General features: G+C 44.9%; 9 protein-coding genes, 2 long non-coding RNA genes, 2 other non-coding genes and 5 pseudogenes across 73 annotated transcripts, besides 41 other annotated features; 7 read left to right on the top strand and 11 right to left on the bottom strand.

Moving 5' to 3' along the window:
• Positions 12,933-14,132: an enhancer, noted in NCBI's record as "MED14-independent group 3 enhancer chr3:45314637-45315836 (GRCh37/hg19 assembly coordinates)". NCBI's record gives its function as "activates an origin of replication core promoter dependent on BRD2, BRD4, P300/CBP and CDK7 cofactors, and independent of MED14, by STARR-seq in HCT116 cells {active_cell/tissue: HCT116}" and the evidence as "EXISTENCE:reporter gene assay evidence [ECO:0000049][PMID:35650434]".
• Positions 31,657-31,868, top strand: LOC124906378 (small nucleolar RNA U3). The gene has a single exon (XR_007096342.1). It is a non-coding gene; the product is annotated as a small nucleolar RNA U3 (small nucleolar RNA).
• Positions 46,438-46,938: an enhancer, noted in NCBI's record as "H3K4me1 hESC enhancer chr3:45281831-45282331 (GRCh37/hg19 assembly coordinates)". NCBI's record gives its function as "activates a minimal SCP1, AML or CMV promoter by ChIP-STARR-seq in primed H9 embryonic stem cells {active_cell/tissue: H9 hESC(primed)}" and the evidence as "EXISTENCE:reporter gene assay evidence [ECO:0000049][PMID:30033119]".
• Positions 60,744-61,083: a silencer, noted in NCBI's record as "silent region_14281". NCBI's record gives its function as "represses an Ori minimal core promoter by ATAC-STARR-seq in GM12878 lymphoblastoid cells {active_cell/tissue: GM12878}" and the evidence as "EXISTENCE:reporter gene assay evidence [ECO:0000049][PMID:35858748]".
• On the top strand, positions 60,990-62,811 carry TMEM158 (transmembrane protein 158). Its single transcript, NM_015444.3, has one exon. The coding sequence runs from the start codon at positions 61,250-61,252 to the stop codon at positions 62,150-62,152; it is 903 nt and encodes a 300-aa protein (NP_056259.2). The 5' UTR covers positions 60,990-61,249; the 3' UTR covers positions 62,153-62,811.
• Positions 61,094-61,163: a silencer, noted in NCBI's record as "silent region_14280". NCBI's record gives its function as "represses an Ori minimal core promoter by ATAC-STARR-seq in GM12878 lymphoblastoid cells {active_cell/tissue: GM12878}" and the evidence as "EXISTENCE:reporter gene assay evidence [ECO:0000049][PMID:35858748]".
• Positions 62,812-70,502: 7,691 nt separating the features above from the next.
• On the bottom strand, positions 70,503-85,448 carry LOC101928636 (uncharacterized). Of its 5 annotated transcripts, XR_001740675.2 has the most exons (4): positions 85,253-85,448; positions 83,023-83,105; positions 74,751-74,919; positions 70,503-73,354 (listed from the first exon to the last, which is right to left on the bottom strand). It is a non-coding gene; the product is annotated as an uncharacterized LOC101928636 (long non-coding RNA). The 5 variants fall into 5 exon arrangements; XR_001740676.2 differs by lacking the exons at positions 83,023-83,105; positions 85,253-85,448 and having other exon boundaries at positions 70,503-71,275; positions 73,296-73,354; positions 74,751-76,032; XR_001740677.3 differs by lacking the exons at positions 83,023-83,105; positions 85,253-85,448 and adding an exon at positions 75,119-76,032.
• Positions 71,192-71,692: an enhancer, noted in NCBI's record as "H3K4me1 hESC enhancer chr3:45257077-45257577 (GRCh37/hg19 assembly coordinates)". NCBI's record gives its function as "activates a minimal SCP1, AML or CMV promoter by ChIP-STARR-seq in naive H9 embryonic stem cells {active_cell/tissue: H9 hESC(naive)}" and the evidence as "EXISTENCE:reporter gene assay evidence [ECO:0000049][PMID:30033119]".
• Positions 71,693-72,193: an enhancer, noted in NCBI's record as "H3K4me1 hESC enhancer chr3:45256576-45257076 (GRCh37/hg19 assembly coordinates)". NCBI's record gives its function as "activates a minimal SCP1, AML or CMV promoter by ChIP-STARR-seq in primed H9 embryonic stem cells {active_cell/tissue: H9 hESC(primed)}" and the evidence as "EXISTENCE:reporter gene assay evidence [ECO:0000049][PMID:30033119]".
• Positions 86,107-86,874: an enhancer, noted in NCBI's record as "H3K27ac hESC enhancer chr3:45241895-45242662 (GRCh37/hg19 assembly coordinates)". NCBI's record gives its function as "activates a minimal SCP1, AML or CMV promoter by ChIP-STARR-seq in naive H9 embryonic stem cells {active_cell/tissue: H9 hESC(naive)}" and the evidence as "EXISTENCE:reporter gene assay evidence [ECO:0000049][PMID:30033119]".
• Positions 86,107-87,830: a biological region, named in NCBI's record as "CDK7 strongly-dependent group 2 enhancer GRCh37_chr3:45240939-45242138".
• Positions 86,631-87,830: an enhancer, noted in NCBI's record as "CDK7 strongly-dependent group 2 enhancer chr3:45240939-45242138 (GRCh37/hg19 assembly coordinates)". NCBI's record gives its function as "activates an origin of replication core promoter dependent on BRD2, BRD4, P300/CBP, MED14 and CDK7 cofactors, with strong dependence on CDK7, by STARR-seq in HCT116 cells {active_cell/tissue: HCT116}" and the evidence as "EXISTENCE:reporter gene assay evidence [ECO:0000049][PMID:35650434]".
• Positions 86,875-87,640: an enhancer, noted in NCBI's record as "H3K27ac-H3K4me1 hESC enhancer chr3:45241129-45241894 (GRCh37/hg19 assembly coordinates)". NCBI's record gives its function as "activates a minimal SCP1, AML or CMV promoter by ChIP-STARR-seq in naive H9 embryonic stem cells {active_cell/tissue: H9 hESC(naive)}" and the evidence as "EXISTENCE:reporter gene assay evidence [ECO:0000049][PMID:30033119]".
• Positions 119,137-120,100: an enhancer, noted in NCBI's record as "NANOG-H3K27ac-H3K4me1 hESC enhancer chr3:45208669-45209632 (GRCh37/hg19 assembly coordinates)". NCBI's record gives its function as "activates a minimal SCP1, AML or CMV promoter by ChIP-STARR-seq in naive H9 embryonic stem cells {active_cell/tissue: H9 hESC(naive)}" and the evidence as "EXISTENCE:reporter gene assay evidence [ECO:0000049][PMID:30033119]".
• Positions 119,457-119,576: a silencer, noted in NCBI's record as "silent region_14279". NCBI's record gives its function as "represses an Ori minimal core promoter by ATAC-STARR-seq in GM12878 lymphoblastoid cells {active_cell/tissue: GM12878}" and the evidence as "EXISTENCE:reporter gene assay evidence [ECO:0000049][PMID:35858748]".
• Positions 120,101-121,064: an enhancer, noted in NCBI's record as "H3K27ac-H3K4me1 hESC enhancer chr3:45207705-45208668 (GRCh37/hg19 assembly coordinates)". NCBI's record gives its function as "activates a minimal SCP1, AML or CMV promoter by ChIP-STARR-seq in naive H9 embryonic stem cells {active_cell/tissue: H9 hESC(naive)}" and the evidence as "EXISTENCE:reporter gene assay evidence [ECO:0000049][PMID:30033119]".
• On the top strand, positions 127,063-127,572 carry RPS24P8 (ribosomal protein S24 pseudogene 8; annotated as a pseudogene).
• CDCP1 (CUB domain containing protein 1) lies at positions 140,795-205,000 on the top strand. Of its 6 annotated transcripts, XM_047448759.1 has the most exons (10): positions 140,899-141,071; positions 161,813-161,868; positions 168,656-168,865; positions 174,832-175,194; positions 176,436-176,804; positions 191,709-191,930; positions 193,620-194,000; positions 195,739-196,104; positions 198,136-198,223; positions 201,210-205,000. In XM_047448759.1, exons 3-10 carry the CDS (start codon positions 168,772-168,774, stop codon positions 201,637-201,639), a joined length of 2,313 nt encoding a protein of 770 aa, XP_047304715.1. In that variant the 5' UTR covers positions 140,899-141,071; positions 161,813-161,868; positions 168,656-168,771; the 3' UTR covers positions 201,640-205,000. The 6 variants fall into 6 exon arrangements, with proteins under 6 accessions (XP_024309486.1, XP_047304715.1, XP_011532326.1 ...); XM_024453718.2 differs by lacking the exons at positions 140,899-141,071; positions 161,813-161,868 and adding an exon at positions 140,795-140,887; XM_011534024.2 differs by lacking the exon at positions 161,813-161,868 and having other exon boundaries at positions 168,659-168,865.
• Positions 147,966-148,260: an enhancer, noted in NCBI's record as "tiled region #12576; K562 Activating DNase matched - State 5:Enh". NCBI's record gives its function as "activates a minimal TATA promoter and a strong SV40 promoter by Sharpr-MPRA in K562 cells {active_cell/tissue: K562}" and the evidence as "EXISTENCE:reporter gene assay evidence [ECO:0000049][PMID:27701403]".
• Positions 158,737-158,981: a silencer, noted in NCBI's record as "fragment chr3:45169788-45170032 (GRCh37/hg19 assembly coordinates)". NCBI's record gives its function as "represses an EF-1alpha promoter that drives an FKBP-Casp9 reporter gene in an ReSE screen in phorbol 12-myristate 13-acetate-treated (for megakaryocytic differentiation) K562 erythroleukemia cells {active_cell/tissue: K562(+PMA)}" and the evidence as "EXISTENCE:reporter gene assay evidence [ECO:0000049][PMID:32094911]".
• Positions 162,299-162,798: an enhancer, noted in NCBI's record as "H3K27ac hESC enhancer chr3:45165971-45166470 (GRCh37/hg19 assembly coordinates)". NCBI's record gives its function as "activates a minimal SCP1, AML or CMV promoter by ChIP-STARR-seq in naive H9 embryonic stem cells {active_cell/tissue: H9 hESC(naive)}" and the evidence as "EXISTENCE:reporter gene assay evidence [ECO:0000049][PMID:30033119]".
• Positions 162,799-163,300: an enhancer, noted in NCBI's record as "H3K27ac hESC enhancer chr3:45165469-45165970 (GRCh37/hg19 assembly coordinates)". NCBI's record gives its function as "activates a minimal SCP1, AML or CMV promoter by ChIP-STARR-seq in naive H9 embryonic stem cells {active_cell/tissue: H9 hESC(naive)}" and the evidence as "EXISTENCE:reporter gene assay evidence [ECO:0000049][PMID:30033119]".
• On the bottom strand, positions 204,702-219,120 carry LOC124906233 (uncharacterized). 2 transcript variants are annotated; one of them, XR_007095897.1, is made up of 4 exons: positions 218,934-219,120; positions 217,168-217,254; positions 205,403-205,624; positions 204,702-205,020 (listed from the first exon to the last, which is right to left on the bottom strand). It is a non-coding gene; the product is annotated as an uncharacterized LOC124906233 (long non-coding RNA). The 2 variants fall into 2 exon arrangements; XR_007095898.1 differs by lacking the exon at positions 217,168-217,254.
• Positions 246,416-246,535: a silencer, noted in NCBI's record as "silent region_14278". NCBI's record gives its function as "represses an Ori minimal core promoter by ATAC-STARR-seq in GM12878 lymphoblastoid cells {active_cell/tissue: GM12878}" and the evidence as "EXISTENCE:reporter gene assay evidence [ECO:0000049][PMID:35858748]".
• Positions 249,243-249,292: a silencer, noted in NCBI's record as "silent region_14277". NCBI's record gives its function as "represses an Ori minimal core promoter by ATAC-STARR-seq in GM12878 lymphoblastoid cells {active_cell/tissue: GM12878}" and the evidence as "EXISTENCE:reporter gene assay evidence [ECO:0000049][PMID:35858748]".
• On the bottom strand, positions 251,206-260,974 carry CLEC3B (C-type lectin domain family 3 member B). Of its 3 annotated transcripts, none has more exons than NM_003278.3 (3): positions 260,806-260,974; positions 256,352-256,450; positions 251,206-251,753 (listed from the first exon to the last, which is right to left on the bottom strand). In NM_003278.3, exons 1-3 carry the CDS (start codon positions 260,912-260,914, stop codon positions 251,353-251,355), a joined length of 609 nt encoding a protein of 202 aa, NP_003269.2. In that variant the 5' UTR covers positions 260,915-260,974; the 3' UTR covers positions 251,206-251,352. The 3 variants fall into 3 exon arrangements, with proteins under 3 accessions (NP_003269.2, NP_001295323.1, XP_016862605.1); NM_001308394.2 differs by lacking the exon at positions 260,806-260,974 and adding an exon at positions 257,040-257,134; XM_017007116.2 differs by lacking the exon at positions 256,352-256,450.
• Positions 251,533-252,180: an enhancer, noted in NCBI's record as "H3K4me1 hESC enhancer chr3:45076589-45077236 (GRCh37/hg19 assembly coordinates)". NCBI's record gives its function as "activates a minimal SCP1, AML or CMV promoter by ChIP-STARR-seq in naive H9 embryonic stem cells {active_cell/tissue: H9 hESC(naive)}" and the evidence as "EXISTENCE:reporter gene assay evidence [ECO:0000049][PMID:30033119]".
• Positions 252,002-252,061: an enhancer, noted in NCBI's record as "active region_19775". NCBI's record gives its function as "activates an Ori minimal core promoter by ATAC-STARR-seq in GM12878 lymphoblastoid cells {active_cell/tissue: GM12878}" and the evidence as "EXISTENCE:reporter gene assay evidence [ECO:0000049][PMID:35858748]".
• Positions 252,181-252,830: an enhancer, noted in NCBI's record as "H3K4me1 hESC enhancer chr3:45075939-45076588 (GRCh37/hg19 assembly coordinates)". NCBI's record gives its function as "activates a minimal SCP1, AML or CMV promoter by ChIP-STARR-seq in naive H9 embryonic stem cells {active_cell/tissue: H9 hESC(naive)}" and the evidence as "EXISTENCE:reporter gene assay evidence [ECO:0000049][PMID:30033119]".
• Positions 252,232-252,301: an enhancer, noted in NCBI's record as "active region_19774". NCBI's record gives its function as "activates an Ori minimal core promoter by ATAC-STARR-seq in GM12878 lymphoblastoid cells {active_cell/tissue: GM12878}" and the evidence as "EXISTENCE:reporter gene assay evidence [ECO:0000049][PMID:35858748]".
• Positions 252,688-252,759, top strand: RNU5B-3P (RNA, U5B small nuclear 3, pseudogene; annotated as a pseudogene).
• Positions 259,593-260,092: an enhancer, noted in NCBI's record as "H3K4me1 hESC enhancer chr3:45068677-45069176 (GRCh37/hg19 assembly coordinates)". NCBI's record gives its function as "activates a minimal SCP1, AML or CMV promoter by ChIP-STARR-seq in primed H9 embryonic stem cells {active_cell/tissue: H9 hESC(primed)}" and the evidence as "EXISTENCE:reporter gene assay evidence [ECO:0000049][PMID:30033119]".
• Positions 260,093-260,594: an enhancer, noted in NCBI's record as "H3K4me1 hESC enhancer chr3:45068175-45068676 (GRCh37/hg19 assembly coordinates)". NCBI's record gives its function as "activates a minimal SCP1, AML or CMV promoter by ChIP-STARR-seq in primed H9 embryonic stem cells {active_cell/tissue: H9 hESC(primed)}" and the evidence as "EXISTENCE:reporter gene assay evidence [ECO:0000049][PMID:30033119]".
• Positions 260,975-274,608: 13,634 nt separating the features above from the next.
• EXOSC7 (exosome component 7) lies at positions 274,609-311,033 on the bottom strand. 5 transcript variants are annotated; one of them, XM_047447748.1, is made up of 10 exons: positions 310,943-311,033; positions 298,036-298,137; positions 297,633-297,727; positions 290,025-290,190; positions 285,669-285,739; positions 281,863-281,986; positions 279,702-279,857; positions 275,884-276,042; positions 274,987-275,094; positions 274,609-274,773 (listed from the first exon to the last, which is right to left on the bottom strand). In XM_047447748.1, the coding sequence occupies exons 1-8, from the start codon at positions 310,997-310,999 to the stop codon at positions 275,938-275,940; spliced, it is 876 nt and encodes a 291-aa protein (XP_047303704.1). In that variant the 5' UTR covers positions 311,000-311,033; the 3' UTR covers positions 274,609-274,773; positions 274,987-275,094; positions 275,884-275,937. The 5 variants fall into 5 exon arrangements, 4 of the variants coding, with proteins under 4 accessions (XP_047303704.1, XP_047303705.1, NP_055819.2 ...); XM_047447749.1 differs by lacking the exons at positions 297,633-297,727; positions 298,036-298,137; NM_015004.4 differs by lacking the exons at positions 274,609-274,773; positions 274,987-275,094 and having other exon boundaries at positions 275,806-276,042.
• Positions 275,064-275,183: an enhancer, noted in NCBI's record as "active region_19773". NCBI's record gives its function as "activates an Ori minimal core promoter by ATAC-STARR-seq in GM12878 lymphoblastoid cells {active_cell/tissue: GM12878}" and the evidence as "EXISTENCE:reporter gene assay evidence [ECO:0000049][PMID:35858748]".
• Positions 311,067-311,136: a silencer, noted in NCBI's record as "silent region_14276". NCBI's record gives its function as "represses an Ori minimal core promoter by ATAC-STARR-seq in GM12878 lymphoblastoid cells {active_cell/tissue: GM12878}" and the evidence as "EXISTENCE:reporter gene assay evidence [ECO:0000049][PMID:35858748]".
• ZDHHC3 (zDHHC palmitoyltransferase 3) lies at positions 311,103-372,016 on the top strand. Of its 28 annotated transcripts, none has more exons than XM_047448261.1 (11): positions 311,103-311,344; positions 312,578-312,639; positions 327,817-328,150; positions 328,592-328,689; positions 341,985-342,109; positions 353,293-353,389; positions 354,078-354,159; positions 354,287-354,370; positions 357,841-357,971; positions 368,316-368,484; positions 369,134-372,016. In XM_047448261.1, exons 3-11 carry the CDS (start codon positions 327,841-327,843, stop codon positions 369,274-369,276), a joined length of 1,239 nt encoding a protein of 412 aa, XP_047304217.1. In that variant the 5' UTR covers positions 311,103-311,344; positions 312,578-312,639; positions 327,817-327,840; the 3' UTR covers positions 369,277-372,016. The 28 variants fall into 28 exon arrangements, 25 of the variants coding, with proteins under 25 accessions (XP_047304217.1, XP_047304218.1, XP_047304216.1 ...); XM_047448262.1 differs by having other exon boundaries at positions 312,578-312,677; XM_047448260.1 differs by lacking the exon at positions 312,578-312,639.
• Positions 311,257-311,356: a silencer, noted in NCBI's record as "silent region_14275". NCBI's record gives its function as "represses an Ori minimal core promoter by ATAC-STARR-seq in GM12878 lymphoblastoid cells {active_cell/tissue: GM12878}" and the evidence as "EXISTENCE:reporter gene assay evidence [ECO:0000049][PMID:35858748]".
• Positions 311,579-312,123: an enhancer, noted in NCBI's record as "H3K27ac hESC enhancer chr3:45016646-45017190 (GRCh37/hg19 assembly coordinates)". NCBI's record gives its function as "activates a minimal SCP1, AML or CMV promoter by ChIP-STARR-seq in primed H9 embryonic stem cells {active_cell/tissue: H9 hESC(primed)}" and the evidence as "EXISTENCE:reporter gene assay evidence [ECO:0000049][PMID:30033119]".
• Positions 327,099-328,298: an enhancer, noted in NCBI's record as "BRD4-independent group 4 enhancer chr3:45000471-45001670 (GRCh37/hg19 assembly coordinates)". NCBI's record gives its function as "activates an origin of replication core promoter dependent on BRD2, P300/CBP, MED14 and CDK7 cofactors, and independent of BRD4, by STARR-seq in HCT116 cells {active_cell/tissue: HCT116}" and the evidence as "EXISTENCE:reporter gene assay evidence [ECO:0000049][PMID:35650434]".
• Positions 346,743-347,242: an enhancer, noted in NCBI's record as "H3K4me1 hESC enhancer chr3:44981527-44982026 (GRCh37/hg19 assembly coordinates)". NCBI's record gives its function as "activates a minimal SCP1, AML or CMV promoter by ChIP-STARR-seq in naive H9 embryonic stem cells {active_cell/tissue: H9 hESC(naive)}" and the evidence as "EXISTENCE:reporter gene assay evidence [ECO:0000049][PMID:30033119]".
• Positions 347,243-347,744: an enhancer, noted in NCBI's record as "H3K4me1 hESC enhancer chr3:44981025-44981526 (GRCh37/hg19 assembly coordinates)". NCBI's record gives its function as "activates a minimal SCP1, AML or CMV promoter by ChIP-STARR-seq in naive H9 embryonic stem cells {active_cell/tissue: H9 hESC(naive)}" and the evidence as "EXISTENCE:reporter gene assay evidence [ECO:0000049][PMID:30033119]".
• Positions 348,752-349,692, bottom strand: RPL12P44 (ribosomal protein L12 pseudogene 44; annotated as a pseudogene).
• Positions 352,687-353,514: an enhancer, noted in NCBI's record as "H3K4me1 hESC enhancer chr3:44975255-44976082 (GRCh37/hg19 assembly coordinates)". NCBI's record gives its function as "activates a minimal SCP1, AML or CMV promoter by ChIP-STARR-seq in naive H9 embryonic stem cells {active_cell/tissue: H9 hESC(naive)}" and the evidence as "EXISTENCE:reporter gene assay evidence [ECO:0000049][PMID:30033119]".
• A 270-nt stretch (positions 372,017-372,286) lies between the features above and the next one.
• On the bottom strand, positions 372,287-412,669 carry TGM4 (transglutaminase 4). Of its 2 annotated transcripts, XM_011534042.3 has the most exons (15): positions 412,580-412,669; positions 405,062-405,196; positions 401,779-401,952; positions 399,482-399,588; positions 396,545-396,674; positions 393,582-393,700; positions 390,461-390,568; positions 385,579-385,753; positions 385,346-385,484; positions 383,290-383,393; positions 380,077-380,328; positions 376,909-377,187; positions 376,150-376,319; positions 375,871-376,007; positions 372,287-373,693 (listed from the first exon to the last, which is right to left on the bottom strand). In XM_011534042.3, the coding sequence occupies exons 1-15, from the start codon at positions 412,596-412,598 to the stop codon at positions 373,552-373,554; spliced, it is 2,190 nt and encodes a 729-aa protein (XP_011532344.1). In that variant the 5' UTR covers positions 412,599-412,669; the 3' UTR covers positions 372,287-373,551. The 2 variants fall into 2 exon arrangements, with proteins under 2 accessions (XP_011532344.1, NP_003232.2); NM_003241.4 differs by lacking the exon at positions 405,062-405,196.
• Positions 388,188-388,729: an enhancer, noted in NCBI's record as "H3K4me1 hESC enhancer chr3:44940040-44940581 (GRCh37/hg19 assembly coordinates)". NCBI's record gives its function as "activates a minimal SCP1, AML or CMV promoter by ChIP-STARR-seq in primed H9 embryonic stem cells {active_cell/tissue: H9 hESC(primed)}" and the evidence as "EXISTENCE:reporter gene assay evidence [ECO:0000049][PMID:30033119]".
• Positions 401,386-401,680: an enhancer, noted in NCBI's record as "tiled region #3821; HepG2 Activating DNase matched - State 20:ReprD". NCBI's record gives its function as "activates a minimal TATA promoter and a strong SV40 promoter by Sharpr-MPRA in HepG2 cells {active_cell/tissue: HepG2}" and the evidence as "EXISTENCE:reporter gene assay evidence [ECO:0000049][PMID:27701403]".
• Positions 402,706-403,383: an enhancer, noted in NCBI's record as "H3K27ac-H3K4me1 hESC enhancer chr3:44925386-44926063 (GRCh37/hg19 assembly coordinates)". NCBI's record gives its function as "activates a minimal SCP1, AML or CMV promoter by ChIP-STARR-seq in primed H9 embryonic stem cells {active_cell/tissue: H9 hESC(primed)}" and the evidence as "EXISTENCE:reporter gene assay evidence [ECO:0000049][PMID:30033119]".
• Positions 413,214-413,955, bottom strand: PPIAP18 (peptidylprolyl isomerase A pseudogene 18; annotated as a pseudogene).
• Positions 418,590-525,483, bottom strand: KIF15 (kinesin family member 15). 16 transcript variants are annotated; one of them, XR_007095708.1, is made up of 37 exons: positions 525,393-525,483; positions 512,840-512,882; positions 511,840-512,023; positions 509,086-509,162; positions 506,355-506,392; positions 502,335-502,432; positions 500,703-500,882; positions 492,851-493,060; positions 489,601-489,726; positions 489,321-489,443; positions 486,840-486,963; positions 485,751-485,827; positions 485,303-485,512; positions 484,286-484,463; positions 482,109-482,250; positions 481,291-481,432; positions 479,392-479,460; positions 476,234-476,431; positions 474,988-475,095; positions 474,097-474,202; positions 472,201-472,366; positions 461,088-461,238; positions 460,817-460,902; positions 459,749-459,818; positions 458,977-459,063; positions 457,202-457,306; positions 456,259-456,381; positions 448,856-449,002; positions 446,821-446,922; positions 446,039-446,203; positions 444,043-444,152; positions 439,220-439,292; positions 438,719-438,756; positions 435,325-435,490; positions 434,938-435,069; positions 434,483-434,604; positions 418,590-418,786 (listed from the first exon to the last, which is right to left on the bottom strand). XR_007095708.1 is itself a non-coding variant. In XM_017006884.3 (36 exons), exons 1-36 carry the CDS (start codon positions 525,409-525,411, stop codon positions 434,542-434,544), a joined length of 4,236 nt encoding a protein of 1,411 aa, XP_016862373.1. In that variant the 5' UTR covers positions 525,412-525,483; the 3' UTR covers positions 434,021-434,541. The 16 variants fall into 16 exon arrangements, 11 of the variants coding, with proteins under 11 accessions (XP_016862373.1, NP_064627.1, XP_016862374.1 ...); XM_017006884.3 differs by lacking the exon at positions 418,590-418,786 and having other exon boundaries at positions 434,021-434,604; NM_020242.3 differs by lacking the exons at positions 418,590-418,786; positions 479,392-479,460 and having other exon boundaries at positions 434,021-434,604.
• TMEM42 (transmembrane protein 42) lies at positions 421,613-425,365 on the bottom strand. Its single transcript, NM_144638.3, has 3 exons — positions 425,161-425,365; positions 422,934-423,080; positions 421,613-422,237 (listed from the first exon to the last, which is right to left on the bottom strand). Exons 1-3 carry the CDS (start codon positions 425,350-425,352, stop codon positions 422,097-422,099), a joined length of 480 nt encoding a protein of 159 aa, NP_653239.1. The 5' UTR covers positions 425,353-425,365; the 3' UTR covers positions 421,613-422,096.
• Positions 424,856-424,905: a silencer, noted in NCBI's record as "silent region_14274". NCBI's record gives its function as "represses an Ori minimal core promoter by ATAC-STARR-seq in GM12878 lymphoblastoid cells {active_cell/tissue: GM12878}" and the evidence as "EXISTENCE:reporter gene assay evidence [ECO:0000049][PMID:35858748]".
• Positions 425,236-425,285: a silencer, noted in NCBI's record as "silent region_14273". NCBI's record gives its function as "represses an Ori minimal core promoter by ATAC-STARR-seq in GM12878 lymphoblastoid cells {active_cell/tissue: GM12878}" and the evidence as "EXISTENCE:reporter gene assay evidence [ECO:0000049][PMID:35858748]".
• On the bottom strand, positions 425,296-425,389 carry MIR564 (microRNA 564). Its single transcript, NR_030290.1, has one exon. It is a non-coding gene; the product is annotated as a microRNA 564 (primary transcript).
• Positions 425,316-425,905: an enhancer, noted in NCBI's record as "active region_19772". NCBI's record gives its function as "activates an Ori minimal core promoter by ATAC-STARR-seq in GM12878 lymphoblastoid cells {active_cell/tissue: GM12878}" and the evidence as "EXISTENCE:reporter gene assay evidence [ECO:0000049][PMID:35858748]".
• Positions 441,773-442,710, bottom strand: HNRNPA1P77 (heterogeneous nuclear ribonucleoprotein A1 pseudogene 77; annotated as a pseudogene).
• Positions 525,433-525,712: an enhancer, noted in NCBI's record as "active region_19771". NCBI's record gives its function as "activates an Ori minimal core promoter by ATAC-STARR-seq in GM12878 lymphoblastoid cells {active_cell/tissue: GM12878}" and the evidence as "EXISTENCE:reporter gene assay evidence [ECO:0000049][PMID:35858748]".
• KIAA1143 lies at positions 525,658-538,533 on the top strand. Of its 2 annotated transcripts, none has more exons than NM_020696.4 (3): positions 525,658-525,782; positions 532,909-533,053; positions 533,725-538,533. In NM_020696.4, exons 1-3 carry the CDS (start codon positions 525,675-525,677, stop codon positions 533,934-533,936), a joined length of 465 nt encoding a protein of 154 aa, NP_065747.1. In that variant the 5' UTR covers positions 525,658-525,674; the 3' UTR covers positions 533,937-538,533. The 2 variants fall into 2 exon arrangements, with proteins under 2 accessions (NP_065747.1, NP_001307263.1); NM_001320334.2 differs by having other exon boundaries at positions 533,670-538,533.
• Positions 526,503-527,145: an enhancer, noted in NCBI's record as "H3K4me1 hESC enhancer chr3:44801624-44802266 (GRCh37/hg19 assembly coordinates)". NCBI's record gives its function as "activates a minimal SCP1, AML or CMV promoter by ChIP-STARR-seq in naive and primed H9 embryonic stem cells {active_cell/tissue: H9 hESC(naive and primed)}" and the evidence as "EXISTENCE:reporter gene assay evidence [ECO:0000049][PMID:30033119]".
• Positions 538,534-543,454: the final 4,921 nt, after the last annotated feature.

Genomic DNA, 543,454 nt, shown 5'->3' with positions numbered 1-543,454 from the left:
CAGGGTCACCTGGGATGAAGTGCTCATTGAAGGCAAAGCTTAGGGAGATTTAATGGTGCTGCCACTGAATACATAAGTGTGAGAAATTCCAGACCTGTGAGGATAAATTGTTCCCAGCGGCATTGGACAGCTTAATGAGAGACACCTTGCCCCCACCAATCCGCTTTTGTCAGAACAGTATCCCCTCCTTCCCTGTTTGAAGAGGCTCTGCCTGCCTTGCTTGAGGCTCTCAAATGTCACACTTACAGAAGTTGCTTAGCTTGGAAAAGTCAAATCTCTACAGGTTCGCCTCACCCCTGCCACCATCACTGTCTTTCAACCTATAAGCAAAATCAGACCTCAGCAGTTACAGGAGCCAAATACAAAGTCTATCCTGGGAAGAAAGGGCATCTATATTAAAAGAATTGCAAGAACTTGCAATTTTGTGCCAGAAAGAAGCATAGAAGAATGTATGTTTAATGTGTTTAAAATGGATTCTAAAGATTCTAGACCAAGGAGAAGGGAACATAATTTAGTTAGGGCTGAATTTATCAGTAGAAGAAATGCTCTGGCCAGAGAGATTCTGTGTTTAATATGCTATCTTGAGCTGATGGTTGCAGTTCTAATTACTCTTTCTAATTGATTAGTTGACTTAATCCTGAATCCAGTGGAAACCAACATAAAATGAAGTTTCAGAAATTCCATGATGTAATGTAAAACAGTGGGTCTCAAACCTAGCTACACATTAGAATCACCTAAGCTTTTCAAAATACTGATGCCAAGGTCTAGCCCCAGAACAATTAAATCAGAATATCCATGGACAGGGCCTGAGCATTGGTATCTTTTCAAAACTACCCAGGTGATTAAAATGTGTATCCAATGGGTAATGCAGAGGAATGAGATAAATGTAGAACTAGATTAATTCTATGAGATCCACTTACCCTGCCCTAACTATGTCTCTGGAAAGGGCTCTGAAGACAGTCTCTTTGCCAAAATATTGAGAATTACATTGATAGGGAAAGAAACAATCTTTGAGAGGTGCTATTGTAGCTCTCACATGCAGGTGGGGTGTGCTAGTGGGAGAGACTGCATTAAAATGGGTTCCTTGACATGGGAGCAGGGCAGGAGGAAGGGGTGAAAGGATACAGAGATGGCTGTGCCAAGAGGTGGTACCCAGCTTCCAGAAGATGCTTCAGGGTCACAGCAATCAGCAGGGAAGCTGGGGCGGCACTCAGAATACCCTAACCCAGAGCTTTTTGGAGTAGCTAATTGAGCACGGGGTTCTTAGGACTAAAGTAGATTGGCATCTACCTATGGTCCTACTTGATCCTTATAACCATAAAACTCTAGTTTGGTGAGTTAGAGCTTGAGCACCAGAACAGTTCCCAGATCTGAGTTATTTAAAAGACCCAAGGCCCCTTGATAATATGATAATATCAGAAGTATGTACATTAAATCTTACACATAGCCTGAGAGAAACTGCCTTCTTCCAATGGCAGTGGAAGCTCAGTGAGAGAGCTGCCAAGCCCCATAATCCTTTGATCATGCAGTCAGCCTCTACTAAGGCTGACTCTTCTTCCCTTGCTGGAGGCCCTGTAATGATATCACCCAGAGAGGTTACTTTTATGGGAAAATCCAAATCTCTTCAAGCTCCCCTCAAGCCCCACCATCACTAAATTCCCAAAATGACTTGTAGCCACAGATCAGGGTAACTGTGTTTTAGGGAAAGGAAGATAATCAGATCATTTGAGAAGAATTGAACATCTTTTCTGAGAGACACAGCAGTCCACTGTGGTCTTTTGGGACAGAAAGAATTAGTCCACCTTAGTCAGCCCGCTGACATCTTAAACACTTATATCCTAGCACATAGTGCCTCACTTCTCAGTTCCTGAGTATATAGCTGGACTAGATATATTCAACAAGAAGCAGAACCTTGACTCTGACTGTATAGTAGAACACTGACTCTATGACCTCAGACTAAAGGCAATTATAGTAGAAAGAGCCATGAGGGAGCCCCTGGAGCTTCTCTTCCATTCCAAAACTGTAAACCAAAAACATGCATCCATGAGGAAATTGGTTAATATTAATTAAAAATTAATATTTAAGATATTCAAAGATGTGGAAGATATAGGAGTATTGAGCTCAATCATATTCCCCCATTTAATCAATTTTAACCAGTGAAGATAAAAGATGGGTCTTGGATAATAAAAACAAATTATCATAAACTTAATTAAGGGAGGACCACAACTGTAATTTAATTAGTTTAAATATAGATCTTTATTTCAGCAAATAAACATAGTCTCTGGAACTGTGGCTATTCATCTGTAAAAAAAATTCTTTATTCTACTAAGCAGAGAAAAACTGGAAGCAGTTTGTTTTCACTTGACAGGAATAGTAGCATACCTTCACCATTTTAACTTTGGGCTATGTCAGCTCTCACTCTGATCCAAAATTTGTTCTACAAGAATCTAGTTAATTTCAACATCCCACAAGACATCATATGTTACATTGATGATATCATGCTTACAGAATCCAAACAGCAGGCAGTAGCAGGCATCCTAGAGTCCTTGGCAAGACACATGGATGCCAGAAGGTGAGAAATAAATCCCATGAAGATACTAACTCTTGACACCTTGGTGAAGTTTCTGGGTATACAGTAATCTGGGAAATAACGTAATGATTCCTTTAAAATGAAAGACAAGGTAGTTGTACCCAATAGCAAGAAAAGGACACAATAAGCCATGTGCGGTGGCTCACACCTGCAATTCCAGCATTTTGGGAGGTTGAGGTGGGCAGATCACTTAAGCCCAGGAGTTTAAGACCAGCCTAGGCAACATAGTGAAACCCCATCTCTAAAAAAAAAAATACAAAAAATTAGTCAGGCATGGTGGCACATGCCTATAGTTCCAGCTACCCAGGATGCTGAGATGGGAGGATCACCTGAGCCCAGGAGATCGAGGCTACACTGAGCTGTGAATTGAGCTACTACTACATTTCAGCCTGGGTGACAGAGCAAGACCCAGTTTCAAAAAACAAACAAACAAACAAACAAAAAACCGGGGGTGAGGATGCACAATGCTCATTTGGCTGTTCTGTTTTTAGGAGGAAACACATGCTACAATTGAATGTGTTGTTCCAACTTATTCACCAAGTCACTCAAAAGACTACCAGCTTTGCATAGGGCCCAGGATAAGAGACAGCTCTCCAGCTAGACCAGGTTGTGGTGCAAGACGCTCTTCCTCTTGGAGATAATAACCCAGAAGATTCATTGGTGTTCACACTGTGTATGGCAGACTGAGATGCTATGTGAGGCATATAGTAAGCACCCATAGGATAATTACAGTGCACACTCAAGAATTTACAAGAAGAACCAAGTCATCTTCATAAACAGCTATTTTCTTTTTGAGAAAAAAAACTCTTGTTTTGCTTCTGAGCTTTAGTAGAGGCTGACTGCATAATCAAAGGATACCAAGTGGCCATGAGATCTAAACTTCCTATGAATAACTGGATATTATCTGATATGCCAAGCCATAAAATCAGGCAAAGTGGAAGTAGTACATATGGGATGGGTGTGGGCAGCTCTGAAACCACTGATGAGTTGCATGAGTAGAATGTTCACATTCTCCAGTGCAACTTCTCTAGTTGAGCGGCCACCTGTCCTTCAACCCACACCCTTGACCTCATAGGAAGTTCCTGTGACCACTGACTGAAGAGATAGATGGTCAAGTGTAGCTTATAGATGGCTTTCCACTTTCTGTAATTTTATATAAACTCATTCGGATGTGACTTTAAAAGGCAGTAAGAAGGGGAAAACTGCCAGAGGGAAGAACTTTGAGTTATCTACTTTTTCTGGAAGGAAAGATGGCCAGAGGAATGGATCTATTATGATTCATGGGCTATGGCTAATGGTTTGGCTAATTGGTCAGAAATTTGGATCCAACAATATTGGAGGATTGGCATCAGAAAATCTGAGGAAGAGGTATGTGAATAGGTCTCTTAGAATGGGTACAAAGTGTGTGATAATATGGTATCCCATGTGACTATTCAGAAAGAGGACTCTTCTGTGGAGTATCCCTTAAAAAATGAGATGGACAATCTGACAATGGATGTTAATTATCTCTGTCATTCCATTGGGCTCTTGAACAAAATGGCAATAGTAGCACATACAGAGATTATACATGGGCTCAGTAACAGGGACTCCCGTCACCATGCTGATCTGCCATAACTGTTTCCCCAGTTTGCCAGCAGCAAAGATCATTGTTGAGCACCTCTATGGCACCTACATCAGGAGAATAGCAATTACCTGGTGGCAGACTGTTTACATATTTTCAGAGTATATGTGATAATTTAATACATTCATATAATTTTTGAAGATCAAATCAGTGTAATTGGGATATCCATCACCTTAAATATTTGTCTTTTATTTATTTGAGTGTTTAAAAAATTGAATTATTCTTTTCTAGCTATTTTGAAATATACAAATTATTGTAAGCTATAGTCACCCTACTGATCTATCAAATACTAGGTCTTATTTCTTCTACCAAACTGTATATTTGTGCCCATTAATCAACCTCTCTTCATTCCCCCCTCCCCCATATTCTTCCTGGCCTCTGGTAGCCATGGATCTACTCTGTCTTCATGGGATCCACCTTTTTAGCTCCCACATGTGTGGGAACATGCAATATTTGTCTTTATGTGCTTGGCTTACTTCACTTAACATAATGATCTCCAGTTCTATCCGTGTTGCTGCAAATGACAGGATTTCATTCATTTTTATGGCTCAACATATTCCATTGTGTATATATTCCACATTTTCTTTATCCATTCATCCATTGATGAGCACTTAGGTTGATTCTATATTTTGGCTATTGTGAATAGGACTGCAATAAGCATGGGAGTGCAGATTTCTCTTTGATATACTGATTTACATTCTTTTGGATTCACACCCTGTAGTAGAGTTGCTGGATAATATGATAGTTCTATTTTTAGTTTTTAAAGGAACTTCCATACAATTTTCCATAGTGGCTGTATTAATTTATAATACATCCCAATCAACAGCACACAAGGGTTCCCTTTTCTCTACATTCTTGCCAGTATTTCTTATTCCCTGTGTTTTGATAAAGACCGTTTTAACTAAGGTGAAATGATATCTCATTGTGGTTTTTATTTGCATTTCCCCGATGATTAGTGATGTTAAGCATTTTTTTCAAATACCTGTTGGCCATTTGTATGTTTTATTTTGAGAAATGTCTGTTCAGATCTTTTGCCCATTTTTAAATAAAAAAAAAATTTTGGCCAGGCGCGGTGGCTCATGCCTGTAATCCCAGCACTTTGGGAGGCCAAGGTGGGTGGATCACGAGGTCAAGAGATCGAGACCATCCTGGCCAACATGGTGAAACCCTGTTTCTACTAAAAATACAAAAAATTAGCCAGGCATTGTGGCACATGCTTGTAGTCCCAGCTACTTAGGAGGCTGAGGCAGGAGAATCGCTTGAACCCAGGAGGTGGAGGTTGCAGTGAGCCGAGATCGCATCACTGCACTCTAGCCTGGGCAAAAAGAGCGAAACTCCGTCTCAAAAAAAAAAAAATTTTTTTTTGGCTACTGAGTTGCTTGAGCTCCTATATTCTGGTTATTAATATCTTGTCAGATGAATACTTGCAAATATTTTCTTCTATTTTAAGGATTGTCTCTTGACTTTGTTGATTGTTTCATTTGCTGTGAAGAAGCTTTTCAGCTCAATGTAATCCCATTTGTCTATTTTTGTTTTGGTTGCCTATGCTTTTGAGGTTTTACACAAAACGTCTTTGCTAATACCAGTGTCCTGGAATGTTTCCCCCAATGTTTTGCTTTAGTAGTTTTATAGTTTCAAGTCTTAGATTTAAGTCTTTAATCCATTTGGAAATGATTTTTGTATATGGTGAGGGATAAGGGCCTAGTTTTATTCTTCTACATATGGATATCCAGTTTTTTCCAGCACCAATTCTTGAAGAGACTGCCCTTCCCTTGTTGGATGTTCTTGGTGCCTGTATCAAAAATGAGTTGGCTGTAAATATGTGGACTTATATCTGGGCTTTTTATTCTGTTTCATTGGTGTATGTGTCTGTTTTTATAGCAGTACCATGCTGATTTGTTTACTGTAGCTTTGTAATATAATTTGAAGTCAGATAGTGTGATGCCTTCAGCTCTGCTCTTTTTGCTCAGGATTACTTTGACTATTCAAGATCTTTGGTCATTCCATATAAATTTTAGGATTTTTTTTCATTTCTGTGAAGAATGTCATTGGTATTTTGATAGGTATTTCATTAAATCTATAAATTGCTTTGGGTAGTATTGTCATTTTAACAACATTAATTATTCCAATCCATGAACATGGAATGTCTTTCCATTTTCGGTGTCCTTTTCTGTATTTTTCATCAGCATTTTACAGTTTTCCTTGTATAGAACTTTTATTTCTTTGGTTAAATTTATTCCTAGGCATTTTATATTATTTGCATTTATATATTATTATAAATGGAATTGCTTTCTTGATTTCTTTTTCATATTGTTTCTTGTTGGTGTATGTAAATACTACTGATTTTTGTATGTTGATTTTGTATCCTGCAAATTTACTGAATTTATTTATCAGTTCTAACAGTTTTTTTGGTGGAATATTTAGGTTTTTCTGAATATAAGATCATGTCATCCGTGAACAAGGCTAATCTGACTTCTTCCTTAGCAATTTATATGCCCTTTATTTCTTCCTCTTGCCTAATTGCTCTTGCCAGGACTTCCAGTATTATGTTGAATAAAAGTGATGAGAATGATCATCCTTGTCTTATTTCAGATCTTAGAGAAAAGGCTTTCAGTTTTTCCCTGTTGAGCATGACATTATGACTCATGGGTTTGTCATAAATGGCCTTTTTTGAGGTATGTTCCCTTTGATGAGAACTTTTATCATAAAGAGATATTGAATATTATCAAATGTTTTTTCAGCATCTATTGAAATAATCATATCATTTTTGTTCTTGATTCTGCTAATGTGATGTATCAATTTATTGACTTGCATGTGTTGAACTATCCCTGAATCTCTGAGATGAATCCCACTTGATCATGGTGAATGATATTTTTAATGCGTCATTCAACTCTATTTTGTTGAGGATTTTGGCAACTATGTTCATCAGGAATATTGCCCTGTAGTTTTCTTTTTTTGTCATGTCCTTGCCTGGTTTCGATGTCAGGGTAATGCTGTCCTCATAGGAAAAGTTTGGGAGTATCTCTCATCTTCAATTTTTTTTGAAGAGATTGAGTAGAATTGGTATTACTTCTTGAAATGTTTGGTAGAATTCAACAGTGAAGCCATCAGGTAGGTCCTGAGCTTTTCTATGATGGGAGACTTTTTCTCATGGCTTTGATCTTGTTTCTCATTGTTGGTTTGTTGAGGTTTTCTGTTTCTTCATGGTTCAATCTTGGTTGGTTGTATGTGTCCAGGAATTTATCCATTTCTTCTAGGTTTTTCCATTTGTTGGTATATAGTTGTTCGTAATAGTCTGTAATGAGTCTTCGTATATCTGTGGTCTCATTTTTTATGTTTCCTTTTTCACTTCTGATTTTCTTTATTTGGGTCTTATCTTTTTTTCTTAGTTATTCTAGCTAAAGTTTCGTCAATTTTGTTTTTTTTTTTTTCAAAAACCCAACTTTTCATTTTGTTGATCTCCCATATTTTTTAGTCTCAATTTCATTTATTTTTGCTCTGATCTTAACTATTTATTTCCTTCTGCTAATTCTGGGTTTAGTTTGTTCTTGCTTTTCTAGTTCCTTGAGGTGTATCATTAGATTGCTTATTTGAAGTCTTTCTACCTTTTTGATATAGGCACTTAAACTTACCTATTAGTACTGCTTTTGTTGTATCCTATAGATTTTGGTATGTTATACTTCCATTTTCATTTGTGTCAATATTTGTTTTCATTTCCTTCTTAATTTCTTAATTGACCCATTTGTCACTCAGGAGCATGCTGTTTAACTTCCATTTTTGTGTAGTTGCTAATGTTACTCTTATTATTGATTTCTAGTTTTATTCCATTGTGGTCAGAAAAGATACTTCACATAATTTCTGCTTTTCCTAATTTGTTCAGGCTTGTTTTGTGGCCTAAGATGGAGGCTATTCTGGAGAATGTACCATGTGTTGATGAAAAGAATTTGTATTCTGTAGCAGTTAGATGGAATGTTCTGTAAATGTCAATTAGGCCTATTAGGTCTAGTGTACAGGTTGACACTGGTGGCTTTTTGTTGTTTTTCTGTCTCAATGATCTGTTCATTATCGAGAGTGGGGTTTTAAAGTCCTCTACTCATATTGCATTGCAGTCTCTCTCCTTTTAGATCTCCCTTTAGATTAGTGTTTGCTTTATATTTTTGGGAGTGAGAGATCAGTCAGTGAGAGAATATAACAAGTGTTGGGTGCATAGATATTTACACTTGTTATATTCTCTCACTGACTGATCCTTTTATCATCATATAGTGACCTTATTTGTCTCTTTTTACAGTCTTTGGTTTGTAGTCTAACTTTATCTAATTATAGCTACTCCTGCTCTTTTTTTGTTTCCAGTTGCATGGAATATATTTTTCCACTCCTTCACTTTCAGTCCATGAATACCTTTATAGATGAAGTGAGTGTTTTGTAGGCAGCATATAGTTGGATCTTGTTTATTTATCCATTTGGCTAGTGTATGCCTTTTAATTGGAGAATTGAGGCCACTTACATTCAGTGTTATTACTGACAAGTAAGGACTTACTACTGCCATTTTGTTGCTTGTTTTCTGGTTGTTTTGTAACTCTCCTCCTTTCTTACTGTCTTCCTTTGTGGTTAAGTGATTTGCTCTGGTAGTATGTTTCATTGCTTTTTTTTCTTTTTTTCTCTCCTCCTCCCTAATTCATTGCTTTTTATTTTTAGTAAATCCTTTACAGGTTTTTGCATTGTGGCTTACAAAAAAATCTTATAACAAGTTATTTTAGAGGGATAATGACTTATTTTAGGTCATAAAGAAAAGAATATAAATTAACAAAGAAAAATGGGGAAAAACTACACTTTAACTCCATCCCACTTTTTTACTCTATGTTGTCTCAATTTACATACTTTTATACTATCCGTCTCTTAGGTTGCCATAGGTATTATTGTCTTAGATAGATTTGTCTTTTGGGCTTCATAGTAGAGTTATGAGCAAATTGTATACCATAATTACAGCATTGGAGTATTCTGGGTTTTTCCATGGACTTAATTTTGTTATTGGGCTTTATGCCTTCAAATGTTTTCTTTTGGTACATTAGTATGTTTTCCTTTCAGATTGAAGAACTTCCTTTAGCATTGCTTGTAAGACAGGTCTGGTGGTGGTGAATTCTCTCAGCTTCTGTTTGTCTAAGAAAGATGTTATCTCTCCTACATATTTGAAGGATAGCTTTGCTGGATACAGTATTCTTGGAGAGCAGAGTTTGTTTTTTTCTTTCCAGGACTTTGAAAATGTCATTCCACTCCCTGCTGGCCTGTATGGTTTCTGTTGAGAAGTCTGTTGCCAGGTGAATTGGAGTTCCTTTATATGTTATTTGCCTCTTTCTATTGCTACTCTTAGGATCTTCCCTTTGTCCTTGACCTTTGAGAGTTTAAATATTATATGTTTGGGTTAGTTTTATTTGGGTCAAATCTATTTAATGTTCTCTGACCTTCCTGTACCTGGATATTTTTATCTTTTTCAAGTTTTGGAAACTTTTTCTTTGAATAAGCTTTATACCCCTTTCTTTTGCTCAGTGTCCTCTTGAACACCAATAATTTTTACATTTGGTCTTTTGAGTCATTTTCTGTATCTGTCAATCTTCATCCTTTTTCATTCTTTTTTCATTTTTGCTCTCTGACTAGGTATTTTCCAATAGCCTGTCTTCAAGCTCACTGATTCTTTCCTCTGCTTGATCCATTCTGCTATCAAGAGCTCTAATGAATTTCTCAGTTTTGCAAATGTATTTCTCAGTTCCAAGATTTCTATTTGATGCTTTCGTTATTTCAATATTTTTGTTAAATTTCTATGATAAATTTCTGAATTGCTTTTCTCTGTTATCTTAGAGATTACTGAGTTTCCTTAAAATGTCTATTTTGAATTCTTGGTCAGATAATTTGCATATTGCCATCTTGTTAGCATCAGTCACTGGTTCCTTGCTTTGTCTGTTGAGGAGGTCACAGTTTGCTGTGTGCTGTTGTTTCTTGTGGATGTATATCTATTCTTTGGGTTGAAGGATTAGTTATTTATTGTAGTCTTATCTGTCTGACTTGCTTTGGATTTTATCAGATATGTTTGCTTAAAGAGTCTTTGTAATTTACCTGTGGATTTTCTTTTTTACTGCTAGGTTGCTGCCTCCTTTTTGATACTAGATGGCACGTTAAGCCTAGATTTGCCTAGGTTCTAGTAAACAATCAGAGTGATGCCTGTCCCAAATGGGGATAACTCCGTAGTGTGGGAAGGCTGCTTAGGGTTTTGTGCCTAGAGGACCTGTGGAATGAACCTTCTACAGCATGGTGCTGCTGAACAGTCAGTCTGATTTGGCATCCTCTTTGGCCACATTACAAAGGGTTTCCAGGGCTGGAGATGGTAGTCCTGTCCCCCTACTTCATCTCCAGCTATTTCAGGGATATTTCTCCCTTCAGGCAGTGGTGATGCTTCTCATGGGTTGAGGCAGGGACAGGTCTACTCCCAGGGAACCCAAGATAGTGGAGAAACTGGGATCCACCTTGATGTCACTTTTTCCAGCGTAGAAACCATGAGTGAAGGGGCAATGTTTTATGTGCTTGGTACTGAGCAGATTAGGGTAAGAAGCATCACAGATATGGAAGACTAAATCTCTTACGGTCTACTGGGAGTTTTTTCACTTCTCTCTGGCCCCAGAAACTGTCTTATCCTTATATTTGAGTTCTGGGATATTATTGGTGATAAGCTTGGTGCTATATATTTGTTTTTTTGGTTTTATATGGAGGAGTAAAGCCAGCTTGCTTCTACACCACCATTTTGGAACGAAAAGTTGAAAGGTTTTCTCCCCTTCCATCTTGAAGGGAGCAAGGATTCGTCCTCAGGTAATAATAATCCACTCTGGATGTGAATTTGCCTTCTATGGCTGTCACATTTCTTCCAGTAACATCTCCAGTAGACTTACTGAATGCTTTACTTCACCATAATAATACCCCATGCCACATTGCATCTCAGCAAGAACTTATTTTAGAATAAAAGAAGTGAGGAAATGAGATGAAAAAATATGGCATTCACAGGTCTTACAGAAGGTTAGAATATTTAATGAAGACTCAGTAACAGCATTCACTGAGAGAAAACGTCTTGTGAGGTTGGGCTGCTATCCTATACAATGAGCCCATGCTTTGAATTAGAAACTAGTGTATGGCTCTGGGTCTCCCACAGGCCAAATACACCAGTCTGGGGAACCAGTAGGTAGAAGTGAGATGGTATCTCTCACTAGTACACATTAGCACTTGCAAATGCTTCATTTCCTATTTGTATTGGTTATTCCATACATGTTCTCCCACATCCATTCTTCCACTTTTCTATTCTGCTATATCTCTGAAGACTGTCTCACTTGGGCTGCCACGCTGACTCGCTTCTCTTTGGATCAGCCAATGACATTACCAGCAGGTAAGCAGAGAGCAGAGGAGAGAGAGAGCTCAGGGTATTTCCTCTCCATTTCCTCCCTGCTTCAGCATTGCATCTTTGTCAAGGGCCACCTTTTTCCATAGCTCTAGCTGCCGCTGGGCAATTTCACCCCAGCTCTGCTCTCACTAGACTCAGGTCACACTATTTCCTCTCCTACTCCTAGACATGGTAATGGCTTCCTGCTGTTTATTAGCCTCTGGGTGCCTCGACATCCATTGTTAGTGTCTTTAACCCTGCCTGCATCTCTTAGAGGTCCCTCAGTAAAGTCTCTTCATTTAAATAAAATGAATTGAATTCTATTTCCAGCTAGGATACATTATTTCTGCAACTCTGTGTTTTGCTGGCTTCAAGTGCCAGTACCCAAGAGAGGAGACAAAAGAATAGTTTTATTGTATTGAAAACTGAGGCTGCCATCTGTCCACTTCAATACTTTCATGCCAAACAGGCTAGAGGTAGGCTGCAGTGACAGGTGCTATTTTATAATAGGGCCTGGGAGCGATTCCACCTACACCACAGGGAGATAACACCTGGTAGTGTTAGGTCTAGTGTTTAAAAAACATACACTAATGGAAGACTTTACTAATCCCATTCAAGGAGGACCACCAAGAACTTAGATTTTTCAAAAATCAGGTTGGGGTAGCTCACTGGGTAAAGAACTCTGTTCAGCTGAGGTGCCCCTAAAGAGAAGGGGGATATGGAATAGATTTTAGAACAAGGATGTCATAAGTCACACATCAACTAAGGCTATGTGAATGTGTTGGGCAGAAACAAAGGCTGAAGTAGCTATTCATATTTTCTACCATGTATGTATTTTAGTTCTTTTTGTTCCTTTACCTATTCCCCTACTGTTTTTATGATTTATTCCCCAGGTAATAGACTACCAGAATGGGATTACAATGGACTCAGAGGAGAAATATGTATCACCCGGACGTAATCTGGCTTTAGAGCCTGATGCAGTACCTGATGATAGTTTGAACTGACTACCTGACCTCTAGACTCCCTGTTATATAGAATATGATTCTTCCTTATTCTTTAAGCTACCTGAACTCAGAGAGTTACTGATGGCCAAACACATCTTAACTGATACACGTATGCTCCACTAAGTAAATGAAGTTAAGTCAATTACACTTGGGACAGTGCTTGGCACATGGGATCCTTCTCACTGTGAATTCTGGGATATGGTTGCAACTGTCTATTCCGCAGTGGGAGAAGTCAGTGGGGGCTTCAGTGCTCAGGGAGGTTTCATGGAGGAGGAGGTCAGGTGTGATGTTCAGCCTGGTTATGCTGAACATCATGCTCAGCATGATGGGAAGAGTCATGCTGTTGGGCAGACCTCTGATTAGAGCCATGGCAATTGTACAACAAAGGCAGACTGACCTGAACGAAGGACAAGGCAGCAATCTTGAGCATGTGCCTCTATGAGAGGGGCTGTGGGTAGTGCAAGCTCAATGTGGAAGGAGAAAGAAGGAATTAGTCAAGTTTATGCCTTTGCTTCTTCATTAGTCATGAGGAATGCTCCCTGCATAGAAGAATCAGAAGTAAAGCAAGAATGAGTTGCTACCATATGTGGTTTCCCTCTGCCCTTGGGATACATAGAAAATAATGTTTTGCTATGAACTAATGACTTGACCATTTTGGCCTTCAAGAGATAGTGGCAGCAGTAGATACAGTTGCTGTCTCATCAGTATCTCTTTACCAGGCCACCACACCCATCCCCCATCTGCAGTGCATGCTGACTGCTAATGACACAGCTGTTTCTTTCTCCAGAGACTTCCTTCTCCAGAGCCACCTCATCCTGAAAAGCCTGAGAGGTTACGTCCTCCCCTAAGGGGAGCCCACAGCCAGTGATGACTGACATGGGGACCTAAAGGCCAAAGGGCTTCCCTGCAGTTGGGACAACTGCATGTGAGCTCCCCACGGGATCAGGCTGAGTTAGACTTCAGCTGAAGCTATATGTTTGCCCAGCTTCTTCTCTGCCCCATTCTAACTCCTCAGTCCCTTACAGGTTTTATCTGGGAGCAGTCCCCCAGTCAATCCTTTTCTCAAGCTCCATTTCTGAGGAAACTAACCCAAGGCACTGCCTCTGGGGCTGTCGAAGGAGGTGATTTCTGCAGAAGAGAGTAATGGAGCTGGCTTTCTGCTTCTTGACCCCTTGCTAATCCCAACACTTTACTGTTTCTGTCGGGCCAGCTCTGTGGGCATTTGAGAAGACTCCGGGGACTACATCAGTTTGATAACCAGGCCTCAGGCCAAGAGGAAATTCAGCATACATCTGCCCACTGCCAGGCTCAACCCACACTACTGCAAGCCTTTGGAGGAGCAGGTGAGCTCATTAAATCCATCTGTGCTGCCTTCCAGCACAGCAGGTATTTTTAACTACATGGCAACTACTGTATCCCTGGGCACCTTGAGTGAGGGCCCGTGACTCACCTGCAAGATTGGCAAGATGTGCCAAAGGGCATCCTTGTTATATTTAGCTAGGACTGTTTTCAGAAGATTTAGGGTTGGGATAAAAAAAAAGTTTCTTGGTTCCAGCTTGTGCTGAGCAACGCACTGAGCCTGAAGCCCAGGGCTGGAGTGGCCTGGCTGAGGCTATTCCTGTTCTCCACTGGCTCCACCGAGGACACCAGGGCAAGTGAAAGGGGGAGGCTGAGTAGCTCAGCAGTACTTCCTAAGGGGTCATGGAGAGTCCCCAAAGGGCAGAGAATGCCCCCAGCATGATCACTGGATGTTGGGGGCTCTAGGAGCACAGACGAGCCTGGTGACCATCATTCAGGTTCTAGTTTTTACTTTTACCAACGTTTCCTTGAGCCAGTTACTCTCCCTGTTTCCACCTGTTTTTCCTTTTCTGTAAAATAAAAATAATACCCAGCTCACAAGGTCTCTGGGGAGTGCCATGTAAGGAATGTGTGAAAAGGCTTTGTAAACTGTGAAGTGCTTGTCAGGCAGCCATTATTAGGGGGAGACTAAAAGAGAGTCCTCAGAGTCTCCAGTATTTGCCCTCCCACCTAGGTGGGGCTGGATGACCTAAGCCAGGCAGACACCTGCGGTGCCCTGGGAGAGGAACCACCTCATAGGAAGCAGCTTTTCATTCATGACTTCAGTCACCATATCACTTTGTTCTCACAACTTTTCTGTGGAAAGGTTTTTCTTTAGGGGTGTTTAATTGAGGCCGCCTGTTTTTGTGTGGGCAGCTACATATCCAGACACGACGGGTTAAAGGTGGCCTATGTTTTGATCAGAAAAAAGATGAATTCTGGGCCTGCTCTGCTGTCAAATATCCTCCTCTGTGACCACTAAGGACTCACAGATACACTGTGTTCCAGCAAAGCCCAGATGCCAGTCGGTGTCTGCAGTGCAGGAGGCTGGCTGGGGAGCTGCAGTTTGGTTCACACTGCTCTTCCCAAAGACAGCTATTTAAGGAGAAATTTTTGCCTCTCTGCATATAGTCAGTAAAAGGAAATGTATTTGCATTTCTCGTAAGTCCTGTGAACCAGGAAGATAGGCTCAAGCAATTTTTTCTTTTGGTGAGTTCCCAAAGAAAAGACCTTGTTTTCATTAGCAAGCAAATGTTCAGCCTCTTCTGGGTGTCCAGCCTTATGCTTGGATGTAAGCAGTGTTTAAATAGATGGCAGCACCCTGGTTCTTGATTTACAAACCACTAGAGGAATCAGTACTGGATTTGGAGCTAAAAGACCCTGGCCAAGTTACTCAACCTGTCTGGGACTTGCTTTCCTCATCTTTAAAATGGGAACTGAAAAGATTGTTATGAGGATGAAATACGCTAAGGGGCACTAAGTTAACATAGAGTTTTAAAGCACTCACTTTGATAACTGACAAACTGGACTACATGTTTCTTTATATCTAGGGCCCCAAGATGGCATATGGGATGGGGCTGGTGTTCAGGAAAGTTTGTTTCATGAGTAAATGAATGAATAAATAAATGAATAAAATATAGACAACGAAACCGAGATTCAGATTGGAGAGGTGACTGTCCAAGATTGTTCAGTACTTGTTAAAAAGAGAGGACTCAAACCACATCTTTTAACTTCTATTCATTTTAGAGAATTTTACCAAGATCTTTATTGTCACAAGATTAAGATTAAGCATTACTACTAAAGAATAAACTACAAGCATCCACAAAGCAGGGTATCTTATCTTCTTCGGTACTGTGTGCTAGTTTATTCAATAAATATTGAGAGGCATACTAGTTACTATGGGAGTTGTGACTACTTAAAAGGAGGAAGCATTCTTCCTTTGCAAATTGGTTTGTGGTAGCAAATGATTACCCCCCTCCCAAAAAGCATAAAAGATAGAATTCTAGTAACAGAGTGAGGAATGAATGAAACCAAAAACCTAGAATGCAGTGAGCTGCTTTTGAGAAATAAAACACAAATCTTAATTTCTTGGCAGCCAAAGAAAAGAAGGAAACAGATTACATTAGTGCCCACTTGACTAATATAAGGAGGGACTGCAGGATATCAGTAGGCAAATTCTCTTATCCCTGAGAGGAATCTGTACTGTGTGCTGGTTTATTTGGAGAAGAATTTGTCCAAAAGTATCTGTATAAGGACATTGAATAACTGGGTAGACAGTGTCTTCTACGATAGTGCCAAGACGTTTCTTCCGTGATCCTTTAGCATTTCAATTCTCAAGAAAAGCCAAAGGGGCTTTGGGTTCAAGTTGAAGGCCAAGACATGGTCCCCTCCTCAGCTCCTTTACCTCAACGTTTTTTTTCTTTACTTTATTTATTTATTTATTTATTGAGATAGATTCTCGCTCTGTCACCCAGGCTGGAGTGCAGTGGTGCGCTCTCAGCTCACTGCAACCTCCACCCCCAGGGTTCTAGCAATTCTCCTGCCTCAGCCTCCTGAGTAGCTAGGATTACAGACACCCGCCACCACGCCTGGCTAATTTTTTTGTATTTGTAGTAGAGATGGGGTTTTGCCATATTGGCCAGGCTGGTCTCAAACTCTTGACCTCAGGAGATCCACCTGCCTCGGCCTCACAAAGTGTTGGGATTACGGGTGTGAGCCACCGCGCCAGGCTCCCTCAACATTTCATGGAAAAGTCAGAAGACATGTGTGTGCCTGTGGAATTGTTGGTTTGTGTTTAAGGAATAAAACTATAAAGGTGCTGGAAAACAAGAATGGTAGCCTGTATCGGGCAGAATGTTCCAGAGAATTCTGGAAGATAGAACACACATGAGTTGCAGTTGAGTTGGCAAAGTGAAATAGGCCTGCAGAAGCTTTCTCCCTCAACTCCTATGGAAATGTCAAAAATAGTAAAAAAAATAATAATAATAAATGAGAAAAATATACCAGTAAGAGTCAGACAAGAGCATAATCTAGTGGCATAAGAACTTAAGTGATGACAGAGGAAAAAATAACTCAGAAGATGATGGAGTGCAGTGTACATACCTCCTACATGTGGCTCTGGTGAGTCAGCAGAATCATGACAATTCTACTCATAGCCCACCCCACCTTTCTGGAGAGAAGCGACATTTTCTTTTCCTCTTTCTATTTGGGGTGGGGAGTGGGAGAGAGAGTAAGAGTGGTGGCAGCAGCCACTGAGAAGATAAGGTAAAACTGGGGAGATAATTTCGCAGGTCAAAAGCAAGGGCTTCAGGACTCCACAGTGAATTAGAAGAGTAATCATCCCTGCTCCAGGCTCTCAGGTTACAGAGAAGTAGATAGAACAAAAAGTACTTGTAGGGAAATTGCTCATGGAATATAGACTGCGGTTATAGCTGTCCACATTCAACATGACCAAGTTAACAGGAACAGCATGGTAACAATGAAAACACTTTACAATAAACAAAAGGAAAGACAAGAACAAAACATGCAAAGGATAGTTGAAGATCATATTCTAAAAGAAAACACAACTCAAAAAACAGAAAAGATTCCTCATGAGTGCTATTTCTAACGAGACCATGAATTTAATAAGAGAAGAACTGAGGCTGGGTGCAGTGGTTCACGCCTATAATCCCAGCACTTTGGGAGGCCGAGGCGGGCGGATCATGAGGTCAGGAGTTCGAGACCAGCCTGACCAGCATGGTGAAACCCCATCTCTACTAAAAATACAAAAATTACATGAGCATGGTGGCATGCACCTGTAATCCCAGCTACTTAGCAGGCTGAGGCAGGAGAATCGCTTGAACCGGGAAGGCAAATGTTACAGTGAGCCAGGATTGCACCACTGCACTCCAGCCTGGGTGACAGAGTGAGACTCCGTCTCAAAAATGAATAAATAAATAAAAATTGCCTAATGATTTTTTTTAAAAAAAGAAGAACTGAAAGGTGACTTGATAAGTTGATAGACTGAAATTCAAATAGATCTTTCAGAACTAAGAAAACAAATTGAGGACCAAAACAATACCATTAAGGAATTAATAAAAATATTACAAACAGTAAGAAACAGGAAATAGAAGGCTCAAAATCAAATTGCCATCATAAAGGAAAAACTTGTAACAATCATGGTATGCAAAAAATAAATACAAAGATATTAATGCAATTAGAGAGAAGATAATAAATATGTACAAAGATAAGCCAGTGCAAAGAAAATTGGAATGCCCGTAGAAGTCAACAATTTGAACATCCTAAAATCTTCCTTCTACATGAAAAATATTCTAATGTGCTAAACACACAGGTGCATATCCAGTTGGCTCTCCGTATTCCTGGGTTCCACATCCTTGGATTCAACCAACGGCAGAGTGAAAATATTTGGGAAAAAATACCCCAATACAACAAGAATAATACAAATTCAAGAAGACAATACAGTGTAACAACTATTTATATAGCATTCACATTGTATTAGGTATTATAAATAATCTAGAGATGACTTAAAGTATATGAGACTCCTCTATAAAGTAGGTATATATTTTTAAAAGTATATGGGAGGATGTGTGTAGGTTATATGCAAATACTACCCCATTTTATAGAAGGGACTTGAGCATCCTCGGATTTTGGTATCTGCGATGAGTCCTGGTCAATCCCCCATGGATACCAAGGAACAACTGTGTGCATTGGTTATACACATACCTATATGCATGTGTATATGTACATATATAACCAATCCCCTGAGGATATGGAGGAGATATATGGATAGATAGATATAGATATAGGTATAGGTATATGCAAAATCTTCATAGCAATGAAATGGTCTGCAACAAAGCAAAGTAAGAGAATCACCTGTGATTCAGAAAAGCAGGAGGAACCTGAGCCTTTGAAGGTAAACAAAGACCAAGCCAAAAAGCACTTCACAGCTTGAGATCATCTTTAGGGAAAAGTAGCCTAGGATTTTTTTCATAGGGAAGCAGATAGTAAGGGGAAGAGGTAGGAATGAACAGTAAACCAAGCCTTAGACCTGAGCAGTAATAGATCCAGAGCCACAAAATTTTGCACAAATCCAAGCCTCGGAGGGGGTTACACTTTCAGGAAAGGGTGAAGTTAAGGGTATCCTACCTAGCAGAGGCTGACTTCAAGAAACAGTGACTCAGAATCAGTTCTGGCAGAGGAGGAAAAATGAAAACTTCTCCTGAGATTTGAAGGCAAGTGGCCAACCCTCCTCTAGGTGTGATGTCTGAATGTACACTGAAATATACCAAAATATCCCAAGATAAGAATTTAGAAGAACCTAGGTCCACAGTGCCCAAAGCTCCTGACGGAGGCAATCATGTACGCACAACACAGCCCTCATAAAATTCCTACTGGAAAAGTCCCATCATAAATGAGCTCATAATGTAAAATCAGAAAAGGCCCAAGTAAGCAAGCCATCATGAGTAAGAGTCAAAAGAAAAAAAATTAGAATTATTAAATATAAACTATGATTTTAATACGATTAAGTAAATAACAGAGATAATTTGAAAGTAAGTAAGAAGCAGGAGCTTATAAAAATAAGCAGACATATTAAAAAGAACCAAACAAAGCTTCTGGAAATAAAGAATGTAATAGAAATTAAAATATCTGTAGAAGAGTTGAAAAGCAAAATAGACACAACTGCAGAGAGAACCTGTAATTTCAAACGTAGATCCAAAGAAAATACACAGAATGCAGCTCAGAGACAAAAAGATATGGAAAAGTCTGGTTAAGAAAATTAAATGATGGAGTGAAAAGGTCCAATATAGATCTAATCAGGGCTCCAAAAATAGATAATAGAGAGTGCGATAAGAGGTAATTTTCAAAGATATAAGAGCTGAGGGTTTTGCAGAATTGAGTAAAGACATAAATCCCCATATTTAGAAAGTTTTTGAAACTCCCAGACAGGATAAGTCATAAGGTGGACATACTCAGACACATCGTAGTGAAACTACAGAATGTCAAAGACAAAGGGATGATCTTAAAAGAAACCTGAAGAAAAAAAAGACAGATTACTCACAAAGGAGCCAAGATAGATCAAATTTGACTTCTCAACATCAAACATAGAAGCCAGAAGAGAGTGGAATAATGTCTTCAAAGTGGTGATAGAAATAATTGTCAACTAGATTTATAAGCCTAGCAAAACCATGTTTCTAGAATGAGTAAAATAGAGACATCTTCAGTAACGTAAACAGTAAGAGAGTTTGCCACTGACAAATCCTCACTAAAGAAACATCTAAGTGATGTACTCCAGGAAGAAGTAAAATATCCTAGAATGAAAATCTAGGATCCAAGAAGAATAAGCTGACAGGTGAAAGTGATTTTTCCCACTCCACCAGACCCTCCCTGAATCATTACTTCCTTCCTTCTGCTTTGGAGCAGATTGCCCTTCACTTCCTTGCCCACCTGGAAAATACCTACTCTTCTCCTAGGAATCACTTTTTCTGTGAATCCCTCTCTGGATCCTCACCTAGAACTGATGCCTCTTCCCCTTGAACCTCCACTGAACTTTTGGGATTTTTTGTTTGTTTGTTTTTTGAAACAGGGCCCCACTCTGTCGCCCAGGCTGGAGTGCAATGGCGCGACCTCGGCTCACTGCAGCCTCCACCTCCTGGGCTCAGGTGACCCTCCCACCTCAGCCTCCCGAGTAGCTGGGACTATGGGCACACACCACCATGCCCGATTATAATTTTTGTATTTTTTGTGGAGACAGGGTTTTGCTGTGTTGCCCAAGCTGAGTCTTGAACTCCTGAGTTTGAGCAGTCTGCCCACCTCACCCTCCCAATCCACTGAACTTTCTATGAAGTTTTAGAATACTTTCCTTCACTTATTTATCTATCTTTTTCCCTTCCTACACTGTGATCTTCTTGAGGGAAAACTTTAAGATGAATCTCTATATCCTCGGCTTAGATTATCACTATTAACAATGACTATTTCTTGGTAACGGGAATTTTACATCAACAAGCTCATTATTCTCTAGAGAAAGAAAAAAATCAAATAGGATTCTAAGGCTGATGAAGGATGGAAAAAAAAAACAAAACAGATGACTGCAGCGGGGAACCAAAAGAGGAGTGGAAAATTGGGAACTCTTAGACGTGGTGATACCCGGGGAATGAAACTGGGCACAGGAGAGGAGTGGTGGCAGATGAGTTTTCATTTTAGGCCTTTCTAGTGGTTCAACTTTGTCTCGATCAAGTGTATATGTTTCTTTAATAACCACAACAATAAAAATTTAGCAAATTGTGTAAAACCAATTTAGAGGACATCCTCATGAAGCGGGACCTGTTAAGTAAATTGTAATTTACCCACGCTGTGTATACTGTGCAGCATTGAGAAAGGGAAGGTAGCCTGTACAGAAATGGAAAGAGATCCATGATGTTATGTAAGTGAAGACATTTTAAAAACTAAGTTGATGACCAGTATGGATGTTATGATGCCAATTGTGGTTTTTTAAATCTCTATGAATATGTATATCATCCGACTCAGATCATTTTTTCTTACAAGTGGCAGAGACTCAGCTTTTAAACAAGAAAAGGACATGAATTGGTTCCTACAATTATAAAGTCTGGGGGAAGATCTGGAGCTTTAACTGTAACTCGATCTAGGGGCTCAAAGAGCTCTAGGCTCAGGAAGACAGCACGTTGCCTCCAGAGTACCCCAACAGTTCTGGGATGGAGAGGGTGGCCCAGCTTGCATATGGGCTGGGGGAGGGGGATGCTCTTGGGACCAGGCCTGGGCCATATCCCAACCCTTGTCCCAGGAGGTGGGGTCGGTCTCCCTCAGTTGAGTCTCACAGACTAAGCAAAAATGTGAGCTGGATGGGTGGTGGTCCCCAAAGAAATTGGGTTATTGTTTCCAGGGGAAGGTAGAATCGATTTTGGATGGATTAACTCAACTGATGTCTACCATATACACATACGTCACTTTATCTTATATGACTGGGAAAAGCTCTGGAAGGAGACACTTAAGCTTGGATTAGTGGAGAGGAGCAAGTCCCCTTTTTGAGAGGCTTACACAAACCCAGGGAATTACACATTACTGTACCCCTGACACTGTTCCTTTCCAGGGTCAGTTGTCACAAAACTATCTTGTTCAAAAATTTGGGGCTGTAAGTGGCAAAAACCCACTCAGATGGGCTTAGGCAGAAGGTAGGGGAAAGTTGCTAAAAGAATCCAAGGGTCCCACAAAATGCTCAGACTGTAGAAGAGAATCAGACACCATTCTCCCCAGCTGCTGGCGGGAAAGACAGAGGCCGTGAATGACTGCCACTCTTTCCTCTTTTAATTTTTTTAAGTTGACTTTATTGAGGTATAATTTACATACAATCAAATGCACTTTTTCTTTCCTTTTTTTTTTTTTTTTGAGATGGAGTGTTGCTGTGTCACCCAGGCTGGAGTGCAATGGCATGATCTCGGCTCACTGCAATCTCCACCTCCAGGGTTCAAGCAATTCTCCTGCCTCAGCCTCTTGAGTAGCTGGGATTACAGGCATGTGCCACCACGCCTGGCTAATTTTTGTATTTTTAGTAGAGACAGGATTTCACCATTCTGGTCAGGCTGGTCTCGAACTCCTGACCTCAAGCAATCCACCTGCCTCGGCCTCCCAAAGTGCTGGGATTACAGGTGTGAGCTACTGTGCCCGGCCCAAATGCACATATTTTAAGTGTATAGAAGGGTGAGTTTTGACAAATGCTTACACCCATGTAATCACTACACCCCCTCAGAGTTCCCTCAGGCCCCTTGCTGTCCAACTCCCCTCACACCCTGCCCCAGGAAGCCATTGTTCTGATTTCTACCACCTTAGATTTGTTTTGTCTTTTCTAGATCGTTGTAAAAATGAAACCATACAGCATGTCCTCTTTTGCGTCTCTCAGATGCTCTTTTTGGATATCACAGGGTCCCTGGGCTCTGCATCTCTCTGCAGGTCTTTGCTGTTCTCTCTTTGCTCACTTCCTATCTGTATATGCCCATGCATGGGGCCAAAGGGGGACACCCCTAAATCCCTTTGTCCTTGTCATGTGACCAAGAGTGACCTACCTCATTTCTCAATGACAATCTAAATTTCTGAAAGGTAAGATTTAAGGGTCCAGCTCAGGCCATGTCAGGCTGTGTGCCCACCAGCTCTGGCCAGAGGAGCAGGGTCAGAGCAGACACAGGAGACCACAGGGCCCATCCTGTCGGTGCAGAGGTGGCTTCAGGTCTTGGAGAATGAGGAACGGTGAGCAGATACCCCTGAAAGAGTCCACCACACTGAAAATTGCTTCACTGTAAGTGTCTGGTGGACAGATGTCCTCTACTGCTAACTAGAAAGGTGGTTTAGAAGCTATAATCAGAAACCATGTTGATGGAAAAGTTGAGGCTTTGCTGAAAATAAAAAGCCTGATGTGTCTTCTTGGGCAGCTCCAGGGCCCTTTCATTTGGGCAGGAGAACAAGAAAACCACTAGTTACTAGTAAGTACTTGGCATAGGCTGACTCATTACTCCTCATGTGAGTTATATGAAGTGGGCACTAGTACCCCATTTCATATATGGTAAAAGAGGGGCTCAGAGCAAGCCACTTCGCTATTCACAGTGCTGTCTTTTCCAGGGAGCAGGCCACAGGAGTGCCCATGAGCAATCCTCAGACTGTCCTTAAAAAAAAAAAGGGAAAAGAAAAAAAGCAGGCCTGAATCAGCTTCAATAATTAAATGATACTTGTTAGCATCACAGAGTTCTGCCCCTAAGACAGGGCAGAGGGGCCCCTGGAAGATGCTGAGAGTAGGACATTCCCATCACCCACCTCGACCGTGGAAGCCTCTGATTGTTGGGTTGACCTTGAGCCATGCAGTGGCCCACCAGAATCACTGGAGTGAATGAGCCACTTCTAGAATGTATTTCAACGGCAAACTAGCTGACCTCTGGAATACAGTCCTTTCAAACCCTCCAGATGCTGCGGAGGGCCTGCTGGAGGCGGCCAGGTAGGGTCTGGCCTCACTGGCGTGGATGCTCTGGCTGGCAGCAATAGGCCAGCACAGCAGCCTTTCACCTGAGGCCCCCTCTGGGGCTCCCTCCTGCCCTACCCTTGTATGTTAAGCTGTGCCTAGGACAACTTAGTAGAAGGGAATACACAAAACAGTTTAGTGGTAGTACTAAGGGAATGGGATTTTGAGTTACTTAAAAACTTTTCTGTGATAGGATTATTATTTTTATAGCTAATTTGAATTTCCCCAGCCCTTACTAAACTAGAGAAACAGGTTGAGGGTCAAACTAGAAGTAATAAGTTGCACTGGTTTGGACGCCTAACAGATCGATGGATTTATAAGTGGTTGCTTAGACAGCTATATTGTAATGTATTTGAAGCCCCATTGAAGCTCAGAGGCACAGAACACTGAAATCAATTAATAATTTCTGCCAGGGCAGTAACAGTATATGAATTTTGTATTTGTCATTCCAGACTTAGAGACTCCAGTTTGCCTGGCCTATTATTATTATTATTATTTTTTTTTTTTTTTTCAGACAAAGTCTCACTCTGTCGCCCAGGCTGGAGTGCAGTGGCGCGATCTCGCCTCACTGCAAGCTCCGCCTCCCAGGTTCATGCCATTCTCCTGCCTCAGCCTCCCGAGTAGCTGGGACTACAGGCACCTGCCACCATGTCTGGCTAATTTTTTGTATTTTCAGTAGAGACAGGGTTTCACTGTATTATCCAGGATGGTCTCGATCTCCTAACCTAGTGCCACCTCAGCCTCCCAATATGCCGATTATTTTTTAAAATTGAGGTATAATTAGCACACAGCAAAGTGCAATGATAGGCATTCAGCTTGATGGATTTTGACAAACGTCTACACCCCTGGAACTACCACCTGAAACAAGATAAAGAACATTTTCACCAGCCGGAAAAGTTCCCTTATATCCCTCTTAGTTAGTGGGCCCCAGCCACATTCTGATTCCTATCACCCTAAGTTTTGACTGTTCTTGGATTGCGTAGAAATGAATATGGACTCTTGTATCTGGCTTCTTTCATTCAGTATGATGCCTGTGAGATTCATTCATCTGATTGCTTATATTGTTAGTTCTGTCTTGTAAGTTGCTGAATGCATTTCACTCTATGGAAAATGTATTTATCCTTTCTCCTGTTGATAGACATTTGGGTTGTTTTCAGTTTGGGGCTATTATGAATAAAGTTGCCTTTGAACACTGAGATACACATCATTTTGTGGGCATGTGTTTTCATTTCTCTTGAGTGAACATCTAAGAATGAAATTACGGGATTGTAAGGCAGACATATATATGTTTAGTTTTGTAAGAAACCTTCAGGAAATAGTTTCCCAAAGTGAATTTACTGGTTTGCATTTCCACCAGCAGTTGCCCCACATGTTCACCATGTGGGTGTCACTGCAATTGCAGCCATACTGGTGGCATGAATGGTATTTCACGACAGCTTTAATTTTCATTTCCCTGGTGACTAAAAACGTTGAGGCCTGTTTCATATGTTTAGTGGCTACTTGTATAGCTTCTTTTGTTAAGTGTTCCTATGTGTTATTGATTATTAAGATAGTTTTATCCTTAAAAGGAAGTGTATGGGAAGCTCCTCCGTGGAGTGGGATCTGGCTTCCATATCAAGTTTATTTCATTGTCGTTTTGTTGCTGCTGAACTCAGACTCCCATGTCTGACTGCCTGGATCTCTCGCCTCTGGTAACTGGGTGCCTTCACTTCCTGTGCCTCTGGCCCTGTGAGCTCCCTGCTGCTGGAGCTCTCCCTCACTTTGCCTTGAGAGGCCACTGTCTTGAATTTTGCTTCCATCCTGCCACAAGCTCCTGATGGCCCTGCCCTTCAGAGCTGCTGTGCCTGCCACTTGGTGACCACCTCACAGTCCCAGCTCTGGCTTGTCCAGCCCTGCCTCACCTCCTGGCTCCCCTGCCAGAGCCAGGCTTTAGGAAGTGGCCACTCTGGGAAGTCTGTGGGTTCAAAGGCATTGATTCGGCCCCCTTTAATAGCAGCTGCTAAAGTAACATGGTGATCAGTAGTCTGGTTGTTGGGCTTGGGCTTTTTCCCTAAGTACGTAGCTGGTACTTTTTCCCTAATGAAAAATAAAAATATAAACTATTTGTCACGATTTTCAGCAGAGGAAGAAAAATGTCTGCAACCTGAGCAGATAAAAGTGCCATCTTCTCTTCTCACAAAGCCTATCGTTGCCAAGTTCACCGCCTCTTTCCCCAGCACTCTCCCCATGCATTATTTCTTAATTAAGATCACTATTTTAGTTGTGGAGGATCCGTAATGATGGGAATAGAGCTTGCATCTCTGGTTTGTCTCACTGAGATGCGTTAATGGCACATTCTCCTGCTATGTGCTTCACAGGGAAATGAATAAAATCAATTAATAACCAGGGCTTTTCCTGCCATGCATCCAGCAGCCTGGCATGTCCAGGCTGGAAAGACAGTGGACACAACTATCAGAGTACCAAGGACCAAAGCCATGAGGGGTGGGGGCGGGGGACAGTGCCGTAAATTTGCTTGGCGACCTGTTTCCAGGATGCACAAAGGTGTTGGATGGTGGTGTGACCTGGGCTTAGGTTCAGCTGTGTCATAAACTGACCATGATCAGGCCAACTCTTACTCTCCTCCACCCTGTTTTCACCTCTGTAAAATGGGGATAATGATGCTTGCCTTGTCCATTCATGCATTCAACAAATAAACATATTGAGCCCTGTGCCAGGTGGGGATAGCACTCAAACAGCACAGACACCATCTCTGGTTTCGTGGAGTGGGCACTCTGGGTGGGGAGTCAGACATTAGAATCAGGAAGATAGTACCACGTGAGGAGTGTTACGATGGGGAATATGAGGAGCTATGGGAGCCTAGAGGAAGGGCACTGTGTCAGTCCATTGTGCGTCACTGTAAGGGAATACCTGAGGCTGGGTAGTTTATAAAGAAAAGAGGCTTCATTGGCTCATGTTTCTGCAGGCTGTACAGGAAGCATGGCACTGGCATCTACTCGGCTTCTGATGAGGCCTCAGGGAGCTTCTGCTCATGGCAGAAGGTGAAGCGGGAGCAGCACATCATCACATGGTAAGAGAGGGAGCAAGACAGAGTGGGAGGTGCCAGGATCCTTTTTCAACAACCAGATCTCATACGAACTTATTGCTGTGGGAAGGGCACCGAGCCATTTGTGAGGGATCCATCCTCCGACTCAAACACCTGGATGGCCTTTTGGTGCTGCCAGGCCCTACCTCCAACACTGGGGATTGCATTTCAACAGGAGATTTGGAAGGGACAAATATCAGACCATATCAGGCACAAAGCCAGGCATGGAGGGCCGGGGAGGACTTCCAGGGAAGGTGGCATCTGAGAATTAGTTAGGCAAAGAGATGTGAGAAGAGCATTCTGGACTGGAGAAAGCATGCATGGAGGGAGGGCTTCAGTAAGAGAAAATGCAGAGTGTGTTAGGGAAAAGCTAAAGGACTTACAGAAGACTGGGTGTGGGAGACATAGTGGGTAGAGAGAAAGGAGGACTGGAGAAAGCTAAGCAGACACCAGGTTTGGGGGCTGTTCTGAATACCTGGGGAGATAATGCATGTGAGAAATCCTTATAAACCGTGGAATGCTGTGCAAACATAAGGAGTTATGACAGCCAGCCTCCCAGAAGGGGCTCCAGGGGGCCTTACCACCTCCCAGTATTCAACCTTATGTAGTCCCCTTCAATTCTGAACCAGGGTTAGTCCCATGGAATTGCTAGAATTTGCGGTGGGAGCAGAAGAGTATGATTTTTGAGGCTAGGTCATAGAACCTACCTTGGTCTCACAGACCCCTCACTCTGGGGAAAGCTGAACTCCATGTGATGGGGTCACCCAAGCAATCCTGCAGAGAGGCATATGTGAAAAGGAACTGAGACTCCCACCAATACCCAGTACCAGTTGGCTCCTATGATCACAGCCTTCAGATGTCCTCAGCCCCAGCTGACTGCTTGACTGCAACCTCATGAGAGACATTGAGCCATAACCATCTGACCAAGCTGTTCTCCCAATTCCTGATTCACAAAAGCCATTAGAGATTGTCTTGGGGGAAAGGTACTTACCCCCAGAGCTGTGTGCTGTGACAGGCCAGGCCACCCAGACATTCAACTTGCTTATCCTTGACTCAAAAGCAAGAAGAGACTGACTAGTTTCTCAGACCCACATTGAAATTCCTCACTGAGAGAAAAGATGAATTCTGCAGCTCCTGGTGCAATCAACTGTGACTGTTGGAGATGTACCTCACTCCCAACACAAACATGGCTGCCACCCCTGTGGACATGAAGAGAAGGGAGTTCTCAGAAAAGCAGAGTTCCTAGGCTGTGCTAATAGCCCTGAAGGGTCTATTACAGAAGCCAAGAACATGGAAAAACTTGGAACTTCTCTCCAATTTTCCAGAGCCATGGAGCAACACATAAAAACCTCCTCTCTTATTTAAAGCTCCTCTGACTTACAGTTAAGAAGACAATTTGCCCAGAACATTCTAGCTGTTAAGACAGGATGTCTCACTCATTTTTGCTTTTTGACTCCTAATTTAATGTCCCCAGTGAGCTAGCTCTGGAATGAAAAACTTCCGCAATCCTGTTTTTAGGGCTTTCTGGGTTCCTGAGGATGTTTTAACATTAATAACATCAGCTTGTAGAAATGAACTTTGGTTCTAAGTCTAATAGGGCTGCCCCTCACTGAGTGCAGCAACCAAGGTCACCGCTGGAGGAGAACCCAATCCCCACAGCCCTTCTTGCTCAAGATTCCTGATGCAACGCATCCCCTGCTTCTGCAGAGTTTCTTACACTTCCTCTCTGAAAAACTGCCCACCCCTTCCCTCCTTTTCATTATCATCCCAAAGCATTTACCAAGTGCCTGCTGTGTGTATACTCTGGGTAAGAGAAAAAAAAAAAAAACACCTCACATTCTGCTTGCAGGAACTAAAAGGAAAAAACAAAACAAAACAAAACTCAGAGTTCTAAGGTCAATAACAAAAAGAGCCATGGACAGTGTACAGAAGTAGAAGAGATAGGGCACCAAAAGGCCGTGGAGTACCAAAGCTGGGATGGAAGCTTTCTAAGCCTTCTCATGATCTCAGAGGCAACATAGGATTCTATGTAAGTATCATCCCTAATAGCTGGTCCCTCATTCATACCCTCCCAAGGCACGTGTTAAGGCACATGGGTCCCTCCACTGCTGTGACAATTCATGGTCAATCTGCAGGGTATAAGGAGAACTTTGCCCCTCCAATCTAGCTCTGTCAGCACCTCACAAGGTGACTAGGGAGAGACAGTTGCTTCATTAGTATTTCCAAGAGCAGACATTGTAGGGCACAACCATGGAGGTATGCAGCAGACTATATTTTCCAAAAGTGGCTGCAGCAATATTTTCAGGACCATATGCTCTTCCAGAACCTTGCCACTCCCCCATCAAGTGTAGAGTCTCTTTCTTTCCTCTCACCTTAAACTTGGGATGGGCTTTCAGTTGGCCTTGATGAAGAGAAGGGGCTGAAAGTGACACTTTCTGACCGCTGAGGCTGGGTTAGAAAAGGCCTCCACCTGGCCTTCTCTCATGGGATGCTTGGCCCCAGCCAAGATATTATGAAGAAGCTCAGGCCATATGAGAGGCCATGTGTAGGTGTTCTGGCCAATAGCTCCAGCTAAGGTCTCAGCCAATAGCATTAACCACCACACTCATGAGTTAACAGGCTTTCAGATGTCAGCTTTCACGGTCAGGTCACTCCCAGCCTTTGAGTCTTCCAGCTGAGCCTCTAAGACAGTGTGGAGCTGAGGTTGCTTGTGCTCACTGTGTCCTGTTCAAATTCCCGACCTAATGAATCCATGAGCCTAATAAGGAATGATTGTTGTGTTCCATTATGTTTTGGGGTAATTTGTTACACAGCAATAGGAACAAGGTACATAAGTTATTTTATTGAAGTTCAGGTGGATTTAAATAGAGCAATGGAATGGCAATGTTTACAAAACTGTGCCATCCTTCCTCCCCTGTGTCCCTGGCATCTGGCATTCATAGTGGTATCCCAAAGGGATATCATTCTTTTTTTTTTTTTTTTTAATGGAGTCTCACTCTGTCACCCAGGCTGGAGTGCAGTAGCACAATCTTGGCTCATTGCAACCTCCGCCTCCCTGGTTCAAGCAATTCTCCTGCCTCAGCCTCCTGAGTAGCTAGGATTAGAGGCGCGCGTCACCATGCCCAGCTAATTTTTGTAATTTTAGTAGAGACGGGTTTCATCATGTTGGTCAGGCTTGTCTCGAACTCCTGACCCTGTGATCTGCCTGCCACGGCCTCCCAAAGTGCTGGGATTACAGGCGTGAGCCACCGGGCCCGGCCTCACCGAAGGGATATCATTCTTAAAGAAGCATAGTGCAGACAAGAATTTTAATCTTAATTCATGTTTCTTTCAAAAATTTAAGGGAGTCCAACTTAGGCCATAACAACTCATTAAAGTTTCTTGTTCTCTATTCTCAAGCACCCTAAAGCTCCTAAATCTGTTTCACCCTTCTGCTCCAACACCACTCTCTCATCCATGCTGTCTTTCCCCACCATCTTGGTTCCTTGAACTTTTTTCTGCTAATGCATTTCTACATAACACACTCCTTTGAAGGTGCACAGTCCTAGTATGCTCAGCAGCTTTGGGCACCCCTGTTATGCCATGATGGCCTTACAATAGATAATCCGCCCATATATATTTTTTCTTTTGGTCTTTAAAGCTAGAGAAGGAAAAAAAAGTGACCTAAGAAAAAAAACGAAATCTAAATAGCCTTGTATCTATAAAAGGATTGAATTTACGAATTTTTAAAAAGCTACCACAAAGAAAACTCCAGGCTCACTGGTGAATTCTACCAAAAATTTAAAGAGAGCCAGCGTGGTGATTCATGCCTGTAATCCCAGCACTTTGGAAGGCTGAGGCAGGAGGATCACTTGAGGCCAGGATTGTGAGACCAGCCTGGGCTAAACATAACAAGACCTTGTCTTTACAAAAAAGGTTTTTTTTGTTTTTTTTTTTTAATTAGCGGTGTGTAGTGGTATGTATCTGCAGTTCTAGATACTTGAAAGGTTGAGGCTAGAGGACTGCTTAAGCCCAGGAGGCTGAGGCTGCAGTGAGCCACGAACATGCCACTGCACTCCAATCTGGGTGACAGAGCAAGACCCTGTCTCAAGAAAAAAAAAAAAAAGTAGGGAAGCAATAATGTGAATCTTACATAAACTCTTTCAAAAAATAGAGGAGAAGGGATTTCATTGTATGAGGCTAGTATATCCCCAACATCAAAACCTGACAGAGACATTAAAAAAAATGCAGACTGATAGCCATCATGAACCTAGACAGAAAATCCTTTTTAAAAAATTGGTATATCAGCTGGGTGCAGTGGCTCACGCCTGTAATCCCAGCACTTCGGGAGGCCAAGGTGGGTGGATCACCTGAGGTCAGAAGTTCAAGACCAGCCTGGCCAACATGGTGAAACCCCCTCTCTACTAGAAATACAAAAAATTAGCCAGGTGTGGTGGCAGGTGCCTGTAATCCCAGCTACTCCAGAGGCTGAGGCAGGAGAATCACTTGAACCCAGGAGGTAGAGGTTGCAGTGAGCCAAGATAGCGCCACTTCTCTCCAGCCTGGGCAACAAGAACAAAACTCCGCCCCCCTGCCCACCACCACAAAATTGTATACTTTCAGGGATCATTCCATAGGTTGTTACTAGAGAAGTTTTTTTAGATGTGTAGAACACTGGAAACCACGAGGAGGAGGCGCAGCATTCTCTCTTGACCATGAAGCCGGCTCTTGGTGTTGTTTCATTGCAACTGTCATTTGCCATTGATGATCGTTCTCTTCCTCTGGGAGAGTAAGAGGGAGAGGACACAGTTTGAGTGGTTCCCATTTTATTTAAAAAAAAAAGAAAAGATTTTTTTAAAAAATTGGTAAATCAAATATAACAATGTGTAAAAGGATAACATATCATGGCCAAGTGCAAGATTTATTTCACGTGAAAAAGTTAACCAATGTACTTATTAGTTATCTATTGCCATATAAAGGAATCATCTTCAAAATTTGGCATCCTAAAGCAATAAACATTTATTGTCTCACTGTTTCTGTGGGCAAGAAATCCAAGTGATATTTAACTGGGTTATCCGGCACAGGGTCTGTCATGAGGCTGCCAAGTGTAAGCTGAGGTGGTGGTCTCGTCTGAAGACTACACTGTGGGAGGGTCGGCTTCCAAGATCACTGCATCTTGCTGTTGGCAAGATCCAGTTCCTTGTGGCTGTTGGACTGAAGCCCTCAGTTCTTTTCTGGTTTCTGGCCAAAGGCCTCCCTCAATTCCACGCCACGTGGACCTCTCCACAGTGCAGCTCACGACATGGTGGCTGACTCTTCTCAGAGCAAATGAGTAAAGGAAATCACACAAAATGGAAGCCACAGTCTTTTTATAACTTAAATCTCAAGAGTGACATGCCACCATCCCAGCCACATTGTATTTGTTATAAATGGGTCAGTAAATTCAGGTCATTCTCAAGGAGAGGGAATTACACAGAGGCATGAATACCAGGAGGAGGGGATTACAGGAGACCATCTTGGGGGTGGCCAGCTACGTAGTAATGCATCCCATTCACAGAGGAAAGGAGGAAACACGATCAGATCATGAATGAAGAAAAAGTATTTGACAAATTCAACACTCATTCATAGTAAAAACTTCTGGTAAATTATGACTAGAAGGCAACTTTCTTAACCTTATAAAGAGCACCTATGAAACACTTAAAGCTAACATTATATGTAATGATGAAAGAATGAATGCTTTCCCCTAAGAGCAGGAAAAAGGCAGGGATGTCTGCTCTTACCACTTTTATTCACCATTTCCCTAGAGGTCATAGCAAGTTCAACAAAGTAAGAAAAATAAATAAAACCTAAAAATATTGGACAGAAAGTAGTAAAACCATCTCTATTTGTAGACAATATAATTGTGTATACAGAAAATCTTGAGGATTTTTTAAAAATGACTAAAACTAGTAGCTGAATTTAGCAGTCACAGAATACAAAATCATATACAAAAATCACTTTTATTCAACTATACTGTTATAGACAATTAGAAAAATTTTTAAATATATACTGTTTATAAAAGCATCAAAAACATTAAATATTTAGGAATAAATTTAATGAAAGATATGCAAGGACTCCCACTGAAAAACTATAAAAAATGCAGAACAAGGCCAGGCACAGTGGCTCACGCCTGTAATTTCTACACTTTGGGAGGCCGAGGCAGGCAGATCACCTGAGGTCGGGAGTTTGAGACCAGCCTGACCAAAATGGAGAAACCACGTCTCTACTAAAAATACAAAATTAGCTGGGCGTTGTGGTGCATGCCTGTAATCCCAGCTACTTGGAGGCTGAGTCAGGAGAATCTCTTGAACCCGGTCGGTGGAGGTTGCAGTGAGCCGAGATCACGCCATTGCACTCCAGACCAGGCAACAAGAGTGAAACTCTGACTCAAAAAAAAAAAAAAATTTCTGAACAAATTAAAGATTAATGAACTAAAGAAGAAAAGTAATCACATGATCATTTCAATAAAGGCAAAAAGTCATTTAACCAATGTCAACAATTTTTTATGATTAAAAATCTAGTTTAGAAAACTGGAATAAAAAGGAATCCCTTTAAATATAGCTGCCAAAAACATACAGTAAATGTTCATTTGTTTATGTCTGGATGAGAAACCATCCCACAATGTAGTGGCTTAACACCACAACAATTTACATTCTTTATGATTCTGTGGGTCATGAATTTGGAGTGTTACAAGCTGGGCAGTTTTTGTGTTTCACATGGCGTTGGCTGGGGGTCACTCACTCACCCGCACTTAGACAGTGGCTGGCTGAGGGGGTGCTTCAGAGGCTTTGCTCCTAAGTCTGGCCCCTCGAGCTCCTGCACATGGCCTCTCCCTTCTCCACTGGCCTCTCAGCATCCAATAGTGTAGCTCAAGCTTGTTTACAGCATGGTGCAACCTCCCCAAGGCTGGGCCTGGAACCCGTGTAGCATCCCTTCCACCACATTCTAGGGGTCAAAGCAAGTCACCGGCCAGTGCAGAGTCAAGTAGAGGGGAAAATAAGCCCCAGCTCTTGATGAGAGGAATGGCAGGCATGTATGGGAGGGCGGGAATTGACGGCCATCTTTGAAAGCTCTCTACCACAATTAATGGGTGAAGAGATGAATGAGTAAATAAGTAATCACCTTCCTTCCAATTCCCATGCTGGCTGAAGAAATGAGGAAATGAAACCACACATTTCTGCTTCCTTTTAGCCTGTCTTTCCTTTAAGCAGAGCATAACTGGTAACAAACTTTTTGTGTATTTCCTGATCTTATAAGCTCCGGTATGGTATTAGCGTAATATAAAGTGGCTGACAATCTTTAGCATCTTCCTTTAGTGTGCTTTTGGGTCCTCCTGCCTCCTCCTAGCATCTTCTCCCATTCAATTTCTTATTATCCTCTTTTCTCAAATCAAGCTTAAGACTAGAACCTCTCATTTGTGGGTAAAAGAAGCTATTTCCACTCTGCCTGACTTATAGACCCCAAAGAAATGAACCTCTAATAATAAAAGGTCACAGGAGTGAGGGAATTGTTTTTGAGAACTGGGACCTTCCCACAGAGCCCTAAAGTTTAACCCCACTGACACCTCAAGTCCTCCGTTTGGCAGGCAAGCCGTGGCCAAACCCAATTATTATCTGGATTGCTGGTCCTTGGGCCTCCATGGGTATTTTGACTTTGACTTGACTACCCTGGTCATCCTTTCACAGCTCTGCAGCTAAAATAGAATAGAGATTTTATGCTATCCAATAAGCCAAAAGCCCCTTTCTGACTGTAAGTCACGATCACACAGTGTAAACAGTCTAAGAAGACGGGTGTCCAGGAGAGTAGAAAGGTCCTTTCTTTTATACTGAAAGAACACAGCCCACTCCAGGAAGCCAGGGGCACAAAACCATTGCAGAAACGTAATACGGGGGTTTCCATCTCTGTGTAGGCCTTTCCTTGTTTAAAATGCAGTGTATAAGAAGGAAAAACCTGAAATTCGGAGCTCGGACAATGCTTCCCTTTGTCTTTATTCTGGGGATTCTGGAGACAGAATTAGCTGGATCCTTAGTACTGCATAAAAGGAGAGAGCACCAAGCGCCTCCAGATTGCCACAGCACGTTGGCAGGTGCTAAAGAGTGGCAACATATTCCACTCTTTACAGATTTTATTGAAGAGAGCTTGTGTGTGTACCTTCAGGCCCAGGGCTTTACCAATGCCCTCATTCCTTCCTCTTTTAGAAGAGAGAAATAATACAGCATTTGAGAGCTGGAGGAGATGTTTGAGATAATAGTCCCTCTTTGACAAATGAATAAATAGAGGCCCAGAGAATTAGAGTGACTCCCTTGACTGGAAACAGGGAAACAACTATAAGGCAGGTCTCCAGTCTTGTAGCGGTAGATTTTGTGCGCCATCTAAAGAGAGGTGGTCGCTTGCTAACACAGTACTGTGTCCTTGGTTACGGGGAATTTGATTAAAAATGAGCTCAAACATCAAGGTTGTAGAAGTATGCTTTCCAACGCAGTAGTAGCCACTGGTCAAAATGTGGCTTCTGAGAACTCAAAATATGGCTAGTGTGACCGAGGAAATGACTATTTAATTTTAATCTTAATTAGCTTAAATGTAAATGTAAAAAACTACTACTTGGCCAGGCATGGTGGCTCATGCCTGTAATCCCAGCACTTTGGGAGGCTGAGGAGGGCGAATCACGAGGTCAAGAGATCGAGACCATCCTGGCCAACATGGTGAAACCCTGTCTGTACTAAAAAATACAAAAATTAGCTGGGTGTGGTGGTGCACACCTATAGTCCCAGCTACTCAGGAGGCTGAGGCAGGAGAATTGCTTGAACCCGGGAGGTGGATTTCAAAGATTTAGTATGAAAAAATGTAAAATATCTCATTAACAACTTGAATATTGATCACATGTGCAAAAATCTTATGGATATATTCAGTTAAATATATTAATTTCACCTGCTTCCTTTTGCTTTTTAAACGTGGCTGCCAAAAAATTAAAATTCCACATATGGCTTGCACTATATTTCTATGGGACAGTCTAGAGTCAGACTGTCCACACTTAAATCCTGGCTCCACTATTTTACCAGTTCTGTGACCTTAGGTACATTATTGGGTAGCTTTGAAGAGAGATTATGTTCTCTGAAAAATAAAAGAGAGAAAAGAGGATTTTTTCCTCCTTTCTTTTCTTGCCCTGGACCTCATGGTGTGATGACATGATGCTTGGGGCAATGGCAGCCTCCTTTAGGTGATGAGTAGAAATGTGGCCAATATACAAAGCATGGCAAGGAATACACAAGGAAGGAAAGGGCCAGGGTCCTTGATACAGGATGGGGCAGGTGAACTAGCCCTGGAAGTACTAACTTCTGGACTTCTCATTAAGAGAAGAGACAAATTCCCTAATTATTTAAACCACTGTTGTCTAGATGAAAGCGTCCTTATACGACAGCTGAGAAATATCACCATGAAATACTACATCCTAGGATGAGATAAATGCATGAAGACACTACAGTGATGTACAAAGCAAAGATGGGCCAATTCTGCATGGGTTAGAACAATTGAAAATTGGAATATATGATGCTTAGGCTGAAAAAAGGTATGAGACAGGCATTTCAGCAGACATGGCAGAGGCAGTGAGATCACAGAGATTTGAAATCTGGGAGACAGCCAGGACCTCAGCTTCTGTCCAAATGTGGGACTCGTGCTTGGTTTCAGTGGGGACGTGAAAGCTCTGTCTGTGCTATAGGCCAGGGATTATTATTGGCTTTGTTTTATTAACTGGCCAGAGCAAGAATGAGATGCAAACTTTCAGTTCAATGATGGTATATCCTATGATTAATTTCAGGAAAGTAAAACTGTCACTCTGGGACAGAGGAACGCAGAGAGCTGAACAAGGTGTGGAGAAGTAAAGGTTTCAGTCTATTCTCTACTGCTTACTGTCTGGGTGACGTAAGCAATTCACTTAACCCCTGAATCCCAGAATACTCTAAAGCATGTAGGATGCTTTGGGCCACAAGTAACAGAAAACTCCAAGCAATCCAGAAAATTATGCCTTCACATACCCGGAGGTCCAGAGGTTGGGTGGCATTCAGTATACTCCGTAGCTTAAATGGTCATCGAGGATCCAGGTTCTTTCCATTGCTCCACTCTGTTTTTCTCAACTGGTTTTATTACCAGGTTACTAGCAAAGTCATAGAAGTAGTTCCAGGAGTCACTTTCAGACACAGAAATTTCCAGGCCGACTCTTTCTTAGGCGCAAAGACAACTTTCTTGGAGACATCCAACAAACTTCCTCTCACTTCTCACTGGCCTAATTTGAGTCACAAATCCATGTCTAAATGTCCATGTCTAATCATTGGGAAGGGTTGGAGTTATCAAATCAGGATCTACCCTTCGAGCTGGAGATAAGGTTACCTTCTGAGTCACATGAGGCAGAAATAGATATGGAAGCAAAACTGAGGTTTTGTTCAAAAGGAAAAAAGAAAAAACATGAATGTGTGTTCTACAATATGGCTATTAAATAGGAACAGTACTACTCTGGACGCCACATACAGGGCACCTCTGACTATCAAATGAAAGGATTGGTTATTCTTTTAAAATCCTGCAAAATGTAAACACTATGAGATGAACAAACACAGTCTCAAAGGAAATGGTTTTGGGACATCATCCAGCTAATATTGGACATCAGCCTATTGGTCATGTCATCAGCTGATGCCTGCCATTTGGTTGGGTTTAAATTTTCCTTCCACATTACAGCCTGGAGTGTCACTGGGTAACCTTGACTTCCCTATTAAACTATCTTTATCCTTGATCTACCTTACCTGGAGTTCATCAAAATTCAAGAAAATGGAGTGCTTGGAGCCGTGGTTATTTAAATTTTCAGCTGTTGGGAAATTTTTCTTCTTCTTTTCTCAGTTTTACAAAATCCCGAGTTCTGGCTCAAATCTATTACATTTCATGATATTGACAAAAGAGAACTATAATTTTTCTTGGGAACAATTCCTCTGCCTCTGATTTTCAAGCCTTGAGCAGGCCAGCATGGAGTCATCCAACATTTCCTCTTCCCTTACCCTGTGTTTTCAAGCAGACCTAGACCTAGTTTGCAAGATGCTCTCACCATTACAACCTGTTAGTCTTAGGAACTTGTTTTTATAATCATGGCCCCTGGAATCGTTTTCAGAAAAGAGAGGCCCTTCTGGCTCAAAACATATTGGGTGATGTCACTTGCTACTTCTCTGGCCAAGCTCAAATGGGCACATTTTAATTGAGGATTATAAAAGTCACAAATACTTCTTCTGTGACAACCTCTAACGATGGTGATAATGATGATGATCATGAGATTTTGTCGAGCACTTACAATGTGCCCACTGCTGTGCTAAATGGCTTACATTCTTCTTCTCATTTATACTCCTGGAAAACCTATGGATTTGGTATTATTATTGTCCCCAGTTTTATAGATTAAAAAATTGAGGCCTTAATTGTTTGGGGAATATTAAACAACTTTCCCAAGGCCACACACTTTCCTTCCATTTGATCCTTCTTCTCTTCCTCATCCCCACCCCCATCATCACCCTAACAATTTCAGGTCCAGTGGGGCCTGGGCTGTCATCAGAGAGATTAGAGAAGTGATGTTTGCCCTGGATCTGGGCATGACTCAACATCTCGGTAGCAAGTGCATCATTTGGTTTCTCCTTCTTAACAGCACCAACGAGGCCTCTCTAATGCCAGAAACTTCTCTACCTGGTTACATAATCCTGCAGGTGAACTCTAAGGCCAGGAAGGCCAAAATGATTTAAGTCAAACCATCAGAACCTCGAAGGGTGGGAATCCCCCAGCCCCTCCAATCAGTATTCTTTAAGGCTCCCCAGGAGATGCCCATGTGCAGCCAAGGCTGTGAACCAGTGATCTAAAACAAAAGAATATGCAAGATGGTCCTGTTTAATGGAAACTCAGTGCTAGGGTTGGTGATTCCTCCCAGCTGCTCTGCCTTCAATGTGGGTAAATTTCCAGTAGCCCAAATGACTCCCTAGTCCCGAAAGATGTTTTAAGAGAACTTCATATGCACAAAGGCTGGGTCCAGGGACAGTTAATCCAATTACAAAAGACTTTACCAAAACATTCCGTTAAATAATGAGTATCCCAGACAGTAAACTTCTGATCTGCATTACAAGGGCTGTTTCCAATTACCCTTTCAAAATGTGTCTGTGTATTCGTCCATTTTCTGTTGCTGTAAAGGAATACCTGAGGCTGGGTAATTTATAAAGAAAAGGCATTTATTTCGTTCATGGTTCTGCAGGCTGTGCAAGAAGAAAGGTAACAGCATCTGCTTCTGGGGAGGCCTCAGATACTTTTAGTCATGGCAGAAGGGAAATGGAGCTGGTGTGTCACAGGGTGAGAGAGAGCAAGAGAAAGGTGGGAGGTCCCAGACTCTTTTTAACAATCAGATCTCACATGAAGTAATAGAATGAGAACTCACTCATTTCCTCAGGGAGGGGACCAAGCTATCCATGAGGGGTCCACCCTCACGACCCAAACACCTCCCACTAGGCCTCAACTCCAACACTGGGCATCACATTTCAGCATGAGATTTGGAGGAGATAAACATCCAACCTCTATCAGTCTGTATGATTCCTTTTATAGAATGCACAAAAGCAGGCAAAGCTGACCTCTGTTGTTAAAAGTCAGGAGTGGGTTGCCCTGGTAGGGGAGCAGCTGGAAGGAGGCAGGAGGAGACTTACTGGGGGGCTGGTCATATTCTGTTTTCTTTATCTGGGTGCTGGTTGCATGGGTGTGTAAAGTTCTGAGAATGTTAGCTTTAATGAAAAGCTTAAAATTTGTGTCAGTAGGCCAGGCGTGGTGGCTCACACCTGTAATCCCAACACTTTGGGAGGCTGAGGTGGGTGGATCACCTGAGGTCAGGAGTTGGAGATCAGCCTGGCCAACATAGTGAAACCCCATCTCTACTAAAAATACAAAAATTAGCTGGGCTTGGTGGTGCACGCCTGTAATTCCAGCTACTTGGGAGGCTGAGGTGGGAGAATTGCTTGAACCCGGGAGGTGGAGGTTGCCAGGCTGCACTCCAGCCTTGCAACAAGAGTGAAATTCTGTCTCAAAAAGTTATAAAATAAAATAAAATAAAATAAAATAAAATAAAATAAAATTGTGTCAGTCATGTAAATCAAAGTTCTCTGTAATGTGTTCTTCTCAAACATGGGGGATGCTTCCATCTCTCCCTCAGCTGGACATATGATAAGGCCTTTCCCTGCCAGCCATGGGAGGATATCTGGGGAAGGCCTCAGACTCCTTGTCAAGTATCCCTTAGGTCCAGGCCCACCATGGGCTCTGAAATGTCTTTTGATGCGCCCATCTTTTCACTGATGTCAGTTCCTCCTGCAACATCCTGGACAGGCATTTCTCCAAAGAAGATGTAGCATTTCAAACTCCTATGAACACTTCCTAGGGTGGAAAGACCTAGTGCCTGCATAATACATTTTATCCAGCTGAGAAGCAGGCAGGAATTCGAACACGAACACACACACACACACACACACACACACACACACACACACACTCCTTCATCTGTGCCTTCACCCTTGGCCCACACAAACAGAACCTCTACGCAACCTGTCTTTGGTTGCTGCATTCTTCAGAGCCTCAGAATACAGACAGCGATAAAAATAATTTCTTTAAACATGGTAATGTATTGCCACAACCAGCTTCTCAGCATTGTTTGCCAAATTACCCTTTCAGAAACCACTAGCAACAGAACTGGCAGAACCCAGCCCTCTCTCTATGGAGTTGGGCCAGGGAGGAGGCCACGGCAATCTGCACAACCCAGAGGCCTGGATCCAGGTCTGGATTTTTCTACCTTCTTGCCAAAGGACATTAAGTGACCCCCAAGAAACCTAAAAATTTTACCTGACCTTGCCCCACACATTTTCCAAGACAGTCTTTCAAAATGTGTCTGGGCAAGACACAGTCTGGGCAATTGCTGGGATGGTGCCTCGAGATAGAAGGCCCAGGGCAATGGATTTCAACCTAGGGATGAGATTGGGACTCAGATGGACCCAGATTCAAATCCCAGTTTCTTGGCCCTGGCTGGGTGACTCTCTGCACCTCTGCTTCCTCGCCTGCAACCTAAGAAGGAAAATGGCTCCGGGGTTGCTTGGAACAAAGCCATTATCACATGGATGAGGCTGGTGTGGTGTTAGCCCTTGACGATGACGCTCTTTTAATTAACTAGCAGCTGTGAGATGCATAGGCAGCGTGGGAAATCTAAAGGCCCTGGGTTCCAAGGCTCACCACCTCTTTCTATCTGTGTGACTGGGGGCAAGTTACTTAACCTCTCTGAACTTGATGCCCTTGTCTGCAAAGCACAGATGCACCTACTTTGCAGATCAATGTTGAGGGTCCGGGATTCCATGTGGCCAGCAGACACTCTGGTGCCCTGCCCAGATGCCCTCAGGTGGCTTTTGCTATTTCTGCATACCCCTCCCCGCCTTCAGTGGGCTTTTGCTTCCAATAACCACACTTGCCAGTCTTTTTGGGAGATGAACATGGGAGGACCATTCTCAAGCCACATACTCTGAGACCTTGAAGTGCCTGCTAATTTCCTCCCCATCCTTACCCAGGGCAGCCCCAGGCTCATAACAGACAGGAGTGGGAGTAGGACAGCCGAGTCCCCTGGCTTAGAGTGGGGACAAATTCCGAGGTGTAACTTCCATCCAGTGCTCCCTGTGGAATCAGGATGAAGCCACCCTCTACAGGGCTGCTGAGGTCTCACTCTGCTTGGCTTCCTCCCCTTCCTGGTCCTGCTTTCCCCACTCCCTTCTAGGTTTCTCCTGGGAGCACTTCCATCATAAAATACTTACATTCAAATAAAATACTTGCTTTTGGAGAATGTGACCCAAGGCAGTGTGAGGCGTCATATATCTTGGATATGGCTTCTTGGATACCCTCCAGCTCCTCACACCAAATGTGTCCAAAATAAAATTGCTCTCTCACTTGCTTTCTTCCCATGGTCCAATGTCCACCTCCCAAGCTCCAAACCTGCTAATCATACAGGATTCCTCTTCACCATCACCCTCCACAACTGACTGATCAGAGAGTCCTACTACTCTGAGATCCTAAATAACTTCCCGATGATTTCCACCTCCTTGTCTCTCCCACTATTGCTTGGTCTAAGCCCTCCTGCCTGGCTTCTTTGCCCCACCTGGACCTGCTCCAGCCCATGGACCATGTTGCAGTCTGAGAGCTTCCAGAAGCATCTCCTTATCTCATTATTCTCCTGCTTACATGCTCACTTTTCAGGATGAAGCTCCACCTTCCCAGCTCCATGCTGATCCCCTAATGATCCAGCCCCTGTATCTCACCAACCCCCTCTCCCCTCATTTCCCCTACCTGGTGCATGCACTCCTCCCAGCACCATGCTGATCCACTTAATATGCCAGGCAGCCTACAACGCCTTTCCCCTTATTTATTTTTTAAATTTATTTTTATTTTTTATTTTTTCCTTTCCCCTTGTTTAATTTAACATCTCCTACTTATCCTTCAAAACACAGCTCAGGCATCGCCACCTCCAGGAAGCTTTCTGGATGCCCCAGTGTGATTTAGACAGATGGTCTGTGCATGCCCCACAGCATCCTGTACTTGTCATCGTGTTTGTGTCCCGACTCATCTGAGAGTTCCGGTGGGGTGCACAGCTTTTCATTTATCTCACTATCCCTATTACCATTCTGGACACACAGCAGCCACGGAGTAAGTGCTAATTGAACACATGACATATGTAAAACTTCCTGGCCTGCAGTTGGGGTTTAAGAATTCGCCATTCTCCCCTCTTGCCCCTGTGGCCCCCACACCTTAAATGCACTTTACCAATTATCTCTATTAGCCTGCTTCTAAGAGACACATCTGAGCAGACTCAATCCAGGGCAGAGTCACATGTGTTATTTGCATATGATTTGCCTGACATATGCATATAATTGGCTTATGCCTGCAGAATCTTATCTCTGGCTATTTGATTTTAATGCTGAAGCCATAACATTGAGAAACACAGAGGGGTGAAATATCCCCCTGCAATTGATTTCCCCGCTGTCTCTCAACCTGGAGGTCTTGGCACTGGCAGTGTTGCCCTGGCGGGTGGAGTCTCAGAGGTCTCTGAGGGGTGAGGAGATGCTGGATGAGGAGGGGAATTGGGCCAGGAGTGGGATGTATGCTGCTTTTTTTTTTTTTTTTTTTGATGGAGTCTCGCTCTATCACCAGGCTGGAGTGCAGTGGCATGATCTCGGCTCACTGCAACCTCTGCATCCCAGGTTCAAGCGATTCCCCTGCCTCAGCCTCCAAGTGGCTGGGGACTACAGGGCGCACCACCATGCCTGGCTAATTTTCTTTCTTTTTTTTTTTTTGTATTTTAGTAGAGATGGGGTTTCACCATGTTGGCCAGGATGGTCTCGATCTCCTAACCTCGTGATCTGCCCACCTCAGCCTCCCAAAGTGCTGGGATTACAGGCGTGAGCCACTGCGCCCAGCCATGCTTCACTTTTAAAGCACAAGGAGTAGCATGAGTGTGTAAAGGATCCGGCCCAGGATGAGGTCAAAGACATCCTTGTGAGGTCTCCAGGCTCTGAATTGGGTCTGGAAGTTTGCTCCACCCAAAGCCTTGGGCTGGTGGAACTTTAGGGGTAAGAAAAGACTGGGGCTGAGTCGGTTGGCAGGCTAGTCTGTGGGAAAATACAGCGGCATACGGCGGAGACTGGGGGCCCAGCAGCAGCAGGAGCCATGGCCAGAGGCAGTCAAGAGAGATGTGAGTGCCCAGAATACCCAGAGATACATGAGAGATATTTGTGTGTCTATCAGCCAAGGGACAGATTTTTGAGGTGATTTTAATAAAATCTAAAAGGACAAGTTGAGACCAGCACATTGAAAGACTTAGGTGGGGCCCCCAGGTTGATCCATGAGAGAGTCCCAAGAATAGATTCCCATCTAGCTGGTGACACCTTCCTACCTAGCACTGCCTCCTGCCCATCACCCTTGCCCCCTCTAGGGCCGCCCAGCACCTACCTTTCCCACCATGGATGTAGGGAAAGGCATCCTCCGGCTGCATGGCCCACCCTCCAGGGGTCAGGCAGACAATCTAGGGTGGGGTGTGCAGTTTGGACCAGCCCACCTGGGCCCACACAGCATGCTTGGTCTCATGCACAAATGGACACAGCGACATTTTAGCAAGTCATACCCAGATAGCAGGACATCCTAGGTGGAGTTTGCTACTTCCAAATATGAAACACCACTAACTGCTGGCTGCTTCACACCTTGTTTCCAGCCTACACAGTGCCAGACAGATGATCGCACGACATGAAAGATGGTCACCACGAGTCCAAACACTCCTGTACTTGGCTTACGTTTCCTGTCTGGCATCTAGGAAAGGCACCTTGCAAATTAGCCCTCTTGGAGGTAACATAGCTGAAGGCCCAGAAGTGACATTTTAAAGCAGTTGTGCTCTGAAGTAGCTTTGAATATGGGAAAAAAAAAAAAAACCTCACTAAAAGTATTTTCAGCTTCCTATAGTTCCCAAACACCCTCGTTCTAAAATGGCACAAAAATCACCCTGAAAATTTTTTGTTTTTTGAGACGGAGTTTCGCTTTTGTTGCCCAAGCTGGAGTGCAATGGTGTGATCTCAGCTCACTGCAACATCCACCTCCCGGGTTCAAGCGATTCTCCTGCCTCAGCCTCCCAAGTAGCTGGGATTCCAGGTGCATGCCACCACACCCGGATAATTTTTTGTATTTTTAGTAGAAACGGGGTTTCACCATGTTAGTCAGGCTGGTCTCGAATTCCTGACCTCAGATGATCCGCCCACCTCGGCCTCCCAAAGTGCTGGGATTACAGGCGTGAGCCACTGTGCCCGGCCTGCTAGTTATTTTTAAATGTGGATGCCAGGTCTCTGTCCCCAGAGATTCTGATTCCATATGTCTTGAGTGAGTCTTGACATCTGTGTTACTAAGAAGCTTCCCAGGTGATTCTGACATGCAGCTACAAATGAAACCCACTGACTTAGCCACTGGCAGAAAGATAAAGATCTGCACTTGAGTCTGTTGCTACCCAGAGATCCCTTGCAAGTGGACAAGGATCTCTGAAAACAAGGTTTCCAGGTAGGGAAGGCTTGTATATCCATTCAAACAACACTCAGGTTTGTCATGATGCAACTACTAATGTTAAAGTTTCACTAAAGTGGTTTCTTCTACGGGTTGCAATTTAACAGTCTGCCTATTGGAAACAACCCTTTGTTATCTTCCTTCGTGTAGAATTTTTGGTAGAAGGAAAGTTTACCTGCCCACCCAACCCCAGCCATTCAGGCATTTGATTTGCAGTTATATCACCTCATTAACTTTAATTGGTAAAATTAATTATGAAGACTGTGGTGCAGAATGATTTGTTTATGTTTATTCTTGCCAAAATAAGTACCAGGCATTTGAAGACCTAGAATTGCGGTCAAATTCCTCATTAAAGTGTGAGAGGAGCAATAAAGTCCATACATTTTGTGTTTCATCTAAAACTGTCAGACCTCCTCACCACTGCATGGGTTGTTACAATGCTCGGATTAGAAGGTTACCTATCCCGCTGATGCTCAACCCAGCTTCATGAACACCTACTCTTTGAATCCCCAACATCACTTTAAACTGGCTACTCTTTGCTCAGATAGACTCTTACACCTGTCTCAGCAATTCTGGGAGAGAGGCTTTGAAGTGCCTTTTCAAATCTCCTGTTAATGATCTGGTAAGTATTGTGGTGACTTTTCAATGAGGTGTGAAGTGCTCAGGTAGTTATCAGCCAAGAGAATCCCAAGGTACTGGGGAACGGGGACACAGCCAAGGAAAAAGGGAAAAAACCCTCAGCGTGGGCCTGCCTCTCAAGTCACAAGGGCAGCACCATCTGACCAGAGAGGGGGCCCTGCCCAAGGCTGGCATGGCCACCAAGAGCTCCTGTTGGCAGATGAGACCTCTCTGATGTCCTGGGACCAGTCCGACTATAGAATCTGGGGAAACTGCAGAAATGACCCCCAAATTCCCACCAATACTATAGCAGGCAATGGCAAGTCCCACAGCTGGCTCCAAGGAGGAGCCACACTCTTGTACACAGACTGCAATATTGTCCCCAGTCCAGTCCCAATTGAGTCCCTCCCTTCATGATCCACAGCCATTTTAAATGGTCTGGTCTGGTCTGCCATCCATAGAGTGGCCTAAGCGAGAGCCATTGATGCTTTTTCTCCCAGCACTCCTGTTTTCAGATGTACCACACAGCCAGCTGGGGTCAACCCAGGTCAGCTGTGCTGGGCACCCCCAACATCTGGAGTGAAGCATGCCCCTATCTCCACACCTGTGCTCCCCCAACACCTGTGTCCACCTGTCAAAATAAAAGCACCACAGGGATCAGGCACAGGGTGGAGAGTCTCTAGCAGTCTGAGCCTCATGACAAAGGAGGCTGCAAAACACACCAAGGTGTTATAACTGTCCCAAGTTCTCGCAACATTTGAGCAGGTCCATCCAGCCCTGCTCCCCCAAAAGAAAATCCTAATAGAGAAGTGAAATGCCAGCCCTGAGGGTCCATTTGGCTGTGGAGTCTTATGGAACAGAGGTCATCATCTGGTGCGAGCCCCTTGTTTTATCAATGACACATCTGGGAAGGTAATGTGACATGCTCCAGATCAAAGCTTCGCTAACTAATGTCCCTCATGGGACTAGAAGCATATCCCCTGGGACTTTTCTACCACCCACGGCTTTTCCACCGTGAGTTCAAGGTGCCTGCATATTTGCACATGCTGGCTTGACCAGTGTCCTCAACAGACAGCAAGGCCTTGGGGGCAGGGACAGCTAGGCCAGCTGTGCCCTTGGCCATCTCCAACATGCCCTAGCACAGAGGTAACTGAATATAGCTGCCATTGTGCTGACTGGTCTACCTCTCTCACCTGGCTCCTGGGGCCCCAGACTCCAGCCCCATGCAGGCCTAAATCTGCTCCCAACACTGGTATCTTCTCTGGGTTGGTGACCATGGGTATGGCTCTAGTTAAGTGCTAGAAATTCACTTTCCAAGCTATGGGTCCTGATCTGCATCTCTTTGGTTAAACAAACCCAGCAGATGGCTGGTCTGTGATCCTTTTTTCTGTTGGTCTGGAGAGACTGAGAAGCAGACACTCCAGGCACGAGCATTTTTAGGTCAGTTTTTTACCCTCTAACAATGATAATACTATGTGACAAGATGGAAAAAACACTCTTCACCAAAATTCCTCTTAGGGAGAGTCTTGTTTGTGTGGAGAAGAAATACTCCAAGCCAGTGGTTCTCAAAGTGTGATCCCCAGACTGGCAGAATCAACATCACTTGGGAATCACCTGGAACCTTGTTCGAGATGCAAATTCTCAGGTCCCACCCAGATGTGCTGAATCAGAAACGCTGGGGCAGCGCCCAGCACCTGTGCTTTCTGGAACCCTCCAAGGATTCTGGTGCAGTTAGGTCTGAGAAGCCCTCCTGGCCATTTGCAATGGAGGTAGGAACCTCAGAGGACGGGCTCCAGTGGCAAAAATCAGGGCTCAACTGCCTCATAAGGAGAAAGAATCTAGCTACTTGAATGGCTCTGGTGGGGGCGGTGGGTGGGGAGGGAGTGTCCCAGGATGAATTGGGAGGGAGGAGCTAGGAGAGATTTAGATTGCTCTTTGTGACTGACAGGAAAGGCTTTTGAGTTTCCTTAAAGCAAATCAAGACAGGAGGAGAGTGAAGACAGGCTAGGTGCTGCATGAGAAAGACACAAGAGACTGAGACCCCACAACGGGACTATTGCAGGGGATGTGGACAACAAAAGAGTATAGCAAAGAATTGACAGTGGAATTGCACGCCCCAGTGCAATGTGACCTCTCCCTCAACTACAGAAAGTGTCAGTAAAGATTATACGAACAATCACTTGCACTCAGTGGTTCAATGCTCCTCGTGAACACCACGAGAGGGCTAAATTCTGCATAGTGCTTTCAATGCCACGCTAAGCAGGAAACTCTGTAAATACCATTGTAATGGCTGCATACTATTTCATAATGTGAACATGGCTACATTGACTTAACTATCCCCTTATTTATAGACATTAAGTTTCTTCCAGTTTTTTGCTATCATAAACAATGTATAATACACATCTTGGAGCTAAAAATTTTCTTTATTCATGATTATGACCTTGAAACAGACTCACAGAAGTTGAAGGATTTGGTTCAAATGCTCAGCCCTACAGAGCAGCGGTCCCCAACTTTTTTGGCACCAGGAACTGGTTTCATGGAAGACAATTTTTCCACACATGGGGTAGGGGATGGTTTCAGGATGATTCAAGTGCATTACACTTATTGTGCAGTTTATTTCTATTATTATTACATTGTAATATGTAATAATTTTGTAACTCACCATAATATAGAATCCGTGGGAGCCCTGAGCTTGTTTTCCTACAACTAGACAGTCCCATCTGGGGGTGATGGGAGACAGTGACAGATCATCAGGCATTAGCTTCTCATAAGGAGCACACAACCTAGATCCCTCGCATGTGCGGTTCACAATAGGGTTCGTGCTCCTGTGAGAATCTAATGCCGCGCTGATAGGAGGCAGAGCTCAGGTGGTAATGCGAGCAGTAGGGTGTAGCTATAAATACATATGAAGCTTTGCTCCCTGGGCTTTCCTGCCACTCACCTCCTGCTGTGCAGCCAGGTCCATGGCCTGGAGGTTGGGGACCCCTGCTATAGGAACAAAAATTTCTCCTGAGATTGAGCAGGGGGAAGAAGAGTTACCCATAGCACTTATGAATATAATTAAGAGGAGAAAAAAGTACTCTTCTTGCTTTTAGAGGGTTCTAAGACTAGAGCCAGGCAACCTCTGGGGGTGTGAAGAGAGGAAGTGAAGGGGCTTCCCAGTTAAACTTAAAACCCTGTTAGGACTGAAGTTGTCTTGAGTGACAACAAGAGGGTTGACAGATATTTCCTGCATGTATTTGGTTGCAGTGTAGGAGACCCAGTTTAAGCTAGCTTAAGTTTTTAAGCCCACAATCTGATCACAGTAGGGATAGCAGGCTTCAAGTCCAGCTGGATCTAGGGTCTCAGATGACAATGTCAGGCCTTTCTGCATCTGCCACCTCCTGCCATTAGCCTTATTCCTTCTTACTGCAAACAGGCTGTATTAGTCTGTTCTTGAGCTACTATAAAGAACTATCTGAGACCAGGCGCGGTGGCTCACGTCTGTAATCCCAGCACTTTGGGAGGCCGAGGCAGGCGGATCACGAGATCAGGAGATCGAGACCATCCTGGCTAACACGGTGAAACCCTATCTCTACTAAACATACAAAAAATTAGCCGGGCATGGTGGCACGTGCCTATAGTCCCAGCTACTCAGGAGGCTGAGGCAGGAGAATTGCTTGAACCCGGGAGGCAGAGGTTGCAGTGAGCCGAGATCGTGCCACTGCACTCCAGCCTGGGCCACAGAGCGAGACTCCATCCCAAAAAAAAAAAAAAAAAAAGAACTATCTGAGCCTGGGTAATGTTTAAAGAAAAGAGGTTTCATTGGCTTATGGTTCTGTGGGCTGTACGGGCTTCTACTTCTGGGGAGGTCTCAGAAAACTTACATTCCTGGTGGAAGGTGAGGGGAAGCAGGTACGTCTTCACATGGCCATGGGAGTGGGGAGTGCTACACGCTTTTAAACAGACCTTGGGAGAACTCTGTCACAAGAAAAGCAAGGGGGAAGTCCACCCCCATGATTCAATCACCTCCCACCAGGACCCCCTTCCAACATTGGGAATTACAATTCAACATGAGATTTGGGTGGGGACACAGAGCAGAACCCTATTATAGGCTTTCTGTGTGCCGGGAGAAGGGAAAGGGGCATGGAGTGGAGGGAGACGTGGGCAGAGCTGCATACTGCTCCAGTCTCACTTCCTCCAGCCAGTGATTCCAGAGGAAAGAGCAGCCTTCCTTTCTGGCTTTATGTCAAGGAAGATCTCTGATTGGCTGGCTTGGGTCACATGCTTGTTCCCTGGACAAATCACTGTGGCTATGTGGTTGGGGCATCATGATTGGCTAGGCCTGGGTCACATGTCCATCACTGAACCAGCAAGCAAGGTACTGTAATTGGTATCCTCACTGGAACCACACAGAGTTAATAAGCAGCAGGTACCCAAAAGAGAGGGATGCCCTTTCCAGAAGAAAGTGGAGAAGGGATGTAGGGCAGATAAACCACAGATATTCACTACAGTCTGCGTTTCTCATAACCCTGGCCAATAACTGCTGAGTACTGAGTACATCACATTTTCTCCCTGAGCCCTCTTATGGCCCTGGCATACTTTTAGTTTTTTACAGGTTTATTGAGGAATAATTGGTATACAAATAACTGCATACATTTAATATGTACAATTTGATGAGTTTGGCCATATGAATACTTTTTTTTTTGAGACGGAGTTTCACTCTTGTTGCCCAGGCTGGAGTGCAATGGTGCAATCTTGGCTCACTGCAACCTCTGCCTCCTGGGTTCAAGTGATTCTCCTGCCTCAGCCTCCCGAGTAGCTGGGGTTACAGGCATGCACCACCATGTCTGGCTAATTTTGTATTTTTAGTAGACACAGGGTTTCTCCATGTTGGTCAGGCTGGTCTCAAACTCCTGACCTCAGATGATCCGCCTACCTTGGCCTCCCAAAGTGCTGGGATTACAGGCGTGAGCCATTATGCCAGGCCTATGAATACATTTGTGAAACCACCACAGTCAAGTTAATAAACACATCTGCACCTCCAAAAGTTTGTGTCCCTTTTGGGGGTGTGTGTGTGGTAAAAACACTTAACATAAGATCATAAGATTTATCCTCTTAACAAAGTTTTAAGCACACCATACCATATTGTTAACCATAGGCACTATGTTGTATGGCAGACCTCTAGAACTTATTCATCTCGTGTATTTGTCCGTTCCCGCACTGCTATGAAGAAATACCTGAGACTGGGTAATTTATAAAGAAAAGAGGTTTAATTGGCTCACAGTTCTGCAGGCTATACAGGAAGCATGGCAGCATCTGCTTCTGGGGAGGCCTCAGGGAGTTTTTACTCATGGTGGAAGGCAAAGCAGGAGCAGGCATCTTATATGGCAGGAACAGGACCAAGAGAGAGACGGGGAAGGTGCCACACACTTTTAAACAACCAGATCTCACAAGAATTCACTATCACCACAATAGCACCAAGGGGGATGGTGTTAAACCATGAGAAGCCGTCCCCATGATCCAATCACCTCCAACCACCAGGCCCCACCTCCAACTTTGGGGATTACAATTTGACATGAGATTTGAGCGGGGACACAGATCCAAACCATATCATCTCATATAACTGAAACTTTATACCCATTGAACAACAACTCCCCATTTCCCCTTTCCCCTATCCCCTGCCAACCACTATTCTATTTTCTGCTTCTAAAAGTTTGAGTATTTTAGATCCATCATATTAGTGGAATCATGCAGTATTTGTCCTGTGACTGCCTCATTTCACTTACTGTAATGCTTTCCAGGTCCATCCATGTTGTTGCAAATAGTAAGATTTTCTTCTTTTTTAAGGCTGTATAATATTTCATTGTATGCACATACCACATTTGCTTTGTCCATTCATCTGTCTTTGGAACATTTCGGTTGCTTCCACCTCTTGGCTATCGTGAATAATGCTGCAATGAACCTGAGAGTGCAGATATCTCTTAAAACTCCTGATTTCAATTCTTTGGATGTATATCCAGGAGTAAGATTGCTGGATCATATGTTAATTCTATTTTTAATTTTTTGAGAAACTTCCATACTGTGCAGCTGCACCATTTTACATTCCCACTAACAGTGCAGTATTTCAATTTCTCAGGGTCCTTCTTAACATAGCACTCCAACAACCACTCCTAGACAATCCAAGTTAGGCTACAAAATAAAAGTGATTTGCCATTTTGGAGCTTAAAACAAGACGCCAGATTATCAATGAGCAAGGAACTAAAATAGACAAGATTTAAGAAAAGTTTAGGCCACAGGGGCATAGAAGAAAAGTTTAGGCCACATGGGTCCTCCCTGGGAGATGTCCCTTCTTGGGACAGAGGTCACTGAGGATATGGGTTTTGGTGGGCAGAGAGATGGCTGGGCCTTTGGTGGATTGTGGGACATTGTGAGCCTCTTTGGTTTGCCTCTAGAAGGGTAAATAATGTGTTTTCTTGCCATACTGTCACTCACAATTGAGTGACAAGTGGGCAGCTCAGATCTCTAGGCTTCATTGGTCTAGATTTCCACAGGAGTTTGGTTACAGAAGAGGTCTGATTCCTTTCTCCTGCGCACTCCATCTCTTGCTCAGCAGCCAGCCAAAAGGCATGAGCCATGCCAGGTGAGGTGGGTAGAGCAGGCCAGGACCACAGGCCCAGCTGCAGGGCAGCACTGGACTCTTCTGGAGAAGCTCATGGCACACATCTCCAAAGTCCAGAGGGCAGAACAAACCCAGATACAATCAAGATGGAGGCTGCCCTCGAGGTGCCACCTGGGCAGCAGGGAAAGGGCACAGGAGGCCCTGAGTGACCATGGCATAAAGCTTCAAGCAGGCAGTCCCATGGGGATTCTGCTACTGTGTGAAGGACTGCAGGAGTCTGCTCAGCAGCCCAGGTAACAGGAAGCATGACCCAGGACTGGATCCAAGTGATGGCAGGAACAAGCAGAAGGAAGAGAGAAAGAGACATTAGCCCCACCCTCCCCAACCAGGATGTGGTGTGGAGACAGGTTCAGTCACACCAGAGGGGGAGTATGAGCAAGTGGCAGGCTCTAAGTCCAGGTGGCCAGAGGCAAAGTCATCAGCTTAAAGTTTCCACAGTCTCCAGGCATATAGTTCATGTCTTTATTTACTCATTTATTTAATAGTTTTTGAACACTTACTACATATCAGGTACGGTCCCATGTAATTTTAAAATGTTAGTTCTTTTAGTCCTCACTACAACCCCGTGAAGCAAGTGCTCCATTATTATTCTCATTTTACAGTTGAGAAAACTAAGGCTCAGAGTGGTAAGCATTATGCCCAAGACTGTACAGTTCATAGATGATTCAAACCCCAAGACAACCTGGTATCCTTCCAGACCTGGTCTTCACTGGTCCAGGGCCTAGTTAGAGAAGGTCAAGAAGGCTCCACCTACAAATTACCCAGAATCTTCTGGAGTCTGTAGCTGGAATGCTCTTTCAGTTAGTCTCCTCTGCTCAGCCTAGTGATGACCCAACAGCCCCACTTAGAACATGGGCTCCAAGTTTTTGCCTATTTCCACGGATTTATTCAAACTTAAGGCCAGGGCTGGTGCAGCCTGGGCTTCCATCTCACACCTGAGTCTCCTGGAATCTCACCCAGGTCCTCAGCAGAGCTGGAAGGAGCAAGCCTTAATTGCATCAGAACGGAAGCTTGCTGAATACACCGGCACTCTTGGTGCATGCAATCAATCCTCCACCCTGTAAATCTAGTTAGAAGTGTGATTCCAGCAATTATAAAGGCCATCATTTTCCTCTTCTTTCCTAAGTAAATTAGAAAGGCTCATTGCTCTCACTTTGCAACTGGACCTCATTTTTAAAGTGCAGCTATGAAAGCACTGCAAAGGAGTATACTTAGAGAGGCGCTGTGCCTGATGCTCAGTTGGCCAAGGGGCTTGGCTTCTAGCCCTGGTTTTGTTATCAACCAGATTGTGATCTTTGGTACAGCCAGGACCCCTCTCTGTGCCTTGGTTTCCACATGTATAAAATCAGGAGTTTGGATTAGGTGGCCTCTAGGATCTCTTCTAACTGTCATGGCCACTGGATTTGCTTGATTGCCAAGGATGGCCCCATGTAGATAGAAATTTAGCTTCTTTTAAGCTGGGAGCTTGCCCTCCCTATTTTCCACATACAGTGATGAATCCATGCAGGTGGAAATATACCAGTTTCCACATTAGGGTAAGGACAGAGAAGAAGCCACATGCCAGTGTTCCAAAAAGCAGTACTTTCTGGAACTAAAAGTGCTAGCTAGCTGGACTCACTGAATACTTACCCTGTGCAGGCACTGAACTGGCTGTTTTATAACAATAAACTCATTTAACCCTCACAATAGAGCAGCTATTAGGCCCATTTCATAGACATGAAAACTGAGACACAACAAGACAAAATGGTGTATCCAAGCCAGGTTTGCTAGGCTCCGTGGTCATAGTCACAACTCTCTCAAATCCCCAAATCTGAGGACTTTAGTAGAAAAAGAGAGAACAGACTGACCAAGAGGCAATCTCAACGTGAAGAGACTGTCAGGCAGAACATCTGCCTGAATGAGCACATCCAAGCAAACTTCAGCTGTCCCACAAGCATGTAGGAGCCCATAGATCCAGCAAGAAGGACTGAGGTTAGAAGGCATGAAAGGCCATGATAAATGTGTTCCAATGTTCCTGACTCTCTCAAAATGGGCTTTTGCTTCCCCCATCTCTTCTGCATCTCTGTAAATGGAATGCCAATTATTTCCTTTGAAGGGAATGTTAGTGCTGTTTTGAAGCAGCATGAAGTAAATTTTTATGACACTTTTAGTGGCTGATGGGGAACATCCAGCTGCCTTGACTTTGATGGTGCAGCTTTGTCTCTCAGGTTTGCAACATTGAAATCCTCAGAATTTACAATTATGAATGCTAAATGTCATCTTAATTTGTTATAAGGTGGATACACAAACCACAAAATATCACTTGCTTTAAGGGCTGTCTCTCCCAAAAAAATTACTTTAAGTGGCACACAAATTTATAGAAATGCATGTTACCATATTACAAAACATTTTGTTTTCAAGGAATAGATTCTGTTAGGTTCATGTGATGGACATTAACCCCAGAAATAAGTGTTTCACAGCAGTCGTTTCACAGAAACCACTTTTCTGTCCCTATCAATGTGTGTTAGTTTCCCTGGACTTTTTCCCCTCTCTCTTCCGTACCTCTCCAAGTAATTTGTTTAAAAATCCACCAATGTCATACGTGAAGGCTCCTAAGTAAATTGGGAGCTGCAGGCTGGGTGTCTGTCAAGCTGTATCCCAGGTTCCCGACCAGCACTAACTGAGCACCTACTCTGTACCAGGTGCCATGCTGAGCATTAAAGACACCAGTGGAGGAGACACACTTGATAGCAGGAAAACCACAAGCCAGAGCTTCATCAGTAAGGATGCATCAGACTGGGAAAACATCCTTAAGTATTTCAGTATTGGCAGAATTTATGAATTGAGACTGGATGCAGGGTATATTCCTGGAAGGCTGAAGAGCCAATGAGTCGGTCCTTGTCCAATGCCCAGCCTTCCTGCACCTGTTTTCTCATCAGTAAAATGGGAAGATAACCTCCAACTCGCAAGGTTGTTAGTGATGATGGAGGCCATTCAGCAGGGCTGCAGTGAAAAACAAGGTTGTCAGACAAGGCTTGAATCTCGGCTCCACCGTTGTATGACTGTAAAAGTCACTTTATCCTTCTGAGCCTCAGTTTACTTCATCTGTAAAATGGCACAGAAATCTCTTCCTCATGGAACAATGGTAAGGATGCATTTCAAGCTCTTAGCACAGCGCCTGGCACAAGTAACTGCCAGTTAAGGGACAGCTATCATCTGGTAAAGGTGCCAACGTCAGGCTAAGCCCAGGAGAGGTGCTCTCTCAGCAGGCATTTCTCTCGTTTTCATTGACAAGAAAACTGAAGGGCACCACATGTACCACATGGGCACCACTTTCCTCCCAGTGCTCTTTTAGACACTCTCCATCTCTCCAGAAGAGCAGAAGCTTCTTACTTCCTCAAAATGTCTTTGCTGAAATCTTACCAGATGAACAGCATGACTACAGAAAAGAAATACAGGCAGCAGTCCCTGCCTACCATGCACACAAGGTATCCACATGCAAACATTTAATGTGCAAGACAGAATTAAGTCTAAGTAACAATGTAGGCTGGCAACAGTCGGCTTGTCCCAAGGCGGCCCATGATTACCAAATGAACTGTGCAGGCTGTAACTGCAGCCAGAATTCTGCAGAGGCAACCCTCCCTTCTGACCATGGTGGTCAGGAAGGATAAATGTCCACACCCTGGAGATTGGGTAGAGACATGGGGGGGGCAGGGGGGCGGGGAATCGAAATGCTTCATGCAAGCAGAGGGCAAGAGACTGTCAGGGTCTAAATCAGCTGAACACTGGGGGCTTCCAGACTTCCATTCCAGCGGCCCCTGGCAGATGCCCAGATCTTCAGCTGCTCCTGCAAACCAGTCCTCGAGCCTCCCATATGAGAAATGGGATGTATCAGGAGGACACCCATGAAAAGCATTATTTTCTTCACTTCCCAGTCCTCCCCAAAACACACACTCAACACAAGTACGACAACCTCCTATGACTTTGATATAGCTGAACCACTGGCTTCTAGCTGCTGCTTTTTTCCGTCCTGTTGTTATGATTCTTTTGTGGTTCTTGCTTATTTCTCAGTCTACAACATATGGTAATCATATCTTAATTCCACCCACATAATAAAAGAGAACCAATGAATTGCTGTACCTGCCACACTCTGAGGTCACTGGATGAAAGGAATTCAAATAACTCAGAGAGATCTTTTTTTAAAGTTATTACTTCAATAGGCAGTATAAGGAAAAATTAGCTAATACTGGGGAGGAACATAGGAAATGAACAGAATGAAATTACCATGCATCATTCCTAATAATTTTCTTTGATGTCCTCAATTATTGTGTTCTAACAATACAGTCCATGGAGAAAAATGTGCTGTCCTCGTTTTATGGACAATCAGAAATTTATCAAAGCCTTCCATTCATTTTATAAATATTACAGGATTTGGGGAAATGGAAGGGATCTCATCTGCCTTTCTTCCTTAAACCTGATATAAGGACTGTCTAGGTGGTTCTGTCCATCTCCACTCCCTAAGATGCCACTCATGTCTTGCTGGGTTGACTCAGTCTATTGAATTCACTCACTCATTCCTCAACTATTTATTGAATCCCTACTGTGTGCCATGTACTGTTCCATTGAACAAAACAGGTAGTTTTGCTTTGAGGGAGCAGACATGCAAATAAAGGAAGATACATTAAACAAAGAAAAACACAACCGTGTGTCAGCTGATGAGAAGTACTGAAAGAAGTGGGACAATGCATAAGAGGCTGGAGAGTGATGGGGAGGCCGGGTGCGGTGGCTCACGCCTGTAATCCCAGCACTTTGGGAGGCCGAGGCAGGTGGATTACTTGCGGTCAGGAGTTTGAGGGCAGTCTGGCCAACACGGAGAAACCCCATCTCTACTAAAACTACAAAAATTACCCTGGTGCCATGGGGGGCAACTGTAATCCCAGCTGCTGGGGAGGCTGAGGCAGGAGAATCACTTGAACCCAGGAGGCAGAGGTTGCAGTGAGCCAAGATTGTGCCATTGCACTCCAGCCTGGGTGACAGACTGAGACTCTGTCTCAAAAAAAGAGGAGTGATGGGGATGGTGGGAATGGGCATTGTTTATAGAGATTGGTCAGAACAGGCATCTCTGAGGAGCCGACATCTGAGCAGAGATCTACAGGAAGAGAGGGAGCAAGCAAGACAGGTATCAGAACACTGTCTCAGGCAGAGGAAAAAGCATGGGCAAAGGCCTTGAGTCGAGTTTTCTTGGTGTGTTCATGAAACAGCAGGGAAGTCAGGATGTCTGGAACAGAGCAGGTGAAGAGAAGAAGGGAAAGTAGGAGAAGATGGATCAGAGAGGTGGCCAGAACCACAGCTTATGAACAGGTGTCAGCCGATAGCTCAGGCAGAGTTCTTTACCAGTAGGCAGACTCACTCAGTCAGCCAACACGAGCATGGACCACCCTTTGCCCTGGCTGGCCCTCCAGGTCCCTGCCGAGCTGGAGGGAGGACCACAAAGAGATCATGGTTGAGAAAGGTGGTGAGACTTCAAATTTTCCTCTTTTTTTTTTTTTGGTAGAAGTAACATTTGCACATTTTAGATAATATGAAAAAAATGCAGAAAAGAATAATGATGCAGAGGCAGAAAAGTAAAGACATCAGGTAGCTGGGATTAGAATTGTTTCCTCCCTGCTTTCCAACCTTTGTATAAGGCTGTTATATTTATAAAAAATACATCTTTAAAAAGGAACTCAACTGAAAGTTTATTTTATCAAAATAAAATAGAATTGTACCACATACTTGTTTAACTTATGCACAGACCTTGATGCCTACTGCCATGAGATGAGATGCCTCTAGTTCTTTATTTAAAAAAAAAATGAACTTTTCAGATGAGGGAGACTGTACTGATATCCTGGCTTTGCCACTAACTGCTGTGGGACCTCAGGTAGGTGATTCACCTTCTCTGAGCCTCAGTTTTCTCATGGTAAAATAGGCATCACATCCATGGGATTGTTGTGAAGATTAGAGATGATGTGTGTGTATGTGTCAAACACCTGGCACGTGGAAAGTACTAAACAAGCGGAAGCTAGTCAGAGGTAGGCAAATTTGTTCAATCAAGAAGTATTGGCCGGCCACGGTGGCTCATACCTGTAATCCCAGCACTTTGGGAGGCCAAGGCAGGCGGATCACTTGAAGTCAGGAGTTTGAGACCAGCCTGGCCAACATGGTGAAACCCCGTCTCTACTAAAAATACAAAAATTAGCCAGACGTGGTGGCGCATGCTTGTAGTCCCAGCTACTCAGGACGCTGAGGCAGGAGAATGGCTTGATCCTGAGAGGCGGAGGTTGTAGTGAGCCGAGATCGAACCACTGCAGTCCAGCTTGGGTGACACAGCAAGACTCTATCTCAAAAAAACAAACAAACAAAAATGTATTTACTGAGCCTCTACCCTGAGCTAGGTGCTTTTCCCGTTGCTGGGAACAGTAGTAAACAAGATAGAAAATAACTTCCTCGCTATCTTCTGTTCTCAAATTCCAAAAAGATAGCAAATCAATCTAGAAAGTAGGATCTGTGTTACTATTTGAAGGGTAATTACATTCTGAATGAGGGCGAGGTGACGGAGTCCTCAGGACGGCACCTGCTGGAAAAGTGGGCAGAATGCAGGTTGCTAGGATGCAGAGCTTCAGTGGCGCAACTTTGCAGGGAACTGCTTGGCTCCCCAAATAGATCTCTTGTCTTTTCCCTTTGCTGCTGCCTTCCCCCCTGCACAGACAAAGCCAGGAGTGTCTCAGGAAAGCTCAGGAAGCCTCTGCCTCTGACTGAAACCCCAGAGAATGTCATCTGCAGTCACAGGCAACAGCCTGGCTCAAAACGCACCCCTTGAAGATTAGGCCTCCCTCAGCCCTCAGGATCACTTGATATTCCTGTTCTTCAGGGTTCACCAGACACATGGCTTAAATTAAAACTGTTCTGCCACATCACTGAGCAGCTTCTGTTCCTGATATGCAAAGGTTGAAAGGAGAAGTCATTTTTATTAAAAGCAGGAAAATTCACATTGTTCTCCCTGGTAGCACCACTTCCAAGCACAAAAGTGATGGAGGCTGAAACGAAAAGGGAGTCCCATCCCCTTGGGGAAATGAACCATTTCTGTAGAAACCAAGGACCACTCTAGGCAGCCAACTTGGGCAGCACTGTTAGTAACCACATCACAGCAACCACCATGTGGGAACATCTGGGGACAGATAGACACTGGGTTGGGAGTATTATCACAGCAGCCCTGTGAGGAGGTACCACCCACCCCCCAACTCAGATGGGGAAACCAAGGCTAAGTCAGAATAATGGCTTGCTTAGATGGCAAGAGGTGGAATAAGTTGGGGAGCTTTATTTTGAGGCGTTTTTGCAACTTTCTCAGTCCCATTTTACTCATTGTTAGAAAACAATGGACAAAAGCTTCCAGAAAAGTAATCAGCCAGGATGCCTAGCAATGTAGCTGGACTCTTGGCAGACCTCTCAGGATTAGCTGGTTTAGAAGGAAGGCGGTTTTGTTGAGGCCTTTCTCTGCTCCCTCCACCCCTCCCCTCTCCGAATCAGGAATACTTGGTGCTCATGGAGTACAAGGGCTTCCAACTAAAATAAAATAGATAATAATTCAACATAAATGTCCCCTAAAGAACGATGGGAATGATGAAGGGTCGTTGAAGTTTGTTTCCAAGTGTGAGGGGCCGAACTACTAAGAAAGTGCTTTTCAATATAAATGTGATAAATCTGATCTCTTGACACGTTATTCTTGGTAGCCCTCCTCCCGTATAATATCCCAAAGGGGATGAACTGCCCCTTTGACGTGGGTTCTAACCTACAACTGTTTCATGAACACGCGCTCACTCGACCTGTCAGGACCTGTGTCCTCGGGACCCCCAGGCGGCACAGCTTCAGGGCTCACATTCCCCCCAGCCAGTCACTCTCCACTCGAAACTCCACAGAGTTCTTGGAATTTTCCTCGCTTGCTGCGAGGAGAATCCCAAGTGAGTCTGCTGTGTTGGAGCCATTAAAAAGCAGCCAAACTCTACAGATTTGAGGTAAGAGACACCGTAAAAAGGCAGAAAGAGCTAGTGGCGCGGACTTGTTTCTGGCTCATGAGTTGGCCTAGCGAGGCCCTTTCCCCTCTCTCGACCTCAGTTTCCCCTTCTGTAAAACAAAGGAGGTTCGGTAGCACTAAGGCGAGACAGCGAAGCTCCCCTCAGGCCTGACAAAAGGATGGTCTCCGGGCCCTGGAGCCTCCCTCTGAGAACGCGATTCACCCGGAGCGCGGGGGCGCCCGGGCGCGTCCGCAGGCTTCCCCGCCCGCCCGCACGCACCCCGGGCGATCCGCTCTCCGCCGCGCCCCCGCACCCAGCCCCGCCCCGGCGATTCCTCTCCCAGCCCCGGCGCGTGGAACCCCGCCCTCCCCTGAGTCCCCGAGCCTGGCGAGCGGAGGGCGGGGCGGGGCGGGGCACGCGGGAGGCGGAGCCGAGCCGGGGAATCCTGCTCTGGGATAGCACCCGGCCCCGCAGAGCAGCGCGGCAGCCCAAGGGCCCCGGCGCCGGGGGCGGCGGGGAACCCCAAACGCAACCGGGTCTGGAGGGATCCCCGCGCCGAGCCAGCCGCCGTCACCGCCTCCGCGCCGCCCCTGCGGGCTTGGCAGGCGCCCGGCGCGCCCGCACTGCGCCCGGCCGCCGGCTCCCGCGGTCCCACCGTGAGCTCGCCGGCCCGTCGCCCGCTCGCCATGCAACCGCCGCCGGCCTCGCGCGCGTAGGCGCCCGCCGCAGGCCATGCTGCCCCTGCTCGCCGCGCTCCTGGCCGCCGCCTGCCCGCTGCCGCCCGTCCGCGGCGGGGCCGCGGACGCGCCCGGCCTCCTCGGGGTGCCCTCCAATGCTTCAGTCAACGCGTCCTCCGCGGACGAGCCCATCGCCCCGCGGCTGCTGGCCTCGGCGGCCCCCGGGCCCCCCGAGCGCCCGGGCCCGGAGGAGGCGGCGGCGGCGGCGGCGCCGTGCAACATCAGCGTGCAGCGGCAGATGCTGAGCTCGCTGCTCGTGCGCTGGGGCCGCCCGCGGGGCTTCCAGTGCGACCTACTGCTCTTCTCCACCAACGCGCACGGCCGCGCTTTCTTCGCCGCCGCCTTCCACCGCGTCGGGCCGCCGCTGCTCATCGAGCACCTGGGGCTGGCGGCGGGCGGCGCGCAGCAGGACCTGCGCCTCTGCGTGGGCTGCGGCTGGGTGCGCGGTCGCCGCACCGGCCGCCTCCGGCCCGCCGCCGCCCCCAGCGCCGCCGCCGCCACCGCCGGGGCGCCCACCGCGCTGCCAGCCTACCCCGCGGCCGAGCCGCCCGGGCCGCTGTGGCTGCAGGGCGAGCCGCTGCATTTCTGCTGCCTAGACTTCAGCCTGGAGGAGCTGCAGGGCGAGCCGGGCTGGCGGCTGAACCGTAAGCCCATTGAGTCCACGCTGGTGGCCTGCTTCATGACCCTGGTCATCGTGGTGTGGAGCGTGGCCGCCCTCATCTGGCCGGTGCCCATCATCGCCGGCTTCCTGCCCAACGGCATGGAACAGCGCCGGACCACCGCCAGCACCACCGCAGCCACCCCCGCCGCAGTGCCCGCAGGGACCACCGCAGCCGCCGCCGCCGCCGCCGCTGCCGCCGCCGCCGCGGCCGTCACTTCGGGGGTGGCGACCAAGTGACCCGCTCCGCTCCTCCCTGTGTCCGTCCTGTGTCCGCGCGCGCGGGTGCCTTTCCCGCCGGAGACTCGGCCGGTGTGCTTCGTGCTGTAGTTATCGTTAGTTCCTCTTCCCGAGATGGGGCCGCCGAGAGACCCCAGCGCCTTTGAAAAGCAAGGTTTGTGCTGCGCTTCCAGTTCCGAAAAGCAGATGTTTAAGCCCTTGGACTGAGGGTGGGATCGCAGCTCCGAAGACGGAGAGGAGGGAAATGGGGCCCTTTCCCCTCTATTGCATCCCCCTGCCCGACTCCTTCCCCGCACCCACGTGCCCTAGATTCATGGCAGAAAATGACCAAATCCTGTGTATTTGTTTTATATATTTAATAACTGTTTTAAATGAAAGTTTTAGTAAAAAAAATACAAAACAAAAAGATTAAATTGCTATTGCTGTAGTAAGAGAAGCTCTTTGTATCTGAACATAGTTGTATTTGAAATTTGTGGTTTTTTAATTTATTTAAAATTGGGGGGAGGGCATGGGAAGGATTTAACACCGATATATTGTTACCGCTGAAAATGAACTTTATGAACCTTTTCCAAGTTGATCTATCCAGTGACGTGGCCTGGTGGGCGTTTCTTCTTGTACTTATGTGGTTTTTTGGCTTTTAATACAGACATTTTCCTCCAGAGATGTGTATGTAGCTTTTTCTTTATTTGATTTGGGAAAGGGAATCCCAGAATTGCAAGACGTTACCCTAAAACCTGAGCAAGGGAATCTCGGAAAAGTTAGAGAAGGGCTACTTCTGTCTCCTTTACCTGGCTGTGAGAGATAGATGGAAACAGTATTATTTGCCCTGATGGCGATTGTCTTGCATCTCACCACACTGACCCTCAGTTCCCATCCACCCCCCACCTGTCACGGTGGCAAACACAGTTTTATATGATTTAACTTTTTGCTCATTGTTCTAAGCTCTGCAAAACACCCAGGCAAGCATCAAAATGGTAAAATCAATAGTTCCTCTGAGCTGGATGGCTTTCACGAAAATGACTCACTTTAAAAGGCATGTAGATTTCTTTTCATATGCATGAACTTTAGCAGATAAGCACATTCCAAAAGCTGGTATTAAAACCTGAGATATTATTTTGGCATTTAGATTTTTTAAAAAGATAAACTCTTGGGGGATAAATAGTTAATGATCACAAGATTTTCCTCACTCTTGGTTTCCATGTTACAGTGTCTGCTGTGTAGTAGTTTCAAATTCTTCCAGGTTTTCAGAAGAATAAGTAAAAAGTCCTTAAAGAGACTTAATATTAAAAATTATTTTAAAAGCGTTTTTAAGAGACTTTGAAAGCTGCTTTCCCTTGCTCCATCTCGTCCTCATTTTGCAAGCATATCTGAGATTGGTCTAGAGCTATAGTTCTCAAAGCCTGGTCCCTGGACCAGCAACATCAGCATCACCTGGGAACTTGGAGATGCAAAACTTGGGCTCCACCCAGGACCTATAGAATCCGAAACTCTGGGATAAAGCCTAGCAATCTGTGTTCTCACATGCCCTCCAAGGCATTCCTATGCATTACCAGTTTGAGAACTGCTCTGCTGTGTTCTAGTGGAATGGAACCCTCAAATGTAGGTTGTCTCCTTTTATCTTGAGATGTCTATTATATCAAATAAATGGGATGCTTATTTTCCCAGCAATCTGGCTGAAGGAGAGGCTGGGTCATTGCCCTGCAGCTTCAGCTGCCCCTTTGACTCTTTGAGGTCCTGAGATATCTGTAGCAGGTACCAGCCCCTGAGAGGGGAGAGGGTGGAGTATTGATCTTTGTAGGTTGTAAGCATCACCATTTTTTAACCCTGTGGTAACTGGCAGGAGAAAAGTCAATAATTTTGCTAACCTTGATCAATTTAATGTAATCATAGCATTTATAACTCTGGAGACACATTATGTATTCTTTGTACACACATGTAATCACTCTCCCTGCTTTTTTCCAAGATGTATACCATGGCTCAGAGAGATTGAGCATCTTGTCTACAATCACACAGCTACACGAGGCAGAGCTGAGACTAAATCCAGGATTTCTGCCTCCCTGAATGGTATTGTTCGTCACTAGAAACTTCTTTTCCCAGGAAAATTAGGAGCTCACTGCTCAAGGTCCACCGTTTTGTTGACCTACCCTAGCCAATGTCAGATTTTGTGTAGCTACAAACCCCAAAGAACCTGATAGCATTAATTTTAAATGAGACACTCAGGCACTTAATGGAACTTTCTATATATGGGCCCTAACATCTACCTTTTAGGGGTGATTGAAATATCAACATCTATTGACTTTCAGAATTGCCAGTGGAACCTGCATGTGTGCATGTGTGTTCTGGGCTATGTGTGTGTGTGTGTGTGTATCACTGATGGACTAGTTAGTCCCAGAAAGTGAGGACAGAGCCTGTAGGTCCTTTTGATCTTGTTCAGCTGTAGTCGCCCACTGGGTAAAGGAAGTCAGGCCTTGACAAGTTCATCTGTGGGGTCTGTATTTTCTAGTCAGTTTGATTTGCATCATCTCAGTAGTGAAACGCTTCCAAGTACGTAATTTACTAAGGATAAGTCAGGAGTTCTATGACAGGAAAAGACGTGTGCCATTTTAGCCTGTGTACATGTGCACATGGCACCCCCAGATTCCAGCCCATTTATAAAGCTTCGTGGGGCCAGCTTGAGTTGCAAATGATATAGCGGAGTCCCCAGGATAAATCATCATTGTCAGTTATTTTTGCTTCTCCTGAGAGAAAGTTTACTCCTGGGGAGAATGGATACCCCTTGTTTAATATCCAGCTGCTGCCGAAGGCTGCCTTACTGAGTTTTCTGCTTTCATCCAGAGAGCTGCCTCCAGCCCCAGATCTGAACACTTTAGTCTTCTTTGGGTCTTGCCTCAGCGGAAGAGACCACCCTGTCTAAAGCCGCACCTCCTACCTGGGGCACCACATCCAATGACTGATCAACACAGGGGCAGAAAGACCCAGCCCTCTGGCCACAACTGGGGCAGCTCTGAAGGGTCCTCCACTACCCTCCAGCGCCCGCCCCTCTTCCATTCAAGACTGACTTCCCTCAGGGCTGGCTGAGGTGTCCATGGAGATTTCATGGAGTTGAACTACTCCCTCTGTCCACGTCTGCCTCCTCCCATTCCTTCCCTTCCACAGGCCTTAATCCACACTCCCTAATAAGCCTCTTGCACAGTGATCTCTATCTCACAGACTGCTTCTTGAGGAACCCCACCTGTGACAGGCAATTTACCCAACAACGTGCAGAATTGTTCTAGCCATGTGGTCATTAGGCACATATGAGGAGCACATCACAAAAATGCTTCTCATTTGCATTTTTTTTTTTTTGGAGACAGAGTCTCACTCTGTCACCCAGGCTGGAGTGCAGTGGTGCGATCTTGACTCACTGCAAGGTCCACCTCCCGGGTTCACGCCATTCTCCAGCTCCAGCCTCCCAAGTAGCTGGGACTACAGGCGCCTGCCACCACGCCCAGCTAATTTTTTGTATTTTTAGTAGAGACGGGGTTTCACCGTGTAAGCCAGGATGGTCTCGATCTCCTGACCTCATGATCTGCCCGCCTCGGCCTCCCAAAGTGCTGGGATTATAGGCGTGAGCCACCGCGCCCGGCCTCATTTGCATTTCTTTTACACAGATCACACATTTCTACTTTTTCTCTTCCGTCTGGATAGTTCTCTAATAACCAGAATCAAAGGAGGATGCCTTGTTTCTTTCCCCCTCACATCACCTTATCAGTCAGGATACACCAGGTTATGCTCCAGTAATAAGCAATCTCAGCTTCTGGTGGCTTGTGCAAGAAAGGTTTATTCCAGGCCGGGCGCGGTGGCTCACCCCTGTAATCCCAGCACTTTGGGAGGCCAAGGTGGGTGGATCACTTGAGGTCAGGAGTTTGAGACCAGCCTGGCCAACACAGTGAAACTCCATTTCTACTAAAAATACAAAAATTAGCCGGGCATGCACTATAGGCACGCACCTATAGTCCCATCTACTTGGAAGGCTGAGACAGGAGAATCGCTTGAACCCCTGTGAGGTTGCAGTGAGCCGAGATCATACCACTGCATTCCAGCCTGGGCAACAGAGCAAGACTCTGTCTAAAAAAAAAAAAAGGTTTTTTCCTTGCTCATGCTGTCCAAAGGTGGCAGGAGTTCTGCCCTTTGGAATCCTTCAGGGACCCAGATTATGGGGACTCTGGCTCAACAAGGTGGCCGCCATCATCTAGGTAGGAGGAAGCAAATCCTGGAGGGTCTCACACTGGCAATTCAGTATGCTCCAGGCAGGAAGTCACGTCCTTTCTGCTCATTGATGAGAATTGTCATGTGGCCCCACCCATCACAAGGGAGCCAAGGAGTTCACATTTCCCGGTGGCCAAAGGGAGAGGAAAACTGGCATCAGTGAGCAACATTAATGATAACCACGACTTTCAGCACTGCCATACCTGTGTGATCTGTGGCCACCCAGAAGAATTACAGGACTTGGTTTGGTGAGTAGACAAAGGATCATTCTAGAAGTGCTGGCTCTAGACTCTCCTCCTCTGACACCCATGCCACCTGGCCATGCTGGAAGCTACCTGCTGCTCCTGGGGCATTTGACAGACAATGGCGGTATCAGCTTGGTAGCTTTCCAAAAATAGAGGAGGGGATATCCCTAAAGAACTTAATCTGGAAGATTTGCACTCTGGATCCCCACGGTCTAGGAATCTTGAGGGATAGGAGAATAGTTAGAAACAAAATGGGGAGCAAGGAGAGTGTGTCAGAACAAGCATCTCGGCTCTCCTGGCCTAGCCCCTCCTCCAGATTCATTAACATCAGGGGCATGAAGAGGTGGGTCTTCACTCTCCTATTCTCTCCTTTTTCTGGGGGCCAATATCCTCCATTTCCCAGCTAGATTAAGAGGTTTTGAGCTAAAAGGATTGGGAGAGTTAAGAGCAATGTAAATGGCATTCATTTCACAGCTAAGCCTTTTCCTCTGGCCGGAGAAGCCACTAGGAAAAGGAGGGGATAACAGAGGCTAACTGCCCAAATTCACCCAGCTCACTGGGGCTGGCGGCCCTTGTGTGCACCTTGTCATGGGTGCTCAGTGGGGCCTATTCCTGACTACCCTCTGGTCTCTTGCTGGTAGACCTTCTGTTCAGCCCCCGCCCCTTCAACTCCCCACCCCAGGGCAGACTGGCTCTATAGACAGTGCCTTCGCCCTTCCCGGCTCTGCTGCGCCTCTTCTGGGACATCTCTCCCAGTGCAATACAGGGCTCATTCTGGGCTGGGAGTGCCGAACCCCTTCACCATGTGTGGGACTGCTGGGGAACAAACCTTAAACTGGAACACGGCTGCTTACTGCGTCCACTGTGGGCAGGCACTTACCAGACATCACCTTCCCTTCTTGGGTCTTCCTTGCTGGGTCTTTGGTTTTAGGGCAAAACTGCTTTGTGCAGCCTCCACACATGAGGAGACGCCTAAGGTCCGCTGGATTCTCCTCACCAAGGCTCCATTCTGCGGGGATTCTTGTTCTTGGTATTTTCTCTGGTTCTTACCCCAAGTACAAGTTTCCTACTTGCCTCCAGCTCTCAGACATTTTCAAGACGCTCACCCGTCTGGTCTTACCATCTCCCATTAGCTCTAAGTAACTTAATTTTTTTTTTTTTTTTTTTGAGACAGCATCTCACTCTATTGCCCAGGCTGGAGTGCAGTGGCACCATCTTAGCTCACTGCAAACTCTGCCTCCCAGATTCAAGCCATTCTCCTGCCTCAGCCTCCCAAATAGCTGGAACTACAGGCACCTGCCACCACACTCGACTAATTTTATATTTTTAGTAGAGACAGTTTTCCCTATGTTGGGCAGGCTGGTCTCAAACTCTGACCTCAAGGGATCCGCCCACCTTGGCCTCCCAAAGTGCTGGGATTACAGGCATGAGTCACCGTGTCTGGTGAGTAACTTAAATTTACAAATTTTTTGTCCATTCCCCACACAGCAACACTGTCCTCGGTCAGCTCCTGCTGTTTTCTTTACAGCCAAGGTCTCTGCAGACAGCAGGCCCCCATGCTTTCGCCGCAATCTTCTGTTTCTGGTCTTTCTAAGAGGCTGCCTTCTTTTCTGCCCCTCACTTCCAGCTATCAAGATCACATAACCCTCAGCCCAATCGATCCAGCCAGTGCACCATCCCCTCCAAGCCTAGGCATCCTCCAAGCCTGTGCTGACACTGGATGCTTTCTGCCACACCCCGGGATGGGACAAGGCCCAAGGTTATTTTGAGGAGGGTGGGGATTTCCTGTGGTCGTCTGAGGACAGGTGGCATGGCTGTTCACTCAGGACAATTAAAGGCCTTTCTCCTCGTCTCACCCTTAGTATTTTCCTGGCGTTCTTATTGCCTGAGCATTCCCAGGACTGTCTCTCAAAGCACTAGAGTGCTGCCAAAGATGCATTCTTTTGTGTGCTTTCACAGGATCAGTGATAAAAATCAAAATGATTGGCATCTTGATAACATGCCAAGGCCTCATTTTGACTATGGAGACAACATGCCTCCCAGCAAGCTTTTTTGGCACTCTAGAAAATAACCTACCTTCCAGGTGCCCCACCAGGACCCCTTTTGTTCTGTGATTAGAGTCCTTGCTGGGCTACTGGCAGTCCTATCAGACTTCCTGAGGGTCAGTGGGCATGGGACAGAAGGCTGCTGGCCCTATCTCTCCAACCCCCCAAATACCCCAACCCCAATCTAGAGGTCAAGTGGCTGCAGGTTGGAGAAACTTGTTTAGAACCTGACAGAGCCCCCAGAGTCCCCTTGCGATGGCACTCCAGGCCCCTCTGAGCCACCACTGTTACCAATGCACTTTTCTATCCCGGGGGTAACATTTGTGATTTCCAGCCTACCTATAGGGCTGCCTTCTATGGTAGCCACTCTGGACTTAAATCATGATCCACACTGTGTAAGGATCTAGAACTGTGGTCTTGCTATTGTAGTACCTTGGAATCTTATTTCAGAATATTTATGATCCTCAGGAATTCCCTGGCTCAAGTTAATTCCATGTATTATTTGTTCTTGCAAGATAGATGCTGATTTTCTTACCATAGAATTTAACATTACGCCCTATCTTCCCTCCTGTGTTTCTAGATAACTCTGCAGCTGCTGAGGGAGGACTACACTAGAAAATAGTGATAATAATAAATATGATTATTATACAGTAATCATAATAAATATGATTACTAATAACGGTTCCCTTGGACTGGAGAGGGAAGAAGCAGAAGAAATAGAAGGAAAGGCAATAACTAAGAGGAGAGAAGGAAAAGAGAATTGAAACATCAGCTCTAAGAACAGAAAGATGATCCCCTTTCTCATCAGCCCCGCACTCGCACAAAATGAGAGACCCAAATGCTCCCACCGCAAGGCACAGGGGAGAATGGAGTGGGTGCCCTGGAGCTGGAGGCTGAGGCACGGGGAGAATGGAGAGCAGAACATGCACATGGAGGACCCTCCATGGGAAGACTCCAGGCAGGAGGGGCACATGGGCAGGAGCCTGCCTGGTGGCTGGGAGCAGGTTCTGCTGGCTTCTATCCTGCAGAGCTATCCCAAGGGGACTAGCTCCATCCTCTCTCCTTGGATCACTGAGTTCCAGTGTCTCACTCAGCCTGAAAGGCACATACCACCATGCCAGTGCAAGGCCATCACCATGTCCCTGAGAGGGGACCTGTGTTGGTTAACACTGTGCAGGTCCATCAGAGACTGAGAATGGATATTTTACCATACAGCATTGCCTGAAGTCATAGAATACCTTGCTAAGTAAAAAAGAAAGAAAAGACCACACATCTTCCTACTACCCAAAACTAAGCCCTGCAAACATTTTGGTGCATGTAGTTGCAGTTTTGTTTTACACGTGTGTGTGACCATAAGTAATTATTCAAATTAAAAAATGGAAATGGCCAGGCGTGGTGGCTCATGCCCGTAATCCCAGCACTTTGGGAGGCCAAAGCGGGTGGATCACCTGAGGTTAGGAGTTCGAGACCACCCTGGCCAACATGGTGAAACCCCATCTCTACTAAAAATGCAAAAATTAGCCCGGTGTGGTGGCAGGCACCTGTAATCCCAGCTACTCGGGAGGCTGAGGCAGGAGAATTGCTTGAACCCGGGAGGCAGAGGTTGCAGTGAGCTGAGATCACGCCATTGCACTCCAGCCTGGGAGACAAAAGCCAAACTCCATCTCAAAAAAAAAAGGAACTGTGTTGTGCATAACTGCTTTTAAAACTTGTATTTCTTTACTAGACCAGTGTTATATCATAGAAAAATTAGAAAATACCACTCATAAAACAAATGAATCAATATCTCCAATAACCCCCAGCACCCAAAAGTGAGCATGACTGATATTTATTGATGGGTATTCAAATGGATATATTATACATATTTTAACCCCAAACTGGGTACCTGCTTCTTAGCACCCTGCATTCCTGCACTCAGCAGCTCTTAGGCAGTTCCCTCCCTCTGCAGAAGGTCATAGAGGGCTTCTCACGGCAGGTGTGTGAAGGCTGTATTCTTGATGCGTGGGTCAGACATCAGCTGCACAGGATATTGAAATCTATCAAGGCCAAAGACCTAATGGAGATGGGGGAGGGAGGATTGGATCTGCTATATTTCCCTTCCCAAGTTTATCATCTCCAGACACATATCAAAACCAGACCGAACTTTCCGCCCCTCCTGGCAGAAACATCTCTGCTTTTGTGTCTGAGATTTCAGATGAGGCTGATAAGGAACAGAACACAACTTTAGAGGATGAACAACTCAATTCGTCTCAAGTCATAACTGCAAACGGCTTCGTATTTCCTGGGTTTATTTGATGTCTTTGGTCCGAAAATGAATTCTGAGATCCAATTAGCAGGAAGGATATTGCTCCCGTGTAATGCTGCTCCAAGAGCTGTCACAACATATGGCTGAGTTAAAGCTGCAGCCAGAACCCCTCTGAAGTCAGAACATCCAGAGGCTTGCCAGAGAGGAAAAGATCTCACCAGAGGTCGGGGAATCACCAAGGACAGGAACCACCCATGGGTCAAAATGTATTCGGCAGCTCTCACAGTCAGTGGAAAGTGTTAAGGTCTTCCAGAATGGATCGTGACTTAGACTGGGTTCCCTAGAAGCAGAGCCTGAGATGGAGAGTCTCATCCAAGCGATGAATTGGGGCATGCTTTCAGGAGAAGGGGAGTGAGGGAAGCAGAATGGGGCAGGGGAAGTAGCAAAGCAAGCACGTGGTCTCAGCTGATGTGGGCTTCAGCCTGACCCCAGGGGAACCTCTGGAGCAGGCCGTGCACCACAGTTGCTGCACCTTGAGACAAAGGGCTGGTCTTTTGTATTTCCACTTTAACCAATCACGGGTCAAATTCTAGGTAGAGGAGTCAGCACAGCCTCCCTGGCAGCTTCCGTTTAGCTGGGCCCAGCTCTCTAGAAGGGGAGGCAGCTGGGAGAAGTCTGCAGCCTACACTCAGAGCAGCTGTAAGAGGAATGTGGATGGGGTGCCTGCAGCATTCACTGCAGACCTCACAGTGTTCTTCAGTGCCATTCCCATCAATGGTGGAGTGGGGGGTGCCCAGAGGACATGAAGCTTAAATGTGCCCATCAAAGTTTCAACTCCCTCTCCGGCCAACAATGCTGACCACCAGGCCTTGCCAGTCTCGAGGAGATCTGGCTGGGTGGTCTTGTCTCTGGTGTCCTGCACTGGGGCCCACTGAGGTACAGCTGGCTTTGTCATGCCGGCCCTCCCTAATGAGGTCAGAAGTCCCTGCCATCTGTCATTGCGTGCAAAGTCCTGGTTCCCCAGTATGTGCATTATAAGGGAAGCCCCTCAGTATTAGGGAATTTGCTGAGGCCACCAGCAGGCTGGTAATAGCATGGGACAGGACCCCAGGACACCTGCTTGCAGTACCTGCCCTGCCATGCATGAGCTGTTTGGCTGCAGCTTGAGCTTCCGTCTCCTCCTCTACAGAACAAGGGGATTGGGGCAGGTAAGGCCCCAGTCCCTCGCAGGCCTGCAGTTTTGTGTTCAGGCTTTCCCTCCCCATCTTCCAGGCCAAGTCAGACCACATCCACCACAAAGACACTTCCCTCGAGGATTTTTCCAGCAGGTAGACTGAAACAGAGGCCAAGTCCTCTCATTTTTCTGAGTGACTTGAAGGGGAAACATGTACAAGTAAGAAAAGAGGATGCTTAAGATATCAGAATGTATTTTGCCCTGGATTGTCTAAATTGGCTGTTTGCGTGGCTCTAATAATCTATAAAATCATTATGATTTTTGCATTTTTCTATTCAAATGACCAGGGCCATGGAGTAAAGATTTTTTTTCAAGTCAATGAGGTAAACAAGAAAGAAGAAATGTTTCACATTTTAAAAATGATTTCTTTGTCAGTTAGCAATGAATATCATGCTCTAAAGTAAGGAAGAGAAGAAATTAGCATGGGTTGTAGATGCCAGGAACTTGACCTTCCAAATCCTCACAGCAATCTAATGAGGGCTGTGCCTCCAAAGTGCACAGTGGGGCAGCTAGGTTGTCCTCCCTGGGTGTGGGGAGAATCCTGGAATTTTACCATCTTGGTGTCTCAGAGATGTGCCCACACAGGCCTTCAAGAACTCTCTGTTGAATTGCATTATGAGCAAAAATTGTGTGTTCCTGTGGTTTCCTTGCAGGCCTCTTCCAGCCCAGGCTCAGAAAACATTGGGCAGATTTCCTGTGTGGCCTGACTAAACGGGGTTTTAAGCGCCACCAACACCTCTGTGGGAAATGCCATTCCTGTCGCCAAGAGACACCCCCTCCAGATAGGCATCTGCAAGGAAAAAGCAGCTGTTCTGGCGGCTTTGTGAACCTTCACCTCGGTTTAGAGCACCTGAGGGCAGATCGAGATGTGCGTCCCCACCTGGCTGCTAGAGAGCCGGCCCAGAGAAACAGGAGATTCAGGTAGCCATCAGCAATGCCAGAGAAGCCCTCGCTCCACTGCCTTTCACCCAGGATGTCACAGACCCACCTCCTGGCCCACACACGTGCATGCCACCAGCATCAACATGCAGGCAGACACAGCCACTCCCAGATGCACCTCCCCTGGTGCCAAGAAGAGTTTTCAGATACAAGGAGGGAAAGGAACAGGGGTTTGGGCATTGCAGACCTGAGTTTGTTTGCATCTTAGCTCTGCCATTTTACCTTGCTGGGCATTCTCTTCCTCATCTGTAAAACAGAGAAAATAATACCTACCCAGCAGCCAGAGAGTTGGGAAGAGTAATTATGAAGAACCCCTAGGGTGTTCCTTGGCACATAGAAAGTGCTTCATGAGTGAGGTTTACTAATACTGATTATTGAAAATCTTCAGGGCTGTTGTTCTTGATCTTTTGCAAGCATCCCCTCTCCCACCACCTAGAGTCTGGTTCACTCTGGGGCCCTGGGGATGTTGAAGGAAAGGTTTCTCGGGGCCTTCTGCCTCCCCTCTGACCACCCCACTGAAATGGAGAGTCCCAGCACCGCGTAGGGCTGGGGCCACAGGCTCTGCCGCTGCACTGGGGCAAGGACCCTCCATGGTTTCTGATCCTTCAGTGTGGGGAGGGGACTCTCCAGGTTTGCATCCCCTCAAAGAGTCTCTCTCCTGTGCTGAAGCAGCAAACAGATGTGGGGTCCTCCAGGAAGGCCTCGCCACTCCAGGAATGGCCCAGCCCCACTCATACAGCTCCCCAAGTCCCTTTTCAATGCAGATCCATGACTGGCCCGATTCTAGGCTCAAATAAGCCCGTGTTCTTTACAATTCACATCCACTTCATTCCGGAACCCCCATGTCACACTTAATTTGCCAGATGAGATGGCCGAAACCCTGCAGATTCAGCTCAGCCTACCAATTCCCTTCAGAGGGAAGTCAAAGGCCCAACATCGTTAGACATTTTAGCTCATGGAATGATTCCAGCAGAATGGAGTGAGAAGTGGGACCAGCCAGGTGGGGTGGAGGTGGTGCCCAGTGAGGCCAGACTAGTCTATTTCAAATACTAGCCCTGGCACTGGCCAGCTGCTTTCTAGGCCTCAGTTTCCTTTTCTGTAAAATGGGAATAATAACAGTACCTCTCCCATAGGTACTGTTGTCATGATTTTAAAGGAAAACATACCTAAGAGTTTACTTCCTCTCCACACTCCTTTAGAAACACATGTCCCAACTGGAGACCTGGCTCACCCAGGACTATCTTATAGCCTAGTTGGTTCTGTTTGGGATGATAAAAAAGTTTTGAAACCAGAGAGTGGTGGTGGTTTCACAATATTGTGGATGTAATTAATGCCACCAAATCATATCCTTTAAAAGGGTTAAATATTAATTTAATAGCCAGGCGTGGTGGGATTACATGCCTGTAATCCCAATTACTTGGGAGGCTGAGACAGGAGAATTGCTTGAAACCGGAAGGTGGAGGTTGCGGTGAGTCAAGATCGCACCATTGCACTCCAGCCTGGGCAACAAGAGCGAAACTCCATCTCAAAATAAATAAATAAATAGATAAACAAACAAACATAAAAGAATTGCATATTATGTATGTCATACCACAATTTTAGAAAACATTTTTAAAATAATAAGAATAAGGGAAAGGCTTACCTGACTCCAACTGAGAACTGAACATGGGTCATAAAAGATGGGTTTTGTCCCCTTCCCAGTGGAATGATCCAGAAACAGCCTGCGCCCCCTGATGCACGGGCTCCTTGTGGTGGCCCCGCCTACGCCACCCCACTCCTGGGTTTTTCTCCTGCTTGAGTTGCGGAATGGCCTAGTGCAGTACAAAGGAGACAGTTGAGGCTTCTCTCTCTTTCGTCACCAGCACAGACAGATGTGGCAATGGTGTTCAGGAAAGAGAGCTGAGAGCAGACTCGATGCCCCGCCATGAGGCAGGTGATGGAACCCCAGGTTTCTGCTCCCAGTGTACCCAAAGCAGCCCCCCTGGTCCAGCAAACTCCCAAATTCCATACAGGCATGACTGCAGGGAACAAGTGAGAGAGCGTCCCTGCCGCCTTCTATTTCTGCCAATTCCCTCTTCTTTTCTCTCAGGTCTGAGTCGTGCAGGAAAAGAGTGATGAAACCATTCCCTCACTCTCTCCTGCCACTGAGAATTATTCGTTTTGTTCCAAAGAGTCTCGTGGGCTGGAGGCAGCCACAGGGCTTGGATGGAGTTCATTATCGGGCACAGACCCAGGGCAGAACATAAAAGATTCAGCCTTGACATTTTACAGATGGAAACAAATTTCTGCGCTGTCATGGTGGGGCTCAGAGAGAGCACATTTTAACACAGACACAGGATGAAAACTCTTTACAGTCCTGGACTGGTGGGAGCAGCAGCACAGCTCGCAGGAGACCAACATTGGCACGATCGGCCTCATGACCCTCAACAAGGCTCTCATGCTCCATGAGCCTCAGTTCCCCTATATATACAAGAGGGGACACTAAACACCTGCTGTAGGGCTGTTGGTGCCTAGCGCTCCCATGGCACACAGCCTATCTGGACCTACCTCTAGGTTATCAGCTGTGTCACACTTTGCCGGGGACCACGGATGTGTACTATTATAAATAGCTATTGTTTATTGAAATGTTACTATGTTCTGAGAATTTTTAATCATGCATATAGAAGACTTTGGTGGTGCCCCAGCCATCCCCCCTCCCCACTAACCATTTCCATACATGTTGTCCCAACTTCCGAATGCCATCATTTCCGAATCTATCTGAGGATCCTCTCTGGTTGCTGGTGCCCACCGTGCCCACGTGTCAAATAATGAGAGAGCTGAGGCATTAAGGCACCCCAGGAGTGGTCCTCCCACAGTGAATGATGGGAATCTGTGGATAAATACCCCAGCTCCCTTGCCCCTCAGGCAAGGTCCTACTGAGAGGGATGGTGTGCAGGTGCCCTCAGTGGCAAAACACTTGCTGGATAAGTCACTCTTGCCATCTTCTTCCCCACTCCTGGCTCACATCGCCCTCCCCAAGTGGTTTTTCCTGGAGTCACTTCTCAAATAAACTACTTATGTCTGAATCTCTCAGGATCTATTTCTGAGGAATCCAAAGCATAATCTTATTTTTAACAAAGAACCCAAAGAGCTAGGTACTTTGATCTTCCTTTTACTGATAAGAAACAGGCTTAGAGACGTTTAATGTCTAAGGTTGCACAAGCCCTAAGCGCAGAACTTAAATTCTGACATCTGGCCACAGGGCCCCAGCCAAGCCAGCAAATGTCATGTCCAAGGCGGTGGCTTGCCAGGGAAGCCTGAGGCTGCAGAGGGTAAATCCCCTCCCCATCCACTTTACCCTCCACCTAAACACACACACGCGTGCACACACACACACCCCCCCCAACAGAGAGAGAGAGAGAGAGCCCATCCCACAGAGTGCCCGCCACCAGGTGGTGCCCTTGCTGGGAGGTGCAGGCTGGCCCTGCAGAGAATCTACCCGCAGGCCAGTGGTGTCGTCAGGTCTGGCTGAGCTACTTCGAAGAACCGAGCAGTCGGCCTTCAGAAGTGTCTTTCTGAGGAAGGCTGGAGCCCAGTAGGCAGAACTTGGATTGGGAAGTTTTTAAAAGCTCCCAGGACTTCTGAGCTGTTGGAGCAGCACACACACACGCACTTCCCCAGCTGTTAGCAGTGGGAGGACAAGCGTACTTTCTAAACCTGCCTGCAAAGTTGAGGTTCTAGAAACCCTCTCTATGGTCACTCAGGGTAGCAAATTCCATCTTCCTGGTCCAGCTCCCGTACTGTGGGACATAAGGACCCCCACCCACCCACACCCCCACAACCTCTGCCTCCTCCCCACCTTGCCTTGGTGTGAGGATTGGGCTTGGGACTTGGGACGGAAGGATCAGGGGCAACAGGACAGCTCCTTCGGTGGAGCTGCCCCAAGGTTCTGGCCCTGGGCTGACCTGTGTTATTTGCAAGTGCAGCAAGAAGGGACAGAAGCCTGCTCTCCTTTCTCTGGGGTGGTTCCAGCCCCTGCAGGAGACCACTGGGACCTAGCATCAGTCTCCCCAAAAAACACAGAATGACCGTCCGTGATTTAAAGGAGTACCACTCCTGTTTTTCTGCTGTTAAAGTTCTGACTCCAGGTCAGGCACAGTGGCTCATGCCTGTAATCCCAGCACTTTGGGCAGCCTGGGGGACAGAGTGAGACTCTGCCTCAAAAAAAAAAAAAAAAGGTTCTGACTCCAGACTGATATGTCAAGATACATGATTCTGTTTTTTGTTTGTTTACTTAAGCTGTAAAACCCAACTTTAAATTCCTAAATATATCCACAGAGCCTCTTATTTTCTTCATATTTATCTTAACATTTAAAAATGTATCACTGGCTGTCTTAGGTCGGGTTCCCAGAAGCAGACATTGAGATGAGTTTTGTGTGCAAGTGATTTATGAAGGATGTGCTCTCAGAAAAGCCAAGCTAGGGCGTCATCTCAGGCTGAGTCCCAGGGAGAATAGCTTTAGCCTGCCCCACAGGGAACCCCAAGTATAAATAGCCCTCAGAATCCCCCTGCCTCCCACCCCGTGCACCTGGACAAGGCTTACATTCCTACATTCTACCAGTCATTGGTGAAGGGCTGCCCCAGAGGAGTGTAAATTCTCAGGCAATGCCCCCTCCAGCAGCCCAAGACTGGATCTACAAAGAAGAGTTACAGGTGCCAGCTGCTGGGAGTGGTGATGAGGCCACACACTCACGCATCAGTAAAAGCAGATCCAAAGGCTGGGTACGGTGGTTCACGCCTGTAATCCCAGCACTTTGGGAGGCCGAGGTGGGAGGATCGCCTGAGGTCAGGAGTTCAAGACCAGCCTGGCCAACATGGTGAAACCCTATCTGTACTAAAAATACAAAAACAATTAGCCAGGCATGGTGGCGCACGCCTGTAGTCCGAGCTGCTCAGGAGGCTGAGGCAGGAGGATCACTTGAGCCTGGGAAGTCGGGGCTGCAGTGAGCCAAGATTGCACAACTGCACTCCAGCCTGAGAAAAAGGTATGAGACTCCATCTCAAAAAAAAAAAAAAATTAAAGAATCTTGTGAACAAGTAAGATGCACATACAATCACAGTGATACACATACACATGCACATATACATAGAAAAAAGATGGGAAAAAAATAAACCAAGATGTTTACAGTGGTTATCTATGGCTGGTGAAATTACAGAATTATTTTTATTTTCTTCTTTATAGTATTTCCCCCCAAGTTTTCTACAATGAAATCATATATATTACCATCATAATTGAAAAAAAATAAGTATGTAGTTATGGAAGTCATGAGTATCCTGTGGTCAGGGTAGAATTTGCTCAGATATGCAAAACACAACCATCAATAAGATCCCAACCAGCTCTTGAAACCCCATTTCCGCTGCATGCAAGAAAATTTTTGATCTTACTGTTATGGTATCTCAGCCTCCTCTGGTTTAAAATAATCTCTTTTTGAGTAATTACATAGTGTCTGGGTCTCTCCACCAATGCAAGGATTTTCCTTTCTCCGCTTTATTCCAAGATGGCAGCTGGATGCAGGGGAAGCTAACTTAGCTTCAGGTCTTGGCCTTGTGGCACAATCACATGCTGCCTGCAAGGTTAGAGGCTTTACCTTGCTGCCTCAGCCTCATCTGGCTCTCACTGTGACTCCTGATCCCCAAGGGCTGCATGGGAAAGCTATTTGATTGCTGGTTTGAGGAGTCCTTTCTGCAGCTCTTCGTTATAGAGTCACTTTGCCTTCTTTATGGTGATGTTCTGGTGAAATCACCAGCTAGTACCTCAGATACTTTTTGGCCCCCAACCCCTGTTGGCACACAGGAACTCCTGGGCTCCCTCCACAACTCATGCAAGTTCAAATGTTATTTTACTTTTTTTTTTTTTTTTTTTTCTTGACAGCCTCTCCCTCTGTCGCCCAGGCTGGAGTGCAGTGGTTCGATCTCGGCTCACTGCAACTTCTGCCTCCTGGGTTCAAGGGATCCTCCTGCCTCATCTTCCCAAGTAGCTGGGACTACAGGTGTGCTTTTTGTATTTTTAGTAGAGACGGGGCTTCACCATGTTGGCCAGGCCGGTCTCGAACTCCTGACCTCAAGTGATCCACCCGACTTGGCCTCCCAAAGTGCTGGGATTACAGACTTGAGCCACCGCGCCCAGGCAAGCCCATACGTTCTATGTCAGGTGAGTTGTCTCAGGCCCAGGCCACTGAAGTGCCTCCCTCAGCCATTTCTGCTCTGTGACTTGGGCACCATGTTGGATGCAGCGTTAGCCTGATCCAAAGGCTCCCTTGAGAGATTTGAAGACTCCTCAGGCTATACCCAGGGAAGTGGGAGCACCAGCCCTTATGTTCGTGGAGTCTTTAAAACTATCTGAGTGTTTCTATCGTCTCTTACACCTGGAGCTTTGATCCTGATGGGTGGGGCGGGAAAAACCAGCACACTCACAACCTGCCCCTGGCCTGCCTTTTCTTGTCCCATTTCTTAACTCCTTCTCCAAGTCTCAAAGTAGCTGTCCTTCTTCCTGTAGGGTAGAAACTTCCCTTTTGTCATATCTGCATTTTTCTTTCTTCCATGATTCACTCAATGATCACTCAATTTCTCTGAGCTTCGATTTTTTTGATATGTAAAAACCCCAGCCTTGGGGGTTTTAAGAAAACCCTTTCTCTCTCTGCAAAGTCTGGCATTTGAGACTATTGTCTTGCTATCAGATTTTAAGTCTACTTTGAAACTTAAAGCAGAAAAATGAAGCCTTTCATTAATGCTGTCACCACCTTCCTCTTCCTTAGAGAGATTTACCCCTGCTTCCTGGTCCAGGCTTAATGGCACAAAGGCTATAAGAATGAGTGATGAGGCCAGGCGCAGTGGCTCACACCTGTAATCCCAGCACTTTGGGAGGCCAAGGCAGTCGATCACCTGAAATCAGGAATTCGAGACCAGCCTGACCAACATGGTGAAACCGCATCTCTACTAAATACAAAAAATTAGCCGGGCATGCTGGCACATGCCTGTAATCCCAGCTACTCAGGTGGCTGAGGCAGGAGAATCACTTGAATTCGGGAGGTGGAGGTTGCAGTGAGAAGAGATCACGCTGCTGCACTCCAGCCTGGGCAACAGAGCAAGACTCTGTCTCAAAAAAAAAAAAAAAAAAAAAAAAAGGCCTGGCCTCGTGAAGGCAATTTGGAATGTAATTTGGCAAGAGATATCCTACCAAGCCCCTCCAGGTGGGGCAAAAACCCTTTGCAGCGATGGGTGCCCCTGGGAAATAGGACTTTACCCTATCCATTTTCAGGATGAACTCTTAGGAATGTGCTAGGGTTATTCTGTACCACACCTTGCACCTGGTAAGTGGACAGGTATGTAGCCAGTCTCCAAAATACTTGGGGTTGCAGGGCTAGAAGTAGGAGCAATAAACCCCTTCACCCCTCCTATTGGCAGATGGCACCTTGTGCCTGGCAGAGCCCTTGCTCTGTGAGGTTGGCATCACTTGTGGAGCTCTGTCCTCATGGGCATTTGGGGATCTGAGGACCTTTACCTGTGTCTGTAAGTAAGCTGGTGTTGAGGCTACAACAGCTCCATCCTGGAAGTTAATCCACCATGTTAGCTTCTGATTAACCGCTGTTCTGGGAAGTCCTCTAAGATTTCCAGTTTATTGTTCCTTGTTTAGAGCAGGTACTTACCATAAATCCTGCCCTTAGATCAAGCAACCTTGATGTTATCTACTTCAATTGACCTACATGTCCCTTCTAACCCACCCCTCCCTTGTGGTATATAAGCCCAGGGTCTTGGGGGGTGATGGTGCAGGGATCCCCCATCTGGTCTTGCTGCCACTGGAGAAGTAGACATGGCTTCTGTTCCTAAGACCCTATTAAATGTTTCTTTCTAAGAAACCAGATTTGGCTGGGCACAGGGGCTCATGCCTATAATTCCAGCACTTTGGGAGGCTGAGGCAGGTGGATCATTTGAGGTCAGCAGTTCGAGACCAGCCTGACCAACATGGTGAAACCCTGTCTCCACTAAAAATACAAAAAGTAGCCAGGCATGGTGGTGGTGCATGCCTGCATGCCTGTAGTTCCAGCTACTAGGGAGGCTGAGACAGGAGAGAATCTCTTGAACCTGGGAGGCGGAGGTTGCAGTGAGCGAGAGTGCCACTGCACTCCAGCCTGGGTGACACAGCAAGACTCTGTTTAAATATATATATATATATATATATATATATATATATATATATATATATATATATATGGCCGGGCGCGGTAGCTCACGCCTGTAATCCCAGCACTTTGGGAGGCCGAGGCGGGCAGATCATGAGGTCAGGAGATTGAGACCATCCTGGCTAACACGGAGAAACCCCGTCTCTACTAAAAATACAAAAAATTAGCCAGGTGTGGTGGTGGGCGCCTATAGTCCCAGCTACTCGGGGGGCTGTGGCAGGAGAATGGCGTGAACCCAGGAGGCGGAGCTTGCAGTGAGCCAAGATCTCGCCACTGCACTCCAGCCTGAGCGACAGAGCCAGACTCCGTCTCAAAATAAATAAATAAATAAATATAAAAAATAAAATATATATGTGTTTATACATATATGTGTATGTGTATATATGTGTGTGTGTGTATATACGTGTGTGTGTGTGTATATATATATATATATATGAAACCAGATTTGTCAGCCTCTTTCTTTGGCTTCTCAGCTTCCTCAAACTTTGTGGCAGGTTTGCATAGACCTGCCCACTGTGAAACAGCTGGACTGCCTCCTGCTTTCTGTAACCATTTCCACACATTTCCACAGCCTTCATCATTAAAGTGACTCTGCTGATCTACTTCCCCTGCTGATATCTGCTACATCTTTCCACTGGCATGTCATGTCACATCCTGCAGTGATATCCACATTACAATCACTTCTTGCTTGCAACAAGCTCTCTCAGCTGCTCCTGGAAAGGTTGTGTTTCTATAAACATTCAAATAGGTCATCAAGCTCTGGAACTGTAACCATGAGGAAAATATTGAAAACTATCTCTGCAATCAGATAGCTTATACCACTTACCTGACAAATGACTGAATATTTGTTAGCTCTGTAAGGGTTCCCAGAAATACTATATCATCCTCATAAAATATAAGCCAGCACCTGAGGTGATATGTCCTGGCTCTGATGTGTATTTCCTGCTACCATATTACTGTGCCGTATCTAGTTCACCTATTCATTGAGTTAACACCTGCGCATGGACCATCAGTTAAGTGCTCAGTCCTAATCTTTGTGGAATAGGTGCCCAAGTTGAGATCGAGCCTTCTTTTTGACAACCTTGATGATCAGAAGGGGAGTGGGTGAAGAGGTGGGTACTGTTCTTCTAAAACTTAAACACAAGCTGGGCACAGTGGCTCATGCCTGTAATCCCGCACTTTGGAAGGCCAAGGCAGGAGGATCACTTGAACCCAGGAGTTGAAGACCAGCCTGGGTAACATGATGAGACCCCATCTCTACAAGAAATAAAAAATTATCTGGGCACGGTAGTGCATACCTGTAGTCCCAGCTACTTGGGAGGCTGAGGTGGGAGGATTGCTTAAGCCTGGGAGGTGAAGGTTGCAGTGAGCTATGATTGCACCACTGCACTCCAGCCGGGGCAACAGAGAATGACCCTGTCTCAAATAAATAAATAAATACATACATACATAAATGTAAACACATTTTTCTGCCTTCTTAGAGCCAGGAGTTTGAATGTGCCTTTGAAGGAAGTCGGTTTCTTTTGGGAAAAACCTCTAATGGGACTATTAGTCAGGACTCTGTTGATTGTTGAGGGCATAAACCCATTTCAAACCAGCATGGGCCAAAAGGGGAATTTCCTGGATTAAGTAACCAAATCCCAGGAAGCGGGGGACTGCAGCTGGGCTCAGAGAGAGACAAGAGCCAAGACTTACCCGGGACTTTCTCACTCTCCCTCTGTTTCTTGTCTCTGCTGCTCTCAGCTCCTTGGCTTCTTCTATAAGTCTCAGGAAGATGCCTTCAGGAGAAGAAAGGGCCCCATTAGGGAGTGTGCGATCCAAATCAGCTGAAGGGCAAAGTTATGTAAAGGTTTTTTTGTAAATTTTTTATTTAAGGATTAGAAAAGTGCACAAATCAAAAACTCCCAATTTGATGAATTTTCATAGTAGATTAAAGACACTTGTCTAGCCAGCACCCAGATCAAGAATCAGAACTTACCAGCACCCACAGCCCCGCTAATTTCCCTTGCAGTCACTACCCCAGGTCAGTTGTGGACTTTTCTATAGGTATGATGTATGTCAATGAAAGTGTCAAGCAGCATAGAGTAGTTTTGCGTTTTGCCTGTTTTTGAACTTTATGCAATGAATCCAGGCAGTTTGTACTCTTTTCTGGCTGGCTCCTGTGGCTCACTACTATGTTTGTGAGATGCATCCACGCTGTTGCGTGCCATCATGGTTCATGCATTCCCATCACCACGTGGCATCTCATGGTGTAGAGGTGCCACTCTACTGATGACAGACATGTAGGCAGTTTCCAGGTTTTGGTAATTACAAGTAGGGTTACTATGCACATTCTTGTATATTATTATTATTATTATTGAGACAGGGTCTCACTCTATCACCAAGGCTGGAGTGCAGAGGCACCATCATGGCTCACCACTGCCTTGACCTCCCAGGCTCGCATGATCCTCATACCTCAGCTTCCCAAGTAGCTGGGACTACAGGCACATGCCACCATGCCTGGCTAAATTTTGTGTTTTTTATAGAGATGGGTTTTCACTATGTTGCCTAGGCTGGTCTCAAACTCCTAGGCTCAAGCAATCCTCCAACCTCCGCCGCCTGAGTAGCTGGGACTACAGATATGTGCCACCACACCTGGTTAACCTAAAAAAATTTTTGTAGAGATGGGGTCTCCCTGTGTTGCCCAGGCTGGTCTTGAATTTCTGGCCTCAAATGATCCTCCTGCCTCAGCCTCCCAAAGTATTGAGACTACAGGCGGGAGCCACAGTGCCCACCCTTCTTGCACATTATCTTTGGTAAGCACACACATTCATTTGTGTTTACTACATACCCAGGAGTGTGTGTCTATGTCATAGAGTCTCTATGTGTTCTGATTGAGTAGATAGGGAGTTACTGTTGTTCCATGTCCTCTCCAACACTTAGGATGGCCAGCCTTTTAATTTTAGCATTCCAGTAGGTGTGTAGTGGTAATCCATTGTGGTTTTAGATTGAACTGCGTTTCATATCCCTATTAGCCACTTAAATACAGTCATGCACCACATAATGATGTTTTGGTCAATGACAGACTGCACATACAACAATTATATTATATTATATGTTTACAATACCATATTTTTACTATACCTTTTCTATGTTTAGGTGTGTTTTGACACACAAATATTTACTGTGTTACAGCTGTCTACAGTATTCAGTACAGTAACATGCTGAGCATGTTTGTAGCTTCAGAGCAATAAGACTACACCATATAGCCTAGGTGTATAGTAAGCTATACCATCTAGGTTTGTATAAGTACACTGTATGATATTTATACAATGACAGAATCATCCAACCCATTTCTCAGATCATACCCCTGTCATTAAGTGGTGCGTGACTGCATTCTCTGTTGTGAACTGCCAGTTCAGGTCATTTGCCCATTTCCGTACTGAGCTGTTGACATTGCCTATTGGCATGGAGGGGTTCTTTATGTCCTGTGAATCCTCTGTGAGATGTACTTATCAACAAATGCCCTCTCAAGTCTGTGACATCGTTTTCATAGTCTTACCTTCTGATGGTTGGAAGTTCTTAAATTTAGTGTAGCCCAATTTATCAAAATTTCCCCTGATGTTTAATGCCTTTTGAGTTATATTTAAGAAATAGTTGCCTATTGCAGAGACTGAATTTTAAAGATGATTTTAGGTAGAAAGAAATGAAGTTTTAAAGCAAGAATCACTTAGAGAAAAAATTGTAAGCAAAATGTTTATGTACATCCAAGTTGTAATGTGAACATTTCAGCCCTAAAACATATATTTTAGACTTACTTGGACCCTGAAAATAAAGTTTACTGCCTCGGTTGTTTTTCTTTTTTAATTCATCATGGAATATCAGGGTTGCAAAGTCTGAAAAGTCTTTCCTTTCGTTGGTCTGACTCAGGTCAACAAATACTCACTGAGCACCTCTCTGTGCCATGCTCTCCTGGGAATTAGGAATGAGAAATGATGGTGTTGCTCAGGGCCTGGTAGGGAGGATAGTGCGCCCAAGTCATCTTGATCCCAAGCCATCTTGATGATGCTGCAATGGAAGCATGTCCCTGGCATCTGCAGCCTCAAAGGATAAGAGTGCATCTGCTTGAGAGAGAAGGCCTGCAGAAGAAGAGAGATACTTAGGAATTGGGTCTTAAGCAGCTGTATGAGAGCTCTCAGGTGGATACAGATGGAGGGTATGGGTTTTGTTTGTTTGTTTGTTTGTTTATTTGAGACGGAGTTTCGCTCTTTTCACCCAGGCTAGAGTGCAATGGCGTTATCTTGGCTCACTGCAACCTCTGCCTCCAAGATTCAAGTGATTCTCCTGCCTCAGCCTCCTGAGCGGCTGGGATTACAGGCACCTGCCACCACGCCCAGCTAATTTTTGTATTATTAGTAGAGACGAGGTTTCACCATGTTGGCCAGGCTAGTCTTGAACTCCAGACCTCAGGTGATCCACCCGCCTTGGCCTTCCAAAGTGCTGGGATTACAGGCGTGAGCCACTGCGCCTGGCCTGAGGGGTTTTATTCCAGGGAGAAGGAATAGGTGATCTGTGGTTTGTGCTTATAAGGGATTGGGCTTGAATGGGGACATTTGCAGCCTGCCTTCAAGGCTTCTACGTGCCTCATGGACTCAAACTCCAAAATAAAACTTCCAAACATCCCCTTTCTAGACCTGTGGTGGCAACAGGTGACCCATTGGGAAATCTAGGATCCTGGACCCAAGGACCAGAGCCAGGATGTGAGGTGGGCTGTATTGCCCTACTTGGTAGCATCTCATTGCCTACATCTGATCTTTGAAGGAGTTGGTGGCTTTCAACTTGCCAGAAAAAGGACCTCTTACAGAAAAATTGGTTTGGAAGGCCTATACATGAAGAGGAAGCTGTGGAAAAGGGGTGTTCCTTTGCTGAACCTCCTAGAGTAATAATTACTGTGTAGTATGACCAACACTTTATTATGACCAACCTTTATTATAACCATGTTTTATTTTAAATGCCTGGCTTCTAGTGACAATGTACACCTGGAAAAATAAACAAGTTTGAGGCTGGTTACAAAAGGAAAAAAAGATGCTCACTAATGGTGCTGAATAATTAAGAGAGAACAGAAAAAGAACACACTTGATTAAGCATCAATGGGGTCTGAGGCTATTCTAAACATTTTACTCACTGTATCCCATTTTATTATTGTGACACAAAGGTAGGGTGTAATAATCCCCATTTTACAGTTTCCATGAGCAAACAGAGCTCCAGAAAGGTTAAGTCACCAGGCTGGACAGTAACAGAGCCAGAATTCTCACCTGGGTCTGAGTCTGACCTCCTCTAGCTAGAATTATTGCAAACAAACCAATGTGCCTGACAAATATGGGGCACAGTTATATCACTGCCACATAATTAAAAAGGATAATTGCCCCAGGGAGAAGAGCGGCACATGGTGACGAAGTCCCCTGAAGGGTGGCAAATATCTTGTGAGTTCAGGGGAACTAGATGATGACACCAGCAGGTCCCAGCTGGCAAGTGCCTCCTTGCTTCCCTATGAGTTTGCTCTTCCCAACAGTCACACAGGAGTGTCCCTGTCTTTCTACTGTCCTGCCTCCAAGTGTTCTCATCTTAGCCTGTCCTTTTAGATCATTCTCCAGACTTCTAAATAGGTTCTCTTTTCTGTTGATTAAAATAATAATAATAATAAGGCTTTGATTCTAAGCCTGTTACATACAATGATTCTTAACTGGATGGTGATTGGTGATGACTCACTTACCAGCGATGTGGGAGTGTCCTTACATTCCTGCGGGCTTGGAAAGTATTCCCTGAGAGCCTTTCCTTGTGTTGAAGTCCATTCATCTTCCTTGCGTTCCCCAACCTTACACAACATCTGTCCTCCTGTCTGCTTACCTGCAGTGTAATCAAGGATCTCACAGGCATGTTTGATGCTCAGAGAACTCAGGGATGTTTCAATCAGCGACTGTCCCAGAGCTGCCCTGCATCTTAGTCATCGTGTTCCGATGGGTTTCTGCACTTCCTTCATTCATAAGAACTGTTAGTTCAGTGCCTTTTTAGGAAAGGATCACCCAGCAGGAGAGCTGGAGAGTTTTTGGTCTGCATAATAAGTGGGAATCACAAGGAGATGACAAATACAGTTGAGGGGTTGGGCTGTGGGAAGAGTGGAGATTAAAACAGGTAGAAAAGGTGGCTGAATGCTGGGCAGGAAAAAACCCAGTCACAGAGGAAGGCTATCTTGAAAGGAGCTAGCCTTGGAGGAAGGCTTGCGAGGATGATTTCACTCTGCATGGAAAAGATGGTTGCAGTTGTATTTTTTAAAGATGGATGCAATATCTCCCACCTCTCCCCAACCCCATGCTTTTCTATTACCTTATCATTTCTCCATCAAGAGGTGGAGTTCAATTCCCCTCCCCTTGATGTGGGGTGGGCTTTTGTGACTGGTTTGTTTGTTTGTGTGTTTGTTTTTTAAGACAGGGTCTCACTCTGTCACTCAGGCTGGAGTGCAGTGGCACAATCACGGCTTCACTGCAGCCTTGACCTCCCCAAATTCAAGCAATCCTCCCACCTCAGCCTCCTGTATAGCTAGGACTACAGGCACACACCGCCACGCACAGCTAATTTTTGTATATTTTGTAGAGACAGAGTTTTGCCATGTTGCCCAGGCCGGTCTTGAACTCCTGAGCTCAAGCAATCTGCCCACCTCAGTCTCCCAAAGTGCTGGGACTACAGGCGTCAGCCACCACACCCATCCTCTTTGTGATTGTTTCAATTAACAGCATGCCATTGAAGTGATGCTGTGTGACTTCAGAGGCTCAGCTGTAAAAGGGACCCATATTCCACCTTATTCCCTGTGATCCTCACTCCTGAAGTTTTGAGCCCTGTGTAAGCATTTTAACTGTCCTGAGGCCATCAGTCTGTGAGGAGGCCTAAACCAGTCCACATGGAGAGGCCACAGAGGCCCTGAAGCCATATAAAGAAGCAGAGGTGCCCAGCCGGCCACCTGCTGCTTCAACCCTGGCTCTCCAAGCTCCAGCCACTGTCCAAGAGTAACCACACAAATGACTGGAACCAGAACCACCCCAACAAGCCTTTCCCAAACTCCTTATCTACAGAAATCCTGAGAGATTACGAAACTGTAAGGCACTAAATTGTGAGGTGATTTGTTCTGCGGCACTAGCTAGCTAAACAGAAGTTCTGGCCAAGTCTATATTAGGCAAGATAACAAAGTGGAGTCATTGTAAATCATTTGAAGAAAGAAACATTTTGCTTGTCTTTTCTGGATTTTCTATGCCAAAGCATTTTGGATTAAATCAATAGCACTTTCACCAGCCTATGGCCTCAAAATGATGCCCTCCTTCCTTATAACCACATGGTAAAGACCCAAGCCCCATCATCTTGACCACTGGCTATCAGCAACCCTGTGGTTCAACCTGCTACTTCTAGGAGTCACATGGGGTGTCCTCTCAGGCCTGCTGATCCACTGCAGTTTCTGTCCCACCTGTGCATCACTTCCTGCCCCAGCCACCCCTCCTCCTGGCCAGGACATTGCCCACAAGGTCATTTGGTGGAGCTTTCTCACTACCATGCCATCTGGTTCTGGCGCTGAGGCAAGGTGACCAGTCCTGCCCACAACCAGTGCCCCATGGTGCTCCCAGGACCCTAAAGCAGATGTGCTTGGGCCCAGGGTCTCCAAAAATCTCATCTGAGCAGCTTCATTCTCTAACCCTTTTCCTTTCTCTATTATGGTTCAAAGAAGAGATGCCATAGCATCCCTCTGGTGGTCCTTCTGTCTCCTCCAGCCCATCCTCCAATTAAAACTGATCCCTCTTCCCCTCACTGTAGATCAAAAGATCCCATGCAGGCCGGGAGCGGTGGCTCACGCCTGTAATCCCAGCACTTTGGGAAGTCGGGGAGGGAGGATCACTTGAGGTCAGGAGTTAAAGACCAGTCTGGCCAACATGCTGAAACCCTGTCTCTACTAAAAATACAAAAATTAGCTGAGTGTGGTGGCACATGCCTGTAGTGCCAGCTACTCAGGAGGCTGAGGCAGGAGAATTACTTGAACCCAGGAGGCAGAGGTTGCAGTGAGCTGAGATCAGGCCACTGCACTCCAGCCTGGGCAAAAAGACTGAAACTGCATCTCAAAAAATATTTTTAAAAAGATCCCATGCATACAAAGAGAAGCTGGGTTGGGATGGGGGGGATTTTTATACATCAGGGCCCTTGTGCAACCCACCAAAAATACTTCCTAACTGGAATCATCTCAACCAACAGCCTCATCTCCACAGAGTACATTTGACTTCTGAGGAGTCAAAAATTTTTTAAAGGACTATTTAAATTGTATTTCAGAGAAATGGGGGTGAGAGAATTAAGATATAAAACCTGCTGGCAATAAAACTCTTCCACTTATGGGAATCTTTCCTGGTGGATTTTGTGGGAGCATTATTGCATGTTTCATTACAGACTTGAGCAGACACTGGTGCCATTATGGAAACACATCACAACACGGGGTTCTCTGCAAACCAGTTTGCTTTAAAAATGCATTTAAATTATGCTCTGCAGGCTTTATGCCATAGACCTGAAATCAGCTAAGAGCTGGTTATCCCAGAGTCCTGGTCTACATGATTAGTGGGATCCATTAATAGATGGGTATATCTATCAGGTCACTGGGAATCTGAAAGGACAGCTACTGTGGTATGGAACATTTTTGTAGCCATGCAGAACAGAATCTGAGCTGAAATCTGCAGCTGTGTACCTACTTGGAGTTTCTAGACAGGACACTAAAGATGAGGAAATTATTTGTTGAGACCTCATGAAAATTAAAGACATGGGAAAGAAATGAAAAGAAAAGCTATGGCTTTAAAGAGTCTGCAAAAAGGAAAGAGACGTTCAGTGTTAGTGAAAGTCAGTGCAGAAGAAGATGGAATGGAAATTTTGAAGCAGAAGCCACTATTATCACAGACTGCAAATGACATCTCACCAGAGAATCGCCCAAGGTGAGAAGCACCATATTCAAAAGAGCTTCTACTTAACATGGCCACCGTGAAAATACTTTCCCCAACTCCTACCCACCCTGAGGCTTTTCAGAAAATCACCAAAATGTCCTTGACTAACAGCAGTACCTCACTCTTGCCATAGAGATGTCTGACCCACCATCTCTTTCCTCTCCTGCCAGGCAATGGGTGCCCTCCTTCAGCCCATTCCTCCTTTCTTCTGTCTCCACTACTCATGGATCAATTAGCTCCCAGACATATGGCTGCTACCCAACCGCTTGTCCAACAAGATCCCAGCTTTGTTCTGTACCTACCTTCCTCCATGGCAGTTACATGATTTGTAGGGGATGAGCCCAACTTCATCTCCCAAAGAGTGGGTGCTAATTAGTGTAAGCCAATGTTGGTGGCACCATTACCCTCACCTGTGATTGGGTTAGGCAGGAACATATCATACAATTTTGGCCAATGAAATATGAGTGAATGTTTATGGGGAGTTTTGGGAACCATTTTTGTTTTGGTTTGGCTTTTTAATAGAGATGGGGTCTCATCATGTTGCTCAGACTGGCCTCAAACTCCTAGTCTCAAACAATCCATCTTGGCCTCCCAAAGTGCTGGGATTATAGGCATGAGCCACTGGGCCAAGCCTGGGAATCATTTTTTACTGGTAAAAGAGACATACCTCCCCCTTTTATCACTAGACATGGTTGGGTCTGCTGATGATGCTAGAACTGTGGTGGCCATCCTGGGACTAAGGAGAGCCAACCTAATGATAAAAGAGCAAAAACAAGGAAAGAACCCAGGTATTTGGTCCTGTCGTTGAGCTGCCAAACTATCAATGTTGGAGACACCCCGGCTTGGGTATTTATATTGGTTGGTCCACTGTCAGTTGGTATTTCTGTTGCTTGTATCTGAAAATATCCTAACTGATATAACCATTTAGCTTACTCCTTCCTCCATTCTTCCAGCTCTTGCCCAGTTGGAGAAAGCAGCTTAGGGATTCTCTGTCTCTATATTTTTCCTTTCTCTTTTTATTCCTTTTGTGAACCCAAAGGTAACTATCATAATTGCTGATAGGTTTAAGAGACAGCTCAACCTTGCAACTGTATCATAGAAAGAGAAACCCTGAAGTTTTAAAGTTAAATGACACAACATGTTCCAAAGGAATTGTTCTACTTCTCAGGGGTCACAGATCCCTTTGAAAATCTGATAAGAAGGCCGGGTGTGATGGCTCACACCTGTGATCCCAGCACTTTGGGAGGCCAAAACGGGTGGATCTCTTGAGATCAGGAGTTCGAGACCAACCTGGCCAACATGGTGAAACACAGTCTCTACCAAAAATACAAAAATTAGCCAGGCATACTGGTGGGCGCCTGTAGTCCCAGCTACTCAGGAGGCTGAGGCAGGAGAATCATTCAAACCCGGGAGGTAGAGGTTGCAGTGAGCTGAGATCGCACCACTGCACTTTAGCCTGGGTGACAGCGTGAGACTCAGAAGGAAAGAAAGAAAAAAAAGAAGGAAGGAAGGAAGGAAAAGAAAGAGAAGGAAAGGGAGGAAGGGAGGAAGGGAAGAAGGGAAGAAAGGAAGGAAGGAAGGGAAAATCTGGTAAGAGCCAAGAGGTAGCTCATTAGAAAAGTGCACATGCACACCCGAATGTGCCCATATGCTAAAGTTTCCAGAGGGACTTTGGAATCACTAGTGGGAATCTCCACAGCCTAAGGTGTGTTCATGGTGCTGTGTTTTTTATTCAAGAAATGGGATGGAGAAAATTTTCTTCACCAAAAATCAGGAGAAGGCTTTAGAAGAGAGCAGTGGGGCAGGGTGGGTGGGGCATGCTGTTCTCATGGAAGAAGTCATAAAGAGGCTGGACTGTGTTCCACAAATGTTTATGGAATGAAAAGGGGAAGAGAGGAACTCTGGAAAATAACCAAGTGGAAAAACGAAGAAGGGCTGCGGGCACCCGGATGGTAGATGCCCATGGCAGGTGGTGAGCTTTCTGCATAGCTCCTCCAAGTGTCACGGAATTCACCAAACTCACGAAATGTTGAGAAAGGTTAGGTTTCCTATGGAAAACAGTGGTGGGGGCTAAAATTTACATTTGGGTTTGCTGTGAGGCAACACACACAGACATACAGGGTGAAGGCAGAGAAAAACCCAAACAAAAAAGTCTTTTGAGACAGGATCTCACTCTGTTGCCCGGGCTGGAGTGCAGTGGCATGATCATGGCTCACTGCAGCCTTGACCTCCCAGGCTCAAGTAATCCTCCCACCCCGGCCTCCTGAGTAGCTGCAACTACAGGTGCACACCACTACACTTGACTAATTTAATTTTTTTTAATCTTAAAATTTTTTAGTAGAGATGAGGTCTCACTATATTGCCCCAGGCTGGTCTCAAACTCCTGGGCTCAAGCGATCCTGCTGCCTTGGCCTCCCAAAGTAGTAGGACTACAGGCGTGAGCCACCACACCCAGCCCAAAAAAGTTTTTAAAAAGAATTAGGAATTAGAACATGCAGAAACTGTGAGGCAAACTCTGAGTTTACTTAACCCACTACACACTGTGTTTAAGTCAAATTTCCTAAATCTCCATGGGGCAGGAAGACCCCCAAATGACATTCAGATCACACATACACAGCCCTGAGTTAAGCAGCATGCCCAGAATGACACAGTTCCTAAGTGACGAGCTGGGATCCCAAGCCTATTCTGACTCAGATCCATCAAAGGAAAGAAAAATGTTTTAAAGGTTATTTTTCTTAATCACTGGTACTGCCATAATATTGACTTCTATTTTTATTATTATTATTTTGTGTTTCTTTGAGATGGAGTATCACTCTTGTCGCCCAGGCTGGAGTGCAATGGTGCAATCTCGGCTCATCGCAACCTCCACCTCCCAGGTTCAAGCGATTCTCCTGCCTCAGCCTCCTGAGTAGCTGGGACTGTAGACAAGCACCACCACACCCAGCTAATGTTTGTATTTTTAGTAGAGACGGGGTTTCACCACATTGGCCAGGCTGGTCTCAAACTCCTGACCTCAGATGATCCACCTGCCTCATCCTCCCAAAGTGCTGGGATTACAGGTGTGAGCCATTGCAGCCAGCCCCTATTTTTATTATTAAATATAATTTTGCAATAATTCAGCTACATTCATTATTCTTTCACCCATATTAATCAAGAGTCTATTATATGTATAAGGTATTCAAGGTTGGGTTTTGGTTTTCCGATTCTGACATTCCTCTCTTCTACCCCTGGGATTTCTCATCAAAGGGACTGTACTCATAAGGAATGAGAACTAAATGGGAAATAAGGTAGTGCTGCATAAACACAGAGGAAGACCCTGTAACTAGCATGACCATATGCCCTGGTGTCATTGGAACATGCCCAGTTTGTGCCTATTTTCTCAGTGTCCATGTTAATAACTGGACCCCTCTTCACTCTCAAGATGCCTGGTTGGATCATGAGTTATATGGTGTCCCTACTGAGAATCCCAGTGCAGAGTTCTGGTACGAGCTGATGTGGAGCAAGCAGTTCAGATTAGGAAGCCTAAAAGAACCCTTGATTTTCACACACCAACCCGACTCCCCATGAATCTCAGGTACCCGAATCTGAAGCTTCCAACCTTAGGTGGAGAAAGTAGACTAGAAAGAGGCAGGTCTTGCCAGGTTGTGTGCACTACACGGAACAGAAAGTGAAGGAGCAAAGGATGCCTGGGCCTGCCCGGAGAAGACAGGCTTTGCTTATTTATACTTACCACACATGGATGGGAAGGGCAAGGGGAAACTCTCTAGTGTGCCCTCACCTCTGACACTCAGTGACCCAACCCACTGGTAAACTGCCGCCCAATCCATGTCTCGGGATCTGACCACTCATGTTACCAATTCTTCCTCCCCTGGGAGGAGCTAGGTGTCAGGGCAGCCTAAGAAGCCTCCCTTTCCCTGTAACAGGCTCTAACAGTGTATAAAATATACTATCACAATATATAATATATCAGGATACAACAGTAACCTGCTAGGGTGCCTTCAAAATGGAATAAGACAGGTTCATGTGTACTAGGAGCATCTATGGTGTGGCCACAAAGTCTGGAGATGTAGATCATATTTTATTTTTCTATAGATTGAAAAGCTCTTGACGATGTTATGTATGTTGACGTACGTCAGTTTACTTTGCAGACACTGTGTAGTTTATCAGAGGAGCAAAGGTATGCACACAAATGCCCACAATGCAAAGTAGAAAGCAGTGAGAAGCATAAAGGAGACACAGATTGTGCTACAGGGACTTGGAAGAGGAGAGTCCTGACTTGGCCAATCTGGGAAGTCTTCATGGAGGAAGGAAGGGCCAAGCGAGAGTTTAAAGTGAAGGTGGGGCTTCAATGTGTGGAAGTGGAAAAAAAGGGTATTTGCTTCAGAAAGACTTCTTTTGGTAGCAAAGAGAAAAAGAAAACTAACTCAGACTATTTCATAGAAAATAGGTTTCCTATAGGAAATACATGGACTAGAGTGAAAATGAGAGATTTGGCAACTGAAACAATTCCAGGAGCCTGACCTTCCCTTAACAAATTTTTTCCTCCCTTTGCAGGTTTTCTCTACTTTCCTCTCTGCTCCCACTCTGCCATACAGTACGTGTTTGTTTTTTGCTTTGGGCAAACACAGACTATGGACTATGTGCCAGGTACTATTCTAAGGGCTTTAAGCAATTTTAACTCATGTAACCCTCCTAACAACCCTGTGCAGTGGGTATTATTATCATCCCCTATTTTACAAATGAGAAGTGGGTGCAGAAAGGATAAATGACTTAGCCAAGGACATATGGCTTGTTGTGGTGGGGCCAGGATGCAAAACGAGGCAGCTCAGTTCCAGGGCTCTGGTCACACTCAGTGGCTCTGCCACCTCCTGCTTGGTCTCATGACAGCTGAGGCAGCCTGGTCAATAGCCCAGGATGTGGTCTGATGGTAAAACCTCTTCCCAGCAGTAACAGTGATTAGTTGTGCTAATCCGATTTCCTAGCTCTCAAGTGTGGACAAAAAAGGCCAGTGGATGGAGGGAAGAGAGGAGGGCAAGCCCACAGCAAGTCCCCAGCTCTAGAGTGGAGAGTCCTCGCTCCTTCCATCGTGGTCCCACAGGTATTCTACACTGATCTGGCCTTGGTAGACCTAGTTCTGTGGTTTCCTAGGCCTGGATCTTAGGCTTCCCTGCCCTCCTGAGCATGAGGATCTTTGCAATAACTGTGCTCACTCTTAGTTGAGGTAGTTTGAGGGAGTTTATGTTTCTTGGAATCTAGAAAGCCCCACCTCTACTCTCTACTCTGTAGAGCTCAGAAGGACTACTAGTGCTGGCTTGGTTTTTAACTCACTGGGTGAACTGGACAAATCACTTCCGTTTTTTCTCTGCCTGGTTTGCTCTAGCTACACAAATGCAAAGACCCTCGTGTGTGGTTAACTGGAATAAGATATAGGTGGAAGGGGATGCACTGGATCTTACAATGGCTCTGGCATGTAAAAAAATATGGGAGGCAGGCCGGGCGCAGTGGCTCATACCTGTAATCCCAGCACTTTGGGAGGCTGAGGCAGGGGATCACGAGGTCAGGAGATTGAGACCATCCTGGCTAATACGGTGAAACCCCGTCTCTACTAAAAATACAAAAAATTAGCCGGACATGGTGGCGGGCGCCTGTAGTCCCAGCTACTCGGGACGCTGAGGCAGGAGAATGGTGTGAACCCGGGAGGCGGAGCTTGCAGTGAGCCAAGATCACACCACTGCACTCCAGCCTGGGCGACAGAGCGAGACTCTGTCTCAAAAAAAAAAGGGAAGCCAAGCACAGGGGTTCATGCCTGTAATTCTAACACTTTGGGAAGCTGAGACCATAGGATCACTTGAGGCCAGGAGTTCAAGACCACCCTGGGTAACAAAGTGAGACCCCAATTTGTAAATTTTAAAAAAATTAGCCAGGTATAGTAATGTATGCCTGTAGTCCCAGCTATTCAGGAGGCTGAGGTGGGAGGATGGCTTAAGCCCAGGAGTTCAAGGCTGCAATGAGCTACAATCACATCACTGCACTCCATCCTGGATGACAAAGGGAGACTGCATCTCTTAAACAAAAAAAATCAAGGGAGAAAGTATTATTATAAAGACTGTGAAATTGGGTAGCTCTTGCTAACCACCATTCATGCTTTAAAGAGAGAAAATAACAGGCCAATGACAAGTCATCATCAGTTCAAACTGTGAAAGTCAGAGGGCTTCCTTGGCAGTGGTTAAAGGCATAGTGGCTCCTCTCTTATAGCCAAAAGGCAGACCGTGCTGAAGGGCAGCTTTAGGACCCAACTGTAAAAATAGCAGAACTTCAGAGCGTTGATTTCTCAGCCCCATCAAAACCAGAGACGCGAATCAGACCTACCCAAGTGCCATCACCCCATAGTGGGAAAGCTGTCCACTTCTCCCATGAGGGAGACTGACCATGAGACATCAAATGACCTTGTTGCCAGAACTGCCCATCATGAGCTGGGTAATGTCAGACCCACCAGTTGATAAGGTTGGCAGGCCCAGCAGCAATTCTTCAAAGATGGAAGCCGTGGAGGCAGGATCAGGTGTACAAAGGGCAGAGCGCACGAGTGGGCCATGTGATGAGGTGGCGGCCCCACATGGCACCATCACTGTTGCACCGACATCTCTCCCTCCGCCCACCCCTTTGGCCCCACAAGAAGTTCCTATGACCTGCTGACACAGGATGGGAAAAGTCAGAGCTTGGTTCATGCGTGAGTTGGCTTGATATGTGGGTACCAGTTGAAACGGATTGCTGCTGTACCACAGCCCCACATGGGTGACCCTGAAAGGCAGCTTGCAAGGAAATCTTCCTGATGGGCCGGGCTTTGGATGAAGTGCACTGGCCCTCCGCTTTGTGTGGAAAGAGAGGCCTGAAATAAGAATATACACAGATGCACGAGCAGTGAGGAATGGCTGAGCTGGTTGATGAGGGGCCTAAACTAACAAGATTGGGAGATCAGGGACAAGAAGATCTGGAGAAAAGGCAGATGGTGGATCTAGGAGAGTACGCACAAATTGTGAGGATCTCTGTGTTGCATGTTAATGCCCATCAGAGAATATCTGCTGCAGAATAAGCACTAAAGGATGGGCACTGTGGCTCACCCCCATAATCCAAGCACTTTGGGAGGCCGAGGTGGGTGGATCATCTGAGGTCAGGAGTTCGAGACCAGGCTGGCCAACATGGTGAAACCCCATCTCTACTAAAAATACAAAAATTAATCGGGTGTGGTGGCAGGTGCCTATATTCCCAGCTACTCGGAAGGCTGAGGCAGGAGAATCACTTGAACCCGGGAGGCAGAGGTTGCAGTGAGCCTCGATGACATCACTGCACTCCAGCCTGGGCAACAGAGTGAGACTCCGTCTCAGAAAAAAAAAAAAAAAAATAGGCACTAAATAACTAAGTGAACAGGATGACTCCACCACTAGACATCAGTCTTTGTCCTCAAACACTCAGTGTTTGCACAGTGGGCTCATAAATGGAGTAGCCAGGGTGGCAGAGATGGAGTCTATTCAGAGGCCTATAGCATGGCTCACCTCTCACTGAGACTCCTCTAGCTCTTGTTGCTGCTGAGTATCCTACCTGCCAGCAATGGAGATTAACTCTGAGGCTCCAACATGGTATTATCCCTTGAGGAGACCAAACGACTGCTTGGCGGGAAGTTAATTACCCAGGAAGGACAGCGATTAATCTTGTACAGGATTGATACATATTCCAAGGATGTGTCTTCCTTGCCTGCCTGAAAGGTCTCAGCAAGCACAGCAGCCACAAACAGCCCTTGAAAATATCTATTGCAGGAAGCCCAGAAAGGAAGCACCAAGGTGATTTAAGGGACTGTTCTTGGGGTTGTGGGGGAAAGGAAATAAAAGGAAGCTAAGATCTGAGATCCCAGAAGATCTTAATACTGACTCAAGACTCTTTTGAAAGATGTAAACTCCAATAGAGCATATGGATGATTTGTTTGATCCTTTCTGGGGCTTAAGCCAAGACCCTATCAAGCAATTAAGTGGGAGACTGTGCTTATGAACAGCTCTTTTGAAGTAAGGCAGATGTTCTCCTTGCTTCTCAGAATAGTTTAGGCCAAAGCATTTCGTGGGCATAAATTAGCCTAATATCAGTGTCAATGCTCTATTTCAGCTTACTCGTGAAGACCTGGTCTTTGTGCTGTAAGCAATTAAGAAAGACAGAATTCTTAAGTGTATTCCAAGGAAATGTAAAAACAAAGTGTTCAATGCACACTTATGTATATATATTATGATGTTCATAACAAAAGTGTAAAAACATATATGGGAAAGATTGAAACTTACTTTGAGGTAGTGGTTTTCTGGGCAGGCAGGAAGAGAAATGTGTCTATGTGTGTTACTTCTTATTTCTGAAATAAAATGACAGTATCTGAGCAACTGCAGCAATAAGTTAACTTCTGTTAAATCCGAGTAAGTGGTACCTAATTTTCTCTATGTTCAAAATATTTTATAATTTAAATTAAGAAAAAAAAAACCTAAACTTGTAGATGGAAATCATTAGATTAAAGGAGTCTTTCCCAGGGGTGGGTATAGTAAGCCCCTTACAGAGGATGACTTGATGACTTTCTATAGATAATAGATGTTGGGGGGTTGCCCACAGCACCCAGAGTCGTCTTTGCTTCACACAAATCTGACCATATTTGTTCCCTGCTTAAAAGCTTTCCATGGCTCCCCATGTTCTTCAGGATAAGCTGATGCCCTTTTGGCCTGGCAAACACAGTCCTTGAGGATGGTTCTCCAGACCTCGGGAACAGCCCCTCCCACCATGCTCCCACATGCACCACGTGCCCCTAGATCCTGAACTCCCTGGGCTCTGAGCATGCTCTGGCTCGCCTCTGAGATGCACACATACTGCTCTGACTAGGCAGTCTCACCATCAAGGCCAAGATATCTCTATCCTTCAGCTTAGACGTCACTTCCTCCAGGAAGCCTTCCCATCTAGAACTTTGTGGTTGCTTATGTGACCACCAAGCATCCATTCACCCTCCTTCCAGGGATATCCCCCAATTTCACTAGAAAACCACATACTTACCCCAGTTTCAGTCCATTTGCTGAAGCAAGGCTGAGACCAGACCTACTCTAGGGATGCAGTGTGGGGCTGCCCCTGGGCTCCCTTGATACACAGTGATAGCTTCAGGAACTGAGGACAACAAGACTCAAGGCCACTTTTGCTGAGTCAGAAACACCTGCTGAGAGACATGGGAGACTGCTGCAGCCTTCTAGCGATCCCAGGAGAGAGCCCACCTGAGAGTGGAGTGAATACGAAGGGAAGAAAGACAAACAACAGGTCCCGGCAGCATTCCACCCTAGTAAGAGTGCACCCGACGGTGGCCTACCCTGGGATGCTCATGTTATTTAAGCCAATTATTCCCTGCACCATGCCCATGCCCACCTTTTCTGTACACATTTAGTTAGTCTTCCTTACCCAAAAAAGGTTGGGTAAGTACACTTGGATAAGTATATCCACCCTCCTGCCTCCCTGCAGACCCTGGGTTACCCAAGCTCTTTGGGTGGTCCCCTGGGAGTGGTACTTTTTTTCTTTTCTAAATCAAACTAAATGTGACTCTGTGTCCCTTTACCTGGAGGATGTGCAGGAGCAGTCATTGCCACACTTCCTTTGGATTCTACCAAAATTTCAGAGTGTGTGTGGTGCCGAGAAAACAGGGAGAGGGCCCATCTTGGTTCCTGATGGGCACAGGCATCACTGTGGCTCCTTTTGCTACCCGAGACCATTGTCAAGTGCTTCTCCCCAGCCCTAACCTGGCACTGCAGCTCCTGAAGACCAGAGATGCCCATCACAGCAGGTCTGCACAGGGAGCCACCCCATGCTGTTGGGTTCCCCACACTCAGTGCCCAACCTCACAGCCACGCTGGAACCAGCTCCCCATCCCCGACTTGGGCCATGGACACTACCAGACTCATTCCTGGGAAGGAAGAATGGCCCGAGTGAGGCTCCTCACCAGGTGAGCCTTATAGCAAATGTGTAATGGAGGCAGACAGTTGGAGTTTTTTCTTTGGAGGGGGCGGGATGAGGTGAAATCCACATAACATAAAATTTGCCACTTTTAAATGAACAACTCAGTGACAATGAGTTGTGCAACGATCACCTCCATCCACTTCCAAACATTTTCACCACTCCAGAAGAATCCCTTACACATTAAACACTTACCCTACCACCTATCCTCCCCCTAGCCCCTGACAATCACCAACCTCTCTGTCTCTATGGATTTAATCCTATTCCGGATATTTCATTACATTGGAATTGTGCCATGTGTGGCTTTTTGTGTCTGGCTTCTTTCACTTAGCATAATGTTTTTTAGGTTCGTAACGGTTTTTAGGTTTGTAGCATGTGTCAGAACTTCATTCTTGTTTATGTCTAAATAACATTCTATTTTACAGATAGACCACACTTATGATCCATTCAGCCATTGATGGATACAGATGGGGTTTTACTTGACAAAAACAAACAAACAAAAACTGTTTCTAAAGTTTTTTTTAGTGAGCCACCAATGTTTTCATGTCCCATGATTTCATTTAGATGTCCAGTCACACTTCAAAAATCAGATTCTGGCTGGGCAAGGTGACTCACACCTGCAATCCCAGCACTTTGGGAGGCCGAGGTCGGCCAGGACTCCGAGTTCAGGAGTTTGAGACCAGGCTGGCCAACATGGTGAAACCCCGTCTCTACTAAAAATACAAAAATTAGCTAGGCATGGTGGCAGGTGCCTGTAATCCCACCTACTTGGGAGGCTGAGGCAGGAGAATAGCTTGAACCTGGGAGGCAGAGGTTGCAGTGAGCCGAGATCACACCACTGCACTCCAGCCTGGGTGACAGAGCGAGGCTCCATCTCAATAAACAAAGAAATAAATATAAAATAAATCAGCTTCTGCAACCTGGGGCCCAGGGCAATGCTGAGGAGAGATGTGCAGCAGTGACCCCTTGGACAGGACTGGACCCAGTAGCTCTCCCTTTTCCTCCTCCCTGGCTTGTATTCACAGTCCCCTGCCTGGCCCCTCCGGGTACCCTACAGTCCTGGCCAGACCCTTAGAAGAGAAACTCAGGGCAAGGGGGAAAGGGCCTTTTCTTCTCTCCTTGCAAGGTCAAGACATAATTAATAGAGATCTCCATGAAGATCACCCAGCCTCAAAGCCACCAAAGCAGCCTGTGGGTGGGGACACCATCAAGTCAGTAGCCTGTCTTCTTCAAGATAGGGCCTCCCTGAGAGCAGGGACTGACATTGTGGCTAGGCCCGGCCGGAGGTCAGCAGTGCCCTCATCCATCCTTCTTATTGTGTCTTGTCCTCCGTCAATTCATGCGCAGGCTGTGGCTGTACACCAGCTTCCTTCCACACACACACGAAAACACAGCCATACTCAGCATGTCATGATTTCCTTAGGTCTTGCTTGAGTTTGTGGAATGAAACAGAAAGTCCACTTCACAGGGTGAGGGAGTCTTCCATGCCCCACTCCTCCCTTCCTTGGCAGCACCTCTCTTTCAGTTCCCCGCTCCTCTCCACTGATCCCGTCTGGAACAGTCCATGGGCTTGTCTCCTTCCTGCATCAGGCCAAGTATCACATCTACCAAGCAAAGGTGCTTTCTTTCCCCCCATGCTAGTGACTGGGAAAGTAAGAATATGTCCACATTTTTAAGACAAAATTTGCTGAGTGCACTTATTTGAGAGGGAAGAAGGGTTAGAAGCACCTGGAAAGTGGAGTTTGCAGCTCAGGTCATTATTCCAGCTGCAATCTCTCATTCTGAAGTGACCACATTAACCCAGGTCCCAAGAAACCAGGTGAGCCTTGGCAAAGGGACAGGGCTTCCCTAGGAGCTCACTCTTCTCCTGCAGACCCAGACAGGCCCCTCCACGCTTCCATTTATTCTCTTCCCTTATAGGACAAGGACAACATTTAGGAACCCCAGTGAGCATCAGGCATTAGCTAATTAGTGATCTTCACCAGTCAGAGATGTAATACTCAGCAGTAATCACAGACTCAGAGATGCACTCATTGCAGTTCAGTAAGTTTCAGTTTACTTTTTCAATAAGGACAGGAAATTGTCTGCCCTACAAGGGTGGGCAGCGTTTGGAAGCAAGCCCACGCTGTGGAGTTAGGGGGCCTTGAAAGTTCACCAAGTTCTGAAACGGTAACTTTTGAAGAGTGCTCATGTGTCTATGATTTAGTTTCCAAAAATGCACCTAGCAGGGCCCCAAATGGCTCCTTATTGCCCCTGCAGAATATAGTCCCAAGATCCTCATCCTCATCTTCCTGGAAGGCAGAGGGGAGCTGAAAGCAGTGAGGACCACACACTACCTGGTCCCTGGTCTCTGGAGTACTCACATCTGCATCTCCCCAAAAACTCCACAGGAGACAGAATTCTCCCTATGTTACTTGGGAGGACTGGAAGCCTCCAAGGTGGCCAGTGACTTGCCCACAGTCTTCCAGCTGCTATGGGCCAGAATTTGTCCTGTCCCTAATGCCAGCTGGGGGCAACTGGGCCAGGGTTTTGTTTTGCAGGCAATATCCTCCAGCCACCTTTGATCTGGGCATAAAAACCTGTTGGTAGTATCATCACTTTTGTGCCTCATGTTTTGAAGTCTAGTGTTTGAGGGGGGCTCTCTCTCTCTCTTTTAGGTGAATCCCATTTGGGGCCCCTCCAGAAGATGGACTGAGCCTGCTCAGAACTCAGCCTCTGCTTTCTGGCCCCAGCCCCTTAGAACTGGAGCTCTGTTTGGAAGAAAAACTACATGTCCATAGAGCGAACTGGTGCTGGTAATTCCTTAATGAAAACCAGAAATACGATGCAAACACCCAGTGGGTTAACCCATTCTGGGGGTGGCTCTGAGCCAGTACTTAGGGCTGGGTGCATAAAGACCCCCCGGACAGGGCTTCTGCCCCGCCAGGCTTCTATCAGAACGTGCAGCCATCGCAGTGCCAGAGGCAGAGGAGCTTACGCCAGCACACAGGAGAGGAGACAGTGGGATTCAGAGCCCCACTGCCCTCCACCCCAACCCCAGCACCCATTCTACAGGTGAAGTGGCTCAAGTGACCTGCCTATGTCACCTTGCTGAGACTGAAGAGCAGCTGCTTAAAGATGCTGGGAAATAAAAAAGAAGGAAGCCAGATTCTTTCAACCTCAGGCAGATGTCCTCAAAGGCAGATCCAAAACTAAGAACTTGATGGCCTGAGTGACTGGGGTGGCAGATATCCTGATGGCCCTAGATCCAGCCCCTAGTGCAGGGCCTGCACTTCATAGGTCCTTAGTACACGGTTGCTGGTGGAATGTTCAAATGAAAGAGGCCTTGAACTTTTGTGGCTGAGACTCTTCCCAGCCTTCATATTAAGCTCCACTGTCATCTTTTTCTTTCCAGATTCCCCAGCTCCCCTGGGGGCAGCCCTCCGCCCTAAGAGAAACTGAGAAGTGCATGAGTCAGCACATTCATTCTCTGCCTCACCTCGCCTGCCTGCCTGCCTGCCTGCCTGCCTGCCTGCCTGGGATCAGAATTAGCCAACACCCATTCCAAACACACTGGTTACACCATCCACCTCCACCCAGCTCTGCCTGCAAGGGTGGCACCTGTTTTGCCACACCCTCTCTGCAGCTTTAAACCTCCCACGGAAGCACAGAAACAGATTAACCTGGCCCACTGGAAGCACCTCCAACTCTCAGGAGTCAGATAAGTGAGGACTGGTTTTTACGGTGCTTACTTCTGAAACGACTGGAGGCTGCTGTTTACAATAAGAAACAAAGAAACAATCCACTCTCAAGGCCTGGAATGGAAGAACAGTAACAATGTAATGAAGTCCATGCATGTGCCTTTGCTTGGCAGCAGGCAAGAATTCCTTGTGTCAGGAATCCTGATTTAAACCAGGCTGGGTGGGTTAAGCCTGTAATCCCAGCACTCTGGGAGGCCCAGGCGTGAGGGTAGCTTGAGGCCAAGAGTTGGAGACCAGCCTGGTCAACATAGCAAGACCTTGTCTCTACAGAAACTAAAAAAATGAGGCAGGCATGTTGGTGTGTTCCTGTAGTCCCAGCTACCTGGAATGCTGAGGTGGGAAGATCTTTTGAGACCAGGAATTCGAGGTTGCAGGGGGCTATGATCATGCCGCTGCACTCCAGGCTGGGTGACAGAGCAAGACCCCTTCTCAACCAATAAAAAAAAAAAAAAAGAAAGAAAGATAAAGAAAAGAAGTCCTGATTTAGAAAGAATACTATAATTTACACAAAATCTTGTACTGAGCCTCCTAGGAAGCAAGGGGGAAAATGGTTTATGCTGCTCTCTTTATCAGATGTTAAAAAGCATACCATACCTTCTCAGGCACCAAAACTCTTAGCAATTTTTTTCTAACCTAGAGAAGGGCTTCAAAAAATAAGTGTGAGGCCGGGTGCGGTGGCTCGTGCCTGTAATCCCGGCACTTTGGGAGGTCAAGGCGGGCGGATCACCTGAGGTCAGGAGTTGGAGACCAGCCTGGCCAACATGGTGAAACCCTGTCTCTACTAAAAAATACAAAAATTAGCTGGGCGTGGTGGTGCACGCCTGTAATCCTGGCTACTAGGGAGGCTGAAGCACGAGAATTGCTTGAACCCAGGAGGCAGAGATTGCGGTGAGTAGAGATGGCACCACTGCACTCCAGCCTGGGCGACATAATGAGACTCTGTCAAAAAAAAAAAAAAAAGGTGGAGGGAAGAAGGGAAAGCAAACTTACTCCTAGCCTTGATACCTTCACTACTAAACACTAATCAATTATCAGCTGGGGAGAGCATCAAATAAGCATGGGCACTGGCATCCATGGAAAGTTTTACAACATATGCAGAGTTATTTTCCCTGTGATGGTTTCAGAATCACCTGTGAAGCCTGCAAAAATGCAAATTGCTGATCCCATCCCCAGACCCACAGAAATGGAATCTCTCAGGGGATAGACCCTGGAAGCTGCATTTCCTTTGTATTCCCCACGGAATTCTTGGGCATCCTAAAGTTAGAGAACTGTTCCAGAACTTCTTTACGCTTGAAAGGGAAGCTGCATTTCAACTTGGACCCTGGGAGAGTAGCTCCCCTTTCCCTCACTACTGTGACTTTGAGCAGCCAAAGAGGATCCCACTCCCAGGACCACGCCAGCTCTAATGAAACTAGATGTTTGTAAATCAAGCCTGCCCACATTGCAAACGTTCACCCCACCCCGCCCCGCCCCACCCCGCCATCCCCACTGTGTTAGTCCCAGTCCTCTGAGAAACAGAGATTAAGAAAGGATTAAACAGGAAAAGATTTTGTTGGAGGAAATGCATATATGACAGAAAGTAAGAAGGAGCAGACCAGGCTACAGTGTGAGTCTGACCCCAAAGAGGGTCACCAAATTTGTCAAATAGCCAGGATAATCAGGTAAATATGAATTTCAGATAAACAACAAATAATCTTTTTAGTATAAGAATATCCCATGCAATGTTTGAGCCATACTTACACGAATAATTCTTTGTTTATCTAGTATTCAGATTTTCCTGGGCGTCCTGTGTTGCATCTGGCAACCCTGACTCCCAGTGAAGGAGAAAGGCAGGCTGAGTAGGAGCACCCTGGACTGCTGTGCCGTCTAGGGGAGGTTCAGTAAAGTCATCGGGGAATCCTTGAGCCAAAGGTAGGGGAGGAATCCCCCAGCTTCCAGGCTCGGGCCAGCTTTAGTATCCCTGCTGCACTCCGTCTTGACGTCAGCACAAGCCAGGGGATGGATTCTAGAGCCAGGGGGGCCCTGGGCCAGCTGTACTGCCGTAACTGGAGGCCTGCGAGGCAAACCCTCATGCCACCACACCCCAATGCAAAGCCCAGAGTGGCAGAAGGCTCGGCAGAGGCTGCCAGTGGTCACCTGTGTTCTAGCCTCAGCTTGACCTCCTTGAAACTAGGTCAGGAAAAACCACCTCTCCCCCAGTTTTCCCAGCTGGCTCACAGATACCCTAGAGAGATAAATGAGGTGATGAGACTAAGTACTTCTTGGTCCTCAGATCAAAGGTTCTGTATGCTGAGCGCTGGATGAGTCTTTCATGGGGACTGGATCTTCTGGTCAGAGACACTCTGCCTCACCCCTACAGAGACACCTCCAACTCTACTTGGTGGATGTGGCCAATTGAACCTCTTTTCCACAAATGTGAACTTCTGAGACACCAAGTCCCACAGGTCTCAGAGCATCTCTCACCCATCCCTGGAAATGGAACTGAGATGCTTGAAGAAGCCGAGAGGAGATTTGGAGGGCAGAACTGGCCAGGAGTTCCAGGCCTGGGCAAGAGGTGTGCAGCATGAGAGTAGGGGAGCGTCCCCTTGAGTGGCAGAATGACACAGGGGTCCTTAATCAGCAGCACTCCTGAGGCCATCTGCAAGCCGGGGAACAGCTGTATAGACTGTGGGGTTTTAAAACAAACCCTTAATTTGTCTGATACATCTCGCTTTATACAGTGGGACGAATTCCCCTTGCCTTAAGTGTGGGTGTCCTTAGTGACTTGCTTCTAACTAATAAAATGTGCAGAAGAGGTGGTGTGTGATGTCAAGATTGGGACATACAAGGCATTTTGGCTTCCTACTTGCTGTCTCTCTTGGGCTTCTTGCTCTGGGGGAAGCCAGCTGCCAAATCATGGGCATAATCAAGCAGCCCTAGGAACAACACAGTGGCAAGGAACCGAAGCCTCCAGTCATGAGGGGTGTGAGTGATCTGCTTGGTATTCGATCCTCCAGCCCCGGTTGAGCCTTTAGATGACTGCATCCCTGGCTGATAACTTGACTACAACTTCACGAGAGACCCTGAGCCAGAACCACTCGGCTAAGCTGCTTCTGAATTCCTGACCCACTGAAACTGCGGGATAGTAAATGTTTGTTGTTTAATGCCACTACAGTTTGGAGTAATTTGTTATGCATCAATAGATAACAAATACAAGCATTGCAGTTACACATTCAAATCCCAGCTCCACTCACCTGCTCATGTCCTTGGGCAAGGTACCTAACCCCTCTGAGCATCAGTTCCCTCTGGCTGCCCCCCAACAGCAGCCAGAAGACACTGTCTGATCCTCATATCCTGGAGAGAACTCCAACCTGGCCTCAAATACAGCCAACTAGGGTGCCCTGCGGGCAGGGGGCCCTTCCAAGGCCAGCCAGTTATCTTGGGGAGAGAAACTAGGTCATGTTTTCTTCCAAACATCTTCTGTCTTACACCTGATGAAGGCTTTCAAATGTAAACGTCAAGATTTTGTCAACTTTATTCTCTGGCAAAGTCATGAGTCCTGGTCCCAGCCACCTGGGCTTGGCGAAGGACCTTAGAATACAAGTGTGGAAATTCAAGTTCATGCAGATCTCTTCCAACCCCTTTCACAGCTGTGTGGTCCCTCCCCAGCTTCTTTGTGTTTGCTCCTTGGGACCGACCCCTCCAAGACCTGGGCACCACAGCCACTGGGCCCTTGTGGAGAGTCTGGGAGTTTTACATCCCCGCTCCACCCCCAGCAGCCTGTGGCCAATAACTGACTGCTGTCAGGGACAAACACCAGCTCCTGTGCCTTCAGGCAAGACAAACCCAGAGCTCCCCAGGGACCTGGCTGAGGCTGTCCCTTCTGAAACCTTCCCCTGGCCAGGCTTCTCCCCCTTACCTCACTTGCTTTCTCCACTCCCTCCCTTACTGGGCTGTCCTGGGAAGACTCCCTTAATAAATTGCTGGCACCCAGCCAGGCTCTTGCCTATAATCCCAGCATTTTGGAAGGCCAAGGTAAGCAGTTCGCTTGAAGTCAGGAGTTCAAGACCCGCTTGGGCAACATGGTGAAACCCCATCTGTATTTAAAATACAAAGATTAGCCAGGGATGGTGGCACATGCCTGTTATCCCAGCTACTCGGGAAGTGTGGCACAAGAATTGCTTCAACCAAGGAGGTGGAGGCTGCTGAGATGGTGCCAATGCACTGCAGCCTGGGTGACAGAGTGAGACCCTGTCTCAAAAAAAAAAAATTGCTGTCACCCAAATTCTTGACCTAGGTTCTGGGGGAATCTGTCCTGAGACTGGGGGAGCACACCGGTTAGTACCTCCAGGGTGTTATGCCAAGAGTTATCATTATAGGACACGTGATATTGAGTGGGGCTGTGCCCGCTGCCTTTAGAGCCAGCTGTCAAAAAAGAGTATTGTGTGTGCCAAGTTACAATTGGAAAAACTGAGAAATTGTACCTTCAGTAGGTGGTTAAGAGATCAGTCCAAGCCTCACAGGAGAGGAAAGTGGGGGAGCTGGGGTCCTGCCTCAGATTATTACTCCAGAGCCACGCTCCTGGTACACAGTGCACCTCACGGCTTCCCGGATCCAGGCAGGTTAGAAGCTGTTTGCGCTTGTTTGTTTTTTTAACCCAGAAACATAAACCCACTTCTCTGATTACCACTGTGACCACAGACATTCCACAGAAGAGGCAGCCCTCCATGCCAGGACCTCCCGGGCAGATGCTGGAGGCAGTGGCGCCGCCTGCTCCCTTGGCAGTTGGGCCTGGTGGTAAGAGGTGACTGGTGGTGATGCTGGAACCTGGACACTGTTCCCCAAAGGCAGGGCCAAGAAGAGTGCTTTCAAATGACGCCACAAGCTCCAGCTCGCACACTCCCTGGAGGGTGTTCTCACTAGAGGCAGTGCCCCTGCTGTCAGCTGTGTGGCCTCTCTCACGTTTTGTTCTCCAGTGACTCTGAACACACAGGGCAGCTTCACCCCTTTGGTCTGTCCTCAGGCTGGCTCCCTTGTCTGCAGTGACTTCTCCACGCTTCGTCTTGTAAACATTTCCTAGATCATTTTTCATGTGGATGGCAGTGAGGCGTAGTGCTTAAGGGCTTGGGATCAGACCCTGGAATCCTGCGTCTGGGGCTCTATTTCAGGCTCTGCTGCCAAACAAATGTGTGAATGTGGGCAAGGTATTCAACTTCTCCTTGTTGTTCTTGTATGTAAAATGGAGCCAGAGACACCTTGGAAGGCTGCTAGGAGGACTAAATAAGATAAATTAGATGTTAAGCACTTAGCAGACAGCCTGAAACATAAAGGACAGTGACCTATCTATCTATCTATCTATCTATTCTCATAAAATTCTATGGGTCAGGCACTGTTTTGAGGTCTGGAGACACTGGGGTAGATATGATGTAGACAGGGCACCTGAGACACAGGGAAAGCTCTTTTTTTTTTTTTTTTTTTTTTTGAGACGGAGTCTTGCTCTGTCTCCCAGGCTGGAGTGCAGTAATCTCGGCTCACTGCAAGCTCTGCCTCCCTGGTTCACGCCATTCTCCTGCCTCAACCTCCCCAGTAGCTGGGACTACAGATGCCCGCTGCCACACCTGGCTGATTTTTTGTATTTTTAGTAGAGACGGGGTTTCACCGTGTTAGCCAAGATGGTCTTGATCTCCTGACCTCGTGATCTGCCTGCCTCAGCCTCCCAAAGTGCTGGAAGGGAAAGCTCTTAATGTTTTATGTATATATGTATTTTTGAGACAGGGTCTCACTCTGTCACCCAGGCTGGAGTGCAGTGGCACAATCACAGCTCACTGCAGCCTTGACCTCCCAAGATCAAATGATCCTCCCACCTCAGCCTCCCAAGTAGTTAGGGCTACAGGGCATGCCATCTTGCCTGGCTAATTTTTATTATTTTTTTGTAGAGACAGCATCTCACTATGTTGCCCAGGCTGGTTTCAGACTCCTAGGCTCAAGCAGTCCTCAGCCTCCCAAAGTGCTGGAATTACAGGCATGAGCCACTGCACCTGGCCCTTAATATTTTATTTTTAACTGATAATGATTAACTTGTTTGTACCTTACGTAGAGTGGTAGCACGTGGCTCGCAAGGCAACATAGTAGTGCCTGGAGTTAAGAACTCAGACTGCTTCTAGCTGAGAACTTCACAGGGAATGTTAGGTTCAAATCCCAGCTCCTCCCTTTCCAGCTGAGTAACCTTGGAACGAATCTCCAATTTACTTCCCAAGGCTACTGGAAAGACCAAAAGGTAGTTTGAACAGGATAAAGCAAGTGCCATACAATCAGCAGATGTTAGTGATGGACAGGGGCTTCCTGGAGATGAAAAAGGTGCGAAGAACTGGCTTTGGTGGAATGTCAAGCCCAGGCAGGCCAGAGGAAGAGCTGCATTTGGAGGTAAGGGGCCTTCCCAGTGAGCTGGAAAATTAAGTCCTGGAGGACCCAGCTTTGACAGTCCTGCATAAAGCTGATTTGGGGCTTGGTCAAAGCTCCATCAATCCTGAAGGCAAGAGGCCCTATGGAGGAATAGAGTGAAGAATTCTTGATAAAATAAAGCGTGCATTCAGGAAAAGCTGTATCTGGAACTATGCCAAACACTTACATATTTTATAGCAGCTCATTTACAATTACAACTCTGCAAAGCAGGAGTCATTATACCCATTTTATAGATGAGAAAACTGAAGCTCAGAGGCATTGTAACCTGCCCAGGGATGCACACAATCCATTTATCTGGCAGTGGCAGGATTCCAGCCCAGAGAAGTTGGTTCTAAAGCCCAGGATCTCCCCCTAGGGTGCATTCCCCCTCCCTGGCAGAGCTTCCAGGTAACTTCTGAGCAATATTCATTTTTCTCCGCTGCAGTCTAGACCAGCAGGAAGGATTGTCATAAAGTCTTGGAGTTGAGGTCTCCAGCTACTAGTGTGCTGAGTTTTCCTTCCTAGCTTGAGCCCTGCCTCAGTTGTGCAGTATTTACTGTCTGTTAAGCATCAGTGCAGAGCTGCTCATCCCAGCTCATGGGTATGAAATTTTCACTTCATAGAATCATGTACGCCTTTTTGAACACTCCAACACCTAGCACGGTGTCCAGTACAACGTAGATGTTCAATCAATGGTTGTTGAATGAATAAGCAAAAAATATCAACTGTCACTTATTGCATATTACAAATCTTCCTCTCCTGTATTATTATTACTATTATTATTTTACAGAGTCTTGCTCTGTTGCCCAGGCTGGAGTGCAGAGGCACAATCTCAGCTCACTGCAACCTCCGTCTCCCAGGTTCAAGTGATTCTTCTGCCTCAGCCTCCCAAGTAGCTGAGATTACAGGTGTGCACCACCACACCCACCTACTTTTTATATTTTTAGTAGAGACAGGGTTTCTCTAGATTGGCCAGGCTGATCTCGAACTCCTGACCTCAGATGATATGCCTGCCTCGGCCTCCCAAAGTGCTGGGATTATAAGCATGAACCACCGTGCCCGGCCATCTCCTGTATTATCTTATTTGACCTTAACAACAACCTCTGAGGTAATAAATGGATTCCTAGCCCAGCTCACAGAGGGTCTACATGGTTCATCTATGAAGAGGATTGGTGGTCATTCCTCTAATCCCCTAATGGAGATATTTGGAAGCAAAACCCCATTATTAGTTCCTTGGCTGTAGGGTGGGAGCTACCATAGTAGAAAGGGCCAAATGGACCCCCTACCGACCATATCACATCCCTGGAGGACTGGCAATGACTAGTTCCACTATTAAACATTCTAAAAGATGGAGAGGTGGTGGTCCCTCACAAAAGACAGGTCCTGGAAGATGACAGTGAACTACTGCAAACTTAACCAAGTCGTAGCCTCAGTGGCTGTTGCCAAATGTAGTATCTTTGCTACAGCAGATTAATAAGGCCTCACATACACAGTATGCAGCCATAATCTGGCAAATGCATTTTCCTTTTTTTTTTTTTTTACATTTTTATAAGAAAAGGGGATCAGAAACAAGTCACATCCCCTTGGGATAGGCAGCAGTGCACATTGCTGACCTTGCCCAAGGGCTGTGTTAACTCCCCTGTCCTCTGTTGTAATGTGGGGACCTATCTCATGTCGACAGACCTCAGAGCATCCTTGATCCACTGCACTGAGGAGATCATGTCATTGGAAGAGAGGATCAAGAAGTGACTAGCATGTCAGAGATGTCAATAAGACATGCACATTCCAGGGGATGGGAGAGAATTCCTATGGGGACTCAGGCACCCACCAGATCGGGCAAGTGTTTAGGAGCCCGGGGGTCCAAGGCATTCCAGAACACCCCTCCTAAGTAACGAGCACATTATGGCTTCTTGTACCTCTCCCTAAGAAGGAAGTATAATGCCTGGTCAGCTTCTTCAGACTCGAAGGCTGCATATGACACACTTGTGAATACTGCTTGGAACCAGGTACTGATGGGCAGGCCCAGAGCCAGCTTGAGCGGGTCCCTGAGCAGGAAAGAGCCGTGCAGCAGGTCCAGGCTGCAGTACAAGGGGCCCAGCCACTTGGGTTTATGGACCAGCAGACCCTCTGGTATTAGAGGTATCTGTGGTGGGAAAAGATGTTGTTTGCAGTTTGTAACAAGTCTCAATAGAAGGATCAATGTAGCTGACTAGGATTCTGCAGGAAGGCCATGCCATCTGCAGTGGAGAATTACATACTTTCTGAAAAACAGGACCTAGGAAGTTCCTGAGCCCTGGCCATGGGACTTAAAGTGACCACACAGCTAAAGGAAGTAAGAACATGCCACCCCAAAGTATTCCACTCTGGCATGTCGACTCCTTTGAGTGAAAGGCACTTGAAAAACAGCAAGTGCAAGAATATCACTCCAGGCTCCATGCTGTTTCTTAAAAGCAGATGAAGTTCCCCTACGAAAGATGCCCTCCCCATACTAGAAGGAAAGTAACAGTGTTATCATCAAGGATGAGAAGCTGAGACTGAGAGAATTCTGAACAAAGCTAGTGAAAATCACTTATCTTCTTTTAGCCTCCCCACATAGTTCAGCTGCTTTTTTACAACTTTTTATTCTTTGCTCAATTCAGTTCATAAGCGTTCAACTCTAACTGTGGCTTCAGGCCTTCATTTCCTTATGAAGACTCCTGTGCCACATAAAACTTGTATGAAATAAATTTGTATGCTTTTCTCCTACTGTTCCATCTTAAATCAACTTAATTCTCAGGCTCAGCCAAAACACTCTAAGGGAGTAGAGGTGAAATATTTCCTCCCTTACACAGCCAAGGCTGCCATCATGTGCTGGGTTCTTTCACATCTACCAAAGCAGAAGGTCAGACTCAGCAGGAAGCCATCATAAGATGGAAGTGGCACCTCCAAGATTAGGTCCAAGCAGGGCCAGAGGGCACAAGTCACCTGTACAAGCAGATGGACCAGACCTCATGTCATCTGCACACTCTGGCACCAGGACCACCCCTCCTTCCTTCAGGCCACACCAATGACCATGAGTTGGGGGCTTGGGTGGAAGGCTGCATTTGGTTCACAAATAACTCAGCCTAATTTGTGGGTGAGGGCCAAAAATCGACCACAACTCCATCCAGGGGCAGCCCTGAAAAGCAGCAGGGAAAGAAAACCCTCCCCATAGAAAGAGAAGTGGTCTTAAATTAGAATTTACGCAGGTGTGCAGGCAGCAGAAAATGGCTGCGCTAGTTCCTCAGGGGCCCAGAAGAGAAAAATTGGAAGAAAGAGACTAAGGAGGGCTGGGAAAGAGGCACCTGGATGGACCCTCGGGAAGGGGCACAGCGTGACCTGCAAGACAAGAGGATGGGCCCACAGGAATGGGCACCAAATCGTATTGCACAGCAATGTCCACCACAGAGCACCCACTACAGGAAAGGCACTGAACAGCCACATGGTCAGAGTGACTTTCCCAGCCTCCATCACTGGCCACATGGGTACATGAACAGAGTAGTTACCGCAGAACAGTGCATGCTACCACTAGCTGGGTTCTTTCACACGCATCAAGGCAGAACGGATGGAGGATTGCGCATGGGCTGGACACCATAGCCTTCCACTCTCCAAGGTGATGCAGCAACTGCCACTATCCAGTGTCTAACCTGACAGCCCCAGAGACCAACACTGAGGCCGAAATGGCAACAACCCTTAGGGAGCCGAGCCAGCCTTTCAGTGACTAGTTCAACATTTGAACCCTTCCACCTTGGAAGGAGCAGCAATTCACTCTGGGTGGAATTGACCCATACTGTGGGCATGGATTCACCTATTATGCCCACAGACCTTGGCCAGCACCTGCAGAATATGTGGTCTACCAATACAGGATCCCATGTAGCATTGAGACAAAGAGACCTACTTTGCAAAGGCAAGTGACCATGAGGTCCCTGGTGATACCACGTCCTCATCCTCTAGAGGCCAGCCGGAGGTGGAATGGTCACTGAAGGTCCAGGCAGCCAAAGCACCAGCTGGAGAGGGCGCTATGTATCCTGACACTCTAAGTCAACAGGCATTGTATGGTACTGTGCCCCTACCCCCTGAGAGGAGTGGTTCACCTGGAAATCAAGGGGTGGAAGCCTGAGTCGCCCCACTTACCATCACTTCCAGGACAAGATCTCTTAACCAGTTTCAATGTCCCATTCCCACAGCTCTGTGGTTTAGAGATCTTGGTTCCCAGAAGAGGATACACTTCTACCAGTGACACTCTGAGGATTCCATCAAACTCCTAGCTATGGCTGCTTTCCAGTCACTTTGGGCTCTTTGTGCAGAGAGACCAGCAGGGAGAAGAGCCACCATCCCATCGTGGGTAACGGGACCCTGGTCATCAGGAGAAAGCAGGGTTGCTGATTACACAATGGGGGCAGGCAAGAATATGTTTGGCACTCGGGTGGTCCACTGGGGCATCCCTTGGTTGTCCTGACCCCAATTTATTTTTTTATTTTTATTTTTATTTATTTATTTAGAGATGGAGTTTCACTCTGTTGCCCAGTCTAGAGTGCAGTGGTGCAGTCTTGGCTCGCTGTAACCTCTGCCTCCCAGGTTCAAGCGATTCTCCTGCCTCAGCCTACCGAGTAGCTGGGATTACAGGTGCCCACCACCACACCTGACTAATTTTTGTATTTTTGTAGAGATGGGGTTTCACCATATTGCCCAGGCTGGTCTCAAACTTCTGACCTCAGGTGATCCACCCACCTCAGCCTCTCAAAGTTCTGGGATTACAGATATGAGCCACCACGCCCTGCCTAAGGTTTTGTTTTTCTATAACTCAACCCAGCTTCCACTGAAGCCCCATTCTGCTGCAGTGGTAGATGTCTCCCTTGGAGCAGAGTCCAAGTTTGGGAGCATCATTTGCACCAAGGCCTTTCAAGAACCCTCCAGAAGTTCCATCCTCAACACACTGACCCTTTCTAGCTTCTAGCCCTCAGAGAAAACCCCACACTCCCCAAGGCCCTCCCTAAACCCTTTCTCTCAGCCCCAAATCTTTTCAGTCAAAAGTTGTGAAGGGGAGAGAGGGGCAAATGTGGCCCAGGGGATTCATTTGCAGCCTAAATTTTTAAATTAGTTATCAACCTTTACAAATTAAGGAATTTCACATGAAATTTTGTATTTTTATGCTTTTCTAAAGAGATCAGTCTATCCTTCAATTTCCTCTGGTGGCACTGGCTGTCGCGAGAGGGAGCCACCTCCTCTTGCTTTAGTTTTTCCAGTGGTCCAGATCTCTCCACTCTGCCTTGCTGCCTGGAGCCAGGGGCTTTGGCTTTGCTGCCCTGAGCTCCCTTATGGGTGCAGGGTTGTGGCTTTGGGAATACAGGTTTGTTAGTCACTTCTTTTTGCTGAGGCAAAGGTTGGGGAGTGAGTGACGGTGATGAGAGGGAAATGCTAAGAAAGCTCTTTGAGCTGGGTGGTGAAGACTGGATAGGAGTGAGAAAGTAAGGCGAAGGCCGGGCACGGTGGCTCACACCTGTAATCCCAGCACTTTGGGAGGCCAAGACGGGTGGATCACTTGAGGCCAGGAGTTTGAAACCAGCCTGGCCAACAGGGCAAAACCCCATCTCTACCAAAAAATTAAAAAATATGCCAGGCGTGATGGTGCATGCCTGTAATCCCAGCTGCTCGGGAGGCTGAGGCGTGAGAATCCCTTCAAACCAAGAGGCAGAAGTTGCAGTGAGCAGAGATCACATCACTGCACTCCAGCCTGGGTGTCATAGTGAGACTCTGTCTCAAAAAACAAAAAACAAAACAAAACAAAAAAACAGAAAGTAGGGAGAAGCAGAGAGGGCGTCCCAGGCAGAGGAAACCACCTGAGCAAAGGCCTGGGGGTACCCCTGCTGGGAGACCGTGAGGGTACCTGTCTGATTAAACGATGGGTTTGACATTATGCTGCAGTGGGGGAAAGGCTGGGTAGGGAAACTGGGGACAGAATGTAGACAGTAAACTTGACCTAGTCAACTCACAAGCTTGTGGGCAGCTGGAGGCAGAAAATGATTGACTTCTCCAAACATTTTGTGTTTCTGAGTGACTTAATGGGAAGGAAGTGGGTTCATTCCAATCTATCTTCTGCACCCAGATCTGTACCAATCCAGAAGGCAACTTGACCCAACCAGCAATTTTGCCTAATATTCTGTTCAGGGCTCTATGTTAGGTACAAAGAAGAGGCGTACAACAAAGGCCAACAGTGGGGGTTGAAGACCTGTCTGCAACATTCCTCCTAGGAAATGGTAGAGTCTCATTCCCCTTCCCTTGACTATGAGTCCCTTTTAGTGACTCGATTCTAACCAATGAAACACAGGGGAGTGACATTGTGTGACTTCTGAGGCTAGGTCATAAGAGAAAATACAGCTTCCTCCTGTCTGATGTGTTCTCTCTCTCTTCCTTTCTCTCTCTTGGAGCCCAGCCACCATGCTGTGAAGAAGCCCAGGCCATAAAGGGAGGAACACTCGTGGGTGTTCCAGCCAGCAGTGCCAGCTAAGGTCCCAGCTGGCAGCCAGCACCAGTCACCAGCCATTAGTGAGCAAGCCTCGGAAGATTCCTGCCCCAGCCTTCTGGCTGCCCTAGCTGATACCACAGAGGCAAGCAAAATAAAGCCCCTAGGTTTTGGAATGTTTATTATGCAGCATGAAGTAACTGGAGCACAAATACACAGAGCCAGGCTCTAACCCAGCCCGGGACAACTGGGAACCAAGCACGGTATATGGAACATCCTAAACATTCCTCAGCTGACAGGTGTATATTCCGCTGTTTTCAGATGGAACAAAATCAGTTCTGAGCTGTGGCACCGAGCTGTAGACCCACATATAAACGATGTGCCATCCAGGTGGGGGAAATGAAGGAAGGCCTCAGAGGGGAAGCCGTTTTGACCACACTGTGGAGGATGAGGAAGACAATTTCAAGAGAAAAGGGCAATGCAAATCACAGACACTGTGAGCTGGACACTGTGGCCTCAGGGCGCTCTGGTCAATCCCTGCATCCTCTGTTAAAGATTGGCAGTACTGACCCCTGCACTCAGGCTTCCTATGTCCTACTGGGCATGTCCCCTCTTCAGGTCACCTAGAGGCTGCCCTCAGCTCTCCTCTCCCTGACCTTTAGGGTAGGAGGGATTTGACAGAATTTGATGTTCGTCCACCAGAGGTGGTCTGTTGACTGTTGAGTGATTTCCACAGAACTGTGTATTTTGCATTCCTTATCTTTCCATTCCCCACCTAGACCCCTGCAAGGCCCCGCAATTTCTTTTCACCCACTCACTGCTTCGTTAGTGCTGGAGTTAGTCAGATCTCATCAGTCCCTCCTCGATGGCTCCTTCCCTCTTGTTCCACTGCTGACAAAGGGGCTTGCTCTCCACCAGCCTTCCCTGTTGGACTCTGTGCTTTGGAACCAAGTAATTGTTCCATTACTCATTACGTTTTACAGTTATAAATGCAAGACAAGTCCATTACAGAAAATGCTGAATCAAGAAAAGAAACTACACACAATCTCATCACCCTGCCCCGCCATCAATAACCATTCATCTCGTCTTCTTTGAGGATTTTTTTTTCAACACCTATAGCGTTTTTAAAATCCTGTTATAGCCGGGCACGGTGGCTCACACCTGTAATCCCAGCACTTTGGGAGGCCGAGGCAGGCAGATCACCTGAGGTCAGGAGTTCGAGACCAGCCTGGCCAACATGGCAAAACCCCATCTCTACTAAAAATACAAAAACCAGACATGGTGGCTTACCCCTCTAATCCCAGCTACTCGGGAGGCTGAGACAGGAGAATTACTTGAACCCAGGAGGCAGAGGTTGCAGTGAGCCTACATGGCGCCACTGCACTCCAGCTTGGGTGACAGAGCAAGGCTCCATCTCAAAAAAATAAAAAATAAAAATAAATAAAAATAAACAAACCCTCTTATCATACTGCACATTCAATTGTGAATGCTGAGTTTTGTCTTTGGTGTCACAGTGCATGCTTTTTGTCATCATTTTCTTTCCTAATGAATACGTAGTGGTGTCAAGTGGCTGAACCTCGTTTTCTTTAACTATTTTTACAGTGTTTGGCATCTACGTGGTTTCCAGTTTTTCCCTGCAGTAAACATCTCCCTGCCTAGGGCTTTTTCTGAAAGCTGAACTACTTCCTCAGGACAGATTCCTAAGAGAAATGACTGGGTCAGAAGTTGTGGGTATATTAATGGCTCTGGATATAGACCACTTGTCAAATTATCTCAGCGACTTGTTTCTTTGAACTGTGATCTTGTAGTTAATGCTGTTGTTGTTCTGGAAGTATTAGATGACCACTGGAGAAAATTTGGAAACGTTGAGAGAAGTGAATAAAAATCAATCTCATTTCACCCATAAAATGATAATCATTATCAGTAACATGTTGGTGTCTTCCTCTCCAGTCTATTTTTCTTCATGTAAGTTTTAGGGTTTTTTTTTTTGTTTCAGTGCCTATATGAATTAGCATAATTATCATGGCACTCTAAATAAATTAGACTTCATAATTTTTCTTGAACATAACAGCTAAGCATTTTCCACTTTATTGCAAACTTCAAACAGTTTAAGATATTTTCCACTGAGTAGATGTATCCTCATTTACTTTCCCATTATCCTATTTGGGGACACTTACACTGATTCCAAATTTTTGCTCTTAAAAACATTTGCCAGGAATAAATCTTCAAGTTCTGACTTAAAAAGCAGTTTGTAAGTTGGGTAAACAGAAAAATGATGAAAACTTACAATAGAAGAGTTGACTAATTGGTCTTGATTGTGGAAAAGGCTAATTTCTAAGCTCCTTCCTAGATTCATGAATGGAATTTAAATAACTAAGCTTTTTTTTTGTTCGTTTACAATCAAAGCAAACCCAATGAAGATTACTGATTGGGAGCCCAGACACCTGGTTTTCTGGTGGTTTTTCCCTCGGACAAGTCACAGGCCTGGCCTCTTGTGACTTAGTCAAATGCACAGTCAGACTAAACGGTGGCGGCACCGGCGCTGCAGGGCTCCCGGCTGTTTCCTTTTACCAACCCACACCGTTGTCAAGGGCGGCGCCTTCGTTAAGCATTCCTCAGTCACCGCGGTGAAGTTGCCATTTGCTTCCTGCCTGACTCTGACTCACACAGCAGCCTGGGGCACAAGTCCTACCATCTGTGGGCCTGGGCCGGCTGGCGGCACAAAGAGGAGCAGAAAGTGTGCCTCGATGCGCAGGACATGAAAAACAAGTGATGCCGCTTCCTGTGTGCAGACATGGAAAGATAAGGAAGAGGCTTATGATGTTGGAAAAGAAAACAACAGCGGCAACAGAAACCAAACCTGAGGGCAAGACAAACAGTATATGCTATCGTTTGTATAAAAATAAAATAGAGAGCCAGATATGCACATACCACCCCCGGTCCCCCCAAAATAAAGAGCTCAATGGCAGTGAAGGGCTATATAGTCACCACTGGCAACTGCAGAATGGATGCTTATTGTTCCTCAGAAAATTACTGTATTTCCTGCGTGACTCAGAGTTCTGTTCACTGCATTGGTCGGTTGAAAAGTGACATAGGCTTGGGTGGAAGGAGTGAAGCCAGTTCCCCAAACACTTCCTTGGTACCCAGGCTGACCTGTGGTGGAGACATCCTCCCCCAACACCTGTGCCCATTCCAATGGCAGACAGGCAGTCAGATGCAGGCACACTGAGAAATGCAATTAGGAGAGAGAAGGAAGGAGAGGGAGAGAAGGGAGACAAGGGGTGCAGCTAGAGAGGGAACAGAGTGAGAAAAAGAAAGAAACTTTGGCCATCTTTTGAACAACCATGACAATCTTGAGGAGTTTTGGTGGTGCTTCATTTAGGATGAGCTTTTAATGGTCCTATTCTCTAAAGGCAGCCTCCTTCTCAGGATGTCCTTACCCTGAGCAGCTCAGAAAATCAAGGGCTGCTGCAGCCTGGCAGCCTTTTGCTGGGGACTGGTCCTGCCTGGAATGGGTCTTGAGACCCTGGGTTGGCCTGACCTCCAGTCCTAGCCCTGTTCTTCCAGTACAGTAACAAGTGACCTTGGCCCATGATCATGGCTGGCCACCGCCCAGCCTCTGGGAAGGCCTCAGCCCAGGAGCCCCCATCTGCTCACCCACTGAAATGGGCCTCTCCCGCTCCCCAGTGAGGCCTTGGAGCAGAGCCACTGAGAACCCTGAGGCCCTAGGAGAGAAGAGAAGAATTAACAGGGTCAGTTGTTTCCAGATGTCTCTTACTTATGTCAGGATTAATCTTTTTACTACAGAGCCATTAAACTGGACAGAACACATGGAGAAAATGCATATAAAGCAGATGTCCTGGATAACAAGGAGAGGAGGTAAGAACCACGAGGAGAACATGGAGTGGACAGAAAGCACTGCCCAAGGATGACACACATGACAGGAGGAAGCAGGGACCCTGAAGGCCAGCCAGGCTCCTGAGGCTTCAACTCTACCGCTTCAGAATCTTCTGCCAGCAACTTGACACTAGTTCCCTGTATTAGTCTGTTCTCATACTGCTATAAAGACATACCTGAGACTGGGTAATTTATAAAGAAAAGAGGTTTAATTAGCTCATGGTTCTGCAGGCTGTACAGGCTTCTTCTTGTGGGGAGGCCTCAGGAAACTTACAATCATGGTGGAAGGTGAAGGGGAAGCAAGCACATTTTACATGGCTGGCAGGAGAAAGAGAAAAAAAGAAAGTGCTACACACTTTTAAACAACCAGATCCCCAGATAACGCTAGCACAAGGCAGCGCTAGGGGGATGGTGCTAAACCATTAGAAACCGCCCCAGTGATCCAATCACCTCCCACCAGGCCCCTCCTCCAACACTGGGAATTACAATTTGACATGAGATTTTGGTGGGGAAACAATTCCAAGCCATATTATTGCCCACTCAAAAGGCTGGGCTGCCTGCAGGGCACTCCCTTCCTTGCTTCCTCCTTCCCATCTTCCGACTGGGGTCAGTAAAACTGAGTAGCAAGCCAAGGCTGGCCTGACCACAGACCCTGATTTGCTATGGGAAATTTCTCTTCTGATCACCTACCTACTGCTTCCTGCCACCGTTAGGGACTGAGCTAGTCAGTGTCTGCAAGTCTTTTTTTGTTCCTGAAAAGTGACTCAGGATACAGGAAACAGAGATAAAAATATTGTGTTAGGCCGGGCGCGGTGGCTCGTGCCTGTATTCCCAGCAATTTGGGAGGCTGAGGCGGGTGGATCACCTGAGGTCAGGAGTTAGAGACCAGCCTGGCCAACCTGGTGAAACCCCCCCATACTAAAAATACAAAACTTAGCCAGGCATGGTGGTAAGCGCCTATAATTCTAGCTACTCAGGAGGCTGAGGCACGAGAATAGCTTGAACCCGGGAAGCGGAGGTTGCCGTCAGCCAAGATCACACCACTGCACTCTGGCCTGGGTGACAGAGCAAGACTCTGTCTCAAAAAAAAAAAAAAAAAATGTGTTCATAATAATAGCAAGTGCTTCCAAGCACTCACTGAGTGCCAGGCACTATGCTCCATTATTTGGTCCTATTTGGTCCTTATAATGACCCTATCAGGTAGATGCAGTTATATATCTCCAGTTTATATGTAAGGAAACAGGCTCATAGAGGGTAAAGATCAAACAGTAGGCTAGATTTGAAGGCAGGTGGTCTTCGACTGTGTACCCTTAGAACAGTAACACATCTCATTACTAACACAGCTGATTGGAGGACATGGCTTAGATCGGTCGCCAGTGGGGCTTGCTGATACATCACTCTTGAATGAGACTATCTTAGCCACTCACGCTTGGCAGCACCAGAAGCTGTGGGGAGTGGAGCCCTGAAGCGCATTTCACAGAGGAGCAGAGGACACCTGCACCCCAAAGAGAGAAAAGCCACCAACCTCTGAGCAGAGCATGCTGCAGCACCCAAAGTGTCTGGGGGCAAGGGTGATGCTCCAGCACTGTGGGATCTCACCCTTGCCTGCATGTTAGTAACCTGAGAAGTTTTCAGTTACTTCCAATGCCCAGCCTCCCTGTTGTCCTCCCCTTCCCCAGTGAAATCCCATCCCTGGGTCCCATATGGACCCAGGCATCCATATTTTTGAAACTCCAGGTAATTCCAATAGGTGGCTAAGGTTGAGAACTACTTCTGGGAAGGAATGTCCTTATGGGACAGTAGGTCCAAGGGAATGGTTTTTTCTTTTTTACATTAATATTGGGATGTGGGAGTGGGATGAATAACAGCTGTAAGACCCTGTCAGTCTCTCACACTTCGGTGTGGATTAATTTTGGTCTTGATTCCCCTCATGACGGGTGAGATCCAGGCACCAAAGCAATGTGAGTGTTTATAGCAGAGAAGGGAAGGGTGTGTATGGCTCAAGAGGGCCAGCCCCAGAGAGGACCAGCTCTGGTGGGAGATACAGTGGGCCAGGGAACAGAGGCCTTAGAGAGAGAACTTGAAGATGGACAAACATCATGTGCTTCCTGGCTTGCTCCAGAGTTGGCCCCAACTGGCTGTGAGTTTCTGCAGCTCAGAGTCAGCGTCTTAGAATAGGCCAGCGTGGTCTCGGGTGACAGTCACCCAGCATCTGTTGCAAACTTTTCACAGCGCAGGAGATGATTCTCCCCACCCCAAGTACCTCTTTGGACAAATAGCTCTTCCTTGAACTAAGCTAAAAGTCCTCTTCCTGTGACATCCAACCCATGCCCAGAGTTCTGCTCTGTAGAGATACAAACAAGAATTCCAGTCCTGGCTCAAGAGAATGGCCCTTCAGACACTGGAACCCATCCCCACCTCTCTCAGAGCCTGCTCTTTCCTAATTGCCTTCATGCTGCCTAAATCACCTGTTTCAGGCTTTCAAAGGAATCTTTACGGCTTCTCCAAGGATGGCCATGATGCTGCCATGTACAGGTGAAGTCTGTGTCCTCTGGCCCCGATTGTAGGGTTCTGCCTGTACCCTGCAAGTATTCTCTTGAATCTTCAGTACAATACTGCAAAACAGACACTCTGATGAACATTTTATAGATAAGGGAACTGAAACTCAGAGCTGCAAAGTAACTTGTGCAAAGTCACAAAGCAGGTCGTTGGCAGATTCAGACCCAGGCCTACCCGATGCCAAGACTCACATCCATCTTAGTAAACCTCCCCTGTCAGTCCCTGCTGGGGAACAGCACACCGCAGCAAGTGCTCTGAGCATCACACGAGCAGTGGAGCCTCCCCTGGCCTGGAGACCCTTCTTGACTTCTAAGCAAAGATGAGACTGGTTTGGCCTACCCCATCCGACCCCAGGAGTCCCAAACAGACAAATGCTCCCAGAAAAAACTACCCCTGTCACTGATGAAGTTCACCCCATCTCTCTCATAGCCCTTAGAGGTGGTATGAGTTTTCCTCCCAAACACTTTCTTGTTTATGCTATTTTCTTTCTTGGCACTTTTCTTGGGACTAGCCTTGGACCCTTCAAATATATTTTATTACTTGAAAAATTCAGGCCAGGCGCAGTAGCTTACGCCTGTAATTCCAGCACTTTGGGAGGCCGAGGCGGGCAGATCACCTGAGGTCAGGAGTTCGAGACAAGCCTGGCCAACATAGCAAAAGCCCGTCTCTACTAAAAATACAAAAATTAGCCAGGTGTGGCCATGCATGCCTGTAATCCCAGCTATTTGGGAGGCTAAGGCTGGAGAATCGCTTGAGCCCAGGAGGCGGAGGTGACAGTGAGCTGAGATCAAGATCACACCACTGCACTCCAGCCTGGGGGACAGAGCAAGACTCTGTCTCCAAACAAAACAAAACAAAACAAAACAAAACAAAAAAATTCAAACGACAGCCCAAAAAAAGAAAAAACAAAGCAGTAGAGGAGCCAAGGAAGAAATATCCCCTTTGCTCTCTGAAGTTTTGCAAAAAAGTGAACTCACAGCAGGTGGATTAACAAGAGAAAAAGCATAGAAATGTATTAGGGTGCAAGGTGGAGGTTGGGAATCACAGAGTGATTACCCAGACCCCACAATGGGATGCAGAAGTGTATAGATTCTGCATCCCATTGCAGAATCTGTATAGAATCTGTATAGTGTATAGATTCTGCATCTTGAGATTATAGAAAGAATGGTGGCTCTAGTTGCATCAATGCAAATTTTCTCTACGGATGCAAATCTCCACCACAAACGACAGCTTTGTAGGGCTACTTCTGTTTTCAGACCCTCTGAACAGCCATCTCAAAATATGTCAAAGAAGTATATTGTGGGGTGAAATATTTTGATTTCCCTCAGTAGCCTATAAAGTGATGAAAATGTTCTGGAATTAGATAGTGGTCATTGATGAACAACCTTGTGAACATACTAAAAATCACTGAGTCGTACACTTCAAAAGAGCGGACTTCGTGGCATGTGAATTCAATCTCAAAAGAGCTGTCAGCTTTATTTTTTAAAACAGCCCATTAAAGCACATCTTCTTAATGGAGTGGAGTGAATTTGGAAAGTTCTGGAAAGAATGAATATAAGACTTGTGCCAATCCCTTAAATACTGTTAGACCATGGACAGGTCCGGTTTGCATAAATGGACTATAACTTTCACCCATTACTAAAGGTATGTTAAGGTCATTGTCTAAAGCAGAGGAGGCCAGGCAGCAAGCTCTGTGAATGTGGGCTTCTCACTACGCTGAAGAATACCTCGGAAGAAGGCCATGCAGTAGGGAGAGAGAGATGAGGCTTCAGGAGCTGACAGCTGGGTTTCTTAATACAGAGTACTCTTATCACTGGCTCAAAAGAATATCCACAGGTGAACCATGAATACCCTATCCATCTCAAATACCATCGACGTACCTTATACCGCTGTTGCAAGTACCTCTAGGGAAGAAAAAAACACACACTGTGTCCTTTTTTTTTTTTTTTCTCTGTTGCCCAGGCTGGAGTGCAATGGCATGATTTCAGCTCACTCCAACCTCCACCTCCCAGGTTCAAGAGATTCTCCTGCCTCAGCCTCCCTAGTAGCTGGGATTACAGGTGTACGCCACCAGGCCCAGTTACTTTTTATATTTTTAGTAGAGATGAGGTTTCACCATGTTGGCCAGGCTGGTCTCGAACTCCTGACCTCAAGTGATCACCCCGCCTTGGCCTCCCAAAGTGCTGGGATTACAGGCATGAGCCACTGCACCTGGCCACTGTGTTCTTTTCTGAACAGCTATAACATGCATCCAAATTTCAGAAATGTTCAAATGTGAGAGGAAGAAAGTGTCCCTGAATCAATACAATGTGGCAAAAGGCTTCAAGGTGAAATGCATTTGGGAAATCTTTGAGTTTGACAAGCCTCCTTAACAAAGGACTTGTCAGAGCATTCAATACGCTCACATGCACTATGAGAAGAGGGAGCAAGGAATGACCTGTTCTCTGCATGCATTTCCACAGACCTCTTTCTACCAGAGCATCCCAGCAAGAACACATTCTGTAGAGTCAGCTGGGAAGAAGCTGATTTAAGAAACAGGGGTGCATACAGGGGACTGAGCCCAAAACCTGGGAGCATTTAAATCTGAAGAGAGAAACACCAAGACACATTGGAAGAAAGACCTCAGAAGGTAGACCTTTGGTGGGAACTAAGGCGAGGGCAAGGGCAGGAAGGGAAGAAGAGATGGAGAAAAACACAGGATTCTGATTCAAAGAGAAACTCAAACTCCACCCTCAAGGAGAGGGAGCGCAACTCTCCAAAATCTAAGATGGCCAGTTGGGTGTGTTTATTACTCAAGCGGAAAAGAAACAAAAAGCCCACTGACATAGCAGTAGATTTCAATTTGGCCAAGAACAGCTATAGAAATGTAATAAGGATGAGGAGAATCAAATTATTATTTTAAGAAAAAGGGATTGGTTTGGGTTTTCAAATATGCATTCCAACTAGACCTTGTTCCTGGTAAATGCTCAATAAATATACATATTGATTAACTGCTGGCTTCATTCCAACAACAAATATTTTTGAAATACCATGTAAGCACTGAGCTACATTCTTTGGGAAGGTCACCCAGATAAATAAAATGGGGTTCTTGCCACCCACATAACCAGAAACCTGTATTTCATTGATTCTAAGATGCACATTTTAAAAACTTTTTTTTTTCAGGTGGAGTCTCTGTCTGTCACCCAGGCTGGAGTGCAGTAGCATGATCTCAGCTCACTGCAAGATCCGCCTCCCAGGTTCAAGCTTTTCTCCTTCCTCAGCCTCCCAGGTAGCTGGGATTACAGGTGCCCGCCACCACGCCAGACTAAATTTTTTGTATTTTTAGTAGAGACGGGGATTCACCATGTTGGCCAGTCTGGTCTTGAACTCCTGGCCTCAGGTGATCCGCTCACCTTGGCCTCCCAAAGTGCTGGGATTACAGGTGTGAGCCACTGCGCCCAGCCTAAAAACTTGTAACATCTCCGAAATTGGGCAGCCTTTCACAGTTGGGCATCTCTGACGTGGTTGTTATGATAGTGTGTGCCAACATTTGGCCATAACTATTCATATTGGCATCATCTTCAATTGAAGTATGTGCATGGTTGGTTCTACAGCTATGGAGCTTAATTACCATTTAAAGTATCATCAGCTTTTTTCTTCCCTGGCTGTCTGAGATTAGACCGCCATCATGAACGACACGGTAGCTATCTGCACTAGAAAGTTCATGACCAACCGACTACTTAGAGGAAACAAATGGTCATTGATGTCATTCACCCCGGGAAGGCAACAGTGCCTAAGGCAGAAATTTGGGAAAAACTAGCCAAAATGTACAATACCACACTGGATGTCATCTTTGTATTTGGATTCAGAACTCATTTTGGTGGTGGCAAGACAACTGGCTTTGGCATGATTTATGATTCCCTGGATTATGCAAAGAAAAATGAACCCAAACATAGACTTGCAAGACTTGGCCTGTATGAGAAGAAAAATACCTCAAGAAAGCAATGAAAGGAACGCAAGAACAGAATGAAGAAAGTCAGGGGGACTGCAAAGGCCAATGTTGGTGCCGGCAAAAAAGCCAAAGGAGTAAAGGTGCTGCAATGATGTTCTCTGTGGCTGTTGTGGATTTTTCACAAGAAGATTAATAAACCATAAATTTTCATGTGAAAAAAAATCATTGAACAATTGCTATTATTAAAAAGTCAAAAATAATAGATGCTGGTGAGATTGCAGAGAAAAGGGAACACTTATACACTGCTGGTGGGAATGTAAATTAGTTCAGCCACAGTGAAAAGTACTGATGTTTTCTCAGAGAATTTAAAATAGAACCACCATTTGACCCAGCAATCCCACTATTGGGTATATACCCAGAGGAATATAAATCATTCTACTGTAAAGACACATGCACACGTATGTTCACTGCAGCACTCTTAACAATAGCAAAGCCATAGAATCAACCTAGATGTCCATCAATGGTGAACTAAATAAAGAAAATATGGTACATATACACCACAGAATACTATGCAGCCATAATAAAGAATGAAATCATGTCCTTTGCAGCAACATGGATGGAACTGGAGGCCATTACCCTAAGTGAATTAACACAGGAACAGAAAACCAAATCCACGTGTTCTCACTTATAAGTGGGAGCTAAGCATTGAGTACACGTGGACACAAAGAAGGGAACAACCAATACCAGGGCCTACTTGAGGGTGAAGAATGGGAGGAGGGTGGGATTGAAAAACTATCAGGCATTATGCCAATTACCTAGGTGACAAAATTATCTGTACACCAAACCCCCATGACATGCAATTTACCCATGTAACAAACCTGCACATGTACCCCTTGAACCTAAAATAAAATACCATCAAAAAGATTGTAACCCGATTCAATGTGGAAACTAAAAGTTGGTGTGGGTACAGCAAAGCATGGAAATGCAGCAGTGGGGCAGATATTTAATAGGAGAGTAGCAAATATTTCTCACTAAAGGAATGGCTGCAATTCTATACTTTCTTGCAAAGCTATAACCAAGTGCTTAGGGGACTTAGGCAAGAATGCTGAAGACACAGAATTAGAATAAGCTGTCTTGTCACAGAGAAGCGTGCAAAAGAACAGACCACACACCAAGCAATGCAAGGAAGGACAGGAGAAACTACTCAATCCATGGGGTAGATGAAGGAAGGGCCAAAGTCATGCAATAAAAGCTGGTGTGACCCAAGCCCATGCTGCACAGGCTGCCCATGTCAGCACACCAGACCTCCATCAGCAGAGGCTTCCCACTGATGTTGATTTGACTTCCAGAAAATGAGATTCAATTGAGGGAAAAATAAAACTATGAGTTTAGTTAAAAAGGAAAATGGTAACTCACCCTTGGTATTCTTCAGTTTGCCTCAAAATTATACTGACAGTGTAAGAAAGCGTTGTATTGTAGATTAATTTGCAGTGTTTTTTTCGTTCTTAATTGTACATAAAATAACGGTGTTCTTTACCATGGCAGTAACTTTGATTTGCTGAAGATACTATGTGCAATGGGGGTAGAAAATGAGTTGTCTTCACTTAGGAAAGTACTTTGATAAGGTTAAGTCCTGAGGGAACCTAAAGGTGTTATTAGAATCAAAGCAATACACTGAGAATCAATAGCTGCTAACTTCACAAAAAGAGACACCAGGAGCCTCCTGACAGAAGTCCACAACTCTACTCATGAATTGTTCCTGCTGAAGGAATAAAACAGGAAGGAGATCAGGCCTCCAGCTCCAAATACCAGCTTACAGGAAATACAGAGGGCAAGGGAAGATGTAAAATGACATTAGACTGCAGGACACAGTACGAGACAAATGAATGACCTGATTTCCTCAACAAGTAAATTTCAAAAAAAAAAAAAAATAGAAAGAGAAGGTTCCCCTCTATACAGACTTTATTTTATAAATTAAAATAGATTTACAGACATATCATGGACTTAGTGACGCACTTCCAAAGAACAGAGTATGGAAAGGTGAAATTTAGTAACTTAACAGTGGAGAAACCTAGCAGACACAACCTTAACCAAGTGATGAAGGTTAACATCACCAGAGATGCTGTGGGGACATCATGTACCCCTGATGCACTATGACAAGAAGGGCACATCACGTCTGTGAAATTCTTCCCAAATAGTCCCCCCTTTTTTTTTTTTTTTTGAGATAGAGTCTCGCTCTGTCACCCAGGCTGGAGTGCAGTGGTGTAATCTTGGCTCGCTGCAACCTCCACATCCCAGGTTCAAGCAATTATTGTGCCTTAGCCTCCCAAGTAGCTGGGATTACAGGCATGCGCCACCATACCTGGCTAACTTTTGTATTTTTAGTACAGATGGGGTTTTGCCATGTTGGCCAGGCTGGTCTCAAACTCCTGACCTCAAGTGATCCACCCACCTTAGCCTCCCAAAGTGCTGGGATTACAAGCGTGAGCCACCATGCCTGGCCTTCCCAAAGTGTCTTAATCCCAGCTAATCATGACAAAAATATTGGACAAACCCATATTGAGGGAAACTCTGCAAAATACCTGACCACGACGCCTCAAAATTTTCAAGATCATGAAAAACAAAACCTGAGGACCTGTCACCGATGGGAGGAGTCTGAGACACAATAACTAAATGCAGTGTGGGGTCCTGGATGGGATCTTGAAACAGAAAGAGGACATTCATAGAAAAAGGAGTGAAATTTGAATAAAGTCTGGAGTTTGCTCATAGTAAAGTGCTGATAATATTTTCTTAGTTTTGACAAATATACAGTAATATGCAAGATATTGACATTAGAACTAGCTAGCGAACGAGTGCATGAGCGTTCTCTGTAGTACCTTTGCAGTTTTTCTGTAAATATGACACCAAAATTAAGTTTATTTTTTTAGAAAGACATACCAACCAATTGTAATATAGGAACTTTATTTGGATTCTGATTCAAACAATGAAACTTTTATTTATTTATTTATTTATTTATTTATTTATTTATTTATCTATTTATCTTTTGAGACAGAGTCTTGCTCTGTCACCCAGGCTGGAGAGCAGTGGTGCGTTCTCAGCTCACTGCAGCCTCCACCTCCTGGGGTTCAAGCGATCCTCCCACCTCAGCTTCCCTAGTAGCTGGGACCACAGGCACACACTACCACCCCTGCCTACTTTTTGTATTTAGTAGAGACAGGGTTTACCATGTCGCCCAAGTTGGTCTTGAACTCCTGAGTTCAAACGATCCTCCTGCCTCAGCATCCCAAAGTGCTGGCATTACAGTCATGAGCCACCATGCCTGGCCTAAAATATTTTAAAAATAACATTGATAAGACAATTGGAAACCTCACAGTGACTGGACATTAAATGTGATTAAGGAGTCATGATTCATTCATTTGTAGGTGTGACAATGGCATTGTAGTTATGCTTTTTAAAAAGAGTACATATGAGGTTCCTCGAAGCATTAAGCATGGAATTATCATATGATCCAGCAATTCTACTCTGGGTATATACACAAAAGAACTGAAAACGGCATCTTGAAGAGATATTTGTACAACCATGGTTCAGAGCAGCATTACTCACAATAACTAAAGGGTAGAAACAATCCAAGTGTCCACTGATGGATAAATGGATAAACAAATTGTGGTGTGTATGTGTATCTACACAATGGAATATTATTCAGCTTTAGGAAGGAAGGAAATTGTGACATGCGACAACATGGATGGATCTGGAGGACCTTATGCTAAGTGAAGTAAGCCAGTCTCAAATGGACAAATATACAATTCCATTTACTACCTAGAATAGGCAAATTCATAGAGACAGAAAGTAGAGGCTGGGCGCAGCGGCTCACCCCTGTAATCCCAGCACTTTGGGAGGCCAAGGTGGGTGGATCATGAGGTCAGGAGATTGAGACTATCCAGGCTAACACGGTGAAACCCCATCTCTACTAAAAATATAAAAAATTAGCCGGCCATGGTGGCAGGCGCCTGTAGTCCCAGCTACTCTGGAGGCTGAGGCAGGAGAATGGCATGAACCCGGGAGGCAGAGCTTGCAGTGAGCCGAGATCGCACCACTGCACTCCAGCCTGGGAAACAGAGCGAGACTCCATTTCAAAAAAAAAAAAAAAGAAAGTAGAGTGGTGGATGACAGGGGCTGGAGGGAAGCAAGGAAGGGGAGTTATAGTTTAATGGTTGCAGAGTTTCAGTTCGGGAAGAAGGGAAAGCTCTGGAGATGGATGGTGGTGACAGCTGCAAGACAATATGAATGTACTAATGCCACTAAACTGCACACTTAAAAATGGTTAAAATGGCAAATGTTATGTTATATACATATTCTACCACAATTTTTAAAAAGGGGGTCAGGCACACACCTGGCTAATTTTTAAAATTTATTTGTAGAGACAGGATCTCACTATGTTGCCCAGGCTGGTCTCAAATTCCTAACATCAAGCTATCCTCCTGCCTCAGCCTCCCAAAGTGCTAGGATTATAGGCACAAGCCAGAGCATTCAGCCAGGAACCAAGATTTTTCAGAAAGGAAAGCTCATGAACTATTGGATGGACACCTGGCTTCTGCTCTGAAGGTCACCTGCTATTTGACTCAACTGTGTCACCCTTTCCAGGCCTGCGTCCATCAGGGAGATGTCAACCAGATGAGCTCCAAGTCCTCCTGCTCAACAATGATGTGACTCAATTCCCTCTCCAGGGGGAGGAAAATCCCTGAGAGCACGACTAAAGCTCTTTTCCTCCCAGATTTCAAGGAAACACACAGAAAAGAAAGAAGCAAGGCTGGCAAGCAGAGGCCTGACATGGGGATGGATCATATCCGAGGGTGATGCAGACTCCAGGGATGGGCAGGGTATGGCTCTCTCTACCCTGTGGGCAAGTGACTTACTGAGAGCTGGTTGCACAAGCTTAAGAAAGGAGTAGACATCTATACTCTTCCTCTCTTTTTGCCCCTGGGCATTTCAACTTGATATCTTAGATGGTACAGTTTGAGGAGGTGATGGTGCATGGATCCCAGGCCTCTGGTCGCTTTGGGGTGACCTCAGAAGGTGCTCAGCTACCTGCTGCCGAGTTCCTGAGTCATGCAGAACTGAGTTCATTCAGACTCCATCCGTGGCGGCATGACTAGCTGCTCTGCAAGGATTGTTGTTATTTGTCTTACTCATTCTAAGACTGAAATTATACCAAGTGGTTAACGTTGGGCAAATTACTTGGCAAAGTCAGTCATTCCCAAGGAACTTCTATCTCATCCTGAGACAATGGCAAACTCTTCTGTTTTGAGGCTCACAAAGAAGCTCTGCTCAAACTGTGAATGGGAAGTTTTCTCCCTCAAACAGTAGTTGACATTGACAGTGACACTAAGAGCTATTTGTGCACTGAAAGAATCTCAACTTTATTAACTTGCTTAATCACCGGAAAGGAAAGTTTCGGAGAAGTTACCTGATTTGGACAGATGTTCTGTCCATCCTCTGTTCAAACTGGATAAAGTCCTGGCCCACCGGACTCTGGCCCATCCTACAAGGCAAGGGAGGCTGCTAGACACCCAACATGGCCACAATGACTGCATTCGACCAGGGGCCCTACCCCCTCTTTAAAATGAGCTGTGCATTCATCTTTTCAGGGTCACAAGTTTCAAAGAGCTCCCTGGGCTCAGTGGCCCAGTTGGTGGGGTAATCCACACATCCTTGGCTAATGAGTTCATTCATTCCCCAACTATTTGTTAAGCATTTACTCAATCCTTATCTTCAGCTCCAGAAATATAAAGATGAATAAAACAGACACAGCTTCCTGCCTTGAGGAGCTGACACTTTCAGATTTGAATGAGACTATGAAGAAATTTGTCTGTAGCATTCTCTTTCCAGAACTCTGCACTCCACTTCCATAGCTTACCTCCCCACCAAGCTAATACCCACTCCTTTCATCCCTTGCTCACAACACAGGCAATCTCAGCTAACTTTACTGTGCATTTACTATGTGCCAAGCACTGTGCTAAATGTGTTACATATATTACCTCATTAATCTTTACAACACCCGATTCATGGACCCAGTTCATGGATGAGGAAAGTGAGGCACATGTAGGTGAAAGGAGTTGGCACAAGCCAGTAAAGTTGCAGAGGCAGTATTTGTATTTGTTTTTGTTTTTGTTTGAGATGGAGTCTCGCTTTGTCACCCAGGCTGGAGTGCAGTGGTGCAATCTCAGCTCACCACAACCTCCACCTCCCGGGTTTAGGTGATTCTCCTGCCTCATCCTCCTGAGTAGCTGGGACTACAGGATCATACCACCATGCCTGGCTAATTTTTGTATTTTTAGTAGAGACGGGGTTTCACCGTGTTGGCCAGGCTGGTCTTGAACTCCTGATCTTAGGTGATCTGCTTGCCTCAGCCTCCCAAATTGCTGGGATTACAGGCGTGAGCCACCGCACCCGGCAAGAGACAGTATTTGAATCCAGGACATCTGACTGCAGAATGCACATTCATAGTCGCTGAGCCATTCCATCTTACCCACTTAGGTCAAGTCCTTTATTTGCAGTGAATCACATGGGTTTGCTCTCCCTTCCATTTTCCATAGCAGCAGAAAAATCTCCTAAGCCTGCCTTAGGATGGGGTTCAGGCACAAGTGACTGGAAGCTTAAAAAAGAGACGTTTATTCTTCTTTCATGTAAAAAGCTAGGTAGGTATCCAGGGCTGGTGCAGGCTCCTTCTCTGTGCTTGTTCAGGTGTACGTGGCTCAAGGGCATTTGCAGAGCACAGGTTTGTGTCGGGGGCGGGGGGGGGGTGGTCTTAACCAAGCACCATTATTATTTGAGAATCTCATCACTAAAAGCAATGGCTCCATTTGATTTAACTCCGCCCATCTGTTCACTCAGGAGAGAAGGGTGGCTACGGAATTCAGGGCCCAGTGTAGTTGGCCATGTGTTTATGGCTTGACTCAGTCTGGATGCTGGGCTCTCTAAGTCTGGGGCACATCACCCTGGGAGTTCCTTGACTCTCCCTTGGGCTGTATCTGTACTTCATATATCTAGAGGCAAGTACACAAAGAAGCTAAGAAAGCTCCAGTGTGCTTCCCTGGTCATAGGTCTTTGTCAAATTTGCAAAGGCACGTATTCTGACTGCCAAAAAAAGCCTTCCCTCCACTTTCTTTCCATCAAACTTCCCCTTATACAATGTAGCATTGATTGGCTGTGGGCATTTTGGGATCAGGCTAAAGGGATGTTAACTCAGACATACATTTATTATAATTGGGGTCTGGTGGGATATATTTATTTGATTCATGGTCACATTCATGTATAGTTAAGCCATTGCTTGTTCTCACATTGTAGTAATGGCTTCTAGGAATACTCCTCCCATCCACTGGGCTGACTCACAAGGTAAGGTGACCAGAAGGAGCAAGGCCAGAGGTGATATTACATTATGAACCTGTGCTACAGTGTCCAACACCCAGAGTATGTGCACAGTGGAGGAGGAGGAATAAAGTGAAATGTACAGATCCGGAAGAAGCTAGTCTGTGGAAAATTTTTCCAATTATCAAAGCTAAAATTTTAAGCAGAACATGCAACTCATCATGGCTTATCAAAAATGATGGGCTTTTTTTTCTGTCAGAAACAAATTGGTAATCAGCAGTATAATTTTGAATGCACTATACTATTTTGATCTTTATATTTAATAGGAATCACACAAATGGAATTTATAGGAATTTCTGTATTTGTAGGGCACAAAACTATAATGGTTCTATGGACAGTGAGTATTTCTGCATGTGAATTCACAGGTCTTACGGATCTCAACATATCAGTTGCATCTTATCTGATGCATCTTGCAAAATGACCTGGAGAATGACTTAGAGTTGAACCAGACAATTAACAGTAAAAATACTATGTTATTTTTTCTGGATTTTGGAACATTTGTGATATTTTTCCATTTGTAATTCATTGAGATTTCTTTCCTCAGTCTAAACACAGTAATCGTTTTCACACCTGATTTTCTTTTCTTTTCTTTCTCTCTCTCTCTCTTTTTTTTTTTTTTTTTTTTTTTTAGACAGGAGTCTTGCCCCGTCACCCGGGCTGGAGTGCAATGGTGCGATATCAGTTCACTGCAACCTCCGCCTCCCGGGTTCAAGCCATTCTCCTGCCTCAGCCTCCCAAGTAGCTAGGATTACAGGCATGTGCCACCATGCCTGGCTAATTTTTGTAGTTTTAGTAGAGACAGGGTTTCACTATGTTGGCCAGGCTGGTCTCGAACTCCTGACCTCAGGTGATCCGTCCACCCCTGCCTCCCAAAGTGCTGGGATTACAGGTATGAGCCACCATGCCTGGCCCCACACTTGATTTTCTATTTGCAACTTTGTATTATTTTTCTTAAGGTGATTATGTTTACCCCCCACAAACCTGTATCCACTCCTCCCTGTGTTGTAGGCATTTTTTGTTTTAATGCAACACATCTTCCAGTATTTTCTTGAGAAGAGGTATGTAGGAGGTTTGGAGGTTTTTTAAGATCTTGAACGTTTAAAAGTGCCCTTTTTCTACCTTATTGTTTAATTGGTAGTTTGGCTAGGTATAGAATTCTAATTTGGAAGTTATCTCTCTTCAGAATTTTGAAGGTATTGCTTCATTGTTTTCCAAATTCCAGTGTTGTTCTTGAGAAATCCAAAACCACTTTGATTTTTGTTATTTTCTGTGAGACCCTTTTCTTGCCTCTGGAAGCTACAGAATCTTCTTTTTTGTTGTTTGTTTGTTTCCATCACCCAGGCTGGAGTACAGTAGTGTAATCTCGGCTCACTGCAACCTCCACCTCCAGAGTTCAAGTGATTCTCGTGTCTAAGCCTCAGGAATAGTTGGGATTATAGGCGTGAGCCACCACGCCTGGCCTAGAATCTTCTTTTCGTTATTGGTTTCTGGTATTTCACCATGATGTGCCTGGACGTGAGTCTGCCTATATTATCCATTGTGCAGGGCACTCCATGACTCTTTTAATCTGGAAACTCATGTCATTCAGGCCTGGAGAATTTCTTCACTTATATTATTGATGATGTCGTCTCCTCTGTTTCATCTGCTCTCTCTTTTTAGGAAACTTATTTTTCAGATGTTGGATTTTCTGAACTGGACCTCAAATTTTCTTTACTTTTCCCTCCTACTTTTTATCTCTTTGTCTTTTTGCTTTACTTTCTGGGAGCACTTCTAACTCTTCTATTTATTTATTATTATTTTTTTTATCTACAATCACTTTTTTTCATTTCCAATAATTCTTTTGTGGTTCTCTGAATCTTTTTGTTTGTTTTGTTCTGTTTTTGAGATGGAGTTTCGCTCTTGTTGCCCAGGCTGGAGTGCAGTGGTGCAATCCTGGCTCACTGCAACCTCTGCCTACTGGGTTCTAGTGGTTCTCCTGCCTCAGCCTCCTGAGTAGCTGGGATTACAGGCACACACCACCACGCCTGGCTAATTTTTTGTATTTTTAGTAGAGACAGGGTTTCTCCATGTTGGTCAGGTCGGTCTCAAACTCCCAACCTTAGGTGATCCACCCGCCTCAGCCTCCCAAAGTGCTGGGATTACAGGTGTGAGCCACCACACCCGGCCTTGTTTTGTTTTTTATAACATGCTGTTCCTGCTTCACAGAGAGAATGTTGTCTGACACCAAATTATAGTTGCCTACATCACTCTAAGAGAGTTAGTAATTTTTTTGTTTTGCTTCCTTTTATTTTCTTCTCTTTGTATAGTCTTTCAGGTTGCTTCTTTCTTTCTTTCTTTCTTTCTTTCTTTCTTTCTTTTTTCTCGGTTTGGTTACTTGGTTGGCTTTGACTCTAATATGTTAGAAGCTCTCCTCAGATATCCTGAAATCCTGATTGCTCATGTTTAAAAGTGAGATATTGGCCAGGCACAGTGGCTCACGCCTGTAATCCCAGCACTATGGGAGGTTGAGGTGGGTGGATCACATGAGGTCAGGAGTTCGAGACCAGCCTGGCCAACATGGTGAAACCTCATCTCTACTAAAAATACAAAACTTAGCCAGGCGTGGTGGTGTGCAACTGTAGTCCCAGCTACTTGGGAGGCTGAGGCAGGAGAATCGCTTGAACCCGGGAGGCAGAGGTTGCAGTGAGCCGAGATCGCGCCATTGCACTCCAGCCTGGGTGACAGAGCGAGACTCCATCTCAAAAAAAATAAATAAATAAAAATTAAAATTAAAATGAGATATTAAAAAGCTAAGTTGGTGGGGCTTAATTGAAAGCCTCATGGTAGGAAGCTGGTTGGCCTGTTTATGAGGGTCTAATGTCCATATGTTTGGGTCTTTCCTCCTGTGCTGGTCAGACTCCCCAGAAGAAGACTTTTTCCATCCCCAATATGGATAACAAAGCCTTTTTGTCTCATCCTTGGATGCAGGTTGGGGCCAGACAGCTGGGGATCTCAGCATTCAGAATGCATATCTTCCCTTTATTTACCTACTTTTACAATGTTTCCTATGCTTTCAGCTATGCCTGGCATCCCTCAGCCCACATCCCTAGGTTTTAATCTCTCCAGAAGACAACACTAAAGTTGTTAAGCTTACCAACCCTCTAACTTGTCAAGATCTAAAGATCGATAATATAGGCAGACTCACATCAAGGCACATTATGGTGAAATTTCAGAAACCAATGAACAAAAAGAAGATTCTACAGCTTTAGAGGCAAGAAAAGGGTCTCAAAGAAAATAATAAAAATGAGAATGGTTTTGGATTTCTCAAGAACAACACTGGAAGCTGGACGAGGGACTGTTGCCCAGGCAAGGGTAATGATGGATGGGTTCTGGGATCTAACCACAGTACTTCTCAAACAGCTTTCTTCTAGCCTTTCTTGTTTAACTCCTCTTTCACCCTCCAGTTGCAGAATACCTTGTGCTGCCATTTCCTGAGGATCTTTTTTGAGGATTTCTGTGTTAATCGTGTTATTTCTGAGTTTTCCCCACTACTGGCTTAGGGTTCTGCCATCTCCAGGCTCCTAAGGCAGCTACCACTAGTCCAGCTGCTGTCTAGCTTCCAGGGTGATTTTGCTGTTGTCTTCTCTCTGTTCTTCCCACCTTTGTGGGCTTATGTAATTTTTTTTAATCCCTGTTTTACAGCCTTTGCAGGGTTTCAGAAGAGGTCAAAATTAGATGGGACAGTCTGTTTTAAGACTCACCTTCCTTTTTTTTTTTTTTCTTTTTTTAGAGAGAGAACTTTACTCTGTCGCCCAGGCTGGAGTGGAATGGTGCAATCTTAGCTCACTGCAACCTCCACCTCCCAGGTTCAAGCAATTCTCCTGTCTCAGCCTCCTGGGTAGCTGGGACTACAGGCGCCCGCCACCACAGCCGGCTAATTTTTGTGTTTTTAGTAGAGATGAGGTTTTGCCATGTTGGCCAGGCTGGTCTCCAACTCCTGACCTCAAGTTATCCACCCACCTTGTCCTCCCAAAGTGCTGGGATTACAGGCATGAGCTACTGCACCCAGCCGAAAATTTACCTTTCAATCTCTCATTTCTCTCTAGCACTAGATTATAGTTACCTACGTTGCTTTCCAGTTCAGAAATAACCTTTTAAAATTTACTCCTTCCATTCAGCCATGTTTGTAAAGACAAAACATGTCCATTCTTGGCAATGCTTTGTTCACACTCCACTTGGAGGACCAGGACAGTATGTCAGGACATCTTTACTTCAACTATGTAGTTGGGTTGTCACGCAAAGGATGCTGAAGTGCCTCCCTATTTTCTTCTTTCTCGTTGCTGCTACTTTCTGGAACCACCACCAATGCTTCATATTTGGGAATTAGTGACTCTCATTCCATTTTCAGAAAGCTGGTGTCAACTATCCCAAGAAAGACAGTTAAGCAAACTTTGGAGAGACGAAATAGTAAGGAAATAACTTGTTCCTTAGGCTTAACTTGTCAAGCAATATTTCTGATATTTTGCATTCAATACACTGCCATTCTAGTACTGTTGTGGGTATTACTGTATGTGGGAAACAATGGTGTCATGGATGTTAGGAAAAGATGCTGGGATATATATGCCTGCTTAGAATCAGGAGAAAAGACAAATCTCCTTTCACCCTCCTGGTCAGCATAAATATTTTTAAAGATTGTTTAGATTTTTGTCAAGATTTCTTTCTCTTGATGAATTTGTCCTCGATTCAGTGGGGAGAACCAAGAGCCTCTCTTCGTTTCTCATCCTCTCCCTTCCCTCTAGTTCTCAGTTTTCCCATTTTTCTGCACAAGGACAGAAGTGGACTAGAAGATTACATCTAAGGTCCCGTTTAGCTCACGATACAGGCCCTCCCAGAGGTGGGGGTGTGGGCAGGGTCATGTTCCAAGTTCTGCCTCCCTCGATGGACTGTGGGCTCCCAGAGGGCAGAGCTAGCTCTATTCTCATGATTAAGGACATCGAGAAGGAAGGGGTGACGCTCCTAGGAGATGATTTCCCACCCCTGTCCACAAGGAGGATTGGGGCAGCCTGGAGAGGCTCAGTGCCCGCAAGAATTAAGCAGAAGTTGGGACTGGACTGTAAACTGATGCTGTCGCACATGCTTTGGTTCCTGTCCCAAGCCTCCCAGGTTGCTCCGGGTGACTCTGGCCCAGCTTCTGGCTATCCATGAACACAAGTAGTCCCAGGGAGTCATTCTGGCAGAACCCAGGTCTGCTAGCTAAGAACTCCTGAACCATCCGCAATCTCTGCCTGTGGCCTGGACTTGGTGTATGGCCGGCAGGGTGGAAGGAGAACCCACAGGGCCTCTGAAGACAGGCAGGTGGCACACCTGCGGCTGGGAGGATTTGGAAAAGGAGTCCAGCGCCATTCATTTTTCATTCATTTTCCAGCCCAACGTTTGACCTGAATGCTTCACGCTCACACTGCACACACTACTCCATTTATAATACAACTCGAGAAGGGCACATACTACTCCATCCACAGCTCAGTGAAGGGATGCATACTACTCTACTCACAATTCAACGAAGTGGTGCATCTGCCTCTAATTTACTAGCTACCCTGGGGACCTTGGACACGTTGCGTGTCTGGAAATACTGCAGGTGATGTGTGTGGAGTAGGCTGCAGGCTCACCGTCCTGCAAATACTAGCTGTACCACCACCGGCTTTAAAGTCCAACAGACCTCTGGCCCAAGTCAAGTAGCAGAGGATCCAGGGCTTGGGTGGCCCACAAATAGGATTCTTCTCCAAAACGAGGCGCATAATGGCCTTTGTCTCCTCGACAGAAAAGGGAAGGTAGACTGGCTTCCTCTATGGGCGACCTTCGCGACTCTGGAGAAAAAGACCTCATCATTCTCAGACTTGGGAAGGAAGACTAAGCCCGGAAAGGTGGGGACAAGTCCGCTCCAACGCCGCAATGGGGAGTAGTAGGGACCCAGCAACCCGGTGCCGGGAGCCCTGCACCCTGGGAGGGAGAGGCGGTCGCTGAGGCAGGAAGAGGAGGAGGAGAGAGAGGAGGGACGCACCGGGTCAGCTCGCGATCCTGCTGCGCAGGGCGGGGCTCGGGCCGGTCCGCCCGCGCGCAGGTGAGTGAGCCAGGGCGGAGCGCAGCTGCGCCGGGCTTGGGCGCCTGGGGCCGCCGCTCCCCACCGTCGTTTTCCCCACCGAGGCCGAGGCGTCCCGGAGTCATGGCCGGCCTGAACTGCGGGGTCTCTATCGCACTGCTAGGGGTTCTGCTGCTGGGTGCGGCGCGCCTGCCGCGCGGGGCAGGTGAGTGCCGGGCTTTGGAGGCGGATGGCGTGGAGTGGTGAGCTAGCCAGCCAGCGGACGCCCGGCGGAGATGCGGCCGAGGGACGCAGGGTGCGGAGGGTGCGGAGGGTGCGGAGAGAGGGCGGGGACGGCGTAGTCAAAATGCGCGGGTGGCTCCGGGACCCCCGGACTGTTCGGTTCCTGCGCGCGCCGCGTCGGGCGCGTGGGCCTTGCCCTCCTGGAGTCAACCTTGCCCTCGGCACGTGAGAGTGTCCCCGATCGGGGAGCCTCCCGGTCCGGGAGGATGAGCCCGGTGCTGGCCGAGAAGGCGGGAAAAGGAGCTCCCGGTAGCCGATCCCAGGCGACATGTCCAAGGTGGCGCGCCGTGCGCCCCAGGGTCTTTGCCGGGATTCTTGAAAGCACCCAGGCAGGGTGTGGGAAGAGATCTTTCCTCTCCAGGCTCGCCCTCTACCTCCTCGCCTGGTCCAGAGAGAAGGTGCAAAAAAAGTGCTTTCACGTCCGCATTTCCCACTAGATCCCCTTTTTCCCGTCCGCACGCTGCATTCCCCCTCTCCTAAAGTTGAAGAGCGTTGGTGCAAAAATGAAAGCGCCCGGATTTCTTTTAGGGGGTCCCAGAGAAAGCCGCCAGGCATCTGCGCCACCGCAGAGACTGGACATTCCCGCGCCCCTCGCACTTTTTGGCAGTGGACTTTGAGGGCAGGAGGCTGTTGTTCCGGGGATATGTGTGAATTTCGAGTTGTTTCGGTTGGGGGAAGGGACCAACACGTCCCAGTGACCTGTGCCAGCCAGGAAATGCCCTGTGGGCCCTGGATGTATTAGAACGTAGTAAATAACCTGGTTTCTTCATGTAAGAACTTGATGTGAGGCTAGTACAGGTTTCGCGAGATTAGTACAGGTTTTGTGTTTTTTAAATAGAGCTCTCCAGGAAGCCATGTGGGTTTGATTCCCCTTGCTGCATCTAGGGTGGATTTGTGTTTGGCAGGTGTAAATTAGATAAAGGAATAAAAGGACGCAAGTGAGGTTGAATTTGGGCGTCCCGGTGACTGCCGTCTTTACAAATACAAGACAGGAGCTTCTAAAATATCAATATAAGCTCCAGGAATACTTCCTGGTTCATTCTCCAACATCAGGTGACATATTGCTGCATAGTAGATAGAAAATTTAAAACTTCATTTAAACCATGGCATGGATTTATAAATATATATATAAATTATATATATTAAAGTAGAGACAGGGTTTCACTGTGTTGCCCAGGCTGGTCTCGAGCTCCTGAGCTCAAGTGATCCTCCCACCTGGGCCTCCCAAAGTGCTGGGATTACAGATGTGAGCCACTGTGCCTGGCTGATGAATATTTACTATAATTTCTTAGGACTGAATTTCCAAGATTCCCTTTGAAGAAAAAGAATTAGTTTAAGAATAAAAAGGAAGTGAAAATATGTGTATATGTGTGCTGAGAAAAATGCGTGCCTACCAGTCTTGGAACAGTATTGAAACTCTGGGAATTATCTGAGATGTTTTTGGCTTTCTGTGACAACAGTGGGGAACTCTTCCAGTCAGAACAGGGTGTTAATCAAGGCATTGCTAATAATGAGAGCCTCTGTTCCTGGTCTCATTTCTCCCTGTGATCTGGGAAGGCTGCCATTTTGGTCCAGTAACTCCAATGGAGTCCCTTCCAGGAAGTCCTTGACTGGCTGAGCCCTGTCTCATGGTTCAATACATAAATACGTAGAAACCTAGGAACTTTCCCTTTCGCTTTCTTAAGTTCCTCCCTATGGTCTCAGGAACTGGCCCTTTGAGGGTACATCAGGCTGAACTGAGAGCTTTTGTGGTTGGAGTAGTTGCCTGTAGTCTTGAGGATCTAAGTGGCAAAGGCCTTTGAGAAATTCCTGGAGACTGTCCTGAAAGGATACAGAAAGCCAGAGCCCTGGCACAGTGGATTTGTTTTATAAATCCATGAAGTCTCTTAACAAAGAAAGACTCAGCAGAGTAAAAATGAATTTGGTGTCACTGCAGAGATGAAAAGTAAAGGAAAGTTTGTGTCTTGGTGTCGTGTGTTTGTGTGACTTTGGTATCCCCACCAACTCCCCCATTTCCAAGAGTGAAACACTGGTTACATTGGGATCATAGCCTTTTGAAAACCTCCATTTGGTTGCTTTCTAAGAACCACTCAGATACCAGAGTCTGGGTCAGTGACCCCAATCTTGCCACCATTGTCTCTTGCCAAAAATGTGAGCAGACAGATCAAATGATATATTCACACTCCCTGGGTGAGTGTGGGTGTTCATTCTGTTTCCGATTCAAATGAGGAGCTACTGGCTGTTGTCTGGAATGTGTAACTGGTAGCGCTGATGAGTCTCCCCCATCTCCTCCCCCACATCCCCACAGATTTGCATGACTTGGAGTCAGACCTGTTAGCCCTAGGGCTCACCTCAGATGCTGCCATTTCATCTATGATGGTTGCACGCCTTGCATGTGCACACACACACTCTTCTGGGTGTTCTCCCTGGCTATCAATATGGGGGAAGGAAGTTAATAATTAAGATGTTTTAAGTAGCATATAGTTATTGTAGAAAAAGTGGCAATAAATATAACCAAAATGGAAAAAAATTATCTATAAGCAAACTGCCTTATTCACTTTGATGCAGTCTTCTTAATGTGTATGTATGCACGCTCATGTGCACAAACCAAAAATGGGATCATCCCATTGTATGGCTTTAACCAGTCCCCAGTTGTTGGACATTTAAGTTGCTTCCAGTTTTTCTTATTAAAAATAGAACACGTCCAACAATAGCCAGCTGCTTGTATCAATTTTAATAGGTCTATTCAGTGAAAAGGCACTTGAAATTACATAGCACAGACTAGAAAATGACATGAAAGGATGAACCATTATCCTCATGTTGCCAAGGTTATAAAATGGTATCAACTGGATTATCCCATTTTGATGTATCTAAGAATGTGTTCTTCAGCTGTGTTGTTCTGCACACTCTTTTTTTAAATTTTTGAGACAGAGTTTCACTCTTATTGCCCAAGCTGGAGTGCAATGGCGCGATCTCGGCTCACTGCAACCTCCGTCTCCCAGGTTCAAGCTATTCTCCTACCTCAGCCTCCTGAGTAGCTGGGATTACAGGTGTGCACCACCACACCCAGCTAATTTTTTGTATTTTTAGTAGAAACGGGGTTTCACCATATTAGCCAGGCTCGTCTCAAACTCCTGACCTCAGGTGATCTGCCCGCCTCGGCCTCCTGAAGTGCTGGGATTACAGGCGTGAGCCACCGCGCCCATGTTCTGAACATTCTTAACTATTTTGTCCAGCTACAGTTCTGGAAGCAGAGTTGCTGGGATGAAGAGTAGAGAGGCTCTTAGGGCTTTGGACGCGCATTTCCACGTTCTGGAAGCAGAGTTGCTGGGATGAAGAGTAGAGAGGTTCTTAGGTCTTTGCACGCGTATTTCCGTGTTCTGGAAGCAGAGTTGCTGGGATGAAGAGTAGAGAGGCTCTTAGGGCTTTAGTTGCGTATTTCCATGTTCTGGAAGCAGAATTGCTGGGATGAAGAGTAGAGAGGTTCTTAGGGCTTTGGATGCGTCTTTCCATGTCACCTGTGGAGAGCCTGTCCTGGTGTGCTTTCCAGCCATCAGTGTGTTAGTGCTTGTTTCTCACATTCTCCCAGGCTCTCCTCACTGTTGTTTCACCAGCATCTATGGAAGAAGCATTTTCCTCCCTCCAATTTGGCAAATAGAATCTGGACAGTGTTGCTGGGCAGACTCAAGAGTCTTAGAAGCACCACCCCAGCTGGATGGTACTAATAGCTCACCAGTGCTTTTTTGCCAAAAGAAAACAGAACTGGGTCCCTTGGCTTATAACACAAGCCTCACCTGCGTTTTTGCCTAGCGGTGCTGACCTGGGTTTGGATGGGATAGGATGAGGTGGGGAGTGGGTAGGGAGAGGAGTCTGCTGGTCAGAAAGACCCCTGATTGAGGTCAGGGTGGGTGGGACAGTGGGAGATGATAAGACCACTGATGTGGGGGACCAGTGGCTAGGGTTCTCTGCCTTGGTGGTTAAGAAAAGTTTATACCGAGCCAGGCGCAGTGGCTCACGCCTGTAATCCCAACACTTTGGGATGCTGAGGGGGGCAGATCACATGAGGTTAGGAGTTCAAGACCAGCCCGGCCAACATGGCAAAACACCGTCTGTACTAAAAAATACAAAAATTAGCCAAACATGGTGGTACACACCTGTAATCCCAGCTACGCAGGATGCTGAGGCTTGAGAATCGCTTGAACCCGGGGGGCAGAGGTTGGAGTAAGCCTAGATCATGACACTGCACTCCAGCCTAAGTGACAGAACAAGACTTTGTCTCAAAAAAAAAAGAAAAGTTTATACCCCTTAATTATCATTCTAAATTATAAAAATTATGCCATAATCAAATTATTTCAAACCACTTCCCACAACCTTGTAATTTTCATCTCCCGGGCAGCTGGCGCATTCTAGACAACCAGGTAAGGAGATCCAGGCTCCTTCCCTCGCCCCTTTGTAGCCTTGGGTTTGTATCTGGTCCATCAGTCTTTAAAAGTATTAACTACTATTGCTGCTTGTAATAGCCAACACATTTGCTGTGCCAGCCACTCCTCTGAGGATTTTACAAATAAGCATCTTCTGATTAACATCAGTAATCCATTCCTGAAAACCAGACATTCTGTATGAAAACACTAAGCAACGCTATACATCCCATTATTTTATGTGGGAAAAAGTATAACAATCCACTGCACAGCGATGCAAAACCTCTAACAGTTTCTGAAAGTGTGATGAAAAACAGGAAGATACCTGTGTATAATTAACCAATCCTGTTAAGCATAAAGTGCATAAGACATCACTTGAGGACTACCAAACCATTTACATGGTTGTTTGCAAACAGTTGCTTTGTGTGCAGTAATGTAGGGCACCTCCCTTTGTTGACATTTTTGACACTTGGGGTGTCCTCACTTGATCCTGACATTCTTTTTTTTTTTGAGACGGAGTCTTACTCTGTTGCCCAGGCTGGAATGCAGTGGCATGATCTTGGCTCACTGCAACCCCCACCTCCTGGGTTCAAGTGATTCTCATGCCTCAGCCTCCCAAGTAGCTGGAATTACAGGCGTGCACAACCATGCCCAGCTAATTTTTGTATTTTTAGTAGAGGTGGGGTTTCACCATGTTGGCCAGGCTGGCCTCAAACTCCTGGCCTCAAGCAATCCACCCACCTCGCTCTGCCAAAGTGCTGGAATTATAGGCGTGAGCCACCACGCCCAGCCAGATCCTGACATTCTTGATCCTAGTGTATTTGGAATATAAGTAAAGACTTTCTGCACATAATTTTGTTTAAAATGTGTTGAGGTTGGAGATGTAAATATACACATTTCTGAAATAGACCTTGGCCAAAAATAACTTTCATAGATGAAACATAAGTTCTACAGTGTTCAATGATAAAAATGAAGCTATTTTCTCCTGAGAAAATGTAAATGGGAGAGGTGGTCTTGAGTAGGTCTGCGTGTCATTTAATTCTCCGTCCTCAAACAATTGCTCTTACTAACTTCCTGTTAGTAGGCACAGAGAGGTGACGTGACTTGCCAGGGCTCCCTAGCTGGTATGTAATGATGCTGAGCTGGCAGCCCCAGGAGTATGACTCCAGAACCCAGCTCGGTCATAGGACTGCAAGGCCAGTAAATGCCTCCCCTCAGGGTGGGAATATGCTTAAATAATAAATCTGAGAACGTCTTGAAAAGAAAATTAAAACTGTTCCCTGAGCACAGATGGCGTAGCTTTCTTTAAGTTTTAAATGAAGTGCAAATGATCCTACCCTCAATGACAGGAGATCAAAGGGTTCCGGGAGAAATGTGCCAAATGCAAAAATGTACAAGGTGACAATCTGCTGCCTTTGTCTGGGTAAATACAGTCTCCAGAAATGAGTTTTATCAACTCCCTGAGTCCAAAGATTATATAGAGTTGAAGTCGGGCTGTTGTCTTTATTTTGGGTCTGCCTACTTCCTTGGCATCTGCCATGTCACAAAACCCTTGGAGCCATGAGAGGGCTTCTTCAATTCTTGGCAATGTGTGGTCCAGCTGGGAGCTGAGCTAGAATGGTGTACATCCAGGCATATGCCATATGCATCCAAAGAGATGCCTTCTGTTACTGATCTGGAGGCGGGAACATCTGGCCATTTCAAACAAGGAAGTTTGGCTAAAACAATGTTTAACCCCGAGAACAGCTTAGAGCAGACAAGCAGTTTCTGGGACATCACAGAGAATGCAGAGGTGGTAAGATGAAGCCCCTGAGTTTGAAGGACTCACGGCATCTCTTGGACACAGGTAGACAGTCAACTCCTACAGAGTGGCCACCAGCCACAGTGGAGAGGTACACACCAAGAACCAAACAACATAATGAGATGAGTTATTACACACTGCTGCTCATACTGGAACTCTGTGCTCTGCTGGAGTCTGCCCAGGGACACTGTGTCAGGAGGGTTCAGCCTGTGTTGATGGGCTGTTTTCACATCAACTGCCCTGCTGACAAGTCTCGCTGGAGTTGCATCCTGGGCCACCCTCAAGGATACAAACACCAGGCTCTCCCGGTCACTATTGCCTCTGAGTTCTTGCTCACTGCTACATTGCCCGTGTCTTCAGACTGCACATCCCAAAGGGCTTAGCTTCCCAGCTGGAAGTTGGTGGAGGGAGGAGGGCAGAGAAATGGAAGGACTGGAGCCAAAGACCTCACTGGACTCAGAGTTGCCTTTCCAGCTTTTTGGAGACAGCCTCATTCAGACAAGCTCTGGAGTTGGTCAAAGCTTGGTTCAAATCCTGACTCCACCACTTATTAACGAGGTGAGCTGGGCAAGTTGCTTAACCTGTAGGGACAGCAGCACCCTGAGGCTGGCTGGAGGTCTGAATGAAATGATGTGTGCACTAGTCTGGCCTAGAACAAATTCCTCAGTTAGTGAGAATTTCATGACTTTGTGCTGTAGTTTGGATGATTGTTTCCTCCAAATCTCATGTTGAAATTTGATCCCCAGTGCTGGAGGTGGGGCCTAATGGGAAGTGTTGGGTCATGGGGTGGATCCCTCAGGAGTGAGTGAGTTCTTAACTCTGTTAGTTCCCTAGAGAGCTGGTTGTTAAAAAGAGCCCAGCAAGAACCCCCTGCCCTTGCTTCTTCTCTTGCTATGTGATCTCTACACACCAGATCCCCTTTGCCCTCTGCCGTGAGTGGAAGCAGCCTGAGGCCCTCACCAGATGCTCAATCTTGAACCTTTTAGCCAGCAGAATCATGAGCTAAATAAACCTCTTTTCTTTTCGGTCTTTCTTTTTCTTTTCTTTCTTCTTTTTTTTCTTTGAGATGGAGTTTTCGCTCTGTTGCCCAGGCTAGAGTACAATGGCACAATCTCAGCTCACTGCAACCTCCACCTCCTGGGAAGCAGTTCTCTTGCCTCAGCCTCCTGAGTAGTTGGGATTACAGGCGCCTGCCACCACCTCCGGCTAATTTTTGTATTTTTAGTAGAGACGAGGTTTCACCATGTCGGCCAGGCTGGTCTCGAACTCTTGACCTCAGGTGATCCACCCGCCTCGGCCTCAGCCTCCCAAAGTGCCGGGATTAAAGGAATGAGCCACCGCAACCAGCCAAACCTCTTTTCTTTATCAATTAGCCAGCTTTAGGTATTCCTTTATAGCAACACAAAACGAACTAAGACACTTTGATTATTTGAGTCAGGTCCAAGAAGAACATTTAGATATTCAATAGGCAGACAACCTGGGCCAAAATTATAGGCTATCATAGTCTGTATAACCAGGTCTCTAGTGGGAGACAGTAAGATTATTTTTGACTTTTGTTACCTACACATTGTGCTTTGGTTACTGTCCCAGTGCAGTCGACTTTGGGGACGTGTAAGGATATCTGTGGAAGAAATTCCTAGAAGTGAAGCTGCTCAGTGAAAAGCCGTATGAAGTTATTCTAAAAGACACTAGAACAAGTTTTTAAAAAATGTTCTGTGAGCAAGTGCCTGCACACACATGAATTTCCTGGTAGCCAAGGAACTGACTGGACCAGTTTTATAACAACTTAATTGTCATGCTCAGTTACATTTGAGATGGGAATGAGAACACCCCAGTGGTCTCCTGGGGATTGCAGCTATCTTCATGACCGGGTGTTATTAGCCAAGACTGGGCTGCAGTTTGCCAGTCTGTGAAACTAGAGCTAGATCTCCATGGAGGGAAACCTGGCAGGGCCCTGGCCTTTAATCCCTGCTGAGAGATGGAGGATTACTCTGGAACTGGCTTGGAAGTTTCTGACAGTCTTATCAGGTACTTCAGCCTTGGGCTACATCTGTCAGAGCTAAGTCCTTATCTTCACGGAACATAGAAGACTTTTTTTTTTTTTTTCTGTTGCCCAGGCTGGAGTGCAGTGGCATGATCTCGACTCACTGCAGCCTCTGCCTCCCAGGTTCCGGCAATTCTGCTACCTCAGCCTCCCATGTACCTGGGATTACAGGCACGTGCCACCATGCCTGGCTAATTTTTTTTTTTTTTTTTTGTATTTTTAATAGAGATGGGGTTTCACCATGTTGGCCAGGCTGGTCTTGAACTCCTGATCTCAGGTGATCTGCCCACCTTGGCCTCCCAAAGTGCTGGGATTACAGGTATGAACCACTGCACCCAGCCTAGCAGACATTTTTCAAGTTGTAAACAATGCTTGGATCATCTTGCAGAAGCCCACCACAACCCGAATGGTGCCAAACCCTCAACATAACTTCTTCTAGCCTCACTGGCCTCTGCCTCTATGGGAAATACAACTCAAGTTCCAGGCAGGAACCTGGAATACTGGTGGGAAGGTATGTCCCACTGGCATCTTCCCCTCCTTGCCCTAGTTGCTAGAGACTGGAAACAACCCAAATGCTCATCATTAGAATGTGGAGAGAAAAACACAAGGATCAGAACAGTACATATGGCATGCAACCTTTTGGCAAAATAAAATGAAATAGGGATGGTATATAAATACACACTTGCATATTCATAGATTACTTCTGGAATAGTGCACAAATACTGGTAATAGTGGTTGCCTATGGGAACAGAACCAGATTCAAGGGTAGGAGAACGACTTTTTACATTTTGTTTTACTTTATTGTGTGCTTCATATATTATTTATCTAAATGTAAAAATATTTTTCAGCTCTACTGAGATATAATGTACATACCATCAAATTCACCAGTATCAATTGTATAATTCAATGGGTCCTGTCAAATGCATGGTATAACATTTCCATCACCCTGCGAAGTTCCTCCAGATTCCTTTGTAATAAATCCATACCTCTTAGCCCCTGGCAACCACTGATTTGCCTTCTGTCACCGTAGTTTTGCCTCTAAGATATTTTAAAAATAAAAACAATTTAAAGCCAGGTATGAATATAGCCCTTACTATTTTTGTTGCATTAAAACAAATTTCTCAAGTATAGACCCCGTCTTCAAAAAAGCCTAAAGTTACTTCCTGCAAGAATGTGGTTGTGTAGAAGGGATGCAGTAGAAGTGTTAAGTTGCTAGGAACTGAGGAGTTGATGACCAAAAAACTGACTTCTCGACTTGGAGCAGCTTTTCATGAAGAGCAACTTGCTGTGATTTGTTTTGTTTTGTTTTTTCCCTATCTACTTTTAGGGCCTAGCACTGAGCAGGCCTAGAAAATTTGATTTATTATTTGATGGATAACTGGAGATCACCTATAAGAGCAAAGCAGAATATAGTGGAATGAGGATTAATGCTTCATCGCCCCAAATTTTCTAGCTAGTTTTGTTCCCATCCTCCTCCTTCTTCCTTAGCAATAGCTCTTAGCAGTAGGGCTAACTTCTACTGTAAGGAAGGAATATGGTTCATGAAAAGGAAAGTACTTTGACCCACAGTCTCTCTCCCTGTCAGGAAGAACCATCTGCTTTTTTTTCTTCCACCCACCCACACAATGTGCTTTGGAGCCAGGCTTCTTAAAACCCCCAACTCAGCATTCTTGGTTCCTTAACTTAGTTTTTCACATCCCTGAATTCTCAGAAGGTCTTGAAAAGATCTAGCCCAGTCCAAGGTCATTTTGATAACAAATTCTGTTCATTCTGTAGATATTGGCGACCCCTTGTGCATCTAGCTCTGTGTGCCCTTATCTCTTGCTCTCCAAGGACTCACCATCTGGAAGGGATTGAAACATGTAAACCAGGGGCTACAAATTGATGGCCTAGGGGTTTTGGCCTAGTTCCTTTTTGTATGTTTTGAAAAAACCTAAATTACAAAGTATTTGATAGAGCTTGCACCCTCTAATTCAACGAAGACCCTCTTCCCTATGTTGCCTTTCATATTTGGGTTTGCAACAATTTCCAGTGTAATAAGTAAAGCAAGAGATGTAGGTATAAGAATTGCAGTATAAGCTTCTACAGGCAAGACAAGAGAAAGAGGAGGACAAAATATTCTCCTGGTGCCTGAGGTCTGTGGGACATCATTAACAAAACCCCGAGTTTGGCCCTGGAGCAGAAGTATAGCTCTGTTATTAATTACCAATAACCCCACAATGTTTATTTTTATATTTAAAATGGCATTTCCCACCATCTCTGAAATGACAACTTGCTAAGTGATCCACTGTCTGGAAAGACGCAATTCAGAGTTAATCCTTCAATATCTGATTTCTAACTGGAGATCACCTACAAGAGCAAGCAGAATATAGTCTAATGAGGATTAAATTCTTGATTACTCCAAATTTTCTAGCTTGGGTTTTGTTCGAAGCCTCCTTTTCCTCCCTTGACAATAGCTGTTAGCAGTAGGGCCAACTTCTACTGTAAGGAAGGAATGCAGAAAGTGCTCTGCCCCACAATCTCTCTCCCTTTCAGGAAGAACCATCTGTTTTTTGTTTTTTTTTTTTTCTATCCACCCACACAATGTGCTTTGGAGCCAAGCTTCTCAAAACCCATCTCAGAATTCTTGGTGCCTCAACTTAGTTTTTCATATCCCTGAATTTTTGTATATTCATCTTAAGATCACTGGCTGGTCCCAACATTGACACTGTCTTGTTGCCAATAATGACCATCCTAGTTGATATAACGCCTTCCGTAATGACTGTCCTTGTTCTTGTAACTTCATTATGATGCCCAAACACCTTTTATAATGGCTGTCCTCGTTGACTTAACACCTTCCACATCCATACCTTTTACTGCAGTCACCCTTGTGAATGTATCTTCTACCATGACTATCCTTGTTGATATAGTATCTTCTATAATGGCCTTCCTCATTGACATAACACCTTTCAAAGGTAACCAACTTCTGATGTAGGTTATTTTGGAGAGCTGTCTGTAATGGACATCCTCATTGACATAATACCTCCTGGAAGCTGCCCTGGGCCCTCTGGGTGAGGAAGGCATGTGTCTGGCCCCAAAGATCTCCTGGAGTGTGCCACGTTGTGTTGCTGATCTGTTTATCCTGGGCTGCCTGGTTTGCTGTGGAATCATGTTATTGACCTGGCTTGTGGTCGCTTGCAAGGGCTTCATTCAGAAACCTGTTTGCCATCTCAGGCTGTGTGGTTTGCTCTCCCGTCCCCCACTTTAAGATTGCTGGACACAACAACAGCAACAACAAAAATGGTGTTAATCCCTGGTCCCTAAAACAGAAGGTTTAAACTGAGGGATGTATTTCTGGTTGGCTGCCCTGGCCTCTGGGATGGCAATACACCCACACTCCCCAGTCAAGTCCCCTGAGTGATCAAGAGGTTGGGGCTTTGCAGTTAAGAAAGAAGTAGATCTGGGCCGGGCGCGGTGGCCCGCGCCTGTAATCCCAGCACTTTGGGAGGCCAAGGCGGGGAGATCACGAGGTCAGGAGATCGAGACCATCCTGGCTAACACGGTGAAACCCCGTCTCTACTAAAAATACAAAAAATTAGCTGGGTGTGGTGGCGGGCGCCTGTAGTCTCAGCTACTCAGGAGGCTGAGGCAGGAGAATGATGTGAACCCCGGAGGCGGAGCTTGCAGTGAGCATAGATCGCACCACTGCACTGAGACTCCATCTCAAAAAAAAAAAAAGAAAGAAGTAGATCTAAGGCCTCAAAAACATGGGTTTCTCCCCTTGCTCAGTGGGGAAGCTGACATCCCAAATGGTCACTTCCTCTCACACCCTGGCTGCCGTGGGTGGGTGCTGCAATCTGTCCTTCCAGGGCAGCAAGAAAGGAGCAGGGAGTGAGTCAGCTGGTGGTCATCCTTCAGACCACAGTGAAGCAGAGGATGGATTGCTGCCAAAGTATCGGAAGTAAAGGCAGTGACGGAGGTGGTGAGGACATCGGAGATGGAGGAGGAGCAGATGCTCTTCCTGATTGATTGCCCAGGGCTTGTGATTAATGAGGAAGAGTTTGGGGGACTCAGAGGCAAGATTACAGGCCAAGGAAGGGCCCACGCTAGGGAGAGACTTCTGTCTTGGAGGGCTGCTAGCCTCTTTTTTTTTTTTTTTTTTTTTTTTTGAGACGGAGTCTCGCTCTGTCGCCCAGGCTGGAGTGCAGTGGCGCGATCTCGGCTCACTGCAAGCTCCGCCTCCCGGGTTCACGCCATTCTCCTGCCTCAGCCTCCCAAGTAGCTGGGACTACAGGCGCCCGCTACCACGCCCGGCTAATTTTTTGTATTTTTAGTAGAGACGGGGTTTCACCGTGTTAGCCAGGATGGTCTCGATCTCCTGACCTCGTGATCCGCCCGCCTCGGCCTCCCAAAGTGCTGGGATTACAGGCGTGAGCCACCATGCCCAGCCAAGAGTTCTGTATTGGTTTTCTATTGCTGCATACAAATTGCCAGAAACTTGGTGTCATAAAACAACACCTGTTAGCTCACAGTTCTGTAGGTCGGAAGTCCAGAAATGTACAGCACGGGTGGGTTCTCTGCACAAGGTCTCAAAAGGCTAAGATCAAGACGTTGTCAGGCTACATTCTCCACAGGAGCTTGTGGTGCTCTTCTGAGCATGTTGGTTGTAGCAGAATCCAGTTCTTGTGGCTGCAGGTCTGATGTCTCCCTTTCCTTGCTGGCTTTCAACCAACACTGCTCTCAGCTTTCAGAGACCACCTACATTCCTTGTCATGTGGACCCCTCCATCTTCAATACTAGCTACAGAGACTCTCCCTTATGTTGAATTCCTTTCACACATCGACTCCTTTTCTCCAGGAAAAGCCCAGCCTATTTTAAGAGTTCAACTGATTAGGCCAGAACCACCCAGGATAGTCTTTCTTTCCTAAAGTTAACAGTACCGTTCAACATGGTCTAATCAGGCGAGTGATATCCCATCCTTCCCACACTCAAGTGGAAGAGATTCTACAAGGATGTGAGTCACTGGAGGGCATCTTAGAATTCTGTCCACCACTGGGTGCCGTGGCACAGAGGCTTTGCCCCCTCTGTCGGAATGGTAATGATCATGGCCATCAATCACTCTTTGAGGGCCTGCCACATGCCTGGCTTTGCACATGTGGTCTCATTCCAATGCTTGTAAAAGCTCTGCACAGTTGATGTTTTTAGCCAAATGCTGCAGATGAGAAACTTATGGTTCAGAGAGGTCAGGTGGCTTCTAGTGGCCCAGCCAAGTGACTGAAGTGATGAGGCACAGAAGCAGGGAGTATTACACATGTGAGGTCAGGTGATGGGGGCCGCAGAACAGGTCTCTGTCTTAATAGAACCTCCTCTCCTGCTGCCTTTTGTTCCTCCCCCATGAGTGGATTTTCAAAGCTGCAGGCTGAACTAACCTAGAGCTGAACATTTTGGTAGTGAAGTGTTTCCCTACTACCACCCCACCCCGTCTCTAGTGTTATCCTTTGAGGGATGACAAATGGTAAGGTAGAAATAGCCGGATGTAACCTTCTGGAAAAGCTCATTTTAAACTGAACTTTATTTTTAGTTTAAGCAGCTCATGGCTTATGTTCAGACAAGTAAGAACGTTTTCTTTTATATGTCTTTTTTTTTTTTTTTGAGACGGAGTCTCACTGTGTCGCCAGGCTGTAGTGCAGTGGTGTGATCTCAGCTCACTGCAACCTCTGCCTCCGGGGCTCAAGTGATTCTCCTGCCTCAGCCTCCCGAGTAGCTGGGATTACAGGCATGTGCCACCACGCCTGCTAATTTTTGTATTTTTTTAAGTAGAGACAGAGTTTTACCGTGTTGGCCAGGCTGGTCTCGAACTCCTGACCTCAGATGATCCGCCTGCCCTGGCCTCCCAAAGTGCTGGGATTACAGGCATGAGCCACCACACCCAGCCTTACATGGCTCTTAATCGCCAAAAAAATGCAGTCCTGTCAGAACATTTCTCACAGGCCTGCCCGCAGCAGTGTCCCTTATTCAGTGCGTGGCCTACAGAGACCAAGGTAAGGTCTCTGAATGTAGTGGTCAATGGGCTGCATTATGTGCTAACCAGCTTTTCACTTATCAGGGAAATCCTTATTTTTCGTGACCTTTTGCCATCTTTTGAGTTTTCTAGTCATTGACATCATTTTTGTTTAAACAAGTTTCTCTCCCTCCCTTCCATAGTAATCCAGGGGATTACTGTGAATATATATGAATTTGAGGCTATGTAGTTTTAGTCAATGTTTGGTTGGCATCCAAATTAGTAATTAGCAATTAATTCTCACCTACATTATGCTAAATGAAATAAGCCAGATACAAAAGGACAAGTACTGTCTGATTCCACTTAGATTAGTAGTCAAATTCATAGAGACAAAGTAGGATGCTGGTTACCAGGGTTGAGAGGAGAGATGGGAGTTATAATTTAATGGATACAGGGTTTCTGTTTAGGATAATGAAAACATTCCAGAGGCGGATGGTGGTAATGGTTGCACAACAGTGTGAATGTGCTTAATGCTTCTGAACTACACACTTTAAAACGGTTAAAATGATAAAGTTTGTGTATGCATATTTTACTATAATAAAAAAGCAAAAAGAAATATTTGCAGGGTTTATTTATAGGTGCTTTTTTCCCTTTTCTATTTTATTGAGTTGGGTTTTTTTTTTTAACCACAATAAAAAAAATTTTTTTAAAGAAGTGAAGCATAGGTCAGGCACGATGGCATGCACCCGTCATCCCAGCATTTGGGGAGGCTAAAGCTTGAGCCTAGGAGTTCAAAACCAACCTGGGCAACATAGGAAGACCCCCGTCTCTACAAAAATGAAAACAAAAAAATTAGCCAGGCATGGTGTCATTCGCTGGTGGTCCCAGCTACTCAGGAGGCTGAGGTGGGCGGATTGCGTGAGCCCGGGAGGTCAAGGCTGCAGTGAGCTGTGATTGTGCCATTGCACTCCAGCCTGAGCAACAAAACGAGACCCTGTCACTGAAAGAAAAAAAAAATGAAGCATACCTTCCAATTCTATGGCTAGCTTTGTAAATATACTATTGGTTTCTAATGCTAGACTGTCTCTGCTAAAAAGGAAGCTCCTCCCCTTACAAGGCCCAGGGACAACACCTGTAAGCAACTCCCCTGAGCATAACTCACTGCACTTAGGGTTCAGATCATGAGGAAGGACCAACAGGTTTTTCTCCTCAATTTTCAGAGTTGTGCAAACAACAATTTGTTGTAACAAGAACCGTGAAGCCCTGCAAGAACCTAGTACCTTGAGGGCAGAGACTGAACCATCTGTGGATGAGACCTTATGCCCAGGACCTTACAGGCACAAAGATCGACTCAGAAGGGGTTTGGTGTATGTCCAGAAGGATGGCGGGAGAGGAGCTTCTCAGCATCCAAGAAAGTTTCACATAGCTAGCAATGGTTTTACTGAGTTTTAAGAATTGTTTTATTGTGGCTGGACACAGCCTCAAGCCTGTAATCCCAGCACTTTGGGAGGCCAAGGCAGGAGGATCGCTTGAGCCCAGGAGTTCAAGACCAACCTGAGCAACATAGTGATACCCTGGCTCTACAAAAATTAAAAAATTAGTCAGGTGTGGTGGCATGCGTTTGAGGTCCCAGCTATCCAGGAGACTGAGGTGGGAGGATTGCTTGAGCCTGGGAGGCCGAAGCTGCAGTGAGCCAAGATCACACCACTGCTCTGCAGCCTGGGTGACAGAATGAGACTGTGTCTCAAAAAAAAAAAAAAAGTTGTTTTATTGAGACTTAAGTACCCAAATCTTAAGCGTATAGCTGGATAATTTTTAGGTGTGTGTGTGTGTCATATTGTGTGTGTGTGTGTGTCTTGTTACCAAGATTTGGAACATTCTAGTACTGCAGAATTTTCTCTCTTACCCCTTTCTAATCACCTGCCCACCTTCCCCACCCCAGGTTCACTATTCTGACATACAAGCACAGATTGGTTTTGTCTTCTTGAACTTGATATAAATAGGATTTATATCAAGTCTTTTGTGTGTGGATTTTTGTTTAACCACCCCGCTGCTGACTTTTTGTCAGAAGAACTTGAACAACTATTTAATCTCTGATGGCAAGGTTGGACCATTGGAATGAGGTACTCTGGAGGGAATACTAAAGACACTGGAAATTCAGTAACTTCTAAACATTTAGCAGGTGAGGGAGGGGAGCTGTGGGCCTTTGCGTGTGTGTCCCTGAGTGTACATACAGATGGGTTTTTTAATCCACTCCTTTGATTTTTCTCCAGCCATCCTTGTGATCCTCAGTGACTTTCATGGTCCTCGTGACTCACACTTCAAGGTTTAACAAAATAAATCTTTTTAACATTTCATAAAATGTTAATGTGATTTAAAGTAGCCTTGTGGCATTTTAGCATCTTGTATGAATTATTTACAGTGGTCACAAGGTGAGTTATATTTGTTATTTAATTCTGCAATTCCCGTGTTCAAAGTCTGTTATTATGCAGCTTTCTTACCTCTGTGGTCCTCTTGGAAACCATTCCTTCACCGATACGGTGTGATTCAATCTGGAATTAAATGTTAATGTCCGTGTTTTGGATTGACAAGGAGCCTTAAGATGGCCTCAGTCTCAGAGGGGTTTATACGCAGATGTGTCCTTTTGCTACAGACTGTGATATAGACTGTGACCCAGACAGGGCCACCTCTCTCATATGGCATGTGTCTTTGATCATAAAAGGGAAAAATGCAACAGAAGAGTTTGGATGGTTCTGTGCAAACCTGTCACCACTTTAGAAAAATGATTCAAAGCATAAGCACTGCAGACAGTGAACTGCTAGCATTGCTTTTGAGGAATGGTTCAGTTACTTTAGAAAATAAATAACTTGGCCAGGCACAGTGTCTCACGCCTGTAATCCCAGCACTTTGGGAGGCTAAGGCAGGTGTATCACCTGAGGTCAGGAGTTCCAGACCAGTCTGGCCAATATGGTGAAACCCCGTTCTACTGAAAGTACACAGATTAGCCAGGCATGGTGGCGGGCACCTGTAATCCCAGCTACTCGGGAGGCTGAGGCAGGAGAATCACTTGAACCTGGAAGGCAGAGGTTGTGGTGAGCTGAGATTGTGCCATTGCACTCCAGCCTGGGCAACAAGAGCAAGACTCTGTCTCAAAAAAGTAAAATAAATAAAAGAAACAACTTGCATCATCACATATCATTTTCTTTCTTAAGGACCTTGAGAATTAAGAGTAGGGAGTGAATGAATGTATAAAACAGTCCCGTGTTGATAAACTGTTCCAACAAGTTGGATTGACTAAGCGTGCACATGGTTCTTTTCAACGTTGCTATTGGAACTTAATTTTACTCTCTTCTGTAATTAATCTAAGAGCTGTGGAAATAGTAGACTATTTTAATGGGAACTTTGTGTCTCTCTCACTGAGGGGGTGGGACCCTGATGTCTCTTGAGCCCTGAGGTCACTGGATATAATTCTGGAAGTTGGAGCCCGGCCTTGTTCATCTTTGTATGCCAGCACCTGGCATGACAGTAACTCATGGCAAAATGATCTTGAGAGATGTGGCCAGAGTCGGCCTTCATCAACATTTTGCAGCAAGTTGTCTCTGCACTTCCCACCTGCACTGTGCATGCCCTTGTCCTACTCCCTCGGGCCTTCTTCCCTGCCCTGACTTCCCAGTGCAGTCCTGTGTCTCAGGCCCACTGCAGGTGGGAGGTTGTGCTTGATCACTCCCCAGGTCCTTTCTTGATAACTAGGGTCTATGTCCAATCCTTCCTGGGTGTTAACTGATCACTGCAGTGTTTAATGTGGTCCTTTCCTTTGGAGAGCCTATAATGGCAGAATGGCAGGCAAGTTCTTGTAGCCACCTGTGGCACAGTATCTTCAGTTGGGAGGTGCACCTGCCGTTGGGGTTGGGGAATGGGATGGTCACCTGCCCTGCCACCCATCCCTTTCTCCAGACCTGCAACAGTAGCCTGAAAGCATTTCCTCAGCTTGGCCTGACGGCTGTACCTTGCCCCAGCTTCTTTCTAGGGGAGTCTGGTAAGCAGCCATCATTTCACATCCCTTTACTTCTCAGAGGGAGAATGAGAGATTTGCCCTGCTGTCTTGACAGGCTCTTTCCTGAAACCAGCCATGGGAATAAGGTGGAAGGAGTGGGGTGGGGAATGGGAATTGGCAGGTCCTGGCAGGTCCTACTTGACTTCCAAACCAGTGGATGAAAGGCTTTACAGCTCAGATACCCAGAAGGACAGGTGGAGGTCTCTTTTAGGAAGAAGCATTTCCTGTGAAGCCAAAGCAGAAGCCTGGTTGAAATTGACTCAAACTTGCATCGGATTTTCCCATGAGTCTCATTGACAGCTGTCTAGAGAAGTGAGTCCTGCAGGCCAGGGCTTCTATAGCATGCTTTTCTGCTAAAACTTGGCACTGGCCTTTCATTCCCAGTGCTTTGTTCTAGAATCATGGCTGCTTTTCTTTTGCCACTAACTCAGCCACATTAACTTCCCATGCCCACACCCCCCGGGCAGACCTCATGAAGCTGTGGAGCCATCAGCAGTGGAACCATGCCAGTTCCCTTTCTTAGAACCTTACACCTGGCACTGCCAAAAAAGAACAATACAAAAGAACAACCACGCCCCAAACATTTCAAATTCTGTGGAATTTAAATCTTAAGCTTAAATTCCAACTATACTTTCAAATTACTTTGACATGAAGGAGGATTTGCAGTAATACAGTGTGCTTGTTGGACCATTTAAAACAAATATGTTTTCCTTTTGATATCCTAGAAAGCCAGCAGCTTGGAAATACTTCATTCTACCTTGATTGACTTTGTTGGTAAGAACAACGCACCATCATCAGAAAGTTCCTGGTTGTGTGTGGAGTTCTTCGGGCGGGGCTAGCTCTGATGAATAGTCATTTATCATGCCCCGGGCACCGGTGTCAGAGCTGGGACACAAAACTTGTCTCTACCTCTTATTAATCATATATGCCTGGGTACATTACTTAACCTACCCAAGCCTCAGTTTCTTCATCTGTACAATGGGGTTTAATATTAGAACCTACTTTATGGAGTGGTTGTGGGGATTTATAAATATTTATAAACATATGCACGGGGCTGCCTAATATTAAGGAATCATTAAATGTTTGTTGTTGTTACTATTTAGACAGGCCTGGTGTCTAGATTCCAAAGGTTTTTCTCCCATCCAAGAGAGAATGATTAGCCCTTGAAATGGCAATTCATGTTCTAGTTCTTTCTTATGTGAAGGTGGAAATGAACTATTTCCAGGTAGGCAGATCAGTGGTCTTCCTGTTGTTGGCAAGACTTACACCTCAATTTACCAGTCTGTAAATGGACCCGGCCAAGTCAATGACACGTGGATTTTGAGTGTCTAAACCAGTTGTCTCTCTATGCCTTTAGGCCTCACTGCCTCAGGTCCACTGGACTAGGAAGACTCCAAGTTTGGCGATGTGACTATCTGGCACCCCCACCCCTCCCACAGCAGGCACTGTTAGAATGAATTCTGTTGGAGGTGACTCCCCACTTCCTGGAATCAGCCAACAACTGCATTCACTTAATAAGAATGGCAGTTTCTGTCACCTCCAGGGTAGACAAAAAAAAGAAACAGAGAGAGAGAGAGAGAAGAAGGAAGGAAGGAAGAAAGGAAGGAAAGAAAGAAGGAAGGAAGGAAAGAAAGAAAGAGAGAGAGAGAGAAAGAAGGAAAGAAAGAAAGAAAGAAAGAAAGAAAGAAAGAAAGAAAGAAAGAAAGAAAGAAAGAAAGAAAGAGAGAGAGACAAAGAATGGCAGCAGTTGCTCCTCTTCTGCTAGGTAACTTGACCAGCCTTGGCAGCTTCTATGAGGGCAGCTCATTGTGGTACCCTGGGTGGGTGGAGACTGCAGAGGTGCCAGGGTTGAACCAGAATGTCCCAGCTGCCTCCTGAGTTCAGCAAACTTGGAGAAGGGAGGTCACTTCTCTGGTCTCAGTGAGGGTGCTGGAGTCACATGAGTCAACATGTAGAAGGGCCTATTAATAGCCAATGATCAGGGCCAGGGCCATGGCTAGGTGAGGCAGATAAGGTGTGCAGAATTTAAGGAGGCACTCATACTTGCTTCCTTAAGTGGCACTGCCCTGACAGTGAGTGCCTCCTTAAGGTTTGCCTCTTCAGTGCTTTGCCTGCCTTACGTAGTCCCCACCCAGCCAGCCAGGACTGTAGGCTTTAGACTCAGAGCCAAACTGCTGCTATAGTTGTCTGCTTAGCACCCTTCAATGGTGCCCCATCGCTGCTAGTAGTAGTTGTAATATGCTATCATTGATAATATCAACAATACTAACAGCCAATATTGATTGACTACCTGGCACCATTCTAAGCACTTTGTAGGTATTAACTCATTTAGGCCTTACAGGAATTTCATTATTATCCTGTTTGCAGATGAGGAAAGTGAGGCACCAAGAAGCTAAGGAATTTGCCCAAGGAAGCACATCTGGGTGAGTGGTAGTGCCGGGAATTGACCCTAGACAGTTTGATTCTAGAATCTGTACTCTTCACCACCACACCAAGCTGCTAAGGTGTGCTGGTCCCAGTGGGTGAAGCCCAAACTCCGTGGCCAACAACCAAGCCCTTTCCCACTTCTCCAGCCTCCTCTACCCACCCAAACAAAACTCTGGCCAAATCAAACTCCCCAGAGTGGCTCCAAGGAAGCCATGATTTTCATATCTTGGCATCTTTGCACCTGCTATTCCTTCCATCTGTCCTTCCTGACAGTCATCTCACAGTTCCTGGTTGGCACACTCATATCCATTCTTTTAGACCCATCTTAAGTCATACGCCTTCTGTGAAGCCCTCCTTGACCACCACCCCCAGATGGTTGATAGCAGACCCTCAATGTCTTCAGAGTACCTTGAAGTTCCCTGGTGTCCTAAAATTACTATTTGGGTCTAATGAACAGACAGGCAAATGTTCATTCAATGTGTGTGAATTCAACACTCGCTCCCTGCAGGGAATAAAGGTTGGGAGAAATCATTGCAATGGTGTGTGTGTCCCCTTGGGGTGGATATGAGGTAGGGTATAAACTTGCCAATCTGCTGGACATCCTGGGGCTCCCATGGTGTGCACATCCACAATTTAATGAAACGTATTTTGCAAACCTGGCCCCTAAAAGCATATCACGACTTATCTGATGCTCAGTCTGAAAAGCAGGGATCTGCTCCATGGATGGAGGAAACACCAGCTGCTGGACTTGTTGAGAATGGAATGTTGGTCTGCAATGTGACCTCTTCCTAAGAGAGGACAGGGCTATTTTGGCCATAAGTGGAACCTGACTCACATGCAAGCCGTGACTGAGCAGCCACAAACTTCTTGGTTTCTGAGTCTGCCTCCCTTGGCATCCTGGGCACTCCTCCAGGGCACCATGCATCTTAATATGTATCTCCTGGTGCCTAGGCTGAGCCCAGCCCTGGCTGGGAGCTGCTCAGTCCATCTTCCTTGGACAGAGAAGGTGAATGAGAGCCGAGTCCCACAGGCAACCACACCCAGAATTGAGGCAACTTGTTCCAATTCGTCTACAAATTTTAGACGGGTTGCCAGTTATTTTGCCAGTCTTTTAAACTGTATTTGACAGATCTGGGAGAAAAATGACTTCCGGTGTTTATCACCTGGAATTCCCTCCCCTACATTAGTTTCCCTTACTAGAATCGAGAATTGCAAAGAAATAGGATGGCAGGGAGAAGAAATAACAGGGATGTGTGATATGGTGATTAATGAATGGTGAATCATGAATGATGATTAAAACAAATGGAAATTCTTCCCCCAACCCTGCCTGCCCAGGAAGGAGCTGGTGAGGCAGATGCTCACAAAGGTGTCCTAATAAGGAGAGGTCAGGAGGCAGGAGAGCTGAAGAAAAGAGCTGTGTGTGACTCAGGAGCCCAAGCCTGTGCCTTGTAAGCTTTTCCAAATGCCCTAAGCCCAGGAGCCCATGCACTGCTCTAGTGAAAGCTTGGATGCCTTTCAGCCCATAAAGCCTCAAAGTCACACCAGAATCTGGAGCATTTCTAAGTTTCTCTGAACCTGGGTAATGATTTTCTGAAATATTAGACCAATGAAATACCAAATTCCTGGGGAGGCAAAAGAAAGAGATGTGATCCAAGCATTTGTGATCAAATGAGCTGACAAGTTACTCTACTTAAGCAGTGGGGATTTTACCACTGTTTTTATTGCAGCGAAATAAATGCCTCCAGAGTGGCAGAATTGGTGGGGGTCAGGAGAGAGTCCACATTTCAAGTATGTACAAGGTGTTGAATCATTATCTTCTTGCTCCTGTTCACCCCTTCTAGCTAACTTATTTATCAGTTAGGATGAGGGGGATCATTAAAAATGACAGCCATGTGAGTGATGTGTCCTTGGCTGTGACCCTAGAAAAGAGCCTATAATATAAGTCATCTCCTCCTGTTGGAAAGGTAGCTAAATTCAGCTTTGCCTATCATGTGTCTTTAGCTTAGTTGTTTCCTCTGAACTATGAGCTGGACACCAGGTGGGGGATTACTCAAGCCCAAATTCTCTGGTCTGGTATACCAAAGAATAGTTACAAACTACAGCTGGACAGTAGAACGTGCTGGGTTGATCATCTCAGCCAGGGCAAAGAAACATATTAAGACGTTAAACATCTACCAGGAGTGAGTCATTTAACCCTCGTAAGGTTTCATCTTCCTTGATTGCAAAATGAGTTTGTGTGAAAGACCATAAATAAAAAATAGAAACAACAGAAGTAGCATTAGTAATTCATGAAGGAAGGACTGGTATATTCAACGCTTAGAGTTGGAACAATGGGCTCTCCATATGGAAAAAAAAGTAAAAGCGAATCCCTACTTCTCACCATGGACCAAAAAAAAAAAAATCCCTACGTCTCAGCATAGACCAGTACAGATTCCCAGAGCCCTTGTTATACCTACTAGGGCTTAGAACTTTATCACAGACCATTTGTAGGCCCTTAGTCTAGGCTATTAATTCCCTAAGGGCAGGGACTCTGGCTGTTTTTATCATTAAGTCATTTGCACCAAGTGTGTCCCTAGAATAGATTATGAACCCAGAAAATGTTTGTCGAATGAATACATCATTTCCAAAATTCTTTAAAAAATGAATTTCTAGGCCAGGTGCAGTGGCTCACACCTGTAATCCCAGCACTTTGGGAGGCCGAGGTGGGCAAATCACTTGAGGCCAGGAGTTCAAGACCAGCCCAGCCAACATGGTGAAACCCCCTCTTTACTACAAAATACAAAAATTAGCCAGGCGTGGTGGCACACCTGTAGTCCCAGCTACTCGGGAGACTGAGGCACGAGAATCACTTGAGTCCCAAAGGCAGAGGTTGCCAAGATCACGCCATTGCACTCCGGCCTGGGCAACAGAGGGAAACTCTGTCTCAAAAAAAAATTTCTAAAAGAGATTATACATTTTTCTGGCTGGGCACAATGGCTCACGCCTGTAATCCCAGCACTTTGGGAGGCTGAGGTGGGTGGATCACCTGAGGTCAGGAGTTCAAGACCAGCTTGGCCAACATGGTGAAACCCCAGCTCTACTAAAAATACAAAAATTAGCTGAGCGTGGTGGCACATGCCTTTAGTCCCAGCTACTCGGGAGGCTGAGGCAGGAGAATAGCTTGAGCCCAGGAGGCGGAGGTTGCAGTGAGCCGAGGTTGCGCCACCGCACTCCAGCCTGGGCAACAGAGTGAGATTCCGTCTCAAAAAAAAAAAAAAAAATACAGATTATACATTTTTCTTTGACTGTCATTATAAAAGAATACCTTGCCATATACCCAGAATTATTTTGGGTACTAACCTGGCCAAACAACAGAGAAGAACTGAGTGGAGAGATTTTGGTGAGATCAGCTTTGGTCTTCTCTGAATCTAAGTTAAAGAGATTTAAAATATTACATATACCTAGGCTTCCCCCAAAATATTATTAAACCATATTTTAACTGTGGTAATGATTATTCTTTTATTAATTTATTACATGCCTACTTTGTGTGAAAACATGATCTTTTGAACACTTTTTCTTTTTATTAAGGTATAGCTTACATAAAATAAACATCATCAATTTTAAGTGTACAGTTTGATGAATTTTGGCATTTGTATACAAGGTGTAATCACTGCTATCGTCAAGATACAAAACAGTCCCCTCACCCTGCACGGTCTGCTTTGCCCCCTGGTACTCCATTCCCTCTCCCCATCTCTAGCCTTAGGCAATGCAGCTCTGCTTAGCGTCTAGCACTGATTTAAAATAATGATCATAGGGGCAGGAATTTTTAAATAAAGGATAAAAAAGCTGACAGAAGGGGAAATGGGAATAAGAAAGAAATTGGTAACATAGCTAGATGGGCTGTAGCCTCAGATTGGACTCAGCTTCACTTGCTGGTGAATTAGCCCAACTTGGAGAGACTGAGGGCTCCAAGAATTTTTTTTACAAATAACACAGTTAGACGTTTTCATGATTACAGAAAAAGAACACAAGAGTTGTAATATACAGCTCAGATATAAACCTGGCAACTGGGTTTCTGAACATAGATCTGGATTCATTTTTAATCTGACATCTTGAGGAACTCCTCAGCCTCAGAAGATTCTAAATGGCCACACTGCTTGAAGACCAAGCATTTGAGCAAATAAAACTTCTGCCCCTGAGAATATATTCTCTCTCAAGCTATTAATTAAAAGATGCATAGTCCCTTGTTCTTGCCAGGATTTATTAGCCGAAAGTAAAATATGGGAATGGTAGTATGTCTATGAGAAATTAAATGCGGTGAAGACAAGCACACAGGGACTAATAGTTTTATATGGAGTTGTTTTGGGGCTTAAAACGTTTTGTCTCCTCGTGGGGATCAGGCACTGCCTTGGTCGTGGGGCTACCACTAAAAAATACGGGCAAGTTCCTGCTGCCTCCTGTAGGAGCTCACGGACATCAAGCGCAGGGTTCAGGAGGACTGAAGTGGTGGGGGGAGGGGAGCACTTTAGGTGGGCTGGTCAGGGAAGGCCACTCTGAAAATGTGACCTTTGTGCTGAGACCGGAATGACAACAAGGAGCCAGCTTTTTCTAGAGAAAGCACTTTTGGTGTCAGGACCAGCATGTGCAAAGGCCCTGAGGTGGGAAAGAGGTTGGTGTGTTCAAGAAAGAAGGCAAGACTGGCCTGAACACAGTGACTAAGGTGGAGAGGGTTACACGCAGAAGCCAGAAAGACAAGAAGTTTTGCCCCAAAAATGGAAATCTAAGCACTCTTGCAGTCATAAAACTGGCCATGGCAGTGCCCTGGTGCCCAGAGAGATATGTCATTTCTGAGCAGTAGTTGGGAATTCTTCCAGTTACAAAGTCGCTTCCTACTTACTCAGGTAATAGTCATAGACTCAGAGCTGGCAGGGAGTGTAGAGTTATTCTAGCCCCACCCCTTCATTTTACAATGAAGGAACAGAGGCCCAAAGAGGGTAAAGTTCATACCTGAAAAACCATTCTAAGTGAGGTCAAAAGGCAAACGATAAACTGGGGAAAATATTTACAGTTCATATAAGGTTGGGAGATCAATTTCCATACTATGTAAGGAGCAGCTGGCCAGTGGGGTTGGAGCAGAGTGTAGAATGGAGAGAGAGGCACAAGAAAAGGGTGACAGAAATCCAAATGTGTGATCACATACAGCTGCTGAGCTGTGGGAATACAGCATGCTCACTCATGGCAGCTGGCAGAAGTACATCCAGTCTTGTGCAGGCTAGCAGTTATGGTAAAATTATAGCACATGGCTCGTCCAACACTGAAGAGGACTCAGATGTCATTCAGCAGGTGCATGGATAAATAAATCATGGCCTATTCTGTCAATGGAATAGTACTCAGCAATAAAAAGGAGGAAACTACTGACCCATGCAGCAGCGTGGGTGAATCTCACAAGCATGCTGAGCAGAAGCAGCCAGCTACAAAAGAGAAAGTACTATAGGCTTCCATTTGCATGAAGGTCCAGAGCAGGACAAACTCATTGACAGTTTTCTAGGACTTGGAGTGGAGGTTGACTGCAGAGGGGCACTGAGGGAACTTTTGAGGGTGAGGAAAATATTTGTATATCCTGATTGTGGTGGTCACATGAGTGTATACATTTGTCAAAACTCTCAAAATGAGTGAGTCCTTTTTAATGTGTGTAAATTACTGTCAATAAGGTTGATTTTTTAAAAATAAATTTTTACAAGGAGGGAAAAAAGAATAGATGGGAAACAAAAGCTTCTGATTAGATTGCTATTCATTCACTAACTGTTTATCAAGCACCATTTGTGTGCCAGCACGATAACAGATCCCGACCAGCTGTTTGTACCAGAACATGGTGCTACATGAACTGTGAGCCCCTAGGCTCCCTCCACAGGATTTACCTACAGACGATCTTCCCATCATCTGCTGTTCCCAGGCCATCAGCTGCCCGGAGACTCATAATCAGAATCCAAGATAGGGCAGGGGCAGTGTCAGCTAAGGAGAAAGTGGCTCTCCCTTCTTGGTCTAAGAGCACTTAATCAATCAAGCAAAGCAAATGGGAAGGAGATTGGGCTTGTTTGTGAACCAGAGCCCTACTCTGACATTTGTACAATTCTGTTTAATAACCAACCCCCACCTCACTTGCTTGATACTGTTTGCTCAGGTGTTTTTTCTAAACCCCAATCTGAGATAATAGCATTGTTTTGCTCTAACTTTCCAAATTCATTGATATAATATGATTATATCTAATTTCTGCAAATGTTTTTCTAGCCCCCACTACCATACGTACATACATATGTATGTATGTACGTACGTGTGTATGTGTGTATGTGCTGGGCATATAAAGCACCCAGGGCAAGGGACAGCAGCTCTTTGCAGATAAATGTGTCTCCCTATGATGGATGGTTTCTGTGTGTAGACTTTGTTCTACTGTCATGTTGAGAAAAGGTGTGGTGGTTACTCTGGTTGTTATTTAATACTGCTCAGATGGGATATCTAACAGCATACTGCTCAAGACATCTAGAATGTGGTATAGTGTTTTCAATTTGTAGAAAAATTAATAATCCAAACAAGAAACACATGTCAGTGACCAGCTGGCAGCATCCTGGTTCTTTTTCATTGCTAAGGTCGGAACTGTCATTTTGCACCACCCTTCTTCTCAGAAAAGGAGGGAAGGAACAAAGTTGTCATAGAGGACATCCTCTCTGAACCAGATTGGGGTCGGGGACCACAGCAGTTTGCAGACCTAAATCATCCTGCTTACTTCATTTTCCTTCCTTCCTTCAGAAGCTTTTGAGATTGCTCTGCCACGAGAAAGCAACATTACAGTTCTCATAAAGCTGGGGACCCCGACTCTGCTGGCAAAACCCTGTTACATCGTCATTTCTAAAAGACATATAACCATGTTGTCCATCAAGTCTGGAGAAAGAATAGTCTTTACCTTTAGCTGCCAGAGTCCTGAGAATCACTTTGTCATAGAGATCCAGAAAAATATTGGTAAGTAGACACTTGTGAGCTGTTTGACAATGTCTTTTAAATGTCTCTACACCTCCCTGACTGTCTTTCCCATGCTAAGTCAGTCTCTAATGCTAGAGAGCTAAGATCTATTCTGAAACTCTACAGTTTTTTAATTTAGCTCTGATGTGGCCAGTTAGAGTTCTAAATGCGTTACACAGCTTAATTTGTTTAATCTTTAAAACAGCCCTATGAGAAGTTCACAGAGAGAGGAACTTGCCTAAGTGGGCACAACTAGTAAGCAGAAGATCAGGAGAAGAACCCAGGTACTGTGGCTTTCAAGTCTTTGCACTTAGCCACTGTGCACATAGGCTCTTCAGGCAGCACTACAGAAGCCCACAAGCTACAGATCTTCAGGTCTGTGATGCTCATCCTGTGTGCTAAAAATATCTGGCTGATACGGAAGACAAAAGAATCAGAAGGTTGAGGAGAGGCCGGGCGTGGTGGTTCACACCTGTAATCCCAGCACTGAGGAGGCTGAGGTAGGCGGATCCCCTGAGGTCAGGAGTTCAAGATCAACCTGGCCAACACAGTGAAACCCTGTCTCTACTAAAAATACAAAAATTAGCTGGGCATCAAGACCAGCCTGGCCAACATGGTGAAACCCTGTCTCTACTAAAAACACAAAAATTAGCCAGGGGTGGTGGCAGGTGCCTGTAATCCCAGCTATTTGGGAGGCTAAGGCAGGAAAATCACTTGAACTCAGGAGGCACAAGTTGCAGTGAACCCAGAACACACCACTGCACTCCAGCCTGGGTGACAGAGCGAGACTACGTCTCAAAAAAAAAAAAAAAAAGAAGTTGAGGAGATAAAGATAGAGCAATTGATCCATAAGACACAGTGGAAGAGACGGCTGCTTTGGAGAATGATGGAGTTGGGTTTGGCTTCAAGCTCCAGGGCTACTACTCATGTGACGTGATCACATGACTTTAAGCAAATTATTCAACTGCGTAATGCCTTAGTTTTCTAGTCTATAAAATAAGGATTATTGTACCAAACAAGAGAGTTGTGAGGATAAAATAAAATAATGGATTGAAAAATGGATGACACATAATACTTAAATAAACTATAGATATTTGGTTTTATTATTCATAATTTGAGCTTGGGATAGAAGATTGACATAGGAAATAATAATAATTAGGTAGGGAAACATGCATTTATAATTTCTCAATCATTTTAAGGGGGCCATGTCAAATAGGATGAATAGATGTATTAACAAGAATAAGAGCACTATTTGTCATCCAATCAAAGCCATACCTTAGGAAGAAGGAATTCAAAAGTAAAAGGAGAAATTGAAGTATTAGAAATCAATTTTAAAAACTACACTTAATGACTAATACCAAGACCTAGTTCTCTGCAGACTAATTAAATAGACAAATCCCTGACTAGTCTCATGGAAAAAAGAAAGAAAATACAAATATACAGCATTAAAGGTATAAAAATGGACTTAACAATATATACAGAGACTATTTCTAAAATTGTAAGAGACTGTGTATAACGTTTTCATCATAAATGTGAAAATCCAAAGGAAGTGGATGATTTTCAAAGAAAATTTAATGGGCTGGATTGACTCATGGAAAGGTAGGAAAACTGAATAAATAAATAACCAAGGAGGGGATTGGAAAAAATGCCCGAGACAGGGGAGAACAGTTTGGGTTAGTTAGAGATGATTTTACAAGTGAGTTCTATAAAACTTCAAGGAGCAGATAATTTCTATGACATTCAAACCATTCTAGAGACAGGTTGGCAAACTTCTTTCAGATAAGGTCCGATAGTAGGTGTCTTAGGCCCGTGAGCCAGGAGGTTTGTATCATGTCACAGCTCCTCAACTCTGCTATTACAGAGTGAAATCTGCTGTAGACGATATACATAAACCACCTGGCAAATCAGTTAATGTGATGCTTTGCATTATTAGGTTAGAGAGGAAAAAACTACATATGATTATCTCAATAGATGATTTTAAATGTCTTTTTTTTTTTAACGGAACACTATGGCTCCTCAACTCTTCTATTACAGAGTGAAATCTGCCATAGATGATACATAAACCACCTGGCTAATCAGTTAATGTGATGCTTTGCATTATTAGGTTAGAGAGAAAAAACTGTATATGATCATCTCAATAGATGACTTTAGATGTCTTTTTTTTTTTTTTTTAACAGAACAGTATGAACATAGATTTTAAATGTCTTTCATAAAACACTCTTAGTAAATCAGGAATGGAAGGTTATTTTCTTAATTCAATAAAGAGCATCTATCAAGAACTGATAGCAAATACCATATTTAACTATCAGATATGGCAGCATTACCAATAAAACAGGCAATAACATAAGGAGGCTTATTATGCATGCCCTTGGTCACCATTATTCAGAATCTCTAATTAAATATATAGAGATTATCTTAATAAGTACATAAAGTATACGAAGCAAAATATAAAATTCTGTTGAAAGACAAAAGAGAAGACTTAAATAAATGGAAAGATATGCCATGTTCCTTGATAGGAAAAATAAATATTTTTACAAACAATTAGCCAGGCGTGGTGGCATGTGCCTGTAGTCCCAGCTACTCGGGAGGCTGAGGTGGGAGAATCACTCAAACCCAGGAGGCAGAGGTTGCAGTGAGCCGAGATTGTGCCATTGCACTCTAGCCTGGATGACAGAGTGAGAATTTGTCTTAAAAAAATTTAAAAAAAAAAGAAATACTAAGTATTTTTAAAGTGTAAATTCTCCCCTATATTAATTTATCAATTTAAGTCAATTATAATTAAAATTTTAATGAAGCTTTTACAGAGTTAAAGAGAACGTTGATATATTTAAGAACGCAGTGGAATGGTGTGTTGCTACTAAGAGAATGAAGTAAGTTTGTGTATTTGACATAGAAAGATGCCCAAAATAGTTTTGTTCCATTAAAAACAATGCAGCTTATAGTAGGACAATAGTTTATATAGTTTGATGCTACTCTATTAAATACACACATGTGCACATGCACACTTACATACATGCACACAAACATGCACACACAATCATACAGAACCCAAAGTCTGGAGGGATAAACTCCAAAACTCCAAAATTCTAACTTTATACTACTCTATAGGGGATGGCAGAGGGGAACAGGTGACATTTTCTTCTTTCTACTTTTCTGTACTTCCCCGCCCCACCCCACCCCACCCCCACCTTTTTTTTTTCTGTCACCCAGGCTGGAGTGCAGTGGTGACCACAGCTCACTGTAGCCTCAAACCTCCTGGGCTCAGGTGATCCTCCCACCTCAGCCTCTGGGGTAGCTGGGCACACACCACCACACCCACTTGTCTTTTTGTTTGTTTTTAAAACGACTGTACATTACTTTTATAATCAGTTAAACCAATAAAGTGACTTCCACTTTGAAAAAGGAAAAATGTAACAAGTGACACATTTCACAAGTCAAGCCTTTGAATGCATTCAGTCTCTCAATCCTAGGATGCCCACATGGCTTACTATGTAGTAAAAACCCATGCTCACAACTTTTGAAAATGATATGAAAATATCAATTTCTAAAATAATAAATCTAGACACTGAATCAGGTCCAGTGGTCCACCTGCCCTTCATTGCCTTTTCTGAACAATCATTCTGAAATCAGCATCAGATAAAATTTGATGTCTCCATTCTCATCTCTTCTTGAATAGTTCCATGAGAACTAATGAAAGTTGGCTGAGCATGGTGGCTCATGCCTGTAATCCCAGCACTCTGGGAGGCTGAGGCAGATGGATCACCTGAGGTCAGGAGTTCAAGACCAGCCTGGTCAACATAGTGAAACCCCTACTAAAAATACAAAAGAAATTACCCAGGCATGGCAGCACACACCTATAGTCCCAGCTACTTGGGAGGCTGAGGCAGAAGGATCACCTGAACCTGGGAGACAGGTTGCAGTGAGCCAAGATGGTGCCACTGCATTCCAGCTTGGGTGACAGAGCAAGACTGCATCTCCAAAAAGAAAAAAAAAAAAAAGAGAGTTAATGAAATTAGAAATCTGCTGGGGAAAATGAGTTTATGAATCACTTCAGAAATAATACTTCTCCATCCTCTGGACAGGAATCATTTTAGTTATTTAAAATGTTTTCACTGGACAGAGTACAGGAGAAGATTCCGAGGCATGCCAATCATTTTGACTACTCTTACCTGTGTGTTCATCCTAAAAAACAAAGCTCTTAGCATCAAATGAAAAATTGCTTTCATAACCTGACTCTCACAGTGTCACATGGCTGCTGACAGAGCTGAGGCTGGGAGATGGGGCTTTTTGACTCCAGATTTTACTATAGAATTAAATCAGAATCCCTGGGATGGTCCAGGCATGTGTAGTTTTTAAACGGCCTGCAGGTGAGTTGTAGGTAGAACCAGAGCTAAGAGTCACTGCCTTACTAGAGTTAAATGTTTCCACAAGAGTACAGAACCTAGCCAGAGCCAACTGATGTTGCCCTGGGCACACTGGAGGTGTGCGTGGAAAATCACTTGAGGTCTGCTTTTGAAAGAAAGAGGTGGCTTGATATAAACATTGAAGTTTCCATGAGCTCCTAAAATAGGAACTACCTTTACTAACACGCAAAGTCTAATTTTAGTCACGTTAGTCACCATGTTATCTAACCCTGTGTTATTGGTTAGACAGCATAGCGCATTGGCAAGAAAGGGCTGACCAAACACAGCCTGAGCTTTCGTCCTGGGATCTGGAATTGCCGTGTACTTGCTGCAAGTGCCAGCCCAAGTCACCTGGATCCACAGCTGCTTTGCAAAAATTAGAGGTCTGGCTTGGATGACCTCAGAGATCCAAGACTGATCTGAAATTCTCCATAATTCTATTTTGAGTGGACAATACTTTCAAATACCCCAATAGAACAGCAGTAAAGATTCACAAATTATTATTATGGAGGCCAGAGTCTATCACACCTTTCAGATGCCCCCTGCTCAAAACAACAAAACCTTAATGTTACATTGCCTACTTTCTGTTTCGTCCCCTCACTTTCCTCTTGTTTTCTCTTTGATAATATTTCTTGCTTTGTTTTAAAAGGCTTAGGAAACAAATATATCAAAGGATGTTATTAGCTGTTAGCCTTAAAAAAAGAAATTCAACTGCAGTGGTTATAAAATATCAGCATTAAGGCAGTGCAAGAAGAGAAATGGCGCCGCCAGATTCCAGCTGTCCAGGGGAGTTGCACGTTCAGAGTATATTTGCTATGTTGATGAATGTGTTGATGGGGAAACCAGTTTTAAAGGATGGATCTTGGCACTGTGCTCTACAAATTGTGAAATCGTGACTCTCTTAGTACAGGAGAAGTAGGAGATCCCAAAGCACAGACTCTGCTACAAATGCCTTCCTTCTGGCTTCACCCACTGGACCCCAGGAACTTAATCTGGAAATCACAGTAGTTAAGAGATGTCTCAAGTCTGGTGACCTGGAAGCAGAGCCTGAGACAGGATTTTTTGTTTAAGTCAGTGATCAAGAAAGTGCTCTCAGAAGTGAGGAAAGCAGGATAGAGCAGGGCACGTAGCTGAATGCAGATGCGGTTTTAGCTGAAGAGTAGCTTCAGCCTGACCCCATGGGGAGCTCTGGAGTATGAATGGCATACCCAGGTTACATCACTTGAAGCAAGGAGGTCAGACTTTTTAATTCCTGCAGGAGGCCATTATTGGCTGTAGACAGCACCTCTCCCTTGGGATGGGCATGAGGGGCTGCAACACCTCTCAGGCTTTTCTGGTTCAAGGCAGCTCCCCCGAGCTGAGGCACTTCCCCGAAGGAGGGTACATCTGTGAGCCATTGGCCACTAAGACTCACAGCAGTTGGGGCCTGGGTGCCCCTGCCTGGTAAAGGCCACCTTGGGGGAGCCCCAAAGAGTCTACTACAGGGGGCTGAGTGGTGGAGGAGGAGTGGTGTGGGGCCTTGGAGCATCTGTGATCAAAATTGCTTCTGTGACTGTTTTTCAGACTGTATGTCAGGCCCATGTCCTTTTGGGGAGGTTCAGCTTCAGCCCTCGACATCGTTGTTGCCTACCCTCAACAGAACTTTCATCTGGGATGTCAAAGCTCATAAGAGCATCGGTTTAGAGCTGCAGTTTTCCATCCCTCGCCTGAGGCAGATCGGTCCGGGTGAGAGCTGCCCAGACGGAGTCACTCACTCCATCAGCGGCCGAATCGATGCCACCGTGGTCAGGATCGGAACCTTCTGCAGCAATGGCACTGTGTCCCGGATCAAGATGCAAGAAGGAGTGAAAATGGCCTTACACCTCCCATGGTTCCACCCCAGAAATGTCTCCGGCTTCAGCATTGCAAACCGCTCATCTATAAAACGTGAGAAAGCCCCTCCCTGCTATCTGATTAGGTTAAAACACACAAGATCATCATTGTTCTAGGTCAGAAATGGTCAAATGTCAGCAAATCTCTAATACTCAATATAAAAACCATAAAGGAAGATCTAGCTCTCTTATAAGTGACATGGGTCATGCATTCCTAGTGTGAACCCCCTCTTCTCTATTAAACAAACGGGGTGATTCTCTTTGTCCTTTTTGCATGTGATACTTGTTTTCAAAAAAATGACAAGGGATTGGTTCTACAGACCCACCTTGATTGCTTCATTTCTAACTTCTTTGTCTTCCATCTCTTTCACATTTTCTGTAAACGTATCAGTGATGTGCAGAGCTCACTCACACTGGCTCATAAAAGCTGTTTTTTGTTTTTATTTTTGTTTTTGTTTGTTTTGAGAAAGAGTCTCAGTCTGTGGCCCAGGCTGGAGTGCAGTGGCACTGTCTTGGCTCACTGCAACCTCTACCTCCAGGTTCAAGCGATTCTTCTGCCTCAGCCTCCCAAGTAGCTGGGACTATAGTCGTGCGCCACCACACCCAGCTAACTTTTGTATTTTTAGTAGATACGGGGTTTCACCATGTTGGCCAGGCTGGTCTCGAACTCCTGACCTGAGGTAATCCTCCTGCCTTGGCCTCCCAAAGTGCTGGGATTACAGGCATGAGCCACTGCACCTGGCAGAGAGCTGACTGTTAAGTGTTCAGGCATTTTGTGAGCTGATGTGAAACAGATCCGTTATAAAAAAATAGAATTAAATTAACATAATTAAATAAATTATTTTTAAAACAAAGGTAATAAATACTCAAAACTCATCACTTCCTAATTATTTTACTGTTGCCTGTGCTTTCAGGGTTATTTGTGTTGTCGTATCTGTATGGAGGGAATAATATAAAGGTGTGCTACTGCCCAACTCCACATTCAGTCACCTGGTGTTGGTAGCTTGAAATCAACCGTGGTGGGATTATTTACATCCACTATGGAAGTGGGCAGACGCTATAAGTCAGGGCTCTCCCCTCTACCACTGGACCGGTTTTTAATATTTACTCGCACACCACTGATGTGTCTGCATTCCCAATCTCTGCCTTGAGTCCAAATATACAGTATCTAGACCCACTGCTCAGGATCTGAGAACTGCAGTCATTTTTCCTACACCCCCACCCCTCGGCTGCAGACAACCAGGACAGGGTCTAATGGCTCCCTATTCTTTCTGGTTTGGGTTCCACTCCCACTAGGTCTGTGCATCATCGAGTCTGTGTTTGAGGGTGAAGGCTCAGCAACCCTGATGTCTGCCAACTACCCAGAAGGCTTCCCTGAGGATGAGCTCATGACGTGGCAGTTTGTCGTTCCTGCACACCTGCGGGCCAGCGTCTCCTTCCTCAACTTCAACCTCTCCAACTGTGAGAGGAAGGAGGAGCGGGTTGAATACTACATCCCGGGCTCCACCACCAACCCCGAGGTGTTCAAGCTGGAGGACAAGCAGCCTGGGAACATGGCGGGGAACTTCAACCTCTCTCTGCAAGGCTGTGACCAAGATGCCCAAAGTCCAGGGATCCTCCGGCTGCAGTTCCAAGTTTTGGTCCAACATCCACAAAATGAAAGCAGTGAGTGAGCCCCACTTTCCTTTTTCTTCCTCCTCCAGCACCTTCGTTGTTTCCTGGGTAGTCTGCCTGGGTGAGGCTCCCTTCCTGTTTCTCATCTGTGGCTTCTGAAACACTTAGACTCTGGACCCAGCAAGAGTTTCAGGAAGTGGGTTGCTAGGCAGTTAGACAGGCTTGTTGGTGAACACCCGGTATGTAGTTCCATTTCAGCACAATAAAAAGAAATCTTGCATTCAAGATGCTAAATTGTTTTTAACGAAGGCATTGAAAGGTCATTTTTCTAGATCTTATGTCTTGACCCTGCAATGTGAATGAGGATGTCACCCGCACCATCAGCGATGATGATGGGAACTTACAGTTTTATGGCTCAGCACCCCTACTATGGACACATACTCTGCATGTCATCTTGTGTTAGGCACGCCACTTACACAATCTCAGCTAATCTTTATTGCAACCCTGTAGGGGAGGTGGGAATTATCTTTATTTACTAATGAGAAACCAGAAGGTTCAGAGAGGTTATGGAACTGGCCTGACATCACACAGCTTGTTAAGAGCAGAGCAAGCTCAGAACCCTGAGCCTGTGCTCTGGCCCACACTGAAGCCCAGTTAGGATGATGAGAATTAGGTTGGACATCATTCCACAAAAGTTGCTGAGATGCCATGAACATAGAAAAGCGGAGTTAAGGCCAGGACTAGGGTAAGGCAAAGTGCCCAGGGTGCAATATATAAGGAGGTACCCACTCTCAGGGTCATGTACCTGCAAGGTCAGCCCCTGAGAGTGAGCACCTCCTTAAACTTTGCTCCCTAGGTGCCTGGCTTGCCTCACCCCAGTCTTGGCCCTGAGGGGTGTCGTGCAGATTTTGAGATAAAAGATACAAAATTAACTCAGACTGGCTCTTCCTGGGCCTCATGCATGATGTGAAGGAGTGAGTTGTGGCAAGTGGTCTCCAACCAGGACATTTCTGATGTGTGTTGCTAAGGATGGACGCTGTTCAGAGGGCTGATTCTCATTCTTGTTTTTACTATTATTTACTTCTAGGAAGTAGGCAGAGCCAGGCAGAAAAATTAAGTGGGAGTGTGGAATGGCGTGCTGCTGTTTTTTGTAGGGCTGATAAGCATCTGAAAAGTGGCAGTGTGGGATCCACTAGAGGGATTGCCCAACTGGTGCTGCCCTGGAAACGTCCATATGTATGTATGTATAATGTGTGTATAGATATATATACAAGGGGCCGGGCACGGTGGCTCATGCCTGTAATCCCAGCACTTTGGGAGACCAAGGCAGGCAAATCACTTGAGGTCAGGAGTTCGAGACCAGCCTGGCCTACGTGGCAAAACCCCGTCCTACAAAAAAGTCAAAAATTAGCCAGGCATGATGGCGCGCACCTGTAATCCCAACTACTTGGGAGGCTGAGACATGGAAATTGCTTGAACCCAGAAGGCAGAGGTTGCAGTGAACCGAGATTGGGCCACTGCACTCCAGCCTGGGTGACAGAGTGAGACTCCATCTCAAAAAAAAAAAAAATATATATATATATATATGTATACATGCATATATATATATATGTATACATGCATATATATATATATGTATACATGCATATATATATATACATGCATATATATGTATACATGCATATATATATATACATGCATATATATGTATACATGCATATATATATATACATGCATATATATGTATACATGCATATATATATATACATGCATATATATGTATACATGCATATATATATGTATACATGCATATATATATGTATACATGCACATATATATATAGTGTGTGTGTGTGTGTATCCATTGAGACATTTTTATGATTCCACTGTCACAACTGTACAATCAGAATGTTGAAAACAGCCACAAAAGGATTTAGAAATGGAGTGGGCTTGGGGTTTAGAAGACAGGGGGATTTGTTTATCACCTCAGTCATGGTGGAATGCTGCTTAGAAGCTCTGATTAATTCTGCTAACTGTAACATCAGCTGGGTTGATTTCTAAAACTAATCAAATTGTTAAACGTGCTATAAACAGCATCAAGAAGGACATGGATTTAGTGCTGAGATTAAAGGGCAATAACTGCCGTTGAGAGGTGTTTAGCAGTGTCAAGCCCTCTAACTTTGCACTGTTTCTAGCGGAGTGAGTGGACTTGGCGGCAGAAATATCTTTGGGGATAAATTTAGGTTGGGCTGGACTGCCTGAGAACTCTGATCTCTGGGCAGCTTCATCTTGATCCTCTGAACCTCTATGTGGACCCTAAATTTCAAGGGCTAGCCCAAGGAAGCCAGTCCTGTGCCCCTACCTGTTTGTCTGACCCATTCTTTTTTTTTCTTTTTTTTTTAGGCAGAGTCTTGCTCTGTCACCCAGGCTGGAGTGCAGTGGCGTGATCTCGGCTCTCAGCTCACTGTAACCTCCACCTCCCAGGTTCAAGCGATTCTCCTGCCTCAGCTTCTTGAGTAGCTGGGATTACAGGCGCCTGCCACCACACCCAACTAATTTTTTGTATTTTTAGTAGAGATTGGGTTTCACTATGTTGGCCAGCCTGGTCTTGAACTCCTGGCCTCAAGTGATCCACCCGCCTCGGCCACCCAAAGTGCTGGGATTACAGGTGTGAGCCACCACTCCCAGCCCTCATTCTTTATTCTCTCTCATTTGCTAAGTGTTTGTAGGCAGCTTGTATTGCTGGCAGCATAGCCCCATTAAGGATAATGACCTGGAGTTGGCCTGCATGGATTTGAATCTGGTTCCCCCACTTACTTTGACCATGGGCAAGTCACTTCACCTCTTTGTGACCCAGTTGCTCATCTGTAAAGTGGAAGTGGTAAGACTGTCCTCATCGGGGTGTTGTGAGGACAGTGTGAGGTAGCACAGTGCCTGGCAGGTAGTGAGCGCTCTTTAAATGTTTCCTGCAGGGTTCTAGGTCAAGGCAGGCATGCAGGGTTAGAAAAGACACAACACGGGCCGGGCGCGGTGGCTCATGACTGTAATCCCAGCACTTTCAGAGGCCGAGGTGGGAAGATTATAAGGTCAGGAGTTTGAGACCAGCCTGGCCAATATGGTGAAACCCCATCTCTACTAAAAATACAAAAAATTAGCCGGGCGTGGTGGCAGGCACCTGTAGTCCCAGCTACTCAGGAGGCTGAGGCAGGAGAATCGCTTGAACCCGGGAGGTGGAGGTTGTGGTGAGCCAATATTGTGCCACTGCACTCCAGCCTGGGCAACACAGCAAGACTCCATCTCAAAAAAAAAAAGAAAGAAAGGAAAGAAAGACACAACACTTGTTCAAACAAAGAGATTAGACTGTGGCTCCAGAAATGATTGGTAGGATGCAGCAAGTCACTCATGGAAGGAATTCCAATGGCATGTGGTGAGGTTGGAGGCAGGAGAGTGGACCGCAGCTGGTAGGAATACTAAGGGGAGACTCTGGGCAGAGTCTGGCCCTTCTCAGGCTGTGCAGGAGGCCCCATCTGTGCCAATGGTGTGTGCCGCTCATGATCACTGGAAGAGCTCTATGTGCTGCTCCTGCTTTCTTAGCCTTGGAGGTGAGAAAGAAGCTGAGAGAGGGGCCTCAAGGTGACTGAGTTTTGGGTCAGAGCCTCTGCCCTTGCTTCTCCTGTGAGTGCTAGAGGAAAATCTCCTGGGGCTAGTTTCCCCCTCGACCCCTTCACTGCTGCACCTCTCTGAGTCCAACCCAGGCTTTGCCCTAACTTGACCTTCCTTTGTCCCCAGAAGCAGGGGAACAACTACCCAGACCAAAGCCACTACCCCAGGAGTGCACTTGTGGGTGGTTTGCATTCTTCACACAACATGGATTTATCTGTCTCCACGTCTGCATCTTACTAAACTCCTCCCAGTCAGGAATCTTGTCTTATTGCTCTTTCTATTCCCACCACAGCTTCCGACACATTCCAGGCCCTCCATAAATCCGTGTTGCACCAATCTCAGGAGTCAGCATCTTTTCCAAAGTGGCTCAAGAGCCAGTTGCACCATAAGAACCCACAGCCCATCTGAAGGGGCAAGGCAGATACAGTGAAGTGGGGCACCCATGAGAGCAGCTGCTTGGTGGTGGGGCAGACAAGGAGAAGGGCATCAGAAATAAGAGCAAAGGCAGAGCCTGGAGACCTTCTCAAACCAAAGTGCAACCATAGAAAGCCAGAGCCTCAGCAGGGGTGGAGAAAGCTGTGAGAGGCACCAGCCAGCCCAAACCCCTCATTATCTACAGCAGGACCTGAGCACAGTGGGCCCAGGCTACAAAAAAACAGACAGGTGTTACCTTGAACCTAATTGTCCAAAAAACAAGATAAAAATATCTACCATCAGTCCTCTCTACTTTGCTGAGAAACATCAGGTAGGTTCAAACTAGACCCAGAGAACTCCTGTAGGGAGTATTTTTCCATGGCTTGACCACAAACATCCTGTGTTTTGAGTCATGTACAATTACCCAGGAACTGAGGAATAACTGATGTGGCCATCCGTGACCACATCTGTAAGCAGTGATAGCTTCAGCTGCCCACAGTGTGCAAACCACGGGTGTCTGAGAGCTCAGTTCATGTTCACCTCTACCACACAAATCTTGTTTTTAAGTGCTCCACAATGCACCCTCTCCTTTCTTTTTTGATATCACAAGATTACCATGTCATGCCTGATGTTATTACCACTTTCACCAGGCAGCCTGTTTCTCTCTTTGTATAATTTCTAAAGGTTCAAGTGGCCCTGCTGATAATGATTATGTGAGTTAATGGTACAGTATTCTACCCATCTATATTATATTCTACCCATCTATATATCTACCCATCTATAAGGCTTTAGGGAGAGCCTTCTAGCCTACTAGCCTACTGCTTTATGCATCCTCTTCTAGCTTTTGGAAAATCTGTTTGCTTTCCTGAAAATACCAAACAAACTATTATCTTCAAAACCCATGGGCTTCTGGGTGATCATGAGTCACATACGACAAGCAGATGTGCATTTCCAGTGTGTTACACAGGACGCTTTGTTAACCACTCTGGGTGAATGCTGGTTGTGGAAGCAGATACATTGCTCCTTTTTTGGCTTTTACAACCTCCAGAAGCCACCTGGAACCTTAAATAATTATTGGATTTGTTTTTGCTTCTTGTTTTTTGTTTTTGTTGGGTAACTTGTGTTCCATGAGTCTTAAATTTGTCCTGCTGAGCTGATAGGTATTATGGCCTTTGACTTACTCCCATTGAGTCCATTTCCAAAAAAAATTGTCTATCTATAGATACCACAAAAATGATTAGGGGCCTTTATGAAACATCAGTCAGTAACCCAATCCCTTCAAAGGTCCCCAGTGTGGCTTTTACAACAGTGTCAATAACTATTAAATAGTGAAGGGTTTTCTTTTGGTGGCAGGTGGGGGTTAAACATCAGGCTCAAATGTTTTGTTTGTTTGTTTTTTGAGACAGAGTTTTGCTCTTGTTGCCCAGGCTGGAGTGCAATGGCACGATCTTGGCTCACCGCAACCTCCGCCTCCTGGGTTCAAGCGATTCTCCTGTCTCAGCTTCTCAAGTAGCTGGGATTACAAGCCCACCATGCCCAGCTAATTTTGTATTTTCAGTAGAGACAGGGTTTCTCCATGTTGGTCAGACTGGTCTCAAACAATCGACCTCAGGTGATCTGCCCACCTCAGCCTCCCAAAGTGCCAGGATTACAGGCGTGAGCCACCACACCCAGCCTCAAATGTTTTTTATATGAAGGCATCTGCAATGTTGTAGAAAAACTATGGGATTCTTTCAAGGCAGGAAACTGTGTCCAGATCACAGATCTGCCCCTTTATTAGGGAACATTGAGCGGTTAATTTGCAACCTTCTCAGCTGTAAAATAACAATAGTCATTCCTCCTTCCCCCCATGTTGTGAGGGTGAGATAAGGCAACTTGTCAAAGCACACAGACCTCACTGAGTAAAGATCTGTCTTGTCTTTCCATAGATTTATGAATGTTAATAGGTAATTTTACATTTAAAACACCCATCTGTGAGAGATAAGGGCTGCACATTTCCACCCTGTTTTGCCTGCTGAAGCCACATATGAAAACATTCTGTAGGCAGCAGGGAAATTAACTGTGTCTACCCCTCAGGTTCCTCAGGTTATTTTGAGATCCAACCAAAAGAAGTGTGGAAAGAAATGTGTAAAATGACTAATGAATGAGGTGCAAATGCAAAATAGAAAGTGGAATGAAGTGTGATATTACAGAGAGCCTCCTCATAACGGGCAGTCTGTCTTGCCCCCAGAATCAATAAACTGGGCTTCTGTTTTAGCTGGGACATGAGGTATCTCACCACAGTCCACCTGATTATTATACAGTAATTTTCAAAAGAAATATAAACTGTAAAACCACAATAGTGTTTCACACCCACTAGAATAGCTAAAACAAGAAAGGCTGAGAACATCAAATGATGGTGAGAATGGACGGCAACAGAACTCTTATGGAGTGCTCCTGGGAGTGTCAAATGGTGTGACCACCTGGGAGAATTGTCTGGCAGATTCTTATGAAGTTAAACTTACACCTACTCTCATAGTCCATTTAGTGTTGCCATAACAGAATACCTGAGACTAGGTAATTTATAAAGAAAAGAGATTTATTTGGCTCACGATTCTGGTGACTGGAAAGTCCAAGAAGCATGGCACCAGCATCTGCTCAGCTTCTGGTGAGAGCCTCTTGCTGTGCCATAATATAGCAGAGGAGTGGCAAGGGAAACGGGCATGTGTGAAAAAGATGAAAACATGAGAGGCAGCCTAGCTTTATAACAGCCCACTCTTGTGAAAACTGATCCACTCCCATGGAACTAACCCAGTCTTGTGAGAAAGAGATTAATCTGTTTTAACAACCTAATCACCTCTTAAAGGCACCACCTCCCAACATTGCCCCACTGGGGACCGACCACACCTCAATATGAATTTGGGTGGGGACAAGCTATATTCAAAGCATAGTGCTTACCTATGAGACCTAGGTATTTACTCAAGAGAAAGGAAACTATGTGTCTACTCAAACACTTGTACAAGGATATTCATAGCAGTCTTATCCATAAAAGTCAAAAACTGAAAACAATCTAAATCACCAACAGAGGAATGGATAAACAAATGTGATATGCTCGCTCATGGAGTACTACTCAGGAATAATAAGGGAAAGAACGACTGATACCCACAGCAACATGGATGAGCCCTAAAAACATCATTCTGCAGAGAGAAAAAAAGCCAGAGACAAAAGAGTATGTACCGTACAATTCCATTTCTATGAAGTTCCAGGGCAGCCAGAATCTGCAGTGATAGAAATCAGAAAATCGTTGCCTTTTAGGGGATGGGAAGTTGGGGGAAACTGACTGGAAAAGAGCACAAAGGAAACTCTGGGATGATAAGAATGTTCTAGATCTTTCTTTGGGTGATTGATACAATGGATATAACAAAATTGTACAGACTCATCACACTGAACACTTAAGATCTGTGTATTTTATTATGTGTAAATTATTTGTCAAAAAAAAAAAATCAAGACCAAGTATGGTGGCTCACGCCTGTAATCCCAACGCTTTGGGAGGCCGAGGCAGGCATATTTGGTTGAGCCCAAAGGAGTCTGAGACCAGCCTGGGCAACATGGCAAAACCCTGTCTCTACAAAAAATAGCTGGGTGTGGTGGCATGTGCTACTAGGGAGTGGTCCCAGCTACTAGGGAGGCTGAGGTGGGAGAATCGCTTGAGGCCAGGAGGCGGCGGCTGCAGTGAGCCATAAACTCCAGCCTGGGTGACAGAGTTGACAGAGTGAAACTGTCTCAAAACAATAATAATTTTTCTTTTTCTTTTTTTTTTTTTTTTAGTAGAAACAGGGTTTCACCATACTGGCCAGGTTGGTCTCGAACTCCTAACCTCAAGTGATCTGCCCAGCTCAGCCTCCCAAAGTGCTGGGATTACAGGCATGAGCCACCATGCCCAGCAAATAATTTTCTTTTTAACCAAGGGAAGATATATATCGAAAGGTTAAGACCGTATGTTTGGATGTTGGGTCCTACCCACTAGCTAGCTATGTAAGTTTGGGCAAATTACTTAACCTTTCTAAGCTTTAAATTTGTATTTTATAAAATGAATATATGCCAGGCAAGGTGGCTCATGCCTGTAATCCCAGCACTTTGGGAGGCCGAGGCAGTGGATCACCTGATGTCAGGAGTTCAAAGCCAACCTGGCCAACATGGTGAAACCCCATCTCTACAAAAGTACAAAACTTAGCCAGGCATGATGGCAAGTGCCTATAATCCCAGCTACTCAGGAGGCTGAGGCAGGGGAATCACTTGAACCTGGGAGGCAGAGGTTGCAGTGAGCTGAGATCACACCATTGTACTCCAGCCTGGGTAATAGAGCAAGACTCCATCTCAAAAAAAAATGAAGATAATAAAAACAGTATTACCTAATGCAAATTTAAATTGCAACCTTCTGTAAGGAAAAGCCTATTTATTGTGTGTACCAACACTGGAGCATAGTGTTGAAAGTAGAAACAGGCCCTCTGTACATATTTGATGAACGGTGAACGGCTGTTGAACTAAACCAAGCATCACCACATTTTTTTTTTTTTTTTTTGAGCTGGAGTTTCACTCTTGTTGCCCAGGCTGGAGTGCAATGGTGCGATCTCGGCTCACTGCAACCTCTGCCTTCCAGATTCAAGTGATTCTCCTGCCTCAGCCTCCCGAGTAGCTAGGATTACAGGCATGCGCCACCATGCCAAGCTAATTTTGTATTTTTAGTAGAGATGGGGTTTCACCATGTTGGCCAGGCTGGTCTCGAACTCCTCACCACAGGTGATCTGCCCACCTCGGCCTCCCAAAGTGCTGGGATTACAGACATGAACCACTGCACCCAGCACATGACCACATTTAATACACTTCTACAGCACATTAAGGAACAGCTTCACTATCATCTTGAAACTGGATGGCAGTTGGCAGAGTTTTTCCATGAGTGTGCCATCTATAAGTGAGCTGCATGAAGCCAGTCCCAGGGCCCACACAATTTCTTGTCTCCTCAGTGCAACCACCAGGCTAGAGGAGAGGCAGTTGGGTCCAGGGAAGCAGTGAACATCATAGAAATAGCACAGGCTTTGTAATCAGGAAGATGTCGACTTCATTGCCAGTCTTACCACTTCCTAGCCTTAGTTTGTCTGCGAAATGGTAGTGATAATGCCTCCTATGCTAGATTGCATTTTTGTTCTAAAATATTCACCACCCCTGCTGAGGGAGGATTAGACTTGGTACTGCATTGACCACAGCCTTGGCCATGTGGGTTTGCTTTGGCCAATGAGATGTGAACAGAAGTGAGCCTGCCACTTCTGAGAGAAGCCTCAGCACTCATCATGTGGTTCACATTTTCAAACTCTGTCGCAAGACTGCTGTGTCACAAATAGAGGCTTCTTCAACTTGGATCTGGAATTCAGAAGACATAAGCCAGAGCTGCAGCCAACTCACAATGAATATGTAAAGTGAACAAGAAATAAACCCTTGTTATACTAACCATTCAGATTTGGGGATCATTTGTTGCTGCAGCATAATTTAGCCTCAGCTGATTTACACACTCCCTCAAGGATATCATGAGGATGAACAGCCTAACATTGTAATTGATCCTCTACCATATACCAGTTATGTGGAGCCATGAAGTTCACATTCTGGTGGGAAAGATGAACAAGTAAAAGGAAAATCATGACTTCCTGTTAAAGATGGCTTTACTCCCTTCATACACCCTACTATAATGGGTTTTCTTAGAACATTTTTAAAGCATTTTAAAACATTTTTAAGGTACAATTTTTTTGTATTTTTAAAGACATAAAATTCAAGGAAGAAAGAGAAATAGAAAGGAAAAAATATCGTATAACATTTCATAGAGTAGAAAGGTGGTAACTGATCCAGCAGATGTGAAAGGGCAGAATCCTAAGCCAACAGTGGGAAAAACCAAGAAGAAATCTGCTTTATCCTGCAAAGCCTCAAGAATTGGCAGCAAGTCTCCTCCAGAACTGGGGGCAAATGTGGGGCTAAGGTGGGAAGAGCCACTAGAGCCCCAGATGGTCTCCTTGCCAACAAGCAGCCAAACAACTGTTCTTCCCTGAGCTGACAGAAGAGAGAAGTTTCTTTTCCTGAGATGAGAGTCCCTGAACCAAAGATCCCAGTCACACTGAAGGTGGAGGTACTAAGCTGAACACGGGGGATTGAGTAAAACTGAAGTACTGAGCATGAGGCTCCATCCTTCCTTCCCTGGTGCCCATGGGTATGTTTCTTCCCTTCGGTAGAGAATGACTTCTTCTCTGGGGGCATCTGACCAATCTAAGAGAAAAGACCCAAAGATATTGATGTTATGGGCTCCCCAGGAAGCAATCTGGCCATATCACCCTACTGAGAAGCCCAGTCAACAAGCAGAGCTATTCCAAATAGCATTAGTGCCTCACTTTAAATAAGAGCAGTATATAGATCCCCAGACATCTGGTGAAGCCTAATGAAAAATACAAAGACTAAAACAAATGAATAGAAGAAAAGCCACTTGCAGGAAACAGAGACTATAGAGGGAGAAAAAACTAAAAATCAGCTATCAAGACTCTCAAGTTAATAAGAAGAGATGCTGCGTTTATGTAAAAGGAACCGGTTGTAATTTTTAAAAAGGGCTTTCAGGAGAAAGCTCGTTTTTAATCTCCAAGAGTTCAAAGGAACTCTTGGAGATTAAAAATATGTTAGCAGAAATGAAAGAGTCAAAAGGGCTGAAAGATAAAGTTGAGGATATCTCCCAGAAAGTGGAGTGAAGAAAAAGCCAGCGCGATAGAAAGAAAGAGAAAATATAAAACTCAAGGACCAGTCAAGGAGGCCCAATATCCGGATAGATGGAGTTTTACAGAGAAAAAATAGAGGGAAGGGAATCATCACAAAATATTTCAGGAACATTTGCCAGGACTGATGGATATGAGTTGCCAACTGGAAGGGGCCACCACACACAATGGATATAAATAGACCCACACCAAGGCACAGTATTGTAACATTTCAGAATATCAGGGACACAGAGACCCTACAAGCTTCTAGAGAAGAGGTAAAAAAGTTTTATACGGAGGAAGAAGAAACCAAATGGCAACAAACTTTATCAGCAACACTGGGTATTATAAAACAATGGAGTAAGATCTTCAAAGTTCTGAAGGAATATTATTTCCAACCTAGAATTTTATACCAAGCCAAACAATTAAGTGTGAAGGTGGAATAAAGACATTTTTAGACCTACAAGATCTAAAAAAATTTACCCCCATATATACTTTCTCAAGAAGCACCTGAAGGCTGTAATCCACCTAAAAAGAAAGTAAAAATTAAAAAAAAAAAAAAGAAAAGAAAAGATGGATCCAGGAAGCCCAGGATCTAGTCCAAGAGAGAAGCAAAGGGAATCCCATGATAACAGTGAAGGAGATCCAGGATCACACCTGAGCACCAGGCATCAAGAGCAGCCCCTTTAGATTAGAGCATTGAAAAGGCTCTGGAGAGATTTCTTAAGAAGTTGAGGAAGTACCTAATGTTTTCAAATTTATTGAAAGGAGATTTATACAAGTGGAAGAGAGTTTGGGTATCAAATTATTGATAAGTACATAGAAACTAAGGAAATGATTAAAATGATAATAATTCACTACAGGGAACACAAAATTTTATGCAGAAAGGAAAAATCATTATAGCATGCAATATAGTGTAGCTACCTAAACACTGTTAATATTATTACATAGTCACGATTACACAAACATAGAATGAAGATCTAGCTGAAAATATGACGCTAACTATCAGGAAGATGGGAGAATGGGAATGGGAAGTGTGTGTGGTGTGAGTGTTCGCTAGTCTGTGCTGTGTTGTGGGGGTGTGGGGTGTGGAGGGGGTGTGGGGTGAAGGAGGAGAAATCCACATCTTCCTGAGTGGGAAGCCAATAGACAGTGCCTGAAACTGAAAGATCCATAGGCAGCAATGGAACGGAGTGTGTTATTGAGCAATGGAACAGAGCATGTTTTACTGCGGTTATCCCAGGCTCCTCCCCTGGGGTAACCACAGTCACGGATTTGTTATATTTCTCTCCATATCTTTTTTCTCTTCATCTGCATACATAAATCTGTACATATAAATAGCTGTTTTGTTTCACAGATACTCAGGAGGCTAAAGCAGGAGAATCGCTTGAACCTGGGAGGTTGAGGCTGCAGTGAGCTATGATCACGCCACCGCAGTCCAGCCTGGGTGACAGGGTGGGACTTTGTCCCCCAAAATAATAATAATAATAATAATAAAGGCTGAGAATCTCTGCTTTAAAGTATGTGCATGCATGGCTTTGGTAAGATGGAAATGAGGGAAGAGCGGGTGGGGAGACCACTGCAGTGTGTGGCGGGGCCTTGGTAAAGGTAAGCAGGGACTGCAGAAGCAGAGGGGCTTCTAACACGGCTTTGGGGTGGGGAGGTGTCCTGCAGGTAACAATGAAGGTGAGTTTTGAAAGACAGTAAGAAATGAGCTGGATGTGGGGCCAGGTGATTGAAAAGCTGACTATTTTCCAAATCAAATTATATTTAAGTTAGCAGCATTAGAATATATACTTCAGCTCTAGACATGGCATCTCTCTAATTAAAGCACTATTGGATGTGATGTCAAAATTTACGTGGAAAATAGACAGCAAGAACTACAGCAGGCAATTAACAGATATGACAGCCATAAAACATTTTCCTAATTGTGCTACTAATTTGACACCGAGCTTCCCTGCAGCCAGTTCAAGAGGAGAGAGTCCATCAATTATATGGTTCCTGTTATGAGGAAGAAGGAAGTTTAGCAGGCCTTTTTGGAAATAGAGCTTTCCCAGTTAGAATTGAACTCATTCGCCGGCGCTGATGGGTGATATTGTCAACACCCTTGAATTGCAAAGTTAGCACCACTTTGCACAGGCGCCTTCCTAATCTGATGGGCTTTTTTTTTTTTTTTTTTAAACAAAAGAATGAATGAAATTCAAAAGCAACTCAGTACAAGTTGATCCCCAGGCATCTGTGGTGTAGAGCTTTCTAGGGATAACATTAAAAAGTGAAATGAGTCTTTTATAAACCAATCTGGTAATCTATTCTAAAGAGTTGAAAAGGTATCCCTATTCTTTTTTTCTTTTCTTTTCTTTCTTTCTTTCTTTTTTTTTTGGAGACAGAGTCTTGCTCTATTGCCTAGGCTGGAGTGAAATAGCGGGATCTCGGCTCACTGCAACCTCCACCTCCTGGGTTCAACCGATTCTCGTGCCTCAGCTTCCCGAGTAGCTGGGATTACAGGCGCCCACCACCATGCCCAGCTAATTTTTGTATTTTAGTATTGATGAGGTTTCACCATGTTGGCCAGACTGGTCTGCAACTCCTGACCTCAAGTGATCCACCCGCCTCAGCCTCTGAAAGTGCTGGGATTACAGGTGTGAGCCACCATGCCTGGCACTGTTCATTTATTTCTAATGGCAAAATTATAGAAATCACCTAAATGACCAATAATCCAGCAGTTTTCCAAATGATGCAAGAAATAGGTAACTATGTTCTTGTTAGAAATTTAAATATTATAGGCAAAGCTAAAATCCTCCTTGACCACTCAGTCTGTCTTTACTCCCAGGCCCCTCCTCTGGGGTAACCACAGTCACGGATTTGTCATATTTCTCTCCAGATCTTTTTTCTCTTCATCTGCATACATAAGTCTGTATATATAAATAGCTATTTTGTTTCACGGAGAGATTTTACCATCTGCATTGTATCATACTCTACATATTATCTACAACTTGCTGTTCTGCTCAATATTTATATTTAGGTTTTCAAATCTCCCTCTTTTTTTTTTTTTTTTTTTTTTTTGAGACGGAGTCTTGCTCTGTCACTAGGCTAGGGTGCAGTGGTACAATCCCAGCTCTCAACAACCTCCGCCTCCCGGGTTCAAGCGATTCTCCTGTCTCAGCCTCCCAAGTAGCTGGGATTACAGGCATGTACCACCACACCCAGCTAATTTTTGTATTTTTAGTAGACACGGGGTTTCAACATGTTACCCAGGCTGGTCTTGAACTCCTGACCTCAGGTGATCTGCCCGCCTCGGCCTCCCAAAGTGCTAGGATTACAAGCGTGAGCCACTGTGCCCAGCCTCCCTCATTCTTTTTAACAGCTCCGTAATATTCCATTGGTGAATGTCCCCATAGTTTATCTATTCCAGTATAAGGTGGTCTCTAGTTTCCCACAATCACAGTGCTGCAGTTAAACGTGGGCACTCATGGCCATGTCACACTGTTTGGTTCCCAGAAGAGACAAGAGTTCATTCTTTTACTAATTCCCATGTTTCTGTAACAGGGTGTTCCAGGCTCCCACTGGCCGTGTGCCAAAGGGCCTGTTTCCTGTAGCCTCTCCAGCTTTCAGTATTGCCAGACATCTACATTTCCCCCCATCTGAGGAGTGGGATACAGTAACACTTTGTTTTAACTTGCATTTTCTGATTACAAGTGACATTAAGAACTTTCTATATTTTAAATATTTAGTCATTTATATCTCCTTTCCTGTGAGCTGCTCAATCATTCTATATTGCAAACACTTTCTCCCGACGTGTCCCTTGTCCTTTAACCTTATTTGTAGCACCTATCATCAGACAGATATTTTAATCTTTTTTTCACTTTTATAATTTGTGTTTATGCCACATTTTTAATGATTTTCTCTTTGTTTTTATTGTAGTGAAGTCCATTATTTTTCTTTTTAACTGTCTTTTATAGTTATTGTAATGTTGCCTTAATAATACGTTTTCCCAACATTATCCATCCATGGTCTGATATGCCATTTTCTTCCTCAGGAGAGGTTTTCTACCAATTTTTGCCATTTCCCGTGTTGCTGCTGATCCATGCTTCATGCCTGTTTTCTGTTTGTGGTTTCAGATAAAATCTACGTGGTTGACTTGAGTAATGAGCGAGCCATGTCACTCACCATCGAGCCACGGCCCGTCAAACAGAGCCGCAAGTTTGTCCCTGGCTGTTTCGTGTGTCTAGAATCTCGGACCTGCAGTAGCAACCTCACCCTGACATCTGGCTCCAAACACAAAATCTCCTTCCTTTGTGATGATCTGACACGTCTGTGGATGAATGTGGAAAAAACCATAAGTACGCCCCTGAATCAGTGCATTTGTCCCTGGCCATGGATAGCTCTTCTCTCCCCGCCTTGCCTTAGTGGGGTTCCCTGGGTAGGTTGTAAATCATATCAAAAAGGCCCATCTGGCCGGGCACGATGGCTCACGCCTGTAATCCCAGCACTTTGGGAGGCCAAGGCTGGTGGATCACTTGAGGTCAGGAGTTCAAGACCAGCCTGGCCAACGTGGTAAAACCCCATCTTTACTAAAAATACAAAAATTAGCTGGGCATGGTGGCAGGCGCCTATAATCTCAGCTGCTCAGAAGGCTGAAGCAGGAGAATGGCCTGAACCTGGGAGGCGGAGGTTGCAGTGAGCCGAGATTGCACCACGCACTCTAGCCTGGGCAACAGAGTAAGACTCAAAAAAAAAAAAAAAACCCCACCCACAGTGCAGGTGAGCAAGGGTGACCAGGAGGCAAGCAGAGTGGGTGTCAACACGTCCCTTTGGACCAGCCTCAGGTAGAGCCTGCAGCCCTCAGAACTGTGTCATACTGCCCCATGTTCAGGCTTATGTCTCTCTGCCCAGCCTTCCAATCTTCCTCTTGTGAGATCCTCTCCTCTCTTGCTCAGACTTCCCCAGCCTCTCCCATCCCCATCCCCCCACACCCCACACCCCCACTTCCACACTCACTGCCCTCTTGTCTTCTCTCACACAAGACTGTGATTCCTGAGGTCAAGAACTTTGACTCGTTCTATTTTTCATCCAGTTAGCCCCTACCGGTGCTGGACATGCACTAGTCACTTGAAAAATGTTTGATTGGCCAGGCACAGTGGCTCATGCCTGTAATCCCAGCACTTTGGGAGGCCGAGGCAGGCAGATAACTTGAGGTCAGGTTATCAGGCAGATAACTTGAGGTTGGGCAGGCTGGTCTGCCAACATGTCTGCCCAACATGGCGAAACCCCATCTCTACTAAAAATACAAAAAATTAGCCGGGCATGGTGTTGGGTGCCTGTAATCCTAGCTACTCGGGAGGCTGAGGCAGGAGAGTCGCCTGAACCCGGGAGGTGGAGGTTGCAGTGAGCCGAGATCGCACCACTTCACTCCAGCCTGGGCAATAGAGTGAGACTCGGTCTCAAAAAAAAAAAATGTTTGATGACTGAAGGCCAGTAAACCAACAGCCACCTCCTTGCTGGGCTACCATGACTTCTGATGTGTGCTCTTAGTTCAAATGCAGGAACTAAGGCCACAAGAGGCAAAGTAGCCTGCCCAAGAACACCCTATTAGGAAGTGGCAGAGCCAGAAGACGAACTAACATCTCCCCAACGCCACTCACAGCTCCAACCACTGCCCAGAACTGCCTCCTGAGCAACACGTCTGGGTGGAGTGAAACCTGTGCCCTGCCCCATGACACTTAGCATCTAAGACACAGATACACAGAAGAAAAACTTAAGCAAAAAAGGAGAGGAAATTTCAACCCTGAGTACTACCCAGAAGTTTGTTTGCCAGCTTAGTAAACAGTAAGAATGTTTACTAAGAGAGCAGAGGGACCGCTAGAAAAGGAACACAGAGGAGCCAGAAGCAGAGGGCAGGGTGGGAGAAGAGAGACCGAAGGGAAACACAGGGCAGCATGCAGACACCCAACCTCAGGCTGACGGGAGAGCTGGGGAGGGTGCACTTCTGGTCTCCTTTGTGCATGGCTAGCATGCCCCACTTCTTCCAGGCTGCACAGACCACCGGTACTGCCAAAGGAAATCCTACTCACTCCAGGTGCCCAGTGACATCCTCCACCTGCCTGTGGAGCTGCATGACTTCTCCTGGAAGCTGCTGGTGCCCAAGGACAGGCTCAGCCTGGTGCTGGTGCCAGCCCAGAAGCTGCAGCAGCATACACACGAGAAGCCCTGCAACACCAGCTTCAGCTACCTCGTGGCCAGTGCCATACCCAGCCAGGACCTGTACTTCGGCTCCTTCTGCCCGGGAGGCTCTATCAAGCAGATCCAGGTGAAGCAGAACATCTCGGTGACCCTTCGCACCTTTGCCCCCAGCTTCCAACAAGAGGCCTCCAGGCAGGGTCTGACGGTGTCCTTTATACCTTATTTCAAAGGTAAGGGGGGTCTCCCCTATCTCCATGCCCCTTTAGTTTAAGCGTTTATTTGATTTTAGTTTTGTGATCACCTTAATTAAGTTGCCAGTTTGGAAAGAAGGGATAGCTCAATATGCTGGTCCTTGCACAAGAAATTTGAAAGATAGTGAGTCCTAATCCTGACTTTACCATTAACCTAGCATGGAAAATTCCTGAGATTAGAAATAAAAAATGTTTCTGACAGTGAGAGGCGATGGTTGGTAGGCAGCAAAAACATTATCAGGTTTGAGTCTTTTTTGGAAGCAGGCAGGACGTAAATGAGAAATAGCCAGATATTCCCCAGTCCCGGATTTTTAAGGTAGTGACATAAAAATCCTTAGGCAGACATTTTTATGACTCTGCTTTTACAATTCAGAATGCAGTGCCGAGAGCACAGAGGGAGGAGCGTTGGGAGGGAGACGAGTCTCTGGAGCCAGAGTCCAGCAGCACGGCTGGGCAGACCCGACCCTCCTGGGAGGCTGGCATGTGGTCTCCATGTTCTGAGGCAGTAAATGAGGTCTAAATGGCTCACAACGTGACTTCTACATGGTTGACTTTAAAAGTCACAGTCACCATTACAAGTTGCTCCAAGAACATTAAGTTAGAGGCCATTTTAAAATTGACCAAGACCTTTGATGTTTATTTCCTACTCTTATTCTCTGAGGTGTGAGTGGGAGGGAGAAGAATCTTTGGTCATAAGATTAAGGTGGGTCCAGGCTGCCTGATATCTCCAAGGTTACCAGAGAAACTCCTTCTGAGGAGTCTTTGCAAATAAGACACATTCTCATCAGTGTGGAATGTGTGGGTTTTATCTCTCCTGAAGGTAAGGAAGGGATTAGTTGACGTGTCAGGAGCTCTTTCAGCTTTGCAGTTCCGGAACTCTTCCCAGAACCTGAAGATATTTTAATCTCTGAAACAGAAATCAGGCTATACCAGCCCCACCCCGGAGAGGGCAATAGATGAATATAGTAGCTACGTTGAGAGCATTTCTGAAGGGAAGCTGAGATAACCACCAGTTTGGGAAACTTGCCTGGTTTTTATTTGCCTGTTTGTTTTGTTTTTTTTCAAAAGTCCTGAGTACCTACTCTGACTGAGACTGATCCAGCACTGACCAATACAGTGGTGCTAGCCACATAGCAATGATTTGAATTTAAATTAATATGAGGCTGGGCACAGTGGCTCATGCCTATAATCCCGGCTCTTTGGGAGGCCAAGGCAGGCAGATCACTTGAGCTCAGGAGTTCAAGAGCAGCCTGGCCAACACGGTGAAACCCCATCTCTACTAAAAATACAAAAAATTAGCCGGTCATGGTGGCTCATGCCTGTAGTCCTAGCTACTCGGGAGGCTGAGGCTGGAGAATTGCTTGAACCTGAGAGGTGGAGGTTGCAGTTTGCAGTGAGCCGAGATCGTGCCACTGCACTCTAGCCTGGGCAACAGAGTGAGACTCCCTCTCAAAAATAACTAATAATAATAAATTAACATGAAACAAATTTAAAATGCAGTTCTTTGGTCATGCTGGGCACATTTCAAGGCTCAGCAGACATATAGCTGGTGGCTACCCTATCAGATGGTGCAGATCTAGAAGATTTCCATCATCGCAGAAAGTTCGGTTAGACAGCGCTGGTCTGGACAGTTGGACTTCGTCTCCTCCACCACTCCCTTTCCTCTCCATGTTGACTGAATGAAACATCTGTCTGGATCTCCCTCCCTTTCCTGCAGAGGAAGGCGTTTTCACGGTGACCCCTGACACAAAAAGCAAGGTCTACCTGAGGACCCCCAACTGGGACCGGGGCCTGCCATCCCTCACCTCTGTGTCCTGGAACATCAGCGTGCCCAGAGACCAGGTGGCCTGCCTGACTTTCTTTAAGGAGCGGAGCGGCGTGGTCTGCCAGACAGGGCGCGCATTCATGATCATCCAGGAGCAGCGGACCCGGGCTGAGGAGATCTTCAGCCTGGACGAGGATGTGCTCCCCAAGCCAAGCTTCCACCATCACAGCTTCTGGGTCAACATCTCTAACTGCAGCCCCACGAGCGGCAAGCAGCTAGACCTGCTCTTCTCGGTGACACTTACCCCAAGGACTGTGGGTAAGGGCCTTCAGGGTCTTTGGGGACAGTGATGAACAAAAAATTGTCAGCTGGAGGATAGAGAGCAAGCCTGGAGACAAGTCAGAATCACAGATTGAGTCCTGACTGTCCATGTATCAGTCAGCTATTGCATCAATAGTGCTGAGTAACAAACCATCCCAGAACATAGTGGCTTAGTAGCAGCCATCTATTATTGCTCCAACGTTGGCTGGGCAATTCTGGTCTGAGCTGGACTTATCAGGGCTCAGTCATTCATGCACCTACTGGCAGCTGCAGGTTGGCTAGAGGACTTTGCTGATCTTAGCTTGGTGCTTTCAAAAAGCTGAGGCTCAGCCAAGATCATCTGAGACAACTGAGATTACTTGGCTTGACTCTACATGATCTCTTGTTCTCCAGCCTGGGCTGTTTTCATGGCAGAGGCAGAGAGATCCACAAGAGACTGGAGGAGGCATATAAGGTCTTTTGATACTTTTAGGTTAGGAACTCACACACCATCCCTTCGACTGCATTCTTTTGGCCAGCCTAGATTTTTTTTAGTCAATCTACCAGCATCCTTTACCATTCATCTCTCTTTTACGTAGGGGAAGTCTCTTCACACCTATGATCTTCCTCATCTACAGAGAGTAGATAATAATAGCCACCTCATAAAAGTATCATGGGATTCGGTGTCATGAATTAAAATATGGGGACCTGAAAAGTCTGACAGGTACATGGTTTTTTGTTTAGTCTCAGTGAAACGTTGGAATCCATGAAATACCCTCAGTGGGAGGCCTTGGAGCCAGGATGATGAGTTTGCCTTTATTCCTCAAAGTCATGGGCACCACTAAAGGGTATCAAGCAAGGGAATGCAGGTGTGGCAGGGCAGGCTGTGGTGGGGCCATGTCTGCCCTTTACTCAGTGAAGGCACCGAGCATCACAGTGTCAGAATCAGAAGGGACTGTGGAGGCTGCTTTTTTCCCTTTCCCTTTCTGGGGGTCAGAGTGATTGAAGGTCCATCCAAGCCACACAACTGGTTAGCCTCAAGAGAACTGGTGGGAGCCAAATGCCACAAGTGAAAACCTCTCCACACTCATAGATTATATCCTGGGTTTTCTTCCTCTCTTAGATTCATTTTCTGTCATTTCTTTCCATTCCTCTTTCCTTTGGATCTCACCTTTTGTTTTCTTGGTGAATAAGCAAGACATTCTAATTCGCTGTTTGGTACAGGGTTCCCCCTCTGATTTATTTTCTTTTTCCTTTGTGCAGCTGCAGGAAAAGGACAGCACAAAGGAAACAACCCTCCCTTTAGCTGCCTCACTTCTGACTTTTGACTCCCTGCTTTCTCCTACCCTCCTCTGCTCTTCTCTTCTCCAAGACAGGCTGTGGCAATCAGTGGAACACACCTGTTGTAGGCCAGGAGTAGCCTTTGAAGTTGATCTGGTAGGTCCCTCAGTTTGTTTCAATTGTTCATTGCTATATACAAACTACCCCAAAATTTGGTGGCTTTGGCAATAGCTATTTTGTTTACCCACGATTTATGGATCAGGAATTCAGACAGGGCACAGCAGTGTATCTTATCTGTGCTCCAGGATATCTGGGGCCCCAACCAGAAGCCTTGAACAAGTAGAGAGGATGGCTTGGAGAATTCAACTGGAGACATATGTCTATGGCCTTTGGTTCTCACTGGGTTGATTTTTTTCCCCGGTGGAATCTCTACATGGCTAGCTTGGGCTTTCTCACAGCATGGTGGTCTCAGCATAGTCAGACTTCTTACATAGTAGCTGGCTTTCTCTCAGAGAGAAAGTGCAAGCTGACATCCTCTTAAAAGTTAGGCCCAGAACTGGCACAGTTGCCTTATATTGGCTGACCCAGATCCAAGAGGAAAGGAAATAAACACTTTGTGATATGAGGAGCCCCATGTGCACACAAGGAGCCACATGTATGGCGCTCCACCTTTGGAGAGATGGCAGCTGCTTTTGGAGATGCCTCAAGTTCATTGCAGAGCTCACCCCAGCTGCCTCTTCATCTGTCTCTTTATGTCTCTGCTCACAGACTTGACTGTCATCCTCATCGCAGCGGTGGGAGGTGGAGTCTTACTGCTGTCTGCCCTCGGGCTCATCATTTGCTGTGTGAAAAAGAAGTAGGTGGAATCTCTTACTCTCTTTATCTGATTTGATGCCTCCTCAGATCACACAGACTGGGTGGATTGTTCATTATTGACTTTGTTTTCTTGCTTCCCATTTTTTCCCCCAAAGATCAATGTTAAACAATATTGCCAGGTGTGAGTCATGCTTTCAGGAGAAAAAAAATCCCATGCCTGGGGGTGAGGGGGGGATAAAACACACGTGACATTTTCACCTGTATGTAGTTCATGGTGCAGCTGCCTCAGCACAAGTCCCCTGCAAGCAGAGTGCTGTTTGCTCAGTAGATTGATCAAGCAGGAGTGATCTTGGCAAGAAAATGCTCACGTAGGCTCTGCCAGACTGTGCCTCTGAAACCACTCCCTCCGTCACCCTAAGGAGAACGAATGTGTGTTGTCCCAGCTTGTTCTCCTGCAGTTTCTTAAGCAAACTGCTTTATCCTTGCCTGTTGGGCTCCAGGTATGTAACAGAGGCCAGGCCTGTGGCCCAGAGGAAGGAAGGCCCAGTTAACTGCCTCAGTCTCTCTTTCCATCCCCTCAGGAGGACAACTTCTGTTTTATTTATTTATTTATTTATTTTTGAGACAGAGTCTTGCTCTGTTGCCAGTGGTGCAATCTCGGTTCACTGCAGCCTCCGCCTCCTGGGTTGAAGTGATTCTCCTTCCTCAGCCTCCCGAGTAACTGGGACTACAGGCACACACCACCACGCCCAGCTAATTTTTTTTGTATTTTTTTGTAGAAACGGGATTTCACCTTATTGGCCAGATTGGTCTTAAACGCCTGACCTCAAGTGATCCACCCACCTTGGCTTCCCAAAATGTTGGGATTACAGGCATGAGCCACCGTACCTGGCTGAGCTTCTATTTTATAAAAGGAAAATGTTGACCTTTTTAGACAGAGTCCGTGCTGCCGCCAAACTGTATAAATTCTGCTCATATTTCTGACTAAAGTCATGGGAGAGAGAAGAGAGCTATTTTCCTTAACATGGTTTGACCTTCCAAAAAGCCAATCTGAAAAAATTCTTTTTTTTTTTAAGACAGAGTCTCACTCTGTTGCCAGGCTGGAGTGCAGTGGCGCGATCTCGGCTCACCGCAACCTCCGCCTCCCGGGTTCAAGCGATTCCCCTGCCTCAGCCTCCCGAGTAGCTGGGACTACAGGCACCCGCCACCACGCCCAGCTAATTTTTTTTTGTATTTTTAGTAGACACAGGGTTTCACCATGTTGGCCAGGATGGTCTCGATCTCTTGACCTTGTGATCCACCCGCCTCGGCCTCCCAAAGTGCTGAGATTACAGGCGTGAGCCACCACACCCAGCCAAAAAATTCTTTTTTAAAAATTAACTGTGGACCTGAGCAAAGAACTGAAATTCCTAGTCTACAACAAGACTGTCTACAAATGTCTCTGCTGATGAGGAAGGACTGGCTTGCAGGAGGTCTTTTCCCCATGAGAAGTGGCTGTACCTATAACACATGGGGGAAAAAGGACTGCTTTTAAGGAAACATCATGTTACTGTTTCTCTCAGGGAATTTTCCCATCTGCGGTGCACGGAATAGCCCACCCAGTTGGGGAAGCATGGCATTAACACTGGGCCCCAGGTTCCTTATCAGGAGGGAATTGGACAAGGAACGAGATCCAGCACTTGCCTCATCTTGAAACAGCGCCAGTTTAAGCCTGAGAATCGTCAGTCCAGCCTTGCTACAGGCCTTGCTTGTGTGAGGCTGCTGGCTGGCAGGTTTGCATAAGGCCTGTCCGTGCCCAAGCTGTTGTAGGAGGATGGACAGGTTGTGCAGTGAGAATGAGGAGAGACAATGCCATCTAACATGTTCACTAAGCGGGTACTTCCTGAGTGTCTCCTGGGCACTAGGATTCATTGAGGTACTGGGGACAATGATGAGTGAGACAATCTCTTCTATGGGGGCAGGGGGACTGAAAAGACAGGCAAATAAACAGTCAGTTTCAGGATAGCATGAGAAGAGCTTTAGTGGGGACAAACATTACAGGGCTTCAGGCAGGAGCCTTAGGAACCCATCCTCCTGGCCAGGGGCTCAGCGTTACAAGCTGAAGGTACCAGGTTTATTTTTATCTCAGCAAAGTACAGACAGCCTGTCCACCATTATGAACTGCCAGCCTGTGCCTTATATGGCCCATTACGCTAATTGAGCTAATGTCCTCCATTTGCATCACTGGTCAGCTAAAAAGTCAGCATTCCCTGCTGTTTGGTTCACAAAGATGGAGAGCAAAGCTTTGTTTTCTGTGGCAGCAAGCGCTAATGCCCATGCAGGTCCAAGTACCAAAGAACATTATAAACCAAATGCTAATGGTGTTATTGAAGAACTCTGGCACTGCAGCCTGAATTTTGTCTTCTTTTTAGCTCTTTCCTCTGTTGGGGGTGACTACTGAGGCACTGGGTCTCTCTGCTAATGCTGAGTTATCCTCTCCCCAGCTCATACTGAAAACTAAGATACAACCTGGCCTCCTGAGTCTCTTGTATCGCCATTTAAAATCTAGATGGTCAGAGCTTTTCCCAGGCAAAAGAGAGATAAAGCATGAGCTACGGGAAAGTACTAAGAGTGCGGGAGGATTGACCTAGGCATGACTGAGCCTGATGTGGTTGAGAAGGTCTGGGACACTGCCCATTTCTGGTAGAATGGAGGGGAAAGAGATTGTCAGATGTCTCCACCATTGGATACCGCATATCTATCAAAAACGAATTGAGCACAGATAGTGATAGAGGTGCCCTCTCTAAACCACTCTTCTACTACCTGTGATCTCTGTTTCCACTTTGAAAACTGGAGACAAAATCAGGTCCCTTCTAAATGTTCACTGAGGACAGTAGTTTCAGTTTCAAATGCTGAGCAATCTGAGGGATTTGGGGGAGACATGGTCAGAACCCTAAAGAATCCAAGCTCTAGCAGGGCCATAGCAATGGTACCCATCGAAGATTCTTGCCTTTCTGACTTCTGTCTTGTTCCATTTTTCCAAATAGGAAAAAGAAGACAAACAAGGGCCCCGCTGTGGGTATCTACAATGACAACATCAATACTGAGATGCCGAGGCAGCCAAAAAAGTTTCAGAAAGGGCGAAAGGACAATGACTCCCATGTGTATGCAGTCATCGAGGACACCATGGTATATGGGCATCTGCTACAGGATTCCAGCGGCTCCTTCCTGCAGCCAGAGGTGGACACCTACCGGCCGTTCCAGGGCACCATGGGGGTCTGTCCTCCCTCCCCACCCACCATATGCTCCAGGGCCCCAACTGCAAAGTTGGCCACTGAGGAGCCACCTCCTCGCTCCCCTCCTGAGTCTGAGAGTGAACCGTACACCTTCTCCCATCCCAACAATGGGGATGTAAGCAGCAAGGACACAGACATTCCCTTACTGAACACTCAGGAGCCCATGGAGCCAGCAGAATAACTTGATCCATTCCAGACGCTTTGCTGAGTTTCATAAAGCAGGGCACTGAGACACCCGTCCGTGTTCCTAACCAGAAATCCTAAAGAAGAGGAATTATACAGAAGGAACAGCAGGAGGTTTTCCTGGACACCGCCAACTTCACATTGCTCAGTGGACTCATTCTAAGGGCAAGACATTGAAAATGATGAATTCCAATCTGGATACAGTCATGACAGCTCATGTGCTCCTCAACTTAGGCTGTGCGGTTAGCCAGCCTGTAATGAGAGGAGAGAGGCCTGAGTCACCTAGCATAGGGTTGCAGCAAGCCCTGGATTCAGAGTGTTAAACAGAGGCTTGCCCTCTTCAGGACAACAGTTCCAATTCCAAGGAGCCTACCTGAGGTCCCTACTCTCACTGGGGTCCCCAGGATGAAAACGACAATGTGCCTTTTTATTATTATTTATTTGGTGGTCCTGTGTTATTTAAGAGATCAAATGTATAACCACCTAGCTCTTTTCACCTGACTTAGTAATAACTCATACTAACTGGTTTGGATGCCTGGGTTGTGACTTCTACTGACCGCTAGATAAACGTGTGCCTGTCCCCCAGGTGGTGGGAATAATTTACAATCTGTCCAACCAGAAAAGAATGTGTGTGTTTGAGCAGCATTGACACATATCTGCTTTGATAAGAGACTTCCTGATTCTCTAGGTCGGTTCGTGGTTATCCCATTGTGGAAATTCATCTTGAATCCCATTGTCCTATAGTCCTAGCAATAAGAGAAATTTCCTCAAGTTTCCATGTGCGGTTCTCCTAGCTGCAGCAATACTTTGACATTTAAAGAGAAATTTAGAGAATATTCTCATCCTCTAAAAATGTTTAAATATATACCAAACAGTGGCCCCCTGCATTAGTTTTCTGTTGCCACTGCAACCTATTACTTGGTAGCTTAAAAACAACACATTAGCTTATAGTCCTGGGGATCAGAATTCCAAAATGGATGTCCCTGAATGAAAATCAAGGTGTCAGCAGAGCTGTGCTCCTTCTGAAGGCTCTAGGGAGAAGCCGGTTCCTTGCCATTTCAAGCTTCTAGAGGCTGGCTGCATTCCCAGGCTCCAGTGGCTGGTCAAGCTTTTCTCACATGGCATCACTGTGACACTGGCCCTCCCACTTCCCTCTTTGACTTACAAAGCCCACCAGGAAGATCCAGGATAATCTCTCCATCTAAAGTTCCTTCATCATCCTGGAAGAGCCTTTTGCCATGCAAGACAACATAGCCACAGGTGGGGATTAGGACCAGAACATCTTTGGGGTGCTGTTATTCTGCCTACCACACCTTCCTGCCACTGACTCCCACAGGAGAGGCTACAAAATGATCTGGCGCACAGGGATGTTTTGTTTAGCTTGCGGACTCTAACACTTAAAAAAAAACCCAGATCAGAAGATCTGGCCATGCTGGGGCTCACATTCTCACCTAGCAACAACTGGCTGGAGCTGGGCACCAGCTCTGCCTTTAGAAGGGGTGTCCACTTCACCAGGTCACCACAGCCCACACTACGCCCTATCACTTCCCACAATGAGGCTGAGTGTTTGTTTCTACTGATCAATGCCCCTGCAGGTTGCATTTATTGTAATGAAAAAGAAAGACTGGGATTAATCTCTAATCAGGTGAGTAGACCATGAGACCAATGTGTGCTCACATTACCCTTTTTCTTTTTTTTCTTTTTCTTTTTCTTTTTTTTTTTAATGTGAGACAGGATCTCATTCTGTTGCCTAGGCTGGAGTGCAGTGGCGCAATCTCGGCTCACTGCAACCTCTGCCTCCTGGGCTCAAGCAATTCTCCCACCTCAGCCTCCCAAATAGCTGGGATCACTGGCACAAACCACCATGCCCAGCTAATTTTGTATTTTTTGTAGAGACAGGGTTTCACCATGTTGCCCAGGCTGGTCTCAACCTCCTGGGCTCAAGCAATCCTCCTGCCTCGGCCTCCCAAAGTGCTGGGATTACAGATGTGAGCCACCGCATCCAGCCCCACACCCTCATTTATACCAATTACCTGCCCAGTAACTGTGGACTTTTGCTTCCTCACCCCTGCTCTGATCTGGAAGGAGAGGGATTATGTTATAGCTTGTCAGCACAGTCCCAAGTTCAATATTTCTGCGGCAAAAACTTCCTTCAAAAAATAAATGTACTTCATTGTATTCAATGAATTCACCTTGGAAATGCACCGCCTCAACTTGTTCACATGGCATAAATGAAAGGAATTTTATAGTCTCCTAAATGGCGTGTACTGCAAGACCTCTTGAACACTTTCCAGAGGATAGGATATTTAAGTCATGCCCTTGGCGTTGCCTATGGCACCTTTCCCTTCTGAAAGTCTGGTTCCTGCCCAGTGACCCTTGGCCTTGTGAGCCGAGATGCTGACCCTGCATAAAGGGCCAAAGGAGGGCTGCGGCTTCCTTCCCTCACTGAAGAGCCCTTATTTGAATTCACTGTGTGGAGCCCTAGCCCTCCATTCTCGACATTCCCCAACCTCCCAGCCCCTTCCAAGCAGGACTAGGTGCCCTGCATTCCACCCAAGGTGGGATTGGCCTTCCTTAGGCTGGCTACTTGTCACCATCACCGACATCACTGTTGCCTGCAAGGACACCACGTGGCCATTTTCCTTCAACTGAGGGCTCAAAACTCCTGGACAAGTTGCTGGCTCCTGAGACCAGTATTTCCTGGAGCTGTGCCTCAGTGAAGGGGCCCAGCCTGAGGAACCCTGGCTCTTTTCTTTAAAGCCCAGGCCCCACTTACGTAAAACATTTCAGGGTCACTGGAAACAGTGAAGTGCCATTTGTTGAAGCCTACTGCATGCCAGCCCACTGCTCATCCACGTGGTCTGCCATGCCTACGAGGAAGGCCAGCGCATGCAGGACTGGTCTCTAATGCTGTGGTCATTGCACAGAAGGGAAAGGTCTCAAGGAAGAGTCAACTGGAACAAGCACAAGCCCACCGGACATGGCCTTGGTAAAGGTTAGCAGACTGGTGTGTGTGGATCTGCAGTGCTTCACTGGAAATAATTTATTCATTGCAGATACTTTTTAGGTGGCATTTTATTCATTTCCTGTGCTTTAAATAAACAAATGTACCAAAAAACAAGTATCAAGCTGTTTAAGTGCTTCGGCTACTTGTCCCCTGGTTCAGTAGAGGCCCCGGTTTCCCAGTTGTTGACTGTGACAGGCTCAGCATGGGCTCAGCAGATGCTGTCTTAATTTGTGGATGATACAGAAAGCCAGGCTTTGGGATACAAGTTCTTTCCTCTTCATTTGATGCCGTGCACTGTGTGAAGCAGATGTTTTTGTCCGGAAATAAAAATAATAGTCTTGGAGTCTCGCCACCACTGGTTTTCAAGTCTCCCTGTATGCAAGTGGAAGGAATGGAAGCTATGCCAATGGGTAGCTGAGAGGCCAGGGCTTGTTCTGTTCTGTTCTGTTCTTGTGGGGGCTACATGGGCCCCACCCTTTGTGACCTTTCCCAATACCTAACCCCCATAGAGGCCCAGGGCCACCCTAATCACTGACCACAGTTGATCTCTAAGCCCCGTGGAGGTCACCAGCCACCAGAACAAAAGTTAAGGGAGAGCAGTGAGAGAGGGAAGTTCCCATGGCCCCCACCATCTGCCATGCACTAGGAGGGGAGACCCAAGCACATTGGATTGAATCCACCGAGAAAACCAGATGTTGCTGTGTAATGAGCCACCCCAAAATTTAGTTAACAATTAGTAGTTTTGCTCACAAACCTGTAATTAGAGCAGGGTTCAGCAGGGACTGTATATCTCTCCTCCATGTGGCCACAGCTTGGGCAGCATAATTAGAATCCTCTTTCAAGTGGGCTCCATGACACTGCTGACAAGTTAGTGCTGGCTATTGGCTGGGAGCTTTGACTCCTGGTCACTTGGACCACTGCACAGGGCTTCTTCACAACATGGTGGCTGGGTTCCACAACTGAGTGCTCCCAGATTCTAAAGGTCAGAACAGCCAGTCTCTCAGAGGCTGGAACTGGACACTGGCATGACATTACTTCCATTCTATTCCTTTTTTTTTTTTTTTTTTTTTTTTTGAGACAGGTTCTCACTCTCTTGCCCCAGCTGGAGAACTCCTGGGCTTAAAGCGATCCTCCCACTTCAGCCTCCCGAGTAGCTGGGACTACAGCCATGCACTACCATGCCCAGCTAAACTTCCATTCTATTCTATGGGGGGCATTAGTCACAGAACCTACTCCGATTTACATGGAGGAAGCAAAGATTCCCCCACCCCATCTCAGTGGGAGAGGTGTCAAAGAATTTGCAGCCATCTGTAATAGGCTTCAGTGGGGCTGGGGAGATCACAGCCAAGTACCATGCCTGTGGACAGCACTGACCACCTTCACTACTGCGTCCTTGATCACCATGACCACATCTGGGCTGCATCCCACCTCTGACTGCCCCTTCTCCTGGATCCTGTTCCCAGGACTCAAGGTTCAGTCTTTGGTCTTCTGGCCTTTTCTCTCTGGACACTGCCCCATAGGGAGGGTACTGTCTTAGTCCATTTGTGTTGCTATAAAGGGATACATAAGCCTGGGTAATTTATGAAGAAAAGAGGTTTATTTGGCTCATGATTCTGCAGGCTGTACAGGAAGCATGAAACCCAGCATCTGCAACTGATGAGGGCCTCAGGCTACTTCCCCTCATGGCAGAAGACAAAGGGGAGCCTGCATGTGCAGAAATCACATGGTGAGAGAGGAAGGGAGAGAATGGCAGGGGAAGGGGTGGCGCTAGGCTGTTTTCAACAACCAGCTCTTGAGAGAACTAAGAGAGGAAGAACTTGCCGTGGACCCAGGAAAGGCATTAACCTATTCTGAATGGCTATACAAGATTACATCTTCTAAGGTCACTTCACGCTCTAGAATGCTTTGATTCCTCCAGTCACCCAGGCCCAGAATATTGGACCTAACTTCATTTCATCCCTGTCACTCACCCTGATTGTTCTAGATTCTCCTCCCATCCAACATCCCCCTCTATTCCACCATTCCTTTTTCATCATGTGACTCCCTCACTCTGAAATCTGTGCCTCCAGACTTGGTTGGCCCTTAGAACAGAATCCTTGGTCTTTTGCTGGTGGTGTGGCACCTCCAGTCCACTGCCTGGCCCTCCTAACCTCTTCAGACCTCTCTCCGCCCACTTCATCCATGACTTCAAAACTCTATTCCAGTGGGGCTCTGAATCCACTCCTGCCCACACCTTGCTCTTGCCCACACCTTGCTCTTGCCCACACCTTGCTCTTGCCATTGTTCCTGGACAACTCACAGCAAAAGCTGCCCACCTTCCATGCCTTACCAGCACTTCAGAGTCTATCACAGAGCCCATTTTCTCCAGGAAGCCCTCCAACTCTGCTAAGCTCTCCTTCTAAATCCCAATAGTCCTTTTGATTCATAATTCTTCTGCATGTAGCTGTATTAGTTTCATAATTTAAAAAGCTTGTGCTTGTGTGTCTTTTGCTTAACCAAGATGCTACTTTTTTCAGAGGTAGAGGTCCATGTCTTGTACTTAGTCCATCTGTCTCACATTGTCCAATGCAGTGGGTGCCCTAGAAATTATGTCTGTTACATTTAATTGTCAGAAACATGTTGTACTTCAGCTATGACTTCAGGCAGGTGTTATACTGGAGGCTTCCAGATGGCAAGGAGGAAGTAGATGTCAGGCAAGTGCCCTGTGTTTTACAAACCTTATCTCATGTCACCAATTAATATCCTAGCAGCAAAGCTTATTTTCAGCTTACTGGTGAAAGAAGGCCCAGCAAGGTGAAGTCACGAGCCCAGGGTCACAGAGCAGCAAGAGGCAGGGCAGCAACCATACAGCCTTTCCACAGTGCTCTGCTACTCAGCTAGGCCATGAGACTGGGTTCTCCTGGGAGCCACAGTCGGGAGAGTGGCTGCCGAGGAGTCTGGTGGACCCCAGGGCTTCCTAGATAGTGTTTGTCTCTTTTTCTTTCCTTCAGGAGGCCACAAGTTTGAGGTGGAGGAGGTCTCAGGGACACTGAAGCACAATATCTAGTCCTAGGCACAAGATTAAATATTCTAAGGCCACTTCTAACTCTAGAATGCTTTGATTCCTCCAGTCACCCAGGTCCAGAATATTGAACCCAACTTTGGTTCATCCCTGTCACTCATCCTGATTGGCATTTCTGCTTCCACCTATATGCCCTGCCCTTTCTGGACTTTGTGTTGGCAGCTCCTCCCCCAGGTCAGGGATACTTGGGGATCTGATGTTAAAGCCACAGGGCAAAGCACCTATAGCCCTCCAGGCTGCTGCCAAACCTGTCTCCTTTACCCTCGCCCTGCCCTTCAGACCCAGCCTCTCATGGACTTCTGTTCCCCACGGAAGAGGGGAGTCCTGTTCACATCTGTGTGGTCTCTGGGATCATCTCTAATCAGTGCCACATCAAGGCATCCTCAGCCAGTCCTGGGGAGCCTGCAAACGACACCCAACCTCACAGCTCACTGTTCTGTTTGGGCGGTTCACAAGGCTGTTTCTTGGCTTTAAACGTGCTTATGACGAAATGAGAAAGGTGGAACTCAGCCTCCTGCTGGCCAATTCTCTCCTAGCCTCAGGCTTCATAAGAACAATTTTTTTTTTTTTTTGAGACAGAGTCTCGCTCTATTGCCCAGGCTGAAGTGCAGTGGCATGATCTTGGCTCACTGCAACCTCCACCTCCCAGGTTCAAGCGATTCTCATGCCTCAGCCTCCTGAATGGCTGGGATTACAGGTGTGCCCCACCACGCCTGGCTAATTTTTGTATTTTTAGTAGAGGCAGGCTTCACCATGGCCAGGCTCAAACTCCTGACCTCAGGTGAGTCTGCCTGCCTTCACCCAGCAAAGTGCTGGGATTACAGGCATGAGCCCCTGTACCCAGCCTTAAGAACCTCCTAATGATCCCATGAGTTATATGGATGAACCAGCACGGCCTCTTCTCTGCCCTTTAATGTAGGTGTATTAGTCCGTTTTCATGCTGCTGATAAAGACATACCTGAGACTGGGAAGAAAAAGAGGTATAGTTGGACTTGCAGTTCCACATGGCTGGGGAGGCCTCAGAATCATGGTGGAAGGTTAAAGGCACTTCTTACATGGCAGTGGCAACAGAAAAATGATGAAGATGCAAAAGCAGAAACCCCTGACAAAACCATCAGGTCTTGTAAGACTTACTCACTACCATGGGAACAGTATAGGGAAAACTGCCCCCATGATTCAAATTATCTCCCACCAGGTCCCTCCCACAACATGTGGGAATTATGGGAGTACAATTCAAAATGAGATCTAGGTGGGGACACAGAGCCAAACCATATCATCCCACCCCTGGCCCCTCCAAATCTCATGTCCTCACATTTCAAAACCAATCATGCCTTCCCAACAGTCCCCCAAAGTCTTAACTCATTTCAGCATTAACCCAAAAGTCCACAGTCCAAAGTCTCATCTGAGACAAGGCAAGTCTCTTCCACCTATGAGCCTGTAAAATCAAAAGCAAGCTAGTTACTTCCTAGACACAATGGGGGTACAGGTATTGAGTAAATACAGCCATTTCAAATGGGAGAAATTTGTCAAAACAAAGGGATTATAGGCCCCATGCAAGCCTGAAATCCAGTGGGGCAGTCAAATCTTAAAGCTCCAAAATGATCTTCTTTGACTCCATGTCTCACATCCAGGTCATGCTGAAACAAGAGGCGGGTTCCCATGGTCTTGGACAGCTCTGCCCCTGTGGCTTTGCAGGATACAGCCTCCCTCCTGGCTGCTTTCATGGGCGAGCGTTGAGTCTGCGGTCTGCGGCTTTTCCAGGTGCACAGTGCAAGCTGTCAGTGGGTCTACCATTTTGGGGTCTGGAGGACAGTGGCCCTCTTCTCACAGCTCCACTAGGCAGTGCCCCAGTAGGGACTCTCTGTGGGGGCTCCAACCCCACATTTCCCTTCTGCACTGCTCTAGCAGAGGTTCTCCATGAGAGCCCCGCCCCTGCAGCAAACTTCTGCCTGCACAGCCAGGCGTTTCCATACATCCTCTGAAATCTAGGCTGAGGTTCCCAAACCTCAGTTCTTCACTTCTGTGCACTTGCAGGCTCAACACCATGTGGAAGCTGCCAAGCCCTGGGACTTGCACCCTTTGAAGCCACAGCCCACGCTCTACATTGGCCCCTTTCAGCCATAGCTGAAGTGGCTGGGATGCAGGGCACCAAGTCCCTAGACTGCACACAGCACAGGTACCCTGGGCCTGGCCCTCAAAACCATTTTTTTCCTCCTAGGCCTCTGGGCCTGTGATGGGAGGGGCTGCCATGAAGACCTTTGATATGCCCTGGAGACATTTCCCCATTGTCTTGGGGATTAACATTCGGCTCCTCATTACTTATGCAAATTTCTGCAGCTTTCATGAATTTCTCCTCAGAAAATAGATTTTTCTTTTATACTGCATTTTCAGGCTGCAAACTTTCCAAACTTTTATGTTCTGCTTCCTTATTAAAACTGAATGCCTTAAATAGCACCCAAGTCACCTCTTGAATGCTTTGCTGCTTAGACATTTCTTCCACAGATACCCTAAATCACCTCTCTCAAGTTCAAAATTCCACAAATCTCTACAGCAGGGGCAAAATGCCACCAGTCACTTTGCTAAAACATAACAAGAGTCATCTTTGCTCCACTTCCCAACAAGTTCCTCATCTCCATCTGAGACTACCTCAGCCTGGACTTTATTGTCCATATTGCTATCAGCATTTTGGGCAAAGGCATTCAACAAGTCTCTAGAAAGTACCAAACTTTCCCACATTTTCTTGTCTTTTTTTGAGCCCTCCAAACTGTTCCAACCTCTGCCTGTTACCCAGTTCCAAAGTTGCTTCCACATTTTTGGGTATCTTTTCAGAGGCACCCCTTCTGCTGGTACCAAGTTACTGTATTAGTCCATTTTCATGCTGCTGATAAAGACATACCCGAGACTGGGAAGAAAAAGAGGTTTAATTGGACTTACAGTTCTGCATGGCTGGGGAGGCCTCAGAATCATGGTGGGAGGCAAAAGGCTCTTCTTAACATGGTGGTGGCAAGAGAAAAATGAGGAAGATGCAAAAGCAGAACCCCCTGATAAAACCATCAGATCTCATGAGACTTATTCACTACCATGCGAACAGTATGGGGGAAACCACCCTCATGATTTAAATTATCTCCCACCAAGTCCCTCCCACAACACGTGGGAATTATGGGAGTACAATTCAAGATGAGATCTGGTGGGGACACGAGCTAAACCATGTCAGTAGGGACACAGATCTAAACCATGTCAGTAGGTAACTGCAAGAGCTAGACTATGGTCATTTGAGACCCAGCCAACAAACAAGCCTAGGAAAAGATTAGCTATAGTCTACAGGACTCAGAAAGAGGGAAGATCTGAAACTGATGTAAGAAAAGAGCTCCCCACCCCAGCCTTCTGCCCAGGCCAGCAGCAGTGCAGCAGCAGCAAACGCTCTCGCCTTTGTTCCCTCTCCCATTTTCAACACTCTGACTGCCCAGCCCGCATCCTCAAGACCCAGGAGGCAGCTTCGTGGTCATGTAACCTACGCGTTACACAGAGCCTGCAACTCGGAAGGGCCCCACACTTGGTCTCTGCTGTTGCCAGCTCAAAATTCTTAATAATTTTTGAACAAGGGACCCAGTGTTTTTATTTTGCCCTGGGCTCTGGCAAATTAAGTAGCCAGGCCTTTTCAGAGGATGAGGCAGTCTCTGAGAGGTTAAACAACCTGTCTGGGGCTTCACAACTAAGAGACAGACCGAGATTTGAGTCCTAGTGTGTCTTAAACTCCATCAGCCTCTTTCTTCAGGGTGCTGGCCTCTGCTTGCTCACCCAAACTTTCCACTCCTGTGCACATGATTTTTAAACTCTATCAACGGGCCTTCTGTGCCACACCTTTATAAGCTGGCTAAAACTCATTTGGCTGATCATCTAAAAAGAGAACGTTTGTAAATTGGCCTATAGACAGAATAGGTCTATTTAGACAGGATGGACTACAGAACTGCTTATGTTCAAGACAGTAGCCAGCAGCTACATGTGGCTATTTAAACTTCAGTATTTATTTAATTAAAATTTCATTAAATTTGGTGCTAACGAATACATCAAAATACACTGGGTTTCCTTTTTCAAATTAAGTGTGCATGATTGTATATGGAAGAGACTAAGGTCCCAGGGTAGGAAAACTAAGAAAAGGGATATGGAGTTCTTACTTGACTTGAATATGCATCTGAGGGTGCTTTGTGTGAATACATTGCACACTACAGCATCTTATTTCTTTTTTTGAGTTGAGTTTCAATAAAATACAATTCTTCACCCTTCTAAAAAAATGTAATTCCTCAGTTGCACTAGCCACATGTTCAAGCTTTCAGTAGCTATATGTGGCTAAGTGGCTACTATATTGAACAGCACAAATATAGAACATCTCTGTCATCACAGAAAATGCAATTGAACAGGGCTAATATAGCAAATGTGTGTGTGTGTGTAGTGTGTGTTCCATGTATTGAATGATTACTATGTACCAAGAACTCTTCTAAAATATTTATACGAACAGTTTTATTGAATCCTCATATTTAATTTTCAGTCCTTATCTTACTTGACACAGTATTTAACACCATCTCTCACTCTCTCTTCCATGAGACATTTCCTTCTCTTGGCCACCACGGCCTCAGATTTGTTGGTTGTCCTCCTTCCCCTCTGGCTTCTCCTTCTCAGTCTCCGTGGCTGGCTCCCCCTTTTCTCCCAATCTCTAAACATCAGAGGGCCCCATGGTTCAGTGCCCAGATTCTTCTCTTTTCTCTCCACACTTACTCATTTGGTGACTTTCTCCAGTCCCATGACGTTAAATACCATCCATGTCCCAATGGCTCCCAAAGTGGACCTATGCCCTGAATTCTGACCATGTATCCATCTCTGCTCGAGATTTCCAGCTGGTATCTAATGGCCATCTCTAATTTGAAATATACACAACTGATCTTCTGTTGTTCCCCTCAAACCTGTTCCTCCGGTTGGTAGGGAGGCTAGAGGAAACAAGTTTGCTCCAAATCAGTTGATGGCAGCTCCGTCCTTCCAAAAACTTTAGAGTTCTCTCTGACTCCTCTCTCTCTCACATCCTATATCCAGTCCATAGGGGACCTTAACGGTTCTCCCTGACATGACGAATCCCCCTTCTTCCTACTTCCACCACTTTCACTTGGTTCACACCAACATCCTCTCTCACTTAGATGATGCAGGCTCTGTGCTTCCACCTAAATCAGTCTCTGTGCTTCCACCTCCGCCCTCTTCAGCCTCATCTCAAGACAGTAGCACAGTGATTCTCTTTGTATATAAAGCAGATCTTGCAACTTCCCTGCCCAGAACCTGCCTGTGGCCACAACTCACTCACAGCAGAAGCCAAAGTTCTTCCTATGGTCCACAAGGCCTTGCTAGTCCTGGCTCCATCGCCTCTTTAACAACAGTTCCTGCCGGGTACTCTGTCAACCATCCTGCTTCACCCAGTCCAAGCCCTTGACTATCCTCGAACACTCTGACCTCACAGCCTTTGCATTTGCTGTTCTCTCTGCCGGGAGAGAACAGCTTGTCCACCAGATACCCCCTGACTCTCTCTTACTAAGTCTTTACACAAATGTCACCTTAATTTCTCCAGTGAAATCCCATATGGCTTCGCTGGTGACACTCTCTAAAATGTCAAGCCTTTCCCTGACCTCCACACTTCATATCCATCTTCCCTGCTTTATTTTTACTCCTTAGTATTTATTACCATGTAACAAACTATATATTTTATTTATTTATCTTACTTATTGTTGGTCTTCCAGCTGAATTACAAGCTTCATGAGGCAGGAACTGCTGGTATGTTTTGCTCATCCCCATCCCCAGGACTTGCAATAGTACCTGGCACGTGGATAGGTTCAGGTTCATGCAACAAAAACCAATAGTGACCTAAACAAGATAGAGGCTATTTTTTTTTAACATATATGCCACTCAACAGTGGAACCTAGGCCCCTATCTCTTTCTCCTTCACCATCCTGACTGTGACAACTACCATGAAAATTGCCTCGTGATCTCATTATTGATGCCAGAGCTCCAGCTGTCACACACACATTCCAGGCAGGAAGAAGAGAGGTGGGGGCAAAAGGACATCTACTTTTCAACTGAAGCTGTCTCCATTAAAAGTTTTCTTGTAGTCCAGGCACACTGGCTCACTTCTGTAACCAGCACTTTGGGAGCCAAAGTGGATGAATCTCTAGAGCCCAGAAGTTCAAGACCAGCCTGGGCAACATGGTGAAACCCCATCTCTACAAAAAATTAAAAAATTAGGAGGGCATGATGGTGCACACATGTAGTCACAGCTACTCAGACACTGAGGTGGGAGGATCACCTGAGCCCAGGAATGTTGAGACTGCAGTGAGCCATGATCGTGCCACTGCACTCCAGCCTAGGTGACAGAGTGAGATGAGATCCTGTCTCAAAAAAAAAGAACTTTCTTGTAAGCCCCACTCAGTAACTTTGAATTACACCTCATCTCTATCTTTAAGGACAACTGGAAAATTAGCTAGGTACATTGGAGACTGTGGCAAGGTCGATTGCAAGAGGGGAATGAGAGAAGGAATGAAGGGATACGGGTAGGCAACTTGGCATCTTTGCTTCAGTCCCTGTTTCTTATGTTTGTTTGTTTGTATTTAAGTGTGACTGTAAATCCTTCCAAGTCGTGCAGCATTTGTTTCCAGCATAATGCAAAAATCATATTTGCTTAGATGTCTAAACTCCCTTCATTCAAACATGTTTTCATACAACTAATTTTTTTCCTCAGTTGCCTGCCTTATCAACTTAAAGAGCTTCTAAAGAGATTTGCCCCACATCTCACTTTTCTAAGCTGATTAGAGACCACTAAATATCACTGTGTGTTTCTGATAGTTTTGTCCTGTTTTTTATATACTAGTGCAATGTCTCCACTAAAAGATAGTGTCATTCAGCATTTAACAATTTTTTCAGGCTGGGTGCGGTGGCTCACGCTTGTAATCCCAACACTTTGGAGACCAAGGTGGGCGGAACACTTGAGGTCAGGAGTTCGAGACCAGCCTGGCCAACATGGTGAAACCTCATCTCTACTAAAAAATATATATATATAAAAAATAGCCAGGCATGGTGGCAGAGCCTGTAATCCCAACTACTTGGGAGGCTGAGGCAGGAGAATCACTTGAACTCAGGAGGCAGAGGTTACAGTGAGTCAAGATCGTGCCACTGCACTCCAGCCTACGTGACAGTGCAAAGCTCTGCCTCAAAAAAATAAAAATTTTTTCAAACGTGAAAATGAGCGTGTTTTTGGCAGGCTTCAAATGAGGACCATCGTTTAATACAAACACAGTTCATCATAACATCATAAAATGATCTTGAGTCGCATTGTAACATGGTACTATTTCATTTTGTTTCGTTTTATTATTTTACAGGCATTAAGTACCCCAAAGTACAATCTGTCACTGAAAGTCTATGGATGATCAAAAAGAGCCATGGTCACCAATGAGACCCAAGTGAGCTCACTGGACAATGAACAAGCTAATTAGAACTGTTTATCTACATGAGAGCTTTCATCAGATTACTGAGTTAACCTTTATTTTACTCAACACTGAGCAGGGCCTGAGTCCATGGAGACTCAAGGCCTCTTTAAGGCTTACTTGAGTGCAATGTTTGTGCTTCAGTAGGAAAGAACAGCTTCTAGATGTTTTCTGTCCTAAACCAGCTGGTATCCCATTCCATGGCCTGGAGTATCTCAGTGTCGTTTCTCAAACCTGTGTCCAAATTACCTGGGTTTCTTATATAAAAGGCAAATTCCTGGGCCCCACACAGAGTCAGAATCTCTGGACTGGAGTCCAGACATTTCCAACAAGCTTCCCATCCTTGGACAACTTTCTTCAGAAAGGGGACCCTACAGGGGGTGCCCATCCAGGATCTCGTTTCTCATCTGAAACTATCCGAGGCACTCCTCGGGCATGGGCTGAAGCTACTTGCACCAAATCCAGAGCCACCTGGTGCCTCTGCAGAGACTCAGTGTCACCCACCAAAACTGCAAATGCTAAATTAGGGACCACTTCTCAGAGAGCAGAGGATCAATTTCATATTCAACCTGTAAGTGTCTCCTGGCATTGGCCTAAAGCAAAGTCCTGGGTTGCAGATAATGGCCTCAAGTGCAGACCTGGAACTCTCATAGCCAAACAGTGAGGGCTGCTCCAAGCACTCAAACCATCTCTGTGCAGGTGATTGGAAACCATATTGGACTACAAGAAGACTTTTAGTGGAGGCAGCTTCAGCTGAAAAGTAAGTGTCCTTTTGCCCCCACCTCTCTTCTTCCTGCCTGGAATGTGTGTGTGACAGCTGGAGCTCTGGCATCAATAATGAGATCATGAGGCAATTTTCATGGTAGAAGTCACAGTCAGGATGATGAAAGAGAAGAGATAGGGGCCTAGGTTCCACTATTGAATGGCATATATGTTTAAAAAAAAAAAAGCCTCTATCTTGTTTATGTCACTATTGGTTTTTGTTTCATGAACCTGAACCTATCCATGTGCCAGGTACTATTGCAAGTCCTGGGGATGGGGATGAGCAAAACATACCAACAGTTCCTGCCTCATGAAGCTTGTAATTCAGCTGGAAGACCAACAATAAGTAAGATAAATAAATAAAATATATAGTTTGTTACATGGTAATAAGTACTAAGGAGTAAAAATAAAGCAGGGAAGGGGCTGGACAATACCCTGCCATTTGCCTGAGATCAGTCACTTTTCCAAAGTTTTACCACTTAAATATGACCCTATAAGATCTTCAAAGTGCCCTTTTTTTCCTTTTTCTTTTCTTCTAAAAAAAAAAAAAATTTCCAGCTGGGCACAGTGGCTCATGCCTGTCTGTAATCCCAGCACTTTGGGAAACTGAGATGGGTGGATTGCTTGAGCCCAGGAGTTCGAGACCAGCCTGGGAAACGTGGCAAAATCCCATCTCTATAAAAAATACAAGCCAGGTGTGGTGGTGCAGCCTGTGGTCCCAGCTACTCGGGAGGCTGAGGCCGGGGGAGGCCTGGGCTGGAGCCAGGTTGCAGTGAGCCAAGATCACATCACTGAACTCCAGCCTGGGCAACAGAGTGAGACCCTGTCTCAAAAAAATAAAATAAAAATAAAAATAGTAACAATTTAGAAAAATTTTTTTCAATCTTTCAGAAATTGTTTCACATTCAAGTATGGAAATCTTCTAACATACACTAAAGTAGAGAAAAGAGTAAAATGAACACTAATATATCCATCACTCAGCCTCAACAATTATCAGCACTTTATTATCCTTGGTTCATCTGAGGTTCTTTTTATTTTCAGAATGAATACAGTATAATTCCATTTATAAAGAGTTCAAAACCAGTTAAAACTAAAAAAGTATATTTTAAAAATAACAGTGTATTGTTTAGGGAATCACTCATAGGCAGTAAAACTATAAAAGAGAAGCAAGGGAACACTTACTGCAACGGTAAGAGCAGTCCACCTGGGCAGACGAAGAAGCTAGATGCAAGCAGGGAGGGACACACAGGTGTCTTCTAAAGTTGTTTCCTAACAGGTTATGGGTAAATGTTGTTCATTTTGTTCTTCAAATATTACATATACGTTATACATTCTGCTGCATAATTATACATTTCATGGTAAAGCAAATGAAAAAACATATCAAATATCTACTCTATGGAAAGGTACTGTGGATGTTAAAATGACTCAGATTCCATCTCCACTCTGCTAAAATTACTTTCACTGAGGTCAAAGACTTCAATGTCACTAAAGGGAATAAACATTTTCAATTCTCATTTTCTTTGGTGTCTCAGCAGCATTCAACTCTGCTGACCATTATTCTCCTTGAAACAGTATATTCCCTTGGTTTTCATAAAACCATATTCTCCTGACCATTCCTTCTGAGTCTCCTTCAAAAGCTTGTCTCCTACCACCTAAACCTTAAATACTGGAGCTCCTTAAGGTACATCCATGAAACCCCATTTTTTTCATATGCTGTTCTTTCTCTCTAGACACTCACATCCATGCCTATGGCTTCAATTATCATCCATACATCAAAGATTTAGACCTCCAGCTCAGACCTCTCCTCTGAGTGATATATCCCATTATCTTGTCAACACCTTTACTTGAATATTTCAAAATATCTCAATTTTAACCTGTTAAAAATGAAACTCATGATTTCCCTGCAAAACACTTCTTCTAGTACTCTTTCTCAGTGAATGGCACTGCCAGTCATCCTTGACAATTTCACTTGATGAAAACAAATAGGCATTTGTTTTTCTTTCTATAGAATAAAATAGCTCACTTTCTTTTCTTCCTAGGAAAAGGTTGAAAATGAGGAAAGTAATTTTGGTGATGACTCTAAGTTGAAATAAAATCTGTCCAAAAAAACAAACAAACAAACAAACAAACAAAAACCCCACATCATCTGGTAATTTAGGTTTCCTACATAGAGGGAGCTCAATAAAGTTAGTTCCCTTCCCTCTAGTTAAGAGTTTTTCCAAAACATAACAGTAATTTATTTTCCTCTCTCCTTCTTCTAACCCCTTTATGTACATTTTCTTGTCTCTTCTTTCTACTTCATTTTTGCACACAATAGAGTATTAAATTGTTTCTGATTTTCTTCATTTCCTGTTTCTACTTTTTTCCTTATTTCCCTCATGGCCCACCTCTCTGTCACTGAATCGGAAGACGGTCCTTCAATCAACAAATATTTATCGAGCACTCTGGGATACAGCGATGAGCAAGATAAGGGTCCTGCTCTGATGTGTTTTATATCTGGAGTGGGGAACAAACAATTACAAAATAAACAGCATGAGCTAATTAAGGAATTAAAACTGAATGATATAGAGAGTAACTGGGTGGCTATCTTTGAGTGGTCAGGAAAGGCCTTTCTGAGGAGGTTATATTTAAATCTTTTTTAAAATTATTTTAGTTTATTTTTCCATGAGTTATTGGGATATAGGTGGTATTTGGTTACATGAGTAAGTTCTTTAGTGGTGATTCGTGAGATTTTGGTGCACCCATCACCTGAGCAGTATACACTGCACCATATTTGTAGTCTTTTATCCCTTGCCTCCTTTCCACTCTTTCCTCCAAGTCCCCAATGTCCGTTGTATTGTTCTTATGTCATCTGAGGTTCTTTTAACCACAACTCCATGCCTGGAATTGACTGGAATCTCAGAGGGGGAAAGACCTTGGCACACCAGTCATTGGTCACCTCTACTCACCTCCTGCCCCAACTCCTACCATAGAGCTTAGTAGTCACGGCATCCCTGGGACCTCAGGAAAATGTAGAGAACACAAATTACAATAGGCTTCCAGAATCTTGGAAAAGTTCATTCACCCCATGAAGTCAGCAAGCAATGTGGATTCAAACTATGTGACACTTCATCCCAGGCAACAGGATGACCTGTGACAAAGGATGACATAGATTAAACCTTCATTCACAGTGTACAATCGGCCTGGTTTCCCCCATCTCTCATCACCATAACAACCAGCATTCTATAATAAGTATCCAGTCACCTAGAGACATGGGAAAACAATGCAGCAAATGTTGCTATGTTCCAATTATGAAGCCTTGGGTTCCGAGAGGTCTTATATGGCAATCTCATCCTCTGCTTTTGGGTTCTTGATCTCATGACATGTAACACCCACCCATGAGCACAGAAAAATTCCCAGGCAGGTTTTTAGATGCCCCTGACATCTTGAAAGAAAGATAGTATCCAGAGCCACATGTGACTTCCCGAATAATCAGCATCAAAAGAGAAAGAGAGTACCAAAAGCACTTAGGTCTGGCAACCTCCGTAGAAGGAGGATGAGGAATCCTAGTTCTAACTCTTGGGATTATATTAATGTCATAAACTGAACAGAAAGTACGCTATGGCTTTATTACCCTATAGAACATTAACCAGGTTTGTGTACAACTTAAAATGTTTATTTTGGTGTGCCTTTCCCAATTCTTCATATGCTCTCAGAACCAGCTTTTCATCTTACTGTTTCCCTCATTGCTTAATGAATTAAATAAGCTCTGTGGCTCATGTTCATCCTATTTTGTATGAGTCGTATTTTTGACTTTTTTTACTTACACTTTGACACAAGAACTGTCCACTGAACCTGCTGCCACAGTAATGAATGAGCCTTGTCCTCAGCCCCCTCACTCAAAACCCCGAGTCCCCCAAGAGGATGTCTTGTTGGCTGAGTCTAGCTCATAAGGTCCACCCCTGATTGTGCCAGGCTGGAAAGAGGGGTGATCCAACCCCTTTAGCACTCACAGTGGGAAACAGGTATAAATGCCCACAAATAAGCCAGAATGCCATTAGGAAATGAGAATAGTTACTAAGCAATCCAAAATGACAAATTTCAGTGTTCCTTCCTTAGGCCTCTAGTTTACAAAGGAGGGAGCTAAGGCTCAGTCCTAGTCCAGCTGTGTCACAGTCACCAGTTTGCTGCTCCTTGAGAAGCCACAGAGAACCAGTGGGGAGGGGACTGGCCTTTGAGGGCATCACTGCTGCTGGGTGGCTTGGCCCCTCATCTAAGAGTGTTCCAGAAGCAAACCCACAGAAACGGGCATCAGACAGTCATCCACCATTGTGTCAAGGAGTTTGTGGGGTGAGAGGCCCATGATGTTTGTGTACATGGGTATGTATTGTTGGGGCTCAGGAAATGATACCCCAAAGCATGGTGCTTTGGCATGCTGAGCACTTAGAATTAAAATAAATTGGAAAGCCTTAGAAGTTGCCCCAGAATCAAAGTCTATGATCTTCCCTTGTGTCTTCCCCCAAGCACAGGGAGGGCTCTCTCTGAAGTTCCCTCACCTAACTGAGGGAAGTTCTTCCAAAAGAGACACAATTGCCTTCAATTTCCTGTCTGAAATCTCATTAACCAGAGAAGATTAATCACTAGAGAAGAAGCTAAAGGTCACCACCACACTCAACTGGACAGATTTTTTTTGCTATTCTGAGAGATGCTACCTGAGAGATTTTACAGTGGGCTCTCCATAGCCACAGATTCCACATTCACAGATTCAACAACCATAGATCAAAACCACAGATACAAAGGGTCAACTGTACATATTTTCCATCCACAGTTGGTTGAATCCGAGGATGCAGAACCCACAGATACAGAGGGCCAACTGTACTATGCCATTTTTTATCAGGGACTTGAGCACCCAGTGATTTTGGTATCTGCAGGGGATCCTGGAGCCAATCCTCTGCGGATATGGAGGGCTGACTATATCTGCATAATAAGACAACCTTTGTTCACAGGGCAGTTCCACCCTTTACTTTCTCATAACTTGTCACCACCTCCCCCAGAGCCCAGAGGAACTTCGTTCCAGGTTATTGTATGGTTTTCAGGCCTATTAATCTCCCCTAAAAATTGTTTGCTCTTTGTCTAAAATTGCCTACACCTTCCACTTCCCTTTCCCCTGTGAAGAGGTATTTAAGCTTCAACCCTCTGGCCCTTCTTTGGGTTTTATACCTTGCATGGTTCCTGTGCACTTGTATGTTAATAAATTTGTTTACCTTTCTGCTGTTAATCTGTCTATTGCCAGTTTGTTTTACAGACTCAAATTCTCTAACTTTCAATGGGTAGAAGGACAGTTCCTCTTGCCCCACCAGTATATGAAGGCCAGCCTGCCCTCATTTTTAGGAAACAGATGTCCCCAGACTAAAGAAGATCTCAGAATTGCTGAGATGCAGCTGTAATACTAGCTGTGTGATCAGACAAGCAATCTAACTTTTCTGGACCAAAATTTCCTCAACTATAGAATGTGAATGCTAGCACCTACCTGACAAGATCATTTCAAGGATGAGGAGAGGTGATTTTATACATGTCAATGAATTTAGTAGCTAGTATTAGTTAAGTCTGCACTGAAGAGGAAAAAACATCACCAACAGTCTGCTTTCGGGGGCTTGGTCTCTTCATCTTCAGCAAGCTGACTGTCTTTTCCTGTGAGGTGACTGTTCTCTAGATAGTTGTGTCAAATTCAAATATGCTGTCCTCCTCATCATCTCTAAACTCACTTAGCAGTCCACTCCAGCAAGCTGGCATATAATCCTACAGCATTTGCACAGCCCTAGATGCTCCTGGGAGAAGCAGTATCACAGTGTGAGCCATGTGGGCTCAGCAGCTAGGGAACAGGAAAGAGCAGAGCAGTCCTAGGCATTTGGGCCTTCCTGGCCAGGGCAGCCAGACCAGAGATCACTTGGGCTGGGGCTGGACATGTATCTGAGTATAGTGAAGGGATGCAGCGTTCCCAGTATGGTGGCTGGAGGCAACCATAACAACTGTGCTGTCTTTTTGTCAGAGGTGTTTGAACCAGAGTGACTCCATCTTGAATAGGGACTGGGTAAAATAAGGCTGAGACCTACTGGGCTGCATTCCCAAAAGGTTAGGCATTCTTAGTCACAGGATGAGATAGGAAGTCAGCACAAGAAACAGGTCACAAAGATCTTGTGATAAAACAGGATGTGGTAAAGAAGCCGGCCAAAACCAAGATGACGATGAAAGTGACCGCTGGTCATCCTCACTGCTCATTATACTCTAATTATAATGCATTAGCTGCTAAAAGACATTCCCACTGGCACTAAGTTCACTAACGCCATGGCAACATGAGGAAGTTACCCTATATGATCTAAAAAGGGGAGGAACTCTCAGTTCCGGGAATTGCCTGCCCCTTCCTGGAAAAGTCATGAATAATCCACCCCTTGTTTAGTATATGATGAAGAGATAACTATAAGCATACTCCATCGAACAGCCCACGCTGCTGCTCTGCCTATGGAGTAGCCATTCTTTATTCTTTTACTTTCTTAGTAAACATGCTTTCACTTTATTTCATGGATTCACCTCGTATTCTTTCTTGCACATGGTCCAAGAACCCTCTCTTGGGGTCTGGATTGGGACCGTTTTCCAGTAACATTTTCTCCCTACTCCACCCCCACCTCCCCCACGGACACCTTCCTCAATGACACCAGGCTGGACGAACAGCACCACTCCTTTAGAGGAACTCATCACTTCCTCTCCACTGTAGAGTTAAGTTGGAGCAAAGTCAGTATCTCTAAATAGCTTCTAAGAATTTGGGAAGCTTTTTATTTTATTTTTTAAGTTTGAAAAAATCTTGTTAAATAGAAACTATGAATAGTGTGTGACTTCAAAGAAGTCTGTGGGGCTGGAAAACTTCTCACAGTATACCCTTTTGTAACTTTTGAATTTGAACCTTGAGAATGTATCTCCAATTTTAAAATAAAATGAAAATTAAAACCTCATTTAAAAACTTGTTAAAACTCTGCTGGGTGCAGTGGCTTATGCCTGTAATCCCAGCACTTTGGGAGGCTGAGGCGGGTGGATCACGAGATCAGAAATTCAAGACCAGCCTGGCCAAGATGGTAAAACCCTGTCTCTACTAAAAATACAAAAAAAAAAAAAATTAGCCAGGCATGGTGGCGGGCGGTAATCCCAGGTACTCGGGAGGCTGAGGCAGATAATTGCTTGAACCCGGGAAGTGGAGGTTGCAGTGAGCCGAGATCGCACCACTGCACTCCAGCATGGGTGACAGAGCTAGACTCCATCTCAAAAAAAAAAAAAAAAACTTGTTAAAACTTGGCTGGGCATGGTGGCTCATACCTGTAATCCCAGCATTTGAGGAGGCCAAGGTAAGCGGATCCCTTGAGGCCAGCAGTTTGAGACCAGCCTAGGCAACATGGTAAAACCCTGTCTCTACCAAGCATACAAAAAATTAGCCAGGTGTGGTGGTGTGTACCTGCAGTCCCAGCTACTTGAGAGGCTGAGGTGTGAGGATCACCTGAGCTTGGGAAGTCAAGGCTGTGGTGAGCTGAGATTGCACCACTGCATTCCAGCCTGGTCAACAGAGTGAGAATCTGTCTCAAGAAAACAAAAAACAAAACAAAAAAACCTTGTTAAGACTCAAGATTCTGTGGTTAATAAATGTCCCCACAAAGTATTTCAGTCTTGCCAGCATCTACTGAGTCCATTGTTTTCTGAGTCTCCCTAACAGGCTCATGGATAGAATGGATTAGAAGATGTGCTGTAGAAATTATAAACCAAGTGGCGTGCAGTGGCTCACACCTGTAATCCCAGCCCTTTGGGAGTCTGAGGCGGGCGGATCACCTGAGGTCAGGAGTTCGAGACCAGCCTGACCAACATGGAGAAAACCCGTCTCTACTAAAACTACAAAATTAGCCGGGCGTGGTAGCGCACACCCGTAACCCCAGCTACTCCGGAGGCTGAGGCAGGAGAATCGCTTGAACCTGGGAGGTGGAGGTTGCAGTGAGTCGAGATTGCACCACTGCACTCCAGCCTGGGCAACAAGAGCAGAACTCCGTCTCAAAAATAAATAAGTAAATAAATAAAATAATTAATTAATAAAAAAAGGAAAAGAAATTGTAAACCAAAAAGTATCTGAGACAGGTCTGAATCAATTTAGAATTTTATTTTGCTGAGGTTAAGGACAAGTGCTCAGGAGGCAGGTCTGTGCCTTTCTCCAAAGATGACTTTGAGGGCTTTGATATTTAAAGGAGGAAAGCAGGCTGGAGGAAAAAAAGGGAGGATATGGTCATATTACTGAATCCACATGTTGTGAGAAAGGGAGCAGGTAGGGGAATAGTCAATTATATATTCATCTTTTGTTCAGTAAATCTGCACTTTACGTAAGATAAGGTGAACTTAGAATAGCTACCTGTGGAAATTCTGTAACATTTTATCTGTAGCTGTCTGCTTAGAAATGAAAGGAAAGGCAGCTTCTTCCACAACTCAGCTTTCAGCTTAATTTTTTTTCCTTTGCCATAGTTGTTACCAGAAACAGGTCCCAATCAAGACCCCAAGAGAGGGTTCTTGGATCTCACACAAGAAAGAATTCGGGGCAAGTTCATAAAGTGAAAGCAAGTTTATTAAGAAAGTAAAGGAGTAGGCCGCGCACCATGGCTCACGCTTGTAATCCCAGCACTTTGGGAGGCCGAGGCAGGTGGATTACCTAAGGTCAGGAGTTCCAGACCAGCCTGGCCAACATGGTGAAACCCCATCTCTACTAAAAATACAAAAATTAGCAGGGTGTGGTTGCTCGCCTGTAGCCCCAGCTACTTGGGAGGCTGAGGCGGCAGAATCACATGGGAGTCAGAGGTTGCAGTGAGCCGAGATTGTGCCACTGCACTCCAGCCTGGGCGACAGAGTGAGACTCTGTCTCAAAAAAAAAAAAAAAAAAAAAAAAGTAAGTAAGTAAAGCAATAAAGAACGGTTACTCCATAGGCAGAGCAGTGTCGTGGGCTGCTCAGCTGCTTATGTTTACTTATTTCTTGATCATATGCTAAACAAGGGATGGATTATTCATGACTTTCCGGGAAAGGGACCGGCAATTCCCATAACTAAGGGTTCCTCCCCCTTTTAGACCATATAAGGTAACTTCCTGATATTGCCATGGCATTTGTAAACTGTCATGGTGTTACAGAAAAGAGGTCTGATCCAGACCCCAAGAGAGGATTATTGGATCTCACACAAGAGAGAATTCAGGGCAAGTTCATAGAGCAAAGTGAAAGCAAGTTTATTAAGAAAGTAAAGGAATAAAAGAATGGCTACTCCAGCCAGTCATGGTGGCTCATGCCTGTAATCCCAGCGCTTTGGGAGGCCGAGGTGGGTGGATCACTTGAGGTCAGGAGTTCGAGACCAGCCTGGCCAACATGGTGAAACCCTGTCTCTACTAAAAATACAAAAATTAGCCAGACATGATGCCACACTCCTGTAATCCCAGCTACTCAGGAGGCTGCAGCAGGAGACTAGCTTGAACCCAGGAAGCAGAGGTTGCAGTGAGCCAAGATCGCACCACTGCACTCCAGCCTAGGTGACAGAGCGAGACTGCATAGACAGAGCAGCCCCTAGGGCTGCTGGTTGCCCATTTTTTTGTGGTTATTTCTTGATGAAATTATAAACAAGGGGTAGATTATATATGCCTCCCCGTTTTAGATTATATATGGTAACTCCCTGACATTGCCATGGCATTTGTAAAATGTCATGGCACTGGTGAGAGCATAGCAGTGAGGATGACCAAAGTTCCCTCTCATCACCATCTTGGTTTTGGTGGGTTTTAGCTGGCTCCTTTACTGCAAACTGTTTTATCAGCAAGGTCTTTATGACCTGCATCATGTGCCAACCTGTCAAATTCTGTGACTTAGAATGCCTTAGCCATCTAGAAATGTAGCCTCATTTTGTAGGTCTCAGCCTCATTTTACCCAGCCCCTATTCAAGATGGAGTCACTCTGGTTCAAATGCCTCTGATATAGTGAATTGGGGTACCAAGTTTTTATTTTCCTTTCACAAAACACTGCAAATATTTTCCTTTCACAAAATACTGCTGGAAGCCTCTTCCACACCACCTCCAGGTGATTCTGGGGCTCCCATCCTCTACCCGACACTCAGACCTTGGTATCCCCAGGCCTTGATACCCCCATCCTCAGGGGCTGACAACCAGCCCTGGGAGAAGAGGTGCTGGGCTCCCTCCATCTGGAAAGAGGAGTCCTGGCACCAGCTGGTGAAATGATTTCAGGCCCTTTCCCAGCCTCTTCACATTGCCCAGGACTTTCCTATCTGACCCCTCCAGGATCCAGACTGGAGATGCAAGAAACCACTCTGACTAGGGACTGGGGTCTAGGGACTGGGGTTGTGAGGGGTCCAGCTGCTCCTTCGAATTCAGGGAGAGAAACCCAGCATGTGAGAGGGACTACTCAGAAAATTCTTTTGTGGTTGCTATGTCATTTGAGGGGAAAAAATATTTTTAGCCAAAATCCACATCCATGGCTCTGCAGGAGAAAAGTAAAGAAGCACTCTGCCACAGACGAGAATTCAGTCTGCACTGTGGACCCTGGGCTGGCTCACTGGCTCTCAGGATACCAGCAGGGGCCAATTTCATTCTTGATTCCTTTCTTTTCACAAAACACTAATTAGTTGGCTGCCTGACACCCACAGCGTTCCCTGAGCTTGTTTGCAGTCCTAGCAGTGGCAAGATTATTTTATATTCCTGGGTTAAGTCTTTTCCCCTACCTTCCACCTAAGGGACTGCCCCCCCTACCCCTCTATTAAGACTTCCACCCCCCACCCCACCCCATGCCCACCCCTGGTAGCTGCAGCCACCATGAGGCCAGCCTGCAGGCTTGGTTTCATGGGTCTTTGATCTCAATGGGATCAATAGTGTGGGTCAATACCTTCTCTTTTGATTTGCAAAGCACTTTCACAAGCACTCTTTTACCCCAATCATCACTGTGCTGGGCACACAACAACTCAATAAATTCTGAATTGAATCGGTCCTTATAACCACCCAGTGAGGCAAGTGCAGCAGAACTGATTATTTTCCTCCTCCTCTCTCTCTCACACTTTCTCTTTCTTTCTTTTCTTTCTTTCTTTCCTCTTTCTTTCTTTCTTCTTTCTTTCTTTTTTGATCCATTATAAGGAAATCCAAAGAATGTGTGATTCTGACACTAAGGCCACACAGCAAGAAAGTGGCAAACTGATGGGAGAAGTCCAGCCTCCTGCTGCCCGGTGTGAGGGAAGGGGGCCCTTCTGCTATACCCATGTGACTCCAAGGTGTGTTCTGTGGCTGCTGATCTCTCTTTTTTTTTTTTCTTTCTTTTTTTTTTTTTTTTTGTGAGACGGAGTCTCACTCTGTCACTCAGGCTGGAGTGCAGTGGTGCGATCTTGGCTCACTGCAACCTCCACCTCCTGGGTTCAAGTGATTCTCCTGCCTCAGCCTCCCAAGTAGCTGGGATTACAGGCACCATGTCTGGCTAATTTTTGTATTTTTCATAGAGACAGGGTTTCACCATGTTGGCCAGGCTGGTCTCGAGCTCCTGACCTCAAGTGATCCGCCCACCTCGGCCTCCCAAAGTGCTGGGATTACAGGCGTGAGCCACCGAGCCCGGCCTGATCTCTTGATCAGTATTTCAGTGCTCCTGGTGGCATAGGCCCTTCAGAGCCAGCGCAGGTGCTCTCCCAGGACTTTGGTGTAGGGATTCATGTGATCTAAGATCCCGCCTGTTTCCTTTCTTTTGCTCAGATGTTTTTCTGTAAGTAAAGTCACTAATGGGCCAAAAAGCATAATTTAAAATTGCCAAAGGAAAACAAATCAGTCTTTTTACTCTGAGAGCCCCTCTGGGAAAGCCAAACATTCCTAATAAATGATTCTTTCTATTCCAGAAAGACACCAAAAAGGGAACTGCAAAAATAACTCATTCATCAAAATAGTAGTTTGGCAGATAGTTCTGCGATATCACCAACACCCCCTCTCCAGGTTACTGAGAAATCTGGGGACAAAGAGAACTTAGATAGCAGTGGTGCCATCAGCTGCAACAGTTTAACTGGCCATGAAGGAGCCACTTGTCCCTTTGGTCTAAGCAGGTTTGGCTATTATTTTGCGGGAGTATGGTTAATCATATTAAGAAAAATTATCCAGAACTTGAAAGTTAGACAAAATGATGACTAAAAGTTATCTCCGAGTCTCCTTGAGCACTGTCCTAACAATCACCTGAGGGCCAGTTAACACCCTGGGGAAATGAAACTTTTGGTTGACTTACAATTGATTGGGACCTAGACTCTAAGAGCATGTGTTCATTTGTAGACAATTTGATAAGTTGCTATGATGATTAATTTTATGTGTTAACCTGACTAAGCCATGGGGTGCTCAGATATTTGACTAGACATTATTTCTGGCTGTGAGGGTGTTTCCAGGAGACTAATATTTGAGTCCATAGACTGAGTAAAGCAGATGGCCCTCCCAGTGTGGGTGGGCCTCATCCAACCCATTAAATTTCTGAGTAGAATAAAAGGTTAAGTAAGAAAGAATTCTGTCTCTCTCTGCCTGTCTTTGAGCTGGAACATTGATGTTCTGCCTTCAGACTCAGATTCAGACTGGAAGTTATGCCATCAGCTCTTCTGGGTGTGGACTTAGCCTTCATAATCATGGGAGTCAATCTCTCTCTCTCTCTTTTCTTTTTTTTTTTTTTGAAACAGAGTCTCACTCTGTCACCCAGGCTGGAGGGCAGGGGCGCAATATCCGCTCATTGCAACCTCTGCCTCCCGGGTTCAAGCGATTCTCCTGCCTCAGCCTCCCAAGTAGCTGGGAGTACAGGCACATGCCACCATACCTAGCTAATTTTTGTATTTTTAGTAGAGACGGGATTTCACTATGTTGGCGAGGCTGGTCTGGAACTCCTGACCTCGTGATCCACCCGCCTTGGCCTCCCAAAGTGCTGGGATTACAGGCATGAGCCACCGTGCCTGGCCGAGTCAATCTCTTTTAATCAGTCAATCTCTCTCTCTCTCTATCTCTCTCTCTCTCTCTCTGTCTCTCTCTGTGCGTGTGTGTGTGTGTGTGTGTGTGTGTACACACACATCCCATTGCTGTGTTTCTCTGTTGAACCCTAATACAATTGCAAATAAATTTTGTCAGAGATGCCCATGACATCTGTCCAGTAGAAGAAATTACGGTTTTATTGCCCTCTAGGACATGTGAAAGGAAAATATCTTGGGCCCCTTCAAGCTGGGAACTGCTCAGGGCAAACCTGCCTCCTATTCTATTCAGTCTTCCCTCTGCTCTCTGAGATAGATGCATATTCTGATTGCCTCCTTTGGAAAGGCTTATCAGAAACTCAAAAAAATGCAACCATTTGTCTCTCACTTACCTGTGACCTGGAAACCCCCCTTCCTGCTTCCAGTTGTCCCCGCCTTTCTGGATGGAACCAATGTACTTCTTACATATATTGATTGATGACTCATATCTCCCTAAAATGTATAAAACCAAGCTGTGCCCCGACCACCTTGGGCATATGTCGTCAGGACTTCCTGAGGCTGTGTCATAGGTATGCATCATTAACTTTGGCAAATAAACTCCTAAAATGATTGAGACTTGGCTCATCATTTTTCTCAATTGACAGACATTAACCAGTTTTGCATCTAATTTTGCCATCTTATTCTACCATTATTTTTCCCACTAAGTAAACATTTATTATGGCTCTTCAGAAAAATAAGTAAATAATTCTCTTTGATTTTGTTGTTGTTGTTGTTTTGAGACAGGGTCTCTATCACCCAGGCTGGAGTGCAGTGGTGGATCTCAGCTCACTGCAGCCTCAACCTCCCAAGCTCAAGCAATCCTCCCACCTCAGCCTCCCAAGTAGCTGGGACTACAGAAGCAGGCCATCATGCTGGGCTAATTTTTGTATTTTTAGTAGAGACAGTTTTGCCATGTTGCTCAGGCTGGTCTCAAACTCCTGAGCTCAAACAATCTGCCTGCCTTGGCCTCCCAAAGTGCTGGGATTACAAGCATGAGCCACTGTGCCAGGATATAAATAATTCTTGTGCACTGGATGTTCTTTCTAAAACAAACTACTGCTGTCTAGAGAAGGAGAACAAAGGAATCTGAAGCACTCAGCAACTCTATTCCTCACTGTCACTCACTCAGAGCTCCAGGGCTGGCACCCCACGCTATAGCAGAAAAAAAAACCAGAACAGAGGAAGACTCCCTTAACATTGAACTGCAGCCAGGCACAGCAGGAACTTCCTCACCTGGCGGGAGAGTGATCTATTCTAAGGGAAGGATTAGAGACACAGGCTGTGGAGGCCTTAAAGAGACCCATGGGAAGGGATAAGGAGTTTGAGGGAAGTAGGAGGCCCCCATGTGGGATATCCTCTAAAGGTCCAAACAGAGTCTCGGTATCCAGTAGCGGAGATGAGTTAGCTAAAGTGGAGCTTGAAGGAGCTAAAGGATTGCTTACACCCCCAGCACTAGCATGGAAGCCCATGACCACAGGGACCTTGGTTTGTTCACCTCTGTATCTTTAGGAAAGGCAGCAAATGAGCCGCCAAAGGAAGGTGAATCTGTACTGTAGAGCCAGCCTGATGAGGATGAACTACCAAAGGACATGAGGGAATTTTCTGGGTTGATAGAAATGCTCTGTATCTTGATGAGGGCTCTGGGGTGATGGAAATGTTCTGTATCTTGATGAAGGTAAATGTTTGTCAAAACTCATCAACTGGGCCAGGCGCAGTGGCTCATGCCTGTAATCTCAGCACTTTGGGAAGCCAAGGCAGGTGGACTGCTTGAGCCCAGGAGCTCCAGGCCAGCCTGGGCAATATGGTGAAACCCCGTCTCTACAAAAAAATACAAAAGTTAGCAGAGCATGGTGGCGCATGCCCCTGGTCCCAGCTACTCTGGAGGTTGAGAGAGGAGAATCACCTGAGCCCAGGGAGGCTGAGGCTGCAGTGAGCTGTGTTCATGCCACTGCACTCCAGCCTGGGCAACAGAGTGAGACCCTGTCTCAAAACAACAACAACAAAAATCTATTCAGCTGTACACTTAAAATGGATACACTTTATTGTATGAAAATTATAATTCAATGAAACTGATTTAAGAAGAAAAAACTGTTTGATAAATTAATTCCTAATTTCCTACATTTTTAAGATGGTTTGTGACTCATTCTAAGCAATTCCTGGTGTACAGAGGCCTGACTTCACTCTCTTACCACATTCAGAGGTAACATTTCCATTTCGAAAGCAAAAACTGACATAAGTGCAAATACTTTGGGAGACCCAGTGGAGGCAGAGTCTTTCCTTATGTGGGAGACGAGAATTTGCCACCCCAAAATATGCCTCTTTGGCATGAGGATTGTTGAGCTGAAGATAAGACGAGGCAGATGCAAGAAAGCTCTTTGCCCTTCCTCTATTTGCCTAAAAGTAGACACAAATTTACAAAGACAAATGGGATCCCACCCCCACCCCCTTCTCCCAGGGAGCACAAAGGTCTCCCACTGATGACAACGTTAGACCCTCAGTGACCTGAAGATGGCACCAGAGGAATCTACATGAACAAGCTTTACAGACCAGCCTTCATCTCACTTGCCTTTCCTCAAGTTGCTGCCCCTGGAGATTCAAAATCCTCTTCATCTTGTCACATCTCTAAAAATCTACTGTTCTTTGTTGAAGATGCTATATAAGCTGGAATTCAAAGCCACCACTATGAGAATGACTCATTCCCTGGGTAGCTCCTGTGTATATATGAAAGGCACATGTTAATAAACTTTGGTTTTTCTCATTAATCTGACTTTTGTTACAAGGGTCCGTTCCAACTAAGAATTCGTGACGATTGAGGAAAAAGTTATGTTTCCTCTTCAACACTTATATAAAATCACCTTTAAAATTAGAAAAAAACTAAGATAAATGTACAATTTGACATTAGCTGACCAAGTGTCCTTCACTTCAGCTGGCGAAAAGCAAAGAACTGTGAAAAATTAGAATTAGAAGGAATGTTAAAGATCATCTAGTGGCCAACTCGTTCACTGATGACTCATACAGATGAGGTAACTGAGGCCCAGTTGAAGAAAGAATAATTGGGAAATTCCTTCCTTTTCCTTCCAGAATCACATCTCTCAGAAATCTTCCTCACTTCCTCTTAAAAAGCAACACAGTGACATTTCTGCAAATAAGAGTCTGAGAAACACCTGCAACACAGGTCCTTCTGATAATGAAGATAAAAATGCCTTACACTTAAAAAAAAAGTCTAGTGTCAAATCACTCCAATATATCCAGTGTGAAGTTGTATTTTTAACTTATGTTTTCCTCAAGTAACATGGATAATAAGTCCTTTTGAGATAATAAAGCCTTTGTCTTTGGTGTTAAAAAAAATCTAATTTATTTTCTCCAAGTCAGGGACATTGATGTTTAAGATTAAAATCTGCAGTTGCTACAGCTGCTGCTGGCATAGACTTCTTGCACAAATACATCAAGATGTTTCTATTTGTCTTCAGATCCTTGCCAAGAGTTGAGCAATGGCTGAACATGGCATCACATCTGCTTTGGCCTGCGTGAAGAATTTTAATGTTAGTAGCACTAACATGTGTGGTATTTACTTCACTGGACATCCAATTCAATTCAGTCATTTCAATTTACTCTGATTGAACACCTGCTATGTGCAAGACACTGTGCTATGTGCTGATGGAGAAGTTACCAGGTAAAGTGCTAGGAGGGAGAGTTAGACACATGGTGAGAGGAGATAGAAACTTCAGGTAGTAGCATTCACTCATTCATTCAATGAACATGGCACCAAGCCAGGGTCTGATGTCTCCATTCCAATAGCTGCTTTCTTGAGCTATTAAGACACCTCTAAACTGAAACCGCCTTTGCAAAATTATGACTGAGACAGTGAAAGAGATCTAACCTAACTGACTCCATCTTGCTTCTAACCTCCAAGCTGTCCTTGTTCATTCCTGGGCATAAGCTGAAGTAACATTGGGAGAAACTTAGTTTATAGTTTAAACAAAGACGGTAACAGCCCTTTCCCAAAGCAGACCTCCTTCTTGCCTGGGAACTAGATTGACTTTATAGAACTAACATTAGCCACAAGATTAGAAATTATGGTTTAGGAGTCATGCAGCTGGAGGCTACAAGATTCTGACCTGCCCTAAACTGCTCCTAAGATCAGTGCTTGAGATATTTTGCAGCCCCTGCACTTGATGGATTAGCTGGCACAACCCAGATCAATAAACTGGCTCATCTGATCTTGTGGCCCCCACCCAGGAACTGACTCAGCACAAGAAGACAGCTGCGACTCCCTATGATTTCATCTCTGACCAATCAGCACTCCTGGCTCACTGGCTTCCCCCAACCCACCAAGTTATCCTTAAAAACTCTGCTCCCCAAATGTTTGGGGAGACTGATTTGAGTAATAATAAAACTCCAGTCTCCTGCACAGCCTGCTCTGCATAAATTACTCTTTCTCTATTGCAATTCCCCTGTCTTGATGAATCAACTCTGTCTAGGCAACAGGCAAGGTGAACCCCTTGGGCGGTTACAAAACTAGAAGAGAAATGAATGAGGGGCTGTGGCTATCAGGGCAATAATAAAATGTGATGGGAGTCCTTTGCCAATCTTTATTCAGTTTACCTAACTGTGAGCTTTCGTTTCTAGCTCTGCTCCCAAGGCAACAGACCATATTACAAGTTACTTACGTTAGTAAACAAACTACATTAATCTATAAACTAATTAAAACATATTGTAATGATTTCCCAGTGATATTCTTTAATAATTTTCATTTGGATACTGAAAATGAAAATCATGCATCCCACCCTGCTCTTCAGGAATGCTGAAGGCCAGAGCAGCTCACAGGTTATAGATTTTGCATCTGTAAGAGACAAGCACACCTCAGCATTCACCTTCAGCCCAAACCTCTGCATAGAGAACTACCAGACCTTTAGCAACAGCAACGTAATATCTTCTCACCTGAAAAAGAGAGAAAACCCATATTCAGGGCATCGGGGAATAAAGAGAACCAAACAGGTTCCACTGGGGACGGTGGCATTTTGGGGATTTCTTGATCCATCTCATCATAGCCATGGTTTGGGGTGGAGAGAAACAGGCACCTTTGTGCTGTTTTAGTCCACCTTTAAGTATCCAAAGTGACATTTTCCAGGTCCTCCCTCCCAAGTTCTTTGAGGACCCCAAGAGTCAAGAAGAGGGTTTTGAAGGTAACGGCTGTGCTAGGGATGGGCTTCTGCAGAACAAACACGGGCCACTGTGCTTGACCCCCATCTGGACAGCCACCCTGAGTTGGTAAGGACGTGATGAGGTGAGGAAGGGGGAGAGGAAGCAATAAGCAAGGGTTTGAGTTGGTCAAATCCTTCCAGCAAGTTCCCATGCAAGTGTTCTTGCCACAGAGGCCCATTAAAGGCCTGCTGGTGCTCAGGGGACATTGCCTCCCAGACATCTCCAGGGGCTACTCCAAAAACCCCTAGCCAAAGATCCCAGCTCACCTCAGCCCCCAGTCTCTCCCAGATCTGGTTTCTAGTTTACAAGGTAAAGCTCTCATCCTGGGCTGTTAGGAAGGGCCTCCAAGAGTAGACTCACCTGGGCCCTTCCCTCCCCCTCATCTCCCAGGGGAGGAAGGGGTATGGGGTATGTCTTGAAGCGTATTTTACTTTTGTTTCTGGGTTTGTTTTTTGTTTTTTGTTTTGTTTTTGTTTTTGTTTTGAGATAGAGACTCACTCTGCTGCCAGGCTGGAGTGCAGTGGTGCAATCTCGCCTCACTGCAACCTCCGCCTCCTGGGTTCAAGCGATTCCCCTGCCTCAGCCTCCCAAGTAGCTGGGACTACAGGAGTGCACCACCAAGCCAGGCTAATTTTTTGTATTTTAGTAGAGACGGGGTTTCACCATGTTGGCCAGGATGGTCTCGATCTCCTGACCTCGTAATCTGCCCACATCGGCCTCCCAAAGTGCTAGGATTACAGGCATGAGCCACCGCGCTCAGCCTGAGGCATATTTTTTAATCAGCTGTCACCTGTCTTCACCTTGCCTTCCACTTCCAAGCCATGATTTTAAACTATAGACAACCGGGGGAAAAGATACCTAGGCCAGAGTGGATACAAAATCCTCCAACAGTGAGTGACAAAGACCTTTGAGAAAGAAGAGCCTGGAGAAGGAGGAGGCCACAGAGGGTGATGCCTCAGATGGGAGTGGGGGAGAGAAGGGAGGGAAAGGGGAGAAGGGATGGGAAGGAGTCCCCAGGGACCAGGGGCAGTCATTGGACAGTGGGGATGGGAGTCCCGAGGCACGGTTGGGCCCATGGTTAGTCTCAGAATGGCAGTTCAAGCTCAGCCCTGAGCCCTGCAGGCACCGGCCCAGCCCAACGCACAGCCCAAGGGTGGGGCAGCTGGGCTGTAGGAGGCTGTGAGCTGAGGCCTTGCCTACTCCCCTGGGGCCTTCTGCAGAGTCCTGGGGAGAAGCGAGGCACTCATCAGTGGGGAACCGTGGTTCTAATTAGAGCCCAGAAACCCCTTATAACCAGGTTCAAGACCATCAGCCTGTGAGTGAGGAAAGGTCTAGGACCCTGACTGAGGACAAAGGGGAGTGGCAAATGAGCCCCATTTACCCATGAGACTGTACTAAGGGCTTTGCCAAGTGAGTTGCTGGCTGACATTTTCGCCAATGAGAGCAAAAATAGTTTATGCCATCAGACACCCCTACATCCTAGTTTTGACCAGCTTTTTCTTTTGCAGCGTGCATTTCCCCACCTGGGACCTGACAGTCCTCCCACAGGTAAAGTACACAGCTAAAAATGTGAGCCGTGTGACGGGGTAGCGTGGCTTAAAGGCCTAGAGCTAGGCCCATTCTTCACTAAGTTGGCCCAGAAGTACCAAAAACCTTCCAGGCACCTTTCTGTTTTCTCCTCTTTTGAGTTCACAGTCCCATTAGGTCTAGTCTCTCCTAGAAGCACTGGTTTTCCTAACCGGTACACTCTATTTCCACCCGCTAGTTAGAAGTGGAGATGTTGACTTTGGTCTCCTGCGTCTCTGGAAGGTGACCCTCGTAATTGTTCTATTCTCCTGAAAGGCCTGTGTGTTTCTGATTTGGTGACTGTTCAGGAGACCCAAGGTTGAGTCTTGGGAAGAGCATCATGAAGGCCACCGGGAGGCTGGGACCTGGCCCCTGCTGTGCAGTTCTTACCTGATTTGCTTCCTTCTGATGCACAAAGGAAGGTAAGGGGAGAACTGTCCAGCCATGGCTCCCTCTGAGTCAGCTCTCCAGGCTTGTGGACTTGTGGACCTCATTTTCGGGACAGATATCCCTCTCCTGTCTTTCTTGGCCTCTCCCTCAACACTCATCTTTCCAATGTTGCTCCTTATCCGTTACCACTATTTCTCTGCTACAGTTCCCGGTGCCTCCCCAAATCTCTTTTCCCCTAGCAAGATGGTCGTAAGCTGAGGTACCCTTCAAGGGCAAAGAACTCCCAGTTGGGATAATGTTGGTCACCAATTTCCTCTGTCTCTGTGTTAGTCCATTTGCAGTGCTATAAAGGAACACCTGAGGCTGGGTAGTTTATAAAGAAAAGAGGCTTATTTGACTCATGGTTCTGCAAGCTGTACACAAAGGATGGTGCCAGCATCTGTATCTGGTGAGGGCATCAGGAAGCTTCCTGTCATGGCAGAAGGTGAAGGGGATGCAGCATGCCACATGGCAAGAGAGGGAGCAAGAGAGAGGAGGAGGTGCCAGGCTCCTTTTAAACAACAAGTTCTTGGGTGAATTCATATAGTGAGAACTCACTCATCACCAAGAGAATTAGGTGATAGTGCTAAGCCATTCATGTGGAGTCCACCGCCATGATCCAATCACCTCCCACCAGGCCCCAACTCCAAAACTGGAGATCACATCTCAACATGAGATTTGGAGGGAACAAACACCGAAACCATATCAGTGTCCTAAATTCCTATTTCCAGCTTTGTTTCCCCTTGATGTTCTTAGCTCTTCTCTCTCCCAAAATGACCAGATTTTCACTCTCTCTCAGTTCATCTCCTCCTCAGTTCTCAGGACCTTCGGTCTTCTCCTCAACTCACTATAAGTCCAACTCACCAGTGTCTCCCACCCGTGCAGCATGTGTTTTCCGTATGCTGGCCACTGTACATGGCTTGTTCTCGGTCTTGATTGGTTTGGAACTTGTTTTACAGCCCTGTGAAGGTTAAGTGTATTTCCACTTTACCAATGAGGAAGAATTCGTATGAATTGTTCAAGGTCACAGGGCAATGAGAGTTGGAGTGGGAACTCTGGTCAGGAGATTCATCCCCATCTGAGCTGTCTGTCATGAAATCCTTTTCCTCCTCATTGTCTTGTACTCTTTAATTTCTTATCCTTTTCTTTCATAGGCAGAATCTAGCACCTTGGGAGCCAGAGTCATAGAACTGGCCAGGACCTGACCAACTAACTACTGCCTGTGCCCTGTAGCCAAAGACCCCCAGGAACAAAATTGGATTTTTTAATTTGTTGCAGTGGGGGAGTCTGTCTGTGATGAGGAACCATGGGGTGTCTCAGTAAGACGGTGTTAGAAGGGACTTCTAATATATATGGGCTCATGTTAACTGATTTGAGAGACGTCTTAAGGAAGCAGGGGTTTGCGCTGGATTGGATGCTATCAGGAGGCAGGAGCAATACTATGAGAGGGCATCTTAATTTTTATGCAGAAGGTGGAATGCGTGCAGCAGGGCTAAAGCTGTGATTGGTTAAAAAAACAGCAAGCAGTCAGTTGTGTTAGCTGGAGTGGGGGATATTTAGTGATTCTTGTGATTTTCACAGTGACCTTGTTTTTGTCCCTACTCAGACGTGATTACAGAATGGTCTTGTTTTTGCCAGCCCCTGTCTGATGCTGGCAATCTGTGAGATAGGCTGTGGTTCAGCAGAAAAACATTACAGCCCAGCCATGAGCACCTGGCCAGTAAGAGCCAGCTGTCAGGGACTACTTTTCTCTTTCTGGCTACAAAGGCAAAGCCTCAGTCCTTAAGTTTCAGCCTGCTCTATATCCCAGACTCATATCTTCATGTTGAATAATGGTCATCACATTTGAAGAGGAAGAAGAAGAGGAGGGATAGACAAGAACAAGGAAGCAGGTTTGTTTGGGGGTGAGGGTAAAATGACATCTTAGCTTAGAGGATTCGTGTCTCTGTGAACTGAATGGATCCGGGGTTCCATTCCTCTATCTGGATAGAATGGAATCCAAAGCCACGTCAGGAAAAAGGATTATGATACCATTGGTGTGCAGGTGTCTTCTACATTATTAGAGAAAGTTCCAGGTGGAGGGGTGGGGAAGGCAATTATGGAGTGCCTGTTCCTTAATACAGATAATTCTCTTAGGAATGCAATCCTTTCCTAAGAGAACACATCTAAGGGAAGCAAAGCTAAGGTAATTGTACATGCCGATTTTCTGGTACATCTCTGATTTTAATAGTATAATTATTCCATTACCTTGTTATAGCTTGTATAATTTTATTATACATATTATATTTTGCATAATTTTGTTTTAGTGAAGGGAATTCATTACTTGTCTGTTCTCTGAGAAGCAGACAGGATGGGATTAGAAGTGTAAGAGATGTTTTGGGGGCAACACCTGTGAAGGATCCAGGGTTCAAGGGAGCAGGAATAGGCAGGGAGAGCCCTCCACAACACAGGTCCCACACCTGTGTAAAAGAGAGAGCAGGAAAGGCTAGGTGGAAGAACCTCAGACTGCAGTACAGTTCTGAGAACATCTTGGCCAGATTGCTGGGGAGTTCCCAAGCTAAAATTCTCCATGAGAGGAGTCACCCTCGTTGGGTAGGAATGGATCAGCACAAACGCTCCTACGTACTCAGTCACTGCCCAGAGGCAGCCGGGGTAAGTCTGGTCTAGTGTCCTTAGGGGTGGCAGCCAAGGCTGTCAGTCCACTCTGCTCCTTGCAGCAGGTTCTGTTAAAGGGATCTGAGTGGTGCCCTCCATGGCCATATTGGCTTCAGCTGCCACTACCACTTTTTTTGAGTCTTTGAATCCATTTAAGTTCTCCTAGAAGCGGAGGCCAAGAAGGAATTAAACATACAAGAGATTGATTAAGGGAAATACCTGTGAAGGATAAAGGCGGAAGAGAGCAGAAAAAAACCCCTATACAAATGTGCCTTAAACTGTATACTGCTGGTGAGTAAATACATTCGTACAAGAGTCTTTGTTTTTGTTTTTTAAAAAAAGCTTTTGTTGTGCATTCTGAATTTTGCTTTGGGAAATATGGTTTCTTTATGTCATGTTAAGTAACAGAATTGCAATTAGAAGCATCAAAAATAAATAAATTCTACTTCAACTACTACATTTTCATGGCACCTTTCTGTGAGGAAATTTGCAGCTACCCTCTACCTCAGTGGTTCTCAGCTTCTCAACTGGGGGTAATTTTTCCCCCCAGGGGACATTTGGACTGGTCTGCAGACATTTTTGGCTATCACAGCTGAAGCAGGGTATTGCTGGCGTCTAGCGGGCAGGGGTCAGGGATGCTGGAAAACATCCTACAATGCCCAGGACAGCCCCCACAACAAAGAATTATCCAGCCCCAAATGCCAATAGTGGCGAGGTTTTGAAACACTGCCCGGCTGATCCTCTTAGTCCTCTTGCAAGGAAACCAGCAGCACAGGTGACTTAAATGGGCACTGAGGGGCATTCTAGATAGGCTTAGTGGGGAGACTTCTGAGACTGGGAGCTCTCATATGGAAAGGATTATCCCTGAACCAGCCCCAGAGCAACAGGGCAACATACAGCCATCTCCTAATGGTAGACCATTCATGGAAATCAAGCATTCTGCAGAATAGCACCCTCTGTCCTATTTAAATGGTAAACTCTGGCTTAATGAATGCCCCAAGTCCCCAGTAGATTTCCAAATATGTAACTAAAACACTCACACACGCACGCACACACACACACACACACACAAATCCCTTATGTAAGTTACAGAAACTATCATGTCAGAAAGTAAAATGCCGTAAAACTCGATTCCAAGCACTACACTTCCTATACAGCAACATCTGAAAGAGGTGTACCCACACCTGCCCTGCCATTCTAACCATTGTCTTTGGGATGTAATCTGAAACTTTCCCAGCCTATCTTGATTAAAATCCACTGAGTCTTGTGGACTGTCAATAGAAATTTTTCTTAAAAACACTGGATGAAAAACATTGAGAGATACATTTTGTGGGGTTTGAGTATTAAAAATCCAGAAGCAACACAGCTTGCCAGGACAAAAGAAAAAAAAGCCAGAGGTATATTTGACATGGAAAATGTTCACTGGAAACATGTGAAGCATATGCTTGTATTTTAGAGCCCCAAAACACTTTTGGGGGGCCAGGAAGAAAGATTTTGTTGACATTTTTTTCCTCCTCATTGACCTCTAACTCTGTGTGTTGTCCTAGTCAAGCTGGTAAGCAGCTCCAAGGGGATGCTGGATCACTGGAGATGTTAGGAGCCCTACATTGAGAGCATGGAAACCTGGATTCCACCTCTGCTTACTTTGTCTTTATCAGTGGTACTCAGAGATGCAGATAGCTTTGTCCTCAACTGCAGGACATGGACATAAACACGAAGGTACGGCCAGGCGCGGTGGCTCACTCCTGTAATCCCAGCCCTTTGGGAGGCAGGCGGATCACCTGAGGTCAGCAGTTCAAAACCAGCCTGGACAACATAGTGAAACACTATCTCTACTAAAAATACAAAAATTAGCCAGGCGTGGTGGCCCGTGCCTGTAATCTCAGCTACTTAGGAGGCTGAGGCAGGAGAACTGCTTGAAGCCAGGAGGTGGAGGTTGCAGTGAGCCAAGATTGCACCATTGCACTCCAGCCTGGGTGACAGAGTGAGACTCTGTCTGAAAAAAAAAAGAAAGAAAGAAAGAAAGTACAATGTTAAGTGTATGTAAGCCCCCAGTTGGGCTCCATCCACCTCCACCCAGCTCTGTGCCCTGGGAGTCTGACCAGACTGCATTGCCCGGACCCACGGCTAGCTGGCTTCCAGCTGGCTTCCCCCAGTGGAAAGCACCTGCAAGAGTTAAGAGGTTGTACAGAGGCAGGTGCTGGGCTCTTTCCTCCCAGTCTCCTCTGTGTGCTTTGCTGCATTTTCTGTCTATGGCTATGTCCTCCACCGAGAGATCGCTTATTGCGTGGACCGGCTATGGCTCCAGCAGCATTATTTCCTCCTGTGGCCTTCTGCCTGACAGGGTACTTCCCGCTGTGGCCAGCCTCTGAATGCCTTAATATCCCTTGTCGTTTTGCTGAATAGTACCCAGAGCTGTGTAAGTATGGGAAGCACTCACTTTGCACAGTAGTCTAGGACTGTAAAATGGCCATGTAAGCTGAAACCATGCAAAACAATCTTAATAATCGATGGGGAAGAGGACGATTGTCCTCTGACCTTTCAAAAATGTTTGTCAAAACATTAAACTTTCTTACTGTCAGTAAGAGAAAAAGTCGCAAAAATTGATATTAAATACACTAATTGAAAACATTAGAAACATTGGAAATTAAAGTGTTTTCTTTGTGAAAATCTTACCGAGAACCGTTTGGACAGTGCTTGCCACTTCCTTCCCATTATATATAGATTTCGATTCAGTGGGTATCTTTTCTATTCCCGGAAAATTGTCATCCTCCTTCTCAAGCTTGGATTAGTTCTTACATTTTATCTTTCTTGCTTTCAATGTCACAAAATATCTCTAAGAATTCCTTTTCGTGGTTTTTTGCTGGCATCATTTCCTCCAGGACATCTTTATCCTTTTTGCCACAGGCACTGTTGTCATTTATGTAGATAAGCTCACGGTCACTACGTTCCTCTGGTTGCATATCCAGAACTTCAAACAGCAGCAGCATCCACCTTCCCACAGTCAGCTTTTTCTTTTCTAACTCCATTTATATTCTACACAAACCTCACTTCCATCATTCTCACTTTGCATTTCTTTGCTGCATTTTTATCTTTATTAGTCAGTTCCCTCTTTCAATTATCCATTTTTGTAAACTGTCACATGAATTTCTCACCAGAAGACAAAGTGCAACACAACTACACACTGTGCTGCCAGTGGATGAGCTGAATAACAGGCACATGGTGCCCAGTCACCAATACACTTTGAAAGAAGCAATGTGGTGGGTCACTGATCATGCAGCATATCTGTTAGTGATGTGTGGCCTGAAGAGTTAGCAGTGAAATTATACTTTAGCAAGGGGCCAGGTGCAGTGGCTCACACTTGTAATCCCAGCACTTTGGGAGGCCGAGGGGGGGACATCACTTGAGGTCAGGAGTTTGAGACCAGCCTGGCCAACATGGTGAAACCCCATCTCTACTAAAAATACAAAAATTAGCCAGGTATGGTGGCATGTGCCTGTAGTCCCAGCTATTCAGGAGGCTGGGGCTGGAGAATCACTTGAACCCAGGAGGCAGAGTTTGCAGTGAGCCGAGATCATGCCACTGCACTCCAGCCTGGATGACAGAGCAAGACTCCATCTCAATAAATAAAAAATAAAATAAAATAAAATTATACTTTACCAGTATAACAATGTAGCTGAAATTTGAACTATCTGGTTGGGGGACTGTGTTATTTAACTAAAACATGATCATTGATATTTAAGCATATCAGAACTGTATAAATTGAGGACTGCCTGTAATCCTTTCAGTCTTTTTTTTTTTTTTTGAGACAGAATCACACTCTGTTGCCCAGGCTGGAGTGCAGTGGTGCGATCTCGGCTCACTGCAACCTCTGTCTCCTGAGTCCCAGTGATTCTCCTGCCTCAGCCTCCCAAGTAGCTGGGATTACAGGTACGTGCCACCATGCCCAGCTAATTTTTGTATTTTTAGTAAAGATGGGGTTTCAGCATGTTGGCCAGGCTTGTCACAAACTCCTGACCTCAGGTGATCTGCCCACCTTGTCCTCCCAAAGTGCTGGGATTACAGGCTTAAGCCACCAGGCCCGGCCTCATTACAGTCTTTTGAACTGAGTTGGAATCTGTTTCCTACTGGGACATGACTGGTAAAAGGGTGCAACTAACTCTCCAAGGGAGTGGGAGAATAAAAAAGCTGTGCAAAGTTTAGTCAAGCTCTGCCACAGAGTCACAGAGCCAGCAATCAATGATCCTACCATGCAGGAATAGGCAGGTAGGAAGCTACTTAGGGGCATAGCACTCTCCTAGGTTCATGCTCTTTAAGAAGAGGCCTCTTGAGAGGGCTAATTCCAAAGCAAAGGCTGAGAAAGCCATGCTTAGGAACTAGGAATTTGTTGAAAAGGAACTAGGATTTAACCCAGCCGCACAATTGAAAACATTCTTCCTCTACTGAAAGACTCATAGGAGCAAGCTTTTGGGAACCAGACGGATGAGTCATCATTTAGTCTTCAAGATCTTTTAATTCTCCTGCCCCCTAGTTTCCAGTTCCCTCCAACATTCAGGCTTTGGGTCTGCAATGGCTCCATGACACAAACTTCTAGTTGCTTCCCATTTGCCCTTTCCTTAAAGAGTTTAATTTAATTTGGGTGTCAAGGTAACTACTTAAAAGATTGCACTTCTCAGCCTTCCTTACAGCTACACACTGGAAAAAGTTCTGGCCTATGCGATAGATATAAGGAAAAGAGAACACTCCTTAAAGGAAGCTGACTGGAGGCCAGGCACGGTGGCTCATGCCTGTAATCCCAGCAGTTTGGGAGGCCGAGCCGGGCAGATCACCTAAGGTCGGGAGTTCAAGACTAGCCTGACCAACATGGAGAAAACCCGCCTCTACTAAAAATACAAAATTAGCCAGGCATGGTGGCGCATGCCTGTAATCCCAGCTACTAAGGAGGCTGAGGCAGGAGAATCGCTTGAACCTGGGAGGCAGAGGTTGTGGTGAGCTGAGATCACGCCATTGCACTCCAGCCTGGGCAATAAGAGTGAAACTCCATCTCAAGAAAAAAAAAAAAAAAAAGGAAGCTGACTCGACCTTTCTTACCCATTCTTCCTTTCTGAAGTGGGGATAATAATGGCTGGAGCTCCAGCAGCCATCATGGACCCTGAGGTGACCTCAAAGATGGAAGCTCCATGCTAGGATGGTAGAGTGGAAAAATAGAAGGAACTTTGATCTCCAATGACCATGAAGTGGCCAGACCAGCACTGGACTACCTGGCTCAAGTTTTCTGTCTTGTTTAAGTCTCTGTTTTTATTTTTTTAATATATTTTATTTTATTATTCTTCTTTTTAAAGATGAGAGTCTTGCTATATTGCTTAGGCTGGTCTCAAACTCCTGGGCTCAAGCAATCATCCTGTTTCAGCCTCCTGAGTAGCTGGGATTACAGGAGTGGGCCATCATACCTGGCTAAGTCCCGGTTATTCTGGATTTTAAACCAAATCTAATCCTAGCTGATAAGCATGCCTACTTCCTACTGAAATTAACTGATTACACTAAGTTCTTCAACTCCAACCTCTGCTTCTTGTTAAAATCAATTTAAAACGACCAATCTGATTGTCACCAAACCTGGTTAGTGTGCATGGTACCATTGCTCAATAGCTAGAGTGGTAGGAATTTCTTGAGGAAGACTCAAGAAATGGGAAGAGATATTCTAGGGCTGATGAGTTTTTTTCCAAAAGCCTAACCTAGGAGGCAGCTGGCTTCACATAAGTCTGGTTCCCAACCACTACATCTTGGAATCACCTGGGGAGCTTTAAACACTACCAGTGCCTGATTCTGCTCCCCAGAGATTCTGATTTAACCAGTCTAGAGTGTAGCCAGGGTATTGGGTTTTCTAGAAAGTACTTCAGGTGATTTTACTGTCTGGCATGGCCTGAGAACCACTGACCTAACTTTCAATTTGGCCAGATCCTTATTAGTTCAGAGCCAACTGCATTGCCAGACTATCTTCCCTAGAGAATTGTCTTTCTTGTATAATAAGGAACTAGGTCACAGCTGAGCTCACTGTGGTTTTTTCCTACCCAGGTAAAGTCATGCTTTTTGTTATCTCTTATGTAGGGGAGTTTCGTTTCCAAAGCTTTTTCATCGGTACCATTGTTCCACAATCTTCATAATTGTGTGCCAAGCAGCAGGGCAGAGCCTTTACACAGGTGTAGTCCACAACAGCAGCGTGAGGGAGGGAATAAGCCCACCTGCCAGATGGGAAAACAGCCTCAGAAAGAGTGATCCTAAGCCTGGGTCACTGTGGTTCCCAGTGGATGATCTGTTCTTCACCTCCCCGTGCACATCTCTCATCATAGAAAGCTAGCCTGGCTCGTGGAAGCAGAGTATCTGGTAGCTAAACAGATGTGGACTCCAGGCCCTTCTCTGCTGCCTTCACTAATGGCCTTGGAGAGAATCATTCATAGGTGATTTGAAGTGATACAGTAACCACAGATAAACCAGCCATGGCTGACTTGAGAGGCTAAGAAACTTGTCTTCAGCTTTCATGTCTGTGAACTTGGCTCTGCTGCTCCTCCCATTTCAAATCATGCAGATGAAGAAACCACAGTTCAAACAGTGTGACTTCTCCAAGGCCACAAGACTAGAAGGTGGCAGAGCTGGAATCTAAATCTAGAGTTTCTTTCTGACCTAGTGTCACTGCCACTGACAACCTGGTTTAAGAAAACCCTAGAGGTTAGAGGAAGCCCTAGTTTCCTAATTTGCCTTTGGCCTAGCTGTGTGGCTTGCCTGTCCTCATCCAAAAAGCATTTTCCTACCTTATTGTCCAATTTTCTCAACAGTGCAAACCAGGAGAGCTACTCTCAAAAGCAGCTCCATCCATTTGTCTTTGAGCTCTTAAAAATGCCGAGTGTCCTGTCAGGTGGTAAACAACAACTCAAGAGCAGGCTCCAGGCAGAGTGCTTGGTGCATAGTAGGCACTCAATACTTACCAGGTGTTGACTTGGAGAAATGGTTTGCAAAAAGCTACTTCCTACTAAAAAAGTGAGACTCCTGGGCTCATTCTCTAGCAAGGTGTGTGACCATGGCTGGTCATTTAGCCTCCCTGTACCTCAGTTTCTTCTTCTAAAGATTGCATTGGGCCAGACACTGTGGTTCATGCCTGTAATCCCAGCATTTTAGGAGGCCGAGGTGGATGGATCACCTGAGGTCAGGAGTTCAAGACAACATGGTGAAACCCTGTCTCTACTAAAAATACAAAAATTAGCCAAGCATGGTGGAGCACGCCTGTAATCCCCACTACTAGGGAGGCTGAGGCAGGAGAATCACTTGAAGCCAGGAGACAGAGGTTGAATTGAGCCGAGATCACATCACTGCACTCCAGCCTGGGCGACAGAGTGAGACTCGGTCTCAAAAAAAATAAAAATAAAAAAATAAAGATTGCATTGATGTTTCTCCCCTGGCTGTGTTCTCACATTGCATGAAACAACAGTGCCTTCTAGTGGAGAAAAAGGTTAGTTGTTTTGTGGGTTGTGCCATGATTTTCAGCTTGAAAGATTCATAAACCATGCTCATAGATGAGTCACCCATGAAAAGCAGGTGAGCTAGAGCTTACCATTAGGCCTCAGAATAGCCCTAAAAAATCTGAGTGGAAAATGTGTTTTTACAGGAGGCTGTACCACCAATCACAAATACACATCAATACACATCACTATCAACTCTCCTTTACACATCTTTCACAATCACATCAAGAAAATCTTAAAACTTTCTTCAAGATCCAGGAAGGACTTGATTTATATAGCAGATGGCATGTGGGCTTTGGAACGCAACAGACCTGTGCTGAAATTCCAGGCCCATCACTAAATGTTCTCACAAAAGTTATCTTTATACCTCATTTTCCTCAATTATGAAATAAGTTTAGTAATACCTCCCTGCTAGGTTTATGAATATTAAATGTTGCCCAGCTCATGGCGAGGGGCTTTGGGGTCAGTGCAAACATTGTTAGTTTTGTTTTTATTAATATCTCCTTTTTATCTGTGCAAAGCCAAAATCAAAGGAAAAAGTGTCACCTGGGGGTCTAAGGCATTAGGGCCACATCAGCAGAGCAGTGTTTTCGGATGAGGCAAAGATGTGCATGTTTGCGCATGGAAGAGAAGATTGCTTTCCATGGGCCAGCTCCAACCGAGGCCTGAACCAGCCTTTCTCTCCCATACAACTAGTGCTTATGCAGCAAAGGTCATGGTTTATGGTGGGTGGGAGAGACCTGGGGGAGTTACGGAAACAGTAAGACTGTTATTTGCAATGGTTCAAGCAGGAGACTTGAGCCCCACAGCAATGGAATTGGAGGAGAGGGAACAGATCAGAGAGTTCTTTGGGAAGCAAAAATCATAGAGTCCTGGTAATTACTTGGATCTCAAGTGTCTCAAGACAGACACTAAGTCACCTTTGATGCCCCACAGGTTTGGCGTTTGGGTAACTGGGCAGGTGAGGATCTTCACAGAGATGGTAAACTCAGGAAGAGGAGCAGATTTGAGTGGAAAGACCCTGAGTTCCCTTTTGGACATGTTGACATAGGTGCCTAAGGGCTTCTAGGTGGTGGTGTCTACCAGGCATCTGAACGTGTACACATTTGGGATTCAAGAGATAGCAATGGCCAATAGTCACTGCAGAAAATGAGACAGTCAGTGAAGGGGATGAGCCTTGATGGGCAGAGGAAACAGCCACCATTTCCATTCTACAAAATAGCTTTCTTATCTGGAAAGGATTCTACAAAAACTTTCCTGAGAACAGTGGGTAGAATCTTGAACTCAGGAGTCTTAGAGATCATCTAATCCAAACTTCATTTTGCGGATGAAGAAACTGGGGGCCAAGATGCCCCACAGGCCTTCTCCAGGGTCCCACAGCCAGAACTGCCAGGACCAGCCTCAGGTCTCCCATGCACCCCTTTCTTCACACGGAGGGTCTCCATCTGTACTGCCTCCTTCCAGCTCTTCCTCCCCTTGGCCGGGATGGGCTGGGGTGAGGAAGGGTGAAGGAATGACCAGAAGGGAAAGGAGGAACAGGAACAGGCACAGCAGAGGTGGTGGAGTGAGGAGAAGAGAGCAAGACTCAGCCAGGTCTGTGCACATGGCTCCCACACACTAGTGAAGGCCAAGAGCTGACAGAAGGATCCTTCCCAGAAACCACCTCCTCCTGCTTGGCCATCCTCACAGATGCCGAGGGCAGCACTGTTCTCCAAGAAAGGGCTTAGGCCAGTGCCCCTGCAACTTAGTTTTCTAGCATTCCCCTAACACAATTACCATTAGCACAATTGATCAAATCAGAACAGGTCTATGACATATTTTTATAAACACAATTAAACACTACTCTTAATCAGATGAATAGAGTTCTTAAAAATTGGCTCACATATCTAGCAGAATACAGCAGGATTCAGCATCAATAAGATTCCTATTTTTCACTTTTAGAGTTGTTAATGTTGAGAAACTTTGTTCAGATAAGTAAGTTGGTGAGACTGAAAGGAGTTTTGTTATAGCAGTGTCACTTAGTCCTTGAGCTTCTAAGGTAAAGGTCAAAAGTGTTCTGTCAGGAGGGAGAGAATTAGGACAAATACCTAAGGCATGCGGGGCTTAAAACCTAGATGATGGGTTGATAGGTGCAGCAAACCACCGTGGCACATGTATACCCATGCAACAGACCTACACATTCTGCACATGTAACCCAGAACTTAAAGTAAAATAAAATAAATTGTTAAAAAGAAAAAGTGTTCTGTCATTGGAAATTACTTCGTATGGTCTATCAGCTGAGAACTTGATTAAGCTCATCTTGGAGGTTAAAGGCAAAGGATTAGAAACCACTAAGTTTGCAAAACGATTTTTCACATGGCCTTTTACTTAACACCTAAACCAAGATTTCAATTCGTCTTCTGTTTGGCATCCCCAAGGATTTTTACACACCAGGCCACACCCCATGGTAAGAGCAGGAAGGGTGAAGAGCTGGCCTTTCTTTTGTAAAATGGAAAAGGGAGATTGCAAAACAGGAGGTGGGAAAGAAAGCCTGTTCCCCAGGCCTGCACCAAGGTAGCTCAATTCTAGTAAGGAGTAATACAAAAGAAAAGAGTAATAGAAACTGAGTCACTTAAAACGATCATTGTTTGTATAACCCCTGGGAAATTCTCCAAAGTGTGTACCTCTGAGGCAGGGCAGGGACTAGTGAGATGAGTGAGGCATTCACCTGGGGCACAAAATTTAAGGGGATACCAAAACTCAGTAAGCAAGAGAAATAATACTTGAATGCAAATTTTTTTAAAAATCAGAATTAATGTTCAAAAAATGGTGAACAAAATGTCAGAATTTTAAGTAAAGACAAGATTGAAGGACAGGTATACTCAATTCGAAGTATGCAGATCTCAGCAGCCCAGATGTAAGCACATGGGTGGTAGATGAAAGATGGGTGATGATACTCTTGCCCATACTGCCACCTGCTGCTGGAAGTGGAAAATGCCGACTGTCTTCCCAAAGAGTGTCACAGCAGTCGACCAGGTTCCACACTCACACGCAGAGGCATGAGTGCCCTCTTGTGGGCAGCCACCCAGTTCAGGAACTTTAAAAAAACCCTGTTCAGCCGTGCCTGGTGGCTCATGCCTGTAATCCCGGCACTTTGGGAGGCCGCGGCCGGCGTATCACAAGATCAGGAGATAGAGACCATCCTGGCTAACACGGTGAAACCCCGTCTCTACTAAAAATACAAAAAATTAGCAGGGCGTGGTGGCAGGCGCCTGTAGTCCCAGCTACTCGGGAGGCTGAGGCAGGAGAATGGCGTGAACCCAGCAGGCGGAGCTTGCAGTGAGCCGAGATCGTGCCACTGCACTCCAGCCTGGGCGAGAGAGGGAGACTCCGTCTCAAAAAACAAACAAACAAAAAAAACAAAAAAAAAAGCAGAACAAAACAAAACAAAACAAAACCCTGTTCACCTATATCCCGCTAGGAAGCTGAGTGAGGGATGAAAAGAATCCAAGACTCGGAGTTACAAGATGTAGATTTCAGTCTAAGCTTTGCCTCTCGCTTGCTGAGGGGTCTGGAACATACCACATCACTCTTCTGAAGCAGTTTCTGGGCTTATGCCAATGGATCTCATCACCTCCTCCAACAATCGTTGAAATTGTTGAATTTCAAGAGGTCCTTTCTGTGATGATGAGGAACAGGCTGCCTGGCATGAAGTACGTACATAATTCTCTGTAAGCTGCCTCCCCCAACCACCCCATCTCAATCGATCAAATCAAACTATCATCCACTTATTATTACTGAAGGCGAGACACACTAGAAGACAACCAGAGAGAAAAAGTTACTGCAGAAGCCCAGACAGTGGAGCACTGGCGGTGGCTGAAGGATAAGGAAGACTCCCCCAGGAGGGGTCACTAGAGCCAGGCCCACGATGGCTGGGTGGGCCAGGTCAGGCCAAGAGCTGGCCAACAGCCTCTGAGGACCACTGGGCCACTTCTCTGATGTTTTATTTCAGTGACGTTCTGGCCACACGAAGCAAGCATTGCAGTGGTGGTGGAAAGGCCAAGGCCTTTGGAAACAGCCCTGGGTTAAATCCCGGCTCTGCTACTTACCAGCTTCAGGACCAGTGGAAGTCCCCAAACCTCCCTGAGTTTCAACTCACTTTGCTTATTTTAAATGGTGATAATAGCACAGCTTGTCCTGGGTGGATCACGTGAAATAAGACAACGTATTTAAAATGCCTGCGCCTGGACCCCTGAGCAGCTTTCTGTGAAGAGTGGGAAGGAAAAGGACGCACGGGTCGGGCAGTGCTGGCCGTCGTATTTGGCTCCCGGGATGTCCTGAGGAAGAAGGGGAATGCCCAGCTCCCCACTCCCCGCCGACCCCATAGCAAGAGTCAGCATGTCAGTGCCTCCCAGAAATAGATCTACAGCAGGAGAGGTCAGCAGTGGGGGCATCCCCCTAGAAATGGGGCGGGGGGTGGGGGCGATGCTGGATTCCAGCAGATGGAAACGATTCTACAAAAAGAAGCCTGGAGCTTTGAATAGAGCTGTAACGTAAATAAAATATCGTGTCAGTGTTAGTTTCCTGGCTTTGGTAACTGTGCTGTGCTTAGCAGCAGACCGGGGCGTTTTCATCTCCCTATTCTTTCCCTCCTTCCTCTCCTCAGTCCTCCGCTCATTCCCACCCTCCTGTGGCATGAAGCGCGTGTGCTCAGCTCGCCCTCCTTCACCTCCTCCCTTCTCGCCTACTTCATCACGGAGGGAGCTTTCGAACCGGCTCCTGGGACCTCCTCCCCGCCCCGCGGACACAGCACAGACTGCAGCGCCTCTCCTCTCCGCGAAGCTGCACCAACTTTATTTGCAAAAAGAGGCTCCAAGCGCACGGAGAGGATGGGGGCTGCAAGGTCCCCACCCTCCTCCCGGCCTCCCGCGGCCCCTGCCCTCCTCCAGGCCCCCCACGGCCCCCGCCCCGCCGGCTACACGATCCCGAACTGGCAGATGTAGGGCAGCTGATCGCGGCAGCGCTTGTCGAACCACTTGCCGTTGGCCGCGCCTGACAGGACCGCGCAGTTCTCGGTCTTGCCGCCATCGGGTTGCGCGGTGATCTCAGTCTCCCAGTTCTTGTAGGCGATGCGGGCGCCGGTCATGTCCACCCAGGTGCCCTCGGCCGCCATGTCGTTGAGGCCCAGCCAGATCTCGGCCTCGTTGCCCACGCTCTGGCGCAGGTACTCATACAGGGCGTCGTTCTCCGAGCCAGTCTGAGGGGTGCCCAGGGTGCCCCCGCGCGAGATGCAGTCCTCGCTGGCCTCGTGGAAGGTCTTCGTCTGGGTGAAGGCCAGAAAGCATTTCATGTGCACCTTGGTCCCCTTCAGGCAGACTGGGAGTGGGGAGAAATGGCTGTCACCGAAGGTCCCCCTGTTCCCCAGGCAAAGAGCCAACCGCCCAGGCCAAGCCCACCGTCCTCCATCCCATCCCGTTTATCCCATCAGTCCTGACAGCCCCTTAGACCCAGGCAAAAGGGGTCCTGATGGTTCATGCACTTTGAGGACCTGGCTGTGGTGGCCACTAATGTACAGATCCAGATCCCCACTCAGGAGGTCTTGGTGCTCCCGCGGCTGGGAGAAAAGGCAGCCCTTGTGCTACAGAAGCACCCAGCCCCAGCTGACACCCCTTCCCAGGCCTCCACCTCAGTCATTTCTGGCCTTTACCCACCCCATCTCCTTGGGTCACAGAGGCTGGCCTGGTGCCTGCACTGCAGCTCAGCTCTCCCTCTGCCCACTTCCTCTTCCCCCCGCCCCCACATGTGTGGCTCCTAGGGCTCACCCTAACAAATTAGCTCTGTCTCAGAGTCAGCTTCCCAGGGAGCCCAGCCACAGCCACCTGCTCTGGTTCTCCTTCCTCCATGCCCCTCCCTAAGATCAAGCAGCTTGCAGGGCCAGGGCACCTGCCCACCTACAGCCTAGGCCACACTTCATGTACCCAGGGCCCCAAATCCCTACCCAAACAGCCCAAGCAAGCTTCCAGGGCCTGCCAAGTGCCTTTTGCAGGGTCAGTTCTCCTGAGGGCTGGTAGGGTGGGGCTGAGTGGATAGAGCTGAGACTGCAAGAGAGAAGACAGGAAGTGCTGGGCACAGGCTGTGGTCAGAGGCCGGCGATCAGGCAAGGGACTCTGAGGTGTCCACAAATTCTCAGTTTGAGCCTGGCCCCAAAGGTTGTGATGAAGGCACATATTTGGTCAAGTTAGGAGGATAAAATCTATTTTTGTTTTGCAGTTTGCATTTTCAGCTTGATTTCTAGCTGAAATATCTAGACATACTCTGATTTCTCCTGAGATCGTATAAATCGTTCACCTTTTACTAAAGATTTCTGTGGAAAGGAATATCTTGACAGACAGGTGTATGTCTGCATTTGTCCTCTTGCTGGTGACCCCACCACTTTGGGGGATGTCTGCACTCCCCTCTATCCATTCCCACTCAGTTACTTCCATTTCACTCAACAAATATCAATGGACAGCATCCCAGTGTCCCCATGGGCATCTGACACCACAACCGACTTTAAACATGGGGCCTGAAGCATTACAGAGGTGTCTACCCACAGACTCTGCCCCAAGTCAGCTGTCCTACCTCGTGCTATCCTACAGCTTAGCCAAGCGGCCTTCATTGCCTTTCCTTCCTGCTGGTAACACTGACGTGCTACCTAGACTTTTGTTGGGGATGAAGGATTCACTGCCCTGGCTGCCAGGAATGCTGCAGGAAGAAAGTCCTCAGCTTTCAGCCTCCTGCAGGGACTGCCTCAGCAGAAGACAGCCATCTCTTCCAAGGCCGTGCCCCTCCCTAGAGCAGCCTACACCCAAGACTGACCCATAAGCCCTCTTGCCCCGACTCAGGACAGTGCCGAAGGGTCATCCCGTCATCAGGGCTCCTGAAGTCAGCTGAGGCTTTCGTGGCACCACAGTACAGCTCGACTTCTCCTTCTGCCCACTCCTGCTTCCTTCCATCCCTTCCCTAGCACAGGGGTTGATCCTGAGGGTATCTCCTGATAAGTCTCCTGTGGGTTAAACTCCATCTCAGAGTTGCTTCCTAGGACCCTCACCTGAACCTCCCTCCAACACATAGGTAGTCCTCAGTCAATGCTACTTCTCGTGATACTATCATTGCTGCCAACATTTTGTTGCTCTGGTCTATTCATGATCCTGTCGATTTATGCTAGTCCTCCACACCTCTGCTCCTGCCCTGCCATCTGCTTGGAATCAACCCTCTTTATCTTCTCTGATTCCTACACAGCTTTCAAGGGCTCAAGTGATTCCATGAATATATTGAGGTTCCCAGGGAGCAGGGCCCTGGCTGCATCACCTCTGCCTCCTTGTGCCTGGCAGAGATGTACCAGGTGGGAACCTCCCATGTGTATGCTGGTTGGAGGAGGGAAAGGTTGCCCCCTGATTCCTTCAACTCTGGTTAGGTCAACAGAGCTCTGCAATGCTTTGGGTGGGTTTATTGAAAAGGTGATCTTTGGGTTGTGAGGACAATGAACAGGAGAAGGCCCCAAGAAGCCCAGCAGCTTCCTAGAAATCAGCAGACATGGGGGCTTTCATATGTCATGCTTTGGGCCTCCATATGTCATGAACTTTTTTCAGGGAGGTCCCCACCTCATTACCTCACCCCAGGTGGCAGTTGATGCCTGGGTTACATTGACTTTGCACAGCACAGAGCTTAGACATGAGAGAGACCTTAGAGTTTACCCTGCCTACCTTACAGATGAGGAAACTGAGGCTCAGAGTGGCACTGGGCTCATTCTAAACATACCCGCTGTGCCAGGCACTGTTGCCTCCAAATCCCTTCTCTCTTGTCCACCTCCACTATAGAGGCTGGAAAAGCTACATTCTTGCATTCTCAGATGTTCTTAAAGCTGCAGGTGGCCATATGATAGATTTCTTGTCAATGAGATGGAAGTGGAAGACTACGTTCCCTATAAATGAGACAGATGTGGTTGGGCTACTCTTCCTCCTTCTTGCCTTGAATGCACTCATGATGCCTGGAGTTGGGGCAGCCATCTGAAGACCATGAGGTGAAACTTCTGAACAAAAACTTATAACTACCTACTTGCAGACTTACTTTTTGTTTAAGCCACTGATAGGTTTCCTATTACATGAAGTCAAAAACACCTCTGGAGATGCTCCCTTTCTCGAGCACTCTCTTCCTACCTGCCATGCCAAGCAAGCTGTCCAAAGTTACATGTTTGTCCTTCCTTCAACAGAGATTGACTGAGTGTTGCTATGTGGCAGGCACTATGCTGGGCAGGGTAGTGGAAGAGACAAGGGCAATGAAAAGCAAACATGGCCCTTGTGTTCTCAGGGCTTACTATAGTCTAGTGGAGGCAGCAGACACAAATCAGGAAATGAGTGTATCATTACAGACTGCAGTCAGTGTGATAAAAGAAAGGACACTGTTCTGGGAGAGCTTATAACTGAGGAGCTGATTGAGATGAGGGATTAGTGACTCCTGAGAAGATAATGCTGGAGGCATTTATTAGGTGGATCTTGGGGGAGCAATTCAGGTTGCCCAAACAGCACATGCAAAGGCCCTGTGGTGGGAGTGCAGAAGGATGGCAGTGTGAATGCTGAAGGAAAGCATATGAATGGGAGGGAGTGTGTAAAACCATCCGGTGAGAAGGCTGTTGGGGGTTTCTGAGGAGGCAGGCGGGGAAGGGAAGGCCTTGCAGATGGATGGGCCTTGGTCACAAAAGCAACAGGTAAGAGAGTGGCTGTGGACACAGGGTGGTTTATAGATTTGCTGAGGAGTCAAGGTGATTTCCCAGCTGATAACTCGAGGGGCAGCATAGCAGAGCTAAGTGAGGCTCTGCTCCTTTCGGCTGTCACAAGGTCCTTCTCGGTGGAAAATAAGGGTGAGGATGTAGTAACAGGACCACTGCACGGGTGTGCTGTGAATGAGTTAACGTGCATCAAGCATCAAGAACAGTGCCAGAATGTAGTGGGCTCACATGTAAATAGTCATCAGTATTGTGAGTCTGCATCAAGCATCAAGAACAGTGCCAGAATGTAGTGGGCTCACATGTAAATAGTCATCAGTATTGTGAGTCTGTGTTCTCCATAGAATGGAAGGTGAGGTCATATAAAGGTAGGTAAATCGGAGGTATGTGGAAAATGCAGACTATATGACAGGAACATGGGGAGTGAGAAACAATAGGCTGCCAGGTATGCTGGCCAGAGGGCATGACCTTACCATGCGCCTGGGCCCTGTTCTTGGTGATTCTGTGCACCCTCCCTCAGCTGGCTAGTGCAGAGCCAGGAACACCAAGGCCCAGCTTGGCACTGGGCAGCCTGCCTCCATTCAACTCTTGCTCTTCCACGAGTCAACTAACCAACGAGGTGAGTATGAGCCAGGTTCAGGACCTGTCTATGCCTCAGTTGCTGCTGACACATCTTTAAAATGGAGCTGACATTTCATGGAGCTGACAGCTCATCTTTAAAATGGAGCTGACAAATCCCACCTCAGCAGAGTTACGATTAAGAGAGACAGGGTCAGCAAAGCTGCTGACACACAGGAGTGTGGAGCTCTCTGGGGCTGCAGAGGCCAGCTGAGTGAGGGGCTCCTGGGAGCTTTGCTAGGGTGGGCCACTACCTCTGCCCCATCGAGCGCTCCAGGGTCACTTCTGGTGGGCAGTAGTGGATTCTTGTTGGAGAATTTTTTGTCCTCTTGGGACATCCCCACTTCCACACCACCCAGCTGTGGCCAGAGATTTGGCCGTACACATCCAGGTGAGTTTTGCAGACACGTGTCAGGGGATCTCCCCAAGAGAAAGAGGTGGGGCTCCCTGAACCTGGTGCCTTCACCCATAGGCCTGGACTAATGGAGCCAGGACCCTGATGCTGAACGGAGGCGAGAAGAGCATTGCTGGCTGCTGGCCTGGGCCCTTCTCTCAGACGCTCCTGCCCAGAGAGGCTACTGCCTGCACTCACCCGTCTGCAGGGCCTGCTGCTCCTTCAGCAGGGCCACCTCCTGGGCCAGGGTGTCCAGACGGCTCTTGAGCTCCTCAAACATCTTTGTGTTCACAACATCTGAAGCAGGAGGAAATATGTCAGGGTGGGGCAGGGACTGAGCAGGAAGGATCCTACCTTAGCTGCAGAGGGATGAGAGGAAAAGACTCCCCTCAACCTTGATATCTTGGGAAACTTTCTCTCTCTCTATCCTTGCTGGTGGTAGTCTAATTAACCACTTGTGACTTCTGCCAGGGGGCCCATCCTTCACTTGCTCCTGTGCTGCATTTGTTTGGGATTGTTGCTGGGGATCAGATGGGGCTGGGATTAGCAGAGGCAGGGGTGAGGGTGTAGGCACAGGCTTCAGTGATCCCCCACCACCCAGCTACCTTTTCAGCTCCAGGGAAGAACAGCACAGGAAGCACAGCAGGAGCCCTCAAGAAGCCCCCAGGTTCACTTCCCCAGGCTGGAGGAATGCGACACAGACCAGCAGGCACTCCAGCCTGGGGCACGCATATGCAGGGCTTGGAGGTGCCACAGACACGGGTGGCCTGGGCGAGCTGCTCAGCCTCTCTGGATTTGGTTCCCTCATGTATGAAGTGGATGATGACAGCCCCACCTCCTAGGACTCTGGAGAAGACTAAGAGAACTGAAACGCAGAGCTGCCTACCTCAGTGCTTGGCTGAGTGTGTGCCCATCACAGCTACTAATAAGATGAGGGCAGAAGGAACCCAGGTTTTCCACTCTTACAGAGGAGGCCAGGCTCTGGGCTAAGCCGTTCTACATGTCACCCCATGTGATGCTCATAATCAACCCTATGACACAGGTAACGTGTCATTCTGTACCACCAGCATTTCACCATGAGGAAACCCAGGCTGCCCTAAACCAACTGGCCGAGGATGGCAGAGCCCCAGCTGGCAGGGCTGGCCTGGAACCCAGGTGCACATGGCTCTGAAGCCATGCTCTTCCCCACCTTCCCCATGGCACACAAACGGATTCCTAACAGGAGCTGTCCTGCTGGCAGCCAGTCATGTAAGAGTCAGCAGGGGAAGGCGGGGAAGCATATTTCTATGTGTGTGTAAGTTGAGGGTGCCGGGAAGCATATTTCTATGTGTGTGTAAGTTTAGAGCTCCTGGGGCGGACCCTGGTCTTTCTGAAACACCAGGGCTTCAGGAAAGGCTGCACTCAGCTTGGGGAAGTGGGTGGGGAAACACTTTAATGGTCCATTTGGCTGTGTCTGCATACATTCCACACTCACAAAGAGTGAGATCAGAGCCTTCGTCCACCCATAAGGTGCCTTTGCAGAAGAATCACAGGCAAGACACATGGTTGTGTATATAGAAATTAGCGATGTAACTTACCAAACTGGAGCAAAAACACCCTGATGAGCAAGGCAAAAAAAGGGAGAGTTTGGGGCTGGCAAACCAGCCTGAGGTCATGTGTGCCTCACACAGAGACTGCCTCCACCAGTTATAGCAGCACTGTACCCAGTCACGTGATGTACCAGCATAGGGTGCCATGTGAGGCTGTGCAAGGGGGCACTGAAGAAGGGCATTCTGCTGAGGGACACATGAAGGCCCATTTGTCTCCTAAGCCTTGCCCTGGCTAGAGTGGGTCAGACCAGAAAAAGAGATGCCTTTCTATAATTTGTCAGTTTAGAGGAGGTACCTTTTGTAATTTGCACCAAGGTGCCCATATGTGCAAAGTTTCCTCCAGGGACTGTCCAAGGTACAGGAAGCTACTCTCATTAGCTCCACCTGAGGAAGCTGTGGGAGTAGGTGTCTCTACGGCCCTGGGCAGAGTCAGGAGGCCTTTGTGCTGGCCCACTCTCTGAGCCTCAGGTTCCTTCTGCGTGATGTTAGAATGGATGCCCTCCAGGTTCCCCCAGTTCCCTGTTCTAAAGGCCTGTGACTCCTATGAGGCCATCCTTCCCTCCGGAGCTTCCCTGCCAGGTGTGACCATGTGGCCCCAAGAACAGATGAGCTCCCAGAAGTACTCTAGGCTCCCCGCTTCTCACCCACCCTGAGGGCCAGGACAAGGACTTAGCATATGCTGGCATTCCCTTCCTTTGCCAGTCCTGCCACTTGCTCTCCCCCTCTTGGCCCTGGCACCAACTGGTCTCCTCTGGCATGACCGTCCCTTCTTTGGACTTTCTCCCGTACTTTTGGGCACCAGCCCTGCAACTAGATTGCCCCTGAGATTCTCATTCCTGGCTGCTCCTAGGAATCCCTGAAGACCTGTGGAAAAGGCAGATGCTAAACTCACCAAGATCCCTAAACCAGCATTTCCAGGGGTGGGGCCCAAGCACCTGAATTCTTAACTTTTATTTTATTTATTGATTTATTTTTGAGACGGAGTCTCACTTACTCTGTCACCCAGGCTGGAGTGCAGTGGTGCAATCTCGGCCCATTGCAACCTCCACCTCCCAGGTTCAAGCAATTCTCCTGCCTCAGCCTCCTGAGTAGCTGGGACTACACGTGTACACCATCACACTCAGCTAATTTTTGTATTTTTAGTAGAGACAGGGTTTCACCATGTTGGCCAGACTTGTCTTGAACTCCTGGCCTCAAGCGATCCTCCCACCTTGGCCTCCTAAAGTGCTGAGATTACAGGCTTGAGCCACCACGCCTGGCCAAGGCACCTGGATTCTAATGTATCTCCCAGATGATGTTGATGCCTGAGTGAGAACCACCATGGTTCATGTCTTAAGAGCAGAGACGGTGTTTCTCTGCTGTGTGTCCAGCATATAGACTGGTGCCTACGTGGAGAAAGAGCTCTATAAGTGCCTGCCATGTTGGTGGGCGGGAGACTGCCATGGGTTTCAGCGAGAGGCAGGGCCTGGGTGGCTGTTCTGTTGGCCTGTAGCCCTGGAACTCCAGGGGCCCCTTCTATGGAGACCACATAGGGCCAGGGTTCAAGTGTGACAGCTGGAGAGAACCAAGGCATCACGTGCTCTGACCCTTTTTTTTTTAACATGAGTTTAAAAAGATTTACATAATTATATTAATACTGAATCTTTGGTAAACTTGAGAAGCTGGCGATGGTTTTCCACATTCAAAAATTCTATGATTTGCCTTTGGAGCTGCATCTTTTACAAAGGCTCTCCCTTGGTGGCGATTTTGGCTAATGCTCATAGACGTAACTATGCACGGTATTGTCTTCTCTTTTTAAATGAACATTTTGTGGAAGGTAATATACACACATAATTTTTTAAAATCCAAACAGTTCAAAAAGCTGGTTTCTTTCCCAGTTGAGACTGCGCCCAGCCCCTGGTTTTTCTTCCCAGAGGTAATCACTGTTACTCACTCTTGTGGATCCTTCCAGAAAGAACTTATGCACATACAAGTAAAAATGTATTATTATATAAATCCCTTTTTCAAAGCAAATGTCAGCATCATACTCATTCTCTTTTGAATGTTTCTTTTTTCACTTTGTAAACTGAATCTTGAAGATGATTTTTTTATCAGCAGCCAGATTTGCCCCATTCTTTGTCACAGTGTTGTGAGGCCCCATGGCCCCGATGTCCCTTTATGCACTGCACTAGTTCCTGGCCAGTGGGCAACTGTCCATTTATGAAGAGCCCCGGGAGGGCCTAAGGGAGGCCCCCACAGCCCCTTCTTTCCTTTTCTGTGCCCTTGGTCCTAGCTGCTTGTTTCTCTGCCTCAGTCCCCACCCTCATCCCCTTGGACTCTCTTCTAGCCTCTGCTCCCTGGGGGGGTGACAGCCCCGTCCATTGCCATGACATTCCACTGATGTTGTCTCAACACAGCCTGGGGTGACCTCACTGCAGGCGGGGCTGCAAGGGCAAGTCTTGCTGTAGCCAAAGCAACCGAGGGACACCCCAATCCCCAGAGGCTACAAAGCAGAGCAAAGCTGCTTCTGGTGGACTAGTCTGAGTTACATTTATTTCCTGAAGGCTGTGATATGCTACAGAAATGAGAATTCATTTCTTCTTCTTTTTCTTTTCCCTGTGCATCAAGCAACAAGTGAGGTGCCTTTATATATTTTGTATCATAAAATCTTCATGAGAAGTCTTTGAACAAATACCACTGTCCCCATTTTACAGTTGAGAAAACAGGTTGGAAGACTCCAAAGCCCAGCCTGTGCAGCTCTCCCTGGTAAGGGCTGAGCGCTGCCAGACTCCCAGGCCAAAGGTTTGGTTTCTTTAAAATATTGGGGATGAGGGGAGGAGAGAAGAGCAAAGATCAGTTTGGATGATCTGGAAGGTTCTTCCCAACTCTAAGGGTCAGGGATTCTTATGATTCTGACAACCAACTCTGCTATGAGAGAACTCCCCCAAGCCCCAAAGCCCACTTTACTCAAGTTCCCTAGATGACTCAAAAGGAGGAAAATGAAGGAAAGGAGCATGAGGACACACTAAGGAGAGGGGGACCTGCTCCCTGGAAGATGGCACAGGGCTCTGTCCCCCTCCTTACCTTTCTTGGCATTTACAATCTTCTTGGGCTTCTGGGTTGGTGGCTCGGTGGTGACCTGGGTCAGGAGGGAGAAGAGGCAGAGGAGGAGGTAGGCCCCCCAGAGCTCCATGCTGCTGCGCGGGCGGGGGCTGCTGCTGCCTGCAGCGGGTCTGGGTCCGAACGCAGTGACAGCCACGGCCCAGGCTGCACGTCTTAAGGCAGCAGCCAAAGGACCTCTGTCCAGGAAACCCTCCCCAACTTGGCTGCAGGCGTGCCAAAAAAATAAAACAAACACACAAGCCTGCAGAAGGATGAAGTCCTGAGGGCCACAGAGCCTCTCTGCCAGGGAACACCCACGCAGCATCCTGGCCCTGCCTTCTAGAAAGAAGCCCTTATTTCCTAGGATTCTGAGAAACACACGGTGGTTGTCATCACATCTGCGGAGCAGCTACCTTGGGTAGGGGCTGAGGCTGGCTGTTCACTAACATTAACTCACAGAAGCTTCACACCCAAACCACGAGGGAAGCACTGTCCTTTCCCCATTTTACCATTGAGGAAATTGAGGCTCGGTGAGGTTAGGGAATTTGCCCAGGCTACCCAGCTGTCACGGGGTAGCAATGCCCCCTTATAGGGTGATCTGGGGCTGGCTGTCTGATTGGTTTAGAATATTTGTTATGATTATTTTGTGGCTCTGTCTCCATGTACTTGATGCATTTTTTGGTTAAAAAATCCAAGGGATTCCTTCCCTTCTTGTCTTCCCTTTCTCCTGAGTCCTGTCCTAAAGCCACAAAGTGGGGCATAGCAAAGGTGGCGGAGGGAGAAGCCATCGTGCCCCAGAGGTACCAGAGAGGATGTGGGGAGAATGTGCCCTCAAGGGGTGGACTGGTGTGGGGTGTGGGAGCCCAGCAGGGTGGAGGGAGCATCCTGGGGAAAGCAAAGGCCCTGCCTGGAGTGCTGGAGTCCAAGTGAGGCAAGGAGGGGATCCATGTGGGAGAGAGGCTGGTGGCAGAGACGGGAGATTGGTTACACACAGGGATACTGATCAAATAAATCTACTGAAGACAGTGGGAGTTAGGTTTCCTATTGTCAGAGAAGGAAGTTATGTATATGGAGAGAAAACTGGAATGAATCCTGTTGTGTGGGATTAAAATCGGAATGATCAGTGTACCCTTGTGGCCTTGAATACATAAAGATAAGTCCATATATATAGATGGAAATGTGTGTGTGTCTAGTCCCCACAGTCACTGGGGGGCCTGGAGCAGCCAGCCCCGCATAGCCTGGAGCACTCCTAGCACCTGAATACTGGCTTCTGAATATGACTTTCCACTAAAGGAACCAGAGCACCTTGCAGAAACGGCTGATTCTAGCACTGGGAAGTAGGAGTGGGGTGCAGAAAATGAGCCCGGAACTTGTTGTTTTGCCAGAAAACAAGGAAGTGCTTAATGAATAATGGGAACACGTCAGTAGGACACAGAGCCAGCTTGAAGGAGCCTTCAGTGGTCAGAATCAGGGACAATTTGAGCACCAACATAGTGACAGTAACAGATGGGAAACCACCAGTGCACACAGATATAAGTAAGTAAGGGAACGCATTGAAAGTCTGATGTTCTTCAATGGGATGTTTACATAGCCTCAAAGTATCTGCCCACAAAACACTTATCCATTCCAGAGAGAAAAAGAGCAACTTCATGGTGAAGAAGGCTGGCAGACATCACCTCATCTGTGACCAAAGTAAACATCAACAGGGCCAATAAAAAGCTTGCAGCACCTGGGGGGCTGCAGTGAGAATGTGGCATCACTCCATAGGACTCCGGCCAGAGAGACATCAGACAATCCCAAATGGAGGAGCATTCTGCAAAATGACTGCCAGTAATTTTCAAAGCTCCTGGCTGAGGAAGTGTTTCAGGCTGAAGGAGACTGAAGACACAGAACTAAATGCAATATGTGATTCTGGACTGGACCCTCCATTCTCAAGGATGCAGTTGGGACAACCAGAGAAATCTGATGGGGTCTGAGGAGCACACGGCAGTGATGTGTTGTCACATGCTGCATCATGACAGTTCAGTCAACAACAGGCCACATATGTGATATGCTTCCATAAGATTATAATGGGGCAGAAAAATTCCTAACACCTAGTGATGTCACAAAGGGTTGTAAAGTCATAGTGCAACTCATTATTCCCAAGTTTGTGGTGATGCTGGTGTAAACAAATTTACTGCCAGTCATATCGAAGTAGAGCATATAAGGTCATGTTAGCACATAATACTTGATTTTGTTAGTCCGTTTTCACACTACTCTAAAGAACTGCCCAAGACTGGGTAATTTAGAAAGGAAAGAGGTTTAATTGATTTACAGTTCCACACGGCTGGGGAGGCCTCAGGAAATTTACAATTGTGGCAGAAGGTGAAGGGGAAACAAACACCTTCTTCGCAAGGAGGCAGGAGGTACAATGAATGCAGGAGGAACTGCCAAACACTTATAAAACCATAAGATCTCATGAGAACTCACTATCACAAGGACAGCATGGGGGAAACCACCCCCATCGTTCAATGACCTCCACCTGGTCTCTCCCTTGACACATGGGCATTATGAGGATTACAATTCAAGATAAGAATTTGGGTGAGAACATAGTCAAACCATATCATTCTGCCCCACATGATTGTGCTTTGAAATGTGAGAGCATGAGATTTGGGAGGGGCCGGGGTGGAATGATATGGCTTGGCTGTGTCCCCACCCAAAATCTCACCTTGAATTGTAATCCTCATAATCCCCATGTGTCATGGGAAAGACCAGGTGGAGGTCATTGAACCATGGGGGCAAGTTTCTCCCATGCTGTTCTCGTGATAGTGAGTCTCATGAGATCTGATGGTTTTATAAGCATCTGGCATTTCCCCTGCTTGTACTCACTCTGTCCTGCTGCCATGTGAAGAAGGTGTCTGCTTCTCCTTTGCCTTCCACCATGATTATTAGTTTCCTGAGGCCTCCCCAGCCATGCAGAACTGTGAGTCAATTAAACCTCTTTCCTTTCTAAATTACCCATTCTTGGGCAGTTCTTTATAGCAGTGCGAGAATGAACTAATACGATGATAATAAATGACCGTGTCACTGGTTTATGTATTTACTGTGCTATACTTTTTATCATTATTTTAGAGTGTACTCTTTCTACTTTTTTTTTAAAAAAGTTAACTGTGAAACAGCCTAAGGTGGGTCCATCAGGAGGTTTTCCAGAAGAAGGCACTGTTATCATAGGATATGATAGCTCCATGTGTGTGACTGTCCCTGAAGACCTCCCACTGAGACAAGAGGTGGAGGTGGAAGACAGTGACACTGATAATCCTGACCCTGTGTAGGCATGGGCTAATGTGCGTTTGTGTCTTAGTTTTTAACAAAAAGTTTAAAAAGTAAAAAAGTAATAATAACTAGAAAAAGCCTATAGAATAAGGATATAGAGAAAATAATTTTGTACAACTGTTCAATGTGTTTGTGTTTTAAGCTAAATGTTATAAAAGTAAAAAAGTTAAATGAGTTCAAAAGTTTACAAAGTAAAAAAAGTTATGGTAAGCTCAGGTTAATTTATTATTAAAAAAGAAAACCATTTTTTAAAAAAATGTAATGCAGCTTATGTGTGCAGTGTTTTATAGAGTCCAGAGTAGTGTACAGTAATGTCCACGTTCACTCACCACTCACTGACTCACTCAGAGCAACTTCCAGTCCTGCAAGCTCCATTCATGGTAAGTGCCCTATACCAGTGTATCATTTTCTTTATCTTTTATATCAGGAGTCCCCAACCTCCAGGCTATGGACCAGTACTGGTCCACAGTACTGGTCCGTGGCCTGTTAGCAACTAGGCCCATCAGCAGGAGGTGAGTGGTGGGTAGGCGAGCATTACCACCTGAGCTCCGCCTCCTGTCAGGTCAGCAGCAGCATTACATTCTCATGGGAGCACAAGCCCTATTGTGAACTGTGCATGAGAAGGTCTAGGTTGCACACTCCTTATGAGAATCTAACGCCCAATGATCTGAGGTGGAACAGTTTCATCCTGAAACCATCACCCCAACCCCGCATCCGTGGGAAAATTGTCTTCCATGAAACCAGTCCCTGGTGCCAAAAAGGTTGGGGACTGCTGTTTTATACCATATTTTTACTCCACTTTTTCTATGTTGAGATACACAAATACTTACCATTATGTTACAACTGCCTACAGTATTCAGTGCAGTCACGTGCTGTACAGGTTTGTAGCCTAGGAGCAACATACCATACCTGAGAGCCTAGGTGTGTAGTAGGCTATGCCACCTAGGTTTGTGTAAGTACACTCTGTCATGGTAGCACAACGATGAACTCGCCTGACAATGCATTTCTCAGAACGTATTCCCATTGTTAAGCAACGCATGACGGTATCCCTGTTATGGTCCTACTTGATGGTGTGCTGTGATTATGTAGGAGAGTGTCTTTGTCTGTAGGAAACACACATACTGAAGTATTAGACAGCGATATGGTACTGTGTTGACAACTTACATAGTTCAGGGGGAGAATGTTCTTTGTACTGTCGTTGCAAATTTTCTGAGTTTGAGATTCTTCCAAAAGAAAATACAATACTATGTACTTCAGGCTTTTCCCTGCCTTCTAGGGACCCCACCTTCCCCTGTCTGACTTAGGGAGGGATCTCTTATGTAGTAGGCCAGGGAAGCAGGAGGCCAGCTGGGCTGGCCCAGTGCACAGTAGTCCTGCCAAGGGTGGGGGCCCTGAGCACGGAGCAGAGCATTTGCACGGCCCCTCAACGACACTGGGCTCCACCTCTCACATTCTCAGAGTGGGAAGGGTTTTATATTCACAGCTGGGCCCTCGGGAGACAATTTGGAGCCTGATGATTACATAACCTAAAAGGGGCCTTGTTCCTGGAACTCTGGGTGGGTAGCAGATGGTAAAAGAAAATTAATATTTTTGTTAACTGCTTTGCTTTCTTGGTTTTCTCACCTTGGCCCAACTCTATCTTGGCCCTTCAGTGGTAGGAAAATGAACGAAGTATGCTTTCTAAACATGAGGCAACCAGAGGCCCCATGTTTTCCAGGGCTGGCTGATGGTTGAAGCTATGGGGACTGTGGTGGCGTCTCACAGGGCACCGAATGCAGCCAGGGCAGGGCAGAAGGAAGGTGGCCCTCAGGCTGAGGAAGGGACACAGAGGGTGTGGCCAGCTGAGGGGAGGAAGGAATGAGCACAGGGCTCCAGGTGGAAAACACACAAGCAGAGTCTTGGAGCCAAGCAAAAGCACCTTGCATTCCAGATCCCGAGCCAATGAGGACAGGGTGGGGAAGACATAAAGCTGGATATGTAGCTTAGAGGAGCCATCAAGCCATCTTAAAAGACTCTGGATATGAGCCTGGAGACCACGGGAGACCAATGGAGAACCACGCTGAGGAGGGCTGGGATCAGAGCACACTTTGGAGGGAGCACTTTGGCTGCTGAGCATGGAATGCATTGGGGTGCCCAGTGAGGTAGCAGAGAGATATTAAGCATGTGTTCAACATTAGCCCCCAAGCAAGGGGGGACACACCTTCACTGGGGGGAGTGTGACTCTCCTACTAGCCCGGCAAGTGAACTATTCACACTTCAGGAAGGAGACATGCTTAGGAATTTCCATTAAGCAGTAAGCAACGTCTTTGATCTTTTCACCTGCAGGTTTTCGAGGTGTGTGTGCATGTGTATACGTGCACATGCTACACAGAGCTCCTCGACAAGCACCTGGGAGTCCGCCTGTGCTGATAAAATGACTTACGTAGAATCAGGGCAGGGAGGAAGTGGCTTTTGCCTTGGAGCCTCTTCAAGTCTAGGTTTGGCTTGTCTCTCGAGAAGGGTCTATACAGCTGAGAGACACATGGACAGTTCTGACAGGAGGCAAGTTCATCTCACAACTTTAAACATACCCATATGTTCTCATCATTTAGCTCCCACTTATAAGTGAGAACATGCACAAAGAGGGGAACAACACACACTGGGGCCTTATGAACGGTGGATGGTAGAAGAAGGGAGAGGATCAGGAAAAATAATTCATGGGTTCTAGACTTAACCTGGGTGGTAAAATAATCTGCACAACAAGCCCCCATGACACAAGTTTACCTGTGTAACAAACCTGCACATGCACCCAGAACCTAAAATAAAATTAAAAAAGAAAGATACAAACAAAAAAAACCCCCAAAATCATGGAGACAGAAAGTAGGATGGTGGTTTCCAGGGGCTTGGGGTGGGGGGATGAGGATACACATCCTCATCCTGTGTTTCTGGATACACAGTTGTAGATAGGAGAGATGAAAAAGTTCTGGAGATAGACAGTAGTAACAGCTGCAAAACAATTTGAATGTACTTAATGTCACTGAATTGTACACTTAGAAATGGTTAAAGTAACAAATTTTTTTTGAGACGGAGTCTCGCTCTGTCTCCCAGGCTGGAGTGCAGTGGTGCAATCTCAGCTCACTACAACCTCCGCCTCCCAGGTTAAAGCGATTCTCCTGCCTCAGCCTCCTGAGTAGCTGGGACAACAGGTGCCCACCACCCCGCCTAATTTTTTGTATTTTTAGTAGAGACGGGGTTTCACCGTGTTAACCAGGATGGTCTCGATCTCCTGACCTCGTGATTCGCCCACCTCGGCCTCCCAAAGGCTGGGATTACAGGCGTGAGCCACCATGCCCGGCCCAAAATAGTAAATTTTATGTTGTGTATTACCACAATAAAAAGTTGTAATAATGCAAAAATAGAATCACCCAAGGCAATTGGTAAAATAAATAAATAATGAATTCTCTCTTGTGAATAGAATATTGTCCTGTGTCATATCTGTGGGTGTGAAAAGTGCTATTTCATTAAATGTAAACATTTAAAGTACATCTCTATTTTTCGTAACCTGGTTTGGGCATTTCATCATTTTTTTATTGCTTCAGTGGTCCTCAAAAAATGCAAACTGGCCAGAAGCGGTGGCTTATGCTTATAATCAAAATCCCAGCACTCTGAGAGGCCAAGGCAGGAGGATCAATAGAGGCCGGGCATTCAAGACCTGTCTGGGGAACATAGGGAGACCCCATCTCTACAAAATAATAATAATTTAAAAAAAGCCAGATGTGGTGGCATGCACCTGTAGAGCCAGGTACTCTGGAGGCTGAGGTGGAAGGATCACTTGAACTCAGGAGGTTGAGGCTGCAGTGAGCCATGATCACACCACTGCACCACTCCAGCCTGGATGACAGAGGGAGACCCTACCTTTAAAAAAAAAAAAAAAGGGCAGGGGTTCAATAACTCTTGATCTCTGAGTTAATAAGCAGGTTAGAAGAGGCCATCTAGTCTAACCACCCCTCGATGTGGGATGTCCCTTTCCATTGACCCTGTCAGATGTCTCCATATGTTGCTTAAACCCTTCCAGGAACAGGAAGCTCATTACCTGAAAAGCAACTAGTTTCATCGTTAGACACTTGGCTTGTCCTCAGGATCCCCCTGTGGTGGGGCAGGTTGGCCTCCGGGAAACCACCCCATGGTTCCTAGTGCTGGCCTGTGGAGCAGTCACATGAGAGGCCAGCCTGTCCTTCTTTGACTGTCCTTTCTCCATGTTCCGTTCCTTTTTTCTTCTCAATGGATCCTCTACAATATGGTTCCTGGATGCTACAGATTTCAATCTACTTCAATCTTCCAGAGAATCCTCACTGCATAAAACTGTGCTTGTTATGGTCTTCATTGTGGTGCAGATCCCAGAACAAAACTTGCTTTCACGGGCCTTCCTCTGGGCCAGGGCAAGTGCCTCCTGTGAGCAGACTAGACCCTCTATTCAGGAAGCCACAGATTCATGGGCTCTTTGTAGCACCTGGGCCTCATTTGTTGCCACTGTTGAGTTTATGGCCATTAAATATCCAGATCCTCTTGTCCACCCCCAACTCTCCCTGGCCAGGTGTGGACTGCCATTGCAGCCACCTGCAATGGATTCACCGATAGCCCTGGTGGAGCCAATTTTACCTTCTACATATGGAAGATGATATCAGTTTCATCTTCCTTGCATTAAAGATCTGCTGACACTGTCCACAAGACCTCAACTGGCCCATGGCGCGGCAAGTGGGGGTGGCTTCAGCCAAGACAGTGATGCTGCATTAATGTTCATGAGCGACCCCAACCCTCAAGGAAGTGTCTGTTCACTAACACACCACTCTCACAGCCCAGTCTTTTCATACTAATCTCCCTGTACAAAGAATGATCTTAATAACAAAACAGGCAAAAAAAATCAGAGGAAGAGAGCTCTAAAGGCATATTTCAGCTTTCAAGGTTTTTTTGTGTGTGTGGTGGTGTTGTTTCTTTTCTCAAAGCTGCTGGAAGTCTCAGTTATACAAAACAGGCTTTGGTCACTCCACCCATATTAGCCCGAATAACATGCAAACTTCTGGCCCACCATGGAGCCATTCCAGCCCCCTACCCCACCCGCAACCCTCACCCGGCACAGATGTTTCCTTTTAGTTCCACTGGCCCCATGTCAACAGAAATGTGGCCCGGCTATAACAGAGGCAGAGAACTTTCCACATGCCCTTCAAAGGTAAGAGCATATAGACAGCCTGGTGCAGGGGCTCACACATGTAATCCCAACTCTTTGGCAGGCAGAGCTGGGAGGATTGTTTGAGCCCAGGAGATGGAGGCTGCCGTGAACTATGATCATACTACTGCACTCCAGCCTGGAAAACAGAGCAAGACCCTGTCTCTAAGAAAAAAAAAAAAAAAAACTTTGTTGGCCTAGTACTCTGTCATTCATTCAAGTATTGGCTCTGTCCCTGTGTACCGGGCCCTGAGTTAGGTAGGTCCTAACTCAACCAAATCTTAGCTCTCAAGGGGCTCACAGTCCTTGTTGTTTTATCCTTAAAGCTCTGTAGTGTGGCAGTGGAAAGAGAATGGAGTCCCGAGTTCCAAATTTGGTTGAGATACCTGGCACTTGTGTCGTTTTGGATGAGTTACTCAAGACCAAACTCCTCTTCTGTAAAGTGGGGTAATAATCTCTACCCTGCTTGCACATGGGATTCTTTCAAGGAGCAAACTGAGGTCTCGCATGGGAGACAGCTGAGCAACCTGCAAGGTTGTGGGAAGGAGGAGGGGTGGTCTGAGCCACCACGCTGTCCCAGTGTGTCAAGGAGCTTGATAGCCTCTTTCCACACCTCGATTCCTTCCACTCCAAGGGACAGTAACTTAATCACCTGATTTGTAACTTTGGGAATAATAAACTGGGCATGCACTTACCTGATGCCCTCAGCTATAATAGTTCACACAAGAGGAGAAAAACAGATAGCCCTATAGAATGCTACAGGAGATTTCAATCTTCTTTAGCTGAAACTCCCTGACTTCCCATCATGTCTGAGAATTTGGCAAATATAAACCCAGCTGTGTGTTTAGGGATCTTTGAGTTTCTAAATCATCACACTATCCCTACACAGCTTTGCTGGAGGTTTTGCAGGTTTCCCTTTCCCCGGTAGAGTTCCTCTATGTTCCCAAGCCTGATTCTTATTCCACGTCCAGAATCTGCAAATGCCCCCAGGGAAGGAAATGCCAGTGACAGCCTGCTCACTTCAGAAAGTCTCCCCCTTCTCTGGAATTTTAGGCCATGAAATCCTCTTTACTTCCAGAGCTTCCCAAAATCTTTAATGATATGACTCTTGAAATGCATTCAGCATTTTTAGCTGCAGCAGCATGAATGGTGGTCCACCATGACCTACATATCCTACCCAGAACTGAAGTCAAAACACTTGTTGAACACCTCCCTTGGAAAATGTCCTCTGATGGGCATTAACACGATTCCCGACTATCTGCGCTTTTTTTGGCCCATTCCCACAGGTCCATACAAATCCCTTTTCTCTGATCATCCCATCTTACTCCTTTCAGGCCCTTGTCCAACTAGCCAAGTTACTCCCTACTATCCGGGAATCCACGTGTACCCTTATCCCTTTGTGCAAACTTAACAACCAAGTGCACTGGCTGCACTCAGTTCTCTCACTGCTGTCCTGCAGGGCTGTAATGCAGGAGCAGTCCCTTTGGGGCACACATCAATATAGAGAACCAACTCATCCACAAGGCAGACCTGGGGTTTTCCTCTTCCAGTAGCTGGCTGCAGGAGTCCCCTCCCCCATGAGGTCATAAGTGTGGATGAGAGGCACTGGCGAACAGGGGTGACAGACGAATCTGGGCTACCTGGTATATTCCTTGGTTGTGCCCACTGAACTGCTCAGGCCTAATCCTGAATGTACATTTTCATGTTGCATGGATTGTTGCTGCACCCACCCAAACTTATGACCTGGTGGGTCTGACAATAACCAGCATGATGGGTGGCTCAGGTCACTTGAGGTCCCAGGGTTGGGTATTCAGTCTCTAATTGGGCCCAGTGGCAAGCCAGAAACTTCTTTTCAAACTCACTCATTTGGAGGTGAATAGCTTTCCACCACATGGCCTTGCTCCAGAATCCTAGGGTCTGTGCTACAACGTTCCTGTTGGGCCTGCCAGAAACTACACAGCACCCTTACCTGCCCCAGATAGCACTAGCTCCGTTGGAATTTCTGGGTCACATGGAGCAGGAGGGATGCTTGTAATGCAGCTTAAACAGGCTTCAGAGTCCTGTCTTATTCTGGACTCCCATTCACAACTGGTAGGTTTGTGAATTACTCAATAAATGCATTGAGACAGCATTCTCAAGTACAGCATTCTTGTCTCCAAAATCCAGAGGCCCAACAAGTGCTGTACTTCTCAGTGAGGGTAGTGGGGATGAGGGTGGGTGCAAGGTTCAAAATCTACCACCTTAGAGGGGGTATCTCTCAGAATGCCCCACACCACTGGATACCTAAAAACATTATCAGTGTGGTGGTCTCCTTAATCTTCATGGGGTTTATTTCCCACCCTCTCAGGCATGTGTCTTTTACTAGGACTTCCAACGGCTTTCCACGTCCTATGTACTAGATCTAATAAACATGATTTTATCAACATAAATAGATCAGCGCGATGGCCCTGAAGATATCACTGTGACAAAAAGTAGGTGATTAACATAGACCGCTGACAAGACACTGAACACATTTTGCAGTCCTTCCACATAAGAGATCTGCTTTTGACCCTTCTTGTTAATGGGGATTAAGGAAGAATTTTCCTAACTTATAGCCACATACGAAGCATTGGAGGCTGTGCTGATTAATCTTAGTGAAGATACTTCATCCAACAAAGCAGTGGAAATTGGAGCTCTCTCGTGTGTTTGGTGGTCATCTACCATGATTCACCTGGCTTTTACAGGGGCCACAGAGATAAGATAAATGGCAATGAGGCGGGGACAACTACCCTTGCATCCTTAAAGTCTTTGATGTTGGTCCTAATCTCTGCAATTTCTCCCAAGATCCAATATTGTCTCTGATTTATTATCTTGGCCAGGGAAGGGAGGCAGTTTCCAACCTTGACCCTTCTTACCATTGTGGTTTTCATTCCATCCCATTTATGACATCTCAATTGTACCACATCCATCCCACCTACACATTTGGGGAAGGAAATTATCCCAGGACCTAATGACCATTGTGAGCCAGACTTACTTGTACCATCCATTTATTACCTAGCCTCCATCCCCCATCCCCTTTGACTGGAGAGCCTTGGTGGCATTTCAGGTCTCCTAATACAGGCATCAAGTCAAAACCCAGATTCAAAAGGCTTCAAATCACCTTTCCTCAATGCTGGTATTCCAGACTGGAGAACTATTATTGTAGGTGCTGATGGTGATATTACAGGATTCTTATTTAAAGACACCAACCTCCCTCCTGTCAATGGACTTTGATCTGTGAACTGGCTTACGGAAACTGGGTGAAGGACTGGAATTTCCCATTATAGTGGTTGACATAAGCTTTTTATGCTCCAATTATTATTATTTTTAATTTTGACAAGTTGAGTAAAATCCTGATTGGCTGCCCATGTCTTAACCCTCAGAACACATAATCTATTAGCTACGGTCTGACTGCCGTAGAGGCAGAGGCGAGGCTGAGGACAGAAGGTAATCCATCAGAGGCATCTAGCAATGCATGGAACATTGTTTCCCCACTAACTAGCAGTTACTTTATGGCCATTATTTGGGATGTATAAATAACACTGGGATAAACTCCTCTGTATTAATGTTTCCACTCCCCTTGTATCATAAATTATTTACTTTGATTACATGCCCAGAAGTAGAATTACTAGGTCAAAGGGCAAACATTTTTAAGGCTTTTTGTTGAGAAGGAGTCTCGCTCTGTAGCCAGGCTGGAGTGCAGTGGCGCGATCTTGGCTCACGGCAACCTCCACCTCCTGGGTTCAAGCAATTCTCCTGCCTCAGCCTCCCAAGTAGCTGGGATTACAGGCGTGTGCCACCATGCCAATTTTTGTATTTTTAATAGAGATGGGTTTCACCATGTTGGCCAGGATGGTCTCGATCTCTTGACCTCATGATCCGCCCACCTCAGCCTCCCAAAGTGCTGGGATTACAGGCGTGAGTCACCACACCCGGTCTTTTAAGGCTTTTAATGCACACTGCCAGATTGTTTTCCAAAAAGTCTGGAATAGCGAAGACTTATTCTCTACTGGCAGTTTGTATGTTAGACAACTGGCTTTACTGAGCAAACAAACTACTGTTAATATTCTAAACTCGGCCAGGTGCTGTGGCTCACGCTTGTAATCCCAGCACATTGGGAGGCCGAGGCAGGCGGATCACAAGGTCAGGAGATCAAGACCATCCTGGCCAACATGGTGAAACCCTGTCTCTAATAAAATAAAAAAAATTACCCAGGTGTGGTGGTGCACGCCTGTAGTCCCAGCTACTCAGTAGGGTGAGGCAGGGGAATCGCTTGAACCCGAGAGGCAGAGACTGCAGTGGGTGAGATCACGCCACTGCACTCCAGCCTGGCAAAAGAACGAGACTCCGTCTCAACAACGAGAAAAAAATCTAAACTCATGTCCCAGTGCAGTGGCTCATACCTGTAATCCCAGCACTTTAGGAGGCCAAGGCAGGAGGATTGCTTGAGGCCAGGAGCTCAAGACCAGCCTGGGCAACATAGTGAGACCCTCATTTTAAAAAAATAATTTGCTGGGCATGGTGGCATGCCTGCAGTCCCAGGAAGGTGGGAAGATCACATGAGCCCAGGAGTTTGAGGCTGCAATGAGCTATGATTGCACCATTGCATTCCAGCCTCGGTGACAGAGTGAGACCCTATCTCTAAGAACAAAGAAAAGAAAAAAAATTAACTCGTGATTTGGAAGACTAAAGAATCAGAGACAAAAACCCACTTGAATATTATTTAACATTGCATTTCTTATACTCCGCCCTTACTTTGACCAACTTCAATGTTCTTCTACCTAATGTTTATTTAAAGACCACTAAAGACAGCTGTGGCTCTGCTGGATCAAACAGGTCTGTCCCAGGATAATATTTTTCCAAGTCTTTGCCAGTCTCTGTCTTCAGTTTTCTCTTCTCTCACTCTGACAGTTGCAACAATCAGATCTTTCCAATAAATGCCTCTCCTGGAGAGTCCCTGCTCATATGGTGTTTTGTTTCATTTGCAATATACGTATATTACATGTAGGGGTGGCCTTCAGGGAAAGGTATGGGGTGGCTAGAAACAGATTCCACCATCTTTTTCTCTTCTTTCTCCATTTTTACTGGAAGTGCTTAGCCAGCCATCCAAGCTGGTAGCTGCTTGTCATACCACTGGCATGGCAAAGCCTCATCTGTCTGTCTGAAGGGAAGTGAAGCAGAGCTGAGTCTGACATATATGACAGTACCCATTCTAATTTATGCATCTCAAAATGATCCACTGGAATCAACCATCAAAAGCAAATGCTTCTAAACTTTATTCACACTCGAGTTGCATCTCTGCGCCACCACTGCCAATGTTTTGTCATGTCACGGGCAGTCAACCAGGAGCAGGGAAGGAGAGACCAGGCTGATTTCTGCCTTGTTGGGAACACTGTCATGGTGCCTGTAGATAGTCACTGAAGAAACATAAAAGATGAAAACCCAGGCTATGCTCTCAACAGGGCAGAAGCTCCCCCATTAAGCCCAAGTCTAGGCAGCTGCTTCTCTCCACAGGGATGGACCTGGCCTTGCTGGGAGGAACGCCCACACCAGGACCTCTGGAAGCAGTCCCAAGGGCTTCAGCTCACATTATGTTCTTTCCATTTGGTGATAAATTCCTAACGCCTTACCCCATTTGCTAACTGGAATGCAGAGAGCAAATGCCACGGTTGAAACGCTCTCCTTCGTGAATCAGCTCCTTCCCCAGGGTGTTTTAAGATTTAGGAGTTTCAGTTCCCCTAGAAAAAAAAACAAAGGCTGCTCTACACATGAAGAGACTTAATTTTAACACACTGCACAGTGAGACTACAGGCTTATAGGAAGAGCCTTCTGGGCCAGCAAGCATAGTCTTCCTTTCAATGCTGAGAGCATGAAGGCAGCTGAATTATCAAATGACAACATCTTGAAAGCTGCCTTCTTAATGCTGACAAAACAAAATCTTAGGAAACACCAGGGAGTGGTTATAAAACACAAAGCAATTTCAAAACAAGAGTGATAAGAAAGGATGGCTAAGGGCCAAAGTGGCTGCCACTAAAGCCCCTGAACCTAGGGAATTCCATTCGGATCTCTTGGAGGGCAGGAAGTCAGAGCTGGACTTTCCCAGGATTTGGGATGGCTAACCAGACAGACAGACGCCCTGGGTGTGTACCTGCAGCAGAGTGCCTCCTCTTTTTTCCTCTCCCAGAACCACCCAAATACACAAGGTGAATGAACTTTTCTTTGTGATTCTTATTTTTAAAGTTCTTCAAGGGGAAAAAAATTCACAAAATACATATCATAAGCATTTCCTGTAAACCAGTTTCTGTCAGGTCTTTACTCCAGCTTGTGGGGGTCTCCCTTGGTGGCAGAGCTCTGGATTTGTCTGCCACTCACTAGATAAGGGCCAGACCCAGATGGGTCACTGAATGGTGCCTTGGCTTCAACTGAAGAACTCTAGACATACCAAACCAGACCAGAAAATAGCCTTTAATTTTACATGTACAAATGCTGCTGTAAATTCGTAACAGCGAAGAAAAATATATACGAACCGGTTTAAAAGGAAAAGTAAAAAACAATCCACAGTTGAGCAGTTGATGTGCAAATCATCCCAGGAATCCAACTTTCTGTCTCTTGGGCCCCAGGCTTTCTTCCTTGTGCACAACACTCTGCAAGGAGGCATGCAGTACCTTGCCCACACGCTTGCCAGTCTGTGGAGAAGGGACGGGAGAGAGCACACACCCCCTTGTAAGGCACACACACTCTGACCAGAAAAGCATTCCTTTCTGCCAGCTAGTCTTTCTGACATTGTACACATTCCATCTGCCTTAGAGGACTTTTATTTAATTAAAGCAAATTAAAACAAAAACCACAGACCCCAACAACATAATAAATTTTGTAAAAATCGTCATATCAAAAAAATAAAAAAGAGAGACAAACACCAGCCCCCACCAGGCAACAAACAGAGAGCAGCAAAGCCTGCCCTGGCCATTAGCTCATGCTTCACTATCCTGCTGCCACTGCAACAAGCAACAAAGTTGTCAATCAAATCTGGGCTTGGGTACAGCCAGGTGACACTGTACTATAGGGAGACCACAGGGAATCCAGAGTCTGTCTGGAGAAGAAACAGATGATGCCAAGGACATTTTAGTAAGCAGCTTCTCATTCACCTCCCATGAAGCCTCTAAGCAGAACTGCTCAGGTGTGACCAAAGTCAGTACCTGGATGGGATCTTTGGTGTTTACTGCCATGCTGAGATGCTAAAGGCAGTGAAATGTTAGAATCGAAACACATCAAGAGGGACAACCCACAAAATTAATAATCAGTCCCTACAGAGCAGACACGAGAGGTAAAAAAAACAAAAACAAAAACAAAACAAAACAAAAAAACTCAATATGGCTGGGAGTAGTGGCTCATGCTTGTAATCCCAGCACTTTTGGAGGCCAAGGCAAGAGGATTTTGCTTGAGGCCAGGAGATCAAGACCAGACTGGGCAACAGAGTGAAACCCCATCTCTACAAAAAACTAAAAATTAGCTGTGCATGGTGGTATGCGCCTGTAGACCCAGCTACTCAGGGGGCTGAGATGGGAGGATTGTTTGAGCCCAGGAGTTCACGGCTGCAGTGAGCTGTGACTGTGCCACTGTACTCCAGCCTGGATAACAGAGCAAGACCCTGTCTCAAAAAACAACCACCACCCCAATATAAAAAAATATATTTTTCTTTATGAAACTGTTATTCTGTCTCTGGGCCCAAGAATCATTTTAAGAATACAAAGAACCAACCACAAATCTCTACCTTATCAGGTCTTTCACATTCCCATAGCAGTGTGGATTCAACTCTGCCACTGGTTCCATTCTCAACAATGTTGAGATAAAAACATCCATGCCTAAATCCCTGCCTCAATCTCTTCAGTTACAGGTGTATCCTCCCCAGAGTAATGACTTGTGTGTCTTCTCCCCTGGCCCCTAACTGTAACATGGGATGAGATCCCAAGTATGACTAAAACTCTTATGAAAAGATGATTTCGATCTAAAAGGCTGGGAAGTGATCACCTCTATGAAATGCAAAGTCAGGGTTAAAGGTCAAAAAGGCCTTCGGGGGCTGGATGTGGTGGCTGATGCCTGTAATCTCAACACTTTGGGAGGCTGAGGCAGGCAGATCACAAGGTCAGGAGTTCAAGACCAGCCTGGCAAACATACTGAAACCCCGTCTCTACTAAAAATACAAAAAAATTAACTGGGAGTGGTGGCGGGCACCTGCAATCCCAGCTACTCGGGAAGCTGAGGCAGAATCACTTGAACCAGGGAGGCGGAGGTTGCAGTGAGCTGAGATCGCACCACTGCACTCCAGCCTGGGCGATAGTGTGAGACTCCATCTCAAAAAAAAAAAGGGCCTTTGGAAAGATTTTCCCATAACATTAGAAAAAGAAAAAAAAGTCTGAATCTGTCAAACAGGGGTACTGATTATTCATATACATGAGGGTGGGGAGAGAGGACAACAAGAGGAGATGAGATGGACAGGATGCCAGGACTTGAGAGGGCCTTGACGCCTCTGAATCCAGATGCAGGAAAGCAACTGCAGAGGCTAGGGGTGGCAGCCTGCACAACTACCCCCAAGGCTCTCAGCTCCACCAAGTCATTTTCCAGATTGCTGCATCCCTGTGTGAGATAAACAGTAAGACAGGGCCACAGAGCTATAGTCCCCTGTCCAGAGTTAGCAGACCTCACTCCCCAAACCTGAGGGGAGGACAAAGCTCAGCTCACTGAACAGAGCTCTGGTTCTGCCATCTATGACAGCCAGGGCAGATCTGGTTTATAAGGCTGACATTGCACAGTGGCTGGGAGCAGGGGCTCTGGACGCACACAGTCTTGGCTTAAATCCTAGCTCCAGTATTTATGAGCAGGGAGGCCTGTAGGCAAGCTGCTTATCCTCTGTGTGCCTCAGTTTCCTCATCTGTAAAAATGAGGACAATAATAATAGTTACCTCACAGGTTGTTGAGGACTAAATGATATATTTAAAGCAGTGAAAACAGTATCTGGCACATAGTACGCACACAATAAACTCCAGCTATTTGTTTACTGTGCTTGTTGTTGCTGTTTAAAGAAATTCTCATAAACTCTCCTGGGAGGGGGAAGAGTACCTTCTAAAACAAGGTTTGACAGTCCCTTGCCTAGAGGACTTTGGTAGAATTTATGCAGCATTAAGTCTGGAGAAATTTGAACTCAGGGTGCTTCATGGAGCACAGAGAATAAGAGCTGCCATTAGCTGAGAACTGATGACATATCAGGCACTGTGACATGTGCTTCTCCTCTACACCTCACATCATCCTAATAACAACCTCAGCAGTGTCTGGGCAGATATTACTATTATCAGTCCCACTTTGCAGATGAGGGGGACTATGGCCCAGAGCCAGGTTTGCAGCCAGGGCAGTACACCCTCACAGCCCATGGTTGGGAACTCCATGCTATATACAGTGCTCATTTTGGCCTTTTAAATAACATGATAAAGAGAGAAAGTAGATGTCATGTTCTTGGATTCTTCAGTATGAAGTCATTGTTTCTAAACACAAAAGAAGAGTGCTTGCTATTAAGCAATGATCTCTGGGCATGTGTGGTGATATAGAGGTTGCAAGAAAGTATGAATAATCAGATCCTGCTAACTCTGTTCCTGGAAGTTCAGTCAGTCAATCAGTCAGAAAGGTGAGGTGGATATAGGGGAAAGAAGGTCTGGGAAACAGGTGAGCAGGACCCTGTCCCTGCCCTGCGGGGCTTCCAGGCCAGTGAGGTGACAGACATGTGGGGCAAACAGTACAGAGAACTGTAGAAGCGCCTTGATGGCTCTGCTAGGGATGAGGGCAACCCAACCCAACTCCAGTGGGTCAGATTTCTTACCATCCCTGCTTGTCTCCATTTAAACACTTCTAGAGCTGTAACGAATTTGGGAGACAGCCACAGTTCAGCCCGTGCTTCCACCTTTACTCACCCACTTCTAGGGACAGGAAGCAGTGAGCCAAGAATTCTATTCCCTCATCAAGTCACAAAGGCCTGCACTTTTGGAGTTACGAGTGGCTCTTTACATTATGAAAGTCCAACAGTCTTATTTAGACACATAGAAATGAGATGGGGGGTACTTACTGAGGACAATTAATGGTTACTGGTAGGCTCCTTACCTCCCAGTCCAGAGTATCCACCCCCACAACCCCCCTTGATTAGGTCAGCAGACCCCTGGCTCAAACCAGCTGTTCCCAAATCTCCAAGTTTGGGGTCAAGGCTGTGAATGGGGAGAATCCCCACGGTATGACCAAGGGAGCAGGAAGCAGCAGGCACCCCGGCCAGGTCCCTGCACCTTCCTCAGAACTAAGGCCTCACCTCCATCATCTCGAAGATGCTCTCTGGGTCCAGGCTGCCCTTCCCCACTTTCCTCATGCACGTCACAACTCCCTTGCTGGTCACCGACACCAGCAAGCTGGCCAGCGAGCAGGCCTCCTCCTGAAGAGTAGCATCCACCACATGCCGATAGCCAATCTGCAAAGGCAGGGTGCGTGGCACACGGTGGGTCACGCAGGCCCCAGAGTCCCACCCCTGATGGCCTCGTGGTGGGAATCTCTACACCAGGCAAAAGTATTTGCACTGGTCATTCCAGGTCTTATTTTAGATTCTGCTCACGAGGAAAACAGCTGAGGGATTGTTCAACAATTCTCACAGGCCACTGTGTGGGTGGTACAATAAAAACACGATATGGAAAAACAGGGCAAGGTGGTTTAAAACTAGAATTCAGAGACCAACCAAGACAAAGGCCACCAAGGCTTTCCAACAGAGGGGCACAAGGGAGAAATTCACACACAAGGCCACATGGACGTTTCACTGATGGCAAGGGGGAATCAAGAGGGTCCATGCTAAGGGACACACTCAAGAACAAGCCAAAGGCTGGGCGCAGCGGCTCATGCCTCCCAGCACTTTGGGAAGCTGAGGAAAATGGAATGCTTGAGCTCAGGAGTTTGAGACCAGCCCAGGCAACATGGCAAGACCCTGTCTCCACCAAAAATACAAAAAAATAGCCAGATATGGTGGTGTGAGCCTGTGGTACCAGCTACTTGGGAGGCTGAGGTGGAAGGGTTGCTTGAGGTTGAGCCGGGGCGGGTGGGGGGGTTGCAGCAGAGGTTGCAGTGAGCCTAGATTGTGCTACTGCACTCCAGCCTGGGCAACAGAGCAACACTGTCTCAAAACAAGGCCGGGCGCGGTGGCTCACGCCTGTAATCCCAGCACTTTGGGAGGCCGAGGCGGGCAGATCATGAGGTCAGGAGATCGAGACCATCCTGGCTAACAAGGTGAAACCCCGTCTCTACTAAAAATACAAAAAATTAGCCAGGCGCGGTGGCGGGCGCCTGTAGTCCCAGCTACTCGGGAGGCTGAGGCAGGAGAATGGCGTGAACCCAGGAAGCGGAGCTTACAGTGAGCCGAGATTGCACCACTGCAGTCCGCAGTCCGGCCTGGGCGACAGAGCGAGACTCTGTCTCAAAAAAAAAAAAAAAAAAAAAAACAAATAAACAACAAGAAAGAACAAGCCGGCTAGGTGCGGTGGCTTATGCCTGTAATCCCGGCACTTTGGGAGGCTGAGGTGGGCAGATCACCCGAGGTCAGGAGTTTGAGACCAGCCTGGCCAACATGGTGAAACACCGTCTCTACTAAAAATACAAAAATTAGCCAGGCATGATGGCACGTGCCTGTAATCCCAGCTATTTGGGAGGCTGAGGCAGAAGAATTGCTTGAACCTGGGAGGCGGAGGTTGCAGTGAGCTGAGATCGCGCCATTGCACTCCAGCCTGGGCGTTGCAGCAAGACTGTCTCAAAAAAAAAAAAAAAAAAAAAAAAAAAAAGCCAAGACCCAACATCCTGCCATCCTGTTGTCTGAACACTTCACCACATCCTGTTCATGAAGTGATTTCAGTGGAATTAAACCTGACCTGTTTAGCTTTATTTTGAGATAATGAATCCTGAGTGGAATTAGCTACAATCCCAGTCAATAGCCAATACAGGCCTCTTTGCACAGCCTGGGGCAGCATTAGTTATATATCACATCAGCCTGATGTTCAGCTCCACAGCCCTCTATGTGAAAACCACTCATGATACCCAAGACCTGCTCCAACCTCCCATTTCATAGGGGGGACAGTGTTCGCCACCCTGCCACTACTCAACCACCCTAGACCCCATAGAGTTGAGGTAATTAAAAGACATGGTGCTTTAGTGAAGCACATGGTATGTGGAAGGAGCTTAACAAACTCTGGCTACTATTACTACAAACACACTCATGGCTCCCAGGACCACATCATATCTTCCAATTAAAAAGAAAAGAAAGAGCTACTCGTGGTAGTGGTTTCTAGTATAACCAAATTATTGGATTTGGGTAAAAGCTACTTCTATATGGTGTGTGGTATTACAACTTCTTAACTTATTAAGTAACCTCAGCAGGTTGGGATTAGAGGAGACCCACACCCACAGGGAAGACAAAAACCATAAAATACAAGTTATACCTTGCACAGAGTGACAATGCAGGGGACATTCTCCACACTTAGTCGTATGCAGTCATAAGGGTCATCTGACAATTCAATGTCCTTCGACCCCTCTTCATCCTCCAAAACTCGAACCCTTGGTATCCTGGAAGCAGAAGCACTAGTAAAATTCCCACTTGGAGGAGGAAAAATAACTTCTTTTTAAGATTGAGAATAGGAGTTGGAATCCCTGTGTCTCACAAGAGAAAGACACGCTATGCCTATTCTTTATCATCCTCATCCCTGTCATCCCTGTCAAAAGCACACAGGAGGCGCCGCAGTGCAATGAGGAAAGGCATCTTTTAGAAAATGATGCTGGGTCAATCAGATATCCCAATGGAAAAAAAAGAATCTCAATCCCTACCTCACACCACACACACGAAGCCATACCAAATAGACCATAGATATAAAAAATAAAAGACAAGACAATAAAGCATTTAGAAAAAAACATCTGCATGACCTTGGAGTAGACAACTATTTCTTGAACAGGATACAGAAAGAGAAAAAAGTTACATATTCAATTATAACATCATGAACTTCTGTATATCAGAAGACATCATTTAAAAACTAAAAATATAATCTGGGGAGATAAAATACTACCTGACAGATTACATAAAGAATTCCTATTAAACAAAAAAAAGACAGCCCAACAGAAAAATGGACAAAAGACTCAAACGTAGAATATATTTGGATGTCTTCATAAAAGAGGCTGTCTGAGTAGCCAATAAACCAAGAAAAGGTGCTCAATTTAAATATCTATTAAAAATGCAAATTAAAACTACACTGTGATACCAAGGCACAACCAAAATAACTATTAAAAAAAAAAACAAAAAAAAAAAAACGCCAGGCATGGTGGCTCATGCCTGTAATCCCAGTACTTTCAGAGGCCAAGGCGGGAGGATCACCTGAGGTCAGGAGTTCGAGACCAGCCTGGCCAAGATGGTGAAACCCCATCTCTACTAAAAATACAAAAATTAGCTGGGTGTGGTGGTGCACACCTGTAATCCCAGCTACTTGGGAGGCTGAGGTAAGAGAATCGCTTGAACCTGGGAAGTGGAGGTTGCAGTGAACTGAGATCACGCCACTGCAGTCCAGCCTGGGAGACAGAGTGAGACTCCATCTCAAAAAAAAAAAGCAAGAGTTGACAAAAATGTGAAACAACCCGGAACTCTTACATACACTGCTGGTGGAAGTGTTAACTGGTAAAACACTTTGTGAAACTGGCAGCATCTACCGTAACTAAAGATAGCCATACCCTATAACCCAGAACACTCCTCCCTAACAGAAATAGAGAAATATGTGCACCAAAGACATGCACAAAATGTTCATGATGCCCATCCCTATTTGTAATAGCCTCAAACTGGAAATGAACCAGATGGCCATCAACAGTAGACTGATAAACAACAGCAGACTGGACAGTAGACTGGATAAACAGCAGACTGGACAAAGTCACACAATGGAACACCATACAGCAAAAAGCAAGCTATGACTAAGGCAGCAACACAGATCTCTCAAAACACAATGCTTAGTGAATGAGGCAGACACAAAACAGAACATAGTATATGATACCATTTATATCAAGTACAAAAGTAATCTATTCTTTTAAGATGCTGGTTATCATCAGTGAGTGTAATTGCATGGGGGTACAGAAGGTGTGGGATGCTTCTGGGGTGCTGGCAACATTCTGTTTCTTCAGCTGGGTACTGAAAAACACATTTAACCTATAAAGTCAATTCACTCCAGGCTGGGTTGGAGGAGCCAGGAAGGAAGAGGTGGTCCATCCAGCTACTGTAATGGAAACAGCATTAGTACTTTTCCCAGTTCCTCTAACAAAACCCCCCATGATTGAGCCCTGCTGGCCATCCATACACAAGGCAACATCTAGATCAGATCAGGGGAGCTTCAGCCAGAGAATGTTGACAAGGGCCAAGGAGTTCTGTAAGGGTCTTCCCCATTTGGAGCCTTCCCATCAGAGGAAGTTCTACTAAGTAATATCCTATTTGAACAAGTTGTCAACCATTTACACACACACATACACACACACACGCACGCACGCACGCACGCACGCACAGTATCTCCCAATTTCCCAACCCTTTGGCTACAACAAGCCTGGGCAGAAGGGCTAAAGAATACCCTCAGGTGGCCTTTACCCTTCTAAAGGACCCTGAATATGCCAATAGTCTCTCCACATACCAGGGGGACTTGATGCCTTAGAGTCCCCATTCCTTGCTGCCTGCAGGGCTGTTCTTGGTCTGAGGATGAGACTATGGCTGTGCCCATGACAGGTGTCCTCCCCTACCTGAGCAGCTGGGTTAACCTTTCTGGTATACAGTTTGGCCAGCAACTCCCCCACAGCTAAACAGCCTTGTCTGGTTCCCAATCTCTCTTTTTGCCTGGGTGCCTATAGGAACCAGCTGGCAGATGGGGAGTCATTTCTGAGGCTCAAGATAAATCAGATGACAGCTTCCTTTCCTTCCCCAACAGGGCCCGAGCACCAGCTACTGCTGTGGGATCTGGCACGCAAGCTCCCACGGTGGCCAAGAGTGCCAGGCTCACATTTCAAATAGTCTCAACAAGGAGCCTAGTGGCACAGCTAGGGGTGGGGGACTCTACAGCTTTCATTCTCAGCAAATATTCCAGCCTGCAATTTTTGTCTGCTCTAAATTACACAGGGAGTCTAAACTCATCATAGAAAAGCTCTAAAAAACAGGTAAATGTTATGTTGGCCAAAATATGAGCACTGAAAAATAATTACAGTGATTACTTGGGGGTACATATTTCCAGACACATTACATATAAGAACTACCAAAGTAAAATACAACAAACCAACAAACAAAAACCAGGATGAGGGGACTGCATTTAGTGAACTATTTTCCATATTAACATGCCTTTAAATAGGCTGCTGTGTGGACTTCAATCCCCTCCATTGTGAAACTCAGGTTGTTTCCAGTTTCTTACCATTACAAAGCAGTGTAATGTTTATTCTAGGATGTGATGAACATCCTAGAATAAACATCTTTGCTCATTTATTCAATTATGTCCTTAGGTTATATCCCTAGAAGTTTCTAATCCTCGTTTTTTAATAGGATCCTCTGTTACCTTAATGTAGGCTCTCTCATAGGATGAACACCCTATCCCACGTATTTACTCATAAATGCTGCAAATTTTCCTCAAAGTACTTGGAGCATAAAAGGGGGAAAGGTCAATCAGTCAGAATAAATGTCAACTCCAAAAAAGCATAGCAACTTGTCCCTTCTACACAACCTGTTTGGAAAGCTGAACCATGTGGAATAGCCATTTCCTCTTCTTAAACCAAAGGGAAGCCTGTTACCCTGCTTTTAGAACACACATGTGTACAATCAAGCAATATGCAAGCACTTACTATGTGTCAGGTACTGTTCATGGTGCTAGGAATATAGGCAAGTACAAAACAGGCAAAATCCTTGCCCCCATAGAGTTCACCCAGTAATAGTATTTGGATAGTTGGCCTGTAGGTGGTGTCTACTCTTCTTGGCTTCTCTGTAGTTTTCTAATATTTTTCTAAATGGTAGGTGTCTATTTATAAAAATAACAATACAAAAAATAAATACAGAATATACGTATATATGTAGTTTTAATTCACGAAATCTATCTTTTCTGGAGTTTAACGTTAGATGTCACCATTTTCAATGTTAAAACCCCCTGTTATCTTCACATATGAGCTACAATAGAAATTTCCTCAGTGTTCCATTACAAGTGTCTGCTCTGGTTCTCCACAGGTTCGCAGAGCTGTTTCTAGGAAGACTTACCTTGTATTGAAGAGAGCAGCCTTTACAGCAATGGAAATGGCATCAAACAAATTTCCACCACATTCCAGAAGCTAAGGGAGACAGGAATTGAAAAAGGAAAAAAAACCAAGCATCACTTATTACTTTAGGTATTACCCCAGTTAAAGGACACTGCTTTTTTTTTTTTGAGACAGAGTCTCGCTCTGTCACTCAGGCTGGAGTGCAGTGGTGCAATCTTGGCTAACTGCAACCTCTGCCTCCCAGGTTCAAGTAATTCTCCCACCTCAGCCTCCCGAATAGCTGGGATTACACGTGTGCGCCACCACCCCCAGCTAATTTTTGTATTTTAGGGTTTCACCATGTTGGCCAGGCTGGTCTTGAACTCCTGACCAAAAGTGATCCGCCTACCTCAGCCTCCCAAAGTGCTGGGGTATAGGCATGAGCCACCACGCCCGGCCAGGACACCGATTTTTTTTTTTCTTTCCCTAAATCTATTCTGTGGTCAAGGACACTGATTTCTAAGAAATGCTGACTGTGTGTTTATAAAATAAAGATAACATGTGGCTTCTCTCCTGGCTAGCCATGCAGTGACTGCAACTCACTGACACAGTCCTTCACCCTAATTACAGGCACTGCCTTGTCATAGCTGTGCTTACGTGGCCCATGCACACAAGGTCACAGTTGGCAGGGCTGTGGTACCAACACTCAGAGGCCATGGCTTGTGGGTGGGCTCCTCTCACAGGCACTTCAGGCAGTTGGGGCTGCCCTGAAGGTGGGACTGATCACCTTTATTTTGCCCCAGATAGCTCCCAATTGTACTCCAAGTGTTACTCTAATCTTTGCTAACATATGCCTGGCCTCCAAACAAGGAGAAAACGGTGGCTACTGATGTTGCGGCTGCTACTAGGTTCACATTTACTAGTGTAATTACTTCTCGTATGTAATGATCAATGTATATCTGATGCTCAGACATGAAATACTACATGTTTTACATTACTTATAATGAAGACTAAAGTCTCTCAGACAAGCTTCTGCCCATGAGCGAAAGTGTTGAGTGCACTTACGTATGCTCATCTAGCAGGGAAAATTAGAGCACATTTAACTGGAAGGTGGCATATCCTTCTGTCCTCATTTTAGAGAGGCCTTGGCCTGAGGTTATGGAATAAAGCCGACTGGGCTGCCCCAAATAAGAAAGGTGAGAAGTCACACATAGAAAGAAAAGTCATGTAGTTCTGTTTTTGTTTAGAGTCTATCTCCTCTGCAGTTGAACTGTGAACTCCTAAAGGCTGGGACTCTGTAGTTTTGTTCATCCTTTTATCCCCAGAGCCCAACAGAAGGGGTGCTATGAGGAAGAAGGTTAGTGATTATTTGTGAAAGAACCCATCAAAAGACAGGCTTGTGACCAATCACCCCACCAAAGGTCAGCTGTGTGTTGTTAGTGCAGCAAAGTTCTAACAGGTTTCCCTCTTGGAGTAAAAACTGATGCCATTAGAGAACTATAAAGAGCAAAGCAAAGTGAAATTTCCATGAAGTTAAATTTTCACTCTCATAAAATAACCGAACTGAGGGGAAAAAAACCAATACTGGAAACAGGTGGGTCATCTGACTGTAATAGGTTTGAAGTAAGTAAGTATGAAAACATGGCAGGGTGCCCAGCAAATATCTGTTTGAACATGGGCTCTGTCTGAGGACTAACCAGACCAGTTGGTAAAAAGAAATTAGGAGGTTTCTTTTCTACTATCTTGCTTCAAGGATTGCTTCACAGATTTCCACCACCTCGCTTCAAACATGGACTCAATCTATTCAGTATATCACCCATCCACTGATGAAAACTATGTGAATGCCAAAAAATGGATCGGCCTCATCAATAATACAATTTTCAAAAATGCTTTTCTAATTCATTAAAAACTTTTCTGAAGATGACAACTTTTTTTTTTTTTAAAGATGGATTCTCACTCTGTTGCCCAGGATGGAGTGCAGTGGCACCATCTCGGCTCACTGCAACCTCCACCTCCCAGGTTCAAGCAATTCTCTTGCCTCAGTCTCCCCAGTAGCTGGGATTACAGGTGGGCACCACCATGCCCAGCTAATTTTTGTATTTTTAGTAGAGACAGGGTTTCACCATGTTTTCCAGGCTGGTCTCGAACTCCTGACCTCAGGGAATTCATCTGCCTTGGCATCCCAAAGTGCTGGGATTACAGGTGTGAGCCACTGTGCCCGGTCAGAAAATGACAACATTTTAAAAGCTCATGTCTTCTTCCAAAATAAGCAAAACCCTTAAAACAAATATTTCAGAAGAAATCCAAATGCCAGGAGTCTTAAAAAGAAAGGTCTACAGATGACAGGGACACAATACACATTCCCCTGGATATTCCTGCGCACCATGTATCCATCCCCTGCTCACTGAAGAGGGCTGCTTCTGAGCTGAGATAATGTCCCAGTAGTCATCAGTTTTGTAAAAGCCTTCCCTAATAGAACAGGCTTCTGTTGCTTTGACTTTAACTGACTGAATCAAAAGCACATCAGTCCCCATCACTGGGCCATCCTACAAAACTACAAGTGTGCATGAATACTGAGGATGAACAAAGGATTACAAAAGGACAAATGCAGTGTGCCACACACTTGTGTCTTAACTTTCTCTAGTGGCGGAGGGGAGGGGACATAAACTTCTTCAGACACAGGATGGAACTGGAGAGTTCACGTCATGGGGCTGCACCTCCCTGGGCAACTATGAAGCCTGCCTCTACCATCCTCAGTAAGGACTACAGGCTGCCAGGTCCCACCTTCTCAAACCCAGGACCTGAAAAATTGCCAACTTAGTAGGAATCATACTACAAGGTACATCCCACTTATCAGAGATGGAAAAAAAGCAAACAGATTTGTAATTTCATTATTTTTACCTATTAGTGGTAGCATTGCAACAGTAACCTGCTAGATAATGGTTACCACTGCTACCTTTTGACTATGCTCCATCCAATATCAAATTAATTTTAAAATATCTAGAAAACTCCACCCTGTCTCAATAGAGCCAACATGCAGAGCCAGGCTGTTTCTTTTCATGAAGTTCACCATCAGTTCACAGATCTCCTTTATCTGCACATTCATTAAAGAATCTATTTGGCCAATAGCTTAGCTTTTTGTCCTTCATCTGAAGTGGAAGATGTAGTTGCTAATCTCATGGTTCAAAACAGACCCAACAAGAGCCTATATATAAACAAGCAACCAACTGCTACGTGATTATACAAAAGCAAAATTAAGGCCAGGCACGGTGGTTTGCACCTGTAATCCCCGTAAGGCCAGGCACGGTGGTTTGCACCTGTAATCCCCGCACTTTGGGAGGCCGAGGCAGGTGGATCACTTGAGGTCAGGAGTTCCAGACATGCCTGGCCAACATGATGAAACCCCATCTCTACTAATAATACAAAAATGAGCCAGGCATGGTGACATGTGCCTGTAGTCCCAGCTACTCAGGAGGCTGAGACATGAGAATCGATTGAACCTGGGAAGCAGAGGTTGCAGTGAGCCAAGATCACGCCATTGCACTCCAGCCTGGGTGACAGAGCAAGACTCCATCTCAAAAAAAAAAAAAACAAAAAAACAAAAAAAAATTAATTAGAGCTACACAGAGAAGTTACTGTCGAGTGCCAAAACCTGGGTAGAGGAGTATTTGGGAGGCAAAGTACAAGGGAAGAAATGACGGGCTGGACTCAAAAGACTCCCAGGGGAGTAGACTCTGTGTGGGAGGAGGCAGGGCCTCTGGGGCCTCACCCAGGAAACTAAAGGCAGGCACGTTCTGAGGTGTTTAAAAGAAACAATGGCACAGTGAAGTCAAACCAGGTGTTCACATCATACAGACCTGGCTTTGAGACTCAACAGCACTACTCACAAGCTGAGACCTCTTGGGCTAGTTGATTTACCTCTGTCTGTCTTAGTTTCCTCACTTATAAATGGGAAATATAACAGTGTCCATTTGTAACAGGTTTATAAGGTTTAAATGAAAATGCATGTAAAGAGCTAATCATCCTTCCACACAGAATGTACCAACCTGCTTAAATTCTGCCCATGAACTCTGTCTGGCACCATCCAGAGACCATCTCTTGTTTTACTCTTCCTGGACAATTTTTATGGGCAATTTTAGGTGCTATCATGATATGACTATAATTTTATCATAGAATGGCATTATATATATGCTGCTTACATCTATGTTGTATTTAATTTTTAAAAAAATTATTATAGGAGACCATCTTTTCCCAACTAATCCCACCCTATAAGTTGAAAGCATCCACCTGAAGAGGAAAAAAGCACTGGAAGGAAAATAGGCCAACTAGTCTTTCCAACAAAGGTAGAATGTGGCCAGTACAGCACGATGATACTCACCAGCACATCCACATAGAGAACCCAGCAGTGCTCCCGAGGACTAATGCAGAGGGTCTTTAAGTCGACACTGCTTTTATTGTTAAATATCCGATAGAGGGTGTTAGCGATCTCGGTGCCAAGGTCATCACCTCCTCTACCTTCAAATTCAGGGGTAGCACTGGCTGAACTATACAAAACAGAAACAAAAAAACTGGGTGAGTCTTTCCAAGTGCAAAAAGCAAAGAGGCAAAGCTTTATTCCAGTTTCCCTGTAGAATGCTGGAAGAGCCAGCTGCTCGACAGAAAGTCACTGAGATGAGGAAAGGATGGCATCTGCCACTTTTCCTGACTCCAGACACATGTAATGAACCAGACCAGCACTGTGACCTGGATTTGTCAGTGTGTGTGATGGGATTTCCCAATAGCATCTAACAGAAGCCATCTTTAGTCAAAGAGAAACAGGAGAGTGATGGTAATGTGAACCTCGGCCGATAATAATTAACTCTCTTATCTTCAGAGTATAATAAATACTCTTCTCTGGCAGGCCTAGGAAACTGAGAGGCCTAGGGAATGAAGCAGTCTGGGTTACAGAGGGGTTTTGTCATATACACCACCTCTAGTTTCACAGCTTTAGAACACACTACGATACTCTCAATATAAAAACCACAATGTAAGTACAATAACCTTTCTGGAATAACTTAAAAGACATGTATGATAGTATGTCAGAGCTTTGTCAGAAACTTTAGATATCACTGTACTGAAGAGAAGGAAAATGAAAGAAAGCAAGGGAAAGATTGTTGGCTTGTAAGTAGTAGGTTACCTCCTTCATTTGATATTTTTCAAGAGAAAAACTTTTTTTTTCCCTTTTTGGCTTCTTGATATTTATGCCCAATAACCTCAACAAAACTAACAGGATTCAACATTAGCCACCCTAAAAACACTGAAGTGTTTAACAGGACATTTCTGAGAGTTTTTGGCTTAATACAAACAAACCCTTAATATGTATATGAGGTAAGTAACATTCTAGTAATTATTTTACTGTAACAGTAAAGGACTAGAAAGGTAAGAAGCCAGTGGTTTCAGCATGGACTCTATAAAATCACATATTAAAGCCTTCTGACCCCTTGCCCATCTGGAAGGCACCCAGCCCTGCACCAGCTACCAGAGACCTAGAGACTAAGTGAGGTGGATGCAGACCCAAAGCCAGCAGTTCCAGTGAGGTAGGGGAGTTTCACCATAGGGAGCAAACAGTGAGGTAGAAGCGGGAGTAGGGGCACAGGAGTGTCAATTAGCATTCAGGTTTAAAGGCGACCTCAAACCTGGGATGAGCAGAGCTGGTCAGGCCAGAGAGGCAGGAAGATTCCAGGCAAAGCAAAACCTGTGTGAACGCCCATGGCAGTGCCCACCCTATTTGTGTAACACTAAAAGAAATCTCACTTAGTAATATAGGTGGAAGAATGAATCCCAAATTAATCAGACTATGTTGTTACATAAAATTTTGCCTCTCTAATTATGTACTCCTCCTTTACCACTGTGAGCCAGCAGAATCCCCTTTAAAGTCCCCAAGAGAGACTTCATTACTGCCATAGCAACCTCGCTGTTCCCTGCCTTTGCTGGACTCAGGCACTGAGCCAAGAAAAGCAGCTCATTTATGGTGAAATAATCAAGTCAACAGGGACCAGGTTTTTACTTTGCACAGCCAGCAAAACACAACCTGTTTCTAATTTAAACACTAAGCAATCAATATTAAGTCCCAGGTCTTAAGTGCTTAAAAATACATCTACAGAGATTTCTGTGTACACAAATCCAGCCAGAGATGCTTACACTCAAAATGTTTACCTTTCCCTGAATGTAGTGGGCACATCCTCCTGGGTGTGACTAATTTCTTTGGGATTAATGCACTAACTCTTCTACAGCCTTGGGAGATGATTTATAGAGCTTCCCAGGTCCAACTGTCTAAATTAATCTACCTATAAAACCATGCATGCCCCTGGCCAGGCGTGGTGGCTCACGCCTGCAATCCCAGCACTTTCGGAGGCCAAGGCGGGTGGATCACCTGAGGTCGGGGGTTCGAGACCAGCCTGACCAACATGTAGAAACCCCGTCTCTACTAATAATACAAAAATTATCTGGGCGTGGTGGCACATGCCTGTAATCCCAGCTACTTAGGAGGCTGAGGCACAAGAATCACTTGAACCTGAGGCAGAGGTTGCAGTGAGCTGAGATCGCACCACTGCACTCCAGCCTGGTCAACAAGAGTGAAACTCCGTCTCAAAATAACAACAACAACAACAAACCCATGCCCCACTGGTTTTTTTTTGACACTGGGTTAAAGTGGAAATTTTTACCTATTTTTAAATGGCTTAAAACACACACACACACACACACACACACACACACACACACACACACACACACCCATTCTTCCACCATAGCCAGCAGTCAGACAGAGAGGAAGGTTTAGAGACTCATGAGCCCAAGGAACTCTCCTGTAACTGGATGGTGCCATAGCTGTGCAGTGACTCTGGGGAGGAGGCTAGGAAAACGGAAAGCAATTGTTCAGGGTGGGGGATGGGGTACAATGCTTTAAGCAACATAAGAAAGCCACAGACCCCATATTCTGCTGATGTGTGAAGACAAAGGCTGGAATAGAGAAATGAGGATTCCACTTCACTACTGGGCACTCACAGCCCAAGGACTCTTTCTGACAAATTTAGACAGAAATGTAGACCTGGAAAAGGCCTTAGAGACCATCTCCAGAGGATAAAAACCCAAATGGCTATAGGGGTCAGCAAGGTTACTACATGTATCTGAACAAAGGGCCACATATAACTAATAGAGAATGATGGAAGCTGTGGCAAACTTTCTAGCCCTGATTTAAGGTCCACCTTAAAAAAAAAAAAAATCCCTACATGAAACAAAAATCTCCCAGGTGGGATCTGACCTGTGGGATGACACTGTGAAACCCCAGATGGTCTAACTCTCTCATTTTACAAGAAGGGAGACCTTATCTTTTTTTTTTTTTTTTTAATGTTTAGCATGAGCTAGACACCACTCTTAGTACTTTAGGTGTATTAACTCATTTAATGTTCACAACAACCCTAGGAGGTATGGATTCCATTCTAGAAACAAGAAAACTGAGTCACAGAGAGGTTATGTAATTTGTCCAAGGCCACATGATGACTGTGCCTGGTAAGCTAAAATTCTAACCCAGGCAGCCTGGCCCTTATCTTCTATGCTTCCCTGTACTCTCCTTGAATCTGTAATTTGGCAAGCTTGGTTTATAGTCTAACATTAGTCAGGTTCACTTTCCTTGGTTTTACCTTTTGCCTCAGGGAAATGAATGTATGCTTTGGTCTTGGAACTTATCACTAGACAACAAATGTTGGAGTCAAGGAATGTTGACCAAGGAAGCCCTAAATAAAAAGCTGCTCTGCTCTGTTAGAGAGAGAAAGAAAACACAGGCTGGTAATTGTAGCTGCCTGCTCATATGCATCACAATCTACTCCTTCAGTGGGGGGTGTACACACTTGGTCTTTTGGGCATAAAACCAAATGCTTTCTGCATTTACCAAAACCAATTCTGACCCTTCATAAAGCATGACCAGTCCCTCTTCCAGAGTTGTGGGAAATTGTTTACTGAGCTGGATAAACTAATTAAGATCCTGGGAATGCTACCCCTCCCAGCTCTCCACCCCTTCTGACTCATCACCTCTACCCTCCTGCTTGGAACATCTCTGGTTTAACTGGGGTAGGCTGAGATCAAGGCCATGCCTACCTGGAAAGGGACTCTAGACACTGGGCCCACTGTTGCTTGCCTGGCAATCAATCTAGCCTACAAATCTATGAAGTCTTACGTCCAGGTCAGGCCAGGCCCACAGCAGAAAAAGTGATCTAGTGGGTACCTAGGCAGGGCTGACCTGGGCCTTACCCCTCCAGTAGTCATCTAGCCCCAACACAGGCCCTAAGGCTGATTCCTCTGAGTGTACATGTGCTCATGTCTGAGCCTGTAGAAGCCTCCCTGTAAATGGGTACCAGACCAATAGTAAGTATATTCTGAGGTTTTCATCACAAGCCTTTGTTTGAAGTGTCTGCGAGAGTTATCTCATCAGCTTGGGAGACTTTGATTACAATTAGCCTCAAAAGGCTTCTGCAGGTTGCCTCTCTGCTTTGTACCCACCCCCAGCCCCTCAGCCAGGAACAGTGTCCCCTTTAGCAGCACTAAGCAGGCAAGGAACCCAGATATAGTGACTCCAACCACCAATGCAGGCTTGAAGATTCTGGTTCAATTTTAGTGAAAAATACAAGTGTTCACATTGAAAAATAGTTAAGATCCCAAAGGGAAGTGACAAGTGCGGAGTATTCTGAAACATTTATGAATGAAAAATGTTCTCCTAAACTCCCCTAGTTAAAAACCCAAGCCTCTCTAAGAGGTTAAACCACAGTCCTAAACCCATCAACACAATGGTCGGAGAACTGAGAAGCAACTTGATGGCTCGCCGCCTAGTGGCAGCGCAGGGTGACACACCAGCTCACTAAAATCTTCCCTTCCTTTGGGCTTTAGATAGAAACCACCTTTTCCTAAAGTTTCCAAATTCTCATTTAAAATAGCCTACTCTCAGCTACAACCAGCAAACCAAAGACATGAAAAGGTCAGATTTTGCTCCCAGTTTAGTGACAGTGCTGCCAGGCATCTCTGGAACAGGGCTCAGGGTCAGTGCAGCAGTCTTTCCAAAGGGCTGTGAGGGCTATATCAAAGATTTTTCGTCATTCCCAAGAAACAGGGTAAATTATGGAGGTGGCGACAGTGTCTATCTTGGCTCCATGTATTATCATCCCAAGTAGACAAAACCAAGTGAAATGGGTTGGCAGAAAATCAATTAGTTTTCTGAGACCTCTCTACCCCTGGCAATTTAATTAAAACTGGAAGTTGCTAACAAGAAGTTAAATCAAACTAGACTCAGAGCAGCAGAAGAAACCCTCACCACCATCACCACCACCATCACCACCAATTTATTTCCTTCCACTGGGCAGCAACTATGTTTCAGCCTGTGGATAGGCAAATGCCTTGAGCTCTCCAGCAGAGGCCCTATGCCTGGAGTCCAGGTGGGAGTGGGTGTGTGGCACCCTTATTGCTGGGCACATCCACGGGTGTCCAGAAGCCATTCCTATTCACTGATTCAGAATAAAAGGACACACTTGTTTATGCAATTAAAATAATTATGCTCCTTGAAGACTCAATTGAGGTTCTGATACAGGTGGCAGCGATCAGTGCTTGGTAACCTCTCCCATCTCTGTAGGAAATGGGGTTTTGTGACTCTCTCATGGTGATTCTACTTGCCCGGCTGATTACATTAGCTGAGCCACTTAAAGAAGGTAAAGTGTGCCACTTTGAGACTGTCCATCTTGAGAAATCAATTCAGGAGAACTACCTAGATACTGGAGCTCTTGGGCCTGTGGGGATCCTTTTGAGACCCACAGAGGAGGAAAAGAGACCAGCAGGCAGCCACTCTAAGCCAGGAAAGATAGGCTACTTCTAGAAGCCAGATCTTGGGAAGAGGCAACTCAAAGAATCCTCTCACACTAGAGTCACTCATCCTTTACAGCTGGGACAAGAAAGGGATAAGAGCAGCAGGCTAACTTGGAGTCATATTTAGACACAGAGCCACAATGAAACGTATCCCCTATACCAAGCATCTGAGGGCAACACCCTCTCTTTGGTGTGGTTGGGCTGAATGTCTTTGGTCTGCCTAAAATGAATGAGGTAGAAGGTAATGAAGGAGATGAAAAAGAAAGCAAATTACAGTTCCTCACACATTGTCTGCTCCTCAGTGACTGCTTACTGCATTGAATTAGGCAGATCAAGGCCACCAGAGGCATTCTGCTTCCTCCAAGAACAAAGGAAAAGATAAGTTGGGGGCTTGAACAAGGTCACCATCATCCACAGTGACTTAAAGGATGGGCCAATTCCATGGGACAACTCAGGCTGGTGAGAGAAGATGAGCAGAACCAGGAGAGACGACTTGGGGGACCAGAGTAGGGGACAGGAATGGGCTGGAAAAAAAACTGACCAGAAAAATGAACATGGATAGTTCTTGGACTCCCCAAGAGCAGCCCTCCAAAGCTGGCTTCCATAGGCTGCATGAAGTAAAATGAGCAAAGATTCACAGGTTGGACAGACCTGAGCTGGCATTTTTAGCTTTGTAACCCTGGGGTAGTCACTTACTCTCTCTGAACTCATTTGTCATTTCTCTTATACGAGTACTATGAGAATCAGCTTCCGTGTATGGAAGTTCAGACTGGAAGACTGTAACTCACCCTACAAAAGTGGGTTAACATTTGTGCAAAAAAGGGCTGCCATTGCAGTCCAAAGGTGCTATTTTCAGAAGGGTCTGTTTGCAGGGTTGGCCCTTGGCTGGCATCCGGGAACCTGGCTCCCAGGCAATAGTAAACTGATGGGGGTAGTCCACTGTGCCTATATTGTGCAAATAATATGATTTATGCTGAACATTTGCTTTCCTTTAGAAAACTTCATTATGTATTAAGCATCGAGTGTCTATGTGACCAGCTCCCAGTAAAAATCTTGGGTGCTGAGTCTCTAATGGGCTTTCCTGGGCAGAAATGTCACAAATAAGTTACTGCATTTTCACTGCTGTAATAAACCTTAGCTGTGAGTATCACTATATGCTAAGTCTAGCAAATCTCTGAATGTGGAGGTGGTCTTGGGGATCTTGATACAGGGTCAACATTATATACCTACACCCAGCATGAGCCCACAGAGATCCTTACCCACTTCAAGAAGGCCTGGCTTCCAGAAGCAAAGTAATTGATAGAAGACGGGACCTGGCCAGCAACCAAATAAAAAGCCCCGACCCCTAGAATGTGGAGCTAATAATACTTATTGAACTTATTGACAAAATAAGGAGAAATAACACTTATTGAAAGCCCACTGGAAGTCAGTCACTGTGCTAGGTACTCACTCTATTCATTTCCTCTTCATCACCATGGTATTATTTATTATCCTCATTTTTTAGATGAAGAAATTTGGCCACAGTGAGACTGAGTAACCAGCCTGAGATCACAAAGCTGGCCAGAGAAGGAAGTGACATTCTGGCCCAAGGCTGGCTGCAGACACTGCAGAGCCCTCTCTCTTCTCAGCACCCATACTGCCTGCCTAGCTGCCACTTCCTCAGCCTGTCAGGCTGCTTGGCTGACCCTAGGCTTCATCTGTCAAGCAAATCATGAACAGTTTTCTGCAGAACTAGAGTAGGAAGAGAAACAGCACATTTTAGACCAAATGATCCTTACTGTGTATATTTTTCAAAGCACCATAACACAATCATTTCATTTGACCCTCATCACAATCATGTGCTAGGCTGCCTGGCAAATGTCCTCCTTTATCGGACAGGGAAAACAAGGCCAGCAATAGCCAGGTGGTTAAGACTAGGGCAGGACTCAAGCCAAGAGTCCTGACTATGTACCTGGCACATAGGAGGAGGTCAGCAAATGCCTGCTGGATGGCTGAATGATAAGTATAAAAGTGGGTTCAACAGCAAACCAGAGGTTCATTTTCTGAATCTTCATCTTTAAAATCATTTATCTTTAGAAATATCTGCATAGACAGTACTGACCAGTCAACAAAGAACTCCAAGTAGCCTTCATTTGGTTTCTCCAGCTTCGGCGTCCCCATTTCTGCTTTCACTCCCACCAAGATGTCTGTGTGACCCTGCAGACACATGCAAGAAGAGTCCTCACTCAGAGTATGCAGCCAGGTACTCCACCACCTCCCTCCTCTTCTGGACATACACCCCTGGGGGACTCTTTTAGGAGCAGTGCTAAGACTTGGAAAGTGGTCTTTGGAGGAGGTGAGCAGTCTTTTCAGATCTGGATAGACCCCCCCTCCCTGAGTTTGGCTCGGATCTTCGATTTCCCCAAGAGCAATTTGCATTCCAAAAGCCAGACAGCGTCAGCAGCTCATTCCTTAGGGCCTACTCATTTCTCCACCTGGGCTTGAACCATGGTCACAGTACTCACCAGCTTGACCCTGGCGGACCCACTAGTGTTGGACACCACATCAGTTTCCACTTCGACACATCGGTAGTCCTCACAGCCACGGCCATCCACACGGAGGTCTTCCTAGGTGTTAACAACCACAGTCCTATAGTCACCCCAGATCAACAATAACTCCTAAACGGACTCACCCATTTTCCCCCTAGAGAAGATATATGCAGAATATCTCTTTTCCTCTTAGTGGATCATCTAAAATTCTGTCCTTGTAGCTAACAACAACATTACTATTTTACATATGAGGAAATGGAGACTCAGAGAAGTTGAGCGACTTGTCCAAGGTCCTACAGCTAGTGAAAACAAAGCTAGTTTTCCATGCCAGTTGTGTCTGATTGCAAAATCTATACTACATACCACTATATAGAATATGCACACAAAAACAAGATCTGAACAAGAGACAAAATAAGCCACCTCTCTCTAAATCTGCAATTCTTAAATTGCACCAAGAAGTATATGTTGTCAGAGCTACAGAGTACAATCATCTCAACTGAAGCCCTCCTACCCCTAAAACTCAACAAGATCTACTGTGTAAATAGTGAAAGACACCTAATCTTCTAAAGAGGCAGTCTCTAGAACAGGGTCAACAAACTAAGGTCCCTTGTTTTTGTAAATAAGTTTTACTGGAACATAGCCATGCCCACTTGTTTAGGTAATGTCTATGATTGTTTCTGCACTACAAAAGCAGAGCTGAGTGGTTGGGCCAGAGATATGACCCATAAGGCCCCAAATCTTTACTATCCAGTCCTTTACAGGAAGTTTGCTGACTCTTTTGGCAGAAGATGGTTTTCAGGGTGGTCTACGCGCTGCCTGTTCCTTCTGCCCATTTATTTACTCCTTCAATTACTTGTATCAGTACAACTCATTGGTATCTTTTATGCTATGGTTATAATCCACTACTATCATTAGTTATTTTGCTGCTCAAAGTGTTCCAAATTTGGCCACTGGGGGCTTCTTTGGGTTAGTTTTTGTGCTCTTTCAACATGCCTCCAACTTTTTGAGTAATTATCTACTTTCTGCAACACAAGATATCTATCCTCTTGTGTCTTCTCTGCCCAGCCCTAGGGATCAAGCCTTTCTCCAAGGAGCCCTGGTTGCTTTTATTGGGGAATGGTACTTAAAACCAGGAACTAGGCTCTAAGTTCATTGCTGTTGGAGTATTATTTCTTCCAGAACTTCTCAGCAGACAGAGCTAGAAAATACAGTTATGTATACTAACCACCCCCACCACACACACACAAATCTGTTTAATTCTGTATCTATCTACATATCTATTAAAAAGCCAAGAGTTCATACTGATAGATCAATTCCAATCTAACATCACATGGTTCATTCTAACCTTCCTCTGTTTCTTATTTGTAACTTCTTTCTCAAAGAAGGAGAAAGCTGGCTCTTATTATCTAACATGTATTTCTGTATTTGTTCAATCTTAGTATACACAGTTTCTGAACTTCTAACCCATACCCCTGTGAGAAACAAATTTACTAATAGCACACAGTATTTGTGTAAAGTTCTGTCTTTAGCCTCAGAGTATCCAGGCAAAATACTGTTTTCCAGTTACTTCAGTTCTTTTCTTCTACGTGCCCTTCAGTGTGGTTACATTACTCACTTGTAACACAGGCTCATTTGTAACTTGTAACTTTTTTTTTAGACTATGGCTCTGTCGCCCAGGCTGGAGTGCAGTGTGGCACAGCTCACTGCAACCTCCGCCACCTGCGTTCAAGCGCTTCTCCCGCCTCAGCCTCTGAAGTAGCTGGAATTACAGGCACATCACCATGCCTGGCTAATTTTCATTTGTAAATTTTTGTTTTCCATTTTGGGTTCCCCCACATCATGGTTACTTTTAATTACTTATTTACTTTCTGAGTTTGTGAGCTATCACTATAGTTCTGAGAGAAAACTCAGAAAAGTATGCTCAGAGAAATGTCACTCTCCTCCGTATTATGCTATTTTCATGCCCCTTTCTTCCCATTCACCCTAGGTTTCTCTTCAGTTTCAGGTTTATCTTTCTTGTATTTTCTCTGCACAAATAAGCAAATACATGAATTTTTTAATATCTCCTTGTTTCTTATATGAAGGGTGGAATACTATAGATACTCTTACTTTTTTTTTTTTTTTTAACACTTAACTATATATATGCAGGAAATCATTCCACGTTGGCTCATGGAGCTCCTTCTCATTCTTTGTAAACATTTTTCAAAAGCAGTTTTTTTCAGAAAAAGAATCATTAGCTTAATCAGATTCTCCAAGGAGTTGATGCTTCCCAGAAACATAAAAAATAAAATAAAACACTGCTCTAAAGTATGTGACTGACAGTTTATCTTTAAACTGCCTGGCTAACTGCATATGTGACTGACTTTTTTGAGAAATTAAACAGAAAAAAGCAAAACACTGCAGCACCACACAGTACCAATGATCACCCTCTGCCATACTTGCTTCAGGTCTTTCACCCGTTTAACTTTTCAATGACAGAAAATAAACATCACAAATCAGGTGGAAGGTCCTGTGCAGCCCATCCTTCCCCCAGCACCTTTCCTCCCTGGAAGATATTGAGAGGTGACAGCGTGCTGGCAGCCCTCACAGCCCTCGCTTGCTCTCGGCACCTCCTCTGCCTGGGCTCCCACTTTGGCAGCACTTGAGGAGCCCTTCAGCCCGCCGCTGCACTGCGGGAGCCCCTTTCTGGGCTGGCCAAGGTGGGAGCCGGCTCCCTCAGCTTGCTGGGAGGTGTGGAGGGAGAGGCGTGGGTGGGAACCAGGGCTGCGGGCAGTGCTTGCGGGCCAGCGCGAGTTCTGGGTGGGCATGGGCTCAGCGGGTGGGTGTGGGCTAGGCGGGCCCCATACTCTGGAGCAGCCAGCTGGCCCCAGGCAGTGAGGGGCTTAGCACCTGGGCCAGCAGCTGCTGTGCTCAATTTCTTGCTGGGCCTTAGCTGCCTTCCCACGGGGCAGGGCTCCGGATCTGCAGCCTGCCATGCGGGAGCCTCCCCGCCCTCCCACCCCCACCCATGGGTGCTCCTGTGTGGCCCCAACCTCCCCAAGGAGCGCTGCCCCCTGCTCCACGGCGCCCAGTCCCATCGACCACCCAAGGGCTGAGGAATGCGGGTGCATGGCAGGGGACTGGCAGGCAGCTCCACCTGCGGCCCCAGTGCAGGATCCACTGGTTGAAGCCAGCCGGGCTCCTGAGTCTGATGGGGACTTGGAGAACCTCTATGTCTAGCTAAGAGATTGTAAATACACCAATCAGCACTCTGTATCTAGCTACTCTGGTGGGGACTTGGAGAACCTTTGTGTCTACACTCTGTATCTAGCTAATCTACTGGGGAGGTGGAGAACCTTTGTGTCTAGCTCAGGGATTGTAAACGCACCAATCAGCACCCTGTCTAACAGACCACTCGGCTCTCTGTAAAATGGACCAATCAGCAGAATGTGGGTGGGGCCAGATAAGAGAATAAAAGCAAGCTGCCAGAGCCAGCAGTGGCAACCCGCTTGGGTCCCCTTCCACACTGTGGAAGCTTTGTTCTTTCGCTCTTTGCAATAAATCTTGCTACTGCTCACTCTTTGGGTCCACACTGCCTTTATGAGCTGTAACACTCACCGCGAAGGTCTGCAGCTTCACTCCTGAAGCCAGCGAGACCACGAACCCACCTCGGGAGGAATGAACAACTCCAGGTGTGCCGCCTTAAGAGCTGTAACACTCACCATGAAGGTCTGCAGCTTCACTCCTGAGCCAGCGAGACCACGAACCCACCAGAAGGAAGAAACTCCGAGCACATCTGAACATCAGAAGGAACAACTCCGGACACGCCGCCTTTAAGAACTGTAACACTCACCGCGAGGGTCTGCAGCTTCATTCTTGAAATCAGTGAGACCAAGAACCCACCAATTCCAGACACAATATCCCTATCTTGAGTCTGGAGATGGATTCAAAAAGCAACAGAATTTCAAGTCTAAGAGAGTAAGCCTTTAGGATAGAACTCCAGAAGGTGATCCCTCTTCACTGGAAGACCCATAACTATGTAACTGTGTCTCTTCCCAACCTCACCCATAGAACCTGAAGGCTTTCTAGCTCAATCTCTAACACTCCAGCCCTCTCCACCTCCATGTGCCCCACTCCCCAGCTAGGAAAGTGAATACCCAGCCCAGAAAGGTTATTGACAAGAAGTTCTTTGTGGGGTGTAAATATGGTGTAAGTATGAACAATCATTAGGAACATGACTCATGGTTCCAGGCCAGCTCCTGGCACTAACTAGCCACTTGACTTAGGACAAGCCCCTTCCCTCTCTGGATTAGTTTCCTCATTTGTAAAAGATGGAGATTAAATTAGTCTCAAAGTGATTCTCTAATTCTACAGATCTATAAATTAAAATGGCTGTAATTATTTGCAATAAATAATAGCAGCTGCTATTTACTGTGCATTTACTATATACCAGATAATGTGCAAGGAATACTGCAGTTAATGCATTTAATCTTTTCAATAATCCTATACGATAGTGTTATTCATTCCATTTTACAAATGAGAAAACTGAGGTTAAAAGATGTCAAATGAATGGCCCAAGTTCAGACAGCCAGTAAGTAGCACTTAAGCCTCAAGTCAGAGCTCTTAACCGCTATGCTACACAGTCCACTGCATTCTAAAGGATGTCTTCACTTTACAAAAGGACTCAGCAGAGACCTCCTTCACAGGATGAACTGGCTGGCCACAAGGTCACAGGGTTTACTACTGCTGCTTCTTCCTTTTTTTTTTTTTTTGAGACAGGATCTCACTCTGTCACCCAGGCTGTAGTGCAGTGGTGATCACTGCAGCCTCAAACTCCTAGGCTCAAGCAATCCTTCTACCTCAGCCTCCTGAGTAGCTAGGACTACAGGCACATGTCAACATGCCCAGCTAATTTTTATTTTTTACTTTTTGTAGAGATGGGGTCTTGCTATGTTGCCCAAGTTGGTCTCAAACTCCTGGCCTCAAGTGACCCTCCTGCCTTAGCCTCCCAAAGTGCTGGGATTACAGGCATGCGCCACCACATCTGGTCCAACTACTGCTTCTAAAATATCACTTGCTCTGAAAGATTAGTCACACCTCTTTGTAGTGAAAATGTACTTGGTCCAGGAAGGGGCTGGTGGGCTGTCAGAAAACTGAGCCTCATCAGATACTGCTTTTCCAGCCTTTAATTCACTCTCTGCCTCCTGGAGAAAGGCTCAGGTGATAAGTAAAAGATAAATGAAAAGCTACAAATTTTCCTTTCCAAGCATGCATAATTTTTTTCCATATAAAAAAAGGATAGGAGGAAAACAAACCAAAAAAACCAACCTAACCAGTCCATGAATCACTGTACCCAGGGCAACTTTTTTTTTTAAACCCAGTTTTCCTTATAAAAGGCTTAGGAAATTGTCCAAACCTGCCTGGCCTAGCTCAGGGCCTGGTGCCCTACCACAGTTTTTATTTATCTGCAGCAGTCACGAGCAAAGGAATTAATCCATGTGTGAACACTTAAATAGGAGTTACCCTGAAGTAAAAGCTCCATTTTAAAACTCAAGAGATGTCAACAGCATGGAGTGGTGTCCCCTCCTTCTCAGCAGAGGAGACTGATGTGCCTCTAGATCAAGGGCTTCTGGATGCCAGGAAAGCTCTTGGTGACTTTCACAGCTGTTACCCATGTGATCACAACAACCCTACCAGTAGGGTGTGGTGTGGTGGAAACAGCCACCTTCCAAATTATACTTAAATCTCTGTTGTCACATGCCAGTTTTGTGACCTTGACCTAAATAGCTCTAAGCCTGTTTCTTCATCTAGAAAGCAGGGATAACCCCGACCTTACAGAGTTACAAGAGAACAGAAACGTCATAAAGCATTTAAAGGAGTCCTTCAGTGTAACACATAGGAGTCCCCCCAAAGCAGTTCCCTTCCCCTGCTTCTGGGGGCATGCATTAACTCACTGCATCCTCAAAAACAACCCTGAGAGAGGTTACAGATAAGAATGGAGGCACCTAAGTTTCAATCTCCTGTTTGTGACAGAGTGGAAGGACATTTAAGCACAGACCTACTTTCCCTCACACCCAGGAAGCCCAGTCCTATTACTTCTTAATAGAAACTGACAAGTTGGCGCTACCAATCTGACACATCTGGAAGGACTTTAGACTCAAAGTGGTCCTCTGAGGTTATGTTAACCCCTCATTAACTTGCTTTGACTTGTCTAATACTCCAGATTCCTAAAGGAGAAGTGAGACTAAATTCCTTCCCCTACTAGAAGGTGACTGCCCCCCGCCCTTAGGAAAGGGGCCACATTTGGTCCAGCTTTGCAGGCTCGGGCCCATCACACAGCAGGCAAAAGTAGGTGTTGATCCTTGTTTGACTTTCCAACCCTGTTGAGTAGCCAGGCATTCCTCTGAAAGGATATGGCTCCATAACTCTGCATCCTGCAGTGTCTGGGCATAAGGCTTTCTGTGCCATGGGTCTGTAAACAGAAAGGGCAGAGAGCTAAAAATCAAGAGTCCTGAGGGCTGGCTCCAATTCTGTCATGGCCAGACTGAGCAACCGAATACTGACTGCTCAATCTCATAGTTGAAAACCAGGCTGAGGCCCTGATCTCCCTCTTCCATGCTATACCCCTAAACAATGCTTATGATGAAAGCAAGATCCACAGAAAAGAAATGGAAGCCATCAGCTGGGCTACAACTCCCTTCAACAGCCAAGAACATACAATAAAATGGCTTTCACAGGGTTCCAAGAGCCCTGTGGTAGGGTTCGTCAATTGCCATGGCCAGGTCTGAACCTATGAGGGCCAGTTTAATGTCCAGGTCATAGCCATAGCACTCAGTAGGCTGAACCTGGGAAAGCTTTATTGTGCCTAAAGCCCTGTAAAGGCCACATAACAGTCACCATCCATCCCCAACAGCCAGGACCAGGGGTAGGTGCCTGAACCAAAGGCATATAATCCAAAGGGTGACCAACTCTTTTTGGCGTGAAATACTACCAGACCAAACTGATTCTCTCATTGCAATCTGGTCTCTGATCTGAGAAACACTTGAGAGAAGAAAGGAGTTAAAGAGGAGCTGACAGGTCATGATATGGAGGAGCCCAGAGAGGCCACACGAAAGTAAAGGTATTGGGCAGAGGCAGATTCTACAAAGAAGGGAAGCTGGACAGCAAGTGGCTGCAGAGAAGGGATAAATCTTGGCAGAGAAAAGCAGAGATGTCACTAGAGATAAAGACAGACAGCCACACAGGCCATGAGATAATCCACGGAGCCCATGAGAGGCGGTACCTCAGAGCTGTCTGGGGACTTTCCAGCTCTTGCCACAGATCCCCCTTCTCTTTTTTCTTTTTCTTTCTTTTAAGAGACAGAGTATCTCTCTGTCACCCAGGCTGGAGTGAAATCTCCAACTCCTGGGCTCAAGCGATCCTCTGGCCTCAGCCTCCCAAGCAGCTAGGCCTACAGGCACACACCACCACACACCTAATTTTTTTTAGAGATAGGGTGTTGCTATGTTGCCCAGACTGGATGCCAACTCCTGGCCTCTGGTGATCCTCCCACCTCAGCCTCCCAAAGGGCTGGGATTACAGGTGTGAGCCACTGCACCTGGCCTATCCCTTTTCTTGAGATAATTGAAAAATCCCGATTCCTTCAAATCAAAAGAGGTTTAATTCTCAGGAGCCACAGGCTGAATCTTTAATGAGGTCACTATGAAGGCTGGGGATCTAGTGTGGATGGTTTAAGACAAAGTCACACTTCTGATGGAAAAACAAACTTGAAAGGGAGCCAGCATTTTTTCTGTGTTAACCACAGCCCAAGTGCTTGACATCTCTTATCTCATCATTCCTCATAACCCCATTCTACTTCCAGGTGCATAAGTCCCCATTTTACACAAGGGAAGCAGGTTCAGTTATGCAAGTAAAACCACTTATTGTAAATGGTGAAGGTGCCTGCTCAGTCTGACTCCAAAGCCTCATTCAAAAAGAGGCAGGAAACCATATGACTTCAGCAGGAGAGAGCAGAGATTTCTTTATCTCTGGTCAGTGGCTTACCCATGGGCCAATGTCTGGTGGCTGCCCCCAAATTTCCCAACACTTTATGATAATGTCCATTCTCAGGCCCCAGCCCCAGAGAGTCTGATTCAGAATGTTGGGGTAAAGCCTCAGAATCTGTATTTTGTAGGTGAGTAAAATGCACTTCAAGGCTTCAGAATCCCTGGGCTAAGAGGGAGGTTAGCAATGGCTTCTCATGGATGAGGAAAACACACATCTAGCCCAGTAAGCCAGAAAAGAGGATAAATCCTAGATTCTAAAAATTCTGAAGTCTGCTCCAAGTTCTGCATGGTATGGGCAGAGTAAATCGTTTATGATACTAGTAAGACAAAAGCTATACAAAGAAATGCAATATAGGGTTCTAAAGGAACTTATACTCAATGTGGGAAAAATGCAACCAAAACAATACAGCAGTATATGCCATATACTATTTAAGCTCTAGAAAAACTGGGGAGTGGGAGGTGTCAATTAGAACTTTCTCTTTCCCTTCCAGTTTCCCCACAAGCTTTTAGAGAAAGGGGGAAAGAAAAGGAGGTAGAGGAAGCAAAGATTCTCTCCTGCCTTGATCTCTGGATCCCTACTGAGGAAATGGAAGAAATGACTTTCACTGCAGCAGGAAGGTGGCCTCAGAGTCAAGTATGGGCTTTGCAATCAGACAGGTCTGGATTTAAATCCCAGTGCCACCACTCAATTACTGTGTCACCTTGACAAGCGACTCAACCTGCCCGAGCTCAGTTCCTCATCTATAGAGATAACATTTACCTTCAGAACTGTTGTAAATATTCAATGAAATAAAAATTATAATATGTACCTAATAAGAATGGGATATAGCCTTCAAAGACTGAAAGAGAACCTAACAGAAACCAATCAAATTATTTATCAAAATACCGATTTAATCCACCTTTTTGATTCTCTGTTCTCCCCTGGGAGAGGGGATCTGTTCACCAGGTTGACTCAAATTGTATCACCTAGACTCCCTTTGCTGGCTTCTGGTTGGGTTTGTCCAGTGGAAGATACCAGATCAGAGGGTGCCCCTCACCCCCAATCTAGTGGCCACATTTCTGATAGTGCCTGCATCTATCGAAGACTATGACTTATGTTGGGCAGCCCTTCCTCCACAGTTCCAGCTATCACTGAAATGTGGTAATACTGTTTCCTCCCCTGGCCCCTTTGGAATAGGGGCAGTAGCCACTCCCAGTAGTTGTCTTGGGGCTCCTCAACATCTCTTATTGGTTCCCTGAAACCCCCCCCATACTGCTCTAGAGTCCCATCATAAAAGTCTCCTGAACTACCTGAAGAGGGTTCCATTTTCTGCCAATAACTAAAATGATCCACCCTCCCTTCTCACAAACTGACTTCTCCCAAGTGTGACACATCCTCTAGTGGCCATGTTTGAGCCTAATTATTCTGTCCATCCTTTCCCTCAACCCCCTAAAAGAACTAGAGTTTCTTTCTCTTGGAAACATGAGTTCAGAACTGAACGAGAAGGAATGGTCTCTTTTACAGAGGAACTGGGAAGGAACCACATTTTTTCTACCACTGGCCCAAGAAATAGAAAACCAATCTGTAGGGAGACAAAAACAAAGCAAAGAGGGGGAAAAAAAAAACCAGCAGAGATTAGGATTCCTGGAGAAACACTTGCAGCCTTGTAATCCATACTGTTTTGCTTGAGCCGATGTGTTGGTTACCATTACTAGCAACTGAATCCTCAACACATCGTGAGGTTAATTTCAACTGCTTCTAACTATCACCAAAACAAGATGAAATATTCCCTGAAATAGTAAAAGAACCAAAGGCTGAAGGGAAAGTGACATCAGAAGCTGAAATGGACGTTACTGGACCAAAGGTGAAAAGTAAAACACAAAATGACTAGGACTATACAAGCAACAGGAGTTCAGGCAGGCACTGCTTAAGGTGCACTGCCGGCACTCTATAACCAACGCAACAAAAGTTTAGGAGATTTCAGAACTGAATCAGTTGAGATTCCATGGTAGGCTCATTCACCTGCATCCTGACCTTTATTTGGATGGTGTAAATTGTGTTTTGCTCCTCTATACATATGGCATATTTTGGGCCAACATTAATAAGCCCTTATGAAGACGTTGATTTGAAGCCCATTACTCTGCATGGCTCTGTGATACACAGAGCTGAGCATTTACCAACAACTGTGCCCAAATATGTCCATGGTACTGGTGAGAGGGAGGTTTAATTTAAAAAATAAAAACACCATCCAACTCATTCCCCCTTTAAAGCTTACATCACCCATTCAATGCTACTAAGAACCTACCAAGTGCTAGACACTGGCTATGCCTTAAGGGTCCCCCATACAGACAAGTCAACAGGCTATTGCCTTCCAAGATCCATGATGAGCGAATGACTGAACCTCTAAGACCTCTAGGATCGTGCTTCTGGCCACCTCTGCAAGCTGATCTTCCACCATTTCCCCCAGCCCACCCCTTGGGCTCCACATGTCCTCCACCTGAGGATTTACAGACTCACCACCCCTTCCTTCTGGAACACTGGTGCCTACTTAATTCTCAGTCATGCTGAGAACTCAGTTCAAATGCTATTTCCTTAGGGAAGCCTCCTCTGACCTCCCAGTCTAGATCGTGTCCGTTTTTTCCTTCATAGCATTCAGTACAATTTTATATATAAACACTCAAGTACATTTATAGTTTCTGCATCTTCCTTCTAGCATGAGAGCTATATAAGGACAGGTTCCTTCCTAGCCCCTGAGTCTAGCTCAGTTCTGTGTTGAATGAATGAATACTGAGTCCTGAAGATACAGAGGAGGAATCCTTGACATGGATTTAGGGGAGCAATTCCACCTCCTTAGGGAAGCCTTCAGAGCATTACAAGTCCCTGGAATTCTTTTTATTTATTAAAAAAAAATTATTTCTTTAGAGATGGGCTCTCACTGTGTTGCCCAAGCTGGTCTCAAACTCCTAGGCTCAAGCAATCCTCCCATCTCAGCCTTTCAAAGTGCTGGGATTACAGGCGTGAGCCACAATGCCCGGCCCCTGGTATACTTTAACTTCAACCTCCACTAACTATACCACTTCCTTGGCATAGATCTTACATTACCTTTGTTTTTATTTTATTCACTTTTACTCTCTGTTTGTCTCCCTCCTATCTTTCATTTATTTCACAACCATGTTTTGGCATCCCTGCTGTTTCCCACATAACATGCCAGGAGCTAGATATATGTTGGTAAATAAAATTAACTAATGACCATGGTGGGACTCTGCTGCTGGATAGCTAATGAACTGCCGTGGGAATTAAGGGTGCTGGGGAGAAAGCTCTAACCTTGAGGTTACAGATATATCCATGCCTCAGTGCCACTTTCAGGGATGAAATGTTGAGAGAAAATAGGACACATGACAGAGTCACTACATCATGGTAAGCTCCGGTAACAAAGAAGACCAAAGGTTTTTAAATTTAGAGGAAAACGGTTATCCGTAATGTGTCCCTAAAAAAATACTTTGAGGATAAAAATCACCTGAACAAAGTGTATACAAAAATATAGCAGGGAAAGACATATCTAACTGCTTTTGGGCATTTTTATGCCCCCTCACACACAAATAACATACATGTTACCCTGTAATACACACATATGTCCCACTGTTGTTAATCCTGAATTATAACTAAAATATGCAACTGTGAGTTCTGACTTTATTATCCAGGCATAATATGCTAAATATTGGCATTTCTTCATATATAAAGGGCCCAGAAGATAACGGCAGGTCACGATTTTTAAATGGACATGTCCTTAACTCACGTTGTGGGACTTCAATGATAGCTGGCCGCTTCAATCCGATGGCTACATCACGGGACCACTGACTTTGCAGTTGGTACTGACAGAGGAAAGGCATGAGGAAAAGAGGTAGGAGCTGTCGCCAGAACTCTGCCAAGGATGGGATGAAGAACTCTGATAGGAGGACCACACCGTAGGTTAACAAGTGGAGACACAGCCGGAGGAGGATACAGGGTAGCTCGTTACCAGGTCCAACATTTTTCAACCCTCGTTCTGGAGTGGTCATAACCAGGGATTTAATATAGAACACAGAGGACATTAGGTTATAGCTGCCTAGGGATCTTAGTTCTTCATTGGCAAAATGGAAACAGCACTTAGGCTATCGGCTGCCTAGCCGCTTTTTTTTTGAGACTCGGCTCACTGCAACCTCCGCCTCCCGGGTTCAAGCGATTCTCCTGCCTCAGTCTCCCGAGTAGCTGGGACTACAGGCGTGCGCCACCACGCCCAGCTAAATTTTTTTGTATTTTTAGCAGAGACGGGGTTTCACCATGTTGGTCAGGACGGTCTCTTGACCTCGTGATCCGCCCGCCTCGGCCTCCCAAAGTGCTGGGATTACAGGCGTCCTAGCCGCTTTTTAAAAACCCTTCCCCCTTTATTTGTACGGCAATTTGTATTTTCAAAGTGCGTTCACCTCGCATGCGCCCTCCTAACCACGAGGTGAGGAAAAGCAGGCCAGAAGCCCACCTCCAAACTCCCATTTCCTCGAAGAGAAAACTGAGGCTCGGACAAGATCTGTGCGCGAACGCCGAATGGATGGCCCTGGGGCCGATGCTCTCTCACTAAGAAAAGGCCTCCGAGACTGCCCAAGCTTCCTGCCCGGGTTCGGAATCTTATAGACCCGCAAAACTGCAAATGCGCTAACAGTCCTAAAAACGTCCACGTTGCCAGCTCTGAATTGCAAACGCCGGCAGCAGAACCGTTTAATCACAAGGTAAACGGAGAGTCGCCGCAGCTCGGCTGCCTCCTCACTGGCAAACCCAGGGCAGGCCGCGACCCGCAGGGCCAGGCTGAACCCGGCGGCCGACCCAACGCCGCTGCTGTAGCTACCTGGACGCCATGCACGATGTACACCTTCTCCGCCTCGCTCAGCGTCACGGACGCCATGCTGCCGAGCTGCCCCACGAGCCGCACGTCATCTGCGCGCGTCCCCTCCTCTGGACCGCGCCCCCACGTCCCACCCCCCCCCGCCCCGCGTCAGCGCGTCATCAACCTGCGCGGCGGCCGCTCCTGCAGCCGCGGCCGCCGCCACTGCCGGGAGAGCTCGATGGGCTTCTCCTGCGCGCCGCCCGGTGTCTGGCCGAGTCCAGAGAGCCGCGGCGCCTCGTTCCGAGGAGCCATCGCCGAAGCCCGAGGCCGGGTCCCGGGTTGGGGACTGCAGGGGAAGGCAGCGGCGGCGGCGGCGGGAGCCCCACCGGGGTCTGGGACTGGGGAACTGCCTCCGGCTTCACGGTCAGTTGGGAAGGGAAACTGGGGTAGGGGTGAAGAAGCTGGGGTGAGGCGAGCCTCACGGGCCGGGGGACTCCCAGTGGGAGAGGCGTGCGGCGTAGTTGCTCAGAGCTGGAGTTGACTTAGGAGCGTGTGTGTGTGTGTGTGTGTGTGTGTGTGTGTGAGAGAGAGAGAGAGAGAGAGAGAGACCCCGACTAAGGAGGGGCGGACGTCGTGATTGGCCCGGGGGTGCTGTTTCCCTGCTCTTCTCCCCTCCATTTCTCTAGTCCCTAGGATGGCTGGAGAGGCGATGCAGCCCTCCCTAGGTAGTTCTTGGTGGGAAGGGTCCGGGAATGGGGGACACTAGTCCTAAGGCGTCCCCACCCCTCCACCCAGGAATATCTCTCGCTGGCTCGCTCACTCTCTGTGACCGAACGCTGTCCCATTACCTTGCTGGGACCTCTTGCCTCGGGTGCTTACCAGAGCGTTGTCCCACAGACGGGGGAGGAGGCGCTTGGTAACCGGCACTGGCGAGGTGCGCAGTGCCCGGACGTCCCCAACGCTTCCTAGCGGGAACTGGAAACCCCGGCTTGATGGAAGTGATTACTGGGAGCTGTGAGCAGTTGCCCGAAAAAAAGCCAACCCCAACCCCTTGCGATGGCCGAGTGGGAGTATGGGCATTGGATACCCGGAGAGGATATCTGCAAGGTGAAGCTGGGGTCACCAAAGGAACTCATTAAGGCGGGGCTGACAAAGTATGGTGCAAGTTTTAAAGGAGCCGTGTGGATAAATGGGAGAAAGTTAACCCAAATTAGTTGAAGCAAGGAGGGCAGGTTAAAGCAATTCTGATGACTTTCCTGATGTTCCATTTTTGAGGACCCTCAGCCAAAAAAAAAAAAAAATGGTATTTATCAGATAGTGGGTTCAAATACAGTTTCAGATAACTATTGGGAGCCTACTATAGATAGGCTTTGTGCTACCTTTAGAACACAAGACAAGTAAAACATACTATGCCCAGAGAAGTTCCCTGGGCAGATGAAGGCTCCAGGGCCAACATAACCACAGATCATGGTGGTTAGAGCTATGATGGTCGCATCAGTGGGCACAGTGGGATTGGGAGGTCGTCTGATAAGGTTATAGAGAGGAAGTGCTTGCTCACATTCTTAAGCATTAAACTGCTGAGCTCCAAAATTGATGATCAGTTCTTCGTAGACTGGACATTAGATGTTTCTTATGTCTCTACGTAATTCTCCACAGGGGCACCTAAAAGGAAGACAGCTTGCAGGGTTGGACTTTGCCTTCCAGGGAAACTGAAAGAGGTGAAGCCGGAAGGATTTCCTCCCTAATGAAGGCACAGGTGCCCCACCTGTTGTGGCACTTAGATGTGTTTGTGTGTGGTTGGACGGCTGGGTTTTATGTGAGGAGCTCTGTTGTGATAAGATAACATGAGATTGCTGATGTTATAAATGATATTTTCTAGATGTGCTAGAGATTGCTCAGAAAGGAGAGACCCTGGAAGTGGGATTTTAGAAGCTAGGATATCTGAGGAGACTGAGGATTTAAGAGGTGACAGCAAATGGACAGATCAGAAAGACACAGGAAGAAAAGCCTGAGTTCAGATACCATGGAGTTATCTTTATATAAAGATTTTCCAATGTCTTAAAATATAGAACATGTATTTGAACTGTCCCCCCCTCACAATTGACGGGAATTCCATACTGGACAAGGGTCTGCAGTATTTGCTAAATAATGTTATGAACGATGTCTTATATATTAGGCTAAGTAGGTAAGAGAGATGTAAACAGTAGAATGTTCCTTTTTAAATTGTCTACTAAAACAATGACAGTCTTCACTAATCATTCGGCTTAAATGCTGCCAGAACATTTTTATCACCTTTGCTGTAATAGTGCATTGGACGTCTTTAAAATCCATAAATTCTGAGTTCTTTTTTAGTGTATTGAAGTAATTCAAAGAACATATGATAACCAAAAAAATCAAGAAGTCAAGGATGGCACAGTATTAAACCGTCTTGTTTTTCCATCACTATTAGATTCATTTATTGAATGAATAAATGAATTGGGGCATACTATTCTGTAGGTTTGTGTATTCTAAAACCTTATACTCTAATTTTCAACACTAATTTACATAGTGCTTATTGTATGCCAAGCATTGTTCTAAGCACTTTATAAAGATTAACCAGGCTAGGTGCGGTGGCTGACATCTGTAATCCCAGCACTTTGGGAGGCCGAGGCCGGTGGATCACCTGAGGTTGGGAGTTTGAGACCAGCCTGACCAACATGGAGAAACCCCATCTTTACTAAAAATACAAAATCAGCCGGGCATGGTGGCGCATGCCTGCAATCCCAGCTACTCGGGAGGCTGAGGCAGGAGAATCGCTTGAACCCAGGAGGCGGAGGTTTTAGTGAGCTGAGATCACGCCATTGCACTCCAGCCTGGGCAACAAGAGCGAAACTCCATCTCAAAAAAAAATAAAAATAAAAAATAACTGATTCAATCCTTGCAACAGCCCTGTGATGCAAGTATTCTTATCCCTATTTTACAGATTGGGAAATGAGGCACAGAGAGGTTAAATGCCTTAACCAGGGTCACAGGTTACATCATTGGTAAATGGCAGAACCAGGACTTGAGACCAGGCAGTCTAGCTCTCCTGCCCATACTCCTAACCATCACCTTACACAGCCTCCCCCCAGGTTTTATTACATTCACCAGATTATTTGGTGAAGGAAATCCCAATTTTGTTATGGCGTTGGTAACTGTCCTATGAACTATATAGTTAATCTTAATTCCAAAAGCAAGAAGTCTGTTCAAGCATAAACTCATATCCCTTGAATCATTTTTCTAGAGGAACATGGAATGTGGTGCTGATGGGATGTTGCTGTGTCTGTTGCAACCCAATATTTTAAACAAGGTAAAAGGTTATATATGAGCAGAATAAGAGCTTAACTCCAAGTAGCTAAGGAGAGAGCCCTCAATGGCAAAGATGGCTGATAGATCTGGTACTAGGGTTGAGTAGCATGCATGGAGACCCAGATTCCAACCGTATGCCATACTCAGATATCTAGAAACTCCAGACAGTGTGTTTGCATGCCTGTGAGTCCCTGGTGTTCTTATGGGCATAAAGAGATAAACTCAAAACACAACACCTGCCTAAAAGTAGTTTAGAATTTATTATAGTGGGGGAGCCCAGGACCTCGAACTACTGCATGAACAAGACAATAAAATAAAGTGCTCAATTGAGACGTGGCAATTAGAAGAGAGGCCAGCCTATAATAAGGTGCTAATTGTGCAGGCCAGGTATCAAATACAAAAGGTAAAGAGCTGCTGCTAGCCACAAGCCGGCAACAATAACATGACAGAGATGGAGTAACTCTGTCCCACCCATCCTTGGTTAATTAAACCAATAAAAGCCAGTTACAAAAGAGCTTCAGGGCAATGCTGAGTCTGTGGTGCTGATGTTGCAGAGAGCTTTTTTGGAGACAGAGTCTTGCTCTGTTGTCTAGGCTGGAGTGCGGTGGCACAATCTCTGCTCACCGCAACCTCCGCCTCCTGGGTTCAAGCAATTCTTGTGCCTCAGCCTCCCGAGTAGCTGGGATTACAAGTGTGTGCCACCACTCCCGGCTAATTTTTGTATTTTTGGTAGAGACTGGGTTTGGCCATGTTGGTCAGGCTGGTCTCGAACTCCTGGCCTCAAGAGATCTGCCTGCCTTGGCCTCCCAAAGTGCTGTGATTATGGGCATGAGCCACCATGCCCAGCCATAGAGAGCTCTTAAAAGCCCAGCAGGAAACCTTCTGTTCCCAGTCCTAAGCAGACATGGCCATGTTTTAGGCCTTTTCCTTTGCATTTTCACCATTAGCCCAGCACCCTTGAAATGTACAAAGTCAGTTACCGTTTTGCCTGTAGATCTGTTTCCTTTAAACACTTTGCATTTGTCCCGCCTGTACCTTGTCTTAAAAGAATGAGGTGGGAGGATCCCTTAAGCCCCGGAGTTTGAGTCCAGCCTGGGCAACATAGACCCCATCGCTAAAAAATAATAAAATAAGTAATAAAATAATGATAGAAATGAAGAATATCTGTAAAGAATACTGTCATAGTCTGGCCAGCAGGTCTTCATCTGTCTTCTAGACATTGTAACTTGAGATTACAGTGATAGAAAAATTGCTAGTAATACATGGGTAAAGCTTACTCTTAATTAGAGGAAAAGTTATACAGTCTTCATGTGTGTTTCATTTTGGGAGAGTGACAGCATGTTTCCTATGTCTCATTAGGGCATATTTGAGAAAAGGGGGTAACAGATCCTGCTTACCAAATGTAGAAATATTTAAACACACACACCCTGATAGCCATGGAAAGTAACAAAGTCTCAAGTAGAAGTGGAGGGGTGATGTCTCAGTGTTGACCTGTTGGGGAAAAAATGAGGCTCATGCCATGCTGCCTTTAGTTCCTTCCTGTTTTGCATTTTAAAAAATCATTTGCTTTCCTCCTCGGAAGCAGATTTCCAGAGACAAATGGCCAGTTCATTCATGGCTGTCAACTGTGAAGGTGAGAAGGCTCCAGGTGCATGTCCCACTTAATTCAGTCATACATCCTAATACATTTGGAATGCATGGGAAATGTCATCATTTCATAGTCTCCTCCAAACCATAGACTTCGTAGTATGTATTGACTTGGCACTTGAACTCTTGGCAAGATATGAATATGTATTTCCTATTCAAGGTCAGTGGAGATGCAATGCCTTTGAGTGAGATCACTTTCTTACCTTAGCAAGGTAAGCCTAATGAGACAAGTACAGTTCTGGCCACAGTCCTGTTGCAGTAAAGTCTTCAGTATGTGAAGTGTATGTTTCTAAACCAAGAAATAGTAGCAGAGAATCTAGAAAGACAGGTTGTTTAGGAAGATAACAATCTATGGTAGAAAGACTTCCGGGCATCTTAGTCCAAAGATTTGGGCTTTGCTATTAACTTGCTTTATGACTTTGAACAAGTCAGTTAACCTAAGTCTCATTTTGCCCTCAAGTGAGTATCTTGCCAGGTTTTTAAACTCAGAATGGATCCTGGATATGCAAATATTTGAATATTGAAAAATGACCATGTTTAAATTGGGGTTTTTAAGACTTCTTTCATTTACCACTTCATTATACTTGATATATTTTGCTAGTGCTTTTTCCACTCTGAAAAAAATTAAATGAACAAAAGGAAGTCGTAATTTTATGCTGTACTTGATTGAAAAAACTAAACATGCTCAGGAAATTGCTAAGAGAGATAGTTACTAGTGGGCTTCTTTTTGAATATTAGCAAATCGGGAAAAGAGGTAAGTGAAGCTTTTGGTAAAAAAATGTAAAATCCAAGATATTAACAAAGAAAACGTTGAATTTGCTCCTGAGAACAGAGGACTCATAGAATCTCAGCCCTGCAAGGGGCCCTAGCAATCAGCGTGATCTTCCCCTTTGTTTTATCAAATGAGGAAACTGAGGCCCAGAATGGTAACTGTCTTGCCTGAGATCATGAGGTTAGCGAGTGGCAGGATTGGGAGTAAACTCTGGCCTCTTGATTCCAAGCTCAGTCTTCATTCCCTTTAGCACTAGCCTCCCATCTATTTCCAAAGCCCTCTGGTGAATGGCTGGAGAGCCCCTCACCAGGTAAGCAGGGGCTGTGTTCTCTTTCTCACAGCCCATTACAGCCTTCTTTCTGTGGTCCCAGGTTCCTCCCAGGGCTCTGCTCTTGCACTGCCACTTACAGTGCCTGGAATAAGTGATACCAGCAGATTCCTGAAAGTCAAATGGCTCCCCTTTTTAGGCCCTAGTACCTAGTACAGTTGCAATAACTGGTTCTCTCCCTTCCCTAGCTAGTCTTTCGGATTTCTCTAAGCACTTTTGCTTTTAGTCCCTAAAAACAACCAAGCTCTGGCCTAGCCTAAGTGATGTCACAGTGGCTGTGTGGCTGCACATGACACAATGTGGGCCCAGGTGTCATTCTCAACATCCTCAGGTGGGAACCTTTGCTGATAGGTCTCTGCCTAGCATGGGGGGAGGCGTTTTTTCTCACAAAAAGCAGCATTCTGTTACTTGGCACCACAGGAAGTATTTCCCAGCCAAAGCAGATTTTAGGGATTCAATCCTAGGTGACTCTTCTGGCTGAGGCTTCACGGCCTTCCTGCCTCCTAGGTTAGGGCAGGATCGGTATTCTAAATGTTGGCTGGTATTCAGCCAGGGCCCCACCTTAGAGCCCAAAATGCTTATGTTCAGGCCTGTGGCCTGTGAGCACCACTGCATGCAGCCCACTCGATAATGCCACCTCTGCATAACCATGTGTGGACAAGATAGCCAAACCGTAAGTAACCCAAGGTCACTGATGGAAACATCAATACTCCTCCCCCTTTTATTTTCTAGTTACTAGACAAAATTTAATTATTGTAGTAAGTAGTGAAAAGCAAGCCCTGGGGCAAGAGCAGACTTTGGGAGTATATCCTGTCTCCACCACTTCCTGGAAGTATGGTTGTAGGCATGCTTCAGTTTTCTCGTTTCTAAAAGCAGGATGGGGAAGTGGGCATTTATATGTGCAAAATAGAGTAGATGTGAGAATCAAACAGGAAGAGGCATGTGTAGCAAGCAGCCCAGTGCCCTGATGGAGGCAGTGGTGACACCTTAAGTGAGGGTCAGGAAAGAATCAGGGCCCCACCCTACATTCAGCATATCCCACACTTTGGCAACAATCAAGCAGAACTGGAGCCTACCCTCACAGAGGCCAGAAGGCAGTTCATTGTCAAATGAGATCATGCACTGGATTACAAGGGGTTCACAAACTATGAGAGTATCACCGTCATCGGCAAGTGTTCATTGGGTAGCTGGAGCAGTCATTTATTGTTGCCTTTATGAAGATGCTCCTGCTGGCTTACAAACTTCCTGCAAGGAGAAGTTAATGCAGGGAGATGGCAGCGTAGCAATTAAACAGATTGTAGTAGTTACCATCCATTAGACCTAGAAAACAAGTTAGCCACCTCCCTGTGAAGATCCACTGACTCCTTGAGCTTCACTTCCTTACTCATCTGTAAAACAGAGTGGACCACAATTTGGAAGCAGGGCGGGTAGTTCTCACAGTCTCTTTACAAGCAGCTATGTTTTTGAGGGCCCAAGTCTGATTGAGGTAACCCAATGAGTGTCATGCTCCATTAATGAGACAGGTGCCAGAAGGGGCTCATAGAAGAAGGAATGCTCAATTTTTATTTATTCATTAGTTAGTTTGTTTGACAGGGTCACACTCTGTCACCCAAGCTGGAGTGCAGTGGTGCAATCTTATCTCACTGCAGCCTCAACCTTCTGGGCTCAGGCGATCCTCCTATCTCAGCTTCCCAAGTAGCTGGGACTATAAGCACACACTACCATGCTCGGCTAATTGTTTAAGATTTTTGTAGAGATGAGGTCTCGCTATATTGCCCAGGCTAGTCTCGAACTCCTGGGCTCAAGCCATCTGTCTGCGTGGGTCTCCCAAAGTGTCCTTACAGGCGGGAGCCACCATGCCCAGACTTGTTTTTAAAGAATAGGTATTATGGGTGCCCAGAAGCCAGTGAAAGGAAAGTCTGCTTAGAGTGCCTTTTTTGAGTGTTTTTGTTTGTTTGTTTTGTTTTTTTTTAAAGAGTCAGAGATTAGAGATCCTAGTCCATCCCCCTCACTTTAGAGAGGAAGATGCTAAAGCTAAGTTGAAGTAACTTCTCCTCAGGTCCCTCAAATGTGTGTAAGGGAGCAGGAAGTACAACTCCTATTTCCTGCTTGTGCATTTGTCTCATTCCAACTTTGGGTGGAAAAAAAAAATCCATGTGCTGTGCTAAAAAGTGCAGTCTGTGACGGCAAGCAGAGCCGTTTTGAATCCTGGCTCCACCACCACCTCACTCAATGCGACCTTGGGAATATTCCCCAACCCCTCTGAGCCTTACTTTTTCCATCTCTGCAATGGCGAATAAAAGCTGCCATGCTGGGTTGCTGTAAGAATTAAAACGAGCTGCTTTGCGTAGTCCTGAAGCATAATAGGCATTCAGTTAATGTTGATGCCCATCTCCATTGCTGTAGCCAGTACTGCATGTTTTGCCTAAAACATAAGTTTTCAACAAAATGTCAAAAGGACTTAAATTTTCACATTTGTAAAACAGGAAAATTTGACTAAAATCTACCACATGGTCTTTAATATTTCTCCCAGCTCTAAAATTCTGATTTTTTTTAACCAGTTACTCTTACAAGTGGCTTGTTTTAAACTTGTCTCAATTTTTCTGTTCATTGCAATGTATAAATGATACCCATGAAAAGGGAAAGTAGACCGTGTTACCCAAATGAGTGGTGTCTTCTACGGATTTCCAATGTTTGTAACATTTATTATGTCACACTGTACATGAGTGTGTCTTTTTTTTCCCCCAATTAAAAAAAATTTATAGAAACAAGGTCTCACTATGTTGGCCAGGCTGGTCTCTAACTCCTGGGCTCCAGTGATCCTCTTGCCTCAGCCTCCCAAAGGGTTGGGATTGCAGATGTGAACCACTACACCTGGTTCGGGTGCATATTTTTTTTTAGTAGATTAGTAAAGCCAGGAGCTGGTAAAATAGCCAATTGTAATAAAATAGTTATAGTAAGTAGAGGAACTGTTAGCCTCCATGAGCTATCCAAATCCCAGACTGTTTTCTGAAATGAAGGACATTGGTAGGAGTCTGAGTGTGTGCATGAATGGGTTTTGTAAGAAGGTGGTCAGTTATGAGGCAAGAAGGAAATTTCGGTTTACCGACCACTTCCTGGTTTCCTCAATGAACTGTAATATGTGTAAGGTTTGGCTTGGAGGTACAATATTTTACTTTTTTTTTTTCCATTTGTTTTTTGTTGAAGGCTGAGTATGACAGAGACAAAAGGCAGTCAGAGGGAGACAGCCCCTGCTATAGAGAGAGAAACAGTGTAGACTTGTTGGTAGCAAAGATCTTATAAAACAGGCCAGCTCACTCTGCCTGTCTGGACACTTTCCTTGGCTAGCAGGGTGTGCCGCAGAAGATAAGGCACCTTTCTTCTGTTAGGCTTCATACCACACCCTTACCTTTTTGAAAAAGTTTAGTGACTCATCCTATTTTTTAATGAAATATTTCAAACACAGTGATTCATGATTCCCTCTTTGTTTTTCTGAGACTCATCTAAAAAGTGGGCATAAAATTTACAATCCTTTTGGATCCTTACACAAATAAAGGTAATTGTAGTGCAGGTGAATTAATTTTCTACTTGACCAATTTTGTTTCTAAAGCTTCTAAGGCAAAGATCATCTATTTGATCTTTGAGGTTGCAGGGCTGGCTTGTGAATACTTTAAGACTATCACTCTAAAATGTGAGAAGTTCTAAAAGAAACAAACACCACATTTTTAAGACTGTACGATTTAAACCATAGAAGGTTAATGTTATATTGATTAGAGTGAATTTCAGCTGAGAGTTATAGACATATCAGAAAAGATGCTACCCTCTTTCAGTGGACATTTTAAGTGATTGTTTAAGGGTAGACTGAACTATTTAACTGTGGTAAGAATTAGTTTAGGTGGGAATTCAGTGTTTAGGACAAGTTCAAGAGGATACCAGACCAGCCCTCAACAGCAGTCTAGCATAATAATAGATTTATTAAAATGTCACATATTCACTCGAAACAAATTTTGGCTTAAGCCAAAAGCATCCTATTTTAGAGTTTCTACTATTTTGCTGATGTTCATGACATCTGCTAAGAGGCTGATGAAATTGAGTTTCGATTTTATAGTTCCTACTTGTAGGGAGCCAGAAAGTTTAATCCCTCAATTTTTGTTTTAAGTATATAGATTATCCTTATCTCTAAGCCAAGGGGAGATCATTGCACCTGATTTCAAGTTTGTTAAACCAGTCTGTATACAGCTATTTCATACAGGCTCCAATGGTTGAATTAATTGCCCTTTGTTGATGCTACTTTGTACCGTCTCAAGATGTGTGCTGTTCACGAGTGCATGAATGTTCATGTGGATGTGAGAATGTGGGTGGATGCGGTGTTTTAGAAAAGTAATCCTCACAAAGTACTTTGAGGTGCTTCCAAAGATTTGGTTTTAGATCTGGCTGAACTACTCCATGACTTTAGTGTGGGATCTTGTCTTATAAAAGCAGGTGAATAGGACTTGTTGGCAATCTGAGAGGATGGGGGTCCTTGGTACACTTGCTGGACTGAGAACAGTGGCATTTTGGGACTCTAATACATTCAGTAGAGAACTTTATGTTTGATGTGACAATCATGCTTTGACCCTGTCCATAAAGCATGGACTGTGGGTCAGGGTTTTGTTTTGGGTTTTTTTGCCACATGATAAAGATTAGTAGGGATTTGCCCCTCACTCAACAAATGATGTAGCTGGATTCTGCCCATCACTAGCAGTCAACACTTGGCCAGGCCAGTTCATCCTGGCCAACCCGATGAAGTGCCACAGTGGGATGGGGCCTGAGAGCTTGGCATTAGCACCACGATGTTCAAACCCTTTGAGCTGCCTACCATGGAGAGACAGCATGGGGACTGAGGCATAAGTGGTATACCCCAAGGCTGACTCAGCAACCCAGTCCCTGGGGCTCATGGAGCCCCAGACTCCACTTCACTAAGTATATTTGTGTCTGTCAGTGTGGGTTAGTGGAAGAGCACACTTATGATAAGGTATAATGAAGCACGTGTGTTATGTATGGATCTGGAGGCAATTCTCTGGACCACAGGCAGTTTTTGTTGTTGCTTTTAGAATAGCACTAATTTCAGGCATTTCTTGGTTTTGGTTTCTAGAACTCTATGAAGGAATACTAGCTGATTTCCTTTGACTTCCCACACACTGCCCCTCACAGAGCTCAGATCATCATTTTGACACCACATCTTATCAGGATTGCTGGCACTAGGGAGCTCCAGAACACCTCTGGGCCTGTGGATCCGTTTCCCCTGTGACTTCCTTACCCCCGCCCCTCCCCAGGCTTAGTTCCTTTGCCTTTCTGGGCTTCAGTGAACTCTTCTATCAGGTGAAAATAATAATTACTTTGAACATGGAATACTAATATATGGAGGCGCTAACTCTTTTTAATGCTATAAAACCCTTAGCCAAAAAACTTCAATATAGATTACTATAATTCAAGTTACAAAATGATCATTGTTCTAGATCTTCCTTGGAAAACTATTAGCCACTTAGAGGAACAGAAAACCTAATACCACCAAAATGAGACTCAGGCCTGTTGCCCTTGTGCCTCCCTGGACTTGTCGGCCTCTGGACGCAGACCTCTCATCTGTCTTGCCTGTCACTTCTAGAGTGGTCTTGCCACAGCATGAGTACTATTCCTGCACAACTTTCCTCAGAAACTTTATGGCTCACCAGTACCTTTCAGGATGAAATCCCATCTCATTATGAAGTTTAGAGGCTTTCTAAAACACAACTTTCTCCTACCTATAAAGCCTCATCTCGAATCACCTCCTCTCTTTCCTACAAAGCCTGCATCTGTCCACAGACACGCACACAGCCCTGGTCATCCTGCCCCTCCTCTTCCCCACTAGTACCACCAATTTTCCTGCCAGGCCCACCCGGCCCCCCTTGCCTTTTTGTAAGCAGTATGCTTCACTTGGCTCCAGGTGCTGCTCAGAGCCCACCCCTTCAGAAGTCCTTGCCATGAAAAAGTCTATTTATTTCACTTATGGTTGTTGGGGTTTTGTTGCTTTTGGTGTTCGGGTTTTTCTGGTACTATTTGTCCCTTTTTTGTGCTATTCATTAGTCACCTATGTGTTAGCATTATTGTGGGTGTGTCTGCTTGATATATGTGACCAGTCACTCAGGAATTATTGATTTGAGCACATATACCAAACACTAGGCTACAGAGCTAAATAAAATGAGACTTGCAGGTTGGTGGAAAAAAAGCAAATAAGACTAGTGTTATTAGGTTGGGAGCTGGGGGAGGGAACTGGCAGGGCCTGAGCAGGGCAGCACACACACATTATTGTCCACATCATCCCTCGTGTGTGAGCCCCCTGCACAGCTCCTTGCATTTAGTGGCTGCTCCATGAATGTCTTTTTGAGTTGAACTGAATAAAGAGAGGAGTTTTTAGAGACCAAATAGGGCAAGGGGCCGGGGTGAAGGAGACAGGGAGGGGGAACTAGAGGAGGCTGCCCTTCTGAGAGCATGTGCTGGCAGATGTGGTTTGGGGCTTAGGGCCCATCTTCGGGGCCCTGTCCCAGAAGCCTGAGTAACCAGTTCTGCCCAGCTCCTTGGAAGTAAGGACACTTGTAGGGAGGTGGGTCCTTGGCAGAGGTCTACTGCTCAACCCTAAGGATTGGAGTTTCTCTAATTCAAAATAGAAAAGGAAAAGGGGGTCCATATTTGCCTTTTTTGTTTTTGTTAGGGGTAGGATAAAGGGAACATATACAGTTTGTTTCGTGGTGGGTTTTTTTTTTTTGCCATATTTCTCAGATTTTCAGTTGGCTAATTTAAGGAACAAATCTTTTCTTGAAAGCTACTTTTGTTGCTTTTGGGAGGTCTGGGGGTTAAGCAACCTTTTTATAGCAGTATGCCTTTCTTGGTTTTGATGGGGATATTTTGAAACTCTAAGTGTGGAATGTGCCCTTCAGGTCAGGACTTGGTGTCTGGCCCTGCCAGGTACACCTTTGGCTTGGTCCTTTCCTAGATCACAGGTTCTCGCTCACCAGTGAGGGTCATGGGAAAACAGAGCTCCTCTGTACACTCTTTGGTCCCACGTTGTTTGAAGATAGAACATTCCGGTTACTTGAGTAAGAGTCAGTCCACTTACCTCATGGTCCTACTTGACACACTCTCCACCATGCAGAATATGGTCACAGTCCTGAAACTAAGCAGACAGTGCCTCTAAGAAGTGGGCCTGGGATCACAAATCTCATGCATTCATTTAATCAACACATGTATTAAGTGGCTACTCTGTGCCAGCCACTGGGCTAATAAGTCCTCCTCTCAAGGACTATATGGTGAAGAGCTTAGCAGTTGTTCCCTGAAGGCCTATTACCCAAAATGACTACCCTTTTGCAAATAAATCTAACAAGACTTAGTTTATTTGCTTTTCTAGCCCACAGCCAATTAGCAGTAGTAAATAGAGGATATGTGGGTATGACTGGTGACCGTAGACACAGAAATGAGTAGGCAGGAATGGAGGAGGAAGACAAAGGATCATATACAGAGATGCCAGAACGGCAATTATAACAGTCTGAGCAAGCCAGTTGATGTGAAGCCGAGACCCAGTGAATTTCAGTAGCCCTGAGGACATCATTACCTAACACACTCCAGTAGGTGATGTTCCTGGTAATAACTCTAAATAAATCATTCCAGAAGAAATGGTTGATTATTGTGCTTAAGGGACAAACAGCTATAATACCCCTCCCCTCCCCTTCCTTCCTTCCTTCCTTCCTTCCTTCCTTCCTTCCTTCCTTCCTTCTCTCTCCCTTTCTGTTTTAAGATTTCCATCTTAACCATCCAAATGATTAAAGTGTGTTTCTACTTGGAAACAAGTCACATTTATCTGGGAAGTTACTTACGTGGAAGGGCTTATTCCTCAACAAAACCATGCACATGAAACATAACTCTTGTTTAGTCGAATCATTGTCATAAATACAATCAAGAATGAGGAATTGTCATTCTTGATTGTATGAATGCAACCACTCTGAATATTCTGTGAATATAATTTAATCACTGGAAGTCTCTAAGGAGAATTGCTCTAAAATTTATTTTCAGTGATTATCCATTTATGAAAACCATACCATTTATGATAAAAAAAACAGTTTGATAGAGTGTACAGGTTATGGGGAAGTGGTCCGCAGGCTGCAGATAACAAGAGGTTTTGCCGTCACAGATGTGGATGAGACAGTGAGTTGTAACTGACGATCTCCATCACACCAAGCTGTTCTGCCAGGGAAGCAGGATCTGTTATTTATTTGATAGCCAACAACTGCTTAGAACCAGGCATCAGCAAACTTTTCTATAAAGAGCCAGGGAGTAAATGTCTAGGGCTTGTGGGTTACAGCTATTCAACTCTTGCCATTGTAATACAAAAGCAGCCAGAGACAATTTATAATCAAATGACATGGCTGTGGTCCAACAAAACATTATTGTTTTTGAGCTTAAATAGTAATTGTGAGAACACAGGTGATATAAATATAAATCTGCATGGCAGTAGGAAAAACCAAAAGAATGCTTGCAACTGGAGGTTGTCAAAATGTAGAGCTTCAATCAGCTTTTGAATCATTGTGTGATGTCAGCTTTTCTTTTCTTTGGTTTTCCTTGAACAGAGTTTGTAATTTTAGAATTTGCTGGGCACAGGTCAGGTCCCAGACATTCCTGATCTCCGATCTTCTACTGTCCTGTTTGGTGCTTCAGAAGGTGGGCCTGCATCTTTTAATGCATTTAGGTTGTCTCTGGCAGGACTACATTGCCACTGTCCTCTGGATAGCACAGGATTGCTCTGTTAGAAAATTTTGGTTGATGGACCACCAGGAACCAAGACTTTTACTCTACTTGAAATGGTTATTTATTTATTTATTTTAAGACAGAGTCTCACACTGTCGCCCAGGCTGGAGTGCAGTGGCGTGATCTCGGCTCACTGCAAGCTCCGCCTCCTGGGTTCACGCCATTCTCCTGCCTCAGCCTCCCCAGTAGCTGGGACTACAGGCGACTGCCACCACACCCGGCTAATTTTTTGTATTTTCAGTAGAGATGGGGTTTCACCGTGTTAGCCAGGATGGTCTCAATCTCCTGACCTCGTGATCCACCCGCCTTGGCCTCCCAAAGTGCTGGGATTACTGGCGTGAGCCACTGCGCCCGGCCGAGATGGTTATTCTATCTCTATGTGTCATGACTTCTTGTTCCCTAACACAGTGATAGTGACTGCATTTGCTGAGTCGATATTCCTTTGGGCAAATACGTAATAGCACATTTAGCTGCCTTTCAGCCATTAGTTCTCTGCCACCTTGGGAGGAGTGGCCCTGTCCTTATTCTTCATTATTAGTCTGTGCAACTTTCGACTCTAGAATGTCTGTCATTTTGAATAGTAGTTACTGGTCTGCCCTCCTAGCTTTTTGGACATGTCCTTACTGTTCATAACAATACCGAAAGCCTGCCTTTGCCCTTCAGAGCCATAGTCTTCAGGAAGCACACATGGCCAGTGCTGCTTTTGAGTGATTTCTTCTGCTGTGTAGTTGAGTTCTCAAAAGACAGAGATATTTCTTGCCTGTGTTGTAGCCTGTGCTATGAGTGGCTTTTCCATGGCACCTACATCTGGTGGGGAGCTTGAGCCATCACAGTTTCTAACTGAGAAACCTGGTTGGTGATGCAACAGGCCAAAGAGGGTAAGAAAAAAGAAGAGAAGGGAAATCTATGCTTTCTGTGTCTTGCAGCACATGCTGTGGATAGATATTAGTCATTGATTCTTGGTTGTTTCATTGCTGTCTCCAGAGACTTGAATTGCAGCTTCTAGAGAGAAAGAGTGCTTTGCTCAGCACTTGTTTCAGAAGGAATGGATGTATTTCCTAGAGAAAATACATGTGCATAACCTGTGAGGTGTACAGAGTGTTATGATCTGTATCATTCGTCACAAGCTCCTCCACCAGTTCCCTCAACCTTCATACCAGCAATCCTGGGAGGAGGTGGCCAGGGCTGGAATGTAGGTGTTTTCACAGGTGAGGAAACAATGGCACATGAAGCACCCCTCAGCCAGGTGGTAGGAAAACATCTTTGAACTCTCTCCCCTTCTCTCTGCCTCTCCTTGCCTTTTAAGTCAAAATTTGAACATATCTATTGAGGTACTGTCTACCCAGTAGATCTCTAATAACTAAGGAGACCTAGGTTCTAGTGCCACCTCTAAATTGCCAGGCTGGCCTGGGTGCCGTGGCTCACGCCTATAATCCCAGCACCTTGGGAGGCCGAGGTGGGCAGATAACTTGAGCTCAGGAGTTTGAGATCAGCCTGGGCAACATGGCAAAACCCCATCTCTACAAAAAAATATAAAAATTAGCCAGGTGTGGTGGTGCGTGCCTGTAGTTCTAGGTACTTGGGAGGTTGAGGTGGGAGGATCCCTTGAGCCCGAGGTGGGAGGTCGAGGCTGCATTGACCTAAGACGGTGCCACTGCACTCCAGCCTGAATGACAGAGTGAGACCCCACCTGGTCTCAAAAAAAGAAAAAAACAAATTGGCAGGCTGTGTCACCTGCTTCTGCTCTGGCTGACCTTGGGCAAGGCATTTACCCTTTAGAGGCTCCCTTTTTATTATCTGTCATGTGAAGGCCCTGTTTCAAGAAGGCTAAATTGACTCTCAGAATCAGGGAAGAGAACTCATGTTTTAAATGAACAAGGTGATTAGGTGGCTTTGCACACAGGGGTTGCAGATAAGTAATCACAACTCACTATGGGAGCAATTTTGTCAAACCTCCTTGATGACAAGACAACACCAAGTTTCTGGATTCTTTCCTCTCTCTTTCAGATGCCAGTATGGACAGAATAGCTTATGATGCTTATCCCCACCCACCACTTCCGAAACATTGAGCGGAAACCAGAATACCTCCAGCCAGAGAAGTGTGTCCCACCCCCCTACCCTGGTCCTGTGGGAACCATGTGGTTTATCCGTGACGGCTGTGGCATCGCCTGTGCCATCGTTACCTGGTTTCTGGTCCTCTATGCGGAGTTCGTGGTCCTCTTTGTCATGCTGATTCCATCTCGAGACTACGTGTATAGCATCATCAACGGAATTGTGTTCAACCTGCTGGCCTTCTTGGCCCTGGCCTCCCACTGCCGGGCCATGCTGACGGACCCCGTGAGTATGTCTGGGCTTGTTTTGACCAGCCCACACTCTCCTCCTCTGGCTCTGGCATGGCCACAGCCTGCATGTTCCCCCTGGACCTTGGGAACTTGGAGGATAGGAGGGCCAGGGGAGGGTGAGGAAGTAGATCTCTGCCTTGTTCAGAGTTCTGTGGAATTCTGGCCAGGGAAGAGGGGTCAACACCTGTACCACAGCCTATCTGTCTTGGTTAAATGATACTATAAGTACATGGATATATACATTCATTGGGCCTGCTCTGGGAGGGGTTTGGTCTGGGGGAAACCTGGCCTCTGGTTAAAAAGACACAGATAACCTTGAAGACTGGGGCCAGATGATCAGAGCAGAAAGCATGCTGGAGGGTTGGGTCAGGATTGGGCTTCCCAGTGAAGACAGTGCTGGAGCTAGGTGGACTTGAAATTAAAGCCACATCCAATTCCAGGAACCTGCACGGAAATGGCCTTCACTTTGCTTGGGCGAGGTGCATCTTTTCCTGAAAAGCTGGACAAGCCTGTTTCAGGCCGCAGCAAGTGCCTCTTGGTGAATATCTGTGGGTAAAGCAGTAGTGTTCTGCTCAATGACTTAGCTAAATATGCCAAGCTGCGCACGTGGCTATTGAATGTTTGTGCACCCTGGTATTAAACCCTCTGTTCTGTTCCTTTTCTTGTATGGGAAAAGCAAGAGAATACATTATTTGATAAAGACCTCCTGTGGCTTGTTTCAGTACGTGGGACGTGTGTGTTTAAGAGAGGGAAAGCACTGCTACTAGCAGTGACACTGGCCATACAGATTTTGTTTCTGTGAGCCCCAGGGAAAGTGCAGTAGTGATGATGATAATGGGCCTGAGCTAGTTCTTGTCTCAAAGGGCTCCATTTCCTGCCGGTTCAGGTGGTAGATTATTATTAATCCATCCCAAAGGAAAGCAGCTTTCCCAACTCAATTACATATCAGCCACTGGTCCAGACAGCATCTCTGTTCCTGCGCATGCCTCAGGGAGACCAAACACACCAGCAGGCAGGGGCCTGTTTGCCTAGTATTTAGCACTGCATGCGGGACAGCCATCGCCTGAGGGAAGCCATGTATATGGGTATAATCCTAAGTGTCCCCAAACACAAGGATATGAAAGAGTTTTCCCAGCAGCATCTATATGGTCATGCTGAAAATAAGTTAAGGATTTATTCAGAAATGTTTATGATACCATTGCTATTGGGGATATAGAAGTAAAAAACATTGCTTTGCTCAGTTCATAGTTTACTGTCTACTAAGCCCCAGATACTGTTCTTACCCTCAAGATGCCCTCTGTCTAGAAAAGACAGGTGATGATAACCCTGTGTGATGAAGGTTTGGCAGAAAGAAATGTGGATTGCTGTGGGAGAACAAGGGTGGAGAGATTAATCAACATATAGAGGTGACTGCTTAGAGGAAGCGATGCCCAAGCCAGCTCTTCTCCGAGCAGTGGACATTGAGGACAGGAAGGAGGCAGAGGGAGCAGCTTGCACAGAGACGTAGGAATGCAGGAGCATGGCTCCTCTAGGCACCAGGAGTGGTGGGAACTTAGGAAGAGAATGGATTTAGGTTGGTGATGTGGGCGAGGTGCCTAAGGAGGAGGATGGGAGTTTGATGATGAGGGGCAGTTTAGGGCCCCTAAGGATTTTCAACACATCTTAAACAAAACTGTCATTTTACAAGTCTCTTTCTGGCAGTAGTGAGGAGGAGTGGCACTGGTGTGGGAATAAAATGAATAGCCATGTTTCCTGAGTGCCCATTCTGTGAGAGATTGCTTTCTGAGCAATGGCTACAGCTATGAGCAAGACAGATGCAAATTCCTGCCCTTGTGAAGCTCACTTTGTAGTGACGGGGTCAGGTAGGAAGGACATGATTGAACAGGGTATTTTGGAAAGTGGTAAGTGCTTTAAAGACAATAAGACAAAGTGACCAGGATGATGTGCTGTTGACTTTCTGGGGCAAAGGGGGACTACTTTAGATCAAGGTGGTCTAAGAAGTCATCTCTGAGGTGGTGCCTTTTGAGCTGACCTGAATGGCATGAAGCTACAAGCCAGGCAGACGAAGATCCAAGGGTAGAGAAAAGAGTAGATTCAAAGGCCCAGAGACAGAAACATGCTCAGCACATCTGAGAAACAGGACTAGGACCAGGGTGATCAAAACATGGTAGGTGGGGGTAAGAGTGGTTGGAAGAGGTGAAGAGGGCCTCAGAGGCCAGATTGTGCAGGGCCTGGTAGGCCTCATGAGAACTTTGGATTTTATTCTAAGTGCAGCCGGCAGCCTTCAGAGAGACAGGGTGTGATCTGATTTGCATTGTGCTTGCAATGGAGGTTCAAGGTGTTACAAGTAGAAGCAGGGGGACTAGAGGTATTGCAGTGGTCCGGGCAAGACATGGTGTGGCTCGGACCAAAGTGAGAGCAGTGAAACCAGAGAGAAGCTGTTGGATTTGGAGTCTGTTTTAAGCTATTAGTTTTCAATCCTGCCTGTACCATCTCTTGGAGAGCTGTTTAAAAGTACTGATGGCTGGGCCTCACCCCCAGAGACTACTATAATTGGTCTGGGGGCAGGGCCCTGGGTATTCGAATGCTTTAGAGCTCCCACGTTTCCCTCACATTTACCTCTCAGGCCAGGCCTGAGAATGCAGTTCAGAACTGACAGAATGGAGAGAGATTGGAGAGTATACCTTCCAGAGTCTTAGCTAGAGCAGCCTGGGGAGCACTGGTGCCCATTATTGATTTTGGAGGAGAAATCAAGGCTTATGTTCTAGTCAGACTGCCACTATATTATGTGCAAGGAGAGATGCTAGGTGGGCAGTAGATAGTCAGTCTGGAGCTGATGGAGGATCAGGGTTGGAGAGAGTGTGTGTGGAGGTCATTGGTTTCTGTAAGGCATGTGAAAACAGGGAACTGGATGTTGGGCAGTGAGAGGGGAGCCTTCTGCCCTGGCATTCCCACTGCCCTCACATACATGGGTTCTTTACCCACTGCATTGAAGCGTACAGCCTCTCCAGGGACCTTGGCCAGCTGGCCCTTGCAGTGGATGCAGAACAGCATGATTCTCACTGTGGTGTGTTGCCAGCTTCCAATCCCAAAGCAGTGAGAGGCACAGACTGTATCCTAAACAACAGTTAGCTTCCCAGAGGTGTATTTTGCTGGTAGCCCCAAAGATAACTGGCCCCAAAAATGAAGAATTTGTCAAATATCTACCATTAGTAAGGGAAGCAACTGAGAGCATGTTCTATAGATGTGCCCTATTTTAGGGTCTTCATGCTACCACCTGCCTCTGCCCATCCCCAGCACATGATATCTCATGCAAAACCCAGTATGCAAAACAGAGAGGTGGGGCTGCAGAAGCGGGAGCTCCTAAGGCACTGCTGGGGCACCCTGGGATTCCAAGGAGCAGAGTTGGAAGCCCAGGTGATAAGCAGGTAAGTTAGGGGTTCCTTATTAATATTGCAGTCGTCTTTTTTTAGAAAGTGGTCACTGCAGGGTTCTAAGGAGTTCCCTAATGGGATTATGTTTTATATCTCAAGAATTCATGTTGCACATACTTTTTCAGAACAGTTTATATCCAAAGGTTATAAGCAATGTATGCATTGTGTATCACTTTGGTTTGTTATCATTACTAGTTTAAAATATATATATATACATATATATATATATATATAAAAACCTTGTGGTCTCCCTCAAGCAGTTACTTTACCACTTTCAGCTTTGGAATAATTATTCCAAGTGTAATATCTGAACAATTGCAACCACTATAGCCTTCTGGACCATTTTTCAGTGATTTACTCCAATGTAGCAGTAGATAGGTCCACATAGAGCTTGAAAAGAAAAGGGAAGTGGGAAATGACTCACAGATTTGTAAACAGCCCCCTTGGAAGTGAGACAGCCGTTTGAGAAATAGGGCAAAAGGGACAGGTCTCTAAACAGAGGGAGGAGGACAAATGGACAGAGGAGCAGGGCAGGTGCCTCACTTGACAGGCAGGCTGGCCTGGAGGCAGCATGGGTGTGGGCAGGAGCACAAGTCAGGCTCATGTTTGGTCTCCTGACGCCTTCTCCTTGCCCACTCTGAGGTTGTGTAATGTCATTATAGGGGCTTTCTGTGTTCTGGAAACACTTTAGACGTTTATAAGTCTAGAATGGCTCCATGTGTCCTGAGGAGGCAGCCTCTTGAAGACAAACTGGACTCAGAAACCCTTATCTTACTACCCTTCTCTCTCTTTTCCTCATTTCTTGGTTTCACCACCTTTTCTTTTCCAAATTCCTCATTCTCTGAGCTCCCTCAGGAATCCTGAGGGGCTTCTTTATTTCTGAGACAATGTCTGTCTCCCAGAAGATGCTTAAACGTGACAGATGTAGATTGTTTCTTTTTGTCCTGGCTGCCAGGAAGCTCAAAGCCAAGTGTTACACAATGACAGTAATTGTATAAACCCTTATGATCAGTATATTTTTGCCCCTCCTTTTTTGGATCTTATCGTTTATTAACTTCATAAATTATTTCAAATCTGAGACTTGAGAAAAGGAGGAATATACAGTCATGTGTCACTTGATGGGGATAAGTTCTGAGAAATGTGTTGTTAGGCAATTTGACCATTGTGCAAACATCATAGACTGTACTTACACAAACCTAGATGGTACAGCCTACTGCACACCTACGCCGTATTGAATAGCCTCTTGTTCCTAGGCTACAAACCCATGCAACGTGTTACTGTACTGAATACTGACTGTGGGCAACTGTAACACGATAATATTTGTATATCTAAACATAGAAATGGTACAGTAAAAACATAGTATTATAATCTTGAGGGACTTGTCATTGACTGAAACATCATGATGTGCATGACTGGATTTATAGTCAATTTAACCACATTGTTAAGGAAAAGAAAATTCGTCTGTCTACCTGCTCCCCCACCCCGACCCCTCTTGAATCCCACTCTGTGAACACCTTGCTGTAAACAGACCTCCATGACTATCTCAGACCACTACCGGCCACTGATTTTCATTTCAGCTGCCAAAAGTCATTGAGTGGAAATATTGGGGCTCACTTCAAACATGCAATTGGTATTCCCTTCTGGAGTCTCTTTCAACAGCCTTACAGAGCATGTGCTGTGTTCAGAGCCCAGGTGGCAAGTATTTCCTGGAAGGGTAGCATGGCAGCATGATGTTGGACCTGTGGGAACATAGAAGAGGAACAGCAGGCCAGGTGCTGGATGCAGCCAGAGAAGCGCCTTGTGCATCTTGCCCAGAAGTATTGGCACATTCACTGCATCAGGTTAGGGGACTTGCCTGAGGGTCCATTGGAGTATCGTGCTGCATTCTCCCTCATGCCAGGCAACTTCTCACCCCTGCCCCCGAGCAACTTATAAATCCCAACAGGAAAAGCTTTCTGGCTTCAGAGGGAGGAAAGCAGCCCATTTGGGGACCAACTAGCTACCTTTTACTTTTCTGTGGAGGAGACACATGGCCAGTGATGCAGGCCTGGGGTTGGTTACCATGCTCCTGGGAGAGCTGTTGGAGTTTCTACCCAGACTGGTGGGTGTGCACGGGCTTTGATCCCATGGCCCTGAAACAATTTAAGCAGGTTTTCATTCTTGTTGCTTGAAATGGATGGAATGTTGAGTCCTTGAAATTATTGGCATTTCTTTAGAACCTGTCTCCACTACTTTCCATTGTTTCTTTTTATATTATCATATTATCCTAGATACTTATTGAAACAGCCTTAGTATCCTAGGCCTGTTTCAATCTTAATACTAGTGTGCTGAGGTAGTTGGTGGTGGTAGAATGATGTTGTGACATCAGGCAATTAAAATAAAGTTTTTTCCAAGTCACTTAACAGAAATACCTGGTAATGATATGTTTGTCTTCTGATAGTGACATAGGTTCTAGACTTGGATTGTCTGGGTCAGAACCCTACTTCTGCCACTTATTAGCTGTGTTACCTTGGGAAGATGCTTGACTTCCCTGCCTTTGTTACCTCATGTTTAAAATGGGGAATACCACAATCTCTACCTCATAGGTTTGTTGTCAGAAGTAACTAACACATACAGTTTTGTCACAAAGCATTTGGAACTATGCCTGGCCTGTAAGTGCTCAATAAATGTATCATTATTCAGCTTGAGTTATTGAATACATTCTTCGTGCCAGGCCCTAAGCAGTTTGCTGAGCTACAAGTTGACAGATGTTGTCTTGTCCTCCAGGAATGTCTTGTGATGTAGGAGAGATGGTGTGTAATTAAATGACGTGTTCCATACTATACATACAAGCTGTGGTAGCACAAAGGCTAAGTAATGGGTTCTGCCTTGGATGTGGCCTGGGGCCATGAGGAAGTAGCAGAGAAGGTGATCCCTGGGTGCATTTTAATTTGGGTGCTAGAAGCAAGGAGGTGCCTGGCAAGTTGGAGCGGGTGAGGGTTTGGTTGGTGCTTAAATGGAGCCCCTGAGGGTAGAAAGGAAAACTTAGAATGTTGCCTTTGGGAAACTCCAAATAGACCACAGGGAGGGACTGTTTACGGAGGGAGGTGGCACTGGATTGGTAGTCCAGAGCTGAGATATGGTGGCCTCAAGAGCCCTGCCCAGGAGCTTGGACTCTGGTCCATGGTCCCTAGGGAGCCAGTGAAGGTTTTAGGCCAGGGGAATAATGTGATCAGATTTCCATTTAAGAAAGTTTACTCTGGAAATTAGTTGGGAGAAAGGATAGAAGTGGGTTGCAGGATTTGAGGGAGAGACTAGAGGCAGGAAGACCTGGGAGATGCTCTAATAGTCTGGGGCAGATGATGATGGGCTGAACTAAGGCATGATGATGGCATGGAGGGGAGAGCATGGGATTCAAGGCACAGTCTGAGGCAGAATTAACCTGGTGGAGTGAATGGGATGTGGGGAAGAGGATTAGAGGAATTGGTGGTGGTTACTGGATTTCTACCCCAGGTGACAGGGTACATGGATATGCCATGGGCCAGGAAAGGGAGACTTGAGGGAACAGTTTGGGGAGAAAGCAGCAGGTTCCGTTTTAGCTGTGCACAGTGCCTTTGGGACAGCCAAATAGAGAGATCTGCAGATTCAAGAGGTCTGAGTTGGAGCTTGTGATTGGAGCATTATCACCGAGTGATGGTGGAAGTAGAGTTGAAGATTGTTCAGGAGAGAGTGCAGAATGAGCAGGGAAGGAAGGAGTCTTGGGGTGAAACCCTGAACCCTGAGGAACACCAGTAGCCTGGATGGGCGGGATTCCAAGAGGAGGGGAGAGGCACAGCCCCACAGACAGGGAGAAGGACAGTGAGGAGACCCCAAGGAAGACAAGGGCTAAGAATTGACTTTTGGATTTGGCCACAGTGAGTTGCTCAGTGACCTGGTGCGAACAGTTCCCTGGTATGGAGGGGACAGGTGCATGAACAGTAAGGGAGAGGTCAGCAGAGACATCAGGTGCACAAGGCTTCAAGCAGCTTAGCTATGAAAGGGCAGGGAGAGCTCAGAGCCTGCTAAGAACACAAGGAGAAAGCTTGGAGGTAATGGTATGGGGGCCCTGAGGGCCAGGATTGACTTGAGCCTCATCTTCCAAGACAGTGGGTACCCGTGAGTCCAGGGACAGTGAGGCAGTGAGATGAGGAATATGAGAAGGATTTAACCCTAGCAGCCTTAATTTGCTCCAAAATAGAAAAGGAAGTGGGCAGGGGTCAAGGAAGGTACTAGAAGTTTGGGCTACCTACTAAGGGGAATGGCTGATGGAGGCACATCACACCCTACCCCACCCCTAAATACACACAGGTGCACATACAAGTACCATTATGTTCCTTCTGCACTGAAAACTCAGAGCTCTGTGCAGAGAATGTGGAAGGAGTTCTGCCATGACTAGAGCAGAAAAGCTTTAACAGCTTCTACACACTTATTTTAAAACAGATTTAAATTGGTTCCACTGTGGGGCCAAATGTATATTTTGGAAGCTTTGTGATCTGCTTTTTATGAGCCTATAGATTTTTTAAAGTGTTTTTACTTTAGTACAAAGAGAAAAGACTTTAAGAATATGTTTCAGAATGTTGGTAGTACTTGTCTTGGGTGATCAAATCAGAGTGAATTTTTCCTTTTCCACTTTTTCATCTGTATTTTCTTTCTTAAAACCATGAACAAGTATTACTTTGGAAATGAGAGAGATAAAGTCAGTGCATTTTGACCTGCTAGGCTTGCAGCAGTGTGGAAGCTTCAAGACATCCCTGTGGAGTGTGTAAGAACGTGGGGTAGGGGGATAGGCATTTCTCAGTAATGCAAGCATGACAGCAGTGACAAAAATGTCTCAGGCCTTCAATCTCCTGCTGTCTGTCCAGGATTGTAAAGAACAAAGTTCCTTACCATGAACTAATAACAAAGAGCTCTGAAATCTGTGGAGATGAGCCCAAAAGAGCATAATATGCATTTTAAAAAAGAATGAAACAAAAAGTTGCCTGAGGCAGAGACTGGAAAGTGTATGCATCAGACTCCTCAGTCTTGGGGGCTGGCCCAGCTGCTCTCTGGCTCTGAGAGGTGGGCTCAGGTGGTTGGATGGGTGGGGCCCTGCCTGAATGGAGATGGGCCTTTTGGGAGATTTATGCAAATGGAGTCTCATTGTGGGGGCACATGTTTAGAAAGGCTGAGCTGCTGAATGATGTCTCTACTCAAGGTCTGGAATAAATAGGCCGTAATGAGAATACCAAACAAGAGCTCTGATTCCCTTTTATGGGTTAGAGGTTTCCTCTTGCAGTCTTTTATACAGGGTCCCCTGGGGCTTACAGTACATTCTGGTGGCTGGGACCTTCTTAAAAACTGGGACTAAACAAAAAAACCACCTGGGCCATAATTTAGGAAAACTCAAGCCTCGTTGCTTCATGTCCTTGGGGGAAAGGATGTCCCTTTGCACTTTTTCTCTTATACACATGACAATAGTAACTTCTAGTTGTGGTTTTCTGGTTTTAGGATCCACACAGTTGCCCAAACTCAATTACTTTTTACATGAAAGAGAACACAGCTGGGGACAATGGCTCACACCCCTGTAATCCCAGCACTTCAGAAGGCCAAGGCAGGAGGATCGCTTGAGTCCAGGAGTTCAAGACCAGCCTGGGCAACATAGTGAGACCCTGTCTCTAAAAAATTTTTGTAATTAGCTGGACATGGTGGCTTGTGCCGGTAGTTCCAGCTACTTGGGCGGCTGAGGTGGGAGGATCACCTAAGCCTGGAAGGTCAAAGCTGCAGTGAGCTGAGATCGTGCTACTGCACTCCAGCCTGGGCAACAGAGCAAGACCCTGTTTCAAAAAAAAAAGAAAAAATAATGAAAAATAAGGCCCTTTGGGCTTGAGACCCTGTCCTCTGCCTGGACCAGTGCCCTTCCCAGGCCCCCTTGGAAATCCACTTATGCCATGTGGTCTGGGCCCTGCCTCACCTTCATGAAACCTTCCAGACCCTGGCCCTTCACAGTGCCTCACTGGTGGCCCGTTGGATGTCTCAAGGTGAGACAATAATGACATTTTGGTTACAAGCCTCAGGAAAGTTGATCATATTCCTACTTTGGGTGGCTCCTCAAGTTTTTGTTTTTGTTTTTGTTTTGCTTGTTTTTAATGGATCATTTCCTCTTTGCAAAAGCCACTTGTTTCTAATAGAATATTTCATAAATATAGTCAAGAAAATTAAAAGTACCTGTGATCCTCCTACATAGGGTCTCACTATGTTGCCCAGGCTGCTCTCAAACTCTTGGCCTCAAGCTATCCTCCCACCTTGGCCTCCCAAGTAGCTAAGATTACAGACATGTACCACCACACATTTTTTTTCTTTTTTCTTATTTATATGTATGTGTATATGTATATAAAATCTGTTATAGATGTTTCCTGTGTCAATAATTGTGTATTTTTATAGCATATTTAATGTCCAAAACGGTATTCTAACTGGTATTGTAGATACCATGTGGTCCTTGCCCACCAAAATGTGTTTGCTTTTGAACTTTCTGTCATAGGCTTTTCTGACATCTGACTACATTTTGCAGACCAGATTTTTTTTCTACTGTTTTAACTTAAAAAAAAAAAGTAATGAAATGCTTTAGAGAGTTGAAAGAGTATAAAGGACCTCATTTCCACCCCACTCTCAGTCTGAGCCTGCAGCACTGAGGTGCGCTTGCATGTGGACAAGTGTTCCTTCAGACTTTCTCATTGCCTCCTTGTCTCCTGCTCCTTGTGAGCCTTTGGCTCCTCATCCTCAGTGGGGAAGCACGTCATTGCTCTGAATGACAGGTCAGCCAAGTGCTGCCCATCTCAGGAGTGAATAGGTCCTCACTGAGGCAGGAGAAGCAGAGGCTTAGCAGGGGAAGGGCTGGGGCCCAGCAAAGAGTCATGTGAAGAGCAGACGACAGGAGATCTGTAGGCCCACCTCTAGGACCGTGCTTGAACTGATTTTCCTCCCAGGTGCTCCTCTCCTGCTTAGTATCCACCAGGATCCTCCTGGCCTTCCTAGGATCCCCACTTTCAGTCCTCTTGCCTCCCTTTAGCTCCTGACGCACTGGTGGCCATGCCTTTCTCTAGGTGCTCTGCCTCAGCAGCCTCACTGCATCTGCACCTGTCCACCCACCAGCTGTATGAGGCCTGGGCTCCCATCGCTTCTTTGTACTTCCCACAGTGTTCGGCATGGTGTAGACCTTCAGGAGAGAGTTGTTGGTTGACTTGTCTCTGCAGTTTTCTTAGCTGGAATCTTAATCCACTGTGAGTCATTTTCACAGTGCAAGACAGAACCACAGCTCCCTTGCATTTCCAGCACTTAAAGATTTTTCTGTTTCTTCAGTGGCTCTTCCCTTCCCAGAATTCTTTTATAGGAAAGGTTCTGACACCCAGTCTTCATCCCTTCTGCCCTGGGAACCCCTCACTTGGCCTGTTATAATCCATCGGTCCAACTCTGGGGAGACCAGGGTGCTCTATCTGAAACTCCCAATTTGCCCACCCTAATAAACTGTACTTTCACTCTGGGCACATGCAGAATGTGGGGACAGTCTTAGTTTCTGTCCTTCTGATGTTACACTGACTTCCCTGATTGTGGTATCTCATGGGTGCCTACTGAGGAGTGGAGCTTGCTGTGAAGTAGACCTGACACAGGGGTCATGGAGGGAAGAGTGCCCCAGTCCAATGCCATAGCTGTGGCTTGACCTCGTGTCAGGTGTGGTTCTTGTTTGGGAGCTGGGCCAAGCAGGCAGAGTTCCCAGGATGGCACATCCTTGGCTCCCTGTTGTCACTACTTCTTTCACCCCTTTGCTGGAAGCTGCTGGATCTTTTACCTTTCACTTTGTGTCATACTGTGTACCAGGCCAGGGCATCTGGTGCTGATCAAGGTAGACCCAATCATGGAGTTTCTGGTCTGGCACAGTAGCTCTCAGCCCTGGCTATAGAGTAGAAGACTCTGCTAGGGAGTGTAAAAAATGCAGAAGTCAGGGCCATACTCCCTGGTAGTTTTTTTATAGTAGTGCTGCATAAGAGTCTAGGCATCTGTAGTTTTTTGAAGCTGCAGCATTGGTGCCAACACCAGACCCAGAAAACAGACCACCATATTACTGAGCACTTTATCTGTGGCAGTACCATCTGAGCCCTTTCTGCAAGTTGTCTATGTCTAGTTTAACCTTCTCAGTAATGCTGGGAATTAGATAAGATGAGTCCTGCCTCACTGATTAGGAAACTAAGGCATAGATAGGCCCACCTGTCAGTGGGCACACCACTCGCAAATGTAGAGCTCAGATTTAAAGCAAGGCCAGGGGACTTCCAAGCCAGCTCTAACCCTTTGTGCTATGCCACTGACTGATCTTCTCTCTTACTTCTTGGACCTATATTCCCAGCTACCTTCCTGGGTGTCCCTCAGGCACTTCAGACTCAGCATACCCTAACTGAACTGATCAGCTCTTCTCAGAACTTCCTTCTGCTCTCTTAATGGTTTTGACGTGCCACCACTTACCAGCTGCTAAAAATGGAAACCCTACTGGGGCTCATCTCCTCCCTTTTTGTTACCCTCTCCACCACCCAATAACAAGTTGGTTCCCTACCATCATTTGTAGATTCAGATCTCAGAATTTCCTCTCCACTTCTCCCGCTCCATCCTCGTAATTCAGTTTTTCCTTACTGGACCATCAACAATAACCTCCTACGTGGTGTCTGGAATTTTCATCTCTCCCTCTTCTTATATGATCCACATAACACAGGCAACTGAGCTCTCTTCCTGAAGCACCAGTGTTACCTAATGGCTCTAGGCTACCTATAAAGAAAAATCCCATCCCAACCTGGTATTCAGCGCACCACATGGGCTGGCCCCGGCCCATCGGTCCGGCCTCCCCGCTGACACTGCATACGCACAGTTCAGCACACTGATATTCTCCCTGTCTCCCAGATATGCCATGCTCACCCTCACCTCTTTGTCATTACTCATGCCCTCCTCTGCTGGAATCCCTTTTCTCCCACAGGTCTACCTAGCCAGCCTCTATACATTCCTCGAGACAACCCTTGAACATCACTACTTAAAACTCCTCTGATTCCCCTGATTAATTGGCTGCTGGCTCCTCTGTGCTCCCTCAACACAAATACCTTCCACAGCATGTAACCTCTTTTACTAGAATCGTTTGTCAGCCTCCAAAACACTATAAGTCTTGGAAGCAGGGACCTCCTGTGATTCCTGAGTCCATAGCAGTGAGCATGAGAGCACAGGGCTCAGCACCAAGCAGGCTCTTGGTGAAGGTTGGTTATTAAGACCCTACTTAGGCCTGTGCACTGCCTGTTTTCCTTCTGTTTGGATGGGTGCACAGCCAGAGCAGAATCTTATGGCATTTTGGCTCTGCCATTGGCTCTAAAGAACGCTAAGTATTCACAAGCATACTCCACAGGTGGAAGAGCAAATCAGAGGGCAGCTCTGGCCAGACAGCAAGTCAAATACCTGAGGGCAGCAGCTCCCAGTTGCTTATGGATTCACTAAGAACCAAATATAGATTACAATTATTCATAACAATACCACTGGTAAAAGTAAAACTTAATCCCAGCAAACAACCCATTAAAATGTGGAGCTGCAAATTTTGATCTGGGGAAACTGTTAGACATGTTGCTCACCAGTGAAACTTAGAAAGGGAGAAGCTGTTATCAGGAAATTTAATATAGACCAAAAAATAGTCAGTGAGCCAAATCCTTGCTGTTATATAGGAGAGAATGGATTCAATTAAAATAATTCCAGTAAAATGAAAATACAAAGTAATCAGGAACAATGTCACTGTTTAGTGTAGAAAATTAATCAAAGAATTGGCCGGGTGTGGTGGCTTGCACCTGTAATCCCAGCACCTTGGGAGGCTGAGGCGGGCGGATCACAAGGTCAGGAGATTGAGACCATCCTGGCCAACATGGTGAAACCCCATCTCTACTAAAAATACAAAAAATTAGCTGGGCGTGGTGGCGAGCACCTATAATCCAAGCTACTCGGGAGGCTGAAGCAGGAAAATCGCTTGAACCCAGGAGGCAGAGGTTGCAGCAAGCCGAGATTACACCACACCACTGCACTCCAGCCTGGGCGACAGAGCAAGACTCTGTCTAAAAAAAACAAAAAACAAAACAAAACAAAAAAACAAAGAAAAGAAAAGAAATCAAAGAATTAATGTGGCCTAATGGCATCTCCTCAGAAAAATTTTTGGTCAATAAATATTCCTTAATGTTGGCATAATTCTGAACACAGAGTCCACATGTTGTTGGTATCAAAGTGTCCTGTCCATGTGTGTGTGTGGTTGCTGCTTTCAAATAACTATCCCCACTGTAGAATGTTAGAGCTGATAGAACCCCCAGCCCAACCCTGATACCTTTCATCTTTCCTACAGGGGGCAGTGCCCAAAGGAAATGCCACTAAAGAATTCATCGAGAGTTTACAGTTGAAGCCTGGGCAGGTGGTGTACAAGTGCCCCAAATGCTGCAGCATCAAGCCCGACCGAGCCCACCACTGCAGGTACACTCACTGGGGCTCGCCTCCTCTCTTCTCCCACTGTCCTGCCTCCCTCCATCCCCGCCAACACCTGCCTCCTGGAGTAGCACACACTTCCCCAACAGGGGCCAAGTCAGCATCGGGATTCCAAATGTCCCCTGCTCTGGGCAGAGAGTGATCACTGTGAGTCTCCTTCCTGGTCCCTGTGAGCCCTCTAGATTGCAAAGAGCATTTGGTTTGGCCTCAGGACACCTGTCCCGGGACTTGGCTCTGCCACACCTGACATAGGACCTGGGCAGGGCCTTTGTTTTTATATATGTAAAATGGAGGGGATTCCTGCTTTTCCTACCTCACAGCTTTATTACAAGGGTACCATGAGAAAAAGCTTTAGAAAATCATTCTGTGAATGTCTGGGACTTGAAATGAAGCGGTTGTCCTTGAATGAAGACTTTCTTTTAAAACTTCTAAAGGTTATGATAGTTGCAGAATTAAACCAAAAAAGAAAGCCATTTCCCCATCTTATCTGTGGTCAGTTTTCTGTTTTGTTTTCAGGTTTCTTTATTAAGTTTTTCTGATGAGAAGACATCTAGCTAAAAGTTGTACTTTATTGGCTGGGCACAGTGACTTACACCTGTAATCCCAGCACTTTGGGAAGCCAAGGCAGGAGGATCACTGGAGCCTAGGAGTTCAAGACCAGCCTGGGCAACAAAGCGAGACTCTATCTCTACAAAAAAATTTAAAAATTAGGCCGGGCGCAGTGGCTCACGCCTGTAATCCCAGCACTTTAGGAGGCTGAGGCGGGCGGATCACCTGAGGTCAGGAGTTCGAGACCAGCCTGACCAACATGGAGAAACTCTGTCTTTACTAAAGATACAAAATTAGCCGGGCGTGGTGGCACATGCCTGTAATCCCAGCTATTCGGGAGGCCGAAGCAGAATCGCTTGAACCCGGGAGGCAGAGGTTGCGGTGAGCCGAGATTGTGCCATTGCAGTCCAGCCTGGGCAACAAGAGTGAAACTCCATCTCAAAAAAAAAAAATTTTTTTTTAATTAGCTGGGTGTGGTGGCACACATCTGCAGCCCCAGCTGCTCAGGAGGCTGAGGGCAGAGCATCGCTTGATCCCAGGAGTCCGAGGCTGCAGTGAGCCAAGGTTGCACCACTGCACTCCAGCCTGTGCAACAAAGTGAGACCCTGTCTCTAAAAAAATTTTATTTATTTATTTTGAGACTGGGTCTCACTCTGTCATGCAAGCTCATAGCTCACTGCGGCTTCAGACTCCCAGGCTCAAGCAATCCTCCTGCCTCAGCCTCCAGAGCAGCTGGGACTACAGGCATGCACCACCACACACAAAGGGAGACACAGTCTCACTTTGTTGCCCAGGCTGGTCTCGAACTCCTGGGCTCAAGTGATCCTCCCACCTCAGCCTCCCAAAGTGTTGGGATTACAGGTGTGAGCCACCTCGACTGACATACAAGGAAACTTTACATGCTGAATTACAGAAATACAAAAATATCACTTGGTCCCCTTTTCAGAGGGTATGTGTTTGGGTGGGGAGGGGTTATAGAGGACTGAATCTGCTCCAGGTGTTGGACATCTTCCTTGTCAGGCTTAGCCTGCGGAGACATTTGGGTGTGTGAGAGATCTGAACGGCGATTTCTGCCTGGCCTTGCTGCCTGTCTTTCAGAGGAGAGTGGCCAGTCTCCAGCACTCAGATTCCGGAGTCAGCTCCCCAGTACCTGTGTGCTGTGCCCACGGCACCTCAGCCTGCCCTGCCTCAGCGTCAGTCATCTATTTTCATCTTCCTACTCACCCCTGGAAATCGGGATTGCTGCAGGGATGGCCTCCCTAGATAAAGAAATTAAGGTTCAAAGGGGTTGAGTGCTCCACGGTCACACAGCAGTGAGTACTAGAGACAGGTTTGGGTCCCGGCAGTTCTGGCTCCAGGTCCAGACAGGGCTCTTTCCACAGGAACTCCAGTTTGGGGATGACACATGTAACTTTATGTAGTTGTATGTATGTTTTTCTGTCTGAAAGAGAGAGATCTGCAGACCTCCTCAAAGCTTGAGGGTGAGGGCTGAGGAGCCTGGGTAGGGGCCAATGGTGATTGCTAGCTCCTCCGGGGTTTCTGTCTGTGGGTGAGCTTGCTTCTGAGATCTAATTCAAGGCTTGCCTCCTGTGCCTGAGATGGAGGCTTCAGTCTGGTCTTTTCTTGCCACTCTCGGGCTTAGGAGCCAGCTGTTTTCTAACCATCACTCAGATTTTTTTTAAAAAGCTCAGCTTGCTTATGTGGTTTCTCAGGATAGCCCGGTATGGTGGAGCAGACTCTGGCCTTGAAGTTGGAGTGGTTGGTGTTGGAAGTTCAGCTGTGTCGCTTGCTACACGGTGGACCTTCGGCCAGGTGCTGCATCTTTCTGAGCCTCAGCTTTCTCCTCTGTAAAAAGGGTTGTTTCTTTGTAGTTTGTTGTGAGGATTAAGTATGAGTAACTGTGAGTCACCTAGCTCAACAAGCGTAAGCTATTGCTAATAGAAGAATGTGTATGGAGTTAGGGATATGCTGGGTTTATAAAGGCTGGACCAGAACAGGGAGGTGTTAACTTTGTATTATAGAAAAGAACTTTTGGTGATTCTTTTCTCTTCTCTCCCTGAGCCCTCAGCTGCCTCCACCGCCTGGCATTTTCCTCACTGCCTCCTCCTTGCCTCTCTCCCCAGGATGATCCAAGGGAGGTATTCTTGTGTGCTAGTAAACAGATCAGCTTGGGCAAAGCAAGAGCTGCTGATTCAGATGAACTAAAGTGAGGATGCCTGTAGAGTTGCCTGTTCCTGCCTCAGAAATGCATGCTGACAACTGCTCCTTTGTGATGGTGCGTGGTGGCCCAGGCCATCTGGGGACCCACAATTTTGGATAAGCAGAATCTCCAGCATACCAGACAGACTGGGTTTGTTTATAGTCGTTGAGCCCAGAGGCTGCCTGCCTGGTTAAAGTTGATGTCGACCTTGCCCGCTCAGGCAAAGGTGCATGTGTGCACATACGTTTGCGCCCAGCATTTTAGAATTTGAGACTGTCTCCATTCCCTTGTCTCTGGTGGATACCACAGATACACCTAGACCTTGGGCCTGTAGGTGTTCCTTCCAGCCCTATGGTGTGTGGTTGGGTCTTTCCTTCCTGGGAGAAGCACTCTGAAACCCCACGCTCTTTCATCCTGGTGTCAAATCTCCTGTTCATAGGAACCATGGAAGCATGTGGAAACTCTGTGGGAGGAGCCATTTATGCTAATGTGGATGGCCATGGCATTTGGCTTATGCTTTCAAGCTTGTCCAACCCATGGCCTGTGTGCCACTTGCAGCCCAAGATGGCTTTGAATGTGGCCCAACACAAATTTGTAAACTTTCTTAAACATTAGGACATGTATGCATAGACTTTTTTTTTTTTTTTTTAGCTCATCAGCTGTTGTTAGTGTTAGTGTATTTTGTGTGGCCCAAGACAGTTCTTCTTCTACCAGTGTGGCCCAGAGAAGACAAAAGATTAGACACTCCTGCTAGGTTCTTCTGCATGAGGAGGGAGAGACCTCTGACTTTGGCAGCCCCCCGCCTCCACACCCCAGACACCCACACTGAGGCTAAGACAGTCCTGGGCTGCTTAGAGCCCCTGAGAGATTCTTGTTTTGTCTTTCTCATGGTTATGATTACTGAGAAAATCTATGTAGCACTAGTATTGTTTTTAAAGCATTTTGCATACATTTTTGGTGCTCACAATGACCCTAAGAGATCAGAGTAGTTCTGCTGAGGCTGATTGGAGAACCTAAGTTTCTCTGACCAGAGCCCAAAATGAGGACCTGCTCTCAGATCCCCTGTTCTTTCCACTCCACTGCACTGTCCTTCCCAAAATCGTTTCTGAGCTGGAGCCAGGATGTGGTATAGATGTCTTTTTTGCTTATAATTTTAGTCATAGCCAGTGAGGGGTAAAATGAAAACCTGTGTGTGACGCCATGGCTCACTTAGTACCTTCTTGCTGTTTTCTTACTATTTTCCTACATGAGCATCCCAGTCTGATGTAGTTGAACTCATTTTCCAGGCCTGCTCTTTCCTGTCTGTGGTGTCAGAGACTTCATTCAGCTGACCCTTGCTAAAGGGGGCCCTGGGCTTGGCTCTGAGCTCGACTCTGAGCTTATAGAGGTGGATTAGACCTGGCCCTGGCTCTAGGAGCCTGCCACCCAAGCAGGGCAGGCACACTTCTCCACCATGATATAGTTTGGTAAGTGCTGGTATAGGGAGAGACAGAACCCCATGGAATGTGGCTATGTTTCCATGTTGAGCCATCACCCAGGGTGAGCAAGAGAGCCTCGGCCAGCTCCTTTGGGGATGAGTACCAAGTAAGGGCCCTCATACCTCCTTGGAGAGGAAACACATAAGCCCCAGAGAAACTGAATACATATGAGCCAGTGAGCTTGGTGGATTCTACCAAGGTTTGAGGCCTGAAAAAATGGTAGGAAATCTGGAGGAAGGGGAGAAGGGAAGCATCTGCCTTCTTCTACAGTGACGACAAAGAAACATAGAAGGGGCCTGGGAAACCTGGAAGGCCAGGATGCAGATACCTCCATTTAGGGCATTTGGTCTTTTCTGTGATTGTTTTTGCACACTTGGTCCCTGTGCCATGGAGCTCACCAGCTTACAGCGTCTCATCCACGAGACTCTGGAATTAGTGCCAGAAAGGAATGCCAGGAGAGGACTGTGGACAAGAAGGACCCTTAGAGGATAGGGTGGATTTTGCCAAGTGGAAAGAATGAAGAAAGGGCCTCAGGTGTTGAGGCCATCCACAGCCAAAACGGGGAAGATGGCTGAGCAAGTGTGTGGAAGAGGCTCTTAGTCTGTGATCTGTGAGCCTTCCTTGGCCTTGTGTTTGGGCTGCCCTGCTATGCCTAGGGAGGGAACACTGCTGAGCCCCCTGCCCATGTGCATGCAGTGGGGGCTGGGAAAAGGGCTGGCTCTGAGGTGATTGATTCCCTTTGGGAGTCAGGAGTTGTGGGGGGAGGTCCACATTTTTTCTTCCTCATGGCAGATGGTGCCAGAGGTGAAACAGCAGGGCAGGGTGTGGTATGTCCTTCACTGCCCTTCAACATCTGCCTCTGGTCCCTGTCCTTGGTTGCTCCAGGCTCCAGCCCCAGCACCCTTCTGGCCTCTGTGAGCAGCTCAGCCTCTGAGCAGTGCCTCCAGCCACGTGGGATGGGCCTCACCCCACCCACTCTGCATACCACCTGGCCCAAGGAGAAGGGTAGTGTGGGTTTGGCATTTCATATCTTTGAAAACAGGAAACTCGGGGACCAGCATTTTAGACCAACACTTGTGGCCCTCAGCAGGCTGTACTCACTCTCCCTGCGGTGTTTATTTTTCTAATTTGGAAGCCCAGCGAGACTCAGCCCATTGGGAAACCCAGCTTCCTGGCATTCACGCCTTGTCTCCAGAGAGGCTGGGAGGAGAGGGAAGAATAGCTTTGCTGTAAGAGCTTGTTTAAACTCTTGGGCAGCTTTCAGAGGATGTCCAGCCACTTGGCACCTCTCTGCCGCTGAGCCAACACTGTCTCAAGAGCACCCACTTGAAAACCCTTTTAAAAATAAGTGCAGATGAAAGAGAAACTGCTCAGGAGCCAGGAGCAGGGAGGTGGTTACCCTCAGGAGTTTGTTCCCCAGATGGGAAGGGGATTAAGAAACCCAGAGGTGCTGGTCTCTGGAAGAACATGCCAGAAACAGGCTCTATGGTGGGAGCATGGCACCTGGTGCCTGAGGCCTAGGATGCAGGGAGTACTCACTCTGCACTGTCTGCTTATCTGCACTTTTAAAATTGTGTATTGGGAACAGGCATTACCAATTTAAAAATATATATTCTGCATGTATACTTATATGTATATTCATGTGTATTTTTAAAAGTGGTAACAGAGAGAGAGAAGCAGAGTGGCTAATGGACTTGCTGGTACTTCTCTTGCTCTTTGTTACCTCCATGTCCCTTTTGTGTCTCCTTTTCTTACCTTGCCCTCCTGGTCCCCAGGGAAATTCTGGAACCAGGCCAGCATGTCTGAGATATACCCATTCCCAACATGCCTGTGTTAGTAAGGCCCTTTGAAGTTGTGGAAAAGAGCAAGGGTGCAGACCAGTATGAATCCACACATCGTCTGAGCCAGGCACAATATCTGTCTCATGTATTCTTTATAATAAACTTATTTTGTACAGAAGGGAAACTAGAGGCTCCGAGTTAGCCAGTTTGACCAAGGTAGCTCAGCGGACTCAGGTCTGCATTGCCACCAAAGTTCATGCGAGGCTTTGAAAAGCACACATCTTCTCCTTGGGCTACAAGTGAGCACCGTGGTGGAGGACTGTTTCCGGGTAGTCTTTGCTTCCAGGTTCTGGAATCCAGGGGACAGCACACCTCCAGCCCAGCAGAGCTGCTCCTATGCTTTCCCTGTCCTTCCAGCTGGTCAGCAAGAGCTTAGCCAGCACTGTGGTGTGAGTGTGATCCAGCAAGGCCCCAACGCCCAGCCCTTCCTCCAGCATCCACCTGCCATTGCCCACTCTGCACTTTTTCAAGAACCCAAGGTAAAATTAGTTATAGAAGCTAGTGGAGAGGAAAGCTGGTGTGAACTAAGGAACTTTTTTTATTTTTATTTATTTTTATTTTTAGTTGTCAAATGATTCTTTATTGAAATATCGTCCTTTGTGCTTCTAAGTAGCTGGGCACTCCACCGCACCACTGTTGATGTCATCTGTGATGTCATGAGGGTGGCGGCCACCAACTTGGCAGCCCACAGACTGGGCAGTCCCCAGAATCCCTTTAATGGTTCCAGAGAGTTGTCTGGTTAAAGGTCGGTGCTGTATCTGTAGAGCAATGTTGACAATCTCATCAAAGGTGGTATTTCCGGCTGGGCACAGTGGCTCACGCCTGTGAGCCCACCCAGCACTTTGGGAGGCCGAGGCGGGGGGATCACTTGAGGTGAGGAGTTAAAGACTAGTCTGGCCAACATGGTGAAACCCCGTCTCCACTAAAAATACAAAAATTAGCCTGGCTTGGTGACACATGCCTGTAGTCCCATCTACTTGGGAGGCTGAGGCAGGAGAATTGCTTGAACCCAGGAGTTGGAGACTGCAGTGAGCCGAGATCACACCATTGCACTCCAGCCTGGGCAACAGAGCGAGACTCTGTCTCCAAAAAAAAAAGTGGTATTTCCGCTGTGTTTAACATTTTTCTGTTTCTTTCTGTCTCACGGCAGTTCCTTGAGGGCTTTGATGATCAGGGCAGAGGCAGAAGGTACCATGTCAATCTGGGCCTATCTTTTCTGAATAGTCACTTTCACTGTAAGCCTCAGACCCTTCCAGTCACCAATTGCTTTGGCAATGTCATCACCAACCTTTTTTGGGGACAGACCCATGCGGCGGGTGCAATCTTGGGGGCCCACACAGGATGGCACTGACTTCACTCCTGGTGTTCCTCAGCTATACAACTTTGATCTCATTGAGGTCGAACTTCAGCAGCATGGTAGAGGCAGCTGGTGTTGGATGAACCCAGATTTGGGACAACCGAAGAAGGTTGCACCTTAGCTGCCTCCGAGCTGAAAGCCAAGAGCTTTTTTTTTTAAAAAAAAAAAAAAAAAAAAAAAACTTATTTTTAGAGACAGGATCTCACTATGTTGCCCATGCTGGTCTCAAACTCCTGGGCTCAAGCAATCCTCCCACCTTGGCCTCCCTAAGTGCTGGGCTTATAGGCATGAGCCACCATGCCCAGCAGAACTAAGGAACTTTGGCACAATCACAGCTCACTGCCGTCTCCTCTCCCCACCCCAGGCTCAAGCGATTCTCCCGCCTCAGCCTCCCGAGTAGCTGGGACCACAGGTGCACACTACCACACCCGGCTAATTTTTTTATTTTTGTTGGAGACAGGGTCTCGCCATGCTGCCCAGGCTGTCTTGAACTCCTGAGCTCAAGTAATCTGCCTGCCTCGGCCTCCCAGAGTGCTGGGATTACAGGTGTGAGCCACCAAACCTGGCCTTGAACTAAGGAACTTTTAAAAGGAAATATAATTGTATTATTTCAAAGCTTTGTTTATAGCATTTCAACCTGTTTTGAACAAATAATGCCCCCAAAATAATAAAAAGGAGACTAGAATTCATTAAAATAATGAATTGAAAAAAAATTGTCAATGAGCACATCTATTGGCTGGTGACCTAAATAAAGAAGCAGGCAAAATTGAGAGAGTTTATTTGGGCCAACATTGAGGACTGCAGCCTGAAACACACTTCCAAGTTGCCTTCGTTCAAGCAGGTTTTGGGGGGGGGTTTTAACTTTTATTTTATGTTCGGGGGTACATGTGAAGGTTTGTTACATAGATAAACTCGTGTGTTGGGGGTTTGTTGTACATATTATTTCATCACCCAGGTATTAAGCCCAGTACCCAATAGTTATCTTTCTGGCCCTCTCCCTCCTACCCTCCACCTTCAGGTAGACCCCAGTGTCTGTGTTCCCATCTTTGTGGCCACATAGTATTCCATGGTGTATATGTACCACATCTCTAGTCAATCTGTCATCATTTAGGTTGATGGGCATTTAGGTTGATTCTGTGTCTTTGCTGTTGTGAATAGTGCTGCAATGAACATTTGCATGCATGTGTCTTTATGGTAGAAGGATTTCTATTCCCTTAGGTATGTATCCAGTAATGGGATTGCTGGGTTGAATGGTCGTTCTGCTTTTAGCTCTTTGAGGAATTGCCACACTGCTTTCCACAATGGTTGAACCAATTTACACTCCCACGACAGTGTGTAAGTGTTCCCTTGTATCTGCACTTTCGCCAGCATCTGTTGTTTTTTGACTTTTTAATGGTAGCCATTCTGACTGGTGTGAGATAGTATCTCATTGTGGTTTTGATTTGCACTTCTCTGATGATAGTGATATTGGGCTTTTTTTTCATATGCTTCTTGGCCACATGTATGTCTTCTTTTGAAGTGTCTGTTCATGTCCTTTGCCTACTTTTTAGTGGGATTGTTTTTCTCTTGTAAATTTGTTTAATTTCCTTATAGTTGCCAGATAATTAGACCTTTGTCAGATGCATAGTTGGCAAATATTTCCTCCCATTCTGTAGGTTGTCTGTTTACTCTGTTGATAGTTTCTGTTGCTATGCAGAAGCTTCTTAGTTTAAGTAGATCCCATTTGTCAATTTTTGCTTTTGTTGCGATTGCTTTTGGTATCTTTGTCATGAAATCTTTGCCCTATGTCCAGGATGGTATTGCCTACATTGTCTTCCAGGGTTTTTATAGTTTTGGGTTTTACATTTAGGTCTTTAATCCATTTTGGGTTGATTTTTGTATATGGTGTAAGGAAGGGGTCCAGCATCAACCTTCTGCATATGGCTGGCCAGTTATCTCCAGTACCATTTATTGAATAGGGAGTCTTTTCCCCATTTACAAGCAGGTTTTTAAAGGGAAAAAGGAGCGGGCTGATACAAAGCTGTTTGACAGGAACTCTCATTGGCTTACAGAAATAACATTGATTAGTGATTGGCTGTACATTGTTGAACTATAGGGTGTGTGTCATTCCATGGCTACTTGGCATCAGTCTAGAGCCCACATAGCTAGTGGCTTCAAGAGGTAATTATTTGCTGGGCACAATGGCTCCTGCCTGTCATCCCAGCACTTTGGGAGGCCAAAGCAGGTGGATTGCTCGAGCTCAGGAGTTTGAGACCCACCTGGGCAACCCCATCTCCATCAAAAATACAAAAAAATTAGCTGGGTGTGGTGGCGTGCACCTGTGGTCCCAGCTGTTCGGGAGGCTGAGGTGGAAGGATTGCTGGAACCCGGGAAGTTGCAGTGAGTCGTGATCGCACCACTGCACTCTAGCCTGGGTGACAGAGGAAGATCCTATCTAACACACACACAAAGAAAGGTAATTATTTATCTCGAAGGGGGGTGTGAGACATGACTGCTGTCACAGGCTGTCTTATTTCAGTGCCTCTCTAGGCCTAATAATTAAATGGGCTCACATTCCTCAGATTAAAAAGTTTTTTTTCTTTCTCATGGCAAATGAGTCTTTCTAAACTTGAGCTTTGGGAAGCAGTTGCTTTCAAGCCCCTAGTAGTCCGGGACGCTTGTTTCATATTATTACTTTGAATTGTCCAAAGGGGGAGCGGGTTTGTGCTTGCTATCAAATAAGCTTGAAACAGGCTCAGCCCAAAAATTATCCCAATAATGTTAGAAATGTGCAAATTAATGAACTGATCTGGTCGACAGTTAAGCTCAAATGACTTTTTTTTTTTTTTTTTTTTTTTGGAGACAGAGTTTTGCTCTTGTTGTCCAGGCTAGGGTGCAGTGGCACGATCTTAGCTTACTGCAACCTCTGCCTTCTGGGTTCAAGTGATTCTCCTGCCTCAGCCTCCCGAGTAGCTGGGATTACAGGCATGCACCACCACACCCAGCTAATTCTTGTATTTTTAGTAGAGATGGGGTTTCGCCATGTTCGTCAGGCTGGTCTTAAACTCCTGACCTCAGATGATCTGCCCATCTCAGCTTCGCAAAGTGCCGGGATTACAGGCCACTGCGCCTGGACTCAAATGACTTTTCTGCTTGCTTGCTTTTTTTTTTTTTTTTTTTGGCTAAATGGATGTCATCTTAGAGCCAAAAAGTTCTTGGAGCTGGGCCTCCTGCTGTCCTTGACCTTGCTCTGAAATAGCCCTCTCTTCTGTCCTTTGTCCTTCCATGGTGGAGGTACCTGGCCCTCCCTGGTAGCACCTCATAGTGCTTCTAGAACTTCCACCCATCCCTTGGTGGTTTGGTCTTTTGGGGAAATAGGTAGCAGCCATTCTCCAAATCTTAGCCCACTTGGTCAAGTTTTTGAAACTGCTTCATTCTTTTTCTCTCGGGAAACCAAATCGTAAGCCCCATTACTTCAGGAGAGCAGGTTCTATCTTAGCCATGTAACCATGTCAGTTCCGTCCTATGTATGTGTTAAGCTAAGGGGCTTTGGAGAATGACTCTGTACCCGTTTGGAATGACTGCCACCCCTGGGGTCCTGACCCTGCCTCCCAAGCCCCACGTGACACACACCCAGCAAAACCCCTGGCAGTGCCCAAGGAAGCCATTTCAGAGGAGTGGAGCAGGAGCCATGGGTTCTGCGTTCCCCCGGGGCCCTCCCAACACCATGGGGATGCCCTAAAGGTCTGACCTGTGGGCTGTTTCAGTGTTTGTAAGCGGTGCATTCGGAAGATGGACCACCACTGTCCCTGGGTCAACAACTGTGTAGGCGAGAACAACCAGAAGTACTTCGTCCTGTTTACAGTAAGTCAGCTTGCAAATTCTGCCCTGCCCCCCATGAAGCAATGGAGCACTTTGTTCCTTTGAAAATTCTCAGCATTCACGATGTTCTTTGCTCAGAATACTGCCTGGCCCTGTAGATCTCTGCCTTCCTGCCAAAGATCTCTCTGGCTCAACAAGTGCCTGTACCTAAGCCCTTCACTTGAGCGTTTAGAAAATTGATTTCAGTTGATTAGCTATGAGCAAGGGCTGTATTCTGGGCTCCCATTCCAAGTGTTGGACCTAAGTAGCTCAAGAAGGCAGTTTGGGTGATGACCTCAAATCCTGAGGTGCAGGTAGGTGGAGTCTACTTAGTGCAAGGACTAGAAGGGCCCTCAGCAGTCAGCACCCTGGCTTTTCAAGGGAGGAGGTACAGCAGGCTTGAACCCCCCGCCCAGGCAGCTCATACTGCCTGGAGCCCAGGTCATGCCTGGTGACGGGCTTGCTTCTGTTCTGGTTCCACGTACTCCCGGAGGTGGCTGCTCACTTGACCCAGGGCTGGTGGGTAGACGGATCTGTAGGGAATCGCTAGCTGGCCCTCTGGTCCCTCCTGGTCAGGCCTTGTCCTGACTAAGTGTTCCTGAGTGGCAAATTCTGAGTGCCCCTGTCCCGGGAGCCCGTGAGGTCAGAGGATTCTCACAACAATGGTGTCTGCACTGGTTTCCTGTTTCAGATGTACATAGCTCTCATTTCCTTGCACGCCCTCATCATGGTGGGATTCCACTTCCTGCATTGCTTTGAAGAAGATTGGACAAGTGAGTATGTGCTGAGGCTTTCCTCCCTGCTCCAGGGTGGGTGTGTGACCTGAGTGGGGGGCGGGGAGGCTCTTTGTTTCCTTCATGGTGCCAGGGGCCAACCTCATTTTATTAAATCTCCTGAAAGCCTATGGACTGAACAGGGAAGAAATGGCAGAGACTGGAATCTCTCTTCATGAAAAAATGCAGCCCCTTAACTTCAGTTCGACAGGTAAAGTCATGAGTTGGACAGACAGACCCTCTGGACTGAGCGTGCCCAGGGAGAATGCAGGCCCCAAGCAAGCACAGAGGCCGGTTCCAATGCGTGGGAGCCATGCTGGGAGAGAAGTTTTGTTTTCTGTCTTTCCATGAGGCACTTAAATCAAAGATCATTTTATTCCAGTCTTGCAGAGATTCATTTTTTACTTTCTGGCTAGGACATGGAGTTTCTTTATTAATTTCTTTGGTTTTTGTGATGGTGTTTTTTAACTGCTTACACTGATAATCGTGAATTTACATTAAGATTGTAGATAATTCTTCCTGCTTTAGAGGCTTCCCACTGAAATGTGCAAATACTGAGGGAGAAACTCCAGCCAGAAGATTGCACAGATCCTGAAGGAAAACAATAGATGCTGGAGGAAAAGAAATAAGAGGCCACCTGCTGGGCTGGCTCTTTCATACTCACAATCTGTGAGACAAACGTCTTGAGCAAGGAACATTGTATTTCCTAAGCTTTTCCCTCCATGGGCCTCCTTTTTTTTATTTCACTGTCTTTAGAACTTTTGCTCTTCCTATACATGCTGACTTCTTCCCACAATTCTGGCATAAGTCAAATGGCAGAGGTCAAGCCAGCAGACAATAGAGATAGGAGAGGAGGGTAGGGGTGAGTGGGTATGTGCAGAACTTGCCATTCTGCATATCTAGGTGAGTCGCCAGCAAGTTCCTGATCACTTGGTGAGCATTCTGAAGTACATGCCTTCTGCTAGGCCTGGGGAACCAGATCTACTCCAGATGTGGCCTTGGTTACTTGACAAGGGAGTCCAATTAGGATATTTTATCATCCCAAACACCTCCCACCTCTCGTCAAGTTAACAGACTTGGGCAGGTGATAGGGGTAGCACAGACTGTCAGTGAGGCAAAATGTCCCTGTTGTTGTAATGGTGCTGGAAGGCACCATTGCATTAATGCCTACTGGGAGCCAGGAATGGCCCAAAGGGCTTTTTGAGCAGTGCATTGTTTCGCCCTTATAACAAGCCTGCAAGGTAGGAGAGATGCTTCCCACTTTGCAGATGACAAAAGCTGTGGCTCACAGAGGATGAACAAGTTTCCAGGATCACTCAGCTAACAAGAGGGTCTGTAGTTCAAGCCTAGGTCTGGAGCAAGATTTTTAGCCCTGTCTGGTTGACTCCAGTGGTCAGGGTCCTCCCAGCCATGCTCTTGATTAACTGTGGTCAAAATTCCTGATGGAGTGAGCTTCAGGCACCCAGCTTCTATGGCAGCTAGGCTGGGAAGGCACAGGTCAGTACCCAAAGTTGAGGCCTGAGAGTTGACTGTATATGACCATTACTGCCCTCACTGCTCAGCCCTGGTGGAGCTGTTGGGCCATAGGAGCTGGTGTGAGTGGGGGCAGAGGGCTGTCCCCCAGGATTAGGGCACTTTGAGTTGATATTTAAAGAAGGGTAGGGAGGTGGTTCCACACTCCCTGATCTGATTCCTACCTCCCCAAACTCCATTGGTAATTCCTGGGGCCCAGCCTACAGAGGAATGATGCTTGCTGCTTTGCAAGGAGGGAGAATAGGCCATGGCCCTGGGCTCTTCCACCAGCTCCAGGGCAGCAGAGGTAGGTAAGAAGGAGGTGCTTTGTCCAGCAGGCACCCCCATGTGCTCCTGCCAGGCCAAGGCCGAACTGTGCAGATGTTCTTTCATGAATTCTTAAGTATTCCCCTGTACAGAAAGGAAAACAAAATCTCAGAAAGCCCAAACCTCTTGCCCAGATCCTTTTGTTGTCAGGCACTGTCCCAAGGCTGGTTGTACAGCAGTAAGCAAAACAAAGTCTCCCCGCTCCTGGAGTTTGAAGTGTAGTGGGAGAGGCACCTATCAAACCAGTACAGAAAGAAACAGGTAATTCCACAATGCAAAGGACAGGAAAGACACAGGGGCTGGAACAGAATATTAGTATGGGCCTTGTAGTTAGAGCTCATGATCAGGAATTGGTGCCAGGATTTGTACCTCGTGGTGTCTGCCAGATGTCAGAGCCTCTCATTCTCCCCAATACCCTGCCCAGCCCAAGGCCACCCATACTTGTAGCCACCCACGGCCAGGCCATCAGGCTGGTGGCCACCCCAACCAAGCCCTGCCCCACAAGGAGCCAAGAAGAGAAATCATTCTGAGGCATCGATAAGTTCCCAGGGAAACCTGAGGAGATATGCATTGTGGATGAGATGTTTCTTACCTGTCACCCACATGGTGCTTGGTATCTTTCCAAGCTCATTCCCACATTTGACCTCCCTTGCCCCTCCTGACATTCCCGTGGGGGAGCCAGCAGGACAGCTTGGATGGAGTGCTTACTCCCTTAATTCCCAGAATTAATGAAGCCCGACTCTGCCCTCCAGGATCTGATCTTTCCAGCCAGGGAAACAGGCACAAGTATGGAAGCAACGAGAAATAAACCACAGCCCAGGCTCAGCCAGCATGGGCCGCTGCACTGAGGCACAGAAGTCCTTAGGTGAAGAGTGCCAACCAAGGGGCCTAGCCTGTCTGTCAGCACCATCTTCCAGGCCTGGCATTTCCCAGGCCACCTTGCTTCAGGGCCTTCCCCTCCCTGCTCACCCCCACCATCTCCACAGCACCTTTGCCTTTCTCTTCCATGCGCTGGGTTTCTGACTTAGACTTTGTTCAGACAAAAGATTCTGCTTAAAAGCAAACCATACCTCTAGTCAAATCTCACTGCTTCACAGTGCAGTGGGTGGAGGCCTGAAGATGGCAGGACTGGCCTCAGGTCCCCGGGGCTGGAGGCCAGGACAGTGAAAGTGCCTACTCTGGGCCCATGCCTCTTTGGTCGACTCCCTGGCCTTTGGCACTGTTGGCCTCGGTGCTGCAAATGTCCCTGGGAGCGGGGGCAGTGCATTACCTCACACTGTGGTCAAGGCTGAGACCCAGTAGTTCAGCTGCCCCTGCCAAGCTTAAAATCCCAAAGCCACCAAGTGATCCTCCACAGCTGCCTGTGAGCTGATGGGGCACAGAGGGGCAGCACGTCATACAGGAATGCCCAGAAAACCTATGGCCATAGCAGGACTGGACAGGCCTCTCCACCTGTGTACCTGCATTGTGCTCTCTGAGGAGAGCAGGGTCCCCTGTGGTGTCGTCAGGCGTTCATGCCTCACTTCAGAGGCCTTCCTGGGCCCTTCCATGTGTCAGGCACTGTGCTTGGCACTGGGGGCAGTGAACAAGGAATGATTTGTGTTAGGGAAGGGAAGCCCTGGCTGGGGCCTGGCCTGTTGAGGAGGCCTCCCTGAGGGATTGAGAGATAGCCAGTGTGGGCCAGGATGATTCTCACCGTAGCCTGGAGGCCAGAGACCTATGGCACCCAGGAGGAATGAAGGCCTGCAAGCAGGAGGCAGAGTGGGCGCCTAGTGGGGCAGTGAGCCTGGGCAGCAGGCAGTGGGTGACAGTACCAATCCCTGTGTGCTGCTTCTCTTTCAGAGTGCAGCTCCTTCTCTCCACCCACCACAGTGATTCTCCTTATCCTGCTGTGCTTTGAGGGCCTGCTCTTCCTCATTTTCACATCAGTGATGTTTGGGACCCAGGTGCACTCCATCTGCACAGATGAGACGGTAAGCAGGTGGCTCTGCCCACCATTTCCACACCTGGGGATGGGGAGGACCCAGGGTCAGTGTTGCTGGGAGAGCTGCTCACAGTCAGACTGGAGCCCAGTGGTCAGGCCCCTGGTGTGCAGGGCACAGTTCTTTGTTTGCAGTTACACTTGGGTCATCTTCATCCACACACAAGTCCTCCAGCCTTGGGGCAGCCATAGCAGATCACACCAGGAGTGCGGCCCAGCAGCCGTGGCTGAAAGGCTGCCTTTACCACATTTCCTTCCATCCCCCCCATGGCAGGTCTTCCTTTATACTGTACTGCATTAGACACTCCACTAGGCACTGAGGGCACCCTTCCCATCTGGGGGCCACAGGCTTGAAATAGAGTGGTTGACAGGGTGCCCTAACCCAGCTGGGACAGGCAGGTCAGCTTGCCAGCCATGCCTGGGTCCTGAGGGCAGAGTCAGGAGACAGGTCTGCCTTGAGCCCCCAGGGCAGCAGGCTTTTACCTGGCCTCTGGGTCATCTCTGTCTGGCCCAGCCCTGGTCCTCATCCGCTGCCTTCTCCTCACCCCTACCATCACCTCCCATCTACCCACAGCATCTTCGCTGGAAGCTTTGAGGCTGCTGGCTGTGCCAGACTGGGGCCTACTCCCTTGGTGCCCCTACTGCTGTCTCCTGACCTTCCTAAGGTGTCTGAAAACCTCAAGGTGGTCAATCCCTGGCTGCAATATGGGCATTTCTCTGGGGATTTACATAGGAAGAAGGGGTGGCACTTAGCTCTGGGTGTGAGGAACAAGCAGAGCCATGAGGTTGAGAGCCATCCCGGTACGATTCCTGGTGTCCTGAGGCCACCTCAGGGTCAGCTTTCACCAGTGGTCTAGGGCTCTGGGTGAAGGTTTGGGCCTCAGGGTAGTCAGCATTAGAAGCGGGCTCATAGGATGACAACATCCTCCCACTGCTGCTGGGCGCCTTCCCCTGTGGGCTTAGAGGAGGACGTGCAAAGAAAAGAAGGGACAGTGCTGCCCACTGCCAGAGCACCATTATTCGGGTCTTCCGGCAACTTTTAGAAGGTTGCGGGGCTTTTGGCAACTTTTTTTCTTTTATAAGAAATGATGTCATTGCAAAAGAGTTTCTGTAAAACTAGTAGCCAATGGTATAGATCCAGCCCTGTATCCAAGCAGTAACCGTGACCAACTTCTCTACGTAAGATATACGGGGAACCCGATGGGGATTCTTTCAGGACCAGTCTGCCATTGGGATACTGCCGGGCCACGGTCTGGGGGAGCCAGAAGGCAAGCTCTCACGGCCCCAGTCCTAGCCGTTCTTCCCTGAGAAGACCATTCCTAAAGAGAATTGTGTTGGAAGGAAAGGAGAAAGCTGGAGGGCCCTGCCCCACCTGGGAAGGGGTGTCTTCCCTTTGGCCTGTGCCCTTCCCAGGTCCCTAGGCTGTGAAGAAAGACCCAGACTCAGCTGTCCTCCCAGCACCCCTTTACTAGAGACCACAGCAGACAGACCCCTGGCCAGGCTTCTGCCAGGCTGCTCCTGTCCTTTCCCTCTGGGCAGGGGCCCCGTTCTCAAGCCCTGCCCTTTGACCAGCTCCATCTGAAGAAGAGAGAGAGGGAGGAAGCAGCTCTTTCCCCAGCCCCAGTTTTTTCCTGAGACTTAGCAGGGGAAGCAGCGCTGGCTCCGTGACAGCTGCTGCATAGGTCTGCGCCATGCTTCTCCCCAAAGGAGCCACTAGGAGGACCTTTGCCATGCCATGCTGGCTGGCCTGGCCATGCCACCCTCTAACCTGTACTAATCCCTCCTCCTTCCTCCTCTGGTGACTTCTCCCCTCATTCGTGGTCTGTCACTCCTATTCAACCTTCTCAGTTTGTGTCTCACCAGGCCCACTAAGCGGGGTGCTGCTTGATCCCCCAGGCTGGTGAGACACACAACGCCAGAGCAGTCATTTGATTTGTTACTTTTTTTTTGTCTGCAAGGTGGTCATGGTAGCTTCAAACTTCCTAGGAACCTATCCCAAATTAATGGCCATCATTGGTTATGATGATTGCGAGCTCCCCAACAGCTCTGAGGCCTCTCACGCCAAAGCCTTCATAGTACTCCATCCACAGCCCAGCACAGAGTTTCTGAAGAGTGCCTCTGCAGAGCTCAACAAGGGGCCAGGGCTGGAGAGACGCGCTCCTTATCTTAGCGACACACCCCGGCCTGGCATACTTACAAGCAGCAGTTTCTGCGCTGCTGATAGTGCTTCTTTTTCCCTCCCTTCTTGGAGGGACTTGTGAATGAGTGCCCACCAAAAAAAGGAGAAATTTTTTTAGTAACACTTTTTATGAGAAAGATATATTAGGTAGATAGCTTTGTTGCTTTAAAAAGGAAACATTTACTCCATTCACCTGTCGCTGCGGACATCCCTCCCCAGAAACCACAGCAATGCAGTGCTTGACTGAAAGTATGATTGTTCTTGTTTTCAGGGAATAGAACAATTGAAAAAGGAAGAGAGAAGATGGGCTAAAAAAACAAAATGGATGAACATGAAAGCCGTTTTTGGCCACCCCTTCTCTCTAGGCTGGGCCAGCCCCTTTGCCACGCCAGACCAAGGGAAGGCAGACCCGTACCAGTATGTGGTCTGAAGGACCCCGACCGGCATGGCCACTCAGACACAAGTCCACACCACAGCACTACCGTCCCATCCGTTCTCATGAATGTTTAAATCGAAAAAGCAAAACAACTACTCTTAAAACTTTTTTTATGTCTCAAGTAAAATGGCTGAGCATTGCAGAGAAAAAAAAAAGTCCCCACATTTTATTTTTTAAAAACCATCCTTTCGATTTCTTTTGGTGACCGAAGCTGCTCTCTTTTCCTTTTAAAATCACTTCTCTGGCCTCTGGTTTCTCTCTGCTGTCTGTCTGGCATGACTAATGTAGAGGGCGCTGTCTCGCGCTGTGCCCATTCTACTAACTGAGTGAGACATGACGCTGTGCGTGGATGGAATAGTCTGGACACCTGGTGGGGGATGCATGGGAAAGCCAGGAGGGCCCTGACCTCCCACTGCCCAGGAGGCAGTGGCGGGCTCCCCGATGGGACATAAAACCTCACCGAAGATGGATGCTTACCCCTTGAGGCCTGAGAAGGGCAGGATCAGAAGGGACCTTGGCACAGCGACCTCATCCCCCAAGTGGACACGGTTTGCCTGCTAACTCGCAAAGCAATTGCCTGCCTTGTACTTTATGGGCTTGGGGTGTGTAGAATGATTTTGCGGGGGAGTGGGGAGAAAGATGAAAGAGGTCTTATTTGTATTCTGAATCAGCAATTATATTCCCTGTGATTATTTGGAAGAGTGTGTAGGAAAGACGTTTTTCCAGTTCAAAATGCCTTATACAATCAAGAGGAAAAAAAATTACACAATTTCAGGCAAGCTACGTTTTCCTTTGTTTCATCTGCTTCCTCTCTCACCACCCCATCTCCCTCTCTTCCCCAGCAAGATGTCAATTAAGCAGTGTGAATTCTGACTGCAATAGGCACCAGTGCCCAACACATACAGCCCCACCATCATCCCCTTCTCATTTTATAAACCTCAAAGTGGATTCACTTTCTGATAGTTAACCCCCATAAATGTGCACGTACCTGTGTCTTATCTATATTTTAACCTGGGAGACTGTTGTCCTGGCATGGAGATGACCATGATGCTGGGGTTACCTCACAGTCCCCACCCTTTCAAAGTTGACATATGGCCATCCCATTGGCCAGAATCCACAGACACACCTAAGCCTGTGGCACTGGGACAGAATAGATTTTCCATTTGAGAGGCACTTCCTGTGTCAGTCTTGTTTGAAGGAGGTGGTGATGGTGGATAGAGGTGAAGGAGGTAGGGAGTGCCCTCCAAGTGCAAAAATAACAAATATGATTATTGACCATCGGGGAATTCTCACACATTGATTTGTTTTTTAAGCAATTGCCAGAAACCCCCTTTTTTAGCTTTTGCTTGGGGTGGGGGTAGGAGTTAAGGTTTATTCAATCCTGTCCTGGGTAGGGCGAAAGTTAATCTAGCCATGTGATTTTTCAGAAAAGTAAGTGGAACATGCTGCCACTTTTCAATTCTGTCAGTGCTTCCACATGGAAACAAAATGCAATAAAATTTTTCCAAAACCTGTTCTGATTTAGCTCTCTCTTGAGGTGTTACCCTTAGTGGGAGGCCGACTATCCACAATCTACTTGAGTTTTCTCTGGTTGGGTGTTTGTTTCATTGCTCTGTCTCTTGAATGAGGATACTTTATTTTTTTTGTTTTAAAATGCATTTATGGTCCCTCTCTTGAACCAGCTTGCCCCACCAGGCCTCTTTCCTTTGCTTTCTGCAGCCTGAATCAATTCCTTTGTGCTGATGGGCTCTCCTAAGAGCTTTCCTGAGTCAGTTAACTTTACCTCGTGTCTACGGTGCTATTCATGCGATACGGGCGAGGCTGAGATGCTAAGATTAAAAAGAAAAGAATGCTGTTTTAGATCAAGTTGATAGCATTTGTTTTCCATATGCTTTTTTAAAATTTTTTCATAACATACAGCTCAGTTAGGTGTATGAAAGAAGTGTTATTGTATTAAATAACTAGAGCAGGGCTACAGCTCTGGCCCTCCCCTAGGGGGAAGAGATTGGTAATACTCCATCTTCCAGGGCATTTTTTAAAGTGAGCCAGGTTAGCTCTTTTCCCCTGGCATTTCTCAGGAATGCAGTAGATAGTGCTGAAGATGCACTGACTTTTTTTTAGTCCTAAAAATAGAAACTCCTCCTTTAAAGCTGTGCATACTATGCTTATCTTTCCAATAGAGTGGGGTTCCTTCAGATATCCTATAGGATTCTGCCTCTGGTTTTGTATAGGCCTTGGCTAGAAAGAGTCAATGTTTCTGAGCTCTCAAACCAGTTGCTCTCAGAAGATAGGAATACCCCAAGGTTCCTGGCATTTTTCCTATTTCATTTTTGTTCAGACTGATATTTTGCCAAGAGCACAATGACTGAGGAATGTAGCCATCATTTGCAGGGTAGTGATTGGTTCCCAGCCTGGCTTCCACACAGGACAGGAAGGGAAAGCATCCCTGAGCTCTCCTCAGTATTTCCGGATGTAATGAAAGAGGACATCTTTCTACACAAAGTCAGCCCCAACTTTTGGCTTGGTCACAGGAGTTCTGATAGTACTGTTTGGTGCACTCATGGGAAATTGAACCAGTCGTAGCCACAGTCTTTCAGAGCCTGGGCTCTGGGGAGTGGAAGTGAAAAATAAAGATGTGGCTTGTTGGATTGTGATCCCCAGCTTGCTTTCCTTCTGTCAACTCTGTCAGGTTTGTGTTCATAGCAACTAGACTGAATATGCAAAAGGCTTAGATCCAAGCAAATCTATAATCTATGCATATTTGCATGGGCTTGGTAATATCATGTACACAAAACACATTTGGGTAGAAGTGCATGTGCTAAATCTCCTTTTAGTCCCACCATTTTGTCTTCTTCATACTGTACTTCCTCTTTTTTGTTTGAGACAAGGTCTTGCTCTGTCACCCAGGCTGGAATGCAGTGGCACAATTAGAGCTCACTGCAGCCTTGAACTCCTGGGCTCAAGTGATTCTTGTGCCTTGGCCTCCTGAATATCCAGGGCTACAGGCACGTACTACCATGCCTGGCTAATTTTTTTGTTTTTTAATAGAGTCAGGGTCTCACTGTGTTGCCCTAGCTAGTCTCAAATGCCCGGCCTCCAGCAATTTTCCTGCCTTAGCCTCCCAAAGTCCTGGGATTACAGGCGTGAGCCACTGGGCCCAGCCCTGTACTTCTTGAAAAAGCCCCAAGTATTAGCTTTTGCTCATCTGGCTAGGCCACTTAAATAGTTAGAATCCACCGTCCCCTAATGCAGAAACCGTTTAGGTGAGGTAAATTAACAAACATTTTAAGCCGGGCGCGGACACTTCTCACTGTGGACATCCCTCACGCCTGTAATCCCAGCACTTTGGGAGGCCGAGGCGGGCAGATCACGAGGTCAAGAGATCGAGATCATCCTGGCTAACACGGTGAAACCCTGTCTCTACTAAAAATATAAAAAAATTAGCTGGGCGTGGTGGCAGGCGTCTGTAGTCCCAGCTACTTGGGAGGCTGAGGCAGGAGAATGGCGTGAACCCGGGAAGTGGAGCTTGCAGTGAGCCAAGATCGCACCACTGCACTCCAGCCTGGGCGACAGAGTGAGACTCCGTCTCAAAAAAAAAAAACAAACATTTTAAACATGTATGTGAGGTTGGCATTACACAGAAACTCCTCTCCGGGTGGGCTGGGATGGGCTTTCTCAGCCAGGCTAATGGGTTTTAAATTTCTCTCTTTTCAAGACTTGCAGTGCATCAGCTTAAAGGGTGAGCCAGCCAGTAGAGGGGAAGGCGCCCCACCTAGAAGGTGCCCTTAGATATCAAAGAAATGTGAAAAGAGAAAGATTTTGCTAGAATCCTCCTCAAAGGTGTTCTTGAGGTTGCCAGACCAGCAACGTCAACATCAGCATCACCTGAGAACTTGTTAGAAATGCACATTCTCGGTCCCCACCCCAGGCTACCGAACCAGAAACCGAGCGGGGCCCAGCAGCCCGTGTCTTAACAGCCCTCCAGGTGATTCTGACTATCAAGTTTGAGAATCCAGTTGGGGCTAGCAGGAGTCCCCCCTCAGGTGGTCCCTGATGCCTGCTGGTGATATGGGTCTTGTGTGCTGCTGGGCTCAGCATAGTGCAGTTGGGGTGTGCTGATTGTGAGACAGGCACGTGTTCCCTCCGCGGAGAAGCCACTGAGACTGCCTTCCCTCATAAGCTGCGGCCTCCCCAACAAACAACTGCCAAGACATCAAAGAAAGTCTGTATGAAGCAGATCCAAATTATTAGCCTGCCCACCACTCCTTGTGCATCTCATCAGTGGAACCCATCTCTAGACCAAGGGCCCTTTGGGTGAAGAAGCAGCCCGGAAGGGAAAGAGAAAAGAGTAGAACCAAGGGACCTCCAGATGGGAGCGGCGGCCGGTGAGTAGTCTAGAGCCAGGGGCATTGTAGCAGCCTGGATACATGACCTGAACACGTCTTGACCTTTGCTTTCTACGTGTGGGTTTCAACACCCATGTGGCTTTTTCTTGTATTCTTTAAATATGTATCTGGCTTAGGATCACCTCATAGAAGAGAAAGAATTCACAGTGAAGCAGAAACAAGCCACTGACCAGCGTACTCCCAACCTGAACCTTCTTTTTCTCACCCTCTCCCTCAAGTAAACATCTTGCTGACTTGAGCAGTGTGATTGCCGTAGCAAAGCAGAGTGGCCCCCAGGGATCCCGCTCTGTTGGGCCCACAGGAGGAGCCGATGAAGCTGATCCAAGGAGTGAGGACAAGCGCTGCAGAGGGACGTTCGCTAAAAGCCTTCTAGGGGCCGCACATGCTCTAACACGGACATAAGGATGCCCTGAATTTCTGCAGCTGAGGCCATATAGTCTGGTGACCAAGTATTTGGGTCCTGGCTTCAGTCTTTGGTTGAAATGTCTGCTTGGCTACTTATTACCGCACCTACTACCAAAATATGACCTTGAGCAGTAACTTCTTTAAGCCTCAGTTTTTTCATCTGAAAACGGGAATGATAATCTAAATCACAAAGTTAATGGAAGGATTAAATGAGGGTGATGAATAGGAATGTATAGCGTCTGGCCCTGGTATGGCTTTATAAATGTTAGCTGTGTTGGAGCTGTGCTTTTCAAACCATTGGTCACAGCCATTCATGGTTTGCAACCAGCATGTTTTTCAAGAAAAATGTTTAATGCATTACATATTGCAGGATAAGTATTGTTTTATGAAGCTTAGGGAGTTGTGTGTATATGTGTTCTGGAATGCAACAGAAAAATGTTTCCTCTTGTGGGTTACAATATAGAGGTATGAAATCTCTGATGAGGAGAGACAGTGTTATCTGGCCCGCTATGAAGAGACACATTTGCATAGGCTGCTCCCTGAGGCTCTGGCTTTCTACATCTGATGATACAGGGAGCAGGGAACAGCCTGTTCTCGTTCTGTGGGGCTCAGCTGAGTCTGTTCTGCACAGACTCTTCCTTCCTCGGGAGCCTTAGTCCTAATACATTCATTTTGGAGTGTTGGTGAGTTTGTTCACAGATCACAGCTCATGTGTCACCCAGACTGACCTGGGCCAAAAGGCCCATCACACACCCTGCAAGAGCTTCTGGTGTCGACTATGACCCCCTTACCAGGCATCAACCATTTTTGTTCGTTCTCTTGAGCCTGAAGCTACTATTACTGCTCCTCTGCAAACCTCAAGCTTAAGAACTTTGCCTGCAGGATCCCTTTAAATCCACACAAAACTCAAAATTGAGTCCTACCAGGAAAAAGCAGCCCTCAGCCCATTTTTATACATCGGATTTGTTTGCAATATTTTCTTTCTAGACTCAAAAGTCAACACTCCCTGAAAGTTTGTCGACTTTACTGCTGAAGACCTCTGGTAGACAGGCCAGGCTCTGTCTGGAATACTTTATGAGGTTGGTGAGGAGGTTGAGTATAATCCAAGAGTGCCTATCTGGGAGCATGCCACATGAATGGCAAATAATCATCCTGTGGGCTCTTGGCTTCATTCCCCTTCTCTCTGACTGAGCTCAGCCTGGGCACAGTGGTGATTTGCAGTAGAACTGGAAACCTGTTGGGCAGAAAAAAAGACACTAGTTCTGGTTCCAGTTCTGATACATAACAAGCTAGATGAGCCTTGGCCACCGTCATGGCCTCTTGGAACTTCTGTTTCTTCCCCATCTGCCAATCATCAATACTCATACCCACCTCCTCACAAGGAGGCCATAAAAACCTATGGTCATGGCTTTGAGTCCAAGTCAGTGTGGATGCAGCCAGTCTGTCATTTTTGGGTGTTTCCTCTGTAGCCGGGTCTGCCATATGGTGATGTCCCAGCTCTCGTGCTATGAAGTTAAAGCCTCTTTCTCAACAGGCTGCAGATGATCACCCAGGAAGAGAATGCAGAATGCCCAAAGCAAACCATCTCAGCTGGTCACTGCTTCTGTGCCAAGAAGGGAGGCCTGGCGAGGGGCCAGTCAGGAAGCAGCATGGCATCACATGCTCATGACCCACATGAAGGTCCCTTTAGACTTGTGTCAACAAGATCCATTTTCTGAAACAACTATTTTTGTTCTGATTATAAAAGTAACATTGGCTCATTGGTAAAACTTGGATTGTGTGAGAAGTCTACAGAAATAAATACAAATCCTCTAGAATTCCATCCCCAAAAGTAACCACTCAGACAAATGTTCTAATGTCATGTAAAACCATATTAAACCATCTTTTCTAGCTGCATAGTGTTATAGAATCATTTGCTTAACCATCATTATTGGGCATTTCTCATTTCCAGCTTTGCATTATTATAATTCAGTGTTCAAGTTTGTATTGCATAAATCTTTGTCTCAGATTATTGATTATTTTTAAACTTTTTGTGAAATCAGACTTACAAAAATGTGACAAAAACAGTACAAAGAGTTCCCATGTACCTTTCAGTCAGTCTCACCAAAGGTAAACATTTTATACAACCATAATACAAATATAAAACCCTGGACATTGGCAACACCATACCCTTAACTAATGTATGTACCTTATTCACATTTCTCCAGTTGTCCCATTAACACCCTTTTCTGTTCCAGGATCCCACACTGCATCATTTGCGATGTCTCCTTAGTCTCCTCCAGTTTGTGACAGTTCCTCAGTCTTCCTTTGTCTTTCATGACCTTGACCCTTTTTAAAAATCGAGGTGAAATTCCTGTAACACAAAATTAGCCATTTTAAAGTGTACATTTAATGCATTCACAATGTTTTGTAACCACCAGGTCTGTCTGGTTCCAAAATCTTTTCATCAATCTTTGACCCTTTTGAAGATTGTAGGGCAGGTATTCTGTAGGCTGTCCTTCAGATTGTGTTTTTGATGTTTTTCTCATGATTAGATTGAGGTTAGGCATTTGGGGCAGGAGCACTGCTGAAGCAATGTGTCCTCGTTGCACCGTATCAGGAGGCATATGGTGTTGATACGTTTCATTATTGTGATGTTAACTTTGATCATTGGGTGAAGGTGGTACGTGCAATGTTTCTTCCCTGCTATTAAGGTACTGTTTTTCCCTTTGTAATTGATAAGTATCTTATGAGGATATACTTTTGAGATCCAATTTTTTTAACTTAGAATTTATTCAAAAGTCAAGAATCTTAAATCTCTGAAATGGCGTGGGAAGAAAAAGTGCTAGATACACAGAGATCTTTCTTGAGTCATGTGAAGGAGCAGTGCCCAAGCCCAGCAAACCCACAGCAAATTCCCTTGGCTTCCAGAAGAGATGGAGAAAGCAGTGCCCCCAGTGGAGGGTCAAAGGCCTCTGTGCAGGGTGTTGTGGGCCTGGAGAGCTGGCCTGGCCATGTCTTTACCTCCTCTGGGCATCTCCCCACCCCAACACCCTTTCTGTGGCCTGGTGGCTGAGTTGCAGCCGACACCCAGAGGCAGGTGAGTTGACAGCTTGGAAGAGGCTGCAGGGTGGATCTGCTGCATGAGCAGGCCTGAGCCCAGCCTTACCTCCCCACAGTGGTCCTGTGTGCCCTCCGGCTGCCTAATGCATGTTGGCACTTGCTGTACGAGCACCCGCTTCTTCACCTCGCATGCTGTTTGTGTCCTGCACTCCTTCCTTAACCCCATCGTCCTTCTGCTGTGTTTGCAGCCCCTATCTACCCTGGTGGGAGTGGCCAAAAATATTTAGGAGGGGATCACCAGTTTGTAGTGGCCTCAGAGGATGTGTGGTCCCCCTTATGCCTCAGCCACTCATCAGCCTAGCCCCTGCCCATCATCTGGCATTGCACTTGTGGAAGGAAAGAAGGGGAGGGCTGGGTGGTGGGTGGAGAACACGTCAGTCCACCAGGCGGGCCCTGCTTGCTGTGTTCCTCCACGCTGCTGTCCACCCACACCCCAGCAGTCCTCTGAGGGACCTCCCGGGGGTGACCTGGGCCACAACAGACTGCCCACTCAGACCCCATCTTACCCATGCCGTGGACACCCCGCCCCCCCCCCCGCCACTGCTATGCTATAGCTGGGGGTGTCTATGTGAGCTGTACAGCCCAGCACCACGCTGACGATGTTCTTCATCCCCTTCTCCCTGCAGGGCATCGAGCGCCTCAAACGAAAGAACCAGCCCAGGGAGCACATGGGGAGCTGGCAGTCAGTAAAGGAGACCTTTGGTGGGGACTTCTCCCTGAACTGGTTCAACCCCTTCTCCAGACCGTGTCAGCCAGAGATCCCCAGTGACAAAGACATGGTGCGGCAGGTGACATCGCTGTCAGACACCGAAACAATGGAGGATCCATCAGAGGAGACAAAGGACGAGGACTCTGTGGAGGTGACAGATGAATAGATGCTGCTGTGGGGAGAGAAGCAAACACTAAAAAGTGCTGTCAACCTTCATCCTGGGGTTTTGGCTAAAGGGGCTTATGGGCATGGTGCGCTCCCAGCACCCCCAGTGCTTCCCTTAGCCACTCGCTTGGCCTTGCCATTTCCCCTCCTTCTTCTCTCCATGTTGGGCCAGGTCTGGGGGTCGGGAGTAGGCTGGGGACATCAGAGGAGGATGGGGGCTTTCTCAGAGTTCATCTAAGAAGAGTCTGCACTGAGACGGCTCATCAAGAACCGTTCTCCAAGACTGGGTGGCTTTCACATTCTCCGCCCAGCAAAGGGAGCTTTTGAACAGGGCATCCCAGGGGCAGAAAAGAGCTTGCCTTTGGCTTTCCCCAGGATTTCTGTCTTCTCTTGGGAAGGCTGGGCCCCTGGCTCCTGGCTTTGAGAAGTAAGGTTGTGACAGAAGGACCGGGCAGGGCTTGCCTTGGGGACCTGGGTTGGGACACTGACATCAGGGGAGACTAGCCTGGAAAGACTGCAGAGCTGCCAGCTACTCCCTGGAAAGGGCTTCCCCATGCTGCCTGCCGAAATTAGGAGGTAGAGGTGGCTGCCACATCTACCTGCAAGGGCCAGGCATGGTTCAAAGAGGACCCTGCATTAAGCTCTACACACACATGTGCAGGACATGTCCAGCATGGACAGAGCCAGAGTTAAGACAGTAGCACCGAAAATGAGCCCCCATTCCACAGACACTGGAGTCTTCACTGAGCGAGACAGCTGGGAGCTGTCCTGCCTGTGGCTACATATCTAGCCATTCACAGATGTGGATATGGGAAGGACCTCTTTGGAGCTACTGGGGACTCCCTAACCACTCGCATGAGAACTTAATTGAATGTTACCTCTTGGAGGGAGTCTAATAACACATGTAGGTAGAACTGACCATAAACCCTGCCTGTGTGTTTGAAAAGGCCAGTTCTCCCAAATTGGTGCCCATCTTGTCTCTGAAAAGATGGGTGATGGCCAGGGTCTGCTGATTGATGAATCAGATGAATCAGGAAGATAGACAAACACACACACACACACACACACCCCACCAGGATGAGTCTGCCCTCTATTCACCCCATTTGAAGCCTGTGGTGTCTGTGACCACTGCTGAAGGTCTGAGCAGCGTTCTGGTGCTCCTAAACCCCATTCCAGTGGTTGCTGAAGCAGCATCTTCTGCACAAAGCCCAACAGAAGGGTTCTTATCCCCGTTTGGTATAAGAAGTGGATTCACCACCCACTCCCTCCACGTGCCTTTGTTCCTCTCTTTGGCCCATTTCCCCAGCGTCTACTGGCGTCAGGATTGGCAGGAGCACAGGCACTCAGCAGAGCATGCCCCTGCAAGACCTCAGTGTTAGGGCCCCCCTTCCAGCTCCAGGCAAAAGGGCATGAGTCCTGGCCCCAAGGGGCCTGTGGCTGCAGTTCAGAGGAGAAGAAGGTCAGTGTTTGGAGGTGCAGCCTCAGGATGCTGAGAAAGGAAACTGGCGACCGTGAGAAAGAAAAGAGCCAAGCAGCATCCTGGTTCTTGGACAGCATCTTTGGACACTCTGTGAAGGGCAACGATCCTGCCAGAGACCGTCTCTCTACAACTGATGACCCACTAGGGCCTGGGGTTAATTGCTCAAAGGGCCCAGTGTTCACAAAGCCACCTCTGCCCTAACCCTTGCCAGAGCTCTCCAACTATGACCCACGAGAGGGGTGATGGTGGGATTCTAACATCAACAGAGCAACCAGAAAGACATTGGGCCTCCCACACTCAGGCTGCAGGCCCACTTTCTTGGTCCTTATCAGCTTTAATATTTATTAATGACGACATAGGAGCCCGAGTCAGCTGTAAAGGCCATTAACTTGCAATCTGGACAGGAAGTTGACGCTCACCACTTTGGGTAAGAGCTGCTCTGACTGTAGGGCCCCCTATTTGTTGTCCTAACCCAGAAGCAGCTCTGGGCTGCCAGGATGGTGGATGGAATACCAGAGAGTTCACACTAGGGAGGAAGCAATGCCTGCCCCCTGGAGTCTCCTAGGGGGCAGCAGTTAGAATAAGGGAAGAGGATTTGCTGGTCACTGTTTGCTGACATGGGTTTCCATGGTGAGTTCAGGCCTGAGGACAGCAGTGTCTGCAAAACCACATGGCCCTTGAGAAATGTCCTTGCACATTGGGCTTCAAACTCCTCTTCTAGGGAATCCATCTTGGCCTGAAAGCAGAGGTACAACACCAGCCCCAAAGGCAATTCTGTTTTCAGATTGGTTGCTCTGGAAAGGAAGGCTGGGGTGAGGGGGCATTTTACTTGCACAGAGGCTGACCCTGCCTCCCCTCTTCACTGACCCCATCTCCAAGGTAGACCTCAGCCATGTCAGTCCCTGTTCTGGGAGGTGCTGGGCTGGGCCACAGCCAGGGTTATGTAGGTAATTAACCTGTCCAACCCTGAGCCTCGCCTCCCCACACCAGCAACACAGTGGTCTCTCTGTGGTGACCATTCACAGCATAACATTCTGCTTAGCCTCAGACTGAAAGCATTGCAACTGATGTCAAAACCAGATGAGATCTTACAGGGAGAGAGATTGGGTGCAATTTGCCTCTTTCTTTGAATAAAAAGCTCTTTGCTCACCCTCAGTGACTGGAGTCTCCTGTTTTAATTAAGAGATCCCAGCTCAAACCCTTGGGCAGTGTCCTTCCTTATGGGCCACCCTAAAGGCACCTCTAGGAAAGCTACTTTTCTTCCATTCCCAGTGTGGGAGACAAGTGAGTGTCATACGGCACCACACAGTGGCCGTGCCGGGCTATATCACCTCTTGGGATCGGACACTGTGCTGTGGAGTGACTGACCAAACTCTTGTTTGTGTCACCACCCTTGTGGTATTTCCAGCAGAAGGAACAGTCACCTTTCCTTCAATAAACATTTATTGAACACCTACTGTATGCCAGGGATGTGGGCAACTTGGGCAAGGGTGACCAGGATTGAGGTTTTTTTCACTTGGACAGCTGGAAAGGCAGAGGATGACAGGTATCCCACCCATGACTCTCCTGTGAATTAGACACAAAATAACCCTCATTCAAGCTACGTGCCTTTGCCAGGGTGTGTATCCAGTTGGGGTGACAGCCTTTGAGAGAGGGGTTGGATGTACTGAACAGACAATAAAGAAGCCAACTCCTCAGAGCACCTTGCCTGGGGAGATCAAAGGATTCCATGGCTCCCCAAGTGACTGCATAAACCGCCAGCACATTTAAGAAGCTTATTGGCATAAAGAAAAAAGGACTCAGGGACCACAGAGTTTTCTTGAAGTAGAGTTTAATTTAAAGCTTATTGATCATTTGAGCAAATCTCTGGAGGGCAGAACAAGAAGGAGCAGGCTTCAGTTAACAGAAGCAGCCTTGAGTTGCCAGGATAGTGGATGGAATACCAAAGAAAGAGTTCACACCAGGGAGGAAGCAATGCCTTCTCCCTGGAGTCTCCCAAGGGGCAGCTTTAGAATAAGGGAAGAGGATTTGCTGGTCACCGTTTGCTGACATGGGTCTCTATGGTGAGTTCAGGCCTGAGGACAGGGTTGTCTGCAAAACCACATGGCCCTTGAGAAATGTCCTTGCAGATTGGGCTTCAAACTGCTTGGAGCACCAGGAGAGGGACTTCCTGGATTTCAGGGATAGAGAGAGGAGAATGGAGGCAATAGGAGGAGAATGCACTTCTATCAGGCCCATCCCAGTGCTGAGAGAGCACTCCAGTTGACAGGTGCCTTCAGGGCTGGTGAACCCATGGCCTGAAGATATGGCAGCTTCTCAAGGGTCGTCAGCAGGTGGCAGCACTGGGCTGCCCATAGTCTGCTGCTCCAGGGAGAGACTCTGTGGCTTCGAAATCTATGGATTTGAATTGAGACAATGGTGGCCCTGATTTTTGAGGCCATGACTCAGGAAAGGGATGGGATTCTGTGGCCTCGGCTGGTGTTTCTAACTGTAAAAGAGGTGACCCTGTGATAGCACAGGACCTGGCCTTGTGGGTCTGGCTGCTTATGGTTGTGTTGGCCTTTTTGACCTGCTGGCTCTTGAATCTGCCCTCATATAAGTCATCAAATTTAATCATCCATAATCTGAAAGCTAAGCACAAGGTAGGAAATGCTGAAATCTCAACTAAGGCTCCACAGCATCAGACAAGGCTACTTGGTGATGAGAACAATCTTCTGAGCATTAATCTCTTTCACTTGTTTGGAACTTAACTTGACGATAAATTTCTTGGGTCCAGTTTTTATTGGGGTGCATTTTATTTGGGATTGGATGGTCTCACCAGGCTGCACCGTCCTGGAAAATTCAAAGACATACGGACATACAATCAGCCAAGGATGTTATGGGAAGAGGGAGAAGATGAGTTGGGTGAGAAGCCAGGAAACTGAGCCTTAGCTCAGCCTCTTTGAAAAGTCCTGGCCATTCCAGGGCATGGCACAGTGTACCTGCACCCTGGGTGCTGCTATCAGTTTTCTCAGATGTAAAGCAAGACGGGTGAACCAGCTGGTTTCCAGAAGCTCTTCCAACTCTGACATTTCACAAATCTTCCCTGGAGTCTTGCCTGACTTTACTACAGATGTTCTTGTTTCATGAGTATTAGCAACAGTCATCTATTACATAAAATCTAAGAGGAACATGTATTTTATGTTGAATCCACATGCAAGGAATTGGCTAGCCCCTCACTACTCAAAGTGTGTTCTGGGGCTTCGCAATACTAGCTGAGCTTGTAGGAAACACAGAATCTGAGGCTCCACCCTAAACCTGCTGAATCAGAATCTACACTGTAACAATACTCCCCAGGTAATTTGTGTGCACATTAAAATGTGATAAATCGTGGTCTAAGGAAAATAGGAGTCTACTCATTTTTACTTGGAAGATTCAGACATCCTGTAAGAAACAGACCATCAGAAACCTCTCAGAAACAAAACATTAGAGTTCAGTAAAGTTTTTTGCTGGATATATCAGCATGCCAAAAATCAATTTCCATATAGTCCAGCAAACAATTAGAAAATACAATGAAAAATATTCCATTCATAAAAGCTATAATATTGATGCATCTTGGAATTAACCCAACTAATAACGTGCAAGTGGTATATAAAGAAAACAATATAGCTTTTCTAAAGGTGATAAAAAAGACTGGAAAAAAATGGGAAAATCTCATATTCCTAGATGGCAAGACACAATATTGTCATTTGGCATAATTCTCCCCCAAATAAATAGGTAAATTCAATGCAGTATCAATCTAAATCCCAGCTGTTTTAAAATTATATGACAAGATGATTCTAAAAGTGCTATAGACAAAAATGGGGGTGGGGTGGGGATTTGCCTAATACATATCAATATGTAGATATGATAATCATATAAAATTATTATAGGACTACAATAATTTAAGTGGTATGATGTTATATTAGAAGAAGACAAATGAAATAGCAAATTAAAGAGTCCAGAGACCCAGATATATATGGGAATTGACAGCATAATAAAGGCAGTGCTACAAAGTACTAGGAAAACCACAGACAAAGTTGGAGCTCCACATCACTCCACACCCAAAAAAAATTCCAGATAAATACCTAATTGTGTAAATAAAGCTGGAAATTCTAGAAAAAGCATAAGAGAATATTTCTATGCACCTAGGATGACATGAAATTCAGTATCCGTAAAGGAAAAGATTGAAAAATTTGACTACATTAAAATTTAAAAGTTCTACTGGTGAAAGACATCTTAGTGTTTAAAAAAATACAAACTGTTCGGCCGGGCATGATGGCCCATGCCTGTAATCCCAGCACTTTGGGAGGCCAAGGCGGGCAGATCACCTGAGGTCAGGAGTTCAAGACCAGGCTGGCCAATATGGGGAAACCCCGTTTCTACTAAAAATACAAAAATTAGCCGGGTGTGGTGGCATATGCCTGTAATCCCAGCTACTCAGGAGGCCAAGGCAGGAGAATCACTTGAACCTGGGGACGGATGGAGATTGCAGTGAGCCAAGATCGTGTCACTGCACTCCAGCCTGGGCAACAAAGTGAGACTCCACCTCAAAATAAATAAGAATCAAATTTAAAAAATTGAATACAAAACTGCTATAAAAAAATTCACAGCACATAACACTCTACTGTGTAAAGACACCATACCAATATGAAAAAATAAATGACTCAGTAGAAAAATGGACAAAAGTTAGGAACAGGCAATTCACAGGAGAGAGTCAATTAATGTAAGAAATATTCAACCTCACAAATAATCAGATGCAAAGTAAAGCAATGAGATTACTTAACCACTAGATTGGCAAGAATCAAAAAGATCTGTCGGTAGAGCATAAATTGATGCAATCTTTTCTCAAAGTAATTTGGCACTAGCAAAATGTATCTACATTTTGACCCTGTGACCCCATACTGGGAATTCACTTCTCAGGAATATGCACACATGTGCAAGATATATGTCCAGAAGCATATTTCTAAGAATACCTCAGGCAGACTCACCCATGGTCAGAGGTCTGTAGTGAGGAGATGCCCAGGCTTTCCAAAGAGAACTTGACGTCAGTCAAAGGGATGGCCAGGGTATTCTTGAAGATACAATTGCAGACAAGTAGCTGGCCAATTCTGCCTGTGTTAGGCAACTGTAGTAGGGTGGGGAGGAGAGATGGGGAGAGAAGATATGCATGAGCCAACCAAGGACCCTCAGGGTTCTTAGGGGCCCCGTCACACTCCATGGCCAACTTCCAGGCAGAAGGAGCCCTTTATGGCCTGCAGGAAGCTCACCTCTATAGAGAACTCAGGGTACTGGAAAGACGTGAATACTTCAGAGGCCATGATTTCCTTAGACTCCACAATTTCCGCAATGATGAAACCTCTGATAACTGGCTCATCATCTAATATAGCCAGGCTGTTGATGTAGGTCTTGGAGTCCAAGGTCAGAGTCACTTCTGATACTGCCAAAGAGTCAGGGTGGAGGGGAGAGGTCATTCATCATACCCCCCCAGTATGAGTTCTCCTCATCAAGCACAGAATTAGATTAACTTTGTGTGAATTGAACTGGATAACTTTGGACATGTCCCATACTCTCTTTAGAAAACAAGACGTTGGGCTCAAGATGGAATAATAATTGGCCAAGTTCTCCAAGCTTACATCCTGAGTCCATGACAGACATTACCCGTTGTCATCAGGACATCCCACTTGTTCCCAACACTGTGCCTTGGGTACTCATAATCATTGATCTGACTGGGCATCTGAGATTAAAATTTCTGCCACCATAGAAGACTTCTCATGACACTTTCAGCACCCCTAATTTATAACTCTACGATAGACCCAGGCTCCTAGTCCAGTGGTCTCTTTGGCTCACTTTTCTTCTGTGGCTGGCTTTCTTGTGACTACCAAGGGGTAGGTGCTCAATAAATGTTTGTGTTAACTCACACACAAAAATTTATCAATGTATGGAAGTTGTCCACAGAGGAGAAGAGGGATTTCAGATTGTGGGACCCTGAGCCCACTTGAGGCCTCTCCTCCCTCTGGTTCTGGTACCTTGACCTTGGATCTGCGAGGTCTTATTGAGGTCACACAGTTTTGCCATCTTCTTGCCAGTGTACAACTGTAGTTCAAAGGAGCCCAAGATGTTGACATTCTGTAGGGCAGCGGTCTTCCTTTTAAGAATCACGGTGAAATTAACAGAGTTTCCCAGCAGCACATCATCTGATTGTACCGACATGTGAAGAAAGTTCTCTTTTACAGGTCGTCTGTGCTCCCTCTCAGAACTGAGAAGGAGGAAGGCATGATCCATGACCTGCCTCTCCTCAGAGGAGCCTGAAAGAGACACAAAGGCAGCTTCCTTCAGGTGCTCCTTCAAGGACCAAATGTCCCAACCACCCGTGTGGCAGAAGGAGACCATCTGCCTGGCCAGGACTCCAGAGACATCCCTGGAGCCCATGAGCTATAGATTCACACAGAGGATCATTCAAATCCCCATTCCTAAGCAATAGCACATTCTGACATCAGTGGGAATGGCAGAATAAAGACCTCCAAAAATCTGCTTCTCCATAAAAGCAATGAGAACATTGGCAAAAATTATCAAATCAACTTTTTCAGAATTCTTGAAATTAACTAAAGGCTTATAATAATCTAAGGAGCATTTATTCAAGAAAAACAGCACAATCTCAGTAAGAATAGTTTTGTGGCATTCTGATTCCCATCTCCCCTTCTTTCCAGCTCCAGAGTAGACTCAAAAACCACAGCACCAAATCACAGTGAAAACCAGCAGCCTAGCCACCTCTGGAGGGGACAGAATGGTTTTGGAGTTCCGCTAAAAGCTCCACTACCAGAGAATTGTTGTTAATTGACCTAAGGGCGATTCCCTGGAAACCCTCATTCACAGAGTTTGTCTTCATTGACCTGACTCAGAGCTCCCTCATTACCAACAGCCTTTTCCCTGGAGCATTTGTTAAGACAAACAACCTGCAGCAATTGTTTACAACTGCAGTTTCCTAAGGCAATAAGGAAAAGAAGGGAGTTGAGGGGAAAAGAAGCCGACCAAAAAGCTTAAAAGGAAAAGCTGAGGGACAAAATGTCCACGGGGGCTTTGAAAAGCTCAGACAGATTCCTGGAAATCTAGAAGGTCTGAGAAAGATCTGATAAGGCTCTCACCTCTAACTGACCTTGAGGCTCAAGCAAGAAGTGAAGGCAGAATTGTAAATTGCCTGCCAGAGCATTGAAATGTACCCTAACTTGTACACAGAGCCCCTTGCCAAAGGCTAGGAGTCTTAATGATTCAAGGAATTTAAAGCAATATCCATCTAATCATTAGCTGACCATTCAGCAAACTGAGCAGAGAATTCAGTGGTCATGGACAAGAAAGATTATAGAATTTCTGGAATTATATCAGAGAAGTTGTTAAACAAATAGCAACCACAAAAGCAACCCTGGGATGGGGGACAGGATCTGATTTCCAGAGTTGCCATATTATGTTCTTTAAAATGTCCAATTTTTAACAAAAAATTACAAGACATGCAAACAAACTATAGGCCATACATGGTGGTGTGGGGGTGGCAGGGTAGGAACATGGAAACAGTCAATAAAAACTGTCCCTAAGGAAGCCCTGACATTGAACCTACTAGACAAAGACTTTAAATTAGCTATTTTGAATATATTCAAAAAACTAAAAAAAAAGTGTGAGAACAAATGGCTTGCCAAATAGAGAATATCGAGAGAGATTAAAATTATTTTTAAAAAAGAACCAAATATAAATTCTGGAGTTGAAAAGTACAATAATAGCAGATTAGAGCTTGCAGGAAAATCAGCAAACTTGAAGACAGGTCATAAGATTATCTAGTCTGAGAGACAGAAAGGAAAAACAATGAGGAAGAGTGAACAGAGCCTCAGAGACCTGAGGGACACCATCAAGTGTAGCAGTTGACAGACACCACTGGTCTCCCTCTCTATCCTTTCCCTCCCTCCCTGATACTTCTGTCACCCTGCAAAAAAAACAAAAAACAAAAAACAAAAAAAACAAAAACAAAAAAAAACACTCCTGACCTAATTGCTTTTAATCAAGTTTGCTCATTTTCAACACAACCCTGAGGATAAGATTCTATTTCAGAGATAGCAGCTGTAAGACAGGAATTTCTGAGCTTGGTTACAAAGCTCTCCATCCACGTCCATTCTGAACACAAAGAGACTTCAAAGTGGAGAGCTCCAGTTTGTCCTGAGCTGCCTTGGTAGCCATCAATCACTTGCCTCATTTATATGGAAGAAATATTTACTGCAGGCCTACCTTGTACAAGGTTTTACACAAGCTCACAATCAACCCAGGGGTCCAAACTGACCTGCTTGTAACTATACTGCAATGGAGGGTGGGAAAAGCCCCAGCTGCATGGGTACCATCTGCCATCCCATAGCATAGCAAATTGCTCCCTCGTCTATGAGTCCTTACGATTTCCTGCCTTCCTCTTAATCACATCCCATCTTCAGTTTGCCCCTGTCTGGACTCTTGCACCCTTTGAGGATGCTATATGGAGTTGTCTTCCTTTCCTTACCACGTGGTACAGGAACCACAGCCAATGGGCCACAGGGGAAATACAAATCTGTCAGATTGAGGAACATCAAGAACAGAGGCAGCGTATGAGCCTGTGGATAGTAGAGATTGCAAAGGAGACAGTTCAGTTAGGGAAAGCATAAGCAGAGGTTTGGCCAGGGGTGAAAGTAGCCAGCATTTTCAGGTAACAGCAGGCAGCATGGCTAGGGGATGAACTTAAGCTCAGGAAGGGAGCCAGAGGCCAGCTCTGCAGGGGCCAGAAAGCCAGGCTGAGAAGATGTCTAATTTACTGGGCACTGGGGAGAACGGACAGTCTTAGCAAGGTGAATGAGCTGGTCAAACAATGCAAAGGCCTCAATTAGGATTTGTCTTTTTGTTTGTATGAGACAGGGTCTTGCTCTGTCACCCAGGCTGGAGTGCAGTGGCATGGTCATAGCTCACAGCAACCTCAACCTCCCTGGCTCAAGCAGTCCTCCCACCTTAGCCTCCTGAGTAGCTGGGACCACAGGCACATGCCACCACACCCAGCTAATTTTTTTTTTTTTTTTTTTTTTTGGTAGGGATGGGGTTTCACCATGTTGCCCAGGCCCACCCCCAATCTTGACTATTTTCATGTTCTGGGTGACTCAGGGGCTGAGTCAGAAGGAGCCCTGTGATGCTAGCACCTTCTGGATACTTGTACTCATAGGTGATATCTCTCCGCCTGTCTTGGCCCACTGCCTTGGTGCTGATGTTTTTCCCGATGCTTGTGGTCTCCATTGAAATTACGTGTAACTCCTCCTGCCCATTCACCATCTTCACCAACCAGATGAGCCTGTCACCATTCACTTCTGAGAAGACGAATCTGGTGTCATAGACAATAAAGATGTCACCTTTGCGGATGGCGGTCAGTGGTGATGGCCCACAGCAGAAGACACCTGAGGGGAAGCCAGGGGTGGTCACTCTCAGTGGGGTTCCCCAGCCCACCCAGCCTGGACCCAGTGGCAGCAATGATTCCCAAACTCAAACAGGACTGGCAAGCAAATTTTGCCCAAGAAGCATCTGGGTACTCATTTCCTAGGCCATCCTTAACTATTCTGAAAAGAGGGGCACATCTCAGCTTTGACTTGAAGAGTGTCAGGAATCCTCTGTCCCAGTAATAGGAAGTCATGCTGCCTATTAAACTCATCCCAGCACATCAGTCCCCAGTAGAGCACAGAGACACACAATCTGGGTCTGATTCCTGGCATCACACCTTGGAGCTATGTGACCTTGTGCAAGGCATTTCAGCTCTCTGTGGCTCCATTTCCTAGAAAACTGGGAATAAAAACAGCACTTACCTTCTAAGGCTATTGCGAAGATTAAATTAAATAATCCAGGCAAAGTACTTAGCCCTGTGCCTAAAACAAATGCAAGCTGTTGCTATGGATCTGGGCTAATAAGAACATTTCCATTCTAAGAGCTGTCTATTTATTTATTTATTTATTTTTCATTTTTGTTAAGAGCTGTCTTTTTATTTCTAGCATGGGGATAGAGAGTTCCCTTATTAGTCATTGACAACTTAATGAGAATTAGTCTCTTGACTGATAGTTCCTCAGTAGTAGCTTTGGTTTTTACATACCCTTGTATTCTGGGCATTGGGCTTTCTGCTTCCACTATTTTTATTTAATCCTCAACACACAGGCTCCTCTCCCTTGCCTCTTTAAGGCAGCCAAACCTGTGAATTCAGTGTATTGGAGGACTAGGACTCAGGAGAACTGGTCTCCTAATCTAATACTGGTTCTTCTCCTAACTTGTTGACTGAACCTGGGCATCCCCACCCTCCCTCTCTGGCCTTATCTATAAGGTGAGCAGGTTAGGTGGGCTTTTAAGGCCCCTTTTCTGGCCAGGGAACAGGGCTTCCTCTGCCTCTCAGGCAGATAGTGGCACTGCGCTACTCACTGCCTGGTTGCTATGGCTACTGTCCCACCTCAGCAAATGCTACTTAGACTCCCTGGATGGAAAGAGCCCTCAATACTGCCCTGCTGAGAATCTTCCTGCAGAGTATGCGGGGGTGTGGGCATATCACCTGCTCCTCCCACCTCTGGGGGCCACCTCCCACCACCCTCACCCCCTATTATAAGGGCAATGCCTTATCTTTGGAGAAATGTGGAGGCTGTTTTCACTTTTAACAGCATTTTTTTGCCTTCAGGGCCATGTGGGCTCACATTGCAGCTGGAGGAATCAGGAGTCTCACACTGATGGGTGGAGCCCGCAAAGTATGTTTAAATTGTAACCTGAATGCCTTTGGGGATCTGCATGCTCATGTCTCTAGGTCCCCATCTTCCCAAGTAGACAGCCCTGTTCACTCTCTGGCCCTGTGGGCAGATGAATTTGCTATCCTTGGGATGAGGCTCACAGCCAAACTAAGACTTATTCCTAGAAGAACCTTGAGAGACATCTACTTCAGGGGCTGCAGGAGTGAGGCAGAGATGTCAGGGAGGGGCCGGCTGGTCCCTGGGCACACTTCAGCTGGAGTAGTTCTGCTTTACATTATGAGGTGGCACACGAAGTTTCCTTCTGAGCAGTTGGACTGCTTTTTTCAAAAAAAAAAAAGTTTGAGGCTGGGTGCGGTGGTTCACACCTGTAATCCCGGCACTTTGGGAGGCCGAGACAAGCAGATCACCTGAGGTCAGGTGGTTGAGACAAGCCTGGCCAGCAGGGTGAAACCCTGTCTCTACTAAAAATACAAAAAATTAGTCAGGCATGGTGGCAGGCGCCTGTAATCCCAGCTACTCGGGAGGCTGAGGCAGGAGAATCACTTTAACCTGGGAGGCAGAGGTTGCAGTGAGCCAAGATTGCACCATTGCACTCCAGCCTGGGTAACAAGAGTGAAACTCCATCTCTAAATAAATAAATAAATAAAGGCCAGGCACAGTGGCTCATGCCTGTAATCCCAACACTTTGGGAGGCCAAGGGAGGTGGAGCACGTGAGGTCAGGAGTTTGAGACCAGCCTGACCAATATGGCAAAGTCCTGTCTCTACTAAAAATGTAAAAATTAGCCAGGCATGGTGGTGTGCACCTGTAGTCCCAGCTACTCAGGAGACTGAGACAGGAAAATTGCTTGAACCTGGGAGGCAGAGGTTGCAGTGAACCGAGATTACACCACTGCACTCCAGCCTGGGCAACAGTGAGATTCTGTCTCAAAATAAATAAACAAATAATTTTTTAAAATTTGAGAATTATTGAGCTAATCTATTTTCCCTTTACTGGGCTGACTTTGTCTTTAGTACTAGGACTCACTATTTAAAATAAAGATAACTTGATTCCACAGATTTTCCAAGTAACCTCAGACCAACCCCATGCCTCTGCTTCCCCAGCTGTACAAAGACACCCTTGTCCCCCGGCAAGGTCCTTCCAGCTACAAGGGGCCACTGTCTTACCCAGAAGTTGGTAACCCATAACCAGCTGAGATAAGCATCCCCATTATGTCTGACTTGGGCTGAATCCTGGTCCAGCCTTGTGGATCTGTGTGACCTCAGGCAACTCACTTCACCTCCCTGAGCCTCAGTTTCCTCATTTGTAAAATGACGATAATGACAACCTACTTTGAAAGGTTAGTTGTGAGTAAAATGGATCATGTAGGTACTGCGCATGGTATGCAGTAGGGAACCCTTAAGTGCCACCATCTCATTGCTCTTAACAGTACTGTCATTGGCATTATCTTCATAAAAATAGCCAGCAAACTGAAGCCCCTGCTCAGTGGGAATAGCAGGAAGGACTGAGCATGCTTTTTGTTTTGGGAAATTTTTATGAAAACTTTCCCCACCTGCTTGGCTGCATACCCAAGACCCACAGAACCCTGGGCCATGTAAGGAGAGCAGCATGGATGCCCAGCGCCTTCCTGCCACCCACTCACCCTGGCTTCGCTCCTGCGGCGTTGCGTCCACAGCCTGCCAGCCGTCGTAGCCCTTGGGCAGATCCGGTCGCTTCATCCAGGCATCCGTCCACACATGGAAATTCCTGCCGCAAATTGGGAACGGGCCCCACCCCGGACCACCCCCAAACCTAGTTAGAGATAAATACGCCAAAATTGCCAGAGACATCTTCATCACCGGGGACCCACTGAGGTTGTTCTCAGGGGTTTGGGAACCTTTGTCAACACTGGCAAGGAAGGGGCCACCGGTGAGTCCCACCTGCCTCTCAGAAAGCCTCCCAGGGCACAGAGTTGTGTGCAGGGGGCAGGGCTGGGGGAACCTCATGAGACCGTCACCCTGCCTATGGATTTCAAAGAGCCTGGGAGTCTTCACCACTAGAGATGGTGAACTCGAAGCAGAACTAAATCTTATCTGTCTTGACATCTGCAGTGTTTGAAGCATAACAGACACCTAATAAATTTTTCCTGGATGAATGGGTGAAATGCACTAGGCTGTGCAGTCACAGCCTAGTAAAAGATTACAACTGTTATTTCATTCATTCAATGAATGTATTCAATTCACTGGGATTCTGATTTGGTTGATCAGCAACTTTGTAACTGGCCAGTCTCTGAATTCTCATATTAAATCTTGCTATTTTTAAGTTGGTGCTCTTGGTTTTCTAGGTAGACAATTAACAGTCATTCCTCGGTATCCACAGGGTATTGGTTCCAGGACCCCTGAGTATACCCAAATCCATACACACTCAAGTCCTACAGTTGGCCCTGTGGAATGTGTATATAGGAAAAGCCAGATCTCAGTATAGGCAGGTTTCACCTCCCACAAATACACCTGTACTCAGTTGAAAAAATCTGCCTATGAGTGGACCTGCACAGTTCAAACCGATGCTGTTCAAGGGTCAACTGTATATCATCTACAAATAATACTGGTTAGTGCCTCCTTTCCAAAAGTTTCAAGTCTTTCTGTTTTTTCTCATCTTGGTACGTGAACTAGAACGTCTCAGCAGTATTTAAATAAAAGCTGTAAGGCTCCAACTTCAACTGAAATGCCTCGGGAATTTGTAATCATGCCCTGACCTTCCCACCTCGTCTACTCCCTCTGCAACTTCTCATTCTCCCTTTTCTATCTTGTGGTCAATTTTAGCTTGCAAGGGGCCCATGTGCTCTGGATCAGAGAACAAAGGAAATAAGCTTCATGCTGGCCAGTGGGTACTAGTTACATCAAAAGTTCTCAAACAGTGGTATATATCAGATCTCCTGGGCCAAGTGCTAACATGAACTTCAGACTCCTGGCCCTTCCCCTGTAGAGGCAAAAGCTCCAGTACAGGAATCTGCATTTTTTTTGTTTGTTTTTTGTTTTTGTTTTTGTTTTTTGAGAGGGAGTCTAGCTCTGTCACCAGGCTGGAGTGCAGTGGTGCGATCTCGGCTCACTGCAACCTCTGCCTCCCGGGTTCAAGTGATTCTCCTGCCTCAGCCTACCAAGTAGCTGGGATTACAGGCACGTGCCACTATGCCCAGCTAATTTTTGTATTTTTAGTAGAGATGGGGTTTCACCATGGCCAGGATGGTCACAATCTCCTGACCTCGTGATCCACCCACCTCAGCCTCCCAAAGTGCTGGGATTACAGGCATGTGCCACCATGCCTGGCCAAGAATCTGCATTTTTTAACAATCACCCCCAGGTGATTCCAGCACAGATTGTCCAAGGCCAAATGTTGAAAAATATTGAATTTCAGGAACAGTGAGCACTGGCCTACAACTTGAATCAGTCTCTGAGGGAGGCTGAAGGGGCCCCACAGCTCAGCAGAATCTCTGGGTTGGGAGGGCCTGGAGACTGGGCTTGGGCTAAAAAACTCCTGGGATGCCACGCATGGTGGCTTGCACCTGGAATCACAGCTACCTGGGAGGCTAAGGCAGGAGGACTGCTTGACACCAGTTCAAGACCAGCCTGGGCAAACTAGCGAGAGACCCTGTTTCTAAAAAGAAAAAAGAAAATTCCTGGGAGAAGGAGACAGGGCAGGTTGAGAAGGAGGAACCCTACCAGACAGAGTCGTGGGTCATACTGGTGATTTTCTCGCCATTCTCATTCACATAGGTGTCCACCGTGAGGTTCCTTTCTGTGTCGTGAGCTGAATCGAAGCCTGTCACACTGCGTGCTGGGATGCCCAACGCTCTCAGCACTGAAATGATCCAGGGTGGGGTGGTTGGCAACTGTGGGGGCTGGGAGTCCCTCCCTTGGGACCTCTCCCCTCAGCCCCTGGATCTGCCACTTACCTGTAGTCAGGATCCCAGCAAACACCCAGCACTGGCCAAAGCACACAGCCTGCTTCGTGTTGTAGTACTGCTGCAGGATCGGGGCACTGCCTGTCCACTTGTATGGGGCTGTGCCACCTTCGTAGTCCCCAGTCCAATTCCCAATGAGCACGCCCTGGCCTTTCTCAAAGCTCATCTGCCACACACGTAGGGGTGGGGTCAGTGTCCGCCCCTCAGAAGAACAAGGTGCTGCCAGCCCAGCTTGGCCACCCAGCCCCCAAAGTGGACACCTCATAATGTCTCAGAGTACTTGGAGGACGTGGGCTTTCCAGAACAGGTGGGGTGCCCAGAAGGGCCAAGGAGCATGCCAGCTGTTTGAGTGACCGGGGAGGATGCTCACTGCTGTATGCCTCAGTTTCCTCCCTTGTAAAATGATGATCATTACAACACCTACCTTTAGGTTGGTTTTGTTTGTTTTTTGAGAGAGGATCTTGCTCTGTAGCCCAGGCTGGAGTACAGTGGTGTGAGCTCGGCTCACTGCAGCCTCAACTTCCTGGGCTCAGGTGATCCTCCCACCTCAGCCACCCAGGTAATTGGGACTACAGGCGCACGCCACCACACTTGGTTAATTTTTGTAGTTTTTTGTAGAGGCAGGGTTTCACCATGTTGGCCAGGTTGGTTTCAAACTCCTGAGCTCAAGTAATCCAACTGTCTCAACCTCCCAAAGTGCTGGGATTACAGGTGTGAATCACTATGCCCGGTCCCTTTAGGTTGTTTTGAGGATGACCTGGGTTAAGCCTATGCCTGTTTTGGCATCTTCCGTTTTTAAATTGTCAGTGGCCTGCACCTCTCTTAACCCCTGAGGAGCCCTGGCCAGACGATCCTTTCCACCTTATTAAAACCAGAGAGAGGACAAAGCCTTGTGAGTTCACCTTTGAAAGCACTTAATGGAATCTCTAAAGAAGGTTGTACAGGCAGGTGCAGAGGAACCCTCCGAAAACATGAAAGGTGACACAGTCACAAATCTTTGATCTGGTGGTGGCCTGGCTTTGACCACATCCACCCATCCCCTCCTGGCCTGCACACTAACGTCCTTTGCAAACCTCATCATGCCTTGTGAAAAGCACAGTTACAGTGCCTCATGTTTCCCAGGATGTTAAAGATGTCCGTTTGTTTAACTAAAACCCTTATAGTATGCTACAATTTCTGAATCCTGTTTGGGAGTTTGTTCAGTTTTAATTTACAAGAAGTCTCAAACAATGGTGTGGCCTGGGCCTCCCGTGACCTCTCAGGTCCTGTGGCTGGACAAGCCTCTTCATTCATCAAAATCAGAGAGAGAGCAGAGGCCACCGCCAGACTCAAGAGTGGTCAGACGGAATGAAAACAGATGAAAGAGAGACAGGCAAAGGGTCCTAGGCAAAGCAGGAAATACCTCCCATCTTAACTGTCACCCAGCCACTGCCCTGGTCCGGCTGCTGCGTCCTCCTGCGAAATTAAGCGGCCCCAGCCTGTCAGCGCCTGCTAGACACAAGCCGTCTATAGAGCAATGTAGGGGAGGGCGGAGATAGGGAAAGAAGGGGAGTGACGCTGAGCCCAAAGGACATCAGGACTTTCAAAACTCCTGATGCACGAGGCTCTATCCCCCTGCGGAACAAAGCACATTTCTGTGCCCAGGCATGGTAGGCAGTCACCGAGATGGTCCCCAGTAATCCCCTCTCCTAGACCCAGTGACTCACTTCTAACCAACAGAATGCAGCAAAAGTGATGGCTGTCACTTCTGAAATGAGGTGACAAAGGCTGTGGCTTCCAGCCTGGGCACCCCCTCTCTTATTTGCTCACTCTGATGGAAGCTGGCTGCCATGCTATGAGCTGCCCTGACCTGAGGCTGCTCGCAGCTAGGTGAGTGAGCCTGGAAGTAGGTCCTCCCCCAGAGATCTTCAGCCAGAACATTCAGCTAAACCACACCTGGATTCCTGACCCACAGACATGGGAGATAATGGATGTTTGTTGTTTCAGCCACAGTGTCTTGGGGTAACTTATTACTTAGCAATGGATAATGAACGCACTCACTGCTGCGCCGAGGTTCCCTGCCTGGTGTGGGAGTCGTCTTTAGGCGACCCTGCCAGAAGCTCTGCCTGCTAGTCAGAAATTCACAGATCCAGGAGGCCCATGGATAGCCACGAATTTCTAAGGGTGAAGGGGCAACCTTTATAGGGAACCTGGAAAAGGGGAGGGCCTCTGAAGTGGGCTGGGGTTCTCAGACTCCCGAGCGTGGAAGCTAATCTGCAGTAACCTAATTTTGGAAGTGACTCCTGGAACACCTTGGAGTTCTGAATTGCCCATGCTTGCCTCACAGCCTGAGGAGGTGGCTGGCAGGGCACTAGGAAGGAGCACTGCACCAGGAGTCAGCACAGCTGGCTCAACCACCACTTCACTGTGCAGCCTTTGGCGAACTGCCCCTTCTCCCCCGGCTGGTTTCCTCATCACTGAAACAAGCAGCGGCTTAGCCCATTGCTTCCCAAACCCCACCACGCATAAGAATGACCTGGGAATAGGCTACTCGTGGGCCCAAAGCGTGTCAGACCCTGGGCTGGGCACTTGTTGTGTGTTATTGAGACCTCATAATCACCCAAAAGATGAGATAACAGAGGCCCAAAGAGGTTTAGAATCTTGTCCAGAGTCATGGAGCTTGAAAGGAGAAGCAGCCAGGTACGTGCCAGTCCACCTGCACCACTGAGAACTAGAGCCCCTCATGGCAAGTTCTGCCTGCTAATGACTTGGTCTCCTTTACTTGTTCTTTCTCAGCATCCAGCCTGGCCACCTGCTGGCCCCTGGGCTAGAGAATGAACATACCAGCATGGGGGTGAAGGGGAAAGAGCAGGCATGGTGGACTCCTGGGCCCCAGAGAGTCAGCGTGAGGGCCCCCGGTAATCCCATCAGCCCCTAAGGTGCAGGGGAACAGGAGCCCCAGCATTTATGAGGCATACCACGTGCAACAGACACAGGCTCACAGCCACTCTGCAAGGAGGGCATTTCAAGAGCCCCTACTTAAGATCCGTCTGTCGCAGCAGTTCAGCTCACAGACTCACCTGGAGATGAACATACGTCTGCCTGCCACCCACAGATGGCAAGAGCAGCCAGTTGGCTGAACTCAGTGGACCTTTGGAGAGTGGTCCTCACTGGCATTGGGAGATCCCTGGGAGTTCCAAGTTCTGTGATCAAAACTACTTGCATAATAATCCCAAGGTAATATTTGCCTTCTTCACTCTCATTCTCTCATAAGTGTACAAAGGATGAAAAATCGTGGTTTCAGATTCCACATTGCAACCAACTTTAAGAAACTGCCACTTACAGAGCTTCAGTATAGTATCTTCCATTATCTGAAAAGGCTATGGGAATATTCCTGCCCCCGCCCCGCTTCTTTTTTTTTTTTTTTTTTGAGACAGAGTCTCGCTCTGTCACCCAGGCTGGAGTACAGTGGTGCGATCTTGGCTCACTGCAACCTCTGCCTCTCGGGTTCAAGTGATTCTCCTGCCTCAGCCTCCCCAGTAGCTGGGACTACAGGTGTGTGCCACCACACCCAGCTAATTTTTTGTATTTTTAGTAGAGATGGGGTTTCACCATGTTAGCCAGGATGGTCTCGATCTCCTGACCTCGTGATCTGCCTGCCTCGGCCTCCCAAAGTGCTGGGATTACAGGCCTGAGCCACCACGCCCGGCCGTCCTCTGCCTTTTTAAATCTACGTATCCGTGTGAGGCCAGATGTTCATATATTCCAACTAAAACAATGAATGCAGAAGCAGATATGAAATTCCAGCTGACTTCTAGCAAGCCAGACATTAAAGAGATTTGCAAAAATGGAAAACAATGCCACTCTTCTCACTACATATTTTATGCTTCGAAAAACATAGGTTTTTAAAAATAAAAATACGTTATTTATGTTAACATGTAATGGAATTATTCTTTTAGAATAAATAGTTTTAACCTTTTCAGTTTTAATTTCTAATACAGTAAATATTGGTAAATATAAACCATATAAATACAACTTATTTGGGGTCCTTAATAATTTTTAAAAGTGCAAAGAGGTCTTGAAACCAAAATATTTGAGAACTGCCACTCTGAACAAACTGACTTCCAAGTGGCCAGGCAGAATAGAGTGACCAACCATCCTGTTTGCCCAAGACTGAGGGGTTTCCTGGAACACAGTATTCTTAGTGCTAAAACCAGAAAAGTCCCAAGTGAACTGCAACAGTTTGCTCACCCAACTGGAGCCCAGCTTGCAGGTAGAAAGAGGACCTTCTGTATTAATATCATTTTGCAGATGGGGGAAACTGAGGCTCAGACAGTTGAAGCCATTTACACCTAACGTCAGCCCATAAGTGGCAGGGCTGGAGTTCAGACTCAGGTCTGACTTGAAAGCCGGGCGCGGTGGCCCACGCCTGTAATCCCAGCACTTTGGGAGTCCGAGGCGGGTGGATCACGAGGTCAGGAGTTCAAGACCAGCCTGGCCAAGATGGTGAAACCCCGTCTCTACTAAAAATACAAAAAATTAGCCGGGCGTGGTGGCATGTGCCTGTAATCCCAGCTACTCCGGAGGCTGAGGCAGAGAATTGCTTAAAACCTGGATGGGTGGAGGTTGCAGTGAGCCAAGATCGTGCCACTGCACTCCAGCCAGGGTGACAGAATGAGACTCTGTCTCAAAAAAAAAAAAAAAAAAAAAGAAAAGAAAACCTGCGCTCAGAACAGATTTCAGCAATGTCTATTTCTTAATAGTTTTGAACAATTGATTGGCCATAGCACAGTGGTGTACTTCAAAGAGCTTACAGTTTAGATGAGGAAAAACAGAAAAAGGCTGAGCAATTGGCAAGTACAAGACAGCATCAGCCCAGGCTTTCCATACCTACCATAGCACACATGGCCCTGCACACCAGCACGGGGTCCCTCCTATCTGTGGGCTTGAGGGAGCTCTCAGTCAGCAGGGAAATGCAGCAGTCCAGGACATTTTTCTCAAACTATTTTGGGAAATGAAGAAAGAGGCAGTTAAGACTTTGCCCTGTGTCAGAAACTTAACACATACCATCTAATTTGCATGTCACAGCCACCCTGTAGCGTAACCCATCTCCCCTGCCTACAGTCTCATAAAAAAGTCCACCACAGCACTGAAAATTAGAAACCATTTAAATGTCCTGCCACAGGACAGTAGTTAAGTAAGTTTATAGAGCTCTAGCATGCAGCCACTAAAAGGAAGTATAAGAAGTTTTTAATACCATGGGGAAAATTCCTTTGTAATCAAGTCAAATAAATGAAACAGGCCGGGTGCGGTGGCTCACGCCTGTAATCCCAACACTTTGGGAGGCCGAGGCAGGTGGATCACCTGAGGTCGGATGCTCAAGACCAGCCTGACCAACATGGAGAAACCCTGTCTCTACTAAAAATACAAAATTAGCCGGGCGTGGTGGTGCATGCCTGTAATCCCAGCTACTCGGGAAGCTGAGTCAGGAGAATCGCTTGAACTCAGGAGGCGGAGGTTGCAGTGAGCCAAGATCGTGCCATTGCACTCCAGCCTGGGCAACAAGAGCAAAACTCTGTCTCAAAAAAATAATAATAATAAAAATAAATAAATAAATGAATAAATGAAACAGGCTACAAAATTGTGAACAAATAGCATTACAACTATGTAAGCCTTAGTAATAGATAATAGAATAAAATACACTAAAATGTTAAGTCATTATCACTGAGGGAGGAGGTTATGAATAATTTTATTTTCTTTCCACATTTCTGTGTTTCCTAAGTCTTTTGTGATAAGCACGTTACTTTTGAAATTCTATTTACTGTAAGCCACTTTATCAAGATATCATTTATATCTCATAAAATTTACCATCTAAACTGGATGATTCAATCTGTAATTATCCATAAATATCTGTATATTTACAGAGTTGAAGTACATGTGTTACTTTTGTAACCTGAGGGAAAAACTACCAAAATAAAAGGAATAGACCACAATGTTTATGTTCCAGAAGGAGTCTGGGGGAGTTTTGTGGTTACAATTCTTTGAGATTCTTTTTATTTTTATTTTATTTTTTATTTTTTTGAGAGAGGGTACAGTACAGTGGCACAATCACTGCTCACTGAAGCCTTAGCCTTCTGGACTCAAGTGATCCACCCACCTCCCTCTCCAACTGCAGTCCCCCCTCCCCACAGCTCTGCCTGGGACTATAGGCATGCATCACCATGCCCAGCTAATTTGTTTATTTTTTATAGAGACCAGGTCTCCCTATGTTGCCCAGGCTGGCCTTGAACTCCTGGCCTCAAGCCATCCTCCCACCTTGGCCTCCCAAAGTGCTGAGATTACAGGTGTGAGCCTCCATACCCAGTCACTCTTTGGGCTTCTTAAAATCACCGCTTGATTTTCTTTTTTTCTTTTTCAAGATGGAGTCTCACTCTGTCGCTCAGGCTGGAGTACAGTGGCGCCATCTCGGCTCACTGCAACCTCCGTCTCCCGGGTTCAAGTGATTCTCCTGCCTCAGCCTCCCAAGTAGCTGGGATTACAGGCACGTGCCACCACGCCTGGCTAATGTTTTGTATTTTTAGTAGAGACGGGGTTTCACTGTGTTAGCCAGGATGATCTCGATCTCCGGGCCTCATGATCTGCCTGCTTCGGCCTCCCAAAGTGCTGGGATTACAGGTGTGAGCCACCGTGCCCGGCCCACCCCTTGATTTTCTAAGAGGGGAAACTCCCTAGGATTCAGGTGATTCCTTCTTCCCTACCCCTCCTGCGGTTCGTTTGGCTGTCTCCTTGCCAGCTACTCCCTTCCATTTCATTTCCCTCTGGTCCTCATGTGTGAGGAGAGGATGCTGAGGGCCTTCTAGGAATGAGTGAGGGTGGAGAGGGCACTCGGCGCACCTTGCACAGAGCACACAGTGGGAGCCTCGCCAGCTGGGAGTCCTTCCTCCCTTGTCCCTACTTCCATCCTGTCCTAGGCGTCCAGACCCAGGGGGAGGAGGAGAAACTCAAGCAGCTGTGAAATGCCTGGCATTTCCCAGGAGTTTTTTGTTGTCAAATCTTGGGGGAGGGGAGGTGGGAAGCATCTGGTGTCTGGCATCCTCACACCCCAGCTTCTCTGCCTCATGGCTGCACGAAGGCATTGGCCCTCCACTCAGCAGAGGCCTCCACACAAGTCTCTAAAAAACTCTCCCTCTTCTTTAGAGCTCTTTGTCAAGGCCAACATTCTAATTGTAACAGTGCTTCCTTGTAACAGTGCTTCCTTGTAACAGTGCTTGGTTCTTTGGTAAATACACTGGGAGGTAGGGGGTGGGAGAGAGCTGTTTGGCATGAGAGAGAGCCATGGGGGTGGGAGAGAGCCGTGGCGGGGTGGGGGGTATGGGAGATAGCCATGGGGGGTGGGAGAGAGCTGTGGCGGGGGTGGGTGGGGGAGAGAGCCGTTGGGGTTGGGAGAGAGCCATGGGGGGTGGAAGAGAGCCATGGGGGGTGGGAGAGAGCCATGGGGGGTGGGAGAGAGCCATGGGGGGTGGGAGAGAGCCATGGGGGATGGGAGAGAGCCGTGGTGGGGGTGGGTGGGGGAGAGAGCTGTTGGGGTTGGGAGAGAGCCGTGGGGGGTGGAAGAGAGCCATGGGAGGTGGGAGAGGGCCAAGGGGGGTGGAAGAGAGCCATGGTGGGGAGAGAGTCAAGGGGGGTGGGAGAGAGCCGTGGGGGGTGGGAGAGAGCCGAGGGGGGTGGGAGAGAGCCATGGGGGGTAGGAGAGAGCTGTGGGGGGTGGGAGAGAGCCGTGGGGTGGATGGGAAAGGCCATGGGTGACCTTTGTGGAAGGGCTTCTGCCCAGGACTCCACCCCATCTGTGCAGCCTAGGCAGGTCACCCCTCTATGGCCAAGTTTTACATGTATGAGGCTGGCGTTTGACCCGAGGTTCACAACCCTTTCTCCAGAACCTTTACTGACTACTACCCAGCTAAAAGGGTGGTCTAGCAGATGGGGCCTGGTGCAGCCACAAGACGACAAATCATTACCTGACCAAAGTTCCAGGGTTTGCATTTGATACTTCTGGCAGCCCCCACGTAATGGCAGCCCGTGTCATTGAGGATGTACTCTTTGCGCTCGTCCTCATCAGGCATGAAAACCATGTCCTCTGAAGCAAGACCACACATCCACAGAGGTTATATTCTGCCCTGGGACAGGAGCAGGCTTGCCAATGGGGACTGTCTGTGCTGGGGGAGATTCAAGGTCTTTGTGAGGGGCTTGGAACACCCAATGTTGGGGGAGGGAGGTAAGCGGGAGGGAAAGTATCCAAAAGAACTTCCCGAGCCAGCTGTAGGGGACTTCCCCTGGGAAAATCTGGAGCAATTTAAGCATGAGTTAAGAAAAGGATGAATCATAAACCACTGAAAAGAAAGAGAGAGTCCATGAGTCCATACAGATGGAAGAGAGAGGTAGATGGGAGTGAAGGGAGGACTCTGCCTACAGGAAATGCCAGGGGCTAGCAGGTAAACATGGTGGAGAGCTGGCCTTGGAAAATCACTGTGCAACCATCACAGTGAAGAATGGTTGAAGCAAGAACCATCAGTGGATGCTAAATCTAGGGGTGGAGAATTTTAATAAGGATCAGGATGTTTGGATGGTCTTAAAATGTGTCCACATAGACTACTCGTTAAAAAGAAAAAGATAGTAATTATATAGCAGAAAAACTGGACAACACCTTGACCAAATGATCACATTTAACATTCCCAATGAGGGGCAGGCAGTGCCTCCAGATATGATTTTCCAAGAAGGACATGTCGTTTACATAATATCCAGCAAGGACTGCGTAACCTGAATCTAAAGATGATGAATCATCAGACAGACCCAAATGATGAATGATCTGTTAAAAAAGGGGACTTCTAGTCCTCAAAAATATGTCAAAAAAGACAAAGAAAGATAAAGAAATTGTTCCAGATTAAAGGAGGTAAACATAACTACATGCAAAATGTGACTCTAGATTGGATCCTGTACTGGAGGGAAAACAATGCTATAAAGTACATGATAAAATCAAGTGACCGGCTGGGTGCGGTGCCTCATGCCTATAATCCCAGCACTTTGGGAGGCCAAGCCAGGTAGATCACCTGAGGTCAGGAGTTCGAGACCAGCCTGACCAACATGGCGAAACCCTGTCTCTACTAAAAATACAAAAATTAGCTGGGTGTGGTGGCATGTGCCTGTAATCCCAGCTACTTGGGAGGCTGAGGCAGAAGAATTGCTTGAACCCAGGAGGCAGAGGCTGCAGCGAGCCAAGATCGCACCATTGCGCCATTGCACTCCAGCCTGGGCGACAAGAGTGAAACTCCGTCTCAAAAAAAAAAAAAAAAATTAAAAAAAAAGTGACCAAACTGGAATATAGATAGTAGATGAAAGTGTTATGCTAACACTTATTTTTTTAATTATTTATTTTTATTTATTTATTTATTTATTTTTGAGACAGAGTCTCGCTCTGTCACCCAGGCTGGAGTGCAGTGGCGTGATCTCAGCTCACTACAACCTCCACCTCCCAGGTTCAAGCGATTCTCCTGCCTCAGCCTCCCAAGTAGCTGGGATTACAGGTGCATGCCACCAGGCCCAGCTAATTTTTTGTATTTTTAGTAGAAACAGGGTTTCACCATGTTATCCAGGATGGTCTTGATCTCCTGACCCTGTGTTCCGCCTGCCTTGGCCTCCCAAAGTGCTGGGATTACAGGCATGAGCCACCGCGCCTGGCCTATTTTTTTTTTTCCTTTTTTGAGACAGAGCTGGAGTGCAGTGGTGCAATCTCGGCTCACTGCAAGTTCTGCCTCCCGGGTTCACGCCATTCTCCTGTCTCAGCCTCCCTAGTAGCTGAGAATATAGGCGCCCGCCACCATGCCCGGCTAATTTTTTTGTATTTTTAGTAGAGATGGGGTTTCACCGTGTTAGCCAGGATGGTCTCGATCTCCCAACCTCGTGATGCGCCCACCTCGGCCTCCCAAAGTGCTGTGATTACAGGCGTGAGCCACCACGCCTGGCTGCTAACACTTAATTTACTGAAGTTGATAACTGTACTGTGGTTATATGAGAGAATATCCCTGTTCTTAGGGAATACACATTGAAGGGTTTAGGGGTTGTAAAGAACCAACTTATATGTAACTTACTCTCAAATGGTTCAAAAATAAAAAGCTTGTGTGTGTGTGTGTGTGTGTGTGTGTGTAGAGGAGGGAGGGAGGGAAAATGATTAAGCAAATGGAGCAAAATGTTAACAACAGGTGAGCCTGGATGATAAAGGGTATAGGTTGTTCATTACATCATTTTTGCCACTTTTCTGTGAGCTCAAAATCATTTCCAAATACAAGTTAAAAAAAAAGAGCTCCTTGGCTTCTAGCATGGGTACCTGATGGCTTTTGACTTCAAGAAGGCCCCAGGAGAGAGGGCAGGTGTGGAAAGGGTTGACATAGAATGTGCCGCATTTGAGGCTGCAAGAAGATGTCCAGCACCCTCTGGAGAGAAGCCAGTGCTGGTAATGGCAGAAGTAGCCTCAAGCACCATTTACATAAAGGCTCCAGTGTAGCCACAGGAAGAAATGAGGTGGGTACATGAGGAAGTGGAGAGAAGAGAACAGAACTAAGGGAGCAGAAGGGAGGAACCAACCACAATTCAGGCCCTGACCTGGAGCTGGCAAGGAAGAAGTCCTTGGTGGCCCCTCCCCACCCCCACGAAGGCAGCCTCTGTACAGTGGTGGAGGCAGAAGCCAGCTGGGGCAGGGCGAGGCACTGGGGAGAAGTGGAAACAGGGAATAAGGACCTCCATTCTAAGGGGCCTGGTCACAAAGAAAACGCTCCATTGGTGTCTGTGATCTGTTCCTGGGTCACATCCCTTAAACTAGTTTGCAAGTACCTTGAGAGCAAACAAAAGCTCATAGACTATGCATTGCACATAGCAGGTTTTGCCGGGGTCACCTGCCATTCCCCAGCAGACCTGAGATTCACAGTACCTTTACACCATGGGTTGAAGAGAAGGTATAGGATGTTTTCTTCAGACTTAAGGATGTGGTTTCCAGTTTTCACGTTTAGTTGGTACTTGCCCAGGATGGCATTGGGGGAACTGGTGACAGCCACTGTGACCTGAGCAAACCATAAGATAAGGTGGACATCTCCCCCTCTGGCCAGATCCCAAATCTTACAAATGCTTCCCAGAAGAATCCGTCAGTCCTAACAACTCATCCCATCTGGAACCAGCCTGGAGACAAGGAATGGTCAGGACCCTGGACAGCCAGGAGCGCCCCTGCAAGGGCAGGATGCATGAGACAGAAAAGCAGCTCCATACAGCATGAAGTTTTGGCACGTCTTGCAAGGGCCCTGGAGAGACTGGGCATTTTCACCTCCCTGAGATTCACTCCCTTCACCACTTGCTTCACCACAGCCTGGAGGTGATACCATCTCCAGGTTGTTGGGAAGATGCTGTGGATAAAGTACGCATAAGGTGCTGACATGGCTGGCTCTGTGTCCCCACTCGAATCTCGTCTCGTATTGTAATCCCCATAATCCCCACATGTTGAGTGAGGGACCTGGTGGGAGGTGATTGAATCATGGGGGCAGTTTCCCCCATGCTGTTCTCATGATAGTCAGTGAGTGCTCATGAGCTCTGATGGTTTTATAAGGCAGTTTCCCCTGCTCTTTCTCGCTCTCTCTCACCTGCTACCATGTAAAATGTGCCTACTTCCTCTTCTGCCATGATTGTAAGTTTCCTGAGGTGTCCCCAGCCATGTGGAACTGTGAGTCAATTAAACTTCTTTCCTTTATAAATTACCCAGTCTCAGGTATTCTTTAGAGTAGTAGAGTAGTACAAGAATGGACTAATACAGGTGCCTAGCCCAGTGTCTGGAACTTCAGGGGAAAGGTTAAATGTCAGCTGTCTTTTGGAGCAAAAAAAAACACCTTTCTCTTGGAATACAGGCAGCCAGAGTCCCAGAAGGCCATTGGTCCAAGGGCGTCCAGGCCTCTATCCAGCCTTTTAGGATAAATAATAGCTGGAGAGATAATTAGGATACATCAATATTGCTGTAGCCACAATGGTACCAAGAATAATAATTCTCATCCTTGTCACAATACACTTCCATTTGTGGTCCAAGGTCCTCCCATGAGATGCTTATTATTATAACTCATAGGAGCAATAGGCTCTCAGTTCAAATCCCAGCTCTACTCTTCCCCCTTTTTTTTGAGACAGAGTCCTTCTCTCTCACCCAGGCTGGAGTGCAACTGGCTTCTAGCATGGGCATCTGATGGCTTTTGACTTCAGGAAGGCCCCAGGAGAAAGGGCAGGTGTGGAAAAGGGTTGACATAGGATGTGCCACATTTGAGGCTGCAAGATGTCCAGCACCCTCTGGAGAGAAGCTGGTGCTGGCGATGGCAGAAGTAGCCTTGAGTGCCATTGCAGCATTGAACTCCTGGGGTCAAGTGATTCTCCCACCTAAGCCTCCCAACTAGCTGGAACTACACGTGCCCACCATCACTCCTGGCTAATTTTTTTTTTTTTTTTTTTTTTTTTTTTTTTTTTAGTAGAGATGGGGTAGCCCTGTGTTGCCCAGGCTGGCCAGCTCTACCTCTTACTGGCTGTATGACCTTGGCTGATTACTTAACCTCTCCTGTGCCTCAGTTTTCTTGTTTAAAAGTTTGGAATGATAACAGGCCCCCTTCTTTGTGGGAGCATTGTGAAAATTAAATGAGCTAATAAATATAAATGTTTAATTGTCATTATTTTGCTGGTGGGGAAACTGAGGTTCACAGAGGTAGCCCAAGAGGTGGAGCTGGGATCAAACTCACTGTGCTACAACTCCAGAATCCACAAGGCTAACTCCCCATACCCCTCTTGTGGCAAGAGGGAGGAGGTTGTGCCCTCACTGTTCATTACAATGGAGCTCAGGAGAACCAGCCTTCCAGGGTGCAGGAAATGGCCTCCACCTTGATCTGGCTGGTGGTCCCACAGCTGTATTCATATGTAAAAATTCATTGTGCAAACCATTAAGATTTGTGTCCTTTATGTGTGTTATATGTCAATTAAAAAAAATTAAAAATAACACTTTTTGAGTAAAGAAATGCAGCTCCTGCCCACAACCCATGCCCACCTCAGGAGAGATTTTCATGATACCCTGAAAAACACTCAGATGCAAAATTGGGGTTGAGAGTCTGGGATCTGGATGGGAGGGAGAGGAAGGAAGAGGCCGGGGCACTAGCGAGGATTCCAGCAGCAGCTGGCCCATTCATCTCATTTCCACCAGCAGATTCTGCTTCCACAAAAACCCAATGTAGTTGCCATTTTTAAATCATGGCATTAGCTTAGCATTAAACTTCTAGGAATTTAGCCCAAGGAAATATCCATAAACCAGTCCAAAGATCTGGCCGAGACATGGTTCTTTACAACACTGGAAGATTGGAGACAACTGTGAACACCCAGTGCTCCCAAAAAGGGTGGAAAACCAGCCACCGTAAGCCACACACTCGGGCAGAAGCCACTGTGGAAAACATCCATTAGGTCTTGTCAAGTGAGTGAAGCATGAGATGGACCCCCATTTTGTATTTGACCATGACACAGAAAAAGCCTGGAAGGAAGGATGGGTAACTTAGTTGGTGGAACCATGGGTTATTTTTATGTACTTCTCTCCGCTCATGTCCTCCAGTGAACATTGTTCCCTTTGAAATGGAAAGGGGAAGGGTGACATGTAGGAGGTTTGGCCACAGCGATACTGTGTGCTTGGAGGAGGCTGAGTGGGGAAACAGACATTTGGAGCCATGGCCCCTCTATCATGCTGTGCTGTGGATGGCTTTAAACCATGTTACCAGCTGACAGGTGAGGAAGGGGATAGGGGCTGCTCACATTAGGAGCATTCCGCCAGAAGCCAGCCAGCCCACCCGCCAGCCCAGTGGGTGCTCACCTCTTTGCCAGACTCATTTTGAAGGGTTGCCTGCCAGTTGTAGTGGTCTGAGGGCGTCCTCGGGTCGAGCACCACCAGGGTGTGTTTGGCGATGCTAGGATTCGGCCCTGGAGACACCCAAAGGAAAACATTGGCCCAGCCATGGGCCACCCCCAAGACAATCTCCTCTGGTTCGGGCCCACCTACTGCCCACTCATGGAGCCCCCACCCCTCCTTTCCAGGCTCATTTGTCCCCTGGCTCCAGCCCCTCTAATTCTGCAGGGGCCTCCTTCTGCCCCACATGTCCAGTTTTAGTTTTCTGTTCAATTTAGATGAGCTTCCTGCCTCCTCTCCACGTCCTCCCTTTTTACCCATCAGATCCAGGTCTCCCTAGAGCTCCTGCCTCTGTCACATGCTCATTCGAGTTACCATTTGTTTAACCCTGCTGGCTCGTGCCACAGACCAACATGCTTGTTCACTCCACGCAATGCAGGGGAACTGCTTAACCTTCACTCCTCGTCTGGAGGAGGCAGATGCCACCGCCTACCCTGCAAGCTGTTGCAGGATCTTGTTTGAAAGGTCGGTCAGTTTATGTCATGAGCTCCAGGGACTACTAGAATCAAATCCAACCTCTTTCCATAGCCCACAGGTGGCCCTCAGTGAGGCTTCTCCCCAGCTCCCCACTTTCCTCCCTGTCATGACTGGGTTTCTGGTCCCCAGAGAGTTAGCTCATGACAAAGAGCATGTGACACAAGTGTTGTCTCCTCAGGGCCCTGGCACTTGCCGTGCTCATGGCTGGGAACACCCTGCTCTCAGCTCTTCACATGGTGGGACGTGGGTCTCAGCAGGGTCACTTCCCAGGGAAGCCCTTCCAACCCTGACAGAGTCAGCACCGACAGAGTCAGCCCCGCCCTGACCTGCTGCTTTCTGTCTTGCTGGAGGAGCCTCTTGTTTTTGGTTTCTTCATCATATCTGGCCCTGTCTGAAATTATCTTGCACTTTTGTTTGTTTACTGCTCTCTCTGCTAGTACAGTCAAGTCTAGGAGGCAGGAACTGCTTTACCTCTGGGTTCCCTGGCACAGAGTAGGTACTCAACAAATATTTGTTGAGTGAGTGATTCACACTATGTCATACATGGAGAGTGCTCAGTGCAACACCTGGCATGTGGCAAGTACTCAGGAAATTTTGGGTGAGGGAATGCACATGGACCCAGGGGTACTATAAAGTCACTGAAGTCAGCAACAGCACGGTCCCAGTCCATGCGTTGAGCAGGTAGCTCATGGCATGGCACACAGTAGGTGCTTATTTCATCTTGGATGAAGGGAATGGAGGCTGTTCTGACTGATCTCCACCAGCACGTTGGAGGAGACCCTAAGCCTGTTGTTCACTCAGAGAAGGAGCAAAAGGAGCGCTCTCCCAGGAAGTGCTATTGTATGCCATCTTGTAAAGTAGATCTACCTGATCTAATTTTTTTTTGAGACGGAGTTTCACTCTTGTCGCCAGGATGAAGTGCAATGACACTATCTTGCCTCCCTGCAACCTCCACCTCCCAGGTTCAAGCAATTCTACCTCAGCCTCCCGAATAGCTGGGATTACAGGCACCTGCCACTATGCCCAGCTAATTTTTGTATTTTTAGTAGAGACAGGGTTTCACCATGTTGGCCAGGTTGATCTCGAACTCCTGACCTCAGGTGATCTGCCTGCCTCGGCCTCCCAAAATGCTGGGATTACAGGCATGAGCTGCCATGCCCAGCTTACTTGATCTATTTTTAAAACTTAAAAACAACATTAAAGAAGTAAGACCCTCCTCCATTATCCCACCACCTGTCACAAAATCTAATACATTTTCTCTCTTCCCCTAGTTGTACTTATGCACATATATTTACCTAGCTATAACAAATGCATGAGCCATTTCCTATTATCTTTGCAACCAAAATATGATATTTTAATCATTATTATTGGCTTGCCTCCAGCCCACCCCGCTATGGCATCAGCATACCTCAGTCCTATGATTCATCTCTACAAAATGTTCCAGACCCCACCACGGCAGATGCCCGCTGAGTCACCTCCTCTCTCTGCTCTGGCCCCTCCCCTGCTTAGCCAAGGAATCAGAGCCTCACTATGTGCCAGGTCCTGACTGAGCTTCCCATTCTATTCTCTTCACACCCGCTATTATTCCCACATTACAGATGGAGAAACTGGGGATCAGGGAGGGTAAGGCACTCCTGGCTCAGACTGACCAGAAAGGGCCACTCCAGCATCCACAGACACTTGTGATCCCTCCCCAAAGCCCCATGAGTAGGGCCCCGAGGCTTCACCTGTGCTGAATTCCAGTTTCAGTTGGTGGTAGGATTGTAGGGGCTGGTTCAGCACCAGCCGCAGGTGAAACACCTGTCCTCGCCGGAACACAGGACTGCTCGTTTGGAACTCCCATGTGTGGTGAGAAACGGCGTTGTCCTGATTCAAGAAGTCAATGTGGAGAACTTGCAGCTCTGTCAGCAACGCAGCACATGTGGAAAGAGAGCACAGAGAATGTTTATTCCCTGATCACCTCTTTCTGGGTTCAAAATCTGAGAGTGCATTGAGGTGGAGCTGGGCTTTAGAGTCGGGCATCCCTGCTCCACCTCCAGCTGGTTATGAATCTGTCTGAGACTCAGTTTCTTCACCTGTAAGACTGGTGTGCACATACCTACCTTGTGGGATTACATGGGGATGAGCTGAGAGCAGTGGACTCAAGTGCTTAGTCATGTAACCCCGCAAAATAGGTAAGTGCACGCCCATCTTACAGGTGAGGAAACTGAGTTTCAAACAGGGTGAGTCTGTGAGTGGCTGTTAGGCAAGTTTCCCACCCCAACTCCCCCTCTCTGCAGACATGGCCTCAGGAACAAACCTGGTGCCAGGGTGTTCTCCGTCAATCAACACAAAAGCTGAAGGGAAAGAGGGGAGCGGGCAAACTGAGGAGGGAACAGATGAGCCCTGGGATTGCTCCCCTTCCTGTTCAGCCCAGACTCCCATCAGCTTCAAGTCAGACACCATCCTGAGGTGAGAGTTCACATCCTGAAGAGAAGGGTGGGGTGCAAAGTGGCTGGGGTGAAGCCTTTTTATCCAAATTGAGGAGGAAGCACCAAGGAGCTCCCATGATCTGAGGCCAAGACTACTTGCATTATAAATGGGATTTTTAAGGCCAGGTGCAGTGGTTCACGCCTCTAATCCCAGCACTTTGGGAGGCTGTGGGGGCGGCGCATCACCTGAGATCAGGAGCCGAGATCAAGCCACTGCACTCCAGAATGGGTGACAGAGTGAGACTCCATCCCCCCCAAAAAAAACAGGGGATTTTTTTCTTCAATGCTAAAGTGAAAAGTACATTCAGTAAAAGAAATAATCTCCACATGCATAATACACCCTTTTCTGTAGCACATGTATTTCTCACCATGTGTCTGTTATAATGACATTTCGTATTACCTCAGCTTGAGACCCAAACCCCTCCCCTTTATCTAAAATTCAAACCATTCCCAGGCTCATGAGTCATGAAGGGAAATGTGTTTTGGCTGCATGCTGAAACCACCTGGGGGTTGTAAAACTACTTATGTTCTCCCCCAGCGATTCTGATACAATTGTTCTGAGTGGGGCTGAGCCTCTATGTTTTCAAAGCTTTCCAGGCAATTCGAGTGTGCAGAGGGCATGGTAAAACACAGACTGCCAGACCCACCCTGAGTTTCTGATTCAGCACATCTGGGGTGTGGCTGAGAATTTGCCTCTCCAGCAGCTTCCTTGATGACGCTGTGCTGCTGGCCCAGGGAGGCACATATGGAGAACCCCTAGATTAGGAAGCCCCGCTGTGGCCTGTGAGGTAAAGTGAGGTGAGATGCAGGGACCTTCCTCTGCTCCTGAGGGCTCACCCACAGAGGAAACCCATCCTCTGCAGAGATCAAGGAGGCCAGCCATGGAAACTGGGCTTTCATGACTACAAAATAGGTGGAGTGGTCACGCCCACATCAGATGCCTACCTTGGGGATGCGGCCAGTGATGTGTTTGGAGACAGCACAGCTCATTCTTGCTGGAGTGGCTTTGGGATTGGGGTCTGGACAAGTGTTCTCCAGGAAGGCAAGTCCCAGCAAGTGGCCTTCCCTTCACACTGCGCACAGGGCCTGGGAACCTGCTGCCTCCAGCAGGGAGGCCCACCTGGCAGACAGACCTACCTTCCCAGGTGCTTCCCCTTCTTGGGCTGAAACCTTGGGGTGGGCCGATGGCTAGCTGGAGCATCTTAGCCCATTTGTGCCACTGTTATGGAATACCTGAGACTGGGTCATTTAGAAAGAATAGAAATTTATTTCTCACAGTTCTGGAGGCTGGGAAGTCCAAGATCAAGGCACTAGCATCTGGTGAGGGCCTCTTGCTGCATTGTAACATAGCAGAAGGCAGAGGGCGAGAGAGGACCAACTCCCTCCTTCAGGTCCCTTTAGAGGGGCACCTCATCTCATTCACAGGGAAGAAGCCCTTATCACCTAATCAACTCTTAAAGGCCCCACCTCTTAGTATCACCACATTGGCAACCCCTGAATTTTAGGGGGAGACATATTCAAACCATAGCATGCTGTCAGGAGCTGCAATCCTGAAAGGCTTCTTCATTTCCCTGGACAGCAGAGCTCCTGCTGTGGGACCCAGAGCCAATCGCAAAGCAATCACAGCTGGAAAAGGGCTTTAACAGTCCCTCCCATGTTCTGACTTATTCCTGCTCCCCCATGGACTGGGCAGGTGGGTGACCTGGGTTCCCAAGGGGTAAAGGTATAGGTTTTGGTACCAGGAAGCAGGAAAGAGCAGTTAAGAAATCCAAATCCTAAATGCAGTCATCTCTGTGGAAGCTTCTTAAGACCTTATCTCCCTGGAATGGTAAACATAGTCCCTCCCTTGGTGGCTAGTGTGCACATTGAGTGCCTGGCACATGCCTGGCACACAGTAGGCACTCGACAAAATGCAGGCCATCATTAATGTTAGGCAGATGGGCATATAGTGGGTTGAATGGTGGTCCCACAGAAGATATCTCCACCTGGAGCCTATGAATGTGACCTTATAGAAATAGGGGATTTTCAGGTGTGATTAAGGATCTTGTGATTATATTATCCTGGATTATCCAGGTAGGACCTAAATCCAAGAATAAGTGTCCTTATAAGAGACATGGAAAGGCAAGGGGAGGGTCATGTGAAGATGGAGGCAGAGACTGGAGTTACACAGCTGCAAGCCACAGAACACCTGGAGCCACCAGAAACCAAGAAAGACAAGGGAAGATTCTCCACTGGAGGCTTCTGCAAGAGCAGGACCCTGCGGACATTTTGATTTTGGATGTCTATCTTCCAGAACGAGAGAATAATAAATTGCTGTTGTTTTAAGCAGCCTCATTTGTGGTCATTTGAATGCCCTAAGAAACCAACATACAGCACATAACAGATGGCCAGTACTGGAGCCTCCTCCCTCACCCTCTCCTGGGCACTGCTCTGTGACCTGAGCACTGCTTAAGGCAGATCTGGGAGGCTGGAGGAATCCTGGAACTACAGGAAGCCACACTGGGGCTGTCTTTAAAAAAATGCCTTTGGAGTCACATACCTGTAATCCCGGTTACTCGGGAGACTGAGGTGGGAGAATCACTTGAGCCCAGGAGTTTGAGGCTGCAGTGAGCTATGATTGCAGCTGTGAATAGCCACAACACGCCAGCCTGGGCAACAAAGTGAGACCTCAACTCTAAAAAAAAAAAAAAAAAAAAAGCGTTTGTATTTTTATTTTGTAGCTATTGCACTTGGATAGATGGTCAAAATTGATATACCAGTTTAATGCTTGCAGTGTCATAAATGCAAGATGACCAGGGAAACCTGCAAAGAAAAAGTGTCAGTGGAATACAATGTCCTTGTTTCTTGCCACCAATGTGTGGGTTGGAGTTTAAATTATTTGAGTATTAAAAAACAAAAGTCTCTGCAATGGATAATTTTTGCTATAACTTTTGCCTATGAAGCCTCTGGAAAAAAGGAGACAACATAAAAGACAAGCAATCTCCAGATGGCGATATACTTTTGGAGTTTTAAAAAGCAAAGTTGCTTTTAAACTAAAATTAGCATTAGTTGCTAATGAGCTCTTGTGAAATTGTCAGCCTTAGAAGCTTATGATTTTCCAGTCTGTATGTATATTTTTGAGTGGGTCAAGTGGGACTCTTGAAATGACAAGAAAAAACGCACTTAAGAGGATCTTGGTGACTTTATAAGAAGAGGAAGACCTGAGCTTACCATGTGATGCCCAGCACCACCTTGGGACTCCTCAGGGAGTCCTCGCTAGGAAGAAGGCCCTCACCAGATGCAGCTCCTCGACCTTGGAGTCTCAGCCTCCATAACTGTAATAAATGAATTTCTTTTCTTTATAAATTACCTGAGTTTTAGGTATTCTTTTATAAGCAACAGAAAATAAACTAATACAATTTCCTTCTCCTTCCTTCTGGTAAGGCAGTTTGATTATTAAATACAGCTTTCCCCAGAAAGGGACTGACCTTTTCTAGGCTGCTCAATGAATAAATGATCAGGACAAAAAATAGTGAGAGGTTATTTAAGATTACTTTGATTTTTTTTTTTTTAATACAGGGCCTTGCTCTGTCACCCAGGCTGGAGTGCCGTGGTGTGAACACGGCTCACTGCAGCCACAACCTCCTGAGCTCAAGGGATCCTCCCACTTCAGCCTCCAGAGTAGCTGGGACTACAGGTGTGCACCATAGTGCACTTCATAGTGGTGATGAAGTCTTACTATGTTGCCCAGGCTGGTCTCAAACTCCTGAATTCAAGCGATCCTCCTGCCTCAGCCTCCAAAAATGTTGGAATTACAGACACGAGCCACCACACCCGAACTACCATTTTGAAAATTTTTGAAAATTCAGGATTTTGTCCTGACCAATTCCAGAATATGATGTGTTATTCTGGTTAGGTTGTATTAAAATATTTTTCTGTAAAAATGCTTTTGTCCCTCTTGCAAACAACCATTCCAGATGAAAGGTCTGGGTGAGAATAAGAGATTACTAAAAACAAAAAGAAAATAAAGTTATGATTGCTGAATGAATGAGATACACAGAGAAAAAACATGTCACAACTAATTGCTAAAGGAATTAAACACATCCTGTGTGACACTGGAGAGGACTCTTGGAAGACCTGCCTAGCTCCCTCAGGACCTCACCCCAGCAGGCTTTTCCCTTTGCTGATTTTTCTTTGTACTTTTTGCCACAAGAAATCACATTCCCCCACCCCCCAGTGTCCATATTGCTGCCTGAGTCTACTGCCACCTGCCAGCAGGCACTCCTGGAGAGTCTCCTTCCCAGAGTGCTTGTGGGAGCACAGCCCCTGCAGAATGCATACCGGTTATGAAAAATTTCAAACATCACCTCTTTCTGTAGAGGTCTGGGATTCCCCCATACTGAGAAAGTAAAATAAACAGTTGTCCTTGGCTCATAGGCAGAAACTGGCTCCTAGTCACAGTTGTCACTGGTTTAGGGGATAAACGCCAATCTTCTTTGGAGTAATTCATTCTCCACCAAAGTTTTATGGCATTCCCACAGATAAAGTCACACTCAAGGTGAGCTTATAGCCCCAAATTTTAAAACACAAAATACACTATTTCAGCAGAAACCACACAAGTATTCGTCCAAGAAATCAGATAATATACAGACTATAAAATAACGTATATAGACTATGGACCAGGCACAGTGGCTCACGCCTATGATCCCAACACTTTGGGAGGCTGAGGCAGGGGGATCCCTTGAGCCCAGGAGTTCAAGATCAGCCTGGGCAACATAGAGAAACCCTGTCTTTAAAAAAAAATTATTTAATTAACTGAGAATGGTGATGTGCACATGCAGTCTCAGCTACTTGGGAGGCTGAGGCAAGAGTATCTCTTGGGCCTGGGAGGTCAAGGCTGCAGTGAGCCATGTTCACACCACTACACTACAGCCTGGGTGACAGGGTGAGACCTTATTTCAAAAAATAATAAATAAAATAAAATATTAAAAAATATAGGGCCGGGCACAGTGGCTCATGCCTGTAATCCCAGCACTTTGGGAGGCAGAAGTGGGCAGATCACCTGAGGTCAGGAGTTCGAGACCAGCCTGACCAACACGGTGAAACCCCGTCTCTACTAAAAATACAAAATCAAAATTAGCCGGATGTGGTGGCAGGCGCCTGTAGTCCCAGCTACTTGGGAGGCTGAGTCGGGAGAATGGCGTGAACCTGGGAGGCAGAGCTTGCAGTGAGCCGAGATTGCGCCACTGCACTCCAGCCTGGGCGACAGAGTGAGACTCTGTCTCAAAAAAAAAAAAAAAAATTAGCCAGGCTTGGTGGCACATGCCTGTAATCCCAGCTACTCGAGAGGCTGAGGCAGAAGAATTGCTTGAACCGGGGAGGCAGAGGTTGCAGTGAGCCGAGATCACGCCATGGCACTCTAGCCTGGGCAATAAGAGTGAAACTCCATCTCAAAAATAAATAAATAAATTAATTAAATTAAATAAACTATATATATATATATATATATAGAGAGAGAGAGAGAGAGAGAGAGAGAGACCATAAAATAGCCAAGTCAAAAATGGCTAGGGACCTAAGAGAATAAATCAGAATGATGAGAAAGGAATAAGCCACTATTAAGAATGACCAGATAAATTTTTTAAAACATAACTTCTAAAAATGAAAATATGGTTCTCAAAATGAAAAAAACTCACAGGTTAAACAGCAAATAGACATAACTGAAAGAGAATCAGTGAACTAGAAAATAGACTGGAAACAAATACCTATAATACAACCTAGAGAAATATTAATAGAAGTAAATATGAAAAGCAGTTTAGAGACGCGGAGTCTTGGATGAAAAGGGCTAAACTATATACTATAGTTGTTCTGAAAGGAGAGAATCAAGAATGGGGAGCAGCAGCGAAGAGGTGATGGTTGAAAACTTTCCAAAATGAATGAGAGACATGAATCCTCTTATTTAGGAACCACAAAGAATCACAAATAGGATAAAGAAGAGGCCAGGCGCAGCGGCTCACGCCTGTAATCCCAGCATTTTGGGAGGCCAGGACAGGCGGATCACTTGAGGCCAGGAGTTCATGACCAGCCTGGCCAACATGGTGAAACCCCATCTCTACTAAAAATAAAAAATTAGCTGGGTAATGTGGCGCATGCCTGTAATCCCAGCTATTCAGGAGGCTGAGGTAGGAGAATCGCTTGAACCTGGGAACTGGAGGCTGCAGTGAACCGAGATCACGTCACTGTGCTCCAGCCTGGGTGACAGAGTGAGACCTCATCTCAAATAATAATAATAATAATAATAATAATAATAATAATAATAATAATAATAAAACAAAAGTAATAAATGCCCATTACAAAAATTAAGTTTCTCTCCCATCCCAGACTCCCAGATCCTTTCTCCAGAGAAAATCACTATAAAGTATCTAGGTATCTTTCCAGTTTTCTCTGCCATAAACCATTACTTTAGTTACAGAAACAGGAGCTTTCTCAATACACTATTCTGCGCCTTGCTTCTCTCTCTCTCTCTCTTTTTCTCCCTCTCTCTCTCACACACATGTCTTGAAATTTATCTCCTAACCACCCAAGTAGATCTTGTTATTATTTTCTTTTAATTTTTTTTTCTTTTTTTGAGACAGAGTCTCATTCTGTTTCCCAGGCTGGAGTGCAATGGTGTGATCACAGCTCACTGCAGCCTCGACCTCCTGGGCTGAAGCAATCCTCTCACCTCATCCTCCTGAGTAGCTGGCACTACAGGCATGCATCACCACACCCAGCTAATTTTTTCATTTTTTGTGAAGAAGGGGTCTCCTTATGTTGCCCAGGCTGGTCTCAACCTTGTTACTTTTTAGTAGCTATTATCCCCCTGGATGGACATGTAGACCATTTAAAATCTTATATGCTACAATGTACTTCCTTGTACATGTATCTTTGCACTCATGTGTGACAATATTTGTAAGAGAAATCTTCCAAAGCAGAATTGCTGTGTCACAGGATATGGGCATCTTTAATTTCAGCAAATGTTGCCAGAGAGCCTTCTAGCGACTGCACCAGTGATACTCCTACAAAAAGATGAGAAGATGCCTTTTTAAAGCTATTTACTATTAAACTTTTAATCTTGGCTAATCTGATAAATGAAAAAATGAAATCTCATTGCTGTTTTGCTTTTATATAACCTTTTTTTTTTTTAAGAGACAGAGTCTTGGCCTGTCACCCAGGCTGAAGTGCAGTGTTGCAATCATGGCTCACTGCAGCCTTGAACCTGAGTAGCTGAGTAGCTGGAACTACCGATATGCACCACCATGTCTGGCTAATTTTTATTTTTATTTATTTATTTATTTTTGAGACAAAGTCTCGCTCTGTTGCCCAGACTGGAGTGCAGTCTCAGCTCACTGCAGCCTCCGCCTCCCAGGTTCAAGCAATTCTCATGCCTCAGTCACCCAAGTAGCTGGGATTACCGGTGTACCCCACCACACCCGGCTAATTTTTGTATTTTTTAGTAGAGACGGGGTTTCACCATGATGGCCAGGCTTGTCCCTAACTTCTGATCTCAAGTGATCTGCCCACCTTGGCTTCCCAAAGTGCTGGGATTACAGGCATGAGCCACCTTGCTGGGCCACGGCTAATTTTTAAATTGTTTTGTGGAGACAGGGTCTCACTATGTTTTCCAGGCTGGTCTCGAACTCCTGGGCTCAAGCAATCCTCCTACCTCAGCCTCCCAAATTTTGGGGATTATAGGCATGAACCACCATACCTGGCCTGCTGTTTCAGTTTTATTTCATGACCACCCTCGTTACAAGTAAGGTTGAGCATCTTTTCATATATTACAATTTATATTTCTTTTTCTTTGAACTACCTAATACTGCTCTTTGTCCATGTATATTTTGGGATGTTGGTCATTTTCTTATAGATCTGAGAGCTCTTTTTATACTACAGAACAGCATTTGCTTCTCATATGTGTTGAAAGTACCCTTCACAGTTCCATTACCTTCTGACTCTGGAGGTTTTGTCTTACACATATTTTTAATTTTTCTGGAGTCAGTTTTACTGTTCTTTTCCTTTATGTTTCTAGGTTTTCTATTTTCCTTTGTAACACCTTCTCTACTCTAAGATTATTTTTCATATTGCCTTCATTTTCTTCTATTGCCTTTACAGTTTCGTCTTCGACCTTTCTGGGATTCGTTGTGGGATAAGCCATGAGATAGATATCTGGCTTTGTTTTTCTCTAAATACTAACCAGTTGTCCTAATACCATAAAGTGCACAATTTCTCATTTCCTCCATTTATATGAAATCCTACCTTTATCCCACACATATCACCATCTTCCAGGTCCCTATTTGGATGTCCTGACCTCCTAGAGTGGTTGGAAGAACAAATGAAATCATATTCATGAAAACACCATGGAGTCATCACAACTTGCTAATGTTGTAAGGTGGCATGTGATGGTTACTTGCACAAGCCCATCAGAAAGGACACCTCAGGGAGCGTCAGCTCCCCTCACCAACACCCCAACACTGGTGGCCAGGAGATGACTGTCTTTGGTGATTTAGACCTTGAGAGTAAAGTCAAATTGTGCCCAGCAGGGAGGCAGCATAGTGTGGCATGAAATGAACACACGCCGGGTTTGTGTCCCAGCTCTGCCACCCATGGCTGGGACCTCAGTCAAGTCATCAAACCTCCCCAGTGAACAGGTCACACCTCTTGAAAATGACAGTGTGGGTCAGGACTACCTTTCCTTCAGGTAGTCCTCAGTAATTTATATAGTGCTTTCACGGGATTGATGTAACCTGCCCAAAGCCACAGGGCTATTTAGACATGAATCTTCTCTCAAATCAGCAGGTGCTTCCCATCACACCACACCACCCTTTCTCAGTCCTAAGGACTCTGTACCCTCCAAGACTGAGTCTAGCTGAGGCGTCAGCCATCTAAGGAGGAATTCAAAACTCTGTGGCCTTGGGACTAAAAAGAAGAGTCTGATTTATTTCGCAATGTCACCCTCCAAAAAAGAAGGTGGAAACTAGGAGGGTCTGGCTTAGTCCCTTTGCAGAGTTTCAAAGCAGCCATTCCTTGGCTTATCAAGCAGCTTCTCAAGCAAGAGAGAAGGCTGCTGAGCAAACCCTGCTGGGAGGTTACAGAGGGCTTGTGGGCTGGGGAGTCAGCAGAGGGGTTCAAACCCAGCCTCGTTGTTCCCTAGCAGCACCCGGACTCCCTGAAGTAAAACTGAGGGCTCTGGTGTCTGCTCTTGGTGGTGGTAGGCGGCTGCATCCTCATGGGACACAGAGCCTGGCACATGACTCCGCTCTGCTATTCCCCACTCTGAGAAGCAATGACACTGCTGACAGCAGCAGACAGACCCTCTGCAGTAGGGAAATCCATCAGGTGACCTTGAGAAAGGACAGGACACATTGAGAGACATTCTACAAAATAACTGGTCTGTACTCTTCAAAAGTGTTGAAGTCACAAAACTCCAAGAATGACAGAAGAACTATTCCAGACAAAGGAGACCGAAGAGGCACAACAACGGAATGCAAAGCCTAACCCAGGATTTTCTTCTGCTATAAATGACATTATTGGGACAGTTGATGAAATCTGCATAAAATCTGTGGGTTGGATAACAGTATTGAAATGGTGTTCATGTCCTGGTCTTCATAATTGTATTGGTTACGTAAGAGAATGTCCTTGTCTTTAGGAAATACACACCAAAATATTTAATAATGTAATATCTGCAACTTACTCTCAAGAGTTCAAAAAATATATATTTGTCTATCTATCTGTCTATATCATCTATCTGTCCACTGATCGAGAAGGATAAAGCAAATGCAGTAATAATTTAGGGAATCTGGATAAAGGATATATGGAAATTCTTCTTTTTATTCTTGCAATCTTTTTGTAAATCTGAAATTATGCCTAAATGAAAAGTTTGTGGGTTTTCTAAAAAGGGATGAGACAGAAAGCAAGCAGCACCAGGGCCACAAGTCAGGGTGAGAGGGCAATGGCCCCAGGCACCCGGCAGAGGCAAGAGAGCAGTTTAGGGCCAGCTGGCTGAAGGGGCATGTGGGGCTCCATGGAGATTTCACCCACTCACCTTTTGATGCATCCATCATCCCTTCAGATTCTCTCCTGCAATGCCAGGGAAGACTCTATCTCTGATGCCTGGTGCTTCCACACAGTCGGTCCTCAGGGGAGGAAACAGCCCTTTTTATGTGATCCTGGGCTAGATGTGGCCTTGCTATGGCTGCCAAGGGGCGGGGTTTGGGAAGGCGATGTTGATTAGAAATAATAAAATCCCGGAATCTTCCATATCAGACCCAGGAAATCAGGAGCCAAGATGAGCTGATGTAAAAGGGACAGACAACGGACAATGGCACCTCCTTGTCTGTTATATGAGCCTAACAGTGGGTGACCAAAAGCCAGGACCCTATGACCTACACCACATGTGGCCTGACATTCTGGTTACTATCAAGCTTAAGTCTAGGAACCCAGGCTAACCTTTACTGACTTTAGGGTTTTCTTCTTCTTCTCTTTTCTTCAAGTTGAAAAAGTAAGAGATGCTTGTGAGTTTTTTGTTTTACATTTTGAATATATAATGCATCCACATGGTTCAAAATGGAAAAAAATGCCCCCTGTCCACCTTGTTGAATCCTACTACCAGTTTCTTTTAGATCTTTCCAGAGATGTTGTATGCACTGAGAAGCAAATAATGTACTATTATTATTATTTTGTTATTTAGTTTTTATTTCATAATCATAAACTTAACTCTGCAATCCAGCTAGGCATGGAAGGGAACAAGGAAAACATGGAACCCAAAGGGAACCGCAGCGAGAGCACAAAGATTCTAGGATACTGGGAGCAAATGGGGTGGAGGGTGCTCCCCTGAGCTACAGAAGGAATGGTCTGGTGGTTAAGATAAAACACAAGTCAAACTTATAAGAGCTGTCCACAGTCAGCAATGGTGATCTTCTGGCCGGTCTTGCCATTCCTGGACACAAAGCACTCCATGGCCTCCACAATATTCATGCCTTCACCTTGCCAAAGACCACAAGCTTGCCATCCAACCACTCAGTCTTGGCAGTGCAGATTAAAAACTGGGAACCATTTGTATTGGGTCCAGCATTTGCCATGGACAACATGCCAGGACCTGTATGCTTTAGGATGAAGTTCTCATCATCAAATTTCTCCCCATAGATGGACTTGCCACCAGTGCCATTATGGCGTATGAAGTCACCACCCTGACACATAAACCCTGGAATAATTCTGTGAAAGCAGGAACTCTTATAACCAAATCCTTTCTCTCCAGTGCTCAGAGCACAAAAGTTTTCTGCTGGCTTTGGAACCTTGTCTGCAAACAGCTTGAAGGAGACGCAGGTCTAAAGGCTTGCCGTCAACGGTGATGTTGAAGAACACGGTGGGGTTGACGATGGCTGATGTTACAGGGCTCCTGGCGGCAGTGGCATCTGCAAAGCAAATAATGTATTATTTTGTTTTATTTACACAATGAGAGCATATCACTGCATTGCCCAGGCTGGTCTGGAATGCCTAGGCTCAAGGGATCCGCCCCACCTTCACCTCCCAAAGTACTGGGATTACAGGTGTGAGCCACCACGCCTGGCAAGATGGAGCTGTTCCTATTGCACATGGAGAGGTGGCCCAGTCTTTTCACAGCTGCACATATTCTGTTTGTGTGGATGGTCCCTAATTTATGTAACTCACCTCCCACCCATAGGCATCTGGGTTGCTTCCAATATTTCCTTATTACAATCAGTGTTGCAAAGAATAAGGTTATACAGAGATCATTTTACCCTCACATGAGTGTATCTATAGGAAGAATTGAATGCCTTGAAGTGGAAATGTTGGGCCAAAAAGCATAAGCTTTTGTAATTTTAATGGCTATCTGCTCTGCTCTCCACAGGGGCACTTGTGGTATTTTTCAATGATGTTATGTCTACTGAAAGGAGCCAGCCTGGCATAGTAGCAGAAATGCCAGAGGAAGAGAGGAGACTCCTGACACTGAAACCCCAACACCACAGTAACTTGCCGTGTGTCACTGGGAATGTTGTCTTCATTAGCTCCTTACCTGAAAAGTGAGGGGGCTGAATAATGATGCCAACGGTCTCTTCCAGACCAAAAGCCCAGGGATGGGCAATTGCCTTTGCTGGCTTTAAGGCAAGCCAGAGAGCAATGACCCTGGTTACTCTGAATAACAATAATGAAGTCAGAGGTTTTTGCTGTTCTGCAGGCAAGCATCTCAGCACCGCATCCCTAAATATAATAGAACAAACCAAGCCCTGAAGTGCACATGGCATTTACGAAAAGTCTTGGCTGGGTTCTGTCTGCAGAGAAGCCCTAGGCCCTATGATTACAGGCTCAGGAGTGGGAGAAGGATGCTTGCTTTTCTCTGTATTTCCTTTTACATCATCAGAATTTAGCACCATGTGCATGAATTACCTATTTAAGAATAAATTCACTACTTAAATGGAAAAAGCCTCTAAATAAAAGTCCTGGCCTAGGGGTGAGAGGGTCCGGGTTTTAGTTGCTTCACCTCTCTGAGCTTCTTTCATCATTTTTGACAAATAAGGGGCTTGTGCAAGATGAGCTTTCGCCAGTGCCTTCCAGGCCAGAGAATCCAGGGTACCAGAGTGAGTATAAAAGTGTCTAAAAGAAATAGACTTTGGGTCAGACAGAACTGGGCCTACATCCTGGGTCCTCTACAGATCCACTGTGTGACCTTGGGAAGTTACTTCTCTGTGCCTCTGTTTCTTCATCTGGGAGGTGGGAAATAATAACACCCACGCCACAGGTCAAGTGTCTGAAGCAGGATGCTGTGAAGAGGCAAAGGCATTCAAAATTCTCTGCAAGAAATGAGTTACACCGCGGACCTTACAAAGGACCCCCCCCATCCCAACAACCTCATTTCACAGCTGGAAAAAGTGCAGCCTAGAGAGAGGCAGCCACCTGGGCATCAGGAGAGGATCCCCGTGAGCCTCCCTTCCCTCTTCCTGCAGCAGAACTTCCGGGCCTCAGCAGAGTCGGCCCTTATTTAGTTCCTTGTGCATGTGGCATTTTATCTGTCAGCTGGTCCCAAAGGATCATCTTTTCTCATGTTTCCTGTCTGGGGCCACAGCTGACACCATGGTCTAGTCACAGGCCACTGGGGCCATCAGCATCCCCCTCCCCCACCAGCTGCTGAACTGCAGCCACTGTATTGCACTAGCACCTGGTGGCCAACTCCAGGCATATTGGGATCAGAGGCAGCCCACTCAAGACCCTCTGCTCTCTGCTCTCCAAGAGGACCAGACACAGGCCCCACCATGGGACAGGAGGCTCTGAATGTGCTGTCCCAGAAAAGTTGGCATGGTCTACACTTCACATTAATCCACAGATGATGGAGCTGGGGAGGAGGGAGAAAAGGAAAAATCAGGCAAGAAGAGCCTGAAAACCACCAGGTAAGGTGGGGAACAGAAGACACGTTTCAAGATGAAGTTCATAGAGGACCTTAGCCAGGAATGGAATCTTCTCATTTTGTGTCCCTAGCCCATAGCATGGCACAGAGTGCTCAGCAGATGAGGGAATGCATGAATAAATGAACAAATAAGCAAACAGGACAGGGTGCTCAGGTGGAAGCCTGGGAGCGGCCCCATGCCTGTGCCTGTGGGGCAGGTGCCTCCTGCAGAGGTCAGGGGAGGCTGTGTCCTCTTCTCCCAACGCATGCTGGGAGTCCCTTTTGGAAGGAAAGCCCAATACACATTGGTTTTGGGGATTCAAGCCTAATCCCTGACCCACCTCTGCATCCACCCCCCAATTCTGAGGATGAAAGAACAACTGAGGCCCTGTTGGACTCTAGGCACCACAGCTGCTGTTCATGGTGCTAAGCTCGGAGCTAAATCATAAAGATAGGCATCCTGATGCATCCCCGCCCCCTTTTTTTGTGTGGAGACAGGGAGGAGTTAGTAAATACGCATCCACAGATTTGTGGGAGCAAAATCTTTTCTTCTTATATCTGAAACTATAAATTCATCTCTCATCTGACTCCTATTATATATGTAAACAACTTTATAGGAGAAAAATAAAAGAATCCAATAAACCCCGAAGTCACCTCTTTTTAAGCCACTCCTAGCGCTTGCCATTGTACACAAATGTGTTTACACTGCATGGAGCAAACCTGGCACTTCAGGCCATGCCTGGCAGGCTGCCTTGTGGACACTGTCTAGGATCCGCCTATTTCAAATGCTCACCCCTGTTCGTGGGCACGTGATATTCTACCATATTTGCCTAACCATTTCTCAACTATCAGGCAACTAACTGCTGCTAGCAGTAATGCAGCTAGGAACCCTGTTGCCTAAATTGTGTATTTTTTTCTTTTGAATTTTCCCCCTGGTGTAGCATTAGGTCTAACTGCATAGGGGACTGACTTTTAAACTCTGGTGAGGGGCTACCCTGTGAGGGACCATGCTGGTGACAGTCAGGACTCACTGCTGCAGGCCTCCAGGCAAGAAGAACTTTGGGGACCCTATTGAAGACCAGCAAGGGAACACGGAAGCAGTACAGACAAGACAGGCTCTCAGCCAGGCTATCTGGGGTCCCATCTCAGCTCAATCTATGACAAGTTGAGTGGATTTGGGGGAAATCTGAGCCCTCCAAGCCCTTGTTTCCCAAAGGAACTGGATGGCTCTGGAATTTGGAGTAATAATTATCTGCCCAGTCCAGCCCTGGAGCCAATTCCACTGGAACCAACATGGTCTGTCTCACCTCCCACCCTAACCTATCTGATTCACCACACCTCCAGACTCTGGGCTGGGCCCTGCTATTCCTTATCCAGGCCCAAAGAGCCCAGAGCACACATCGGCTAGCAAAGACGATCTTGGGGTTTTCTTGCTAAACAACAGCAGTAAGATTTGTATGTCTAATGATTGTTAAATGTGATCGTTCCCATTTATCAGTGAAGTATTGTCTAAAAACATTTATGAAACCTTACAAAAATTCAAAAAAAAACAGCAATGAAAACTTACATCTCCCTCATCAAGTTCAAGAAATAAAACTTATGGGTTATAACTGAAGCTCTCAGCCCCTTATATATCCCTTCCCAACCCCAATTTCCTTTCCTCCCTCCCCAAAGTAACCACCACTCTGAGTTTGGTATTTAAGTTCCCTTGCATATTTAAAAATACTTACTAAACGTGAATATCTAAAATAATAAGTAGTATTGAAGGTTTTAAATTTTTTTGTAAAATTATCATACTTAACACTCCCTTCTACTTTTTTTCACTCTACATTATGATTTTGAGATTTTTTCATGTAATTTTTCCATGTAATTCATGCTTGTCACCACTGTATAGTGTTCAATACACTGTATGCTATAACTTCTCTATTCTCCCATTGATATTAGATTGTTTTACATTTTTCTCAGTTATAAACACTGCTGCAACAAGCATGTGTGTTCATGTCTCCTTGTGCACAAGTGAGAGTTTCCAGGACTGGAATTGCTGGCTCAAACAGTAGGCACATCTTCTGTTTTGTCAGATGATAGTAAAATGTTTCCAGAGGGTTATACTAATTTATACTTCCAGCAGTAGCACATGGGAATTCACAGTGATCCACAACATTGGCCTTGCTTGTTCAACTTTGTAACTTTTGCCAATCTTGTATGAAATGGCATCAATGGCATCTTACTGAGTTCCCCCTAGCTTTATTGAGGTATAGTTTATATCCAATAAAATTCACCCACTTTAAGTATAGAATGTTAGTTTTATACAGTTGTGTAATGACCACTATGATCAAGATGTAGAAAAGAGCCATCATCCTAAAAAGTTCCTTCTTGCCCTGATTCCCAGCCCTAAGCAACCACTGATCTGCCTTCTGTCACTGAAGTTTTGCCTTTTTTTCTTTTTAATTACATATAAATGGAACTATATGGTATATATTCTTTTTGGGTCTGGCTTCTTTCACTTAGCATAATTATTTTATGATTCTCCTTGTGATAGCATGTATCAATACTCTCTTCCTTTTTACTGAAGAGTAGTATTCCATAGATGAATATGGATGGCCATTTGGGTTGTATCAGTCAGCTCATGCCGCCATAACAAATACCACAGACTGCATGACCTAAACAACAGATATTTATTTTCTCACAGTTCTGCAGGCTGGGAAGTCCATGATCAATGTGCTGGCAAATTCAGGTTCTGATGAGGGCCCTTTTCCTGGCTTGCCTTCTCTCCTTCTTGCTATGTCCTCAAATGACCTCTCCTCTGTACATGTTATCTCATATTGTATCATAGTTATATCAGCAATTCCATTCCTAGGTATATACCCAATAGAATTGAAAACATGTTCACACAAAAACGTGTACACAATTGTTCAAAGCAGCATTATTCTAATAGAAAATTAGAATAGAATAGAAAAGGGAAACAAGCCAAATGTCTATCAAAAGATGAATGTATAAACATAATGTGGTAGATCCACACAATGGAGTATTATTCAGTCATAAAAAGGAATGAATAACTGATTCATGCTACAACATGAATGAGCCTTGAAAACACTATGCTAGGTGAAAAAAGACCCAAAAGGCCATATATTGATGTTGTATAATCCATTTATATGAAATGTCCACAACAGGCAAATCTATAGACAGAAAGTGGATCCTTGATTGCCATGGGCCTGGGGGAGGATGGAATACAAAATGACTGCTAATGGGTATGAGAATTTCTTTTGGAGTGATAAAAATGTTCTGGAATTAGCTAGCGGTAATGGTCGAAAACTTTGTGAATCTACTAAAATACTACTGAATTGCACACTTTTAAAAAGAGTAAGTTAAAAAATAAAATTAAACGAAAGGAATGACCTATCAGGCCTTTGAACCTGGATGTCAAATTGCCAGCTCCAAGCAAACAAAGTTCAATCCATCATCCAAGATGCACACCAAAAAGACAAATATTGATATAGTATTGATATAGTTTATTCTTATCAATAAACCTCTGAAATGAGGAAAATAAATACAGTGAACGTTTCCTCAACTTTTTAGATGACTATAGAGTTGTATCTTCCTGCTTTTTGAAGAATGACTGATCTTCCTCTTAGAAAAAATCTTACATCTTGTACAAATATACGTCTTCTACAAATACATCTTGTACATCTTGTACAAATACAGGCATATTTGTTGAATTGAGTGATAGGGTTCCACGTCAACACCAACCATCTCTATGCATTAAGCAAGTGTCTGGATGGGAGGCCAGGTCCTCTCAGGACAATGCTTGCTCCAAGATGGACTTCTTTCTGCCCTTTTCACTAACTGCCCAGGGAGGCCGACCACCAGCTATCAGCAGCCTTCAGGTCTGGCCTTGGCTGGGTGTCTGACCCATATGGTGAACACACCCTGGAAAGCCTTGAATATCCTTCAGCTTCTTCACTGGTAGAATGGTGGGGTCAGACTAGATCAGGGAGATCAACACTAGAGCCCCTAAGAAAAGGTAGGTGGCTGGTGACCAAAGGGTTCTGAGGTTTGGGCATGCTGAGTCACAGTATGGAACAGGCCCCTTACTGCAGGGCCTCTCTGAGTTTTCAGGTGTTGGTGTGGGAAGCAGGACAGAGGTAGGGACTGAGCTGAGCCCAGTCAGATCGGGCTGACATTGTGGTTCTGGCACTCCTCAGCTGTGTGATGTCAGGCAAATTATTCCACTTCCCCAAGCCTTAGTTTCCTCACCTCTAATACAGGAACAAGAGTAACTCCCTCACGGGTTGGCTGGGAGGCAATGTGTCAAAGTGGAGCTAAATGATTAACATTCTGTGAATTACAGCTTTGTCCTGGCCCCCATGGGAGCTCAAGGGTTTTGAAGAGCAGGAGTTTGCCAGCGAGAGGTGAAGGTAAAGGGAACCCAAGGCAAGGGTAAGAGCAAGTACAAAACATGTTGGCAGGACTGGACATGGTGGATTTGAGAATGGCTGACCTGCAGATGTCTGGGGGGACTCAGCATGGTGGGGCTAGCATGAGGGAGATGGGTACTAAGGAGTCATTGCGGAAGAGAACTCTTGTTGGAGTGGTGGGCTAGGGCCAGATCCCCATCAGAAGGAGCCGTGGAATGGTTTTAGTAAGCTCATTCTGTCAATTGTGCTGACCACAGTAAGGGAGGAGAGCAATGAAGGTGCTACATGGGCGAGGAGGAGGGTCTGGACAAGACCCTTCGCTCTCCTAGCCTCCTGGCTACCAGGTCCCTCTCAACTGCAGGAAATGTATGAAGAAGACTTGGGGCCAGAGATCAGACTCAGGAGAGCTGAGAGGGCCCTCGGACACCCCAGGGGAGAAGTGAGGCAGGTAAGTGCCGGGCTTCAGGCTCTGTGCTGGGAAAGTGTGCAGGCAGCACACAGCCCACTTTGAACTAGGAATTACATTCACATGGTCTAAGATACAAAAAGAACAAGGGGGCCAGGTGCAGTGGCTCACGCCTGTAATCCCAGCACTTTGGGAGGCTGAGGCGGGCAGATCACGAGGTCAGGAGATCGAGACTATCCTGGATAACATGGTGAAACCCCATCTCTACTAAAAATAAAAAAAATTAGCTGGGCATGGTGGCGGGTGCCTGTAGTCCCAGCTACTCGGGAAGCTGAGGCAGGAGAATGGCGCGAACCCGGGAGGCAGAGCTTGCCGTGAGCTGAGATTGCGCCACTGCACTCCAGCCTGGGTGACAGAGCGAGACTGTCTCAAAAAAAAAAAACCCAAAAAAACAAAAAAACAAAAAACAAAAAAAAACCAAAGGGGAATCTGAGAAAGAAAAGCAAATGACAGAAGAGCCCTAAAGGTAAACGCTAGAGGAACAGAGTGGCAGGGAATGGAGGGACCTCTGAACCACTTTCTTTCCCAAGTAAAACAAGGTCTCCAAAGGGAGGTCAAACTTTTCTCCTTGAGAGCACCAGGAGAATGAACAGACCCTGTGCAGTTCAAAGAGCCTTAGCCTGTGTGACCTCAGGAAGTAACCACAAGATCAAGCTCTAGCAGGTGTCAGAGCAACCGAAGCCACAAGGCTTCTGTACCTGCCTCACTCTCCTGCCTCCTCCACATTGGGATTTCAGCTCACTCTGGCTCCCTCTTACTCCAAAGGGAAGGAAAGAATTAAGATACCGTACCTGGTAGTTTTAACTTACAAAAAACGTATTTATTAATCCAGTTTTCCTCTTCTTGCCATAATACATAAGCATGACACAGATGGCCTGATACATCAGCATGGAACTGTCAGAAAGCCCCACCAGTCACTGCTTCTAGAGTTACATGACTGGCTTTTGTTTGGCAACAGGACAATAATTACAGCGTGGTTTCAAGTACCATACACAAAGCAGACCAACCCCAGGATCTCCAGCATCTGCGAAGGCTCACTGGGGTAGGCCTGGGAGGAAGAATCCAAAGCACTGTACAGATGATCAAAACACTTCCGGTAGAACACTGCTGCAGCTGCACCTCTCCTTACAGAGCCAGAGCCTGCTCCATCAGAGGCCTGCTTCCCTTGGCTGATGGTCAGAAGGCTGCACAACTGGATCGCCCTAGGATACAGTCCCACATGACATCCCAAGGCTGGGCCACCATCATGATCTTTCCAGCTGGTCCGTCTAGCCAAGTGGTGCTACTGCTGCTTGTGTGGAAGGGGCTTCCAGGTGGGTGGGAGCTTCCTGTGGATTAGGGTGAGTCCGCAGAGAATAAGGAACACTCCTCCCCACCACAAGACCTCCTGGCACTCTCCATACAGCACATAGCCCAGGAAGGCCTGCGAGACAAAGATAGCTGTGAGGGACTCAACTTCAGCAGGTGGGCACAACCTCACTCTCCTGGGACTGACTTCCTTCTAAGGGTGCCAGGAGGAAAGGTCTGGAGCCAGAAGCCTTGGGCTTGAAACCTAGCTGTCACCTTCATCAAGTCACTCTATTCAATCTCCCCTGCATGAGTGGAGAGGCTACCTCCCTCACTGCACTGGACCTCAGCAAAGTACACAAGAAAGACCCAGCAGATGCCAGCAGGTAGACACAGCAGGTACATGGTATTTGTTTCTCCCTCAACTCAAGATTGACTACGCTCAGCTCCATCTTGTCAACCTCAGACTACACAGGGCAGAAAAGTTTCTGGGAATCCCAACCCTCTAAATGCCATGGAGCCTTGAGTACACAGAACCCTAGGAAACAGCTAGGATGCACAGTGACTTCAGAATGAGGGCTCCACCCTGGAGGAACAGCAAGCAAGTAGGCTTTTTACTGTCAGGCTTCACTCATATCTAACTTAAGAATTCTTCCATGATTAGAATTACATTTGCTCCATGAATAGAGCACTCATCCAGGGGTCAAGCCACAGCCCAACCTCTGCTTCAGTTCCTGTCCTTTCTCCTGTCTGGGAAAGGAGGGGTTATCCAAAGACAACTCACCCAGAACCCAGATTTAGGACAAGAGCACCACACCCTCAGGCTACTCACCGAGCTGAGGATATTTGAAAAAGTCACTGTGACAGATGCAATGGCTGAAGACATGGAGAAACTGAGGCCCCGGCTAAAGAAGGTCCACATCAGAGAATTGGTGCTCGCCATCACAATAATGCCTAAGACGCATAAACCCATGCTCACCTGCAGGAGAAAGTGTCACTGCAGCCACGTCCACCCTGGGCAGCAACCTGCAGACCCCCTCAAAGCACACCCAGGACTGTGGTTGCTGGCACCCAGGCTCCTACTGAGCTCCCACTACAGCTCAGAGGGCCTCAGAGCTTTCCTGCACAGGGCTTCACTTAACCCTCAGTGGGCAGCAGACCCATCTTACAAATAAAGCAAATTCAGAGAAGATACTCATTTGGCCACCTTGCTGGCCATATGATCTTGGGAAGAAGCAAAATGCTAATCCAAAGCCAGTATTTTCTACTGAACACCGGCCCCTTATTGGTCCCACAATGACCAGTGCTTGAAGATCAGTCCCAGAGGGCCAAGTAGTTCTTACTCCGTAGGTAGTAAGCCTAGGGTAGAGTTCTTATTTCTTGAGATCAGGCAAAGCATGAATTAGCAATGTCTGCTCTGTATTCCCACCCCCAAATCCTATACAAGTTACAGCCCACTAAGGCTGACCCCCTCTGGGTATTCTTGAGCTTTTACTCTGTGTTAGGTCCTGGGCTGTGTTTAAGCATTCTCATTTATTCCTTAACTTCATTTTACAGATAAAGAGCCAGGGGCATTAAGTAACCTTCCTAAAGTGCTACAGCGGTGAGAGCCACCAGGCTTCACAAGCAGGCAGTGTACCTCCATGCTCTTAACTAGGGCACAGCCTTGCCTGAGGGAAACACCACCTCAGACTATTTAGTGATCCCAGACATCCCTTGGAGAACTTGCAGGTATTTTCTTTCTTTTTTTTTAAAGGAGAAAGTCTCAAGAGAAGAGAAGATCTTTAGAAGCCTCCTACACAAAGGATATGCAGTCCCCCTTGCTTGGTGGTGAGTTAGAAACCTGCCTGGAGACAAGGCGGCGGGGGGGGGGGGTGCGGAATCTAAATATACTTATTACTTGTAATGGTTTCTCAGCAGCTGAACACATAGTGTCTTGAGAAAAAGGTGCTTGCTTATAACTTACACCAGGGTGTTCAATTTTTTGGCTTCCCTGGGCCACACTGGAAGAACTGTCTTGGGTCACACATATAATACACTAACACTAATGATATATGATGAGCTAAAAAAAAAATAATAAATCGCAAAAAAATTCATGTTTTAAATTTGCAAATTTGCGTTGGGCCGCGAGTTGGACAACCTTGTCTTACACAAAGCAGCATATGGGCCAGTGGCAACCTGCTTAAAGGGTTATGAAGGTCTAGTTCCTGACAACAAACTTCACGGCCCATACAAAGTTATTCATTTTACTTTCGACCACTTACCCCATGAACTACACCCAATGGGATACTAACCTGAAGCATGGCAGCTACTACTGGATTAGCCCTAAATAGGCTTAACCCTAAATAATCAGTGACCACTGTCCAGGTCAGAGGCTAACCTTGGGCTGCAGACGCAATGAAACCCCTATAGCAAGCAGAGGCTGGTCTACGACGTGGGAGGGAGAGGCAGAGATACACCTTAGCAGACGCCAGGATGCAAGTTTAGGAGTTCTCAGCGTCAGGAAAACATCCAGAACGTCTCTGTCAGTATCCTCTTATGCCTACAGTATCCCAAACTCCCAATTTTCCTGGTAGTGGGGCAGACTGGTCATCTGGTCACAACACCCGTTAATTACGGAGTAAAGGGATGGGCAAGAGGCTTCTCACCTTAAGAGTCACGTGGAGAGAAATGCTCAGGCACAAGGGACTTAAAATGAGAGGTAGAGGGTGGATGTAGGAGGTGTAGTTCTTCCCCGAGAGCGAACTAGCCCAACCGGAGAAAAGGTTTTAGGTCCCTGGTAAGGGAAGAGGCCTCAGTCCCCGACGTCTCTTACCACCTACACTGGACGAGGGTTTGGCGTGATTAGAGGCGAAACACTCTCTGCCACCCCAGCTGACCGCAGCGCCGCCCGCGGCCCGGGGCCCCGGCGGGACAGACCGGCGAGGGTGCGGCGGCGCCCTGCGCCCACCCCCGCCCCACCCCAAGAGCCCCGCGGGCCCCGCAGCGCCCCTCCTCCGCCCAGCGGCGCCCCGCCCGCCCGCCCGCAGCAGCAGCACCAACAGCGCCCCGGGCTCGACCTCGCTGCCGAAGGCCAGCTTGGCGGAGGCGGCGGCCAGGGCCCCGAACGCGCCGGCGCACAGACAGTTGAATACGCCCCAAAAGCGGCGCCGCATCGCACCCGCCTGGAGGTGCGGAGGGAATTCCGCGGGGGTGTCAGGGTACGCGGTCGCGGACACGGCGCCGCCCGGAGGCCCCGGCCTCTCGGCCATGTTGCCTGCTGACACCGTGCCTGGCACCCGCTGCCCGCAGGGCAGAGCGCGCGCCGCGATTGGATGGCAGCCTCACGTGACGCGACGCTCCTGTGACGCCACGCTCCGGCAGGCCCCTTGGGAATCGCTCTCCGGCGCCTCGGAGGGGGCGGGCCAGGTGGCAGAGACCCTGGGCTGTGGCGGCCTCCGGCCTAACCTGTAGTAGGTTTGTGCTCTGGGGAGGACGTCGGGACCCGAGGCCTGAGGCCAAGCCGGGTACTGTGGACGCTGTGGTAGAAGGTAAACTTCTCGCGGCTTAGCCGTCTCCATCCCGGCCACCCGGCTCCCGGTGAAACTTATTAAAGATGCCTAACGGGCCCCGCGCCGGCCCACCGAGTCCATCCACGTCGACCAGGCTTCTCCGCTCCACCCTCCAGCCTGAGGACCGCCGGACCAAGAGATGCCTCGGCAGAGGGCGCTGGGGACCTCCAGACCCAGAAAGACGCCAGAGCCCCATATGGGGACAAGCGCATCACAGAAAACCGAAAAAATGAGGATCTGCGATGAGAGGAAGACAATGATCCATAATCAAGCCACGCAGAATCAACATGACTTCTAATCTCCTGTTATACTTACGTATGTTTAGAATGTTTCCGGCTGGGCGTGGTGGCTCATGCCTGTAATCCCAGCACTTTGGGAGGCCGAGGCGGGTGGATCACCTGAGGTCGGGAGTTCGAGACCAGCCTGACCAACATAGAGAAACCCCGTCTCTACTAAAAATACAAAATTAGCCGGGCGTGGTGGTGCATGCCTGTAATCCCAGCTACTCGGGAGGCCGAGGCAGGAGAAGCGCTTGAACCTGGGAGGTGAAGGTTGTGGTGAGCTGAGATCATGCCATTGCACTCCAGCCTGGCCAACAAGAGTGAACTCCGTCTCAAAAAATAAAAATAAAAATAAAATGTTCCCATTTAAAAAGTACACGTCCTTGAAAATAAAGTGTTGAAATGTATAAAGTGCTATTTCCACTCTCCAGGAAAATCAGTGTTAATAGAGCATTTTTCTATATGTCTATTTAGTTATATATAGTTAAAATGTTAAAAAAATTATAGAATATGTATATGCATTTTTTAAACAAAAATGATTTCACAGTTGAACATACTGTTTAGCAGCATTCTTTTTGTATCTTCTGTTTAGCAAGTTTTTATGGAAGTCCTTCCACACCATGCTGCTTCTCTCACAGGGTGGTTTTGTGGCTCAAATAAAAGCACGGATAAGGCCAGGCACGGTGGCTCACGCCTGTAATCCCAGCACTTTGGGAGGCCAAAGGTGGGTGGATTACGAGGTCAGGAGTTCAAGACCAGATTGGTCAAGATGGTGAAACTCCATCTCTACTAAAAATACAAAAAAAATTAGCTGGGTGTGGTGGCGGGCACCTGTATTCCCAGCTACTTGGGAAGCTGAGGCAGAGAATTGTTTGAACCCAGGAGGCAGAGGTTGCAGTGAGCCGAAATTGCACCACTGCCCTCCAGCCTGGGTGACAGAGTAAGGCTCTGTCTCAAAAAAAAACACGGATAATTTCAGTAACGCCAATATGGTACAAACTGTCCCATTTTGCAGATGAGGAAATTGAGGCTCAGAGGTCTCACTGCACCACTCCATTGAGTAAGGAGCTGCTCAAAGATGATACCCTCTGAAAGCTCTTATCAGGAAATCAAGAGGTGTTGCATTGATCAACTCTGCATGCTTTAAAGAATGTAAAGCAAATTTTCTTAGAACAAACGATGCCTCTACTAGCACTAAAGGTTAAGCATCTCAGAGCCACCTCCTCTGTAAAGCCGTCTCTGCTACTCCCCTACCTTTGTACCAGTCCTGTGGTTGTTCCTCTGGTTGTCTGTTTCTCTGCTAGCCTGCAAGCTCCTTGAGGGCAGGGACTACATCGTTGTTAATCTCCAGGTCCCCAGCCCTGGTGATGATGGCTGAAGTGATGCCATCCTCAGACACTGCTGGGAAGTGATTTCTGCCTCTAAGAAACTCCTGTGTACACACATCACCTAGGGATCTTGCTAAGATGAAGATTCTCATTAGGTCTAGAGCTAGACTGAATTTTGTTTGTTTTTAGAGGGAGACAGAGTCTCTCTGTCACCCAGGCTAGAGTGCAATGGTGTAATCATGGCTCACTTCAGCCTTGAGCTCCCAGGCTGAAGCCATCCTCTCAGCTCAGCCTCCTGAGTAACTAAGACTACAGGCAGGTACCATCAAGCCCAGATTATATATATATGTATTTTTTGAGACAGGGTCCTGCTCTGTCTGCCAGGCTGGAGTACAGTGGTGGATCATAGCTCACTGCAGCCTCAACCTGCTGGGCTCAAGTGATTCTCCCACTTCAGCTTCCTGAGTAGCAGGGACTATGGGTGCATCATGCCTGGCTAATTTTTGTATTTTTTGTATAGACAGGATTTTGACATGTGGCCCAGGCTGGTCTTGAACCCCTGGGCCCAAGTGATCCACCCACCTTGGCCTCCCAAAGTGCTGGGATTACGGACATGAGCCACCGCACCCAAGCCGCCAGCTCCAAAAATTAGATTCCAGCCCTCAAAACCCACAACAGGACCTAATTAACCTCGCCTTCAAGGTGTACAATAATAGAGTAAAGGCAGCCAAGTAGCAATGTTTTTCTGAGTTGCAATTAGTTGCCTCCACTGTGAGAGAAACCCCAGCCACATCTCCAGCACACAAGAACTTCAAAACGTCTGAACCGCAGTGGCCAGGCTTTCCTCCAGGACCGCCTCCCACAGGAGCTTGCTTAAAGTGCCATAAATCTGGCCACTGGGCCAAGAAATGCCCACAGCCCTGGGATTCCTCCTAAGCCGTGTCCCAACTGTGCGGGACCCCACTGGAAATCAGACTGTCCAGCTTGCCCTGCAGCCACTCCCAGAGCCCCTGGAACTCTGGCCCGGGGCTCTCTGACTGACTCCTTCCCATATCTTCTCAGCTTAGCAGCTGAAGACTGATGCTGCCCGATCGCCTTGGAGGCCCCCTGGACCGTCACGGACACCGAGCTTCGGGTAACTTTTACAGTGGAGGATAAGTCCATCCCCTTCTTAATCAATACAGAGGCTACCAACTCCACATTATCTTCTTTTCAAGGGCCTGTTTCCCTTGCCTCCATAACTGTTGTGGGTATTGACGGCTAGGCTTCTAAACCTCTTAAAACTCCCCAACTCTGGTGCCAACTTGGACAACGTTCTTTAATGCACTCCTTTTTAGTTATCCCCACTTGCCCAGTTCCCTTATTAGGCTGAAATATTTAACCAAATTATCTGCTTCCCTGATTATTCCTGGACTACAGCCACATCTCATTGCCACCCTTCTTCCCAACCGAAAGCCTCCTTTGTGTCTTCCTCTCGTATCCCCCCCACCTTAACCCACAAGTATGGGACACCTCCACTCCCTCCCTGGCAACCCATCACACGCGCATTACTATCCCATTAAAACCTAATCACCCTTACCCTGCTCAATGCCAGTATCCCATCCCACAACAGGCTTTAAGGGGATTAAAGCCTGTTATCACTCGCCTGCTACAGCATGGGCTTCTAAAACCTATAAACTCTCCTTACAATTCTCCCATTTTACCTATTCAAAAACCGGACAAGTCTTACAGGTTAGTTCAGGATCTGCGCCTTATCAACCAAATTATTTTGCCTATCCACCCTGTAGTGCCCAACCTGTACACTCTTTAGTCCTCAATACCTTCCTCCACAACTCACTATTCCATTCTTGATCTTAAAGATGCTTTTTTCACTATTCCCCTACACCCCTCGTCCCAGCCTCTGCTTTTACCTGGACTGACCCTGACACCCATCAGTCCCAGCAGCTTACCTGGGCTGTACTGCCGCAAGGCTTCAGGGACAGCACTCATTACTTCAGCCAAGCTCTTTCTCTTGATTTACTTTCTTTCCACCCTTCTGCTTCTCACCTTATTCAATATATTGATGACCTTCTACTTTGTAGCCCCTCCTTTGAATCTTCTCAACAGGACACCCTCCTGCTCCTTCAACATTTATTCTCCAAGGGATATTGGGTATCCCCCTCCAAAGCTCAATTTCTTCTCCATCCGTTACCTACCTCGGCATAATTCTTCATAAAAACATACGTGCTCTCTCTGCCGATCATGTCTGACTGATCTCTCAAACCCCAACCCCTTCTACAAAACAACAACTCCTTTCCTTCCTGGACATGGTTGGATACTTTCGACTTTGGATACCTGGTTTTGCCATCCTAACAAAACCGTTAAATAAACTCACAAAAGGAAATCTAGCCGACCCTATAGATCCTAAATCTTTTCCCCACTCCTCTTTCCGTTCCTTGAAGACAGCTTTAGAGACTGCTCCTGCACTAGCTCTCTGTGACTCATCCCAACCCTTTTCATTACACACAGCCAAAGTGCAGGGCTGTGCAGTCGGAATTCTTACACAAGGACCAGGACCGCGCCCCATAGCCTTTTTGTCCAAACAACTTGACCTTACTGTTTTAGGCTGGCCATTATGTCTCCGTGCAGCGGCTGCTGCTGCCCTAATACTTTTAGAGGCCCTAAAAATCACAAACTATGCTCAACTCACTTTCTACAGTTCTCATAATTTCCAAAATCTATTTTCTTCCTCCCACTTGATGCATATACTTTCTGCTTCCCGACTCCTTCAGCTATCCTCACTCTTTGTTGAGTCTCCCACAGTTACCATTTTTCTGGCCCGGACTTCAGTCCGGCCTCCCACATTATTCTGGATACCAAACTAGACCCCCATGACTGTATCTCTCTGATCCACCTGACATTCACTCCATTTCCCTATATTTCCTTCTTTCCTGTTCCTCATCCTGATCACACTTGGTTTACTGATGGCAGTTCCACCAGGCCTAATTGCCACTCACCAGCAAAACAGGCTATGCTGTAGTATCTTCCACATCTATCATTGAGGCTACCGCTCTGCCCTCCTCCACTACCTCTCAGCAAGCCGAACTCACTGCCTTAACTCAGGCCCTCACTCTTGCAAAAGGACTACGTGTCAGTATTTATACTGACTCTATGCCTTCCATATCCTGCACCACCATGCTGTTATATGGGCAGAAAGAGGTTTCCTCACTACGCAAGGGTCCTCCATCATTAAGGCCTCCTTAATAAAAACTCTTCTCAAGGCCGCTTTACTTCCAAAGGAAGCTGGAGTCATACACTGCAAGGGCCACCAAAAGGCATCAGATCCTATCGCTCAGGGCAATGCTTATGCTGATAAGGTAGCTAAAGAAGCACCTAGCCTTCCAACTTCTGTCCCTCATGGCCAGTTTTTCTCCGTCTCATCAGTCACTCCCACCTACTTTCCCACTGAAACTTCCACCTGTCAGTCTCTCCCCACACAAGGCAAATGGTTCTTGGACCAAGAAAAATATCTCCTTCCAGCCTCACAGGCCCATTCTATTCTATCGTCATTTCATAACCTCTTCCATGTAGGTTACAAGCCGCTAACCCGCCTCTTAGAACCTCTCATTTCCTTTCCATCGTGGAAATCTGTCCTCAAAGAAATCACTTCTCAGTGTTCCATCTGCTATTCTGCTACTCCGCAGGGATTGTTCAGGCCCCCTCCCTTCCCTACACATCAAGTTTGGGGATTTGCCCCTGCCCAGGACTGGCAAATTGACTTTACTCACATGCCCCGAGTCAGGAAACTAAAATACCTCTTGGTCTGGGTAGACACTTTCACTGGATGGGTAGACACCTTTCCCACAGGGTCTGAGAAGGCCATCACAGTCATTTCTTCCCTTTTGTCCGCCATAATTCCTGGGTTTGGGCTTCCCACCTCTATACAGTCCGATAACGGACCGGCCTTTATTAGTCAAATCACCCAAGCAGTTTCTCAGGCTCTTGGTATTCAGTGAAACCTTCATACCCCTTACCATCCTCAATCTTCAGGAAAGGTAGAACGGACTAATGGTCTTTTAAAAACACACCTCACCAAGCTCAGCCTCAACTTAAAAAAAAAGAACTCTCAAAAATAGAGCCCAAAAACTCACCAACCAACCAATCAATTACACTAAATCCCCTTGGATGCTCTCTAATTGGATGTCCTGCGTCCTCCCAATTCTTAGTCCTTTAATATCTGTTTTTCTCCTTCTCTTATTTGGACCTTGTGTCTTTAGTTTCTCAATTCATACAAAACCACATCCAGGCCATCACCAATAATTCTATACGACAAATCCTCCTTCTAACAACCCCACAATATCACCCCTCACCCCAAAATCTTTCTTCAATTGAATCTCTCCCACTGTAGGTTCCCACGCCGCCCCTAAGCCCACTTGAAGCAGCCCTGAGAAACATTGCCCATTATCTCTCTATACCACCCCCAAAATTTTTCGCCACTCCAACACTTCATCACTATTTTGTTTTGCTTTTCTTATTAATATAAGAAGACAGGAACGTCAGGCCTCTGAGCCCAAGCTAAGCCATCATATTTCCTGTGACCTGCACATATATATCCAGATGGCCTGAGCAACTGAAGATCCACAAAAGAAGTGAAAATAGCCTTAATTGATGACATTCCACCATTGTGATTTGTTTCTGCCCTACCCTAACTGATCAATGTACTTTGTAATCTCCCCCACCCTTAAGGTTCTTTGTAATCTCCTCCACCTTTAAGAAGTTTCTTTGTAATTCTCCCCACCCTTGAGAATGTACTTTGTGAGATCCACCCCCTGCCTGCAAAACATTGCTCCTAACTCCACCACCTATCCCAAAACCTATAAGAACTAACGATAATCACACCACACTTTGCTGACTCTCTTTTCAAACTCAGCCCACCTGCACCCAGGTGAAATAAACAGCCTGTTGCTCACACAAAGCCTGTTTGGTGGTCTCTTCACACAGACACATGTGACACTTTCCTTGCAATGAGTGATGTTCTGGGTTGAATTGTGTCCCTTAAAAAGATATGTTGAAGTCTTAACCCCTGGTACCTGTGATATGACTTTATTTGGAAATAGGGTCATTATAGTTATAATCAAATTAAGATGAGATCCTTAGGGTAGGCTCTAATCCAATATGACTAGTGTCTTTCTAAGAAGAGATAGAGGCACAAGGAAGAACACCAAGGATTCCTGACAACACCAGAAGCTAAGAGAAAGGCATGGAACAGATTCTCCCCTATGGCTCTGAGAGACTGTGGCCCTACTCACACCTTGATTTTGGACTGCTCGCCTCCAGAACTGTCAGAAAATAGATTTCTGTTGTTTTAAGCCACCCAGTTTGTAGTCATTTGTTATAGCAGCTCTACAGCTGATACAGGTGATCAGAACCAAGCCTCTTCATTATCAGCTTCAATATTCCACCTTCTTCTACCTCTGAGGCAGTTGCAGTGTCTGCTCGCTACCTTATATTTAATACTACATTAAAGTTCCTTTTTCATTTTTGGCCCTTACGGATTTACTATTTATTATTCCTTGAGAGTTCAACTATGCATTACAATTTTTTCCTGCAGTTTTATTAAAATTCACCCATTTTGAATGTATAGTTCCCTTTTTTTTTTTTTTTCACTCTGTTGCCCAGGCTGGAGTGTAGTGGTACAATCTTAGCTCAATGAAACCTCTGCCTCCCGGGTTCAAGCGATTCTTGTGCCTCAGCCTCACGAGTAGCTGGGATTACAGGCATGCGCCACCACACCCAGCTAATTTTTGTATTTTTAGTAGAGATGGGGTTTTGCCATGTTGGCCAGGCTGGTATTGAACTCCTGGCCTCAAGTGATCCACCTGCCTTGGCCTCCCAAAGTGCTGGGATTACAGGTGTGAGCCACCACACCCAGCCCTATAGTTCATTTTTTAGTAAACATAGAGTTGTGTAGCCATCATCACAAAGCAATTTTAAAACATTTCCACCACCTCAAAAAGTTCCCGTGTGCCCAGTCATTCCCACTCCCATCCTAGCTCCAAGCAGCCAATGATTTACTTTCTATCTCTATAATTTTGCCTTTTCTGGACCTGCCATAGAAATAAAAACATATAATATGTGGTCTTTTGGGTTTGGTTTTTCTTTTACTTAGCATTTTTTTGAGATTCATCATGTTGTAGCATGTTCCCTTTTTATTGCCAAGTAATATTCCATAATATGGAAAAATGTTCAATAGCATTAGTAATTAGGAAAATGCAAGTGATATAACTACACACCTAGGATGGCTGCAGTAAAAAACCTGACAATAACAAGTGTTGGTGAAAATGTGGAGAAATTGGAATACACTGTTGGTAGGAATGTAAAATGGTATACCTAAATGGTAAATTTGGAAAACAGGCAATGTCTTAAAAAGTAAAGACATGCTTTTCAGATAACCCAGTAATTCTACTCCTAGGCATGTGCTCAAGAGATATGAAATATATGTCCACACCATGACTTACACATGAACATTTATAGCTCCATTATTTATAATAGTCCTAAACTGGAAACAATTCAAGTATCCATCAGCTGTTGGATGGACAGTGTAGCATATCCATAAAATGGAATATTTGTCTCAATAAAAAAGAAAGAAGGCCCAATACACAGAAGTTCCTTGAGGGCAAGATTTGCTTTGTTCACTGATGATTAGTGCCTGGCATATTGCAGGTGTTCATTAAGTATGTGTTCAATGAACAACAGAATGAACAATGTAAGTCACTTTAATTATTATCTTAAAAAATGGCTTTATTTACAGTCATGGAAAATGCTCAAGAAAATACCTAAAGTAAGAATACAAAAATAATCTATATTAACAAGTTTGCTTCTTGTACCTGCTACTAAGTCAGTCATTAAACTCACTGCAGGTGTTGGAACCACCATATATTGTTAGAACTTCCATAAGAATCAAAGGAGATTATGGCATAATCTAAGAAGAAAATGATCTGGCTAATGTCCACTGTAAACCTTAGCTACAGGCTTTTATTTTTACAAAGACAAAAGGTTTTCCCTTAAGTTGATTCAAAGCCTTGAAGTAGGCCACTTAATAGCAGACTGCTGACTGTCACAGGGTGTATATGGATGCAGAATGTTCATCAGAAACTTGAGGTGGTTACCACCACCTTATAAACATTTAATAATTAAGGTCCATAAATTCAGCTCTCCTAAGTGGCCAGGAGTAGGTCTTACTTGTAAAAGAGAAGAAACATCTTCAAACAAGGTGATGCCTAGGTAGCTGACCGGAATCCTCAAGATTCACTTCTTTTCTTTTCTTTTAAAAATACATTTTCGGCACGCAACTTTTCTGTCTCCTAAGTAATTTTAAAAAAACAAAAAGAAAAAAAATAAGGCTCTAATTCTTACAGGAAGTGGTTTTTTTTTGCATTTATTAGGTGTATATTTCAAATTAAGACTGGAATTTTCAATGTGCAAACTAAACGTTAAACAAGAATCTGCTGTCTATGAAATGCCACTGATTGAATTAGGCTCAGAATAGCAACGACCAACTTTTTTTTTTTTTTTAATTCAGGAAGCTCCCTGAAGTAAGCAGTTAACTGATTCAATAATTAAGTTTTAATTTGGTTTCAATAAAATAATCATTTTTAAACCAGACAGAATTTATTCAGAATAATTTTTAGGTTTACCTCAGCAAGCCTGACATTTTCCTTCTTTAGTCGCACTACGTACTGAATCTTCTGATGCAAATTTTGGTGACCTACCAACTTTCCATTTTCCTCAGCAAGACACTCCACCTGCTTCCTTAACATTTCCATCTCCTGCAGGTAATCAATCCAAGGAGGGAAAAATGAGAAGTAGGTCTTAATTTTCTTTTAAAGTCACATTATTTCTTGCCTTCCAGGAGCACAGGAAGTCAGAGAGTCCAGAATCCCAGCTTTCAAGGCCTCACAACTCTTCATACAATAAAGCAACTCTGAACTAAGGACACCCAATCACAAAGTGAGTTTTACGCTAATTAGTTCTATTCATTTGAGTGTTCTAAGTATCATGAAAACACCAACACACTAGCACACCTGGGATGTTCTCTCTCTTTCTTCATACATTTCTTCCAGCTTTGATCTCAGTTGTTCTTTTTCCTGGAATGCTTTAGACTCCAAAGTTTGGGTTCGTTCGACTTCATCAGTCATTCTAAGGCATTCCATCTCTTTGTTGTAAAGGGCACTTTGGACTTCTTCTAGGCTGTAGGAATAGGTTATCACTTTATAGTATTTGAAAGAAACATAATCATAAAACAGTGCTCAAGTTAGACATGTGTACTGCAAGGCCAGAATTTTGATTTGAAAGTATTACTAATCTTTAGCCCTCCTCTGCTGATGGCAAAAGAAGACAGTAAGTGCTACATACCAGATATGCTTTTTTTGGTTTTGTTTTACCCAAGACTTTCATTTTGGAAAACTCCTCAAAACATTTTCTAAACAAAAAAAATTTAGAATAAAATTGTTTAGATTCAGCCCACTTGGGGCAAATGTAATTTAAGTATTATTATAATCTGCATGGTTTATTCAGTATCCCCTATCTTGATCATTTCTGATTTCAAAAACTGGTCCTCAGACAGTGGGACACCAGTCATTTCTTTCAATTCATTTCTTCAGTTGTTTAGAATTTATACACTTCATGTACATTTCACTGACTTTATAAAATGATCTGAATCCTGTAAGTTTCCCAAAACAAATGCCTACTTCACCCCCCACCCCCCTTTAGGGACAGGGTCTCACTCTGCTGCCCAGGCTAGAGTACGCTGGCACCATCATAGCTCACTGCAGCCTCCAACTCCTAGGCTCAAGCAATCTTCCTGCTCCAGCCTTTGGAGTATCTAGGACTACCAGCATGCACCACTGTGCTTGGCTAATGTTTTAAAAATTATCCGTAGAGATGGAGTCTTGCTATGTTGCCCAGGCTGGTCTCAAACTCATGGCCTCAAGCAATCCTCTTCTCCTTGGTCTCCCAAAATCCTGGGACTACAGGTGTGAACCACTGTGCCAGGCCTGCTTTTTATTTTATAATGCTCATGAAATGTAATGTTGACTGTTGAAATGATGTATTATTACACCATTCAAGGCCAGCTAATTTCTAGCTGTTGATTACTGAAATGATATAATACACAAAATTTAATACACCACTCAAAGCCAGCTAATTTCTAGCGGTTGATTGCTAAGATGATATAATACATAAAATTTAATACACAAAGGGCCAGCTAATTTCTAGGCAAGTTGTTTTTGGACTACATTCTGTGGATCTCAGAAGGACAGTCTGGGGAGAAGGGCACTGATGCTCTCCCAATTCATTGTTGGCTTTGTATTGGTTCCCCATTACTTTTAAAAGCATCTTCACAAATATATGGGTAACGTAACGTTTAAAATTGCTGTTGTAGGCTGGGATTGATAAAACAGTGCATGCCGTTTGCTGAAGTGTGCTTCACTTGCCCGCAGTGAAGTTTGGCCTGCTGTATGTTCCAGAGACAGCATATCATGAAGACTCTTGGTTACTAGACTATGAAATAAACTATACACCAAGTTAAATAGCTTTTACTCTTTTTGCTAGAAGACCTCAAATAGATATTAGTTCTAAAATAGCTGTAATTCAACCAACTAGCTGGATTCTCAAAAATCCTGTAAATAATCTGGGTTTCTGACTTAGCTTTACCACTAATTAGCTAGGAGCCGGACTCTGAATGGCTCATACACAGGTGAAAAGGCTGTTTTCCTATGTATACTCTGATTCTATGAAGCAAATGAATCAATGATTGGGTAACAAATCTTTCATAAATTGGGTGGTCTTTGTCAGCTGATCATTAAAAAGAATTTTTGATGGTAAATCACCATGTAATTTTTGACATATTTACTTGCATAAAGTTCAAATAACTGGAATACAGTACCCTATCAAAACTCCTTCATTGCCATTTACTTAACTATGTGAACAAGATTTCTCAGCATTTATATCTATAAAAGCAGAAAATACGAATAGAGTTGATGCTGAATCCTGTCTCATTTGAGAAGTACAACAGAAAAATGAGCTGACTGAAGAAAAAGCATTAGGTTAAAATACATTAAGAGATGCATTTCCACTAAAATTTTCCCTAAGTATAATAATTACTTATAAAAATTTCCAGTAAATTTAAGGCACACTGATTAATAATTGTAATGTGAACTCAATTGGTAATAAACATAACAAAGCCATATGATTAAAATAAATTTTTACAAATTACTTTCAATTTGTGTGTGTGTATGTATGTACATACATATATTTTATTGTTAAGTAGTATGATGGGGTTATCAATAAAAAAATTTTCCAGAAAATATATTAAATCAATATAAAATCCTGCAGGGTGTAGAAAGGAACTTCAATTACAAAGGAAAAAGGAAAAATGTAAAATTTTAGACTTGGAAATTTGTTCATGTATTTCTTAAACAGAAAGTAGCAAATTAGTTAAATACTTTTAAAAGAATGGCAAGAGCTTTATTTTCTTTTCTCTTTTTAAAAAAATTTATTTAAAAAAAATTTTAGAAATAGAGACAGGGTTTCACCATGTTGCCCAGACTGATCTCAAACTCCTAAACTCAAGCAATCCACCTGCCTCGGCCTCCCAAAGTGCTGGGATTACAGGCGTGAGCTACTGGGCCCAGCCAACAGCTTTATTTTCAAATGTCACTATATTGTATATCCCAGAATGTCTATTCTTTGTAACAATTTAAACTTACAATGAAAAATTTTAGATATAAAGTCAACTTCAAAAATATGCAAGAGGGTATATGATGTTTCAAAATCCTTTAAATCAGTATAATAAGCAAAAATGTTTGAAGATCTCTATCCCTAATAAGGAGTATCTACCCAGAAAAAGCCCAATAGCTCTCTAATGTTGTTTTGTTTGTGTTAATGCCAACCAGCTTACTTAGTTTGAATTTTACAGAAAATATAGTACACCTTGCTCATCAAAGAGTGAGGCCATTTATAAGGCTACATGAATTAATATGAAAACTTTATGAATAAATTAAACTCATGGCTTTAGAAAACATAAAGAGACCCAAGGGCTAGACCAGAAGAAATCAGAGTACTGATCTTTGGGTCTCAGAGGGCCTCAGGTTTTAAATCAGAGGAAACCAGAAGCAGAAGTGAAAAGGGACACCTGGTAGTTACATTGTTCTCATTGTCCATGAGGAAAAGCCCCATCGATTCCTCAAGGGAAGCTAGGCTTTTCCTGCTATTTATTTCTTTAAGATTTCTTTTGAAGTGGCTTCACATGAGAAACCCTTTTAGCAAATGGTATTTAAAAAAAAATCTGTAAACATCTATTAAATTCACTTATTACTGCAGAAGGAAAGAAGTTACCTACCTTGTGGTATATCATTCCTTTAGAGGAGAATAAGGAAAAGATGATCAAGATTTTAAATTACAAAATAGTACACTTACTCTGCTTTCATTTTCAGCATTTCTTCAACTATTTTACTCTATAAGAAGATTAAAAAAAGAAAATAAAAAGATTGCTTAGGTTCTTAAATAACATTGCTTAAAAAAGATAGAAAGGAACCAGCCCATTCTCCTTCATGTGAATAAAATCAAACCAATATCCTTTTCCACAGTGCCAGCTACACATACATAAAGTAAGTACCTATTTCCAAGACTTCATGCACTATGCCCTCTAAGGCTTCAAACAGGCCTTGGTACTTGCTTCTAAATGGAGAATTATATGTGTGCATGCTGAGCAGTAGGCTTGCCATGTAGGCATGAAGACAAATTCTTAATTCTCAGCTGTGTCTAAATACTAATGGTAAATATCATGCTAAACAGTGGAAATGCAGAAAAGACAGGAATTTCAATAGTAAAATGATTTCTAAAATATACTACCATAAATACTAACTATAAAAGCATTGCTCAGACAAGAAGAAACTATTACATAAAAAAAAATCTTACTTTTGCAAGTCTTTCTTTGATACTTTCTTCTTGTTCATTCTTCAGCTGTTGATTATCTGGATGATTCTGATCACTGCATAGATTAACAGGGGTGGGAGGAGGCATAGGAAAACACTGCTAAGTATATTCAAGTATCAATTTCAAATTCAAATCCATTATATGCAGCAATGCCAAGGTGTACAAAGAAAGGCTAACTCTATTGTGATTGGGTCAAGTCAGTACAGTTGATAAATGTGATTGACACATGGGGATGAAATAAGGCACTTCCCCAGAACTCAGGATTCCTCCCAGTACAAAAGCAAGATGAGATGAGGTGGGAAATATAATCAAGGATTGGTTGAAAGTAAAATACAGTAGAAACTTAGTTAAAAGTGGTAACATCTGAAGATCGAATGTGAACAAAAGGGGGCTGAAAGAAAGAGCCAAGAGCCTGGTATGAATGTGATCAGCTGGGAGGGGGCACATTTTGGGTAGGCAGGGTCGCTCTGGCCTCAGGCTAGTGGAGTCCTTGACTCTCTTTTGCTCAGGTTCCATAGTCAGTTGGCATTTTCTGATAACCACTCTGCCTTTCCGTGTATGTGGACACCAGGGCCAGATGTCCCAAGCACCAGATATGTCTTCATGGAAAAGGAATGTTCCAATATATAAAGTAAGAAAATTACATTCTAGATAATACATCTATCTCTGTGAGCCTGACCAGGTGAGGATAATAAGTTGAGTTTCTGTGTGCAGCCCCTGGACCAGAGAGACATCCCTCCCTCCCTCCTTGGAGAACCTTCCTGAATGTTGTAGGCTTCTCTAGGAATATCTCTCTCACTGGTGAGTAAAAGACCATTTCTTGAAGGAAAACAGAAGCTACAGTGAGGTTTCTTTCCCTTAACAAATCTGGCAGCCCAGACAAAAATGGTAATGAGTCCTCAATGAAGAAATACCCCAAATCATTAGGGAAAGATATGTTTTCTGTCCACTAATCCAAGGATTGGCAAACGTCTTCTGTCAAGAACGAGACAGTAAATATTTCAGGCTTTGGGAGCCATGCGGTCTCTGCCACAGCTATTCAACTTAGCTATTGTAGTGCAAAAGTAGCCACAACAATATTAAAATGACAGGGTGTGACTATGTCTCAATAAAATTTTATTTACAAAACAGGTTGTGAGCTGAATTAGGCCCCTGAGCTATAGTCTGCCCTTTCTCTAATTTTTCACAAAGAAGGTTCTGAGTAGCTCTTTTATATATAAGGAATGTGAGGCTATGAAATGAAAAACTTTTTTTTTTTTTTTTTTTTTGAGACAGAGTCCTACTCTGTCCCAGGCTGGAATGCAACAGTGCAATCTCAGCTTACTACAACCTCCACCTCCCCGGTTCAAGCGATTCTCCTGCCTCAGCCTCCTGAGTAGCTGGGATTACAGGTGCGTGCCACCACTCCTGACTCATTTTTTGTATTTTTAGTAGAGACAGGGTTTCACCATGTTAGTCAGGCTGGTCTCAAACTCCTGACCTCAAATGATCTGCCTGCCTCGGCCTCTCAAAGTGCTGGAATTACAGGCGTGAGCCACGACACCCAGTGAAAAACATCTTTTAAAAGACATTTATTCAACATCATGATCAGACTATGACATTTGGCAATCAACAGGATGAGTGCAAAGGAAAAAAAAAACACATTAAAACTCTTTGTTAAGACTGCTTTACACTTTCCACAGAACAGAAACTAAACTAACCTGTTATACAATTAGTCACAAATACGGTCCTTGAGTTTTTTACCCATACACCTGAGTATTGTCTAAAACATATCTTCTTTGTAGCAGCTAGGCCCTGCTACCAACTGTGCTTGGCTGAGTTCACAAATCTGTTGTAACCTGTAGTTTCCCTGTCACTTCTCTGGCTCTCCTCTCCTGCTAAGCTTTGTTTCCTGGCATTAATTAAAACCTTCTGCCACTGCCATAACTACTGCTGCTACTGGAACTGCCTGTCAACCTAAAAAGAAACTCAGAAAGACAGGCTCTTTAGAACAAACAAGTTTATCTAGGAATAGCAGAGGGATTGCAATTGCAGGGTATGCAAGCTATGACGGGCCATTAATGTATCCAGGGGAGTTGGGGAAAGGGAAAGCTTTTAAAGACAAAGAGAAATCCATGAAATAAAGCTTGAAATAAAGCTCACGGGTCACAGAAGCTCAGTGCAGGAGTTGGCGTTTATTCATTGGTGGAGATGGCTGTTGCTGAGTAACTGTCCTGGTGCTGGCAGCTTGTCTGAAATACTGCAGGCCTGAAAAATTCCTGTGATAAGCTCTGTTGCAGGGTGAGTGCAGAAGTGGGGCATGTGGGACCTGCAGGAATTTCTTGTGATAAGGTATATTATAGGCATGTGCGGTGAGAACTTTTTTAGGGCCTCCTGACTCCACTTTGTTAGGGTTTTGACATAAGTGACTCCATTCTGGTACTGGCAACTTTCACATGCCTTAGCCACCTTGATTTGATGTTTTGGCAACATAGTAGCCTCAGCCACCACAGGGGCCAGAGTTTCTTTCTTTCTTTTTTTTTTAGGTGCCAGAGTTTCTGTCTCCAAAGTTTCTTCTCTTCATGGGTTCAAAATTGATTGAAGATTGGTTGTTGTAATTACCAAAATCGTTGTAGTTCCCACCATCTCCAAAACTGCTTCCATCATTTAAGTACTAAATCCATTATAGCCATCCCTGCTGCCCCCATATCCACCAATACAGCTGCCTCCAAAGCTACCATTACCAGTGAAATTTTTCCTTGATGACCAAAGTTGTTACTCCCACCAAAACCACCTCCATGACCACCACCAAAGTTTCCAGAACCACTCTGACCTCTCTGGCTGGCTGAAGTACTAACCATTTCTTTCTTCAACATGGTTTTCCATACTTCATGGTAGTGGCTATGTACTTTACGGTATTTCTGAGAGACAATCTTATTCGCAGAGTCATGGCTGTCCTCAAAGGTTAAAAAAGTAAAGCTCTTCTTTTTGCCATTGCCTCACTCAGTCATGATTTCAACCACTCCTATTTTCTCATACCTTCACAATAATCTCTTAGGTGATGTTCTTCAGTGTCTTCTGTGATGCCACCAACAAAGATCTTTTTTACAGTTAACCAGGCACCTGGTCTTTGAGAATCTTTTCTTGACATCCCTCTTTGGTTTCACAACTCTTTCATCTGCCTTGTGTCGCCTTGATTTACGGCTGCATCCATCTCCTCCACAGTGCCATCTGTGAAAAACCAAAGGCCCTGGAATGCTTGGTGTTTGGGTCTCTCATTGCTATATAATCCATGAGCTTTCCTCACTACTCAGAATGGCTCCCCAGACTCTTATTGGTTGTTTCAAAGCTCAATCGTCTGATGAAGAGCTTCTGTAGCTATTCGGGCTATTTAAGAGACTCTGACTTAGATATGTTGGTAGTGGGAAGAAAGACTTGAACGATGCATCCTTAGTGGCATCCATGGGCAAAAGTAGTAAGCTTATGACGTATCTCTGAAATACGGTATTTTAAATTTTCATTTTACAAATGATCCGGAAATGTTCTATGTTCACAGTAGCTCTTGACAAAAGACAGTATACTAAATATAAGGCTTTTCTTTAATAGAATTGGACATATATGGAGCATATGAAAACTAGGTGAGCAGACTGTGGACTACCTACATCAGAATCACCTACAAAGGGAGGCACGTGCTTTTTTAAAATGCAGAATTCTGGGCTTCGCTCCAGCCCTACTGAATAAGATCTCTGATGCTCACTAAAATTTGAAGAGAATCATTTAAGAAGAGATTTTAGCATAGCCACCATTACCATCCTCAAATCTCTCCTGCCTCATTTAGGTTTTGAACAACTCATATCAGGGGTGTTTCTGGACAGGGCCAGGGAGCTGCAGGAGTGCACAAGCTTCTCTGTCAAAGATGTTGTGGCAACAGCATGGACAGCAGTCAGTGGAATTCGGTAAGGGCTTCTATCTCGGAGATCCCACTTTGATTCAATTCGACTTCTTGCATAATTTTACAGGCCACTATCATCTCCAAACTCTCACTCAGAAAGTTACAATAGGCAGAATCATAATTCTACCTTGTGTACTTAATAACTACTTTTCATTGACTGACACCTGCTACCAAACACTGTAACTGGCACTTTATACATGTAATTTTTAATCTTTAAAACTCCTTGTGAGAAAATGAACATTTTCTTCATTTTATTGTTAAGGAAAGTGAAGTACTAAAAGGGTAAAAAATATGTTGAAAATCGTATGACTTTTAAGTCAAAGACAAGATATAAGTCTGGATATGGCTGCCCCGACACTATGCAAATGTATCGGCAAATGCAACTACAAAACTGCCTTACCTGAAGCCAAAACACACTCAGAGAGATGTCTAAATCCAAGTGAATGCTCCTCTGTAAAATGCTAAGGATATCCTTCTTGTCCTGCCCAGGGGCTTTCCCTGGACCATGAGTTACGAAGCAAAGCCAACTAGTAGGGAATTCTCCCTTTCTCTGCAAGGCTTCTTGAACCTTGTCGATATTATATATACCTTAAAAAAATTTTTTTAAATATAAGTAATTTGTTTTAAGTATCTCACATGTTTTAAATTCATTTCAATCACTTTAAAACAAATGCAACAATGCCAAAAACGCACTGCAGAGCAATGCAAAGGTGAACAGATCAGACTTGATTCAAAATCAACCAAAAGACCATCTCCTGGATTAGTGGGAAACATTGTACACCTTGGGAAACCTGTGAAACCAATTCCAACCTCATTTAACTCCACACAGGCAGGCCAAGATTTAGCCCATAGAGTTCTCGTGGTTCTTTCTCACCTGTTTTCCTTTTGTCTTTTAATATCATCCAGCTGACCTTGCAGGAGCCAGTTTTTCTCTATTAACTGCTGACTTTCCAGGCGTAGGTTTTCCATTTCACGCAACTGCTCCTAATAACATCAAATCGTATCTTTTCAAAAAACACATTACAGTAGGCTTCATTTAGCTCCCCAAGGCCACCACTGAGACAGGTATTCCTCTTTTAAGTTCCTATGCAGAGACACTGCACTGGGTATTGCTGCATGAAAAGCAGACTGTGACAAGCTATTGGAGGCCTAGAATGGTGATTCATGATCACATCCACAGTGTCTTGAACACAGATTTTTAAAATCAATATCACAGAATTCATTAAAAATTAAAATTCCTTTGTGAATAAAGATGACAAAAATCTCTATATTGAAAAATGTTCTCAACTATTCGATTCTATTTATTACGTAGATTCTAATTAAAACAAAAAATTGACGTCACAGCTCATCCCTCAAAATACTCAATTGCATCCTAACTTGAAAATCATGAGCATAGCTATCTGGAAGAAATAAATACTTGTCTGCAAGGAATATCCTTTTGGATTTACTTGCCTATTATCTGATTTCGTTTCACCTGACCCAGTTTCTTCTAAGTTTCAAGATCATGGCAATCTGGATAACAGCCACATTCCTGAGATAGCATACTGAGAACTGCCCTAAATAAAAAGATTGGGAATAATCTTCTCCATGAATAACAAAACTCAAGATAAGTGCTGTCTTTATATACATCCCTTGGTTAAAGTGAACAATTTGTGTTCCTAAACAAAAACTCCCTGCAGAGCAATGACCTCACAGGATAAATGCTATCTTCTGTGGAGCATCACATCCTTCCCCATGCACCTACACACCTACCCAGACACTCTTCCATGTGCCCCACCCCTGAGCCATGTGCACACCCCACTACTCAGACAACATACCATCAAGTAACTGGGTAAAAACACTATGAGGAAGCTTAAAAAAATGGAAAACAAGAAAGTATTTTAAATTTATCAGAGACTAAAAAAATCTCTAATATATAAAAATGCCTATGAATCAATAAGAAAAAGTCCAGTGATAGAAAAATGGGTAATGGATATTGTTCACAGAAACAGAAAAACAAGATGCTCAATTTTACTCTTAAGAAAAATATAAATGTAAAACTACATCATTTAATACTTTAGCTATTAAACGGACAAAGATCCGAAATTCAGATAGCACCATGAGGTGAGGTTTAAGGAAACATGCTCTCACCTTCATTCCTGATGAGAGCATAGCTGGCGCAACCTGTATATGACACCATTGTGTAAAAACCAAATGGGGCAGGAGAGAATGCTTAGCGATGTGGTTATGTATGCATTAAAAAGCTCTAAAAGAAAGGGGCTACCCTGGAAGCCTCCAGGGACAGCAAAGTAGGTGGATTAGTATCAGGGGTAGAAGGAATACTTTTCTCTGTCTACCTTTCAGTTCTGTGCTTTTTGAATTTTGTATCCTCAGTAACCATGAGGATGCTGCTTAGTTTAAAAAATTAAATTGGCCAGGCGCGGTGGCTCACACCTGTAATCCCAGCACTTTGGGAGGCTGAGGTAGGCGGATCATGAGGTCAGGAGATCAAGACCATCCTGGCTAACACAGTGAAACTCCGTCTCTACTAGAAAATACAAAAAATTAGCCGAGTGTGGTGGCGGGCGCCTGTAGTCCCAGCTACTCGGGAGGCTGAGGCAGGAGAACGCTGTGAACCTGGGAGGCGGAGCTTGCAGTGAGCCAAGATCACACCACTGCACTCCACCCTGGGCGACAGAGGCAGACTCCGTCTCAAAAAAAAAACAAAAAAAAAAAAATTAAATTTACTGGCTGGGCATGGTGGCATATACCTATAGTGCCAGATACTGGGTGGCTGAGGCAAATGGATCACTTGAGCCCAGCCTGGGCAACATAGCGAGACTTGGTCTCTTTAAAAATAATTAAATTTACTGGAAAAAAAATCCAATTACCTTCATTCTGAGGATTTCAGCATTTTTGACTTCTCTGTCTTCATTTAGCTTTGTTACAAGGTGTTCCAAAGAAGTCTTAGAGGCTCTTCCATCTTCTATCTCTTGTTCTTGTGTTTCCAGGAGTTTTGCCAAATGTGTTTGAAAGTGAGGTGGTGTCTTAGGACTCTAAAATAAAATCACATCTCATCCAAATATCCAATTAAGTGATATTATAAAGATTTCTTTTAAACGTAAATGTCAAGTACATAAAAAATATTCTAGCTACGGCTGGGCATGGTGGCTCACACCTGTAATCCTAGCACTTTGGGAGGCCGAGGTGGGCGGACTGCCTAAGCTCAGAAGTTCAAGACCAGCCTAGGCAACACAGTGAAACCCTGTCGCTACTAAAATACAGAAAAAAAAATTAGCCAGGCGTGGCAGTGTGCACCTGTAGTCCCAGCTACTTGGGAAGCTGAGGCAGGAGAATTGCTTGAACCTGGGAGACGGAGGCTGCAGTGAGCCGAGATCATGCCACTGCACTCCAGCCTGGGTGACAGAGCAAGACTCCATCTGCCAAAAAAAAAAAAAAAAAAAAAAAAAAAAATCCGCTGCTTAGCTTATTATTCTAATTCTTTTCCAAGGAAATAAAAGACTGCTACTTTCATCAAGTAAAAAGCAGACAGAGGGTATTAGTGAAAATCTTTTTCTTTAAAAAGACAAAGGTATGTTCTTCCTAATTTCCAAATTTTTATCATTTACAAAACTGTTTCTTCCTCCTGAAATAATCTTTTTCTGAAAAGTACCTGGGGATCCTCAGCAGCAGAATCCATCACATGTTCTAGTTGCCTCATTTTGAAGTTATATTCATTCTTCTTCTGTTCTACTTCCTCTTTCTTTTGGTTTAGCTGGGAAAATTGAACAGATACAAGGTTACAACTTAGTAATATGGGGTACATGGTCCAAATAGAAAAGACAAACTTCCCATCACCAATCATCAGGGAAATGCAAATGAAAACCACAATGAGATATCACTTCGCACCTGATAGGGATGGCTATCATCAAAAAGATGAAAGTTAAGTGTTGGTGAGGTTGTGGAGAAAAGGGATCCTTGTATACTGTTGGGAATGTAAATTAGCACAGCCATTGTGAAAAATAGTATGGAAGTTCCTCAACAAACTAAAAACAGAACTACTGTATGATCCAGCAGTCCCACCTCTGGATATATATCCAAAGGAATTAAAATCAGTCTATTGAAGAGACAGCGGCACTCCCATGTTCTCTGAAGCATTATTCGTAATAGCCAAGCTATGGAGTCAACTTAACTGTCTATTGATGGGAGAATGGGTAAAGAAAATGTGCTATATATATACACAATGAAATACTACTTAGTCTTAAAAAGGAAGCAAATTCTGTCATTTGTGACAACATGGATGAACCTGGAGGACACTGTTCCAAGTAAAATAAGCCAGCACAGAAAGACAAATACCACACAATCTCACTTATATGTGGAATCAAAAAAAGTTGAACTCATAGAAATGGAGAGTACCAGAGTCTGGGGGAAGTGAGGGGTGGAAGGAGACATGAATCAGCAATGGGAGATGTTGGTCAAAGGGTATAGTTTCAGTTGGACAGGAGGAATACCTTTTGGAGATCTACTGCAGGGCATGGTGATTACAGTTATTAGGTTGATGCAAAAGTAATTGCGGTTTCTTCCCATGGCATATGGAAATATGCTGTATTTACATTATTTTTTCAGAACTTGATTAATAATTTGAAAAGCAGTAAGATATTAAAATAAACCTATGATATTTTTAAAAGTAATTGTGAAATCTAACTTGGTTGCTACTATAACCCAATCATCATCTCCTTTTCTTTTCTTTTTTTTTTGAGATGGAGTCTCTCTCTGTCGCCCAGGCTGGAGTGCAGTGGCGCGATCTCGGCTCACTGCAAGCTCCGCCTCCCGGGTTCACACCATTCTCCTGCCTCAGCCTTCCCGAGTAGCTGGGACTACCGGAGCCGGCCACCACGCCCGGCTAATTTTTTTTGTGCTTTCAGTAGAGACGGGGGTTCACCGTGTAAGCCAGGATGGTCTTGATCTCCTGACCTCGTGATCCACCCACCTTGGCCTCCCAAAGTGCTGGGATTACAGGTGTGAGCCACCGCACCTGGACCCATCTCCTTTTCTCTCACAAATTTATTTATACTTATAAAAATGTTCCAAGTTTCACAAGTAACAAAACAGTCATCTGAGAAAAATACAAAATATAAAATGACAACAACAACCACCAAAAATATGATAAAAGTCAGGCATAACCTCACTGGAGTGGTTAGAACTGGTTGCCATGTGTCAAGGACCTAAGGTGGGTGGGAGGCAGCTGAGCAAGTCTCAGTCCAGGTAAGGATACTCCATTAGCCTCCCCTTTGTACATGGAGAAGTTGGCCAATGCAGGAATGTCATGACAACCTCAACTGTGGATTCCTCCTGTCCCCCATTTTTTTTTTTTTTTTTTTTGAGACAGGGTCTCACTCTGTCACCCAGGCTGGAGTGCAGTGGTGCAATCTTGGCTCATTGCAACCTCCACCTCCCAGGTTCAAGCAATTCTTGTGCCTCAGCCTCCCAAGTAGCTGGGATTACAGGTGAGCGCCACCACGCCCGGCTAACTTTTCTATTTTTAGTAGAGACAGGGTTTCAGTTCACCATGTTGGCCAGACTGCTCTTGAACTCCTGACTTCAAGTGGTCCACCCCCTTGGCCTCTCAAAGTGCTGGGATTACAGGAGTGAGCCACTACACTTGGTCTCTTGTCTCCCATCTTGAGTGACACCTGTGTGTTTCTCACCTTGTGCTGAAGTTCCTGAATCAGGGCTTCCTTCTTGGTCAGTTCTTCCTGGGCAGACTGCAGCAGCCCCGAGTGTTTTTTTGAGGCCTCTGTGAGCATGTTCAGCTGCTCAGTGGCATGAGCCAGGTCCTCACAGAGCATATCCCTCTGTTAGGAGACAATCATCACAGTTTCTTAATTATGGTATTCCAATAAGGATTCCCAAATCATTACTATGTACAACTTTTAACAGACTAAGGAAGTTTTATGTAAAAACCTATTTCTTTTGCTTGTGTGCTAATCCATTCTAAGACAAAGTAATCAGTTAATATTTAGATGAACAGGTCTAGAGATTAACATTATTACAGTAAACATATATAGGTATCCCAATTGAGGTTTAACTGTACTCTAGGTTTGAGGTCTAATTGCATTCTCTCCTCACCCCCAGGATCTCAAGCCAATCTCCCTCTCCTGGGGAGGACTCAAAGGTCTCTTGGTTACTTGTTGTTGTCTCACCAATTGACTCTAGTCCTTTATATACTGGAAAGTAAACAGCTGTGAAGATGAGCCTCCATCAGCCAGTTGAGGAGGGCCTGGGCAGTTTGCACCAGATTGTGATTCATTGTCATAGACCATCAAAGTTTCAGGAAGTAGCTTTGTGGAAACTGGCACAGAAAATTAGAAGTCCTATAGGTTGCATACATAATTTCTATGTACACAGTATATGTAATTCCTCCCAAATTAGAGCAGATACTGCTTATCCTTCTTTTCCTTTCCAAATGTATATATATGTATGTAGGTATGTGTGTGCATGTATATATATATATACACACACATATATATGTGTGTACATAGACATGTACATATACATGGATATACACAGATATATATACACACATATAAACACACACTTTTAAAAAAACTTGACACATCACAAACATTTCTGCATGTACTCACTCTTTTCACTGTGTGGACTCCATTTCACCTTATGGATGTACCACAATTTAATCTATCACTAAATATTTTGGTTGATTTGAATTTTTCACTATTCTATGCACTTCATTCTTGTATCTAGATTATTTCTTTAGGCTGAATTTTTAAAAGTGCAAACTCAAAGGATATGTAAAAAATATAAGGCTATGTATTACCAGACTACCTCCCCAAAGGCTGAACATAAACTCCTCCAGAAGTTTGAGTAATCATCCTTGTCTGCACATCTTCCTTGGGTCTTAAACTTTACCAGTTATAAGATTAGAAAATAGCTGTTATTTTAATTTGTGAAACTGGCCCAACTGTCCCCTAGAACTGATGTTTATGGTTTCTTTTGAATAAACATAGAAATTGGCCCTCCCAGTCTTAAAACGTAAGAAAGTTACATTTGTCTTATCTGAGTTCCTTTCTCAGGGAACCAACCAACAGGCATCCCAGACAAGATCAAGGAACTGAAACTTACCAGATCATGGCAACTGGACAAATGAGATGCCAGGCCCCTCACCTGTCATGGCTGCCTAACTGACAACCTGTTTCCTGTTAACCAACTCCTTTTCCTTACCCCTCCCTAGTTCCTGCTTTTCCACACATGGTTACCTTTCTTGCTATATAAACTCCCAATTTTAGTCAGTCAGGGAGAAGGATTTGAGACTGATCTCCTATCTTGGCTATGGCACTCATTTAAAGTCTTCTTCGCTGGCAATACTCCTTGACTCAGTGATTGGCTTTCTGTGTGGTAAGCAACCAGACCTAGGCTGAACTCCTAATGTTTCAGGAACATTTGCATGTCTCTGATTCCAAAGAAGTTTTGTGCCACTATATTCCTTCTTTGGGGAGCTACCTATGTCCATTTTCCACCAGCTGTGTTTCTATCCTTCTCCTGAAGGATAAATTAAGGTGGTAAAATACTTTGTCATCAGTTGCAAATATTTTCCCCATCTGTTGTTAGAATTTTTGTTTTTAATATTGTATAATCTTCCCTTATGAGTTCTAATCTTTATATCAAGATATTTTCAGAGTCACATAAACTCAAGATATTTTTATGTATTTGTATTTTTTCTTCTCCTTAAAAAAAAATTATTTATTTATTTATTTTTTTAGACAGAGTCTTGCTCTGTCGCCCAGATAGAGTGCAGTGGCGTGATCTCATCTAACTGTAACCTCCACCTCCCAGGTTCAAGCGATTCTCATGCCTCAGCCTCCTGAGTAGTTGGGATTACAGGTGTACACCACCACACCTGGCTAATTTTTCTAATTTTTGTATTTTTAGTAGAGATGGGGTTTCGTCATGTTGGGCAGGCTGGTCTTGAGCTCCTGGCCTCAAGTGATCCACCTGCCTTGGCCTCCCAAAGTGCTGGGATTACAGGTGTGAGTCACCGTGCCCATCCCTCCTTTTGTTTTTTCAGAGATGGGGGCTCTTGCAACAACATTACCCAGGCTGGACTTGAACTACTGGACTCAAGCAATTGTCCCATGTCAGCCTCCTGAGTAGCTGGGACTACAGGCGTGCATTACCATGCCTGGCTTGTATTTTTATTTTCTAGTACTTCTATGATGTCATCATTTGTACAGAACTCTAATCCATGTAAAAATTGTTTTGGCTTTGATATCTTTTCAAATTGGTCAGACAATTTTCCCAACATATACATTGATTAAACCGACTCTTTCTTCACTGTTGAGAAATACTTCCTTTACCATTACACTAAATTCCTTCATATTCACTGCTCTCTATTTGTGGATGTTCAAAGTTGTTGCAATGATCTCTCTATCATCAGTCCAACACTGGATATGGTTACCATTTAGCTTAGAAATCTCTCTGCATTATTGTTTTTCTAAGTTTTGTTGGTAAATCTTGGGTATTTTTTTCAAAGGAACCTTAAAATCATCAGTTTTTTATACTGGGATTTGAGGCCAGGCATGGTGGCTCACACCTGTAATCCTAGCAATTTGGGAGGCTGAGGCAGGGGAGGATCACTTGGGTTTAGGAGTTCGAGACCAGCGTGGGCATCATAGTGAAACCTCATCTCTACAAAAAAATACCAAAAATTAGCCAGGCGTGGTGCTGCACATCTGTAGTCCCAGCTACTTGGGAGGCTGAGGTGGCAGGATCACTTAAGCCCAGGAGTTCAAGGCTGCAGTGAGCCATGATCGCATTACTACATTCCAGCCTGGGTAACAAAACAAGACCCTGTCTCAAAAAAATAAAAATAAATACATTGGGATTTGAAGTGGAATTACATAAATTTCTGTTTCTAAAACGACAGGGTCTTCCTGTCCAAGTCTCCCTTTAGATCCTTTTATTGAAGTCTCTTTTCATGTTGCTTGTAAAGTTTTATGTTCTTAACAATTGTCAAATATTCACCCTAAGATTTTGATACGCTATATTATTTCTGTGAAAGAGAATTTTTAAAAGCTCCTGTTATGTTTTTAAACTGTTTATTTAATATTATATATTATTTTAATTATAACATAATATTATATAATAATCTATAATAAAGCTATTCTTTATTATTATTTTTTGAGATGGAGTATCGCTCTGTCGCCCTAGCTGGAGTGCAGTGGCGCGATCTTGGCTCACTGCAACCTCTGCCTCCTAGGTTCCAGCGATTCTCCTACCTCAGCTTCCCAAGTAGCTGGGACTATAGGCACGTGCCACCACGCCCAGGTAATTTTTTTTTTTTTTTGTATTTTTAGTAGAGACGGGGTTTCACCGTGTTAACCAGGATGGTCTCGATCTCCTGACCTTGTGATCCACCTACCTCAGCCTCCCAAAAAGTGCTGAGATTACAGGCGTGAGCCACAGTGCCCAGCCCCAGTAAAGCTATTCTTTCTTTAATATTCAATTTCTTTCAATATCCCTTAGGGAAGTTTTATGTCCTTAACAGTTGTTACAAATTCTCTCCTAACGTTTTAACACTTTTGGTTGTTTTTGTGAATAGAATTTTTTAGTTCCAATATTGTTAAATGGTTATTAATGGCACATAGTAAATATTATTTTTAAGACTAATTTATAACTGATTACTAAACTCAATATTCTAATAGATATTCAGACAGTATTTTGGAGTCTCCATGTAGACACTCATGACCATCTGCAAATAACAGTCACTTTCTCTCAGTTTTTATGATATTTGTATCCCACTTAGTATTTCCATTTTACTGCATTGGCTAAGTACTCATATTGTTGAAAAACACTGATATATGAACAATTTGAATATACTGAACAATTCACAAACCATAGCCATAAAACTAAATTTTAGCTAATAAAGACTGAAGATAAGTACAAAGGGAATATGAATTAGCTGTTTATAGGGTCAATTCCACTTGAATCTAAAATGTATGAATCTAAAATACGATATTTAAATCTAAATACAATATTCGTAGTCACATTTTATTTTTAAGAAGAAAAAAGAGAGAAAGCAAGGAAGGAAGGAAAGAAGAGCTTTTAGGTAAACAGGCATGAGTTTTCATTATTTACCTACTCCCACTCAAATAGCTAGATTTCCTTTTAACTTCGTCAATAGTCAGTATGAAACTGAATTTTTAGCCCATCATCTTATACTTTGTAGGGGACCCTAGGTTGTGGCTTCTGTGTACTAACTTTTCAATTGGCTTGCTAAAACTATTTCCATCTGACACATATTGAGCAGTTACAAGGAGCCAGACACAGTTCTCAGCACTTTCCATGTATTACCTCAGTTCATCTCTGCAACACCTTATGCCAGCGGCCCCCAGCCCCTAGGCCACAGACTGCTATCAGTCTGTGGCTTGTTAGGAACTGGGCTGCACAGCAGGAGGAAAGCGAGCACAGCTTCATCTGTATTTACAGCCATTCCCCATCGCTCGCATTACTGCCTGAGCTCCGCCTCCTGTCAAATCAGTGGCAGCATTAGATTCTCACAGAAGCATTAACTCTATTGCAAACTGCGTGCCAGGGATCTCGTTTGGGCACTCCTTATGAGAATCTAATGCCTGATGATTTGTCACTATTTCCCATCACCCCTGGATAGGACCATCTAGTTGCAGGAAAACAAGCTCAGGGCTCCCACTGATTCTACATTACGGTGAGTTGTACAACTATTTTATTATATATTACAATGTAAATATAATAATAGAAATAAAGTACACAGTAAATGTAATGTGCTTGAATCATCCAGAAACCAGCCCCCCTCACACTCCTGGTCTAAGGAAAAATTGTCTTCCACTAAACTGGTCCCTGGTGCCAAAAAGGCTGAGGACCACTGCCTTATGCAGTAGGAAGTACTGTTATCTCTACAGATATGGCAAATGAAGCACAGGGAGAAATTTAACTTCCCCAAGGTCACACAGCTAGAATTCCAACTCCGTAGCCTGTGCTCTTAATAACTTGTTACTATTCTACCCTTACTTTCCTTTTATTCTAATTTTTGTTGTCTACTTTAATCTTCTTTTTTTTTTTTTTTTTTTGAGATGGAGTCTCGATCTGTCACCCAGGCTAGAGTGCAGTGGCATGATCTCAGCTTGCTGCAACCTCTGCCTCCTGCAACCATTTTCCTGCCTTGGCCTCCTGAATAGCTGGGATTACAGGCACGCACCACCACACCTTGCTAATTTTTGTAGTTTTAGTAGGGATGGGGTTTTACCATGTTGGCCAGGCTGGTCTGGAACTCCTGACCTCAAGTGATCCACCCGCCTCGGCCTCCCAAAATGCTGGGATTACAGGTGTGAGCTACCACGTCCAGCCTATTTTAATCTTATATCTTATGTGTGTTAGCAGCTTCAAATCCTTTCTGCGATGTAGCAAGATATAAATACAAATTACTGGGAATAGCCATCTTGGATATCTACCCCACAGGTCCTTAAAATTCAAAACTGGTATGTATAAAATGCATCTCATTAACTTTCTGTGGGCCTCTATTCTTTCCATCTGAAATGTGCACAGAACCATTCAGTCCTCCAGGCTAGAAAGCTTGGTGCCCACTCTGACTGCTTCTTCCCTTCATGGTACATATCCAACTGGACACCAACAACTGTCACCTGTAGCTCTGAAACATTTCCCAACTCTATCTCACCCCCTATCCCCACTAGCATTTCTTAGCTCTGACTTCATGACCTTCTGCCTGGGTTCAATGTCTATGCAGTTTTGGTTTCCTAAAAGATACAGCTGACGTTCCTCAAGACACTTCACTACACAGGCTCAGTCTGCCCCCACTTCACTGCCAGCACCTTGTATTGGCCACCCTGACTGCCTGCTGTGCTTGGGACACTCCACACATGTTCACACTGCCAAGCTTCCCTCTCTGGCAAAGTTGTGTACAAATACTCTCTCTTCTGAGGAGGTCTTTAGAATTTCCCCTGGCAGAATTACTCCCCTCCCTCCCTTTTCTGTGCCCCCAGGTTATTACATCATATTACACATATCTCTTAAGCTAGAATGCATGCTTTGATGTAAGTAACAGTGTTTTTCAATCATCTTTCCATTCCCAAATGCCAGGCCGGGTACAGGTTGTATAGTAGGTGGATTCAATATTTGTTGAATTTGTTTCATGGGTAGCATAGGTTAGCCAAAACCCCTTTATTTCTAAAGCAAATATAGAACAATTTATACAATAGGTTATCATCTGTGTGGGGAAAAAAGTAAGGCTAAAAGTATATAGGATTGCTTAAAATATCTCTTGAAAGTTACACAAGAAACTGAAAACATGGGGGTAGCTGAGGAATAGGAAGGGCTGGAAGAAAATCCATATTGCTCCTAGCTTATATACTAATTTTTAAAAAGATAAGTTCACATCATCAACAACAAAAAAACTTCCTTTAGCTGTAGGTTACAAATTAACCTGTACTGCTTAATTTTTAAAAAGATAAATCTACATCAAAAAAACAAAAATAAAACTTATCTTCGCTAAAATGCAAAAGACAACCCTGAAATCAGCCTGTTTAAACAGCCCTTTTCTGCTATCTGCTACTATCACTGCATCCAATTAAATGCAGTTTCCACTCTGCTCCCCTTACAGGGGTCAGTTATAGGAAGTTAACGTGGTGTCAGCAAAAATGACGGAAAATAGATTAGCTAGATAAAATATAATAATTTTGGTGAAATTATTATACATGACTATTTGTATTATTATACACTATACAATAATACATTAGTAGTATACAAATACTATCTCCTCAAAGGAGACAGTATATGTATAAGACTGCCAGAGGAGGAAGCTTGGCAGCGTGAACGTGTGTGGAGTATCTCAGGCACAGCAAGCAGTCAGGGTGGCAGCATGAGGTGCAGGCAGTGAGGTAGAGGTAGAATGAGCCTGTGTAGTGAAGCGTCTTGAGGCACATCAGCTGTATAAGAATTATTTCTTTAAAAATCCTGTATTTATTCATTAATAACTTCCACACACAAATACACATATTGACAAGTAATAAGGCAAACAAAGAAGCTGTGATGCGTTAATACCTACCTCTATGTCCTCAGAAAGTATTCTCAGCCTAAGGGTTTCTTTCAGATCCAGAATATCCACTTCCTGCTTCTTGATCAACACTCTGCTCTCTTCTCTGTCAACCAAAGCAGAGTTGTATTTGCACTGTAGAAAAGAAAGTCATGCTATAAGAGCCATTTTATTTCCTGTTTCTAGATTAAAATAACAAGAATGAGTCTGGGTTCCAAGGTGATGACAAGATTAACACAAGATAATTCAATAAATACTTGCTGACTGAAGGAATAGAAGAATAAGTGCATGAATGGTGAAGAGAAATGGAAAAGTCCTCTAAGTATCAGTGAAAAAAACACAGGGTTTGTCATCTACTGCCTTCAGAAATAAACATGGAGTGCAGCAAGCTCCCTGTAGAGCAGAGGAGTGAGGAGGAGTGACAAAAGCCTTCGCCTCGACCCAGAGGAGAAAAGCATCAACACTGAACTCAGATACATGCTGACAAAATAAGTAGTTAACTTTAGGAAATGATATTATGTCCAATATTGCGGAAACGAACTCACTTTCTAATTAATGTCTCTGAACTTAACTGCAATGTGCTACTGTGTTACTTTTTCCTCAAAGCCACTAAAAAACACCACATTTGCCTTAACTGTTACGGCCAGCAACCAGCCTGTTTCTTATTCAGTTTATACCGGCATTCCCAAACAGTGCACAGAGAACATTGTCCCAGATCAGTGAAACCTGAGAAACACTGCAGCCTACATTGTCCCCCAGAGATACATACTACACACTTCCATAATGACTCTGCAAGTCCTACAAACACACAAACCTGTTGAGCTTTATTTAACTAGAATTTCCAAACTTATTTGACCACAGAATCTTTTTTCTGGTGGAGCATCTGTTAAACTCTTGAAAAGTCTGTGAAGTGTCCCATGCTCAAATTTAACATCTTGTTGGTGACCGAACTTACATTTATGTCCTTCAGTTCTTGTTTCAGGGTGTCTATAGTTTCTGTTTTCTCACAGACCGATGTTCTTAGCTCCTGGATCTGGTTCATGAGGTCAGCTACAACTTTCTGATGAGGACAGAAATAATATCTTCATACCCAATGACATTAAGGAGAAGAAAATTTTTAAATGGTAAATCACTTATCTTTCCTAATGGCAATATAAGTCAATTTTATTTTAGTAAAAGATCGTATGTCACATTAGTATCAATTTATATATATAATATATATACATATATTATATATGCATATATTATATATATACATCTATAATATATATACATCTATAATATATACATATATAATATATACATCTATAATATATATACATCTATAATATATATACATCTATAATATATATACATATATTATATATACATAATATATACATATATAATATATACATATATAATGTATATACATATATAATATATATGCATATATAATATATAATATATACATATATAATATATACATATATAATATATACATATATAATATATACATATTATATACATATAATATATATGCGTATATTATATATGCATATATTATATACACATATTATATACATATATATTATATATGCGTATATAATATATACATATATATTATATATACATATGTAATATATATACATACACACACACACACACACACACACATATATATATATATTTTTTGAGATGGAGTCTCGCTGTGTTGCCCAGGCTGGAGTGCAGTGGCGCGATCTCGGCTCACTGCAAGCTCCGCCTCCCGGGTTCACGCCATTCTCCTGCCTCAGCCTCTCGAGTAGCTGGGACTACAGGCACCTGCCACCATGCCCAGCTAATTTTTTGTATTTTTAGTAGAGATGGGGTTTCACCATGTTAGCCAGGATGGTCTCGATCTTCTGACCTCGTGATCCACCCGCCTCAGCCTCCCAAAGTGCTGGGATTACAGACATGAGCCACTGCGCCTGGCATCAATTTATATTTTAATGGCTTTATAATTTTTTTTTTTGAGACAGAGTTTCGCTCTTGTTGCCCACACTGGAGTGCAATGGTGTGATCTTGGCTCACTGCAACCTCCACCTCCCAGGTTCAAGCAATTCTCCTGCCTCAGCCTCCCGAGTAGCTAGGATTACAGGCATGTGCCACCACACCTGGCTAATTTTGTACTTTTAGTAGAGATGGGGTTTCTCCATGTTGGTCAGGCTGGTCTCGAACTCCTCACATCAGGTGATCCACCTGCCTTGGCCTCCCAAAGTGCTGGAATTACAGGCGTGAGCCACTGTGCCCAGTCTATAATATTTCATTTAATCATTTGTTTTGGTTTTATGAATGTATATGAGCTAGACATAGAAGAATTTTATACGTAATTTAAACTTGGACATACAGACTATTTTTATTATTTTAGTTAAAGTCAACACCAGGAATTTGAAAATTTGTATCATGGGACTTAGAGTCAACAAGAAAGGGTCACACTAATATCAGCATCCTAGTTAAAAGGGTAGGATGCGTTTTAGAAACACTGCCATCCAAAGTGACAGTAGTTTGTACTTGAAGTTACATGGCAAATTAAGTGGAAGACCTCATTCTCTAGGAACCTTGGAGGATGAACAAGGCTTAACTGCATATAGAAATATTCATATTATCTATTGGTCACCCTGGAGGTGCAAGAAGAGGTAGGAGAACAAAATGTTAAACTAGCATTTATAAGAAAATGCACAGAGAGATGTAGCTTCAAACTCTACCAACCTTATCAGAATCTCTAGACTTTTCCAGGGAACTGATCACTTTTTCAGTAGCAAGCAAGCTCTCTTCTAGTTTCTGTACTTTTGCCATCTATGGTGAAAAAGAAATATTTTTAGAAGAATAATTAAATCGCAAAGTTAACCATACACACAGATAAACAAGTTGAAAGCAGCTTTTCATATTATAGAGTCTATGCTAGGAGTAATACTTGAAAATGATAAATTGGGTTGAAAGACAGTGATTTTGTGCTGTCTACCAGGAGACTACCAACAAATTATTATTGTAACCCTCTGGGAGTTAGAAAAACAAGAGTCGAAAAACAATAGGCCAGGCACGGTGGCTCAGGCCTGTAATCTCAGCACTTTGGGAGGCCAAGGTGGGTGGATCACTTGAGCTCAGGAGTTCGATCCTGGGCAACATGGTGAAACCCCATCTCTATAAAAAATACAAAAATTTAGCCAGGCATAGTGGTGCATGCCCATAGTCCCAGCTACTCGAGAGGCTGAGGTGGGAAAATCACCTGAGCTTGGGAAGTCAAGGCTACAGTGAGCCATCACTGCGCCACTGCACTGCAGCCTGGGTGACAGAGTGAGAAACTATCTTAAAAAAAGAAGAAAAAAATAAAATTAAAAATAATAGAACCAGCCCCAAATTCCATTTCTTTCTTACTAATTTCCAACATCTGCAAGCTGAAATCATTATAATAAGCCTTTTAGGTATCAGGAATAAAAGTTATAAACTTCAAATACTAGAGTTAGAGTAACAGGAATTTTACCTGCTGCTCACACTTGGCCGTCTCTTTCTGTTTCTCCTGACGTACAGCCTCAAGAACTTTTAAGATTTCTCTGGAAGAGAATAATTATCTTTTACCCCTGACTTCACTCAATGAAAACAGGAACTGAATCTGTTAGTACAGAATAGATTAAGTGCAAATGAACTTTGTTAGGCACACCCTTGGTGTCAGGCATTACCTTCCGGGGGGATCAGAAATTTGAACCCATTTCTTCAAAAATTATTCAATGAGAACCCATTTTTGTGCCATGACTGTTTTTCCTCAGAGTGTTTAGTACTCCTAAATATAACATATATCATATAGTATTTGTTTATTACCTGTCTCCCTGTGCTAGAAGTTAAAATCCACGAGGACAGGGATGTTTTGTTCACTGTTTCAACTCTAAATGTTCTGGAATTCACCAGATCAGTGCCTGGCTTGTTGGATATCAATAAATGTTTGAATAAATGAGTAAATGTCAATTGCTTGTCTCTCAACTGGATGTAAGCTCTACGTTCACCACTGTATACCAGGGCCTAGAAGAAAAGCGACCTCATAGGAAGAACTCCATAAGTACCTACTGAATAAACAAATTCTTCTCATTAGAGTGACTCTCAGCCTAGTGACCGAGGCCCAAAGATTCACTGAGACTACTAAGGAGAGGAACCTGGAAAGAGGGAAGAAATATGGCAGCATTCCTGTTAGGGGACATTCCTGGTAGAAAAAGATTTGTAGACACAGAAATAAAAATCTGTCTCCTCCTTCCAATAATAAAAGGAAGAGTTAGAAGTCATCTTATTATATATTTGCTGTGATTTATTTACAGAAGGCCCTGAGTTCTGATTACCACCAATTGCTATTCATTTAAAAGTACTATAGCTAGTTGTTACATGTTTTGAAAAATTAAGTTTCTCCACATAGCCATTTATACAAAAGAACCTGCTGTTGCTTTTGGAATGCTTTAAAAAAATAACTCTTTACAGGGTATTGGCAATAAAAAAAAAACAAGATTAAGAATGTGGTATTAAACAATATTCTAGTATGCTAGTAGAAAAAATAAATAGCACTCACTTAGAACTGTTTTCTTTATCTTCTTCAAACTGTAATGATAATTTGTTATTGCGTTCTTTTTCTGCCTCAAGAAGCTCCATCAAATTCTAAAAGACAACATTAGATTTTAAGTAACTGTTACTAGCAATGCATAGTCAACGAACATGTCAAGTACCTTCTATGTGGCAGGCACTGTGGGCAAGTATAGCAAAGAAGGAGGAAAGGACAGTCCTTGTCCTACACTCAAAAGGACAGTCACAGATGCGGGACAAATTCACCCTTCTTAACATACATTCAGATCAGATTTCAGAGTTTCATTTTCTTTTTTGAAGTTTTGGAGGTTTCTTGAAAGTTGGTCAATCTCAAATTTCATTATTTCTTGTAAGTTGTCATAGGAATCCTGTAGGCAGGCTTTGCTCTCAAGCAGCTTTTCGTTTTCTAACCTTTATAAGGAAAACATTTTAAAAATGGTAAATAAACATTTAATGTATTTCTATTAATCAGATCATCTGCAGTTCAATTTATCTCATCTACAGCCCATTCCCAACTCACATAAGCCTCGAGTGATATAAGGCTCCTTATGGACCTGTGTGAAATGTCCATGATGCACAAACATGTGAGACACACTGGACCATAGAGTAGTTTGGTAGGAACAGAAAAGACAAGTGGGAGCATTAGCTTGCAAGCATCACTTCCTCATTCTTTCTCCATGGCTTCAACCAGACATGCTTAATGGATGAGCAATTTATAGTGATTAGACTCATTTAGGGGTTTCCAGACCTAATGCTCACGTAAGCCAGGCACTGGCTGTTAATTTCCAAGTTTTATTGATAGCTCAACTCCAACTATTCATACATCCTCTCAGCTCTAGGAACATTAAGATGACAATGTGAATTTGATTTGAGCAAGAAAGAAAATGTTTTTGGAAGATAATTACTGCTTTTTTTGGTTTTCATCCTCTTATTTCCCTCCTGAGTAAGCTGTAGCACCTCCAAGAATCCAGAGCTCAGCCAAGAACTACCACACAATCAATCTGACCTCTGGATCATCCAAAGCAGATGTCCTAGCTTATGTACAGAAGGTTATTATATATGGAATATCTGCTGTACTAACTCAAAGCAGAGCAGAAGCAGCAAATCATAAAGTGGTATAAATCAATTGCTAAAGACAGATACATGGGCAATAGATGGTAGGGAAGGGGAACATATTTATGTATTTATGGCATAAACTATATAGATATAGATATATAAAGTAGACAAAATAATTCAAGAAACACATGGCAGTGTCATGCTGTTTCATTCACAGGACTTAACAACCATTGAAGGCCACAGTGGAATATAAGCAGCCCAGTAAATGATGTACTTAAACTGGAGACACTGAGAAGGTTAAATTGTGTTCAGTGTATTTAAAAAGCTAGGAAGAGGCTGGGCACAGTGGCTCATGCCTCTAATCCCAGCACTTTGGGAAGCTGAGGTGGGTGGACTGCTTGAGCTCAGGGGTTTGAAAACAGCCTGGACAACATGGCGAAACTCTGTCTCTACAAAAAATACAAAAATTAGCTGGGTGCACTGGCATGTGCCTGTAGTCCCAGCTATGTGGGGAGCTGAGGTGGGAGGACAGCTTGAGCCCGGGATATTGAGGCTGCAGTAAGCCGTGTTTATGCCACTGTGCTCCAGCCTGGGTGACAAAGTGAGACACTGTCTCAAAAACAAACAAACAAACAAACCTAGGAAGTATTTAATGATGAAAATAGAATTTAAGTATGTAGCAAAATATAGTGGATTCTTAACATTTTTTGATGTAGTTCAACTCTGACATATAAACATTAGGAAATTAAGATCCCATGAGATTAGTGACTTCAAAACAAATTACACAAAATAGTTTGAGTTGAGGCCAAGATTATTAGATCCAGTGATTCAGAAGTTAAAACAAATGCTAAGGGTAAGAGAAGGCAACAGTGCACCTGTGATAAGTTATCAATAAATTACCTATTTTGTTTAACTAATTTGAGTTGGGTTATACCACTGCACTTCAAGTAGATTACAGGCCAATCAGACAACTAGATAAGTGGACTTGGTGCTGGGGAAATGGGACAGGGTGGTGGAGGCTGTGCTGACCCAGACAGCACATTCTGTCTCTAAAGAGAAAGGGGTGAATTTTGCAGCAACTGATGGCTGCCATGCAGGGATGTGGGCCTAGTGGTACCAAATAGTATGACTTTGCTAGAGAATGCTGAAATATAGATTTTTATAATAAAACACTCAATTTTTAAAATGCTATGTTCATTTATTTTTCTTTAGCCACTGGGCAGGCCTAAGAAAAATGTATGTGAATTAGGCAAGATGGCCAAACAGGAAGAGCTGCAGTCTGCAGCTCCCAGCGGGATCGATGCAGAAGATGGGTGATTTTTACATTTCCAACTGAGGTACCTGGTTCATCTCACTGGGACTGGTTGGACAGTGGGTGCAGACCACGGAGGGCAAGCTGAAGCAGGGTGGGCGTCGCCTCACCCAGGAAGCGCAAGGGGTCGGGGAATTTCCCTTTCCTAGCCAAGGGAAGCCATGACAGACTGTACCTGGAAAAATGGGACACTTCTGCCATAATACTGAGCTTTTCCAATGGTCTTATCAAATGGCATACCAGAAGATTATATCCCGCACCTAGCTCGGTGGGTCCCACGCCCACGGAGCCTCACTCACTGCTAGCACAGCAGTCTGAGATCGACCTGTGAGGCAGCAGCCTGGCAGGGGGAGGGCCATCCGCCATTGCTGAGGCTTGAGTAGGTAAACAAAGCGGCCTGGAAGCTTGAACTGGGTGGAGCCCACCACAGCTCAGCAAGGCCGGCTGCCTCTATAGATTCCACCTGTGGGGGCAGAGCATAGCTGAGCAAAAGGCAGCAGAAACCTCTGCAGACTTAAACATCCCTGTCTGATAGCTCTGAAGAGTACAGTGGTTCTCCCAACACGGTGTTTGAGCACTGAGAATGGACAGACTGCCTCCTCAAGTGGGTCCCTGACCTCTGTGTAGCCTAACTGGGATAAACCTCCCAGTAGGGGCCGACTGACACCTCATACAGGTGGGTGCCCCTCTGGGACGAAGCTTCCAGAGGAAGGATCAGGCAGCAATATTTGCTGTTCTGCAGCCTCCGCTGGTGATACCCAGGCAAACAGGGTCTGGAGTGAGCCTCCAGCAAACACCAACAGAGCTGCAGCTGAGGGACCTGACTGTTAGAAGGAAAACTAACAAACAGAAAGGAATAGCATCAACACCAACAAAAAGGGCATCCATACCAAAACCCCATCTGTCAGTCACCAATATCAAAGACCAAAGGTAGATAAAACCACAAAAATGGGGAGAAACCACAGGAGAAAAGCTGAAAATTCTAAAAACCAGAGCGCCTCTTCTCCTCCAAAGGATTGTAGCTCCTCACCAGCAATAGAACAAAGCTGGACGAGAATAACTTTGACGAGTTGACAGAAGTAGGCTTCAGAAGGTCGGTAATAACAAACTTCGACAAGCTAAAGGACCATGTTCAAACCCAATGCAAGGAAGCTAAAAACCTTGAAAAAAGATTAGACGAATGGCTAACTAGAATAAACAGTGTAGAGAAGACCTTAAATGAACTGATGGGGCTGAAAACCAGAGCATGAGAACTTCATGACACCTGCACAAGGCTTCAACAGTCGATTCGATCAAGTGGAAGAAAGGGTATCACTGAGTGAAGATCAAATCAATGAAATAAAGCGAGAAGAGAAGTTTAGAGAAAAAAGAGTAAAAAGAAATGAACAAAGCCTCCAAGAAACATGGGACTATGTGAAAAGACCAAATCTACATTTGATTGGTGTACCTGAAAGTGATGGGGATAATGGAACCAAGTTGGAAAACACTCTTCAGGATATTATCCAGGAGAACTTCCCCAACCTAGCAAGGCAGGCCAACATTCAAATTCAGGAAAAACAGAGAATACCACAAATATACTCCTCGAGAAGAGCAACCCCAAGACACATAATTGTCAGATTCACCAAGGTTGAAATGAAGGAAAAAATGTTAAGGGCAGCCAGAGTGAAAGGTCGGGTTACCCACAAAGGGAAGCCCATCAGACTAACAGCGGATCTCTCAGCAGAAACTCTACAAGCCAGAAGAGAGTGGGGGGCAATATTCAACATTCTTAAATAAAGAATTTTCAACCCAGAATTTCATATCCAGCCAAACTAAGATTCATAAGTGAAGGAGAAATAAAATCCTTTACAGACAAGCAAATGCTGAGAGATTTTGTCACCATCAGGCCTGACTTACAAGAGCTCCTAAAGAAAGCACTAAAAATGGAAAGGAACAACCAGTACCAGCCACTGCAAAAACATGCCAAATTGTAAAGACCATCGACGCTAGGAAGAAACTGCATCGGTACTGCTGACATCTCAGCTCACTGCAACCTCCCTGCCTGATTCTCCTGCCTCAGCTTGCCGAGTGCCTGCAATTGCAGGCACGCACCGCCACGCCTGACTGGTTTTCGTATTTTTTTGGTGGAGACGGGGTTTCGCTGTGTTGGCCGGGCTGGTCTCCAGCTCCTAACCGCGAGTGATCCGCCAGCCTCGGCCTCCCGAGGTGCCGGGATTGCAGACGGAGTCTGGTTCACTCAATGCTCAATGTTGCCCAGGCTGGAGTGCAGTGGCGTGATCTCAGCTCGCTACAACCTCCACCTCCCAGCCGCCTGCCTTGGCCTCCCAAAGTGCCGAGACTGCAGCCTCTGCCCAGCCGCCACCCTGTCTGGGAAGTGAGGAGCGTCTCTGCCTGGCCGCCCATCATCTGGGACGTGAGGAGCCCCTCTGCCTGGCTGCCCAGTCTGGAAAGTGAGGAGCGCCTCTTCCCAGCCGCCATCCCATCTAGGAAGTGAGGAGCGCCTCTTCCCGGCCGCCATCCCATCTAGGAAGTGAGGAGCGTCTCTGCCCGGCCACTCATCGTCTGAGATGTGGGGAGCGCCTCTGCCCCGCCGCCCCGTCTGGGATGTGAGGAGTGCCTCTACCCGGCCGCAACCCCGTCTGGGAGGAGAGGAGCGTCTCTGCCCGACCGCCCCGTCTGAGAAGTGAGGAGCCCCTCCGCCCGGAAGCCGCCCCGTCTGAGAAGTGAGGAGCGTCACCGCCCCGCAGCCACCCCGTCCAGGAAGGAGGTGGGGGTCACCCACCGCCAGGCCAGCCGCCCCGTCCAGGAGGGAGGTGGGGGGGTCAGCCCTCCGCCCGGCCAGCCGCCCCGTCCGGGAGGTGAGGGGCGCCTCTGCCCAGCCGCCCCTACTGGGAAGTGAGGAGCCCCTCTGCCCGGCCAGCTGCCCCGTCCGGGAGGGAGGTGGGGGGGTCAGCCCCCCGCCCGGCCAGCCGCCCGGTCCGGGAGGGAGGTGGGGGGGGTCAGCCCGCCACCCGGCCTGCCGCCCCATCCGGGAGGGAGGTGGGGGGGTCAGCCCCCCCGCCCGGCCAGCCGCCCCGTCCGGGAGGGAGGTGGGGGGGTCAGCCCCCTGCCCGGCCAGCCACCCCGTCCGGGAGGTGAGGGGCGCCTCTGCCCGGCCGCCCCTACTGGGAGGTGAGGAGCCCCTCTGCCCGGCCACCACCCCGTCTGGGAGGTGTGCCCGGCAGCTCATTGAGAACGGGCCATGATGACAATGGCGGTTTTGTGGAGTAGAAAGTGGGGAGAGGTGGGGAAAAGAGTGAGAAATCGGATGGTTGCCGTGTTTGTGTAGTAGGAGGTAGACATGGGAGACTTTTCATTTTGTTCTGTACTAAGAAAAATTCTTCTGCCTTGGGATCTTGTTGATCTGTGACCTTACCCCCAACCCTGTGCTCTCTGAAACATGTGCTGTGTCCACTCAGGGTTAAATGGATTAAGGGCGGTGCAAGATGTGCTTTGTTAAACAGATGCTTGAAGGCAGCATGCTCGTTAAGAGTCATCACCACTCCCTAATCTCAAGTACCCAGGGACACAAACACTGCGGAAGGCCGCAGGGTCCTCCGCCTAGGAAAACCAGAGACCTTTGTTCACTTGTTTATCTGCTGACCTTCCCTCCACTATTGTCCTGTGACCCTGCCAAATCCCCCTCTGTGAGAAACACCCAAGAATGATCAATAAAAAATAAATAAAAGTTTAAAAAAAAAAAAGGAAAAAAAAAAGAAACTGCATCAACTAACGAGCAAAATAACCAGCTAACATCATAATGACAGGATCAAATTCACACATAACAATATTAACCTTAAATGTAAATGGGCTAAATGCCCCAATTAAAAGACACCAACTGGCAAATTGGATAGTCAAGACCCATTGGTGTGCTGTATTCAGGAGACCCATCTTACGTGCAGAGACACACATAGGTTCAAAATAAAGGGATGGAGGAAGATCTACCAAGCAAATGGAAAGCAAAAAAAACCAGCGATTGCAATCCTAGTCTCTGATAAAACAGACTTTAAACCAACAAAGATCAAAAGAGACAAAGAAGGCCATTACATAATGATAAAGGGATCAATTCAACAAAAAGAGCTAACTATCCTAAATATATATGCACCCAATACAGGAGCACCCAGATTCATAAAGCAAGTCCTGAGTGACCTACAAAGAGACTTAGACTCCCACACAATAATAATGGGAGACTTTAACACCCCACTGTCAATATTAGACAGATGAATGAGACAGAAGGTTAACAAGGGTATCCAGGACTTGAACTCAGCTCTGGACCAAGCGGACCTAATAGACATCTACAGAACTCTCCACCCCAAATCAACAGAATATACATTCTTCTCAGCACCACATCGCACTTATTCCAAAATTGACCACATAGTTAAAAGTAAAGCACTCCTCAGCAAATGTAAAAAAAACAGAAATCACAACAAACTGTCTCTTAGACCACAGTGCAATAAATTAGATCTCAGGATTAAGAGACTCACTCAAAACTGCACCACTACATGGAAACTGAACAACTTGCTCCTGAATGACTACTGGGTAAATAACGAAATGAAGGCAGAAATAAAGATGTTCTTTGAAATCAATGAGAACAAAGATACAATGTACCAGAATCTCTGGGACACATTCAAAGCAGTGTGTAGAGGGAAATTCATAGCACTAAATGCCCACAGGAGAAAGCAGGAAAGATCTAAAATCGACACCCTAACATCACAATTAAAAGAACTAGAGAAGCAAGAGCAAACAAATTCAAAAGCTAGCAGAAGGCAGGAAATAACTAAGATCAGAGCAGAACTGAAGGAGATAGAGACATAAAAAACCCTTCAGAAAATTAATGAATCCAGGAGCTGGTTTTTTGAAAAGATCAACAAAATTGATAAGACTGCTAGCAAGACTAATAAAGAAGAAAAGAGAGAAGAATCAAATAGATGCAATAAAAAATGATAAAGGGGATATCACCACCTATCCCACAGAAATACAAACTACCATCAGAGAATACTATAAACACCTCTACGCAAATAAACTAGAAAATCTAGAAGAAATGGATGAATTCCTGGACACATACACCCTCCCAAGACTAAACCAGGAAGAAGCTGAATCTCTGAATACACCAATAACAGGCTCTGAAATTGAGGCCATAATTAATAGCCTAGCAACCAAAAAAAGTCTAGGACCAGACGGATTCACAGCCAAATTCTATCAGAGGTACAAAGAGGAGCTGGTACCATCCCTTCTGAAACTATTCCAATCAATAGAAAAAGAGGGAATACTCCCTAACTCATTTTATGAGGCCAGCATCATCCTGATACCAAAGCCTGGCAGAGACACAACAAAAAAAGAGAATTTTAGATCAATATTTCTGATGAACATCGATGCAAAAATCCTCAATAAAATACTGGCAAAGTGAATCCAGCAGCACATCAAAAAGCTTATCCACCACAATAAAGTCGGCTGTATCTATGGCATGCAAGGCTGCTTCAACATACGCAAATCAATAAATGCAATCCATCACATAAACAGAACCAATGACAAAAACCACATGATTATCTCAATAGATGCAGAAAAGGCCTTCGACAAAATTCAACAGCACTTCATGCTAAAAACTCTCAATAAACTAGATATTGATGGAACGTATCTCAAAATAATAAGAGCTATTTATGACAAACCCACAGCCAATATCATACTGAATGGACAAAAACTGGAAGCATTCCCTTTGAAAACTGGCACAAGACAGGGATGCCCTCTCTTACCACTCCTCTTCAATATAGTGTTGGAAGTTCTGGCCAGGGCAATCAGGCAAGAGAAAGAAATAAAGTGTATTCAATTAGGAAAAGGGGAAGTCAAATTGTCCCTGTTTGCAGATGACATGATTGTATATTTAGAAAACCCCATCATCTCAGCCCAAAATCTCCTTAAGCTGATAAGCAACTTCAGCAAAGTCTCAGGATAGAAAATCAATGTGCAAAAATCACAAGCATTCCTATGTACCAATAACAGACAAACGGAGAGCCAAATTATGAGTGAACTCCCATTCACAGCTGCTACAAAGAGAATAAAATACCTAGGAATCCAACTTACAAGGGATGTGAAGGACCTCTTCAAGGAGAACTACAAACCACTGCTCAACGAAATAAAAGAGGACACAAACAAATGGAAGAACATTCCATGCTCATGGGTAGGAAGAATCAATATTGTGAAAATGGCCATACTGCCCAAGATAATTTTATAGATTCAATGCCATCCCCATCAAGCTATCAATGACTTTCTTCACAGAATTGGAAAAAACTACTTTAAAGTTCATATGTAACCAAAAAAGAGCCCGCATTGCCAAGACAATCCTAAGCCAAAAGAACAAAGTTGGAGGCATCACGCTACCTGACTTCAAACTATACTACAAGGCTACAGTAACCAAAACAGCATGGTACTGGTACCAAAACAGAGATATAGACCAACGGAACAGAACATAGGTCTCAGAAATAATACCACACATCTACAACCATCTGATCTTTGACAAACCTGAGAAAAACAAGAAATGGGGAAAGGGTTTCCTGTTTAATAAATGGTGCTGGGAAAACTGGCTAGCCATATGTAGAAAGCTGAAACTGGATCCCTTCCTTACACTTTATACAAAAATTAATTCAAGATGGATTAAAGACTTAAATGTTGGACCTAAAACCATAAAAACCCTAGAAGAAAACCTAGGCAATACCATTCAAGACATACGCATGGGCAAAGACTTCATGAGTAAAACACCAAAAGCAATGGCAACAAAAGACAAAATAGACAAATGGGATCTAATTAAACTAAAGAGCCTCTGCACAGCAAAAGAAATGACCATCAGAGTGAACAGGCAACCTACAGAATGGGAGAAAATTTTTGCAATCTACCCATCTGACAAAGGGCTAATATCCAGAATCTACAAAGAACTTAAACAAATTTACAAGAAAAAAACAAACAACCTCATCAAAAAGTGGGCAAAGGATATGAACAGACACTTCTCAAAAAAAAAACATTTATGCAGCCAAGAGACACATGAAAAAAATGCTCATCATCACTGGTCATCAGATAAATGCAAATCAAAACCACAATGAGACACCATCTCACACCAGTTAGAATGGCAATCATTAAAGTCAGGGAACAAAAGATGCTGGAGAGGATGTGGAGAAATAGGAACACTTTTACGCTGTTGGTGAGAGCGTAAATTAGTTAAACCATTGTGGAAGACAGTGTGGCAATCCCTCAAGGATCTAGAACTAGAAATACCATTTGAGCCACCGATCCCATTACTGGGTATATACCCAAAGGATTATAAATCATGCTACTATAAAGACACATGCACACATATGTTTATTGTGGCACTATTCACAATAGCAAAGACTTGGAACCAACCCAAATGTCCATCAATGATAGACTAGATTAAGAAAATGTGGCACATATACACATGGAATACTATGCAGCCATAAAAAAGGATGAGTTCATGTCCTTTGCAGGGACATGGATGAAGCTGGAAACCATCATTCTCAGCAAACTATCACAAGGACAGAACACCAAACACCTCATGTTCTCACTCATAGGTGGGAACTGAACAATGAGAACACGTGGACACAGGGCGGGGAACATCACACTGGGGCCTGTCAAGGGGTGGGGGGCTGGGGGAGGAATAGCATTAGGAGGAATACCTAATGTAAATGATGAGTTAATGGGTACAGCAAAGCAACATGGCACATGTATACCTATGTAACAAACCTGCACGTTGTGCACATGTACCCTAGAAATTAAAGTAAAATTTAAAAAAATTTTAAAAAAAGGAGAAGCAGCAGCAGCAGATAAATATGGGATTTTGCCTAAAACTCAAGCTATTCAACATTCAGTGAGATAGAGATATGGCAAGGAAAGGTTACAAATGTCATCACTTTCTCTTTTATGAAACTATTGTCAGTATTTCATTAGTAATAATTATGCATTTTTTTCATTTTACAAATAGAAATGAATCTTTAAAAAAAAAAGAAAAATGTATGTATAGGTGGCTCTGGCCTGCAGATCTCAAGTTTTCTTCCTCTCTTTCAATTTCTGGTTGTATATCCAAAAAACACTCAACAGCTACAGATTTTAATCTTTGTAACATCTACAAAAATTAAACTCAAGGCTGCCTACTAGTAGCTTTTCCAGAGCAAACAGTTACATTCACATCACATTCACAGTGTAACATTCATGTCCATTATTAAATTATGGCTTATAGACACAGGAGACATTATCAAAAAGTGTTATGTTATACAAAAGGTTGAAATTAGCAAGAAGAAAAAAAGAAACAGTAAATAACAAAGAATAAACTATTTAGATGTGAGATTACATTTGTTTCAAGATATCAGCACTTGACTAATCAGCCAGCCTTTGTAGAGTTAGTGTGCACAGCAGTGAAGACTATTGTTTTGGTTTACCTTATACTGACTGTCCTTTCTTCTAGTAAGAGCACACCTTTCCCTCCAGAGCAGGCACATTACTCTATGTCAGGCCAGTGCCATCTCAAACCTGGTAAAGTGACTGGTCCAAAGGTGAGCAGATGACTCAAGCAAAACCAATTCAGATTTTCTCTGGGATAATACATGGCTATTGGGAGAGAGAATTTCTTTACAGGGGTTTTTATCCTGGGAACCAAAATATGGAGCTGTGTGAGGCAATCTGTTCCTTGTCACATAGAAGAAGGACCTCAGTAATAGGAGGGAATAAGAGCAACACATAGAACTGAGCATAGCTGAGAGAGATAGAACACTGACAATATTGCTTGAGACTCAGACTAGTTTGTTCCTGAAACCAAAATCACCTCTGGGGCTTCCAATATTGGAGCCAATAAATTATCTTTTTTATTTGTCTAACTGCTTTGAGTTGAGTTTATAACACTTCCAACTTCAAACAGTCGTAGGTTACAGCCAATCAGGCAACTTGAAACCATAAAAGAACAACTCTACCTGAGATTATCTAATTGAAGCTGTACATGCATGTGTCTTTCGGAAAGTTTGTTGAATTCTTTCTCCTGATTCGTTTTGAATGAACTATATTCCAATTTCACTGAAGAAAGCTCCTTGTCAGCAGAATGAAGGACTACTCGCAGGTCATGTACCTCACTTTTCAAAACTAAAAAACAAAGAAAACATATCCTCAGTAGGTTTCTTAAAGCAGACAAATAAATCTGATAGGTACTAGTCCCACAATTAGCAAAATCAAGTCGAAGAGACTATTTTAAGGAAAAATGTTAAAGAATTAAGTGGCGGGTACCTAGCAGCACTGAGATTTCTATTTTCTTCCTCTCCCTTGCACATGGTTTTTCGTAAATTTCTACTGAAATAGAAAGCATTAACATCTGTCCCTGACTTACAGGTCACTTGACTTTGCTAGATTTCTCCTGTAAAATGTGCTTCAAAACTCCTAATATAAGGGCAGACACAGTGGCTTATGCCTATAATCCCAGTACTTTGTGAGGCTGAGGCAGGCGAAATGCTTGAGGTCAGGAGTTCGAGACCAGACTGAGCAACATGGCAAAACCCTGTCTCTACCAAAAATACAAAAAATTAGCTGGCTGTGGTGGTGAGCACCTGTGGTCCCATCTACTCAGGAGGCTGAGGTGGGAGGATCGCTTGAGCCTGGGAGTTGGAGGTTACAGTGAGCCGAGATTGCACCCACTGCACTCCAGCCTGGGTGACAAAGTGAGACTCTGTCTCAAAACAAACAAACAAACAAAACTCTTAATATAAGAAAAAAAAATTAAAAGATGTAACATATTTTGAGTGAGCTCATCTTAGTTATTGAAAATCCCTTGGAAATTTGCCTAAACTTTCCAACATGGGTTAACTACTTCAGGTCTTCTAAGACAACTACAACTGCAAATAGTATTAGTTAACTTTTTAGTTCAAAGAAAATAGAATGGCTATCTCTTTTTGTTTTAGCTTTATTACAAACCACTGCAAATACTTTAATGAAGGGAAAAATAAAGTGAAAAAATTGGGAATCAAATGATATTCCCACATCTACAAACATATACAAATATATAACCTACGCTTTGTTAATATTAAAACATTCATGAATTCAAGACACTTCATTTTCAAAGCAGCTTATCTAAAACTTTAAGCAGGCTGGGCACAGTGGCTCACGCCTGTAATCCCAGCACTTTGGGAGGCCGAGGTGGGTGGATCACCTGAGGTCAGGAGTTCATGACCAGCCTGGCCAACATGGCGAAACCGTGTCTCTCCTAAAATTAGCCGGGCTTGGTGGTGCACGCCTATAATCCCAGCTACTTGGGAGGAGACAGGAGAACTGCTTGAACCCAGGAGCTGGAGGTTGCAGTGAGCCGCCGAGATCCCGCCACTGCGCTCCAGCCTGGGTGACAAAGCAAGACTCCACCTCAAAAAAAAAAAAAACAAAACAAACAAAACAAAAAAAAAATGACCAAAGAAAAAAAAAATTAGCCAGGCATGGTAATGCACTCCTGTAATCCCAGCTACTACTCAGGAGGCTGAGGTGGGGAATCGCTTGAACTCGGGAGGTGGAGGTTGCAGTGAGCCAAGATCATGCCACTGGACTCCTGCCTGGGTGACAAAGCGAGAGTCTGTGTCAAAAACAAACAAACAACAAAAAACTTTAAGCAAACATTTGTATCATTTGTTTGTGGGCAATGATAGAGAAATTTACCTTTTATGATATATTACTGTTACTTACCACTGCATGCAAACTGCAGTCTGGTTATCAAACAAACAACAACAACAAAGCAACCATCCAAAAACATAGGAACAGCATTTATTAATAAAAGTAAAAAGATATTGAGTTACAGTATTCCTTCAAGTCACAAAGCTCCTGATAGAATAACTTACAGTCATTTTTAGTTTGAGTCTCTTGAAGCTGCTTTTCAAGGACATTCAACTGTGAGAGAAGCTCTTCCTGCTGTTTGGTCCAATCAATTCTTTCTGATGAGAAAAGCTTTGGGAAAAAAGATAAATTTACTGGAAAAGGAATACTGGCATGCTAAGATGCACTCCAAATCATTAACCTGTTTCTTTTTTTTTTTTTGAGACAGAGTCTTGCTCTGTCACCCAGGCTGGAGTGCAGTGATGCGACCTCGGCTCACTTCAACCTCCGCCTCCTGGGTTCAAGTGATTCTCCTGCCTCAGCCTCCTGAGTAGCTGTGACTACAGACCCACGCCACCACGTCCAGCTAAGTTTTGTATTTTTAGTAGAGACGGGGTTTCGCCACCTTGGCCAGGCTGGTCTTGATCTCTTGACCTCAGACGATCCACCTGCCTTGGCTTCCCAAAGTGCTGGGATTACAGGTGTTAGCCACTGTGCCTGGCCCCATTAACCTGTCCCTGTTTTTAAAGTCTAGCTTTAACGTCTCTGACCAGAAGAAAATTGGCTGTCCCCATGAACTACAGTAAAGATGATTAACAACTATGAAGCCATGGACAGTCCATCTTGGTTTCTTCTAAACACATAGCAAGGGATCCATTTGCATTATTGACTAAGTCAGCCAGGTTTAGACTATGCATGCCTGTCTCATTATCAGAGCAGCATGCTAAGTAACAAGGTAGAGAATACAGCTCAAATAAGCCTTCACTAAGGCCATGTGACAACATTTTCTTTCTGTGATACTCTCTGAATATGTTTCATGCATACTCAAGGATGTTTGAGGATCCTTGAGGATGTTTCCTCAAGGTAACATTTGAGGGTACTTCATACATTTTCTGAGGCTGTGCTCTTGGTCTCACCTCCTGCATTTGGGTAGAATGATGTTCCAGTTTGTCAACATGCTGCTGAAGCTTTAGGTTTTTATGCTCTTCTTCATCCAGTTTGGCTTGAAGAGCACTCATTTGTTCCTGCAACACAAAAACTTCAGTCATCAAAATTTATTTTAATGGAATTCTCAAACATTCCACCATTTCGTCTGCATTAAAGAGACAACAAAACAAAACAAAACAAATTCAAAACCTCATATGAACAAAGGTATCAAAGGCCTGTTTGGAGCCAGAAAACATCATCAAAAGGTTATATACTAAATGATTGCTAATGTTTCAGATTTACACTTGTGGTCCATTAAAGTAGACACTTTGAAATACAAAGGAAAGAAGTGATTAAAATTAAAATCCTGGATTACATGACAGAGCCATCTTGAGACTTCTAAGAAGCTTCCTCAGGGCTGCAAGCGGTTACCTCCATGGCCTGGAAAGGACAAAATACTGGGGTTTGGGGTGGTCTGGCCCACTCCAACTTTTACTGGACAGTAGAAAACCTTTTTAAAAAATTAACAAACCATAAAAATTCTGGAATAATCAAATTTCACATTATTTCAAATATATTAAAAACTGTCTAAAATTTGATCTATAATAAGATTCTTTTAACTTTCTTTTTTTTTGAGACAGAGTTTCACTCTTGTTGCCCAGGCTAGAGTGCAGTGGCGCGATCTCGGCTCACTGCAACCTCCGCCTCCCGGGTTCAAGCAATTCTCCTGCCTCAGCCTCCCGAGTAGCTGGGATTACAGGCATGTACCACCACACCCGGCTAATTTTGTCTATTTAGTAGAGACGGGGTTTCACCATGTTGGTCAGGCTAGTCTCAAACTCTTGATCTCACGTGATATGCCTGCCTCAGCCTCCCAAAGTGCTGGGATTACAGGCGTGAGCCACCGCACCCGGCCTCTTTTAACTTTTTTTAGCAGATACAGCACTTTGCTATATAAACCAGTTCTGGAACTTGGAGCTAGTGGCCAACTGGTCATTTTATACACTAAGGAACAAAAACCCATGGAGAATGACTTGCTAAAGATTGTAAAGTAGAGACAAAAAGCAAGAGTGGGCTGATTTCCAATCTAGGAATGATTATAAACCCACACTTAAAAAGATATGATTTTAATACTAAGCACTTTTGAACACTGTAACTTATAGGGAATTAAAATAACAAAGCAAATGTATTTAAATGGATGTCCAGTTATTTATTTTTTCTAGAACAAAACATTACCTGCACTGTTCTAAGCTCTTCAGAAATGGCCTCAAAAGCTTGTTCATTCATCTCAGGAGGAACTGGCTCATTTAATATATCATTATCTAATATGCTAGAATTCTGAGTGTATAGAGAGCCAAAGCTTCCCATTTCAGGGCTTAATTTTGGTACTGGTCGGGAATGAAGTTGGTAGGCCTTGGTTGGTGTAGTTATAATCTGCAGCAAAAAATGATTATGGAAAACATTAGCACATATTTAAAAAGGGCATATTTAATAATTTTGTGAATAGAGAGGATAAAATTGAAATACTATTCATGAAAAGAAAGGAAAAAGTACCCTTGAGACACAGTACAAAAATGCCCAAGTGGAAATAAATTTATCAATTCAATGCAGTCCCAAGCAAAATTCTAATACAATTTTTAAAAATAAACTTAATGAGCTGATATCTATTTTCATACAAAGAATAAATGTACAAGAAGAGACAAGACAATTAAAAAGAACAAGCCAGGCATGGTGGTTCATGGCTATAATCCCAACACCGTGGGAGGCTGAGAAGGGGAGGATCACTTGAGGCCAGGAGTCCAAGACCAGGCTGGGCAACATAGTGAGATCCTGTCTCTACCAAAAAAAAAAATCATTTTAATTAGCTGGGCATGGTGTCCCAGGCCTGTAGTCCCAGCTACTTGGGAAGCTGAGGCAGGAGGATCCCCAGAGCCCAGGTGTTCTAGGTTGCAGTGAGCTATTATCACACCATTGCACTCCAGCCTGAGTGACAGACTGAGACCCTGTCTCTCAAAAAAATAAAAATAAAAAGAACAAATTAGGAAGACTTCCCCATCTGATATAAAAATACATAGGGGTATGGGAGTATGGTCATTAAAATAGTACATTACATTACAGTACATTATATTAAAACAGTACATTAGCTTATGTACATTCAAATAGAACACTGGGAGGAAATACAAAGTCCAGAAATAGAATTATTATTATTTTTTGAGACACAGTCTTGTTCTGTTGCCCAGGCTGGAGTGCAGTGGTGTAATCTTGGCTCACCACAACCTCTGCCTCCCAGGTTCAAGCAATTCTCCTGCCTCAGCCTCCCAAGTAGCTGGGACTACAGGCACACACCACCATGCCTGGTTAATTTTTGTAGTTTTAGTAGAGATGGGGTTTCACCATGTTGGCCAGGCTGGTCTCCAACTCCTGGCCTCAAGTGATCTGCCCGCTTTGGCCTCCCAAAGTGCTAGAATTACAGGCGTGAGACACCACACCCCGCCCAGAAATAGAATAATCTTTCTGTGGAAATTTTAGGTATCAGGAGTAGTTGAGACCAAAGGTGCACACCACCATGCTTGGCTAATTTAAATTTTTTTTTTTTTTGCAGAGGTAGGGTCTTACTATGTTGCCCAAGCTGGTCTTGAACTCCTAGATTCAAGCAATCCTCCTGCTTCTGCCTCCCCAAGTGTTAAGATTACAGGTGTGAGCCACTATGCCTAGCTGTATTACTTTTTTTAAGTTAAATCCCTTTCTCATACCATTCAAAAGAAAAACAGTGGATACACAAACACCTCAATGTAAAGCAAAATTAAAGGCAAAAAAGTCATAAAGATAAAAGGTCAATAAACCTGGCTACATCAAAAATATAAAACTTCTATATAACAAAAGCATCACATGCAAAGATGAAAGACAAGCAACATGATGGAGGAATATATTGGCAGTACACCTAACAAACAAATGCTTATTACATAAAAACAAAATCTGAAGAAAAATATAAAAAAACAATAGTTTTTCTTTTCAGGGAATAGGATATACAAATGGACATGAACATATGAAAAGATATTTGAAATTAGAGAAATGAGAATTAAAACCTTAACAACAAGATCTCATTTTTTACCCATCAGATGGTCAAACATTAACAAGCATGACAATCCCAGTTCCTGCGGACAGTGCTGGGAAAGGAGTGCATCTATGCATCTATGCTGCGGGAACAGGGCACTAGGAGGGAGCTTCAGCTTGACTCACTCAAATGCTAAGACATCCTAAAATGACCACTTCTCCTTTAACGGAATCCACCCCCAGAGAATGCACGCACTGGAAACCATCTACTTAAGCCATAGAAACCTAGGGTTAAAATGAGGTAGGTACCAGTTAATATGGAAAGATCCAAGGCATATCCCCCAAGGGGATATCCCTCATGGTGCTTCAAGCTCTATAATTCAAGCTCTATAATTCTTCTGTCCCTCAAAGGAGATGCCTTGGATCTTTCCACATTAACTGGTATGAGGCTCATAACCCTTGAGCCTCACGTTAACTGGTATGAGGCTCATATTCCTTGAGCCTCACATCCAAATGAGGCTCTAGGTACCAGTTAATGTGGAAAGATCTAAGGCATATCCCTGAGTTAACAAAAGCATATTGTGGAATAACACATGAAGAATGACCGTTTTTTTTTAAAAAAAAAAAAAAAAGCAAAACAATACACAATCTAGGAAACAACTCTATGTGTTTTCTCAGTCTGTATATATTAACAGTACAAAAATGCTAAGAAAAAGGATTAAACTACCTCCAGGGATTGTGGGGACAAAGGATTATATTAGATCCAGATTGGAAGTGATGCTGAAAAGGAATTTTAACTTTAACTTGAAATATGTGTCTTTCTTTTAAACAAAGAGAATGTATTCATATAGTAGTTGTCCAACTAAAACAACAACAAAGACTCTGAATTGCTATGCCCCTCCTGGCAAACCTAATCCTCTGAGTCCTGTTTGCTCAGTCATAAAAGGAAGAAGTAGGACGAGAATGCCGTGGTGCTTCAAGCTCTATAATTCCATTGTGCTAAGGGGCTACAGACACAGAATTATAAAACATTTGGCAGTATTCTGCAAGTATTTTTCAATAATTTCTTACAAAAACTTCAAAGACCACCTTTTTTAAAAAGCAACAGTAAAAAAAAATTCTGGTCAGGCATGGTGGCTCACACCTGTAATCCTAGTGCTCTGGGAGGCTGAGGCTCCAGGAGGATCACTTGAAGCCAGGAGTTCAAGGCTGCAGTGAGCCATGATCATGCCACTGCACTCCAGCCTGAGTGACAGAGCAAGACTCTGTCTCTAAAAAACAAAACCAAAAATAAATAAATAAAATAAATCAAAATTTAAAAATAATTTTTAAATTTCTACCTGTATAGGAAAAAACCCAGCATTTTCCAGGTTGAATAAATCATTATATATCCACATAACATTCTTGAGCTGCTGCCAAAACAAATAAAAAATCAAAACAGAAACAAAAAGGGGGAGAACATTTTTTCCCCTGCAGACATGGGACAAACTCTAAAATATTGCTTTAAAACACACACACACACACACACACCCTCAAGCTGTAGAATGATGTGTATGTTATGCCACCATTTGTGTAAAGTGAGAAAATACTTGGTGACATTGATTGACTTGGTGACACTGATTGCCTCCAGTTCTTGGTTGGCTGGAAGAACAACAGAAGGAAAGAGATTTGCTACTAAATGCCTTTGAAAATTTCAGTCACAGGCTGGGCGCGGTGGCTCACACCTATAATCCCAGCACTTTGGGAGGCGAGACGGGCGGATCACCTGAGGTCAGGAGTTCGAGACTAGCCTGGCCAACATGGTGAAACCTCGTCTCTACTAAAAATACAAAAATCAGCTGGGTGTTGGGGCAGGCGCCTGGAATCCCAACTACTCGGGAGGCAGAGGCAGGAGAATCGCTTGAACCCAGGAAGCAGAGGTTGCAGTGAGCCAAGATCGTGCCACTGCACTCCAACCTGGGCAACAAGAGCAAAACTCCGTCTCAAAAAAAAAAGAAAAGAAAGGAAATTTCAGTCACATAAATTACCTATTCAAATGAATACAAGTAGTCTTCCATTAAGTGACACAAAAAGCACCACTACTAAAAATAATCATTATAAATAAACATCTATTTATATTCTAAGACATATAAGGAAAGGTTTTCGGTCTTCTCTATTTCTTTCTTTTATTGAAAAGAACTTGAGGCCAGCGCAGTGGCTCTTGCCTGTAATCCTAGCACTTTGGGAGGCCGAGGCAGGCAGATCACGAGGTCATGAGTTCGAGACCAGCCTGGCCAACATGGCGAAACCCCATCTCTACTGAAAATACAAAAATTATCCGGGCATGGTGGCAGGCGCCTGTAATCCCAGCTACTCGGGAGGCTGAGGCAGGAGAATCGCTTGAACCTGGGAGGCGGAGGTTGCAGTGAGCTGAGATTGCACCACTGCACTCCAGCCTGGCCGACAGAGCAAGACTCTGTCTTAAAAAAAAGAAAAGAAAAGAAAAGAACTTGAATTCAAGCTGGACTTGAATTCCTGGGCTCAAGCAATCCTCTTGCCTCAACCTCCCAAACAGCCGGGACTACAGGCCTGCACCACCACACCCAGCTAAGGAAAAAATTTTTTAACCTTCAAAAAATTGGATACAAAAGCTGAAATCAGTATCACCTCCTCAACCTTTTGTTTTCCTTGTGTACTTCCTTTCTCTCTCCTCATTCTCAGTTGTTCACACATTTTTTTTTCTTTTATGAGGGATGTGGTTATTTAGGACAAAACCCTCTCATGTTATTTCCAGTGGCACCTGTGATCCCTTAGCGGTCTTTGCCCATTAGGGTTTCTATTCTACTGAAAACTTTGAGGACATGTTATATTGTAGTAATAGCTGCCATTTTACTGATATCTACAAGGTACCAGGCAGCTTATCTATCTCATTTAGTACTCTAAAACTCTGCAAGTAAATTACCTTCATTTCCAATTTAGAGAAAAGAAAGATAAGGCTCAGAAGTTAGGAAACCCTGACTAAAGTTAATGGCACATTCGAATTTGATTGCAAATGCTGAATTCTTTCCTACCCCACCCTACCACTGGGGGGATACATCAGTGGGATTGCTAGCAGTAACCCAAAGACCAGTGTGACACCGGTGTTAATTACCTGCATGGGATGTCATCTGCATCTGGAGATAGACCATGCAGACTCTCTCCATTATTAATAAAATGACATTGCACTGATTTAAGGTGGAGGTATTGTTCAGATGACCTACCTTAAGTGTTTCAGCATGAATTTTATTCAGCTGAGAAACTTCTTGCCGCTTGCAGGCTTTTGTTGCTTCCAAAAGGTTTTCAAGATTAAGGTTCGCTTTTTGCAAAGACTGAAGCTCTGATTCCAATTCTAGCTGCCTTTTCCTAATAGATATTGTAAAACGGAGTATTTCAGGTAATAAGTAATGTCAAACATTTATAGAATACTTTACAGTTTATGCTCTCACATAACTTTATAGTTATCTCTAAATCAGAGATATTCTCTATTCTCTCAGATTATTCCCATCATTCTCCAGTTCAGTAAACTACAGCTCAGAGACTGTTTAAGGGATTCAACTAGTAAATGGTAGGGCTCAAATTCAAAAGCCCAAACAAATAGTCCATGATTATACCATATGTGATATGTCATTTTTGAACCAAACATTTGTTTATATTTTAGGGTAAGATTGATCTTAGTTATAATATGAATGTGATTTATCTTTGTTTTTACATAGTGAGAATCAAGTAGGAATATTAACAAACCTATACTTCCTAAAAGTCTTAACAACTCTGATTATCAAATTTAAATTTAAATAATTTACTATGCAAGTTCAATAGACTCTCAACAGGAAAAAACTGCTTAAAACACCTGTATTACCTAGTTCATTGAATATATTAGTAAAGAGCTAGAAGCATGCTCTTTCTCTTCATGTCAAAGTAGTTGCTGCTATGAGAGTTTAATATTTAAAGTAAAATGCCCAATTGAATTATCGATATTAACACTACAGCAAATGAACACTGAAAGAAAATAAGTGTGCATGCATGTGTATTTAGACTTTACCTAGTAAGTTCTTTGAATTCTTCATATTCTTGCTTTGAATTATTCAGCTCTGTCTGAATTTGCAGGAGTTGTGCTTTTAACTTCTCAGTGTTTGCAAACAAACATGGCTCTTTCTGAGCTTTAGGTGAAAATCCTTGCTGATCTGTTAATAAGAAAACAATCTCAGTCTTTTTTTTTTTTTTTCTGAGACAGGGCCTCACTATGTTGCCCAGGCTAGAGTGCAGTGGCTATTCACAAGCATGATCATAGTGTACTAAAGCCCCAAATTCTGGTCTCAAGTGAACCCCCTGCTTTAGCCTCCCAAATAGTTGGGACTACAGGTGCATGCCACCATGCCTAGCTTTACAACTTCAGTGTTTGACAAGCAAAAATAACAGGACACATTTTCTAAGTTCTCTGTCAGGTATCAATTTTGGGCCACAAGGAGGAAAAGTGAGAAATGGGTTGGAAAGCGAGCCCTAAAATACAAAAGCTTATAACTCAGCAGAAGGCACAGGATGTGACACAGTGTGCCAAAGGGGATTAGAAGTCATGTTTAAGAAGCAGATGCCACAGGATGGAGAAGTGTAGTTAAGGCAACACCTTTCCCATTAGGAGAAAGAACAAACAATGACGAAAGTGTGGCACGCCTAATGCTAGACAGAGAAACAGCAGCCAGTGAATCTTGTAGGAATTAGTGCTAGCAGCTAATGTTAACAGCCAAGGAATTATTTAGAAAAGGAAACAAATAGCAAGGGCAGCAGGTTGTAAGAACCCGGTATCATCTATCAGGTAGAAAATATTAATTTTCAGGAAATGCCTAGAACACTGAATATGTTGAAGAGAGTCCACTGAGTTTCAGTGTGGGAAAAGATCATGTAAAAGTTGTTTAGAGAATGATCAATGTTTAGAAACTGATGAGATCCAGACATTAGTATCTTCTGAAGGGAGTAAGTCAAGGTATTATGGAGGCCACAACAAAATGGCCAACAAAATAAAGGGCACTGTAGGGAAAAGTAGTTTAAATAAAACAGAAAACCTAAGTCAGGCGTTGGGGCTCACATCTGTAATCCCAGCACTTTGGGAGGCCGAAGTGGGTGGATCATTTGAAGCCAGAAGTTCAAGACCAGCCTGGCCAACATGGTGAAACCCCATCTCTACCAAAAATACAAAAATTGGCTCGGTGTGGTGGTGTGTGACTGTAATCCCAGGAGGGAGCCTGAGGCAGGAGAATTGCTTGAATCCAGGAGGTGGAGGTTGCAGTGAGCCGAGATCGCACCACTGCACTACAGCCTGGGTGACAGAGTGAGACTCCATCTCAAAAAAAACAACAGAAAACCTGATAGTAATTTTGCATCTAATATCTTAAGTCTCTCCCCAACCCAGTTACTGTGACTCTTATTATTCTATTCAGTCATAACAGAATGGAAGAAGGCTTAAAAAATGAAATTTTAAAAAGCAAAGAGACAGTCTTCTTTATGAATGCAGAATAAAAACATTAGAACTTTTTCAATTTCAACCTAAAAGGAAACCAAGGCCAAGTCTATGATAAAAGACCGTGAAAATATTAACTCTAAGACTGGGGCAAACACAGACTTTGTTACCAAATCCCAGGGTATGAACACCAACAGCTGTCAAGACTGTAAGGCAGATTTAGTATTAACTAAACCACTTTTCACATAGTATGCAAACTTATGAAAGTAGTATGTAACTAGAGACTGCATACATTGGTAACCACAATACCAGGACCCAAACACAACATCAGGACCCAAACACTGTGCTATGAGTCTGACCTTTCTATATCTCTTATACTGCACAGGACTAATTAGATTGATAAACATTTCAACTCTATTTTTATTCACGTTTGATTAGTTAAAGACTTTTCATTTCAAATACTTTAAACAGGAAAATTTAGTAAAAATTTAACATAGTATCTGAATCAATCTTTTTATCAATAAAACAAATACAATGAGTATTTTCTCGTTATATCTATTAGCTTACGTAGTTTATGCTCTGTGATTTTTGAGAAAAAGAAAAGTTTAGTAAATACCTTTCTATAATATAAAAGAATATGTGTATAAGACATTAGCATAGCAGGCCTGGAGGCTAAAATGAAGACCCTAGTCACAAGGCACTAAAAATGCTCTTTAAAACAGCCCCTTCCTACATGGCACGTATATACAACAATCATTTCTTACTTTTGTCACTTTTCTCCATGCCACTTATTTCAGAGAAAGCTTTTTCTAGTTTTGCAATGGTCTGGGCATCCATTTCTTGAGCTCTTTTCACAGGCTCTAATAATCTCAGTCTTCTATTCTCCTCCCTGAGGGAATGATTTTCCATAGCATACTTTGCAACTCTGGGGTGGTGCTCTATCTGTGACATAGAAGAATTACACGCATTATATATTTACAAACATTTCCTTAGTGAATTAGTTCCTCTAAAAAGCCATTAGAAAACTAGGTATGCACATGCACTACTGGTGGTACCCTTCTGCAACCACCATGGAAAGCAACTTGGCATTTGTGATCAGTTTGAAAATATGCATGTCCTGTAACTCTCCTATTCTCAGTTGGAGTCTAGACCCTTGAAATGTTCACCCACCTAAGGAGGTAAGCACAAGGGTGTACATTGTGGCAGGCTTTTCATGCAAAGGAGACTAGTTAAATCAACACACTGAAAAGAACAAGGACCAAATTAATCTTGTCAACCAAGATTAACTGAAAAAGGCGAAGTGCAAAAAAGTGTACAGGAGAAACAAAAGTACAAATATCCACCCATATTAGTTTGAATATTCATTAAAAACTCCAGAGAGATAAACAAGAAGCTGATAAGAGATTTTGGGTTTTCCCACAATGTACCTGTATGACCTATCCATTCTCCCTAAGGAAAAGGAAAAACAACAAAAACGTTAAAAGGCACAACCCTAAAGAGCCTACTGACTCAGATAACCACAACTGCCCACTGGGTGAAATTCTGCGTGGCCTGCTAGAGTAGCATACTATGTAGCAATGTCACCACAACTTCTTCCTTCTCCCCTTCTCTTCCCTTTAACTATTTTAAAAAGACAGGTAAAGGAATTATGCAATCACACTGTCAGAAGAATTCACTTAAAACAATTTCCATTGTATTAAAGAACAAGTACTTGCTGACAAACTTAGATTTGCTTTGAACTTCTTTTATTTTTAGAAATATTATAGATGCCGTATACTCACTTGTTCTCGCAGAGTTTGAATCTCATTCCTTAATTCTGAGAGCAAACGATCCTGCTCCTCAGGCAGAAAACCTCCCCGGGATTCCTTGTGGAGCTTTTCCAAGCGTATTATTTGATCCTCTCGGAATTTCACAATCATTTTATTAGATTGAATAAATTTTTCCTTTTTGAGGGTGAGGTCTTCTAATTGGGTAACTTTTTCTATCAGAGACTTAAAGAAATTCATAATTTGGTTAAACATGAAAAATAATTTGACTTCCCTAAATTTTCGTAAGTCCAGCAACAAATACTAATTTCATATTTAATCTTAAAGGCAAAATTTGATTTTTCATAGCCTTCCATTACTTTATTGACTTGGTATTATTTATTTCACTTAGTAAGGCAATAAAAACCACACAGCAAAAAACTAACTATCTTGAATCTCCTTTATTACTAATTCCATTTCCTACCTTCTTTTCCTGTTCAGATTTCTTAAAGAATAACATTGCTTCCTGGAAATACTCCATATAGTTAGTCTTCTTTTTGTCTGTAATTGATCCAATAAGAAAGGGAAGATGAAAAAAAATATTTATCACATTGCAAAACCAAGAGAACAGATAGCCTTTAATTGATTGCTCTCAACTAATCTAAAAGAATGAGACTGTGGCCGGGCACAGTGGCTCATGCCTGTAATCCCAGCACTTTAGGAGGCTGAAGCAGACGGATATCTTTCTTGAGGTCAGCAGTTCGAGACCAGCCTGGCCAACATGGTGAGACCCCCCCCTCCCGCCGCCCCCGATCTCTACTAAAAATACAAAAAAATTAGCTGGGCATGGTGGCGTGGGTCTGTAGTCACAGCTACTCAGGAGGCTGAGGCAGGAGAATCGCTTGAACCCAGGAGGTAGAGGTTGCAGTGAGCTGAGATCACACTGCTTCACTCCAGCCTGGGTGACAAAGAGAGACTGCGTCTCAAAAAAAAAAAAAACAATGAGACCGTCATCACTAGATCACGGATTTCAAATTAACCATTCCACATATTAGTCGTTCTTCAAAGAATAAGTTTCTCTTTATTTAGTTAATATGCACAATAGATTACACATGGTGTAACAGAAGTAGAAGTAGATTTTTTAAAAAATTAGAGGAGTCCCAGGGTGCTGTGCACCTCTTAAGATCTGTTAATAATTCACCCTCTTGCCTTTATGGATTTCCAGTTAATTAATTCTCTACTAGCTATTCTTTGAAGAAAAATAAGTCTCTCTTATCCTATAGTAAACATATATAGATTACATATGCTACGTAGAAGTAGATCTAAATGAAATTAATCTCTTTTTAGCACTTATACATTATTCAAAATTATTTTAATTCCCCCTTCTCACTGCCTATGGTATCTGTATCTGATTATAAACAAACCACTATGTTCCTATATAGGAGAAATAAGCAGAAAGAGATACCTGCAGAAAAATTTGGGTTGCCTTATTGTGTTGTGTCTATCACCAAGGGCTCTTAAACTATTATTTGTACAGTCTTCCCCAAGATAAAGGACTGTGTGCTCATCCTACCTCTGGTCAGGAAGCTTTCTGGTGGTGTCTGTCCTGAAGCAAGCTCCGCCAGTTGTTCTTTGAGCCTCTTCACTTCAGCTTGGAGCTGGCTCACATTTCCTTGGGTGTCTTCATTTACTACTGCCTGTTCAGGAATTTTTTAAAAAGCATTAAAATAATGCTTTTTGAGTAGTATAGTCCTGTGTTTACATTTGTTTGGTATGATTTGTAGTGATGAACATCAAACAAAACTTCAAGACCACATCATAGTCAAAAGGACACAGGAATCACAGTGTGCTCAAGTGGGGAGGAAGCTTCCTTTTCTTGTGCCTTCAGACCTGGAGCCAGAGAGAGACAGCCCCAGCCAGGCTCTCTGCCCCCCAGCTGACTAGCCCTGAGCTTTTAGGCTGGGTCACCCTTAGGATCCGGGTGTGTTCACCTAATACTTCTTTCCCTGAGAACGACAGCCTTCCCCCACCCTCCCAATGGAGAAGAGCCAATACCTCAGTGAGTATCATTTCCCTTCTTTCCTAGCTCCCTACGGGGAAGGAGCCTAGCCTCTAAGTGCATGATGACTTGCAGGGTGGGCTTGAGCTTGGCAGAAGCAACCTTCTCCAGAGGAATCCGACCTTTATTTTTTAACAGCCCTCTTGGAAGGAGGGGTTGGTTTGACACTTCCTTTTTTTTTTTTTTTTTAATTTTTTACCACACTAAATGATTATCTTCATTTTCTTAAAGAAATGTCTTATTTAGGACAACTTCTAAAAGGCTAAAGGACTCACAAACAAAATGTGCCACTGTGGGGCAGGATGTCAAGAGTGGGGCAGGTCACACATGTGCGCCACTGCACTCCAGCCTGTTGACAGAGCGAGACTCTATCTCAAAAAAAAAAAAAAAGTTGATTAATTAAAAAAATAAAGCTTTAAAAAGGTCCACAAAGCCTAAAGGGTGATAACGAGTGCCAACAGCTGAGTACCAACCAGGTCAGAGGACTCAGTTGTGAAATACTCAGTACTCCAGCAAGGAAAAAACACCCTGTGACAGCCCCAAGGTCTTCTGTATTCTCGCTGTAAGCCCAATTTGCTCACGGAAAAATTTAAATAGCACATCCTTAAACAAGTCCCAGATACTCTGGCACTTTCCACTGATAGGCTGCAAAGGGCTTACCATTGAGAGTGACTAGTAGAAGGCTCTTGGTTTTGTTCTTTTGTGTGTTAAGCAGCCATTTCCAGTTGCTTCTGATTCTTATGGCCAGCCTCATTACAAGGTACTACTGCACTTCTGACATCACTGTCCCATCAGTGACTTCATAATTCTAATTATTGCTGCAGTTCTATATCTCCAAAGACTTCTAGTAAATCTTAAGAGACTTAGGGTCAGGAAGCTCTAATGATTTTTCCTCCTCATCTTACTAGTACTCCATAGTCCAAGGAAATAAAATAAATGACTAGATCTATAGTCTTCTGATTTACCCAGGGAAAGGGGCAACATGGACCTCCTGATTTACAGCCAGTTGGTCTGAAAGCACAGATAGGACAAGCTGGGGCTTGCAATTGGCATCAGAAGTTGGGCGCAGTCTTGTAGGACTGAGCCCTGAACCTGTGAGATCTCACCCTATCTCCAGACATAAAGTGTCAGGATGGAACTGAATCAGAAGACACTCAGCTGATGTCTGCTGCAGAACTGATTGATTGGCTGTTGGCAGGAAGAAAGACTCACATACTTAATTTGCTTTCCCTTAAGAAAAAATTTGTCAGCTGGGTACAGTGGTTCACACCTGTAATCCCAGCACTTTGAAAGGATGAGGCAGGAGGACTGCTTGAACCTAGGAGTTTGAGACGAGCCTGGGCAACAAAGTGAGATCCTACCTGTACAAAAAATAAAAAAATTAAGGCCAAGGCAGACGGATCACGAGGTCAGGAGATCGAGATCATCCTGGCTAACACGGTGAAATCCCGTCTCTACTAAAAAATACAAAAAATTAGCCGGGCGTGGTGGTGGGCGCCTGTAGTCCCAGCTGAGCAGAGATCGCACCACTGCACTCTAGCCTGGGTGACAGAGCAAGACTCTGTCTCAAAAAAATAAATAAATAAAAAATAAATAAAATAAAAATTAAAAAAATAAAAAAATTAGCCTGGCATGGTGCTGCATGCCTGTAGTTCCAGCTACACAGGAGGCTGAGGCAGGAGGATCGCTTGAGCCCAGGAAGTTGAGGCTAGAGTGAGCTGTGTTTGCACCACTGCACTCCAGCCTGGGTGACACAGCAAGACTGTGTCTCAAAAAAAAAGAAAAAACTAGTCAAGCAATAACAACCATAAGATCTAACCTAGGTCTCTAATTACATGTGTGATATAGAAGGGTAGGAAAGATAAAATAGAAATTTTGCATACAATGAGAAATAAATAAAAGTTAATGTTAATATTAGGGCAATCACAAAAATGGCATACTGTAAGCTTTAGTATTTTTCTCATTTATTTAATGAAGTATACGCCAGTATTTTACCTTGTTTTTAATCAGCTTGGCTCTTTGAGCAAAGTTAAGTGTTGATAGGGTTTCCCCAAAACACCTGGATCCAGGATGAACATTTGCAATTATGGCTGTTTTGGCATTACCTCCAAGGGAATCCTGTTTAATGATAGGAATGAACATATTTTCGGTGAGAAATCACAAGACCTTTTTAAGCAAAGAAAATGTATACTCTTGCCACCAAGGCTGAGAGACTGTCCCACTATCAACTTTAGCATAACCAAAAGGAGCCCAGGAACCCAAGGATCTACTTTACCCGTAGTAAGAAGGTAAGTTTGGAGTCTCTGTAGCAAACATGTCTCTGTTTTCCATTACCCACGTCGACAAGTGCTGTAATCACTTGGCCCAGGCAGCTCAATGATCGATTTATGTTACCTGCTTCCTAAAGTGTTGACGGAAAAGAACAAAAATTTAGGTACGTTGGTTACTCTTTGGTATTTTGAATGAAAATATATCTAGCAGAGGAAAATTCTGGATGAAAAGGCAAGTCAGGGACAATGTTAATAAAGAACAACTATTCAACAAATAAAAAAGAAGTGCTGAACTATCCCTAACCTTTTCCTATTTGATGTACACTGTAATTTTAGTATTAGAAGACAAACACAGGCTGGCACTGTGGCTCATGCTAGTCATCCCAGCACTTTGGGAGGCCGAGGTGGGCAGGTTGCTTGAGCTCAGGAGTTGGATACCAGCCTGGGCAACATGGCAAAACCCCATCTCTACAAAGAAATACAAAAAACTGCTGGGCATGGTGGCACATGCCTGTAGTCCCAGCTACTTGGGAGGCTGAGGTGGGAGGATCACTTGAGCTTGGGAGGTGGAGGTTGCAGTGAGCTGAGATTGTGCCATTGCACTACAACCTGGGTGACAGAGTGAGACCCTCTCTCAAAAACAACAACAAAAAAAGACAAACACAAAAATCATGCAAAGAAAAAAAATATTAATGTCACTTCATGATTGTAATAGTTTGAAACCGAGCTATAAAGACCAGAAAAAAATAGGGAAAAAAAAGCTAGAGTAGTGCATTAATAGGTACTTTTTTCAATCCTTTTATGCTAAAATATTTAAGGGTATAATGCCTAATAACTCACCCATACAGCCCCCAAAGCCACTGATGAACTTATTTGAGGAGAATATTCAGTTTAATTCTGTAAAGGATAATAAAAACTACTTTAAAACAGAAGCTTGGTGGGGGGAAAAAATGAGCTAAATACGTTACATTAGATTTTTACTGTAGGTAGCATATTTTGAAAACTGGGTCTGCAGTGGAAGGAGTATACAAAAAAGAGAAAAAGTCAAAATTATAATGCAAGATGTACTGAATTCAGAGTCACTGCTGTTATCATTCAGTAAATCAGAAAGGTGGTTAGTGGCATGGTTGAGAGTACTGTAGCAGCTCGGTTTGAATCTCAGCTCTACCTTTATTAGCTGTGTGACTTCGGTTTCTTTAACTGTAAAATAGAAAGAATAGCACCTACTTCCCAGAGTTGTTGGGAAGGTTAAATGAATTAATATATGTAAAGCATTTTAGAACAGACTTGGTATATGTCCTATTATAAGCATATGCTTTTTTTGACACAGAGTCTCACTCTGTCACCCAGGTTGGAGCACAGTGGCACAATCACAGCTCACTGCAATCTCGACCTCCTGGGTTCGAGGGATCCTCCCACCTCAGCCTCCCAGGTGCTAGGATTACAGGCATAAGCCACCATGCTCAACCCATATGCTATATTTATTAAGCCTCATATCTCAATAGAAATATGAGCTTTAGGCTGGGCGTGGTGGCTAACGCCTGTAATCCCAACACTTTGGGAGGCCAAGGAGGGTGGATCACCTGAGGTCAGGAGTTCAAGACCAGCCTGGCCAAAATGGTGAAACCCCATCTCTATTAAAAATACAAAATATTAGCTGGGTGTGGTGGTGGGCGCCTGTAATCTCAGCTACTTGGGAGGCTGAGGCAGAAGAACTGCTTGAACCAGAGAGGCAGAGGTTGCAGTAAGCCGAGATCATGCCACTGCACTCCAGCTGGGTGACAGAGTGAGACTGTCTCAAAACAAAAAAATATGAGCTTCAGATTGCCTGAAACTGCCTCAAATGTAGGTCAGGCGACTCAAATCCTCACTTTTAATGAAAAAAGTAGATCTCTTCCCTCATCCTTTCCAATTCCTCTCCCCTTGCCCATGTATATTCTAAACTATAGACTCTACAAATATTTTATTGACAATTCGTATTACTATATATATATATATATAAACACATATTGACAATACATATTACATAGAACCTCTGGTCCCACTGTTGATACCTTAGCCTAGGACTAGATACTTAACCCTTCATACCTGAAATATTAAACAGCGTAAGTGGTCATCTTTTTCTGTGGGCTCTCCCTTCTAAAATCTTAACAGCAGTGGGTCAGATGACTAAGTTTCTATAAAACAGGCTTTCTTCATGAATCACTTAGTTGCTAAGAAATGTTAAGTGTTTCCCAGTATTCGCAGAGTTGATACAAACTTGGCCTGGCACTCCTGGTCCTTGATAATCCGGGCCTGCTTGCCTCTCTAACCAACCCATCCATTGAGCCATGCTGAAATGCCAAATGCTACACTCATTCTGCATCCACAATAACCCTTGAGATGCCCCCCTGCCAGGCATGCATTTCCTGTTTCTCTCTCCCTACCGAAATCCTTCACAAGTCAAGAACTACTTCTTTTCCACATGTTCCACAAGCAGTCCATATTGCACCCTTCTTCCTCTGACCCCTGTTGTCTCTTGTACCCTTATCCCCTCTGGTATGAATTAAAACATTTTTGCTACTGACAGACTTGCCCTATCCCATCTATGTTCACTGTTCCACAAAAGAAATCTCTGTTCCTTTTCAATAGGAACAATTTCTTATTTCTTTGCCACCCTCAAAACACTTAGCTTGGTATGGTCATATATCAGTTAACAACACGGATACATTTTTTTTTCTGAGACAGAGTCTCTCTCTGTCACCCAGACTGGCGTGCAGTGGCGCGATCTCAGCTCACTGCAACCTCGGCCTCCCAGGTTCAAGTGATTCTCCTGCCTCAGTCTCCCAAGTAGCTGGGACTACAGGCGCGCATCACCACGCCCAGCTGACTTTTGTATTTTTTTAGTAGAGACGGGATTTCACCACGTTGGCCAGGATGGTCTCGATCTCCTGACCTCGTGATCTACCTGCCTCAGCTTCCCAAAGTGCTGGGATTACAGGTGTGAGCCACCGCGCCCGGCTAACAGGGGTACATTTTAAGAAATGTGCTGTTAGGAAATTTGATTGTTTTGTGGGCATCATAGAATATACTTATGCAAACCGAGATGGTATAGCCTACAACATACCTAAGCCATGTGGTATAGCTATTATACTCTTAAGGGACCCCCATCATAAATGCAGTTCCTCATTGACTGAGACACTGTCATGCATCACGACTGTATTGACTGCTAGTAAGAACTCACACACAAGTTGAAGACCATAATTTCATTCTTACCTTCAATCTCATCCCTTCTGCATGGGTATCTTTTTGCCTTTCAGATCCTGCTAAATCCACCAGGTTGAGTAGGGAGGTCCGTATATTCACAATCTCATTACTTTTCTCCATTGACTCTATTGTAATTGTAAAGACGGCATGAGACCTAGACGATTCTCTGTTCATTGATGTTGATGCCACACGTCTATTCCTCCATCCTCCAGACAACACCTATGCAAAAGGAAAACATATTAAAAGAAATGAGAGGACCAGTTACAGTGGCTTATGCCTGTAATCCTAGCAGTTTGGGAGGCCATGTCTGGAGGATCACTTGTGGATAGGAATTCAAGACCAGCCTGACCTACATAGTGTGAGACCTCACCTCTACAAAAAATAATAATTTGCTATGTACAGTGGCAGGAACCTGTAGTCCTAGCTACTCGGGAGGCTGAGGTGGGAAGATCTCTTGAGCCCAGGAATTCAAGGCTGCAGTGAGCCATGATTGTGCCACTGCACTCCAGCCTGAGCAGCAGGGCAAGATCCTATCTTAAAAAAAAAAAAAAAAGGAAAAGAGAAAAAAAAAGGAACAAGAATAGGTACACTTAAAATGTAAAATAAGCACTTGAGAATCACTCATTTTATTATGAAAAATACTAACATACAGCTAATTATCTACTTTCATAGGGAAAAAGAAATATATTTACATAAAGCATATTTTCTATTTAGAACAGGGGTGAGGAGTATCTATTGCCTTCCATTGTTATCTAGCTTTATAAGATAAATTATATTATCCCAAGTTCCAAATGGTACACAACAGCCACCAAAATCAGTAGGAAATTTGTAAAGGGTGGTGAGAAAGATTACTGGTCCATTAAGGAATAAGCTGAAGTTATTTTCCTTTCCTTTGTGTTCCCTTTCCACATTACAGAAACAGAACAAACAGGAAATCAGAGCGCATAGGATCTAGAACTGGTTTTGCCACGCTTTATTTGTGTTAACCTAATGTAAATCACAAAACCTCTCTGAACCCATTTCTTTACCTAGAAAATGAGAATGTTGGACAGGAAAAATCTGTAAATTATCTTTAAGCCCAAAGTTTTGTAAGCTTTTGGTCTACAAAGTATTTTTTCCCTTCTATTCCCTATGGCAAGCAGGATACATGAAAGTTCAGAATGCAGGCTCTGGAATCAGATGCATATGAGTTCAAACCATGGCTCCACTATTTACTAGGCGAGGTCTGGGGCCAGCTGAACCTTTTCAAGCCTCAGCCTTCATATTTGTAAAATGGGAATATGGGTACCTATCCCATAGAACAGAACATATAAGTTTTAGGTGCATATGAATCATCTACAGATGTTGTTAAAATTCAGATTCAGATTCAGTGTGAGGTGGGGCCTGAGATTTTGCATTTCTAACAAGCTCTCAGGTGATGCTGATGTTCTGAGGACCACATTTTGGGTAGGAGGGTAACAGTATATATAGGGTAAAATGGGGAAATTAGTGTCTTTATCTCAAAGGGCATATTGAAAATTAAGTAAAATAATGTATACAAAAGAAGTTAGCACAGTGCTTGGCACCTTCACTCAATAAATCATAGCTGTTGGCAGGGCACGGTGGCTCACGCCTGTAATTCCAGCACTTTGGGAGGCCCAGGTGGGTGGATCATGAGGTCAGGAGACCGAGACCAGTCTGGCTAACACGGTGAAACCCCGTCTCCGCTAAAAATATAAAAAATTAGCCGGGTGTGGTGGCATGCACCTGTAGTCCCAGCTACTCGGGAGGCTGAGGCAGGAGAATCGCTTGAACCCGGGAGGTAGAAGTTGCAGTGAGCCAAGATCGGGCCATTCCGCTCCAGCCTGGGCAACAGAGACTCTGTCTCATCACAAAAAAAAAAAAAAAATTCGTAGCTGTTATAACCCTATTAATCAGCAACAGTATAAAACTGAAATTATTTGTATCTTTTTTCTTTTTTTTAAGACAGAGTCTCACTTTGTTACCCAGGCTGGAGTGTAGTGACATGTTCATGTCTCACTGAAATCTCTGCCTCCCAGGCTCAAATGATCCTCCCACCTCAGCCTCCAGAGTAGGTGGGAGTACAGGCATGCATCACCATGCCTAATTTTTTTGTATTTTTAATAGAGACAGGGTTTCATCATGTTGGCCAGGCTGGTCTTGAACTCCTGACCTCAAGTGATCCACCACCTTGGCCTCCCAAAGAGGCTGGGATTACAGGAGTAAGCCACTGCGCCCAGCTATTTGTATCTGTTATGTTTCTTGGATAGTACTTTATGCTTTCTTTTTATAACATTAAATACTGTATATTACATATTAAATACATCTGATACATTCATACAGCTACAAAAAACAAGAGAGAGAGAGAGATCCTCCAAACTGAGACAAATTCCAAAATACTATTATCTAAAAAAAGCGGCCGGGCACTATGGCTCACGCCTGTAATCCCAGCACTTTGGGAGGCCAAGGCAGGTGGATTACCTGAGGTCAGGAGTTCAAGACCAGCCTGACCAACATGGTGAAACCCCGTCTCTACTAAAAAATACAAAATTTAGCTGGGCGTGGTGGCAGACAGCTATAATCCCAACTACTCGGGAGGCTGAGGCAGGAGAATCTCTTGAACCCAGGAGGTGGAGGTTGCATTGAGCTGAGATCATGCCATTGCACTCCAGCCTGGGCAAAACAGCGAGACTTGGTCTCCAAAATAAAAAAGGCAAGGTATAAAAATAGCACAGTATGCTGTCACTTGTGTAACATAAGGGGAAAAAGCAAATACAAGCATGTTTGCCTGAATACTTCTACAAAAATCAAAATAAAAAATCAAAAACAAAAATACCTGGTGAGTGTTCATAGATTGGGAGACTCAATATTGTTAAGATGCCAGTTCTACCAAAAATAATTGATAGATTCAACACAACCCCACTCAAAATCCCAGCAGCCTATTTTGTAGAAATTGACAAACTGGTTCTATGTAAATGAAAATGCAAAGGACAATGAATAACCAAAATAATTGTTAAAAAGAACAGTGTTGGAGGACTTACCCTACCTGATCTAAAGACACTACTTAGCAACAAGTTATATAATAATCAAGACCATTTAATATTGATGAAAAGAAACATATAGATCAACAGAACAGAATACAGTTAGATATAAACCCATATGTGTACAGTCAATTCACCAAAGATGCAAAGGCAATGTAATAGGAAAAAGAGTTTTTTTCAATAAATCATGCTGCATACTGGATCAAAAACAAAAAGGCAAGAAAAGAGAAGGAAGTATTAGATGAAACAGGCAAAACACACTAAGAAAGATGGTAGAAACCAGTCTAAGAATATCAACAATCATATAGTAATGTAAATAAATTAGGTAAGGTACTGTCATGAGCAGTTAAAAAAACGAGCAAAGTATAGCTATGTGGTTTACAATAAACACCTAAAACATTAAGAAACAGAAGGGGCCGGGCCCAGTGGCTCGCGCCTGTAATCCCAGCACTTTGGGAGGCCGAGGCAGGCAGATCACGGGGTCAAGAGATAGAGACCATCCTGGCCAACCTCATCTCTACTAAAAATACAAAAATTAACAGGGCGTGGTGGCGCATGCCTGTAGTCCCAGCTACTCGGGAGGCTGGGGCAGGAGAATAGCTTGAACCTGGGAGGCAGAGGTTGCAGTGAGCCGAGATCATGCCACTGCACTCTAGCCTGGCGACAGAGCGAGACTCAAAAAAAAAAAAAAAAAAAAAAGAAACAGAAAAACTGATGGGAAAACGTATACCAGGCAAATGGTAATCAAAAGAATGTTCAGTGGTAGGTGAACATCAGACAAAACAGATTTGTAAAGCAAAATGTGTTGATAGGAAAGTACAGAATCAATAAATAATTATAGGTGAAAATAAAAGGAAGATATATACTAATTCTACACTTGTATATATACCTAATAAAGGAGTCCACAGCAGGTCCTCCATTTCACTTCATTCAGTGTTATTTTGTTGTGAACTTGAGAAAATAAAATGATTTCCACCCGGGGCAACTGTCTGTGTAAAGACCAGCCCGGCCAACATGACAAAACCCCATCTCTAATAAAAATACAAAAATTTAGCCGGGTGTGGTGGCACAAGCCTGTAGTCCTAGCTGCTCAGGAGGCTGAGGCACAAGAATCGTTTGAACCCAGGAGGCAGAGGTTGAAGTAAGCCAAGATCGCACCACTACACTCTAGCCTTGGAGAGAGAGTGAGACTCCGTCTCAAAAAAAAAAAATGTCATAAAGTATATGATACTCATACAAATACAGGACAATAAACAATGCAGTATGAAAGTACTCAGTGAGCCCGCCATATTTGTTATTGTTTGTTTCTGAACTGTATGGTGGTAGGAAGTGCTCCTGACAATTTCTACTTTGCAAACATTTATTCCCGATTTAACCCAACACCATGACTGCCATCACTCACTTATCCACCAAAACCTGGGTAAATAATTATCTTAGTTGTTATTATTCTTTTTAAAATAAATGTATAGTTGACATTTATTTCAATGTTTAATATTAGAAGTGTGTTGGGTTCTTATTGAGAAGTTTGGTGATGCTTTTATGACTGGAAATATGCAGTAGGAACTTAACTCTTCTTTGTATCAATTAGCCTGTAGTAAAATTGGTTTTATTATACATCGTTTCACTTAAAGTCAGTTTCCAAGAACCTATAAGGATGTTAAGTGAGGACTTGTTGTGTTTCCATATGTGTATGTATCTATTTTATATATATATATATATATATATATATATATATATATATATATATATATAAAATTAGACAAAAATCGCAATGAAACTGAAAAACCAACACCTTAGTGGGAAATCAGTGCATCTCTCTGAAGTATCAATAGATTACACGGACAAGAAAACTAGCAAAAATATAAAACCTTGTACCAAGGATACATATTCTTCTCAAGCACACATGACACACTTAAGAAAAAGGTTATTAATCCATAAATTATGTCTCAAAAAAAACTCAAAGACTAGATGTCACATAAGACCACATTCTTCGATCCCAATGCAATTGAGAATCAATGTGAGAAATAAGTTAGAAATCCTCACACGCTTTGGAATTTAAAATCACATTTCTAAGTAATTCATGAGTCAAAAAAAATTATAGTAGAAAAATATTTGGATCTACACCGTAATTAAAATATTAAAACTTGTGTGAAGTTAAAGAAGTATTAAGAAGTAAAAATTTATAGTATTAAATACTTATATCACAAAAGAAATGCCAACGTGAGTAAACATCCAGCTTAAGAAGTTGGAAAAAGAACAGCATGATAAACCCAGGATAAACTGAAAACAAAGAAAATATTAAAGAGCAAGTCCATATAAACAATAACAACTGTGTAAAAAGGAAACAGAATGGCAGTATGGCAAAGATTGTAAAAATGTGAATACTAGGAACAACTTTATGCCAATATACTTGAAAACTAAGAGGAAATTGAAATTTTTCTAAAATACATAACTTACTAACACTGACCCAAGAAGAAATAACATGGCTGCATGGCTCTATTAAAATATTGTTTTGTAGTTAAAAATCTCACAAGACCCAGATAATTTTTCAGATGAGTTCTACTATGTATTCTAAGAATAAGTCATCCCAGGCACAAATACTTTCAGAAAACAAGTAACATTGATAATAAAACAAGACAAAGAGAATAGGGCCAGGTGCAGTGTCTCACGCCTATAGTGGGAGGCTGAGGCAAGGTGAAATGCTTGAGCCCAGGAGTTCAAGACTGGCCTGGACAACATGGCTAAACCTCATCTCTACAAAAACATTCAAAAATCAGCCAGACATAATGCTGTGCACTTGCAGTCTCAGCTACTAGGGAGGCTGAGGTGGGAGGATCTGTTAAGCCCAGGAGGTCAAGGCTGCAGTGAACCATGATTCTGCCACTTGTACTCTGGCCTGGGTGACAGAGCGAGACCCTGTCTCAAAAAAAAAAGAAAAAGAAAAAAAGAAAAAAGGAATAGGACAAAGGAAATTACAGATTGATCTCAATTTTTTAAATTTATGAAAAACACTAAACAAAATAATAGCAAATCTTAATCGAGTACTTTATCGTGTTAACATGTTAAAGAAGAAAAAGCACAAGATTATCTCAACAATGGTGGAAAAAGCATCAAACAAAACTTTAACACACATTCTTGATTTTTTAAGACAGCAAGGTGGCTGATTATAAAAGCATCTTATAAAAATCAACTGCATTTCTATACACACCAAACACTAAATGTAATTTAAAAAAGAGATTATGTGCCGGGCACGGTAGCTCATGCCTATAATCCTAGCACTTTGGGAGGCCAAGGCAGGTGGATTGCCTGAGCTCAGGAGTTCAAGACCAGCCTGGGCAACATGGTGAAACCGTCTCTCCTGAAATACAAAAAATTAGCCAGGCATGGCAGTGCGCGCCTGTAGTCTCACCTACTTGGGAGGCTAAGGCACGAGAATTGCTTGAACCTAGGAGGCGGAGGTTGCAGTGAGCCAAGATTGCACCACTGCACTCCAGCCTGGGTGACAGAGCAAGATTCTGTCTCCAAAAAAACAAATAAAAAAATAAATAAAAATGAAAATAAGAAAGAGATTATTAGAGAAACTAAAAACATAAGGTATACTGGAATAAAGTTAACAAAAAGTATGTGTGACTTTTATGATGAAAATTATTAAAATTATATTGCAAGACATTAAAGATCTAAAAAGAGGAGACATACTATGCTAATGTATGGACTGAATATTGTAAAACATTGTAAAAAGAATTGTTAATCCCTCCAGACTGGTCTATAACTGCAATGTAATTCCAATAAAAAACCCAACACAAATTTTTGAGTATGTATGTATACACATACTACGTCACATGTACAACCTATCTCTCGCCGGGGGGAGTCTCAATTTAAACAGCTGGAATCAAGAGACTTGATTCCATCTTTTATTGAAGATAAAAGAATAAATTATAAAATATCATACAGCAGTGAAAATAAATGAAATGCAACGTAGATTTCATAAACCACATTGAGTTTTAAAAGTCATAGAAAGCTAAATATGTGTTTTTCAAACTCAAAAACAGGCAAAACCACATACATATGTGATTTAAAAGTGGAAGAAAATGATAATGACATTCAACTTAGTGCTTAATTTTGGGGAAGAGCCAGGGATATGGGATAGGGAGGACAGGTATCCTATTTACCTATTTATAGCATATTTAAAGAACCAAATATCACCAGTAAATCGGATAGTACTGGTGATACCAGGGTCTTTAAATTGTCTAAAAGCCTCCTGAAAGTTCACTTTAACATTATGCTTGGTAACTTACATGCTTGTGGCAATATTTCATATGTGTCAAATGCTTCATAATAAAAAACTTTCAAATCATTAAGCCAGATCAGATTTCATAAAAACATATCTAGAATATTTTGTAAATTCCTGTCAAGAGGTTTGCTTGTCCTGAGCTGAATGCTCAAGGTAAGTTAGCTTTTGACACCTAACAAGCAAGCAACGTAGAAAAGAACAGCCAGCTGGTTTAAAGGCCAGAGTTCCCAGAAGCCCCTCAAACAGGCATCTCCCAGGAGGAACCACTAAAAACATATGGACAAGTAAGAAACTGATGATACAATGTATCATCTTATTTCTGTATAAATTGCCCTTTCGAGGTTCCATTTTGAAAGACTCTTGGAAAAGAAAATACTGCCATATTATTTTATCTTTACTTCCCATGAACATTCTGTATTATGCCTTTATGACATATTTTTGGTACCTCAATTGTCACTTTTTGGAGTTTGGGGTGCATTCACAGCAGGTTTGTTGCCTAAGCACCAATTAAGTACTCATGGCAGGGTACCTGATAGGCTTCAGCAGCTGAGGTTACCACCTGCTCCACCGCACCAACAACAAAGACTCCCTTCTTGATATGCTCCCTTAAGTACAGTCCAGCCGATGCAGAGTCCAGTAGATCATATATCTGCTCGTTGTAGATTTCAATAAAGGAACACTTACAAAGGAAACTCTTTCCAGCTCCAGCCTGTAAAAAAGAAGCCTCATTTAGATACATTATTTTCATGTGTTCATACCTAGTTTTCATGAGCATTAATTTTGCACTCGCTTCACAAGATGTAAATTTCCTATGCTATTATCCTTTAATACAATATAAGATACCTAAAAGTAAAAAAAATCTAGATAAATAGTTTTTTTGTTTTGTTTGAGATGGAGTCTCACTCTGTTGTCCAGGCTGCAGTGCAGTGGCGCGATCTTGGCTCACTGCAAGCTCTGCCTCCCAGGTTCACGCCATTCTTCTGCCTCAGCCTCCCGAGTAGCTGGGACTACAGGTGCCCGCCACCACGCCCGGCTAATTTTTTGTATTTTTAGTAGAGACGGGGTTTCACTGTGTTAGCCAGGATGGTCTCGATCTCCTGACCTCGTGATTTGCCTCGGCCTCCCAAAGTGCTGGGATTACAGGCGTGAGCCACCGTGCTCAGCTGATAACTAGTTTTAACACATCATTATATTTTAGAGCTGCATCAAACTGTGGTGCCAGGCACCCTAGAGGCCTCCACAGGTGCCTGGGAGCTAATACAGGGGGAGGAGAATTGAGCAGTCCAGTTGGGAAATTCCATTTTTGTCTGTCTTATATATTTGATGTCCTCATAAAGTTTTATTTGAAGCAAGTGTTATGTTCTTCAAACGATTGAAAATAATTTATTTTAAAAGACTTTATAGGATTTTTAACCATAGAAATGCATGGTACTAAATTATTTCACTGCCATACAATTTGTGTGTCTAATTTCAGTGTTAGGTGATTTCTGCAAAGGAGTAAATGGTAAACCAATGTTATATATTTCTTTGGTACACAAGTAATGGAACATAAAACACTAATGGTTCTAAGCCCCGAATTCACCAAGCTAAATCAGCACAACTGTGAGAAGGCCCAACCTGGGAGCCAATGCAAGAGGAAAGACCATATCCCCAGGGTGATGGAGCCATACCACATGTGGAGCACAAAGATCATGGAAGGCAGTAGCAGGTGCTACAAAGGTGGTGAGGATGAGTCCATCACTGCTGGATGTCATGAGGATTTAGGGACACCTGCAGTCACCTGTGAGCCTAGGTACAGGTAGATGATTAGGCTTAGTGTATTAATGTATCTGTTTTCCTCAGTTGAGATTTTCTTTACAGTTTCTCTCTTACAAAATCTTTTTTTGAGAGCCTCAGAAGCACTATTTTCCTTTCTTGTAAACCAGCAATTTGGGATAAAGGATAATGCATGTTTTATAAACTAAAAACTCAGTTGAGATAAAACAACTCAGAATCCTTAATATTATCCTCAGAATTGAAAGGTTTTTTTTTATGCCACGCTAGTCTATTCATATTGTAGAGTACCATCCATGCTCCACCATGTATCATGAGCTAATTATCAGTAGCTACCTATTCAAAATTAGACATTTCATAGAACCACTTTATTTTTACATTGTTTTACCTTTTCTTTTTCACGATCAATTAAGGAAAACAAATATTCAAAACTTCGTGGGATTACTCCTCTCAGGTTATGAGAAAAATTATCAGATTCAGATGGTCCTAAAAAAATGAAAAAAAAAACACTGGATTTTTATTCTATTCCAAGAGTCTTTCAAAATGGCAATTTACACAGAAATTAGATGATACACCATACAATCAGTTTCCTACTTGTGCTCCAAGCAAGTTAAATCTAGGTCTGTGAGAGAAATTGAAATTTTTCCAACTGCCAGGTACCAAAATCTGCAGGAATATCAAATAATTGTCCTTTATTGCAGCACATTTGGTCTCATAGACTGACCTGTGCTCCAGGCCTTGGCCCCATACTGTGTGACCATAGGCTAATTACTAAATCCCTCTTAAGCTGCAGAGTTCTCAATTATAAAATGGGGATAATAATGGTAATAAATATCACATAGGGTTATTGGAAAGAATTAACTGAGAGGCCAGGCGCAGTGGCTCACGCTTGTAATCCCAGCACTTTGGGAAGCTGAGGCGGGCGGATCACAAGTTCAGGAGATCGAGATCACGATGAAATCCCATCGTTACTAAAAATACAAAAAAAAAAGTAGCCGGGCGTGGTAGCGGGCGCCTGTAGTCCCAGCTACTCGGAGAGGCTGAGGCAGGAGAATGGCGTGAACCTGGGAGGCGGAGCTTGCAGTGAGCCGAGATGGCGCCACTGCACTCCAGCCTGGGCGACAGAGTGAGACTCCGTCTCAAAACAAAAAGAAAGAATTAACTGAGAGTGTAAAGGTAAAGCACTTAGAGCCATGTTAGTGCTTTAAACACATTAAGTACTAAAAATCAGGATTAGCTAGTTGATTTTTTTAAAATTAGGCAATAAAAGCCAAGCTGGTAAGAAAAGTACTGTAAGAATATCTTACAAGATTTCCACATAGACAGAAAAATGCAGAGTCTCTATTTTGTTACACTGGGAAAAGGAAGAGTGGATATGCAAATAGCAGGATTCTAAGGAATTCTAATTCAAGTTATAGCAATATTTACCAGAAAAGTATATATAGCTAGAAAAGATCTAGATCTATTTAACAATCAAAATATTGGTGAAGTATGCCTTAGAGACCAAAGGAACTAACAAAATGCTGACATGCACAAGAAAAATAGAGAATAAATTTTAAAATATAATAGTTGTCTTTGGTAGAAGGCCTTGTACCACACCTGGAATATTTAAAATGGTCCTTGTAATCTGTAGCTTAAGAAATATATAACAGAGGTAGAAAAATGCAAGTAAATAAAGAGAATGAATATTAGAACATGTAGATAATTTTACATCATTTTCCCATTGAAGAATATATTATATAAAGATATAGTATGTTTTGCCCCAATTCTCATGTTGAAATTTGATCCCCACTGTTGGAGGTGTCGCCTGCTGGGACATTTTTGGGTCATGGAGTGTGGGGGGCACAACCCCTCATGAAAGGCTTGGTGCCATTCTCATGGGAGTGAGTTCTCTTATTTCCCAAGAGAACTAGTTGTTGGAGAGAGCCTGGCACCTCCTCATCTCTCTCTCTCTTTGTCTCTCTCTCTCTCTCACTTTCCTCTCTCACCATGTAATCCCTGCATGCCCATTCCCCTTTGTCTTCTGCCATGAGTTGAAGCAGCATGAGGCCCTCACCAGAAGCCGAGCAGATGCTGGTGCCATGCTTCCTCTATGACCTGCAGAACTGTGAGCCAAGTAAACCTCTTTTCTTTATAAATTACCCAGCCTCAGGTATTCCTTTACAGCAACACAAATAGACTAAGACAAAGATTCAACAAATCTTTAATTACCTTCATCATCTCTTGCCTAACCCACTGCAGTATCTCCTAATCCCGCTCTATCCCCTAATCGTCTTTATTCCATTTAGCTGCCTGAGTAATCCTTTTAATATCAGATCATGTACTTCCTATTTGTTTATTTTAAAAAAGAACACTTCCAATAATGTCACATCATATTCAAAACAAAATCCAAAATCCTCACCAGGCCTATATGACCTGGCCTAGGGTATAGCTCCGACTTCCCATGCTACCAGCCCCTTATCCTGGAAAACTCCACTCTCAGTGGGTCTTCTGCTGGTCTTCAAACATCCTTGGGTGTGCACCCACCTCAGGGCCTGTGCAACTGCTGTTCCTCTGCCTGTAAGATTATTCTCTTGGACAGTCTCATGGTTCACTCTCATTTCACTTAATAACTCCAAAGGTCACCTCCTGAGAGGTCTTTCCTGACCCACCACCTAAAATAGCACCCTCTACTTTTTTCCATCCCTTTACATTGCTTTATTTTAATTCATAGCACTTATTACCTTTGGCATAATTTCTAGAGGTGTATTTGCTTTTAATTGTGTATTCCCTCTGCCTGAGAATCAGAAGGTCCACAAGAGCCAGGACACTGCCTTGTATTCAAGTAAACCAACAGTGTCTTGAAGAGTGCTGGGCATACTGTAAGTACAAGTATTCAATTATTTGTTGTTGTTGTTGTTATAACCTCAGAGAGCGAGGAAGACCTTTCTTACTACAACTCACAATTCAGAAGCCATTAAGGAAAAAGAAGCCAGGTGCAGTGGCTTCTGCCTGTAATCCCAGCACTTTGGGAGGCCGAGGCAGGTGGATCACTTGAGGTCGGGAGTTCGAGACCAGCCTGGCCAACATGGTGAGACGCGCCCCCCACCCCGTCTCTACTAAATATACAAAAATTAGCTGGGTGTGGTGGCGCATGCCTGCAATCCCAGCTACTTGGGAAGCTGAGGCTGGAGAATAGCCTTGAACCCAGGAGGCAAAGGTTGCAGTGAGCCAAGATTGTACCACTGCACTCTAGCCTAGGCGACAGGGGCAGGCTCCGTCTCAAAAAAAATAAAAAGAAGAAAAAGAAAAGAAACAAATTCAGCCATGTAAAATAAAACTTTAGCATAGAAAAAAAAACCTTAAGTAAGTCAAAAGACAAATGAAAAATCTAGAGAAAAATCTGGAATCCATATCATGGACAAAAGGCTAACTTCTCTGTTTTATAAGGAATATCCACAAATGAGTAAGAAAAAGTCAAGCTAATTTTTTAAATGGGAGAAAAAAGCTTGAATGGGCATTTCAACAGACAGGGTATTGATATATCGAATTAAACCTATGAAAGGTATTCAGTTGTCAATAGAAATAAATACACAATAAGATAATACTATACATACTCAAGAATGGCTAAAATTTTTTAAATTGACAATTTCAAGTATATATAAGGAAGTGGAGCAACTGGAACTTCCATATACTACTGAGATAATCACTTTGGGAAACTGTTGGGCAGAATCTACTAAAGCTAAATATACATATATCCTATGATCCAGCAATTCTCCTGGATACATATCCAACATAAATTATTTGAAAAGACACAAGAAAGATGTTCACAGCAACATTATTCGTATGGTTGAAAAGTTGAAATAATCCAAATGTCTATCAACAGTAGACTGGAAAATGTGTAGTATATTCATACGATAATATATTATACAGTAATGGAAATAAACTACTACTACATGCAACAACATGAGTGAATCGCAGAAACTTAACACTAAAAGACATCAGAAACAAAAGATACACAACAAAATATTATTTGTAGAGGATCAAAAACAAGCAATATTAATGATGACAGAAATCAGAGTAATTGGCATTCCAGGGGACAGGGTTTGGTAGTTACTGACCAGGAATCTTGATCTGGTTAGTGGTTATACAGGTGTATAAACATATACGAATTCATTAAATCCTACTGAAAAACTGTTTATTCAGCACCACTCTGTGCCAGGCATTGAGCTGGAAACATAGCTGCAAACATGATTAACACATGGACTTTGCTAGCAAAGAACTCACAACTTGGCAGAAGCCTAGGGAATTTCCCTAATTTCAAGAGATCAACATCATATATAGAAATTATGCCTTTCCCCAAAATGTTGTAGGTTACTGTTATCACAGAAAGAGTAGATTAAGCCAACAAAAGTTAATCTTTACTTACCCATCATAGTAAATGTCTTCCCTGAGCCAGTCTGTCCACTGTAAAAAATGTTTTACATATTATTTTTACACATAAAATTAAAAGACTACTCCTCCTATTATAATACTAGTGTATAAGTTTTCTCCACAAAAAGTTAGCTTATTTTCTTTCTATTTTTAAATTCTATTAGATAAAAAGTGAATGATCTGCCTCCTTTCTCTCCAATCTCCCTACAAAGAGCTAACTGCTGTTAATTGGCAAATGCTTCTATATTACACAAACATAGCCATCAGAGTTTTCATTTAATTTTTATTTACCAAAATTGGGATGATGCTCTTCATACTGCTTTGCAACCTATTTTTCCCTTAATTTTACCTCAGATATCTTCCTAGGTCAGCAATAGAGGTCTGCCTCATTATTTTTAATAGCTACACAGTATTCCATGGTTTTGGGATCATATAGCATCTTGCAGCACCATAATTTATTTAACCAGAATCAAATGAACTTTTGTTTCCAATTTTTGCTATGCCAAGTAATACAGCATTTCCTTTCCTAAATTCTTTGTCTTTAAAAGATACTAAAATCTCTTCATTTAAATATAAAGCAATAAAAAAATTCTTATGCTATAGGTTTTTGTGCAATGTCATCTCTCCTGTTATCCCACTTAACAGAAACAAGAGTAACAAAAAACTAAAAGTAAAAACGTTGAAGCCAGGCAGTTCCAGCTACTGAGGAGGCTGAAGTAGAAAGATGGCTTGAGCCCAGGAGTTCCAGGCTGTGGTGCACTAGAATCACAGCTGTGGATAGCCACTGCACTCCAGGACTGGGCAACATAACAAGACTCCATCTCTTTTAAAAAAAAAAAAAAAAAAAAAAGTTGTATTTTAAAGATGTTAATCAAGATATCAAAAGACTTTAGCTTAGATTCACAGCAAAAACAGAAAATTTTGGATTTACTTTTTCATTAAATGCCCCCCAAAACTAGAAAACAGTATGCTATAGTTTTTTACCCCCTTCTTCTGGAAGAAAAGAGGGAAAAAAATTCTTTAGTAACTCAGAATGAGAAATGGATATTATTGAGTCCTCTACAAATAGGGTAATCCTTTTTTTTTTTTTTTTTTTCACTCTGTCACCCAGGCTGGAGTGCAGTGGCACGATCTCGGCTCACTGCAACCTCCACCCTCCGGGTTCAAATGATTCTCCTTCCTCAGCCTCCTGAGTAGCTGGGACTACAGGCATCTGCCACCACGCCCGGCTAATTTTTTGTATTTTTAGTAGAGATGGGGTTTCACCATCTTGGCCAGGCTGGTCTTGAACTCCTGACCTCGTGATCCACGCACCTCGGCCCCCCAAAGTGCTGGGATTACAGGTGTGAGCCACCGTGCCCAGCCACAAATAGGGTAATCCTATAGATTATTGTCCAAACAGGCACTTGAGAGTGAAGAGGACACTACTAATAATTACTTGACAATTGGTATTGTCCTCAGTAAACCAGACAGTATACCCACCCTGCCATGTATTACCTAGCTCTGTCTGCTGAGAAGGCCTAGAAGCAATGGCATTCCAATAGCAACAAACCAAACACACCTAGCGCCCAGATCTTGGTTTCTAAATACCATGCTCCAATAAAAGGAATTAGGGTTCATTGGTGAAATGGCTGATTCTAGGCGTAGGTCAGGGAAAACACAAGATGAGCCCAGAGCATCTTGTAGCATCATAAAGTAAGAAGGGGCTCAAAAAACAAAAGGATGAGCTATAGCAAAGGGACACAAAAACCAACCTCAAGGAGGGCCCATTGGGCAAAGCTGGAACAACAAGAACAACAAGGTAAATAATTTTTAGTACTGGATTATAACCTAAAGAATAAAATAAATGCATATCCATAACATATAAAGAATTGAATAAATGTGGAAAACAGACAAATCTTTCTTTTTTGTTTTGGTTTTTTTTTTTTTTTTTTTTTTGAGGCGGAGTCTCGCCCTGTCACCCAGGCTGGAGTGCAGTGGTGCAATCTCGGCTCACTGCAACCTCTGCCTCCTGGGTTCAAGTGATTCCTGCCTCAGCCTCCCAAGTAGCTGGGACTACAGGCGACCACTACCACATCCAGCTATTTTTTTTGTATTTTTAGTAGAGACGGGGGTCTCACCATGTTGGCCTGACTGGTCTTGAACTCCTGAACTCCAGTGACCCATCCACCTCAGCCTCCCAAAGTGCTAGGATTACAGGCGTGAGCCACCACGCCTGGCTGGACAAACTTTCTTACAAAAAAAAGTTATATATATATAGATAGACAGATACTCTGCTCTACACTACTCCTCTACCTTGGAGTGTAATCCCTGCTACCTTGATAGCCAGGAGGGGCCAATCTAATCATTAGTCCCTAAAATCAGAAAACCTTTTTTAGCTGCTGTCAGAGGGAGGTGTGACTAAGGAAGAAGAGTCAAAGAGTTACATGTTGTTGGTTTTGAAGATAAACAGGGCTGTAAGCTAAGTAATGTGGGTGGCCTCTAGCAGCTGAAAAAGGCAAAGAAACAAATTTTCCAGAAAGCAACAAGGCTGCCAAAAGAATTGCATCCCTGCTGACGCCTTGATTTTACCTGTGAGAGACCCATGTTGAACTTTTCACTTACAGAACTGTAACATAATACATTTGTGTTGTTTTAAGCCACTACGTTTGTGGTAATTTGTTACAACAGCAACAGGAAAATAATTCAAGCATGTACTATGTATAAGGACACAGTCAACAACTTACTATGCAAAGATGGTACCATTATAACCGCTCATGCAAGACTCCACAATGCTTTTAGCCACAGTTGCGAATACAGATTCCTACAAATGTAACCAAACATGTTAACATATCATAAAAATGAAAACATTTTTCCTAAATTGCATTCTACAATGTAACAGCAAAAATTGCTTAGTAATAACATGGATAACATCCACTACAGAAAAAAGGCTAAACTATCTAAGATGATTCAACTTTACACATAATTACATCTATTAATCTCCTATACACCTATAGATTTAAAGCACACAACTAAACTTTATACAGAATTTTGTAGAGCATATTGCATGTAGATATTGTACTGGTACTAGCATAAATAAACGGCTGTACATCTTCTTCAGTGATTTTTCTCATAAGTTTGCACTGAACAGTCAATACCTCCATTTTATTTTCATTTTTACCTACAAGGAGATGCAGTCTTACTACAAATGCAAGAACTCCCAACCCTACACTGTTTATTTTTATTTATTTTTGAGATGGAGTCTCACTCTGTCGCCTTTAGTGCAATGGCGCAATCTCGGCTCACTGAAACTTCCGCCTCCCAGGTTCAAGCAATTCTCCTGCCTCAGCCTCCTGTGTAGCTGGGACTACAGGTGCACACCACCATGCCTGGCTAATTTTTTATTTTTAGTAGAAACGGGGTTTCACCATGTTAGTCAGGCTAGTCTCAAACTCCTGACCTCGTGATCCGCCCACCTCCACCTCCCAAAGTGCTGGGATTACAGGCGTGAGCCACAGCACCCAGTCCTCGTTTTACTTATCTATTGGCCAGCGATGCTCCACATAAAAAAAAGATCCAAAGATCTAAATGTTGGCCCAAAAACATCCATATGTATAAGGGAATACTTAAGATCTGTGATGGGCTGCATGAAGTGGCTCACACCTGTAATCCTAGCACTTAGGGAAGCCAAGATGGGAGGACTGCTTGAGGCCAGGAGTTCGAGACCAGCCTAGGGAACATAGTAAGACTCCATCTCTACAAAAAATTTAAAATTTAGCTTGGCATAACTGAGATTTATCCTGGAATGAAAAAAAAATTAGCCAAGCATAGTGGCATATGCCTGTAATCACAGCTACTTGGGAGGCTAAGCAGGAGGATTATTTGTGCACTCCAGCCTTGGCAACAAAGCAAGACACCATCTCTTACAAAAAAAAAAAAAAAAAAAAATCTGTGATGTTCAGTATAGTAGCCATCAGTTATATGTAGCTATTTAGATTTAAATTAATTGAACGAAACTTAAAAGCCAGTTCTTCATACACACTAACCATATTAAAAGTGCTCAGGAGCCACATGTGACTAGTGCATCTGAGGCACTGAATTTTAAATTTGATTTAATTTTAATTAATTTAAACTCATATAGTCACATTTGGCTAGAGGCTATTGTAACAGACAGCACAGATACAGAACATTTCCATCACTGCAGAAAGTTCCATTGGATAGCACTAACTAGGTCTTAATTAAGTTGACCTTAATTAGAAAAGCAGTTGTTGACATCACGGTAATCCTAAATCCTTAGATTAGGCAGTTCAACAGTACTTCTCAATCATCCACTGGCTCCAAAAAGTGCATCTTCACTAACCTCCAGTGCCTCAGATGCATGAGCCACACTTTTAATATGACTAGTGTATATGAGGAACTGACTTTCAAGTTTTATTTAATTAATTTAAATCTAAATAGCCACATATAACTAATGGCTACTACAATGAACATCACAGATCTTTTTTTTTTTTTTTTAAGAGATAGAGTCTTGCTCTGTTGCCAAGGCTGGAGTGCAGTGGCACCATCATAGCTCACTGCAGCCTCAAACTCCTGGGCTCAAGTGATCCTCCTGCCTTAGCCCTCCAAGTAGCTGGGATAACAGGCATGTGCCACTACGCCCATAATTTCCTATCACTTAGTGGGGGGAAAAAAAAAAAAGAAGGCTTTTGTCATTCTGCTACAAAGTTCGATGAAAAAAGGAGAATACTATTTAATAAGATTAAATTTAAAATATTTATGGAACGTTTCAGTCTCCTTATTTGAGACGGATGAAATTAAAAAGAGACCAGCCCAGAAAAGAAATTTTTTTTTTTTTTTTTGAGACAGAGTCTTGCTCTGTTGCCCAGTCTGGAGTGCAGTGGTGCGATCTCCGCTCACTGCAAGCTCCGCCTCCTAGGTTCATGCCATTCTCTTGCCTCAGCCTCCCGAGTAGCTAGGACTACAGGTGCCCACTACCACAACCAGCTAATTTTTTGTATTTTTAGTATAGACGGGGTTTCACTGTGTTAGCCAGGATGATCTCGATCTCCTGACCTCATGATTTGCCCCCTCAGCTTCCCAAAGTGCTGGGATCACAGGCATGAGCCACCACGCCTGGCCAAGAAATGAAATTTGGAGGCTTATATGTTCCAGGTAAAAAGTAAAGTTTCCAGCGAGGTGGCTCACACCTGTAATCCCAGCACTTTGGGAGGCTGAGGCGGGCAGATCACGAGGTCGAGAGATCAAGACCATCCTGGCCAACATGGTGAAACCCCATCTCTACTAAAAATACAAAAATTAGCTAGGCATGGTGGCGCGCACCTGTAGTCCTAGCTACTCGGGAGGCTGAGGCAGGAGAATCACTTGAACCCGGGAGGCAGAGGGTGCAGTGAGCCGAGATCATGCCACTGCACTCCAGCCTGGTGACAGAGTGAGACTCCTTTTCAAAAAAAAAAAAAAGTTAAGTTTCTAATTATCATTACCTGAGTGGTATCCACATCTGCAACATGATCAAACGTGAAGGTCTTGGGCTCAGGGTTGGAGTGCAGCCGGAGACTCGTGGAGGACAGCACAGATAAGCATAAGTTCTGCTCTCCATCAGCTGACCCAGATCTTTCTGCAGGAGGACGAATTCGCACAAAAACTTTGATGGCATCACCTTCATTACTAAAGACAAAAAAAAGAAAGTAACAGTTCAGTTTATTGAAGAAGAAAACTGAAAAAGGATCCAAGTCTCATATTGCCTATAATGTTTCTATAATGAGTTTCTCCAACAAAGCCCAAGACATATCCCATACAAATTTACCTCTTTTTTTTTTTGAGATGGAGTTTCATTCTTGTTGCCCAGGCTGGAGTGCAATGGTGCAGTCTTGGCTCACTGCAACCTCCACCTCCTGGGTTCAAGTGATTCACCTGCCTCAGCCTCCCAAGTAGCTGGGATTACAGGGATCTGCCATCACACCCAGCTAATTTTTGTACTTTTAGTAGAGACAGGGTTTCACCATACTGGCCAGGCTGATCTTGAACTCCTGACCTCAGGTTATCTGCCCACCTTGGCCTCCCAAAGTGCTGGGATTACTGGCGTGAGCCCTGCACCCAGCCAAATTTATCTCTTTTTACAGAGTCTCACATGACCTATACCTTTTACTGATTTACTTCACAATAGGCACCTTCACATCCCTTTACTTGAACTCAAAGGGAGTGTGTGTTCATTGCATGGAGTTCCAAGTAGTGCTTGTCTCTCATTTCCCTCTTACTAGCAATAATAAATAAGTCATTCCCAAGGAGAATTATGCTATTGATTCTATCATTTTGCCTGGAAAGTGAGAGGGCAGAGGTAATATGCAGTTTTCCCACATTTCCAGCTGGTTGAGGACTAAGTTAAATTTTGAAATAAGTACTCTTTACTATGCTAAATGGTTATTTTAAAAATATTCCATCCCTAGTCCTTTGGGAGCTCATTGAGAATATTTTTCTCCTTACCTTGGTTGGTTAGACTGACCATTTGTCACGCTGCGTAACTCAGCTAGAAAAAAAAAAAGTTATTAAAGGTCATTTAAATTGTAATATGGAAATCCTATTCTTCTCTAACATGTTCCTGGGTTGCCTGCTACATTCAGCCTCCTCAGATCCCTGACTTTAACAATGCTGTGCTCCACAGCCCAGGCCTTGATCCTATTCTCATTCTATCCCAACCCATTACTGGTTGTAACACCTAGTCTCATGGTGATAGAGACAGGAGACAGTCAAATGCTGCCCAGGTCATTGTGCACAGGGGGCTTGCCTAAACCTGCCCACGGTGAAAAATTCCATCCCTCAACACATGCACAGTAAGGGAAATAAATCAATATGGAGTGGCTCAGACTAAGGGCCCACATGCACACTGGGAGAATGGGGTGGAACCACTAGGAATTTGTGCCTTATGCAGGGAGAGAAGCCTGGCCTCTTCAGCTGGTGTGTTGTGGCCTGGTATTCAATCTGTGAGGTGGGAGCCTGTTCGCAGGACCTCCTTTTTTCATTGAGAGCGTTCTTTTAATAAATTCTGCTCTTCTCACCTTTCAATGTATCCATGTGCCTAATCTTTCCTGGTCATGCGACAAGAACCTGGATTTTAGCTGAGCTAAGGACCAAAAAATCCTGCATCATTTTGGTGGCCCATATAAGAACATGAGTAAAGGTGAGTAAAATGTGAACCAAAAAATATTTTTCCCTCTTGTTTCTGAGGCTTCTTGTCCTCGGACTTCTTCTGAGAATAGAGGAAACTGTGCCCCCTTCTACCCCTCATCGCTCTCAGGGGTAGGGAATGTTGGCCTCATTCCAACCCAGCCTTTCTGTGGCATTTTCCTTCTTTTTTTTGAGACTGTAATGGCACCTATCTTTTCTTCTACAATGTTGGGGGTGTTCTACCCGCAACCCAGTGGCTGCAGGCTCATGCGTAGGATGGACAGGCAAGTGGGGCGAGTGGCAGTTCCTTGCATCCCTCCCCTTCTGGGTGGGGCTGGGGTGCATGGCCCAAGGGCCCCACTTGGCTGGCTGGCCAGGGTTTCCCGCCACATGCCCACAGAGTCCTCCCCTCCCCTAGCCAAGGGGCCCAGCTAGGTTCAAGCCCCAGGGAAGAAACAGCAATTAAAGATTTCTCTCCCTGCTGCAAAAACTCATTTGCATAAGAATAAGAGGTTCTCCTTTCAGGCATCTTTCAAGCCCTGCATTTAAAGTTTTTTTTTCTTTTTTCCACCAGAGATTAACTTTTATGTGAGAGGCTTTGTTGTTGTTTTTTTTTTTTTAAGATGTTTTACTAGGCCAAGACCCCAACTATCACTGTTTATATTCTCTGTAAGGTTTCAATTATGAAAAAGGATTTGTGAGGTTGGTCTTAAGCTGTAACCAAGCTGGTGTGCTTTCCATGTCTTTCTGTATGGCTCTGTCAGAAAGAGGGGTACCTTAGGATGGGATGCTGGCATAGGACTCCATAGGTCCACTGTTCAAACCAGCCCGGCAAACTGGTTAATGGCAAACTTTGCTGCAGGCCTCCATCTTGTTTTATGTCCTTGGAAGCACGGCCTGTAACCACGTGCCCAGTGCTTTGTTTTAGCCTCTGCCATTTTACAATGGTGGCCTGGATTCAATCCTGGCTTAAGGAATGAGTCCTTTCTGGTTTGATATCTGTGTGACCTTAGCTATTTGTTGATTCTCTTTCCCTCCATGAACCACCTTGAATTTTCCTTTCTCTGAGCACCTGGGAAGTTACCTTTGGTAAAGTTTGGAAGTCAGAAATACTGGCCACTTTGCATGGCTAATGTCGGGTAATAAGGGACTCAAAAGGATTTTCTTAAAAAGCGTTCAGCTTAATTGAAAGTGGATATCCAAGTTATAAGTATATTTAAAAGACCTTTATGTTTTTCTCTTCTTAGATCTTATTTTGCTGGGTAAAGGTTTTTTTCTCAGTCAACTGAATTCTTTTTCTCCATTTTGTCTTGCCCCTCTTAATGCATGCATGAGGGGCCCTAAGATAATTTCTGATGGCCTGAGACTCCTTGGGAAAAATAGAAAAGTCTCCATGGATTCCATTTTGGGAGAGACCTTTGTTTTCCTAATGGAGCCCCAGGAATTAGAGGTGGATGGATCCCTCTCAAAATCTGTTTTTGTCTTCTAGCTATACCTGTTTACTAGGCCCTAGAAACTACATGCTTTCCTAGCCCTGCTCTTAAAGGGCCCCACTGAGAGGCTAATTGTCCAGTTACGAAATTGGTGAACAGAAAATCTTACAGCTACTGGATCTTCTTCTGGCTGTGTAGTTATGTATGTGTTGTGTGTGTGATCTCTATAAACAAGAGTTCTAATTAATTGGCCTAAAGGAAAATAAGCACTTAGATCAAATATTTTTTAAAGGAAAGAAGAGCTGTGGTACCTTTTAGTTCACATGACTTTAATCTTTGAGAAATAAAAACAGCCTTAAAAATTATTGGTAAAATGCAGATGTCATCAAAATGTACATTTTTGCCTAGGGTTAAAGGACTGTTTTGAATTAGATAAGATAAAGCTAAATGTGTAAACAAGTAGTGGAAGGATTGTAAAAATTGATCTTGCAAAAAAAAATTCCTTGTGTGAACATACTGATTAAATTCAAAAGGGTATTATATGGCTTTTCCATAAATTGAGCATTGAAATAAAAGCACAACAAGGTTCTCTTAAGGCACCAATCTGCTCTTTAGCTAAATCTGTAAAGGGTTATAAAAGGTTTTTGCTTTTTAAAATTTCTGAGTCATCATTTTGACAAAATAAATAACTTACGGTAATCTGGAATTCTATTTCATAAAATCAAATGTTTTAAACCTCTAACATATTCAACAGGCTTCCCAAAATCAAACTTCAGTTTCAAAATTGTCTTTCCTGACACCTGGCTTTTGGATGCTACAGAGGGCCCCTGACACATCCAGAAGAGAGGTAAACAGGATTACCTGACATGTTTAGGTACATGGGATTGCCAAAATAATGTTTAATCTTCTTCAGGTTATATTTTAGGGAATAATATTAATATATGTTCCAAAATTGTAAAGGATTCCTAAAATTCTAGTGTCTGGCCATAAAAATGGAATCTGTGGTGCCTTTTCTGTTTTTTCCGAGGAGTCCCAGGCCATCAGAAATTATCTTAGGGCCCCATCATGAGTATATGCTATCAATCACAATTAAGGTTGTTATGTTAAGTTATTATAAACCACAGAGATAACCAAATTTATTTGTCAATTCTGTTTCTGACTCTAACTACCCTGGACATTTTGTTATTCACAGACAATTGTTGTCTTGTTTTCATCCTCTTCAAAAGATGGTTTATAATCAGCCATAGAACTTTCATAGGTGCTCTCAAATGCAGGTTTCTGATAACTTTGGAGATTGAGACATTAGAATAAAGAAAAAACAAACAGGACTCATGAAGAGCTGAAATGTTCATGAATATCAAGCAAAACAAGAGTTAACTGGATGGACTTAATGAATACAAAACTGAAGTAATCTTTTTGACTTTCGCTTGGACCATTGCCAATCCTTGCTTTGTTTTTCAGAGTGAAGGAAACTTATTTTGAACTATTTACAGCCTTTAATAATTGAGTAAGGTATACTCCTGTGAACAAAATTTGGAGCATGTTTGTCTCTCTCTCTCTGCCTGGCTTCTCCAGAATTTGGAAACTAGTTGTGAGTATACTTAACTTATGACAATATATTTGTTTGCATCAGTGCAATAAGATTCCATTTTCTTTGCAACAGGACACAACTGAAGACACTAGTTGTTTTACCAAGGCCTTTGACTGGAAGGGTATGCTTCCTTTTAAGGAGTCAAGCTTGACTTGCAGAACTGATAAAAGCTCCTTGGGAAAACTGGCCTCATACCTTGCCTACACAGTCCCTGTACAGGGTTCCTAATCTGCGGTGAGTAAGAAGTGTCACTTTTTAACAGGCCCAGGAACCCTATGCTCTTGGGACCTCAAGAAGAGAGGAGTTTACCCAACTCACAGGTATTTGAGGGTAAAAACCCACAGCTGGGTTCAGCTTTAGAAAGTCCTATCTGAGATTCCTTGTGGAATAGAGTTCCATCAAAGCCAATCTAAAAGCCCTCTGTAAAAATAAGTATTCTTGCTGCACTTCATGCAAAGAATCAAGCCAAGTATAAGACCAAAGTCTATTTTGCAAACAACTCAGTCCTATCATGGTTTGTTTTTAAGAAAACTGAGGACTGGAGAGAGATAAATTATGTTTAAAAACTTATCATCATTAAATTCTAGACCCACTAGTTGTTTTCAAGTTTTTTGCCTAGTTCGTTTAAAAACTAACCCTGCTTATGCCTGTGATCCAACCAGAGATCTCCAACTACAGCCCAGAAGGAACAAAGGGGGATGGGTAATGTAAAAATCTGAATCAATATTCTAGTTCTAAGCAATTATCCTGCAAATCCTGCTAGGTGGTGGGAATAAATACAGTGCCTGTCATCCAGAGGTTTCCTTTTTGGGAAAGTAAGACCAAGGGAGCTAACCAAAGCCAAGCTCCATGCACCCAAATCTTAGCAAACATAACTATAGCCACCAGTTATCTGGGTGTGTCACAGGGCATCCTTTTCTTTCCCTTGGAGGAGGACCCCTTTCACAGCTTCACCTTAGCATTCAGCTTATGATAAGGAGTCCATACAACCCCTGAGACATATTTTTGGTCCCAAACTCAATTCCCAACTTCAGGTCAAAGCCCTAAGAAAAAAAAAACTGGATCTGAGGGATCCAGAAGCAGACGGTAACAGAAGTTAAAAAGCACAGCACAGGTGAGCATGACTAACTCCTGCCGATTAAGCCAAGCCTCCTGTTTCATGGATAAACATCATGCTAGTATCCACGACATAAATGAGGTCTAGAGAACTTGAAGGCTACTGACAGCAGGGGAGATAGGGCGTACGTGGGTAAGCCCTGTTAACATGGGGGAAAGCCGCTTTGACATTCATGGGTGGCACCCTTTGATGATCACCCAGGTCTTGGGGATATAAGGACAGAAGAAATGAAAAGGGGCACGTCACTTTCTCCCTCCCTCACCTACCCTGGGTATTCACTAGGAAGAGAAAGGAACCAGGGACACCTGCTCCCCTCTTTCTTGATGGATTGCCATTCATCTTCAGTCTGTGGCCTTTTTGAATACATCCTGAACCCCTGGGACTCCTTTGAAAAAAACACCTTCTTTTTTCCTTTTCCCCTTGTGTCCTCTCTTCACAGATAGGTAATTGTGTCTCCTTACTACAGCACACTCCCCTTGGATCCATCCTCTAAACTGCGAAAAGTTAATTTCCCAAACCTTAAACTTGAGAATAGCTTAGGACTGGGCTTGGGGGAAGGGAACCTCGAAGACTGACAAGCCAGCAAAAGGGTAAAAATTTTTTTTAACTTTTAACAATCAGGCTTTTGGCCTCCCTCTCCCTGTGCAAACCAGTAAAAGGCCTCGGGATTTTCGAGCATGACTTCTGGCATGACTTCTGTCCTTACCCCATCCTTGTTTTGTTTTGATACATGTTTTCTAATAACTCAGTTTGTCTCTTCTCGCCTTCAGGTCATCAAACTCCAGTCGTGCAACTGGAGCCTCAGATAATGGTCCCTTTTGCCAGGAACCTTTAGATTGGCCTCTTAGGGAAATCTGACTGCCATTTTCCCAACACAGCACCCCCTGTCAGCAGGAAGCAGTTAAGATTGGTCTTTGTCCTTATCTTTATTCTAAGGGCAGTTAGATGTACTTCTTTAGAGTGGGGAATGATAGAGACAGGAGACAGCCAAACGCCTGCCGGGTCACTGAAAAATTCTGTCCCTTAACACATGCGCAGTAAGGAAAATAAATCAATGTGGAGTGGCTCAGACTAAAGGCCCACATGCGCCCTGGGAGAATGGAGTGGAGCCACTGGGAATTTGCACCTTATGCAGGGGGAGAAGCCTGGCCTCTTCAGCTGGTGTATCACACTTTTTTTCACTGAGAGCTTCCTTTTAATAAATTCCACTCTCCTCATCTTTCGATGTGTCCGCGTGCCTGATTTTTCCTGGTCATGCAACACGAACTTGGATTTTAGCTGAGCTAAGGAGCAAAAAATCTTGCATCAGTGGTTTTTTTTTTCTTTTCTTTTCTTTTTTTTTTGAGACGGAGTCTTGCTCTGTCACCAGGCTGGAGTGCAGTGCCACGATCTTGGCTCACTGCAACCTCCACCTCCCAGATTCAAGCAATTCCCCTGCCCTCAGCCTCCCAAGTAGCTGGGACTACAGGGTGCACCACCACGCCTGGCTAATTTTTTGTATTTTAGTAGAGACGGTGTTTCACCATGTTGGCCAGGATGGTCTTGATCTCCTGACTTTGTGATCTGCCCGCGTTGGCCTCCCAAAGTGCTGGGATTACAGTAGTGAGCCACCATGCCTGGCCTGTTTTTAAATACTAGGTACAAATTGATGATTCACAAATTTAAACCTTCCTGGACTGCTGTCCTGAGCTCCACACTCCTTTTTTTTTTTTTTTTTTTTTGAGATGGAGTCTCGCTCTGTTGCCCAGGCTGGAGTGCAGTGGCGCAATCTCCGCTCACTGCAAGCTCCACCTCCCGGGCTCATGCCATTCTCCTGCCTCAGCCTCCGGAGTAGCTGGGACTACAGGGGCCTGCCACCACGCCCTGAGAATTTTTTGTATTTTTAGTGGAGACGGGGTTTCACTTTGTTAGCCAGGATGGTCTCCATCTCCTGACCTCATGATCCACCCGCCTCGGCCTCCCAAAGTGCTGGGATTACAGGCGTGAGCCACCACGCCCAGCCGAGCTCCACACTCTTACAACTTATTACCTATTTGATATCTCTAACTGGATATGCAGTGGGCAATGAATCAAATTTAATGTGTCCAAAATTGAGCTCCTGATCACCCCACCTCTAGCCCAAATGTGTTTCTACATCTCCGTTAACTCCATCTTTCCAGTTGCTTAGGCCAAAAACCATATAGTCATCCCTGACCCTGTTCTTTCTCACTCTTCGTATCCAATCTCAGCAAAGCTTTGGCTCTAATTTCAAAATATACCCACAATCCAACAACTTCTTGCCAAATCCACTGCCACAGTGTAGAACCAAGCCAGCAATATCTCTTTATTGTGTTATTACAATAGTCTTTCTGCTTCTCTTTCTCCCCCACTCTCATCTTTTCTCAACCTAGCGGGCAGAATAATTCTGTTAAAAAAGAGTTCAGAGATTGACTTCTGACATGACATTATGAGGAATTCCACTGACCCACTCCCCAGTGAAACTGGTGAAATTTAAAAAAAGAAAGTTGGCCGGGCACGGTGGCTCACACCTGTAATCCCAGTACTTTGGGAGGCCGAAGCGGGCGGATCACGAGGTCAGGAGATCGAGACCACCCTGGCTAACACGGTGAAACCCCGTCTCTACTAAAGATACAAAAAATTAGCCAGGCATGGTGGCAGGCGCCTGTAGTCCCAGCTACCCAGGAGGCTGAGGCAGGAGAATGGCGTGAACCCAGGAGGCGGAGCTTGCAGTGAGCCGAGATCACGCCACTGCACTCCAGCCTGGGAGACAGAGTGAGACTCCATCTCAAAAAAAAAAAAAAAAAAAAAGAAAGAAAGAAAAGAAAAGAAAATTAAAGCCTCTGGAAATGTTCCCAAAGACAAACAGCAAACCAAGAAACATCTGTTCAAGAACATTCATGAAAATTCATCAAGAAAGTTGATCCTGTGTTATTTGAAACAAGATTGCTGTCTCCCTCCCATCTCAGCAAGGCAAACACTCCACTGTAGATTGCAGCAGCCAAGAACACAGGGATCCCTCCAGCTCCTAATTGCAAGGGGTTCCTCCACAGAGTAGCAGGATGTCAGTGTATCATTGTGTCTCCAGCTAGCTACCTGATGCTCAGATAAAGTCCCAGACAAGTGTGGTTGAGAGGTGAGGGCTCTCCCTTCTCCCACACAGCCCTCATCTTGCAACTGCATGCTAAGAACACTGGGGCCCTGATCACCCTTGCCCCAACTCATTAGGCAGTGGTTCTGCACAAGGAAAGGAAAGTCTAGAAGGTGGGCTGCTACACTCCCCACCTTCCCCACAAAATGCTCAGCAACTACAAAGGGTATCACTCAGAGACAAGACTGCCATTATCCCCATCCCCAACTCAAGTCCCCAGGCTCTGAGATTTTGCCTAAAGGAAGAATCAGCCCATAAACAGATAACTCCTAATCTCTTCCCAAAGGAGCTGAATTCATTTGCAACAAAGCATAGAGAAGTTCAAACCTGTCTAGGTGTGGTGGCTCATGATGTAATCCCAGCACTTTGGGAGGCCGAGGCAGGTAGATCATTTGAGGTCAGGAGTTTGAGACCGGCCTGACCAACATGGTGAAACCCCGTCTCTCTACTAAAAATACAAAACAAAAATTAGCTGGGCATGGTGGCACATGCCTGTAATCTCAGCTACTTGGGAGGCTGAGGCAGGAGAATCGCTTGAACTCAGGAGGTGGAGGTTGCAGTGAGCTGAGTCCACGCCACTGTGGTACAGCCTAGGTGACAGAGCGAGACTCCGTCTGGGGGAGAGGGGGTGGAGAGAAGTTCAAACCTAAGGGCACTCTCAGGAACAGTGTAGGTTTTAGTGAAAGTAATTAGGAAGACATTCAAGATACAAGCTAAATTGCAGGCCTGTTCACTTGCAGAAGACAATGGGGATATAAGACAATTAGGAGTAGCTACACTGGAGTCACAAGAAATATGAAAGAAAACCTCAAAAACTACTCCTTCAATGGAGCAAGAATTGAAGTAGTTTGTAAGACAATTTATGCCCAGGGCATTGTTAAAAAACAATAGAGCAATCAGCTAACAATTACTGGAGTTTAACAGCTGTGTGCAGTCATAGAAAGAAAGAGATCCCTACCAAAACCACTGTCATCCCAGGATAAAGGTGGGCATATCCAAAGCTGGAGCTTTGGATTCCTGAGGAGCAATATCAAAGGCTTAACAGTATAGGAGGGAAATAGACTTCACTAAATTGATCCAGCCAGTTGCTAAGCAAATACACAAGCAAACAACAATAAGAAGCCCCAGAAGGTAGGCTGCCAGCTCTTCATTTCTGCAGAGATCTCTGTAACTGATCAGATGGAAAATGATTAGATGGATACTGATCTGCACTTATGTGCAACTTTCTGGTAAATCTAAAAGGAACCCAAAGTAAAATGTTTACTTGATAAAAAAAGAAGAAAAGTTAATAAGCAAATAGCGAGAGAAAGTGAAATTTAAAACTACACAAATGTAGATAGTTCTGGCATTATTTCTAATTGAGATCTAAGGAAACATCATTGAGAAGTGCTAGGATTTGAACGAAGGCATGCTAAATCCAGATCTCCTACTCTTAACCACCTCAATATGCTACCTCTTGATCAAAGGTTAAAGAGAGTATAAAAGTTTATCATGTGGCTGTCATAAAATTTTGACATTTAAAGGAAGTCTAGGCTGGGTGCAGTGGCTCACACCTGTGATCCCAACACTTTGGGAGACCAAGGTGGGTGGATCATTTGAGGTCAGGAGTTTGAGACCAGCCTTGCCAATATGGTGAAACCCTGCCTCTACTAAAAATATAAAAAATAGCCAGGCTTGGTGGTGGTTGCCTGTAGTCCCAGCTACTCAGGAGGCTGAGGCAGGAGTAATCACTTGAACAGAGATGGAGGTTGCAGTGAGCCAAGATCGCACCCCTGCACTTCAGCCTGGGTGACAGAGCAAGACTCTGTCTCAAAAAAGAAAAGAAAAAAATGAAGTCTATAGGCATTCACTGTAAAATTCTTTCAACTTTGAGGTCCTCTATGTGTCCATCTAAAAATATGCTTAAGTCTATTCTCAGTAGCTTTATTCATAACAGCCCTAACTATAATAAAAACCCAAATGTCAATCAACAGGAGAATAAACAAATCATGGTATACTCACATAATGGAACACTACACAGCAATGAAAAAGAACTGCTGCTACATACAATGATGGACAATGATCACAGACATAATGTTCAGTTGAAGAAACCAGAATAAAAAAAGAATACATACTGTACCATTTATATTAAGTTCAAGAATAGAAGCAAAACTAATCAGTGATAATAATAATCAGAGTAATGGTTGGGGATCAGGTAGTTATTGACTAGGAAGGGTCACAGGGAACTTTCTGGAGTACAGGAACAGTTCTATTTCTTGATCTGGATGGTGGTTACATTAGTGTATTTATATGTAAAAATTTGTTGAATAATATTAAGATTTGTGCCCTTAACTGCATGAAGCTATACCTCAACAAAACAGTAAGTCTTTTAAAGAGTCTTCCTGCTTTAAAACAGACCATTGGATGCTTTACTCTGCAGTCTAGATAAATACTCATCAGTCATTTGCCCAAACATGATTGGGTTCAGAAAGGGAATCTTAGGCCAGGTGCAGTGGCTCACGCCTGTAATCCTAGCACTTTGGGAGGCCAAGGCAGGTGGATTGCTTGAGTTCAGGAGTTCAAGACCAGCCTGGGCAACATGGTGAAACCCTGTCTCTACTAAAATACAAAAAATTAGCAGGGCATGGTGGTGCACGCCTGTAGTCCCAGCTACTTGGGAGGCTGAGGCACGAGTACTGCTTGAACCCAGGAGGTGGAGATTGCAGTGAGCCAAGATTGCGTCACTGCACTCCAGCCAGCCTGGGTGACAGAGCAACACTGTCTTTAAAAAAAAAAAGGGGGGAATCGTATATTTCACTTTTTCATTTCTCTGATTTCACAGTCAGCAACTCATGGTGTCAATGATGTCACTAGAGATAGCCTTCATGGGGCCGGGTGTGGTGGCTCATGCCTGTAATCCCAGCACTTTGGGAGGCCAAGGTGGGCAAATCACGAGGTCAGGAGATCGAGACCATCCTGGCCAACACAGTGAAACCCCGGCTTTACTAAAAATAAAAAAATTAGCTGGGCATGGTGGCGCGTGCCTGTAATCCCAGCTACTTGGGAGACTCAGGCAGGAGAATCTCTTGAACCCGGGAGGCGGAGGTTGCAGTGAGCCAATATCGCACCACTGCACTCCAGCCCGGCAATAGAGCAAGACTCTGTCTCAAAAATAAAAAAGAGAGAGAGAGATAGCCTTCGGGGCACAAAGTAAAAGTTGCAAAGACCACTGCACGGGCTCTCTTCTCCCATGTGTTCCCACTTCATGCTCCAGGCCTCTGGGCTGCTGGGAATGCAAGAAGCACTTTAACTGGGAAGTCATCAACCTCAATTTTGCCAACAAACTTAAAGGAGTGGAAAAGTTCCCCATGGCATCACCACCATCATAAAGGAGAGTGCTCCCACCACTTTAGAAAGGTTCTCAAATTTGGTTTTCAGACAAGAGCCCTCAGTCACATACATATATCTCATTAAATAAGCAGATGTTTTACTTATTTAACAGGCATCAAATTTTTTGCTTGAGTCCAGATTTAGTGACTGATCCATAAAGTGGAAACAAAGAACAAACAGTATGATTGTTCAGAAAGCAGGATGAACATTTCTCTCCAATAAGGTACCATTTTGTGAGCTCATAGTCCTTGAATACTGAAAATGATGAAAGGAAAAGGAATATTTTATATGCAAAAAGGTAGCATAAGGAGGTGTTCCGATTAGGTGTGATCGACCTAAAAGATTAATGAAACAACAAACCCATCAAAAACGACTACAATTGACAGAAAGCTAGAAACATTAACGGCGTTGGAAAGCTCAAATGACAGAAGTTCACAAATTCTTAATCATCTAATCCAGGCCTCTCCTCATTACCATTCAGACCACTCACAAAGATCCCATTAAATCAGCTCATAATCAGGTTTACAAAAATAAGACTCCTTAAGAGATGTGGCAATGTGAGAAGTGGAGCACGTACACAGGCACAGCAAATGACTACGTTAGTGAAAACTGTAGGGTTTATCATAAGCAAAATGACAGTGCTCTCCTCCGTGAAAAAGAGAAAGAAATCGGACGGGTCTCCTTTAAGTGAAAATAGAGACTGTGAGAACATAAAGACATTGCTGACATCTGTGTTTTAACATTCCATTTATTTAAGGAAAGAGGAGAAAGAAATGTTTGGAATATAAATAAACCCTTCCCTATAGGAAGGTCAGAAATGTAGAAATACGCAGAAGCTGGTGGGAGCAAAAGCCGATCCTGAGACAAGGATATCTAGAGAGGTAGCCCTGGTCGGGATGTGGGAAGAGGCCTGCGAAGAAACAGCAGAACCAAGGGAAAGAAAGGGAAGAACGTCAGGTCCACTGCTCATCCCGAGCGCCTAGAACTGCGCCAGACTCCTGGCATGCGCACAGGACACTGAAGGAAGGGATGAGCTTTTCGGCTAGCGTATTGTCTTTGAGCGACAGAGCGGGATTCCCAAACGTCCCCGCCGGTCACTCAGCTCCTGCAGTTCATGCCTAGCAAGAACCTTGCGGGCGGTCCGAGGCTGCCATCCTTTCACAGCTGTATTTGGGGGCAAAAATAGGGTAACGAAGCCGGGGGCCCAGACTTACTTTTGCAGCCGGGTGCCATAGCGCCCTCACCCCTCGATCCCGAAAACAATGCAGCCGGTGCCTCCACCTCCCGACTGCACCGCGCGCGACTGAATTCCGCCCGCTCAAGATGGCCGCAAATTTGAATTTGGCGCTTGGATCGGACGTTGACGCCCGCATGGAGGCCGCCATGTTGCCCGGCCTACGCATCGGGGGCGTGGCCCAGTGACGTCACAGCTAAGCGCCTCTGTATCGTCGCGAATCCGTCGCGGAACCTGTCTTCTGTCTTTACCCAGAGCTACCATGAGCAAGCGGAACCAGGTATCGTACGTGCGGCCAGCCGAGCCGGCGTTTCTGGCCCGCTTCAAGGAACGGGTCGGCTACAGGGAGGGACCCACCGTAGAGACTAAGGTGAGCCTTCGCCAGTCGTGTTTCTTCGGAAGCGCAGCCAGCCCGCCACTTTCAACTTTTGCCTCTACTTGGAGGGTGGGTGCTGTCGGGTCCCTCTTTTCACCCGCGCTCGAACCCAATTCCGGTGGAACTCGGACCCCCAGGCTGGTTCTTTTCAAGCGACCACAGCCCCCTACGCCCAGGAAGCTCTGTAGTTTTCAGAGCGCTGCTGTGTTCCTGAAAATGAACTGACGTGTAAACCACCTGGTCCTTGGTAGATGGTAAAGAAAGATCACTTTATTGTCTCTTCTTTCTCACTTGTTTACCTCAAAAGCTGTGAGTTCGCAGGGTGAGTTAGAGTTACAGCGTCGTCCCGTATTCCAGATAAGGACACAGGCCACTCGATCAAATGACCCCCGCCCCAACCATGTCCTAGGACTCGAGTCTGGAACGTCTTCGGAGGAATGTCCTGAATCTGTTTCTATGCTTTGTTAATTAAAAATAAATAAAAATAATATAGAGAAGGTCGGGCACAGTGGCTCACGCCTGTAATCCCAGTACTTTGGGAGGCCTAGGTGGGCGGATCACCTGAGGTCAGGAGTTCGAGACCAGCAGAGCCAATAGCCAATATGGTGAAACCCCCCGTCTCTGCTAAAAATACAAAAATTAGCCGGGCATGGTGGCACATGCCTGTAGTCCCAGCTACTCCGGAGGCTGAGACAGAATCGCTCGAACCCGGGAGGTGGACGTTGCAGTGAGTTGAGATGGCGCAGCTGCACTCCAGCCTGGACAACAGAGCGAGACTCCGTCTCAAAAAAAAAAAAAAAAAGCCGGGCCTGGTGGCTCACGCCTGTAATCCCAGCGCTCTGGGAGGCTGAGGCGGCAGATCACGAGGTCAGGAGATCGAGACCATCCTGGCTAAAACAGTGAAACCGCGTCTCTACTAAAAATACAAAAAATTAGCCAGGCATGGTGGCGGGCGCCTGTAGTCCCAGCTACTCGGGAGGCTGAGGCAGGAGAATGGCGTGAACCCAGGAGGAGGAGCTTGCAGTGAGCCGAGATCGCGCCACTGCACTCCAGACTGGGCGACAGAGCGAGACTCCGTCTCAAAAAAAAGAAAAAAAAGAAGAGTAAGCAGAAGCCGTAAATATCCTGGGTCTAAATAGAAGAAGAGGAGCTTCAGGAAAGAGCCACACCTGACTATTGTTGTCTAGGGCCGGAGGGATCAGTATTGAACACATGAATGACAAGAAAGCAAAACAGCTACATTGCTGATACAGAGAAAGTTTTAGTGGTCTGGATAGAAGAGCAAACCAGCCACAACATTCCCTTTAACCAAAGCCTAATCTAGAGCAAGGCCCTAACTCTTAAATCCTGTGAAGTCTGAGACATGTGAGAAAGCTGCAGAAGAAAAGTGTGAAGCTAACAGAGGTTGGTTCATGAGGTTTAAGGAAAGAAGCCATCTCCATAACATAAAAGTATGAGATGAAGAAGCAAATTATTCAGATCTAGCTAAGATAGTTGATGAAGGTGGCTACACTAAACAGGTTTTCAATGTAGATGAAACAGCCTTCTATTGGAAGAAGATGCCATCTAGGACTTTTTTTTTTTTTTTTTTTTTGAGATAGGGTCTCACTCTGTCGCCCAGGCTAGAGTGCAGTGGTGCAATCACAGCTCACTGCAGCCTTGACCTCCTGGGCTCAAGTGATCCTCCTGCCTCAGCCTCTCAAGCAGCTGGGACTACAGGCATGAACTAACGCATCTGGCTAATTTTTGTATTTTTTTGTAGAGACAGGATTCCACTGTGTTGCCAAGGCTGGTCTCAAACTCCTGGACTCAAGCAATCCTCCCACTTTAGCCTCTCAAAGCCTCTCAAAAACCACTATGCCTGGGCCATTTAGGACTTTCATAGCTAGAGAGAAGTCAGTGCCTGGCTTCATATTTTCAAAGGACAGGCTAACTCTCTCATTAGGAGCTAATGCAGCTGGTGACTTTTAAGTTGAAGCTAATACTTACCATTCCAAAAATCCTAGGGTCCGTAAGAATTATGCTAAATCTACTCTGCCTGTGCTCTAGAAATGGAAAAACAAAACCTTGATGACAGCACATCTCTTTATAATATGGTTTACTGAATTATTTTTAGCCCACTGTTGAGACCTACTGCTCAGAAAAAAAAAGATTCTTTCAATATATTATTGCTCATGGACAATACACTTGGTCACCCAAGAACTCTGATGGAGATCTACAAGGAGATTAACGTGGGGTTTTCATGCCTGCTAACACAACATCCATTCTGCAGCCCATGGATCAAGGAGTAATTTCTATTTTCAGTCTTATTATTTAAGAAATAACAGCCAGGCGCAATGGCTCACACTTGTAATCCCAGCACTTTGGGAAGTCAAGGCAGGTGGATTGCTTGAGCCCAGGAGTTCAAGACCAGCCTGGCCAACATGGTGAGACCCCATCTCTACAAAAAATACAAAATTTAGCCCAGTGTGGTGGCATGCACCTGTGGTCCCAGCTACTTGGGAGGCTGAGGTGGGAGGATTCCCTGACCCCAGGTAGGTTGAGGCTGCAGTCAGCCATGATTGCACCACTGCACTCGAGCCTGGGTAACAGAGCCAGACCCTGTCTCAAAAAAAAAAAAAAAAGTCAAAACCATTTGTAAGGCTACAGCTGCCATGGATAGTGATTCCTCTGATGCATCTGGATATTGTAAATTGAAAACTTTATGGAAAGGCTTCACCATTCTAAACACGTTAAGAACATCCATGATTCATGGGAAGAGGGCAAAATATCAACATTAACAGGAATTTGGAAGAGGTTGATTCCAACCTTCATGGATGACTTCGAGAGATTCAGGCCTTCAGTGGAGGAAGTAATTGCAGGTGTGGTAGAACAAGCAAAAGAACTAGAATTAGAAGTAGAGCCTGAAAATGTGACTAAGTTGTTGCAGTCTCATAAAAATTGAACAGATGAGTTGCTTCTTATTGATGAGCAAAAAAAGTGGTTTATTGAGATGGAATCTACTTCTGGTGAAGATGCTGTGAACATTGTTGAAATGTCAATAAAGGATTTAGAATAAACTTACTTGGTAAAGCAGCAGCAGGTTTAAGAGGACTGATTCCAATTTTGAAAGGAGTTCAGCTGTGGGTAAAATGCTATGAAACAGCATTGCAGCATCACAAAAGAGAAATCTTTTGTGAAAGGAAGACTCAATGCAGCAAACTTCATCGTCTTATTTTTAAAAATTGCCACAGCCACCCCGCCTTTCAGCAACCACCACCCTCATCAGTCAACATCCATCAGCATCAAGGGCAGACCCTTCACTGGCAAAAAGATTAGGACTCACTGAAGGCTCAGATGATTTTTAATGTTTTTAGCAATAAAGTATTTTTAAATTAAGGTAGGTACATCTTCCAGACTCCTGTTAATGTTGATATTTTGCCTCCTCCCATGAATCGTGTACTTAATGGGATCTAGATTTTTTTAGACATAATGATATTGCATACTTAATACTAACTGTAGTTAGTGTATAGTGTGAACATAACTTTTATGTGAACTGGGAAACCAGAAAATTTGTGTGACAATTTATTTTGATACTTGCTTTGTTGTGGTGGTCTGGAACCAAATCTGCGGTATCTTCAAGGTATGCCAGTAGAATGAGTATGTGCTAACCCCATGCACTGTCGCAGGCTCTGAAAGGACGAAGAGATGGATCTCCAAAATGCCATGTTCTTTAACACTTCCTGCCCTATTTTCACAAGTTACCATCTCTCCGAAACCCTTCAAAGCTCTCCAAACAGTTACTCTTTCTGTTTTTCTCTTTACCTTATCCATATCTTATCTATAACATTCATTTTATATTGCAACTACTTGCTTTCCTGTTTATCTTCACCACTAGATTGAACTCTTTAAGTTAGTATCTTAATCCTTCCGTATTTTCCCAGCACCTAGCACAGTGCCTGGCACGAAGTAGTGGGTAACAGTTGTATTTGTTGGTGACTGTGCTGTTATCAGGTTAGACTTCGTGGAGGAGGGATATTTAGATAGACTCTCGAGCATGGTTAGGTCAGCAGGTAGAGATGAAGAGAATGGCATGGGTAAAGGTGTAGAGATTTGAGAGTCATGGACTGTATGTAGAAGTGTTAGAGGGGCTAGTGGAGGTGAGGCCATGTGGACTATTTAGTAAGCAACAGGGAGCCATTTTTTTCTTAGAGGTAACACAGGGAATGACTGATCCCCATGACTAAAAATAGGGATGATGACAAAGAGGGTAAGGTTTGAGAAAAGGGACATAGATTGAGCGATGAGGAGAAGATGAGACCCAGCTTTACCTTGCTTGAGGTCCTGGTGATGACCCTGTATGCACAGTTGACAGCTTGAAGGTTACAGCTTGGAATGCTATCTTAAGAGAACTTCGGGAATCCTTTCCAAGTAATATCAGTGATTTTCGCTTATTTATGTACTCAAGGGAATTTCCCTTAGAGAAGTACGCCATGTTTCAGTGTGAGAACCACTTCATTTTTAATCAGTTTGGCAATATACAGTATTCCCCCATTATGTTCCAAGACCCCCAGTGGATAATACTGAATTCTATATATACTATGTTTTTTCCCATACATATATACCTATGATGAAGTTTACTATATAAATTAGGAATATCAGCAGATTAGTAACTAATAATAGAACAATCATAACAATATACTCTAGTAAAAGTTGTGTGAATTTGCTTGTTTGCTTGCTGTCTCTAAATATTTTATTGTACTGTACTCACCCTTCTTTCATACTACAGTTGACCACAGGTAACTGAAATTGTGGAACATGAAATTGAGGATAAGGAGGGGACTACTGCAGTCAGGATTTTAGTCATCTATTAACAAAAAGAAATGAGTTTCATGGGAAATCATTCCATAATTAAGCTAAATCATCCTATTCACTTTTATTTTTTTTGAGGCGGAGTCTTTCTCTGTTGCTTAGGCTGAAATGCAGTGACTCGATCTCAGCTCACTGCAACCTCCACCTTTTGGGTTCAAGCAATTCTCCTGCCTCAGCCACCCAAGTAGGTGGGATTACAGGTGCCCACCACCACACCGAGGTAATTTCTGTATTTTTAGTAGAGACGGGGGGTTTCACCATGTTTGCCAGGCTAGTCTTGAACTGCTGACCTCAAGTGATCTGCCTGCCTAGGCCTCCCAGAGTGCTGGGATTACAGGCATGAGCCACTGCGCCTGGCCCTATTCACTTTCTTGAGAGTTAATTCAGAAATGTCTCTGAACAGTCATCAGTGGCTACTGCCACTGTCCTTAGACTATTTCTCTTGTTTTCCAGGCAGTCACATTTAAAAAGAAAAAAAGAGAAGAGAGTCAGAATTAATTATTCTCAATTTAACAAACAAAAGGAATGATTTTATTTCACTTTCCCATATTTTTGGCTAAAAATACTTACTACCTATTTGTGGTCATTTATTGGAGACTTTCAGAGAAAAATTGGCAGAAACTGATGAATAATCAGTGAACTAACATAGATACCATTAAAGAGAATGTACTTGTGCAGTGATAGAGCAGACTTGAGAACTTGAGTTATAGTTAAAATGGCACAAGCAACTTGCCAGGGCTTCATGTAGTTCATCATTTTCCATTCTGTTGGTCATTCATGAGTAGATCAACAAATATTTCTGGAAGTCCCTGCTGTTTTCCAGGCTTTGTGCCTCTCCAGAAGGCACTTGCCCAGTGGAAACCAGCAGAAAAACATTGGTACCACAGTGCAATACATGCTACCTATGAGCTATGCACAGTGTAAGAAACAAGAGAAGGTGAGATTTAGGTAAGCACTTCTAGAGGCTCTAAATCTGGAAGGCAGCTTGAGTAGGAGTTGCTCAGGGGCTGTGGGGCTTAATAAGCCGTAGGAATTTGTTCAGAGACAGGGGAAGCAAAGGAGCTAATATATTTATAAATCTCCAAGTACTCAAACCTTGCCATGCCAGAGTCTAGATGCCATGAGAGAGTGGTACAGGATAAAGCTGTGGTTATGGGCTGAGGCTAATTCTTGCAGGGCTTTGTCGCCTTGTTTGGGAGACCAGGAAGTCTCTATGAGAAGTGGAGTAATGAGTGATTGTGTTTGAATAACATATGAAAACATATTTTGGTATGCATACCTTTCAACCCAACAGTTCCACCTCTAGTGAACTGTTAACATTAAAAGTTCTTGCATACAAGTTCCCAAAAGTGAGCAAAAATGGGTGCATGAGGTTTTTTCATAGTAGAAAAAAATCTGGAAACGAGCAAAATTTGTATTTACAAGATGCTGGTCAAATAAATCTTGAGGTGACCATATATGTAATTAAATGCAAGGCAGTGATTTTTTAAAAATCAGATAATTCTATATCTTAAAGTACTGTACAAAGATATTTTTTGAGTTAAGTTGTGGGAGTGGGGCTCTTACGGTGTCTCACATTTCAAAAATCTGAATCAACTGGCAAAATATTACCATCTGTTACACATATACAGGGAGTACATGGTTTCTGTTATGTTATTCTCTGTACTTTATGTTTGAGAAATTTCATAAATAGGGAAAAAGCAAGTCACAGGAATAAGTACAGTGTTGTTGGTATACAAAAAGTTTTATGTACCTACATAGTTGTATAGACGTGGAAAATAGCTGATAGAATATCCACCAAACTGAAGCTATTAGGAGGGGGAAAAGATGAGCAGAGGTGAGAGAGAGAGTACGTTTTACTTGCTGCTTTCTGTACTTTGATGGTGTTTATTTCTTGTCTAACTCAGAGAAGAGACAGGCAAAAAGTGCTGATGAGGAGCAAACAACTGACATGGCACAGTGCTGCCCTGAGTAGGCTAGGAGTGACAGCAGTACCCAAAGCAGAGGGTCCCTCACACTAGTAACTACAAGCTGGGTCCTGCTGAGATGGAAATGAATCCCACCGGACAGGCACTCCAGGCTGAATGGCAGTTAAACCTGTTCCCTTGTGTGGCAAGCTAAGTCTCTTTGGAGTTACCTTAAAATTCATTGCCCTTATTTACTCAATAAAGATACCCTTCTCATAAATAATTACAGTTTCTCTTAGAGGCAGTGGTTCTGTTTGTCTCAAGATCAGTGATCTACACATTGTATTTGTGTTTTTCCCTAGAGAATTCAGCCTCAGCCCCCAGATGAAGATGGGGATCACAGTGACAAAGAAGATGAACAGCCTCAAGTGGTGGTTTTAAAAAAGGGAGACCTGTCAGTTGAAGAAGTCATGAAAATTAAAGCAGAAATAAAGGCTGCCAAAGCAGGTAGGTCTAAAAGTAATCTGGTTTTTCTAACAATTTAAGGAGCCCAGGGTATGAAATTGTTTATTTTATTTAGTAGTGTGGTGTGTTTCAAGGTGGCAGTTCCGGGTTCAAGCCTTAGCTTTGACACTTACCAGATGTGTAACCTTGAGCAAGTTATTACACCTCTCAGCCTCGATTTCCTCATCAGTAAAATGGAAATAATTGTACCTATTGGGTTGTTACCAGGATTAAGTGTGAATTTAAGTAAAAGCATCCTATTTTTTTTTTTTAAATAGATGGTTAGACTTATAAACCAGTCAAAAAAGGTGTATTTCATTACTGCCTGAAGTTTGGTATGATATGTAGTATATTTTTCATTATTTCTGAACATTTACTACATTGCTTTAGGGGAAAATGCTGTAGTTCCAAACAGTCACTTTTCAAACTACTTAAAAATACAACCTGATTGTAATTGGGAACTGACAATATTATAGAATACTTTAGCATGTGAGTTTTTATTAAGTAACTGCATGCCTTGAGGGCAATATAGCTAGAAACAATGGAGAAGACCAGACTGAATCAGATTCAGGGATATCCTTAAATACAATATGAGATTTTCTTATTATTTGCTTCTAAGGTAAAGGCAAAATAATGAGGAGAAGAAAGTTCTTAAAAATTCTGTTTTTGCTCAGATGAAGAACCAACTCCAGCCGATGGAAGAATCATATATCGAAAACCAGTCAAGCATCCCTCAGATGAAAAATATTCAGGTTTAACAGCAAGCTCAAAAAAGAAGAAGCCAAATGAAGATGAAGTAAATCAGGACTCGGTCAAAAAGAACTCACAAAAACAAATTAAAAATAGTAGCCTCCTTTCTTTTGACAACGAAGATGAAAATGAGTAAGTGTAAATATTTTGAATTTAGTCTACTTTGAAAGTATATGGAGTGTTCATTAAAATCACATTTTTTCCTATTATAAAGATACTACAAGTTCTTTATAGAAAGTTTAGGAAATAGAGAAAAAAATTTAATAAACTACATCTATTCATCAATACCCCTCTGACTTAAAATGCCAACTCTATAGAAATTAGCTAGTATTAACATTTTGTTATTTCCCTTGTGTGGTTGTATATATATGTAAATTATATTTTTAAGCAAAATACATTTTTTGTGTGTAAACAAAATTTTATAAATACAACTGTATTGCAAATGTTCTTTGTCCTGCTTCTCACTTGACATTGCATTACGAGTATTCTTCCAGGTCAGTAAATTTCAAAAACCTGACATTAATAGCTACAGATAATTTCATAAACATCTCATTGTATCTTTTTCATTAGCAATAGCTCCACTTTGGGTGGGGGAGATGATAATGTGCCTTGTTAAAAATACCTCCCCAACTCCTGCTAAGGGTGGCCATGAGACTCAGCTCTGGCAAGTTAAGAAATACAGGTGGAATTCTGCTTGATAAAGCTGCTGGGTTTTTTGTTACAAAAGGACAGACTTGGCAAACATGAGCCTTTGCTCTTATCTTTTCATCCTACTTGGAGTGCAGAGATAAAACCTGAGTACCAGAGCCACTTTTAGGCATAAGGAAGGCAGCCATGTGCTTTGGGTCATGTTAGTAAAAAGACTCAGAGCTTGGCTCCTTGCTGACATGCCTGGAGGAGCTGCTACACCAGCTTGGATTGCTGACCTCTGACTTCTTGGTAGTGAGAAGAATAAACACTGTGCTTAATTAGGCCTTGGTCAGGTTTCTTTTATATGCAGCCAAATGCAGTCCTAAGTAATACAATAAATAACTGGTCAAACTGTTACTGGTGGAGGGTGTCCAGGTTCTTGGCATTTTGGACAAATAATTGAACAAAACGCACAAAGCAATGAATATCCTCTAGAGGTTTGCCATTGGTTACTTGGCGTACACCCTGTGTAAATGAAGTAGTGGCCCGTGACCTGTCTGATTGGTGCAGAAAGTGACCAATCAGAGGCTGAAGTGAAGTTACAAAGTTATACTCCTGTGTAAATGAGGACTTGGCCTATGACCAGTCTGATTGGTTGCAGGAGGGGACCAATCAGAGGCACTTTCATTTTTCATCTGCAATGCAGAAAAGGCAAGGGGATTGCAAAGGGAGTAGCCTCTGATCCTTTTGTTACTTAGGTATGGAGAGGTGGGGTTTTCCTTTTGATTCAGTTCTAGGAAGTCAATGTGAATCAGCCTTAGGTTCCCTGTCTCCAGACCCTATTCTCCTGCCTCATTTTCCCCCTGAGAGACGTGATCCTCGTAAATCTTTATGGGAGGCTGAGAGACTGAGGGTCTTTCTTCTGTAACTGCTTCATGCTAACTTGGGACACAGTCCCTACCTATTGGAGATCACGTAACTCTCACCCTGCTTTGTCTAGGGGAGACAGGGTAGCTTCTTGATGGCCGGTGGTGTCTTCTCCTGAAACTGGCTAGAAATCTTGTCACATGATCATCTAACTTGGTGGTCTCTAGGCAAAAGGAAATGGATTTGGTTAAAAGATTTAACAGATATGGTCCAAAAACCAAGGCAAATATAATCATTAATAATGGGCTGGCCAAGGGAGGGAGCCATGAAACCCAACTTAGTGCCCTTTAGGTGCCCCAGCTGTTGTCATATTTTAGAGGCCCAGTCAGCTAGTTTTCAGGTGGTGTCCCTTACTAATCCTGATTGGTTGACATCAAAACAGCATTCTTCTTCTAGGAAAATACATAAGCCACCTGTTTCAGCAGTTAGGAGATCTAGTCCCCTTCGATTTTGCAAAGCGACCACTGCCAAGGAGCCTATCCGAATTTGTAAGGTGACAATACTTTGAGCAATGTTATCCAGGCTTTCCATAAAATCCTTGGACAAGCGTTGGTAATAGGATAGGGAAGTTGCAATCCCGCTAACTCCCATTCCTACCTCTGCTGTTATTCCTAGCCGTTGTGTCTGGTGGTTGCAGTTAAAGGTATAATGAGGGATTGGTTGTTGGGAGCTATATTAATTTAGGGACATACAATATTTCTGTCTCCAGTCTACCACTTCCACCAAAGACAAATCACAGCAGAACCGACCTAACTTCAAAATAAACTGCAGTCCCATATACTGGGCCTGATTACCCACACAAAGTGCAACAAGAATCATTGTCCATATAGACTCTCCTAGATTGGCTTTGCTAGAACATTTCACAAGGCCATTTCAGTCAAAGTCCTGAGAAAGTAACCGGTTTCAATTGTGCCCTATTACAAAAGAAAACGTGGTTATTAACTTTATACAGACAAATGCCATGAATTAAGAATATTCATAAATAGTTTACAAATTCTGGAGAAATTAGAATACTCAATACACTTAAAGTGTATTTCAAGGCTATAAATAGCTCAAAATAAAAAGATTATTCAGACTCTGAAAAAACAAAAAGAAGTAGCAATATTTCAAACAACAAAAGCCATACAAATTATTTCAGTCTTCCATTAGTTCATTTCAGTCCATGTAATCAACTCCTGCTCTACTTCATATTCATCTTTATGAACACATCAGCCTTTCAATTAGTGCCTTGGAAGTTTTCTGTCTAATCCAATGGCACACTCTCCAAAGTTACCAGAAACCTGCATTCAAGAGTTCTTTTCATGAACTCCAAAGAAGTAAGCCTTGGACTGTAGCTGATTATAAGTCACTTTTTTTTTTTGAGAAGGATCAGAGCAAAACATCAATTATGGATGACAAAAGTCTTAAGACAGCCATAAAGACACAGTTGACAAATGTGGCTATTTCTGTGGCTTACAACAATTTAACATAATCATTACAACATATATTAAGACATATCAGAATTTTAGAACTCTCATACAATCCTGGAACACATATTAACAACAAATCTCTATCAGTATAACCCAAAGGAAGCTAAACACCACCTCACACTTGACAATGTTTCCTGTATAATTCAAACATTACAAATAAGCCTAATATAAGCCTAATATGTCACTCTTGAACTTCAGGAAGCCTAATATCCAAAAAGTTAGTTTAAGGTCAAAAGTTTTTGAATTAACTTTTTTCCATTAGTATGGTCATATCTTTCTTACTAATTTGTAAGTTATGTAATTTATCAATTTTTTTTTGTTGTTCTGTTTCCCAACCTCTATGTCAGATAAAGAATCACCCAGGCCAGACACAATGGCTCATGCTTGTAATCCCAACACTTTGGGAAGCCAAGGTGGGAGAATTGCTTGAAGCCAGGAATCTGAGCCCAGCCTGGGCGACAAAGCAATACCCCTATCTCTACAAAAAATAAAAAATAGCCAGGTGTAGCGACACACACCTGTAGTCCCAGCTGCTCAGGAGGCTAAGCAGGAGGATGGCTTGGGCCCAGGAGTTCAACGCTGCAGTGAGCTATGATTGCACCACTGCACTCCAGCCTGGGCAACAGAGTAAGAACTGTCTCAAAAAAAATAAAAAATAGAAATAAATTTTAAAAAAAGAATTACCCATATTCTCTTTGTTTTTGTTTATTCACATTAACCTTTATTCTATCTGGAATTTATTAGAGTATACTTTTTTCTCAAATAATCAATTGTCCTAGAACCATGTGTTTCTCATTTATTTGAAAGGCCATCTAGTGAGAGATTTCTCCAAATGTTGGGGTAGGGAAGGGAGGGGAAGCACTTTAAAGTCTGAGCCTTTAGAGGTGATTCCTCAAGACCCTGCTTAATCCTAACAATTTTCCTCATTAGTAAAAGTCAGCCCAAACTGGGGGCTTGTTAAGATCCTTACCAGCCACATCCATCTGAAATTATGAATTTCAAAGTATCTTACAAATTTGGTGCCACATTATCTTTTTTAAGTTTGTTTTGTTTTGTTTTTTTGAGACAGAGTCTCGCTCTGTCACCCAGGCTGGAGTGCAGTGGCGCGATCTCAGCTCACTGCAAGCTCCGCCTCCTGGGTTCACACCATTCTCTTGCCTCAGCCTCCCAAGTATCTGGGACTACAGTCGCCCGCCACCACGCCCGGCTAATTTTTTTGTATTTTTAATAGAGACGGGGTTTCACTTTGTTAGCCAGGATGGTCTCAATCTCCTGACCTCATGATCCACCTGCCTCGGCCTCCCAAAGTGCTGGGATTACAGGCAGGAGCCACCGCGCCTGGGCCTTTTTTTAAGTTTTAAGTACCTATAAAGAACACTGAAAGGTGATGTGTGTGGATGAGCTAGGAAGACCTGAAATAGGCTCTCTCTAAATTAATCAAATTAATCCTGAAGCCATTCTGCAATACTGTCTTTAATGTATACTCACTTGTTATAGAAGCCAGGGTTTTTTCCCCTAATTTGTATCATTGCTATATGTGTTATTGTACCAAACTACACTGTTTTAATTGCTGTAAATTTTAATATGTCTTAGTATCTGGGTGTGGGAATCTTGAAAGCATGGAGTTTGTGTTATTCACCACTGTATTCTCAAATATCAGAAGAGTATCTGGCCTACTAAGTGCACAATAAACATAGTTAAAATGAATGAGAGTGTTGTCTGTAATTTTCTTTTTATAGATGAGTAGGTCTCATGTGTAGACCCTGTACCATCAGCATCAGAACCCCTTAGAAACCTAAAAATTAAAATCTTGGTCCTTGCCTGCTGAATCAGAAACTGTATGTAAGGCCCAGTAATCACTGTAACATGCCAGCCAGGTGGTTCTGATATTCACTCACGTTTGAGAACCACTGATAAAGACTATAGTAGTCCTCCCTTATCCATGGGGAATACATTCCAAGACCTCCAGTGGATGCCTGAAACCACAGGTAATACTAAACTTTATATGTAGTATGTTTTTTCCTATATGTACATACCTATGGTAAAGTTTATAAATTAGGCACAGTAGAGATTAACAATAATAATACAGTAGAACAATTATAACAATATACTATAATAAAAGTTATGTGAATGGTTTCGCTTGCTAACAACAATAAAATAGAACAATTATAACAATATACTATAATAAAAGTTATGTGAATGTGGTTTTGCTCACTCTCTCAAAATATCTTGTTGTACTGTAACTTGGGTATAAACCACAGAAGAAAAACCATGGAAGACTACTCTATTAGAACTATAATAAAAAATGAAATGGGCCAGGTGCAGTGGCTCACACCTATAATCCCAGCACTTTGGGAGGATGAGGTGGGGCAATAGCTTGGGGCCAGGAGTTTGAGACCAGCCTAGCCAACATGTTGAAACTCCATCTCTACTGAAAATACAAAAATCAGCTGGGCACAGTGGCTCTTCCCCGTAATTCCAGCTATTCAAGAGGCTGAGGCAAGAGAATCACTTGAACCCAGGAGGCAGGGGTTGCAGTGAGCCAAGATCACACCACTGCACTCCAGCCTGGATGACAGGGTAAGACTGTCTCAAAAAAAAAAAAAAAGATGAAAAATGTAAACAAGGAATATGAAAAACGTTTAAAAGTTCTTAAATCTTGAAACACATCATATTGGTGAAGGCTTTACTGCAGGTGATATTTCTAGCAATGTAAACATAAAAGCTATCAGCCAGGAAGCACATCTTGTTATGAAAGACAAAGACCAAGACATGGTGGCACCTGAGATGTGCTTACCATCCTTAGGGAAACTGCTTCCTAAGAACAGTGGGTTCTGTTAACTGCAAGATCTATTTTGCTAAGAGTGGTGAGTTTGGAGTCAAGAGAAGAGAGGCTCAAAGAAGAAAGACGAGGCCTGTTTCCTCATGCTGCTTCTAAGCAATGTTGAACATGTATTTGAAGCTCCAGAGTAAAAATAGTAAATTTTGGTGATGTCCACCTGCTAATTCTGCAGGCTTGCAGGAAAAAAAAAAAAAAAAAATGTGATGTTTGCCAGCCTCCACCAAAATTTCAAAGGATGGCTGCCCAGGCAGAGACTTGTTGCAGGGGTGGAGCCGCCCCCAAAGAGAGTGCCCCCAGTAGAGCAACACCGAGCAGAGATGTGGAGCTGGAGCTACTGCAGAAAGTCCCAACCAGGGCAATGCATCGTGGAGCTGTGGAAGCAAGGCCACTACTGAGAGTCCTCACTAGGGCCATGCATAGTGGAGCCATGGGAACAGAACCATCACCAAGAGCTACAGAATCACAGGCAGTATGCAGCACCTGCTGGGGAAAGCTGCAGGCACCAGACTCCATCCTGTAGGAGTAGCCATGTGGGCTGCACCCAGCAATGCCATAGGGGTGGGCTTGCCTGAGGCTTTGGCGGCCCAATCCCCGCCCCAGTGTGTCCAGGAGGAAGCACATGGAGGCAAAAGGGATTATTCTCCAGCTTTAAGATTTGGCCAGGTGCAGTGTCTCATGCCTGTAATCCCAGCACTTTAGGAGGCCGAGGTAGGAGGATCACTTGAGGTCAGGAGTTAGAGACCAGCCTGCCCAACATGGTGAAACCCTATCTCTACTAAAAATACAAAAATTAGCTGGGTATTGCTGGTGCATGCCTGTAGTCCCAGCTACTCCGGAGGCTGAGGCAGCAGCGGCAGAATCACTTGAACCCTAGAAGCGGATGTTGCAGTGAGTTGAGATCACACCACTGCATTCCAGCCTGGGCAATACAGTGAGACTCCGCCTCAAAAAAAAAATAATAATGTCTACCCTCCTGGGTTTCAGACTTCCTTAGGGCCTGTTACTCCTTTCTTTTTGCCTATTTCTCACTTTTAGAATGGGAATCTGTCTTTTTCCTGTACCACCAATGTATCTTGAAAGTAAATAACTTGTTTTGATTTTATAGGCTCATAGATGAGACTCTGGACTTTGGACTTTTGAGTTGATGCTGGTTGTTAAGACTTTTGGAGTTACAGGGTTGTACGTGAGAAAGACGTGAGTTTGGGGAGGCCAAGGATGAAATGCTATGGTTTGAATATTTGTACCCTCCAAAATCATGTTGAAATTTAATCCCCAATGTAGCCTTTAAGAGGTTATTAGGTCATGAGGGCTCTGCCCTCATGAATTGATTAATTCATTCATGCATTAATGGGTAAATAGGTTCATGGATTAGTGGGCTCTCATGGGAGTGGGGCTAGTGGCTTCATAAGAAGAGGAAGAGAGACCTGAACTAGCATAATCAGTCCCCTCACCATATGATACACTGCATCAGGACTCCAGAGAGTCTCCACCAGCAAGAAGACCCTCACCAGATGTGGCCCCTCTACCTTGGACTTCTTAGCATCCAAAACTGTTAAGAAGTAAATCCCTCAGACCAGGTGTGGTGGCTCACACCTGCAATACTAACATTTTGTGGGGCTGAGACAGGAGAATTGCTTGAGCCAGGAGTTTTGAGACCAGCCTGGGCAACATGACGAGACCCTATCTCTACAAAAATGAAAGCATTAGCTAGGCACAGTGATGTGTGCCTGTGGTCCCAGCTGCTTGGGAGGCTGAAGTGGAGGATCACTTGAGTCCAGGAGGTCAAGGCTGTAGTGAGCCATGTTTGCACCACTGAACTCCAGCCTGGGCAACAGAGCAAAACCCTGTCTCAAAAATAAATAAATTCCTCTTTTAAAATAAATTACCCAGTTTCAGGTATTCTAAGTAACAAAAAATGGATTAAGACAAGCTTGAACTGCTCATTATAAACTTTCTTTTCAACCTTTAACCTAATAGTTGGACATCCAGTTCTTTTTTATAAAACTCCTTATGTGATTCTTATGTATAGCTAGGTGTGAGAAACAGAGCCACTAATACCCAAACCACACCTACATTAATTAAATTGGAAACTCTGGTGGTGGAACCAGTAGTTCTGAAAGCTCCCAGTGATTTCAAATTGCAGCCAAGAGTGTGAACCACTGCCCTACAACCTAGGAGACTCTCACTTTTAAGAGGAAAGATGCTCTTTGCTAAGCATGAGGCAGGCAAGCCAAAGGCTAGGCAGGGAGGCAACTTTAGGAAATCCCATGAGAACTGGGCCATGTTAGTGTACAGTATTTCCCTTTTTTTGTGGCCCTCAAACTGGTAAAACCTTATCAAATGTGACAGTCAAGATTTAGCTAGTCTTTGGGAATTAAAGGTAGTAGCAAGGTCCTAGGTTGGGGTTGGAATTGGATAGGAGAGATATGAGCTCCCAGTGTTTATAACACTGATGGTGGCGGCATTGCTTAGAGAGTTTCTAAAGATCATTCTCCAAAAAGAAACTAGGGTTCCTTGGAGAAATAGTTGATTCTGAGGGCTAAAGTGGAGATAGTAAAAACTGATCCTGGAACCTCTTGTGCCAAAAAATTAGGAGGTGTTTAAAAAATGATGAACGGCTGGGGGAGGTGGCTTACGCCTATAATCCCAGCAATTTGGGAGGCCAAGGCAGGTGGATCACTTGAGCCCAGGGGGTCAAGACCAGCTTGGGCAACATGGCAAAACCCCATCTCTATAAAAAGTACAAAAATTAGCAGTATCTAGTGGCGCACACCTGTAGTCCCTGCTACTTGGGAGGCTAAGGTGGGAGGATTGCTTGATCCCAGGAGGTTGAGGCTGCAGTGAGCTGTGATCACAACACTGCAGTCCAGTCTGGGAGACAGAATGAAATCCTGTCTCAAAAATATAAAAATGATGAAGGCATGTCAAAAGGATACAGGAGCCAACTAGCAGGAGTTACCAATGGCCAAATCTGGGGCAATTTGAACAAGGAATTAATGATAGTAGATAACAACTCATAAAATTCTTATTGATATAAACAATATATATATATTTTGAACACATGAGAAGGGCTAGGTCTTCCTTATAGTAGAATTTTAATAAAGTTAGGAGGAATTATGGAAATAGAAACAGTATTTGGCAAATTCCACAGTAAAAAAATTTAGCGGGCTGAATGATGGTCCCTAAAGACAACGGGTCTTGATCCTGGAACTTGTGAATGGTAACTTACGTGGTAGTTTTTGCAAAAGTGATTAAATTAACAATCTTGAGATAAGTGGATTATCCTGGATTATATAAGTGGGTCCTAAATGCCATTACACTCACACCTTTCCTTATAAACGACAGATAGAGGGAGATTAGGCACAATAGGAAATGTGAAGATGGAGGCAGAGACTGGAGTGATGTGGCTATAAGCTGAGGAATACTGGCTGCACCAGAAGCTGGAAGAGACAAGCAATGGATTCTCCCCTAAAGCCTTTGGAGAGAACATGGCCCTGCCAACATCTTGATTTGAGCAGAGTAGCTGATTTGAAACTTCTGGCATCCAGAATTCTGAGAGAATAAATTTCTGTTGTTCTAAGCCACCAAGTTTGTGATAATTTTTTATAGCGGCCATAGGAAACTAATACACAAGTGCTGTTGGAAAGACTCATCAAAGGATGCCAAAATTAGTGGCCAAAATTATGCTCAAAACCAGAGTATTTTCACAGTCTCAAAGTATCTCCCCACAAGACACTAATTACAAAAGAAAAACTAGTGACCAGGCGTGATGGCTCATGCCTGTAA

This window comes from Homo sapiens, chromosome 3, assembly GCF_000001405.40.
Source record: "Homo sapiens chromosome 3, GRCh38.p14 Primary Assembly".
NCBI classification, from domain to species: domain Eukaryota; kingdom Metazoa; phylum Chordata; class Mammalia; order Primates; family Hominidae; genus Homo; species Homo sapiens.
This window is presented reverse-complemented; position numbering and strand designations above follow the sequence as displayed.

Excerpts from the sequence above, each read along its gene's own strand:
- EXOSC7 (XM_047447748.1), bottom strand. The coding sequence starts at position 310,999 with ATGGCGTCCGTGACGCTGAGCGAGGCGGAGAAGGTGTACATCGTGCAT. Across the intron at positions 279,858-281,862 it reads GCATTGTCACTCTGTGCAAG|ATTGGCTATCGGCATGTGGT; the intron begins GTATAACTTGTA and ends CTGCCTTTGCAG. Across the intron at positions 276,043-279,701 it reads GCATCTTCGAGATGATGGAG|ACTGGCAAGCGTGTGGGCAA; the intron begins GTGAGGCCTTAG and ends CCTTCTCCACAG.
- ZDHHC3 (XM_047448260.1), top strand. The coding sequence starts at position 327,841 with ATGATGCTTATCCCCACCCACCACTTCCGAAACATTGAGCGGAAACCA. Across the intron at positions 342,110-353,292 it reads GACCGAGCCCACCACTGCAG|TGTTTGTAAGCGGTGCATTC; the intron begins GTACACTCACTG and ends GGGCTGTTTCAG. Across the intron at positions 368,485-369,133 it reads CAGCCGACACCCAGAGGCAG|GGCATCGAGCGCCTCAAACG; the intron begins GTGAGTTGACAG and ends TTCTCCCTGCAG.
- TMEM158 (NM_015444.3), top strand. The coding sequence starts at position 61,250 with ATGCTGCCCCTGCTCGCCGCGCTCCTGGCCGCCGCCTGCCCGCTGCCG.
- TMEM42 (NM_144638.3), bottom strand. The coding sequence starts at position 425,352 with ATGGCCGAGAGGCCGGGGCCTCCGGGCGGCGCCGTGTCCGCGACCGCG. Across the intron at positions 423,081-425,160 it reads AGCTGGCCTTCGGCAGCGAG|GTGAGCATGGGTTTATGCGT; the intron begins GTCGAGCCCGGG and ends TTTCTCCTGCAG. Across the intron at positions 422,238-422,933 it reads TTTCAAATATCCTCAGCTCG|GCCTTCCTGGGCTATGTGCT; the intron begins GTGAGTAGCCTG and ends TTTGTCTCGCAG.
- KIAA1143 (NM_020696.4), top strand. The coding sequence starts at position 525,675 with ATGAGCAAGCGGAACCAGGTATCGTACGTGCGGCCAGCCGAGCCGGCG. Across the intron at positions 525,783-532,908 it reads GACCCACCGTAGAGACTAAG|AGAATTCAGCCTCAGCCCCC; the intron begins GTGAGCCTTCGC and ends GTTTTTCCCTAG. Across the intron at positions 533,054-533,724 it reads AATAAAGGCTGCCAAAGCAG|ATGAAGAACCAACTCCAGCC; the intron begins GTAGGTCTAAAA and ends GTTTTTGCTCAG.
- TGM4 (XM_011534042.3), bottom strand. Across the intron at positions 390,569-393,581 it reads AACCCTGGAACTTTGGTCAG|TTTGAGAAAAATGTCCTGGA; the intron begins GTAATGATTTGT and ends TTCCCAAAATAG. Across the intron at positions 376,008-376,149 it reads ACCCTGAGTTCTCTATAGAG|TTGCCTAACACAGGCAGAAT; the intron begins GTGAGCTTCCTG and ends ACCCTACTACAG.
- CLEC3B (NM_003278.3), bottom strand. The coding sequence starts at position 260,914 with ATGGAGCTCTGGGGGGCCTACCTCCTCCTCTGCCTCTTCTCCCTCCTG. Across the intron at positions 256,451-260,805 it reads GATTGTAAATGCCAAGAAAG|ATGTTGTGAACACAAAGATG; the intron begins GTAAGGAGGGGG and ends CTCCTGCTTCAG. Across the intron at positions 251,754-256,351 it reads GCAGCAGGCCCTGCAGACGG|TCTGCCTGAAGGGGACCAAG; the intron begins GTGAGTGCAGGC and ends CCCCACTCCCAG.
- KIF15 (XM_017006884.3), bottom strand. Across the intron at positions 485,513-485,750 it reads AATCTGAACAGGAAAAGAAG|TCTCTGATAGAAAAAGTTAC; the intron begins GTAGGAAATGGA and ends AATTTCTTTAAG. Across the intron at positions 461,239-472,200 it reads CTTCAATTAGATAATCTCAG|GTTAGAAAACGAAAAGCTGC; the intron begins GTAGAGTTGTTC and ends TTCCTTATAAAG.
- CDCP1 (NM_022842.5), top strand. The coding sequence starts at position 140,990 with ATGGCCGGCCTGAACTGCGGGGTCTCTATCGCACTGCTAGGGGTTCTG. Across the intron at positions 175,195-176,435 it reads AAACCGCTCATCTATAAAAC|GTCTGTGCATCATCGAGTCT; the intron begins GTGAGAAAGCCC and ends CACTCCCACTAG. Across the intron at positions 198,224-201,209 it reads ATTTGCTGTGTGAAAAAGAA|GAAAAAGAAGACAAACAAGG; the intron begins GTAGGTGGAATC and ends TTTTCCAAATAG.